This window comes from Bombina bombina, chromosome 6 (genome assembly GCF_027579735.1).
Source record: "Bombina bombina isolate aBomBom1 chromosome 6, aBomBom1.pri, whole genome shotgun sequence".
NCBI lineage: Eukaryota > Metazoa > Chordata > Amphibia > Anura > Bombinatoridae > Bombina > Bombina bombina.
The window spans coordinates 569933821-570510536 of NC_069504.1; the positions used below are offsets into that span (position 1 = coordinate 569933821).

A 576716-nucleotide genomic window follows, 5' to 3' on the forward strand; every position below is an offset into this window, starting at 1 on the left:
CTTCAGCCGAGTTTGTGATCAGTCTAAGCGGTTTTGCTCAGGTCGGTGGCAGCAGCAGAGTGGCAATGGAGAGTGACAAATCGCCAGTATCTGAGCCTCCCAATGCTGTTCCCTCAATCCTCTGGGCAAGGTCCTCAGGCCTCGATCAGGTGCATGGCCTCCCGAACACCAGTTCTCCCGGTCTGCTGCAAAAAATTAGATTCTCTGTCAGGGGGATCCATTGGATGTTTCAGTTAGTGCTAGTTTTAGGGTAATAAGTGCTTGTTAATGCATTTGTTTTATGGTAAGAACAACAGGGACAACAGAGCTTTTTCAGCAAGCAGCCATCTCCATTCGTGGCTTGGCTCCGCCCCCGACTTGTGGACTTTTTATTATTTTTTGTTATTAATAAAGATGTCATTATTTTTGCACTTCTCTTCTCAGTCTGATTCCTGGCACCCTGACATTACACAAGGGCCATGAATCCTGAGGGTGCTAATAATCCACCTTTACCTACCATCATTTGCAGGATGGATGAACAGGATCACCGCTTGGATCAATTTGCACTAGCCCTGCAAACCCTGCTGACTCGCACTGCACATTTGGACCAGAGTGTCCCACAAGTTATGGCTGCTCCTGTTTTCACTGCTGCAACTAGTCCTACCAGGAGCATATCCGGTTCTGCACCTCTACCTCAGTCATATGGATGTCGATCCTAATCAGTGCAGAGGGTTTTTGAACCAGGTGGACATTTACTTTGAGATGTTACCTCAGGCGTTTCCCTCTGACAGAGCTAAGTTGGGATTTCTCATCTCTTTACTCTCTGACACAGCTCTTGCCTGGGCTAATCCCTTGTGAGAGACGAATAAACCTGTGATTTCTAACTACCCTGAATGTGTGGCCTTCTTTCCAAGGGTATTTGATGTTCCGGCTCGCTGCTACTCTGCTGCCAAAAGACTCATGTCCATTCAGCAAGGTACAAGATCTGTTGCTCAGTATGCCATTGAGTTCCGTACACTTGCCACAGTGGTAGGTTGGAACAATGAAGCCCTTGTTGCCGCCTTCTTTCATGGGCTCTCTAATGTGATTAAAGACAAAGTTGCTGCCAGAGATTTACCAGAGGATCTCAAGGCTTTGGTATCTTTTTTAATCCTAATTGACATCAGACTCAGAAAGAGGCCCTCTTTCAAGGAGCGCTTGCGGAAGTCTCCTGTTCCATTGTCTCCTACGTTTTTGTTCCCACCAATGCCTCCCTCTCCTCCCATGTCTCCTGGTCCCAAGTCACCAGGTACTGCTGAGCCGATGCAGTTGGTATTCATGCATCTCTCCGTGGTGGAGAGGGCCTTTAGGAGGAAGGAGGGGCTCTGCCTCTATTGCGGGTTACAGGGACTCCTTTTAAAGTCTTGTCCTACACGGCCAGGAAACGCTCGCACCTAAGGTCCTGTCGGAGGCAGACCTTGGGTGGTTTATCCTCATCCCTAGAACCACTAAAGGAGAAACCTTTGGTCATGGTTGTCCTTTCCTGGGTGGACTCCTCTATAGTCCACCCAGGACTTGTTGCGGGCTGTTTCATTGACAGTGCTTTTGTATCACAGCACTTCATTCCTGTATTGCCTAGGTCCGTTCTGCTTGCTATTGAGGCCATTGATGGCAGGCCCCTTCTGCCTACACTCGTTACTCATGAAACCACTCCATTAGCCATGGCTGTTGGGGCTCTCCATTTTGAAACCGTCCAGTTCCAGGTGATTAATTATCTGGCGTAGGTCTGAAATTTTGTCATGGTGTCTGCAATGTATTTCCACTTGTCTTCGGACACCAGTCAAAGTCCTGTGCTTTTCTTCAGTATCTCAATTGCCTGAGGAGTACCGAGAGTTCCAAGAAGTTTTTGACAAGGTGCGTGCTGGTACGTTGCCTCCTCACCGGTCACCTGGAGCCATTTCTCCCCGGGCCGGGTTTACCCTCTCTCGGTTGCGGAGAATTGTGCTATGGAGGAGTATGTTGCTGATGCTCTGTCACGGGGGATCATCCGCAAATCCTGCTCTCCTGCAAGCACTGGCTTCTTCTTTGTGAAGAAAAAAGGTGGCAAGTTAAGACCATGCATCGATTAAAGGGGTCTTAATCATCTTACCATTAAGAATGCTTACCCTATTCCGCTCATTACGGAACTCTTTGACCACCTCAAATGAGCTACGGTCTTTTCTAAACTTGATTTGAGAGGAGCATACAATCTCGTTAGGATTAAGGAGGGCCACAAATTAAAAACAGCATTTAACACCAGGAGCGGGCAATATGAGTATCTTGTAATGCCCTTTGGCCTATGTAATGCTGAAACTGTTTTCCAGGAATGTATTAATGATATCTTACGAGATATGTTGTAACAGTGTGTTGTGGTGTACTTAAACAATATCCTCATACACTCACCCACTCTTGAGGCTCATCGTTCTGATGTTACATGGGTATTTCAGAGACTAAGTGAGAACGGCCTGTTTTGTAAACTCGAGAAATTTGAGTTCCATCAGACTCAAATAACCTTCCTAGGTTATTTAATATCTGTTGTAGGGTTCTCCATGGATCCTGACAAGTTGTCTGCAGTCCTGCAGTGGCCTCGCCCAGTTGGTCTTCGCTCTATTCAATGTTTTTTGGGCTGTGCCAATTACTATAGAAAGTTTATTAAAACTTTTCTTCCTTGGTCAAACCTATCACTGACATGACCCGTAAGGAGAATGATCCACTCCATTGGTCACCTACTGCCAATAAGGCTTTTGAGAGTCTTAATACTACCTTTGCTGCCGCTCCAGTTCTGGCTCATCCTAACCCTGTCCTGCCTTTTGTTCTTGAGGTTGATGCGTCCGAGATTGGAGAAGGTGCCCTCTTGTCTCAATGTCCTACGCATGACGGTTCCTTGCATCCGTGTGGTTTCTTCTCTAAGATATTATCTCCGGCGGAATGCAATTATGAAATTGACGACAGGGATTTACTGGCCATAATTTTGTCACTCAAGGAATGGAGGCACCTTCTCGAGGGTACTAGCGTACAAGTGCTCATTCTTACTGACCACAAGAATTTGATTTATCTATTCGAAGATAGATAAGGCCAGATGGGCACTATTTTTGTCTCGGTTTAATTATGTGGTCTCCTACCTGCCTAGTAGTAAGAATGTTAGGGCAGATGCCCTCTCTCAACAATTTTTGCCTTTATCCAAGGAGGAGTCTGTACATACTCCAGTTATACCTCCTGACCATATTTTGGCCACCATACATACTAATTTGACTTCTCCCTTGGAGGAGATCCTGGCTGCACAAACCATTGCACCTCCTTAGAAACCTAGTGGTAAGTGCTTGGTACCTGAGAATCTTCAAACTAAACTATTGCACACTATCCTAAAGCCGCAGGTCACCCGGGCAAAAACTAAAAGATTTGGTCTGTCACTCGACAATTCCGATGGCCAGGTCTTCGTTCTGATGTTGCTGCGTATGTTGCCTCCTGCTCAGTCTGTGCACAGAATAAGACTGTGGGTCTTCTTCAACCTATTGCTAATGGTGAGCATCCTTGGGCACATCTTTCCATTGACTTCATTGTCGAGCTCCCTGTTTCCAATGGCAATACTGTTATCCTAATGGTGGTTGACCATTTTTCTAAAATGTCACAGTGCGTTCCCTTGAAGAAGCTGCCTACTGCTCAGGAGTTTGCTTAAATTTTTGCCCGGGAGGTCTTCCGTTTACATGGGTTACCCAAGGAGATAGTCTCGGACCAGGGTAGCCAGTTTGTCTCCAGATTTTGATGTTCCTTTTGTGCTCAAAGGGGGATCCAGCTTTCCTTCTCCTCGGCATATCACCCTCAATCCAATGGGGCTGCGGAATGGTCTAATCAAGCTCTGGAACAGTTCCTCTGTTGCTATGTCTCAGATCACCACAATAATTGGTCTGAACTGTTACCTTGGGCAGAGTTCACTCGTAATAGTGCTATTAATGCTTCCTCCCAGTTATCCCCGTTCATGGCGAATTATGGGTTTTAACCATCCTTGTTGCCTGATTCATTCATTTCTCAGGGTATTCCGGATTTGGAGGAGCATCTCCGGCAACTCTGTTCCACGTGGGTGCAGATTCAGGATTGCCTTCATCATTCTATGCAGTGCCAAAAGTTCCAGGCTGATGGTAGGCGTCTGCCCGCACTTTCCTACCAGGTTGGTGAGAAGGTTTGGCTGTCCTCCCACAACTTGAAACTTTGTGTGCCTTGCAATAAACTGGCTCCCCATTATGTTGGTCCTTTTCGAATACACCCACAGGTCAATCCTGTGGCCTACGCTCTTGACCTTCCTCCTGCAATGCGCATCTCCAATGTTTTTCATGTATCCCTCATGAAACCATTGGTTTGTAATCGTTTTACCAATGTGTTGCCTCGTCCCCATCCTATCTCTGTTGAAAACCATAAAGAATATGAGGTCAAAAGCATTATTGACTCTCGTATGTCCAGGAGCAGCATACACTATTTGATTCACTGGAGGGGCTACAGTCTGGAGAAGCGTTCATGGGTTCCCTCCTCTGATGTTCATGCTCCCGCCCTCCTCCATGCCTTCCATGCCCGTTTCCCCAATAAGCCTTTTGTCCTTCCGCTGGGGGAGGGGTCATTGAGGGGAGGGTACTGTCAGGGTTTTTCCCCTGCTTTGTTTGCCATGTGCTGCTGGCAGCCATTTTACTCACCTCTCTTACTGAATCTGGAACAGAGTGTGTAATGCTGCTCATTTCCTGCATGCCCTCTTATTGCCAGACTGGTGAACATCATCTGTGTGAGACAGGTTGCAGTCTCAGAATTGTGATGTCATCACTTATTATTTAAAGGGCCTCTGTTCAGTATGCTTTGCTCTTGCGTTGTCTCAGACCTGTTTGTGAGTTCTTGTGTTCCAATTCCTGTGTATTACCTGGCTAGTCTGATGCCCCTTCTGGTTCCTGATCCCTGGCTTGTTCCTGACTCTGCTGTTCTCCTTGTTCTTGATTCCGGCTCATTTGACTACTCACTTTGGCTCCTGACTCGGCTCGTCTAAATACCAGCGCTGACTTTGACTCCTGGCTTGTTATTTGACTTGTGGACTTTTTATTATTTTTTGTTATTAAAAAAGGTGTGATTATTTTTGCACTTCTCGTCTCAGTCTGATTCCTGGTACCCTGACACCCCTACATCGCAACTACTATAATTAACAAATTAACCCCTAAACTGCAGGCCCCCCACATCGCAAATACTAAACTAAACCTATTAATCCCTTTACCGCTGGCCCCCCACATCGCAACACACTAAATTAAACTATTAACCCCTAAACTTAACACCCACCTAATTTTAAAATAAAGTTACAATATACTAACTACCTTAAAATAAATAAAAACTTACCTGAGAAATAAAAAAAAATATGTTTAAACTATATATTATGTTACTATAAAGTAACCTAACATTACTATTTTAAAACAATACAATTAATGGGAAAAAAACTAAATTACAAATTTTAAAAAATCCTAACACTACGAAAAAATTAAAAAAAATTACATTACAAAAAAATTAAAACTCTAAAATTACGAAAAATAAAAAACTCTAAGATTACAAAAAATAATAAACGAAATTATCAAAAATAATAACGATTAAACCTAATCTAACAGCCCTATAAAAATAAAAAAGCCCCCCAAAAATAAAAAACACCCACTAACCTAACAATAAACTACCAATAGCCCTTAAAATGGACTTTTGTAGGGCATTGCCCTAAGTTAAACAGCTCTTTTACCTACAAAAAAATTACAAAGTCCCCCCAACAGTAAAACCCCCCACCCAACCAACCCCTTAAAATAAAAAAACATAAGTCTAAAAAAACACCTAAGCTAACCATTGCCCCTAAAGGGGCATTTGTATGAGCATTGCCCTTAAAAGGGCATTCAGCTCTTTACTGCTCATCCCTAATCTTTAAAAAAAACACCCCCAAAAAAAACTAACACTAACCCCAGAAAATCTAATCACGGTTCCTGAAGTCCGGAGATTCATCTTGATCCAGGCGGCGACATCTTCATCCATCGTGGGGGCATCTTCTTTCTTCATCCCGGTGGCACAAAGCTGTGGAGGCACAGAGCTGTGGAGGTGAGGAGCATCTTTGCCAGCGGCACTGACATCCAGTGTGGAGGATCCTCTTCATATGGTCACCACCGTACACTGAAGCTTGACTGCAAGGTACCCATTTAAATATGGGGTACCTTGCATTCCTATTGACTAAAATTTTCAAATCAGCCAAGGGGATGAGAGCTACTGAAATCCTATTAGCTGTTCAAATCACCTACAAAAAATTATGATTAGTACCGATGTGGGAGGGCCGGCGGTTTAGGGTTTAATCATTTTATTTAGTGTTGGCGATGTTGTGGGTGGCGGTTTAGGGGTTAATCAGTTTATTTAGTGTCAGCGATGTCGGGGGCGGCGGATTAGTGGTGTTTAGACTAGGGGTTTATGTTAGGGTGTTAGGTTTAAACGTAACTTTCTTTTTCCCATAGACATAAATGGGGTTGCGTTACTGAGATCTCCATTCCGCGATCTCAGGTGTTTTTTTCTAACACTTTCTCCCCATTGATGTCTATGGGGGAAAGCGTGCACAAGCATGTAAACTCAGCCCTTGGCTAATCGCACCATAATGCAGAGCACAAGAAGGTTTTTCAGTAACTTGTAATGGCAGCACTATGGAAAGTGCGATACCGCTAATTTTTTTGCGTTATTTACTCACCCGGTTTAGCGCAACACTTGTAATCTTGGTGATAGTTTGTACAGTCACAGTGCCTAAAAAAGTGTACATATGTCTGATATATGGTCAAGCAAAACTACCAACACCTCACGGATTCCACAGACCTCAACAAATTCACAGAAGGGTTATTGTCTGCACTGTATATAATTAGGATCTATGCTATTTTGCAAATAAATAAAACACATGGGGCTCGTTTCCATTGAGCCGTAATTCGGTTTACGTTCGCTCGCAAACCGTTAAATAAGCTTTTGGAAGCAATATTGTTTATCGACTGCTTCCAATGGCTGTTATAACTCAATTTCGGCAACCGGACTCCGGCTGCTGAATAAATTATCGTGTACCATATAAAGTATCAGAAGCCGTTAATCTTTAAATTATACCCAGTTTCCAATGCCCACGCAAACCGTTAATACACTGTCGGAGGCTGCCAAAACAGTAACAAAAATTACACCCAACTCAACTAGGTGTAAAACAGGAAAAAGGTGCTCTTTAAGACCATTTTCCCATTGAAATCTAACCTAACACGTCAAAACCCCTCTATCCGGCATCCCCCCCACATCGCAATTTATAATAAATCCATTAACCCCTAATCTGCCATGCCCCCACAATGCAATCTAGCTATTTAAACTATTAACTCCTAAACCGCCATGCCCCCATATTGCAAAGTATCTATTTAAACCATTAACCCCTAATCCGCCAATGCCCATATAGCAAAGTATTTATTTAAACTATTAACCCCTAATCCGCCATGCCCCCACAAAGCAAATAACTAATCACTAAGCCCCCTAATCTTACACCCCCTATATTAACCCCATTAAATAAATTTAAATAATCCTAAATTACAATTAAAATAAAAAACCTAACAATACTTTAAAAAAAAAAGAAAATAAGTTTAAATTAATCTAAAATTACAAAAAAATATAAAAAGTCTAACATTAGATAAATTAATAAAACAAATTATCAAAAATAAAAAATTAAACCTAATCCCTATAAAAATAAAAAAGCCCCACCAAAATAAAACACCCTCTAATCTAATACTGAATTACCAATAGCCCTTAAAAGGTCCTTTTGTAGGGCATTGCCCTAAGTAAATCATCTCTTTTACTAAGTTCACCCTAACAGTAAAACCCCCCACCCACCAAACCCCCCCAAAAAAACACTAAAAAATCCTAAACTACCCACTGCCCCTAAAGAGGCAATTGCATGGGCATTGCCCTTAAAAGGGCATTCAGCTCTTTTACCGCCCATTAAATCCCTAATCTAAGAAATAACCCCCCCCCCCCAAAAAAAAAGCCTAAATCTTACCCCCAGATAGGTACTTACGGTTCCTAAAGTCCGGCGGTGAAGTCTTCTTCCAAGCTGTGGCCTCTTCTATCTTAATCTAGGACTGTGTAACTGAAGACCAGCGACCGCAGAACTTAAGACCGGCGACCGAGGAACTGAAGACCGGCTTCCGCGGAGCCAAGGAGTGTGGAGGATCCTCTTCGTATGATCACCGTCGTACACTGAATATTGAATGCAAGTTACGCTTTTAAATATGGCATACCTTGAATTCCTATTGGCAGATTAGATTCTTCAAATTCAAATCAGCCGATAGGATGAGAGCTAATGAAATCCTATTGGCTGTTCAAATCATCCCGGCGGCTCCATCTTCTTCCAGGCGGCTCCATCTTCATCCAGGCGGCATCTTCTATCTTCATTCCGGCGGCGTCTTCTATCTTTATCCCAGCGGCGTGGAGTGGGTCCATCCTGAAGACATCTGGCGCGGAGCATCCTCTTTATACGGTCGCCACCATACACCGAATCTTCAATGCAAGGTACGCAATTCAAGATGGCGTCCCTTGCATTCCTGTTGGCTGATTTGCATTCCTATTGGCTAATTTGATTTTTTAAATTTAAATCAGCCAATAGGATGAGAGCTACTGAAATCCTATTGGCTGTTCAAATCAGCCAATAGGATGAGAGCTACTAAAATTCTATTGGCTGATTTGAATAGTTTAGGGTTTGGGCTTTTTGTAAAAGAGCTAAATGCCCTTTTCAGGGCAATGCAAAAGAGCTAAATTCCATTTTAAGGGCAATGCCCATACAAATGCCCTTTTCAGGGCAATGGTTAGTTTAGGTTTTTTTAGATAGTTTTTTTTTTATTTTGTGGGTTTGGGGGGGTGGGGTTTGTAATGTTAGTTGGACTTTGTATTTTTTTTTCAGGTAAAAGAGCTGTTTAACTTAGGACAATGCCCTACAAAAGGCCCTTTTAAGTGCTATTGATAGTTTATTATAGATTATTTTTTTATTTTGGGGTGTTTTTTTTAAAATGGATATTAGAATATGAATATTTTTTATTATTTTTGATAATTCGTTTGTTATTTTGTGTAATGTTTTTTTTTTTTTCATTTTGAGGTGGGTTTTTATTTTTAGATTAGGCTTTGGACATTTCATAAAAGAGCTGAATGCCCTTTTAAGGGCAGGAAAAAGAGCTGAATGCCCTTTTAACCCCTTAAGGACCAAGGCCATTTTTCAATTTCTTTCCCTTAAGGACCAGGGCTATTTTTACATTTCTGCTGTGTTTGTGTTTAGCTGCAATTTTACTCTTACTCATTTACTGTACACACACATATTATATACCGTTTTTCTCGCCATTAAATGGACTTTCTAAAGATACCATTATTTTCATCATATCTTATAGTTTATCATAATTTTTTTTATAAAATATGATGAAAAAATGGAAAAAAACACACATTTTCTAACTTTGAACCCCAAAATCTGTTGCACATCTATAACCTCCAAAAAACACCCATGCTAAATCGTTTCTAAATTGTGTCCTGAGTTTAGAAATACCCAATGTTTACATGTTCTTTGCTTTTTATGCAAGTTATAGGGCAATAAGTACAAGTAGCACTTCGCTATTTCCAAACCACTTTTTTTCAAAATTAGTGCTAGTTACATTGGAACACTGATATCTGTCTGGAATCCCTGAATATCCCTTGACATGTATATATTTTTTTTTAGTAGACATCCCAAAGTTTTGATCTAGGCCCAGTTTGGTATAGTTCATGCCACCATTTCTCTGCCAAATGCGATCAAATAAAAAAAATCGTTCACTTTTTCACTAACTTTTTCACAAATATTAGGTTTCTCACTGAAATTATTTACAAACAACTTGTGCAATAATGGCACAAATGGTTGTAAATGCTTCTCTGGGATCCCCTTTGTTCAGAAATAGCAGACATATATGGCTTTGGCTTTGCTTTTTGGTAATTAGAAGGCCGCTAAATGCCGCTGCGCACCACATTTGTATTAGGCCCAGCAGTGAAGGGGTTAATTAGGTAGCTTGTAGGAAGCTTGTAGGGTTAATTTTAGCTTTAGTGTAGTGTAGTAGACAACCCAAAGTATTGATCTAGGCCAATTTTGATATATTTCATGCCACCATTTCACCGCCAAATGCAATCAAATAAAAAAAAAATGTTCACTTTTTCACTAACTTTGGGTTTCTCACTGAAATTATTTACAAACAGCTTGTGCAATTATGGCACAAATGGTTGTAAATGCTTCCCTGGGATCCCCTTTGTTCAGAAATAGCAGACATATATGGCTTTGACATTGCTTTTTGGTAATTAGAAGGCCGCTAAATGCCGCTGCGCACCAAACTTGTATTATGCCCAGCAGTGACGGGGTGATTAGGTAGCTTGTAGGGAGCTTGAAGGGTTAATTTTAGCTTTAGTGTAGAAATCAGTCTCCCACCTGACACATCCCACCACCTGATCAAAAAACAGCTCTCTTCCTTCCCCCACCGCACAATTGTGCCTGCCATCTTAAGTACTGGCAGAAAGTCTGCCAGTACTAAAATAAAAGTTTTATTTTGTTTTTATTAATTATTTTAAAAAAATATATAATATTCTGCTGTGTAGGACTCCCCCCTTAGCCCCCAACCTGCCTGATCCCCCCCAATGAGCTCTCTAACCCTCCCCCCACTAACTATTAGCCACCATTTTTGGGACTGGCAGCTCTCTGCCAGTACCCACTTTGCATAATAACTTTTTTTTATTTTTATAAACCTAACTTTTTCTGTAGTGTAGCTGCCCCCCTCCATACCCTACACCCTCCCCCTCCCAGATCATTACCAGATCACCCCCAGATCACTGCTCCTCTGCACCCACCACCCTCTCCCACAAAAAAAACCCCCCAGCAACTGTCTTAGATCGCGGGTGCGTGCACACGCGCGCACACCCGCCCCTCACCGTCAGCGTGCGCTCCCATGCATACCCGGCATAGAGATAGAGAATAGCCGGAAGGAACTTCCCAAGTGATGGGCCGCCCACCCACCTCCCTTCAATGGCTCCCACCAATGATCGGCACCATAACTGGCCGATGCAGGGAGGGCCACAGAGTGGCTCTCTCTGCATCGGTGTGCATAAAAAGGTATTGCAGTGATGCCTCAATATCGAGGCATCACTACTATACCTTGAAAGCGGCTGGAAGCGATCAGGATCGCTTCCAGCCGCTTGAAACCCTTAACGACGTACAGGGTATGTCTCTGGTCTTTAAAGACCAGGTTGTGTAAGACGTACCCTGTACGACATGCGTCGTTAAGGGGCTAAGGGCAATGCCCATGCAAATGACCTTTTCAGGGCAAAGGGTAGATTAGGTTTTACTTTATTTTTATTTTGTGGGTTTGGGCAGTGGGGGTTTGTATACTGTTAGGGGGTGTTTGTTTTTCTTTTGCAGGAAAAGAGCTATTATCTTTAGGGCAATGCCCTACAAAAGGCCCTAATAAGGGCCCTTGGCAGTTTATTATAGATTAGGGTTTTTTTATTTTTTTGGGGGGGTTATTTTTTTAAAAGGGTATTATTATTTTTTAAAGGGTATTATGTTATTTTTTTGTAATAGTAGTTTTTTTAGTTTTTGTAATTTTAGTGTTTTTTATTTTTTTGTAATGGTAGGTTTTTATTTTTGTAAAGTTAGGTTTTAGTGTAAGGCAGCTTAGGTTTTATTTCACAGGTAACATAGTAACATAGTAGATAAGGTTGAAAAAAGACTGAAGTCCATCGAGTTCAACCTATACAAATCTAAAATACTTACAAAAAGCTCCAGTTAAGCTTAAATAACCCCATTAAAATGTGACCCATTTAATACTAGCAATCATATCCATGAATTTTGTTTATATACAGAAATTTATCCAGACTATTTTTAAATGTATCTATGGTATTGGCATTCACTACCTCCTTTGGTAATGAGTTCCACAATTTTATTGCTCTTACAGTGAAAAAACGTTTCCGTTGCAGGAGATTAAATCTCCTTTCCTCCAACCTTAAATTATGACCTCTTGTCAGAAACAATTTTCTTGGAATAAAAAGAGCTTCTGCCATCTCTGTATATGGGCCTTGAATATATTTATATAAAGTAATCATGTCACCTCTCAAGCGCCTTTTTTCTAAAGAGAACAGACCCAGTTTGGCTAGCCTCTCCTCATAGGTTTATTTCTCCAATCCCCTTATTAGCTTTGTGGCCCTTCTCTGAACTTTTTCTAGTTCTGCAATATCTTTTTTAGCAATCGGTCCCCAGAACTGCACTCCAAACTCAAGGTGAGGTCTTACCAGGGCTTTATATAATGACAGAATTATGCTTTCCTCCCTTGAATCAATGCCTCTTTTAATACATGCTAGTATCTTATTAGCCTTTGAAGCCGCTGCCCTGCATTGTGCACTCATCTTTAGCTTGTTATCTATTACTACTCCTGTTTGGCTAAGTCTTGTCCCATTTAAAAAATACGTAGCCTGCTTATTTTTACTTCCAAAATGTAGGACCTTACATTTTTCCGTATTAAATCTCATTTTCCATTCACTTGCCCATAGTTCTAATTTTAGCAAATCCCTTTGTAAAGAGAGTTCGTCCTGCTCTGACCTAATGACCTTACTTAACTTAGTATCATCTGCAAAAATAGAGATGTCGCTATTTAATCCTTGCTCCAAGTCATTTATAAAAATATTAAAAAGAACAGGGCCCAGTACTGATCCCTGGGGGACGCCACTGATTACCTTTGTCCAATCTGAGTATGATCCATTTACTACTACTCGTTGCTCCCTATCTTTTATCCAGTTATTTATCCATGAGCTAACATTTTCAGCTATTCCCAGTCCCTTAATTTTGTGCATTAATCTCTCATGTGGCACTGTATCAAATGCCTTTGCAAAATCTAAGTATATCACATCAACTGATTCCCCTTTATCTATATTTTTACTTACTTCCTCGTAGAATCTAATTAGATTAGTTTGACATGATCTATTTCTCCTAAAGCCATGCTGATTAGAACTCATAATCTTTGTTTACACGAATATGCTCATCAATATAATCCCTTATAATCCCTTCAAATATCTTCCCCACTATTGATGTCAGACTAACTGGTCTATAGCTTCCTGGATCATCCCTGCTTCCCTTTTTGAAGAGTGGCACCACATCAGCTTTACGCCAATCCTGGGGTACCATGCCTGAGGATAATGAGTCTTGAAAAATTAAGAGTAAAGGTTTGTCTATAACAGTGCTAAGTTCACTTAACAACCTTGGGTGTATTCCATCTGGGCCTGGAGTTTTATTTACCTTAATATTTTTAAGTTTTTTCCTGATATCCTCTAAACAAAACCCAGTTAGTGGTATGGACTGACATGTTCTATTCTGTTCCAAAGTATCATTCAATGGTTCCTCTCTTGTGTATACTGAAGAAAAAAACTGGTTTAGTACCTCAGCCTTCTCCCTGTCATTATTTATCATGCTACCCTCCACACATTTTAATGTACCTATATTATCCTTCTTAGATTTTTTGCTATTTATGTACTTAAAGAACCTTTTAGGGTTAGACTTAGAATCCTTGGCAATTAATTTTTCATTTTCAATTTTGGCTAATTTGATTGCTTTTTTGCATGCTTTGTTACATTCCTTATAAATATTGTATGCTGAGTCTGTACTATTTTCTTTTAATAATTTAAATGCCCTACGTTTTTTCCTAATTTCTCTTAACACATTTTTATTTAGCCATAACGGCTTAGTTTTTTTTTTTTTTTTTTTATAACCATATGGTATGTATTGATATGTATATTTATTTAACACATTTTTAAATATTATCCATTTATCCTCTGTATTTTTATTAGAAAATACATTGTCCCAATTTATATTATTTAATGATTTCCTTAAATCGTTGAATTTTGCTTTCTTGAAATTAAAAATCTTAGTTAAGCCTTTAAAACACTGCATATGAAAAGAGATTTCAAATGTGACCATGTTATGATCACTGTTACCCAAATGTTCTTTAACTTCTATGTTTGATATTATATCTGTATTGTTTGATAGCACTAAATCCAATATAGCTTTACTCCTAGTTGGCTCCTCTATTAATTGTGACAAGAAGTTATCCCTGAGAACATTTAAAAATCTATCCCCCTTAGCTGAATTACTAGTTTCATTGGCCCAGTTTATATCAGGGTAGTTAAAATCTCCCAAAATTACAGAACTGTTATTAGCAGCCTTACCTATTTGGATAAGTAGTTGAGTTTCCTCCGGGTCACTAATGTTGGGAGGCTTGTAGCATGTTCCTAGTAATATTTTTTTAGGATTTTTCCCCCCACTCTTTATTTCAACCCACAGGGTCTCTACATTGTCACTTGTATCATAAATATCTTCCCTTATTGTAGGTTTAAGGTCAGGTTTAATATACATGCAAATTCCTCCACCCCTTTTATTATTCCTATCCCTCCTAAATAATGTATACCCCTCTAAGTTAACTGCCCAGTCATGTGAATCATCCCACCAAGTTTCAGTTATACTGATAACATCATAGTCCTCTTCTGCAACTAAGAGCGTCAGCTCCCCCATTTTACCTGTCATGCTTCTTGCATTTGTTGTCATACATTTAATTTTCATGTGATTTCTGCTGCTACTTGGTGTACTTTCCTCTATACTTTCTAATGTGACATTTCTTAAGTCATCCCTTCCTTGAGATATTAAGGGAGTGACATATTCAGAGACTGATCTCTCTGTTCTATTTTGTTCTAATTGACCCTCCCCCCCTTTGCCTAGTTTAAAAGGTTCTCTAAACGTGCTACCATCCTTTCCCCCAACACACCTGCACCCATGTCATTCAGGTGCAATCCATCCTTACTGTACAAATTGTACCCTAGTGAAAAATCAGCCCAGTGTTCTAAAAAGTCAAACCCCTCATTTTTACACCATGTTTTTAGCCATGAATTAACAGACCTTAGCTCCTTCTGCCTTACTGAGTTAACACACGGCACTGGTAATATCTCAGAAAATATTACTTTGGAGGTCCTTGCTTTAAGCTTGCTACCTAACTCCCTGAAGTCATTTTTTAGGACTCTCCATCTCCCACTGATTCCTTCATTAGTACCAATATGCACCATGACTGCAGGATCAGACCCACATCCCTCTAACAATCTATCAATACGCTCCACAATATGCCTAACACGAGCCCCTGGAAGACAGCAAACTGTTCTATGTAAAGGGTCTGGATGACAAATTACCCTATCAACCTTCCTTATAATAGGTAAGTATGTATTTAGTTTTAAAAAGGTATTATTTAGTTAATAATTGTAACTTTAATTTAGCTCTATTTTAATTATGTTAAAGTTAGGGGGTGTTTGGGTTAGGGTTACGTTAGGGTTAGGTTTAGGGGTTAATAGTTTAATTTAGGTTGTTGCGTTGTGGGGGGCTGGCAATTTAGGGGTGAATATTAATTAATTTTTTGGTAGTGATGTGTGAGGCCAGAGATTTAGGGGTTTATTAACTTTATTTAGAGGCGGCAATGTTGGGGAGCAGCGGAATAGGGGTTAATAGATTTATTATAGTGTGGGTGATGTTGGGGCGCAGGGGAATAGGGGTTATTAACTTTAGTATAGTGGGGGCGACATTGGGAGCGGCAGATTAGGGGTTAATAGTATTATTTCTGTGGCGGCGATATCGGGAGCGGCAGATTAGGGGTTAATAATTGTATGTAGGTGGCGGTGATGTCGGGGGCAGCAGATTATAGGTGTTTAGACGTGGGGTTTATGTTAGGGTGTTAGGTTTAAACGTAACTTTTTTTCCCCATAGACATCAATGGGGCTGCGTTACGGAGCATTTTATACCGCGATCGCAGGTGTTAGCTTTTTTTTTAGCCTGAGCTCCCCATTGATGTCTATGGGGACAGCGTGCACGAGCACGTCAAAACAGTGCTTGGATTGTGTGTGGTATGGAGCTCAACGCAACATATCGCACGCACAAGGCTTCTGTTTCAAAACGTGTAATGGCTGCACTATAGGGGGTTAAATAACGCAAATCTTGTTGCATTCGTTAAATTCCCTATAGCGCACAAAATACAATGCAAATGCAAGAGATGTTAACATATAAAACTTGTGCGACCAGTCCAAGGTTCACATAGTACACATATAAACACTCCTACATATCAGGAATGGATATTCAAACTCCATAGTGTGCCACATTCGGTGGCAACAAGAAACTCAGAGTTCCATGCAAATTGGTTTTATGCAGCTCAAGTTTTATGCAACTCAAAGGAAAGATTCAAAGCGGTTGTGAGGTGCTGCATAAGTAAAGGTGTAAGGTGTAGTGAAGTGATATGAAACACCAATACTTGTGTGGGCTCAGCAGCGCCCACCACACAGGCAGTATCACCTGGCAAGCTGATTCTTTTTTAGCGTTCAGTTTTATTAGCATACATGCTTAGGTATCTTTGCCCAGGTCTTTTGTCCTAAAAGGTAGGCTGGAGAGAATCACAGCTTTGAGAGCTTGTCCGGCTCCAGACCCGATAGGTCTCTGGCGTTCGTGTCTCTCTCATAATGACACGTAACTGTAATCATCCGATGACCAAGGTGCGTTTCATCCCCTTGGAAACTGATACCAGGGCTTTGTCAGGGCTATTAGAGCTATCGATTGGAGCAGCATATAAAGTTCTACTTGCTCTGCTCATCACAGGTAAAGTTTGTAACAATGTGTAAAGACATTTGAATTGTGTGTTATTAAGTTACAACAAACTACATGGAATTTCAACATGTGATCTAGCTACAACATTACAAGGAGGCTTTTTATCTTGTCGGATACATTATATTATTTCGATTGCTACTATTAGCGTAAAGGAACACACATATACATGCTCAGGTTTAAAGAGATAATCTTACATATTTAAAGTGTCAGAGATTCAGAAATAAATTTAACAGTTTCTACTCTGCATTCTCAAAAAGTGAATTTCTTTTCCTAAAGATGGATGTCAGCAGACATAGTACCAAAGTACTATGTTATACTATACTAAAAAGCATGCATAAGGGGACTTCCGGTGGGCGGGCGGAGTGAACGGTCGCAGGGAAGAGGAGCTCCGTGCTCATAGCTCCCAAATTCCCTTATTGACGACCGTAAACTACCATAATACCGCTGATCCTTGACAGGTATACTTTAAGACCTGTCCGGACTTGTCACAGGTAGGAGCCAGCACCAACGGCTCCCCTACCGGAACAATTTTTTAAAAGCCACAGCAGCCGTAGCTACCGAAGACGGCACTACAGGGGAAAAAAGAGCACACATCGGAACCCCATCAGACGCAACCCCGCACAGCTGGGGGTTAACTTGGGCTTAACCGGAGAACACAAGAGACAAAGCACGGCACGTCGGAGGAGGAGGGCCGGGAGGCAAGAGAGAGAAGATCCGCCATTTTGCTATTTTCAGGTGAAAGGGAGCAGAAGCAGGGGGGCTGAAGTCAACACACACCAGAGACTGTTAAATATTGTTAATCCTGATCACACTGTCCTACACACTAATAGCTCTCACTACAGCTGGCGACAAGCAGACAGTGTGCAAGGCCCCGGTCATCCACGTGGCTACCCAGTCGCCATAGCACTCTTTTTCTCTCCCCTCTCTGGTTCTTCCTCTGCGGACTGGGCTGGTTTATATAAGCTTACACAGACATACTACACGCTGAAGGGGGTGATGAGTGACCCTTGCTTTGAGAGGGTACAGTATATCACCGACACGTTAGCACAGCAAACTTGCTATGAACGCAGATCCTGCAGAGAAGCTTCCTGGGCAAATTTTACTTGAATCACAATCAGTTATGATGCAGTAACAAATTAGTACACCATACCCCACATACTGCAAAGGGATGAACACTATATGATTGCTGTTCGGATCAGTTACTTAAGACCTGGCTAACGGACACTACCCCCCTGGGCTTTAAAATCTTAGCTCTCTCCCCTATACACAACTACCGGAGGTAGGAGTGGAGAGTCAGATAGGTGCATGCAGAAGTACTATTCAAGTTTCATTAAAGCCACCGGCACCATGTCCAATAGGCAAAAAAAACAGGAAAGAAAATCCAAAGCCACAGTGGAAGTACACGCTGCAGAGAACATGGTAGCGGACACAGCTGAGGAAATCTTGACAGACACTCACCCTATTGTCTCACAAGATAGAGCAATTGCAGACAGGGGTAGACTCATTGTCATCAGATTTTAAGTCCTTCTCCTCCAGACTTCAGCATATCGAACAAAGAGTGGGAGATGGAGAGGTCCTGCAAAGAGAAAGTACTACCAAGATCGCTGCACTTGAGGCTCAAAATAAAATATTGCTTGACAAAGTTGATGATCTTGAGAATCGCTCAAGGCGCAACAACCTGCGAATTGTTGGATTACCAGAAACTGTGCCGAACACGGACTTAATTGAATTTGCTGAACGCACTCTGCCAGCTTTGCTTCATTTGAAGCCGGATGATATACCATGTGTTGTTGAGAGAGCCCACAGGGTAGGCAACATAAACCAAGATCAGAAAAATACTAGAGGGCCCCGCCAAGTAATGATCCGATACCTTAACTTCAAAGATAAGATCCTGATACTAAGAGCATATCACCAGAACTCTCCCCTGATCTTCGAGGGGACAAAAATATTAATCTTCCAAGATTACTCTGCAGAAATTTCCAGAAGAAGAAGAGAGTTCTCGCCCTACTGCAAGTCATTTGCAGAATCAGGACGCCCCTTCTCACTGCTGTTCCCAGCGAGACTTAAACTTCAGACCCAACAGGGAGTCAAGTTCTTTGAAGACCCCAGACAACTGCAGAAATTTCTTAGACAGGAGCAAGAACTAGTAGCCAAAGATACTTGAACAGAGATGAACTAAACTCTGCAATGGTACAGGACTTGAGACACTTTATACAAAGCAGAGGAGAAATGAAAGACCCATAAGGGGTTACTTACTAAATTCCAACTCTCAATACATAGGGGGGGTTTTTTTGCCTCAAAAGCTAATAGATGTAACTGAAGTTATGGTGAAGAGCAGATATTGAAAAATGTCTCAGTTTAGTTCTTATAATACTCTGTTGGGAATAGATTAGGGAAGAGAGAAATCTCCCCCTTTATTTATTTGCAGTGCTATCCTGTGGTAACCAAGTAGTTGGATTCATCTCAAGCTTAGAGATTTTGTTTGTTTCTTCCTTGTTTTATCCTTAATTGTTACTACTAAGCCAATCCTGTTCTAGGAATTGGGAGCCTGAGGGGGGGAGGGGGATTTAGACTACAGCGTTTAGTTAATTAGTAAACTATTTTTTTCAACAAGAGACCAAACTAAGGGTGAGGTGTACTGCTCATACAAGGAAATCAGACCAGAATAACTGGTCCAATGTTGTGGAAAAACTGGTTTGATTTGTTGACAATTGTGATGTATGTTTTGTATTGTTTTCTATGTTCTTCACTAAATTTTTCTTTGTCTTGCCAGCGGGATGCTCACCTCTCTCTCCGGGGTCCAATGAGGGGACAGATTAGCCTTAGTCGACAGCACATGACCATACAACAGATGGAGTGTTCAAGGTATTTCAATGCCACTGCTACACAAAACCCTATGACACCATACACACCGGCACATAAAGCACACAGGAAATTAGATCACGCTGAGTAGTCCACTAACCATTATGAGCTGGAATGTGGGAGGCATCACTTCCCCACAAAAGCGTAGGTCCATATTACGTTACCTACACTCTAGACGAGCTGACATTGCCATTCTAGAGGAGACACACCTATCACAGCTAGAACACCAGAAACTGAAACAAGCTTGGGTAGGAGAGGTAATCTTTACACCATACGAACAACGGAGAGCTAGAGGGGTGGCGATCCTGTTCAGAAAGAACCTACAATACACTATCACCAAAACACAGACCGATCAGGAAGGGAGATTTGTCATGATTCAATTAGAAATCGGGGGACTATCCTTCGCGCTGGTAGGTGTATATGGACCACAAACTCAAAAACAAATGTTCTGGAGGACACTACACTCAGAGATAATAAGATTCACTAACTCACCCCTCCTTATCGGAGGGGACTTCAATATTGCCCCACAGGTCCCTGCAGATAGATTTTCTAACCCTGACAGAAACACACCAAGGCCCCAGAGAGCTTATAATTCCAAAAAAGAAACACTGATAATACGCACGCTAGCAAAGTCTTTAAGCCTGCAGGATGTGTGGAGAGCCAAGTACCCAGAAAATAGGGAATACACATGCATGTCTGTAGCAAAGGATACCTTGTCGAGACTAGACTATTTTCTGGTCTCTTCAATGTTGTGTCCTAGAGTAGAAGAAGCCGTAATAGATCCCATAACGATTTCTGACCATGCACCCATAGAGGTAAAAATTCATACAGGAGCCTCCAATCACAAATCTAACAAATGGGTCTTTCCAACATACCTGTACAGAGACCCACATTTCTATAGACATATTCTGGGCGAATGGCATACATACTCAGACCTTAATAAAGAACACACAGATGATCCCCTCCTTTTCTGGGAAACGGCCAAGGCTGTCCTGAGAGGGGCCATATCCGCTTACGCCACATCCCTTAAAAAACAACATAGATTAAAAACAGACCACCTCTTAGTATGCCTTTTAAACGCAAGAAACAAATATCTTAGGAATCCTAACAACACAAATAGGCAGAAATACAAGGAAGCCAAAACACTTAGGGACAACTACATATTCCAACAAACTAACAAAGCCCATGCTAGACTTCAAGCTAAGTACTACAGGTTTGGGAACAGAACTGGGAAGCTACTAGCTAGAGTGACCAAATTGACTAGGACAAGGACTTCTGTCTTAGCGATAAAGCAGGGAGAAACCCTATTAAATAAAGAAACTGATATTCAAGACGCCTTCACTGACTTCTATAAGAGACTTTACTCGACACACCATGTGCTTGACGTGGATAGGGAGAGATTCTGGACTTCGATCCAGCTACCAAAAATAGAGCAGAACCAACTTAATGAGCTCAATTCCCCCATCTCCAAAGAGGAAATAACAGCCACAATTAAACATCTAAAGCTAGAGAAATCCCCGGGCCCTGATGGACTTCCGGCGGAGTTCTACAAAATAATGGGATCAGACATAGCTGGGGCCTTGGAGAAACTGTTTAATGGCTTATTAGATGACTCGGTGGTACCCTCGGCTAGATTTGCAGAAGCTAACATTAGCATCATACCAAAGGAGGGACGGGACCCACTCCTGACACAGTCTTACCGCCCTATATCCCTACTTAACCAGGACTATAAAATCCTAACAAAAATTCTGGCGAATAGACTGGCAGGGATCCTACCGTCGCTTATTCATAGCGACCAGACTGGTTTTGTCAGAGGAAGATCATCTGTCCTTAACATCAGAAGAGTCCAGACAGTTATTCAATATTATTGGCAGCTGTCCCAAGATAGTAAGAAGAGAGATAGTCATAGAGAAGCAGCCTTATTACTAATCGACGCTGAAAAGGCCTTTGACAAGGTCCTGTGGGAACACCTCTTCCATACTTTGGAGAGGATGGGAATAGAAGGCTCATTCGTTACCGTGGTATCCAACTTATATAGGGCCCCGCAGGCATCTATCCTTGTGAACGGGACTGCCACATCACCTTTCCTATTACACAGAGGCACGAGACAGGGTTGCCCCCTGTCTCCGCTCCTCTTTGACATTGCTATCGAGCCGTTAGCGTGGAGAATCAGACAACAACTAGAGGGAATGCAGATAGGTGATACTGTCTCACATGTCTCGCTTTTTGCAGATGACATGGTGCTATTTGTTCAGGATCCCAGCAAAAATATACCCAAATTAATGGAGTTAATAGAAGAGTTTAGTAAGATCTCTGGATATGCGATTAACACTGACAAAACAGAGTTAATATGGCTTCTATCAAAGAGTGACAGGCAAATCCCTAATTATGACTTTAAGGTAGTGGAAGGGAATTTTAGGTACCTGGGAGTAACTCTTAATGTTGATCCGCGGAAGTGGTACTCGATAAACTATGGTCCCCTGCTGGGACAGCTGAAGAACTTGCTTAAAACTTGGTCCCCGCTCCCTCTATCCCTATCAGGCAGAGTAAGTCTTATAAAAATGGTCTACTTCCCAAAAATACTCTACTTCTTCCAGACACTACCATTCATACTGAAAAAAACTGACATGCAGAACGTAGTGAGGACGGTCCTTCAATTTATATGGTCTAATAAGAAACACAGGATTAGCTATTCTAAACTCACAGCACCACGTGAGATGGGTGGCCTGGCGTTACCTAACTTTGAACTTTATAACTGGGCAGCTCAGTGTAAATTTACTATAGATTGGTTGACGGGGCAGGAAAAATTCACAAACACTAAATTGGAAAACACACTGATAAAACCTTGGACACTAGCAATGATACCCCATATGACCCACTCACAGGTGACTAAATACCTCAATGACATTGACCTACTGAACGAACCGGCGAGAGCTTGGAGACTAGCCTGTAAACATCTGGGAGGAGACCATAGGTTAATAGCTTATTTACCATGGGGGGGTAACCCTGAATTCCCTGCGGGAATCACATCTGAAGCCTTTCTTCACTGGAAAGAGCTAGGCCTACGTACAGTGGGCCAAACGACAAAGCCAGAGGGAACTCACATGCAAACTTTTGATGAGCTGCGACGGGAGTTCGGAATGCCTAGGACACACCACTATGCTTACCTGCAGGCTAGGCACTACTATTCCACACTATTGAGAGAGAATAGAGGTGGTGCACAGTCACAGATAGTACAAAGTGTAAAGTTAGTAGAGCAAGGCATCACATCAATATCACCACTATATAAGAGGCTAAATAATACTACGAGCACCTCATGCCTAAGTAGACTCGCTGAGCTCTGGAGCTCCCTGTTAGGGGAGGAGGTGGCCAGCAAAGAGATCGAGGAAAGCATACATAAGGTTAAGCGAGCCACTCTCTCGTCAGAAATCAGGGAGTCACATTTCAAACTCATACATGACAGCTATATAACACCCAGGAAATTCCAGAAATGGAAAGCAGAAAGAGATAATAAATGCCCAAAGTGTGGGATGGAAGACGCAGACATTAGGCACATGTTATGGAACTGTCCCAAGCTTGTTAGATTTTGGAAGATGACATCTTACTGGGCAAACCTAAGCCTACACACTCACACTAAAGAACTGACGCTCAGAGCCATTACATTGTTAGACTTCGAGGGAATCCCGAGAAACTCTAAACTATTTCTGTCCAACATAGTCTTAATAGCCAGGCGACTGATATTTCAGAATTGGCTCAAACGTAACCCACCTACTGTGACACAATTGAAGCAAACACTGCTAAGTCAAATGCTCATTGAACAATCAGACGGATTGGGAGACATCACTAATAGAGTGAGGTCTTTTGTTACAAAATGGGAACCATTTATTCTCTCGCTCCCAATCCCGATGCGAAAAATGGTTATGGCACCTTTTCGTAACACAGAGTACATATTAGAAGCTAACCTGAGAGGCGAGTGGCAGTTTGACTAATCATGAAACTGGGGACTAGGGGAGATGGGGTGAAGCAACCTGAGCTGGCAAATGTTAGTTTAAGTTAATAAAAATTATTTTGTTTATAAGAAAAATGTGCCTTATAGGAGGACTGACCGAATATTCATAAATTATGACTATACCAACAACAAGATTTTACTCTCCATGTTAGCCAATGACCTATCTTCTGTTGAAGGTAAGAATCAGAACAGACGAATCTCATAATGTCCTAGTCAAGTTAAATTCTGTAACATTTTTATTTATGTTGAATTATTATTGTCTTGGTCTTTCTGTACTTGGCGCACAAAAAATAAAGATATTTAAAAAAAAAAAAAAGCATGCATAATCTAATTTTTCATTTAGACCCCTAGGGGCAGTTGTGGAGAGACAATAGATCAATTTGCATTCCTTCCTTAATAAGCATCTATCTGACATGTGCATGGCGAAAAAATTTGGTTCGGTTCGGTTTGATTCTGATTTTTTAGAATTTCGTTTCGGAGCGATTCGAATTCGGAAAAATTTGAATCAATTCGGTTCGGATTTGTTTCGGATTCATTTGGATTCGAATAAATTCGGTTCGGATTTGTTTTGGATTCATTTGGATTCGAATAAATTCGGCTGGATTCGGTTCGATTCGGAAATTCGGAATTTCGGTAAGTGTTAGGTGGGATTAGACTAGTATTATGTACTGTACATTAGGTGTAACCCATAGCAGAGTGATATAACCTAATATACTGTACAATACTAGTGTAATCCATGGCCATCCGAATCTACCGAATAAATCCGAATAAATCCAAAGTTATTCGGATTTATTCGGTAGATTCGGCACTATTTTAATTCGGAGATTCGGTTCAATCCGAATCTCTGAATTTGCAGAATTTTCCGAATTTCCGAATCGAACCGAACCGAATCGCACATGTCTAATCTTCATCTCCTCCTTGTCCATTTGTTATACCCCTATCTATGCCAATGAATCTTAGGCAGTCTGAATTGGATTCATGAAAAGCTGAAAAGTGTCTCGCTACACTACTAGTGTCTTTTTCATTTTTAATATCATTCCTATATTCTTTAATTACATGATAGAAGGTAAATCCAACCTTTTGTATTGTAGTTAAAAAAATATCTGATCTTATATACATGAGTATCATCTATTGCAAATGTTTACTTTTTTTTTTACTGTGTGAGCAAGACAATTTTCTTGTTATAGAATCTTTTTCTGATATTCTTACTAATATTTACATTTGAGTAAATATTGTTTAAAGTGATATGAAACCCAACTTTTTTCTTTCATGATTCAGATAGAGCATTCAATTTTATGCAGACTTCTAATTTGCTCCTATTATCATTTTTTTCTTCCTTCTCTTGGTATCTTTATTTGCAAAGCAGGAATGTAAGCTTAGTAGCCAGCTCATTTTTGGTTCAGCACCTGGATAGGGCTTGCTGATTGGTGGCTAAAGTTAAAATGTTATTACCACTTTACCCCTGAGGCAAAGACCTTTTGACAAAGTATTCAAAGTGCTCTGGTCTTAGTGGGCTTCTAAGATAATGTTCTGGTTCTTCGACTGACATAGACTCGGAAATAGGGAGCCACACTCACTCTCCCTCTCACTGACCAAGCCTCAATAGCATGCATTATTTCCATGTAAAGGGCAAACTTCTTAGGGCCTCTATTAACGTCTTCACTTCTGAGCCATTTCATACCTCTGTGCCAGAGCTGTTTTTAAGCTATTTGGCATTTTGTATTTACTGTTAAAAATGTAATTGTTCTGTGAAGCACTATACATTTTTTAGAAAATAACTTTTGTTTGCAAAAATATCATAATTTGGGAGGACACCTCCATATGAAATGCATTAAAATGAAATGTTGAATAAATCGAATGTAAAAATAATGTAAAATTCATTATTTGTGGCATTAATTTATGAACTAATAAACCAATCACCATATGAATGAATAAACTAATGTTTGAACAAACACATTTTGTTAATATTCATGCTATGAAAAATACTGGAGAGAAGCCAGAGATCAGGAAGTATTAAATTGATTGATTACTTGACAGTGAACTAAAAATGATGTGTGCAATTTCTTACTCAATCCTGACTTCCATTTGCTGGGCTAAAAAACCAAAACATTTAAACCACTGCCTGAGCTCTAATCAGAACCATTTTGAAATTCAGTATCACCTAAATTCCAAGTTTTGCGGCACGGCTGTAAAATTGGCCATTGCGCGTGGAATATGCAGGTCTCCCATATTACAAGTCGCTGTGGTACAGCTATACCGCTAGTGTTTTAGCATTTACACAACTCTCCATTCTGCACTCAATAAATTACTTTTGAGTGCTGGATTTTCATAACGCTGTATTACAGGTTGTGCGGTCCGGGTAAAATACTAGCGTTATAGCTTATACCGCCACGATCCATTCCGCTATCTGAGACCAGTAGTTATGGATTTTGCGAAACCAAAATGTTTCATAGAATTCATAACAAAAATGTTACAAAGTACACTAACACCCATAAACTACCTATTAACCCCTAAACCGCCATCTTCCAGCATCGCAAATATTATATTAAATTTATAAACCCCTAATCCACCACCCACCAACATCCAACACTAAATAAACCTATCAACCCCTAAACTGCCGGTCCCCCACTTTGTCAACACTAAACCTATTAACCCCTAAACCGCTGGCCTTCCACATTGCCAACACTAAACTAAACCTATTAACCCCTAAACTGCCGGCCCCCCACATTGCAAAACACTAAATTAAACTATTAACCCCTAAACCTAACACCCCCTAACTTTAAATAAAACTTACAATATAACTACCTTCAAATAAATATAAACTTACCTGCAAAATAAAAAAAACCTAAATAAACCTAAATAAACAAAAAATAAAAAACCTAAATTACAATATTAAAAAAATAAAAAAACATTACAACATTACAAACCCCCCCACACTAAATTACGAAAATTAAAAATAATCTAACATTACAAAAAACACTAAAATTACAAACAATAAAAAAAACTAAGATTACAAAAAATAATAAACAAAATTATCTAAAATAATAAAAATTAAACCTAATCTAATAGCCCTATAAAAACAAAAATGCCACCCCAAAATAAAAACACCCCCTAATCTAGCAATAAACTACCAATAGCCCTTAAAAGGGCCTTTTGTAGGGCATTGCCCTAAATTTAACAGCTCTTTTACATAATAAAATTACAAAGTCCCCCCCTAAAAGTAACCCCCCCACCCAACCAACACTCCAAAATAAAAAAAACTAAATCTAAAAAAAAACTAAACTACCCTTTGTAGGCATTTGTATTGGCATTGACCTTAAAAGGGCAATCAGCTCTTTTGCACCCATTAAAATAAAAAAAAAAACTAATCTAAAAAGAAAAAACCCACCCAAAAAACAAACAAAAAAAACCTAACACTAACCCCAAAAAATCTACTCACAGTTCCTGAAGTCCAGAGATCCATCTTCATCCAGGCGGCGAGAAGTCTTCATCCAGGCGGCGACATCTTCATCCATCGCGGGGGCATCTTCTATCTTCATCCCGGTGGTGCCGAGCTGTGGCGGCGCGGAGCTGAGAAGAACCGTCATCAATGATGACATCCAGCTTTGAACCTCCTCTTCATGCAATCGTCTGCCCCACACTGAAGCTTGAATGCAAGGTACCCCTTTTATATTTGGGTACAGTTGCATTTCTATTGGCTGAAAAATTCAAATCAGCCAATAGGATGAGAGCTGCTTAAATTCTATTGACTGTTTAACAGGGGTATAGGGGTATTAGATTAGGTTTAATTTTATTATTTTGGATAATTTTGTTTATTATTTTTGTAATCTTAGATTTTTTTTATTTTTCATAATGTTAGTGTTTATTATTTTTTGTAATGTTAGATTATTTTTCATTTTCGTAATTTTAGTGTTTTTTTTGTAATGTTAAGGTTTATAAAAAATTTTTATAGTGTTAGGATTTTTTATTTTTGTAATTTAGGTTTTTATTTTTCATATATTTTTTTAAATAGTTTATTTTATTTCACAGGTAAGTTTTTTTATTTAAAGGTAGTTATATTGTATGTTTAATTTAAAGTTAGGGGTGTTAGGTTTAGGGGTTAATAGTTTAATTTAGTGTTTTGCGATGTGGGAGGCTGGCGGTTTAGGGGTTAATAGATTTAGTTTAGTATTACCAATGTGTTGGGCCGGCAGTTTAGCGGTTAATACTTTATTTTAGTGTTGGCGATGTTGGGGGTCGGCGGTTTAGGGGTTAATAGGTTTATTTAGAGTCGGCGATGTTGGGGGCGGCGGTTTAGGGGTTAATATGCTTATTTAGTGTTGGCGATGTCAGAGGGTAGGCGGTTTAGGGATTAATAACTTTAATTAATGTAGGCGATGTCGGGGGGCAGCGGATTAGGGGTATGTAGATTAAGGTTTTATGTTAGGGTGACATCAATGGGGAATGCGTTATAGCGACCACCATTCTGCAATCACAGGTGTTTTTTTTTTTTTTAAAACATTCTCCCCATTGATATCTATGGGGAAAAATGTGCAAGAGCACGTCAAGTCAGGCCTTGGGTTTTGTGCGGTATGGAGCTTATTGCACCATATCACACAACAAAAGAAGGTTTTTCAGTAACTTGTAATGGCAGCGCTATGGAGAGTGCGATACCACTCATTTTTTTGCGTTATTTACGCTCCTGGTTTAGCGCATAACTTGTAATCTTGGTTTTATGTGAACGCTTGGTTAATACATTTGGGCCTAACTGACCCAAAAGTGTGAGTGATTCTTGTCTTGTTGACACTGCTACTGTATTAAAGTTACTTTATTAAATGTATTAGGCTGCAATCAAACACTACTGCATGTGACTTTACTTGTTTACGACTACTTTTTAAGCTGTACAAAAAAAACATTTCTTATTATTTGTATATGCATCATACGGTATTACATTTAATATTAAAGGAATTATTTGATTTCTGTATGATACAATTCTTAATTTTTCATGAAATTATTATTAAATGTTCTATAACTATTGTTTGCATTAAAAAAATGATTTTTTTAATTTTTCAAACTGTTTAATGTAAGTTTTGGTTTAAAATGTATATTATATATATATAAATGTATATTCTGCTGTCTATTGAAAATAATGGTGAACAAATATTTGTTAACAAATTAATATTTTAAATGAATGATCAAATGAACGAATTTGAACAAAATGAATAATTGAAAATGAACAAATGGCAAAAACTCCTATCCACAGACACACTTCAAATTCTTTTGGCAACCCTTTCTAGGAGAGTGGCAGTTGTTATAACTATATATATATATATACAGTATATATAGCAAAGGGGGGGGGGGTCAATTCTATATTAATGTCCATCATTTTGGAATAGGATTCCCAACAAACTCATATAGGTGTGATGGTCAGGTGTTCACACACTTTTGGCCATGAAGTATATTTTTTTCTATATGAATTTGGGCCAAATGATGGAAAAATTGCAGTATAGAAAATAATTGGAATACATATTTTGCATATACAGAAGCAGCTTCACTTATTAACTTCTTAATTCGTTTTTTTTTTCTTCTTAATTAGTTTCTTTTAGATATTAAAGTAGGATTACATGTTGGATTCTTATATGTACAAAAGTCTAACAGCTCGTGTTTAGCTTCATAAAAACTCAGGGTGAGCATTCAGATGATTCATTACCATATGAATGGTAAGCAGAAACTTGTGCAGTTTGGCTCTTTTCAAAGCTGCATTTATTCTGGTGAAAGTACAACACACTAAGCTCTGTGCAAATCCAGATCTTAGTGTATTGTACTTTCACCAGAATAAATGCGGTTCAGTAAAGAGCAGAATGGCATGAGCAGCCATCTACTTCTGCATTCAGATGCTTATGATGCATCCAAATGTTCACCCTAATATAAACAATCAACCATGATCAAAATCACAAATTTGCTCCAATTTCCCATATCATTATTATGTGAAAATTATGAAATCCCCTAAAGACAGAATTCCACAGAAAAGTAAACACATTTTCAAAAGTGGAGTCTCATACCATTTTAGATAGCAGGTGATTACTATAAAAATAGCATTCACCTGTTTTCTATGTGCCTTTTATTATGCTCTTTGCTATAAAAGATGCCCTAGCTCACCAAAATATGCACTAGAGTGGAACAAGTTTGTTTAAAACAGGGTAGGCCCCCCTTTCAACATCATTGATCACCTGACAGAAACATAGGTATACGGAATAACATCAAAGGTGAGGCATATGCCCTAACTTTAACCTCACAATATGTGAACAAACTTGAGACACCTTGTTTGAAAACAGATATCCTGCTCTTTTAAATGAGTGGTCCTGTGTTTGTCACGTTGCCAGATAATTGTCAAAACAATGAGAAATACCTTACACCTCTTGATTTATTTTAGGGGTTCTGGCCATTTTTAAGAGGCTTTTATTACCCTTTCACCATAGAAATATACAATAAGAGCCCTCATTTATAGAGTTTGGTCCCATGATTCAAATAAGGAGTTATACTGTATATCCTTATAGCTATGAAGTGATTGTCATAATAGTAATAACGATAACCTGGCAGTAGCTGCTAGCCTCATTTTGTTGTGTTGTTAATGTTAGTGATCATATTTTGAGAAATTCTATGTATGTATGATACATTTTGGTATAATTATGTAACGTTATATATATAGAGTATATTTATATATATATATATATATCAATTGCTATGTTGAGTGACTTTGGACAGGGATATGAGCAGGGCTGGCAACTTTTTTCCAAAACAAACACTGGGTAGATGCATACATACATTTTCAAAATGGGTTAAGATGGCCGCTTTCTAGATTAGCCCCTAGACCTGAAAAACAGGCTAAATAATTGAGTACTCTACTCTTTTCTACTCCTAAGCCATTCTTTTACTGCCATCTAAAAGCATAACATCTTTGGAGGCAAAACTACAAAGTGCACATAGTGCACAACCAGCACTTTGCTTGATGACCTACCTGCGCTGAAAACTTGAAGCACTCTGCAACGCACACACAATCCTCCCTTCAACTATCGGAGCGGCAACAAGCGATTATGGACTCCCTGACATAAGTGGACGGCTCACATGGGAGTCGGCTGCTCTGGATCAGCTTGTCGCTCATCATCGTAGCGACTGTGTCACATGAGGCGCGAACGAACAATCCAACTACAGGAGAAGCTGGGAAAACAACATAATGTAAGTTTCCACACAGCAAACACATCTGGCCATTCAACCCCATATAGCTATGCTAAGATCTGAGCTGAACTTCATGAACTACTACCCTAGCTTCCCCGGCAAGAATATTCTGCGCATTCAATAATAAACCTATCAGTAAAAACCTAACCTAACAGCATTTGATTAAAACATGCCTACAAACAAAGGGTGGTGTGAGTGCTAATCAGGAAAAGGTTTCTGTGCTTGAATCCCTAATATGGTCTGATAAAATCTCCAATTACAGACTATACGATAAAAAGGTGAGAATGGTGTGGGATAAGCGCTCCAGCTAAGTAGAGCCAACCAGATTATTATGAAAAATAAAATGAAATACCAAGAGGAACTAATGATAATAAAAGAGAATTTTTATAGTAATTTAAGTAGATAACTAGTTAATGCATACAGAATATGTTAGCATATACTCAATTACATAAGATGCCGGCATCAGTAACAATCAAACATATTAATCATATTAAAAACAGAGAAATACAGCCGATATAAAATTTCTAAAAGGTTCCCTGAGTGTTTCTTAAAAATATATACGAATATGAATAAACTTGATAAAGGTAAATGACTCTTAGCACAGTGAAATTGGCTCGGCTAAATGTTACCAGTATTATTTTTAAGCAATGGAATATTTGGTCACAGTGTTCAGTGGAGGCGTCTGATCTGTTCAGCCGTTAGGAGTAACTGTGAGTGATGGATCGGGAGGTGTGACGTCACGTCACCTGACTATTGTATTCCTCCAATCTCTGTGATATGCTTAAACACAACAAGTTTGAAATTTGTATCCAATTCTCAATTGTAACAAAGTATACTTGTTTATGTGATGGTTAGTATCAATACTTGCAAGTGTCCAATGTCCAAAGAATCTGTCCAAATTTGAAAAAAAAACGGTTTGTTTTATCAGCAGCTCTGAATCCTATGGAGTGTTGATCCGTTTGGTTTTATGTCCGTTCTGAAATGTGAAACTTGTCCTTATCCGAAGAAGCTCCTAAGCACTTGGTTTTTAGTGTATATTAGGGCTATGATGGGAGCAAAGGAAGAAACAAGGGGGCACACAGGAATTATTCATACATCGATCTCAGTGTTGATTCAAGGAGATAGAAATGAACCTGTTTTTGTGCCAGTAAAACAATTTAGCAGTTCAATAGCCTTAGTATATAATTGGTTACACACAGGAATTACTCATATGTCCTCCCTCTATATTAATCATAGAGATAGGGATGAACCTGTGGAGTGTAACACTACCAGTAATAAAATTCTGAATTGACAGGAGTAAGCAAATCTACGCGTTTCGGCAGTGTTAGCTGCCTTTATCAAGATGCTTACTACATGAAATTACTGCCTTTTTATAAGGAGTGTTTGATTCAGGACAGGTGTGGTTAGAGGATAGTCTAAATTAACCCTTAAGTGCTTCTAAAGTGAATGTGTTGAAGTCAGTTTCATAGATAGATGAGGTACATCTTATTGAAAAAGAATTTTTCAAAGACAATATTCCATCTAATTTCACTCATTAAGTGTTTTTGAAATGATTGCATTAGAATTAAATACATGAACAAAATACATAAACAGAATTGGAATATTGAATTAATGTTTAAATTTATGAGAAATCCCATCATTTCAGGTTTAATGTCTTGTAAACTATATATGAGAATGTGAAATTAAGTATAAAGATATAGTCGCCTATATCTCAACATTATACTATAACCAGTTTTTCTTTAATGCAGTTTTTGTTGAAAGTGATTTTTATATATGTAAATATACATTGCTCCAAAGGTTTTTTTCATTTTATTATAATAATCTTGCAAAATTGCAATATCAGGTTGTTCTTTAGTAAGCGCTAAATCAACTTGTCTATACGCTAAGGGGTAAGGGGAGGATGTGATACAAAGTAAAAGTTTTGTAGATATAGCTTCAAGACGGCTATTGTACAGTCTCGTTTATGTTTATTTCGATAGTGTATGAGTTCGATTTTTAGTGAAATAATATTTTATATGATAGATGTAATTTGGAATATGTGTTCAACTATTTTGTTTGTCTAGTAATTGTTTATAAGATAGAATTAAGATCAAAGGAACTATTAAGTCCCAATGGATGTACTGTTTTATATTCAAATATGAGTTCTGCTTCTTTTTTTAGGAGTACCTTTTCTATATTTCCCCCTCTCTTGTTAGGTCTAATTTTTTTCATTCCCCAACATTGAAAACATTTAAGGTCTCCATGGTGTATTTCAGTGAAATGTTTGTAAAGTATGGTTTTTGTGGTTTTATGTTCTATGTTCCAAATATGTTCTCTCATTCTATCTTTGAATGTGCGACTGGTTTGACCTATATAGAATAAATTACACGAACATCTTATGCAGTAAATTATATTTGAGTCGTTACATGTTATGGTGTCCTTGATTGTGAATGTAACCTGTTGGTTGATAAATGTTATCTTTTTAGTTTTATTACTATATCTACAGGATTTACACTTGTGACATGGATAGAATCCAAAAATTTGTTCTTTCTTTAAGTTCATATCTTTTGAATAATCATTTTTTGTTTTGAATTCACTTGGTGACAGATAGCTTTTGAGATTTTTAGCTTTTTTGAAAATGAGATCTGGGTGATTTTTAACTGTAGTTCCTAATATAGGATCCTTTTTGATATAGTGCCAATGTTTTTGAAGGATGGTTTTTATTTCTTTGTGGTTTGAGTTATATTCAGTTATAAATGGAATAAAATTATTGACATTAGAAGGCATTGAATTATTTGTATATAAATTTTTTCTTTTGTTTGGTTGCTTTTGTAATAAGTTGGATCTATCAGTTTTTCTTACAGAAGTTATGGTTTCTTGGATTTTTTTCTGATTGTAACCTTTATCTGTAAATCTATTTAGTAGAATGTTACATTGTGAGTCATAAGATTCTATGTCTGAGCAGTTTTTTCTGACTCTTAGCATCTGACTTTTTGGGATGTTATCCTTCCACCTATTCAGATGGCAGCTTTGATAATGTATAAAATTATTTGAGTCTATAGTTTTGAAGTAGGTTTTGGTTTTAATTAAATTCTCTACTATCTCTACCTCAATGTCTAGGAAATGTATTGAACTAGTGCTGTGTTCATAAGTGAAAGTGAGGCCTACATCATTAGTATTCATGTCCTCAAGGAATAGTTCTAGAATTTCGTAGTCACCCCTCCAGACTAGGAAGATATCGTCAATAAATCTTTTATAGAGCACAAGGTTCGCTCCCCACACATCATTGGATAGAAAAGTTTCTTCAAAGAATCCCATAAATAGATTCGCATAGCTGGGAGCGAACCTTGTGCCCATAGCGGTACCCCTAGTCTGGAGGTAAAATTTGTCATTAAACATGAAACTATTGTTTTTTAAAATAAACTCAATGCTATCTAGAATAAATTTGTTTTGTTCTTGTAATAGATTGGGATCGTTATTTAAATAGTGTGCAATTGCTTCTAGCCCTAAATTGTGATTAATGTTCGTATATAATGAATTAACGTCACAAGTGACCATTATATAATTGTTTTGCCATTTAATTTCATTTAATACGTTTAAAAAATGAGTGGAATCTTTTAAATGTGATGGTAGCTGTGTAACATAATTTTGAAGGTAATGATCAACATATTGGGAAAGGTTGGAGGATATTGATTCTATTCCTGATATAATGGGACGTCCAGGGGGTCTGGTGAGATGTTTATGAATTTTTGGCAGAAAATAAAATGTTGGATTTTTTGGAAAATTAACTTTAAGGAAATTGTATTCTGAATCTGTAATTACTCCTGATATTTTTGCCTTATCCAATAACAGATTGAGTTTCTTTTTCTGAGTTTCTATTGGATTGTTTTTAAGACTAGTGTACGTCGTGTTGTCATGTAGAAGCCTATATGATTCTTCCAGGTAGTATTGTACATCCATAATTACAATACCCCCCGCCTTTATCGGCGGGTTTTATTATAATCTCTTTATTATTTTGTAATGATTTTAATGTTTTACGTTCATTTGGTTTGAGATTATCTTTTATTTTGTTGTTGATTTCTAATTTCTCTAGATCTTCTTTAACGTTTATTTCAAAATTTTTGATAAAGTCTCCCTTTTCTTGCATAGGGTAGAAAGTTGATTTCTCTTTTAGGTTGGAATGTATATATTTACTAGGTGTGTTTTGTGTTCTAGTGAGTGGAGTAGTTAAAAAGTATTTTTTCAAAGTTAATTTACGAACAAACTGGTTTACGTTTATTAGTGTTTCGAATTTGTTCATTTTGCACATTGGTGCAAAGGTTAGACCTTTTTTTAAAACTCTTTCTTCATCTATATTTAGTTTATATTTACTCAAGTTGAATATACCAGTGTTCTGATCAGTTTTTGAGGTGATTATCTTAGTCTTTTTTGTGGGTTTTCTCCCTCTTCTCCCTCTCTTTCTCTTTTTCCTTTTGGTGTTCCCCAAATGGAATTTTGTGTTTTTGAAGTATTTTTTTGGTGTCCTGTGTGTTGTGAAGTTTGTCCTAAAAAATGACTATTGGTTTTTTGCAAAGGAACATTCTCAAAATTATCATGGGTGTCTGACAAAGGTTCAAAACTATTAGATAAAGGAATTCTCCAATTGTGAGTATTTGTTCTTTCTCTATAATTATTGGAAGATGAGTTTCCTGAATCACGATATCTATTGTGATAGGATCTATAGTGCATATTTTGATATGATCTATTGTGATGGGATCTATCCTGGTATTGATTATTTTTATCATAATATTGCTGATTTGATCTATAATCATAATCATTTCTCTCATTGTAATAATTTCTATTTGGTATATAGAAGTTATTATTCGTGCCTCTATTACCAGATATGGATTGATTCCTTTGATGGTGAGGTTTGTTTTGAAAGTTATGAAAGTTGTGATTTCTGTTGTGATTATAATTATTATCATTGTGTGTATTAATGTTTTCTTTATTAGATGTTGTTTTATTTTCTTTTATAGTTTTGTGTTTACTAAAGATGGATGCATTGATTTGGATGTTTTGTGGGTCTTTATTAGTGTGGAGTTTTGTTGTTTGATCTATTGTGGATGATGAACATGGAATAATGTCATTATCTTCTTCTTCTATTTCTGTGGTTATTTGACTATTCTCAGATTTATTAGCAATTTTATAATCATCCATATCTCTTTTAAATTTATTGTTTTTACCTATTACAATAAATAGAAGAAGAAGATAATGACATTATTCCATGTTCATCATCCACAATAGATCAAACAACAAAACTCCACACTAATAAAGACCCACAAAACATCCAAATCAATGCATCCATCTTTAGTAAACACAAAACTATAAAAGAAAATAAAACAACATCTAATAAAGAAAACATTAATACACACAATGATAATAATTATAATCACAACAGAAATCACAACTTTCATAACTTTCAAAACAAACCTCACCATCAAAGGAATCAATCCATATCTGGTAATAGAGGCACGAATAATAACTTCTATATACCAAATAGAAATTATTACAATGAGAGAAATGATTATGATTATAGATCAAATCAGCAATATTATGATAAAAATAATCAATACCAGGATAGATCCCATCACAATAGATCATATCAAAATATGCACTATAGATCCTATCACAATAGATATCGTGATTCAGGAAACTCATCTTCCAATAATTATAGAGAAAGAACAAATACTCACAATTGGAGAATTCCTTTATCTAATAGTTTTGAACCTTTGTCAGACACCCATGATAATTTTGAGAATGTTCCTTTGCAAAAAACCAATAGTCATTTTTTAGGACAAACTTCACAACACACAGGACACCAAAAAAATACTTCAAAAACACAAAATTCCATTTGTGGAACACCAAAAGGAAAAAGAGAAAGAGAGGGAGAAGAGGGAGAAAACCCACAAAAAAGACTAAGATAATCACCTCAAAAACTGATCAGAACACTGGTATATTCAACTTGAGTAAATATAAACTAAATATAGATGAAGAAAGAGTTTTAAAAAAAGGTCTAACCTTTGCACCAATGTGCAAAATGAACAAATTCGAAACACTAATAAACGTAAACCAGTTTGTTCGTAAATTAACTTTGAAAAAATACTTTTTAACTACTTCACTCACTAGAACACAAAACACACCTAGTAAATATATACATTCCAACCTAAAAGAGAAATCAACTTTCTACCCTATGCAAGAAAAGGGAGACTTTATCAAAAATTTTGAAATAAACGTTAAAGAAGATCTAGAGAAATTAGAAATCAACAACAAAATAAAAGATAATCTCAAACCAAATGAACGTAAAACATTAAAATCATTACAAAATAATAAAGAGATTATAATAAAACCCGCCGATAAAGGCGGGGGTATTGTAATTATGGATGTACAATACTACCTGGAAGAATCATATAGGCTTCTACATGACAACACGACGTACACTAGTCTTAAAAACAATCCAATAGAAACTCAGAAAAAGAAACTCAATCTGTTATTGGATAAGGCAAAAATATCAGGAGTAATTACAGATTCAGAATACAATTTCCTTAAAGTTAATTTTCCAAAAAATCCAACATTTTATTTTCTGCCAAAAATTCATAAACATCTCACCAGACCCCCTGGACGTCCCATTATATCAGGAATAGAATCAATATCCTCCAACCTTTCCCAATATGTTGATCATTACCTTCAAAATTATGTTACACAGCTACCATCACATTTAAAAGATTCCACTCATTTTTTAAACGTATTAAATGAAATTAAATGGCAAAACAATTATATAATGGTCACTTGTGACGTTAATTCATTATATACGAACATTAATCACAATTTAGGGCTAGAAGCAATTGCACACTATTTAAATAACGATCCCAATCTATTACAAGAACAAAACAAATTTATTCTAGATAGCATTGAGTTTATTTTAAAAAACAATAGTTTCATGTTTAATGACAAATTTTACCTCCAGACTAGGGGTACCGCTATGGGCACAAGGTTCGCTCCCAGCTATGCGAATCTATTTATGGGATTCTTTGAAGAAACTTTTCTATCCAATGATGTGTGGGGAGCGAACCTTGTGCTCTATAAAAGATTTATTGACGATATCTTCCTAGTCTGGAGGGGTGACTACGAAATTCTAGAACTATTCCTTGAGGACATGAATACTAATGATGTAGGCCTCACTTTCACTTATGAACACAGCACTAGTTCAATACATTTCCTAGACATTGAGGTAGAGATAGTAGAGAATTTAATTAAAACCAAAACCTACTTCAAAACTATAGACTCAAATAATTTTATACATTATCAAAGCTGCCATCTGAATAGGTGGAAGGATAACATCCCAAAAAGTCAGATGCTAAGAGTCAGAAAAAACTGCTCAGACATAGAATCTTATGACTCACAATGTAACATTCTACTAAATAGATTTACAGATAAAGGTTACAATCAGAAAAAAATCCAAGAAACCATAACTTCTGTAAGAAAAACTGATAGATCCAACTTATTACAAAAGCAACCAAACAAAAGAAAAAATTTATATACAAATAATTCAATGCCTTCTAATGTCAATAATTTTATTCCATTTATAACTGAATATAACTCAAACCACAAAGAAATAAAAACCATCCTTCAAAAACATTGGCACTATATCAAAAAGGATCCTATATTAGGAACTACAGTTAAAAATCACCCAGATCTCATTTTCAAAAAAGCTAAAAATCTCAAAAGCTATCTGTCACCAAGTGAATTCAAAACAAAAAATGATTATTCAAAAGATATGAACTTAAAGAAAGAACAAATTTTTGGATTCTATCCATGTCACAAGTGTAAATCCTGTAGATATAGTAATAAAACTAAAAAGATAACATTTATCAACCAACAGGTTACATTCACAATCAAGGACACCATAACATGTAACGACTCAAATATAATTTACTGCATAAGATGTTCGTGTAATTTATTCTATATAGGTCAAACCAGTCGCACATTCAAAGATAGAATGAGAGAACATATTTGGAACATAGAACATAAAACCACAAAAACCATACTTTACAAACATTTCACTGAAATACACCATGGAGACCTTAAATGTTTTCAATGTTGGGGAATGAAAAAAATTAGACCTAACAAGAGAGGGGGAAATATAGAAAAGGTACTCCTAAAAAAAGAAGCAGAACTCATATTTGAATATAAAACAGTACATCCATTGGGACTTAATAGTTCCTTTGATCTTAATTCTATCTTATAAACAATTACTAGACAAACAAAATAGTTGAACACATATTCCAAATTACATCTATCATATAAAATATTATTTCACTAAAAATCGAACTCATACACTATCGAAATAAACATAAACGAGACTGTACAATAGCCGTCTTGAAGCTATATCTACAAAACTTTTACTTTGTATCACATCCTCCCCTTACCCCTTAGCGTATAGACAAGTTGATTTAGCGCTTACTAAAGAACAACCTGATATTGCAATTTTGCAAGATTATTATAATAAAATGAAAAAAACCTTTGGAGCAATGTATATTTACATATATAAAAATCACTTTCAACAAAAACTGCATTAAAGAAAAACTGGTTATAGTATAATGTTGAGATATAGGCGACTATATCTTTATACTTAATTTCACATTCTCATATATAGTTTACAAGACATTAAACCTGAAATGATGGGATTTCTCATAAATTTAAACATTAATTCAATATTCCAATTCTGTTTATGTATTTTGTTCATGTATTTAATTCTAATGCAATCATTTCAAAAACACTTAATGAGTGAAATTAGATGGAATATTGTCTTTGAAAAATTCTTTTTCAATAAGATGTACCTCATCTATCTATGAAACTGACTTCAACACATTCACTTTAGAAGCACTTAAGGGTTAATTTAGACTATCCTCTAACCACACCTGTCCTGAATCAAACACTCCTTATAAAAAGGCAGTAATTTCATGTAGTAAGCATCTTGATAAAGGCAGCTAACACTGCCGAAACGCGTAGATTTGCTTACTCCTGTCAATTCAGAATTTTATTACTGGTAGTGTTACACTCCACAGGTTCATCCCTATCTCTATGATTAATATAGAGGGAGGACATATGAGTAATTCCTGTGTGTAACCAATTATATACTAAGGCTATTGAACTGCTAAATTGTTTTACTGGCACAAAAACAGGTTCATTTCTATCTCCTTGAATCAACACTGAGATCGATGTATGAATAATTCCTGTGTGCCCCCTTGTTTCTTCCTTTGCTCCCATCATAGCCCTAATATACACTAAAAACCAAGTGCTCAGGAGCTTCTTCGGATAAGGACAAGTTTCACATTTCAGAACGGACATAAAACCAAACGGATCAACACTCCATAGGATTCAGAGCTGCTGATAAAACAAACCGTTTTTTTTTTCAAATTTGGACAGATTCTTTGGACATTGGACACTTGCAAGTATTGATACTAACCATCACATAAACAAGTATACTTTGTTACAATTGAGAATTGGATACAAATTTCAAACTTGTTGTGTTTAAGCATATCACAGAGATTGGAGGAATACAATAGTCAGGTGACGTGACGTCACACCTCCCGATCCATCACTCACAGTTACTCCTAACGGCTGAACAGATCAGACGCCTCCACTGAACACTGTGACCAAATATTCCATTGCTTAAAAATAATACTGGTAACATTTAGCCGAGCCAATTTCACTGTGCTAAGAGTCATTTACCTTTATCAAGTTTATTCATATTCGTATATATTTTTAAGAAACACTCAGGGAACCTTTTAGAAATTTTATATCGGCTGTATTTCTCTGTTTTTAATATGATTAATATGTTTGATTGTTACTGATGCCGGCATCTTATGTAATTGAGTATATGCTAACATATTCTGTATGCATTAACTAGTTATCTACTTAAATTACTATAAAAATTCTCTTTTATTATCATTAGTTCCTCTTGGTATTTCATTTTATTTTTCATAATAATCTGGTTGGCTCTACTTAGCTGGAGCGCTTATCCCACACCATTCTCACCTTTTTATTAAAACATGCCTGCCATGCAACACTGCTGTGATTGCTCTTGATGGACTGGATGGCCAGCGGTTGCTACTTATGCTTTAATAAGGCAGTATAAATAAGTATTGGATTTACACCTGCAAACTTGTGTGTAGCTTTATAAAATACAAGATAACCTATCAGTGCTAGAAGGCAAGCTTATTGAAATAATTCAACACAACAGCTTCTCAGAGAACAAATAGAAATCCTATTGATAGTGGTGTGCATACCAATAGTCTCTTGATTTTCTTCTGTCACTACATTGCCTATCACAGCTGCAAGTAGAAGGGAAAAGCAAGAAGCTGATCTCTAATATTAACTCAGTTTCATTCATATAGTAGATGTTATTTTAGGACAAAATTAGAATACTGTTATGCCACATTAATCACTCTATTTACATAATTGAAAATTAGAATCACAAGTGTGTCATATAATCAAATCCCTGAATTGGAAAAGTCACACACATCTACAATGCTAAATAATTACTTAAAACCCTTGGAACAACAGATAAATACTCCACTTGAGCAACATAGACAACAAACAACAGCACAAATAAAAAAATCAACCTCTACCAATATCAACATATATAACTAAGGAAAGAGGCAATGAAAGAAGTACACACTTTCTTGAGGGATTGCACAAAGATATTACCCAGATAACATCCAGAGTCACAGACTTAGAAGCTGCACAGGCTACAATACAGAGAGAGGTGCAAAATAATTAGACTTGTGCATGGCCGAAAAATTCGTTTCGGATTAGTTTCGGATTCATTCGGATTCGAATAAATTTGGCTGAATTCGGTTCGGTTCGATTCGGAAATTCGGAATTTAAGTATGTGTTAGGTGGGATGTGCTGTGTATTATACTAGTGTTATGTACTGTATATTAGGTGTAACCCATAGCAGAGTCATATAACCTAATATACTGTACAATATTAGTGTAATCCATGGCCATCCGAATGTAACAAATAAATGCGAACTAATTCGGATTTATTCAGTAGATTCGGTACTACCGTAATTCGGAAATTCGAATCGATCCGAATTTCCGAATTTCGATTCATTCCGAATTGAAAAGCACATATCTAAAAATAATACCACTGAACTTGAATCTCAGGAGACAACTATAATAGTATTACTTGACAAAGTCAAAGACTTAGACAATCACAGCTGGAGGAACAACATTTGGATAAGAGGAGTTTCTGAATTTGTCCACCCCACAGCTTTACATGGATATTTACAAGATCTATTGCAGACGGTAAAAGTAACTTCAACCTCTCCTGACATAATAATAGAAAGAGCACATAAGGTCCTGAGGCCAAAACCTTCTCAAAAAGCTCAACCCAGAGACGTTATACTTTGGCTCATACATTTTAAGGAAAAAGATGATATAATGCACATTGCAAGAACCAAAGATTCTATAACTCCTGTGGGAAACAAAATTCAAATCTTCTCAGATATAAGCCCGACTACCTTACAAAAAAGAAGCTTAAAACAGAATACTGAATAATAATATAGTTTCCAAAGATGGAAAAACCGCTACATACAGAAAACCAGAAGATTTTTTCTGTGCAACTTTGGACATAACATTGCCAACCCTAGAACTTTAATAACAGCAGCTCAACATGTATCTTCCCAGCAAGATACTTAAAGTCAGATAGTTATGGACCAGTAACCAATAGTGATGTCGCAAACTGAAAATTGAACGGCGAACGTGAACGTCCGCAACTGTTCGCGAACGGGCGAACCGCCATTGACTTCAATGGGCAGGCAAATTTTAAAACCCACAGGGACTCTTTCTGGCCACAATAGTGATGGAAAAGTTGTTTCAAGGGGACTAACACCTGGACTGTGGCATGCCGGAGGGGGATCCATGGCAAAACTCCCACGGAAAATTACATAGTTGATGCAGAGTCTGGTTTTAATCCATCAAGCTTTCCTAAATTGTTTGGAATAACGTGCTTTAAAACATCAGGTATGATGTTGTTTCGATCAGGTAGTGTAAGGGATACGCCCGCTTCACAGTGACAGACCAAACTCCCCGTTTAACACACCGCAAACAACCGCAAACAGTCCATTTGCACAACCACGAGATAGATTTGATAGATACATAGATACATAGATTAGATAGATAGATCAATAGATGCAATATACATTTGATAGATACGATAGATAGATTTGATAGATAAATAGATAGATTTGATAGATAGATAATTTCCCAGACAGAGAATTACAAGACGTGCGGTCTGGGACCCATGGTAAGGTTCCCAGAGGCAGTTGCGGCGCCAGGGGACGTGTATATGGCATGGATTTTAGGAACCGGGAGATGGAAAAAGATGCTTGGTCGGTCCTCCTACTTCAAATTTGGGGCACTGTGCGTGCAATCGTGGCCGGAGTTTTAGTCGACAGACATTTGTCCGACGGACATTTGGCCGAAACACAAGTGGCTGTCACAAAACAGTCTGGCCACGAGATATATAGATTTGATAGATAGATACATAGATTAGATAGATAGATCAATAGATGCTATATACATTTGATAGATACGATAGATAGATAGATTTGATAGATAAATAGATAGATTTGATAGATAGATAATTTCCCAGACAGAGAATTACAAGACGTGCGGTCTGAGACCCATGGTAAGGTTCCCAGAGGCAGTTGCGGCGACAGGGGACGTGTATATGGCATGGATTTTAGGAACCGGGAGATGGAAAAAGATGCTTGGTCGGTCCTCCTACTTCAAATTTGGGGCACTGCGCGTGCAATCTACTGTGCACCAGATATGAGTGGTGTGGTTTTTGAAGCCACAGTGCAGCACCAGTGGCCAGAAAAATTTGGCATGTATTGTACACATGCCTGAAAAATTAGGTATTGTTGCAGCTGCTGCTGTAGCAGCCACCAGAAAAATTGATGTTTGTTTCCAAGGCAGAAAGTGTCCTAAAACATTGCGGCTTGAACCGTGTTTGGTGGCGGGTAAGTCACGCAAGTCATCCAGCATTCAAAGATAAAATACAGCAGCATGTGGATCATTTTTAGCCCAAGGCAGCTCATGTCATCAGGCCTTTTTTACTCGAATGTATCGCCCAATGTCAGTCCCTTCGGGATATATCCCTCATTCATCTTAATAAAGGTGAGGTAATCTAGATTTTTTTGACCTAGGTGACTTCTCTTCTCAGTGACAATACCTCCTGCTGCACTGAAGGTCCTTTCTGACAGGACACTTGAAGCGGGGCAAGCCAGAAGTTCTATCGCAAATTGGGATAGCTCAGGCCACAGGTCAAGCCTGCACACCCAGTAGTCAAGGGGTTCATCGCTCCTCAGAGTGTCGAGATCTGCAGGTAAGGCGAGGTAGTCTGCTACCTGTCGGTCGAGTCATTCTCTGAGGGTGGACCCCGAAGGGCTGTGGCGATGCATAGGAGTTAAAAAGCTCTGCATGTCCTCCATCAACAACATATCTGTAAAGCATCCTGTCCTTGCCGGCGTGGTCGTGGGAGTCGGAGGATTACTTTCACCTCTTCCCCTGTTAGATTCCCGTTGTGCTGTGACATCACCCTTATACACTGTGTAAAGCATACTTTTTCATTTATTTTGGAACTGCTGCATCCTTTCCGACTTACGGTAAATCGGTAAATTTCAGGCACTTTATGCTTATACCGGGGGTCTAGTAGCGTGGACACCCAGTACAGGTCGTTCTCCTTCAGCTTTTTTATACGAGGGTCCCTCAACAGGCACGACAGCATGAAAGACCCCATTTGCACAAGGTTGGATGCCGAGTTACTCATGTCCCGTTCCTCGTCCTCAGTGATCTCACTGAAGGTATCTTCTTCCCCCCAGCCATGTACAACACCACGGGTACCAGATAGGTGACAACGAGCACCCTGGGATGCCTGTTGTGGTTGGTATTCCTCCTCCTCCTCCTCCTCAAAGCCACATTCCTCCTCTGACTCCTCTTCCTCAAAATCCTCTTACAGCATTGCCGCAGGTCCAGCAAGCGATGCTGATAAGGCTGTTTCTGGTGGTGATCGTGACCACAACTCTTCCTCTTCACGCTCATCTACGGCCTGATCCAGCACTCTTCGCAGGGCATGCTCCAGGAAGAAAACAAATGGTATGATGTCGCTGATGGGGCCTTCGGTGCGACTGACTAGGTTTGTCACCTCTTCAAAAGGACACATGAGCCTACAGGCATTGCGTATGAGCGCCCAGTAACGTGGCAAAAAAATTCCCAGCTCCCCAGAGGCTGTCCTAGCACCCCGGTCATACAAATACTCGTTAACGGCTTTTTCTTGTTGGAGCAGGCGGTCGAACATTAGGAGTGTTGAATTCCAACGTGTCGGGCTGTCGCAAATCAAGCGCCTCACTGGCATGTTGTTTCACCGCTGGATATCAGAAAAGTGCACCATGGCCATGTAGGAACGCCTGAAATGGCCACACACCTTCCTGGCCTGCTTCAGGACGTCCTGTAAACCTGGGTACTTATGCACAAAGCGTTGTACGATCAGATTACACACATGTGCCATGCACGCCACATGTGTCAACTTGCCTAATTTCAATGCCGCCACCAAATTACTTCCGTTGTCAGAAACCACTTTGCCGATCTCCAGTTGGTGCGGAGTCAGCCACTGATCCACCTGTGCATTCAGGGTGGACAGGAGTGCTGGTCCGGTGTGACTCTCTGCTTTCAGGCAGGTCAAACCCAAGACGGCGTGACACTGCCGTATCCGGGATGTGGAATAGTACCTGGGGAGCTGGGGGGTGCCGTTGATGTGGAGCAAGACGCAGCAGCAGAAGAAGAGGACTCAGCCGAGGAGGTTATGGAAGAGGATGGAGTAGGAGGAGTAGAGGAGGTGGCAGCAGGCCTGCCTGCAAGTTGTGGCGGTGTCACCAACTCTGCAGAGCTACGCATTCCATGGTTGTCAGCCGTCAGCAGGTTTACCCAATGCGCAGTGTAGGTGATATACCTGCCTTGACCATGCTTTGCAGACCAGCTATCAGTGGTCAGATGGACCCTTGCCCCAACACTGTGTGCCAGACATGCCATTACTTCCTTTCGCACAATCGAGTACAGGTTGGGGATTGCCTTTTGTGAAAAGAACCTTCCACTGCGGTGTCCCAATAGCTACAATTTTTTTTAATGCCTCAGACTCCACCAGCTTGTATGGTTAAAGCTGGCGGGCTAAGAGTTCAGACAAGCCAGCTGTCAGACGCCGGGCAAGGGGGTGACTTTGTGACATTGGCTTCTTACACTCAAACATGTCCTTGACAGACACCTGACTGTGGGCAGATGAGCAGGAAATGCTCCGGAAGAGTGACGGAGTGGCGGATGGTTGAGTGGGGGCAAGGAGGACAGCAGTGTTTGACGTGGCTGAAGATGCTGGACCAGGAGGAGGATGGCGGCTTTGAGTTTGTGTGCTGCTTCTACTCATGTGTTGATCCCATAGGCGTTTGTGATGTGCGATCATGTGCCTTCGCAAAGCAGTTGTACCTAGGTGCGTGTTGGACTTCCCACGACTCAGTTTCTTTTGGCACAGGTTGCAAATGGCATCACTGTTGTCAGAGGCAGACACATCAAAAAAATGCCACACTGCTGAGCTCTGCGATGATGGCATTCTTGTGGTGGCAACAGCATGCGTTGATTGGCGTGCTGTCTGGCTGACCCCGGGTGCCGATGCATGCTGTCTGACTGTGCCACTAGCTCCTTGCGACGACCTCCCCCTGCTTCCAACTTGTCTCCTCCTCCTCTCTGTCTCCCCATCTGAACTTTCCCCCTGGTCTTCTTCTCTTCTAGCGGGCACCCACGTGACATCCACGGATGCATCGTCATCACCAACCGCTTCACTTGTATCTGACAAATCAACAAAAGAAGCAGCAGCGGGTACAACATCATCATCATCACACTGTACGTCCATGTCTGTAATGCTGCCTGACTGAGACATATCACTGTTATCTATATCCTCTGTCAATGATGGTTGCGCATCACTCATTTCTTCCAAATGATGTGTAAATAACTCCTCTGCCAGATCAAGTGAAGCGGCTGTGGTGCTAGTGTTGGTGGTGGTGGCAGGCGGGCGAGTGGTAACTTGAGAGGTGCCCGTAGATAAGCTGGAGGAGGATGGTGCATCAACAGATATGAGTGGTGGCACTGTGGGCAAGTGGGCCTGACACACACGCTGGCAGGCAGGCAGGCAACTGCAATTAGATTACACTAGCAGACTGATGTTTCACAGTCAAAAAAGTTTTTTTTAAAAAAAAAATTACACTACTGTTACAACAGATATGAGTGGTGGCACTGTGGGCAAGTGGCCCTGGCACACACACTGGTAGGCAGGCAACTGCAATTAGATTACACTAGCAGACTGATGTTTCACAGTCAAAAAAGTTTTTTTTTTTAAATTTACACTACTGTTACAACAGATATGAGTGGTGGCACTGTGGGCAAGTGGGCCTGGCACACACACTGGCAGGCAGGCAACTGCAATTAGATTACACTAGCAGACTGATGTTTCACAGTCAAAAAAGTTTTTTTTTTTTAAATTTACACTACTGTTACAACAGATATGAGTGGTGGCACTGTGGGCAAGTGGGCCTGGCACACACGCTGGCAGGCAGGCAACTGCAATTAGATTACACAAGCAGACTGATGTTTCACAGTTAAAAAAATTTAAAAAAAAATTTACACTAATGTTACACCAGATATGAGTGGTGGCACTGGGCAAGTGGGCACAGTATACGCTGTGAGCCTGGCACACACGCTGGCAGGCAGGCAACTGCAATTAGATTATACTAGCAGACTGATGTTTAACAGTCAAAAAAGTTTTTTTTTTTTAAATTTATACTACTGTTACAACAGATATGAGTGGTGGCACTGTGGGCAAGTGGGCCTGGCACACACGCTGGCAGGCAGGCAGGCAACTGCAATTAGATTACACTAGCAGACTGATGTTTCACAGTCAAAAAAGTTTTTTTTTTTAAATTTACACTACTGTTACAACAGATATGAGTGGTGGCACTGTGGGCAAGTGGGCCTGGCACACACGCTGGCAGGCAGGCAACTGCAATTAGATTACACTAGCAGATTGATGTTTAACAGTCAAAAAAGTTTTTTTTTTTTAAATTTACACTACTGTTACAACAGATATGAGTGGTGGCACTGTGGGCAAGTGGGCCTGGCACACACGCTGGCAGGCAGGCAGGCAACTGCAATTAGATTACACTAGCAGACTGATGTTTCACAGTCAAAAAAGTTTTTTAATTTTAAATTTACACTACTGTTACAACAGATATGAGTGGTGGCACTGTGGGCAAGTGGGCCTGGCATACACGCTGGCAGGCAGGCAACTGCATTTAGATTACACTAGTAGACTGATGTTTCACAGTCAAAAAAGTTTTTTTTTTTTTAATTTACACTACTGTTACAACAGAAATGAGTGGTGGCACTGTGGACAAGTGGGCCTGGCACACACGCTGGCAGGCAGGCAACTGCAATTAGATTACACTAGCAGACTGATGTTTCACAGTCAAAAAAGTTTTTTTTTTTTAAATTTACACTATTGTTACAACAGATATGAGTGGTGGCACTGTGGGCAAGTGGTCCTGGCACACACGCTGGCAGGCAGGCAACTGCTATTAGATTACACTAGCAGACTGATGTTTCACAGTCAAAAAAGTTTTTTTAAAAAAAATAACACTACTGTTACAACAGTTATGAGTGGTGGCACTGTGGGCAAGTGGGCCTGGCACACACGCTGGCAGGCAGGCAACTGCAATTAGATTACACTAGCAGACTGATGTTTCAAAGTCAAAAAAGTTTTTTAAAAATTTTTTACACTACTGTTACAACAGATATGAGTGGTGGCACTGTGGGCAAGTGGGCCTGGCACACACGCTGGCAGGCAGGCAACTGCAATTAGATTACACTAGCAGACTGATGTTTAACAGTCAAAAAAGTTTTTTTTTTTTAAATTTACACTACTGTTACAACAGATATGAGTGGTGGCACTGTGGGCAAGTGGGCCTGGCACACACGCTGGCAGGCAGGCGACTGCAATTAGATTACACTAGCAGACTGATGTTTCACAGTCAAAAATGTTTTTTTTTTTTAAAAATTACACTACTGTTACAACAGTTATGAGTGGTGGCACTGTGGGCAAGTGGGCCTGGCACACACACTGGCAGGCAGGCAACTGCAATTAGATTACACTAGCAGACTGATGTTTCAAAGTCAAAAAAGTTTTTTAAAAAAAATGTTACACTACTGTTACAACAGATTTGAGTGGTGGCACTGTGGACAAGTGGGCCTGGAACACACGCTGGCAGGCAGTCAACTGCAATTAGATTACACTAGCAGACTGATGTTTAACAGTCAAAAAAGTTTTTTTTTTAAATTTACACTACTGTTACAACAGATATGAGTGGTGGCACTGTGGGCAAGTGGGCCTGGCACTCACGCTGGCAGGCAGGCGACTGCAATTAGATTACACTAGCAGACTGATGTTTCACAGTCAAAAAAGTTATTTTTTTTAAATTTACACTACTGTTACAACAGATATGAGTGGTGGCACTGTGGGCAAGTGGTCCTGGCACACACGCTGGCAGGAAGGCAACTGCTATTAGATTACACTAGCAGACTGATGTTTCACAGTCAAAAAAGTTTTTTTTTTAAAAAAATTACACTACTGTTACAACAGTTATGAGTGGTGGCACTGTGGGCAAGTGGGCCTGGCACACACGCTGGCAGGCAGGCAACTGCAATTAGATTACACTAGCAGACTGATGTTTCAAAGTCAAAAAAGTTTTTTAAAAATTTTTTACACTACTGTTACAACAGATATGAGTGGTGGCACTGTGGGCAAGTGGGCCTGGCACACAAGCTGGCAGGCAGGCAACTGCAATTAGATTACACAAGCAGACTGATGTTTCACAGTTAAAAAAAATTTTAAAAAAATTTACACTAATGTTACACCAGATATGAGTGGTGGCACTGGGCAAGTGGGCACAGTATACGCTGTGGCCTGGCACACACGCTGGCAGGCAGGCAACTGCAATTAGATTACACTAGCAGACTGATGTTTCACAGTCAAAAAAGTTTTTTTTTAAAAAAATTACACTACTGTTACAACAGTTATGAGTGGTGGCACTGTGGGCAAGTGGGCCTGGCACACACACTGGCAGGCAGGCAACTGCAATTAGATTACACTAGCAGACTGATGTTTCAAAGTCAAAAAAGTTTTTTAAAAAAACTTTACACTACTGTTACAACAGATATGAGTGGTGGCACTGTGGACAAGTGGGCCCGGCACACACGCTGGCAGGCAGGCAACTGCAATTAGATTACACTAGCAGACTGATGTTTAACAGTCAAAAAAGTTTTTTTTTTTAAATTTACACTACTGTTACAACAGATATGAGTGGTGGCACTGTGGGCAAGTGGGCCTGGCACACACGCTGGCAGGCAGGCAACTGCAATTAGATTACACTTGCAGACTGATGTTTCACAGTCAAAAAAGTTTTTTTTTTTTAAATTTACACTACTGTTACAACAGATATGAGTGGTGGCACTGTGGGCAAGTGGGCCTGGCACACACACTGGCAGGCAGGCAACTGCAATTAGATTACACTTGCAGACTGATGTTTAACAGTCAAAAACGTTTTTTTTTTTAAAATGTACACTACTGTTACAACAGATATGAGTGGTGGCACTGTGGGCAAGTGGGCCTGTCACTCACGCTGGCAGGCAGGCGACTGCAATTAGATTACACTAGCAGACATGTTTCACAGTCAAAAAAGTTATTTTTTTTAAATTTACACTACTGTTACAACAGATATGAGTGGTGGCACTGTGGGCAAGTAGGCCTGGCACACATGCTGGCAGGCAGGCAACTGCAATTAGATTACGTAACACAAGCAGACTGATGTTTCACAGTCAAAAAAGTTTTTTTTTTTAAATTTACACTAATAGTACACCAGATATGAGTGATGGCAAAGGGCAAGTGGGCACAGTATACGCCGTGAGCCTGGCACATACGCTGGCAGGCAGGCAACTGCAATTAGATTAGGGGAAAAAAAACAGCCCTAAAAAGGGCTTTTTGGGGTGCTGTCCTTACAGCAGAGATCAGATGAGTCCTTCAGGACTGTAGTGGACACTGAATACACTAGCCTAGCTATCAATTTCCCTATTAAATCAGCAGCAGCTACACTGTCCCTCCTCTCACTAAGAAAGCAGCTTCCGAATTAATCTAAAATGGCTGCTGTCCAGGAGCTGGGAGGGTCTGGGAGGGAAGGTCTGCTGCTGATTGGCTGGAATGTGTCTTCAGACTGTGAGATACAGGGTAAAAGTTTACTCATGACGAATAGGGGGCGGATCGAACATCGCATATGTGCGCCCGCCGTTGCGAACGCAAACAAGCTATGTTCGCCGGGAACTATTCGCTGGCGAACTATTCGGGACATCACTAGTTATAACGCTTTTTCACTCATAACGCAAAACTCGTAATCTAGCCGTTAGTTATAAAAAAATTGCATTTTCAACAAAAGATAACTGTGATATCAAAAAATAGTTGAAAAAAAATGTGTTATTTGTGGTTTCATAAAACAAAATCTTTAAAATGTTAACTATATGTTATTTTGTGCTTGCATGAAACAAAATCTTTAACAAAGGATACCTATAAAAAATAATAGAATTTTCAACAAAGGTTGACTATAATATCAAAAAATAGTTTAATTAAAATGTGTTGTATGTGCTTACATAAAACAAAATCTTCAACAAAGGATATCAAAATACCAAAAAAAAATTTAATAAATATTTATAACAATCTTATGATTGTATTGCTCATAAGAATTCTCTTTAAAATTTACATAATATGACTGGTCATTTCTTTTGTTTGATTGTACTATATTCAATCAAATACAAAAATACAAAAAATATAAAATGACAAAATATTGCAAATAGTCTCAAAGCGCTTGATAAGTTTCCTTTTGAGAATTCTCCTTTTGCAAAATGGAACTACCTGTATCAGTTAAATTGTTGGAATGGTAACTGAATAACAATCGCCTAGATTAAGAGTCTTGTGTTAGCCTTAAAAAGCAGCGTTGAGGGGTCCCAACGCTGCTTTTTAACGCCCGCTGGTATTACAAGTCTGGCAGGTACAGGTGTACCACTCACTTTTTTTCCACGATTTTAGCATACCGAAAATCCCCTTACGTCAATTGTGTATCCTATCTTTTCAATGGGATTTTCCTAATGCCGGTATTACAAGTCTTGGAAAAAGTGAGCGGTACACCCTCTCCTTTCAAGACTCCTACCACATTTAAAAGTCAGTAGTTAAGAGTTTTATGGGCTAACGCCGTAAGACATCCGACGCGGAGCATCCTCTTCAAATGAAGTCCTAACGAAGCACGAAGGTTCCTTTAAATGACGTCATCCAAGATGGCGTCCCTTGAATTCCGATTGGCTGAAAGAATCCTATCAGCCAATCGGAATTAAGGTAGGAAAAATCTTATTGGCTGATGCAATCAGCCAATCAGATTGAAGTTCAATCCGATTGGCTGATCCAATCAGCCAATAGGATTGAGCTTGCATTCTATTGGCTGTTCCAATCAGCCAGTAGAATGCAAACTCAATCCTATTGGCTGATTGCATCAGGAAATAGGTTTTTTACCCTTATATTCCAATTGGCTGATAGAATTCTATCAGCCAATCGGAATTCAAGGGACGCCACCTGGAGAGAGACACAAATTAAGCTAGCCTTTATGACGTATTTGACGCCAGCTAGATTGACTAATTGGTATAGGGTGAAGATGGTATGCCCCAAATGTTCTTCTTCTAGGGCAGACCTTTTACATTGTTTTTGGACTTGCCCAAAGATTGGTCAATTTTGGCTTAGGGTAGAGCACTGGATACAGGCCTCTCTCAAAATAGATTACCATTTTCAGCCGATGGAAATATTTTTTTTAGTGAATCCGCAGATTGCCCCCAGAAACTTTAAATTAATCAACTTGATCATATTTCTTGGCCGCAACATATTATTGAGAGCATGGAAAGCGAAAATAGTCCCTAAATTAAAAGAGCTTAAAAATGCTTTGACTGCCCATTTTACACAAGAACAATGGAATTTGCGAGACGTTACGGAGGGAAGGTTAGCCCGGTTCTTTAACCAATGGGAAACATTTATTCTATCTTTCCCTGTGGAAACTCAAATTAGGTTGGTTAAACCTTTTAGGGACACTCCATATGTGCAATTACAAGTATTGGCTGGTCATTTCCCCCGTATATGGTGTAACATTGGAGAGTCGGAAGGGGAATGAATACGGAGGGGGGGAATACAGACTGGTGGGGACTTTTGTTTTTGTTTTGTTTCTTTCTTTCTTTTCTTTTTTTTTTTTTTTTTCTCTTCCTTGTTGTGTGTTGTAATTTTATGTCAGGAAATTCCCTTGAGCTAGAATCCGATCAATATAGTGTCAGGTCAGATCAAACAGGAGTTAGATTCAGTGTTAAAGTATATTTGCTACAGCGGAGGCATAAAGAGGCATAGTTAATAAATGTATAGTATATATTATTATTTTCTTTTTTTTCCTAGGTGGTATATGTCTTAAAGATTAGTGAGGAAGCTGATCTAAAATTTCTTTTATTTTTTGGTTGTAGACATATACACTGTTATAGAAGAACTGTAATTCATTTATTTTCTGTTATTTTGTTTCTTCTCGGTTTTGTTGCTAATGCCAGAATGTATATATATCTATGTTGTTGCATAATATAAATCTTATTTAAAAAAGAGAAAGGAAAAGAATAGAAAAATTCCAGCTAAGTGTACAAATACTTCATATAAGGGGATTATTATTTTGTTAAGAGGAAGTGATTCTGTTGTTCTAAATTGTTTTGTTTTGTTTCAAAATATGTCTTACCTGGCCCTGCGTGGCACAAGGAGATTGAATCCATTTGACTGTGCACTTTGTTGGATATAAATAAATATTTAAAAAAAAAAAAAGGTAGGAAAAATCCTATTGGCTGATGCAATCAGCCAATCAGATTGAAGTTCAATCCGATTGGCTGATCCAATCAGCCAATAGGATTGAGCTTGCATTCTATTGGCTGTTCCAATCAGCCAGTAGAATGCAAACTCAATCCTATTGGCTGATTGCATCAGGAAATAGGATTTTTACCCTTATATTCCAATTGGCTGATAGAATTCTATCAGCCAATCGGAATTCAAGGGACGCCATCTTGGATGACGTAATTTAAAGGAACCTCATCTTCATCAAAAGAAGAGGGTGCTCCGCGCCGGATGTCTTGAAGATGGAGCTGCTCCACGTCGGAAGGATGGAGATAGAAGATGCCGTCTGGATGAAGACTTCTGCCTGCCTGGAGGACGACTTCTTGCCGCTTGGATGAAGACTTCTTCCGGCTTCGTTGAGGACTTCTTGCTGCTTGGATGAAGACTTCTCCCAGATGGATGAGGATGGATGTCCGGTCTTCAAAAACTGTATGTGGATCTTCGGGGGTTAGAGTTAGGTTTTTTTAAGGGTTTATTGGGTGGGTTTTATTTTTAGATTAGGGACTTTTGGCAATGTAAAAGAGCTAAATGCCCTTTTAAGGGCAATGCCCATCCAAATGCCCTTTTCAGGGCAATGGGGAGCTTAGGTTTATTTAGATAGGATTTTATTTGGGGGGTTGGTTGTGTGGGTGGTGGGTATTACTGTTGGGGGGTTGTTTGTATTTTTTTTATTACAGGTAAAAGAGCTGATTTCTTTTGGGGCAATGCCTCACAAAAGGCTCTTTTAAGGGCCATTGGCAGTTTAGTGTAGGCTAGGGTTTTTTTTATATTAGGGGGGCTTTTTTATTTTGATAGGGCTATTAGATTAGGTGTAATTAGTTTAAATATTTGATCATTTCTTTTTTATTTTTTGTAATTTAGAGTTTATTATTTTTGTAATTTAGATAAATGTATTTTTGTAATTTAATTTATTTTATTTTAGTGTAATGTTAGGTTTAACTGTAAGACAGGTTAGGTTTTATTTTACAGGTAAATTTTTATTTATTTTAACTAGGTAGTTAGTAAATAGTTAATAACTATTTACTAACTAATCTACCTAGTTAAAATAAATACAAACTTACCTGTGAAATAAAAATAAAACATAAGCTAGCTACAATATAACTATTAGTTATATTGTAGCTAACTTAGGTTTTATTTTACAGGTAAGTATGTATTTAATTTTAAAAAGGAATAATTTAGGTATTAATTGTAATTTTTATTTGGAATAATTTAAATTATGTTAAAGTTAGTGGGTGTTAGGGTTAGGGTTATGTTAGGGTTAGGGTTAGACTTAGTGTTAGGTTTAGGGGTTAATAACGTTATATAGTGGCAGCGACATTGGGGGCAGCAGATTAGGGGTTAATAACAGTAATGTAGGTTGCGGCGATGTTAGGGACAGCAGATTAGGGGTTAATAATATTTAACTAGTGTTTGCGAGGCGGGACTACGGCGGTTTTGGGTTTAATATGTTTATTATAGTGGCGGCGATGTCCGGAGCGGAAGATTAGGGGTTAATAATTTTATTTTAGTGTTTGCCATGCGGGAGGACCTCGGTTTAGGGGTTAATAGGTAGTTTATGGGTGTTAGTGTACTTTGTAGCACTTTAGTTATGAGTTTTATGTTACGGCTTTGTAACATAAAAGCCATTACTACTACTGACTTTCAGTTTACGGTACGGATCTTGTAGTTATGGGCTTTACCACTCACTTTTTGGCCGGACAGGCAAACTCTTAATACCGGCGCTGTGGAAGTCCCATTAAAAAAGGACTTTTTGAAAGCTGCGGTAGTTATGTTGCGTGACTGCCAAAAAAGTGTGAGGTACAGCTGTACCTACAAGACTCGTAATACCAGCAGTAGTGAAAAAGCAGCTTTCTTACTCATAACGCAAAACTCGTAATCTAGCAGAAAGACTTTCCAGCTAAATATAATATTTTCTTACAGTGATAGAATCACTTTCTATATCCATTAAATTTACCAACTGTGGTAAATTAAACTAAATACTTACCAATAAAATAAACCCTAAGCTAGCTACAATATAACTAATAGTTACATTGTAGCTATCTTAGGATTTATATTTATTTTACAGGCAACTTTGTATTTATTTTAACTAGGTAGAATAGTTATTAAATAGTTATTAACTATTTAATAACTACCTAGCTAAAATAAGTACAAAATTACCTGTAAAATAAATCCTAACCTAAGTTACAATTACACCTAACACTACACTATCATTAAACTAATTACCTAAACTACCTACAATTAATTACAATTAAATGAAATAAACTAAATTACGGAAAAAAATAAACACTAAACTACAGAAAATAAAAAATGAATTACAAGAATTTTAAAATAATTACACCTAATCTAATCCCCCTAATAAAATAAAAAAGCCCCCCAAAATAATAAAATTTCCCTACCCTATACTAAATTACAAATAGCCCTTAAAAGGGCTTTTTGCGGGGCATTGCCCCAAAGTAATCAGCTTTTTTACCTGTAAAAAAAAGAATACAATACCCCCCCAACATTAAAACCCACCACCCACATACCCTACTCTAAAACCCACCCAATCCCCCCTTAAAAAAAACCTAACACTAACCCCCTGAAGATCACCCTACCTTGAGCCGTCTTCCCCCAGCCGGGCACAAGTGGTCCTCCAGAGGGTCCGAAGTCTTCATCCGATCAGGGCAGAAGAGGTACTCCAGACGGCAGAAGACTTCATCCAGGCAGCATCTTCTATCTTCATCCTTCCGGAGCGGAGCGGGTCCATCTTCAATCCAGCCAATGCAGAGCATCCTCTTCAAATGAAGTCCTAACAAAGAATGAAGGTTCCTTTAAATGACGTCATCCAAAATGGCGTCCCTTGAATTCCGATTGGCTGATAGAATCCTATCAGCCAATCGGAATTAAGGTAGGAAAAATCCTATTGGCTGATGCTACCAGCCAATTGGATTGAAGTTCAATCTGATTGGATGATCCAATCAGCCAATAGGATTGACCTCGCATTCTATTGGCTGATTGGAACAGCCAATAGAATGCGAGGTCAATCCTATTGGCTGATTGGATCAGCCAATCGGATTGAACTTCAATCCGATTGGCTGATTACATCAGCCAATAGGATTTTTCCTACCTTAATTCCGATTGGCTGATAGGATTCTTTGTTTGAAGAGGATGCTCCGCATTGGCTGGATTGAAGATGGACCCACTCCGCTCCGGAAGGATGAAGATAGAAGATGCCGCCTGGATGAAGCCTTCTGCCGTCTGGAGGACCTCTTCTGCCCCGATCGGATGAAGACTTCGGACCCTCTGGAGGACCACTTGTGCCCGGCTGGGTGAAGATGGCTCAAGGTAGGGTGATCTTCAGGGGGTTAGTGTTATGTTTTTTTAAGGGGGGATTGGGTGGGTTTTAGAGTAGGGGTGTGTGGGTGGTGGGTTGTAATGTTGGGGGGGTATTGTATTCTTTTTTTACAGGTAAAAAAGCTGATTACTTTGGGCAATGCCCCGCAAAAAGCCCTTTTTAGGGCTATTTGTAAATTAGTATATGGTAGGGAAATTTTATTATTTTGGGGGGCTTTTTTATTTTATTAGGGGGATTAGATTAGGTGTAATTAGTTTAAAAAAATTGTAATTCTTTTTTTATTTTCTGTAATTTAGTTTATTTCATTTAATAGTAATTAATTGTAGGTAGTTTAGGTAATTAGTTTAATGATAGTGTAGTGTTAGGTGTAATTTTAACTTAGGTTAGGATTTATTTTACAGGTAATTTTGTACTTATTTTAGCTAGGTAGTTATTAAATAGTTAATAACTATTTAATAACTATTCTACCTAGTTAAAATAAATACAAAGTTGCCTGTAAAATAAATATAAACCCTAAGATAGCTACAAATGTAACTATTAGTTATATTGTAGCTACCTTAGGGTTTATTTTATAGGTAAGTATTTAGTTTTAAATAGGATTAATTTATTTAATTATGTTAAATTAATTTAGTTTAATTTAAATTATATTTAAGTTAGGGGGGTTAGGGTTAGACTTAGATTTAGGGGTTAATAAATGTATTATAGTAGCGGCGACATTGGGGCCGGAAGATTAGGGGTTAATAAATGTAGGTAGGTGTCGGCGATGTTGGGGGGGGCAGATTAGGGGTTAATAAATGTAGGTGTCGGCGATGTTAGGGGCAGCAGATTAGGGGTTCATAGGTATAATGTAGGTGGCGGCGATGTCCGGTCGGCAGATTAGGGGTTACAATTTTTTATTTAAGTGTTTGCGATGTGGGGGGGGGGCCTCGGTTTAGGGGTTAATAGGTAGTTTATGGGTGTTAGTGTACTTTTTAGCACTTTAGTTAAGAGCTTTATGTTCCGGCGATAGCCCATAAAACTCTTAACTACTGACTTTTAAATGCGGTAGGAGTCTGGACAGGAGAGGGTCTACCGCTCACTTCTTCCAAGACTCGTAATACCAGCGTTAGGCAAATCCCATTAAAAAGATAGGATACGCAATTGACGTAAGGGGATTTGCAGTAGCCTCGAGTCACGGAAAAAAAGTGAGCGATACACCTGTACCTGTCAGACTCGTAATACCAGCAGGCGGTAAAAAGCAGCGTTAGGACCCCTTAACGCTGCTTTTTTACCCTAACGCCAAACTCGTGATCTAGCCGTATATTTCTTACCAACTATGCTTTCATAAGAGGAGAGGTTGAAAACCAGGTACTCTTCTCAGCTCCTGTGGTGAGAAAATGACCTTCTCTATCCCACAATTCTCTGCAGTAGCTGGAAAAGAAAATAATAAGTTCTGGGAGGCAGAGCAAAAATTTCTCAGTATTAAATTCTGGAGATTACCATAATCGGCCACTAGATGGTGCAACACCTTATATTGTAATACAAAATAGGATGGTATAACAACAATTAAATATCTAAACAACATTTCTAAATCATATGTCCTGAAGACAGCACACTCCCCGTCTGGCGTCAATTGATGCCACCATAAAAGTCTTCAGATGAAAACAGTAGAACAAGTCCAGTCACTGGTTTGAGGAATAGTTTGGTCTCATTCTGTTTGTGAACCTTGAGTTCAACTCTGCGGGCCTTTCCATCTTTTGATAACAAGTCCTAGAGGACACACGTTCCTGTGTGATTGTACGAATAATCATGTTTTTTGATTGTTCGTGTTTGGTTACTTTGTAAGCACTGTTACAGTGGTGCCATCCTTTGCAGTCCTTTTCCTCTGAGGACAGGGTATCCTTGAAAGAATGTACTATGTGAGATAAGCAGGTGATACCTCTAACAAGTGATTTCCAGGTGTTGAACCTGCTGAACCAGAGGGATCCAAGTTGGTTGCTTGAAGTCACTGTAAGTAGTGTAGACACCTGTGGATGAATGTTTTCATCTGTGTCTGCATCTACTAGTTCAAATGTCTCATGGTTAAAAGTGGTGTGTTCTGAATTATACAAGAATGCAGGACCTGTAAGCCATATTGTGTCTCTTAGATAGTTAGCAGCAACAGATCTAGTTGCCTGTTCTGCAGGATTCTGATCAGTAGATATGAAGCGCCATTGTTTTGGGTGGGTGGACCTCCTGATTCTCTGCACCCTGTTATTGACGTACACATAGAAATGTCTGTTTTCATTGCAAATATAACCTAGGACTACTTTGCTGTCTGTATAAAACTCAGTGTCTTTTCTAAGGCCTAGATTTGGAGTTTAGCGTTAGCCGTGAAAACCAGCGTTAGAGGCCCCTAACGCTGGTTTCTTATGGACTCCGGTATTTAGAGTTCATTTACCGACACTCAAAAATCACCCAACGCTCAAATTTCTACTGACACCTCAGACCCAGTAGTAAACATATACCGACAAAATAAACATTCACGAATCACAAAACAAATATTACACAAAGTACACTTACACTCATACAAACACTACACTATATTTATTTTTAAGATTTAATAATTTTTCATCAAAATACAAAGGATCAAAGTTGCGAGATCTCGGGTGTTAGAAAAAAAACAACACAAATCCATTTTGCCATTGACTTACATTGACACACGGGAAAAGACCCTCATATACCTACATCTAACTAATAACATTATCACAAATATACACTCATCGATGCATACAAACAATATACACCACATGACATACAAAAAATATTTATTTATTACAAAAAGAACACGATTTAGTTACTTTTTCACACAAGCTCATGACGTCACTCACTTTACGAGGAAAACCAGTCTTAGAAAAAAAAATCTTACCAATTTCTAGAGCCTCGATTGACTTCTATTGGGAAGACGTGCTCGTGCACACGAAACCCACATTTCCCTAACGCACGCAAATAGCATAGACAGAAAAACTCCAAATACCAGCGCTAGAAAATACATGATTTTATGCGTTAGACCCAGCTATGATAAATAGATCAAGAAATGACTATTTCCCTATGGTGGATTTATGGATTTTACTTATTGAATATTCACAACACCATTAAATTGTTTCAGACTTTTATATTACATCAACTACAAATCAACATCACTAGTAACAAACTTTTATTTAAAAAAATATTACATTTAAACGGACACAAAAATAATGTCAACTTTTCAGGATTCACAAACACTACACAATGGGAAACAATTCTCATTTACCTTTATTATTGCATTTCAGTTATTCAACTCATATGCTTGCAACAACAGCATATCTATATAGGCTTAACACATGATCAGTCATGGATGCACATACATTACTTTTAACATTCACTCATACATGTGCATTCAAATGATGGGGGAAAAACACATTACATTCTCTCGAGGAATCACAAAACAGAAGATATGGATTTTACTGTACTTTTAACATCATGATTCCATCACCAGAAACCATTAGGAATTACGTACAACAAGAACATCATTACACAAGATTACAGATGTCACTTTATGGGAAGGAACAACAATGCCAGACCGCTATATAGAAGTCAGCATATGTGGGACACAATCACAATATATACGTACATGTACATAACACGCATCACTCATCACGCAACCACAAAGCACACATTTAGATTTTATTCAGCACACAATAACAATGTAGCACAATACAACAACACAATGAGGATTTCAGAACTACATAGGCAGGTTAATAATATCATGACGTCATTAGAAGATTCAACCGTACACATCACAGATTCACGACTGTACCGCCCCTTTCGGAACTTTAACACTCAATACTACAATACAACATATACGTAAAGAACAGTTTTGAACAGCATTATTAGGGAGATTTGAATGGGACAATTAATAAATATTGTCAGATCGCAAATCACTTATATCTATAATACTACAGATGACACCCGGAAGTTATTCAGCATTAGTGCGATTTGAAAGGGACGCATACAATATTGACAGCTCGGCAATCACTTATATATACAATACTACAGATGACAGCCGGAAGTTCTTCAGTATTAGTGCGATTTGAAAAGGACGCATACAATATTGACAGCTCGGCAATCACTTATATATACAATACTACAGATGGCAGACGGGAAGTTCGGAATTATTATTGCGATTTTAAAGGGACGCATACAATATTGACAGCTCGTCAATCACTTATATATACAATACTACAGATGGCAAACGGGAAGTTCGGAATTATTATTGCGATTTTAAAGGGACGCATACAATATTGACTGCTCGGCAATCACTTATATATACAATACTACAGATGGCAGACGGGAAGTTCGGAATTATTATTGCGATTTTAAAGGGACGCATACAATATTGACTGCTCGGCAATCACTTATATATACAATACTACAGATGGCAGACGGGAAGTTCGGAATTATTATTGCGATTTTAAAGGGACGCATACAATATTGACAGCTCGGCAATCACTTATATATACAATACTACAGATGGCAGATGGGAAGTTCGGAATTATTATTGCGATTTTAAAGGGACGCATACAATATTGACAGCTCGGCAATCACTTATATATACAATACTACAGATGGCAGATGTTACTTTCTCGTTTACAAACAATGTTGCAGCAACATTGATCGATCACATTCGATGCACATTATACACAACTATGCACTTTCATTCATGTTAGCCTGGACGTGTGCTTGTTACTATAAGATCGCGTTTGAGAAATATTGATTACGCATATGATCAAACATTACAAACATGCACTGTATGTGTGATATTTGACACTTTCACATTGAGATTCATTGTTAGAAAACAACATTTCAGCAAACAACAAAAAAACGCCCACTGTGAAAGCATTCGCGCCGCTCACATACAAACAAGTGAATACAATCAGCAATCATTACAAACTCACTACCATTGGACTAATTGTACTATAAATCCCCCAAACAACATGGCCAAAGCATCACTTGTGATCCACATCAGATCAAGTGCATACCTTGTTACGCTGTTTTGAAAGATGGATGACGATGACATGGTAGACGCTGCTGGTGCTGCTATTGGCGAACTAGCTGTTGGTCGAATCAGGCAGCCTCGGCGGCTCAGACTGAGACGAAGGGGTCGTCTGGTTCGAGGTCCTCCTGTCTACAGGGTGAGACCCACCTTGGAAAACATGAGCGACTTTGAGGTTTATGATAAGTATCGGCTCGATCGCGAACAGCTCATTGGCCTTTACTATCTTCTTAAACCTCATTTGGAGCCACGTATAAGAATAAGGACTGCTGTTCCCGCCATGAGTAAGATGCTAAGCTGTCTATACGTCCTGGCCTCCGGGAGTTTTCAATCCGGAGAACTGTACATGCATGGCCTGGCTCAAGGTACATTCTCTGTGGTGTTTGATAACTTTCTGGACGCCATGGTACGTATCAGTAAGCAATACATAGGATTCCCACAGAATGATGGTGATTGGAGGCGCCTGAAGCGGGAATTCTTTGATATTGCTCAATTGCCCAATGTCTTGGGAGCCATATATTGTACCCACATTGCGCTGCGTGCTCCAATTGATGACTTGCCCTTTCAGAAATCGCAAACATTTTCATAGCCTCAACGTGCAGTATGTTTGTGACGCACGGATGAGGATTATGCATGTGTGTGCGAATTTTGGAGGGGCTAGTCATGATGCCCGCATCCTCTCTCTGTCGTCCCTGTGGAGACCGTTTGAGGAAAGACAAATGCCCCCTGGTTATCTCGTTGGTGAGTATTTGTGCACAACATGGGGTTAATTAGTTTGACACTTGCCACTGTAGTTTTAAAATGTTAGCGTAATGTTCAGCTATAGGATGCAATTTAACCATTTTTTTTTTCCCCGCTAATGTCTACTTTTAGTTCAATGCAGATATGTAGCATGTCTTACCTTAAATGCTCAGATAGAGAATGTAATGTAACCATGTAGTTTGCATTTTACACAAGGTTTGGTTTAGGAGAAATACGCATATGTAGCATGTCTTAGCTGAAATGGGAAGATATTAGCTAATGCAATTTAACCATGTCATTGTCTCTTTCCGCTAATGTCTAGTTTTAGTTCAATGCAGATATGTAGCATGTCTTACCTTAAATGCTCAGATAGAGAATGCAATGTAACCATGTAGTTAGCATTTTACACAAGGTTTGGTTTAGGAGAAATACGCATATGTAGCATGTCTTAGCTGAAATGGCAAGATATTAGCTAATGCAATTTAACCATGTCATTGTCTCTTTCCGCTAATGTCTTTTAGTTCAATGCAGATATGTAGCATGTCTTACCTTAAATGCTCAGATAGAGAATGCAATGTAACCATGTAGTTAGCATTTTACACAAGGTTTGGTTTAGGAGAAATATGCATATGTAGCATGTCTTAGCTGAAATGGGAAGATATTAGCTAATGCAATTTAACCATGTCATTGTCTCTTTCCGCTAATGTCTTTTAGTTCAATGCAGATATGTAGCATGTCTTACCTTAAATGCTCAGATAGAGAATGCAATGTAACCATGTAGTTAGCATTTTACACAAGGTTTGGTTTAGGAGAAATATGCATATGTAGCATGTCTTAGCTGAAATGGGAAGATATTAGCTAATGCAATTTAACCATGTCATTGTCTCTTTCCGCTAATGTCTTTTAGTTCAATGCACATATGTAGCATGTCTTACCTTAAATGCTCAGATAGAGAATGCAATGTAACCATGTAGTTTGCATTTTACACAAGGCTTGATTTAGGAGAAATACGCATATGTAGCATGTCTTAGATGAAATGGGAAGATAGAGAATAATATTGAACTAGATTTTTTAATTTTAAAAAAAACATTTGTTACTGGATTATCGTGTACAAAACTTTTTATTGGACTCCAAATACTATTTTGAGGATTCTGTTAGAATTATGTTCTGTTCATAATTTATAGGTGATTCTGGGTACATGAGCCGGCCTTGGCTCATTACCCCCTTGCGTAGCCCGACTGATGTGTCTGAGGAGCGCTACAATAGGGCTCATAAGAGAACCAGGGCGGTGGTTGAACGGATGTTCGGGCTCCTGAAGATGAGGTTCAGGTGCCTGGACAGGTCGGGAGGAGCCCTCCAGTACAACCCAAAGAAGGTGGCTAAGATCGTTGTAGCCTGTAGCGTCCTGCATAATATTGCACAGCGGGCTGGGATGCTGCAGGCCGTCCCGGCGGACCGAAACCTCCTCAGAGATGAGGAGGATGATCCTGTTCTAGAGGGGCCATTCCGGGACGAGGGGCTCAATGTCAGAGCAGACATCATCAACCACCACTTTAGACGGTAAAGAATAGAAGTTAGACTGGAGTATTGTCAATAGATGTGAACTCTAGGGAAATGACAAGTAGAGAATTGTGCAAACATGTTAGGATTGTTCATCAAATGCTAAAAATGTGTTTCATTTATTAATATAGGTGATGCTCTGGGCATTGGGTCCTGTAGCGAGTCTTTGCCACCTGGTTTTTAAAGAGGACATCAGATGGTAAGTATAAATGTATGGACTGTTGCTGGCATGAATTGTACACAAATACATCATATGGCATACATTTTCTAAACTAGTATTTAGTTTACACATTACTTAAAATGTAAATACTCAGAAAGGGATCCTCTAGCATGACTATGGTTCAATGTCACACATTAGAGGTTTGTTCTGCTCAATATGACTCATCTTCACACTTGATAGAACATAACACAAGATGCTACACACGCTTAGTAAGCTAGTGACAGAAATTTATTCTGAAATGGGGGATGGGAGAGGGGTACAGAACTGATTCACACACTTGTAGTAATTTTTATTAAACTTTTTCTGCCATTAGGGAGCTGACTTAATCTAAAGACTGAAAGGGAAGAATTAGAAGCCTGACAGTGAAGATTGCCCAGACTGACAGTGGAAAAAGCCAAGATTGAAATTGAAGTATACCAATGGGATCATGTCTGGCATTATCTTTCCAATCTGCTGACCTTGAAAACCATGCAAAGACATGTTCACATGGTAAGTGCCAACTATTTGATAGAATAAGGCTGTGGAGGCATCCTATTGGAGACACTTAGATGATTTTCTAATTTTTAGATGGTATTTCACAGTCCTCTATTTTTGAAATGATGAATAACACACCTATTGAAGATCAACTGTTTACCCCTGAATTGACTTTCAAAGACCATGCATTATCCAGGTTGGTGTACCAATGCATGCTAGTTAAGAATCACAGGAAGAATGTTGAATATTAGTAGCTTACATACATTAGTCATATTTAGTTCTTAATTAGATATTTAGGGATCACAATCAGACACTTAGATGATTTTACTTTTTTAGATGGTATTTCACAGTCCTCTATTTTATGAACTGATGAATAAGACACCTATTGAAGATCAACTGTTTACCCCTGAATTGACTTTCAAAGACCATGCATTATCCAGGTTGGTGTACCAATGCATGCTAGTTAAGAATCACAGGAAGAATGTTGAATATTAGTAGCTTACATACATTAGTCATATTTAGTTCTTAATTAGATATTTAGGGATCACAATCAGACACTTAGATGATTTTACTTTTTTAGATGGTATTTCACAGTCCTCTATTTTATGAACTGATGAATAAGACACCTATTGAAGATCAACTGTTTACCCCTAAATTGACTTTCAAAGACCATGCATTATCCAGGTTGGTGTACCAATGCATGCTAGTTAAGAATCACAGGAAGAATGTTGAATATTAGTAGCTTACATACATTAGTCATATTTAGTTCTTAATTAGATATTTAGGGATCACAATCAGACACTTAGATGATTTTACTTTTTTAGATGGTATTTCACAGTCCTCTATTTTATGAACTGATGAATAAGACACCTATTGAAGATCAACTGTTTACCCCTGAATTGACTTTCAAAGACCATGCATTATCCAGGTTGGTGTACCAATGCATGCTAGTTAAGAATCACAGGAAGAATGTTGATTATTGGTAGCTTACATACATTAGTCATACTTATTTCATCATTAGATATTTAGGGATCACAATCAGAAAAAGGAATACATATTATAGTTGATATAGAGGTATTTGAATGGACATGAAATATTACATTTATGTTCAGCATACATATATATTATTGAAATCTGATATACATTATTATATATAATTAGAAATTCAGATATTTAAATTAATTTTTTATTACACAATATAATGGTGTATGTTTATTGTTTTTTTTTTTTTAAATTTAATTAATAAATATCTTTAAAAAATGTTGAACAAAGTTAGAGCATAGACACAAGATGATTGTAAATGTATTTTATGAATATTTGACAACGTGTGTATTAACTTTGTTAAATTTTTGTTTTTTTATTTCAGATTGTCATCTGATGACTTCCAGGAATATTTTTTTGTTTTTGTTTCAGAAACTTTTAATTTTTTAAATGGTAGTAATAAACATTTTATTATTAAATACACTCTTTTGAACAGATTATAATAAATATCCATATAATCTGTCAATAAAAAACAATTTGACTCCCATGACTGGTAGTTGGCAATTTGACAAGCACATGCATAAGATCAAATAATGCATTAATTTTATAAAATCCACTGATTCCGAGAATATTACATTAAACTATCTTTTTTAAAATTAATTGGGGAGTGAGATCCATCGATGCTTTTCTTTGGAAATTCTTAGATGTTAAAATAATTTCGGATATGTAGTCAAAATTTGTCATAAATTATTTGTTTTCACTTTTAAGAAGGGGAAGTGGTTCAATTACATTAAAGTGACAGTGTTGTTGAATGTAAAATTAATTTTATAAGATCTTGTATCTTCCTTAGGTATCTCAAAACATTATTTTCTAAATTATTTTAATTTTTACTTTTATAAATGGTAGGTCATTTAACTTGATATTTTTCACAAGCTAGTTATTGGATGCCAGGTTAATCGATGTAATTTTCTAGTGGAGTCATTTAACTATAGTTATTAATATTATGTAGTTTTTAAAATCTTACCTCTTGGGTTAGACATCACATATCTATATATAATTTTCATTCCCCTTTAGTTTATTTTGACAATGTTAAATCAACATTCCAAATGTTTTGGTCCTTAAAGGGACATTCACAAAGTATATTGTGTATTGATTTTTAAATAATTCATAAAATAATTTAAACATATTTAGAAAGTACTATAGAATTACATTCAGTCTTTAAATATACTTTGAAAAAAATACATCAATGCACATATCTTAGTCAATTACATAAGGCATCTATGTGCAACCAACAATCAGCATCAAAATAGCCTATGTAGATATGTATTTAATCCAAGAATATATATTATTACAATCTAATTATTGAATACCAAAACATATTAAGTTGTTCAAATATTATAATCTTATCCAAAATGCATACATAACAGATAGCTTAATGTCCCTCTAAGCTGAAGACTCCAAAATACCTCCTTTACAATATATATTTCAGTCAGTGTGTAAAACAATCCAGAAGTTAATCTAAATTTGCTTTACTCATATGTTATACTAATTTAGCAAAAGGAAGGTGCCTAGGTTTCTGATATTTTAAGCATTATTGTGAAATGTTTATTTAAAGGGACATGAACTCAAAATATACTTAAAGGGAGACAGTTAAAAAATTAATGATTTATACATTCTGAATGAGTATTCTATTTTAAGCAACTTTAAAAATTGTCTCATATTATGAATGCTCCTTGTGATGTTGCTATCATTACTTTAAAAATAAGGCATTAAATAGATAATTTATTTGCTTCAGTACTCTGGACAGAACTTGTTTTTTTTGGTTGGATTAATTTATCCAACAATCATCAAGGACAACCCAGGTTTTTTGAAACAATTGTCCGTAATCTAAAATATCATTATTGATTTGCAAAGAAAGATAACAAGATAATTGTTAACATTTGAGAATCGGATTAAATTATAAAGTTGTTTAACATTTCATGCTCAATCTGAATCACGAACGCTAAATTTGTTTGGACAGTGTCCCTTTAAGAGATTTAAAGAGTGTATTTACTTCTCTTCTTATCTTGACATACTTTGCTTGAAAAGCATATCGAGATAGGCTCAGTAGATGAAGATTGTTGGATGCACAGAGATGCCTTATGTGATTGGCTCAACCATGTGCATTTAAATTTCTTCTGTTGAGGATATCTAAATACTAAGATAAATTGATTTACATTTTAAAGTCTAAACAATTTTCTATCTCTACAGATCATTTGATACAATTGTTTGTTTGTAATGTCTATTTAAAAATAAAGACGCCATTGCACAATAACATATATGAGCACTTCAGACAAATACAAGCTCGAGGTTTATTTACTAATAACAAACAAACCTGTAGTTTAACATTTATAAACAGATTATCCAAGTTACTGACATTATAACCTGAATTTGAACATTCAGAAATATTGCGTGGGAAACGCATCTTGAAACACCAGATTAGCATCTTTAAACATTAGAGTCTAATGTCACGCAATAGCAAACAATCAATGTGCATTATGAAATACATTTAATAGAGCAATATCAATACTTCACAATAAGTCAAGAAATGGATTTTATGAACAATAAAGACACACAATATTAAATGTGTATTTGTATTAAAGAAACAGACCGTTATTAAACCGAGAAATGTCTACAACATTTAATAATGTGACAGTATTAGATTTTAAAGAGAATTTAATCATTAATATTTAACGGATCACGGATATTAAATCTGCGTCACACATATCCGCATGACAGGCCCATGAGTTACAAATAAGTCTACATGAAAAATGAAGTTACAGCACCACCAGGAGGTATGTGTAAGGAAGTTACTAAGATATGAAACATTAAGGAACGGCCAATCAGAGTTCATCACACAAACACAACTTGAGTCAGGATGGTCTCACAGACATTCTAACAATATTTCAAACTTTTATCCAATCAGATGTACAGATAACTTGTCCCATGGTGCATCTCATGTTTACTTCACCATATAAAAGTCCATTACACGTTGCCATCTTTGTCAGTTCTCTAATGCCTGCAGGCAGTATATATATTTATATATTTATATATTATATTAGTATCAAACCGAGCAGGCATGTCAGCTCCCAGGTTCACCAAGGAGGAGAGCGCTGCACTGGTCCACGCCGTCAAGGACTTTTATCCCCAGCTGTTTGGGAACAAGAGGAGGTTGACAGATGCGCATGTTAACAAGGCCCTCTGGGAGTCTATCACCAATGCGGTTAGATTGGTGTGTGACGTCCAGAGGAGCCAGGATCAAATCATGAGGAGATTCGGAGATATGAGGTTGCGCTTAACAAAAAAAGTCAACCTCATAAGGGACTGGGTACAAGCCCGTAAAAGAGGGGGCAAAAGAGAGGCCCCGCGGAAACTGTACCTACTCCCTTATGAGGTGACTTTATGCGAGCTCCTCAATCTCCGGGTCCCCAAAAGATTTAGATCCTCGCCATCCTCGGCCTCCTCTTCTTCCCTCCCAGCTGCGGGATCTGAAAGTCCTGACGCGGGGGCCAGGGCAGCTGCTTCTCCGTCCGGTGGCCTGGGAGGAGATGGAGAATCTGAACCAGGTAATTATCCAACTTCATATAATATCTTAATATTTTTTTATTTTAAAAAAAATGTGTATATAGTCAGATACTAAACCTATACAGATCTCACAACATACACTACATATGATGTTTAGATATCTGATTTTATATTAGTGACACATGAAATAGGAATGATGTTTCTTGCGCTATACAGAATATGCGTCACAGAGCGAAAATGGAATAGCGCATACACGTTAACATGTGTTAGCTGTAAGTGGCATTGCTTTATACATGTTGGTCAAATGACGGATGCGTAATTCCGCTTGGAATCATTGCGCAATGATCGCGATAATGGAATTTCGCATACACGTTAACATGGGTTTGCTGTAAGTGGCATTGCTTTATACATGTTGGTCAAATGACGGATGCGTAATTCCGCTTTGAATCATTGCGCAATGATCGCGAAAATGGAATTTCGCATACACGTTAACATGGGTTTGCTGTAAGTGGCATTGCTTTACACATGTTGGTCAAAATGAAATGTGAATTATTATATATGTAAAGAATACAGTATTCTTATTTTCAATATTATACATAATAAAAAAAGAAGAATACAAATAAATTATAACATATGCCCATCAATTGATGAGAATGAAATAACACCAAAAAATAATTTAAGCTACAGTAAACAACACAACTGATTGAAAATAAGAGTACAGGATATATTTATCATGAATTTAATTGAGGAAACAATTAACTCATGGGACTACCAAAGGATTAATATTTTTAAATTAATTTGCTAATAATGTAAAGATTTAAAACATGGCATGATTTGTATTAATGATATCCAATCCTCATTTAATATATTACAGATCTGGATGTTGGTGCTGGATCCTCAAGGCAGGGCTTGTCACAGTATGGTATGTCTCATTTTAATTGACATTTGTCTTAGAAACATGGACAGAACATTACATACTAAATCCACATTGTTCAATATTTATATGTATCTGCAAAATGGATTTTAAAACTTTTTGCAAATAAGAATAAATAAAACAAAAAAATAGGATTACATTGTAAGACTACTCTGATTTTGTTTGGAATTTAAGATATCCCATCTATTCTGGATGTCTTAATTTTAATGTAAGATTCTTTGAATGTCCAATTTATATTCTTCCCTTGTGTATTGCTTAATCTTATTTGTATACATTTTTAAAAAATACACACAATTTTGCATATGTTTATATTTTAAAAATATAGATTCTATTTTTGAAATTGATCCCGTCATTTAAGGGACATGCCAACTAAATTTTACATCGAATTATTTGTAAACGTGATTTTATTGTTTTGTTTAAACATTTTATGAGCTACATTGGTTCAGTCTATTGTTTTAGTTCTTAAAAAAAAAAAGGATTTTGGTTTAGGTTAAACAATGCATTACTGGTATTATCCGGCTGTTTTTCTATGCATAAATTGGCATATTTACAAAAGTTAAAATCATGTGTTCAGATAACAGTAGTACATAGTTTAAAAAAGTATACAATTACACATTTAGAGCTTCATGTCCCTTTAATAGATGAAAATTAAATCATTCTTAGGATATCCTTAAATAACATATTAGATTCGAATTGCATGCTCAATCCCATTCATTACATCAACATATGGAGTAGAGAATTCATTAACACCAACATTGTCAAATCAATCTATTTTTATAATAAAGGGACACTGAGCTAAAATTATTAATGTTGTCATTCAGATAGAGCATGCAATATTAAGCAACATTTAAATATAATACTATAATCATATGTGAAATATTCTATTGCTAAATGTATTTTAAAATCAAGAATGTATGTTTATCTGCAGCTCAATTTTGGTTGACCAACCTGGGTTTTTATTGATGATTGGTGGATACCTTCAACAAACAATATTTATTGAATCCAATATTGCTTATCTGCCTTTAAGATTAAAATGTAGCAACATTAAATTTATAATAGGAGTCAATGTTAAATCATTTGGAACAGTTTGAACAGTGAAATCAATGATTGAAATAAATCATGTCAGTGTCCCTTTAATAAACAATAGATTCATTAATCCTTACATTCTTTGGATTAGACAATATTGATATATAATTCACATATTCACTGTTGGAGTTACTTTATAGATATAAGCATACTCTAACAGCACCATGATTACATATTTGTACTAATCAATTTGGTTTGGTATTGTGATCAATATGTGTTGTATCCTAAACAAGATTACTGTACATTGCACAAATGGCTCGATGTGCCACATGTCTTTGTTTATATTTGTCAACAGCTGTTATTCAAAATGTGGTTTGTGTGTATTCTTTTAAGAACATTGATCAATGGGTATATTTAGATATGCAATAGCATCGTATGAGATGAGTTTGATGTCTAATATAGTCAGAAATTAAACATATGTTCAATACATCATTTTTTACAGAATCCCCTTGATTCAATCAAGCATTTTTTTTTATAATGACTGCTCTATTCTTCACATTTTCAAGTTGATTATTCTTAAAAATCGATACAGATGTGATTTAGTGATATCCCAAATGTATTCACTAATATATATCTATATCATTCATAGAGAGAGTTGGTGTGGGGAGCCCTGAGGAATCCAGCACTGACACAGAGCCGCATTTGCGGTCTTCTGGTAAGTCCATTGACTCATTTATATGTCATTGAAGGTGTATTGGTAATCAATATTATGAGCATGATTCTGATGAAGCATAACATTTGAAACAAACATATAATTTACTCCTCTGATTATATATTCATTTTCTTTGAATATTGAAAGATTAATAATTAAAACTTTCTTAGTCTACACTTTTGTTATTCAGAAGATGTATAGCGTATGTTTGTTTCCATGTTCATTTTTGACAACAGTCATCAAGTGATACACACATGAGAAATCTTAAATGTTCTATGTACTATGCTTTTATGATTTTAAAATTAATACAAACAATACATCGAAAATATGAATCATTGAGAATAACAAATCTAATGTCATTTGTATGCTCCATCAAAATGATGTAAATCATAACTTTGGGTGTGTATATCTTTAATGCAACATTGATGTGTGTCTTTGAGCAACAGTAACATATGTTATAATATCTGATCTTAACGTGTACACAACATGTTATGTTTTACAGAGATTGATTTAACATGTGGGACGGAGGAGGAAGAGACTCCCTTGAAGTCTGATGGTATGTGAAATATATCTAACATGTTTCCAACATGTTGCTTTATTGGAAATCATTTTATTGAAGACATTCAAAGTCTACAGCTTTTGCACTTTAAAAAGGAATATTATTTGTCTGTTCAAATACACTACTGCCCCCTTTATATATCAGGCATCATGAAGATATGCTTGGATTTGTTTAAATATTTGGATTTGAAATTCATGCCATCATGATGTCACATGCATATTCTAGGCCAAACCACAATAATAATTTTAGAATTGTACAGACAGTCATTGCTATTCATCTGAGTGCCTATATGCATACCATATCCTTATGTCATTATTGTTTAGAAATTCAAACACACTTCTAAGTATATTGCAAACATAATCAAGTTGAAATGCGTTGATTTGATTTCATGATGTATGAGATGTTAATATATTTATTATATTTATTTCAGATGGATCCTCCGCTTCTGGTCATCATTGTTCCTCCCCTGCCCAGTCCCCTGCCCAGCCCCCTGCCCAGTCCCCTGCCCAGCCCCCTGCCCAGCCCCCTGCCCAGCCCCCTGCCCAGTCCCCTGCTCAATCCCCTGCCCAGCCCCCTGCCCCTCCCGGCCCTTCCCATTTGTCCTGTCCTATCCCTCCCAAAAAACGCCCCTTCATCCCTCTTCGCCGCTCTCCCCGTCTTTTGGCCCGTACAGCTACCCCAGCTGCCCAGCCCCCAACTCACCACTCCCCAGCTGTACGGGCTACCCCAGAGCAGCAGCCCATCCCTCCCAATCCCATCCCTCCCCAACCCAATCCCATCCCTCCACAACCCAATCCCATCCCTCCCCCCTGTCTCAACCTTCATTGTCCTGGGTGTCGGATTGTCCTTCCCAGGCACAGCTGTAAGTATCATTCAAAATCAACATTATAAGATACTTAAAGGTACACTGAATGAAAATTTTTCAATTGTGATTCAAATAGAGCATGCAATGTTAATCAAATTTATAATTTACTACTCTTATCAATTATTCTTCATTCTCTTGCTATCTTTATTGAAACAAAGAAATGCCTATATTGTTTTTTATTCCAATAAAATATGGACATCATTTCTTTATTGTTGGATGAATGTATCCATCAATCAGCAGGGACAACCAAAGTTGATAACCAAAAATGGCCTGCCCTATAAACTTACATTCTTGCATTTAAAATATAGCTAGATAATTCTAAAATTTAAAGAATACGAGTAAATTAATAATTCTTTTTAATGTCATGCTCTATCTGAATCAGTAACTAAAATATTTAGGTTTACTGTCCCTTTAATTTGATATCACTACATATACCAATCACCACTATTTGGATCCAACAATGTATGTACAAATGTTCATACATTATCTCTTGTATAACCCAGTGGGAATGTAATTTCTTCTGGTTGCTATGTTTACACAGCTTATCCTCAATGCCAAAATGTTTAAGGATAGGTGTGCCTACCACAGTATAACAAAAATCTTTAAATTGCTAATGTAAGTACAATGTAAATCCTTTTACAAGATTTTAGACACTCAAGCTGTAAAAGTGGATCATCAAAAACCAATTAAAGGGGACAACATGTTGGATTAAAATGTCCATTTAATGGTTTAGGTTTGTCTGAATAACATATTTCATGTGTAAATAATCAATGTCAACAAATTAATTTAAAGAATGATTTGTCTTTATGATGACAATGTATCTTTGCTTTTTATTTTGTCTGTTGTGTAATTATCATTAATATTTGTTTTTTTCTTTATTTTAGGCTGTGACTCAACATGGCTCACGCTAGAAGGTCTAGCACGCGTAGAGCAGGCCGTGTTGAGGAACGCAGCTGTCCTGAGAGGGATGGCCGACACCATGCAGGCCCAGCTACAGGTTCAGCATATGACTCTACGTCAGATGAGGCGGTGGAACTCTATGCTTGAATCTGTAGCTGGACAGGCACAGGACGATGAAGGGGATGACCAGTAAGTGGAGGATCTGGAGATGCTCCAAGGGCGCTGATAAGAATCCTCCGTCCACATGTTGATGTTTGTTTTTATGGTTGCCATTTGGCCTTTTTTTATGTTTATTGTTGTGCCTGTTGCACTCTTTTACCTTGTCATATGTCTCCAATGGGGCTATGCTGGCCCTTGGCAACTCTCTTCATGGACTGTGATGCACTGTGTTACCTTGTCATATGTCTCCAATGGGGCTATGCTGGCCCTTGGCAACTCTCTTCATGGACTGTGATGCACTGTGTTACTTTGTCATATGTCTCCAATGGGGCTATGCTGGCCCTTGGCAACTCTCTTCATGGACTGTGATGCACTCTGTTACCTTGTCATATGTCTCCAATGGGGCTATGCTGGCCCTTGGCAACTCTCTTCATGGACTGTGATGCACTCTGTTACCTTGTCATATGTCTCCAATGGGGCTATGCTGGCCCTTGGCAACTCTCTTCATGGACTGTGATGCACTCTGTTACCTTGTCATATGTCTCCAATGGGGCTATGCTGGCCCTTGGCAACTCTCTTCATGGACTGTGATGCACTGTGTTACCTTGTCATATGTCTCCAATGGGGCTATGCTGGCCCTTGGCAACTCTCTTCATGGACTGTGATGCACTCTGTTACCTTGTCATATGTCTCCAATGGGGCTATGCTGGCCCTTGGCAACTCTCTTCATGGACTGTGATGCACTCTGTTACCTTGTCATATGTCTCCAATGGGGCTATGCTGGCCCTTGGCAACTCTCTTCATGGACTGTGATGCACTCTGTTACCTTGTCATATGTCTCCAATGGGGCTATGCTGGCCCTTGGCAACTCTCTTCATGGACTGTGATGCACTGTGTTACCTTGTCATATGTCTCCAATGGGGCTATGCTGGCCCTTGGCAACTCTCTTCATGGACTGTGATGCACTGTGTTACCTTGTCATATGTCTCCAATGGGGCTATGCTGGCCCTTGGCAACTCTCTTCATGGACTGTGATGCACTGTGTTACCTTGTCATATGTCTCCAATGGGGCTATGCTGGCCCTTGGCAACTCTCTTCATGGACTGTGATGCACTGTGTTACCTTGTCATATGTCTCCAATGGGGCTATGCTGGCCCTTGGCAACTCTCTTCATGGACTGTGATGCACTGTGTTACCTTGTCATATGTCTCCAATGGGGCTATGCTGGCCCTTGGCAACTCTCTTCATGGACTGTGATGCACTGTGTTACCTTGTCATATGTCTCCAATGGGGCTATGCTGGCCCTTGGCAACTCTCTTCATGGACTGTGATGCACTCTGTTACCTTGTCATATGTCTCCAATGGGGCTATGCTGGCCCTTGGCAACTCTCTTCATGGACTGTGATGCACTCTGTTACCTTGTCATATGTCTCCAATGGGGCTATGCTGGCCCTTGGCAACTCTCTTCATGGACTGTGATGCACTCTGTTACCTTGTCATATGTCTCCAATGGGGCTATGCTGGCCCTTGGTAACTCTCTTCATGGACTGTGATGCACTCTGTTACCTTGTCATATGGCTCAAATATTCCTTATTTTTACAAGATTATTTATAAACGTTGTTGATGTTTTCTTACATACTAATAAAAGACATGTCATTGCACGATTCTTTGTCCTCATTCTTCATTTTATTGATTGAAAGCTCTAGTTTATCTGGTTGATCCTTAAAGGGACCTACCAAAAATAATGGTTTTTCAAAAATCATATATGTAAGACAATTGTAAATGACTTTAAGATTAACATCTCCAATGTAATCTTATTATTTGTCTTTATATATTTTTCTCAAAGCTTTATCATTGCATGATTATGATTAGCATAGTAATTCTTTTATATATGTATATATAGATTGTTATTTGTGTATATATGTATATTTCAATTTTCACATCCATGTGTGTATTTAGAAACTCTGCATGAATTGATGCACCTTTAACAAATGATCTGAGGATTGATACAATGATATAATCCCTGTAAAGTGTTCATTTTATTGAAATAGTATTGTCTATGTGTATCCTCTTTTTAAAAACAAAATCATGTCCCTTTAAGTGATGGTGAGCACAATTGTTAATGAATGTATTTCCATTTCTAAAGCGTTTTTGTCCTTTTTACATGAACAAGGACATATAATCTTATTAATAAACAATCTTATTGTAATGTTGACAGCACATGTATTTCATTTTCAATTCTATCTTATTGTAAAAGTGTAACCAAATAAATCTCTGTGTGTAATGCAAATATTTTAGATGATGAATATTTTTTAACAAATATGTTAACAAAATACTTCTCCTTCCATATATGGCTATAGGTAGGCTGACCATATTTAAACTTGAATAAATGACACGTTTAATCAATACATGTGTCATTATTGTTATTCCAAAACAATCTAAACATATCTTAAAACATCAATGGCATATGTATTTCTCATGTGTATCTTTTAAATGTTAAAGATATACACCATAGCTATAGTTCAAGGGACAGTCAAGTCCGAAAAGATGATTCATGATTTTGTGACATTCCTAGATAGCAATCTAGACACATACTAGTTCCTAAAATATAAATACGTTTCTTAGTGATATGCCAAGCTGTCAACTGAGTCCTTGTATTGGCTGCGGTTTTTCAGCGATCTCGGATGCGCCATGTTGCTTAAGACGTCACCTGCCAGGCTGTCCAATGATTCCTTGTATTGACTGACGTTCTTACGTGATCAAGAATGTGCCTTTTATTGGATGGCGTTTTGACGCGATCAAGGATGCGCCTTTTTTTTTGGGGCGTTCTTACGTGATCAAGAATGTGCCTTTTATTGGATGGCGTTCTTACGTGATCAAGGAAGCGCCATGTTAATTAAGACGTCACATGCAAAGGTAAAAAAACGTCTGATTGTATTACGTAGTCCCGCAATATTTGTTTGTGCACGTTAAACACGTTTGTGAATGAAGCCAATTTTAAAAACTTTGCGAATATGGATTTTTTGCATCATGTTACATTGTTGACCCGTAGCTGATAAAGACCACCACATTCTCTTTTGCTGGATGTCTGGTTGAATAAACGAACGAAAGCAAAATGTTTTCATGCATATGATATTTCGAGGCAAGTGCAAATCTCTATAGTCCATGTTGTTTAATATGTTTGTCAACAATATGTTCCTTTTTCTGAAAAATGACTGTTGTGTTTAATGTTAAAGATATCTAATTAATAAATATGCGCTATTGTGTTAGAATAAAGTAATCAATATGCATTTATCTTTATCATATGCTAAATATACAGGGAGTGCAGAATTATTAGGCAAATGAGTATTTTGACCACATCATCCTCTTTATGCATGTTGTCTTACTCCAAGCTGTATAGGCTCGAAAGCCTACTACCAATTAAGCATATTAGGTGATGTGCATCTCTGTAATGAGAAGGGGTGTGGTCTAATGACATCAACACCCTATATCAGGTGTGCATAATTATTAGGCAACTTCCTTTCCTTTGGCAAAATGGGTCAAAAGAAGGACTTGACAGGCTCAGAAAAGTCAAAAATAGTGAGATATCTTGCAGAGGGATGCAGCACTCTTAAAATTGCAAAGCTTCTGAAGCGTGATCATCGAACAATCAAGCGTTTCATTCAAAATAGTCAACAGGGTCGCAAGAAGCGTATGGAAAAACCAAGGCGCAAAATAACTGCCCATGAACTGAGAAAAGTCAAGCGTGCAGCTGCCAAGATGCCACTTGCCACCAGTTTGGCCATATTTCAGAGCTGCAACATCACTGGAGTGCCCAAAAGCACAAGGTGTGCAATACTCAGAGACATGGCCAAGGTAAGAAAGGCTGAAAGACGACCACCACTGAACAAGACACACAAGCTGAAACGTCAAGACTGGGCCAAGAAATATCTCAAGACTAATTTTTCTAAGGTTTTATGGACTGATGAAATGAGAGTGAGTCTTGATGGGCCAGATGGATGGGCCCGTGGCTGGATTGGTAAAGGGCAGAGAGCTCCAGTCCGACTCAGACGCCAGCAAGGTGGAGGTGGAGTACTGGTTTGGGCTGGTATCATCAAAGATGAGCTTGTGGGGCCTTTTCGGGTTGAGGATGGAGTCAAGCTCAACTCCCAGTCCTACTGCCAGTTTCTGGAAGACACCTTCTTCAAGCAGTGGTACAGGAAGAAGTCTGCATCCTTCAAGAAAAACATGATTTTCATGCAGGACAATGCTCCATCACACGCGTCCAAGTACTCCACAGCGTGGCTGGCAAGAAAGGGTATAAAAGAAGAAAATCTAATGACATGGCCTCCTTGTTCACCTGATCTGAACCCCCCTGAGAACCTGTGGTCGATTATCAAATGTGAGATTTACAAGGAGGGAAAACAGTACACCTCTCTGAACAGTGTCTGGGAGGCTGTGGTTGCTGCTGCACGAAACACTGACAGAATCCATGGATGGCAGGCTTTTGAGTGTCCTTGCAAAGAAAGGTGGCTATATTGGTCACTGATTTGTTTTTGTTTTGTTTTTGAATGTCAGAAATGTATATTTGTGAATGTTGAGATGTTATATTGGTTTCACTGGTAAAAATAAATAATTGAAATGGGTATATATTTGTTTTTTGCTAAGTTGCCTAATAATTATGCACAGTAATAGTCACCTGCACACACAGATATCCCCCTAAAATAGCTATAACTAAAAACAAACTAAAAACTACTTCCAAAACTATTCAGCTTTGATATTAATGAGTTTTTTGGGTTCATTGAGAACATGGTTGATGTTCAATAATAAAATTAATCCTCAAAAATACAACTTGCCTAATAATTCTGCACTCCCTGTATGATGCCGACTTCTTCTAAATGTAATTTCGTTGTATATTTTATTAAAGGTTCATTAGACACTCACATTATAAATCAAATCTTTTAATTTGTTCTCTAGTTAGATAGTCCATTGTTTAACAAATACACGTTTCATTTTGCTTCTGTTCAAATAAAATGTAAGTAATTTTCAGACTCCTCGCCAAGCCTCTAAGTTTCATGTGAGTACCATCTCCAGCTTTCTCCTGTTTTGTGTATGATGGTGTATTGTCTTGTTTTACATTTGTAATGGGGGTTCATCTATATTTTCAATAGAGCTAACCCGATTTGGTTTGAAAGTGTTTAAAGCTTTGTAATATTGATATCAGTATATGTTAATCTTGTTGTTTCTAGTAGTGTCTATTACATACAGTTCTGTTAAAAATATAGTATACTGTCCCTTTAATGCAAATGTTTATTTTTGTATCATGTATGAGTTCCACATTGGTTAATCTCCAAATATATTATTGTTAGCATATTTTCACCCCCACTCCTAAAAGGACTTTAAACCATATTCATTGTTAAAACAAATGTCTTTCTAAAAATAAATTAACACACTAATGTCTCTTTAAGAAAATAGACTTTATTTAACACGTCAATATAAATCTGATTTCAATATTTATTGTTTGAACAAGTACATGTAGATATACCAACAATCTTCAAATATATGTTAGCATATGTAATTTTGTTAAAGGGACAGTTTAGAAAACAAATAATGTTTTGCATTATTCTAAAAGTCAATTTTGTAATATCAATGATATCAAATGTTTCTCACCAATTAATCATTTGTCTGTGTTTATTTTAATTTGCTAGCTAAACCTATGAGGTTCGTGTGCTCATTTCTTCGAGCTTGAAGAGTGCATGTAATCATTATACAATTTGACCACTAGAGGGCATTTGGATAGCATTTGTATATGTAAAACCTTGTGCTCATACAGCATATTATTTACCATGTATTGATCATTGATATCTAAAATGTTGTTATGTCAGAACAACAAATAAGTGGTCATTTTTCATAGTCATAGATACAAGGGTAAGCACATAAGTCACACGTATTTCTCCATGTTTTGTTGTTTCAAACTTGATAATGCGTAATACAGTGTTTTCTTTGTAATCAATAATTTTCTGACTGTCCCTTTAAGCTGTGTTATTGGCATTCAAACAGTAATATGCCATCATGGATAATTGTAATGGTAATTTTGTTTGCGATTAGGGAAACAGTTTGGACATCACATCACAGAAACCAATCAATATCATGAACAAGGATAGGTATGTGATGATGTGGTTTTCACACACTTATAACCCACACTCTGCAAACAATCTGCCTCCATGGACCCGGTCCCATAGAAGTAGATTATATACAGAGTGTGGTCCACAAGTGTATGAAAACCACATCATCACATACCTATCCATTACACATTAAATAAAAAAAACATTAAACATGAAAACAAATACTTACTTCCTCTTCCTTCCCCTCTTCCCACGGGGCTGAGGCTCTGGGAGGGGCAACTGCCGACTCTGACGAGTTCTCCTTGGAGATGTTGTGGGAAGAGTGGAAGGAAGAGTACTGGGACGACCAAGGTGAGGAGGAGAAGATGGCTGAGGAGGAGAAGATGGCTGAGGAGGAGGAGATGGCTCGGCAGGAGGAGATGGCCCGGCAGGAGAAGATGGCCCGGCAGGAGAAGATGGCCCGGCAGGAGAAGATGGCCTGGCAGGAGAAGATGGCCCAGCAGCAGGAGGCCCAGCAGCAGGAGGCGGACCAGGAGGCAGACCAGCATGCACCTCCCGGAAAAAATTAAACATCTCTTGGTGTAGATTAATGATTGTGTTTTGCCCTTGTTCTATTCTATTAAGTATGTTTATTATTTGGTTTTGGCCTTCAATTATTTGGTTTTGTCCATCAAGAATTCGAGTTCGGCCTTTTATATTTTGTATCCGGGAGTTACGCATCTGGTCTATGTAGTCCAGTAGAACCCGCACCTCCGCTATTTGCTCTTGTTGTGCTTGGCGGGGTACCCGTGCACGGCGGGGTGCCCGTGCACAGCGGTGTGCGGGTCCTTGAGGGGCCTCTGGTTCCGCGGCCTCCTCCTCTGCTTCCGGGGCCTCTTCATCTGCTTCCGTGCCCTCTTCGTCACGGGGGGGCCTCTTCCCTCCGAAGTGGAAATTCCTCCCCACCTCTCTCATCCCGGGGAGATGGAGGAGGCTGTATTTGTTGTGCTGCCTCCTCCCCAGACTCTGTATATTTTAAAAAATAAAAATTGTATATATTAGCATATTTCCAAATGAAGCTTTAAATGACTTAGCTTACGATACAATTACAAATGCAGAATCATTAATCCACTTTGAAATCTAACAATCAATACGATTTCCGCATTTTCTAAACCGTGTTTGTGATATCTCTGGTCAATCTGAATGTTTTAGCGTTTGTTTTCAGTCTGTTTAAATGCACACCTAACCTATAGCCTAGATACTGATGTAACCGCAAAGTAATTGTGAATGTGTGTAAACAACGTTATAGCATTAATCTGATCCTTAAAGGGACATGAAACCCAATGTTTTATCTTTCATGATTTAGAAGCATACATTTATAATCAACTTTCTAATGTACTTTTCTTATCTAATTAGCTTCATTCTCTGGATATTTTTTGCTGAAAAGCATATCTAAATATGCTTAGATGCTGATTGTTAGCTGAATATAGCTGCCTCCTGTGATTGGTTCACCGTGTGCATGGCTATTTTTTCATTAAAATATATCTCAAGAATGATTCAAATTAGGTAATATAAGTACATTTGAATGTTTTGTCAAATTGTATTCTCTACCTCAATCATGAAAGTAAAGGTTTGCGTATAGTGTCCCTTGAAATACATTCGTATGTGAATTTTTTCTTCAATGAGCTTACCGTCAGATGAGAATGGCAGGTTCCCGGTATCAATTCCTCCGATACCGACTACATCCACCTCGGAGATGCTGGGCCACAACATTTCCTCCCATCGGCAGTACTCGATTTCCAGGGCAGGGCCGCCACCGGTTCCTGCGGAATGTCGGGCCTCCAGGCTTAACTTTTTCTTGAGATCCATCTTACAGTCCCGGTAGCGATGTTTTATAGAGTCCATATCTCTGTTCCGGCCACCCACTGCATTGACTGCATTCCTTATCTCATTCCAGAGCCTCCTCTTCTCAGTCGGGGTAGTCTTCTGGTGCTGCAGCCTCCTATACCTGGCCATATAGGCCTCTACGAGGGCCTCCTTCTCCTCCATCGAAAACCTCGCCTCCCTAGTAACCTTGGCCTTCCCCTGTGACGATGCCCTCTGTTTCCCGGACTGTGAAGCCCTACTCTGTCCGCCACTGGGCCCAGCCACTTGTTCATCTTGAACCAAGTGGCTGGGTCCACCCACCGCTTCCACCCCCGCTTCCTGCCCCCCTTCCTGCCCTGTTCCTCTCCCCCTCCCTCTCCTCCCCCCTCTACCTCTCCCCTGCCTGCCCTCCATCTGTTCCCTAAACTAAACCCCAAATAATCAAACAAAAAGTGAGTGTGATGAAATGAAAGGGGGTCAAAATAAAGAACTAAAAAGACAAAAAAAGTGCTGAAAGTGTGAGAGGGATCTAAAAAAACAAAGAGGGTAAGGAGTATTTAAATAAACCAAAAGAAGAAGAAGACTAAAAGGAGGATATGTAAACTAAATGTAACTAGGGGATGGGTATGGGATGGGTATGGGGTATGGGATAAGAGTAAATGGGATGAAAGGGAATGGGACTAGAGGGAATGGGGTATGGAGTGTAGTATGAGAGGGTATGGGGTATGGAGTGTATGTAGTGTTATTGATAAGTGTATGTATGTATTGAATGTGTTTGCGTGTAAATGTGTTAAGTGTACAGAAAAATCACTCGCTCGCTAACTCACACTACTACTAATTCTCACTAACTCACACTACTACTAATTCTCACTAACTCCCACTCCCACTAACTCACGCTCCCACTAACTGACTCACACTACCACTAACTCTCACTAACAACTCCCACTCCCACTAACTCACTCACGCTCCCACTAACTGACTCTCTCCCACTCCCACTAACTCACTCACGATAACACTAACAACTGACTCTCTCACGCTAACACTAACTCACTCACAATAATGCACCAACTCTCTAATCTTAAACCTCCAATCTCCAAAGACCCACCAGCAACACAGTCAAAGAAGCCATGCTTGTGTGGTGCTTATATACCCTGTGTAAATGTTTAATGATGTACCAATTTCCGTTGTAAATTGTGTTCAGGTGTGCTTTATTAGCAATTAATATTAGTGCAATGTGTATTAGTTGTGTGAATTTGCGCATGCTCATTTGGAGTTAGTATTTGTGGAATGTGTAGAATGCGATGATGTCATAGTGGTCGTTTTCTCTAACATTGTCCAATAGTATTCTGTTTAAATGTGAATTTGCGATGGTGTGTTATTAGTGAAGTGTTGTATATGTATGTTTGTCCTAATATATAGTGATATTGAATGCGATTATTTTTCTAGTGTATGTATATATTTTTTATTCCTTGTTGTTATTTAGCGAATTTCCGCATCTTAAAGTATATGCGTATTCCCCGTATTCAATTTTATTAAAAATCCCCCCGCTTGTGAATGTGTAATGCTTGTGTGCTTTGTTGAGTGATTGTTGTTGTGACATTTGCGGCGTGTTATTGTTGTGCATGATGTGGTATGCGTCATATGACCGAGCTGTGCGTATTTCTCGCGAGATCGAGTGTTAGGTGAAAAAAGTGTTTTTTTTGCTTTTCCATTGATCTCTATGGGAGACTGTCTAACGCGGGCAGGATTCCGCGTGTGACATACACGCGTTAGGAGCATCGTTAGATGGTCTTTTTTGAACTCTAAATACCGGAGTCAAACAATGCCGTGCGTTAGACATAAAACACGCGTGGCGTTAGCAACCCATCTACCGCCAAACTCCAAATCTAGCCGTAAGTTTTCTAAGTTGACCATTTCAGCTAGTTCCACTGCTAATACGGCAGCACAAACTTCTAATCTGGGTATTGTATGTTCAGGACAGGATGCAAGTTTCACTTTACCCATGACGAATCCTACATAACATTGTCCTTTGATGTCTACAGTTTTTAGATAAGCTACAGCAGCAATTGCTTTGACAGATGCATCAGAGAAAACACACAGGTTTTTTGACAAGGGGGCATACGGGCGTGTTATGTGAAGTCTAGTTAAAGCTGTTAGAGAGTTTTTCCACTCTGTCCACAGACCCGTTTTTCAGTGGGAAGTGGATCATCCCAATCTGAAGTTCCACAGCTTAAATCTCTCAGTATTGCTTTACCTTGGATGGTGACTGGAGCTGCAAATCCTAAAGGATCATATAGACTGTTTATGACAGCCCCTCTGCGGGTGAAAGATTTCTCTTCCTTGTTGGCATGAAAGGTAAAGGTGTCAGAGTTTAAGTCCCAAAGCAGACCAAGGCTAAATCCTTCAAATCATTGGAGTAGTCTTGGGAAGGGAAGGCTCTAATTGCCTCCTTGTTGTTAGAAGCATTTTTATGGAGTCTCAAATTTGAACAGGCAAGCATTATCTGAGCTCTCTTGAGGAGACTAATTGGAGCCTCATCTGTAGGTAGTAATTTTAAACAATCGTCCACATAAAAGTTATTTTCTACAAAGTGTCTAACATCAGTCCCATATTCTGCCTCCGCTTCCTTAGCAGAATGTCTGAGTCCATAAATAGCAACTGTAGCAGAGGGGCTGTTACCAAAGACGTGTACCCGCATACGATACTCTAAGATTCCTTTGGAGGGTTCATTATCTCTAAACCAAAAAAATCTTAGGAAAGTTCTGTGTTCTTTTTTTAACAAGGAAGCAGTGAAACATCTGTTGAATATCATCCATAAATGCAACAGAGTCTTTGCGAAAGCAGAGAAGTACTCCTAAGAGTGTGTTATTAAGGTCAGGACCTGACAGGAGGACAATGTTTAAAGAGACTCCTTCATATTTAGCACTAGAGTCAAACGCTACTCTAATCTGACCTGGCTGCTTAGGATGGTATACTCCAAATATAGGTAGGTAACAACACTCTTGACCATCTGTTAAGGCAGGTGCTATCTCTGCGTGACCATTCTCAAATAACTTCTTCATAAAGGTGAAAAAGTGTTTTCTCATTTCTGGCTTTCTTTGTAAACTGTACCTAAGAGATACAAAGCATTTATAGATTTGCTCTCTGTTGCTAGGTAGACGTGGTCTTTGAGGTTTAAAGGGTAGAGGCGTGATCCAACTATTAGAGTCATCCTTAACTATTTCCTGTTTCTTTATCTCTAAGAACAGAAAAAGAGATGGGGGCGCCCTTGTGAAGTCGTATGCATTTTCCAGAAATTTGAGGTGATAAGTATGCTAATCAGAGGTATAGGATGTTTAGATAAGTGATACTATATATGTACATGTGAGTATTTATACATATGTACAAATATACAAAATTATATATATATATATATATATATATATATATAATATATATATATATATATATAGAGAGAGAGAGAGAGAGAGAGAGAGAGAGAGAGAACCAGGATGAGCACTCTCACTTCAATTATCAGCAGCCAGGGTGCTAGTGGGTAATGAATATTGATAGCAAAAACTTGCACTCACTGGACTTTTTTAACACCAAACATTTAATGTAACGTTTCGGAGACAAAGTATCCCCTTCCTCAGACAAAAGTGAAATGGCAATACAAGCAGTATAAAAAGGCAAACAAAGTGATAACCCCTCCCCCCAATTAAGACAAAAAAACGCCAAAATGGTAGTCATGACTACCACACAAACCAAAGTGACAGTGTTGCTAAACCAAACAACTAATTTTGAAAAATTAGGATTGAGTAATCAAGTGGTTGTAAAGTGTAAAGCACTAGATAAGTGTGAATTAAAAAGGTATATACATATATCCAACTTATATGGAATAATAAATTCAACTTATATGGAATAATAAATTCAACTTATATGGAATAATAAATTTATAAATTTGATACTCACATATGGACAAGTATTTCACAAGCATATCCCCTTATAAAATGCTTAATAGGGAAAATTGCATGATAAAGAAAATGGGAAGCACATACTCACACACACAGAGAGCTCACAGTCTGATTGTTCAACTGTCAGAGACCAGTTGCGTGCACAACACAATGGTATTGTAAGATTAGGGGAAATCACAGTGACAGGTGATTACAGTACTATCAGTAACAACACAACGCCTATTTCAAAACACTTTTACACACTCACTTGTGTGATCAGAACGACAAATGGATCACTGGGAATGAGAAAGACACCCAGGACCGGTCATGCCAAAAAACGGAAGTGGAGAGGGCGTGTAATGACATCACGTCACCTAGGCTAGTGGATATGTAAAAAAATGAAAATCAAGCACCAAGGTGTTCAATTACAAAATGTGGGCAATACCTGGCTCATGCCATGTCACCCATCCACATACAGCAATTGTCACTGCAAATGAAAGTGAGCAACATAATACCCTTGTCGCCACAGATGGTAGAACACCAACCTTTGAGAATAAAACCAACCAAACTCTAGATACAGAAGTTATCTAATGAGTGATGGACAGACATACAAAAGGAACATAAAAAGGAACAAAAACAGAACAAACCCCAGATCACAATAAACCTTATGTTGGCATACATCAAGTCTAAGCAAAGAACAACTGTGAGCATGAAGAATAAAGAAAAATCAACAAGTAAATGAAAAGCAATGGATTACTGATCCACACATACAGGGGATAAAAAAGACACACACACATCACCTAATTAAAGGAGACACGCACACATCAGCCTAATTAAAGAATGAATCTGGACTCTCATATGTGGGAAAAAATGGAACATGGCCCTCTGGAATGTAACTCTCAAGGTCCATAAACATTTCTTCTGATGTAGGTACTAGAGACTACAAAAAGCAGTGCCAATCTACCACAGTGTTGAGTCCATTAGGTTGCGTTGTCTTCAGGCGATGGATCCACCTCGCTTCTGTTTGTAATAAGATCGTGTTGGTGGAGGTGACCGCAACACGATCTTATTACAAACAGAAGCGAGGTGGTTATCACTTTGTTTGCCTTTTTATACTGCTTGTATTGCCATTTCACTTTTGTCTGAGGAAGGGGATACTTTGTCTCCGAAATGTGAGTGCAAGTTTTTGCTATCAATATATATATATATATATATATATATATATATATATATATATATATATATATATATATATATATATATCTATATATATCTATATATATATATATTTCTATGTCAAGTGTATAAGTATATATTAATGAGAACAATGATAACAACAATAACAACAATGACATACCATACCTGTATAGGATTCTAGTGCTATATGTATCACAATTGGTATACAGATAGAAGAAACTAACCTTATCTAGATACCTATATACTAACAACAACAAGGTGATAAAATAATAAGATTGTAAATTTATATATTCTTCGTTTATATTCTTAAGTATCTAACATAAGCCAAATCAACTCTCAACTGGGATTGAGAATATCAACTTGAATAAGTGATGATACAGGTCTAGGCAGCTATCTGTGGAGGATCAATGCCATGATCCAGGATCAGTAATCTGTAGACAATATAAAAACACAGATGCGCCACATGGCCCAATATTGTTTGGTACAAGTGAGGATAATATATGTGATGGATACACTCACATTTAGTATCACACCCCTAGTGGTGCAGATGAGGTGGTCTGGGATCAATTAGCAGTCACCCAGAAGACTGACCTCCAGTGGGTATTCAGTAATCTGAAGGAAATGATATAGAACACAGAGGTGCCTATATGGCCTAGTATTGCTTGTATAGGCGGATAAATATATAATAATGGTATATATTGCACTCACATTTAGAAGAGCATCTTCTGTGTTGCACACAGGGCAGACTGGGATCAATACAGTCACCCAGTACACTTGTATCTGGCAAACTGGAACTCCCAATGGTCCACAGGTGGTCAGGTAATAGTAAAAGATAATCCAGCAGCATGTAGTAATTGTAATAAACTTACTTTATTTAAAATAATGGTAAAAGCAACGCATTTCTCAGCCAACCAGTGGCTGTTTCATCAGGCTTAATCTGCCATACTAAATGTGAGTGTATCTATCACATATATTATCCTCACTTGTACCAAACAATATTGGGCCATGTAGGGCATCTGTGTTTTTATATTATCTCTAAGAACAGCCTGTCTTCGAAGGACATTGCTACCTGGTAGTCCTTCTTTGTGCTGTGAAATACTGAGCACCCTATGTGATCTTGATCATTGTGACTGCAAGGACCTAATAGGGGTAGGGCAGATAAGTGCTATGTGGCAGCTCTTTTACGAGGAAACTATTATAACATGGTTGGAAAAGGGAGAAGCGCCCATTTTCTAGAGTCTGAGTAAGCATGTTGTTGACTGAAGGGGGTCTGTGCACGCTTCCTAGGCAAACATCTCCTATAATGACCAATCCTAAGTCAAGTCTTTGAGCATAGGGAGCATTGTGAGGACCATTAATCTGATCTCTAACTTTGTGAACTCTTATGACATCTCTCCAGAGGGGTAGGATTATCGGGGCTTGGGGGTCGAGTACTGGTATAAGATGAGCTATGCACTTCAAGTGAGGGTGATGCATTGCATCATCTGGGGTGAGAGTTTCAGCTCTATTATCAGGAATCTGGTTACATTCAATTAAGGCTGGCAGAGGTAAGCATATCTGAGAATCTATTGACTCAGCTTGATATCCAATAGCCTTCCTCCCCGTCGTCTTGACTGTACCTGCATAAGTTCTTAGAGAGTAGGGAGAGTTGGGGCCTTTGATGCTAAAAATGTAAAAGAAGGTAGATTTTGCTAGAGATTTGTTACTTTGGTTATCTAGGATTACGTAAACTTGTATAGCATTGTACTTTTGGCCTGTTGGGTAGACCCTGACTAAGCAGATTTTTGAGCAAGACCTACCACTTATGAGATCCTTTCAGGATTCAGTACATTGTGAAGTAACTGCTGGCATATCTGTCTCAGCTTTCTTTTCTTCCTCACTATGCTTTTGGGTACTATCAGCTTGAATTGAGTTAGAGTCCATGGGGGGGCCCAGGGTGTAGGGCTATGTTATGATCTGTGCTGTCACAATCTGTACATTTTACACTGACCTTACAGTCTCTGGCAAAGTGAGATGTTGTTGAACAACACTTGTAGCAGATATTGTTCTCCCTGATGAAGGCCTTGCGGTCCTATATGAGTTTCTCTGAAGCCTCTGCATTTCAGGAGATGATGTGGCTTCCTGTGCAGGGGACACAGTTTACTAGGATCTTTGACTTTATCCGCTATGTAGGTTGATGGCTTGTAGTAATCTGTAGAGGATACATTTGTTTTATGGACCGGCACTAGTGTTTTATGGTGTTTGAGACCAGAAGGGGTAGCATACGCCAGTGTAAAATAAAAGCTGGGATCATTTTTAATTCTTGCTTGCTGATTTATAAAGTCAACAAACACTCTGAAGGGAGGGAATGGTACCTTGTGAGTTTGTTTATACTTGGAGCCTTGTGTGGTCCATTGCTCCTGGAGGTTGTAGGGGAGATTTTGGACTATAGGGTTAACGCCCCTAGCTGTGTGAAGGAATGCAAGTCCTGGCAAGTCTCCTTCTGATTTGGCTACCTGTAGTTCCATTATCAGGTCACCCAATTCTCTAAGGCCTAGATTTGGAGTTCGGCGGTAGCCGTCAAAACCAGCGTTAGAGGCTCCTAACGCTGGTTTTGGCCGCCCGCTGGTATTTGGAGTCAGTGATTAAAGGGTCTAACGCTCACTTTTCAGCCGCGACTTTTCCATACCGCAGATCCCCTTACGCCATTTGCGTAGCCTATCTTTTCAATGGGATCTTTCTAACTCCGGTATTTAGAGTCGTTTCTGAAGTGAGCGTTAGAGCTCTAACGACAAAACTCCAGCCGCCTGAAAATAGCAGGAGTTAAGAGCTTTCTGGCTAACGCCGGTTCATAAAGCTCTTAACTACTGTACCCTAAAGTACACTAACACCCATAAACTACCTATGTACCCCTAAACCGAGGCCCCCCCACATCGCCGACACTCGATTAAAATTTTTAACCCCTAATCTGCCGACCGCCACCTATGTTATATTTATGTACCCCTAATCTGCTGCCCCTAACCCCGCCGACCCCTGTATTATATTTATTAACCCCTAACCTGCCCCCCACAACATCGCCGCCAGCTACTTAAAATAATTAACCCCTAATCTTCCGACCGCAAAGCGCCGCCACCTACGTTATCCCTATGTACCCCTAATCTGCTACCCCTAACACCGCCGACCCCTATATTATATTTATTAACCCCTAATCTGCCCCCCACAACGTCGCCTCCACCTGCCTACACTTATTAACCCCTAATCTGCCGAGCGGACCTGAGCGCTACTATAATAAAGTTATTAACCCCTAATCCGCCTCACTAACCCTATCATAAATAGTATTAACCCCTAATCTGCCCTCCCTAACATCGCCAACACCTACCTTCAATTATTAACCCCTAATCTTCCGATCGGAGCTCACCGCTATTCTAATAAATGGATTAACCCCTAAAGCTAAGTCTAACCCTAACACTAACACCCCCCTAAGTTAAATATAATTTACATCTAACGAAATAAATTAACTCTTATTAAATAAATGATTCCTATTTAAAGCTAAATACTTACCTGTAAAATAAATCCTAATATAGCTACAATATAAATTATAATTATATTATAGCTATTTTAGGATTAATATTTATTTTACAGGCAACTTTGTAATTATTTTAACCAGGTACAATAGCTATTAAATAGTTAAGAACTATTTAATAGCTAAAATAGTTAAAATAATAACAAATTTACCTGTAAAATAAATCCTAACCTAAGATATAATTAAACCTAACACTACCCTATCAATAAATTAATTAAATAAAATACCTACAATCACCTACAATTAACCTAACACTACACTATCAATAAATTAATTAAACACAATTCCTACAAATAAATACAATTAAATAAACTAGCTAAAGTACAAAAAAAAAAAAAAGAACTAAGTTACAGAAAATAAAAAAATATTTACAAACAAAAGAAAAATATTACAACAATTTTAAACTAATTACACCTACTCTAAGCCCCCTAATAAAATAACAAAGCCCCCCAAAATAAAAAATTCCCTACCCTATTCTAAATTAAAAAAGTTACAAGCTCTTTTACCTTACCAGCCCTGAACAGGGCCCTTTGCGGGGCATGCCCCAAGAAGTTCAGCTCTTTTGCCTGTAAAAAAAAACATACAATACCCCCCCCCAACATTACAACCCACCACCCACATACCCCTAATCTAACCCAAACCCCCCTTAAATAAACCTAACACTAATCCCCTGAAGATCTTCCTACCTTGTCTTCACCATCCAGGTATCACCGATCCGTCCTGGCTCCAAGATCTTCATCCAACCCAAGCGGGGGTTGGCGATCCATAATCCGGTGCTGAAGAGGTCCAGAAGAGGCTCCAAAGTCTTCCTCCTATCCGGCAAGAAGAGGACATCCGGACCGGCAAACATCTTCTCCAAGCGGCATCTTCGATCTTCTTCCATCCGGAGCGAAGAGGCAGGATCCTGAAGACCTCCAGCGCGGAACATCCATCCGGACCGACGACTGAACGACGAATGGATGTTCCGCGCTGGAGGTCTTCAGGATCCTGCCGCTTCGCTCCGGATGGAAGAAGATCGAAGATGCCGCTTGGAGAAGATGTTTGCCGGTCCGGATGTCCTCTTCTTGCCGGATAGGAGGAAGACTTTGGAGCCTCTTCTGGACCTCTTCAGCACCGGATTATGGATCGCCAACCCCCGCTTGGGTTGGATGAAGATCTTGGAGCCAGGACGGATCGGTGATACCTGGATGGTGAAGACAAGGTAGGAAGATCTTCAGGGGATTAGTGTTAGGTTTATTTAAGGGGGGTTTGGGTTAGATTAGGGGTATGTGGGTGGTGGGTTGTAATGTTGGGGGGGGTATTGTATGTTTTTTTTTACAGGCAAAAGAGCTGAACTTCTTGGGGCATGCCCCGCAAAGGGCCCTGTTCAGGGCTGGTAAGGTAAAAGAGCTTGTAACTTTTTTAATTTAGAATAGGGTAGGGAATTTTTTATTTTGGGGGGCTTTGTTATTTTATTAGGGGGCTTAGAGTAGGTGTAATTAGTTTAAAATTGTTGTAATATTTTTCTTATGTTTGTAAATATTTTTTTATTTTCTGTAACTTAGTTCTTTTTTATTTTTTGTACTTTAGCTAGTTTATTTAATTGTATTTATTTGTAGGAATTGTGTTTAATTAATTTATTGATAGTGTAGTGTTAGGTTAATTGTAGGTGATTGTAGGTATTTTATTTAATTAATTTATTGATAGGGTAGTGTTAGGTTTAATTATATCTTAGGTTAGGATTTATTTTACAGGTAAATTTGTTATTATTTTAACTATTTTAGCTATTAAATAGTTCTTAACTATTTAATAGCTATTGTACCTGGTTAAAATAATTACAAAGTTGCCTGTAAAATAAATATTAATCCTAAAATAGCTATAATATAATTATAATTTATATTGTAGCTATATTAGGGTTTATTTTACAGGTAAGTATTTAGCTTTAAATAGGAATCATTTATTTAATAAGAGTTAATTTATTTCGTTAGATGTAAATTATATTTAACTTAGGGGGGTGTTAGTGTTAGGGTTAGACTTAGCTTTAGGGGTTAATCCATTTATTAGAATAGCGGTGAGCTCCGATCGGAAGATTAGGGGTTAATAATTGAAGGTAGGTGTCGGCGATGTTAGGGAGGGCAGATTAGGGGTTAATACTATTTATGATAGGGTTAGTGAGGCGGATTAGGGGTTAATAACTTTATTATAGTAGCGCTCAGGTCCGCTCGGCAGATTAGGGGTTAATAAGTGTAGGCAGGTGGAGGCGACGTTGTGGGGGGCAGATTAGGGGTTGATAAATATAATATAGGGGTCGGCGGTGTTAGGGGTAGCAGATTAGGGGTACATAGGGATAACGTAGGTGGCGGCGCTTTGCGGTCGGAAGATTAGGGGTTAATTATTTTAAGTAGCTGGCGGCGATGTTGTGGGGGGCAGATTAGGGGTTAATAAATATAATATAGGGGTCGGCGATGTTAGGGCAGCAGATTAGGGGTACATAGGGATAACGTAGGTTGCGGCGGTTTACGGAGCGGCAGATTAGGGGTTAAAAAAAATATGTAGGGGTCAGCGATAGCGGGGGCGGCAGATTAGGGGTTAATAAGTGTAAGGTTAGGGGTGTTTAGACTCGGGGTACATGTTAGGGTGTTAGGTGCAGACGTAGGAAGTGTTTCCCCATAGGAAACAATGGGGCTGCGTTAGGAGCTGAACGCGGCTTTTTTGCAGGTGTTAGGTTTTTTTTCAGCTCAAACAGCCCCATTGTTTCCTATGGGAGAATCGTGCACGAGCACGTTTTTGAGGCCGGCCGCGTCCGTAAGCAACTCTGGTATCGAGAGTTGCATTTGCTGTAAAAATGCTCTACGCTCCTTTTTTGGAGCCTAACGCAGCATTTGATTAAACTCTCGATACCAGAGTTAAATTTATGGTGCGGCCAGAAAAAAGCCCGCGGAGCGTTAACAGCCCTTTTACCGCCGAACTCCAAATCTAGGCCTAAGTTTCTGATAACCTTTACCAGCTATTGTAGGGAAATCTTCAATTCTTTTAAACAATGCGCTTTCTATGGCCTCAGTTGAACCATAGCACTCGTCAAGTCTTTCCAAGACCATTCTAAGGCTTGTTTCTGGGTAGTTTATGTTAATATTTCTTATTCGTTTAGCATTTTCAACAGACTCATTTCCAAGTCAGTTTACTAGGAGATCTAGTTCTTCACTGTATGACAAATCTATGTCTCTGATTATGTTCTGAAAGGTAGATCGCCAGGCTCTGTAGTTTTCTGGATGATCACTGAACTTTACAAGTCCTTTAGTAATTAGCTCATGCCGTCCAAAGAAATTGGCAAAATCCATCATAGCTTGGTTAGGACTATAATAGGTTTGCGGTGTGTAATCAAAGGGAGGGTGTGGTGTATGGCCATACCTTATAGGAGTCTCTGATTTAGGCCAGCCGGTATCATACCATTTTGGTGTGAAAGGCGTTTCTGTATGTTGGAATGGCGGCTGATGTACTTGGTGTGTAGGAAAGTAGTAGCGGGTAGTGTAACTCTGCTCTGTATACTCTTGTTCCAAGTGCTGAACTTCCAGATTAGCTACCTGGTTCTTTGTTTGTTGCATTTGGTTTGTCTCTCTAGTGATATCCTTTGTTTCTTGTGCAGGCTGAGGGATGCTGCCTGATTTGGAGTGTTAATAGACGTAATCTGCTTTGCGTTGTAGTGTATCTTGGAGGTTTTGTTCTGGACTGAACACATTGCTGCGTCCACCTTGATCACTGCTGGGGTGCGCAGCTGCTTCTAGGGTTTCTGCTTCAGCCATGGCTTCTGCCACTTCCTTCTCTACTGCTAGCATTTCTAGGATGACTTCTAGAAGAGCTTTCTCTTTTTTCATCTGTAATTCCTGTTCTGCAAAGGCGACACGCGCTTTTGCGGCTTCGGCCTTTGCACAAGCAATGATGGCTGCCTCTCCCACAGATGATTTACTGGAGCCACTTACTCTGGACCTTGTTTTGTATGAGTATGCCTGGCTTCGTGATATTGTTTGACAGTTTAGAGGTTGCAGGCTGTGGTTTGCAGGTAACTGTATTGACAGTAGTGGGCCTCTGTTTAGTTCTCTCATCCACTTCTGTTCAACGTTGTTTTACTGTTCTGTCTCCACTACACGAACCCCCGGGGTCTATGTGGAGTTAGATAGGCAGCTATACGCTCTCCTACAGGTCAACAAATGAGACTGAGTTAAAGTCTGTGTCTTTATTAACCAGCCGTAAGAAAGGGGTAAAACTAAGAGAAAACAGAGAAATACAAACTGTAAAAATAGAGAATATATAAGAATAACACACCAATACAATAATACAGTTAACAAATCATGATAACAGGAGAGATGGGTTTTATATAAGTAAACCAGACTGCAAGCTATCTAAAGAGGCAACTGACTATTAATACGAAATAAGCAGTTATAACATACATAAAAATAATAGGGGGGAGAGAGAGGGAGCAAGGTTTGGAACCATGGTACTCAAAAAATTGGCCCGTGTACACGGGCTTTAGGACTAGTATGATTATATATAGGTATAGATATATACATGTAAAAATCAAGAAAAATCACCAGCGCTAGACCTTTGCAATGTAGTGGTTTTGTTTTTTTACTGTATTTGTAAGGCTATATTTTGCCCAAAAATGTTTCTGTATTTGTATAGATAAGAATCCCTATCTCATACTGTAGATTTTGTTGTAGAACAAGTAACGAGATAGAAGTATGTCAATTCAATGTACAATATACAATATACAAGAAACTCTGATCCACCAGATATAGATAGAATGCTGCCTTAATATTGATACAGTGTACCCCTGTCACTGTTAGAGATAGTAAAGAAAGAGCAATCAATGATAGTTGGAAGGTGCTCTGCTATAATCAGTCTTTCTGATGTATAAATTATAAAGTCCTTAGTAAAGGAAAAACAGTTATTGAATGATAGTTGTATACAGTTCTTGTTAATTTCTTTTGTAATTAACTTCTTAATACTGTGTATGGAAGTAAGACTTCCTGCTTACCAGATCAGACCTCAATCATATGAGGTAAGCTGTCAGCTCTGCATGTGTAAAGATTGTTTTGTCTTTCTCCCCCAGAGTGGTATCCTAAGAGTTCTTGATCCACTTCTTATTCCAATATTTTTGAAGTGCCTTTACATTCAATGGTAACCCTGGACTCTCTGATGTTCTTTCATGCAATGATGAGAATCTTTATCCCCTTAGAGGTATGAAGAGCGATTGGCAAATGTTCCCAGAGTTATGCAGGGAAGAAAAAAAACACACATAGCATAAAACTGTATAGCATAAAATTAAAATTTATATACAGTTGGTATTGTGCTTACATTAGAAAACCTCAATCCATAATGAGGTAAGATTATAGCTTTCTCCAAAGTGGTATTATGTTCTCAAATGGGACCTTTAGGATAAATGATCGATGATGCAGTAGTGTGTTTAAGATCTATAACTTACATAACTCACTTAGCTTACCAAGGGGCCTGTAAGAGCTTTTACAGTAGAAAGGCCACATTACAGCTGTACTATCTATTTCCCCTATAAGTGATTAGTGTGAGGTCAGATACAGATATGTCCCAAAAAATGCTCTAAGGAGTTCAAGCTGCTAGGCGTTTTTTAGAAATAAAGTCTATAATAGCCAGCAACAGTCGGTTTTTATTTGCTGTCCTTTTAACAAAAAACGGCATAGACTTTATTTCTAAAAAACACCTAGCAACTTGAACTCATTAAAGCATTTTTTGGGACATATCTATATCTGACCTCACACTAATCACGTACAGGGGCAATAGATAGTATGGCTGTACTGCGGCCTTCCTACTGTAAAAGCTCTTAACAGGCCCCTTGGTAAGCTAAGTGAGTTATAGGTGGATTTTGAAAATTTATATTCTCCAAGTACTTTATATTTATATTTATATCAATGTAAGAAAGAAACAACTAGCGAGTCTGCATCTGTACTTAAAGGGATAGTAAACCCAAAAAATATTTTGAACTCATTCAAAACTTCTTAATTTAATAAAGTAATTTGCAATTGATACCTTTGTGCAATTTTCTTTCCATTTCTTGTAATTTCAATTGTAAAATTAAAACTGTGCCAAACCCATTTTTAACTTATTATGGGGCCTATTATGATGTTCTACCTAGGTAGAAACATCATGGAGGCCCCGCATGCGCATTAAAAGTATTTTATTGTAAACACATGCGCAGACTTGGTCCCCTCCTACTGACAGGGAGCAGTGGCACAGAGCACACGTTCTCGCAAGCAGGCACCGGCATCAAGAGACTCACAATCATTGCAGGATGAGGATCATCACTTGGAGGGGCAGCTTCACACAAACAATTGAGAGGAGACATTTATGATAGGAACGTGTATGTTACAGTTCTTCCCTGCCTGTGATTTGGTGCAATTTGTGCTTCAGAAGTTGACTACAGCGGTGAGTATGAACGCTCTGGTTATCTAAGCTGTCGGGCTCATCTCCCCCTCCCTCTTGCTTTGTTTGCTTTCATGTGGATTAGGAGTCCTTACTAATCAATCAAACACAGCAAGAGAAGGGGGAGGATTAGCCCGACAGCTTAGATAAACAGAGTGTTCATACTCACCGCTGTATTCAACCTCTGAAGCACAAATGCACTAAATCACAGGCAGGGAAGAAATGTAACCTACACGCTGCTTGCTGTTCTTGTTAGTGCATGACTGAACTGAGAAACACCAGCTGTAAGTCTTGCACATCTCCCATTTAGTCCAGAGCACTTTTCGTTTGTTAAACTTGCAACCTGAAGCACTTGTCTATATTCCCTGTCTCCTCCTCTCATTTGCCTGTGAGAAGCTGCCCCTCTAAGCGATCCTTATAACTCTGCTAGTGATGAATAAGCTGTGAACACAAACAGCTGTTTATGAACATCAGTACTGCGCATGCGATGTTCACTGAATTTAATATTAAAATTAAGAGACCCAGCCGCTTCCCCATCGGATGGGGGCGGATGCTGGATTAACATGAGCCATGCCTCATTTTATGGGCGGTCATTACTGCTCATTTCATGATAATCTTATCTTTTAAAGTAAGGTATGTAAAAGCATAATTTAAAAAAAAATACTGTTTTATTTGACTGTATTTATAATAGTCATTATAATAATATATTTTAATTAGGTGGAAATGGGAATCAATTTCTAACCCTTTAAGGAAAAATAAAACGAATAAACAAATAATCAAATACACTAAAATAAGCCACTTAGATGAGCATAAGAGAATCTATTCATTTGTACCATACTAGTCATATGTTAGCAAAGAAGATACTATATATGAGATTATTCAGAATTTGGGGAAGAAATCAGAGTATGAAATTCACTTTCTTAGCTTTTTAAATTCTTTATTTATTGTTCAAAAGTATAAGTACATAAGCTTCTCAATTGGGCTTACCTTTCACCTCGCAGGGTGTTATACCAAGAAGAGACAAAAAAAGAAAAAAAAAATCAAAGCAGAGCAAAGGTAAGCAGCCTCTCAATTGGGCCAACTTTTCACCACGCAGGGTGTATTGCGAATTCCAACACATTTTTTAACTAACCGCCCTACTATATTAGCGGAACAGGTTACTTTCTATTGATCCTTTCTCAGTTTAGCATAGATCAACCTGTACTCAGCCCTTATACATTTGATTTTAAACTCCCACAAAACATTACCCAAACTAACCAAAACAAAACAAAACAGAATAAAACAAAACAAAAAAGAAGGGATATATATCCTCTACATTCGAGAGGTGAAGAAGGGTTTGACCCCGAGGGTTTAAAGGAAGCGGGAGCAGAGTCACGGACACGGTGTGCAGAGGGGACAGCCAAGAAAGAAGCAGGCAGGTCTGAACGAGAGGCCTGGTTTAGTGTTCCTGAGAAGCTTGGACTGTCCTTGAGCCGAACAAGTGGGCAATCGCTACCCACACACCAGCTAAGGCGGAAGTCTCATTTGCAACAGGGGGTACTGAGAAGGAGAATTGCTGCTCTCCAGGATGCTGTAACATTGAAAGAGTCTTAAGCAATTGCGGTGAGAGAGCGGCTGCCTGTATTTCCCCTACAGAAAAGGGGACTAATCATCCCAGGTCTGGGGCACAAGTTTGTTACAACAACTGGGAGGAGAGGAGAACAAGATAGTATTCAGGTTTACACAGGCTTATTGGTGGTAAGGGATCATACACCACCCAGGTAACTTTTCTTGTTTTCTTCATTATTAGCCCTGAGGACATGGTACAACAGGGAGGCTTTTATTACCCCTGCATAATTGTTTGGTAAAAAACATAAAAGGATTGGCAAAGGAAAGATTTTGAACTTAACATTCTCTGGAAAAATAGATATTTTGCCTTAAGGAGTTGGACTAGTTAAAATTACCTTTTGGTGACTCTTTCTTCTTTTTGTATGTTTGCTTTCTCTTGCAATTTGAGAATAATAGTAGATAAAGTCACACTTACATACATAAATCAGTATAGTGTTTGCATATTGCTTGTGAATTGCTAAAAAACCGTAACATAGGATAATATATATGCTCAAGGCTATATGACAAAACATGATACATGCTACTTACTAAAAAAAAAAAAATCTGGGAAAAAAAAAAGGATTGTACATATGATCAATGCTATATGACAGAATTTGATATATGTTTTGTACCAAAAAAAAAACAAAAACAGCAATTTGTAGATTTCTGATAAGCATTAAGTAATATGCATAATGTAATGGTACTGTTTGCCTATCGTAATTGTGAAGATATTACTGTTTGAAAGATATTGTAAAGATATTTCTGATTGAAAATAAGTTTATGCGACATACTCCCGTAAAGCTCTTAGGGTAAGGTGGTGTTAAGTTGGGAGGCTCGTACAAATTGAGTGAATCTTAGTTTAAATTGTAGATTTATTAGAATATCTAGATCTAGATCCCAGTATATACATTTGATTATAGGTACAAGGGCATCCCTAACAAATAAACAAACTATTAAGGAGAAAAGGGAGAGAAAGAGAATAAGGGGAGAAGAAAAATTTAAAGGGAGATTGTGGCGGGAGGCCATAAGTTGTTAACATTCAAAACTTAAAGCTATATAAGAAATGTACCGTCTTGACAAACTTTCTGTATTGTAGTAGGAATATATAGATTGAATACCTTTGGACTAAGAGTAATTAACTCATAGAGTGTGTTTATATATTGTTTTTAGAGGTGTAATAGTAAATTGTGTATTATATAAAGCCTACTGCCACACTACTTTGAATGCACCCGATCCTGTCTGACCTCGGCAGTTAAGTAGGGTCGGTCTAACCCCTTGAGAATATACTAGGTTTAAAAGTTCGCTTAAAATATACACTCTGTTTAGCCTTAGATAATTGAGCAAGTAAGATAGAGGTTAGTAGACTTTTTATAAATTGACTTGAGATTGCACATGGACAAATTTATATCACAGCACAAAAACAAATCCCCAGCCATGGCAGCTAGGAGCAGGGAAAAAAAATAAATAAAGGAGGCAGTGAAACTGTCTGAATCTATTAATGAGAGTATTAATCAGTTTGACACACAGGCTTTAACTAAAATGATGTCAGACATTTTTCTGCCCCAGTTTGAATTAATTAAATCTGAGATATCAGGCTTGGCAAATGAAGTGAGACAGTTCTCCAAAAGATTAACGGAAGCTGAACAACGTATATCAGATTTAGAGGATAGGGCTGAAAGTCATGAGTTAAACAACAGTGATATAAGAAAGACATTGATAGATTACAACAGAAAATAGATGACTTAGAAAATCGTGCATGCAGAAACAATATAAAGATAATAGGGTTACCAGAAAGCACACACTATAAGGATTTGAATCTATTTATGTCTGAAATTGTACCTAAGATATTGGAAATGCCCTCTTCAGAGTTACCACTCACAGTAGAGAGAGCACACAGAATAGAGTACAGAAGAGTAGATAGTAATACTGATAGACCTAGGCCGATAATCACCAGAAACCTAAATTTCCAAGATAAGGTGAAACTGCTACAGTATTTCAGGAAAAAGAGGGATATAGTAATAGAAGGGAAAGGGATCCTTATTTTTCAGGATTTTTCGGCAGAGGTATCTAGCAAGAGGAAATTAATGGCGCCCATATGCACTCAATTAATTAATAAAGGTTAAAATGCTACATTAATATACCCAGCTAGAATATGCATACAAGGTACTGAATGGATCAGACTGTTAGAAAATCCTAGAGAAGCTGAAGCTTTTATGAGAGAGGAGGTAATATAATAAGGGTTAAACATAATAAAACATTAATACTGGAATTTAATGGACAAGATGTATAAAGAATGTAGAGCTCTTTGGGGAGTGGGGGGTTTATGTGTTGGGTTTTTTTTTTTTTCCCTATGCTATTCGCACTTGGGTGGATGGCTCCACTAGAATTTAAATGACTAATCAAGTTAAATGTGTCTCCTGGAATGTGGGAAAGCAATTTTGAGACAACTTAAGAGTCTGAAGACTGATGTAGCCCTCATCCAGGAGACACATTTGAGAGAAGAGGAATTGGTTAAATTGAAATCTGGCTTGGTGGGAGAAGTAATTGGAACCCCAGGTTGTAAGAGAAAGAAAGGGGTTGCAATTCTTTTGAATAAAAATCTTTAATATACAATTCTTTCTTCTGAGCTAGATTCAGAAGCAAGATATATGATTTTAAAATTGGAAGTCGAGAGAAGAAAATTTACCATATGTAATGTTTACAGCCCCAATGAATATACTCCAACATTTTGGTCAGATCTTCAATCTCAATTATTGGAAAAGGCAGATGGGGTTCTTATAATAGGGGGGATTTTAATATGGTGTTTCAAACTCCTTTAGACAGAGTAAGAAAAGGAGCAGCTGGTAAGAAAACTAGAAGAGATAAACTTGAGGCTAAATTACTCGGTAGACTCACATCAAATCTTATGATAAAAGACGTCTGAGAGGAACCCGACTGGTAGGGAGAATACATGCGCCTCTAAGGCTCACAAGACGTTTTCAAGGATAGACATGTTTTTGATTTCAGAGAAACTAATTGGCTTAGAGGCAGAAGTAGACATAAAAGAGATAATAATATCAGATCATGCCCCAATAATTCTCAAAATCCATATGAATAATGGTAATTTTCCCATGAAAAGATTTCGGTTTCTGAATTACTTGATTAAGGATATAGAATTTAAAAACATATTGATAACAAAGTGGCAGGATTTCTATACAAATAACTTAGAATATCTGGGTAAACCAGAGATATTTTGGGAAGTGTCAAAAGCAGTAATTAGGGGTGAAGTTATTGCTTTTCTGAGTAAAAAAAAAGAAAAAACAAAAAATGAGAGAAAAGGAAATGATAAAGAGACTATCCTCTGCATATAATAAATATCTTGATGAGCCAAATAGGAAGAATTGGCAACAGTTTGTAGAAGCAAAGGAGGCTAGGGATATTTGGCTACTTAATAAAACTACGCAACAAGAACTCAGGATGAGCACACAATTCTATAGACATGGAAATAAAACAGGGAAATTACTAGCCAATTTAGTAAAAAGAGCAAAAGAACATAGTCATATTAGCTCCATAATTATGAATGTGAAGATTGAAAATAAAACGAAAGACATCTTAAAATTGTTTAAAGATTACTATCAGAAGGTTTATAGCTCAGGAGAATTGAACTTTAAAAAAAAGAGTGATTTCTGGGCTAAGATTAAAAATCCAAAGCTTAAGGAAACGGAAAGAAATAAACTTATTGGACCAATTTCAGAAGAAGAGGTTAGTAATGCTATTAAGAAACTAAAAAATAACAAAGCCCCTGGGCCAGAGCTACTACCGAATGAATATTATAAACTATTAATAGAATGTATAGTTCTAAGCTTAATTTCTTTGTTTAATTGATATTTTATAGGGGGGAAGGAAATGTCATCTCACTTTACAACATCCTGGACCACTTTAATATTAAAACTAAATAAAGACTCTACGATGATGGAATCATATAGACCCATATCCTTGCTAAACTCAGATTACAAAATCTTGACAGGTATTATTGCAAATAGACTTCAGGTTGTCTTAAAATCCATAATTCACATTGATCAGACGAGCTTTATGGTAGGAAGAAATTCTGCTTCCAATTTACGAAAGCTCTTCCTAGTGTTAGATTATGTGAAAAATGAAAAACAAAAACAGAAAAATAAAAATAAAAAAGGGGATAGATATAGACTAGCCATAATTTCTCTAGATGCACAGAAAGTGTTCGATTCAGTGGAATGGGACCATCTATTTACCTCACTGTTAGAATTTGGGTTTCCAGAAATAATAATTCAATTAGTTAAAAATATTTATAAAAAACCTTGCACTGCAATATTGGTGAATGGTCAGGCATCAGAAAACCTCTTTTTAGGCAGAGGTACCAGACAGGGATGTCCTCTCTCACCCCTATTATTCAATATCGTGATAGAGTCCTTAGCCATAATGTTAAGAGAAAGAATACAGGGCATAATGGTGGGTAATTATGAGTGCAAAGTTTCCCTTTATGCAGATGATTTATTATTATATGTCCACAATCTCAAGGAAAATATCCCGTTAGTACTAGAAATAATAGCAGATTTTAGTTCTTTTTCAGGCTATAAGATTAACATAGGTAAATCTGAATTGATGATAGTTAGGGAGGATGAAGATCTGAGGCTAGGAAATTATTTTAAGATAGCTCAAGAGAGCATAAGGTACTTAGGAATCTCGATCTCAACTCAAGAGGATACATGGTATAGCTCAAACTATACACCTTTGCTCAGGAAAATAAAAGAAGATGTAAAAGCTTGGACTAAATTACCTTTATCAATCACTGGTAGAGTTAATATATTTAAAATGATAATCTTCCCAAAAATCTTATATCGAATCCAAAATATTCCCATCCCGATGTCAAAGAAAGACATAAGAGGTGTCTCGGTGGCTTTAAGGCAATTTATATGGAATAATATGAAACCTAGAATATCTTTGAATAAATTATACCTGTAAAGACTAGCTCTCCCAAACTTGGAACACTACAACTGGGTAATGTTAAGTAGAATAGTGGTGGAATGGATAACAGGGGCTTCGTATTTTACGACTCCAGAAATTGAAAAGAACCTCTGTACGCCGCATAATTTATTGAATCTTATACACAGCCCTTGGCAAAGGTTTCCGAAAAATATTAAAAATACAAAAACTATTGTCAATCCCATAATAGCTTGGCAAAAGTTGTGTAAGAAATTAGGAATAGAATATGGGTTGTCTAAATACTTGTCAATTCAAAATAACTTGTCATTTCCAATGGGCTTTAATTCATCCCTATTTCAAAATTGGGAGGTTAAAGGGTTGAAATTTATATGTCATATACTAGACATAGAAAGGAAGACTGTTAAAACATTTGATTCTCTGAAAACTGACTTCCTAATAGAAAATATAGATTTTTACCCTTACCTTCAGGTTAGGCATTATGCTCAGCAACTTATTAGGGATAATGGTTGGAACTGGGGATGGAAGAAAATTGAACCATGGCTAAAAATGGTCATGCAGGGAGTATATTCAGTTTCACCCTGGTATAAACTTATTTCTGCTTATGAAGGCCAAAATAATCTAGATAACCTAACGAATAAATGGAGACCCCTTATTACAGAAATAGATAAGTCTAATGAAAAGATAAGGGAGTCAATCTCTCAAGTAGCCAAAACAATGGTATCTGAAACTTGGAGAGAGGCCCACTTAAAATTATTATATAGAACTTATTATACCTCGGAGAAGGGAGCAAAATGAGGTAATACACAGTTCAATAAATGCCCAAAATGTAGCAAAGTTGCAGCTGATTTAATACATATGATTTGGGAGTGTCCCCTAATTAGACAATTTTGGTTTAAAATTAAGTTTTAGCTAGATAAGATATTAAGGAAACCTAGCAATATCGAACTAGAACATATAGTGTTCCTATCAAGGATCAAAGAAAGGGGGGGAGATTGGAAATTTATAAATATCTCAGTACTAACGGCTAGGAGTATAATTTTAAGAAATTGGAAGAATAGTAAAAAACCTAACTTTGCAGACTGGAAGAATTTCTTGATAAAACAAGCAATTATTGAACAATTTGATATACAAGAACTGAATGAGTACACAAGTAGAGAATACATGAAGAAATGGGGACAATTCATACATTCACTCTCAGACACCATACAGGAACAATTTTGGCACCCTTTTAGGAATCTAGTCGAAACCTAAGTTTAAGATGAAGACATAGTGGGAATGGCATAGGGGTAAATACATTTTTGCACATGTCATATATGTTTTTATCTATGAATTATATGTACATAGCTCTTCATTTGTGAGTTCAAAAGTTAGCCACTATTAAATAGAGGATGTTTTTTGCGAATGAAAAGTATTGTAAAATGTGATTGGCTGTTAGAACCAACCCTTAGCGGCTAAATAGCCATGTGTGTCAAGTGACAAATCAGCTCTGAAGAAACGCTGTGTGGGCGTGAAACGTGTCATCTGTAAACAGTGTTGTGTGTTCTGTGCCCTAATGTTGGACTTTTAACTCTTTATACGAATAAAGTTTAGATTTTATCTTTAAAGTCCTGGATTTCCTGATGTTCTATTCCCATCTGACACCCTGAACGTGGTCATTTGGAAATTTGCTATTTGTTGTATGGAGGTCGAGGGGGAACCTTGACAGCTGGAGTGTAAGGCTTAAGCCGGTAGGACACGACCGGTGCAAGGAAGAGGAAGTACGCAGCAGTATCTACACGCCACAGTGTGCGCATACGGAGAACGCTTACGACTCACATGGTATGAGAACTTTCTAAGAGAGAGAGTGAGTGTTTTCGAGTATGTGGTGATACGAGCGGTAAGTCGTCCAATTTTTTCCTTGAAGTATGATGTCATGCTGGATGGATTGTTACTACAGTGGGACATGCTGAAATACACAGGAGACATATATATATATATTCTTTTCTAAGAGCAACAAATACAGCTAGTAGTTGCTTAATGTGATCCCACTTTAAAGATTGTACAGTTGCTGTATTGATACAAACCTCACTTTGCTAAAAAAAAGATTTTGAAAATGGCAGGGTGGTGAAAGAATCCACCGCTATTTTCAGAATCCATCTGGATGTGGCATAGGCAAAAGAAGCATAAAGAAAAAAACACGCAACCGCCCACACTAAATATTAACGAAAAAACACATAACCGTCTGCACAAAATAACCAAAAAACACGTAACCGCCTGCACAAAATAACAAAAAACCTAACCGCTCGCACAAACTAATAAAAAAACCTAACCACCCGCAAAAAGTATTAACAAACACCTAAACCGCCAACCCCACATTGCAAAATAATAAAGTAATTAACCCCTAATCCGCAAATTAAACAGCGCAAATGAGATAATTAAAATAATAACCCCTAAACCGCCAACTCCCCATATCGCAATAAACCTAATTAATCTATTAACCCCTAAACCGTCAACCCCCACATCACAATAAACCTAATTAACCTATTGACCCCTAAACCGCCAACCCACCACATTGCAATAAACCTAATTAACCTATTAACCCTTAAACCGCCAAATCCCCACATCCGAATAAACCTAATTAACCTATTAACTCCTAAACCGCCAACCCCCCACAACGCAAATAACTAATTTAATTACTAAGCCCCCTAACCTAACACCCCCTAAATTAACCCCAATTACATTAACTAAGTTACAATTAAAATAAAAAATTCTAACATTAATTTAAAAATAAAATCTAACAATAAATTACTAAAAATGTATCTAAAATTAAAAAAAATAAAAAAAGTCTAAAATTACAGAAATAAAATAAACAAAATTAAACCTAATCCCTATGAAAATAAAAAAGCCCCCCAAAATAAAAACACCCCCTAATCTAAATTAAGCTACCAATAGCCCTTAAAAGGGCCTTTTGTTGGGCCTTGCCCTAAGTTAAACAGGTCTTTTACATTTAAAAAAATACTAAGGGGCATATGTATCAAGCTCCAAATGGAGCTTGATGCCCTGTGTTTCTGGGGAGCCTGCAGGCTCGCCAGAAACAGCAGTTATGAAGCAGCGGTCACAAAGACCGCTGCTCCATAACCTGTCCGCCTGCTCTGAGCAGGCGGACACACATCGCCACAATACAACCCAATTGAGTACGATCGGGTTGATTGACACCACCCTGCTGGCGGCCCATTGGCCGCGAGTCTGCAGGGGGCGGCATTGCACCAGCAGCTCTTGTGAGCTGCTGGTGCAATGCTGAATATGGCGAGCGTATTGCTCGCCGTATTCAGCGAGGTCTGGCGGACCTGATCCGCAGTGTCGGATCAGGTCCGCCAGACCTTGATAAATATGCCCCTAAGTCCCTACCTAACAGTAAAACCCCCACCCACCAAACCCCCCCCAAAAAAACTATCACTAAAAAAAAATAAACTACCCATTGCATTCAGCTCTTTTACTGCCCTTAAAAGGAAATTCAGCTCTTTTACAAGAACATTAACCCCTTGAGTACTAATGATGGCTCTGAGCCGTCACAGAGTTTCCGACTCTGGATATAGAGATCAGTTATTCGTGTGAACATTTGGGCAATTTTATACTAATTTTTAACAATATTTAAAATAGGAGTGGACCTCACAGGCCTAATAAGTAAATTACACATTAAGAGTGATATACCATATAAAGATTTATATGTTTAGTTATATGTGAAAACTCCTATCTTCAAAGGAGGCGCTATTGAGCAGTACTGGATGTAGTTAAGCTGCTGAATGTAGGTTCAAGGACTATGCAAAATAATAATTGGAATACATAAAAATTGAAAATTGCAACATTACACTTTGCTGTCTAATAAGTAAAATACAAACAGGCGATAGCTACATACGCTACCTACATGTTCATTATAGTGACTAATCAAGGGTCATATCCAGTGTCTAAATATTCTAGTAAGTCAAGTGCATTACCACAGAAAAGAAGAGTAATGCTAAGATGGAATATAGCTATGATGGTATAAATAACCCATTATTTGATGGAGATATAGAGGGGACACAAACTATTTATGTAGATTATTAACATATTTCCAATGGTTGATTATATCAAATTCAGAATTAAATCCAAATGGAATTTGAGTTAGCAGTTTCATTATCCAGTAGATTTCCTGTCTCGCCAACAGTTGGCCCCTGTTGCCACCCCTCATTGGGAGTCTCACTGTCTGAATTGCTCGCAACTTAAAAGATTTGGTATCTTCATTGTGTACCTCTAAAAAGTGTCCCGACAGGGCTGAGCCTTGCCTATCATATTTGATTTAGCCTAAATGCTCACGAATACGAGTTCTAACATCCCTGCTAGTCATGCCCACATACTGTTTCAAATGGTCGATACACTCAATGAGGTACACAACATAGTTTGTTGAACAGTTTACACAACCTTTTGTGAAAAATGTCTGTTGAGTGTAAAATTTCTTACCCTCAGTAATGAAGTCACACGCCTTGCACCTATGGTTACCACATTTGTAGGTACCATTCACCTGTAACCATGCTCCAGCGTTGTTTTTCTTACTTGGTAATTGACTGGGGGCAAGGATGTTACCCAATGTGAGATTTTTAGAGTAGACACATTTGAAACCTCTCTCTACTGTTGTCTTAAGACAAGTGTCTCAGAGTAAAATAGGAAAATATTTCTTTACAATATTACAATTATTATTATTAAATTGGAAAAATATTGAGTGATAAAGGATAAACCACTATCATCAGTGGGTCTCTTGATAACTTTGAGTCGACAGTCTGCCTTCATCTAGAGTTTTTTTAGCTAGATGATTTAACATCCTATGAGGGTAACCCCTTGATTTTAGTCTCTTACGGATGACTGTACTTTCAATTAGAAAATCCTGTTCCTGGCTACATATCCTTTGTGCCCTCAGAAATTGGCTTCTAGCTATTCCCTTGAACACATGCGAGGGATGGGCACTTTTTTTATGAAGAATAGTATTCCCAGAGATAGGCTTTCTATAAAGTTTCAAGTGGATTTTCCTCTCTCTATTCACACCACATAAAGTGATGTCTAAAAAGTTAACACTATCCTTGTGCCATTCATGAGTAAATTTAAGACCATTTTTGCTGTCATTCAAATATTTGACAAATTCAATAGCCCGTGACTCAGTAGATGACCAGATAAAGATCAGGTCATCTATGAATCGTCGGTAGAACAATATTTCCAATCTGAAAGGGTTATCCTCACCATACAGAAAAACACGTTCAAGCCAGCCCATAAATAGATTTGCAAAGGAGGGGGCAAATTTGGCCCCCATGACTGTGCCTTGTTTCTGTAGGTAGAAGACCCCCTCAAAGTAGAAATAGCTGTGTTCCAAAAGAAACTGAGTGACACGCAAAAGATAATTAATAGTCTGTTCATCCATACCCTGATATTATTAGAAAAAATATTATTGCTTCCAACCCCATATCGTGAGGGATGTTGGAATATAGGGAGACCACATCAATAGTGAGCCAGCTGTATTCTTCCTTCCATTCCACATCATCCAGCATGCTCAAAACATGTGTTGTGTCCCTAATGTAACTTGGTAAAGCATGAACAAAGAGTTGTAATATCCTATCCAACCAGTCACACAAAGGTTCTAGTAATGAACCCATGTCTGACACGATAGGGTGACCTTTAATTTCAATTAAACTCTTATGGACTTTGGGCAGATGATGGAAGATGGGAGTTATTGGATGGTTAACATATAGTGTATTAGCAGTTTGCTGGTCCATAATACCCAAATAAACACCTTCATCCAAAATCTGCCCAAGTTCATTTGGAATGCAACAACTGGATTTTGCTTAGGAATTGAGTATGTGTTACTGTTATTAAGTTGGCGTAAAGCCTCATCCACATATCGTGTAAGATCCATCACAACTACACTCCCCCCCTTATCAGACTGGCAAATGACAATAGATTTGTTGTTTCTTAAAGAGGCGATAGCCTCGTTTTCCAGTCTAGAGAGGTTGTGTGTTGAGTGGGTGGTAGCCTGATGTAATTTATGTAAGTCTTCCACAACTCTTTTGTGAAATGTTTCCAAAGCTTTACCCCTGTTGTGGATGGGATAAAAATCGGAACTGGGCTTAAGTTTGGGAGTAGGGTGTCCCACATCAACTTATTATTAAGCCTCTAAGGTAGCAATGCTACAGGCTTCTTGAAAATCTATGTTAAGATTCTGAATGGCAGAAGATTTGATAGTCTAAAATTCACAGGTTCAACCGAATCTGTGTATTCCTAAAAATGTTTTTTAAGGGTGATTTTCCTGACAAAACGATTTACGTCAATTATTGTCTGGAAAATATTAAACTTTCTATTCGGGCAGAAACCTAAGCCATACTCGAGTACTTTGGTTTCAATTTTAGTAAGAGCATACTGTTTTGTTTTGTCTTGTCGTGTGGCCATTTTTTGGTCCCTCAATGTATAACGGTGTTGCTGTGTCAGGGGCTGATTCCCTCCCCTCCTTTAGGTTTCTGGGCCACGTGAAAAACCTGAGTTGGTTTTTCACTATCTTTATTTTTATTTATATTAATATTTTGAACCACAGTGTTGGAATTTATCTGTGAGTCTGGACCCTGTTTGGTAATGGCAGTATGTATAATTTTCTGGACTTTTGATCTAGCTCTCAAATTAGACAGGTCTAGTGATGTCGCGAACATAAAAATTTGGGTTCGCGAACGGACGAACCGGGCGAACCGCCATTGACTTCAATAGGCAGGCAAATTTTAAAACCCACAGGGACTCTTTCTGGCCACAATAGTGATGGAAAAGTTGTTTCAAGGGGACTAACACCTGGACTGTGGCATGCCGGAGGGGGATCCATGGCAAAACTCCCATAGAAAATTACATAGTTGATGCAGAGTCTGGTTTTAATCCATAGAGGGCATAAATCACCTAACATTCCTAAATTGTTTGGAATAACGTGCTTTAAAACATCAGGTATGATGTTGTATCGATCAGGTAGTGTAAGGGTTACGCCCGCTTCACAGTGACAGACCAAATTCCCCATTTAACGAACCGCAAACAACTGCAAACAGTCCATTTGCACAACCGCAAACTCCCCATTTGCACAAGGTTGGATACAAAGCTAGCCATGTCCCGTTCCTTGTCCTCACTGACGTCATTGAAGGTCTCTTCCTCCACCCAGCCACGTACAACACCAAGGGTCCCCGAAAGGTGACAACAAGCCACCTGGGACGCCTGCTGTGTTTGGTCTTCCACCTCCTCAAAGCCACCTTCCTCCTCTTCTTCAGACTATTCTCTCTGCATTGCCTCTCTCTCTGCGTTATTATAAGGTGTGTTAAGTAGTACTATTCCTATCAGTTTAATCCCTGTTACGTCCCCTATCAGGGGACGTGTATATGGTATCGATTTTAGGAACCGGGAGATGGAAAAAGATGCTTGGTCGGTCCTCCTACTTCAAATTTGGGGCACTGCGTGTGCAATCTAATATGCCACCAGATAGGAGTGGTGTGTTAAGTAGTACTATTCTTATCAGTTTAATCCCTGTTATGTCCCCTATCAGGGGACGTGTATATGGCATCGATTTTAGGAACCGGGAGATGGAAAAAGATGCTTGGTCGGTCCTCCTACTTCAAATTTGGGGCACTGCGCATGCAATCTAATGTGCCACCAGATAGGAGTGGTGTGTTAAGTAGTACTATTCTTATCAGTTTAATCCCTGTTATGTCCCCTATCAGGGGACGTGTATATGGCATCGATTTCAGGAACCGGGAGATAGAAAAAGATGCTTGGTCGGTCCTCCTACTTCAAATTTGGGGCACTGCGCATGCAATCTAATGTGCCACCAGATAGGAGTGGTGTGTTAAGTAGTACTATTCTTATCAGTTTAATCCCTGTTACGTCACCTATCAGGGGACATGTATATGGCATCGATTTTAGGAACCGGGAGATGGAAAAAGATGCCTTGTCGGTCCTCCTACTTCAAATTTGGGGCACTGCACGTGCAATCTAATGTGTCACCAGATAGGAGTGGTGTGTTAAGTAGTACTATTCTTATCAGTTTAATCCCTGTTACGTCCCCTATCAGGGGACGTGTATATGGCATCGATTTTAGGAACTGGGAGATGGAAAAAGATGCTTGGTCGGTCCTCCTACTTCAAATTTGGGGTACTGCGCGTGCAATCTAATGTGACACCAGATAGGAGTGGTGTGTTAAGTAGTTCTATTCTTATCAGTTTAATCCCTGTTACGTCTCCTATCAGGGGACGTGTATATGGCATCGATTTTAGGAACCAGGAGATGGAAAAAGATGCTTGGTCGGACCTCCTACTTCAAATTTGGGGCACTGCGCGTGCAATATAATGTGCCAGCAGATAGGAGTGGTGTGTTAAGTAGTACTATTCCTATCAGTTTAATCCCTGTTATGTGCCTTTTTTTTGGTTTGGTTTTTGAAGCCACAGTGCAGCACCAGAGGCCAGAAAAATTAGGCATGTACACATGGCTGAAAAATTAGGTATTGTTGCAGACGCTGCTGTAGCAGCGGCCAGAAAAATTAATGTTTGTTTCCCAGGCAGAAAGTGCCCTAAAACATTGCGGCTTGAACCCTAGTTGGTGGCGGATAAGTCACGCAAGTCATCCGGCATTCAGAGATAAAATACAGCAGTGTGTGGACCATTTATAGCCCAAGGCAGCTCATCTCATCAGGCCTTTTTTAGTCAAATGTATCGCCCACTGTCAGTCCCTTCGGGATCCATCCCTCATTCATCTTAATAAATGTGAGGTAATCTAGACTTTTTTGACCTAGGCGACTTCTCTTCTCAGTGACAATACCTCCTGCTGCACTGAAGGTCCTTTCTGACAGGACACTTGTAGCGGGGCAGGCCAGAAGTTTTATCGAAAATTGGGATAGCTCAGGCCACAGGTCAAGCCTGCACACCCAGTAGTCAAGGGGTTCATCGCTCCTCAGAGTGTTGATATCTGCAGTTAAGGCGAGGTAGTCCTCAGTGATCTCACTGAAGGTATCTTCTTCCCCCCAGCCACGTACAACACCACGGGTACCAGATAGGTGACAACGAGCACCCTGGGATGCCTGTTGTGGTTGGTCTTCCTCCTCCTCCTCAAAGCCACATTCCTCCTCTGAGTCCTCTTCCTCACAATCCTCTTCCAGCGTTGCTGCAGGTCCAGCAAGTGATGCTGATAAGGCTGTTTCTGGTGGTGATGGAGACCACAACTCTTCCTCTTCCTCTTCACGCTCATCTACGGCCTGATCCAGTACTCTTCGCAGGGCATGCTCCAGGAAGAAAACAAATGGTATGATGTCGCTGATGGTGCCTTTGGTGCGACTAACTAGGTTTGTCACCTCCTCAAAAGGACGCATGAGCCTACAGGCATTGCGCATGAGCGTCCAGTAACGTGGCAAAAAAATTCCCAGCTCCGCAGAGGCTGTCCTAGAACCCCGGTCACACAAATAGTCGTCAACGGCTTTTACTTGTTGGATCAGGTGGTCGAACATTAGGTGTGTTGAATTCCAACATGTCGGGCTGTCGCAAATCAAGCGCCTCACTGGCATGTTGTTTCGCCGCTGGATATCTGAAAAGTGCGCCATGGCCGTGTAGGAACGCCTGAAATGGCCACACACCTTCCTGGCCTGCTTCAGGACGTCCTGTAAGCCTGGGTACTTATGCACAAAGCGTTGTACGATCAGATTACACACATGTGCCATGCACGGCACATGTGTCAACTTGCCCAAATTCAATGCCGCCACCAAATTTCTTCCGTTGTCACAAACCACTTTGCCGATCTCCAGTTGGTGCGGAGTCAGCCACTGATCCACCTGTGTGTTCAGGGTGGACAGGAGTGCTGGTCCGGTGTGACTCTCTGCTTTCAGGCAAGTCAACCCCAAGACGGTGTGCAAGTCAACCCAAAGACGGCGTGACACTGCCGTATCCGGGATGTGGAATAGTACCTGGGGAGCTGGGGGGGTGCCGTTGATGTGGAGCAAGCTACTGTGGTACTATGCGTGCAAGCTACTGTGACAACAGATATGAGTGGCACTGTGCACTGGCAGAAGTTGGCAGAGTAGACGCTGTAGGCCTGACACACACGCTTGCAGACAACTAACTGCTATTCAATCTATTACAGTCAAAAAAAAAATTTTTTTAAAATTTTTTTTTTTTAAATGTACACTACTGTTATACTAGATATGAGTTGCACTGGTGTGACACTGTGCCCTGTCAGGCCCAGAAACGCACACGTGTGAAGGAAACTGACTGCTATTATTTCACAGTCAAATTTCAAGTTTTTTTTTAATGTACACTACTGTTACACCATATATGAGTTGCACTGGTGTGACACTGTGCCCTGGCAGGCCCTGAAACGCACACGTGTGAAGGAAACTGACTGCTATTATTTCACAGTCAAATTTCTAGTTTTTTTTTAATGTACACTACTGTTACACCAGATATGAGTTGCACTGGTGTGACACTGTACCCTGGCAGGCACTGAAACGCATACGTGTGAAGGAAACTGACTGCTATTATTTCACAGTCAAAAAAGTGTTTGTTTTTTTAAATGTACACTACTGTTACACCAGATATGAGTTGCACTGGTGTGACACTGTGCCCCAGTGGCAGGCCCTGAAACGCACACGTGTGAAGGAAACTGACTGCTATTATTTCACGGTCAAAAAAGTGTTTTTTTTTTTTAAATGTACACTACTGTTACACCAGATATGAGTTGCACTGGTGTGACACTGTGCCCTGTCAGGCCCTGAAATGCACACGTGTGAAGGAAACTGACGGCTATTATTTCATGGTCAAAAAAGTGTTGTTTTTTTTAAATGTACACTACTGTTACACCAGATATGAGTTGCACTGGTGTGACACTGTGCCCTGGCAGGCACTGAAACTCACACGTGTGAAGGAAACTGACTGCTATTATTTCACAGTCAAAAAAGTGTTGCTTTTTTTTAAATGTACACTACTGTTACACTAGATATGAGTTGCACTGGTGTGACACTGTGCCCTGTCAGGCCCTGAAACGCACACGTGTGAAGGAAACTGACTGCTATTATTTCACGGTCAAAAAAGTGTTGGTTTTTTTAAATGTACACTACTGTTACACCAGATATGAGTTGCACTGGTGTGACACTGTGCCCTGTCAGGCACTGAAACGCACACATGTGAAGGACACTGACTGCTATTATTTCACAGTCAAAAAAGTGTTGTTGTTTTTTAAATGTACACTACTGTTACACTAGATATGAGTTGTACTGGTGTGACACTGTACCCTGGCAGGCACTGAAACGCACACGTTTGAAGGAAACTGACTTCTATTATTTCACAGTCAAAAAAGTGTTGTTTTATTTAAATATACATTACTGTTACACCAGATATGAGTTGCACTGGTGTGACACTGTGCCCTGTCAGGCACTGAAACGCACACGTGTGAAGGAAACTGACTGCTATTATTTCACAGTCAAAAAAGTGTTGTTTTTTTTAAATGTACACTACTGTTACACTAGATATGAGTTGCACTGGTGTGACACTGTGCCCTGTCAGGCACTGAAACGCACACGTGTGAAGGAAACTGACTGCTATTATTTCACAGTCAAAAAAGTGTTGTTTTTTTTAAATGTACACTACTGTTACACTAGATATGAGTTGTACTCTTGTGACACTGTGCCCTGTCAGGCACTGAAACGCACACGTGTGAAGGAAACTGACTGCTATTATTTCACAGTCAAAAAAGTGTTTTCAATGTACACTACTGTTACAACAGATATGAGTGGTGGCACTGGGCAAGTGGGCACAGTATACGCTGTGAGCCTGACACACACGCTGGCAGGCAGGCAACTGCAATTAGATTACACAAGAAAAAAAAAAAAAGCAGACTGATGTTCTAGCCCTAAAAAGGGCTTTTTGGGGTGCTGTCCTTACAGCAGAGATCAGATGAGTCCTTCAGGACTGTAGTGGACACTGAATACACTAGCCTAGCTATCGATTTACCTATTAAATCAGCAGCAGCTACACTGTCCCTCCTCTCAATAAGAATGCAGCTTCCAAATGAATCTAAAATGGATGCTGTCCAGGAGGTGGTAGGGTCTGGGAGGAAGGGTCTGCTGCTGATTGGCTGTAATGTGTCTTCTGACTGTGAGGTACAGGGTCAAAGTTTACTCAATGATGACGAATAGGGGGCGGACCGAACTTTGCATATGTTCGCCCGCCGCGGCGAACGCGAACATGCTATGTTCGCCGGGAACTATTCGCGGGCGAACTTTTCGCGACATTTCACCACTAGCACTCATATTCTGCGATGTGGGCCCAACCTCTATGTTAACAGATTGTGGTTCAAATTCAGAATCATTGCCTGAGCCCTCATCGCAGGATGTTGATGCTGCCTGTGAGGAAAAGTCATCATCAGTAGTAGTTTCAGGATCTGAAAATGTCACTCTATTCTTATTATTTTGGACCTATTTTTCCTCCTTTTAAAATGAGGAATATTTGATTCACCCCCTGGTGTAATAGCTAACTGATCTTTATTTTGTTTATTATTGAAACCTGGTTTGTTAGAGAAGTTTTTCTAAACCTTCCATTTTTTTTTTATAAATACCTGACCATCATTATAGTCTTTCTGATCACATAAAAACTTAGGCCTAGATTTAGAGTTCGGCGGTAAAAGGGCTGTTAACGCTCCGTGGGTTTTTTTCTGGCCGCACCATAAATTTAACTCTGGTATCGAGAGTTCAAACAAATGCTGCGTTAGGCTCCAAAAAAGGAGCGTAGAGCATTTTTACCGCAAATGCAACTCTCGATACCAGAGTTGCTTACGGACGCGGCCGGCATCAAAAACGTGCTCGTGCACGATTCTCCCATAGGAAACAATGGGGCTGTTTGAGCTGAAAAAAAACCTAACACCTGCAAAAAAGCAGCGTTCAGCTCCTAACGCAGCCCCATTGTTTCCTATGGGGAAACACCTCCTAAGTCTGCACCTAATACCCTAACATGTACCCCGAGTCTAAACACCCCTAACCTTACACTTATTAACTCCTAATCTGCCGCCCCCGCTATCGCTGACCCCTGCATTACACTTTTAACCCCTAATCTGCCGCTCCGTAAACCGCCGCCACCTACGTTATCCCTATGTACCCCTAATCTGCTGCCCTAACATCGCCGACCCCTATGTTATATTTATTAACCCCTAATCTGCCCCCCACAACGTCGCCGACACCTGCCTACACTTATTAACCCCTAATCTGCCGAGCGGACCTGAGCGCTACTATAATAAAGTTATTAACCCCTAATCCGCCTCACTAACCCTATCATAAATAGTATTAACCCCTAATCTGCCCTCCCTAACATCGCCGACACCTACCTTCAATTATTAACCCCTAATCTGCCGACCGGAGCTCACCGCTATTCTAATAAATGTATTAACCCCTAAAGCTAAGTCTAACCCTAACACTAACACCCCCCTAAGTTAAATATAATTTTTATCTAACGAAATAAATTAACTCTTATTAAATAAATGATTCCTATTTAAAGCTAAATACTTACCTGTAAAATAAATCCTAATATAGCTACAATATAAATTATAATTATATTATAGCTATTTTAGGATTAATATTTATTTTACAGGCAACTTTGTAATTATTTTAACCAGGTACAATAGCTATTAAATAGTTAAGAACTATTTAATAGTTACCTAGTTAAAATAATAACAAATTTACCTGTAAAATAAATCCTAACCTAAGATATAATTAAACCTAACACTACCCTATCAATAAAATAATTTAATAAACTACCTACAATTACCTACAATTAACCTAACACTACACTATCAATAAATTAATTAAACACAATTGCTACAAATAAATAAAATTAAATAAACTATCTAAAGTACAAAAAATAAAAAAGAACTAAGTTACAGAAAATAATAAAATATTTACAAACATAAGAAAAATATTACAACAATTTTAAACTAATTACACCTACTCTAAGCCCCCTAATAAAATAACAAAGCCCCCCAAAATAAAAAATTCCCTACCCTATTCTAAAATACAAATATTACAAGCTCTTTTACCTTACCAGCCCTGAACAGGGCCCTTTGCGGGGCATGCCCCAAGAATTTCAGCTCTTTTGCCTGTAAAAAAAAACATACAATACCCCCCCCCCAACATTACAACCCACCACCCACATACCCCTAATCTAACCCAAACCCCCCTTAAATAAACCTAACACTACCCCCCTGATGATCTTCCTACCTTGTCTTCACCATGCCAGGTTCACCGATCCGTCCTGGCTCCAAGATCTTCATCCAACCCAAGCGGGGGCTAGACATCCACTGAAGAAGTCCAGAAGAGGGTCCAAAGTCTTCCTCCTATCCGGCAAGAAGAGGACATCCGGACCGGCAAACATCTTCTCCAAGCGGCATCTTCTATCTTCTTCCATCCGATGACGACCGGCTCCATCTTGAAGACCTCCAGCGCGGATCCATCCTCTTCTTCCGACGACTAGACGACGAATGACGGTTCCTTTAAGGGACGTCATCCAAGATGGCGTCCCTCGCATTCCGATTGGCTGATAGGATTCTATCAGCCAATCGGAATTAAGGTAGGAATTTTCTGATTGGCTGATGGAATCAGCCAATCAGAATATAGTTCAATCCGATTGGCTGATCCAATCAGCCAATCAGATTGAGCTCGCATTCTATTGGCTGATCGGAACAGCCAATAGAATGCGAGCTCAATCTGATTGGCTGATTGGATCAGCCAATCGGATTGAACTATATTCTGATTGGCTGATTCCATCAGCCAATCAGAAAATTCCTACCTTAATTCCGATTGGCTGATAGAATCCTATCAGCCAATCGGAATTCGAGGGACGCCATCTTGGATGACGTCCCTTAAAGGAACCGTCATTCGTCGTCTAGTCGTCGGAAGAAGAGGATGGATCCGCGCTGGAGGTCTTCAAGATGGAGCCGGTCGTCATCGGATGGAAGAAGATAGAAGATGCCGCTTGGAGAAGATGTTTGCCGGTCCGGATGTCCTCTTCTTGCCGGATAGGAGGAAGACTTTGGACCCTCTTCTGGACTTCTTCAGTGGATGTCTAGCCCCCGCTTGGGTTGGATGAAGATCTTGGAGCCAGGACGGATCGGTGAACCTGGCATGGTGAAGACAAGGTAGGAAGATCATCAGGGGGGTAGTGTTAGGTTTATTTAAGGGGGGTTTGGGTTAGATTAGGGGTATGTGGGTGGTGGGTTGTAATGTTGGGGGGGGGGTATTGTATGTTTTTTTTTACAGGCAAAAGAGCTGAAATTCTTGGGGCATGCCCCGCAAAGGGCCCTGTTCAGGGCTGGTAAGGTAAAAGAGCTTGTAATATTTGTATTTTAGAATAGGGTAGGGAATTTTTTATTTTGGGGGGCTTTGTTATTTTATTAGGGGGCTTAGAGTAGGTGTAATTAGTTTAAAATTGTTGTAATATTTTTCTTATGTTTGTAAATATTTTATTATTTTCTGTAACTTAGTTCTTTTTTATTTTTTGTACTTTAGATAGTTTATTTAATTTTATTTATTTGTAGCAATTGTGTTTAATTAATTTATTGATAGTGTAGTGTTAGGTTAATTGTAGGTAATTGTAGGTAGTTTATTTAATTATTTTATTGATAGGGTAGTGTTAGGTTTAATTATATCTTAGGTTAGGATTTATTTTACAGGTAAATTTGTTATTATTTTAACTAGGTAACTATTAAATAGTTCTTAACTATTTAATAGCTATTGTACCTGGTTAAAATAATTACAAAGTTGCCTGTAAAATAAATATTAATCCTAAAATAGCTATAATATAATTATAATTTATATTGTAGCTATATTAGGATGTATTTTACAGGTAAGTATTTAGCTTTAAATAGGAATTATTTATTTAATAAGAGTTAATTTATTTCGTTAGATAAAAATTATATTTAACTTAGGGGGGTGTTAGTGTTAGGGTTAGACTTAGCTTTAGGGGTTAATACATTTATTAGAATAGCGGTGAGCTCCGGTCGGCAGATTAGGGGTTAATAATTGAAGGTAGGTGTCGGCGATGTTAGGGAGGGCAGATTAGGGGTTAATACTATTTATGATAGGGTTAGTGAGGCGGATTAGGGGTTAATAACTTTATTATAGTAGCGCTCAGGTCCGCTCGGCAGATTAGGGGTTAATAAGTGTAGGTAGGTGTCGGCGACGTTGTGGGGGGCAGATTAGGGGTTAATAAATATAACATAGGGGTCGGCGATGTTAGGGGTAGCAGATTAGGGGTACATAGGGATAACGTAGGTGGCGGCGATTTGCGGTCGGAAGATTAGGGGTTAATTATTTTAAGTAGCTTGCGGCGACGTTGTGGGGGGCAAGTTAGGGGTTAATAGATATAATACAGGGGTCGGCGGTGTTAGGGGCAGCAGATTAGGGGTACATAAGTATAACGTAGGTGGCGGTCGGCAGATTAGGGGTTAAAAATTTTAATCGAGTGGCGGCGATGTGGGGGGACCTCGGTTTAGGGGTACATAGGTAGTTTATGGGTGTTAGTGTACTTTAGGGTACAGTAGTTAAGAGCTTTATAAACCGGCGTTAGCCAGAAAGCTCTTAACTCCTGCTATTTTCAGGCGGCTGGAATCTTGTCGTTAGAGCTCTAACGCTCACTGCAGAAACGACTCTAAATACCGGCGTTAGGAAGATCCCATTGAAAAGATAGGCTACGCAAATGGCGTAGGGGGATCTGCGGTATGGAAAAGTCGCGGCTGTAAAGTGAGCGTTAGACCCTTTAATCACTGACTCCAAATACCAGCGGGCGCCCAAAACCAGCGTTAGGAGCCTCTAACGCTGGTTTTGACGGCTACCGCCGAACTCTAAATCTAGGCCTTAGTGTGTTTAATATGAATGAGATCTGTTTTGGAAGTTTCAATTATATCCATTAATAGTGAATCAAATCTAACATATTCCTCACTATCTTTGTAGTAATTTAAATCCGCCTGTAATTTAGCAATGCTATTTCTAACTATAGCAAGCTGTTCTGATTTGTACTTGATTAGCATAGTCATGAGTCGCAAAGAGCACTCAGAAAGGATGTCATACCACTCCTTAATACAGTCTATATCGATAACATCAAAGTTCGAAAATTCCTTTACTCGTAAACCTCTAGGTATCATCTGCAGTGTCAGATATTTGTTCAAAATTCAAGAGTCCAATTTTAAACGTGTTTCTTTAAGTCTGAGTATCTCTAAATTATGGAACAAGTCCCCTAGTTTTATATCCTGTGAGATTGTTGAGAAAAATTCCTCTAGTTCCAATCCTTCCAAATCATGATCATTTAGGCTTAACAATGAATACTATTGTGTTGGTTCAAGTGTTGTCTCCATGTCATAAAGCAGAAAAAAATATTAATTATTAGTACAATAGAGTAAACTGTTCCCTTAGTGGTAGAGTATTAGGTATATCTCCAGAAACAAGGAAGGAAATATTAAATGAGAAAAAACTTCTGGGGGTTATCAAAATACCCCAAACCACATGAGTAATTGAAGCAATTCTGAAGAGGCTAAGCACGCAGATAGTTGAGGCGCTTAAAGGGGCAGTTTACTCAAAAAATTTCTCCCCTTTAATTTGTTCCCAATGATCCACTTTACCTGCTGGAGTGTATTAAATTGTTTACAAGTAGCTCCTTTACCCTTATATTGGCATTTGAAATTGTTAATTTAGCATGTGGTATCCCCACCTATTCTGAAAGTTTGTGGCCGCGCGTACCAGCTATAGATAAGCTTTGTAAACACAGCCAGCAGAAGAAATTACACTCCCAGTGTGTTAAAGCAGAGATAAGGTAATAAAATGTTGATTTTCCATTGTTCTCTCAAAGTATTGGGGATTGTTTTAAGGACAGATATAAGATAAAGAAGCAGGTATATGTGCACAATGTGATACAGTAATGAGATCTGATTATACCTACAAGCTCAACCTATTTTATTAGGCTGTGGCTTCAAAACACAAAATCAGAGCTTTAATATACAGAAATAAACCTTAAAAAGCAAATTTTCATACATTTTTTACTCTGCAGTTGGTAAAAAAGCAATTGTAAACACATAAAGGGAAAAACTATTTTACAGTATACTGTCCCTTTAATGGGACCCTTAATGGAACAGAAATAACAGAAAGCAGTCTATGTCACTTGTGTAGCTCATATACAGAGCACTCACCCACGTAGAGCGTAATCCCTTGTAGTGAACATCCACTAATGTGGAGCGGAGCAAATTAGAACTCTTCCTGTTCACCTTGTAATCGCTGCACTGAAGACGGGGACTTTTACCACAGCCTGTATACAAAACACATGTGAGTGTTCTACAGGACTCTGCGGCACTCTTCGTCCTCCTGAGAACTTGGTGCGTGATTCATCCAATGCTGGAAAAGGGAAACTATCACGTGGGTGGAGATTCCGCCAATCACTGACGGTCCCTGTCACCCAAGGAAAGCGTTGCTTAGCCTGGCTGTAGAAAGTAATCCGTTTGCACAATGAAGGGTTGCTGAGAACAGTTAGACAACTGCAAAAAATATGGGCAAAAATAATAAAGCTCATTCCCATAAGATCAAAATAAAGCTTTATTTATCCTATTTAAAAATTGACAGGTTCAACACTGACCAGTGAAAAACAGGATTCACGCGTTTCGGCGTTAGCCTTATTCATAAACCTGTCGTTGCACCAATAGGTGCAGTTTAAAAAGAATATACCAAAGCAAATCATTGGTTGTTGTAGACACACCTCTAAGCCAATTATCATGAAGTTACACAAATTAGACATGCTATGCAAATGAGTATACTAAGAGCAAAATCTTAGTGATGAATCGTACATACATATGAAAATAGATATACATATACATTTATACAAAAAGGATATAGAGATCAGTTATTCGTTTGACCATTTGGGCAATAAATACACACACACACACACACACACACACATAGTGTATGTATGTATATATATACACTGCTCAAAAAAATAAAGGGAACACTAAAATAACACATCCTAGATCTGAATGAATTAAATATTCTAATTAAATACTTTGTTCTTTACATAGTTGAATGTGCTGACAACAAAATCACACAAAAATTAAAAAATGGAAATCAAATTTTTTAACCCATGGAGGTCTGGATTTGGAGTCACACTCAAAATTAAAGTGGAAAAACACACTACAGGCGGATCCAACTTTGATGCAATGTCCTTAAAACAAGTCAAAATGAGGCTCAGTAGTGTGTGTGGCCCCCACGTGCCTGTATGACCTCCCTACAACGCCTGTGCATGCTCCTGATGAGGTGGCGGATGGTCTCCTGAGGGATCTCCTCCCAGACCTGGACTAAAGCATCCACCAACTCCTGGACAGTCTGTGGTGCAACGTGAAGTTGGTGGATGGAGCGAGACATGATGTCCCAGATGTGCTCAATTGGATTCAGGTCTGGGGAACGGGTGGGCCAGTCCATAGCATCAATGCCTTCGTCTTGCAGGAACTGCTGACACACTCCAGCCACATGAGGTCTATCATTGTCTTGCATTAGGAGGAACCCAGGGCCAACTGCACCAGCATATGGTCTCACAAGGAGTTTGAGGATCTCATCTCGATACCTAATGGCAGTCAGGCTACCTCTGGAGAGCACATGGAGGGCTGTTCGGCCCCTCAAAGAAATGCCACCCCACACCATTACTAACCTACTGCCAAACCGGCCATGCTGGAGGATGTTGCAGGCAGCAGAACATTTTCCACGGCATCTCCAGACTGTCACGTCTGTCAAATGTGCTCAGTGTGCACCTTCTTTCATCTGTGAAGAGCACAGGGCGCCAGTGGCGAATTTGCCAATCTTGGTGTTCTCTGGCAAATGCCAAACGTCTTGCACGGTGTTGGGCTGTAAGCACAACCCCCACCTGTGGACGTCGGGCCCTCATACCCCCCTCATGGAGTCTGTTTCTGACTGTTTGAGCAGACACATGCACATTTGTGGCCTGCTTGAGGTCATTTTGCAGGCCTCTGGCAGTGCTCCTTCTGTTCCTCCTTGCACAAAGGCGGAGGTAGCGGTCCTGCTGCTGGGTTGTTGCCCTCCTATGGCCTCCTCCATGTCTCCTGATGTACTGGCCTGTCTCCTGGTAGCGCCTCCATGCTCTGGACACTACGCTGACAGACACAGCAATCCTTCTTGCCACAGCTCGCATTGATGTGCCATCCTGGATGAGCTGCACTACCTGAGCCACTTGTGTGGGTTGTAGACTCCGTCTCATGCTACCACTAGAGTGAAAGCACAGCCAGCATTCATAAGTGACCAAAACATCAGCCAGAAAGCATAGGAACTGAGAAGTGGTCTGTGGTCACCACCTGCAGAACTACTCCTTTATTGGGGGTGTCTTGCTAATTGCCTATAATTTCCACCTGTTGTCTATCCCATTTGCACAACAGCATGTGACATTGATTGTCACTCAGTGTTGCTTCCTAAGTGGACAGTTTGATTTCACAGAAGTGTGATTGACTTGGAGTTACATTGTGTTGTTTAAGTGTTCCCTTTATTTTTTTGAGCAGTGTATATATATATATATTTATATATGTATGTATCTCAATGTTAAAGTCCTTTGACTGCCTTTTTTTTTCCTAACGCCTGAGATCTTGGGGCCAATTTATCAATGGAGCTTGATGACTCTTGTTTCCTGCGAGCCTTCAGGCTCGCCGGAAACAGAAGTTATGAAGCAGCAGTCTAAAGACCGCTGCTCCATAACTTTTCCGCATGCTCTGAGGCCGCGGACATAAATCAATCAAATCGAATACGATCAGGTTTATTGACACCCTCTGCTAGTGGCCGATTGGCCGCGAATCTGCAGGGGGCAGCATTGCACTAGCAGTTCACAAGAACTGCTGGTGCAATGATAAATGCCGACAGTGTATGCTGTCGGCATTTCTCGATGTGCAGTGGACATGATACGCTACATTGTATCATGTCCGCTCGCACTTTGTTAAATATGTCCCCTTATATCTTTGAGCCCTGATAACTTTTGTCAGCAATATTTTTTTTAAATAATTTTTTATCAGATTGTGCTATTATGAGTTTAACTTTACTTTAATATATTTTTTTTTAATCATAAATTTTTTATTGAGACAAGCGTACAGGTAAGACAATAAAGCCTTAACAAAATAACATATATAAGTCATCAATAACTCAGTTTTACAAACAAACAAGTATGAACCACTTAAAAATGGAGTATAAGGATAGGCACAAAATATAGAACAAGGAGTCTCTTTTTTACAGGAGGTTAATAGAGAGGACATAGCAAGTAGCTTTCTCTATGGTAGGTAATGAGGTAATATTAGTGTATATTGCTTAAAGATATAGGCATGAACGGAGCAGACTTGAGGAGGGTACGAAGGGGAGGGGAAAAAACATTTTTTTGAGGGGAGGGGAGGTGAACGGGGGTTCCTTAAGAGGTATGTTTGGGTCTCATGTCCCACTGTGGGAATTTCGCAATCCAAGGGGACCAAATCACGTGGAAGGAGTCTACCTGATGTAAAACTTTGTAGGAGTACTGTTCCATTTGTCCAACAAAGTGTACAATGGAAATTACCTGAGAGAGGGAGGCTTATCCTCTTTCCAAGCTCTGGCAAGTGCCAATTTCGTAGCCATGAAAACATAGATTGTAAGTGCTTCCCCAGGGGGAGAGAGATTAGGCATTTGCATATGAAGGAGGGCTACTTCTGGAGTATATGGGGGAGTAAGATTAAGTAAAAGAAGAAGTGCATATATTTTCCTCCATAGGGGTTGAATTACAGGGCATGCCCACCAAATGTGAAGTGCTGTGCCAATGTCTCTACAATTTCTCCAGCAGTTAGGGGATTGTGACCGGTAAATCCTGTGTAAAGTGGCTGGGACCAGGTGCCAGCGAACTAACACTTTATAATAGAGCTCCCATAAGGTGGCGCAATGGAGGAGTTTTTTGGTTGTCATGATTCTAAGATACCAGACATCTATCTTTACAGTGAACCCAATCTCTCTCTCCCAGGCGTGGTGTTGCGATATTTTGTGGGGGATGGGCGTATTAGTGAGAAGGTTGTAGTGAAAAGACAGGAGGTGTTTGAGGTTATGAGCTCCCTGCCAAGCCCTCTCCCATTTTGTCATAGGTCATAATGAAGATTTCGGGTAGCCCCAGGTACGTAAGCGTGTGCTCAAGTGAAATCCCTCAAAGCTGAGTCTGGAGGGGAGTTGAAATTTAATGCAGAGTGCGGGATGGGAGAGCCAAGTATCATTCTCATAAAGGTCTGTGACTAGGAGTGTTTGTGGATGTGGCCATAAGTCATAGTGGGAGTCTGGGAGACAGAAGAGTGCAGCAGAGATTGTAAGCATAGGGGAAGTGTCATGTCTCCAGGTAAATAAAAAATAGATTTGTAGCTTTTTCCAATATTTAACAAATATAGCTTTGAATAAGTTAAACTCATGGAATAAAGCAACTTAATATTAGTAATTGAAAATGATTTGTGTAAATAAAAAATAATACAGAGTGGGAAATCTGAGGAGAAAGATTCTTGAAGAAAACTCACTCAGAATAATATTTGTTTTACAAGAGACAGGCTGTATTAATGATAAAAAATAATACACTCTGTGCGCACAAGAGAAAATATAGGAGACAAAATGGTGAGCAAAAAGATAGAAAAATATATATCCGCTATTTATGAGATGAAAACTTGAATTAACAAAATATACTTTGTAAGTTACAAGATGATCTTACTTGAGGCAAAAACAGTTTATGAGCTGAGGAAGTTTGTACCTGATCGGAGACTGAAATGTATAGAAGACACAGCTGGGAAGCAGCGTTACTGATTACGCAGCGTTCACTGAACAGGTCAGAGAGGAGAAGGCTGCAAGATGCGAGTGCTGTACGGCTCCTGTGATACAGCGTGTGAGATGACGTCACAGATTCAGGCTGTAGATTACGGCAAGGGATAAATAACTTGGAGAAGTAAGTTTTGGATGATATAATCACTTGAGATACACTTTGAAAGTGAAAACTTGATCCAACGTAGATGATTCTCAAAAATTAGTTAAAGGCTTGAAAAAGTAGAAACGGAGGAACAGGAAGTTCTTCAGAAACACAACTTCAATAATCAAGCATTAAACAGGTGTGTCTGATATCCTTTTATAGGTGAATAGTAAAGGTGGACAAAGGGATTTAAGGTGGAATCATGACAGATCCCCCGTCTCAAGGCGGACCTCCTGGGAGCAAAGACCCAGGTTTGGAAGGGTTGTGAAGATGAAATTCACGTAAGAGCTCTGGAGCGTGAATATCACGTAGAGGAATCCAAGAGTCTTCTTCAGGACCATATCCCAACCAACGGACCAGATATTCAACCCGTCTCCAACGGTTGCGGGCAATCCAAGATCTTTTCCACCTCGAATTCAGACTGATCTGCACACAAATCCGCATCAGAGGAATCATTCCCGGGTAGTGAGTCTAATGTACCAAAATAAGGTTTCAAGAGAGACACATGGAAGGAAGGATGAATCCGTAGATGAGCTGGCAAATGGAGAACGACTGCATTAGGATTCAGGACTTTCTTAATTTTGAAGGGACCTATAAATTGGTTTGCCAATTTTTTGCAGGGAACTTTCAGTTTTATATTTTTCGTGGATAACCATACACGATCTCCAGGTTTATATGATGGGGGAGGTATATGTTTCTTGTCAAAATAAAACTTTTGTTTATCTTTTGCAGTCTCCAGATGTTTTTTCAATAAAGGTATGGAGTTTTTCAGTTCAGTAATATATTCGACAGCATAGGGAGAAGATGAGCTGATGTTAGAAGTGGGTATTGTTCTCGGATGATAACCATAAGAAGCATAAAATGGTGTCATTTTAGTAGAAGTGTTAATCGAATTATTATAAGCGAATTCCGCCATTGGTAGCCAGTCTGACCAATCATCTTGAACTTGAGATATATAACACCGAAGATACTGCTCTAATGTTTGATTTAGTCGTTCTGTCAAACCGTTTGGAAGGGTTGTGAAGATGAAATTCACGTAAGAGCTCTGGAGCGTGAATATCACGTAGAGGAATCCAAGAGTCTTCTTCAGGACCATATCCCAACCAACGGACCAGATATTCAACCCGTCTCCAACGGTTGCGGGAATCCAAGATCTTTTCCACCTCGAATTCAGACTGATCTGCACACAAATCCGCATCAGAGGAATCATTCCCGGGTAGTGAGTCTAATGTACCAAAATAAGGTTTCAAGAGAGACACATGGAAGGAAGGATGAATCCGTAGATGAGCTGGCAAATGGAGAACGACTGCATTAGGATTCAGGACTTTCTTAATTTTGAAGGGACCTATAAATTGGTTTGCCAATTTTTTGCAGGGAACTTTCAGTTTTATATTTTTCGTGGATAACCATACACGATCTCCAGGTTTATATGATGGGGGAGGTATATGTTTCTTGTCAAAATAAAACTTTTGTTTATCTTTTGCAGTCTCCAGATGTTTTTTCAATAAAGGTATGGAGTTTTTCAGTTCAGTAATATATTCGACAGCATAGGGAGAAGATGAGCTGATGTTAGAAGTGGGTATTGTTCTTGGATGATAACCATAAGAAGCATAAAATGGTGTCATTTTAGTAGAAGTGTTAATCGAATTATTATAAGCGAATTCCGCCATTGGTAGCCAGTCTGACCAATCATCTTGAACTTGAGATATATAACACCGAAGATACTGCTCTAATGTTTGATTTAGTCGTTCTGTCAAACCGTTAGACTGCGGATGAAAAGCTGTTGTGAATCTGGGGGTGATCTTCAATAGACGACACAATTCCCTCCAGAATCTGGAGGTGAACTGAGTTCCCCTATCTGTAACTATTGAAAGTGGTAGACCATGTAATTTTACGATATGGTTAATGAAACAGGTAGCAGTGGTTGTTGCAGAGGGTATATTCTTAAGTGGAATGAAATGTCCCATACGAGTAAGGTGATCAACGACTACGAGGATACAGGTATAATTCTTCGAAGGTGGTAACTCTACAATGAAATCCATTGATATCATATGCCAAGGAGTGTCAGGTATTGGCAGAGGAGTTAACAAACCGAATGGTTTATGCGAAGGTCGTTTGGTTCGGGAACAAACTTGGCAGTCAGTGATATGGCTACAAATATCTTGTTTCATTTTCGGCCACCAATATTCTCTATTCAACAATTCATGGGTTTTAGTAATACCCGGATGTCCTGCTAATGGAAGATTATGGAAATGTTGAAGTAATTGTTTTCTTAATGTTGGTGGTACATACAGAAGTTTGTGATAATGATATAAACCAGTCTTTGAATCTTTAGTACAGATTGAAGGGATTGTGGAATCTTTGAGTTGAGCATGTAGTAGATCAGAATGGAATGAGGTAATAGAGGCTAAGAATCTGTGAGTGGGTATGATATTTTGTGCCTCTTCCTTTTCAGGTACATTCTGAAAAGTTCTGGATAGAGAGTCTGCTTGAGTGTTTTTTGATCCTGGACGGTAGTGGATGAGATAGTTAAAGCGACCTAGAAAAAGGGACCATCGGACCTGACGTGAAGATAAAGTTTTGTTTTTCTTTAGGTACTGTAGATTCTTGTGATCTGTAAGTACTAAAAAAGGTTTGGATGTGCCTTCAAGAATATGCCTCCAATGTTCCATGGCAACTTTTATTGCCAAAAGTTCTAGGTCTCCCACAGAGTAATTCCTTTCTGCTGGAGTCAAGAGTCGAGAATAAAAGGCAACAGGATGGTTAACTTGTGATCCAAGGCGTCATTGAGACAAAATTGCCCCAACACCAACATTTGAGGCATCAACTTCTAAGGTAAAATCTGCATCTGGATCAGGAAGCTGTAAGATGGGAGCTGAAGTAAAACATTTTTTTAGATGTTCGAAAGCTTCTTGTGCTTCAGTAGTCCAACAAAATTTAATTTTTCCTGTCAATTTAGTTAAGGGTTGAACTATGGAAGAATACCCCTGAATAAATCTTCTGTAAAAATTGGAGAAACCAAGAAACTTTTGGAGAGATTTTAAATTGGTAGGGACAGGCCAATCCAAAACAACCTTTATTTTGTCAGGATCCATTTCTATGCCAGTTGGGGAGATGATGTAACCCAGAAATTTGATTGTCTTTACATGGAATTGACATTTTTCTAATTTAGCATAAAGATGATGCTCTCTTAACCTCATTAAAACCCATCGTACGTGTTTGATGTGATCAGTTATGTTCTTAGAATAAATTAAAATGTCATCAAAATATATCACTACGCAGATATCTAATAAATCCTTGAATATCTCATTTATAAAAAACTGAAAAGTTGCTGGAGCATTTGTCAAGCCAAAAGGCATGACATTGTATTGATATAAGCCATAACGAGTTTTAAAAGCTGTTTTCCACTCATCCCCTTTCCTTATGCGTATGAGATTATACGCACCTTTCAAATCTAGTTTGGTAAAGATTTGAGCATCAGTTAATCTTTCTAAGAGTTCAGGGATGAGTGGAAGTGGGTAGCGATTTTTTACTGTAATTTCATTTAAACCCCTGTAGTCTATAATAGGACGTATAGTACCATCTTTATTGGTCACAAAAAACATTCCAGCTGCTGCTGGAGAAGTGGAAGTGGATATAAACCCTTTTCTTAAATTTTCATCGAGATATTCTCTAAGGTATTGTAATTCTTTATTAGACATAGGATATATTTTACCAAAAGGTATGGTGGTATTAGGTTTAGTGTCTATAGGACAATCGAATGGCCGGTGTGGTGGTAGATTTTCTGCCTCTTTAAGATTAAACACATCTGAAAACTCAAGGTATTCTGGGGGTAATTGAGGTAGTATGTGGTTTATAGAGATTGTAGGGTAGCAAGTATTGGTACAGTACTGAGATGTATATTGTATATTATTGGTTACCCAATCAATACTTGGATTATGCAGCTGCAACCAAGGGTATCCTAAAATGATAGGATGGATAGAGTTAGGTAGTATATCGAATGTGATATATTCAGTATGTCCATTACCTGTAGTAGTGAGTAGTGGAATAGTGTGGTGTGTTATTGGACCTTTTAAATGAGTGGAACCATCAATAACTTTGACAAGAATAGGGAATTGCTTTAACACTCTGGGTATTTTATTTTTTGTAACATAAGTTTGATCCATGAACATGCCAAACGCCCCTGAATCAATCATGGCCTCATTCAGCAGAAGATGTTGATCCCACTGCAAAGACAATGAAATGGTTAAGTGTGATATCATTTTAGAATTAATTTGAGGGTTAACTATCAATATCTTACCCCTCTTCTGGCGTATTAGAGTTGGACAAGTGGACACTGTGTGGTCTTTATTTCCACAGTACATACAAAGATTTAAACTTCTTCTTCTTTGTTTTTCTTCATATGTTAGAGGACCCTTAATTGTGCCAATTTCCATAGGTACAGGACTTGAAGATGGTTGTTGTACATGTGATTGATGGTACTTCTTTGGATATGGTTCAGGTGGTACCTTTTCAGCACGGCGTTCCCTGAATCTCCTATTCATTGAAATAGAGATCTTTATGAGAGACTCAAGTGTGTCTGGGAACTCAATACGAGATAACTCATCTTTCAAATGTTCTGATAGTCCCAGACGAAACTGGTTGCGTAGAGAGACTGAGTTCCACTGAGACTCCGTAGCCCACAGTTGAAACTCAGCGACGTAGTCCTCAACTGGTCGTTTGCCCTGCTTAAGTGTTCTTAAGTTATTTTCAGCAGTGAGTTGGGTGTTGCGGTCCTCATACAATAAAGCCATTGCGTTAAAGAAATCTTCCAGTGAACCTAAAATGGGATCATTAGTCTCAAAAAATTTGTCAGCCCATAATCTGGGTTCCCCACTTAAATATGAGATCACAGTACATACTTTTACTCTATCAGAATAATATGTTTTAGGTTTCATAGAGAACATGAGTAAGCATGCATTGCGAAATTCACGGAAGCGAGTGCGTACACCAGCAAACACACTTGGTGGGTTAATCTTTGGTTCAGGGTGTTCAGCTGCCTTTTGTGTAATAAAGTCATTCATAATACTTTTCAAAGTGTTGTTTTCATTTTTTAACTCTGTTAAACCCTGAGCTAATATCTCCACCTTTTGATTTAAACTGGTTATTTCATTTGCCATTGCTGCAGGATCCATGTTTAAGAGTAACTTTATATATTTTTAAGGCTTGATTATTCTGTCATGTCTCCAGGTAAATAAAAAATAGATTTGTAGCTTTTTCCAATATTTAACAAATATAGCTTTGAATAAGTTAAACTCATGGAATAAAGCAACTTAATATTAGTAATTGAAAATGATTTGTGTAAATAAAAAATAATACAGAGTGGGAAATCTGAGGAGAAAGATTCTTGAAGAAAACTCACTCAGAATAATATTTGTTTTACAAGAGACAGGCTGTATTAATGATAAAAAATAATACACTCTGTGCGCACAAGAGAAAAAATAGGAGACAAAATGGTGAGCAAAAAGATAGAAAAATATATATCCGCTATTTATGAGATGAAAACTTGAATTAACAAAATATACTTTGTAAGTTACAAGATGATCTTACTTGAGGCAAAAACAGTTTATGAGCTGAGGAAGTTTGTACCTGATCAGAGACTGAAATGTATAGAAGACACAGCTGGGAAGCAGCGTTACTGATTACGCAGCGTTCACTGAACAGGTCAGAGAGGAGAAGGCTGCAAGATGCGAGTGCTGTACGGCTCCTGTGATACAGCGTGTGAGATGACGTCACAGATTCAGGCTGTAGATTACGGCAAGGGATAAATAACTTGGATGATATAATCACTTGAGATACACTTTGAAAGTGAAAACTTGATCCAACGTAGATGATTCTCAAAAATTAGTTAAAGGCTTGAAAAAGTAGAAACGGAGGAACAGGAAGTTCTTCAGAAACACAACTTCAATAATCAAGCATTAAACAGGTGTGTCTGATATCCTTTTATAGGTGAATAGTAAAGGTGGACAAAGGGATTTAAGGTGGAATCATGACAGGAAGGATAAGGGGAGATAGCTGGGTTATGTCTTATCTGGTCCCAGAATTGTAGTGCGTGCTTAAAGATGGGGTGTAGGGTGTCGATGTCGTGTCTGTGGTGAAGAGGGATCCAGAGTAGATCAGAGAGGCATAGACCAGGAAGCAGCAATGAGGATTCAAGAGTAAACCAGCTTAACTGTCTCTCAGGGTCATTCCAGAGAAGGATATGCGACAATCTGGCTGCATTATAGTAGGAAATTATGTTTGGTAAAGCTAAACCTCCCTGCGGGATTGGTTTTTCTAAGGTGCGACCAGAAGTTCTGGGTCTTCGATCTTTCCATACATACGTAGTTATCAGGCTTTGAAGTCTATTAAGGAGCGTTCTAGGAATGTTATATGGAATGGATCTGAAAAGATATGTAATTTTGGGAAGGAAGGACATCTTGATCGCTGCAATGCGACCTGTCCACGAGATCTCTCTAAACTCCCAGGTCTCAAGGAGCCTCCTGTATTCCAAAAGTCTGTCTGAGTAGTTTTGAGCTATGACCACCGAGGGGTCTGGGCTAAGATGAACCCCTAGGATCTTGAGAGAAGTAGTTTTCCATTGGAAATGATATGTTGTTTGTAATGGGGTGAGAACGTCGGGGGGGACATTTATGGGTAGGACCTCTGTTTTGGCGACGTTGAGCTCAAGCGTCCAAACTGTTGTAGGGTAGTGAATACTGCGGGGAGGGAATACTTAGGAGATGTCAAGAACAAGGTAATGAAAATAAGGAATGGAAGCTCACCAGTTTGCCAAAAAGTGATTTAATTTATTGTAGAGACAGCAGGGTCCAGTAACCACATCATGTGAAGAACAAGGTAATGTCATCGGCATATAGGGAGATTTTATGGGTGGAGGTGCCGATGGGAAGGCCTCTGATTCTAGGGTCTTGTCGGATGGATTGGGCTAGGGGTTCTATTGCCAAAGCGAACAGGAGAGGGGATAAAGGGCAGCCCTGTCTAGTGCCGTTCGAAATCGTGAACTTGGGAGATTGGAACCCAACTCCACGTACAATGGCCGAGGGATTGTTGTAAAGGGCTTTAACCGCTACAATGAAAGTAGTGGGGAAACGGAAAATTCTCATAGTTTCCATAGGTAATCCCACCTTACTCTGTCAAACGCTTTTTCGTTGTCTAGCGACAGGGCCAGGAAGGGAGAGGCGCCCTGAGATGCGGCGTGGAGGACATCAAGAATTCTTCTAGTTGCATCTAAACCCTCTCTATTTGGGATGAACCCCACTTGGTCATTGACTATGAGGGGGGGGTTATTTTAGTGGCTCTACTAGCTAAGAGTTTGGGGTAAATCTTGGTGTCTATATTAATCAAGGAAATGGGACGGTAACTACTGCACAGGTCAGGTGGTTTACCGGGCTTCAAGATTTTGATTATAACTGCTTCTAGGAATTCTGCCTTGAAAGAGGCACCAGAAAATATCTCCTGAAAAAATCTGCAGAGAACGGGGGTTAGGAGGGGAAGAAAGGTTTTATAGAATCTGGCTGTGAAGCCATCCGGTGCCTGGGGCCTTACCTAATTTTAAGTTTTGAATAATTTTCTTGATTTCCTCTATTGATATTGGGGTGGTGAGGGAGGAGATAGCCTCTCTAGAGAGTGAGGGGAGTGAGAGAGAATTAAGTAAAGCAGAAATTTCTTCCGGGGTGTCCGCTGGGGTGTCTAGATTGGCTTCAATATTGTAAAGAGAGAGGTAGTACTGTTTAAAGGAATTTCCTATGTCCGCCGGGGCTGATACGTTCACCCCAGAGGGGGTTTGAATGGACCGTATTCTTGCTTGGGCTGTTCTAAGTTTAGAGGCTAGGAGGGTGGAGGCTTTATTACCCTGGTGGTAATAGATTTTTTTAAATTTTTCCATCATATTATGAACCCTTTTAAGTTCTAGAGTTTGAATTTGTTTCGAAATTTTAGAAATTTCGTCATTTAAGGCCTGAGAATAGGAGTGTGAGAGATCTGCCTTTAATTTTCGAAGTTGGATGGTCAGGGCAGGTAAAGTGGCTCTACACTTTAAGCGGGCCTCAGATTCATACCGCATAAGATGACCCCTCATTACTGCCTTCAAGGTGGCCCACAAGTTCTGTGAGGAAGTCTGATTATCGTCGTTAAGGGCAAGGAAGTCAGTTATGTGGTTCTGTAAAGCTGTCTTGATGATTGGGTCTGTGATAGTCCAGTCTTGTATTCACCAGATACGAGGGGAAGGGCCTGGGAGTGGGCCTAGATGAAGGTGTATAGAATCATGATTAGACCAAGAGACAGAAGTAATGAATATGGAGTGAATGTTCTCTATAAAGGTAGCCTCAGTAAAAAAATAGTCAATACGTGTGTGTGACTTGTGTGGGGAAGAATAGAACGTATATTCCCTATCTTGTGGGTGTAGGGCCCACCATGTGTCGTAAAGATCGTATTGTGTCATCAGTAGTTGGAAGGCGGAGGAGAGGGAATGAATAGCTCTGTTGCTACTGGAGAGCGGAGGTCCCGTTCTGTCTAACTTAACATCCCAAATCAAGTTGCAGTCGCCTCCTAGAATGAAATCACCTTGCTTGATTGCTGCTACCGCCTTAAGAAGTGATCTAAAATTTTTTATTTGCTTAACATTTGGGGCATAGACGTTGAGCAGGGTGACTAAGTGGCAGTTCAGTTTACAGATAGCGATGATAAATCTGGCCATAAGGGTATCGCCTACAAAATGAGTGCGCGGGTTGACTGCAGGGTAGAGGAGAAATAGTTAGGAGTTTCTGTAAAGAGTAAGTGATGGGAGTTAGGGAATTAGGGCTAAGGGAATGATGAGATGAAATAAAGGGTGTGATGAAGGAGAGAGGTGTCATGCACAACACCCCCCCAGTAACAATAGGCAAGTTAGTTGGACAGGAGCAAAGAAGTATGGGTCTGTAGGTGTTCCCCCGAGAGAGTGGGAGGGAGGAGATCATAGGTCAGTTGTCTGAGAGAATTTTTTTTTTACAAAAAATGACTAGGTATGTGGTGTACTAAAAAAAGTATATATAGAAAAAAAGGTCAGTAGTGGGGGTAGATAGTATGGAATGGGTATATGTGTGGGACAGAGTGACTTCTAACATTTTTTCACAAACATTTTCTATATATAACAGTCCATTACAAAATTAGCTAAGAATAAACCTGAAGATGAAACCAAATCTCTAGGTGTTGATAACCCAGTACATTTACAAACCAATAAGCAAATAAGTGTCCATCCTGAGGTATATCTTCTCTGTCGTATAAGGTACACTGTAATTCTCAAAATTAGCATAAGGAAAGAGCAAGGCATAAAACAATAATAACATTTACAACATTGAAAGCTATAAATGAGGGAAAAGAACAGAACTGTAAACAGAGTAACCGTGTGGTTGTCACTCAGGAGGACGTCGGCATGTATGCGAGACTCCGTATTACAGAAGGCCACCCGGAAGACACTGGGCAAAAGTGCGGCTGTGGGAACCAAGATGGCCGCCGTTCGCGGGCTTTCTCTCAGGAGCGCTGTGAGCCTCTGGGGATCCAAAAGGTGGTGTGCTGCAGTCTCTCCGGTCTCCGACTCATAACCGGAGAGGTTGAGGTAACAGAGGGGAGTGGATAGGGTGTCGGTTTAGCGCTCCGTGGCACTGTGTCGTTGCTTCACAGGAGTGATGCAGAAGGTATATGGGAATAAAAAGCAGAGGCAAACAAAACAAAATAAAAAGAAATTTAAAAGGGCTAGTAAGGCGATATGACTAAGGGAGCAAATGGGATAATTTTGAGGGGATTTGCCTAATTGTAAGGGGGATTTTAAGGGAAAATGAGCTGGTTTGTAGTGGGAGCTCCGGTTCTATGCGACCAGTTAGCTCTGCAGTTGGCTCCGCCCCCCACTTTAATGTATTTTTAATATGTTTTGTGCAACATTTTGTTTCAAGAAATAGTTAACCAGAGCTCTGAGGTGCAATAATCATTCTAGTGTACATCGTGAATGCGCTCAAGCGACCACATTTATTTTCAACTCGTAATACCAGTGGTAAACCCGACAAGTGCAAACGACCACGATAAACCTCTTATCGCTTGCATACAAACATTTGCGCTCCACTCGTACTCTGGTCCTGTGTCTTTTACACAGTATTTTGGTGTGTGATCACTTATTTTGCAATATGTAAACATTTGATTTAAATATTTTCTTCCTTATTTTCAGTCTTGTTTGCAAGCATAAAGGGACATGAAACTCACATTTTTTCTTTCCATGTTCAGATAGAGCATACAATTTTAAACAACTTTTCAATTCACTTCTATTATGAATTTTGCTTAATTCTCTTGGTATCCATTATTGAAGGTTCAGCAATGCACTACTGGGAGCTAGCTGAACACACTGGTAAACTAATTACAAGAGGCATATATGTGCAACCACCAATCGTCAGCTAGTTTCCAGCTCCTTGGTATGATTTTCAACAACAGATACCAAAATAATGAAGCAAATTAGAAAATAGAATTAAATTGGAAAGTTATTTAAAACTGTGAGCTCTATCTGAATCATGTAAGAATACATTTGGTTTCATGTCCCTTTAATAAAATGAGTAAACAAAAATAGGGAAGGAAGTGTTTTTTGAGGACTTCTTGGTGACAAATGTGAAACTAGTAACATTGTAGGTTTGCAAGAAAAGCAAGATGGGACATGAACAGAAATATATTCTAAAGTCAACAAGTATTTTGTTACTATTTTCATTATTTGTTAAAATCTTAGGTAAGTCTATTTTCCTAAATAATTGTTTTGTTTTTCAGTTTATGAATAATTATATTCTTATTTTAAATTAATCTCAATAGCCTATGCATGTATCTATATCTGTCTGTCTGCATCTATCTATCTATCTAGCTATCTATCTGTGATGTGTGGTGAGGTCAGATGCGGGTGAGGCACTGGCAATGATACGCAGGAGAAACACATATATGAACCCGATAGAGGTAGCTTAAATTTACCATCAAATTGGCAGGTTGCAGATGACAATTAGTACAACACAAGCATGCAGGCAAGAAAAAAATTCAATTCTCATTATATTGGCAAATATAGTTCCACTATTTATAGTCATTCAACACAAATTAAAAAAATATAGTGCGTGGTTACACAGACACATACAAAAACACTAATGCAGACATACAAACACAGACTCACACACACCCAGACACACACACACGCACTATCATACATACACACAACATGTACACACTCACATACACACACATGCACTCTTATACACAGACACACACCCACACTCTAATGCACACCCATACTCTTTTGCACAGACACACTCTAATGTACACACACACTTTAATCAATGCACTCACACACATTCACTCTGATACACACATATACTCTCTCTCACACACACTAATGCAAACAGACACACACAAACTCTAATGAACACATACTCACACATTTACACACACACACGTATACATACAAACACATAAACACACACACATGCATACTCACAGATACAGACACACAAACACAACCATACCCACATATACACACGCACGTACTCAAACACACATATACAAATACATGCATGCATATATACATGTATCCACACATTCACATGCATGCTGAGTTATGAGAGTCACTGGAGCACAGCTGATTGAGTTACATCCTAAATCACTGCAAAAGGCTTTTACATAGCCTATATGTCTGCCAGTGTGACAGGTAGTCAGGGACTTACCCATATCCTTCCCATGCATAGAATTAGTGAAAATTGAGGGTGGGAGAGGTCATGGCACACAGATACAAACAGATAAAAAATTATATTCCTAAGCAATTTCTTCACAGTCTGCAACTTCTTCTGACTCGATTGAGTGAGAAAAACATTTTATAGCTTGTAACACCCCACTACATATAAAACATAATACTTATAGAATAGCTCTCTTTCTTTTATGTGTGACATACAGTAGATAACAAGTTAAAAAAATAATTTGAGCACAAATTGCACAGGTACAATCATAATTGTGTGTGTGTATATATCATCTACGTTCAGGTGCTCTCTCCTCCTTAAATCACCAGGGTGAACAGAAATTATAGCCAAGCAACAGAGAAATTCTAAAATATTTTTAGTTTTTTTTTTCGTCATTACAAATGTACAGGTACATTTTTTTTGTATGCAACAATGTTCACTCACTGTTCACATAATTCAGACACCTGGGTGCTACATAAAATCAGGCAATATGTATTCAGATATGAGCACTTGCTGCATATCTCATATAGAACATAACTTGTGCTCCAATATTTAATTAAAAACAGACATGCCACATTTTGGAATGTATTAAGAAAAAATAATTCAAAAACTAGAAGCCAGAAATTTTGGGCAAATATATACTGTGTATATATATATATTTTGTTTGTGTCAGTATATTATCCCCAGTACACAGTCATGTAAATGCATACATAATGTTATGAGTTTACATAAAGCATGTGCACAGGCATTCATGGGTTAATGTTATTATTATTTTTATGTTAATCAAGGTATCAGTTCCTTACACATGGTGGCTGTATAATGTTGTGTCTTTAACAGTATATTTTCATTAAGGTAAAACAATATATACATTTAAAATCATGGCAGCATAAACAGTAACTGTTTTTTTTTTAACAAACTGTTTAAACTGAGTGCAGCTGGGGTTACATAAATCTACTATTGTAGAATTCTATTGTCTCACATTGCCCCCCTCCATTTCCCCATGATTCTTGTGAGCACACAAAACATACCAATTAAATTCAAGATTGATACAGGTGCACAAGTAAATTGCATTCCTGCTAGCACATATTATGACAAACTGGCAAACATATGTGAGCTTGAAAAGTCTGGTCTGTCAAAACTTGTTGGTTATGGAGGACACCGGCTACATGTACTGGGAAAGTGCTCATATCAATGCATGTTACAAAACAAAAAACTTAATTTGGAATTTTATGTTATTGACACCCCAGCAAAGCCTGTTTTAGGGTTAAGTGCCTGCAAACAGCTAAATCTTATAAAAATAGTCATGACTGTTGATCAGTATAACAAAGGTTTATCTAAGCAACAAGTTGAGGAACTATTTTCAGATGTGTTTCAAGGGCTAGGTTGTTTGCCTGGTGAATGCAGCATTAAACTAAAACCAGATGCACATCCAGTAATTCATTCACCAAGAAGGATTCCAATTGCCATAAAAGACAAACTCAAAGAGGAACTGGATCGCATGGTAAATTTAGGAGTGCTGAAAAAAGTAGATGAGCCCACTGAGTGGGTGAGTTCAATGGGTGCAGTAGAAAAGAAAAACTCAGGTGCTTTAAGAATATGCATTGATCCAACAGATTTAAACAGAGAAATCATGCGAGAACACTACAGTTTACCAACTCTAGATGACATCACACACAAGTTAGCACATGCAAAATTCTTCAGTGTATTAGATGCTCAGTCAGGATATTGGCAGCTCAAATTAGATGAACAGAGCAGCAGGCTCACCACTTTTAATTCACCATTTGGAAGATGGCGCTTTACTAGAGTTCCCTTTGGTATTGCCTCAGCACAAGAAATATTTCAGAAAAAAGCACATGAAACCATTGAAGGCCTTCATGGTGTAGATGTAATCATAGATGATCTTCTGGTATATGGATCTACACGGAAAGAACATGATCAAAATCTGTGTGCACTATTGGATTGGTGTCGAGAGAGAAACATGAAGTTAAGCCCAGGGAAAATGCAAATCGGTGTAACCCAAGTTAAATATTTTAGTCATATTCTGTCACAAGATGGGCTAAAAGCAGACCCAGAGAAAATAGCAGCAATACAACATCTGGATCCTCCTACCTCTAAGAAGGAATTAGAAACCATTCTGGGTATGTTTAATTATCTGTCAAGGTTTGTTCCTGGACTAGCAGAAGCTACAGCTCCACTAAGAGAACTACTCCAAAAGGATGCACTATGGAGCTGGAATGACTCAATAAATAATGTTTTTGAAGATGTCAAAGGTCTTATTGTGCGTTCATCGGAAACTGGATTACAATATTTTGACCCCAAGAAGGAGGTAACAGTACAGGTTGATGCCTCTCAGTTCGGTTTAGGAGCAGTCCTAATGCAGGAAGGCAGGCCTGTTGCATATGCTTCCAGATCAATGACTCCTACGCAACACAACTATGCCCAAATAGAAAAAGAAATGTTGGCCATTGTAATTGGTTGTGAAAAGTTTCATCAATACATCTATGGGCAGAAAGTCACAGTTGAGACTGATCATAAACCACTTATGAGCATCATGGAAAAACCACTTGTGTCCGTTCCACCAAGGCTGGAAAGAATGATCCTAAGAATCCAAAAATATGATATGCATGTAGTATATGTACCTGGCAATAGAATTCCAGTAGCTGATATGCTTTCAAGGACATTTAAGCCTGGACAAGACGAAAGAGAGGAAAGGGACTTGGAAGAGCATGTGCACTCTGTACTTTCACAATTACCTGCTACTGATGAGAAACTTAAAGAAATACAGCTAGCAACAGAAAGGGATGCAACTTTGGCCAATTTGATTACAATAATAAGGCAAGGATGGCCAAACTCAAAAGCCAAAGTGAATGTTGACTTAAAACCTTACTGGAATGTAAGAAAAGAACTGTCAATAATTGATGGGATTGTTTTTAAAGGGGAGAGAATTGTGGTTCCCTCTGAGCTCAGGAAAGAAATAATAAGAAAACTGCATATAGGGCATTTTGGAATAGCCTTGTGTAAAAGACGTGCTAGGGATCTCTTATATTGGCCTGAAATGAATTCACAGATTGAAGACATGGTCAATAATTGTGCAACATGTCAAGAAAATCAAAGAACAAACCAAAAGGAGCCAATGGTAACAAGAGTACAGCCAGAGAGAGCTTGGCAAAGAATTGCATCAGACCTATTTACATGGAACCATAACAACTATCTTATAATGGTAGACTACTACAGTTGTTACTTTGAAATAGTTCAACTAAGAGACACTAAGGCCTAGATTTAGAGTTCGGCGGTAGCCGTCAAAACCAGCGTTAGAGGCTCCTAACGCTGGTTTTGGGCGCCCGCTGGTATTTGGAGTCAGTGATTAAAGGGTCTAACGCTCACTTTTCAGCCGCGACTTTTCCATACCGCAGATCCCCCTACGCCATTTGTGTAGCCTATCTTTTCAATGGGATCTTTCTAACGCCGGTATTTAGAGTCGTTTCTGCAGTGAGCGTTAGAGCTCTAACGACAAGATTCCAGCCGCCTGAAAATAGCAGGAGTTAAGAGCTTTCTGGCTAACGCCGGTTTATAAAGCTCTTAACTACTGTACCCTAAAGTACACTAACACCCATCAACTACCTATGTACCCCTAAACCGAGCTCCCCCCACATCGCCGCCACTCGATTAAAATTTTTAACCCCTAATCTGCCGACCGCCACCTACGTTATACTTATGTACCCCTAATCTGCTGCCCCTAACCCCGCCGACCCCTATATTATATTTATTAACCCCTAACTTGCCCCCCACAACGTCGCCGCAAGCTACTTAAAATAATTAACCCCTAATCTTCCGACCGCAAATCGCCGCCACCTACGTTATCCCTATGTACCCCTAATCTGCTGCCCCTAACATCGCCGACCCCTATGTTATATTTATTAACCCCTAATCTGCCCCCCACAACGTCGCCGACACCTACCTACACTTATTAACCCCTAATCTGCCGAGTGGACCTGAGCGCTACTATAATAAAGTTATTAACCCCTAATCCGCCTCACTAACCCTATCATAAATAGTATTAACCCCTAATCTGCCCTCCCTAACATCGCCGACACCTACCTTCAATTATTAACCCCTAATCTGACGACCGGAGCTCACCGCTATTCTAATAAATTGATTAACCCCTAAAGCTAAGTCTAACCCTAACACTAACACCCCCCTAACTTAAATATAATTTTTATCTAACGAAATAAATTAACTCTTATTAAATAAATAATTCCTATTTAAAGCTAAATACTTACCTGTAAAATAAATCCTAATATAGCTACAATATAAATTATAATAATATTATAGCTATTTTAGGATTAATATTTATTTTACAGGCAACTTTGTAATTATTTTAACCAGGTACAATAGCTATTAAATAGTTAAGAACTATTTAATAGTTACCTAGTTAAAATAATAACTAATTTACCTGTAAAATAAATCCTAACCTAAGATATAATTAAACCTAACACTACCCTATCAATAAAATAATTAAATAAACTACCTACAATTACCTACAATTAACCTAACACTACACTATCAATAAATTAATTAAACACAATTGCTAAAAATAAATACAATTAAATAAACTATCTAAAGTACAAAAAATAAAAAAGAGCTAAGTTACAGAAAATAAAAAAATATTTACAAACATAAGAAAAATATTACAACAATTTTAAACTAATTACACCTACTCTAAGCCCCCTAATAAAATAACAAAGCCCCCCAAAATAAAAAATTCCCTACCCTATTCTAAAATACAAAAATTACAAGCTCTTTTACCTTACCAGCCCTGAACAGGGCCCTTTGCGGGGCATGCCCCAAGAATTTCAGCTCTTTTGCCTGTAAAAAAAAACATACAATACCCCCCCCCCAACATTACAACCCACCACCCACATACCCCTAATCTAACCCAAACCCCCCTTAAATAAACCTAACACTAATCCCCTGAAGATCTTCCTACCTTGTCTTCACCATCCAGGTATCACCGATCCGTCCTGGCTCCAAGATCTTCATCCAACCCAAGCGGGGGTTGGCGATCCATAATCCGGTGCTCCAAAGTCTTCCTCCTATCCGGCAAGAAGAGGACATCCGGACCGGCAAACATCTTCTCCAAGCGGCATCTTCTATGTTCTTCCATCCGATGACGACCGGCTCCATCTTGAAGACCTCCAGCGCGGATCCATCCTCTTCTTCCGACGACTAGACGACGAATGACGGTTCCTTTAAGGGACGTCATCCAAGATGGCGTCCCTCGAATTCCGATTGGCTGATAGGATTCTATCAGCCAATCGGAATTAAGGTAGGAATTTTCTGATTGGCTGATGGAATCAGCCAATCAGAATCAAGTTCAATCCGATTGGCTGATCCAATCAGCCAATCAGATTGAGCTCGCATTCTATTGGCTGTTCCGATCAGCCAATAGAATGCGAGCTCAATCTGATTGGCTGATTGGATCGGCCAATCGGATTGAACTATATTCTGATTGGCTGATTCCATCAGCCAATCAGAAAATTCCTACCTTAATTCCGATTGGCTGATAGAATCCTATCAGCCAATCGGAATTCGAGGGACGCCATCTTGGATGACGTCCCTTAAAGGAACCGTCATTCGTCGTCTAGTCGTCGGAAGAAGAGGATGGATCCGCGCTGGAGGTCTTCAAGATGGAGCCGGTCGTCATCGGATGGAAGAACATAGAAGATGCCGCTTGGAGAAGATGTTTGCCGGTCCGGATGTCCTCTTCTTGCCGGATAGGAGGAAGACTTTGGAGCACCGGATTATGGATCGCCAACCCCCGCTTGGGTTGGATGAAGATCTTGGAGCCAGGACGGATCGGTGATACCTGGATGGTGAAGACAAGGTAGGAAGATCTTCAGGGGATTAGTGTTAGGTTTATTTAAGGGGGGTTTGGGTTAGATTAGGGGTATGTGGGTGGTGGGTTGTAATGTTGGGGGGGGGGGTATTGTATGTTTTTTTTTACAGGCAAAAGAGCTGAAATTCTTGGGGCATGCCCCGCAAAGGGCCCTGTTCAGGGCTGGTAAGGTAAAAGAGCTTGTAATTTTTGTATTTTAGAATAGGGTAGGGAATTTTTTATTTTGGGGGGCTTTGTTATTTTATTAGGGGGCTTAGAGTAGGTGTAATTAGTTTAAAATTGTTGTAATATTTTTCTTATGTTTGTAAATATTTTTTTATTTTCTGTAACTTAGTTCTTTTTTATTTTTTGTACTTTAGATAGTTTATTTAATTGTATTTATTTGTAGCAATTGTGTTTAATTAATTTATTGATAGTGTAGTGTTAGGTTAATTGTAGGTAGTTTATTTAATTATTTTATTGATAGGGTAGTGTTAGGTTTAATTATATCTTAGGTTAGGATTTATTTTACAGGTAAATTTGTAATTATTTTAACTAGGTAACTATTAAATAGTTCTTAACTATTTAATAGCTATTGTACCTGGTTAAAATAAATACAAAGTTACCTGTAAAATAAATATTAATCCTAAAATAGCTATAATATAATTATAATTTATATTGTAGCTATATTAGGATGTATTTTACAGGTAAGTATTTAGCTTTAAATAGGAATAATTTATTTAATAAGAGTTAATTTATTTCGTTAGATAAAAATTATATTTAACTTAGGGGGGTGTTAGTGTTAGGGTTAGACTTAGCTTTAGGGGTTAATACATTTATTAGAATAGCGGTGAGCTCCGGTCGGCAGATTAGGGGTTAATAATTGAAGGTAGGTGTCGGCGATGTTAGGGAGGGCAGATTAGGGGTTAATACTATTTATGATAGGGTTAGTGAGGCGGATTAGGGGTTAATAACTTTATTATAATAGCGCTCAGGTCCGCTCGGCAGATTAGGGGTTAATAAGTGTAGGTAGGTGTCGGCGACGTTGTGGGGGGCAGATTAGGGGTTAATAAATATAACATAGGGGTCGGCGATGTTAGGGCAGCAGATTAGGGGTACATAGGGATAACGTAGGTGGCGGCGGTTTACGGAGCGGCAGATTAGGGGTTAAAAGTGTAATGCAGGGGTCAGCGATAGCGGGGGCGGCAGATTAGGGGTTAATAAGTGTAAGGCTAGGGGTGTTTAGACTCGGGGTACATGTTAGAGTGTTAGGTGCAGACGTAGGAAGTGTTTCCCCATAGGAAACAATGGGGCTGCGTTAGGAGCTGAACGCTGCTTTTTTGCAGGTGTTAGGTTTTTTTTCAGCTCAAACAGCCCCATTGTTTCCTATGGGAGAATCGTGCACGAGCACGTTTTTGAGGCCGGCCGCGTCCGTAAGCAGCTCTGGTATCGAGAGTTGCATTTGCGGTAAAAATGCTCTACGCTCCTTTTTTGGAGCCTAACGCAGCATTTGTTTTAACTCTCGATACCAGAGTTAAATTTATGGTGCGGCCAGAAAAAAGCCCGCGGAGCGTTAACAGCCCTTTTACCGCCGAACTCTAAATCTAGGCCTAAGTCTAGTGCAGTGATAAATGTCATTAAATCTGTCTTGGCAAGACATGGCATATGTGATGAGTTAATATCAGATAATGGTCCTCAGTACTCCTCAATGGAATTCACAAACTTTGCAAAAGAATGGGGTTTCAAACACACATTGTCCAGCCCACATTACCCACAGTCAAATGGCTTAGCTGACAAATATGTACAAATTGCAAAGAACATTTTGGAAAAAGCAGCCCAAACTAATCAAGATCCATACCTGTGTATTCTAAACTACAGTAACACCCCAATAGATGGAATTGCATCACCTTCACAATTACTAATGAGTAGACGTTTGAAATCAGTTTTGCCTTCAACACCTACACAACTTGCCTCCAAAGTACAGAATCCTGAAATGGTTAAACAGCTAGTGGAATCATTAAAAAACAGGCAGAAACAGTACTATGATCGTGGATCTAAATTTCTAAAACCTTGTGAGCTTGGTGATAGGGTAAGGATGCAAAATTTAGAAGGAAGGTGGAAACCTGCAGTGGTAACCAAAATAACAAGTGCACCACGCTCATACATTGTGCGCACCGAGAATGGCAAAGATTATCGGCGCAACAGAGTTCATCTGCGTCATAACAGAGGTACAAATACAGGAGTTACAAATATTCCAGATGCAGTGCTTCATGTACCACCAAGGATGTCACATAGTGATATAAATAAGACTCTAAGCTCAACTGATGCTTCACATGTGGACATACAGGAGGGAGAATTACTGAGTACAACACCAACCGCACAACTCTCTGATCACAGCTCCAATGTGATTCTTCCTAGCACAACAGAAACAGCACAAGTTGAGCCACCCAGTAGATTCTCAAGATATTGATGGAGAATCAAGCCAAAGTATTGGGAAGATTATGACACTACATAACTGTGTGCTTTGTTTGTTTGTTTGTTTTTGTGCTTGTTTTTTTTTAATGTATATTCCTTTATATCTAATATATATTGTTTTATTTTTTTTTATTTTTTAAAAGGGAGATGTAATGAATATATCATAATGGTTTGTTCCAGTTGTTGCCGTTTATATTTGTTGCAGTTCATATATTCTAACACTAGGGACAAGCATGAGGTATAACAGTGAAATGGGTGTGTTATCTTCAGTTAATAAAAAGTTCTTGAAGTTAAACAATGGTGCCTTAATGAGTTCTGTGCATTCTATAACAGGAGATCTTTACACCCACTGTTTAAGAGCACAGACAGACCTACAACATGAAAGTACAGAAAAGTACCTTTACAAAGATCATTTCTGAAGCATGATGCTTATAAGGATATCAGGAGAGAAACTTCTCTGATCAGCAGTGGGGAGGGGCTTAACTCCGTTGCTAAAAGGAAGGGGAATTTAACCTACCTCTCATGCCATTAAGCAGGAAGCCTAACCCCAGCTGCAGTCTTCACTGCTAATGTTTGGCAGGGGAGTTTCCTCTGCTAGCAAAGTGAAAGTGAGCAAACAAATCAGCAGCTGCAACTAGAAGTGTATTGCAGGGAGAAGTGCTGTGATTCATGCACTTCTGTCCTGTCAGAGTGTACCCAGCGCCAGGGGTTCTCCTGCTCTCTTGCACATATCACAGTCACAGACAGTGAAGGAAAGGATGATGTGGGGGCAGGTCAATAAAGTGCAGATACAGAGGCTGTGATGGGCAGCTCAGTATTCTAATGCCCATCTTAAAACTCCAGCTGGTTCTGGAGTCCAGAAGTACTAAGCACGGTTTTCCTTCTGTAGCACAGCAGCAGCATCACATTGTGGGGCCCCAAACTGAAAGTATTGGAATCACTACTTCCTTGTCCCCCAGGCCACAACTTCAGTGAGGAAAGGCTTAAAATAAAAGACTCGCACAGCTAAGTTCCCATACACTGCCAGACTCAGCCAGGTTACTTACCAGTGTTACCGCACTGTACTTCACAGCTCTTTTCCTCCATCTCCAATACAGTCAGTGCCAGGCTAGGCTATGCACGTGACACAGACGCTCAATCCGCACCTCACATATTTCCCGCCCAGCAGTAGTCAGCCGAGAGTCAGACATGCTCATGTCTGATTGGCTGAGGGGCGGGCAGGGCTCCCGAAGCTTGAAGAGACAAGCCTCCGGTGGGAGCAGTATGGGCCGCAAAAGAGACTGCATTAGCTCTTATTCGCCACTGGATGGCAGTCTCTAGCAGCCCATACAACAAAATACATTCATATTGCGCAATGGAAGGGTAGCTGGCCTCTACTTTCTTGCGCAATATGAATGTAATTACTTAATATTATGTTTTTTTTAAACAACATAAAAGTAAATACACTACATTTGGTGGAGGGGTGGGGGGTAGGGGGGTCACTTTTTCTGAAAAAAAAAAAAATGGAAAAAAATGATTTTTAAAATTTTTTTTTTTTAATTTTTATTAAAAAGGCTGTAATACACCACATTGGCCAGGGGAGGCGCTGCCTCACCTGCCTCCTATGAGTGCACGTCTGACTATCTATCTATCTATCTATCTATCTTTCTATCTCTCTTTTTATCCATCAGGTTTACAGGAAACAATGTTCAAGTATTATGCAATAGAAAGGCTGAGAAGTATATGTCTTCTGACAGCCCCTTGATCACATACCAGCAACACGTGTCTCATTAAAGGGGCAGTCTACAATAGATTTTTTTATTGTTTTAAAAGATAGATAATCCCTTTATTACCCATTCCCCAGTTTTGCATAATCAACACTGCTATGTTAATATACTTTTTACCTCTGTGATTACCTTGTATCTAAGCATCTTCTGACAGCCCCTTGATCACATGACATTTTATTTATTATCTATTGACTTACATTTAGTAATGTGTTGTGCTAAATCTCAAATAACTTCTCGGGCGTGAACACATTGTTATCTATATGGTCCACATGAACTATCAATCTTCTCTTGTGAAAAGCAAATACAAACCCATCTGATTAAGAGGCTGTCAATAGAACCTTTGAAACAGGCAGAAATTTAGAGGTTTAAATGTTATAAAGTGTATTAATATTATATAACAACGTTGGTTGTGCAAAGGTGGAGAATGGGTAGTAAAGGCATTATCTATCTTTTTAAACAATAAAAATGTTAATGTAGACTGTCCCTTTAAGATCTTGTAGTATGGTAAAAAAAAAAAAACTACAGTTCAGTGACTGCTCTATTATTAGGCCAAATACGCTATCACCTAAGGTTTCACTCATGATGGCAGGGGTCAAGTCAAGGGGGAATGCATGGGAAAGGGTTTCTGCACTATTTTTGTAGGAGGAACTAAGTTCCCATGGACATAGAACATAAATACTTTAGTAAACACTGCTGCTGCTGGTTGGATGAGCTGGATCATAGTCTGGTTAGAGGGATAGTAAGATCCTGTAGTAATGGGCAGTAACACTTCCTACAATACACTAAATGCAAGTGGTCCTGTTGTGTGATCAACCCACACTGTGTGTGACACAAGGTGCTTAGATATCTGCGTTGCTTGCTCTGGGGTTATTTAGCTCCCCTAAGCAGAAATACAACTATTGCACATTAAGTGGGTGAGACTCTGTGACAGAGGAGGATTCTCAGGCCCAAAAGCAACAATTCAAACCTTCATTGGATTTAATTTTCTTTTATTAACCAAAGTGTATAGATTATATACATATAAATACAGTGTGTATGTATGTATATATGTGTATATGTATATATATATATATATATATATATATACACACAATATTAATTGTGAGGGGGGGTGGAAGTCTTGGTGAGTTCCCACACTTTTTGTTGTAGGACTTTACCCCTGATGATGGGGCCTCACACAGGAATATTTTGTTCTTGGCAGCATGCACCTAGATTACGAGTTTTGCATTATGGTTTAAACACTAAAAAAATGCCCATTTCAGTGTATGGTATAGCTGTACCACAAGCATTTTAGCCTGTAACGCAACCTCAATCCCACACTCAAAAAAATAGCGCCGGTATTACAGGTTGTGCGATGAGGCTAAAATGCCTAAGTTCCAGCCTATACCGACATGATCCTTTCCGCTATCTGAGACCAGTAGTTATGAGTTTTGCGCAACAAAACTGTTACACAAACTGTTACAACTCATAACTAAAATGTTACAAAGTACACTTATGCACCTTCCGCATCGCAAACACTATTTAAAACATTTTCGCCTAGATTTAGAGTTCTGCGTTAGCCGTCAAAACCAGCGTTAGAGGCTCCTAACGCTGGTTTTGGGCTACCGCTGGTATTTAGAGTCTTGTAGGTAAGGGTCTAACGCTCACTTTGCAGCCGCGACTTTTCCATACCGCAGATCCCCCTACGCCATTTGCATATCCTATCTTTTTAATGGGATCTTTCTAACGCCGGTATTTAGATTCTTGGCTGAAGTGAGCGTTAGAAATCTAACGACAAAACTCCAGCCGCAGAAAAAAGTCAGGAGTTAAGAGCTTTCTGGGCTAACGCCGGTTCATAAAGCTCTTAACTACTGTGCTCTAAAGTACACTAACACCCATAAACTACCTATGTACCCCTAAACCACGGTCCCCCCACATCGCCGCCACTCTATTAAATTTTTTTAACCCCTAATCTGCCAACCGCACACCGCCGCAACCTACGTTATCCCTATGAACCCCTAATCTGCTGCCCCTAACACCGCCGACCCCTATATTATATTTATTAACCCCTAATCTGCTGCCCCCAACGTCGCCGCCAGCTACCTACAATTATTAACCCCTAATCTGCCGACCGGACCTCACCGCTACTATAATAAATGTATTAACCCCTAATCCGCCTCACTCCCGCCTCAATAATCCTATAATAAATAGTATTAACCCCTAATCTACCCTCTCTAACATCGCCGACACCTAACTTCAAGTATTAACCCCTAATATGCCAACCGGACCTCACCGCTACTCTAATAAATTTATTAACCCCTAAAGCTAAGTCTAACCTTAACACTAACACCCCCCTAAATTAAATATAATTTAAATCTAACGAAATAAATTAACTCTTATTAAATAAATTATTCCTATTTAAAGCTAAATACTTACCTGTAAAATAAATCCTAATATAGCTACAATATAAATTATAATTATATTGTAACTATTTTAGGATTAATATTTATTTTACAGGCAACTTTGTATTTATTTTAACCAGGTACAATAGCTATTAAATAGTTATTCACTATTTAATAGCTACCTAGTTAAAATAATTACAAAATTACCTGTAAAATAAATCCTAACCTAAGTTACAATTAAACCTAACACTACACTATCAATAAATTAATTAAATAAAATACCTACAATTATATACAATTAAACCTAACACTACACTATCAATAAATTAATTAAATACAATACCTACAAATAAATACAATTAAATAAACTAACTAAAGTACAAAAAATAAAAAAGAACTAAGTTACAAAAAATAAAAAAATATTTACAAACATTAGAAAAATATTACAACAATTTTAAACTAATTACACCTACTCTAAGCCCCCTAATAAAATAACAAAGCCCCCCAAAATAAAAAAATGCCCTACCCTATTCTAAATTAAAAAAGTTCAAAGCTCTTTTACCTTACCAGCCCTTAAAAGGGCCTTTTGCGGGGCATGCCCCAAAGAAAACTGCTCTTTTGCCTGTAAAAGAAAAATACAACCCCCCCCAACATTAAAACCCACCACCCACATACCCCTAATCTAACCCAAACCCCCCTTAAAAAAAACTAACACTACCCCCCTGAAGATCATCCTACCTTGAGTTGTCTTCAGCCAGCCGACCCACCGATGGAACCGAAGAGGAGATCCGGAGCGGCAGAAGTGATCCTCCAAGGGGATCAGCCAATCGGATTGAACTTGAATCTGATTGGCTGATTCCATCAGCCAATCAGAATTTTCCTACCTTAATTCCGATTGGCTGATAGAATCCTATCAGCCAATCGGAATTCGAGGGACACCATCTTGGATGACGTCCCTTAAAGGAGCCTTCATTCGTCGGTAGTCCGTCGGGGAAGAAGGATGTTCCGCGTCGGCGGAATGAAGATGGATCCTGAAGAAGAAGATTGAAGACCCCACTTGGAAGATGACATCGGCCGGATGGAAGACTTCTTTAGCGCCGCTTGGAAGATGACATCGCCCGAATGGAAGACTTCTTCAGCGCGGCTTGGAGGATCACTTCATCGGATGGAAGACTTCTTCAGCGCCCCTTGGAGGATCACTTCTGCCGCTCCGGATCTCCTCTTCGGTTCCATCGGTGGGTCGGCTGGCTGAAGACAACTCAAGGTAGGATGATCTTCAGGGGGGTAGTGTTAGGTTTTTTTAAGGGGGGTTTGGGTTAGATTAGGGGTATGTGGGTGGTGGGTTTTAATGTTGGGGGGGTTGTATTTTTCTTTTACAGGCAAAAGAGCAGTTTTCTTTGGGGCATGCCCTGCAAAAGGCCCTTTTAAGGGCTGGTAAGGTAAAAGAGCTTTGAACTTTTTTAATTTAGAATAGGGTAGGAATTTTTTTATTTTGGGGGGCTTTGTTATTTTATTAGGGGGCTTAGATTAGGTTTAATTAGCTTAAAATTGTTGTAATATTTTTTAAATGTTTGTAACTTATTTTTTTTATTTTTTGTAACTTAGCTTTTTTTATTTTTTGTACTTTAGTTAGTTTATGTAATTGTATTTAATTGTAGTTATTTGTAGTTAATTTATTAATTTAATGATAGTGTAGTGTTAGGTTTAATTGTAACTTAGGTTAGGATTTATTTTACAGGTAATTTTGTATTTCTTTTAGCTAGGTAGTTATTAAATAGTTAATAACTATTTAATAACTATTCTAACTAGCTAAAATAAATACTAAGTTACCTGTAAAATAAATATAAATCCTAAAATAGCTACAATGTAATTATTAATTACATTGTAGCTATCTTAGGGTTTATTTTACAGGTAAGTATTTAGTTTTAAATAGGAATAATTTAGTTATTGATAGTGTAGTGTTAGATGTAATTGTAACTTAGGTTAGTTTTTATTTTACAGGTAAATTTCTCTTTATTTTAGCTAGGTAACTATTAAATAGTTAATAACTATTTAATAGCTATTGTACCTAGTTAAAATAAATTGAAATTTGCCTGTAAAATAAAAATAAATTCTAAAATAGCTACAATATAATTATAATTTATATTGTAGCTATATTAGGGTTTATTTTACAGGTAAGTATTTAGCTTTAAATAGGAATAATTTATTTAATAAGAGTTAATTTATTTTGTTAGATTTAAATTATATTTAATTTAGGGGGGTGTTAGGGTTAGGGTTAGACTTAGCTTTAGGGGTTAATACATTTATTAGAGTAGCGGTGAGGTCCGGTCGGCAGATTAGGGGTTAATACTTGAAGTTAGGTGTCGGTGATGTTAGGGAGGGCAGATTAGGGGTTAATACTATTTATTATAGGGTTAGTGAGGCGGATTAAGGGTTAATACATTTATTATAGTAGCGGTGAGGTCCGGTCGGCAGATTAGGGGTTAATTATTGTAGGTAGCTGGCGGCGACATTGTGGGGGGCAGATTAGGGGTTAATAAATATAATATAGGGGTCGGCGGTGTTAGGGGCAGCAGATTAGGGGTACATAGGGATAAGGTAGGTTGCGGCGGTGTACGGATCGGCAGATTAGGGGTTAAAAAAAATATGCAGGTGTCAGCGATAGTGGGGGCGGCGGATTAGGGGTTAATAAGTGTAAGGTTAGGGGTGTTTAGACTCGGAAGTGTTTCCCATTAGGAAACAATGGGGCTGTGTTAGGAGCTGAACGCTGCTTTTTTGCAGGTGTTAGTTTTTTTTTCAGCTCAAACTGCCCCATTGTTTCCTATGGGGGAATCGTGCACGAGCACATTTTTGAAGCTGGCCGCGTCCGTAAGCACCGCTGGTATTGAGAGTTGCAGTGGCGGTAAATATGCTATACGCTCCCTTTTTGGAGCCTAACGCAGCCCTTCTGTGAACTCTAAATACCAGCGGTATTTAAAAGGTGCGGGGGGGGGGAAATACACGCGTAGCTAACGCACCCCTTTGGCCGCAGAACTCTAAATCTAGCCGTAAATTTTTATTTTTTATTTTTTTTTAATTAATTTTTTTATTGAGGATATGAATAAAACATAACAATCAGGTTACATGGAAAGTTATCATATAAAGATACCATCAGTATTAAAAAGACATTGCTTACAATTAGTCAGCAGAGAAAAAGGAAAAACATTCAAATGTCTTAATATAAATGTAACATCGCATTATAACCTCACTATACATATAGGTAGGAAGTGTATAAAAAGACTATTTCCCCTGATGATATATAAGGGTCACTCATGGACCCATAACAAAGGGTTCATCGGAAATGGGAGCGTGGGGATAAGAACTAGTAGGGCCACATTTGGACCCAGGATATAACATATAGCTAGGAATAGGTGATTGTCCAGCTTAATGGAGGAGATAGTTGAAGCCATAGGACCTACTCAGAGATCTTGATAGGGAGCGAACATTCATATACAATTAATCGGAGCACTGCTCTGTACAGCTAGCTGCTCTTAAAGCATAAAATAATGCCTAGAACTGTGTCTTTGCCAGGGGGACTACTGAAATTAGTAAATGCTGGAATTACATTTACCATTAGATATCCGGGTGTGGGTGTATTAAACCCAGAGAAGGACTGGTCTAAATTTAGCCACAAGGGTGAACTCTTAAAATGTTAGATAGAACTATATGGATGGTATAGAGAATAATATAAAAGTGAAGCAATCCTGTATAATATAATTCTGCCATATGGGTATGGGCCCTATACCCCATGACAGAAGACCTATGGTTTATTATATCATGTGACTGTCGTATCAAGTTGCATATTATCAGCAAGAATTCGTAACCTCCGCTACCTAAATGTAAATTGAGTCTAAGATTGCAGTTTATCCAGTAAAATTTTGTATGGGAGAATAGAATATGCAAATAGTTCACTGCCTCTGATACCAGGTTGCAATATATATACACCTTACATCTATTGGATAGTAATAATAAAGCTAAGTTAGGAAAATGGTCATGACTAGCTGCCAGTATTATATTAAAGTATATTACCCATGGAAAACACATTAGTTTCTTGAAGGTTGATAACAAATGTTAGCTGCTTCACCTGTGGCATCAGGATTATATGTCATCACAAATCATAAAACATGTTAATATACATTGATATACATTCATGAGAACAAATGTAGTAACAGAAATAGAAGCTTTAGAGGGAACTGCTGTAAATTATGTAGGAAGGTAGTCTATTACAATAACTATTTAGGGGGCAAAATTAAATAATATGCTGACTTGAAACAAGTAGTCTGATATATACATGAGGGTAGATGATCATGGATGGCATACCATTATATTAGCCAAGTCTTTCTTGCAAATTATGTACAGTTTATCCCACTGCTAATTTTGCTATACAGGAATCTCCAAACCAGAGACAGGACACCACTACAAAACCCTGCATGAGCCAGATTACCCAAATCCCATTCTAGAGGATTCTGTTAGCAGTCGCAGTCCAGGCATAGCAAAAGGCAAAGTGAAAAACTGTTCAAACACAAACCAGTTATATCCCCACACCTCTCCATTCCATCTGACTTTGGCCTTTTGGAACCCAATAATATAACCACGTAGCCAGATTGGATCTCACGCTGCGGTAGCTCGACAGGCAGGTAGATAGGGATTTTCGTATCCTCTTTTGGTCCTAAGCACAGAACGCTCAAATTGCAGCACACATTATCACAATCACCTGACTTGGCTTCTGCTACTGCTATGCCGGTCTTTGTAGAGCTTTCCCATTGGCCACGTGAATATAAGTTATTAACACCTATTCCGCTGCTCTCCGACATCACCACCACTATAATAAAGTTATTAACCACTATTCCGCCACTCCCCGACATTGCCGCCACTAAATAAAGTTATTAACCCCTAAACCTCTGGCCTCTCACATCGCAGCCACTAAATAAACCTTTTAACCCCTAAATCGCCAGTGCCCCACATCGCAAAAAACTAAATTAAACTATTAACCCCTAAACCTAACAACCCCTAACTTTAAATAAAAATTACAATATCCCCATCTTAAAATAAATAAAAACTTACCTGTGAAATTAAAAAAAATAAAGTTTAAACTATAAATTAACCTAACATAACTATTATACTAAAATTAAAATAACTACCAATTAAATAAACTATATTACACATTAAAAAAACTAACACTACTAACTAACTAACTAAAACTAACACTTAATTACAAAAAATAACAAACAAAATTATCCAAAATAAAAACAATTACACCTAATCTATGAAGTGAAACACAAAACAGAGGGGCGCCTCAAGTGCAGATCAACCAAAAGTGAGCATGAAATGATGCAACCAAAATCCAAAAATGGGTACTCACATTTGGTAATAGCACACCAATGTGCTGGTAGTGACGTGCTGATATCTAGACATGTGCGATTCATTTCGGATCGATTCGGAAATTCGTCCGAATTCGTAAAATTCGGGATTCGGATCGATCAAATTAGTTCGGATTTATTCGGATTTATTCTGTAGATTCGGATGGCCATGGATTACACTAGTATTGTACAGTATATTAGGTTATATCACTCTGCTATGGGTTACACCTAATATACAGTACATAATACTAGTCTAATCCCACCTAACACTTACCGAAATTCCGAATTTCCGAACCGAACTGAACCGAATCCAGCCGAATTTATTCGAATCCGAAACAAATCTGAACCGAATTGATTCAAATTTTTCTGAATTCGAATCTATCTGAACCAAAATTCGAAAAACTCTGAATCGATCCGAACCGAACCTAATTTTTTCGCCATGCACATATCTACTGATATCTCAGGGTGTATCAGCTCACCCTCTCTCCAGGTGCTGCTCAGACAGTTGAATCACAAGAAAGATCCAAGGATATGAAGCTCAACTTTGTGTAGCATTCAAATGGGAACAGTAAAGGTGCTAGAACTGTGCTTAAGTTTAACCCCTTAATGACAACTGACGTACCAGGTACATCATGCAAAAACTAACTGTTAATGACAATAGACGTACCTGGTACGTCAGTTGTCTAACAGAGTGCTGGAAGTGATCACAATCGCTTCCAGCAGCTCTGAGGGTATTGCAGTGATGCCTCGATATGGAGGCATCCTGCAATACCCCTTTACAAGCCTCTGATGCAGAGAGAGCCACTCTGTGGCCCTCTCTGCACCGGTAGCAATGGTGCCGATGGTGCCAATGGTGCCGTTGTCCGGGTGGGAGGAGGGAGCATGTGCGCGCGTGCACGATGCGCGCGCGTGCACGGAGGCGCGCGTGCACGGGGGGGGCATGCACGTGCGCGCATTAGCCACACTGACACCAAAGAAGGAACTGGAAAGAAGGGGAAAAAAAGTTATTTTTTTTTTTTACATATAAAAGGATCTGGGAAAGGGTGGGGGTATTGTGGGGGGGCTGCTACACTACAGAAATAATTAAAAATAAAAATAAAAATTATAAATAAAATTAAAATACTTTGGTTTGTGGGGCCAAACTGGGTACTGGCAGACAGCTGCCAGTACCCAAGATGGCGGTAATTAGGTAGGGGAGAGGGTTAGAGAGCTGGAGGGGGGGGGGATCAGGGAGGTTGGTGCTAAGGCAGGGGTCCATCACAACTAAAATATTTTATTATTTTTATTTAAAAAAAAAACAACTCTTTTATTTAGTACTGGCAGACTTTCTGCCAGTACTTAAGATGGCGGGAACAATTGTGGGGTGGGGAGGGAAGAGAGCTGTTTGGGAGGGATCAGGGGGTGGGATGTGTCAGGTGGGAGGCTGATCTCTAAAATTAACCCTGCAAGCTCCCTACAAGCTACCTAATTTAACCCCTTCACTGCTGGGCATAATTCACGTGTGGTGCGCAGCAGCATTTAGCGGCCTTCTAATTACCAAAAAGCAACGCCAAAGCCATATAAGTCTGCTATTTCTGAACAAAGGGGATCCCAGAGAAGCTTTTACAACAATTTCTGCCATAATAGCACAAGCTGTTTGTAAATAATTTCAGTGAGAAACCTAAAATTGTGAAAAATGTAAAGTTTTTTTTTTATTTGCTCGCATTTGGCGGTGAAATGGTGGCATAAAATATACCAAAATGGCCCTAGATCAATACTTGTCTACTACACTACACTAAAGCTAAAATTAACCCTACAAGCTCCCTACAAGCTCCCTAATTAACCCCTTCACTCCTGGGCATAAAACACGTGTGGTGCGCAGTGGCATTTAGCGGCCTTCTAATTACCAAAAAGTAACCACAAAGCCATATAAGTCTGTTATTTCTGAAAAAGGGGATCCCAGAGAAGCATTTACAACCATTTGTGCCATAATTGCAGAAGCTGTTTGTAAATAATTTCAGTGGGAAACCTAAAGTTTGTGACAAAATTTGTGAAAAAGTGAACTTTTTTTTTTTATCGCATTTGGCGGTGAAATGGTGGCATGAAATATACCAAAATGGGCCTAGATCAATACTTTGGGATGTCTTCTAAAACAAAATATATACATGTCAATGGATATTCAGAGATTCCTGACAGATATCAGAGTTCCAATGTAACTAGCGCTAATTTTGAAAAAAAGTGGTTTGGAAATAGCAAAGTGTTACTTGTATTTATTGCCCCATAAATTGCAAAAAAAGCAAAGAACTTGTAAACATTGGGTATTTCTAAACTCAGGACAAAATTTATAAACTATTTAGCATGGGTGTTTTTTGGTGATTGTAGATGTGTAACAGATTTTGGGGGTCAAAGTTAGAAAAAGTGTGTTTTTTTCCATTTTTTCCTCATATTTTATCATTTTTTTTTAGTAAATTATAAGATATGATGAAAATAATGGTATCTTTAGAAAGTCCATTTAATGACGAGAAAACGGTATATAATATGTGTGGGTACAGTAAACGAGTAAGAGGAAAATTACAGCTAAACGCAAACACTGTAGAAATGTAAAAATAGCCATTGTCATTAAGGGTAAGAAAATTGAAAAATGATCCAGTCATTAAGGGGTTAAACACTGAATCTTCAATGCAAGGGAGCCTTTTCAAAATGGCCCTTTTAAGTGCTATTGATAGTTTATTGTAGACTAGGGGGGGGTTTATTTTTGGGGGGGGGCTTTTTTATTTTATAGGGCTATAAGATTAGGTGTAATTCGTTTTTATTTTTTATCATTTCTTTTTTTATTTTGTGTAATTTAGTGTTTATTATTTATTTATTGCAATCCAATTTACGCTAGAATGATTTCTGCGACTTCAGAGCTCTGGCTAACTGTTTCACAAATCATTAAAGTTGCACAAAACACATAAAAAATAAATTTCCCGAAAAATTGGGACAGTATGGAAAATGCCAAAAAACAAACAAAAAGAGTAATTTGAAAATTCAATTCACCCTGTACTATATTGAAAACACATTATTAACACATTATTTGACGTTTTACATTGTGAATTCAATGTATTTTTTAAAATATACACTCATTTCAAATCGGATGACTGCAACACACTACAAGAAAGTTGGGATAGTCAACTGTTTACCACTGTGTAACATCACCTTTTTTTTTAATAACACTTATTAAGCATTTGGGCACTGAAGACATCAGTTGGTTAAGTTTAGCAAGTGGAATTTTTCTCCATTCATCCATAATGCATGTTTTCAGTTGTGCAACTGTACAGGCCTTATTATGCACTTCATAATGTGCCACACATTCTCAATCGGAGGCAGGTCAGGACTGCTGGCAGGCCATGCTAGCACCCACACTCTCTGCTTACGCAACTATGCGCTTGTAATCTGGGCATTATGTGGTTTGGCATTGTTCTGCTGGAAAATGCAGGGACGTCCTAGAAAAGACGACATCGGGATAGCAGCATATGTTGCTCAAAAATATATACATATCTTTCGGCATTAAAATAGTGCCCTCACAGATGTGCAAATTACCCATGCCATGGGCACTGACACACCCCCATTCCATGACAGACACTGGCTTTTGGACCTAATGTTGATAACAGCTTGGATGGTCCTTTTCCTCTTTGGCCCGGAGAATATGACGGCTGTTTTTTCCAAAAAAATATTTGTAATGTTGACTCATTGGACCACAAAACACGATTTCACAGTGCTACTGTCCATCTCAGATGAGACCGAGCCCAGAAAAATCAGCGGCACTTCTGGACAATGTTGATGTATGGCTTCTGCTTTGCATAGTAAAGCCTTAACTTGCATCTGTGGATGCAGTGGCGAATGGTGTTGACTGACAAAGGATTACCAAAGTATTCCAGAGCCCATGTCAAGATATCCATTACAGACTCATGATGGTGTTTGAGACAGTGAGACTGACGGATAGGATATTAGGCACATTCAGAAGTGTTTTTTGGCCTTGCCCGTTACGCACCAAGATTTGACTGGATTATTTAAATCTTTTAACTATATTTTGCACTGTGGAAGGTGAAATGCCCAAAATCCTGCCGATTTGTCTTTGGGGAATGTTGTTCTCAAAGTGTTGGATTACTCGCTGATGCATCTGTTGGCAGATTGGCAAGCTTCGACCCATCCTTGCTCTTGAAGGACTAAACCTTTATTGGAGTCTTCTTATATACTATGAGTACAAGATTGTCTCACCTGTTTCACATCACCTTCTTATTTCAAAATGTCACATCGCTATTATTCCAAAATTGTCCCTATCCCAACTTTTTTGGAACGTGTTGCAGTCATCAGATTTTAAATTAGTGTATATTTTCAAAAATACATTAAAGGGATAGTATAGTCAAAATTAAACTTTCATGATTCAGATAGAGCTTGCAATTTTAAGAAACTTTCTAATTTACTCCTATTAACAATTTTTCTTCATTCTCTTGGTTTCTTCATTTAAAAAATCTGGAATGTAAGCTTAGAAGCCGGACAATTTTTGGTTCAGCACCTGGGTGGCACTTGCTGATTGGTGTATAAATATAGCCATACAATCAGCAAGCGCTACCCAGGTGCTGAGCCAAAAATGGTCCGGATCTTAAGCTTACTTTCCAGCTTTTTAAAATAAAGATTCTAACGCCTAGATTTAGAGTTTGGCGTTAGCCATCAAAACCAGCGTTAGGGGCTCCTAACGCTGGTTTTGGGCTACCGCTGGTATTTAGAGTCAGTCAGGAAAGGGTCTAACGCTCACTTTCCAGCTGCGACTTTTCCATACCGCAGATCCCCCTACGCCATTTGCGTATCCTGTCTTTTTAATGGGATCTTTCTAACGCAGGTATTTAGAGTCGTGGCTGAAGTGAGCGTTAGAAATCTAACGACAAAACTCCAGCCGCAGAGAAAAGCCAGGAGTTAAGAGCTTTCTGGGCTAACGCCGGTTCATAAAGCTCTTAACTACTGTGCTCTAAAGTACACTAACACCCATAAACCGAGGCCCCCCACATCGCCGCCACTCTATTAAATTTTTTTAACCCCTAATTTGCCAACCGCACACCGCCGCAACCTACGTTATCCCTATGTACCCCTAATCTGCTGCCCCTAACACCGCCGACCCCTACATAATATTTATTAACCCCTAATCTGCCGCCCCCAACGTTGCCGCCACCTACCTACAATTATTAACCCCTAATCTGCCGACCGGACCTCACCGCTACTATAATAAAGTTATTAACCCCTAATCCGCCTCACTCCTGCCTCAATAACCCTATAAGAAATAGTATTAACCCCTAATCTGCCCTCCCTAACATCACCGACACCTAACTTCAAGTATTAACCCCTAATCTGCCGACCGGACCCCACCGCTACTCTATTAAATTTATTAACCCCTAAAGCTAAGTCAAACCCTAACACTAACACCCCCCTAAGTTAAATATAATTTAAATCTAACTAAATAAATAAATCCTATTAAATAAAGTATTCCTATTTAAAGCTAAATACTTACCTGTAAAATAAACCCTAATATAGCTACAATATAAATTATAATTATATTGTAGCTATTTTAGGATTTATATTTATTTTACAGGCAACTTTGTATTTATTTTAACCAGGTACAATAGCTATTAAATAGTTAATAACTATTTAATAGCTACCTAGTTAAAATAATTACAAAATTACCTGTAAAATAAATCCTAACCTAAGTTACAATTAAACATAACACTACACTATCAATAAATTAATTACATACAAATACCTACAATTATCTACAATTAAATCTAACACTACACTATCAATAAATTAATTAAATAAAATACCTACAATTATCTACAATTAAATCTAACACTACACTATCAATAAATTAATTACATAAAATACCTACAATTAAATACAATTAAATAAACTAACTAAAGTACAAAAAATAAAAAAGAACTAAGTTACAAAAAATAAAAAAATATTTACAAACATTAGAAAAATATTACAACAATTTTAAGCTAATTACACCTACTCTAAGCCCCCTAATAAAATAACAAAGCCCCCCAAAATAAAAAAATGCCCTACCCTATTCTAAAATAAAAATAGAAAAGCTCTTTTACCTTACCAGCCCTTAAAAGGGCCTTTTGCGGGGCATGCCCCAAAGAATTCTGCTCTTTTGCCTGTTAAAAAAAACATACAATACCCCCCCCAACATTACAACCCACCACCCACATACCCCTAATCTAACCCAAACCCCCCTTAAATAAACCTAACACTAAGCCCCTGAAGATCTCCCTACCTTGAGTCGTGTTCACCCAGCCGGGCACCGATGGACCAAAAGAAGACATCCGGAGCGGCAGAAGTCTTCATCCTATCCGGGCAGAAGAGGAGATCCGGACCGGTAGACATCTTCATCGAAGCGGCATCTTCTATCTTCTTCCATCCGACGACGAGCGGCTCCATCTTCAAGACCTCCGGCACGGATCCATCCTCTTCTTCCGACGTCCTAACACTCCTAACGTCCTAAGAATGAAGGTTCCTTTAAGGGACGTCATCCAAGATGGTGTCCCTCGAATTCCGATTGGCTGATAGGATTCTATCAGCCAATCGGAATTAAGGTAGGAAAATTCTGATTGGCTGATGGAATCAGCCAATCAGATTCAAGTTCAATCCGATTGGCTGATCCAATCAGCCAATCAGATTGAGCTTGCATTCTATTGGCTGTTTTACAGGTAAGTATTTAGCTTTAAATAGGATTAATTTATTTAATAAGAGTTAATTTATTTTGTTAGATTTAAATTATATTTAACTTAGGGGGGTGTTAGTGTTAGACTTAGCTTTAGGGGTTAATAAATTTATTAGAGTAGCGGTGAGGTCCGGTCGGCAGATTAGGGGTTAATACTTGAAGTTAGGTGTCGGTGATGTTAGGGAGGGCAGATTAGGGGTTAATACTATTTATTATAGGGTTATTGAGGCGGGAGTGAGGCGGATTAGGGGTTAATAACTTTATTATAGTAGCGGTGAGGTCCGGTCGGAAGATTAGGGGTTAATTATTGTAGGTAGCTGGCGGCGACATTGTGGGGGGCAGATTAGGGGTTAATAAATATAATATAGGGGTCGGCGGTGTTAGGGGCAGCAGATTAGGGGTACATAGGTATAACGTAGGTTGTGGCCGTGTACGGAGCGGCAGATTAGGGGTTAAAAAAATATGCAGGTGTCAGCGATAGTGGTGGCGGCAGATTAGGGGTTAATAAGTGTAAGGTTAGGGGTGTTTAGACTCGGGGTTCATGTTAGAGTGTTAGGTGCAGACTTAGGAAGTGTTTCCCCATAGGAAACAATGGGGCTGCGTTAGGAGCTGAACGCTGCTTTTTTGCAGGTGTTAAGTTTTTTTTCAGCTCAAACTGCCCCATTGTTTCCTATGGGGGAATCGTGCACAAGCACGTTTTTGAAGCTGGCCGCGTCCGTAAGCACCGCTGGTATTGAGAGTTGCAGTGGCGGTAAATTATGCTCTACGCTCCTTTTTTGGAGCCTAACGCAGCCATTCTGTGAACTCTAAATACCAGCGGTATTTAAAAGGTGCGGGGAAAAAAAAACCAGCGTTAGCTACGCGGGTCATTACCGACAAAACTCTAAATCTAGCCGTATGAGAATAAAAAAAAATTAATAATAGGAATAAATGAGAAAGAGAGAGAGAGAGAGAGAGAGAGAGAGAGAGAGAGAGAGAGAGAGAGAGAGAGAGAGAGAGAGAGAATCACAACACGGCCCGTGTCAACGGGCTTTAGGACTAGTATATATATATATATATATATATACTATCAGCTATATGTAGAAATATTTATTTATGAATAAGTAGAACATATTCTGCTATTTGCAGAAAATTAGAATGTGGAATATTTAAATCTTCATGTCGGGTTAGCTGTAATGAGAATATGCGATTGGGTTTGCACGAGAGTGGGGTTAGGTCTTTTTTCCACTTTTTTTATCTATTGACTTCTATGGGGGAATATGTGAACACGTACCCGATATTCTAACTTCTTGTGTTTGTCGGGTTAGCGCGAGAGAAACAGTTTACTTTCAACTCGTAATATGAGCGCAACCCGACGAGTGCAAAAATCTTTCTTCTAGCACAATTAACACTCAAGCAGAAGCGTTAATTTGTGCTCCACTCATAGGAGCCTATTTATCATGATGTGAGCAGACATGATCCGATATTGCGGATCATGTCCGCTGCATATCGATAAATGCCGACAGCATACGCTCTCGGCATTTATCATTACACCAGCAGTTCTGGTGAACTGCTGGTGCAATACCGCCCCCTGCAGATTCGCGGCCAATCAGCCACTAGCAGGGGGTGTCAATCAACCCAATCGTATTCGATCGGGTTGATTTCCGGCGATGTCTGTCTGCCGCCTCAGAGCAGGCGGACAGGTTATGGAGCAGGGGTTTTTAGACTGCTGCTTCATAACTTCTGTTTCCGGCAAACCTTGATAAATATGCCCCATAGTGTTTAATGTCCCTTTAACAGCAAAAGGTTCCAATGCACTTATATATCAATATATGTATACATATGTATTTATATGTTTATATGTGTATATATGTCTGTAAATACATATACAGTATACACATATAAATACAGAAATACATATGTACACACATATAAACACACACACACATATATACATATATACGTATATATATATATATATATATATATATATATATATATATATATATATATATATAAGAGAGAGAACGAAAGAGAGAGAGATACATACTGTACATATACATATTTAGACATGTATCTGTATATGTATGTATCTCTATGTTAAAGCCCTTTGCCTGCTTTCTTTTCTAACACCTGAGACCTCATATCTTTGAGCCTTTATAACTTTTTCGTGCAATTTTTAATAATTTGTGTTAGATAGTCTTATTATGAGTGTAACTGTGTGTTATTATGAGTGTAATGTATTTTTGATGTGCTTTGTAGAATTTTGTTGTTTTGTGAAACAGTTAAGCAGAACTCTGCGGATGCAGTAATCATTCTACCGTAAATCGCAATTGCACTTATTATTATTATTATTATCGGTTATTTGTAGAGCGCCAACAGATTCCGCACTTATGCGTTCAAATTTACTTTCAACTTGTAATACGAGCACTAACACACGAAATTGACTCCTTTTTGCTTGAGCGTAACTGTTAGCGCGCTACTTGTAATCTGGCTCACAGTTGTAACCTGCACCCCAGATAATGTACCAAATACTTTTTTTTTTCACGTTAACATATATAACATATAAAACTTGAAATATAGGAGTGATTACATGATTCCTGTATATTACCCTGATGATATTGCGCCTGAGAAAATGTTGTGTCTAAGCAATTGTTCACAGGATAGCGGGCAGTTAAATTCTCTAGTAAATACCCTCTTTGCAAAAATGTTAACATTTTCAGCCCTCTGATAAATAGAGGCCATGCATTAAGCAACATCTGTAGACTGGACACTTAATGCAATGGGGATTAACATATAAAAAAAAATTTGGACAGACTAAGAGAAAAATGCGAGTGTAAGCAAACGTGATGCTCTACTTATATCTTATATGTAATTCAGAGTGTTACTTACTGCACATTGTATTTTTTATATATTTTGTGAGGACAGAGCAGTCAGCATTGAGGAGGGAAGACAGATGAGGCAGCATAGAGGAGGAAGGACAAATCAGGCAGCATGGGAGGGAGGACAAAGTACAGATGACAGAGCAGGCAGAATGGAGGAGGTAGGACAGAGGAGTAAGCAGGGAGGAGGCAGCATAGAGGAGGGAGGACAGAGCAGGCAGCATGGAGGAGGTTGGACAGAGGAGAAAGCAGGGAGGAGGCAGCAAAGAGGAGGGAAAGCAGAGCAGGCAGCATGGAGGAGGGAGGGCACAGGAGAAAGCAGGGAGGAGGCAGCATAGAGGGAGGACAGAGCAGGCAGCATGGAGGAGGGAGGACAGAGCGGAAAGCATGGAGGAGAGGAAGAGGCAGCATGGAGGAGAGAGGACAGAGCAGGCAGCATGAAGCAAGGAGGATGAAGCAGAAAGGAGTCAGTTTTACCAGAGGGAGGAGGAGGAAGGGAGTTTCAGTGAAATGAGCATAGGGTTTTAGAGGATGGAGAAGTAGGTTTTACAGGAGGAAGTAGGGAGTTTTACAGGAGGAAGCATGGAGTTTTAAAGGTTGAAAGAGAGAGTTTTATATGGTGGAGGTGGCAGGAGGGAGGTTTACAGGAGGAAGCTGTAACGCTCATGGGATACTCCTCTATCAGACCAAACTCGGCCAGCAGTCTTATTATCCCGGCGTCGAGCCGGAATGATAGGGAATATCTCAGAGCAGAGAAAGTTAGTGAGATGAGGAAGGCGGCACTCACCACAGGCAGGACAGTCCCCAGTGGCAACAGCAGAGCAGTCCAAGGATGAACCACTAGAATGATCAGGCATGCAGGGTTTGGCAACAGTAAAGCAGTCCAAGGGCACACCCCTAGAATGGTCAGACAGGCAGGGTTTGGCAACAGCAAAGCAGTCCAAGGGCACACCACTAGAATGGTCAGGCAGGCAGGGTTTGGCAACAGCAAAGCGGTCCAGCAGATTAATGGTTAAGGCAGGTAGAGTAGTCAGACAGGCAGGTTCAGCGACAGTAATCAATTCAGCAGATTAAGGGTTAAGGCAGGTAGCGTGGTCAGACAGGCAGGTTCATCAACAGAGATCAATTAGGCAGTTAGAAAGAACGATCTGTCACGCCCAGGAGCACACGAAGAGACACCTATACTTGGGCAGTGACAGATCATTAGGGAAAGATTTAAATAGGCGCAGGATTCACGCCACTGAGCTCCGACCAGCATCAGGAGCATGCGGTGATGACGTCAGCACCGCACACGCATCCTGAGACGACACTGCCCACTGGGAAGGAGACACCGCTCCCCTAGCAACGGCTAGAGCGGTGCGGCGTGACAGAAGCTTGGAGTTTTACATGTTGGAGGAGGGAGCAAGGATGTCCTAAAATGGACACTGTATATATGGTATAACCATGCTTTTAGTGGATTGGAATACCACAGAAAACATTGAGTGACATCTGTAGACTGGACATTTAATCCAATTGGGATTATCATGCAATGGGGATTTTATCATTATAAATATAGTTAAGCTTTTATCTATGCTGAGCAGAACTTCTGAATTTTGTATTGAGGTGTATTACTGTCTACTGCAGTGCCATCACTTCTTGCACATTTCATGTTATATCTTCATAGTAACTTTACATGTCCACAGAAATTGTTAGATACATTTTACAATTGGAAGCATGAAAGACAATTGTGATGTATTTTGATTTGTGTGTACATGCTTTTTCTGGCCTCCCAACCACTACATTATTTTTGTATCTTCCCACCTTTTTTTGACCTCTCTTTAAACAGCAGTTCTCTTTCTTTGATTTTCTTTCTTTGATTCTCTACCTCTCTGTTCTTCTGGACTTTCTTACCATCATATTTTTTTATCAGATTGTTCTTTTTATTATCTTTACTCTTCATATATCTCCGGTGTTGCTCTTGGTTTTTTCAACCATATCTGTAATGGTTATTTAACTGTTTCTCTATTTCCAGGTCTTCTGTTTTATAACAGTTGTATTTTAATTAATGTAAACTAACAAATGACTATTCTTATAGGACTGAATTTTATTCCGTTTCATGAGGAATTGGAAATAGCATGCAACTCATCACATGAAGATAATAACTCTACCCTGTGGTATAATATAAATAATGATTGGTATTTCAACTTCAACAAATGTGCAAGTAAACTTGTGGTTCCTCATACTGGAGTATTTGCATGTAAAACAGAAAACAAGTGCAGTACTAAAAACATGTATGATAAACCTTGTGACTTGCACTATATGTTTACTACACAATCAAAAACTGGTAAGTTAAATGTAATTCATTTTCAGTGAAAACACATTGCTCCATAAAGAGCTATAGATTTTATTTAAAAAATGTATTGTCAAATGTAGTTTGTGGATGTACTGTTGAAAACCAAACTGAATTAACATTAAATGACTCTAGGGGGCCTATTTATCAAGCTCTGTATGGAACTTGATACCCCGTGTTTCTGGCAAGACTTCAGGCTCGCCAGAAACACAAGTTATGAAGCAGTGGTCTAAAGACTGCTGCTACATAGCCTGTTTGCCTGCTCTGAGGCGACGGACAGATATCGCCGAAAATCAACCCGATCCAATACGATCGGGTTGATTGACATCCCCTGCTGGCGGCCAATTGGCCATGAATCTGCAGGGGGCGGCGTTGAATCTGCTGGTGCAATGATAAATGCTGAAAGCGCATGCTGTTGGCATTTATCGATGTGCGGCGGACATGATCCGCAATATAGGATCATGTACGCTCGAACATTAATAAATAGGCCCCTAAAGGTTATATTCCAATCTTCCCAGCTTTGATGACAATGGCTTAATTCCTTCTTTACCGAAATAAATATTTGACATTTAGAGCACTTTTCTATTTCCCCCACAACTTAATTCATTGATCACCTAGATGGTATTTTTCAAATAATATGTATTTTCTATATTTGGGGTCATATTAGAGCAGAGCATACACTACTGCATGAGAAATGCACCCTTCAAAGTTAATATCAAGCATTGTGGGGGTTTAATTTTATATATATATATATATATATATATATATATATTATTTTTTTTTTGGTCAAATCAGCTCAAAGAACAACCTGGATTAGTGGTGTAATAGAGAAACCTAAGACAACTAATATGAAGTGTCAAAGGGTGCACAGGAGGAATCAGATACTGGTAATAAATCAAATACAGGAAAATGAAAATGATAGAAAAAAAGATAAAGGTAAAGAAAAGAGAAAGGATTCCTTAGCCAGCACTTCTCATATAAATACCATACAATTATATCAGAAAACAGGTGTCCAATAGTCCAAAATAAAGCACACCAACAGGCAAAGAAACCAGGTTACATCAATTTGGCATCTTGCACAGCATAACCTTTCATTGATATACATTGCTGGACTGTCCTCATCCGCATTATGATTATTGCTATATCATTCTGTCATTACTAATTGTCTTTGTATATAGCGCTCTCATGTATACATGTTATATTGTGTTTTATGGGGATTATCATCTGAATAATTATTGATGTATACCCCTGAGTGCTTTCAATGGATGTATTTTTATTATGACAGTTTTGTTTAATATATTATGACTGCTGCTTATTCCCCCTACCATGGCCATGGTTTTGTCATTTTTAATGTTTAAAGGGTATTGTTATATTTAAATCACATATTTAGATAGTCAATAAATTATTCCCTTTTCTGTATCAATTTAGTGCATTCTGATTCTTTGTCTGTTAGTGTGCTTTATTTTGGACTATTGGACACCTGTTTTCTGATATAATTCTATGGTATTTATATGAGAAGTGCTGGCTAAGGAATCCTTTCTCATTTCTTTACCTTTATCTTTTTTTCTATCATTTTCATTTTCCTGTATTTGAGATATATATATATATATATATATGCATACAGAAGAGAGAAGCGCTCTAACAGGAATGAACAACAGCTCATCAGCTAGTTCTCTGGCGATTTACCACCTGGAGCAGCCTCTTTTAGACCAGTGTGCCTTTCACATTGGAAAACTATCCTAAAGCATATCAGTCTGATCCCGCCAGTTAAGGTCAGTCCAGCCCCGAAATACCAGGCAATTCTCCTTTGAACAAGGAACATGACAACCCCAGACGATCGTTTCGGCCTATTGGGCCTCATCGGTGAGGTGCAGCCACATTCCTCTAAGCAAGCACTGGCCAAGGAGTCCATATCTGGTTGCCCCTAACACCCATAGGGAGACTTCCAATTTCCAGTTTTCCAATGTGAAAGGCACACTGGTCTAAAAGAGGCTGCTCCAGGTGGTAAATCGCCAGAGAACTAGCTGATGAGCTGTTGTTCGTTCCTGTTAGAGCGCTTCTCTCTTCTGTATGCAAATTAATTATGACCCTGGGGAAGTCTCCCTATGGGTGTTAGGGGCAACCAGATATGGACTCCTTGGCCAGTGCTTGCTTAGAGGAATGTGGCTGCACCTCACCGATGAAGCCCAATAGGCCGAAACGATCGTCTGGAGTTGTCATGTTCCTTGTTCAAAGGAGAATTGCCTGGTATTTTGGGGCTGGACTGACCTTAACTGGCGGGATCAGACTGATATGCTTCAGGATAGTTTTCCAATGTGAAAGGCACACTGGTCTAAAAGAGGCTGCTCCAGGTGGTAAATCGCCAGAGAACTAGCTGATGAGCTGTTGTTCGTTCCTGTTAGAGCGCTTCTCTCTTCTGTATGCAAATTAATTATGACCCTGGGGAAGTCTCCCTATGGGTGTTAGGGGCAAACAGATATGGACTCCTTGGCCAGTGCTTGCTTAGAGGAATGTGGCTGCACCTCACCGATGAAGCCCAATAGGCCGAAACGATCATCTGGGGTTGTCATGTTCCTTGTTCAAAGGAGAATTGCCTGGTATTTCGGGGCTGGACTGACCTTAACTGGCGGGATCAGACTGATATGCTTCAGGATAGTTTTCCAATGTGAAAGGCACACTGGTCTAAAAGAGGCTGCTCCAGGTGGTAAATCGCCAGAGAACTAGCTGATGAGCTGTTGTTCGTTCCTGTTAGAGCGCTTCTCTCTTCTGTATGCAAAGTAATTATGACCCTGGGGAAGTCTCCCTATGGGTGTTAGGGGCAACCAGGTATGGACTCCTTGGCCAGTGCTTGCTTAGAGGAATGTGGCTGCACCTCACCGATGAAGCCCAATAGGCCGAAACGATCGTCTGGGGTTGTCATGTTCCTTGTTCAAAGGAGAATTGCTTGGTATTTCGGGGCTGGACTGACCTTAACTGGCGGGATCAGACTGATATGCTTCAGGATAGTTTTCCAATGTGAAAGGCACACTGGTCTAAAAGAGGCTGCTCCAGGTGGTAAATCGCCAGAGAACTAGCTGATGAGCTGTTGTTCGTTCCTGTTAGAGCGCTTCTCTCTTCTGTATGCAAATTAATTATGACCCTGGGGAAGTCTCCCTATGGGTGTTAGGGGCAACCAGATATGGACTCCTTGGCCAGTGCTTGCTTAGAGGAATGTGGCTGCACCTCACCGATGAAGCCCAATAGGCCGAAACGATCATCTGTGGTTGTCATGTTCCTTGTTCAAAGGAGAATTGCCTGGTATTTCGGGGCTGGACTGACCTTAACTGGCGGGATCAGACTGATATGCTTCAGGATAGTTTTCCAATGTGAAAGGCACACTGGTCTAAAAGAGGCTGCTCCAGGTGGTAAATCGCCAGAGAACTAGCTGATGAGCTGTTGTTCGTTCCTGTTAGAGCGCTTCTCTCTTCTGTATGCAAATTAATTATGACCCTGGGGAAGTCTCCCTATGGGTGTTAGGGGCAACCAGATATGGACTCCTTGGCCAGTGCTTGCTTAGAGGAATGTGGCTGCACCTCACCGATGAAGCCCAATAGGCCGAAACAATCGTCTGGGGTTGTCATGTTCCTTGTTCAAAGGAGAATTGCCTGGTATTTCGGGGCTGGACTGACCTTAACTGGCGGGATCAGACTGATATGCTTCAGGATAGTTTTCCAATGTGAAAGGCACACTGGTCTAAAAGAGGCTGCTCCAGGTGGTAAATCGCCAGAGAACTAGCTGATGAGCTGTTGTTCGTTCCTGTTAGAGCGCTTCTCTCTTCTGTATGCATATATATATATATATTTATATTTATATAAAAATAACAAGAATATTGCATTGAGCAATGATACTTTTTTTATTGGACTAACTATACATTTATAAGTTGACAAGCTTTCGGAAGAGTTCCTTCCTTTATCAAGTCTAAAGCAATACAATATCAAGTCAAAAAGACAATTGTGATGTATTTTGATTTGTGTGTATATGCTTTTTCTGGCCTCCCAACCACTACATTATTTTTGTATTGCTTTAGACTTGATAAAGGAAGGAACTCTTCTGAAAGCTTGTCAACTTATAAATGTATAGTTATTCCAATAAAAAAAGTATCATTGCTCAATGCAATACTCTTGTTATTTTGATATCTAAATCTCTGGACTAACACGGCTACTCCAATCAACGTATATATATATATATATATATATATATATATCATTGTAATACTGGCTTTAATGGCTCCCCAACCACAAGATGCCATAAACTACCATCAGTTCCAAATTCCATATTCCCAAATCTTATTAGCCATTGAAACTTCATCCTCCTTTACTGCAAGACCTCCAAAATTACTTCTTCTAAAGTGCTTTACCCTGCAGTATTAACCCTTAACCCCTTCGCTACTAAACCTTTCAAACCTCTGTGCTTTTTTACTGCTTACATTTAAACACTATTGTAAGTCATATTTCAGTGAAGGACTCAGCGGGACCAGCAGATTCAGAATATACATTTATATGTTTATATTTATTTGAAGATGAGAAGGCTGCAACAAAAATGTAAAAATAAAAAATATATTGGCAAATAACATTGCTAGCGTTATCACCTTATTAAATTATTATCAATAAGATTTTAAGTTGCAGCATGAGTGGTCCATACTGACTTTGGGGGCTGAAATAAATCTAGAGGGGCCCCTTATACCAGAGTAGACAAAAACACTTCTTTGCTAGGTAATTATTGTCACCACAGTAATCACTGGCTATACAGACAACACATACTTCTTATTTTTAAATGGGACTTTTCCACTATAAAAAAACAAACATTATTGTGGCTCTTAAACCTTTTGAATTGTTATTGTTTATCATTAAAGCTATAATTAAGTGTAAAACTTTATGTATTAACTTTTTATTATTACTATTATTTTTTTTATTTAAGGGGGCTTATTACTTTTCAACACCCCTACCATTCGAAGGAGCATTTGTTCTATTTCAAATGAGGGGTCCTGAACTATTGTAGCTGGTAAGGGAGCTGAGGTCGAGGGGTTTGAAATCTCACCCCAGCTAGCTCCCTTACAAAGCTATAGTGGCCCTTTGTGACATCACCACACATTTGTGGCAACGTCACCAGAACTCCTATTGATGGCTTAGGAGTGCCGCCCACTAGACCACCAACGTTCCCCAGCATGTAGTGTGGGATTGATGAAAGGAACGTCTGGTCAGTGACCTGCTTGAAGAAGATGCCTTGTCATTTGCACATAGGCCAAGATCCACCTGATGAGGCATCCTTTTTCAGGCGCATCAAACAAATTAAATACCAGTGACACTTTATTGCCACCCCCTTCTCCCTGCTTGAACTCCCACAGCAAACATCTAAACTCAAGGATTATTCTCTCTCTGTAACACTCCCAGCATATTTCCCTAACATCCTAGAGTGGTGCTACTGGGGGCAGGGACATCAAACAGAGAATTGAAAACATCTAATTTAAGGTTATAGTAGCAATATATAAATTACCCTTACGATTTTAGTAATGCTACTGATTTTTTAGGGAAAGTCCATGCAAAGCTTTAAAGTGTTTTGGAATAGATTGATATAGTTTTGTGAGGATTCCTAATAATATATTTCTGATATGTTAAAGGGACATTAAACACGTGAAATGCTAGGGAAATCTAGGTTACAACATGGTGACATCCATTATTTTCTAGAGACATAGGCAGAGTTTAAACTGCTAGTGTTATTCTTTTTCAGCCGGCCTATAGCCATTAAAATTGCAGTTGAAGAAATAACTGCATCTGGCAGTATACATAGTTGTAAGATTTTTGTTTTATCATGCCAAAGTAAGGTGGCTGTGACAGACAACTCGGGTCCCATGTCTATGAGTGTGCCAACCATATCCTTTTGTCCTTGTTTACTTATTTGTCTGGATGACAAGTAACTTTTAGGGTAGCTTGCCAAGACAGAAATTACAACTAGGGCCTCTAGTTATCAACGTGTCTACTTTACCTGCCTTCGCCGGCCCAATTCACCCGCCTAAGCTCGCCTACCATCGCCGCCGCGGACCTGAAAAATCTCGCCAAAGTTATCAATAAATCTGGCAAAAAGCCACGCACCAAGTACAGGGCGATGAGCAGCGAACTGTGATAGTTATCACTCATCCGATCTCGCTGCTCTTCGGCTTTTTTACAGCTTTATTGCTAGCCTGTCACTAAGCACCCACACTAAACTACACTGTTCTACCCCCTATACCGGCGCCCACCGGAGCCCCCCGCAACTAAATAAAGTTAGTAACCCCTAAACCGCCGCTCCTGGACACTATAATAAATGTATTAACCACTAAACCGCCCCCCCCCGCAACTATAATAAATGTATTAACCACTAAACCACCGCTCCTGGAGCCCACCACCACCTACATTATACCTAGTAACCCCTATCCTGCCCCCCCCCCCCGTCGCCACCTATAATACATTTATTAACCCCTATCCTGCCCCCCTACACTGCCGCAACCTATAATACATTTATTAACCCCCTAAACCTAAGTCTAACCCTAACACCCCCTAACTTAAATATTAATTAAATAAATCTAAATAAATATTACTCTAATTAACTAAATTAATCCTATTTAAAACTAAATGCTTACCTTTAAAATAAACCCTAATATAGCTACAATATAAATAATAATTATATTGTAGCTATTTTAGGATTTATTTTTATTTTACAGCCAACTTTCAATTTATTTTAACTAGGTACAATAGCTATTAAATAGTTATTAACTATTTAATACCTACCTAGTTAAAATAAAGAGAAAATTACCTGTAAAATAAAAACTAACCTAAGTTACAATTACACCTAACACTACACTATACTTAAATAAATTATTCATATTTAAAACTAAATACTTACCTGTAAAATAAACCCTAAGGCCTAGATTTGGAGTTTGGCGGTAGCCGTGAAAACCAGCGTTAGAGGCTCCTAACGCTGGTTTTAGGCTACCTCCGGTATTTGGAGTCACTCAAAAAAGGGTCTAACGCTCACTTTTCAGCCGCGACTTTTCCATACCGCAGATCCCCTTACGTCAATTGCGTATCCTATCTTTTCAATGGGATTTTTCTAACTCCGGTATTTAGAGTCGTGTCTGAAGTGAGCGTTAGAAATCTAACGACAAAACTCCAGCCGCAGAAAAAAGTCAGTAGTTAAGAGCTTTCTGGGCTAACGCCGGTTCATAAAGCTCTTAACTACTGTACTCTAAAGTACACTAACACCCATAAACTACCTATGTACCCCTAAACCGAGGTCCCCCCACATCGCCGCCACTCGATTAAAATTTTTTAACCCCTAATCTGCAGACCGCCACCTACGTTATCCTTATGTACCCCTAATCTGCTGCCCCTAACACCGCCGACCCCATATTATATTTATTAACCCCTAACCTGCCCCCCACAACGTCGCAGCCAGCTACCTACAATAATTAACCCCTAATCTGCCGACCGCAAAGAGCCGCCACCTACATTATAGCTATGTACCCCTAATCTGCTGCCCCTAACACCGCCGACCCCTATATTATATTTATTAACCCCTAATCTGCCCCCCACAACGTCGCCTCCACCTGCCTACACTTATTAACCCCTAATCTGCCGAGCGGACCGCACCGCTATCATAATAAAGTTATTAACCCCTAATCCGCCTCACTAACCCTATAATAAATAGTATTAACCCCTAATCTGCCCTCCCTAACATCGCCGACACCTAACTTCAAACATTAACCCCTAATCTGCCGACTGGAGCTCACCGCTATTCTAATAAATGTATTAACCCCTAAAGCTAAGTCTAACCCTAACACCCCCCTAAATTAAATATAATTTTAATCTAACGAAATAAATTAACTCTTATTAAATAAATTATTCCTATTTAAAGCTAAATACTTACCTGTAAAATAAATCCTAATATAGCTACAATATAAATTATAATTATATTATAGCTATTTTAGGATTAATATTTATTTTACAGGTAACTTTGTATTTATTTTAACCAGGTACAATAGCTATTAAATAGTTAAGAACTATTTAATAGCTAAAATAGTTAAAATGATTACAAAATTACCTGTAAAATAAATCCTAACCTAAGTTACAATTAAACCTAACACTATACTATCATTAAATTAATTAAATAAAATACCTACAATTACCTACAATTAAACCTAACACTACACTATCAATACATTAAAAAAATACAATACCTAAAAATAACTACAATGAAATAAACTAACTAAAGTACAAAAAATAAAAAAGAACTAAGTTACAAAAAATAAAAAAATATTTACAAACATAAGAAAAATCTTACAACAATTTTAAACTAATTACACCTACTCTAAGCCCCCTAATAAAACAACAAAGCCCCCCAAAATAAAAAATGCCCTACCCTATTCTAAATTACTAAAGTTCAAAGCTCTTTTACCTTACCAGCCCTGAACAGGGCCCTTTGCGGGGCATGCCCCAAAGAATTCAGCTCTTTTGCCTGTAAAAAAAAACATACAATACCCCCCCCACCAACATTACAACCCACCACCCACATACCCCTAATCTAACCCAAACCCCCCTTAAATAAACCTAACACTAAGCCCCTGAAGATCTTCCTACCTTGTCTTCACCTCACCGGGTATCACACCAATCCGTCCTGGCTCCGATATCTTCATCCAACCCAAGAGGGGGCTAGACATCCATCATCCGATGGCTGAAGAAGTCCAGAAGAGGGTCCAAAGTCTTCATCCTATCCGGGAAGAAGAGTAGATCCGGACCGGCAACCATCTTCTTCCAAGCGGCATCTTCTATCTTCATCCGATGAGGACCGTCTCCATCCTGAAGACCTCCACCGCGGACCCATTTTCATCCGGCGACGTCCAACTGAAGAATGACGGTTCCTTTAAGGGAAGACTTTGGAGCCTCTTCTGGACCTCTTCAGCCGCCGGATGATGGATCGCCAGCCCCCGCTTGGGTTGGATGAAGATTTTGGAGCCAGGACCGATCGGTGAACCTGGTATGGTGAAGACAAGGTAGGATGATCTTCAGGGGCTTAGTGTTAGGTTTATTTAAGGGGGGTTTGGGTTAGATTAGGGGTATGTGGGTGGTGGGTTGTAATGTTGGGGGGGGGGTATTGTATGTTTTTTTTTACAGGCAAAAGAGCTGAATTATTTGGGGCATGCCCCGCAAAGGGCCCTGTTCAGGGCTGGTAAGGTAAAAGAGCTTTGAACTTTAGTAATTTAGAATAGGGTAGGGCATTTTTTATTTTGGGGGGCTTTGTTATTTTATTAGGGGGCTTAGAGTAGGTGTAATTAGTTTAAAATTGTTGTAAGATTTTCCTTATGTTTGTAAATATTTTTTTATTTTTTGTAACTTAGTTCTTTTTTATTTTTTGTACTTTAGTTAGTTTATTTCATTGTAGTTATTTGTAGATATTGTATTTAATTAATGTATTGATAGTGTAGTGTTAGGTTTAATTGTAGGTAATTGTAGATATTTTATTTAATTAATTTAATGATAGTGTAGTGTTAGGTTTAATTGTAACTTAGGTTAGGATTTATTTTACAGGTAATTTTGTTATGATTTTAACTAGGTAACTATTAAATAGTTATTAACTATTTAATAGCTATTGTACCTGGTTAAAATAATTACAAAGTTACCTGTAAAATAAATATTAATCCTAAAATAGCTATAATATAATTATAATTTATATTGTAGCTATATTAGGATTTATTTTACAGGTAAGTATTTAGCTTTAAATAGGAATAATTTATTTAATAAGAGATAATTAATTTCGTTAGATTAAAATTATATTTAATTTAGGGGGGTGTTAGTGTTAGGGTTAGACTTAGCTTTAGGGGTTAATACATTTATTAGAATAGCGGTGAGCTCCAGTCGGCAGATTAGGGGTTAATAATTGAAGTTAGGTGTCGGCGATGTTAGGGAGGGCAGATTAGGGGTTAATACTATTTATTATAGGGTTAGTGAGGCGGATTAGGGGTTAATAACTTTATTATAGTAGCGGTGCGGTCCGCTCGGCAGATTAGGGGTTAATAAGTGTAGGCAGGTGGAGGCGACATTGAGGGGGGCAGATTAGGGGTTAATAAATATAATATAGGGGTCGGCGGTGTTAGGGGCAGCAGATTAGGGGTACATAGGGATAATGTAAGTAGCGGCGGTTTACGGAGCGGCAGATTAGGGGTTAATAATAATATGCAGGGGTCAGCAATAGCGGGGGCGGCAGAATAGGGGTTAATAAGTGTAAGGTTAGGGGTGTTTAGACTCGGGGTACATGTTAGAGTGTTAGGTGCAGACGTAGGAAGTGTTTCCCCATAGCAAACAATGGGGCTGCGTTAGGAGCTGAACGCGGCTTTTTTGCAGGTGTTAGGTTTTTTTTCAGCTCAAACAGCCCCATTGTTTCCTATGGGGGAATCGTGCACGAGCACGTTTTTGAGGCTGGTCGCGTCCGTAAGCAACTCTGGTATCGAGAGTTGCAGTTGCGTTAAATATGCTCTACGCTCCTTTTTTGGAGCCTAACGCAGCCTTTATGTGGACTCTCAATACCAGAGTTATTTTTATGGTGCGGCCAGAAAAAAGCCAGCGTTAGCTACGCGGGTCCTTACCGACAAAACTCTAAATCTAGCCGTAAGATAGCTACAATGTAATTAATAATTACATTGTAGCTATTTTAGGGTTTATATTTATTTTACAGGTAACTTTGTATTTATTTTAGCTAGTTAGAATAGTTATTAAATAGTTATTAACTATTTAATAACTACCTAGCTAAAAGAAATACAAAATTACCTGTAAAATAAATCCTAACCTAAGTTACAATTAAACCTAACACTACACTATCATTAAATTAATTAAATAAATTAGCTACAAATAACTACAATTAAATACAATTAAATAAACTAACTAAAGTACAAAAAATAAAAAAAGCTAAGTTACAAAAAAATTAAAAAAATAAGTTACAAACATTTAAAAAATATTACAACAATTTTAAACTACTTACACCTAATCTAAGCCCCCTAATAAAATAACAAAGCCCCCCAAAATAGTGTTAGGTGTAATTGTAACTTAGGTTAGTTTTTATTTTACAGGTAAGTTTCTCTTTATTTTAACTAGGTAGGTATTAAATAGTTAATAACTATTTAATAGCTATTGTACCTAGTTAAAATAAATTGAAAGTTGCCTGTAAAATAAAAATAAATCCTAAGATAGCTACAATATAATTATTATTTATATTGTAGCTATATTAGGGTTTATTTTAAAGGTAAGTATTTAGTTTTAAATAGGATTAATTTAGTTAATAAGAGAAATATTATTTAGATTTATTTAATTAATATTTAAGTTAGGGGGTGTTAGGGTTAGTGTTAGACTTAGGTTTAGGGGTTAATCATTTTATTACAGTGGCGGTGGTGTAGGGGGGGCAGGGAAGGGGTTAATAAATTTATTATAGGTGGCGACGGTGTAGGGGGGGCAGATTAGGGGTTAATAAGTTTAATATAGGTGGCGGCGGGGTCCGGGAGTGGCGGTTTAGGGGTTAAACAATTTATTTAGTTGCGGCGGGGTCCGGGATCAGCAGGATAGGGGTTAAAAACTTTATTATAGGTGGCGACGGTGTAGGGGGGCAGGATAGTGGTTAATAGGTATTATGTAGGTGGCGGCGGGGTCCAGGAGTGGCGGTTTAGGGGTTAACATATTTATTATAGTGACGGTGGGCTCCGGGAGCGGCGGTTTAGGGGGTAATACATTTATTTAGTTGCGGCGGTGTAGGGGGGGACAGATTAGGGGTGTTTAGACTCGGGGTACATGTTAGGGTGTTAGGTGCAGACATCTCCCATAGGAATCAATGGGATGTCGGGCAGCAGCGAACATGAACTTTCGCTATGGTCAGACTCCCATTGATTCCTATGGGATCTGCCACCTCCAGGGCGGCGGTTTGAAAACCAGGTACGCTGGGCCGGAAAAGTGCCGAGCGTACCTGCTAGTTTTTTGCTAACTAGCAAAAGTAGTCAGAACTTGTGTGCGGATCATCGGGAGTGACGTAAGAATCGATCTGTGTCGGACTGAGTCCGGCGGATCGAAGCTTACATCACTATATTCTACTTTTGCCGGTGTCTAGGGCTTGATAACTAAGGCGAATCAGCCTCGCCACAAATACGCTGCGGAATTCCAGCATATTTGCGGTTGACGGCTTGATAACTAGAGGCCTAGGGCTTTACTTATTAGAGTCAAAAGGGAAAGATATCCCAAAACACTACCCCAGATCCCACAGGTTGTGAATCAGTATATATCTATATTAAATACCGCACACATATTTATACAGAAGCCATCTCATTATCTCAATTTGTATGCATGCCAAGACTTGCAAAATAAGCAGAAAAGGTTAAACAAATACAACCCCCAACATAGCTCCTTCTGATAGATAGATAGATTGATAAATAGATAGATAGATAGATAGATAGATAGATAGATGATAGATAGATAGATAGATTATAAGAATTTCCAATTTATTATTTGATGGGAGATGAGACTTTGTCCAATGCCAGATAATGTGATAGAAGGGTCATTATTCTGGGAATAAGACATCTTCCATAACAGCTTACTGAACACTTCTACATTACAGAAATTCTCTTATAATTTAAGATACCTCAGTATAAAGAGCATTAAACATAGTATTACTATAAGATATCTATAAAATTGACTTTAAACCACTCAAAGTCAAAGAAAAATGCAAATGTTTACACCATTTACAGTAAACTCATCAATGCCTCTCATATTGCCGTATGCAGCCATTATATGGCTACATAAATGGTCTCACTCTTCTCAGCATAAAGTGTCAAAACGGACCTTACATTAGGTAAATTTGGGACACTGAATTTTCAAAAATAATATAGTTTTTATTAAAAGTACCAATAATATAATAAAACATGTCCATATGAATAATATGATTTGCTATGAAAAATATTGCAAAACCATTATTTTTCTTTCTTGATGGCGAGAGTCTATGATCCATCACTTGTGGGATACTTGCCCCTGCCCAGCAGTAGTAGGCAAATACCTCTAATGATTCCAGAGAATTACTCCTTCCTACCCAGCAGACAGTCCCACGAAGCCTCGGTCAATGTATGGCAAAGTAACAAAGGTAAGGGAAAAAGGGCTGGAATTTAAAGCCAAGCCAAGCAGTTGAAGTGCAAATTAGGAATTTACCGTCCTAAATACAAAAGGTGCAGAGCATTTTGGACTCTTACAGTCTAGAAATAATAAATTTAGAAGGTAAACATGAATTATGTTTTCTTTCTTAAGATATTGAGAATAAACAATTCATAAAATGTGGGACCATATACCAAAACAGTGAAGTGCACAAGACCACAAAATGGGCTGGATTAGGATTAAAAAAAAATCAGGTGATTAATTGGCACAATGGCTCCCAAAAATTCCTGCAAAAAGTTGCTTCATTCTAGGTGAAAATATCAAAATATAAGCATTCGGAAAAGGGTATGAACCAAAGGCCATGCAACCACCTTACAATCACTACTATGGAGGCCTTATTAAGAAAAGCCAAGGATGTAGCTACTAAGCTTAATATACAATCACTATGTAATTTTAAATATTGTTATTTTTGGAAAAATATAAAAAAAAAAATACTATTTAAACATTAAAATTTAGGTCATGAGAGATTATTTTAGAGAAACAGTAGTTAACTTTAAGCTAAAAGTATAAATCTTTGGGCATTTCCAAAAATTACCCAAAAATACAAATTTAGATAGAGAAGCAAATAGATGGTTACAATTTACCGACTCAAATGCGTTTTTAAGGATCAATTCAATTATAGGTTCATCTCTATTAGACATATGTTTCTTCAGATTCACTACAAAAATATTTAAGTTTCAGTAATTATTTATGTATATTTGTAGTCGAATTTCTGCCTGGCATCAAGCCAGTTTGATCAGTATGTATAATTTGATATATTTATGTTTTAAGTCATTCAGCAACAATACTAGTTTAAACTATTTTAGTCTGCATTGAGAAAGGAGATTGGCTGACAGGGGGCGAGATTACATATGCGGCATAAGTTTCAGCGCAACTGCTTAACCCCCGTCGCCCGTAAATTCACCTCGCACATTGGCACTGGCAGATCATATACTGCTGTAAGTCGAATAAACTGACGACGTTCAGAAATGTTATTAAATACACATTTCTGGAGTCACCAGTGAGTAAAAAACAAAAAAAAGTTTAAATCGCCCGTAAAAATTTAACGCGCCTCCCAAAAATTACACAACAATGTCAAAATCCCTATATACGCCATCCCCCCACATCACAACTAATAATAAAAGTATTAACCCCTAAAGCACCAACCCCCCACATCACAATCCACCTAATAAAGTTATTAACCCCTAATCCGCCAACCCCCCACATCGCAATCTACCTAATAAAGTTATTAACCCCTTATCTGCCAACCCCTCACATCGCAAAGTACCTAAATACACTATTAACCCCTAATCCGCCAACCCCCACAACACAAATTACCTAATTAACATTTTAACCCCTAAAACACCAACCCCCACAACGCAAAGTAATAAACTAATAAATACAAAAGAAGGGTATCAAGAACTCCATGATATGAAAAATAAAATAACAAAGATGAGGACATAGCCACCAAGAGGTGGAGACGTCCAAAAAAAGTATGCTTTTTTGCACTGATAAATTTGCAAGTCTAATAGTGTGTGAAAAAGTATATTAAAAAGTAACTTTTAATCGGTGGAGCCTAACCACGGAACCGAATGGACACACATTGTTAGAGCTCTTAGGCCCAGTGGCGTATATTTAGCCAACATAGGGCATGTAACCCAGAAAATGTGCATTGACCCTTAATGTAATTAAGAGAGGCCACCAGTCGACTTTGTGCGGGGGGGCTACGGGTTCCAGAGGACACGCAACATAGAGGAGACTCGACACGGAGCACAGCTACCAAACTGGTGGAACAGGCCAGAACAGACTTTCAGACTTGTACCGCTCGCCTGCATCATATTCCTCTGAGCTGCACCATCAAGCAATAACCCGGAGTCAGCAGCAATCTCGAGCAAACAGAGGGGCAGTGGAGGGGGACCTGATACACAGATTTCCATTTTGCAAAGCGCCATTGCTCAGGGATAGGAAACGACTCACTGATATACAGGGTTGCCAGTCTAATTTCCCCGTCAACAAGAGGGTGGTAGATCCCGCACCAACCGGGCTCACAGACTACAAGGGACACGATTATATATATTTGGGGGTACACCAATAATTAAAAATATATAATAAACAGTACTGCATCCTTTGCCATCAGGGAGGAGGCCCAACACAGAACTCTGCTGGTGGTATATGCAGTCAGTGATGCAGAAAAATTAAAGCTGCCTATATAGCGGAATACTAAAGAATATTAAACAGACCGACATCTACTTTATATTTCACTATGGAGCTGGTTGCCCTTCTTCTGAGAGACTTGAGCTCTCGCATGGATCAGCATCATGCGACCTGCATTGCTATCTTGAGGACAGCAGCCAGTTCTACCTCAAGTATGACTTTTACCGAAGTCTCTCACGCCAACAACAGAGATATTTCACTCACTCAGGGTGATGATGTAGGGCCCCAGCATCAACCCTTAACTGAGCCCTGTACACCACGTCCACGGGACACCCACTCAGGAGAGACTGAATGCGCTCTGAATAAGTCGCGGAGAGAGATGTCTATAACAAAGGCTTTACAATGCAGTCGCGACTAGTGATGTCGCAAACTTAAAAATTTCGGTTTGTGAACGGCGGACTCGAACTTCCGGTATTGTTCGTGAACCCGCAAACCGCGCGAACCGCCATTGACTTCAATAGGCAGGCGAACTTTAAAACCTACAAGGACTCTTTCTGTCCACAATAGTGATGGAAAAGTTGTTTCAAGGGTACTAACACCTGGACTGTGGCATGCTGGAGGGGGATCCATGGCAAAACTCCCATGGAAAATTACATAGTTTATGCAGAGTCTGCTTTTAACCCATAAAGGGCCTAAATCAACTAACATTCCCAAATTGTTTGCAATAACGTGCTTTAAAACATCAATTATGATGTCGTATCTATCAGGTAGTGTAAGGGTTACGGCCGCATCACAGTGACAGAGCAAACTCCAAGTGTAATGCACTGCAAAGAACCGCAAACAGTCCACTTGCACAACCACGAGATAGATAGATTTGATAGATAGATACATAGATTACATAGCTCAATAGATGCAATATACATATGATAGATACAAATTACATAGATCAATAGATGCAATATACATTTGATAGATACGAATGTTATTGATTGTTCGATCGATTTGATATATAAATTAATTGATTTGAAATATATATAATTTCCCTGACAGAGTATAACAATAAGACATGTGGTCTGTGACCCGTGGTGTGTTAAGTAGTAATATTCTTAACATTTTACTACAACCTGTTACTCCCCCTATCAGATGAGGTCTATATGGCCTTCATTTTTGGAACCGGGAGATGGAAGAAGATGATTGTTCTTTCCTCCTACTTCAAATTTGTCAGAAACACAAGTGGCTGTCTCAAAACATCCAGGACAGAAGATAGATCGATAGATAGGATAGATAGATAGATATACATAGAATGAAAGTTAGATAGAATCGATAGAAGAGAAATAGATTTTTTAGATATATAATTACCCTGATAAAGTGTAATAATTAAACATGCGGTCTTGGACCCAACTAGGTTGTGTTAAGTAGTACTATTCTTCGCACTTTCAGCCCTGTAACTCCCCCTATTGGTGGAGGTCTATATGGCCTGCATGATTAGCCTGACAAAGTATAACAACAAGACACGCGGTCTGGGACCCATGGTAATTTTGTTGTGTTAAGTAAAACTTTTCTTATCACTTGAATCCCTCTTACCCCCCCTTTTGTTGGAGCTCTATATGGCCTGCATGATTAGCCTGACAAAGTATAATAAGAAAACATCTGGTCTTGGACCCATGGTAATTAGGTTGTGTTTAAGTAGTACTATTCTTAGAACTGTTATCCCTGTTACTCCCCCTATCAAGGGAGGTCTATATGGCCTGCATGATTACCCTGACAAAGTATAACATCAAGAGACACGGTGTTGGACCCATGATAACTAGCTTGTGTTAATTAGTACTTTTCTTAGCACTTTAATCCCTGTTACCCCCCCCTATCGGGGGTGGTCTATATGGCCTGCCTGATTACCCTTAAAAAATATACTAATAAGACATGCCTGGATGATTACCCATACAAAATATAATAATAAGACATCTGCTCTTGGTCTGCAACCCATGGTAACTATGTTGTGTTAATTAGTAATGTCCTTAGCATTTTAATAGCTGTTACTCATACTCACCTTATCGGTGGAGGTCTATATGGCCTGCATGATTACCCTTACAAAATATAATAACCAAACATATGCTCTGGGACCCATGTTAAGTAGGTTGTGTTAAGTAGTACTGTTCTTAGCAGTTTAATACCTGTTACAACACCAAATGGTGGCAGGTCTATCTGGCCTTCATGATTAGCTGCACCCAAACCCAAAAAAAAGCTGAGTGGTCTCAGACTAACACCCATGGCTAACTCGGTTGTTTCAATTAGTACTATTCTTAGCACTTTCATCCCTGTTACGGGTGGTCTACATGGCCATCATGATTAGCCGAACAAAATACTACAATACAAACTTTGCTCAGTCTTCATAGGCCCTTCAGTGGCTGTATTTTGATAGTACAGTTCTTATTATTTTAATAGGTGATACAACACCGAATGGTGGCAGCTCTATATGGCCTGCATGATTAGCCTCACCCAAAACAAAAATAAATCCAAGCGGTCTTGGATTAACACCCATGGCTAACTCGGTTGTTTCAAGTAGTACTATTCTTAGCACTTTCATCTCATCCCTGTTACTTCCAGGACTCTCGGTGGTGGTCTACATGGCCATCATGATTAGCCTAACCAAATACTACAATCCAACCTTGGCTCAGTCTTCATACGGCCCTTCATTGGCTGTATTTTGGTAGTTCTGTTCTTATTAGTTTAATAGCTGATACAACACCGAATGGTGGCAGCACTATATGGCCTGCATGATTAGCCTCACCCAAAACAAAAATAAAGCCAAGCGGTCTTGGATTAACACCCATGGCTAACTCGGTTGTTTTAAGTAGTACTATTCTTAGCACTTTCATCTCATCCCTGTTACTTCCAGGACTCTCGGTGGTGGTCTACATGGCCATCATGATTAGCCTAACCAAATACTACAATCCAACCTTGGCTCAGTCTTCATAAGGCCCTTCATTGGCTGTATTTTTGTAGTTCTGTTCTTATTATTTAAATAGCTGATACAACACCGAATGGTGGCAGCTCTATATGGCCTGCATGATTAGCCGCACCCTAAACAAAAATAAATCCAAGTGGTCTTGGATTAACACCCATGGCTAACTCGGTTGTTTCAAGTAGTACTATTCTTAGCACTTTCATCTCATCCCTGTTACTTCCAGGACTCTCGGTGGTGGTCTACATGGCCATCATGATTAGCCTAACCAAATACTACAATCCAACCTTGGCTCAGTCTTCATACAGCCCTTCATTGGCTGTATTTTGGTAGTTCTGTTCTTATTAGTTTAATAGCTGATACAACACAGAATGGTGGCAGCTCTATATGGCCTGCATGATTAGCCTCACCCAAAACAAAAATAAATCCAAGCGGTCTTTGATTAACACCCATGGCTTACTCGGTTGTTTCAAGTAGTACTATTCTTAGCACTTTCATCTCATCCCTGTTACTTCCAGGACTCTCTGTGGTGGTCTACATGGCCATCATGATTAGCCTAACCAAATACTACAATCCAACCTTGGCTCAGTCTTCATAAGGCCCTTCATTGGTTGTATTTTTGTAGTTCTGTTCTTATTATTTAAATATCTGAGACAACCCTGAATGGTGGCAGCTCTATATGGCCTGCATGATTAGCCGCACCCAAAACAAAAATAAAGCCAAGCGGTCTTGGATTAACACCCATGGCTAACTCGGTTGTTTCAAGTAGTACTATTCTTAGCACTTTCATCTCATCCCTTTTACTTTCAGGACTCTCAGTGGTGGTCTACATGGCCATCATGATTAGCCTAACCAAATACTACAATCCAACCTTGGCTCAGTCTTCATACGGCCCTTCATTGGCTGTATTTTGGTAGTTCTGTTCTTATTAGTTTAATAGCTGATACAACACCGAATGGTGGCAGCTCTATATGGCCTGCATGATTAGCCTCACCCAAAACAAAAATAAAGCCAAGCGGTCTTGGATTAACACCCATGGCTAACTCGGTTGTTTCAAGTAGTACTATTCTTAGCACTTTCATCTCATCCCTGTTACTTCCAGGACTCTCGGTGGTGGTCTACATGGCCATCATGATTACCCTCACCAAAATATAACAATACGTGCGTGCAGGGAACCATGGTGAGTATAACAGTTGCAGGCAGAGGTTCTGACCCTGCATTATGGCTGCACCTCTCCCTAAAAGAGGCATGCGTTACAGAGTCTGTGGGCATGTATGCAAAGAGCTGGCCTGCCTAAAAAGAGGAGCAAGGCTGTACATGTTGTTCTCCTTCAGCCGTTTTATACGCTGTTCCACGGCCACGACCCTCAACAACCACAACAGAATGAAACACCACATATGCCATCCTTTTGAACAACAGAGTACAGGTATGGCATTGATTTTAGTTACACGGCGATATTTATTATGAACCGTGAAATTGAAAACAAAAACATGATTGGACACCCAGTACAGTACAGGTCGTTCTCCTTCGGCCTTTTTAGAATAGTGTTCCAGACCATCAACAAAAACAACAGCAGGAAAGAGGACATATGGCATCCTTTTGAACAATAGATGACAGGTAAGGCATTGATTTTAGAAAGCCATAGATAATTTTTTGGCAACTGTGAAATAAAAAAAAACATTGATTGGACACCCAGTACACTTCTTTATCCTTAGGCCTTTTTATAAGCGGGTCCCAGAGCCTCAACAGAAACAACAGCATGAAAGAGGACATATGGCATCCTTGTGAACAATTGATTACAGTTAAGGCATTGATTTTAGAATCCCAGAGATCATTTATATGAACTGGGAAATAGAAAAAACCTTGACTGGACACCCAGTACACTTCTTTATCCTTATGCCTTTTTATAAGAGGGTCCCGGAGCCTCAACAGAAACAACAGCATGAAAGAGGACATATGGCATCCTTTTGAATAATAGATTACAGGTAAGGCTTTGATTTATGAATCCCAGAGATAATTTATCTGAACCGGGAAATAGAAAAAAACATTGATTGGACACCCAGTACACTTCTTTATCCTTAGGCCTTTTTAGCAGAGGGTCCCGGAGCCTCAACAGAAACAACAGCATGAAAGAGGACATATGGCATCCTTTAGAAAAATAGATTACAGGAAAGGCATTGATTTATGAATCCCAGAGATAATTTATCTGAACCGGGAAATAGAAAAAAACATTGATTGGACACCCAGTACACTTCTTTATCCTTAGGCCTTTTTAGCAGAGGGTCCCGGAGCCTCAACAGAAACAACAGCATGAAAGAGGACATATGGCATCCTTTAGAAAAATAGATTACAGGAAAGGCATTGATTTTAGAAACACAGAGATAATTAGTTGCAACCGTGAAATCTAAAAAAACATTGAATAGACACCCAGTACACTTATTTATACTTAGGCCTTTTTAGCAGAGGCTCCATGACCCTCAACAAAACCAGCAGCAGGAAAGAGGACATATGGCATCCTTTTGAAAAATAGATTACAGGAAAGGAATTGATTTTAAAAACCCTGAGAAAATTTGTTGCAACCGGGAATTTGAATCACAAAAATGATTTGATGGACACCCAGTACACTTCTTTCTCCTTAGGCCTTTTTAGCAGAGGCTCCAGGACCCTCAAACAAAACACCATCAGGAAAGAGGACATATTACATCCTTTTGAAAAATAGATTACAGGAAAGGCATTGATTTTAGAAACCCAGAGATAATTTGTTGCAACCGGGAAATCTAAAAAAACATTGATTAGACACCCAGTACAATTCTTCAAACAAAACACCATCAGGAAAGAGGACATATGGCATCCTTTAGAAAAATAGATAACAGGAAAGGCATTGATTTTAGAAACACAGAGATAATTTGTTACAACTGGGAAATCTAAAAAAACATTGAATAGACACCCAGTACACTTATTTATCCTTAGGCCTTTTTAGCAGAGTCTCCAGGACCCTCAAACAAAACCCCATCAGGAAAGAGGACATATTGCATCCTTTTGAAAAATAGATTACATGAAAGGCATTGATTTTAGAAACCCAGAGATAATTTGTTGCAACCGTGAAATCTAAAAAACCATGGATTAGACACCCAGTACAATTCTTTTTCCTTAGGCCTTTTTATAAGAGGGTCCCGGAGCCTCAACAGAAACAACAGCATGAAAGAGGATATATAGCATCATTTTGAACAATTGATTACAGGAAAGGCATTGATTTTAGAATCCCAGAGATCATTTATATGAACCGGGAAATAGAAAAAAACATTGATTGGACACCCAGTACACTTCTTTATCCTTAGGCCTTTTTATAAGAGGCTCCCAGAGCCTCAACAGAAATAACATCCTGAAAGAGGACATATGGCATCCTTTTGAATAATAGATTACAGGTAAGGCATTGATTTATGAATCCCAGAGATAATTTATCTGAACCGAGAAATAGAAAAAAACATTGATTGGACACCCAGTACACTTCTTTATCCTTAGGCCTTTTTATAAGAGTGTCCCGGAGCCTCAACAGAAACAACAGCATGAATGAGGAGATATGGCATCCTTTAGAAAAATAGATTACAGGAAAGGCATTGATTTTAGAAACACAGAGATCATTAGTTGCAACCGTGAAATCTAAAAAAACATTGAATAGACACCCAGTACACTTATTTATCCTTAGGCCTTTTTAGCAGAGGCTCCAGGACCCTCAACAGAAACAACAGCATGAAAGAGGACATATGGCATCCTTTTGAAAAATAGATTACAGGAAAGGCATTGATTACCAAAAATTACCAAAATATTACCAAAAATTTTAATTTTTAATTACTAAGAATACTGTGACAACAAATATGATTGGTGTAAATATTTTTCAAGTAGGCCTGGCACACAGGCTTGGAAGGCAGTAGAAAAGTGCAATTCTAGGGCATGAGCAAACTGAGGATTAAGATCAACAATCAAATATTTTTTAATTTTAATTAGTAACTATACTGTCTGTGACAACAATTATGATTGGTGTAAATAGTTGGCTAGATGGCCTGGCACAAAAGGCTGGCAGGCAGGAGGTAAATGCAATTCAATGGCACTAGGAGACTGAATATTTGCAGTCCAAAAAATTATGATTTTTATTTTTTTATATACTGTTACAAGAATTATGATTGGTGCCACTAATTGGCTAGTTGGGCCTGGCACACAGGCTGGCAGATATGAGTCGTGGATGGTAGGTAGGGCAGCAATTTAACACAGTATGCTGTGTAAGTGACAAAAACACAGGCCTGATAGAAAATTAAGCTCGATTACACTAGCAAAATATTTTAAAATTTTAGATTTTAATATTAAAATTATGTTAAGAAGTGCAATGCACATAGGACTCTATGAGTGGTCGCACTGGCTGGCTGCTACGTAGGGCAGCAATTAACAACAGTATGCTGTGTAAGTCAGATAGACAGTTAGACACAGGCCTGATAGAAAATAAAATTAGATTACACTAGCATAATGATTTAAAGACTATTTTTGGGAATTTAAAGAAAAAGGTTAAGCACATAAATATGAGTCGTGGCTGTCTAGCCTTGGAAGGGCAGCTATTAAAAACAGTAGGCTCTGTAAGTCAGATACACACACACCTGATAGAAAATACTATTAGATTACACTAGAAAAATGATTTAAATTATTTTTTGGGGGGGGGGAATTAAAAAAAGGTTAAACACATATGAGTCGTGGCTCATAGACTAGGGAGGGCAGCAAGTAAACACAGTAGGCTCTGTATGTCAGCAAAACACACAGGCCTGATAGAAAATTATATTAGATTACACTATCAAACAAATTTAAAAATTTATTTTTTTATATTTAAATTAAGGTGAAGAAGATATGAGTGCTGGGTGGATGCCTGGCACAGACCAATTAACCAAAAGACTGAAAAAAAATGAGGTATATTAATGCTGAGTGAGCCTGACAGACACAGGCCTGATAGTAAATGTAATTAGATTACACTAGCAAAATATATATATATATTTTTTTAAAATTTAAAATAATGTTATAAACGGATATTAACACTGGTGGCTGGCACAGAGCAATGAACCAGAGTATATGCTGTGTCACACAGGCCTGATAGAAAATGAAAAAAAATTACACTAGCAAAATAATTAAATTTTTTGGTTAGTTAAATTTAAACTAATGTTGTTAGGGAGATATCAGTGGTGGCAGTAATCACAGCAGCATATGCTGTGAGCCTTAAACACACAGCCTGAAAGCCAGGCAAATGCTAATAAAAAAAAACGAAAAAAAAAAAAAAAAAACGGCACGAAATATAGCCCTAAAAAGGGCTTTTTGGGGTGCTGTGCTTGCAGCAGAGATGAGTGGAGTCCTTCTGGACTGTAAATACACTAGCCTAGCTATGTTTTTCCTATTAATTTCAGGAGCAAAAACACAACACGTCCTCTCATTAAGAAAGCAAGGTCGTTATGAGTCTAAAATGGCGGATTCCGAGTAGCTGGGAGGGTCTGTGAGGGAGTGTCTGATGTTGATTGGCTCTAATGTGTCAGACGGCTGTGACATAAAGGGTCAAAGTTTCCTCAATGATGACACATAGGGGCGGATCGAACATCGCCATGTGTTCGCCCACAAACGCGAACAAGCTATGTTCGCTGTGAACCGTTCGCAGGCGAACAGTTCGGGACATCAGCCACATCACTAGTCACGACACACTAGTGAGCTGGGAGGCATCAAGGAAGGATACCAAACAACAAATATGGGTGAATGTGCAGCTCACTCCTGGCGATATTTAAGGCAGCTCCATAGGCGCCATCAGGTCTGGTCGTGAGTTTGCTCTGGAGGTGCGGGGTCCGCTTATCCTATACCCATCATCACCCTGCGAAAGTGGTTCCCAACGAGGCATCAGACATGGAGCTTCTGTTAGCATACTATCAGTTACTACACCACAATTGAAACGCGCAGCACTGATCATCCCAAGAATAATCAACAGTCAAAGACTTGGCATTGGTTAATAAGAAGGATGAGTCTGCATCTGCTTTTTGTAGCCATTACTGAGACAATACATTCTCTGATCATTACTTATCGCTTTTGTTAAACTTTATTGAAATTGTCATGGGATAAGTAAATAGGCTGCAGATACCTACTCACACTGGGAACAACCTATGATAGCAGTAATGCCGGATACTGAGGGTCTCCTCAGCTAGTGCAGGACAGTCACTTTAATTTCAGCTACTTTTGTATAGCTAAGGTTCTTTGTTATATATTATGTCTGGACTTGGTTAACGTTGGGTTGCACATGCTACAACTACATGGTTTAATTGTAGAAAAGTCAGAAATTGCCCAAGCACCAAGGGTGTAGCAAAACTTGTTTGCAGGTGTGCCAACTATTGGACCTGCACCAAGGTCCCAAGAAAACAGTCCAAAAATAATAGTATAGCTGCACCACCAATTGTATTAAAACATCATGTTTTTATTTAGCCACTTTAAAACAGACAACGTTTCGGACCCATGTCCTTATTCATGTCATACTATACTATTATTTTTGGACTACATGGTTTAATGTCAACTGTGAAAAGGTTTTTCTTATAAGTTATTGCTTGCTCACTATTGTTTACGCTTATTGTCTGTTAACTAGACTGCAACCACTTTGCGATACATTCGTACATATGTATTAAGTTTGTTTGATGTCTCTTTTTATATGGCTTTACCATTTACCTCCCTCACCTACATAGATCCTGCCAACCTAATGCTCAAATACCAATACTGGTAATATTTTGCCCTGCAACCCTGATACAATGCAAAACTCTCCCCCCTATCATGTGCAATGACACCATGTATTCCTCTTCTTTATGAAAGATAAAGTACTGTCAAGATATGTCATGGATAGCCTACACACGCATATGTAAAAGACATCAGATTGCCATGTTACTTTACTTACGGGCGCCGCAGCACCTCTTTGGAGCTCCCACAACAAATTGCAACTCAGTATTGATATTGGCCACTTCTATACATGAGAAAACACTTTAGCTCATAACAAGAAGGTCTATGTACTCAGTTTTTTGCCCTACCCTGCAAGGGTTTGCTCTTCGCTATATTATAAGCTCGGCCATAGAAGCCCTTAGACAATTTTAAATAGGTTCATTTGTGCTCCATCATGTTAAGAGTTTAGAAACTTCAGCTGTGTAATCTGAGTTCCAACATATTATATACATTATAATTCCCACATGTGTATGTATCCACATTTATAAATTTATGTCTCAGCTATTCCTAACTGCCCATCACCCAGGACATCTACACTGGAAACTACTTTGCATTAGGTTTTCACATGCATCAGGGCTAACAATTGTATTCCATAGATAACACTAAGTCCTCAGCTGACAAGAGCTTCAAGTATATTATTTTTGCTTCAGCTTAGCGTGTTTGCCTAACCCTTTGCTAACTATTGGGAATGGTTAACACCATGTGAACTACATACTAAATACTTCTGTACATGATAGATTATCGCTGCTACTGTAGCCAGTTCCATATATTCTATACGTACTGGACCGCTGTTTATCTGCTACTAATATTGTATTCTCAGGAGGTTATAATATGCTCCATCAAGTTGATATATTACAAGTTTATATGCTATTGCCACTATTGCTATATTGTCTAAGGTGTTAAAGCTCAGACTGTTTATTTCTTATATACTGCATATGCTATATTACCACATAAGTAATAAGACGCTAATTCTGTTAATCCATCAAGGGGCCCAAGAGTGACCTCCCTATAACTACTATCAGTTTTGCCTCCAATGTACTAGTTATCCTAAAAATGACCTGTATGGTAGATACTTCATAGCTATATACAAAAAATAATTAGTATGTTTATCCTGCATTTGCCGCATATGCCGTATTAACATTAAAGAATTAACAGTCGCTAATATATCCTACTATTATATCAAGAGGCCCAAAGTGAGGTTTTGTTTTGTTTAGAAATTAATTTGTACTCATTTGCAGTTACAGGCACCCTAACAGGCTCCGTCCCCCCCTCTCCTTTTTCTCATCTAGAGCGGCTCTCGCCCTCTGAATTTCCCTTCCCCAAACAAAACCATACTCCTAACCCCCCCCATTTTGCCCCAATCCGTCTCGAATAGATAAACTATCTCATGATTTCCACTGCAATTTGGGAACCATTCTTATTCTTACTAAGTCAAAGTTAAAAAAATAAAAAAAAGAGGTTTCATTATTATATGTTTTAGTCACCCATATTTGCTATACACTAGTTTCTTTTATTGTTAATCCTGTAGGTCATACACTTTATGATCAAAATCCCAGACGTGGTGTTATAGCCCATGTCAGTAGCTATTCCCTTACTATTGAACTTACTATATTGTATAATTAAATCCCTCAATCTTGTGTATATAACACCGCTGCGGTTTAGGCTTGGCAGTTATAATTGCAATACTGGTATCTTAATGTTTTAACTCAAGTCTATTTTCTGTACGAGAATTGTATGATCTCCCTTTTCAACTCTGATCTGTGACTAGACATATTTCCTGTTTTGTTGTTATTACTCATTACCTCAATAAAAAGATAGTAAAAAAAAAAAAAAGTTACTTTTACTAGGGAATAATAAAAAGACAGCAGGTATTGATAAATATCTCGCTGCCAAATCGCAATAGTTAAAAACACTTCTCCTGTGTTAAAAAAATAACTATGTATATCTTATAATGACTCAGAAAGGATATAGGTATCAGTAATAACTGTATAGGCTTGTGTAAGTGGAATATAAATGTACAAGAGTCTAGGATAACTAGACGTATGAGAAACGCAGCATCAGGGGTTTTTCCCTTTTTTTAACGGCTCTCCTGTTATAACTTTAAAATAATATAATTCTTAACAAACTCAGTCTATATATAAATCAGTACCTTTTGTTAATTAGCTCTCGCTACTTTAGATAGGTTAACTCTTGTATGGGGATTTTGCAGCTGCAGTTTATAACTGCAGCTGCTTTTTACAAAGTCTTATCGTTACTTTATGCATTAGATATGTTGGTTGCGTTACGCAACGTATATTATAATACAACTCAACTTTAATTAGATATTCAGATGTGTTCTATAATTGTGATCTCTATACATACCAGTACTTTGCACTATTAGACAGCTTTCTAAACATAATATTAAGCTAACAGTTACTTGAAAACAGAGACTCATTACTTCAGGTCAATATCAAACAAACTGTTGGTTGCGGCAAGCAACATATACCTATACCTTGTTATAAATTGTTATAACTCACGCTGTTAAAGGGTTTATAATGGAGGTATTATAATTCTGATAGTATTGGCACATAGTATTTTAATTCTAAGGAACATTAGTGCCGTAGAGAAATTCTTATCCGCTGAGCAATCATTTTTCATATTATAACTACTGATCTCTACTAGATAATATTTTTTGGTATCATATTTCTATTATACACATGCAGTGTTACCAACACTTAACATAGCAATTTCATTTACTTATATAAATTTTCAAAAAAGAAAGAAATAACCAGTAAATATGTAGTTATTTAAAGAATGACAAGGCAGCACTCATATCCTTGAGAAAATAGTGGTTTTATTTAGCTCTCTCCACTAGTGTCCACGACACCAAATAACCCATAAGAAAAAGTGTTAAACATACTATATATGAGTAACCAGCATTACCAGGCCTGGGTCACAATAACTAGATTCCACAAATTTAAGAGAGCACATAAGTGTATACACACGCTCTCAAAAGGTAGACTAATGTACAAACCAGGGTATTGCGAAAAATTGCAAATTGTAGCGAAATTGTTAAACATATACACATCATATTAAAATTGTGTCCATATAGGAGCACTTAGTGTGATTCACACGCTCCATGTAGAACTTGCAATAAAAAACTGCTACAATTGTACCTTTCCAGTATTGTAAAAGTCAGCCAGCTGTATTAAAAAGAAGGCCTCACCACATTTAGCGGTAATGTTCCTGTTTCCTTACTGTTAAGCTGCAGCTCCACAGCGTGAAAAGCAGCCGATCTCCTTTCGTTTCACAGGAAATCCAGTGTCATGATTCCTCCTTTACAAACACAATACAGGAACACAAGGCTTCTTGAGCTTGAAACTCTCACTGGCAAACTTGAATCACAGGTGCCACGGCAATCCACCATCGCTTCCAAGGTAATCTTTGTTACTCTACTTCAAAAGTTGCCAGTATACAAAAAGTCAGGCATGACGCGTTTCGCCCCTCCCCTTTGTGGGCTGACCATAGGGTACTTTGTATAACCTGGGATTGGGCTTCAGTATTAGAATAACAGGCTAGGAATAGGGATTATATATATATATATATATATATTTGTCAAGAAGAAGATCTAGGTCCACTGTAATATTCAGCCCTTTGTAAGGTAATTCATGTGACATCAGTTATCCTAGACTCTTCTTGTACATTTAAATTCCACTTACACAAGCCTATACAGTTATTACTGATACCTATATCCTTTCTGAGTCATTATAAGATATACATAGTTATTTTTTAACACAGGAGAAGTGTTTTTAACTATTGCGATTTGGCAGTGAGATATTTATCAATACCTGCTGTCTTTTTATTATTCCCTAATAAAAGTTACTTTTTAATGTACTTTTTTCTCACACTATTAGTCTTGCAAATTTATCAGTGCAAAAAAGCATACTTTTTTTGGACGTCTCCACCTCTTGGTGACTATGTCCTCATCTTTGTAATTTAATACATATGCTTAAGCACTGCTCCTTGATGTGACCTATATATATTTCTTTGATTTTGACAAGGTCCTCATGGAGTTATACTGTTCCTTACAGCTTACTATAGTTTCTCCTTTGTTTCTTTAAATTGAAAAACAAAATGTCTTTATTCCAAACTTTAAAGTCTGGTACAGGATACAGGTAATAACTGGTCTTATGCGTTTTGGCTGACCGTCGTTATCATAGACCTCAGGGGGTCTATGATTACGGAGGTCAGCCAAAACAAGTAAAACCAATCATTAACTGTATCCTGTACCAGATTTTAAAGTTTGGAATAAAGACTTATTTTATTTTTCCTATCATGGAGTTACTGATACCCTTCTTTTGTATGAATTTTCAAATTGGGAACTACAAGGAGTCTCCCACCTTTTAGGAACATCCATTTGGGATCCCCTGGCACCCAAGAGATACTTACGGATCACACTTTATATTTGCCTGCACCTTCCAATTGCCCGCCATAGCCTGAAAATCCTGAACAGCCTGAACTGTGTTGCCCGCATACTACCTACATAGCCTTGACAGATCGGGCGGACGGCTCCCATCATCCCTCTGCATAGCTCGAGCAACCCGTGATCGACCTTCCTGGGAGGAGCGCAGTGATACGTGCTCTTGCCCTGGGTTTAGACTCCAGAGGATTTTTCTGCTGACGGTTACCTGTGGCAACCAGGATTTGCCGGAACCAGAGAGGCTTAAAGGGACAAAAAAAAAACTTTCATGATTTAAATAGGGCATGTAATTTTAAACAACTTTCCAATTTACTTTTAGTACCAATTTTGCTTTGTTTTCTTGGTATTCTTAGTTGAAAGCTAAATCTAGGAGGTTCACATGCTAATTTCTTAGGTCTTGAAGACTGCCTCTAATCTGAAAGCATTTTAACAGTTTTTCACCACTATAGGGCGTTAGTTCATGTGTTTCATAATGATAACATTGAGCTCAATCACGTGAAGCTTTAAGGAGTCAACACTGATTGGCTAAAAATGCAAGTCAGTCAAAAGAACTGAAATAAGGGGGCAGTTTGCAGAGGCATAGATACAAGGTAATCACAGAGGTAAAAAGTGTATTTCTATAACTGTGTTGGTTGTGCAAAACTGGGGAATGGGTAATAAAGGGATTATCTACCTTTTTAAACAAAAAAGATTCTGGTGTTTACTGTCCCTTTAAGCAGACAGCAGGAGCGTATGTGCAGCAAGAAAGAGGTGAGCTTCCAAGGATTTATTGCTATCAGACTTTTGCCTAGATTTAGAGTTTGGCGTTAGCTGTCAAAACCAGCGTTAGAGGCTCCTAACGCTGGTTTTGGGCTACCGCTGGTATTTAGAGTTTTGTAGGTAAGGGTCTAACGCTCACTTTGCAGCCGCGACTTTTCCATACCGCAGATCCCCCTACGCCATTTGCGTATCCTATCTTTTCAATGGGATCTTTCTAACACTGGTATTTAGAGTCGTGGCTGAAGTGAGCGTTAGAAATCTAACGACAAAACTCCAGCCGCAGAAAAAAGTCAGGAGTTAAGAGCTTTCTGGGCTAACGCCGGTTCATAAAGCTCTTAACTACTGTGCTCTAAAGTACACTAACACCCATAAACTACCTATGTACCCCTAAACCGAGGTCCCCCCACATCGCCGCCACTCTATTAAAAATTTTTAACCCCTAATCTGCCGACCGCACACCGCCGCCACCTACGTTATCCCTATGAACCCCTAATCTGCTGCCCCTAACACCGCCAACCCCTATATTATATTTATTAACCCCTAATCTGCCGACATGACCTCACCGCCACTATAATAAATGTATTAACCCCTAATCCGCCTCACTCCCGCCTCAATAACCCTATAATATATAGTATTAACCCCTAATCTGCCCTCCCTAACATCGCCGACACCTAACTTCAAGTATTAACCCCTAATCTGCCGACCGGACCTCACCGCTACTCTAATACATTTATTAACCCCTAAAGCTAAGTCTAACCTTAACACTAACACCCCCCTAAATTAAATATAATTTAAATCTAACGAAATAAATTAACTCTTATTAAATAAATTAATCCTATTTAAAGCTAAATACTTACCTGTAAAATAAATCCTAATATAGCTACAATATAAATTATAATTATATTGTAGCTATTTTAGGATTAATATTTATTTTACAGGCAACTTTGTATTTATTTTAACCAGGTACAATAGCTATTAAATAGTTAAGAACTATTTAATAGTTACCTAGTTAAAATAATTACAAAATTACCTGTAAAATAAATCCTAACCTAAGTTACAATTAAACCTAACACTACACTATCAATAAATTAATTAAATACAATATCTACAATTACCTACAATTAAACCTAACACTACACTATCAATAAATTAATTACATACAATACCTACAAATAAATACAATTAAATAAACTAACTAAAGTACAAAAAATAAAAAAGAACTAAGTTACAAAAAATAAAAAAATATTTACAAACATTAGAAAATTATTACAACAATTTTAAACTAATTACACCTACTCTAAGCCCCCTAATAAAATAACAAAGACCCCCAAAATAAAAAAATGCCCTACCCTATTCTAAAATTAAAATAGAAAAGCTCTTTTACCTTACCAGCCCTTAAAAGGGCCTTTTGCGGGGCATGCCCCAAAGAATTCAGCTCTTTTGCATGTAAAAAAAAAACATACAATACCCCCCCAACATTACAACCCACCACCCACATACCCCTAATCTAACCCAAACCCCCCTTAAATAAACCTAACACTAAGCCCCTGAAGATCTCCCTACCTTGTCTTCACCACACCGGGTCCACCGATTCGTCCTGGCTCCGACGTCTTCATCCAAGCCCAAGCGGGGGCTGAAGAGGTCCATGATCCGGCTGAAGTCTTCATCCAAGCGGGAGCTGAAGAGGTCCATGATCTGGCTGAAGTCTTCATCCAAGCAGGAGCTGAAGAGGTCCATGATCCGGCTGAAGTCTTCTATCAAGCGGCATCTTCAATCTTCTTTCTTCCGGATCCATGTTCATCCCGCCGACGCGGAACATCCATCTTCACCGACGACTTCCCGACGAATGATGGTTCCTTTAAGGGACGTCATCCAAGATGGCGTCCCTCGAATTCCGATTGGCTGATAGGATTCTATCAGCCAATCGGAATTAAGGTAGGAAAATTCTGATTGGCTGATGGAATCAGCCAATCAGATTCAAGTTCAATCCGATTGGCTGATCCAATCAGCCAATCAGATTGAGCTTGCATTCTATTGGCTGATCGGAACAGCCAATAGAATGCGAGCTCAATCTGATTGGCTGATTCCATTAGCCAATCAGAATTTTCCTACCTTAATTCCGATTGGCTGATAGACTCCTATCAGCCAATCGGAATTCGAGGGACGCCATTTTGGATGACGTCCCTTAAAGGAACCGTCATTCGTCGGGAAGTTGTCGGTGAAGATGGATGTTGCGTGTCGGCGGGATGAACATGGATCCGGAAGAAAGAAGATTGAAGACCCCGCTTGGAAGATGACATCGCCCGGATGGAAGACTTCTTCAGCGCCGCTTGGAGGATCACTTCATTGGATGGAAGACTTCTTCAGCGCCGCTTGGAGGATCACTTCTGCTGCTCCGGATCTCCTCTTCAGTTCCATCGGTGGCTCGGCTGAGTGAAGACGACTCAAGGTAGGATGATCTTCAGGGGGGTAGTGTTAGTTTTTTTTAAGGGGGGTTTGGGTTAGATTAGGGGTATGAGGGTGGTGGGTTTTAATGTTGGGGGGGGGTTGTATTTTTCTTTTACAGGCAAAAGAGCAGTTTTCTTTGGGGCATGCCCCGCAAAAGGCCCTTTTAAGGGCTGGTAAGGTAAAAGAGCTTTGAACTTTTTAAATTTAGAATAGGGTAGGGCATTTTTTTTATTTTGGGGGGCTTTGTTATTTTATTAGGGGGCTTAGAGTAGGTGTAATTAGTTTAAAATTGTTGTAATATTTTTCTAATGTTTGTAAATATTTTTTTATTTTTTGTAACTTAGTTCTTTTTTATTTTTTGTACTTTAGTTAGTTTATTTAATTGTATTTATTTGTAGGTAGTGTATTTAATTAATTTATTGATAGTTTAGTGTTAGGTTTAATTGTAACTTAGGTTAGGATTTATTTTACAGGTAATTTTGTAATTATTTTAACTAGGTAGCTATTAAATAGTAAATAACTATTTAATAGCTATTGTACCTGGTTAAAATAAATACAAAGTTGCCTGTAAAATAAATATTAATCCTAAAATAGCTACAATATAATTATAATTTATATTGTAGCTATATTAGGGTTTATTTTACAGGTAAGTATTTAGCTTTAAATAGGATTAATTTATTTATTAAGAGTTAATTTATTTAGTTAGATTTAAATTATATTTAACTTAGGGGGGTGTTAGTGTTAAGGTTAGACTTAGCTTTAGGGGTTAATAAATTTATTAGAGTAGCGGTGAGGTCCGGTCGGCAGATTAGGGGTTAATAATTGTAGGTAGGTGGAGGCGACGTTGGGGGCGGCAGATTAGGGGTTAATGAATATAATATAGGGGTCGGCGGTATTAGGGGCAGCAGATTAGGGGTTCATAGGGATAACGTAGGTTGCGGCGGTGTACGGAGCGGCAGATTAGGGGTTAAAAAAAATATACAGGGGTCAGCGATAGCGGGGGCGGCAGATTAGGGGTTAATAAGTGTAAGGCTAGGGGTGTTTAGACTCGGGGTACATGTTAGGGTGTTAGGTGCAGACTTAGGAATTGTTTCCCCATAGGAAACAATGGGGCTGCGTTAGGAGCTGAACGCTGCTTTTTTGCAGGTGTTTGGGTTTTTTTCAGCTCAAAATGCCCCATTGTTTTCTATGGGGGAATCGTGCACGAGCACGTTTTTGAAGCTGGCCGCGTCCGTAAGCACCGCTGGTATTGAGACTTGCAGTGGCGGTAAATATGCTTTACGCTCCCTTTTTGGATGCCTAACGCAGCCCTTCTGTGAACTCTAAATACCAGCGGTATTTAAAAGGTGCGGGCGAAAAAAAGCCAGCGTTAGATATGCGGGTCGTTACCGACAAAACTCTAAATCTAGCCGTTTATTAGCAGCTGCTTCTTTTCTTTCTTGAATACAGACATAGGTGGCAGATTGAAGCAGGTTCATTATGTTTTATTTGTGATCATTATCTGGTGGCCTTTATGTACTATGCTTTTGAGCCTCATGTAATGGATATTTTATAGCCAGAAACTTTCTGTGTCTGTTTATCATTATTAAACTAATAGCTATGCCCCCTAACCTAACAACCCCTAAATTAACCCCAATTACAATACACTAACATAAAATAAAAAAATAGTATCTACATTAAAAAATAATAAACAATTACAAAAAAATAATAATAATTTAAAAACCTTAACATTACTGAAAATAAAAAAACATACCTTTACTCAAAATAAAAAAAAACTAAGATTACATAAAAATAAAAAATCCTAACATTAATGGGACAATGAACCAGGGGTCAAGTCCTACATAAAAAAGTGTGGGAACTCACCAAGACTTCCACCCCGCTCACAATTAAAGGACCACTCAATGCAGTAGAATTACATAATTAACAAGTACATAATAAAAAGACAATTTTTTTTTCTGACAATTTTTTTTTTTTTATCCCATTTTCCGGCCCCCTGTATCACGTGACAGACATCAACCAATCACAGACTAGTATATATATACCCTGTGAGCTTCTGCACATGCTCAGTATGATTTTGTTCCCCAGAAAGTATGAATATAAAAAGACTGTGCAAAATTTGATTATGGAAGTAAATTGGAAAGTGTTTTAAAACTGCATACTCTATCTGAATCATAAAAGTTAATTTTGACTTGAATGTCCCTTCACACACTATATTTATATGTATATAATCTATACATTCTGGTTAATGAAAGCAAATTATAACTATTGAAGGGCTGAAGGGCCTGAGGATGGACACCATGGTTACATTTTTACATGGCAGGGGTGACATTTTTATTTATAATTTAGGATTCAACTGATACTGAATACTAAGAAGCTAGGCACACACTTTTTAGAACACATGAAGGGGCATTTGTATATAGATGATGTTGAATAATCCAAAAAGCTAAGAGTCTTAGTCAAATTTTAGGAGATTTTAATTCCTTGGCTAATAGGATGCGCAAGGCTATGTTAATGTTATATTATGATCTTGATAAGGTTTGTGTGTGCACTCACTCTGTAGTAAAAAAACAATGATAATGGAACTTAAAGTAAAATTATGGTCACAAGCCATATGAGTGCCATTTTCTTTTACCATTTACACATATACCAAGTAAATGTGAAGAAAGTAACACTGGGGGAGGAAGCAGAAGACATGAGGGCACAGTAACATTAAAAAAAAAACTGGTCTCCTTTTACTTTGGGATGAAACTGGTAAGGTTGAATCTGCAGTAAATAAATTAATATCTTGCACAGGTGCATCATTCTGTAGAGAATCTGGCCTGCTGACCATAAATTGATAGACATTCAGACACCAACTTAGATAAACAGACTGCACATACTATTGGTGTATAAAATAAAGTAATTGGGCTTATCCTACTTTAAGATGTTTCACGAACACATTTAATGCAAGGGCTATTTTTCTTTGTGTGTACACATGTATTTCTATTTCCAGCTATATCTGGAAAAACTAAAAGTAATTCCAATCAGAGAGAAAGCAGGAAGCTGGAAGGACATGACTCTTCCCTGCTTGAGGAGCACATTTTTTCTTTGGTGAAACTGAACTTTTTTTTAAAGTAACTAAACTAGAGACACATGAACGCCTGTCAAGATCCAGGGTGTCCATACTTTGCTTTTAACTCACATGGTGCATAGCCAGCTTAGCTTCACTTTCTCACACCCTTCTTCCTCCCCACTCCTTCCTTTCCAGGGTGGGCTGAGACCTGTGTCTGACAGCAACTCCAGACTACTCCTCTGTTACAGAGTCTCACCCACATAAGGTGCAATCGTATTTCTACTGAGGGGAGATAAATAACACCGGAGAAAGTCATACAGAAATGTAAGCACCATGTATTCTACACAGTGCGTGATGATCACACAGCAGGCTCGCTGACAGGCTTGCATTTAGTGTATTGTAGGAAGTGTTACTACCCATTACTAGATGATCTCACTATCCCTGTAACCAGCCTGTGCTCCAGCTCCTCCCACCAAAAGCAGCAATGTTTACTAAAACATTTCTGTTCTCTTTCCAGGGGGAACTTAGTTCCTCCTGCAAAAATAGTGCAGGAACTCCATTCCCATGCGTTCCCGCTGGATTTGAACACTGAACTGAACCAAATTTTTTTATTTTGTGATTCAGATAGAACATGCAATTTTAAGCAACTTTCTAATTTACTCCTATTATCAAATGTTCTTAATTCTCTTGGTATCTTTATTTGAAAAGCAAGAATGTAATGTTTAGATGCCGGCCCATTTTTGGTGAACAACTTGGGTTGTTCTTGCTGATTAGTGGATAAATTCACCCACCAATAAACAAGTGCTGTACAGTATCCGCAACCAAAAAGTATCTGGCTCCTTAGCTTAGAAGTCTTCTTTTTCAAATAAAGATAGCAAGAAAACGAAAAATAAAATTGATAATAGGAGTAAATTAGAAAGTTGCTTAAAATCCCATGCTCTATCTGAATGACAAAAGAAAAAAATTGGGTTAAAAAAAAAAGAAAAATCTAAGATTACAGGGGAAAAAACTACATTATCCAAAAAAAAATGTCCCCCTAATCTAATACCCCATAAAAACAAAAAAAGCCACCCAAAATAAAAACACCCCCTAATCTAACAATAAACTACCAATATCCCGTAAAAGGGCCTTTTGTAGGGCATTGCCCTAAATTTAGCATTTTATTTACTTAAATAATATACTAAGTCCCCCCTAACAGTGCAACCACCCAACCCCCCCAAAATAAAAAAGACCTAACTTAAAAAAAATCTACCCATTGCCCTTAAAGGGGCATTTGTATGGGCATTGCCCTTAAAATGGCAATCAGCTCTTTTAGTGCCCATGAAAATAAAAAAAGCCCTAATCTAAAAAAAGATGAAAATTGAAGATGGTGCCACCTCTGCTCCACGACACTGGGATGAAGATAGAAGATGTAGCCACCTGGAAGAAGACCTTCACCGCCGGACTCCAGGAATGGTCAGTACCTATTTCGGGGCTAGTGTTAGGATTTTTTTTATTTTTTGGGGTGTTTTTTTTTAGATTAGGGCTTTTTATTTTTCGTAAATGGGCAGTAAAAGAACTGATTGCCCTTTAATTGCAATGGGTAGAATCAGTTTTTTTTTATAGTTAGGTCTTTTTTATTTTGGGGGGTGTGGTGGGGGGGGGGGGGTTGCTGTTAGAGGGTAATTTGTAAAAGAACTGATCGCTTTAGGGCAATGCCCTACAAAAGACCCTTTTAAGGGCTATTGATAGTTTAGTTTTAGCTTTTTTTTATTATTTTGGGGTGGCTTTTTTGTTTTTATAGGGGTATTAGATTAGGTTCAATTTTTTTTATTTTGGATAATTTTGTTAAATTGTTTTCTGTAATCTTAGATTTTTTTATTTTTTGTAATCTTAGGTTTTTTATTTTAATTTAATCTTTTTTTATTGGAATCTTAGGTTTTTTCATGTAAAGATAGAACTTTTTTATTTTGTGTAATTTTAAAATATTTTTTAAGGTAGTATTTTTTATTTTATGTAATTGTATTTTAATTGGTGTTAATTTAGGGGGTGTTAGGTTAGGAGGCTTAGTTATCAGATTGATACTTTGCATTGTGGGGCATTTGCGGTTTAGGGGTTAATACTTTTTATAGTAGTTGCATTGTGGGTGGATGGCGGATTAGGGGTTAATATGTAATTAGGTACTTTACGTTGTGGGTGGATGGCGGATTAGGGGTTAATAACTTTATTAGGTACTTTGCGACGTAGGGTTGGCAGATTGCGGGTTAATACATTTTATTAGTTATTGCAGTGGGGGGATGGCAGTTTAAAAGTAGAAATTGCGCATGCATTAGGGGCTCGATCCGATAAAAATCATCGCCCGCAAAAGCCGGCGACACCAAAATTTGCGCTGGTTTGGTATCCTATATACGTAACCTAGAAGTTACGCGCGTATATTTCTGCCGTCAGCCGTAGTTTTTTTCGCCATAGACAGGTATACCAAACCAGCGCAGTTTGGTATCCAATATACAGCGTAAGGACTTACGTGGCGAAAATGGAGAAATCTTACTCCATTTTCACCTCGCCACAAAAAGCAGCCGTAAGAAGCCTTACGCTGACTATTGGAGCCCCGTAACTACCTAAACTACCTTCAAAATAAAACCTAACACCTAACGCATGCGCAATGTCTATCTACCTGTCAACCGCGATCCCCCGCCGCAATCCCTAATAAAGTATTTAACCCCTAAACCGCCGCTCCCGGACCCCGCCGCCATCTACATAAACTAACCCCCTACTGTGAGCCCCTAAAACCGCCACCATCTAACTGATCTATCCCCTATTGTGAACCCCTAAAACCACCGCCATCTACCTGATCTATCCCCTAATGTGAACCCCTAAAACCGCCGCCATCTACCTGATCTATCCCCTAATGTGAACCCCTTACACTGCCGCCATCTACCTTATCTATCCCCTAATCTGACCCCTTACACCGCCGCCACCTATATAAAAATTATTAACCCCTAATCTAATCCCCCTATACTGCCGCCAGCTATATTAATATTATTAACCCCTAATCTAATATCCCTAAAGTAATAAGCTCCATTACCAGCCCTTAAAAGGGCCTTTTGCGGGGCTTTGCCCCAAAGTAAACAGCTCTTTTGCCCTATAACCTGCCCTCCCTACACCGCCGCCACCTATATTAATAGTATTAACCCCTAATGTAAGCCCCTTACACCGCCGCCATCTATATTAAAATTATTAACCCCTAATTTAATCTACCTACCCCGCCGCCAGCTATATTATCTATATTAACCCTAAGTATATTATAGTTAATATAGTTATTACATTATATATATTAACTATATTAACCCTAATTATATTAAGGTTAATATAGTTAATATAGTTAATATAGTTACTATAGTATTTATATTAACTATATTAACTATATCTAACCCTAACACCCCTAACTAAAATCTTATTAAATAAATCTAATTCATATTATAAACTAAAATATTCCTATTTAAATCTAAATACTTACCTATAAAATAAACCCTAAGATAACTACAATATAATTAATAATTACATTATAGCTATGTTAGGGTTTATATTTATTTTACAGGTAAATTGCTAATTATTTTAACTAGGTATAATAGCTATTAAATAGTTATTAACTATTTAATAGCTACCTAGTTAAAATAATTACCCAAATACCTGTAAAATAAATCCTAACCTAAGTTACAAATACACCTACACTATCAATAAATTAAATAAACTACAAATATCTATCTAAAAATACAATTAAATAAACTAAACTAAATTACAAAAAAAACCAAACACTAAATTACAAAAAATAAGAAAAAAATTACAAGATTTTTAAGCTAATTACACCTATTCTAAGCCCCCTAATAAAATAATAAACCCCCAAAATAAAAAAATGCCCTACCCTATTCTAAATTAAACAAGTTCAAAGCTCTTTTACCTTACCAGCCCTTAAAAGGGCCTTTTGTGGGGCATACCCCAAAGAAAACTGCTCTTTTGCCTAAAAAAAACCCACAATACCACCCCCAACATTACAACCCACCACCCACATACCCCTAATCTAACCCAAACCCCCCTTAAATAAACCTAACACTACCCCCCTGAAGATCTCCCTACCTTGTCTTCACCCAACCGGGCCGAACTCCTCATCCGATCCGGGCGATGTCTTTATCCAAGCGGCAAAGAAGAAGTCTTCATCCCGGCGATGTCTTTATCCAAGCGGCAAAGAAGAAGTCTTCATCCCGGCGATGTCTTTATCCAAGCGGCAGCAAAGTCTTCTTCCATCCGGCAGCATCTTCCATCAAGCGGCATCTTCAATCTTCTTTCTTCGCTCCTCCGACGCGGAGCATCCATCCCGGCCGACGACTGAACGACGAATGAGGTACCTTTAAATGACATCATACAAGATGGCGTCCGTCGAATTCCGATTGGCTGATAGGATTCTATCAGCCAATCGGAATTAAGGTAGAAAAATCTGATTGGCTGATTGAATCAGCCAATCAGATTCAAGCCAATCGGATTGAACTTGAATCTGATTGGCTGATTCAATCAGCCAATCAGATTTTTCTACCTTAATTCCGATTGGCTGATAGAATCCTATTAGCCAATAGGAATTCGACGGACGCCATCTTGGATGACGTAATTTAAAGGTACCTCATTCGTCGTTCAGTCGTCGGTCGGGATGGATGCTCCGCGTCGGAGGAGCGAAGAAAGAAGATTGAAGATGCCGCTTGATGGAAGATGCTGCCGGATGGAAGAAGACTTTGCTGCCGCTTGGATAAAGACATCGCCGGGATGAAGACTTCTTCTTTGCCGCTTGGATAAAGACATCGCCGGGATGAAGACTTCTTCTTTGCCGCTTGGATAAAGACATCGCCCGGATCGGATGAGGAGTTCGGCCCGGTTGGGTGAAGACAAGGTAGGGAGATCTTCAGGGGGGTAGTGTTAGGTTTATTTAAGGGGGTTTTGGGTTAGATTAGGGGTATGTGGGTGGTGGGTTGTAATGTTGGGGGGTGGTATTGTGTTTTATTTTCAGACAAAAGAGCAGTTTTCTTTGGGGCATGCCCCGCAAAAGGCCCTTTTAAGGGCTGGTAAGGTAAAAGAGCTTTGAACTTGTTTAATTTAGAATAGGGTAGGGCATTTTTTTATTTTGGGGGTTTATTATTTTATTAGGGGGCTTAGAATAGGTGTAATTAGCTTAAAAATCTTGTAATTTTTTTATTTTTTGTAATTTAGTGGTTTTTTTTTTTGTAATTTAGTTTAGTTTATTTAATTGTATTTTTAGATAGATATTTGTAGTTTATTTAATTTATTGATAGTGTAGGTGTATTTGTAACTTAGGTTAGGATTTATTTAAAAGTAATTGGGTAATTATTTTAACTAGGTAGCTATTAAATAGTTAATAACTATTTAATAGCTATTATACCTAGTTAAAATAATTAACAATTTACCTGTAAAATAAATATAAACCCTAACATAGCTATAATGTAATTATTAATTATATTGTAGCTATCTTAGGGTTTATTTTATAGGTAAGTATTTAGATTTAAATAGGAATATTTTAGTTTATAATATGAATTAGATTTATTTAATAAGAATTTAGTTAGGGGTGTTAGGGTTAGATATAGTTAATATAGTTAATATAAATACTATAGTAACTATATTAACTATATTAACCCTAATATAATTAGGGTTAATATAGTTAATATATATAATGTAATAACTATATTAACTATAATATACTTAGGGTTAATATAGATAATATAGCTGGCGGCGGGGTAGGTAGATTAAATTAGGGGTTAATAATTTTAATATAGATGGTGGCGGTGTAAGGGGCTTACATTAGGGGTTAATACTATTAATATAGGTGGCGGCGGTTTAGGGAGGGCAGGTTATAGGGCAAAAGAGCTGTTTACTTTGGGGCAAAGCCCCGCAAAAGGCCCTTTTAAGGGCTGGTAATGGAGCTTATTACTTTAGGGATATTAGATTAGGGGTTAATAATATTAATATAGCTGGCGGCGGTATAGGGGGATTAGATTAGGGGTTAATAATTTTTATATAGGTGGCGGCGGTGTAAGGCGTCAGATTAGGGGATAGATAAGGTAGATTGCGGCGGTGTAAGGGGTTCACATTAGGGGATAGATCAGGTAGATGGCGGCGGTTTTAGGGGTTCACATTAGGGGATAGATCAGGTAGATGGCGGCGGTGTAAGGGGTTCACATTAGGGGATAGATCAGGTAGATGGCGGCGGTTTTAGGGGTTCACATTAGGGGATAGATCAGTTAGATTGTGGCGGTTTTAGGGGCTCACAGTAGGGGGTTAGGTTATGTAGATGGCGACGGGGTCCGGGAGCGGAGGTTTAGAGGTTAAATACTTTATTAGGGATTGCGGCGGGGGATCGTGGTTGACAGGTAGATAGACATTGCGCATGCGTTAGGTGTTAGGTTTTATTTTGCAGGTAGTTTAGGTAGTTACGGGGCTCCAATAGTCAGCATAAGGCTTCTTACGGCTGCTTTTTGTGGCGAGGTGAAAATGGAGTAAGATTTCTCCATTTTCGCCACGTAAGTCCTTACGCTGTATATTGGATACCAAACTGCGCTGGTTTGGCATACCTGTCTATGGCCAAAAAACTACGGCCGATGGCAGAAATATATGCTCGTAACTTCTAGGTTACGCCGTATATAGGATACCAAACCAGCGCAAATTTTGGCGCCGCCGGCTTTTGCGGGCGCCGATTTTTATCGGATCGAGCCCTAGGTGTTTGTTAAGGTTTCTAGGGAGATGCAGTAGTTTCATATTCAGATCATGGCTTGCTGCACCTGCCTATGTGAGGCGAGGTGCAAACGGAGTAAAATTTCTCCATTCTCGCTGCCTAAGTTCTTGCGCTGAATATATGATACTGACTTGCGACGACGGTTCTATGTTAATTTATGAGAGTAAAAACTGTGTGGGATGGGTAAAAAATACGCGTTGCACTTGTATGCGTCGCTGTATATGTGATTGCTAGATTCAGCAAAAAATTGGCGATGTCGGCTTTTTCACACAACGCCGCATTTGTTATCTCACCCAGAATGCCTAGCTATAAGTGTTGTTAGTGCTCTGGTAAAAGTTGCAAAGTATCAACTTCCCTTCTGCAAAATAATAATTAAATAATGTATTTAATGTGGGTGTAATATCCTCTGTCACACTTTTATAAAAGTTGTTAGGTAATTGATCAGGTTTGCTGCTTTGGTAAGTACATAATAATTGGGTGATTAATATCCTTTCATTTATCCGTAGAATATTTGGGACCTGTATTTCTTATTACTAAAAACATATTTATCCAGAGAAAATATAGTTTAAAAGTATTTATGGAATTAAAGGGACATTAAACACTTTGAGATGGTAATATAAAATGATAAATTGTATATAATAAAACAACTCTGCAATATACTTTCATTATTTATTTTGTCCTCTTTGCTTGCAATTCCATTCTGAAATTGTGAGCTTTTCAGTTCCTGTTAGAAATGGAAGTGCAGAATACTGTTATATTCCACACAGCCATTGGCTGAACACTCTAGTGACCTATTTATAACTGACCCTAATTGGCCACAGCAGAGAAGGTAACACAAGTTACAACATGGCAGCTCCCAGTGTTTTATAGACACTAAAACTTTACACTTATTTTCTCACTTTTTAAACAACTAATGAAACTTTAAAAAATACATCTATATGTTAGTCATGGACTAATCTTTTCTTTGAATGCATCATTCTATCTATCATGTATTTAGTGTTTAATGTCCCTTTAATTGCTTCTCCCTATTATTAAGAAAATGAATTTCCTATTTCTTTTAACCTTAAAATTTTAGATTGTTTAACATATATTTGGGAAAGAAAAAAATTCTGATTTTTTTTCTTGACAGAGGGCTTTGAAGTTAAGAGTTATTGAGGAGTGAACAGAAAATATAAAAAAATGTATATCTGGTTTCATTTATAGATAAGACAGCATTTCAGATACAAAACACATACTGTATCTCTCCTAGAGAAGGATCTATGTCCCCTAGACTCACAAGTTTATGCTTTTACATCCTGATTCATTCTTCTCCTGATATCTCTTCAAATATTGTCCTAAATTATTTTAAATTTTTTTTACATTTATATCACTCCCAATCTGATTATTTACAGTCGGATAGATTACGAGTTTTGGGGTATGAGTGAAAAAGCATCGTTATGACTCTTTTTCACTACTGCTGGTATTACAAGTCTTGAAGGTTTAGCTGCACCACACACTTTTTTGGCCGGAACGCAATGTAACTACCGCAAGCTTTTAAAAAGTCCTTTTTCAATGGGACTTTCACAGCGCTGGTATTACGAGTTTGCCTGTCCGGCCAAAAAGTGAGCGGTACAGCCAATACCGTCAAGATACCGTAAACTGAAAGTCAGTAGTTATGGGTTTTAGGCTACAACATAAAACTCATTTCTAAAGTACACTAACACCCATAAATTACCTATTAACCCCTAAACCGAGGCCCTCCCGCATCGCAAACAATAAAATAAAATTATTCACCCCTAATCTGCCGCTCCGGACATCGCTGCCACTATAATAAACTTATTATACCCCCTAAACCGCCGCACTCCTGCATCGTAAACACTAGTTAAATATTATTAACCCCTAATCTGCTGCCCCCAAAATCGCCTCCACTATACTAAAGTTATTAACCCCTAAACAAAACCCTAAGTCTAACCCTAACACCCCTAACTTCAACATAATTAAAATAAATCTAAATAAATATTACTATCATTAACTAAATAATTCCTATTTAAAACTAAATACTTACCTGTAAAATAAACCCTAAGCTAGCTACAATATAACTAATAGTTACATTGTATCTATCTTAGGTTTTATTTTTATTTTAAAGGTAAGTTTGTATTTATTTTAACTAGGTAGACTAGTTACTAAATAGTTATTAACTATTTACTAATTATCTAGTTAAAATAAATACAAATTTACCTGTAAAATAAAACCTAACCTGAGTTACTCTAACACCTAACCTTACACTACAATTAAATAAATTACATTAATTAAATACAATTAACTAAATAAAAAAAAAAAAACTAAATTACACAAAATAAAAAAGAAATTATCAAATATTTAAACTAATACACCTAATCTAATAGCCCTATCAAAATAACCCCCCCCAAAAAAAAATATGCCCCTAGCCTACAACAAACTACCAATGTCCCTTAAAAGAGCCTTTTGCGGGGCATTGCCCCAAAGAAATCAGCTCTTTTACCTGAAAAAAAAAATACAAACAACCCCCAACAGTAAAACCCACCACCCTCGCAACCAACCCCCAGAATAAAATCCTATATAAAAAAACTTAAGCTCCCCATTGCCCTGAAAGGGGCATTTGGATGGGCATTGCCCTTAAAGGGCATTTAGCTCTTTTTCTGCTCAAACCATAATCTAAAAATAAAACCCACCCAATAAACCCTTAAAAAAACATAACACTAACCCCCCGAAGATCGACTTACAGTTTTTGAAGACCAGACATCCATCCTCAACGAAGCCGGCAGAAGTCTTCATCCAAGCAGGCCAAAGTCTTCATCTAAGCCAGCAGAATACTTCATCCAGACGGCATCTTCTATCTTCATCCATCCGGCGCAGAGTGGCTCTATCTTAAAGACATCTGGCGCGGAGCATCCTCTTCTTTCCACGGCTAATGAAGAATGAAGGTTCCTTTAAGGGATGTCATCCAAGATGGCGTCCCTTGAATTCCGATTGGCTGATAGAATTCTATAAGCCAATCAGAATTAAAGGTGAAAAAATCCTATTGGCTGATGCAATCAGTCAATAGGATTGAGCTTCAATCCTATTGGCTGATCCAATCAGCCAATAGAATACAAGCTCAATCCTATTGGCCGCCATCTACCCCACCGCCATCTACCTTACCTACCCCCTAAAGTGAGCTCCTACCCCGCCGCCATCTACCTTACCTACCCCCTAAAGTGAGCCCCTTACACCGCCGCCATCTACCTTACCTACCCCCTAAAGTGAGCCCCTTACACCACCGCCATCTACCTTACCTACCCCCTAAAGTGAGCCCCTTAAACCGCCGCCATCTATTTTATAAATATTAACCCCTAATTTAATCCCCCTACACCGCCACCAGCTATATTAACTATATTAACCCTAATTATATTAGGGTTAATATAGTTAATATAGTTATTATATTACATATATTAACTATATTAACCCTAATTATATTAGGGTTAATATAGTTAATATCGTTATTATATTATATATATACTAGTACTAAAGCCCGTGTACACGGGCCATTTTTTGCAGTACAGCGGTCCCACCCCTTGCTCTCACCCCCTCTCTATTGCTCTCTCTCCCCCTCTCTTTTGCTTTCTCTCCCCCCTCTCCTTTGCACTCTACCCTCTTTTGCTCTCTCTCCCCTCTTTGGCTCTCTCTGCCCCCTCTTTTGTTCTCTCCCCCCTCTTTGGCTCTCTCCCCCCTCTTTGGCTCTCTCTCCCCCCCTCTTTGGCTCTCTCTCCCCCCTCTTTTGCTCTCTCTCCCCCCCTCTTTTGTTCTCTCCCCCCTCTTTGGCTCTCTCTCCCCCCCTCTTTGGCTCTCTCTGCCCCCTCTTTTGTTCTCTCCCCCCTCTTTGGCTCTCTCTCCCCCCTCTTTGACTCTCTCCCCCCTCTTTGGCTCTCTCTGCCCCCTCTTTTGTTCTCTCCCCCTCTTTTGCTCTCTCTCTCCCCTCTTTGGCTCTCTCCCCCCTTTCTTTTGCTCTCTCTGCCTCCTCTTTTGTTCTCTCCCCCCTCTTTGGCTCTCTCTCCCCACTCTTTGGCTCTCTCTGCCCCCTGTTAGGCTCTCTCTCCCCCCTCTTTGGCTCTCTTCCCCCCTCTTTTGTTCTCTCCCCCCTCTTTGGCTCTCCCCCCCCCCCCTCTATTTGTCTCTCTCCCCCCTCTTTGGCTCTCTCTCACCACTCTTTGGCTCTCTCTGCCCCATCTTTTGTTCTCTCCCCCCTCTATTTGGCTCTCTCTGCCCCCTCTTTTGTTCTCTCCCCCCTCTATTTGGCTCTCTCCCTCATATATTTGGCTCTCTCCCCCCTTCTTTGGCCCTTCTCCCCCCCTTATTTGGGCCTTCTCCCCCCTCTCTTGCTCCCTCTCTTGCCACGCCCCCATCGCGGCACCCCGCCCGGCCACGCCCCCTCACGACGACACCCGCACGGCCACGCCCAATCACGGCGACACCCGCATGGCCACGCCCATCGCGGTGACACCCGCCCGGCCACGCCCCCATCGCGGCACTACATGGGAGGTGAGTGACAGCTTGCCTCGCGCTCCCCAGACCTCACAGCTATTCAGCTTGTATGCTGTGTACCTCGCGCACGCCTGCTGTCACTCACCTCCCATGTAGCGCGCGGCCGCTTCTCACAGCTGTTACTGGCCTTGCTGTACCTCGCGCACGCCGACTGTCACATGGGAGCGCGGCCGCTTCTCACAGCTGTTACTGGCCTCGCTTCAAGCCGACACTGATCAAGGCCAGGTATGTTTGTCACGTGCAGTCTCTACTGCGCATGACTGCATCTGACAAACATACTTGGCCAATTATTATATAGGATCAAGTATAATAACCCTATCTAACTCTAACATCCCTAACTAAATTCTTATTAAAATAGATCTAATTAATATTAATATTATTAATTAAAATATTCTTATTTAAATCTAAATACTTACCTATAAAATAAACCCTAAGATAGCTACAATGTAATTAATAATTACATTGTAGCTATTTTAGGGTTTATATTTATTTTACAGGTAACTTGGTATTTATTTTAACTAGGTACAATAGCTATTAAATAGTTAATAACTATTTAATAGCTACCTAGTTAAAATAATTGCCAATTTACCTGTAAAATAAATCCTAACCTAAGTTACAAATACACCTACACTATCAATAAATTAAATAAACTACAAATATCTAAACTAAAATACAATAAAATAAACTAAACTAAATTACAAAAAACAAACAAACACTAAATTACAAAAAATAAAAAAAAATTACAAGATTTTTAAGCTAATTACACCTATTCTAAGCCCCCTAATAAAATAATAAAGCCCCCAAAATAAAAAAATGTCCCTACCCTATTCTAAATTAAAAAAGTTCACAGCTCTTTTACCTTACCAGCCCTTAAAAGGGCTTTTTGCGGGGCATGCCCCAAAGAAAACAGCTCTTTTGCCTGTAAAAAAAACCACACAATACCACCCCCCAACATTACAACCCACCACCCACATACCCCTATTCTAAACCCACCCAAACCCCCCTTAAAAAAACCTAACACTATCCCCCTGAAGATCTCCCTGGTTCATCCAATCGGATTGAATTTGAATCTTATTGGCTGATTCAATCAGCCAATCAGATTTTTCTACCTTAAAGGGACAGTTTACCCAAATCAAGACCTATTTTTATTTAATTTATCAAGCTAAATTAAACCTATATGTGTGTGTCTTTTTTTATAAAATGTTTTGTAACTGAATATAATATATTTGTAAAGTGCTGTACTTATGGGCTGCTAACAATACCCATTTAGATATTTTCTGGCCGCGCGGCCACTCGAGCACAGTCCCTTCTGTGCAGGGTGCATGTTCCAGCCCCTTTGGTGACGTCGCCGCTAGTATGAACACGGACGTGCCCTCAATAAAAAGCTTGTCCGTGTTTAGCAGTGAGTTCTTGGTTTATGCTTGCAGCTGGTGCACGCGAGTTGTAGAGGTCATTTTTGCACTCACTGCGATTTTATTATGTGAGGGCTATGAGAGATAACCTGTAGACCGCGTGAATTCAGCATTACATACACAAGGTTTCTTTCACATGATGAAACCCACATCTGAGGGTCTATGTTGGTGCTCTGTTTCTGTGCTGATTGCGGATTACTGATTGCGCTGCCTGGAGCAAAAGTTGCTTCCATCTAATGCCATGAATGGTTTTAAGATAAAAGCGCACCCCCGTCCGCGTGCGCACGCACCATTGATGTAAGTGGCGCGCTTCTATGATAATTGCGCATGCGTTTTGCAAAACTAAGCTACTTTGCATAAAATTAACTAGAAGATTTTGATAGGCTACGAGGCAGGGTAAGAAAGTTTGCAAGCACTGCCCTTTTATCTGGGTGTTCCAAGATCGGCAAATTACAATGCAAAGAAGCGGATTAAAAAGGTAAAAATACTACATATGTTTAAAAGCAGACTTATTCACTGTTCTCTTTTTCTTTACTTCATAAGGTGCTTTTGCTGCTAATGAGCTATTTTACATTGAGTGAACTGCTCCTTTAATTCCGATTGGCTGATAGAATTAGTTATATTGTAGCTAGCGTAGGGCTTATTTTATAGGTAAGTATTTAGTTTTAAATAGGAATTATTTAGTTAATGATAGGAATTTTTAATTAGATTTATTTTAATTATATTAAAGTTAGGGGTGTTAGGGTTAGACTTAGGGTTAGGTTTAGGGGTCAATAACTTTAGTATAGGGGCGGCGAAATTGGGGGCGGCAGATTAGGGGTTAATAAGTGTAGGAAGGTGGCGGCGGTGTCGGGGACAGCCGATTAGGGGTTAATAAGTGTAATGTAGGTGGTGGCGATGTTGGGGGTGGCAGATTAGGGGTGTTTAGACTCAGGGTTTATGTTAGGGTGTTAGATGTAAACATAAGTTTTCTTTCCCCATAGGAATCAATGAGGCTGTGTTACGGATCTTTACGCTCCTTTATTGCAGGTGTTAGGCTTTTTTTTAGCCGGCTCTCCCCATTGATGTCAATAGGGAAATCGTGCACAAGCATGTAAAACCAGCTCAAAGCAGCGCTGGTATTTGAGTGCGGTATGGAGCTCAATTTTGCTCAGCGCTGCTATATTGCCTGCTAACGCCGGGTTTATGAAAAACTGTAATAGCGGCGCAATAAGGAGGTGAGCGGTGGAAATAACTTGCAAGTTAGTATCGAGCCGCTCTTGCCGCAAAACTCGTAATCTAGCCATTTTTTTATTAGATCTATCAATGGGTAATTTAGCAACTAAATGAAGTCTACCTGTTACTATCAAATCTGAGTTTGCATATTCTATAAATTTGTTTTGCATGTTATTCTAAAATTGAACATCTAGTGTATGGAGTTAATAGATATTACATAAGGTAATTTTTAAATTACAAATCTCCCCTCTATGGGGCATATGTATCAAGCTCCGTATGGAGCTTGATGCCCTGTGTTTCTGGCGATCTTGCAGGCTCGTCAGAAACAGCAGTTATGAAGCAGCGGTCACAAAGACCGCTGCTCCATAACCTGTCCGCCTGCTCTGAGCAGACGGACACACATCGCTGGAAATCAACCCGATCTAGTACGATCGGGTTGATTGACACCGCCCTGCTGGCAGCCGATTGGCCGCGAGTCAGCAGGGGGCGGCGTTGCACCAGCAGCTCTTGTGAGCTGCTGGTGCAATGCTGAATATGGCGAGCGTATTGCTCGCCGTATTCAGAGAAGTCTGGCGGACCTGATCCGCACTGTCGGATCAGGTCCACCAGACTTTGATAACTAGAGGCCTATGTCTCTATCTGTAGATGTAATATTACATATTATTTATTTTATTCATAAGAATTGCAATTTTGTTTTTCCTACTCATACTAGCAGATGTTATTCCCTATTTGACCCAATTAGACTTCAGTTTGCTAATTTCTTGTTGTTTTAACCTGAATAAATAAATAAATATATTCTCTTAAATGCTTTAAAATCAATTTTCTTTTTATAGTGGTGGAAATACCACCTATATTCCATGAAACTAAGTTAAGGCCATACATTATTTGTAGGATTCAGTAAAATAATAGACATCTCACAGTTAGATTGAAGCCTAGGGGGAGAAAAATGGAGGGGAGTCATAACAAAAAACAACAACATTTATTTTTATCTGATAAATTAATTTCTTTCTTGGTAGTCCACTAGTACTTACTCTTGGGCTAACATCAACTGACCACAAAGAGGAGGCAAAGACACTAGAGCTTCAAGTATCTCTCCTACTTCCCCTTCTCTCCCAGTAGTGCTTATAACCAAGGATTGTAAGGTAAAAAGGATTGCCACCACCAGAAAAGAAAATTTAGTGGGTTTGTGAACTCTCACTACCATAAAATAAATTAATTTATCAGGTAAGAATACATTTTTGTTTTCATTTAATGGTAGTGAGAGTCTTTACTCTTGGGAACCAATACCCAAGTTGTGGAGTCCACAAAAAAATGGATGGGACATGGTAAGGCAGGCACCTATTTACTAGGAACCACTGCCCTAAGAACCTTTCCCCCAAAGGCTGTCTCTGCTGATGCAAAAAACGTGGCCAAAGTATGCAAAGACAACCAGGTTGCTGCCTTGTATATCTGTTCTACAGAAGCCTCATTCTTGAAGGCCAAGGACATAGAAATAGACAGAGTAGAATGAGCAGTAATCCTAGCAGGCAGCTGCTGTCCTGCCTCCAAGTAAGCTTTGTGGATTGAACTCTTCAACCAGAAAGCTAAAGATACCACAGTAGCCTTCTGGCCCTTTCGATTGCAAGAAACAGACTGGAAGATTGACAAAATTCCTTGGTCGCTTCAAAATAGAATTGTATAGCCCTAACAGCATCTAAATTATGTAACAGTCTACCCTTAAAAGAACTAGGGTTAGGACATAAGGACGGAACCACAATCTCTTCATTAATATTTTTCACTGAAACTACCTTCGCAAAACAACCTTATCCTGAGGAAATATAAAATATAAGGATCACAAGATAGAGCTGACAGTTCAAAAACTCTTCGAGCAGATGAAATATCTAGCAAAAACAATACTTTCCAAGATAACATCTTGAGAAGTATGTATTGATTCAAATGGGGGATTTTGTAAAAACCCTAAGAACCAAATTAAGGCTCTAGGGAGGAGCACTAGGTTTAATTACAGGTCTAATTCTGACAAGAGCCTACACAAAAGATTGAAGTTCTTGAATACTAGTTTGCATAACAAAATGGAAAGAGACGAAATCTGACCCTTAATAGATCTGGCTGATAAACCCTTATCTAGGCCCTCCTTAAGAAACTGTAAAATCCTTGGAATTCTCACAGAATGCCAAGAGTGACACCGATCAGAACACCAAGACAAATAGTTTTCCACTACTTTTTATAAATCTGTCTGGTGACAGGTTTACGAGCCTGGATCAGAGTATCATTAACAGAGTCAGAACTACCTCTATGTGACAGAATCAACCATTTAATCTCCAAGCAGCTAAGCTGAGAGACTGCAGATTTTGATGAAATAATAGTCTATCTGAACTAGATCGATGTACCAGGACCTACGGGGCCATGTTGGTACCTATGAGAATTGCCAAAACACTCTACTGCTTGATAAGTGAAATTACCCTGGGAAGAAGGACAATCTGAGGAAACAGATAAACTAAATGAAACTGCCAAGGAGCAGCTAGAGCATCTATCAGTTCTGCCTGCGGATCCCATGATCTGGACCCATAGCTTGACGAGATGACATGAGATCTATCTCTGGAACACCCTAGCGAGTGATCAGCTGATCGAAAACCTCTTGGTTGAGAGACCATTCTCTTGGATAAAGAGTCTGGAAACTCAAGAAATTTGCCTTCCAGTTCTCCACTTTAGGAATCTGAATGGCCGATATTGTGCATTTCCTGCATAGCTAGGGAACTATTTGTTCACCCCTGAAGATTTATGTATGCCACTGTTGTTATATTGTCAGACTGAAGATAGATAAATAGAGTCAAGTGAAGTAAAGGCCATGCCAGTAAGGGGATGTACATTTTTCCAAGACATTGATGGGTAGAGTTGTTCCTGAGGCGACAAGACACCTTGAGCTCTGTGACAGCCCCACACTGCACCCTACTCAGACAGACTTGCATCCATAGTAATTATTTCCCACACTGAATTGCTACACCCCATGCCCAGAGAAACCTGCCCTGGAGACGTACACCAAGAAAGGGACTGCCTGATAGACTGGTCTAAGCGCACAGACCGAGACAGATTGGAGTGGTCTCCATTTCAATTGTCTGAGCATGCACAGTTGAAGAGGACATAAGCAATACCTGGCAAATGTTATGAAGTCTGATGTCGCCAGCATAAGACCTACTACCTTCATGCACTAAGCAACCAACGTAGAAGGATGAAGCTGAAGCTTCTGACAAGCAGACTGAACCTTGAGTATGAGTTAGTCAGTGAAGATAACTCCCAGAAAACATACACTCGTTCGAAGAATGAGAGAGCTTTTGGACATGTTGATCTTCCAATCATGACTGCAAAGAAACCAGAGTAACCTCTGGGTATTGGCAGTTGCTAAAGGTAAAGATCATGCCAGAACAAAGATATTGTCTAGGTAAGGAGCTACCTCTATGAGTCCAAATCACTGAAAAAAGAGCTCCCAGAACCTTTGTTAAAATTCTGGGAGCAGTAGCTAAACTAAGTGGCAGAGCAATTAACTGTTAATGCCTGCCCAAAAAGACAAAACCAGGAACTGATGAAGATCTAATGAATTGGGATGTGAAGATAAGCATGCTTCAGGTCTATTGTAGACATAAACTGATCCTGATATATTAAAGGTAGGATCGACCTGATGGTCTCTATCTTGAAACATGGCACCCTTGAAAACCTGTCCAAAGTCTTTAAATCCAGTATGGGTCTGAATGACCTCCTCCATTTTTGGGACAATTAATAGATTTTAATAAAACCTGTTTTCCTGTTCTGCTATTGGTACTGGAACAATTACTGCCATGTGTTCTAGATCCTTTACAGTGAAGAAAAGCCACTCTCTTTTCTAGCCTTCTGTAAATGTGAGACAGCATGATCCCCAGTGGAGGCAGATTTTGTAATCCTATTCTGTACCCCTGGGAACTTTTTTCAATTACCCAAGGATCCTGAATGGACCAAGCCTATGCCTCTTGAAAAACTTCAGAGTTCAGAGGAAGATTTTCTGAGTTGTTTGGATTTGCTTCAAACTGGATTTGGTCTCCATGCAGGCTTGAATGACTCATTCTTCTGAGAAGATGAAAACCTTTGATTCTTTTTTTGACAAAACAAATTAAAACGGGCGCCCGATTTAACCTTGGGTCCAGATTTTTTACCCTAAGGCAAAAAAGTACCCTTGCCCCCTGTCACTGTATTGAAATAATTGAATCTAAGCCAGGACCAAAAAGGTTCTTAGCCTTGAATGCTAAAGATAGTAGTCTGGACTTGTAAACCATGTCCGCTGACCACAACTTAAGCCAAAAGGGCACATCAGGAGAACACCGCCAAGGCAGTATTTTTGGCGTTAATGTGCACATTTTGGATAATTTTATTGCAAATGAAAGAGTTTGCTGTCTTTTATGACTGAATACAATCCTGAATCTCCTCTAAGGAAGAATCCACCGATACTAAATAAGATAGGGAATCAAACCAGTATGCTGCAGCACCTCACTAGGGGGGTGCGGACCACACCCGGGTGATATCCTCCAGGGGGTGATGCCACCAGAATTTTTTTTTTTTTTTTACATTTTATTGAAATTCAAAGTAATACAATTTAGAGATGCATAGATTTTTTTTTTTTTTTTTTTTTTTTTGATTTTAAACAAGCTTTATTTATAAAATTAAATCAGTATACATGTTACACATCATAATCATCAATAACACAGTCACCAATACAGTACAGTCATCAAAGTATATACAGCTCATGGATCTTCTTTGAAAAAAGAAAAATAACGTCAACAATCTAGGTTAGCGTCATATTAAGATCCGCATATCATATGACTCCTCTAGTTCCAACTTATTGCAGGATAACATTGTGGTCTTATAAATGTCGGTGTATGACCTATTTTCCATTACTCTAACACTTTTTACAAAGCAATAATTTGAATAATACAGTATATCATATATCTACCTGTGAGGTGTTGTTGAAGTTTGCTAAGTATTTCTACATGGTATCTGGGTTGTGAAGTGAGGGTATAGGTTGAATAGTGTCGGCTGTCAGAGAATGTAAATATTCCTCCCAAATAAAGGAGATGTCATGAAATTCCCCTAGTTTGCCCATTTTGATGTAATGATATTGTTCTAGCTTTAAGGCCACTGTCACTCTGCCTCTCCAAAACTGTAGTGTTGGTAGTGTGTTTTTCTTCCAATTGTAAGGGATATATCTCTTGGCCGTATTTATCATTATCGTCAAAAGTTGAAGTCTGTACATACAACGTATCTTGGGGCGAACATTGAACAGGAGTGTCCATGGTGTATGGGGGATGGGGGAGCCCAGGGCTTTTCCTATTTCTCTTCCTATATCTAGCCAATATTGCCTTACAATGGGGCATGTCCACCATATATGTGTAAATGTACCTCTGTCCCTACACCCCCTCCAGCATTTTGCATCATAAGTGGGAATCATTTTCTCTAGTTTGTCTGGGGTGTAATGCCATCTGCAAAGTAGTTTGGTATTCATTTCAGCGACCTGTAGGGATGAGGTTGAGGAGCTCATTTGCCTGTAAATCATGTCCCATGTTTTAGGTGAAGGGCGTTCGTTTAGTTCGGCTTCCCATCTTGTAACATATGTTGGTGGCTGTGTAGTCTGATGCGCTACAAGTAGTTTGTAAGAGATGGATAAGTTACCGCTACTCGGTAATATGGCGTGGCATATAGACTCAAAGGGTGTCAGGGGCCTAGATATGTTGGCCTTGTGCGGGTGCGTCTGATGGCTGTGTGAAATTTGATGGTATGCCATCCATTGTTTATGATCAAGTCCTAGTATATCTAAGACCTCTTGCTTAGTTTTAAGCTTACCGTTTTGTAAAACCTTATACCAATGTGTAGTCTGATTTAGCGTTAGCGTGTTTTGATCGCGGGTGTGAGGTAGGCTAAGGGGCTGGGTATCGTAGGCTAGTGGAGTCAGTGGAGACTGTAGGGACGAAATTGATTTATGTGACCTCAAAATCTTATTCCATACCTTGAAAGTTTCCTGAACTGTAATTGGGCATTCTGGCTGGGTAGTACCAGTATTCCTTTGATTGCCCGGTGTCCAGCATTGTCCTCCTAAGTGGGGAGTCCCACAAAGTTCAGTTTCTAAAGTTACCCATTCTTTGTGGGCAGCATGTTTGCACCAGTCCACAATCCTGGACATGTGGACTGCGCACTTATACAATTGTAGATTAGGTACCCCCACTCCTCCTTGTAATTTATTACGATACAAAGTCTGTGTGGCGACTCTTGGTCGTTTATTGCTCCATATGAAGGAGTTAATAATTTTCTGTAACTGAAATAGTGATTTGTCTGGGATGGGGACAGGAAGTACTTGAAGGAGGTAAAGGATTTTTGGGAGAATAATCATTTTTATAGAGTTAATTCTGCCTATCCAAGATAAGGGCTTTTGTTTCCAGGAAGCCAAAATAGATATAACGTGTGTTACAAGAGGGTCAAAATTCAGTGGGATTATTTTATTCAGGTAGGGGGTAATGTATACACCTAAGTATTTGAGTGCTACAGGTTGGTGTCTAAATTGGTGTACCATCAAATGATTTAACTCGTGTTGTGGAGTCCCTACATTAATAAACTCCGATTTGGAGTAATTAATCCTAAAGTACGACATCTCTCCGAATTCGTGTAAAGTTGCCATGAGTGCGGGTACTGAAGTTTCTAAGTGCTTTAAAGTTAGAATGATATCTTCTGCATATAAGGAGGTTTTGTATTCTGTGTGATTTACAGTTATGCCTTTGATATCTAGGTTACCTCTGATGTATGTGGCTAACACTTCCATTGCCAATATGAACAGTGTGGGGGACAAGGGGCATCCCTGTCGGGTTCCGTTTTTGATTGCAAATGGTTCAGATATAAAATCATTTAATTTAATTTTGGCCGTAGGGTTATTATATAGTGCAAAAATTTTAGTGAGGAACTCAGTGTTAAAGCCGAATTTTAGGAGTGTATTTTTAAGAAAGGACCAATTTAGGCGGTCAAATGCTTTTTCGGCATCCATAGATAGGACTACAGCAGGGATATTTTGTTTACTTGCATGTTCTATAAGATTAATGATTTTAGTGGAGTTGTCCCTAGCTTCTCTATTTGGGGTAAATCCTACTTGATTAAGATGTATTAAGTTTGGAAGTACTTTGTTTAGACGGGTGGCGAGGATTTTGGCATAGAGCTTAACATCCACATTTAGTAAAGAAATGGGGCGAAAATTTGAGGGGGTCGTGGCTGGCTTGCCCGGTTTGGGCAAAACCACAACATGTGCTTCTAACATCGAGGGCGGGAATTTAGCCCCTTGACTTATTTCATTAAAGATTGTAACCAAGTGTGGAGCCAAATCTTCCTGAAAAATTTTATAATATTTAGTGGAGAACCCATCTGGGCCCGGGCTCTTTCCATTTTTTAGTGTTTGTATGGCCTTCTTGATCTCTGGTATAGAGAAGGGCAAATTAAGTTGTTCTAGTTGGGCCTCTGTTAGTTTGGGTAAAGGACAGTTTTTAAGGTATCTATCTAATGTATTATTGAAATGGGGTAGATCATTAGCAGGAGATAAGTTATACAAGTCCGAATAGTAAGAGTGGAACGCCTGAAGAATTTCGGGGGTGGTTGTTAATGTTGATTTGTTTGGGGGTTTTAGTTCATATATGTGCGTTTTAAGTTTCTTTCTTTTTAGGGCTCTTGCTAGATATTTACCGGCTCTATTATTCTCATAATGAAAAAAACTATTTGTTTTATGCACAAGATTGTGGTGTTCTAATTGCAAAAAGTCATCTAGAGCTTGCCTGACTTTCGTTATTTCAGTTTGAATACTAGTGTCCAACGGAGAGTGCTTATGTAAGTGTTCCAGATCTGAGAGTTTAACGGTAAGGTTATCGTATTCCACCCGTTGGGCATGTCTTAATTGGGCTCTTAATTTAATAAATTCCCCCCTGAGCGAGCATTTATGTGCCTCCCAAACCGCAAATTGGTTAGAAGTTGAAGGAACGTTTATCTGGAAATATTCCTCTATGACTTTGTGTAATTTATCAATATGGTCTACCTTGTTAAGTAATGTATCATCCAATTTCCATAGAAATTGTACATCTGTATGTTCAGGCCATGTGATATGTAGTGAGACAGCCGAATGGTCTGACCAGGCCGTGGGGGAGATTACACATTTTTTAACCTGTGTGAGACCTTTTTGATTAGTGAGAAAATAATCAATCCTACTGTGTGATTTGTTGGGATGGGAGTAGAACGTATAGTCCCTAGTGTTGGGGTGCTGGAGTCTCCAGATGTCATATAGCTTATGGAGTTTAAGTTGCTTCCAAAAATATGTATGAAATTTCGTCCTACGTGCTAGGCAGGGATTGTTGCTATCTAAATGTGGTTGAAAGTGTAGATTAAAGTCTCCGCCTATATAAAGTGGTCCTGTTGAGATGTCTAGAATACGATTAAACAATTGTACAAAAAAGGGGTTTGGCTTGCTATTGGGTGCATAAAGATTGACAAATGTAACCGGGCGTCCGTATAGGAGGCCCTTCAGTCCCAGAAATCGACCTTCGTTATCTGATTCTTGTTTGATTAATGTAAAGTGTACACTTCTTTTCATTAAAATGCTCACGCCACATTTTTTGGCAGGTCCTGTGCTGTGAAAATGTTGTGTATAGGTTTGTCCTAGATATTTTGGTATGTTTCCCTTTCTAAAGTGGGTCTCCTGGAGGAAGAGTATATCGGCCTGCCTTTTGGAAATGTCTGAGAGGGCTTTTGATCGTTTGCTTGGGGAGTTGAGACCTTTAGCATTTTGGGAAAAGAGAACTAGGGAGTGTGGCTTGTTAGAGTTGTTACAAGACATTATCTTGCTGTAAGTGCCAGCTAAACTTGTAAGTATTTAAATTTATTAAGCCTATAGTGACTGTACATATGGTGAGAATTTTTTGTCCCAGAGTAACATAGTTTGAATATATATTAGCTTCATACAAACAATAAAAACAAACAACATATTTGTGCAAAGAAACAGTGTCAACATATTGCATAATAAAGAACTGTAGAATTGTAAAAACAAACAAATCTCTAAGTCTGAAACCAGACATAAAAAGAGATATAACTCTAATGGGAGGAAAACAAACATAAGGTCCTTTATTTTGCAAACATAAAGTTCTTACCCATCCCAAAAATAGGGAAAAGGTTTAAATATTAATGTCCTGGGGCCTATATGAACTTTAGGAAAGAGCCTCGCATTACTTCATGCGATATTAAACAGTTTTTGTTATGAGTAAGTATGCTGGATACGATACCTTTCTCGTCGCAGCTCACCAGTAATCAAAGTCCAGCAAACGTCCATCAGTGAGAGAGCCCGATTAGCGGGCCACACATAAAAGTATCCAGAAACACATATGTTATAGCTCTAGTCCTCCTCTGATTCAGAGGAACGAGTGTCTCTAGATGAGGGTTGCTGTTTTTCTGTCGTTGATGGAGTTTTGTCCGGTCGGGGGACCTTGGTTTGCCATCTTGTAGGGTCAGTGGTTGATCTTTTGTTGACTCTTCTGTGGTCCGTCGTCAGAGGTGTTAAATCCATTGAATGGTCAATGCCTAAATCTTTGCTGAAGTTATGCATGTCCTCAGGTTTGTTACATATCCATCTTTTATTGTCCTGTATGACCATGAGGTGGGTGGGGAAGCCCCATCTATACGGGATTTTCTTGTTGCGAAGTAATGTTGTTAAAGGAGTAAATTCTTTTCGTCTCTGCAACGTTCTCGTTGAGAGATCCTGGTAGAATTGTATAACATTACCCCTGAACCTTACAGGTTGTTGTCGTCGGGATTGATTGAGAAGCATTTCTTTTTCAAGACAGTTTTTATATCTGATAATTATATCTCTAGGTGGGGCCCTGTCTGGAGGCTTAGGCCGGAGAGCCCTGTGGGCCCGTACCCACAGAATATCCTCTGTGTATGATTTATCCTTGATAGCGGAGAAGAGGGCCTGTAGATATTCTGGGAAGTCTCTAGGTAGAACGGATTCAGGGACTCCTCTTAAGCGCAAATTCTTCCTCCTGCTCCTGTTCTCTAAGTCGTCAATCTTATCCATTAGTGCTTCAATATTTTCCTGTTGTGAAGTAGAGCTATTATCAATACGAATAATGTCTTCCCTGATTTCATCAGTTTCTGCTTCTAGCATTTCAACTCTAGAGCTCATAGTTTGAATTTCTTGCTTGAGTTCTGTGAGTTCTTCTCTAAGGCATGTTCTGAAAATTTCTGAAATTTCCTGCTTGGATGCAAAATGATATAGGAGTGAAGCAGGGATTGAAGTGGTCTCCTCAGATGTAGGCCCGGGTGTAGGGCTTGGGGGCTGTGTGCTAGGAGGGAGTTTATTTTTACCAGCCAAAGTATTTGTGGGAGAGTGTTCTGTAGCAAAGTATGATGGCATCGTGTGGGTTTTAGTTGCTGGCACTTTGGTGATTTTATCTGACTTGTTTAGTCTCCTGGATGCCATTTAAAAAGATTGCACACTATCCCCTTAAATGTGGTCACTTCTTGTAAGGGATATCCCTGTCTGACAACAGTCACCCCCCGGTTATTATAAAGTCACTTTTCCTTGTATGTTTAAGGGTGCTTCTACCCACATGTACCTCTTTATCTGTTTAATTAGCAGTTGGATGAGGCAGTATAAGTGCAGCGCTAACAGCGTTATTTTAAAGCCCTGTGGTAATGGCGTTTTACAGGTGCTGTCCTCGTGGGCTAGGTTTGTGTATAAACTCACCCCTGTTCCGGCTTAAAAAACTGTGGCAGCGCTCCTCTATACGCCGGACTCCCCGCTCAGTCAGCTTAAGTTAGCCGCAGCTTTCGTTAGTATTGCACAGTAATGTGGGCTGCTCGGGGAGCGGTGTGAGTGAACCGGACCTGGTTGCAGCGTCGGTAAGATGGCGCCTGTTGCGTGCGTAGTTTGGGTCTGTGCTGACCACTTTGTCGTTTCTCTTCGTGGCTTTTGAGTCTGGATGATATCCCCAAGCTCAGGGAATACTCCTCTTTCCTGCTGTGGTATATGTGACCAATTTTGGCTATTGTAAGCCGCCCCAGTTAGTGCTTACAGGACCCTATGTACGGAGCTCCGGATTTATGCGGCCATCATGGTTACTACCAAGCTCCGCCCCCCCCCGATGCATAGATTTTTTTTATTAGAGGGGTCAGCATTTGTGAACATTAGTGGGACTGGGGAAGTTGTAGCCAGCACTGCAATTTCCACAAATAGTTTTCCCGGCTGCTTTTGCTTGTTTGTACTTTGCTCCTCCCCTACCCAATTTCACTATGAATGTTGTGGGCGTGCAGTGGGGCTTGCAAAGTTGCGCTGCTAGCCTAAACCTGCCTGCCTATCTGTGCTCACTGCTCAGTGATGTGTGGAGCAGTGGAGTCACTTACTGCTGTGCTGTCTCTCTAAACGGGAACCAGGAAATCGTTAGGGGGATGCCTGGCACCTGACTTCATGACTGTCTGACACTGTCTCTAAAGTGAAGGAGCCACGTATGATGCCTACCAGACCGGTACGGTTACGGTACACTAAGTGCACACTGAAAATGTAGGAGGGGAGGGAGGGCGGGATTCTGGGGGTGGGCAGAGTGCAGAGGTGATTGGCCATAAGGAGCGGTAGGCACGTGGCCCGGGGCTGTGCACTGACAGACTTGGAACAGAGTCAGAGAGCAGAATTTCCATAGTTTGTGCGCCTAAACCTTTTCTTTAGTGATTTATTTTTAGAGTGCTCTGTTTATCTTTCATCTGATGCTCTGCTGAGCCAGGGAGCAGCTCTAGGCATGAGCTTCATAATTAATGCAGTGCACTGCAGTTTACATATTTTGTATGTGTGTGTGTCTGAGTTTTTGTGTGTGTGTCTGAGTGTTTTTGTGTGTGTGTGTGTGTCTGAGTGTTTGTGTGTGTTTGCCCTCCACCTTTCTCTCCATAGGGTCTTTAAAGGAAAGGCTATATTCTATAGGAATAGTATTCCTCTTGGCTACAGTAGATATAGCACCCTAGACCTTGGGATAGTACCCTATAGCTCCAAATTGGTCTCAGGTTCAGGAAAGAGCTTCTTAAACATTGAAGATGGAGTGAATGTTACTCCAGGGTTATCCCATTCTTTGGTAATGATTTCGGAAACCAAAGATGGAACAGGGAATGTATCAGGACCCTAGACTTGGGCTTGAATATAATGTCTAACTTTTGTACCAGTTTTTCCTCAACCGGATTTGGACTCTAAACTCCTAGAGTTCTTAAAACATCCTTTAGTAAAGATATTAGATGCTCCATTTTAAACTGGAAAATCAAGTCCTCAGATTCCTTATCAGAGTCCACTAATGAATCATCAGATGAGACTTCATCTTCTGAAGAAGAAGATGCTTTGTCCAAGTCAGAAACCTGAGACTGTTTGACAACTGAAGAGCTAGAACCTCCTGTCGCATTGCCCCCATGGAAGAAGAGCTTGGAGAAATGTGTTTAAAGGGACAGTCTAGTATAAATTAAACTTTCATTATTCAGATAGGACTTTTAATTTTTAATCAACTTTCCAATTTACTTTTATCATCAAATTAGCTTTTTTCTCTTGGTATTCTTAGTTTAAACTAAACCTAGGTAGGCTCATATGCTAATTTCTAAGCCTTTGAGGGCTGCCTCTTATCACATGCTTTTTAAATTCCTTTTCAACACAAAGAGACAGAAAGTACACATGGGCCATATAGATAACACTGTGTTCAGGCACAGGGGGTTATTTAAGATTTAGCACAAAACAATGCTAAATTTAAGACAATAGATAATAAACAGTCACAGTCATGTGATCAGGGGGCTGGAAGAAGGTTCCTAGATACAAGGTAATCACAGAGGTAAAAAGTATATTAATATAACTGTGTTGGTTATGCAAAACTGGGGAATGGGTAATAAAGGGATTATATATCTTTTAAAACAATAACAATTCTATGGTAGACTGTCCCTTTAAAGGACCAGTCAACACAGTAGATTTGCATAATCAACAAATGCAAGATAACAAGACAATGCAATAGCACTTAGTGTGAATTTCAAATGAGTAGTAGATTTTTTTTTCTGACAATTTTAAAAGTTATATCTTTTTCCACTCCCCCTGTACCATGTGACAGCCATAAGCCAATCACAAATGCATACACATACCATGTGACAGCCATCATCCATTCACAGATGCATACACACTTATTCTTACACATGCTCAGTAGGACCTGGTGACTCAAAAAGTTTAAATATAAAAATACTGTGCACATTTGTTTAATGTTAGTGAATTGGAAAGTTGTTTAAAATGGCATGCTCTATCTGAATAATGAAAGTTTAATTTTGAGTGAGAGTCCCTTTAAGCTTGCTCTTACCCTTACTTGCAAGAGGTGAAGCTGCAATTCCTTCAGTAACTGCAGACTGTAAATGAGATTTAAAGTCTGGAGTAAATTCCTTCATTTCCCCCTGGGTTATATACATGAGTAAGGTAAGAGTTGCAAAGTTGTGCAGGAGGACATACCATGACCATCTTGCATAATAAACATTTGTTTACAGGGATAAGGATATCAGTAGGAATACCCTCCTCTGAAATCACATTAATGGCTGAAGACCCAGTCTAGCAAGAAGTAATAATTTGAAAAAGGTTATCCTCATCTGAAGAAACATTTGTGGATGCTGACCCAGCTTGGTCCACGGCCAAACAGTGAAAATGTTAAGGTCCTATAGCCAAATAAGTAATAATGCCCTTAGAACTGATAATAAAACCTCTCTTTGATTTCTACAAAGACCAAAACAAGTTTCCCCTTAGTGTGTAATGAGTGCAATCCAGCACTATACATATAGCGCAAAATGCCCACAAATGTGTACTATATATATATATTTATATATATATATCTGTAATGCCCCCCTTGTGCTTCTGTATAGGGTCTTACGCTTTCCTGAGGACTCACAGAAGTAGCGATAATGGTGTGGGTTGAGAAGTGCAATGTCTCCCTTTTCCGACTGCTTCATGCAAAAGAAGAGTCAGGGATCATGCAAAAGCTCTCTCCTGTGGCAGGAAAGTCAGTAACTCCTTCCTCATCACAGAAGAGACTTTACTACCCCACTCAGTGGGCTGGAATGCTTATCCCTGCTCCAGAGCGCTGAGGAACCAAAACCAGAGGAGGATTTAAAGGGCTATACCCTGCAGTACAAGAACCTGGGTATTTACCCTCCAATAAATCCTGCTCCACTGCTCTGCTTACAGTCTGAGTAAAGTGAGCAAATGTCCTGTGCTTTGACTTACAGTATTGGAGTCTTCACAGAGAAAGTACATACTGTACATCTGTCCACACAGGAGGGGACATAGGAACTACCTTGTGACACCCGTAACCTGCTTGTGAGCAAAACTCTAGAGAAGAAAAAGAATTACAATACTCTAGCAGTACATTCCTGACCCTCTCTACCAGGAACTTTCTATTGAGGCAAAAAAGGAATAAATAATAAAAAAAAACTTCTTCAATATTAAAGAACACCTCTATCCTTGCCCTCTCCTGGATGAGGCAAATAACTATTGGGAGGGAAGTGGATTCTTGGATACTCTAATGTAGGGTGTCATTGCCTCCTCCTGGTGGTCAGGACTTGTGGACTCTCACTACCATTAAAAAAAGAAGACTAAAATATTATATATATATATATATATATATATATATATATACACCCAAAAAAAGCTTCCAACTTTTTTTTAATTACACGTGTATTTAGTTCACTGCATTAAATAAAATTAAACATCCTTTTTGCGATAAAAAGACAAATATACTCAACTGAGAACAACAATAAATATATAAGAATCGTCTACAGTATTGAGAGTTCTTCATCCCGCCGCTGTGTTTAATTTTAATATTGCTGGGTATTTTATTGTAGTATCTTTACATCCCCTGTTAAACATTTGAGTACAAAGGGGATTTGTTTTCTTTCATTTTGTATCTCAAGTTTATTTACTTTGTCCAGAAAATTTAGGATTGTTGCAGTCACCTAAATTAGGTTAGCTGTCCCTTCGTTTTTTTTGTTTAAAAAATCCCTATTCTATGGACTTTTTTTAATTTAATAGGAATATCCTTGTCTGGAAGATCTAGTAACTTACGGCTAGATTACGAGTTTTTGTCGGTAATGGGCATGCGGTGCTAACAAGCCTTTTTTTTCTCACCGCTCACTTAAGACAATGCTGGTATTACGAGTTTTCTGCAAGCCGGCGTTAGCCTCAGAAAAGTGAGCGTTGAGCAAAATTTAGCTCCACATCTCACCTCAATACCAGCGTTGCTTATGGTAGCGGTAAGCTGGCTAAACGTGCTCGTGCACGATTTCCCCATAGGAAACAATGGGGCTGATACTGCTGAAAAAAAACTAACACCTGCAAAAAAGCAGCGTTCAGCTCTTAACGCAGCCCCATTGATTCCTATGGGGAAATATATTTTAAGTCTACACCTAACACCCTAACATGAACCCCGGGTCTAAACACCCCTAATCTTACACTTATTAACGCCTAATCTTCCACCCCCGACATCGTCGCCACCTGCATTATATTATTAACCCCTAATCTGCCACTCCGGACACCACTGCCACCTACATTAAACCTATGAACCCCTAATCTGCTGCCCCTAACATCGCCGACACCTACTTTATATTTATTAACCCCTAATCTGCCGCCCCCAACGTCGCCGCAACTTAACTACAATTATTAACCCTTAATCTGCCGACCCCAACGTCGCCACAACTATAATAAAGTTATTAACCCCTAAACCTAAGTCTAAACCTAACCCCCCCTAATTTAAATATAATTTAAAATAATCTAAATAAAATTACTATTATTAACTACATTATTCCTATTTAAAACTAAATACTTACCTATAAAATAAACCCTAAGCTAGCTACAATATAACTAATAGTTACATTGTAGCTATCTCAGGGTTTATTTTTATTTTACAGGCAACTTTGTATTTATTTTAACTAAGTACAATAGTTATTAAATAGTTATTAACTATTTAATAGCTACTTAGCTAAAATAAATACAAGTTTACCTGTAAAATAAATCCTAACCTAAGTTACAATTACACCTAACACTACACTATAATTAAATTAATTACCTAAATTAACTACAATTTAATTAAATAAACTAAAGTACGAAAAACAACTAAATTACAGAAAATAAAAAAATAATTAAAATGTTTTAAAACTAATTACACCTAATCTAATCCCCCTAATAAAATAAAAAAGCCCCCCAAAATAATAAAATTCCCTACCCTATACTAAATTACAAATAGCCCTTAAAAGGGCCTTTTGCGGGGCATTGCTCCAAAGTAATCAGCTCTTTTACCTGTATAAAAAAAAATACAATAACCCCCCAACATTAAAACCCACCACCCACACACCCAACCCTACTCTAAAACCCACCCAATCCCCCTTTAAAAAAACCTAACACTAACCCCCTGAAGATCACCCTACCTTGAGCGTCTTCACCCAGCCGGGCACAAGTGGTCCTCCAGAGGGACAGAAGTCTTCATCCTAACCGGCCAGAAGAGGACATCCATACGGGCACGTCTTCATCCAGGCGGCATCTTCTATCTTCTTCCATCTGGAGTGGGTCCATCTTGAAGACATCCGACGCGGAGCATCCTCTTTCATCCGACGGTGACTGAAGAATGAAGGTTCCATTAAGGGACGTCATCCAAGATGGTGTCCCTTGAATTCTGATTGGCTGATAGAATCCTACCAGCCAATCGGAATTAAGGTATGAAAAATCCTATTGGCTGATGCAATCAGCCAATCGGATTGAAGTTCAATCCGATTGGCTGATCCAATCAGCCAATAGGATTGAGCTCGCATTCTATTGGCTGTTCCAATCAGCCAATAGAATACGAGCTCAATTCTATTGGCTGATTTTTCCTACCTTAATTCTGATTGGCTGATAGGATTCTATCAGCCAATCGGAATTCAAGGGACGCCATCTTGGATGACGTCACTTAAAGGAACCTTCATTCTTCAGTCGCCATCGGATGGAAGAGGATGCTCTGCGTCGGATGTCTTCAAGATGGACCCGCTCCGCTCCGGATGGAAGAAAATAGAAGATGCCGCCTGAATGAAGACTTGTGCCCGTCTGGATGTCCTCTTCTGGCCGGATAGGATGAAGGCTTCTGCCCCTCTGGAGGACCACTTGTGCCTGGCTGGGTGAAGACGGCTCAAGGTAGGGTGATCTTTAGGGGGTTAGTGTTAGGTTTTTTAAAGGGGGGATTGGGTGGGTTTTAGAGTAGGGTTGGGTGTGTGGGTGGTGGGTTTTAATGTGTGGAGGGTATTGTATTTTTTTTTACAGGTAAAAGAGCTAATTACTTTGCTGCAATTTCCCTGCAAAAGACCCTTTTAAGGGCTATTTGTAATTTAGTATAGGGTAGGGAATTTTATTATTTTGGGGGGATTTTTATTTTATTAGGGGGATTAGATTAGGTGTAATTAGTTTAAAAAATTGTAATTCTTTTTTATTTTCTGTAATTTAGTGTTTGTTGTTTTTCGTACTTTAGTTTATTTAATTTTATTGTATCTAATTGTAGTTAGTTTAGGTAATTAATTTAATTATAGTGTAGTGTTAGGTGTAATTGTAACTTAGGTTAGGGTTTATTTTACAGGTAAATTTGTATTTATTTTAGCTAGGTAGATATTAAATAGTTATCTATCTAGCTAAAATAAATACAAAGTTGAAGGTAAAATAAAAGTTAACCCTAAGATGGCTACAATGTAACTATTAGTTATATTGTAGCTATCTTAGGGTTTATTTTATACTTAAGTATTTAGTTTTAAATAGGAATAATTTATTTAATTGTAGTAATTTTATTTCGTTTTATTTAAATTATATCTAAGTTAGGGGGTAAGGGTTAGACTTAGATTTAGGGGTTAATACATTTAGTATAGCGGCGGCGAAGTTGGGGGCGGCAAATTAGGGGTCAATAAATGTAGGTAGGTGGCGGCGATGTTAGGGATGGCAGATTAGGGGTTAATAAAATGTAACTAGTGTTTGCGAGGCGGGAGTGTGGCGGTTTAGGGGTTAATACATTTATTAAAGTGGCGGCGATGTCCGGTCGGCAGATTAGGGGTTAAATAATTTTATTATAGTGTTTGCGATTTTTAGTGTTTATGGGTTAATAGGTAGTTTATGGGTGTTAGTGTACTTTTTAGCACTTTAGTTAAGAGCTTTATGTTACGTTGTTAGCCCATAAAACTCTTAACTACTGACTTTTAAATGCGGTAAGAGTCTTGACAGGAGAGGCTGTACCGCTCACTTTTTCCAGCAATCGTAATACCGGCATTAGGAAAATACCATAGAAAAGATAGGATACGCAATTGACGTAAAGGGATTTGCGGTATGCTAAAATCGCGGAAAAAAAGTGAGCGGTACACCTATACCTGTCAGACTCGTAATACCAGCGGGCATTAAAAAGCAGCATTGGGACCCCTCAACGCTGCTTTTTAAGGCTAACGCAAGCTAATCTAGGCGTTTGAAAGGTGTATTGAAGTAAAGTGTGACAGGTCATAAAATTCTTATATGATGTGGTCTTCCAGTCCAGTTACTTTATCTTGTAATTTCTTAATACCTCTGCCTTATCCTCTTTCAGGTAAATTACAAATTTTGTGCTACAGAGGGTTCAAAATTAACGCAACAAAAGTTGTGTTATTTCACCATCCATAGCGCTGCCATTCCGAGTTTTGAAAAAGCTGCCTTGTGCGTGCGATATGGTTGCGTTGAGCTCCATATCACACAAAATACAAGAGCTGCTTAGACATGTTCGTGCACGCTAACACCTGTGATCGCTGAATGAAAAGCTCCGTAATGCAGCCCAATTGATGTCTATGGGGAAAAAATAGTTAAGTTTAAACCTAACACCCTAACATAAACCCCACGTCTAAACACCCCTAATCTGTCGCTCCCGATATTGCCACCACTGAAATAAAGTTATTAACCCCTAATCTGCCGCTCCCGATATCGCCGCCACTATTCCCCTGCACCATTATCATCGTCCACACTATAATAAAGATATTAACTCCTATTCTGCTGCTCCCCGACATCCCCGCCACTAAATAAAGTTATTAACCCCTAAACCGCCAGCCCCCCACATTGCAACAACCTAAATTAAACTATATTAACCCCTAAATCTAAACCTAACCCTAACACCCCCTAACTTTAACATAATTAAAATAGACCTAAATTAAAATTACAATTATTAACTAAATAATACCTATTTAAAACTAAATACAAACTTACCTGTGAAATAAAAATAAAACCTAAGCTAGCTACAATATAACTAATAGCTATATTGTAACTAGCTTAGGTTTTTATTTCACAGGTACGTTTGTATTTAGTTTAATTAGGTAGACTAGTTAGTTAATATTTATTAACTATTTACTAACTACCTAGTTAAAATAAATACAAACTTTGAATAGCCAATATAATTTCAGTAGTTCTCATCCTATTGGCTGATTTGAATTTCCAAAACCAAATCAGCCAATAGGAATGCAAGGGACGCAATTTTAAAAAGGCTCCCTTGCATTGAAGATTCAGTATACGATGGTGACCGTATGAAGAGAATGCTCCGCGCCGGATGTCTTCAGAATGGACCGCTCTGCGCCACTGGAATGAATAAAAGAAGATGCCACCTGGATGAAGATAGAAGACGCAGCCTAGACGGATAAAGATCTCGCCGCCTGGATGAGGATGGATGTCCGACTTAAAAAACTGTAAGTGTATCGTCGGGGGTTAGGGTTTTTTTAAACTTAGGGTTTTTTTAAACTTAACTGTTAGGTTTTTTAAACTAAACTATGTGTTAGTTTAGTTATGTTAGTTTAATTTATAGTTTAAATTTAGTTGTTTTTTTTAATTTCACAGGTAGGTTTTTATTTATTTAAAGATAGGGATCTTGTAATTTTGTAATCTTGTAATTTAATATAAAGTTAGGGGGATGCTAGATTTAGGGGTTAATAGTTTAATTTAGTTTTTGGCGATGTGGGGGGCTGGCGGTTTAGGGGTTAATAGGTTTATTTAGTGGCAGTGATGTGGGAGGCCAGAGGTTTAGGGTTTAATAACTGTATTTAGTGGCGGCGATGTTGGGGAGAGGCGGAAAAGAGGTTATTATCTTTATTATAGTGTGGGCGATTTTGGGGTGTGGGGGAATAGGGGTTAATAACTTTAGTATAGTGGCGACGATGTTGGGCAGCGGCGGAATAGGGGTTAATAAATTTTATTAGTGGCCGATTCGAACCAGCCAATAGAATGAGAGCTGCTTAAATCCTATTGGCTTATTTGAACAGCCAATAGGGTTTTAGCATCTCTAATTCTAATTTTTCAGCCAATAGGAATGCAAGGGACGCCATCTTGAATTGCGTACCTTGCATTGAAGATTCAGTGTACAGCGGCGACCGTATGAAGGGGATGCTTCAGGATGGACCAGCTCCGCGCTGCCGGGATCAAGATTGAAGATGCTGCCTGGATGAAGACTTCTCGTCGCTTGGATGAGGACTTCGCCGTCGGGATGAAGATTAAAGAAGTCCCCTGGATGAAGACTTCTCGCCGCCTGGATAAAGATCGTTCAAGTGGGACTTCAAAAACTGTAAATGGATCTTCGGGGGTTAGTTTTTTTTAAGGGTTTTTTGGGTGGGTTTTTATTTTAGATTAGGGTTTGGTCATGTAAAAGAGCTAAATGCCCTTTTAAGGGCAATACCCATCCAAATGCCCTTTTTAGGGCAATGGGTAGCTTAGGTTTTTTATTTTGGGGGGTTGGTTGGGTGGTGGATTTTACTGTTAGGGGGGCTATGTATATTTTTTTTACAGGTAAAAGAGCTGTTTAACTTGGGGCAATGCCCTACAAAAGGCCCTTTTAAGGGCTATTGGTAGTTCATTGTAGGCTATGGTTTTTTTTTATTTTGGGTGGCCTTTGTTTTGATAGGGCTATTAGATTAGGTGTAATTCGTTTTTATTTTGGATTATTTCGTTTGTTATTTTTCGCAATTTAGTGTTTGTTATTTTTTGCAATGTAGTCTTTTTTGTATTTAGATCGTTTGTAATTTTTAGAGTAGTGTTAGGATTTTTTAAATGTGTAGTTTAGTTTAATTTAATTGATAGTTTAATTTTAGTTTAATAATTATTTTAGTTTAATTATTAGTTTAAACTTAGTTCTTTTATTTTGACAGGTAAGTTATAATTTAATTAAAGTTAGGGAAATTGTAATTTTAATCTAAAGTTAGGGGGGTTTAGGGGTTACTAGTTTATTTTGGTTTATTGTGATGTGGGGGGCTATCGGTTTAACTTTAGTATAGTGAGGACGATGTAGACAGACGGCAGATAAGGGGTTAATTATATTTAAATAGTGTTTGCGATGCGGGAGGGCGGCGGTTTACGGGTTAATACATTTATTATAGTGGTGACGATGTCGGGGAGCGGTGGAATAGGGGTTTATATTTTTTTTTAAGTGGCAGCGATATCAGGAGCGGAAGATTAGGGGTTACTAAATGTAATATAGTGTTTGCGATGCAGGAGGGCCTCGGTTTAGGGGTTAATAGGTAGTTTATGGGTGTTAAGTGTACTTTGTAGCAGTTTAGTTATGAGTTTTATGTTACAGATTTGTAGCGTTAAACTAATAACTACTGGTTTTAGAAAGCATTACGGATCTTGTCGTTTTTGTCTGTAATGCTGTTTTTTTAGCCAGAATGCAAAACTTGTAATGGCAGCGCTATGGGAATCCCATTAAAAAAATGTAATTTTTAAGAGTGCGTTACAGGCTAAAAGACTTGCAGTACAGCTATACCGACAAGACTTATAATGGCTGCGTTGCTGTTTTAACGCTGAAAATACCATATTTTCAGCGATAAAAGACGAACGCACAGACTTGTAATCTAGCTGTAAATCTTGGTTGATATATTGATCTTCTTAATCTGTCAGCAAATTTGTTTCTTATTTTCTCAAACTGAGGAATCATTATGCCTGATTTTTATAATCGTATCTATCTATATTTCTATCTATCATCTATCTATCTGTTTTTTGCACAGAGAGTTATTTTACAGATTAATTAGTTATATCAGACCCAGTAGAAATATAACTCTTAAAGTAAGTAAAGTTATGTGTTAAAGGGTCAGTAAACCTTAAAATTAATGTTATATAATTCTGCACATAGTGCAGAATTATATAACATTATATTAGCCAACCATTATTTAACATAATATTGCCTTTTTTATTTTTTAGCAAAAACGCTGTTTTACAGCCCCGCTCTCTGGGCTCTGCTGAGCGGGTCTGTTTTCTTTCCTCAGCGCATCGGGCCAGCTGTATAGTCACAGCCCGGCCCGACCCTGCCATAAAACTAAGTGCAGCTCGCTCCTGCTGTCAGACAGAGCGGGAGCGAGCTGCACTTAGTCTTATGGCGCAGTCGGGCCGGGCTGTGACTATACAGCTGGCCCGATGCGCTGAGGAAAGAAAACAGACCCGCTCAGCAGAGCCCAGAGAGCGGGTCTGTAAAACAGTGTTTTTTGCTAAAAAAAAAAAGGCAATATTATGTTAAATAATGGTTGGCTAATATAATGTTATATAATTCTGCACTATGTGCAGAATTATATAACATTAATTTTAAGGTTTACTGTCCCTTTAAATTTGCCTATCAGGTCTAGTTTATGATAAATGCATCTCTGGGATTAATCTCTAGGAGTAATTTTAATTAGAAGATGTAATTATAAACTATACTTATGAGGACAAGTAGGACAATATCAAAGCATGAAAAACATATTGGCCTAAATTACATGGGGAGTGTAACTCAGCAGTGCTCTTACTCTTGCCCTCAGATTACAAGTTGAAAGTAAGAAGTTATTGCTAAGCCAAAGTTCACTAAAGCTAAAGGTGTGTTAAGAAATAGTTTAAATAGCATTGCTCTTCACTCAGAAGAAAATATTATATATACAGGGGTTGAAAAATGAAGTCGTTATGGGGTCTCGGATGACCTAAAAAATGCCCCTGACAACTTGGAAATTATGGCTGCCATTATTTTTTTATATTTTGCATAAATAAATTAACTTTTCCCCTTCACTTCCTTATTTTTTTCCGTGGTTGAGGTGGGCGGAGTTTGGAGGGAGTGGGACCGGCATTACTCTCTTATACCGCTGCGCAATCAGTCAGAGCACATAGCGGTTATCTTGACAGGAGGTGCAGCGTGTTTGCGGAAGAACGTCACTGTGATCGTGGGTTAGTGAAGTGGTTGGCTGCTTGTTTGTGTGTGCTTATTAAGGGGTTTGGAGGCACTTATTAAGTGTTTTTGTCTTGTAAAGACAATGCTGCTCACTCATATGGGCGCCCTCTTATGGCCAAACTAGTGAACATATTCAGTGTGAGACAGGTTGCTGCCCCAGGATAATGATGTCACACTTATTATTTAAAGGGCTTCTGTTCAGTATGCTTTTGCCCTTGCGTTGTCTCAGACTTATTTGTGAGTTCCTGTGTTCCAGTTCCTGTGTATCACCTGGCTTGTCGGACATCCCTTCTGGTTCCTGATCCCTGACTTGTTCCTGACTTTGCTGTTTTCTTAGTTCCTGATCCCGGCTCGTCTGACTACTTGCTTTGGCTCCTGACTCGACTCGTCTGACTACCAGCTCTGGCGTTGACTCCAAGCTTGTCATTTGGCTTGTAGACTTTCTATTATTTCTTGTAATTATTTTTTGCACTTCACGACTCTGTCTGATTCCTGGTAGCCTGACAACTTAAGAGGTTTGGGGGCCACTTATAATTAAGTGCTTGGGTGTGCTTATTAAGAGGTTTGGGGGCCTGCTTGTTAAGTGATTAGGTGGGCTGATTAAGGGCTCTTGGTGCCATTTATTAAGTGCTTTGGGAGCATTTTGTAATTGCTTTTGTCCAGATTATAAGTGGAGCGATAAATATAGTTTATGAGCAAGCAATATTAGCGCTCCACTTTGAAATACCAGCACACAATAATGTGCGCTGGTATTACAAGTAAATCGCAATACGAATTCAAGCTCGCGTTTGCATTGCTAGGAAGCATTGCGCTCATGAGAGCATGCTTTCATAGGCTCCTATGGGAGCCTCGTTCGGGATGCCGTCACAGACAGCGCAGAGAAGGGTGTAAGCAGCGCAGCAATGGCAGCAAATTTAACTATATATGTATATGATTATATACATAAATTTATTTATATGTGTATATATTATTAACAAGGTTTTTGCACCTTATTGAGGGCTTATTGTGTAAGTGGTCCCCCACTATTGTCACAACTATTCTGATTTAATCCATCGATTTTTCAATTATTTTTTTTAGGGTGCACAATTTTGTTAAGGGCATAATATTGTCAATTTTTACAATTTTTTAAGGGCCACATTATTGTGAACACATTTAATTTTGTAAAGGTGTGCAATTAAATGGCCATTCTTTATTTTAAAGGCGCATTAAAGGGACAGTCTACCATAGATTTGTTATTGTTTTAAAAGATAGATAATCCCTTTATTACACATTCCCTAGTTTTGCATAACCAACACAGTTATTATTATATCTAGGAACCTTCTTCCAGCCCCCTGATCACATGACTGTGACTGTTTATTATCTATTGTCTTAAATTTAGCATTGTATTGTGCCTGAACACAGTGTTATCTATATGGCCCACGTGTACTTTCTGTCTCTTTGTGTTGAAAAGAGATTTAAAAAGCATGTGATAAGAGGCAGCCCTCAAAGGCTTAGAAATTAGCATATGAGCATACCTATGTTTAGTTTAAACTAAGAATACCAATAGAAAAAAACACATTTGATGATAAAAGTAAATTGGAAAGTTGATTAAAATTAAAAGTCCTATCTGAATAATGAAAGTTTAATTTATACTAGACTGTCCCTTTAACTAAGAAGATCTGCAAATTTTAGAAAGGGGCACCATATTTTGACGGTACATTAATTTTAAGATTTTGCATAGAGTAATAGTTAACTTTTTTTTCCTGCAAAGGGCACATCATTTTAAAAGTTTGCAAATAATTAAAGGTGTATTGTTCCTCAAAAGGTTCATTAATTGTCAATTAATCAAGGTAACAGTTCCAGGTACGGGTGTAGTGACAATATGTAAGCGTGTAACATATAACTCATTAAAGTCACGCTATCTGTAAATGTGGTAATACTTAAGGAGCCTTTTAATGTGTTCCCAAAATTAAAGTGCCAATGGTGCCAATGGTGTATTAAAACTCTTCTTTTGGCAATGTGCTTAAAAACACCTCCATATAGGAAACCCCAAACATATACCTATCTTGACTGGGGAACTTTAACCAGTGAGTCTGTCATCAGAACTCCGTGAAATGCCATAAGGAACAATCAGTCTCTTTGTGAAACCAAAAACCAACTAGGGTGGTACTCTGTGCATGCCCGGTCCTCAGGGTTTGTGAACTGTCGATACCTTAGGGTGTAATAACGGTCTGTATTCGATCCGGTTATGCGTTTTCAAGCTCTTACCCCTTTTCTGGTAGTATCCCTCCATCATATCAAGCATCCGTGTCCAATCCTTCCGTGTGTTGCATCCATTGGCTACTGATGTATTCCTCCTTCTCACCATTGTAGCTCTTCAGCTTCTGTTTCCAAAATCCTGTGGCATCTGTATCTGCATTGGTTTATGGCTGTGCGGCCGTAGCTGATGACGTCACCCGGTTTCTCTCGGCTCCTGTCTGTATTGCTTACCAAAGTAGGGCTGCTGTTCTCCTCTACATGCTCACCCTGAGAGCCAACGCTTCAAAGCATAGAAGAACAAAGCAGAGGAGCACTTGGAGAAGGTAAAAACATTTGTCACGGTTTTTCCCTGTTGTGTTTGCCATGTGCTGCTGGCAGCCATTTTACTCACCTTTCTTCCTGACTTGGTGCATTGTGGGGGATGCTGCTCACTTCCTGCACTTCCTTTTATGGCCAGACTGTTGTGCATCATCCATGTGAGACAGGATGCAGTCTCAGAATTGTGATGTCATCATTTATTAGTTCAGTATGCTTTGCCTTTGCGTTGTCTGAGACCTGTTTGTGAGAGTTCCTGTGTATTACCTGGCTGCCTGACTTCCTTCCTGGTTCCTGATCCCTGGCTTGTTCCTGACTCTGCTGTTCTCCTTGTTCCTGATTCCGGCTCGTCTGACTATTCGCTTTGGCTCCTGACTCGGCTCGTCTGACTACCAGCTCTGGTTTTGACTCCTGGCTTGTTATTTGACTTGTGGACATTTTATAATTTTTTGCTATTTATAAAGGTGTGATTATTTTTGCACTTCTCGTCTCAGTCTGATTCCTGGCGCCCTGACATTACGCAAAGGCCATGAATCCTGATGCTGCTAATTATCCACCTTTACCTGCCATCATTTCCAGGATGGATGTACAGGATCACCGCTTGGATCAATTTGCACTAGCCCTGCAAACCCTGCTGACTCGCACTGCACATTTGGACCAAAGTGTCCCGCATGTTATGGCTGCTCCTGTTTCCGCTGCTGCACCTTTGCCTACCAGGAGCATGTCCAGTTCTGCACCTCTACCTCAGCGATATGGAGGCAATCATATTCAGTGCAGAGGGTTTTTGAACCAGGTGGGCATTTACTTTGAGATGTTAGCTCAGGCGTTTCCCTCTGACAGAGCTAAGGTGGGATTTCTCATCTTGTTACTCTCTGACACAGCTCTTGCCTGGGCTAATCCCTTGTGGGAGACTAATAAACCTGTGATTTCAAATTACCCTGAATTTGTGGCCTCCTTTCGAAGGGTATTTGATGTTCTGGCTCGCTCCTCCTCTGCTGCTAAACGACTCATCTCCATTCAGCAAGGTACAAGATCTGTTGCTCAGTATGCTATTGAGTTCCGTACGCTTGCCACAGAGGTAGGTTGGAACAATGAAGCCCTTGTTGCCGCCTTCTTTCATGGGCTCTCTGATGCGATTAAAGATGAAGTTGCTGCCAGAGTTTTACCAGAGGATCTCGAGGCATTGGTGTCTTTTTTTATCTTAATTGATATCAGACTCAGAGAGAGGCCCTCTTTCAAGAAGTGCTTGCGGAAGCCTCCTGTTCCGTTGTCTCCTATGTGTTCGTTCCCACCCATGCCTCCCTCTCCTCCCATGCCTCCTGGTCCCGAGTCACCAGGTACTGCTGAGCCGATGCAGTTGGGATTCACACGTCACGCGGCGGAGAGGGCCTTTAGGAGGAAGGAGGGGCTCTGCCTCTATTGTGGGTTACAGGGCCACCTTTTGAAGTCTTGTCCTACACGGCCGGGAAACGCTCACACCTAAGATCCTGTCAGGGGCAGACCTTGGGTGGTTTATCCTTGTCCCCGGATCCGCTTAAGGAGAAACCTTTGGTCACGGTTGTCTTTTCCTGGGTGGACTCCTCCATAGTCACTCAGGCTCTTGTTGACTCCGGTGCTGCTGGCTATTTCATTGACAGTGCTTTTGTATCAAAGCACTCCATTCCTGTTTTGCCTCGGTCCGTTCCGCTTTCTATTGAGGCCATTGATGGCAGGCCCCTTCAGCCCGCACTCACTTACTCACGAAACTGCTCCGTTGTCCATGGCTGTTGGGGCTCTCCATTTTGAAACTCTCCAGTTCCAGGTGATAAACTCTCCGCATTTTCCAGTTCTTCTGGGTTATCCCTGGTTCCAAAAGCACAATCCCAGTCTCGACTGGCGCAGGTCCGAAACTTTGTTGTGGTCCCCACAATGTATTTCCACTTGTCTTCGGAAACCAGTTAAAGTCTTGTGCACTTCTTCTGTATCTCAATTGCCAGAGGAGTACCGAGAGTTCCGAGATGTGTTTGACAAGGTGTGTGCCGGTACGTTGCCTCCTCACCAGTCTTACGATTGTGCCATAGACCTGCAACCCGGAGCCATTCCTCCTTGGGGCCGGGTGTACCCTCTGTCTGTTGCAGAGAATTGTGCTATGGAGGAGTATGTTGCTGATGCTCTGTCACGGGGAATCATCCGCAAATCCTGCTCTCCTGCAGGGGCTGGCTTCTTCTTTGTGAAGAAAAAGGGTGTCGAGTTAAGACCATGTATCGATTATAGGGGTCTTAATCGTCTTACCATTAAGAATGCTTACCCTATTCCGCTCATTACAGAACTCTTTGACCGCCTCAAGGGAGCTACGGTCTTTACTAAACTTTATTTGAGAGGAGCATACAATCTAGTTAGGATTAAGGAGGGTCACAAATGGAAAACAACATTTAACACCAGGAGCGGGCACTATGAGTATCTTGTAATGCCCTTTGGCCTATGTAATGCTCCTGCTGTTTTTTCAGGAATTTATTAATGATGTCCTACGAGATATGTTGCAACAGTGTGTTGTGGTGTACTTAGACGACATCCTCATACACTCGCCCACACTTGAGGCTCATCATTCTGATGTTACACGGGTTCTTCAGAGACTACGTGAGAACGGCCTGTTTTGTAAACTTGAGAAATGTGAGTTCCATCAGACTCAAGTAACCTTCCTAGGTTATGTTATCTCTGTTGCAGGGTTCTCCATGGATCCTGACAAGTTATCTGCAGTTCTGCAGTGGCCTCGCCCAGTTGGTCTTCGGTCTATTCAACGTTTTTTGGGGTTCGCCAATTACTATAGAAAGTTTATTAAAAACTTTTATTCCTTGGTCAAACCTATCACAGACATGACCCGTAAAGAGAATGATCCACTCCATTGGTCACCTACTGCCATTGAGGCCTTTGATAGTCTTAAGACTGCCTTTGCTGCCACTCCAGTTCTGGCTCATCCTAACCCTGTCCTGCCTTTCGTTCTTGAGGTCGATGCATCTGAGACTGGAGTAGGTGCCCTCTTGTCTCAACGTCCTACGTCTGACAGTTCCTTGCATCCGTGTGGTTTCTTCTCTAAGAAATTGTCTCCAGCAGAGTGCAATTATGAAATTGGCGACAGGGAATTACTGGCCATAATTTTGGCACTCAAGGAATGGAGGCATCTTCTCGAGGGTACTAGCGTGCCAGTGCTCATTCTTACTGACCACAAGAATTTAACTTATCTATCTGAAGCAAAACGTTTGTCGCCCCGACAGGCCAGATGGGCGCTATTTTTGTCTCGATTTAATTATGTGGTCTCCTACCTGCCTGGTAGTAAGAATGTTAGGGCTGATGCCCTCTCTCGACAATTTTCGCCTGACCATATTTTGGCTACCATATGTACTAATTTGACTTCTCCCTTGGGGGAAGAGATCCTGGCTGCACAAACCAATGCACCGCCTGAGAAACCTAGTGGTGTTTTGTTCCTGAGAATCTTCGAACTAAACTTTTGCACACTTACCACTATCCTAAAGCCGCAGGTCACCCACGCAAGAACCAATTCTGGTGGCCAGGTCTTTGTTCTGATGTTGCTGCATATGTTGCCTCCTGCTCAGTTTGTACACAGAATAAGACTCCTCGACGTCTTCCTGTGGGTCTTCTTCAACTTATTGCTAATGGTGAGCGTCCTTGGACACATCTTTCCATGGACTTCATTGTCGAGCTCCCTGTTTCCAATGGCAATACTGTTATCCTTATGGTGGTTGACCGTTTTTCTAAAATGTCACATTGCATTCCCTTGATGAAGCTGCCTACCGCTCAGGAGCTTGCTTCAATTTTTGACCGGGAGGTCTTCCGTTTACATGGGTTACCCAAGGAGATAGTGTCGGACCGGGGTAGCCAGTTTGTCTCCAGATTTTGGCGTTCCTTTTGTGCTCAAATGGGGATCCAGCTTTCCTTCTCCTCAGCATATCACCCTCAATCCAATGGGGCTGCTGAACGGTCTAATCAAGCTCTGGAACAGTTCCTCCATTGCTATGTCTCAGAGCACCACAATAATTGGTCTGAACTGTTACCTTGGGCAAAGTTTGCTCGTAATAGTGCTATTAATGCTTCCTCCAAGTTATCCCCATTCATGGCAAATTATGGGTTTCAACCATCCTTGTTGCCCGATTCATTCATGTCTCAGGGTATTCCAGCTTTGGAAGAGCATCTCCAGCAACTCCGTTCCACGTGGGTGCAGATTCAGGATTGCCTTCATCGTTCTATGCAGTGCCAAAAGTTCCAGGCTGATCGTAGGCATCTGCCCGCACCTTCCTACCAGGTTGGTGAGAGAGTTTGGCTGTCCTCCCGCAACTTGAACCTTTGTGTGCCTTCCAATAAATTGGCTCCCCGTTATGTTGGTCCTTTTTAAATACTCAGATGGGTTAATCCTTTGGCCTACGCTCTTGACCTTCCACCTGCTATGCGTATCTCCAATGTTTTTCATGTCTCCCTCTTGAAACCATTGGTTTGTAATCGGATTACCACTGTGTTGCCTCATCCCCGTCCTATCTTTGTTGACAACCATGAGGAGTATGAGGTCAGCAGCATTATTGACTCTTGTATGTCCAGGGGCCGTGTACAGTATTTGGTTCACTGGAGGGGCTACAGTCTGGAGGAGCATTCTTGGGTTCCCTCCTCTGATGTTCAAGCTCCTGCCCTCCTCCGTGCCTTTCATGCCCGTTTCCCAAATAAGCCTTTTGTCCTCTCGCGGGGGAGGGGTCATTGAGGGGAGGGTACTGTCAGTGTTTATCCCTGTTGTGTTTGCCATGTGCTGCTGGCAGCCATTTTACTCACCTTTCTACCTGACTTAATTAACTATTAGCCTATTAGACTGATCGGATCAGCCAATAGAATGCGAGCTCAATCTGATTGGCTGATTGGATCAGCCAATCGGATTGAACTTCAATCTGATTGGCTGATTCCATCAGCCAATCAGAATTTTCCTACCTTAATTCCGATTGGCAGATAGAATCCTATCAGCCAATCGGAATTCGAGGGACGCCATCTTGGATGACGTCCCTTAAAGGAACCTTCATTCGTCGTCTAGTCGGCGGAAGAAGAGGATGGATCCGCGCCGGATGTCTTCAAGATGGAGCCGGTCGTCATCGGATGAAGATAGAAGATGCCGCTTGGAAGAAGATGGTTGCCGGTCCAGATCTACTCTTCTGCCCGGATAGGATGAAGACTTTGGAGCCTCTTCTGGACCTCTTCAGCCGCCGCTTGATAGAAGACTTCAGCTGGATGATGGATGTCCAGCCCCCGCTTGGGCTTGGATGAAGACTTGGGAGCCTGGAGCGATCGGTGATACCTGGCATGGTGAAGACAAGGTAGGAAGATCTTCAGGGGCTTAGTGTTAGGTTTATTTAAGGGGGGTTTGGGTTAGATTAGGGGTATGTGGGTGGTGGGTTGCAATGTTGGGGGGGTATTGTATGTTTTTTTTTACAGGCAAAAGAGCTGAATTCTTTGGGGCATGCCCAGCAAAAGGCCCTTTTCAGGGCTGGTAAGGTAAAAGAGCTTTTCTATTTTAATTTTAGAATAGGGTAGGGCATTTTTTTATTTTGGGGGGCTTTGTTATTTTATTAGGGGGCTTAGATTAGGTGTAATTAGCTTAAAATTGTTGTAATATTTTTATTATGTTTGTAATTAAATTTTTTATTTTTTGTAACTTAGCTTTTTTTATTTTTTGTACTTTAGTTAGTTTATTTAATTGTATTTATTTGTAGGTAGTTTATTTAATTTATTTATTGCTAGTGTAGTGTTAGGTTTAATTGTAACTTAGGTTAGGATTTATTTTACAGGTAATTTTGTAATTATTTTAACTAGGTAGCTATTAAATAGTTCTTAACTATTTAATAGCTATTGTACCTGGTTAAAATAAATACAAAGTTGCCTGTAAAATAAATATTAATCCTAAAATAGCTACAATATAATTATTATTTATATTGTAGCTATATTAGGGTTTATTTTACAGGTAAGTATTTAGGTTTAAATAGGAATAATTTATTTAATAAGAGTTAATTTATTTTGTTAGATTTAAATTATATTTAACTTAGGGGGGTGTTAGTGTTAGGGTTAGACTTAGCTTTAGGGGTTAATACATTTATTATAGTAGCGGTGAGGTCCGGTCGCAGATTAGGGGTTAATACTTGAAGTTAAGTTAGGTGTCGGTGATGTTAGGGAGGGCAGATTAGGGGTTAATACTATTTATTATAGGGTTAGTGAGGCGGATTAGGGGTTAATACATTTATTATAGTAGCAGTGAGTTCCGGACGGCAGATTAGGGGTTAATAATTGAAGGTAGGTGGAGGCGATGTTGGGGGGGCAGATTAGGGGTTAATAAATATAATATAGGGGTCGGCGGTGTTAGGGGCAGCAGATTAGGGGTTCATAGGGATAACGTAGGTGGCGGCGGTGTGCGGTCGGCAGATTAGGGGTTAAAAATTGTAGGCAGGTGGGGGCGGCAGATTAGGGGTTAATAATTGAAGGTAGGTGGAGGCGGTGTTAGGGGCAGCAGATTAGGCGTACATAGGTATAATGTAGGTTGCGGCGGTGTACGGAGCGGCAGATTAGGGGTTAAAAATAATATGCAGGGGTCAGCGATAGCGGGGGCGGCAGATTAGGGGTTAATAAGTGTAAGGTTAGGGGTGTTTAGACTCGGGGTACATGTTAGGGTGTTAGGTGCAGACTTAGGAAGTGTTTCCGCATAGGAAACAATGGGGCTGCGTTAGGAGCTTAACGCTGCTTTTTTGCAGGTGTTAGTTTTTTTTCCAGCTCAAACAGCCCCATTGTTTCCTATGGGGGAATCGTGCACGAGCACGTTTTTGAAGCTGGCCGCGTCCGTAAGCACCGCTGGTATTTAGAGTTGCAGTGGCGGTAAATATGCCTGTACGCTCCCTTTTTGGAGCCTAACGCAGCCATTCTGTGAACTCTAAATACCAGCGGTATTTAAAAGGTGCGGGGGAAAAAAAGCCAGCGTTAGCTACGCGGGTCGTTACCGACAAAACTCTAAATCTAGCCGTTAGTTAATAAGAGAAATATTATTTAGATTAATTTAATTAATATTTAAGTTAGGGGGGTTTTAGGGTTAGTGTTAGACTTAGGTTTAGGGGTTAATAAATTTATTACAGTGGCGGCGGTGTAGTGGGGGCAGGATAGGGGTTAATAAATGTATTATAGGTAGCGACGGTGTAGGGGGGGCAGATTAGGGGTTAATAAGTTTAATATAGGTTGCGGCGGGGTCCGGGAGCGGCGGTTTAGGGGTTAAACTATTTATTTAGTTGCGGCGAGGTGTGGGATCAGCAGGATAGGGGTTAATAACTTTATTATAGAGGGCGGCAGTATAGGGGGGGCAGGATAGGGGTTAATAGGTATCATGTAGGTGGCAGCGGGGTCTGGGAGCGGCAGTTTAGGGGTTAATACATATATTATAGTTGCGGCGGGGTCAGGGAGCGGCGGTTTAGGGGTTAATATGTATAGAGTAGCTTGCGGTGGGCTCCTGGAGCGGCGGTTTAGGGGGTAATACATTTATTTAGTTGCAGCGGTGTAGGGGGGGCAGATTAGCGGTGTTTAGACTCGGGGTACATGTTAGGGTGTTAGGTGTAGACAGCTCCCATAGGAATGAATGGGATGTCTGGCAGCAGCGAACATGAACTTTCGCTATGGTCAGACTCCCATTGATTCCTATGGGATCCGCCGCCTCCAGGGCGGCGGATTGAAAACCAGGTATGCTGGGCCGTAAAAGTGCCGAGCGTACCTGCTAGTTTTTTGATAACTAGCAAAAGTAGTCAGATTGTGCCGCACTTGTGTGCGGAACATCTGTAGTGACGTAAGAATCGATCTGTGTCGGACTGAGTCCGGCGGATCGAAGCTTATGTCACAAAATTCTACTTTTGCCGGTATCTAGGGCTTGATAACTAAGGCGAATCAGCCTCGCCACAAATACGCTGCGGAATTCCAGCGTATTTGAGGTTGACGGCTTGATAACTACTCCCCCTAGTATCCAATTTAAATATCCAATATGTCTCTCTCTTTGATAGGAACCTACTATAGTAATCCCACAGTAGTAGCACATAGACCCAATTACAACCCTCCACCCCACCCCCTCCTCCTATCCTGCATACAAAGGACAATCAGTCAGTAAGGCCCAAGATCCAGGCACAGCCTAATTCGTATAATCAACCAAATAGAAGGGAATATGACACTAGGGCTCAATCTAGGTATGAATCCCAAGCTCAGAGAACAGCAGGGGAAGGACAAAGACAACCAGGAAATGCAGAAAACCAAGAATTGGAACAGGTTTTTCACAGGGCACAGGGAAAATCAGAAGTGGGGAGGAAGAATAGGGAGAGAAGAAGAGGAACGTTACCCCATACAACACGACAGAACAAGAAATACAACTGAATTCTGTAATTAATCTCACATACACCCCCTTCACTCATATAGAAACCAAATTACTAAGGATTGGGTTTAATACCAGTGGCCAAGTTCAACTTATTTGAAACACTAATTGATGTAAATAAACTAATTCACAATCTTACCCTTAGGCAACACTATAGGGATAATCCATAGAGACCAATAGAGCAGAGAGAACAACACTTAGTGATACAACAGGACAGTCTGAACTTTAGCTAAACATGTGACCTCATGACTATGGAAGAATTGTACAGAGAAGGTAGGGATATTGAGGATGAGGAAGGAAGGATTACCCTTACCCCTCTTTTAATAACCATTCTATATTTTACCTGGTACAAAGTAGGGGTTGAATGTTAGAAACCTTTCAAAGGAGGGTAGAACAGGATCTTAAGAGATTACATTACAAGACAGGTATCTCCAAAGGAAGCCTAAGCAAAAAGGAAAACGCAGCACTTAAAAACTTGAGTGAAAATAAATATTTAATAACCCGCTCAGCGGATAAGGGAGGATCGGTGGTAGTCCTGAGTAAGAACTATTTTGTTTCATTGGCATTACGGCACTGTTGACCAATACAATGAACTATACAGAATTGAGTGCAGACCCCACCTACAGATTCCAACACGACCTGAGGTAGCTGGTTGATGAGGGACTGTATAAAGGCTATTTTGATAAGAGCACAGGGAAATACTTAATGGTTAAGTCCCCAGTGATCCTGATATTCAACCATCTGCCAAAGGTCCATAAGAGTCTGTCCAATGTGGAGGGTCGACCCATTGTGAGAGGTATTAACTCCCTTTTGGAGCACCTCTCACAATGGGTAGATGCGGTCCTCCAACCCATTGTAAGAACATTACCCAGTTATTTACTGGATACTAAACAAGGATAGAATGCTAGAAACTGCAGTTGGGACTTAAGTGGCATATGGGTTTCCTGCTTGGTCTAGGAAACATATGTTTGATGTCTAACAGGATAAGTCCCTCAGTCGTTATGGGCAGTGAAGCAACCCAGTGAAGTGGGACTATTATTAAAAGCAGGGGCAAAGCAAGTCTGGTATATTTGAGCAGGGTGAAGATTAGAGGGTTAAGGCTGAAATCTGGAGGGTATATACATATGCTCAGAGGAGGAACTCGGTGCTCCCAGCCCTGCCTCCCCTATACAAAGTCCCTATTGAAGTTGCCAGTGAAGTACCCCCTAGCTTCCAGCTTATATTGGTGAAATTGGTGAATTCAGAGAAAGTGGGTCTCCTTAAAGACATAATAGTGCACGAAGCCTCATCCTTTGATGTTCTTACATTGTTTTTTACATTGCTTTTGAAAAGATGAAGTTAAGACCGAATAGGTCCCAAGGCTATATCTAAGGCTTAAAAATTTATTATAACAGTCTTTTTATCTGGATTAATACTTCTTTGACGATCACCAAGTTTATAAAGCAGCTATGGAGAAAATCTGGGACTATTAGCCTCTCTCATAGCTCCAAAGTGCATAGAAAATATTTGGTTGCAGAACTGCTTTAGGATATTTTATTGTTGCTCATAGATGTATGACATTTACAACATGGACAGTAAATTCCATTTTCTTGGAAATGGGAGGAACCCTCAGGTCTTCTTAAAGTTGTAACAATAGTATATGCTGATATACATGGTCTATCTACTCATTAGGTGTATACTAAATGTTAAAAAATGTGGTCAAGGGTTAAGATATCTTGTCAAGCCTATTTTATGTAATGCATATCCAGCTGCAAACCTCTGACGTTTAGGCATTTAAAGAGGGTGCCATAGTAATATAGTTGTGTACTTTGCTAGTATACAGACGAAAATAATTGAATATGCTAATTTTGAAATATCCTGACAGTTACTGTCAAAAAGGTATAAGAGTTGTTGTATAGCCTGCTAAGATTTAAGGTGTGTCGAAAATAATCATCTGTACTTCTCATGTGCTTAGGTGGTGAATACTAAGTATATTAAAGAGGAAGGGAGAGTATTGTACAGTAATAGGCAAGAACTGAATAGTATATGCTGACCTGCACTATATATGTTTAGGCTAAATGAAATAATAGTACAGGTAGATCTGCAGTGTTTATATCTGCACTAACTGTGTTAAAATCCTGTAGGAGTGAAGCTGTTCTTAGAATCGTGGCTGTACTTAGGGATAAAGAGTTGCATAATTTATAGCCCCTACGGGCAGGATTGGAAAGAAGTCTATAGACAAATTTAACCAGAATGTGTTAATTAGGAAATATTTTTATATTTTTCACTAGATAGCTAAAGTAAGTGTGGCATAACCGCTTAAGAATTAAGCTCTGTGGGGAAGAAGTACGTTTTTCTTTGTTATAGTTAGATAGTAACAGCACAATTTATTAGACCTTAAAGATTTGTTTTGAATAAAAATCACACATATAATATAGGGGTATAAGGGTACTCAAATAGTTTGATCCAAATTCTAATTGGACGTATGTGGGTGGTTGAAATAGAGTAAGCTAAAAAAGTGTGAAAAGACGAGAGGAGGAGAAGAGAGGAAGAGAAAAAGAGAGTAAAGGGTGTTAAGCACATTAGATTTCCACTAGATTTCCATAGGAAATAGATTAACCACTAGATGGATTTTGCATAGGTGATGTGATTTGCACAGCTGAGGGTTTTTCTGCCCTTTTTTTTTTTTTTCTTTAAATATCAACTTATTACATATGGAGAAATTTGTCCATTCTGTTAAAGCTAAATGGCCAGTAATGGCACCAAAAAAAGACAGAAAGGGTAAAACAAGTACTACGTTACAGGAGAGCATTGTGGAAGAAATTAGTGTAGCCAAAATGGATACTGATTCTCAAGCACTAGTTAAAGCCATATATGATGCAATGACTCCACAATTTTAACAGATACGACAGGATATGCTTTCTCTCACAAATGAGATTCATTCCTTTAATAATAGGATTGAAGCAGCTGAATTACGTATTTCAGATATCGAAGATAGAATGCACGTAGCCGAACAAGACACAAGTTTTTACAGGACTACTTTAAAAAAACTACAGGATAGGATAGATGACTTGGAGGATAGAATTAGGAGGAACAACCTTAGAATCATCGGTGTACCTGAAACAGTAGAGTATACAGACTTAAAAAAGTTCTTTATGGAAAAACTCCCCCAGCTTTTAGAATTGCCTGGCCCAAAACGCCAGTTGGTAGTTGAAAGAATTCATAGAATAGGACAGGAGAGATTGAGGCCAGATGGTAGTAAGATTGTAAGGCCTATAATTGCCAAACTGCTTAATTTCCAGGATAAAGTTGATCTATTAAATGCATACCATAAAAAGAAAGAGGTAGAGTTTGAAGGAGGTAAACTACTTCTTTTTCAGGATTATTCCATAGAAACTACTAATCGTCGTAAGGTAATGGCCCCACTTTGTACGCGAATCATTAAGAAAGGCTATGAAGCCTTTCTATTATACCCGGCCAGGATTAAGGTGCTTAAGGACAATAACTGGCATATATTAAATACACAACAGGAAGCCTATAAGCTCTTAGATGAAAATGAATAAGAAGTATATAAAAGGTTTAAGATGTAGTAGGCCACAAAGCCTACAAAGTTAATGGATTATATATTAGGTGAAGTTACGTTTTTATTTTGGATGGGTGATGAGTGGATTTTTTTTTTTTTTTTTTTTCTCTTTCTTCTCTCTTCTTCTTCCTTCTGTTGGTTTCCCCCCACCCCCCGATGGATGCTCCGAGCGTGCTTAAGTATGTTATTGGAGTAGTAATGGATCTTCTGGCAGCTAACTTGCCTTGCTACTATGACAGATAAAGTCAACATAGATCTTACTTCATGGAACGTTAGAGGCATTACCTCTCCAATTAAAAGAAAAATGATTATGAAAAATCTAAAAAAACTCAGATGTAATATTGCATTTCTACAGGAAACCTACATAGTACAAGATGAAGCAAACAAACTTAGAACAGGTTGGGTGGGGGAACTTATTGCGTCATCAGGCAATGCCAGGAAACGTGGGATAGCTATTCTTTTGCATAAAAACCTACAGTACAGGATTATACAGTCTGAGATAGACCCAGATGGTCGGTTTATAATTGTGCAGTTGGAAATAAGAGGGCAAAATTATGTTTTATGTAATGTATATGGTCCGAATAATCATATACGGGAATTTTGGGATAGACTACAGGGTAAATTATCTCAATTCATAGAGAGCAAGTTGATCGTAGCCGGGGATTTTAATTTGATTGCCAAATATCCTTTAGACAGATGGCCCCATAGAAAGAAGGCGGTTAGTAGAGAGAAACAGGATATCACCCTATTTCGAAAGTTTAGAAATGCCTTGAATTTAAAGGATGTCTGGCGCATGCATAATCCTGAGACAAAGGGTTTCACTTGCAAGTCAAATACTTTTAAGACGTTGTCTCGGATAGATTATATTCTCATTAATGAAAAATGAATGGGGATAGCAGTAGCAGATATAAGCGAAATTATCATCTCGGATCATGCACCTATTTCACTCACGCTTCCAGTGGCGGGGCCCTCAAAAAGAAATTCTGCTTATCCCTTCCCAAAATATTTGTATTCGAATTGTAAGTTTAAGAATTGGCTGATTGAAGCATGGAAGAAATTCGAATATACCAATGTTGGATCTGTCTCCAGTCCTGAAACATATTGGGAAGCCTCAAAGGCGGTATTACGCGGAGAAGTAAAAGCTTATCTACATAAAGTATGGAGAAAAAATCAGATTCGGGACGCCCAGCTTTCAAACCAGTTATCTAACGCTTATAGTACATATATACAAGAGGCATCCCCGACTAACTGGCAAAAGTATCTGCAATCTAAAAAAAGAAAGAGAGATCTTTCTTCAACAAAAAGTGGCAAGTGATCTCACTCGGTCTCATGCACGGATGTATAAATATGGGGGTAAGATAGGGAAGAATTTAGCTAATTTAGTGAGACAAAATCGGGGTCCTAATTATATTCCAGTGATAACGTCCAAGGATAGAAGGCTCACTAATCACAGATTAGATCTTCCTTGCGCGAGATACCAATGAAACTAATAAAATAGCATTTTTGGAATACCTGTAAGGTACCATGTATAGAACCTGAGGCAGTTGGAGCCATGCAGGCGCCAATCGATAAAGAAGAAATTAGCCAGGCGATCAAGGAATGTAGTCTTAATAAAGCGGCGGGCCCTGATACTTTGCCAGCAGAATATTATAAAATCTTGTCAGATCAAGTGCTAGAACCCTTACATGGTTTATTTAATGCATATTTTGCTCAGGATCAGCCAATATCGGTTAATTTTAGCGCCTCATTAATTGTTTTAGTGCCGAAAAACGGCAAGAATACAGAAAAAGTAGACTCATATCGTTCGATTTCGTTATTGAATACGGACTATAAGCTTCTCTCCAGTATCTTGGCAACAAGGCTTCAGAAAGTTCTCCCTAGCTTAATACATACGGATCAAACAGGCTTTCTAAAAGGTAGATCATCATTCTTAAATTTGCGGAAATTATTGTTGACGGTGGAGTATTATAATGTAAGAAAGAAATTAAAGGTTTTAGAAACTGAGGATAAGGCAATTATCGCCTTAGACGCCGAAAAGGCCTTTGATTCTATTAGCTGGGAACACCTAAGTGGAACAGTTTGGCCTTAAAGGCCCTTTTCTATCCTTTATTCAGGCGCTATATAAGAATCCGAGATCCGCATTAATAGTTAATGGAGAATGTACAGAGTTTTTCCAATTATTTAGAGGCACGCGTCAGGGATGTCCGTTGTCCCCGCTCTTGTTTAAGCTCTGTATCGAGCCTCTTGCAATCGCCCTCCGCAAGACAATCAAGGGGATTAAAGTGGGGAACTTCACTGCCCAAATTTCTCTTTACGCGGACGATCTACTCGTGTTTCTTTCTAATACGGGGGAAAATGTACCGGTGTTATTGAAATTGTTGGATATGTTTGGAACATTTTCAGGTTATGCAATTAATTCCAAAAAATCGGAAATACTATGGTTAAATCGCACCAACGACTCCTTCGCGGCTCCGCTTTTTAAAGAAGTCAAAAATATAAAATATTTAGGTTTATTTGTGTCAACCTCTCCTGAGGAGTGGTATAAGTCAAATTATTCGGGAGTAATTAAAAAAATTCTACAAGATATGACTAAATGGTCACTTTTTCCATTAACACTTGCGGCCAAAATAAATTTAATTAAAATGATCGCATTGCCTAAATTGCTATATGTTATGCAAAATATCCCACTTTTCCTAAACAAAGGGGACATAAAACAGTTAAATACGGCTCTCAGTAGCTTTTTATGGGGGAATTCTAAATCAAAGCTTTCATTAAAAAGACCTAGCCAGCCAAAAGAGCAGGCTGGATTGAGTCTGCCATCAATACAAAAATATAATATTGCATGCCTTTTAAAGATCGTTCCAGACTGGTTAACGGATAAATGGGCATTAGCACTGCGAGATATAGAAGTTGACTTTTTCAAACCTTGTTCACTCAAGGCACTTGTACATATGAATTACAAAGATTGGCCTCTATTGCTTAAAAAAATGTATACCTTTAAAAATCCGATAATAGCGTGGCAAAAATTCTGCCGGGTTCAAAATATCAATTACCACTGTTCTAAATTTCAGCCTATACAAAACAATCCGGAATTTCCCGCAGGGACTGACTCAGAAATTTTTAAAAGATGGAAATCTAAGGGATTGGAATTTTTTTTATCAATGTTTAGTCTTAGATAGGAATCTCATTCACTCTTTCAGTACCTTAAAGGAAAAATTCGATCTCCCTAATAGAGATATGTTCGGTTATTTTCAAATTAGACACTTTCTAAATGCTCAGCCCTTAACTGGTTATTACAAAAATTGGGAAAGAGTTTATGCTGGCATGAGTATTTTCTTTCAGGGTAAAACCTCTATATCTCAATGGTATAATCTGTCATTATTTAAAGAAGGACATATGGCTATGGAACGTCTATGCGAAAAATGGTCTATCGATATCCCTGGTATAGAAATTAAGATAATAGAAAAAAGTGTTTCTAGAGCATGGGCAGCTACCCCACAACTTTCCTGGAGGGAATCCCATATAAAGCTAATTAATAGAGAATATATTACCCCAGTCGACTTAGGTAGATGGAGTAAGGCTCAAACTTATGTATGCTCTCGGTGTAATGCTCCTAAATCAAATTTGATGCATTGTATATGGGCTTGCCCCAAGATAATTCAGTTTTGGCATAAAGTAAGATATTGGATAGCCAAAGTCTTAAAGCAGGAAGTGGTTTTGGACATAGTAGATATTGTCTTCTTGAAAAAATATGACAGGGGTGAGAATATTGATTTTATCAATTTCATAATACTGTGTGCTAGAAATGTAATATTCTCTTCTTGGAAATCCATGAAGAGACCCGCGCTTGCGACGGTACTAAATATGATAGACAATAAATTAATCCTGGAACAGTATGATATTCCATCAGGGTCTGAAAATGAGATTGAATGCTTTTTAAATAAGTGCTGTGATTATATATTTTCAAAATCAATAGAGCTGCAAAGGAGACTTATTTCACCTTTCAAGAATTCTTTATGGATCCAAAATGTCGTTTTGAGAGGGGAAATTCACGGAACTATCCTAGATAATAGCTAATGCGCTTAGCTCGGGGGACTATCTGGGTTGTGGGGGGACCACCCTTTTTTTTTTTTTTCTTTTGTTGTTTCTTTTGTTGTTTCTTTGTGTATCTGTATGAGTGTTTTGTATTGTTTTGTCTTTGTTTTTTTTTTTGGTTATTATTTACTTGTTGTATTTTTTGGTGTTTGACAGACTGGTCTAGGATTGAATTATTTTAAGGTGCTTGCTCGTCTCATATTTTGTATTTATATATTGTTGCCTATGTGCAAAGGTATACCATATCATTTGAAATATGTAATGTTTTTGTATTGTTCTGATTTTTAGACATGAGTTCTGTTTCAATATCCAGATGTGCTGCATGTTTGTATAAAAATAATAATAAAAAAAAAAAAAAAAAAAACAAGGATTAAACCTTATGGAAGATCAGATTTGGACTGAGGGACAACAATGGCTAACATTGGATGTTAAGTCCCTGTACTCTTCCATCTCCCACGATTAGGGTTTGAAAGCCATTAGATTCTTTTTAGACAGAAAGCAGACCTTTGAAGATGATTTTTGTACCTTTTTGGTGAATTGTGTTAAGTTCCTCTTGACACATAATTACTTTTGTTTCATGGATAAATTTTATCTCCAGCGATGGGGGCAACATTTTCCCCCTCCTATGCCAACCTTTTTATGGGTTGGTGGGAGCTGTCCCACATCTATGGAAATAAAAATCCATACAGGGAGTGTGTAGCATTTTACAAACGCTACATAGACAATTTGCTTTTTATATGGCAGGGAAGTGATGAACAATTGGAGGATTTTGTTACGGTATTGAATATAAATCAGGTAGGCCTCTCATTCACTCACAAAAACAATAGGGTTAGGATTAATTACCTGGATATCACTTTGAGTAGTCAACCAGATGGTAAAATTACCACAGAAGTATACAAGAAACCAATAAGTGGTAATATGTTGTTGCATGCAACGAGTAATCACCCATAAAGGGTATTCTCAGTAGTGGCCAAAGGCAAGTTCACCAGACTAAAATATGAGAGGAGAGTGGACAATCTAAGCAGACAATTGAGAGAGAGGGCATACCCAAGTAGAGTAATAAATAGAGCAAGAAAAGCAGTGGCAGTTTTGAATAGGCATGATCTATTGGCAGTGAAACCAAAGAAGGTTACAAACCAGGAAGATGTTAAATTCATAACGCAATTTAGTGCCCAATATGAACAAATTTGCAACATTATCAAAACCTATTTTACCCTTTTGTCAGCAGATGATGGGTTGGTAGAAACTGTGAAAAAAGGTTGTAGTTTTGCTTATAGAAGGGGTCTCACTATGGGTAATAGGCTAGCACCTACTCAGTTGAAGAAACAGAAGTAACAAAGACTAACCTGGTTTATACGAAAAGGGGTATACAAATGTAGCAACAGTACCTGTAAGGCTTGTGATTACCTAGCCGTGGGTGATGGATTTAGATGTAAAAGCACTGGGGAAAAGTTCAAACATAATAATAGACTTACCTGTAGGGCTAAGTACACAGTCTATCTATTGTCATGCTCACAATGTGGAATTCAACACATAGGTTTCACTACACTTGAGACCAGAGTATATATAAGAGAACACCTCAACAAGACGGTACCCTGACCACACCACTTATACAGCACTTTAAGGATTTACACCAACAATCATCCAATAGTTTATGTTGGACCATAAAAGAGCAGATTAGTTGGAACGACAGAAGGGGAGATGGGGAAAGCCTACTATCAAAGAGAGAGACATATTGGATATTTAAATTGGTTACTAGATTTTCAAAGGGGCTTAAAGGGACACTGAACCCAATTTTTTTTTAACCCAATCTTTTGTGATTCAGGTAGAGCATAAAATGTTAAGCAACTTTCTAATTTACTCCTATTATCAATTTTTCTTTGTTCTCTTGCTATCTTTATTTGAAAAAGAAGGCATCTAGGCTTTTTTTTTTATTCAGAACTCTGGACAGCACTTTTTTATTGGTGGATGAATTTATCCACCAATCAGAAAGAACAACCCAGGTTGTTCACCAAAAATGGGCCGGCATCTAAACTTACATTCTTGTATTTCAAATAAAGATACCAAGAGAATGAAGACAATTTGATAATATGAGTAAATTAAAAAGTTGCTTAAAATTGCATGCTCTATCTGAATTACGAAAGAAAAAATTGGGGTTCAGTGTCCCTTTAATTCTGAATTCGATCTCATCAGTCACTGGCGGTGACAGCCTATACCGTTCAGATGGATTGGAAGGGAATTCAGGATTATAGCCCGTATCAGTGAGAGAGTTCTGCCCCCTTGACGAGCACCAAAAGTACATTTTTCTCTTAAACAATTATAAAGATTCCAATCAAGGGCAAGTTTAGGTTTGAAACAAAGTAGATAACACTTCAGCGAAGTGCAACCTGTTTATAATGTTCATTGTTTAAGGTTTACAATGTTTATAACAAATTGAATGTATACAATATGTATTTATTGTTGTCCAAATTGGGATACCCAATATATCAGATACTTGAAATGGCACAATGTTGCACAATTTTAAGTTTAGCTGCTATCTTAATTCATAGGGCTCTATTTAACAAGCTCCGTATGGAGCTTGATGGCCCTTGTTTCTGGCGAGTCTTCAGACTCGCCAGAAACAGCAGTTATGATGCAGCGGTCACAAAGACCGCTGCTCCATAACGCTGTCCGCCTGCTCTGAGCAGGTGGACAGACATCGCCGGAAATCAACCTGATCGAGTACGATCGGGTTGATTGACACCCCCTGCTCTTGTGAGCTGCTGGTGCAATGCTGAATACGGAGAGCGTATTGCTCTCCGCATTCAGCGAGGTCTGGCGGACCTGATCCTCACTGTTGGATCAGGTCCGCCAGACTTTGATAAATATAGGCCATAGTCTGTAGTGTATAATATAACAATAGAAACTATCAATAATAGGTATACCTGTATACCTCTAGAGTCTACCTTTGTTTTTAACCAATCAGAGTGAATTAGCCACTATAAAGAAAGTGAGCTTATGTGATTAGGAACCGCTAAAACTAGGGCTTATGCCAAAAAGTGTCAGCTGATTTCAAGAGTGAAGGGTCTCACTTGTCAAAACTACCCTGTTGTCTTTCATAATAGTTTTTTACTATACGTTGAAGAAATAAAGAAGTAATGTTTTTACCTACTCCAAGTGCTCCTCTTGTATACATTAATTGTCAAGTTTTTCAAATTTTGTAAGAAGCACCATTTTGTTAAGGCTCACTATTTAGGTTTTATTTTAACAGTTCAGAGTTTGCAAAGGTCACATTTGAAAGGTTTGCAAATTATTAAAAGGGCCATTGTTTTTTAAGGGACACACAATTGTGAAGGTTTGCAATTTCTTAGAAGGGGCACCATTTTGTCAAGGCATATTTTAGTTAAGGTTTTAATATGACAGTTCACGGTTTTGCAATGGGCACATTATTTTGAATGTTTGCAAATAATTGAAGGAGCAATTGTTCTTTAAAAGGCACATTAATTGTCAAGGTTTCCAAATTGTGGAAGGGCCCCCCTTTTGTTAATGTACATTATTAAGGTTTTACTTTAATAGTTCACTGTTTTGCAAAGGGTACGTTATTTTGAAGGTTTACAAATATTTAAAGTTGCAGTTCTTTAAAGTACACAAAATTGTGAAGGTTTGCAATTCTTTAAAGGTGCCCTATTTTGTGAAGGTCGCATTATTGTTCAGGTTTTACTTTGACAGTTCACTGTTTTGTATAGGTCATATTATTTTGAAGGTTTGCAAATCAATACAGGGGACATTGTTCTTTAAGGGACACCAATTGTGAAGGTTTGCAATTTCTTTGAAGAGACACCATTTTGCAAGGCACATTATTAAGGTTTTAATTTAACAGTTTACTGTTTTGCAAAGGATACATTATTTTGAAGGCTTGCGAATAATTAAAGGTGCAATTGTGCGTGTATAAAAGTGTATTTTTGTTAATACAAATGTGTAATACAAGCGTGTATCATCAAATTTTACACATTCTGTGATGCAAATATATTAAGTTAATAAATTGGACCACTAAGAAATTTTATAGGACCACTAGCTCTTGGGCAAATTTTTCAACCCCTGTATATGTGTATATATAATTATATATATATATATATATATATATATATATATATGTCGTGAGTGAGCTCGTCTCAGGTGCAGTAATAAAGAGGTTTAGACCAGATATTTATCAAACAAGGGCTCGCCTCAGAAGAGGTAATCTTTATTACACTGTTGCAACAGTGTCCCAGCACAAAAAACAGCAACGCAAGACTAACACATTTTCATATACATGCATTTTTATACTATTACAGTTCCTTACAAAGCAGAGAGCTAATTTGCTGATAATGATGGGCCAATAAATCTCACGTTATTAGTGGTTACTAGGAAAGGGGAAAAAAAAAAACAGGTCCTCTATGTTAAAATTTGGGAGATATGTTTTCTTGGAATGTGACCAGAGGCTAGTTGGCTAATTGGATTGAGAAGTTGATACTGTATAGAGAAGCCTTGGATTTTACCTTGAGTTTCAGATATTTAGAAAACTTTGTATGGGAGAAGCCATAACTTTAAGATGTACTGATACATACTTATTAGGCTAAAAGTAAGTTGTTAAAGATACATCACTTATTAGAAAATACAGAAGTAATATATCTGCAGTTTCAGAGAAGAGTTCAGTAAAAGAAAAGGAAAAGTTCGGTTAAACATATAAAATAATGAAAATATAATAAGCAGCTCATAACATTCCCCCCTTTGATCGCAAACTGCCGCGATCACAAAAAGTAAATGCGACTCATGGCGGTTTGACAATCACAATGCTATTAGTACATGGGTGCTCGCGTCCAAGATGGTTCACAGGATTACAAGAAGGTAAGCAAAAACAAGGTAGGAGTGAAGTTATTAGGTAGTAGGCAATTCCGCTATTACCGGACGCTAGTCACCATCGGGTGGAGTAGACAACTACCTAAACATTCCTATGCTGTATATGTGTGTGTGGCATGATATATGTGTGTGGCATGACATAGTGCAGAAACATCCCCTCCCAGATTTATTAACAACAATTAACAATCCCCATCATTCTTGCAGAGTTGATGGCGAATAGTGGGTTGACAGGCAGTATCATGGCATGTTTGGGAGGTGAAGGAATTCTGCACCTGTGAAGGAAATATAGAGAGTGTAAGTATAAGGTAATGCAATATGAAAGCAAAATAAAACAATACAGAAAGACAATGAAGAAATAGAAACCACCAGGGAGGGAAAAATGAGTGGATTATGGGTATACAGGCTACGACCGGGGTGGCCATTAAGGTAGATGATGGTCCATGGTCTCTCCATGGCCAGTTTCTCAATGTAGGAAAGTTCTAGACGATCCTAGGGACGTAGTGCATCCTGCATAGGGATAAGACAGGGAATTTTAGGGCACAGCTGGTGGGTAGGCTATAACATTGTAAGATCAAGAGGTCAAAAGAGACATAGAGTAGGAGAGAAGTAGGTGAACTCAGAAGAAATCAGGGTCAAGAGAGATCTCAACATGGTGGGGAGATTCAAAACGGATAGAGGGAAACAAGTATTTGGGAGAAGAATGAGACACAGTGAAAACATTCTTGCATGTAGAGATTAGACCAGGTACACATTGTATACAGCAACACATCAGTATAAGGCATACTACAATAACAATGCCATACAGAAAAAGGGAGCGTAACCATCCCAAATTAGGTAGCCAATCAAAGAGATGGTTAAAAATACCTCCAAGGCCAAATTTGTCATTAATCACATCTTGGACATCCTGGGATAGGGACCTAATAACTGTGAGATGGTGACTCAAATTAAGTGATTGATCAGTAGCATAGGTACAACATTCTTTGCTCACAAGACTACACCCCCCCTCCCCTCCTTGGGATGCCAGGAGGTAATCAAGGGCCATCCTATTCTGCAATGCTAGTTGTCTAAGCTGCTTCAACTCTTGGGCCACACTCTGAACAACTCCTGCACTCTCATTCATGAAGGTCTGTAGTATCACAGATAACATGATGATGTCCTGATGATTCAGGTAGACACCAACGGCCGGGAGGATAGCTCGACCAGTTGAATCTCCAGCATACTGTTGGACAAGGGGGAGCAGCGAGCTTCCAGATTCACGTTTATTGCGAATTGGGCCCAAGGGCAGCGTGGGGACAACACGGATGGCTGGGGTTACCACACCCAGGAAGCAGATGGCTGTATAGTTACCAGGGAGGACTGACACCGCTGTCTGTCCACATATCCAATACAACCCAGGGGGTGGTCTGCTGAGGAAAGATTGTACAAGGGATGGGGAAACAAAAGTACAATTGGGGCCCTGGAGGAAACAAAAAAGTGCAGTGAGATTATAATTCACAGTTAGGATCATACCAGAGGAATTTACCAGCCGGAAATGAGTGCCATTACTGGAGATTACATACTCACATAGGGAGGCACCCAACCGCACCGTACCTTGGCCAATTTCCCTGCAGATAGTACCATATGAGGTGCCTCCCAAAGAGATAAAATTACCTGATAGGTTGAACAATGGTGTACCTGGAGGAATAAAAGTAGACATCAAAGGTAAACAAATCAACATTAATACCCATAAGAGGAATACCCCCCTTAAGATGAGTGGGAATGCGAGCACAAATATAGCAATTGCCCTCGGTGTGATTGGCTATAGTTTGGAGTAGGACAACGTGTGAGTTTAGTCCCCATTCACCTAAAGAATAGTTCTCTGTGGACAATTGGGCATTAGGTAAATTATCATTATGGGGGAAAGAATCATGGGGGTAAATAGGGGTTGTGGCAGAGGTAGTTACAGGGGAACGTCAAGCAAGAAGGGGTGACTTTCATTTCTCAGCTACCCACTTCATAATTTTCAAACCACATTCACTAGTGGGGCTATGCAAATAGACTGGATAACAAACCCCTTAGGACCTTTAAATACAAACTTTGAGTATAATTACTTGTTGGGCAGCTAGTAGTGGGAGGGAAAACTGCCACAGATACAAGGTTACCAGAACAAGATTATTTAGTAAAGGGGTTAGGACAAACACACTGACCAGAAGACACATATTGGGAGTAAGAGAGCATGGTCAAAAGTGTGACACAAAACAAAGGAGACATATTGAGGGATGTTACTCAAGATATCAACAGAGGAGTGAGACAATGAAAATAAGAGTTAGAAAGAAAGATCTTTCAGTTTCACTCATTCAGCTAGTGAGATTTCACTATTTCTGGTTAGTCTGAGTTTCAAACCCGGAAGGGTCTGAATTAACCAATCGTCGTCAGGGGTCTTGGTTACCCCTTCTTCAGATGCCTTGGTTGCCCCAGCTTCTTCTTTCTTTGGCTTGTTGCAGGCTGCTTCTTTGTCTGGGCTGTATCTTTTACACCTGGAGTAGTGGATCCAAGAGTCGACCTCAGCAACTTTGATAGCTGTTGGAGTAATCAGCAAAACCAGGAAGGGACATTTCCAGAGAGGCTGCAGTGGCTTTTTTTGATAGGTCTGGACTAAAATGAAGTCACCTGACTGGAAGGGGTGTGCAGTCACATCCAATGGCAAGGGCTGAGAGAGAGAGGCATGTCTGTGGAGAGAATGTAATTGCTTTTGCAGTTGCAAAAGATAGGCAGTTAATTATACATCACCTACTGCAAGGTCAGGCAGGTGTAAAGTGTTGGCACTATACAAAGGAGGTGGCCTACAAAACAATAGTTCATATGGTGAGAGCTTGAGGGTCCCCCTATGGTTTGTACGAGTCCCAAACAGTGCTAAGGGCAAAACATCTACCCATTTAAGGCTTGCTTGAGAACAAATTTTAGCAATAGTCTGTTTTAGGTTCTGGTTCTTTCTTTCCACTTGGCCTGAGCTTTTCTGGATGACAAGGGGTATGGAGATGCCAAGTAAAGCCTAAGGCTAATGTCAGTTGCTGAATAATATTACTTGTAAAATGTGTTCGTCTGTTAGATTCAATTACTCTGGGGAGGCCAAACCTGGGTATAAGTTCTTTTAGCATTCACTTGCCAACTTCTTGGACTTTCACAGTTCTAGTAGGAAAGGCCTCGACCCATCCAGTAAGTTGGTCCACTATCACAAGTAAATGTTTGAAACCCCTACAGGGAGGTATGTCAGAAAAGTCAATTTGTAAACATTCAAAAGTTTGAAATGCCCATGGGCATCCGCCTGGTGGGCCTTTAGGTTCCCCCCTTGGATTGAATTGAGCACGTCTCACAATTCAATACAACCCATTTTGCAGTTTGATGGGGGGGGGGCAAACCACTGTCTGTTAAGGGTTTCAGCAAGTTGTGTGGTACCTCAGTGTGTTTGGTTATGCAGAAAGGATAGCATAAGAGAGAGGTGTGGTTGAGGTAGAGCAGGGCATCCATCTGGAGTGGACCAGATACCAAAAGAGTCACAGGTAACACCAAGAATAGTCCAGAGGTGAACAGTTTGTTCAGGAAGAGAAGTGTAAAGAGAAGACAATGTAGTGTCAAAAGGGTGAGGTTTGTGAGTGGGGGTGAGAGAAGGATAAATGGCAGAGAAGCTGCATGCTAAGCAATTTGATTAGCATAACTATTACCAAGTGAAATGGGTTCCTGTGAGTGGGTGTGTGCTTTGCAATGCATGACAGAGATGGAAGTGGGTAAATGGATTGAGTCAAGGAGTGCAGAAATTTGTGGTGCATTGGCAATTTGGGTACCAGCAGAAGTTAGAAAACCCCTTAATTTCCATAATTGACCAGTGGCATATACAATCCCTAAAGCATATTTACTATCAGTGTAAATGTTTACTGACCTGTCCTTTGAGAGCTGACAAGCAAGTGTGAGTGCATGTAGCTCAGCCGCTTGGGCACTGTAGTGAGATGGGAGGGGCTCGGCCTCTATAACAGAATCTGTCATGACTACAGCAGAAACATTCACCATCCTCAAACTTCCATCACAGAACAGTGTCCAATCCAGGTTAGGTAGAGGCACACACACTTGCTTGTCAGGTTAGGTCGAGGCACATCAGAGAGGCCATCCCTTAGTTTGGAGGAAAAGAGAGATACAGATAAACAGTCATAGTGTGGGGTACCATCATCAGGCAGAGGTAACAAAGTTGCTGGGTTGAGAGAGGTACAGTGGATGATAGTGATATTAGAAGGTACAAGAAGCAATGTCTCATACCTAGTGAGACGTTGGTTTAAAAAAATGTTGTGTATTTTTCTGATTGAGTAAGAGATGTACTGTGTGTGGCAGATAAATGTGTAAAGAATGTCCCTGTACAAGCTCCTTTCCTCTATTTTGGCATTTGAAATAGCTGATTTAGTCTGTGGTATACCCACCTATAGTAAAAATTTTATATTGGAGTCTCATCTATCAATCAGCCTAAGTAAACAAGCCAGTAATAAGAAACCACACTCACAGGGGTACAGGATAGTTAAAGGGACAGTTTACCCAAATTAAGAATAATTTTAATTGAAACTGCTGACATAGATAAATATACTAGTGCTGAGCATACAATAAACCTCATTTTCTTTCTCTGTAAATATTTTTTGAAATCTCAGATTTTATATCAGTTTGCCTATACCCCTTTAAATATTTTTTTTCCCTGCCTTCTGTGCATAGCACTTGCTCCACCCCCTGACTCGGTGTTGAGCAGTGAGCAGTTTTTTTTTTAGAGCTTGAATACATTCAGGTCAGTGATATCTCTCAGTTTGCAACTTATTTGAAGAGAAAAAGAAAACGTTTGCAACATGCAATTCCACTCCTGTATTAGAACAGACTTTTACACAGACCTGTATGTATTCAACTCAGAAGTCAAATCCACATCGGCATGAAGCCTCAATTAGCTGGAAAGCAAATGTAACTCTTTTTTTTCCCCCCACTGCTAGTCTCACAGATTTTATATTATATATATATACAAGGAAAGGTCTGCACAAGGTGATTATGTAAGCAAACTATTGTAAAACAAACTAAAGTAAAAATATAGAAAATCATCCAGGTCTTATGCAATTATTATGCTCCCAGAGACAGGACCAGTAAACACAGCAGATTTGCATAATCAACAAATGCAAGATAACAAGACAATACAATAGATTAGTCTGAATTTCAAATGAATAGTAGATTATTTTCTAACACATTTCTAAGTAATGCATATACGTATAGTCTGAGTTCTTGCACATGCTTAGTAGGAGCTGGTGACTCCAAAAAAAAATGTAAATATAAAAGAATCTGCACATTATTTTTAATGGAAGTAAATTGGAAAGTTGTTTAAAATTACATGCTGTATCTGAATCATGAAAATTTTATGAAACCTGAGTGTCCCTTTAAATGTAAAGTGTGGGGAGTGATATTTAAATTTATTTTGTTAGCTGCTGATTGTGTGTGCACATTGGAGGTTTACTGCCTTTAGCATATCATTTACTAAAGCACTTTCGGCTAGATTTAGAGTTGGGCGGTAGCCGTCAAAACCAGCGTTAGAGGCTCCTAACGCTGGTTTTGGGCTACCGCTGGTATTTGGAGTCAGTCAGGAAAGGGTCTAACGCTCACTTTGCAGCCGCGACTTTTCAATACCGTAGATCCCCCTACGCCATTTGCGTATCCTATCTTTTCAATGGGATCTTTCTAACGCCGGTATTTAGAGTCGTGGCTGAAGTGAGCGTTAGAAATCTAACGACAAAACTCCAGCCGCAGAAAAAAGTCAGTAGTTAAGAGCTTTCTGGGCTAACGCCGGTTTATAAAGCTCTTAACTACTGTGCTCTAAAGTACACTAACACCCATAAACTACCTATGCACCCCTAAACCGAGGTCCCCCCACATCGCCGCCAGTCTAATAACATTTTTTAACCCCTAATCTGCCGACCGCACACCGCCGCCACCTACATTATCCCTATGTACCCCTAATCTGCTGCCCCTAACACCGCCGACCCCTACATTATATTTATTAACCCCTAATCTGCCACCCCCAACGTCGCCTCCACCTGCCTACATTTTTTAACCCCTAATCTGCCGACCGCACACCTCCGCCACCTACGTTATCCCTATGAACCCCTAATCTGCTGCCCCTAACACCGCCGACCCCTATATTATATTTATTATCCCCTAATCTGCCGCCCCCAACGTCACCGACACCTACCTACAATTATTAACCCCTAATCTGCCGACCGGACCTAACCGCCACTATAATAAATGTATTAACCCCTAATCCGCCTCACTCCCGCCTCAATAAGCCTATAATAAATAGTATTAACCCCTAATCTTCCCTCCCTAACATCGCCGACACCTAACTTCAAGTATTAACCCCTAATCTGAGGACTGGAGCTCACCGCTACTCTAATAAATTTTTTAACCCCTAAAGCTAAGTCTAACCCTAACACTAACACCCCCCTAAATTAAATATAATTTTTATCTAACGAAATAAATTAACTCTTATTAAATAAATTATTCCTATTTAAAGCTAAATACTTACCTGTAAAATAAACCCTAATATAGCTACAATATAAATTATAATTATATTGTAGCTATTTTAGGATTAATATTTATTTTACAGGCAACTTTGTATTTATTTTAACTAGGTACAATAGCTATTAAATAGTTAATAACTATTTAATAGCTACCTAGTTAAATAATTACAAAATTACCTGTAAAATAAATCCTAACCTAAGTTACAATTAAACCTAACACTACACTATCAATAAATTAATTAAATAAAATACCTACAATTATCTACAATTAAACCTAACACTACACTATCAATAAATTAATTAAATACAATTCCTACAAATAAATACAATTCAATAAACTAACTAAAGTACAAAAAATAAAAAAGAACAAAGTTACAAAAAATAAAAAAATATTTACAAACATTAGAAAAATATTACAACAATTTTAAACTAATTACACCTACTCTAAGCCCCCTAATAAAAAAACAAAGCCCCCCCCCAAAAAAAATGCCCTACCCTATTCTAAATTAAAAAAGTTAAAAGCTCTTTTACCTTACCTTAAAAGGGCCCTTTGCAGGGCATGCCCCAAAGAATTCAGCTCTTTTGCCTGTAAAAAAAAAACATGCAATACCCCCCCAACATTACAACCCACCACCCACATACCCCTAATCTAACCCAAACCCCCCTTAAATAAACCTAACACTAAGCCCCTGAAGATCTCCCTACCTTGTCTTCACCTCACCGGGTTCACCGATTCATCCTGGCTCTGACGTCTTCATCCAAGCCCAAGCAGGGGGCTGAAGAGGTCCATGATCCGGCTGAAGTCTTCATCCAAGCGGGAGCTGAAGAGGTCCATGATCCGGCTGAAGTCTTCATCCAAGCGGGAGCTGAAGAGGTCCATGATCCGGCTGAAGTCTTCATCCAAGCGGCATCATCAATTTTCTTTCTTCCGGAGCAATCTTCCTCCAGCCGACGTGGATCCATCCTCTTCTACTGACGCCTACTCGCCGAATGACGGTTCCTTTAAATGACGTCATCCAAGATGGCGTCCCTCGAATTCCGATTGGCTGATAGGATTCTATCAGCCAATCGGAATTAAGGTAGGAAAATCTGATTGGCTGATGGAATCAGCCAATCAGATTCAAGTTCAATCCGATTGGCTGATCCAATCAACCAATCAGATTGAGCTCGCATTCTATTGGCTGTTCCGATCAGCCAATAGAATGCAAGCTCAATCTGATTGGCTGATTGGATCAGCCAATCGGATTGAACTTGAATCTGATTGGCTGATTCCATCAGCCAATCAGATTTTCCTACCTTAATTCCAATTGAGTGATAGAATCCTATCAGCCAATCGGAATTCGAGGGACGTCATCTTGGATGACGTCATTTAAAGGAACCGTCATTCGGCGAGTAGGCGTCGGTAGAAGAGTATGGATCCGCATCGGCTGGAGGAAGATTGCTTTGGAAGAAAGAAGATTGAAGATGCCGCTAGGATGAAGACTTCAGCCGGATCATGGACCTCTTCAGCTCCCGCTTGGATGAAGACTTCAGCCGGATCATGGACCTCTTCAGCTCCCGCTTGGATGAAGACTTCAGCCAGATCATGGACCTCTTCAGCCCCCTGCTTGGGCTTGGATGAAGACGTCGGAGCCAGGACGAATCGGTGAACCCGGTGAGGTGAAGACAAGGTAGGGAGATCTTCAGAGGCTTAGTGTTAGGTTTATTTAAGGGGGGTTTGGGTTAGATTAGGGGTATGTGGGTTGTAATGTTGGGGGGGTATTGTATGGTTTTTTTTACAGGCAAAAGAGCTGAATTCTTTGGGGCATGCCCCGCAAAGGGCCCTTTTAAGGGCTGGTAAGGTAAAAGAGCTTTGAACTTTTTTAATTTAGAATAGGGTAGGGCATTTTTTTATTTTGGGGGGCTTTGTTATTTTATTAGGGGGCTTAGAGTAGGTGTAATTAGTTTAAAATTGTTGTAATATTTTTCTAATGTTTGTAAATATTTTTTTTATTTTTTGTAACTTAGTTCTTTTTTATTTTTTGTACTTTAGTTAGTTTATTGAATTGTATTTATTTGTAGGTATTGTATTTAATTAATATATTGATAGTGTAGTGTTAGGTTTAATTGTAGGTAATTGTAGGTATTTTATTTAATTAATTTATTGATAGTGTAGTGTTAGGTTTAATTGTAGGTAATTGTAGGTATTTTATTTAATTTTTTTATTGATAGTGTAGTGTTAGGTTTAATTGTAATTTAGGTTAGGATTTATTTAACAGGTAATTTTGTAATTGTTTTAACTGGGTAACTATTAAATAGTTATTAACTATTTAATAGCTATTGTACCTAGTTAAAATAATTACAAAGTTGCCTGTAAAATAAATATTAATCCTAAAATAGCTACAATATAATTATAATTTATATTGTAGCTATATTAGGGTTTATTTTACAGGTAAGTATTTAGCTTTAAATAGGAATAATTTATTTAATAAGAGTTAATTTATTTCGTTAGATAAAAATTATATTTAATTTAGGGGGGTGTTAGGGTTAGACTTAGCTTTAGGGGTTAATAAATTTAATAGAGTAGCGGTGAGCTCCAGTCGGCAGATTAGGGGTTAATACTTGAAGTTAGGTGTCGGCGATGTTAGGGAGAGCAGATTAGGGGTTAATACTATTTATTATAGGGTTATTGAGGCAGGAGTGAGGCGGATTAGGGGTTAATACATATATTATAGTAGCGGTGCGGTCCAGTCGGCAGATTAGGGGTTAATAATTGTAGGTAGCTGGCGGCGACGTTGTGGGGGGCAGATTAGGGGTTAATAAATATAATATAGGGGTCGGCAGTGTTAGGGGCAGCAGATTAGGGGTACATAGGTATAATGTAGGTTGCGGCGGTGTACGGAGCGGCAGATTAGGGGTTAAAAATAATATGCAGGTGTCAGCGATAGCGGGGGCGGTAGATTAGGGGTTAATAAGTGTAAGGTTAGGGGTGTTTAGTCTCGGGGTACACGTTAGGGTGTTAGATGCAGACGTAGGAAGTGTTTCCGCATAGGAAACAATGGGGCTGCGTTAGGAGCTCAACGCTGCTTTTTTGCAGGTGTTAGTTTTTTTTTCAGATCAAACAGCCCCATTGTTTCCTATGGGGGAATCGTGCATGAACACGTTTTTGAAGCTGGCCGCGTCCGTAAGCACCGCTGGAATTTAGAGTTGCAGTGGCGGTAAATTATGCGATACGCTCCCTGTTTGGAGCCTAACGCAGCCATTCTGTGAACTCTAAATACCAGCGGTATTTAAAAGGTGCGGGCGAAAAAAAGCCAGCGTTAGATACGCGGGTCGTTACCGACAAAACTCTAAATCTAGCCGTTTGATTGGCCATGGGGCGGGGTAATAGAGCATTGCAGCACTGCCCTTTTATCAGGGCATTCCAGGGACATTTAGCTGAACTGCAAAGAAGAAGATAAAAAATGTAAAAAAAATAAAATAATATATTTTACAAACTACTACATTTTATGTATTATCTTCTTTTCTTGTTAATCCAGTGTTATTGCTACTCATGAACCCCTTTCCCATGAGTGAACTGGTCCTTTAAGTAATAAAATGACAATTTTCCATTGCTCTGTCTAAGCACTGAGCTCCAATTTTACAGACAAATATAACACAATGAGATATTCTTATTATCTAAAATTCAACCCATTGCATTCAACTGTGTTTTGAAAGCATAAAACCAGCTACTTCATATATATATATACAAATAAACTTGCAAATGCAATTTCTCCTATATTTTATACTATGCAGCTTGCATAACAAGTCATTGAAAATACATTAATATAACAACAATTTTACAGTGTACTGTCCCCATAAGGGCTGACCATTTATCATGTATATTACATATTCATCTGTAGAGATGAGATAAAAACAGACACAGAGGCGCCACATGTGTAGGTCAATAAAACCACAGAAATCCAAACAGCGACAGAATAAGGGTACTCACAAACAGGGCGGCACTCTGTTGTGCCAGCAGAGACAGGCTGGTATTTCAACAGCAAACCAGCTGGCTGTGTGACAGGTCTGTACCGGATGTGATCAGCACTGGAGTTCGCTGCTTGTGTAGCCTCTATCCGATGTTCCCAGAGTGTTATTTCTCCTCAACTGGAGCTGCACTGGAGCAAGGAGGGGGGCTGAACTGCCCTTAGGTTACTGAAATGGAGACTACCACAACAACACCAGACTGATGTAAAAGTAAAAAATCAGTATTTTATTATACACAATAAAAATACCAAAGGTATTACAATTTTACAGCTGGGTGTGTGAAATAAAAAAAGACACAAGCCTGAGGAAACGGGGTCCGCCCGAGAAACGCGTTGCTATTGCACTCTTTGTGGGGAGATTTTTATTTCACACACCCAGCTGTAAAATTGTAATACCTTTGGTATTTTTATTGTGTATAATAAAATACTGATTTTTTACTTTTACATCAGTCTGGTCTCCATTTCAGTAACCTAAGGGCAGTTCAGCCCCCCTCCTTGCTCCAGTGCAGCTCCAGTTGAGGAGAAATAACACTCTGGGAACATCGGATAGAGGCTACACAAGCAGCAAACTCCAGTGCTGATCACATCCGGTACAGACCTGTCACACAGCCAGCTGGTTTGCTGTTGAAATACCAACCTGTCTCTGCTGGCACAACAGAGTGCCGCCCTGTTTGTGAGTACCCTTATTCTGTCGCTGTTTGGATTTCTGTGGTTTTATTGACCTACACATGTGGCGCCTCTGTGTCTGTTTTTATCTCTACAGAAGTGCATCATCACCTTGGGTGACCACAGAGAGCTGCCTATTCAGCTTTGGGACGTTGAAGACTCCCTTTGGACTGTTTTTCTGGTTTTGCTTGGCTGGTTTATATATCTTTATAATCTTTATAATCTTTTTATTTTTTGGTTATATTGTTTTATTGTTTTATCAATATTTGTCAATTGTGCATTATTTGCCCAATTTTATTTTTATTTTACACCATTGTATTCATTGTTATTACATCACATCAGTTGCATATATAGGGAATCATATAAACCCTACCTCTGTTAGCGCCTCCTATAGAAGCACAGTGATTTGTATATCACTGTTACTTCTTCATCTACTATATTACATATTCAACCTTATTGTCTTATTTACCATTAAAACTCCACCTCCCTACTGCATCAAAACCTGCATATACTTAAATATTTATTGCAAAAGAAACAGACCAAAATACTTACATCTAATGACACACAGTCCATAATACAGCAAAGAAGCAGAACTCCAATGGCAAACAAGACACATTTTTTTTTAATCTTTTCTTGAAAATACAACATACTTAACCCATCATATACCAGAAAAACTCTCATATTTACTAGAACGTGACAAAAATGACACACACCATCGCACTTTCAAAGTCCTTAGTTACTTCACTTGCATATATTTTATATGCCTCAAACAGATGGAAACACATTACATGTCTTATCAGCCCATACATAAAACAAATATCACTTAAAACTAAAAAAAAATGCTATTATTGGCGCACAAAATTAAGAACATACATATGACTTTAAAACCAAGTTACAGCAATAACAAGCAAATCATTACGTCATCAAATTTCTTAGCTAAGAATTCCTGACACACACACAGCTCTAGCCTGCATCAAACATCAAGGCCAGCTTTCTTTTGCAGCGATCGTACACAGAATTCATATCAACTCGCATACCTCAAATATTTCACTCCCAGCATTTATTCTAAAGCAATGTTAACATACATGAAACTTTTGGTAATACAGAAAACACATTTTCATTTGGGTTTTGACGTCCGCAACCCTACTATTCTCAAACAGATAATAGTAGTCCATCTGGTCAGGGCATATATCAACCAGAAGATTGCGGAGGGCAATTAATTTAGGGAGCTCAAAGGACCCAAATCTCGGCCACCTTAATTCAGGATCAAGGCTGAGAGTATAGGAAACTCAGAGCTCTGTGCACAAAGTATAAAGTCTATTTTTTGTATAACCAAGCAGTACTGAGTTTTCCCTAATTTGCATATACTTTAGCAAGGGGAGAGTCTTTGTCTACTTTAGACAACCGGGATCCCATTATTATATCCCTGTTCCTTAAAGTGAATGTAAATTTTGATGACAAAGTGCCCAGTCTACAAAAATTAGACCAAAAACAGGGGCACTTTAACTCCTCAAAATCCACACCTCATTTCAATCCCTAATCAAGTCCCTGCAGTTACCGGACGGACACTTCCTCAATGTCCCTGCCTAGCGGGAGAGATTAGCACTATAGTCAATCAAGTCCCTGCAGTTACCGGACGAACACTACCTCAACGTCCCTGCTTAGCGGGAGAGATTAGCACTATAGTCTCAAGTCACAATATGTCTTGGATCACTATTTCTGCCTCTGTAAAATCCCTACCACCTGAAACTTTATTTTATAGTGGGCTGGCACCCTAATGGTGTTTAACTGCCAGACAGATGTCCCACTGAATTTATTAGTGATCCAGTATATAAAACAAAAACAGGGTAAAAGACCCACAACATATATTACACGTACATGAACACAAAAGACAAGAAGACACTCACAGACTGGTCCAAGGAGTAGATTGTGTCCGTTGTTTGTGGTCTGTTCCTCAGGACGTACTCCCTTATCGCCCCCCGGGACTCCCTGGCCAACAAGATAAAACCTCCCACAGGTAAGCTATAGACCTGAATCAGATGGGTGCGCGCAGATGTTGGTTCCCAGCCAGGGAGGCACGGAAAGGTCGACCTGAAGCACGTCCCACCAGAGTCGCCAAGTTACTGTCGTGAGAGAGCTCGTCTCAGGTGCAGTAATACAAATAGCACACAACAATGCACAAACAGCACCTTTAGTTTCCTCAATCCCTTTTCATCTCAGGGTTTATGGTGACCGGTGGAATAGAGGAGACTGCCTTCCTCTCAGTATTCCAATGAAGAAGAGTATCCACAGCACCAAGTAAATGAAAGATGTTTATTGAGGTACAAACATTAAAACATGCAACGTTTCAGGATTCATTCCCTTAATAATGCACAAATTCAAGAGGTGTGTGCACAGGCTTTATAGGGGAAAGAATTAACCCTTTACTAGCATTTAGACATTACTTGTATTGTAGCATCACCTAGTGGACAATTAAAATCATTACATTTATTTATTTTGATGCTTTTAACTTTTTTTTTTTTTTTTTTGTGCTGTAGATTAGTTTATTACTGGCTTATGTATCGATCATATTCATTCAATTATACAATTGATTCAGGTTTTACTAATCATATCCATTAGTTCCTTACCTGCTACATTTTACAATGCATTCTATTCACCAAAGAGTTAACATACTGGTACTTTGTCTAGTGGAAAGATGTTTTTTTCTTTTTTTTAATCCCAACATAATACGTTATGTACTTTGCTTGAATCTCAGCTCAGCAATCTGTTTGGAAATCAGCCAGCTTTACCACTTGGTTTCCCAAATTGTACTCTGGTAACCAAGGGGATAATATTTTTTTTTTTTTTTTTTTTAATAACAATTTTTATTGAGGGATTATATGATACAGTTGACATGTTTTATAAAAATGAGCAATACATTGACAAGATGGTATTTCAAAAACATGCTTGTAACTCCTGAATAGTAGTCCTCATTTTTCATCCCCTTGAATATCAGTGCAGACCACTCATGGGTCTTCCCTACTGTGATATAAACATAAGGATAGGGGTTGTATAATAATGATACAGAAAAATAAAAAAGAAAGTGATAACTAAGGGAGGGGGGGAATTTTTGGGGTTTAAATATATACATCAAGCAGCAACTGCAACAAATATATGTCTTGATGTTCTTAGCGTGGGATACCAACATATATGTCCAAAAATGAAATATGTTTGTTAACCTAAATAAACAGAACAATGATAAAGAAAGCCAGACAAAAAACACCTCATAAGCAGTCATACAATAAATTCATCAGATATGTGTCATAGTTGTCTCATTGTAGAGTGTCATCGAATATGCCCAAGAATGCAATATGTATGACAAGTTATAACTGGGATATGATAAGAGCTTGGTATTATGGAAGGATCAGAGGAGGGGAAGAGCACAGGGTCCTGTTATTCCAATTAAAACATTAACTCCCCTCCTCTTCCAATACTAATCTTGCACCCTCCCTAATTAGCTCCAAAACTAGATAGCGAACAAATAATATATTGTGCTTGATGAATCCTAGTTTAAGTGAATATACAAGTCAGAGAGCACTAATGTTAATGCAGGATAGGCTTGAGGATGTATTAATCTAATTATGGCATCGAAACTATGATGGCAAGAAGCATCTTCAGGGCATTTACTCTAATCAGCCTTCTCCTTCATCTATCTATATAACAGGTCATTCCCCAGGTAAAGCGTTTAGGTTTGGGTATGTGGGCTCTTTATCTACCCCTGCTCCCTGTATATTAAAGCAAGGTGATCTCCCAGACTGAGCAGGTTCTTATGTCGTTAGTACTGTGTGTCATGTATGGCTCATATAATCACTATACAAACATTACCAACCGGCTAACAAGGTAAAACTAAAAACAGTATAAATCATCTTATAAATTAAAGGATAAGTCCTGAACCTAGCAACATACTTTTAAACACTTTAACACAAAATTATTCTGCTTGGTAATAGCCAGAAACAGTGACTGAGCTGGATAGGAGGATCGTATTTATATGCTATTAGCCCCCTGTATCAAGCTGGCCATAGTAGGCAATGGTGGTGTGGGTGTCCATGCGGCAACCTCCGGGCCAATTCAACTGAGTCAGGGAGACAACAAACCCAGTGGCGTTTCTTGTGGCAAATAGAGCAGGTACCTCTATCGCAATGTTTAATGTCCCCAGGGAAAGAGTCGGCTTGTAGTCGCGGTCCTTTAATTGCAATGAAATGTCTCTGGCTGTGTGATGGGTTCCACACAGTAATCCTGTCCTGGTTGCTCTCAGTGATTTCTCCTCTCCGGTGCAGCCTAGTCCAATATCTTTAAGCTGGGACCGCAATGCTGTACCCTCCACTACTATCTTTTGTGTTGCGGCGCCAGCGGGTGAACCCAGAGGACCAGAGGGTCCTGTACTCACCGGGGGTGATTCCAGGGGTACTTCCGCTTGGCAAGGCTTTTCATCAAGTTGCGCTTTATTATTCCAGCCTGGAATAGAGATCGGCCACAGTATGTGCTGTGTGGCAACCCTGCGAACTCCAGTAGATAGATCTGTTTCCGATGCGATCGTCGCATCAGGCAGCTTCTGTGTAGCCGGAGGTAGTTCAATAGCAGTAGTCTGGCCCATCCGAGTATCTTCCTGAGAGGAATCAGCATTAGGTCTTGAGCTCTCCTGTCCTGCTGCTATGCGCTGCGATAGAAATTCAAATGGGGCTCTCGCCATCAGCTGTAGCATACGTTCAGTAAATCTTGCCAAGAGAGCTTCCTGGCGTAGCTGGCTGTGCTCGTCCGCCATATTGGATAACCTTTGTTTGCTGCTCTTAGTATCTAAGCAAGGTGGTACTTTTTCCCCGTCGTTAGCAGAACAAAGCTTCAACCCTCCGGTCTTATAGAGCTGGGTGAGGGTGAAGAAATGGTAAGCCAGAATATTCCGGCAGCACCAATGACCCGTTTCTTCCCGGGGGGGGGGGGGGTGGTTACCTATCAGTGGGCCGCTGCCCTAGGCCGTAAAATTTCTGAGCTGAGTCTCCAAAGTCAAGTATACGGCAAGAAGGGTATTTATAAAGCCACCACTACCAGAGTTGTGGTATTTGTGTGATATTTGGTCGTTTTCCTGCCATTTAGACACGGTAATCAGCGGATTAGTGTCAATTCTGCTGGAGCCTACAGAGATTGCGTCTTTTCCAAGACACTGCACGGACATGCCCCCTTGATGCTTTTAACTTTGTTAAAGTCAAAACTAAGTGCACTTAACCCATTGATAACATTAAAAACAATACTTACACATAACAGATGCCATAGATTAAAAGAAACACAGAGAAATCTAGTTCCCTATTCAGACCTAAGGGAACCATTGCATTTAATTTATGAATCCAAAAGGATTCCTTTTGTTTTAGCACCTGCTCCCTATTACCTCCTCTACGGAGTCTTCCTACACTTTGATAGCTATCATCCAGATAGATTAAAGAATTTGCTACCACGTAGCCAAATGTTAAGGGTTAAAAGGATAGTAACTGACAAAGTGCTGGCTGAGCAAAGATTAAATGAAATGGCTACAAGATTCAAGGAAAGGGGTTATCCAGACCCTTTAGTCAACATAGAAAAAGAGAGAATCATAAAAGAAGAAGTATCCTTCAATAAGAATAGTAAGGATAAAAACCAGTGCATGGTATGTGTTACACAATTCAACCCATACAGCAAAGAGATCTCTAAAATTGTTAATAAGCACTGGAATGTCCTTAGAAATTGTAATTTGGATATTGCAGCTTTTAAGGATCCTCCCATGATGGCATATAAAAGAGTGCCTAACTTGAAGGATAGGCTAGTGAGGAGTGATATAGGATCAAGTAAAGTTCAGACACAAACATACATCACTTCTAAGAATACAGGCACATTCCCATGTTTAGGATGTGCCAGTTGCAATGCTGTCATTAAGGGTAAAGAATTTCTTCACCCCTTAACAGGGAAAAAGTTTAAAATCAAGGAGCACTATACATGTGACTCATCCTTTGTTATTTATCTCATTAAGTGCCCATGTTCAAAAATCTACTTAGGGGAGACGACCAGAAAGGTGAGAGATAGGATGAGTCAGCACAGATCCAATATACGCTGTAAAGATTTAAATGCCCCTGTTTCCTGTCATTTTATAGAAGCTGGTCATAGCATTAGCCAGCTTAGATGGCAGGTTATTGATAGTGTAGGAATACTCCGTAGAGGAAGTAATAGGGAGCAGGTGCTAAAACAAAAGGAATCCTTTTGGATTCATAAATTAAATGCAATGGTTCCCTTCCTTAGGTCTGAATAGGGAACTAGATTTCTCTGTGTTTCTTTAAATCTATGGCATCTGTTATGTGTAAGTATTGTTTTTAATGTTATCAATGGGTTAAGTGCACTTAGATTTGACTTTAACAAAGTTAAAAGCATCAAAATAAATACATGTAATGATTTTAATTGTCCACTAGGTGATGCTACAATACAAGTAATGTCTAAATGCTAGTAAAGGGTTACTTCTTTCCCCTATAAAGCCTGTGCACACACCTGTTGAATTTATGCATGATTAAGGGAATGAATCCCGAAACGTTGCATGTTTTAATGTTTGCACCTCAATAAACATCTTTCATTTACTTGGTGCTGTGGATACTCTTCTTCATCAGGTGCAGTAATAAAGAGGTCCAGACCAGATATTTATCAAACAAGGGCTCACCTCAGAAGAGGTAATCTTTATTACACTGTTGCAACAGTGTCCCAGCACAAAAAACAGCAACGCAAGACTAACACATTTTCATATACATGCATTTTTATACTATTACAGTTCCTTACAAAGCAGAGAGCTAATTGACTGATAATGATTGGCCAATAAATCTCACGTGATTAGTGGTTACTAGGAAAGGGGAAAAAAAAAACAGGTCCTCTATGTTAAAATTTGGGAGATATGTTTTCTTGGAATGTGACCAGAGGCTAGTTGGCTAATTGGATTGAGAAGTTGATACTGTACAGAGAAGCCTTGGATTTTACCTTGAGTTTCAGATATTTAGAAAACTTTGTATGGGAGAAGCCATAACTTTAAGATGTACTGATACATACTTATTAGGCTAAAAGTAAGTTGTTAAAGATACATCACTTATTAGAAAATACAGAAGTAATATATCTGCAGTTTCAGAGAAGAGTTCAGTAAAAGAAAAGGAAAAGTTTGGTTAAACATATAAAATAATTAAAATATAATAAGCAGCTCATAACATTTATATATATATATATAGAAGCAAAGATGATGGACTCTCAGGCTTTTCACAAATACGTGTCAAATTTATTAGATGACGTTTCAGATCTATATAAGACCTATCATCAGATCAAACAATGCAAAGTATACAAACACAGCACAATATATAGGGGGGTAGTTATCAAGCCGTCAACCTCAAATACGCTGGAATTCCGCAGCGTATTTGTGGTGAGGCTGATTCGCCTTAGTTATCAAAGGCTCGAGACCGGCAAAAGTAGAATTTTGTGACGTAAGCTTCGATCCGCCGGACTCAGTCCGACACAGATCGATTCTTACGTCACTCCAGATGTTCCGCACACAAGTGCAGCACAATCTCACTACTTTTGCTAGTTATCAAATGACTAGCAGGTACGCTCGGCACTTTTACGGCCCAGCGTACCTGGTTTTCAAACCGCCACCCCTGGAGGCGGCGGATCCCATAGGAATCAATGGGAGTCTGACCATAGCGAAAGTACAAGTTCGCTGCTGACAGACATCCCATTGATTCCTATGGGAGATGTCTGCACCTAACACCCTAACATGTACCCCGAGTCTAAACACCACTAATCTGTCCCCCCTAAACCGCCGCTCCCGGAGCCCACCGCAAGCTACTCTACACATATTAACCCCTAAACCGCCGCTCCCGGAGCCCACCGCAACTATAATAAATGTATTAACCCGCTAAACCGCCGCTAACTATTTAATAGCTTACCTAGCTAAAATAAACTGAAATTTACCTGTAAAATAAATCCTAACCTAAGTTACAATTACACCTAACACTACACTATACTTTAATAAATTATTCCTATTTAAAACTAAATACTTACCTGTAAAATAAACCCTAATATAGCTACAATATAAATAATAATTATATTGTAGCTATCTTAGGATTTATATTTATTTTACAGGTAACTTTGTATTTATTTTAGCTAGTTAGAATAGTTATTAAATAGTTATTAACTATTTAATAACTACCTAGCTAAAAGAAATACAAAATTACCTGTAAAATAAATCCTAACCTAAGTTACAATTAAACCTAATACTACACTATCATTAAATTAATTAAATAAACTACCTACAAATAACTACAATTAAATACAATTACATAAACTAACTAAAATAGAATGCGAGCTCAATCTGATTGGCTGATTGGATCAGCCAATCGGATTGAACTTGAATCTGATTGGTTGATTCCATCAGCCAATCAGATTTTTCCTACCTTAATTCCGATTGGCTGATAGAATCCTATCAGCCAATCGGAATTCGAGGGACGCCATCTTGGATGACGTCCCTTAAAGGAGCCTTCATTCGTCGTAGTCCGTCGGTGAAGAAGGATGTTCCGCGTCGGCGGGAGGAAGATTCAAGACCCGGCTTGGAAGATGACATCGCCCGGATAGAAGACCTCTTCAGCGCCTCTTGGAAGATGATATCGCCCGGATCGAAGACTTCTTCAGCGCCGCCTGGATGATGACTTCATTGGATGGAAGATTTCTTCAGCGCCGCTTGGAGGATTAACTTCTTCCGCTCCGGATGTCCACTTGGGTTCCATCGCTGCTCGGCTGAGTGAAGACGACTCAAGGTAGGATGATCTTCAGGGGATTAGTGTTAGGTTTTTGTAAGGGGGGTTTGGGTTAGATTAGGGGTATGTGGGTGGTGGGTTTTAATGTTGGGGGGGGTTGTATTTTTCTTTTACAGGCAAAAGAGCTGAACTTTTTGGGGCATGCCCCCACAAATGGCCCTTTTAAGGGCTGGTAAGGTAAAAGAGCTTTGAACTTTATTTAATTTAGAATAGGGTAGGGCATTTTTTTATTTTGGGGGGGTTTGTTATTTTATTAGGGGGCTTAGATTAGGTGTAAGTAGCTTAAAATTGTTATAATATTTGTAAAATGTTTGTAACTTACTTTTTTATTTTTTGTAACTTTGCTTTTTTTATTTTTTGTACTTTAGTTAGTGTATGTAATTGTATTTAATTGTAGTTATTTGTAGGTAGTTTATTTAATTAATGTAATGATAGTGTAGTATTAGGTTTAATTGTAACTTAGGTTAGGATTTATTTTACAGGTAATTTTGTATTTCTTTTAGCTAGGTAGTTATTAAATAGTTAATAACTATTTAATAACTATTCTAACTAGCTAAAATAAATACAAAGTTACCTGTAAAATAAATATAAATCCTAAGATAGCTACAATATAATTATTATTTATATTGTAGCTATATTAGGGTTTATTTTACAGGTAAGTATTTAGTTTTAAATAGGAATAATTTATTTAAGTATAGTGTAGTGTTAGGTGTAATTGTAACTTAGGTTAGGATTTATTTTACAGGTAAATTTCAGTTTATTTTAGCTAGGTAAGCTATTAAATAGTTAATAACTATTTAATAGCTATTGTACCTAGTTAAAATAAATTGAAATTTACCTATAAAATAAAAATAAATCCTAAGATAGCTACAATATAATTATTATTTATATTGTAGCTATATTAGGGTTTATTTTAAAGGTAAGTATTTAGTTTTAAATAGGATTAATTTAGTTCATAATAGAAATATTATTTAGATTTATTTAAATAATATTTAAGTTAGGGGGGCGTTAGGGTTAGGGTTAGACTTAGGTTTAGGGGTTAATAATTTTATTACAGTGGCGGGGGCGTAGTGGGGGGCAGGATAGGGGTTAATACATTTATTATAGGTGACAACGGTGTAGGGGGGGCAGGATAGGGGTTAATAGGTTTAATATAGCTTGTGGCGGGTTCAGGGAGCGGCGGTTTAGGGGTTAAACTATTTATTTAGCTGCGGCGAGGTGCGGGATCAGCAGGATAGGGGTTAATAATTTTATTATAGAGGGCGACGGTATAGGGGGGCAGGATAGGGGTTACTAGGTATACTGTAGGTGGCAGCGGTGTCCGGGAGCGGCGGTTTAGGGGTTAATACATTTATCAGAGTTGCGGCAGGGTCTAGGAGCGGCGGTTTAGGGGTTAATAAATTTATCAGAGTTGCGGCAGGGTCTAGGAGCGGCGGTTTAGGGGTTAGTAACTTTATTGAGTTGCGGGTGGCTCCGGGGGCGCCGGTATAGGGATAGAACAGTGTAGTTAGTGTGGGTGCTTAGTGACAGGCTAGCAATAAAGCTGGGGAAAAGCCGAAGAGCAGCGAGATCGGATGAGTGATAACTCTCACAGTCCGTTGCTCATCGCCCGCGGATTTTTGACAGCTTTATTTGGTAACTTAGGCGAACGTATTCAAGGTCCGCAGCGGCGAAGGTAGGCGAGCTTAGGCGGGCGTATTGGGCCGGCGAAGGCAGGAAAGTAGACGGCTTGATAACTACCCCCCATAGTGTCACAAATAAGTGTTAAAGCACAAACATACCTCCCTTTCCTTCCAAAAAAGTGCCAAACATTGCAGTGGAACACATCAATGTGTTCCAACACCACAGTGAACAGGAAGTAGCTACAGAGATCACTTCCGGTTTCAAGAAAATAATAATGATATATATGTAAATTTCTTTATCTTTCACTGCACACTTGTGAAAATAAGTTGTTAAAAACGGTTACCATAGTAACCAGGATACATAAACAATCATGTTCATATGTTAATAGTGATAATAAAATGTAATCCTTACATCCCATTCTATAATACAGCATCCTAAACTATAATTCCTATATACTTATTAGTGTAATAACTCCCTTAATACAGACTAATACGTTACATACCCCTTTGTGCATGTCAATACCAAGTGACATATTTAAAGAAACAGGCATATCGTTTCATCCATTTAAATGATATTGCCTAATTTAAATTGATAAACAGCAATAATAACAGTGTCAATAAGATAAAAATAAAATACAAAGATGGATAATAGACTCTGCATATCTAAGTATGCCAATCAGAATGATTTTACATCTTTAATAAAGATTAACTCGTATTCAATACATGCAGCATTCATTGCACAATCCAGCATGAGCAACATGTCTTTCCTCTATGATCATGGGTTGTTCCTCCATTGCAGACCCATAATGTATACCTCCCAGATTACAACCACTGTGGCTATCTCTGATAGAAGGGTGACAAATATTGTAGTGGATTACGTGGGCCATCAAGGTGCCCTGCTGACAGATCCCCTGCACCAAAGCAGTTCCCCCCCTGGCATGTTATGTGTGACGGGAGCCTCCCCAGAAGCCTCCAACACACTCATGTCAGATAGTGACACTATAAGTGTGCTCTAAGAAGAGCTTATGGAACTTTATTTGAACTCTGGACTTAGCAATTAGCGCCGGCACTTCGTTTCTTAGAGGTACCTGAATAGGCTGTATCTATATTTGTGTTTTTTGTATTTATATTTATGTATAATTAAATATTTTTATGTGACACGGTATGATGTTTAACCTTTTTTAAGGGCTACTTGTTATATATTCTTATATATACAAATATTAACACATACATATAATCATATACAGGACATATCATTACATAATCATTACCCAGGACATACTTGAAAACAGGAGAAATCCCAATGTATCCTTCCTGGTAAAATATTTTATAAATAAATAAATATACCTATATATTTACAGGCAAACACACAGTTCCCATAGACCGCAATATAAAGGCACTTTTCAGTGCAGTTTTTTTTTAACACCCCACTCCCACCAACTTTACCCCAAAATACTGCCTAGTGCAGTTATTTTAATAAAAAAATATAAAAAAAAAGTGCTAGATTACAAGTGAAGCGATAAATTATCGCTCACCTGCAAACAGCAAATTTGCTAATTAATCAGCCATTACAAGATCTCTGGTTAATTTTAATCAGCCACAACCAGATCTCTGGTTAATTTGATAAATCTGCCCCAATACATACTGTCTAATGTAGATTATTAAAATTTAAAGATGGCAGCATCTTTATTTTTTAATAAAATGACTGCACTAGGCAGTATTTTGGGGTTAAAGTTGGCTGGAGTGGAACTGTGTCTTACCAGTAAATATAAATGCTTAGATACATATATATTTATGTGTTAATATGTGTATATACACATAAATATATATGTATATCAGCATATACATATATATTTATATTTCTTCCCATCACTGCGCTACTTACCCCTTTGCTTGCGCTGCAGTTCTGATGCCATCTCTGACGGCATCAGAGGGATGTTCCCATAGTTGTGATAATCGATGATCACGGATCACTGACAAGACGCTCTCACAGCTGTTATTCAGTGAAACGGCTCCACTGAATGTATGAAGCTCGCTCACGAGGTTGCTGAGAAAGCGCTTCATATATTCAGTAATGACTGCTATTCTCATGCTCCTGCGGTAATGGATACGACAGCGCACATCACGTGACACGGCTGGAATGTACATTACAATATGGTGGCGACCATCGCATTCAGTAGGCGGTAGTTTATGTGCACAACTGAGAAAGCAATATATATGCACAAGACAAGGATAAAAAAGTAAGAAAACAATAAACATACAAATCGATAAATAGATAAAAATATTTAATAAATGAAAACAGAAGGTGTTTAGGGTCCCTTTAAGTAACCAATTCCTCACAATCATTCCCACTTCATCTTTATTTCCTCCCATAATCTATTTCATAAGGCAATTTTTAGATTAGTATTCTCTTTTCGAGTTACTCTCTGTAAATATAGCCTAACAAGTACCTTGATCTCCACGCCGGATTACCTCTACTCCCATAGCCTTCCCTTTGTCTTAGAGAGGCCAGAAGACTGTTACTTCTGTGATCTGGGGCATAGCCTATCTCCACTAGGGATGGGAGAATGTTTCTAAAAATTCGAAATTTTAAGCTAATTTTGATACATTTGCTCGTATCGAATTTCGAATGTTTACATAACATTCTAACATGCTATGTAAACATTCGAAATTCGATTCAAATGATATTTCACTTTCGAAATGTAATATTCAAATTTGAATGTGACATTCAAATTCAAATGTAACATTCAAATTCGAAATAGTATTTCTAGTCTACAACTGTGTTTTATAAATGTAATATTCTAATTTGAATGCTATATTCGAATTCGAAATAGTATTTCTAGTCTAATACTGTGTTTTATAAATGTAATATTCGAATTCGAATGTCACATTCAAATTCAAATGTCCCATTTGAATTTGAAATAGTATTTCTAGTCTCATACTGTGTCTTATAAATGAAATATTCAAATTTGAATGCTACATTCAAATTTGAATTAGTATTTCTAGTCTAATACTGTGTTTTATAAATGTAATATTCGAATTCGAATGTCACATTCAAATTCAAATGTCACATTTAAATTTGAAATAGTATTTCTAGTCTACAACTGTGTTGTATAAATGTAATATTGGAATTTGAATGTCACATTCAATGTCGAATGTAGCATTCAAATTCGAAATAGTATTTCATGTCTACAACTGTGTTTTATAAATATAATATTCGAATTCGAATGTCTCATTCAAAAACTGTAAATAACATTCGATAATAGAATTTTTATGAATATTCATTTTTATCAACATTTGACTATGTAAATCAAATTTCTGCAATAACATTCGTTCTAACATTTGAATTTTAATATAAACACATATAATCTCCACCCCTCTTCCTCCCGGCACACTTCATTATCCATTACTCCTACCTAAGCCCTTCCTAACCCCACTCCACCTTGGCAATCACTTCTCTGCCCTGAAACCCATACCTAACTGTAATGTTTGTGGGATATTTCCTTATCAGACCAATCCTGGTCAGTAGTCTTCTTATCCTAGCATCAAGTGGAAAGATAAGGAAAAATCCCAGAAGATAAACAGATTAGAGAAATGAGGTAGTTCAGGAACAACAATCACCATAAGCAGCAAAGGCACTGAGGAGTAGATTACAGGGCTGAGTAGGAATCAGAAGTATCAAACATTATGTATAAAGTTTGCATTGAACAATGAGAGCAGGCAGTCCAACCCTTCAGTAACAAAAGGCTTAAGCACAAAATGGTCACTTGGCAATGCAGGTTCAGTAACAGGCAGGCAGTCCAATCTTTCACCGTAAGAAAAGGGTTAAGCAGAAAACAGTCACTTGGCAATGCAGGTTCAGTAACAGGCAGGCAGTCCAATCTTTCACAGTAACAAAAGTGTTAAGCAGGAGAATGGTTAGAAGGCAATGCAGAGGTCAGAAACAGGCAGGCAATCTGAATAATGCACAAAGCAACAGAGTATAAAGCAGCCATGAGAACACAAGGTAAACCGAAACTTGGGCAGTGTAAGTAAGTAAAGGAGAACACACAGGTGCAATCCAGAGCGGCATCAGCTGCAATTGCAGGGGCCGTGGCAACGGAAGGGAGCGGCGTGACACTAACTTATCTATCTATACTAAGCTGTAACTCTAAAATGTCCTGGTCCCTTACCATTAAACATTAAGGGCTAGGTTATGGTGGAGCGCTAATTTGTGCTTCCGCTCGCTCATTAACTTAGCTAGAAGTAAACAGTTTACATGCCTCTGGTTGCGTTCATATTACGAGTTGGAAGTAAAAAGTTTGCATGTGGGAGGGGGTTGTCCAGGCAGCGATCGAAATGGCCGCAAAAACAGAAACTTGTGGAGAAGTATAAGAATAAGGTTGCCTATCTTGAAACATTTGCACACACTCAATTTATATCACTATGGACACTTTATATGTTAAAGTACCAGACACATTTTTAGCTGCGTCTTTGACCCATGAGCCACTTACTGGACCGACAAGATCTAAGTGGCGGCTATCCCTATAGATCTTGACAACCTCCCACGGTAACCCGGGTTAAGCAGGTTTACACCAACTGATGAAATTCCCTGTATCTCTTCTGCATAAGATTTATCATTGAGGATTTGCAGTTACTTCTGCAAACCCTACTCACGAACTTAGATTCTATGATCGATAACGCGTTTGCTGATCTCATTGCAATCTGTCGATCAATGAGTAGTAATCGCACTCCACTGCATAGTGAGAAAGTTCCTGCAGTTAACAAGGACACAACACAAAACCCACTGGAAATGCTAACAAGGCTTCTGTAACCCTACACCAAGTTAACAATGCAAAACAGGAAGGACCAATGCAGCTCGTGCAACAAAAGCCTGGAGGGCCTCAGATTACCACCCGGAGTGAAGCAGCCGATCATCCGGGAGGTAGTCAGAAAGCAGTGATTCTAACTTCAGAGCTAAAGACTGTAATGAAGCATGCTACTGCACCTGAAGGAGTTGAGAGTTACATAAGGGTCATGAGACATGGGAATGTAAGTGCTACAAGCTTCATTATAGCAGACGGATCCATCCAATATATCCATTAGCTCACAGGACCCTGCACACACTCTTAATAGAACTTTCTGACAGGTGGCCTGACTCCATCAAAACTAGAACAAGCAATTACTTAACACAATCCTATTTCAAGATGATAAAAATACCCTTCTTCTTATTTCCATATAGAACTGGTATTGGCAAAATTCCTTGTATGCAGGTGGGAATGACAGAGTCTATACAAATTATTCCTGTGGTCTTCCATAAGGACTTTATTATCTATAATTGGGGCTTTTCTAATCTAAGGACATTAGACTATAATATTTTTGCTTTTCATTACTATTAAAGAAAAACGTTATCAGGCTACATCAGTTTGAGAAAACGATATCTGATGACAAATTACATGGTCAAAAAATGCAGCCTACTTAAAACTATGGGGCCGAATTATCAATCTCCAAATGGAGCTTGATGCCCCGTGTTTCCGGTGAGCCTTCAGGCTCACCGGAAACAGAAGTTATGAAGCAGCAGTCTAAAGACCACTGCTCCATAATTTTTCCGCCTGTTCTGAGGCCGTGGACAGAAATCAACCTAATCGAATACGATCGGGTTGATTGACACCCCCTGCTAGTGGCCGATTGGCTGCGAATGTGCAGGGGGCGATATTGTATGCTGTCTGCATTTATCGATGTGCAGCGTACATGATACTCTACATCGTATCATGTCCGCTCGCACTTTAATAAATATACCCCTATATGTGGATTAGTTTCTGTTAGACAAAAGCAGAACCTTTGGACTTCCCAGTTGAGTTTGGTTGGGTTAGGTTCCTAAGAGGTACAGGATCTCACACTCACACTGTTTCATGTTTGAAGTTAAATTGAACTTTGTATTTTGCTATATACTTTAGTTCATGGTGTTATTTATGTAATTGAGGTTGCATAGAGCTACCCACACTATTATAATCTCCTCTATGTGTATATATTTTTGGTGAGATATACTGGTAGGCAGTTGGGCGACTACACGAGTGTCTTAGCTAATAGAACTTCAGTGTAGTATAAGCTTCCACCTTTGGTTTAATATATTATACACTGGCAGTCTCTGAACGCTATTAATACTCATCCTTGGTTGGTTTCTTCATATTGCTGTATGTACAACGCTATTACAAAAGGAAGTACATTAGAAGCACAGTCCTGCTTAACGAGTCATTACTGGCCTCAGTTCTGCCAGAATTCCGTCACACCGTAAAATATATATTGTGATTTGGGGCAGTTCAGCACATCAATAAGAAGCTTAAGTCATTAATTAGTTACACTTGACCATACAGTAACTTATCTACACTATCCTCCATTAAGCTGAATACACATTAATACTAATTTGCTTAGTCATTAGCAGATAGAATGTCTTTCTAATTGTTCCATTCTAGATGTCAGAATATAAACCCTGACAAACCAGTTAGGCTGTTACATATTTTATAGTGTCTCCTACCAACACATGCAATTTGTTGTAGATATACTCAATGATCCTACAGTTATACTATAGCTACATCTAATACAATGGGTTAGCTCACTATGACACAATATTACCTCCTTCAGTTGCTCAGATAAGTTGAGAACCGTGAACATTCTAAAATGTTATAATATTATTCAGTGTTAATATTCGTTTAATTGGTATACTTTTCATATCTCGTATCAGTTGCTAATTCATTCCTATATATTCTAAGGTCCAAGACTGACCACAATGTAGATTAACTTCCCTTGCTTATGAATCATTTGACTAGCAGGGCCCAAGAGTGACCCCTTGAATAATATAGGGAACATTTGCTAACACACAAAACCGAGGTTTCATTCCTATTTGTCCAAATTTATTGTAAGCACACACACTAGCTGAGGCTTTAAACATAATTCTTTATTGTTTATACTAGTTTTAGATTGCACGTTTCTTTCATGTCTATACAGGTTATAGAACTGCAGCTTTATTGTATATAACACTTTGGAAATAACATGTAAAACTATAACCTATGTGTTCCATGCTTGTTGTTTAATCAGATATCGCATAAGAAAATTACTTATACCCTGCCAATGTAACACAAGTGTGAATGATCATCTACTGTATGTTATATTTGCTAATTACCTCAATAATTTTTTTTTTTTTAAAAACTAAAAAAAAAAAAAAAAGTTTGCATGTGAGCAGAACCGGATAAGCATAAAAAGCATAAAAAGCCTCAGTCTAGCAAAGTCACTATCGTGTTAACCTACTCCCCCATAGACAAAGGAGCGCGAGAACTGAAAAAACACAACCCCACATCGCAAAGTACCCCACTACACTATTAACCCTTAAACCACCACACCCTCACATCGCAAACTGCCATGCTACACTATTAACCCCTAAACTGTCATACCTTCACATCACAAACTACTCATCTGTACTATTAACCCCTAAACCACCACACTCCCACATTGCAAACTGCCCCTACACTTTTAACCCCTAAACCTCCTACCCCTACATCGCAAACTGCTCCACCACAGTATTAACCCCTAAACTGTCCCACCCCCACATCACAATCTACCACCTAACTTCCTAACAGCTGACACCCCAACACCTCTAACTAACACCCCCTAAGTAACAAAAAAATAAAGCCTACCATTACTGGAAAAAAAAAAATAACATTACAAAAAAAATAATACCAAAAATAAAAAAAACAGAGTTATGCCTATTCTAAAACTAAAGCTCCCCTTAGAAAAAAACCCACCCCCGCAAAAAAAACCTATACTAATACTAAGAGTTACTATAGCTTAGATAAACTTTTTAAAGGGCATTGCCCTAAAGCGATTTAACTCTTTTTCTAAAAAAAATTCAATTTTTGGTCATTTTCTTTTTAAGGTTCTATAATGCTAGATTTTTTTATTTTCGGGAATGGTAGTTTTTTTATGTAATCTTAGGTTTTTGTAACTTAGTGGGTGTTAGGTTAGGGGTGTTGGGGGGTTAGCTGTTAGGAAGTTATGGGGCAGTTTGAGATGTAGGAGTGTGGTGGTTTAGTGGTTAATAGTGTAGAGGAGTAGTGTGTGATTTGGGAGTGTGTCAGTTTAGGGGTTAATAGCATAGCTTAATGCAAATTTTTACTCCGTGAACTTTTAAGTTGCGTAAAAAGTTTGAGCATAAAATGCGATTGCATTCGAGCCATCGCATTTACTTTAAACTTTTAATACGAGCGCACATTGTCCCTAAATGCCGCCCATAGAAAACATGGGGAGTGTAAATCACAGAGAGCTTTTGCAAATAAATTTGAGGTAATTTATACACCACTCTACTTGTAATAGAGTGCAAAAAACACTGCAATCTCTTAATCACGTTTGCGCTCCTCATGCTAGCGATATCACTCCACTCGTAAACTAGCCCTATATGAAATGGGCTTGATTTCCACCTGATCAGTTTTTCATTTGCTAAAACTTTACACTTATTTCTAATTTTATTTAATTATTTATACAACTCATATATATTTAAAAGTACATCTTTTTTTTTTTAATACATAAACATATCTAGCTTTTATTTAGTGTTTTATGTATCCTCTTATCTCAGTACAAGCTCCTCTTTAAACGTAAAAAAATAATGCTAGCTAATGGATTTTGATAACTTTGATAAGAAATGGCTTACTTTACCAGGTTAACCTGTATGATAAGCTGAGTGGCAGGATTTGAATATTCCCCATTATAGAATAGATTATACGTGGAGCACAATAAATAGCACAATCTAGTATAACAAGTGGATAGTTATAAATTTTAGGCAGAACATTGTAAAGCAGCTGAAACATTTCTAGCTCACCCTATACTATTAATGCAAAGTGCAGAGCGTTATTAGCACTGAAACATTTCTAGCTCACCCTATACTATTAATGGAAAGTGCAGAGCATTATTAGCACTGAAACATTTCTAGCTCACCCTATACTATTAATGGATAGTGCAGAGCATTATTAGCACTGAAACATTTCTAGCTCACCTTATACTATTAATGGATAGTGCAGAGCGTTATTAGCACTGAAACATTTCTAGCTCACCCTATACTATTAATGGATAGTGCAGAGCATTATTAGCACTGAAACATTTCTAGCTCACCCTATACTATTAATGGAAAGTGCAGAGCGCTATTAGCACTGAAACATTCCTAGCTAACCATATACTATTAATGGAAAGTGCAGAGCATTATTAGCACTGAAACATTTCTAGCTAACCATATACTATTAATGGATAGTGCAGAGCATTATTAGCACTGAAACATTTCTAGCTCACCTTATACTATTAATGGATAGTGCAGAGCGCTATTAGCACTGAAACATTTCTAGCTAACCATATACTATTAATGGATAGTGCAGAGCGTTATTAGCACTGAAACATTTCTAGCTCACCCTATACTATTAATGGAAAGTGCAGAGCATTATTAGCACTGAAACATTTCTAGCTCACCTTATACTATTAATGGAGATAGTGCAGAGCATTATTAGCACTGAAACATTTCTAGCTCACCCTATACTATTAATGTATAGTGCAGAGCATTATTAGCACTGAAACATTTCTAGCTCACCTTATCCTATTAATGGATAGTGCAGAGCGCTATTAGCACTGAAACATTCCTAGCTCACCCTATACTATTAATGGAAAGTGCAGAGCATTATTAGCACTGAAACATTTCTAGCTCACCCTATACTATTAATGTAAAGTGCAGAGCATTATTAGCACTGAAACATTTCTAGCTCACCCTATACTATTAATGGAAAGTGCAGAGCGTTATTACCACTGAAACATTTCTAGCTAACCATATACTATTAATGGAAAGTGCAGAGCGTTATTAGCACTGAAACATTTCTAGCTCACCTTATACTATTAATGGATAGTGCAGAGCGTTATTAGCACTGAAACATTCCTAGCTCACCCTATACTATTAATGGAAAGTGCAGAGCATTATTAGCACTGAAACATTTCTAGCTCACCCTATACTATTAATGTAAAGTGCAGAGCATTATTAGCACTGAAACATTTCTAGCTCACCCTATACTATTAATGGAAAGTGCAGAGCGCTATTAGCACTGAAACATTCCTAGCTCACCCTATACTATTAATGGAAAGTGCAGAGCGTTATTACCACTGAAACATTTCTAGCTAACCATATACTATTAATGGAAAGTGCAGAGCGTTATTAGCACTGAAACATTTCTAGCTAACCATATACTATTAATGGATAGTGCAGAGCGTTATTAGCACTGAAACATTTCTAGCTCACCCTATACTATTAATGGAAAGTGCAGAGCGTTATTAGCACTGAAACATTTCTAGCTCACCCTATACTATTAATGGAAAGTGCAGAGCGTTATTAGCACTGAAACATTTCTAGCTCACCCTATACTATTAATGGATAGTGCAGAGCGTTATTAGCACTGAAACATTTCTAGCTAACCATATACTATTAATGGATAGTGCAGAGCGTTATTAGCACTGAAACATTTCCCATAATCCTCAGGTGGCTGATGGTAGCACAGCCAAATTAGATCCTCAGAAAAATATACCAAAAAGCAAGTAAGTGTATAAAAATGTATAAAACCTTAATAAAAATTCATTAAAAACATATAGACAGACAGACATATTCCTAATCAAATACACATCATTTTTCATAAATAACATAAATAATGACATCTGATAGTTTTACACAGCCCCACTAATAGTGCTATTCAGAAAACTAATCAAACAAATATATTTGTACATGATAGAAATAAAAAAAACAGTGTGCAGTGTAATCTAACATCAATACAAAAGCTCATAATGTGCTTGATGTTAAGACAATAAGTGAAAAAGTATATTTAGTATCCTAATATAATAATCCTAATAAATATCTAAAGCGAGATGAGACCAAACAAACTAAAACACTGACTTTGTCTTTTTGCTATCGAGTGACAAGTCTTATGGAAAAACGCTGGTGTGTGGGCAGCCCAACTGGTTGATAACGGATAGTGCAGTGTCTGCACGTTATTTTATATATTTATTATTGGCCCAGTGTTAGTAGCTGTGTGGCATAAGGTGTTAAGTGTTGTATAGCTTTTTTATTTGATATCAGCAATGCAAAAACCCTTTGGTTAAAACTTTTGTGATTTAAAATAATATATTTAGTGACCGTCAGATCAAAGCTGATGACGTAGTTCCGCTCTACATGGTAAACTCCTCTCATAGGTCGTATATGGAGGGGTGGATATCCAACCGACAATCAGAGCCTTAGGTATACTGTTGTCATGGGGGATATCCGCCCCAACATAGCACTCGACTGACATATATTAATAAATGCCAAATAGATTAATCGTACATGACCCTCTCCATAATTGAGGCAAAGTCGCCATATGAGAGAGGGAAATTGAAGGATCAGTAAATAAGATCGGGTACCCTAAATTCGGCATCCGATCTGTGAAGCGGTATTGATGGGCGGGATCTCACCCGGTGTTACTATAACATCATCTTATGGTAACCAATGAGAATAATGGTCAAGGATAGTGGGTCGGATCTATCGTAATAACAGAATAACAGGGCATGTACTACTCTAACTTGACAGTTTAGTCTCTGTTGTTTAGAGTTTTGTGGGGGAATTTGATGTAAAGTCTAATATATATCATACTATATGTTCACATGAAAAAAATATAATAATGGCATGTACAATAAGTGTTACTCTCATAGCCTACATGGAAATATATTGTTGAGACGAATATTATGTGATCCAAGAATTAGTTATATATTTGTGCAAATAAGTGGAGATATAATATACATCTTAATATTACTATTTTTGACTAGGTGTGAAAAAAAGTGTGCTCAAAATTAGAGCGTGTTGGAGTTTGGTGTGAGCTGATATTTTTCGTGGTCATGTGCATAGGAAAATATGTATGTGTGTGACTTTAGAATAATAAGTGATGTAATGCTCAATAAATGTGAGGTAGCTGGTCTCATCATTATTACTATAATTTGTGATAAACCCTAAAATTAGGATAAGGGGTCACAAGACCTCTATAAGATAATGTGGTAAAATGATGATATTAAAAGACAATAATCATCAAAATACAGTTCGTACAGAATATGAACTATATTATATAAAATACATATTATATTATGCGTTATATATTTACAGTCATTTCACCTCATTATTGATAAGTGAACTGTTAAATGTTATATCGTTTGGAGATAAGTGTATCTGTTGGATAACAAGTGAGATAAATGTGATGATGAATAACAATCACATAACTTGCGTGCCAAGAATCCCCTATTACCAACAAGGGACATATAATGCACCGTTGTTAGGAGATTGTTAACAAGCAGTTACGAAATTGTTGATAAAAAAGGGTGAAAAGAGTGAGTAGAGATAATAGTGTTTTAACTAGAAGGAGAAGACACTAAGAATATTCATCTAGTATAAATTCAGTGTGAGCTAGCTGGTCAGTGTGAGCTAGCTGGTCGTGATCTTGATCCTTAAGTAGTGATTTGTATTTGTACAATAGTGTCACAATAATAAGAGAATAGTGTTATATTACCAAAGATTTTTAAATATATGCATGGTCCAGAGACAAGTGCCTAACGGACGGCACCATTATTCCTAAATGCTGGAGTGGGCACCAGGACTTGTGACATCAAAATGATGCCATGTCCATATTCTCGTTAAGCCCCCTAGGTTGGAGGGTTCCCAATTGCTTAATCCAAAAGGATTCTCTCCTCCTAAGGGTAATGAAGGCATCCCTATTAAGTCTAGAGACCATTTCAATGGGTAGTATACTCATAGGGTTCTTCTGAGTCCTATGATAATGCCGACAGTGTCTAGATACACTATGGGATTTGGAGAGTTTTTTGATGTTATAAGAGTGTTCGCCCCATCTTTTCTTGACCTTGCGGCAAGTACGGCCCACATATTGGACCCCACAACTGCAATTTAATAAATAGATTACAAAAGAGGTTTTGCATGTCATATGTCTTTTGATCGTGAAGGTTTGGCCAGTCACAAAGGATGTAAAAGTGGAAGTTCTGTGGGATATGAAGCTACACATCCCACAGCGTTTCCTATAACATTTAGAGATCATATTCTTCTGATTGTTACAGCCCATAGGATTAGATATTGGAATCTTTCTGTTGGAATATTTGTCTCTGACAATTTTACTGGGGGCTAGAGCCGTTTTCAAGGTAGGTGCTCTCCTATAAACTATTTTTGGTTTATCATCCAAGATTCTCTTCAAGACCGAATCATTAGTAAGGATAGACCAATGCTTGTGCAGGATTTTATTAACTTCAAGATAATTCAAATTAAATCTTGTAATGAATAAAGGGGGATTTAATTATTTGAACACAGCTTGATCTTTGCTTTTTTTTCTTGAAATAATAAGACCTATCCTCATCTCTTACTTTGTTGATCTCACAAGTAATAAGGTCCGGAGGATAAACTTTCTCGAGGAATCTATCTCCAATTATCAGTGCTTGGGCATCATAATCTTCAATTGAGGAACAATTTCTCCTGATTCTCCTAAATTGTCTGTAAGGGACATTGGTTTTCCAACACTTGTAATGATTACTTTGATAATGAAGGAAACGGTTACAATCCACAGTCTTGAAAAAGGTTTTTGATGAAACCCGACCATCTGTGGTTTTGTCCAAAACCAAATCTAGAAATTCAATTTGGCCCTGTTGGATATTATGGGTAAAAGAGATCCCAAAATTATTATTATTCAAGTGATCAATGAACAAAGAAATATCATCTTTAGAACCTTTGAAAATAAAGAGGAGATCATCAATGTAACGGCCATAGAACACCAGGTTCGCTGCAAACTGAGAGTTATAGATATAAGTATGTTCAAAGCTCCCCATGAACAGATTAGCAAAGCTTGGAGAGAACCTGGTGCCCATGGCCGTTCCCTTAATCTGCAGATAATATTTACTCTGATACAAAAAATAATTGTGTGTTAATATGAAACTAATAAGATCAATAAGGAAGTCCACTTGTAATAACGGCATATATTGATCTTGCACAAGGTAAGACCGCACTGCTCTAATCCCCAACTCATGTTGGATGTTGGAGTATAGTGCTCCAACATCGCAGGTGACCCACCAACATTGTTCATCCAAAGTACAATTGTTGAGTTTGAGCAATAAATCAGAGGAGTCCCTTATATAAGAAGGTAAAGAAATTACAAATTTTTGAAGAAATTGGTCAATATAGGCTGATAAAGAGTCTGTAAGGCTACCAATCCCTGCAATGATTGGTCTCCCTTGAGGTCTCAGGGGGGTCCTTATGGACCTTGGGCAGATGATAATAGAATGCCATACAAGGTTATTTGGGGAGACAGTAGTCTCTTTCTGATTTTGTCATGATGCCCATATCTAGACCTTTTAGCAAGAGATCTTGAAGTTTATTATGGAACCTGATTGTGGGGTCACCACACAAAGTTTTGTAATAAACCCTATCGTTTAAAATCCGGTCTGCTTCAATCAAATAGTCCTGCATATCCTGCAATACAACCCCCCACCCTTGTCAGCCTGTCTGATCACCAGGTCTGATCTCTTAATAAGGTTAGCCAAAGCTTTCTGTTCTTTATAATTCAGATTGTTCTTATATTTTAATTTTTTCTGTTTCTTGGCCAATTTTTCTAAGTCTTCAAGGACTAAATTAGTGAAAATGTCAATATGGCTACCATTGGTTTTGGGCGGAACAAAGGAGGATTTAGGATATAACCATCATATAAATCCTCCACAAGCATGGAAGGTTCATAAGTAAGAAATCCCTAATTTAGATGGGAATCCATTAAATCAGTCATGATAGGTCTAAGGTTATCATTTTTAATCTTTTTCTCGGCAAAATAATTTTGCGATGACAATTTCCTAACATAGCTGTTAATGTCGACAAACATCTCATACATGTTAAAATGATTAGATGGACTAAAGGATAGCCCTCTACCCAGTACTCGAATTTTGTCCTCAGAGAGGGTGTGTGATGAAAGATTAAAAATACCTTTTTTAAGTTTCTCTAGTTTTTCCTTTTTGCGGGTGATGGATTTGCCTCTAGTGCCTCATTTCCGAATAGCCTTTTTTATCTTTGGGAAATGGGAGGTCCCAAAGTGCCTTGCCACACCGGGGGGTCCTGAGGTTGGCTGCCCACCCCTAAAAAAGTTCCATGTGAAATATTAGTGTTTACATTATCCACTTCATTCCCGATGTGTTGTAATACTTGATATCTATTGGGGTGTAGATAATTATGTTGCTGTACTCTCTGATCAGTATCTTGTAATACTGGAGTATTGTGGTGTGGTGGTCGTCTATTCTCGTTGTAGTAGCTGTGTGATGTGATATTTGGTATTCCCTCTGCATTAGTTTGGTGCATGTTAGGGGTGAGTGATGAATCTCTATTCCTATAATGTTATTGTGATTGTTTGTTGTCATTGTAATGACTAGGTAGTGGAATATTTTGTGCACCCTCAGCATATGTCTGATGCATGTTGGAAGTGTTCGCCAGTGTCCTATTCCTATATTGTGACTGATTAGAGAGAGATTCTCTATGGCGAAAATTGGTATAGTGGGAGGTATATGAATTATTGAAATTTGATGTTGAGTGTGTGTATTTCCACGATGGATTGTTGTTGCTCATCTGTGCCCTGCTACCACTATTCTGATAATATGCTTGGGGACCTGGGGAACTATTTTCTCTTGTGGGGTGCCCCCCCCATGTATGTTATCCCTATTATGGTGGCCAGACCTGCTATTCATATGATTCGTATGATGATTGGATCTAAATGTACGATTATTCCGATTATAGGTAAATACTTGACCCTTGGAATAATCCTCATTATCCCTTTCCAGTTTTTTATTTTTATTTAAAACAATTTGTTGTTGGTACTCATCAGCTTTGTCATATGTGCTTTTCATAAGTTTCTCAAATTGTGGTGATAGTTTATGCACATCAATCTCTTTTTGTAAATCATCAATTTCTACACCCACTTCATTAACCAGTACTTATCTGTGTTTGATAAGAATATCCATGAGTGTCATGGAACAAGTGTTGAGAGCATCCTCCCATTCTTTAAGTACTCCCTCATTGTTTTTAAAGGAACAATTTTTAAACATCCTAAGTCCCCTAGGGATTTGGTTTTTATTTTTATATTTCCACATCCCACCAGTGTCTATGTTAATATTTTACAGCTGTAAATTTTTGATTACTCCGGCTCTTCTTCGTAGCGCTTAATAAACACTTAAGCATCTATGTACTGTACATCCTCTACATCTTTCCCATTCCTTCCAAACAGCATTTAAGATGACAGCTGGCAATTAAATATGTATATAACATACATATTGAATTTAGTATAATTTTGTATAATTGTTAATTGGAGATTAGGTATGTGCAGTACATATTAACTGAGAACCAAAACGTCATTTGTAAAGTTTATTGATTGCAAGTGTCAAACTTAAATTACTATTAACCTTTTAAATGTTCAAAAAGAACAGTCACATTGAAACCTTTTAAAGAAATGTGAAGAGATCAGCCATCTTAATGTTAAAGCAATATTCACCTGTCTCAATTAATTATTTTTTTTTTTTTTTACAGATGACAATAAGGATATAAATACTAGCATTATTATTCTGAATGAGAATCAAACTGTCACTCTGTCTTGTGAGTTTAACAAGAGTAATTTAAAATTTGTTCAATTTTGGATATCAGATAATTCCAACTACGGAAGGCAATGTTTATCTTCAGTGGCACTTGATGAGTCATATGATATTAAATTTAATAAGCATTGCTGTGTTTCAAAGACAATACAAGATAGGATCAATGTGTGGAATGGCTCGTCATTCAATGATAAAGTACAGAAACACTACTTAGAGTTAAAAAACGTTACAGCCTCTGATAGTGGGAGGTACTTGTGTTTCATCATCTATCAAAATAACCTGACACTTGTAAGTAACACAACACTTCAAGTACATGAAACTCATGGTGCCACTCCCATGCCAGGTAAGCTTATACTTCATATGATATGTTTTATTTATTTATGTTGATAAACAAGGAATACAAAGCACATATCTCAATGTCAAGATTTGTCATGAGAGATTAAAGGGACATTGTACACTAGATTTTTCATTGCATAAATGTTTTGTAGATGATCCATTTATATAGCCCATCTAGGAATGTTTTTGTAACAATGTGTAGTTTTGCCTATTTTTTAATAACCTTGTGCTGATTTTTGAATCCTAACCAAGCCCCAAAGTATCAAAGTACATGTGTTTACAGACTCCTGCTGCTCCTGTTGGGTAATCTTTCTTGTCATATTCAATGAAGGGGGGGTGGGGGAGTGTCTGCTCTTCCTGCTTTCCCAACCCCTTTCAGGGGTGTCCCAGCCTAACCTAATAAAATGGGAGCTTATAAGTATGTTTTTTAAAGGTTTTATACTGGATTTTTACATCAGTATCTGTGCATATTCTTCTTTATAGTAGTGTCTATTACATGCAGTTATATGAAAACTTACATATACTGTTATGTTGTAAACTCATTGATAGCGCATGCCTACAGACAGACATTTAACTTAAGAATATTATATAAATGATAAAGGAATAGTGGACCCTTCCGGAGATTTACCATCTGATATCATATGCGCCACCTAAGGATGGAGAATTACTAATGTAATACCTTTTAAAAATGGGAGTAGGGAAGATTCTGGTAATTACAGGTCTGTCAGTAAGATTTCAGTAGAGGGGAAAGTACTGGAAACTCTGGAAAGAAAGTAAAAAAACTCACATGATCAAAGAAAGCATGGTTTTACTGCAGGAAGATCATGTCAGGCTAATATAGTTGACTTCTTTGTCTATCTAACTAATAACTAGTGTATTAGGTGAGGGTGGTGAGGGTGGAGCAGTAGATGTATGGTATCTAGATTTTAGTGAAGCATTTGACAATCTCTCACAAAGCAAACTAATTGTCACTCTCTTGCTTTGAATTAGGTTTGTGGCACACAACTGCTAAGATTGTTTTCATATAACTTTAAATAATTATATGTATATATATATATATATATATATATATATAATAATATCTGCTGATTTATTATACATCAATGGTAAAAATAACAAATACAACGTAGTATGTAATGCACAAAAGGATTTAGAAATATTTTCACCAAAGAGGAAAGTACAAGTATTCACTGAGTAGGAATAATGCCCCAAGTGGTGAGATGAAGTATAGCAGGATTGGGTATTACTCAGTGATTATTGATAGTTGATGCAGCTACACAGTACTGAGGATGCAAAGATAAAGCAGCAATAAAGAACTTGAAGGAAACGGTTTCTTACAGTCTGGAGGTGAACCCTTCAGTAGGGCATCTGTATACAATTACCATTGGTTGGAGTAGGTGTGCGCAGCAAGCACGTATCAGAGATGAACAGAGGATGAGCTGTGAGCACAGCCAAAAGTGAGAGACACAATCCGGAGTAAAATTAGTATCAGTATTATCTGAGAGTAGCCCAAATAGTAAACACACAGCAATGGCACAGAGGATCTTCCAGGATGCAAGAAAGATCTGAAGATTGAGAAAAGTTAAAGTTAAAGGGGCAGAGGAAAATATATTACACTAATTCATAACCTGAATTTGCCTTAGACAAGGCTAAATAATAGTTAAAGGGACACTAAAGTCAATATTAAACTTTTATGATTTAGATAGAGCATGCAATTCTAAAAGACTTTCTTATTTACTTCCATTATCAAATTGTGCACATTCTTTTTATATGCACACTTTCTGATGTACCAGCTATTACTGAGCATGTGCAAAAGTTCACAGTGTATACGTTTATGAGTCTGTGATTGGCTGATTGATATCACTTGTTAGTGGGCTGGCAAATAAAAGAAAATTTTGAAATTTGCCAGAAAAATATCTACTGCATTTAAGGTAAGTGCTATTGGATTGTCTTTTTATCAAGCAAATGCTGATTATGCATTTCTACTGTTTTTAGTGGCCGTTAAAAGTTGGTAAAATGTTGGCTTAATCCAGCAGAATATTTTAAAGGGGTATAAAACAAATTGCACGGTTATGTTAACTAGCTATTTTGCCACTTTATCCTGCCTTTTATAGCATCATTTTAAAATGCCCTGAATGGAGCCCTTCTGTTTAGGTTGGCACGGCAGATGTCATATAGAAGAGCTTTAACAATAGGTAATGTTTAGCTTACTACTTCCAATTGATTTAGCAATTTCCAGGAACTGCGGGGACCTGAATGTGTGCATATCTGCCTGCACATTTTTCATTCCACCCCTCTTGAAAAACAAAAAACAAAACACAACCCCCCCCCCCCAGTAATCTTGAACAAGGAGACTGGGCATAGAATATCATTCCTTCAATCAATTTGCAAATCATCTGTAACCAGTGATACAATAAAAACAACATTTATTCCTGGCATGGCCCCAGACAAGCAGGAGAAGCAACTCTCCTGTTCAGAACCTGGCTTACTGGCCAATTTTTGGTTCAGATCCTAGGTTACACTTGCTTATTTGTTAACTGAATGTAGTAACCAATAAGCAAACACTATCCAGGGTGCTGAATCTAAAATGGGCCGGCTCCTAAGCTTTACATTCCCGCTTTTTAAATAAAGATAGCAAGAGAATTAACAAAAATGGATAATAGGAGTAAATTAGAAAGTTATTCAAAATTGCATGCTCTATTTGAATCAAGAAAGAAAAAAATTTGGTTTAGTATCCCTTTAATCTCTACTTACAACAAAGACACCTTTCTGAAAATGTGACTTTTGCTGAGGATTCAGTCTGCACATGTATGCTATTAAACAGGCATATGTACAGAGCAGTGTCAGAGCAGGTGTAGCACTAGGCTGGGCCTGCTCTGACACTGCTCTGTAATCTCACTTTCTGTAAGGTGCTTCCCAGTATCGTTTTTAAACGCTATGAATAAAAGATTGGATGTTTTACATTTACATTTGGAGTGGATTGACTTCTTCTTTTTGCTGCACCAGAGTATTATGCCTTCATTGAGGTCTCTATATAAAGGCATCTAAAAGCCTATAAACAACATGAGCCACGACTAGGCCTCAAGACCATCGCATACACATATAACTTGTGATATGAAGAAACTTGATATATAATCGAAGCAGCAACTTGATATTTGCCTGTATAGGTGATCCCCCTAGATTTTACCCCTGAACAGGGGTACGATGAAAAAGTAAAGAACTGCAGATCTATCTACTTTTACAGAACAGATACCAATAATCAACTAACTGCACAACTCATAGATCACATAAATTCCTTATAGAGGAAGGCTCCCTACAGATTTATCCTGATATACTTGGTGACAAAAACAGCTCTTTTAGAACCAGGAGGTGATGCTCTGTTGTACACATAGCTAAGAATGGCCTCTAAAAAATCCTCCAAATAGGATAAACCCAGCAAGCCTTCAACCATGAATATATATTTTAAACTATCTAAAGGTGGTAAACCTGCTGCGCAGACTACCACAGAAACTGAAGAAGATCTAGAACAAGATCAAGAAAAAGTAATATAGGTGAAGATCAGATACCTGTCACAAAAGCTGACTTCCACTCCCTTGTATCAAAACAAGACATCTCATCTAACTTTGAAAGGTTATGGGAAAAGATCCATTCTATGCACACGGCTGTGACAGGCAGTTTAACTGAAATCAAATCAGATATCGCTGACCTAGGAGGCAGGATAGAAGTTTTGGAAGAACACAGAGAGACACTTACTGATGATTTATCTACAGTATCTCAAGCTATTACTTCTCAACAACAAACTCTCGAAGATCTATAAGATAAAATTGAAGATTTAGAGAACAGAGGGAGGCAAAAAATATAAGACTGAAAGGTACCCCAGAATCAGTCCTAAACAAAGATTTGCATTTATACCTACAACATCTCTTCAAAACTGTTACAGGAAGTAATTGTCAGGGTTTTTTCCCTGCTTTGTTTGCCATGTGCTGCTGGCAGCCATTATACTCACCTCTCTTGCTGAATCTGGTGCAGAGTGTGTGATGCTGCTCATTTCCTGCATGCCCTCTTATGGCATCATCCGTGTGAGACAGGTTGCAGTCTCAGAATTGTGATGTCATCACTTATTATTTAAAGGGCCTCTGTTCAGTATGCTTTGCCCTTGCGTTGTTTCAGACCTGTTTGTGAGTTACAGTTCCTGTGTATTGTCATAAAGAGGCAGACAATGGCACTACTCTGAGATTTAGAAAACGTTCCCCATTTAAAGAATATATCTATTTTCAATATTTTACTAGTAGTTTATAGGGATTGGTGCTTGTACTGGTTATAATCTAAACAATAAATCAGTAAAGAACTGATAGCAAAGTACAAATATAGCACTCATGAACGTGTTAGAAATATGAAAGGAAAAATTGGTTTGGAAATAAAATATAACTTTTACTAGATTAAGTTAAAAACAAGGGTTGCACATACATTGAATTTAAAAGAATATGTTAGTCTACTATACTGAGGTCACTAGTGTGTGACAAAAAGACCACTAATGGGTGATAGATTTGTCTCTGTGTAGATAAATAGCTACCGCTGATGTTAATATTTGTAATAATATAGAGTTGGGTATACTGAGATTGTGTTTATATTTGCCATAGACATTAATTTGACATAATAAAAAAATAAAAAATAAAAATAACAAAAATGTACAGCTAGGAACAGGTGCTGAGAGTATAGTATCTATAACTATTAACTGGTGATTCCAAGAGGTACAATAGAGGTGTAATAGACTAAAGCCTTGTAAGTCCTGGGTAAAGATTCATTTATAATACATCACATATAGTTTGGAAGAGCCAGACTACTATACCGTATTATTACAGCTGTTTAGGTGGTTGTAAGTTAGAAATTACTAATAAGGAAACAGAATAATAGCTGTGTCTGGAGATACCGGGCACTTATACCTTTGGTGTATACCTTGTGACTTTCCTATATAGTCATGATGCCTATACCTGTTATTACCATATTATTTTCGATATTACGGTGGTAGCAGAGTAAGACTATAGGATAGTGGCTGTGTCTGGAAATACCGGGCACCTATACCTTTTAAACACAGTCGTGGTGCCTATACCTGTTATTACCGCCTATACCTGGGGTTACCATAGATAATTATACTAAATTGTAAGTCCGGAAATACCGGGCACCTATACCTTTTATATACCTTTGGACTATTATATACAGTCGTGGTGCCTATACCTGTTATTACCTCCTATACCTGTGGTTACCATAGATAATTATACTAAATTGTAAGTCCGGAAATACCGGGCACCTATACCTTTTATACCTTTGGACTATTATATACAGTCGTGGTGCTTATACCTGTTATTACCGTAAATGATTATGCTGTATTGTTGGTCCGGAAATACCCGGAAAGGGCACTTTGATACAGCCACCCCGGCGAAACGCGTCAGTGGCATTCCCCCCTCCTTTCCTTTCGTTGTTGTTTTTAAAGTTAGCCTACCAATAATTTTAATAGCTACCAAATAATTTTTTAAATGTTGTGACTGCTCTTTTTACCTGGGCCAGGAGGCCTGTTCGGATTCAGCCGAGCAAACAAACCTGATATACAACTATAGGCAATCCCCAGGGATAGACTCAATTTACAGCCGGTATATGTGTTTGACGATTAATTTTCTCAGATACCCGGTAACTTTTGCTAGAGCTTATAACAATGGTAATAATATGGTATAGAAGTCTGGCTTTTCCAGACTACAGTTTGGTGATGGTTCGATAAACAATATAGCACAACCATCTACGGTAATAAAAGGTATAGGTACCACTACGGTATATAATAGTTAAAAGGTATATAAAAGGTATAGGTGCCCGGTATTTCTGGACCAACAATACAGCATAATTATCTATGGTAATAACAGGTATAGGCGCTATGACTGTATATAACAGTCCTAAGGTATATAAAAGGTATAGGTGCCCGGTATTTCCGGACCAACAATACAGCATAATCATTATTACGGTAATAACAGGTATAAGTACCACGACTGTATATAATAGTCCAAAGGTATATAAAAGGTTTAGGTGCCCGGTATTTCCGGACTTACACTATAGTATAATTATCTATGGTAACCACAGGTATAGGCGGTAATAACAGGTATAGGCACCACGACTGTATATAATAGTCCAAAGGTATATAAAAGGTATAGGTGCCCGGTATTTCCGGACCAACAATACAGCATAATCATTATTACGGTAATAACAGGTATAAGTACCACGACTGTATATAATAGTCCAAAGGTATATAAAAGGTTTAGGTGCCCGGTATTTCCGGACTTACAATTTAGTATAATTATCTATGGTAACCCCAGGTATAGGCGGTAATAACAGGTATAGGCACCACGACTGTGTTTAAAAGGTATAGGTGCCCGGTATTTCCAGAAACAGCCACTATCCTATAGTCTTACTCTGCTACTACCGTAATATCGACAATAATATGGTAATAACAGGTATAGGCATCATGACTATATAGGATAGTCACAAGGTATACACCAAAGGTATAAGTGCCCGGTATCTCCGGACACAGCTATTATTCTGTTTCCTTATTAGTAATTTCTAACTTACAACCACCTAAACAGCGGTAATAATACGGTATAGTAGTCTGGCTCTTCCAAACTATATGTGATGTATTATAAATTAATCTTTACCCAGGACTTACAATGCTTTAGTCTATTACACCTCTATTGTACCTCTCGGAATCACCAGTTAATAGTTACAGATACTATACTCTCAGCACCTGTTCCTAGCTGTGCATTTTTTTTTTATGTCAAATTAATGTCTATGGCAAATATAAACACAATCTCAGTATACCCAACTCTATATTATTACAAATATTAACATCAACAGTAGCTATTTATCTACAGAGAGACAAATCTATCACTCAATAGTGGTCTTTTTGTCCAAGACTGAGTACACACACACTAGTGACCTCAGTATAGTAGACTAACATATTCTTTTAAATTCAATGTATGTGCAACCCTTGTTTTTAACTTAATCTAGTAAAAGTTATATTTTATTTCCAAACCAATTTTTCCTTTCATATTTCTAACACGTTCATGAGTGCTATATTTGTACTTTGCTATCAGTTCTTTACTGATTTATTGTTTAGTTCCTGTGTATTACCTGGCTGTCTGACGTCCCTCCTGGTTCCTGATCCCTGGCTTGTTCCTGACTCTGCTGTTTTCCTTGTTCCTGATTCTGGCTCATCTGACTACTCACTTTGGCTCCTGACTCGGCTCGTCTGACTACCAGCTCTGGCTTTGACTGCTGGCTTGTTGTTTGATTTGTGGACTTTTTATTATTTTTTGTTATTAATAAAGGTGTGATTATATTTGCACTTCTCGTCTCAGTCTGATTCCGGGCACCCTGACATTATGCAAGGGCCATGAATCCTGATGGTGCTAATAATCCACCTTTACCTACCATCATTTCCAGGATGGATGAACTTGGAACAATTTGCACTTGCCTTGCAAACCCTGCTGACTCGCACTGCACATTTGGACCAAAGTGTCCCGCAAGTGCAGCTGCTCCTGTTTCCGCTGCTGCACCTAGTCCTACCAGGAGCATGTCCAGTTCTGCACCTTTACCTCAGCAATATGGAGGCCATCCTATTCAGTACAGAGGGTTTTTGAACCAGGTGGGCATTTACTTTGAGAAGTTACCTCAGGCGTTTCCCTCCGACAGAGCTAAGGTGAGATTTCTCATCTTGTTACTCTCTGACACAGCTCTTGCCTGGGCTAATCCCTTGTGGGAGACTAATAAACCTGTGATTTAAAATTACCCTGAATTTGTGGCCTCCTTTCAAAGGGTATTTGATGTTCCGGCTCACTCCTCCTCTGCTGCTAAACAACTCATGTCTATTCATCAAGGTACAAGATCTGTTGCACAGTATGCCATTGAGTTCCATACACTTACCGCAGAGGTAGGTTGGAACAATGAAGCTCTTGTTGCTGACTTCTTTCATGGGCTCTCTGATGTGATTAAAGACGAAGTTGCTGCCAGTGATTTACCAGAGGTTCTCGAGGCATTGGTGTCTTTTTTGATCCTAATTGACCTCAGACTCAGAGAGAGGCCCTTTTTCAAGGAGCGCTTGCGGAAGCCTCCTGTTCCGTTGTCTCCTATGTGTTCGTTCCCACCCATGCCTCCCTCTCCTCCCATGCCTCCTGGTCCAGAGTCACCAGGTACTGCTGAGCCAATGCAGTTGGGATTCACGTGTCTCTCCACGGCGGAGAGGGCCTTTAGGAGGAGGGAGGGGCTCTGCCTCTATTGTGGGTTACAGGGCAACCTTTTAAAGTCTTGAAACTCTGGCACCTAAGGTCCTGTTGGGGGCAGACCTTGGCTGTTTTATCCTCGTCCCCAGGAACCCCTAAAGGAGAAATCTTTGGTCATGGTTATCCTTTCCTGGGTGGACTCCTCCATAGTCACCCAGGCTCTTGTTGACTCTGGTACTGCGGGCTATTTCATTGACAGTGCTTTTGTATCAAAGCACTCCATTCCTGTTTTGCCTCGGTCCGTTCCGCTTGCTATTGAGGCCATTGATGGCAGGCCCCTTCAGCCCGCACTCGTCTGCATTTTCCAGTTGTTCTGGGTCATCCCTGGCTCCAAAAACACAATCCCAGTCTCCAAAATTTTGTCATGGTCTCCGCAATGTATTTTCACTTGTCTTCGGAATCCAGTTAAAATCTTGTTTACTTCTTCGGTATCTCAATTACCAGAGGAGTACCGAGAGTTCCTAGACATTTTTGACAAGGTGCTTGCCAGTACGTTGCCTCCTCACCGGTCTTACGATTGTGCCATAGACCTGCAACCTGGAGCCATTCCTCCTTGGGGCCGGGTTTACCCTCGTTCTGTTGCGGAGAATTGTGCTATGGAGGAGTATGTTGCCGATGCTCTGTCACAGGGGATCATTATTATTATTATTATTATCGGTTATTTGTAGAGCGCCAACAGATTCCGCAAATCCTGCTCTCCTGCAGGGGCTGGCTTCTTCTTTGTGAAGAAAATGGGTGGCGAGTTAAGACCATGCATCGATTATAGGGGTCTTAATCGTCTTACCATTAAGAATGCTTACCCTATTCCACTCATTACGGAACTCTTTGACCACCTCAAGGGAGCTGCAGTCTTTTCTAAACTTGATTTGAGAGGAGCGTACTATCTCATTAGGATCAAGGAGGGCCACGAATGGAAAACAGCATTTAACACCAGGAGCAGGTATTATGAATATCTTGTAATGCCCTTTGGACTATGTAATGCTCCTGCTGTTTTCCAGGAATTTATTAATGATGTCCTAGAGATATATTGCAACAGTGTGCTGTGGTGTACTTAGACAACATCCTCATACACTTACCCACACTTGAGGCTCATCATTCTGATGTTACACGGGTTCTTCAGAGACTACGTGAGAACGGCCTGTTTTGTAAATTCGAGAAATGTGAGTTCCATCAAACTCAAGTAACCTTCCTAGGTTATGTTATCTCTGTTGCAGGGTTCTCCATGGATCCTAACAAGTTGTCTGCAGTTCTGCAGTGGCCTCGCCCAGTGGTCTTCGGTCTATTCAACGTTTTTTTTTTGGCTTTGCCAATTACTATAGAAAGTTTATTAAAAACTTTTCTTCCTTGGTCAAACCTATCACAGACATGACCCGTAAAGAGAATGATCCACTCCATTGGTCACCTACTGCCATTAAGGCCTTTGATAGTCTTAAGACTGCCTTTGCTGCCACTCCAGTTCTGGCTCATCCTAACCCTGTCCTGCCTTTCATTCTTGAGGTTGATGCGTCTGAGACTGGAGTAGGTTCCCTCTTGTCTCAACGTCCTATGCCTGACGGTTTCTTGCATCCGTGCGGTTTCTTCTCTAAAATTTTTTTGTCTCCAGCGGAGTGCAATTATAATATTGGCGACAGGGAATTACTGGCCATAATTTTGGCACTCAAGGAATGGAGGCATCTTCTTGAGGGTACTAGTGTACCATTGCTAATTCTTACTGACCACAAGAATGTAACTTATCTATCCGAAGCAAAACGTTTGTCGCCCCGACAGGCCAGATGGGTGCTATTTTTGTCTCGGTTTAATGATGTGGTCTCCTACCTGCCTGATAGTAAGAATGTTAGGGCTGATGCCCTCTCTCAACAATTTTCACCTCTGTCCAAGAAGGAGTCTGTACCTACTCATTAATTTGAATTCTCCATTGGGGGAGAAGATCCTGGCTGCACAAATCAATGAACCTCTTGAGAAACCTAGTGGTAAGTGTTTTGTTACTGAGAATTTTAGAACTAAACTCTAGCACACTTACCACTATCCTAAAGCCGCAGGTCACCCGGGCAAGAACCAAATGATTTGGTCTGTCACTTTACAATTCTGGTGACCAGGTCTTCGTTCTGATGTTGCTGCATATGTTGCCTCCTGCTCAGTTTGTGCACAGAATAAGACTCCTTGATGTCTTCCTGTGGGTCTTCTTCAACCTATTGCTAATGGTGTGCATCCTTGGACACATCTTTCCATGGACTTCATTGTCGAGCTCCCTGTTTCCAATAGCAATACTGTTATCCTTATGGTGGTTGACCGTTTTTCTAAAATTTCACATTGCATTCCCTTGAAGAAGCTGCCTACCGCTCAGGAGCTTGCTTCAATTTTTGCCCGGGAGGTCTTCCATTTACATGGTTACCCAAGGAGATAGTGTCATACCGGGGTAGCCAGTTTATCTCCAGATTTTGGCGTTCCTTTTGTGCTCAAATGGGGATCCAGCTTTCCTTCTCCTTGGCATATCACCCTCAATCCAATGGGGCTGTGGAACGGTCTAATCAAGCTCTGGAACAATTCCTCCGTTGCTATGTCTCAGATCACCACAATAATTGGTCTGAACTGTTACCATGGGCAGAGTTTGCTCGTAATAGTGCTATTAATGCTTCCTCCCAGTTATTCCCGTTCATGGCAATTTATGGGTTTCAACCATCCTTGTTGCACGATTCATTCATGTCTCAAGGTATTCCGGCTTTGGAGGAGCATCTCCGGGAACTCCATTCCACGTGGGTGCAGATTCAGGATTGCCTTCATCGCTCTATGATTAATATTTTTCCCACATGGTGGGATTTTTTTTACTTACTGTTTACTTACCGGTCACTTTTGAAATGCTTTATTTTTTTCTCTTTTCTTTATTGATGCTGAGTCCTACAACATATGTGCTATTTTGTTTACAGGACGCTATGTAGGTTCAAAGACGAAAACCCCACCACTAACCAAACTCACATTCGGTGCTCACCTAGACATTTTTATAACATTCAACACTTGCTCACAATGACAACGAAAATCCATCTAATCTCACATAATGAGAGAGGATTGAACACTGACGTAAAGCATCGAGTAGCCATGACCCAATATCATAACTTACAGGCCAATATTCTTTTTCTGCAAGAAACCTACCTTACAAAAGCACAAATCTCCAAATAGTGGTCCAAAGTTTTTACAAGACACTACCACACCACAGCAGACACTAAAAAAAGAGGAGTTTCTATCCTCATCAATTCATCTCTGGACTTCACACATAAATCCACAATTGCAGATCCCGAAAGCCAAATAGGTAACTCTGACAATATCCTTTGTAATATCTATGCGCACAATGAAAACCAGCACACATTTTTAGCTGCTAGTGGTTCAATGCAAAGAGAAAATAGTAGGGGAGAGAGAGGGTACCCCCATCTTGTGCCATTAAGAATTGTGAATGGTTTGGATTTGTAGCCTGTAGTAGAGACCTGCGCGGTTGGGTTTGAATAAATTGCCTTAATGGCTGTTATATAGAAGATACATGTAAGGCTGCGGCTTGGTCCTCCCTTCATACTTTTGGACTAGACTGTCCCTTTAATGGACAATAATAAAAACAAAAACCTCATTAATAAGTACTATATGACTTGACATCTCCCTTTATTTTTATTTTTTATTTTTACCTATCTTGTTTGCACATATCCTTGCTTTTAGTTTTGTATTAGGTTGTTATATTTCCTTCAAAATATCTTCGACACTGCTCGGACTTTTCGAGTAAACTGGGGAGAATCCCTCTTAACTAGCCAGATTCATGGATCACTAAGGACTTTATACAAACTCTGGCGAACTGAAATAGAGACTGGAAAACTGTTGTAACATTCTATTCTCTCTTAGTGAAAACCTCATTTTACTTTGCAGTTGATAATTAGAAGGAAATGTCCAATGTACAATTAATCACAATGTTTATGTTTTGTATTTCTATTGTTCACAAAATCTCTTTCAATAAAAAGATTTAAACATAAATTAGCAGAGTGCATCCAAAGGAATGCAGCGGTGCTAGTGGTATACCAAAGGGTTAGTGTTTAGACTGGTTTTATAAAAAGAAATCAGGATTAGAAAATGAGTGGGATCTAAAATGTTATAGAATTTAGGATTCAATAACCCAAAGGTATATTACAGGCTCAATAACAAGATTGGTAAACAATACAGCAACACAAAAGGCTAGACCAGCAGGAGGTTTTTATTATTTTTGTTGTATAGGGAAATGTATTAGCAAAAGTAAAAGTGGGGCACAATGGCCCCTAGTTATCAAGCTGTCAACCTCAAATACGCTGGAATTCCGCAGCCTATTTGTGGCGAGGCTGATTCGCCTTAGTTATTATCAAGCCCTAGACACCGGCAAAAGTAGAATATAGTGACGTAAGCTTCGATCCGCCGGACTCAGTCCGACACAGATCGATTCTTACGTCACTCCAGATGTTCCGCACACAAGTTCAGCACAATCTGACTACTTTTGCTAGTTATCAAAAAACTAGCAGGTACGCTCGGCACTTTTCCGGCCCAGCATATCTGTTTTTCAAACCACCGCCCTGGAGGCGGCGGATCCCATAGGAATCAATGGGAGTCTGACCATAGCGAAAGTTCATGTTCGCTGCTGCCAGACATCCCATTGATTCCTATGGGAGCTGTCTACATCTAACACCCTAACATGTACCCCGAGTCTAAACACCCCTAATCTGTCCCCCCTACACCGCCGCAACTAAATAAATGTATTACCCCCTAAACCGCCGCTCCCGGAGCCCACCACCACTATAATAAATATGTTAACCCCTAAACTGCCGCTCCCGGTCCCCGCCGCAACTATAATATATGTATTAACAAATAAACCGCCGCTCCCGGACACCGCCGCCACCTTCATAATACCTATTAACCCCTATCCTGCCCCCCTATACCGCCGCCACCTATAATAAATTTATTAACCCCTATCCTGCCGATCCTGGACCCCGCCGCAACAAAATAAATAGTTTAATCCCTAAATCGCCGCACCCAGACCAGGCCGGAACCTATATTAAACTTATTAACCCCTAATCTGCCCCCCCTACACCGTCGCCACCTATAATAAATTTATTAACCCCTATCCTGCCCCCCTACACCGTCGCCACCTATAATAAATGTATTAACCCCTATCCTGCCCCCCCCACACCGCCGCCACTGTAATAAAATTATTAACCCCTAAACCTAAGTCTAACACTAACCCTAACACCCCCCTAACTTAAATATTAATTAAATAAATCTAAATAATATTTCTCTTATTAACTAAATGAATCCTATTTAAAACTAAATACTTACCTTTAAAATAAACCCTAATATAGCTACAATATAAATAATAATTATATTGTAGCTATCTTAGGATTTATTTTTATTTTAAAGGCAACTTTTAATTTATTTTAACTAGGTACAATAGCTATTAAATAGTTATGAACTATTTAATAACTACCTAGTTAAAATAAAGAGAAATTTACCTGTAAAATAAAAACTAACCTAAGTTACAATTACACCTAACACTTCACTATACTTTAATAAATTATTCCTATTTATAACTAAATACTTACCTGTAAAATAAACCCTAAGATAGCTACAATGTAATTAATAATTACATTGTAGCTATTTTAGGATTTATATTTATTTTACAGGTAACTTTGTATTTATTTTAACTAGGTATAATAGTTATTAAATAGTTATTAACTATTTAATAACTACCTAGCTAAAAGAAATACAAAATTAGCTGTAAAATAAATCCTAACCTAAGTTACAATTAAACCTAACACTACACTATCATTAAATTAATTAAATAAATTAGCTACAAATAACTACAATTAAATTCAATTAAATAAACTAACTAAAGTACAAAAAATAAAAAAGCTGTTACAAAAAATAAAAAAAGTAAGTTACAAACATTTCAAAAATATTACAACAATTTTAAGCTACTTACACCTAATCTAAGCCCCCTAATAAAATAACAAAGCCCCCCAAAATAAAAAAAATGCCCTACCCTATTCTACATTAAAGTTACCAGCTCTATTACCTTACCAGCCCTTAAAAGGGCCTTTTTTGCGGGGCATGCCCCAAAGAAAACAGCTCTTTTGCCTGTAAAATAAAAATACAACCCCCCCCAACATTAAAACCCACCACCCACATACCCCTACTCTAACCCAAATCCCCCTTAAATAAACCTAACACTACCCCCCTGAAGATCATCCTACCTTTACCCGTCTTCAGCCAGCCGACCACCGATGGAACCGAAGAGGAGATCCGGAGCGGCAGAAGTCATCATCCAAGGGGCGCTGAAGAAGTCTTCCATCCGATTGAAGTCATCATCCAAGGGGCGCTGAAGAGGTCTTCCATCCGATTGAAGTCTTCATCCAAGCGGCGTCTTCAATCTTCATCCATCCGGAGCGGAGCCATCTTCAGACGAGCCGACGCGGAGCCATCCTCTTCTTCCCGACGACTAACGATGAATGACGGTACCTTTAAGTGACGTCGTCCAATATGGCGTCCCTTCAATTCTGATTGGCTGATAGGATTCTATCAGCCAATCGGAATTAAGGTAGGAAAAATCTGATTGGCTGATTTAATCAGCCAATCAGATTGAAGTTCAATCCGATTGGCTGATCCAATCAGCCAATCATATTGAGCTTGCATTCTATTGGCTGATCAGAACAGCCAATAGAATGCAAGCTCAATCTGATTGTCTGATTGGATCAGCCAATCGGATTGAACTTCAATCTGATTGACAGATTAAATCAGCCAATCAGATTTTTTGTACCTTAATTCCGATTGGCTGATAGAATCCTATCAGCCAATCGGAATTGAAGGGACGCCATCTTGGATGACGTCACTTAAAGGTACCATCATTCGTCGTTAGTCGTCGGGAAGAAGAGGATGGCTCCGCGTCGGCTCGTCTGAAGATGGCTCCGTTCCACTCCGGATGGATGAAGATTGAAGACGCCGCTTGGATGAAGACTTCAATCGGATGGAAGACCTCTTCATCGCCCCTTGGATGATGACTTCAATCGGATGAAAGACTTCTTCAGCGCCCCTTGGATGATAACTTCTGCCGCTCCGGATCTCCTCTTCGGTTCCATCGGTGGTCGGCTGGCTGAAGACGGCTAAAGGTAGGATGATCTTCAGTGGGGTAGTGTTAGGTTTATTTAAGGGGGGTTTGGGTTAGAGTAGGGGTATGTGGGTGGTGGGTTTTAATGTTGGGGGGGTTGCATTTTTTTTTACAGGCAAAAGAGCTGATTTCTTTGGGGCATGCCCCGCAAAAGGCCCTTTTAAGGGCTGGTAAGGTAATAGAGCTGTTAACTTTTTAATGTAGAATAGGGTATGGCATTTTTTATTTTGGGGGGCTTTGTTATTTTATTAGGGGGCTTAGATTAGGTGTAAGTAGCTTAAAATTGTTGTAATATTTTTGAAATGTTTGTAACTTATTTTTTTTATTTTTTGTAAATTAGCTTTTTTTATTTTTTGTACTTTAGTTAGTTTATTTAATTTAATGTAATTGTAGTTATTTGTAGCTAATTTATTTAATTAATTTAATGATAGTGTAGTGTTAGGATTAATTGTAACTTAGGTTAGGATTTATTTTACAGCTAATTTTGTATTTCTTTTAGCTAGGTAGTTATTAAATAGTTAATAACTATTTAATAACTATTCTACCTAGTTAAAATAAATACAAAGTTACCTGTAAAATAAATATAAATCCTAAAATAGCTACAATGTAATTATTAATTACATTGTAGCTATCTTAGGGTTTATTTTACAGGTAAGTATTTAGTTATAAATAGGAATAATTTATTAAAGTATAGTGTAGTGTTAGGTGTAATTGTAACTTAGGTTAGTTTTTATTTTACAGGTAAATTTATCTTTATTTTAACTAGGTAGCTATTAAATAGTTCATAACTATTTAATAGCTATTGTACCTAGTTAAAATAAATTGAAAGTTGCCTGTAAAATAAAAATAAATCCTAAGATAGCTACAATATAATTATTATTTATATTGTAGCTATATTAGGGTTTATTTTAAAGGTAAGTATTTAGTTTTAAATAGGATTAATTAACGGCTAGATTTAGAGTTCTGCGGCCAAAGGGGTGCGTTAGCTACGCATGCTTTTTTTCCCCCGCACCTTTTAAATTCCGCTGGTATTTAGAGTTCACAGAATGGCTGGGTTTTCAGTGTGTTAGGCTCTAAAAAGGGAGCATAGAGCATAATTTAACGCCACTGCAACTCTCGATACCAGCGGTGCTTACGGACGCGGCCAGCTTCAAAAATTGCTCGTGCACGATTCCCCCATAGAAAACAATGGGGCCATTTGAGCTGAAAAAAAACCTAACACCTGCAAAAAAGCAGCGTTAAGCTCCTAACGCAGCCCCATTGTTTTCTATGGGGAAACACTTCCTACGTCTGCACCTAACACTCTAACATGTACCCCGAGTCTAAACACCCCTAACCTTACACTTATTAACCTCTAATCTGCCGCCCCCGCTATCGCTGACCCCTGCATATTATTATTAACCCCTAATCTGCCGCTCCGTACACCGCCGCTACCTACATTATACCTATGTACCCCTAATCTGCTGCCCCTAACACCGCCGACACCTATATTATATTTATTAACCCCTAATCTGCCCCCCACAACGTCGCCTCCACCTACCTACACTTATTAACCCCTAATCTGCCGACCGAACTGCACCGCTACTATAATAAATGTATTAACCCCTAATCCGCCTCACTCCTGCCTCAATAACCCTATAATAAATAGTATTAACCCCTAATCTGCCCTCCCTAACATCGCCGACACCTAACTTCAAACATAAACCCCTAATCTGCCGACCGGAGCTCACCGCTATTCTAATAAATTTTTTAACCCCTAAAGCTAAGTCTAACCCTAACACTAACACCCCCCTAAGTTAAATATAATTTTTATCTAACGAAATAAATTAAATATTATTATATAAATTAATCCTATTTAAAACTAAATACTTACCTGTAATATAAACCCTAATATAGCTACAATATAAATTATAATTATATTGTAGCTATTTTAGGATTAATATTTATTTTACAGGCAATTTTGTAATTATTTTAACCAGGTACAATAGCTAAAATAGTTAAAATAATTACAAAATTACCTGTAAAATAAATCCTAACCTAAGTTACAACTAAACCTAACACTACACTATCAATAAATAAATTAAATAAACTACCTACAATTATCTACAATTAAACCTAACACTACACTATCAATAAATTAATTACATAAAATACCTACAAATAAATACATTTAAATAAACTAACTAAAGTACAAAAAATAAAAAAGAATTAAGTTACAAAAAATAAAAAAATACTTACAAACATTAGAAAAATATTACAACAATTTGAAACTAATTACACCTACTCTAAGCCCCCTAATAAAATAACAGACCCCCAAAATAAAAAAATGCCCTACCCTATTCTAAATTTAAAAAGTTCAAAGCTTTTACCTTACCAGCCCAGAAAAGGGCCATTTGCGGGGCATGCCCCAAATAATTCAGCTCTTTTGCCTGTAAAAAAAAAACATACAATACCCCCCCCAACATTACAACCCACCACCCACATACCCCTAATCTAACCCAAACCCCCCTTAAATAAACCTAACACTAAGCCCCTGAAGATCTTCCTACCTTATCTTCACCATGCCAGGTTCACCGATCGATCCAGAAGAGCCTCCGATGTCTTGATCCAAGCCCAAGCGGGGGGCTGAAGAGTGACGTCCATCCTCCGGCTGAAGTCTTGATCAAAGCGGGCAGAAGAGGACATCCGGACCGGCAAACATCTTCATCCAAGCCGCATCTTCTATGTTCTTCAATCCGATGACGACCGGCTGATCTTCAAGACCTCCAGCGCGGATCCATCCATCTTCACCGACGACTTCCCGAAGAATGACGGTTCCTTTAAGGGACATCATCCAAGATGGCGTCCCTCGAATTCCGATTGGCTGATAGGATTCTATCAGCCAATCGGAATTAAGGTAGGAAAATTCTGATTGGCTGATGGAATCAGCCAATCAGAATCAAGTTCAATCCGATTGGCTGATCCAATCAGCCAATCAGATTGAGCTCGCATTCTATTGGCTGTTCCGATTAGCCAATAGAATGCGAGCTCAATCTGATTGGCTGATCGGATCAGCCAATCGGATTGAACTTGATTCTGATTGGCTGATTCCATCAGCCAATCAGAATTTTCTTACCTTAATTCCGATTGGCTGATAGAATCCTATCAGCCAATCGGAATTCGACAGACGTCATCTTGGATGACGTCATTTAAAGGTACCTTATTCGTCGTTCAGTCGTCGGCCGGGATGGATGCTCTGCGTCGGTGGAGCCAAGAAAGAAGATTGAAGATGCCGCTTGATGGAAGATGCTGTCGGATGGAAGAAGACTTTGCTACCTCTTGATGGAAGATGCTTCTGGATGGAAGAAGACTTTGCTGCCGCTTGGATAAAGACATCGCCGGGATGAAGACCTCTTCTTTGCCGCTTGGATAGACATCGCCCGGATCGGATAAGGAGTTCGGCCCGGCGTGGTAAAGATAAGGTAGGGAGATCTTCAGGGGGGTAGTGTTAGGTTTATTTAAGGGGGGTTTGGGTTAGATTAGGGGTATGTGGGTGGTGGGTTGTAATGTTGGGGGGTGGTATTGTGTTTTTTTTTTACAGGCAAAAGAGCAGTTTTCTTTGGGGCATGCCCCGCAAAGGGCCCTTTTAAGGGCTGGTAAGGTAAAAGAGCTTTGAAATTTTTTTTAATTTAGAATAGGGTAGGGAATTTTTTTATTTTGGGGGGCTTTATTATTTTATTAGGGGGCTTAGAGTAGGTGTAATTAGTTTAAAATTGTTGTAATATTTTTCTAATGTTTGTAAATATTTTTTTATTTTTTGTAACTTAGTTCTTTTTTATTTTTTGTACTTTAGTTAGTTTATTTAAATGTATTTATTTGTAGGTATTTTATTTAATTCATTTATTGATAGTGTAGTGTTAGGTTTAATTGTAGATAATTGTAGGTAGTTTATTTAATTTATTTATTGATAGTGTAGTGTTAGGTTTAATTGTAACTTAGGTTAGGATTTATTTTACAGGTAATTTTGTAATTATTTTAACTAGGTAACTATTAAATAGTTCTTAACTATTTAATAGCTATTGTACCTGGTTAAAATAAATACAAAGTTGCCTGTAAAATAAATATTAATCCTAAAATAGCTACAATATAATTATAATTTGTATTGTAGCTATATTAGGGTTTATTTTACAGGTAAGTATTTATATTTAAATAGGAATAATTTATTTAATAAGAAATAATTTATTTTGTTAGATTTAAATTATATTTAACTTAGGGGGGTGTTAGGGATAAGGTTAGACTTAGCTTTAGGGGTTAATAAATGTATTATAGTAGCGGTGAGCTCCGGTCGGCAGATTAGGGGTTAATACTTGAAGTTAGGTGTCGGCGATGTTAGGGAGAGCAGATTAGGGGTTAATACTATTTATTATAGGGTTATTGAGGCGGGAGTGAGGCGGATTAGGGGTTAATACATTTATTATACTAGCGGTGAGCTCCGGTCGGCAGATTAGGGGTTAATTATTGTAGGTAGCTGGCGGCGACGTTGTGGGGGGTAGATTAGGGGTTAATAAATATAATATATGGGTCGGCGGTGTTAGGGGCAGCAGATTAGGGGTACATAGGGATAACGTAGTTGGCGGCGGTGTACGGAGCGGCAGATTAGGGGTTAAAAAATTTAAATAGAGTGGCGGCGATGTGGGGGGCCTCGGTTTAGGGGTACATAGCTAATTTATGGGTGTTAGTGTACTTTAGAGCACAGTAGTTAAGAGCTTTATAAACCGGCGTTAGCCCAGAAAGCTCTTAACTACTGACTTTTTTCTGCGGCTGGAGTTTTGTCGTTAGATTTCTAAAGCTCACTTCAGCCACGACTCTAAATACCAGCGTTAGAAAGATCCCATTGAAAAGATAGGATACGCAAATGGCGTAGGGGGATCTGCGGTATGGAAAAGTCGCGGCTGGAAAGTGAGCGTTAGACCCTTTAATGACTGGCTCCAAATACCAGAGGGTGGTAAAAACCAGCGTTAGGAGCCTCTAACGCTGGTTTTGACGGCTACCGCCCAACTCTAAATCTAGCCGTTAGTTAATAAGAGAAATATTATTTAGATTTATTTAATTAATATTTAAGTTAGGGGGGTGTTAGGGTTAGTGTTAGACTTAGGTTTAGGGGTTAAAATTTTTATTACAGTGGCGGTGGTGTTGGGGGGGGGCAGGATAGGGGTTAATAAATTTATTATAGGTGGCGACGGTGTAGGGGGCAGATTAGGGGTTAATAAGTTTAATATAGGTTGCGGCAGGGTCCGGGAGCGGCGGTTTAGGGGTTAAACTATTTATTTAGTTGCGGCGAGGTCCGGGATCTGCAGGATATGGGTTAATAACTTTATTATAGGTGGCGGCGGTATAGGGGGGGCAGGATAGGGGTTACTAGGTATAATGTAGGCGGCGGCGGTGTCCGGGAGCGGCGGTTTAGGGGTTAATACATTTATAAGAGTTGCGGCGGGGTCTAGGAGGGGCGGTTTAGGGGTTAATAACTTTATTTAGTTGCGGGGGGCTCCAGGGGCGCCGGTATAGGGGGTAGAACAGTGTAGTTTAGTGTGGGTGCTTAGTGACAGCTTGTCAATAAAGCTGTCAAAAAGCCGAAGAGCAGCGAGATTGGATGAGTGATAACTATCACAGTCCGCTGCTCATCGCCCCGTACTTGGTGCGCGGCTTTTTGACAGCTTTATTGATAACTTTGGCGAGATTTTTCAGGTCCGCGGCGGCGATGGTAGGCAAGCTTAGGCAGGCGTATTGGGCCGGCGAAGGCAGGTAAGTAGACACGTTGATAACTAGAGGCCAATCTACTTTATAGATCAGTAGTCTGGAATAATGTCTACATTTCTGGAGGTCATATTTCTGGGAAGGATAATCATAAACTGCAAAAGAGCTGCTTAAACAGACATCATGACCTTAGTATTTATAGCTTAAAAGAGACAATGAAGATATGCATTTCAAGTTTATTAAAGGGACAGTAAACACCTACTAATTACAAGACATTTTTTGTGTGTTTTATGTGTCTATTTTGTTGTCAAAATATAGAACAAAACACTTGGGCCTAGATTTGGAGTTCGGCGGTAGCCGTCAAAACCAGCGTTAGAGGCTCCTAACGCTGGTTTTGGGCGCCCGCTGGTATTTGGAGTCAGTGATTAAAGGGTCTAACGCTCACTTTACAGCCGCGACTTTTCCATACCGCAGATCCCCCTACGCCATTTGCGTAGCCTATCTTTTCAATGGGATCTTTCTAACGCCGGTATTTAGAGTCGTTTCTGAAGTGAGCGTTAGAGCTCTAACAACAAAACTCCAGCCGCCTGAAAATAGCAGGAGTTAAGAGCTTTCTGGCTAACGCCGGTTCATAAAGCTCTTAACTACTGTACCCTAAAGTACACTAACACCCATAAACTACCTATGTACCCCTAAACCGAGGTCCCCCCACACCGCCGCCACTCGATTAAAATTTTTAACCCCTAATCTGCCGACCGCCACCTACGTTATATTTATGTACCCCTAATCTGCTGCCCCTAACCCCGCCGACCCCTATATTATATTTATTAACCCCTAACCTGCCCCCCACAACGTCGCCGCCAGCTACTTACAATAATTAACCCCTAATCTTCCGACCGCAAATCGCCGCCACCTACGTTATCCCTATGTACCCCTAATCTGCTGCCCCTAACATCGCTGACCCCTATATTATATTTATTAACCCCTAATCTGCCCCCCTCAACGTCGCCGACACCTGCCTACACTTATTAACCCCTAATCTGCCGAGCGGACCTGAGCGCTACTATAATAAATGTATTAACCCCTAATCCGCCTCACTAACCCTATCATAAATAGTATTAACCCCTAATCTGCCCTCCCTAACATCGCCGACACCTACCTTCAATTATTAACCCCTAATCTGCCGACCGGAGCTCACCGCTATTCTAATAAATGGATTAACCCCTAAAGCTAAGTCTAACCCTAACACTAACACCCCCCTAAGTTAAATATAATTTTTATCTAACGAAATAAATTAACTCTTATTAAATAACTTATTCCTATTTAAAGCTAAATACTTACCTGTAAAATAAATCCTAATATAGCTACAATATAAATTATAATTATATTATAGCTATTTTAGGATTAATATTTATTTTACAGGCAACTTTGTAATTATTTTAACCAGGTACAATAGCTATTAAATAGTTAAGAACTATTTAATAGTTACCTAGTTAAAATAATAACAAATTTACCTGTAAAATAAATCCTAACCTAAGATATAATTAAACCTAACACTACCCTATCAATAAAATAATTAAATAAACTACCTACAATTACCTACAATTAACCTAACACTACACTATCAATAAATTAATTAAACACAATTGCTACAAATAAATACAATTAAATAAACTAGCTAAAGTACAAAAAATAAAAAAGAACTAAGTTACAGAAAATAAAAAAATATTTACAAACATAAGAAAAATATTACAACAATTTTAAACTAATTACACCTACTCTAAGCCCCCTAATAAAATAACAAAGCCCCCCAAAATAAAAAATTCCCTACCCTATTCTAAATTAAAAAAGTTACAAGCTCTTTTACCTTACCAGCCCTGAACAGGGCCCTTTGCGGGGCATGCCCCAAGAAAATCAGCTCTTTTGCCTGTAAAAAAAAAACATACAATACCCCCCCCCAACATTACAACCCACCACCCACATACCCCTAATCTAACCCAAACCCCCCTTAAATAAACCTAACACTAATCCCCTGAAGATCTTCCTACCTTGTCTTCACCATCCAGGTATCACCGATCCGTCCTGGCTCCAAGATCTTCATCCAACCCAAGCGGGGGTTGGCGATCCATAATCCGGTGCTCCAAAGTCTTCCTCCTATCCGGCAAGAAGAGGACATCCGGACCGGCAAACATCTTCTCCAAGCGGCATCTTCGATCTTCTTCCATCCGGTGCGGAGCGGGTCCATCTTGAAGCAGGCGACGCGGATCCATCCTCTTCTTCCGATGTCTCCCGACTAATGACGGTTCCTTTAAGGGACGTCATCCAAGATGGCGTCCCTTGAATTCCGATTGGCTGATAGGATTCTATCAGCCAATCGGAATTAAGGTAGGAATATTCTGATTGGCTGATGGAATCAGCCAATCAGAATCAAGTTCAATCCGATTGGCTGATCCAATCAGCCAATCAGATTGAGCTCGCATTCTATTGGCTGTTCCGATCAGCCAATAGAATGCGAGCTCAATCTGATTGGCTGATTGGATCAGCCAATCGGATTGAACTTGATCGTGATTGGCTGATTCCATCAGCCAATCAGAAAATTCCTACCTTAATTCCGATTGGCTGATAGAATCCTATCAGCCAATCGGAATTCGAGGGACGCCATCTTGGATGACGTCCCTTAAAGGAACCGTCATTAGTCGGGAGACATCGGAAGAAGAGGATGGATCCGCGTCGCCTGCTTCAAGATGGACCCGCTCCGCACCGGATGGAAGAAGATCGAAGATGCCGCTTGGAGAAGATGTTTGCCGGTCCGGATGTCCTCTTCTTGCCAGATAGGAGGAAGACTTTGGAGCACCGGATTATGGATCGCCAACCCCCGCTTGGGTTGGATGAAGATCTTGGAGCCAGGACGGATCGGTGATACCTGGATGGTGAAGACAAGGTAGGAAGATCTTCAGGGGATTAGTGTTAGGTTTATTTAAGGGGGGTTTGGGTTAGATTAGGGGTATGTGGGTGGTGGGTTGTAATGTTGGGGGGGGGGTATTGTATGTTTTTTTTTTACAGGCAAAAGAGCTGATTTTCTTGGGGCATGCCCCGCAAAGGGCCCTGTTCAGGGCTGGTAAGGTAAAAGAGCTTGTAACTTTTTTAATTTAGAATAGGGTAGGGAATTTTTTATTTTGGGGGGCTTTGTTATTTTATTAGGGGGCTTAGAGTAGGTGTAATTAGTTTAAAATTGTTGTAATATTTTTCTTATGTTTGTAAATATTTTTTTATTTTCTGTAACTTAGTTCTTTTTTATTTTTTGTACTTTAGCTAGTTTATTTAATTGTATTTATTTGTAGCAATTGTGTTTAATTAATTTATTGATAGTGTAGTGTTAGGTTAATTGTAGGTAATTGTAGGTAGTTTATTTAATTATTTTATTGATAGGGTAGTGTTAGGTTTAATTATATCTTAGGTTAGGATTTATTTTACAGGTAAATTTGTTATTATTTTAACTAGGTAACTATTAAATAGTTCTTAACTATTTAATAGCTATTGTACCTGGTTAAAATAATTACAAAGTTGCCTGTAAAATAAATATTAATCCTAAAATAGCTATAATATAATTATAATTTATATTGTAGCTATATTAGGATTTATTTTACAGGTAAGTATTTAGCTTTAAATAGGAATAAGTTATTTAATAAGAGTTAATTTATTTCGTTAGATAAAAATTATATTTAACTTAGGGGGGTGTTAGTGTTAGGGTTAGACTTAGCTTTAGGGGTTAATCCATTTATTAGAATAGCGGTGAGCTCCGGTCGGCAGATTAGGGGTTAATAATTGAAGGTAGGTGTCGGCGATGTTAGGGAGGGCAGATTAGGGGTTAATACTATTTATGATAGGGTTAGTGAGGCGGATTAGGGGTTAATAACTTTATTATAGTAGCGCTCAGGTCCGCTCGGCAGATTAGGGGTTAATAAGTGTAGGTAGGTGTCGGCGACGTTGTGGGGGGCAGATTAGGGGTTAATAAATATAACATAGGGGTCGGCGATGTTAGGGCAGCAGATTAGGGGTACATAGGGATAACGTAGGTGGCGGCGTTTTACGGAGCGGCAGATTAGGGGTTAAAAGTGTAATGCAGGGGTCAGCGATAGCGGGGGCGGCAGATTAAGGGTTAATAAGTGTAAGGGTAGGGGTGTTTAGACTCGGGGTACATGTTAGGGTGTTAGGTGCAGACGTAGGAAGTGTTTCCCCATAGGAAACAATGGGGCTGCGTTAGGAGCTGAACGCTGCTTTTTTGCAGGTGTTAGGTTTTTTTTCAGCTCAAACAGTCCCATTGTTTCCTATGGGAGAATCGTGCACGAGCACGTTTTTGAGGCCGGCCGCGTCCGTAAGCAACTCTGGTATCGAGAGTTGCATTTGCGGTAAAAATGCTCTACGCTCCTTTTTTGGAGCCTAACGCAGCATTTGTTTTAACTCTCGATACCAGAGTTAAATTTATGGTGCGGCCAGAAAAAAGCCTGCAGAGCGTTAACAGCCCTTTTACCGCCGAACTCCAAATCTAGGCCTTGGTTTGGGGGATTCTGATTGCCAAAGCAGATTTTTTCCATGCATCCAATGGGTAATTTCCCTTCTATCTGCTCGATCTGATCCAAACTTTTCCTATTACAGAAATTATGTTTATTTTTGTATTGTGATCACTCAGAGCTTGAAAAACATGCATCGGGAGCCCGAAAACACTGGATAAACAGGATCTGAAAAGATGGAAATCAACCACATTATCCTTTAAGGTGCAAATTAGAAGGGAGTGCATATTATAAAGGTAAGGCTATGGCCTAAATTATTGTTTCCCAAATCCAGTCCTCAAATACCACTAACAGGCCAGATTGTCATGATATCTTAACCATGTTTACTGATCAGCTGCTTATTTCACCTGTGCTCTAGTTCAGATATCTTTAAAAGCTGGTCTCTTCGGGATACTTGAAGACTGTGGTTGAGAAACACAAGTTGAGCTCAATCGCTACCATTAGAAGTGCAAACATGATTGCCAGGCTGTGATATGTTTGCCACTAGAACCCGTATTACAAGTTGGGAGTTAAAATCACTATTTACAAAACACGTTTTAGAGTGTGAGAAATGTCTTAAAGCCCACCATTGTAAATAAGAAAATACATGGTAATTTCTTATCATAAGGTGGTGAGACTTTACTCTTGGAATTCAACTCCTGGTCACTAGTAAGAGGCAAATATTCTCAAAGCTCTAAGAGTACTTAATCCCTCACTGGTTTTGCATAGACATGTGCGATTTGATTCGGTCCGAATCGAAATTCAGACAAATTTGTCGAATTCAGAGATTCGTATCGATTCAAATTTCCGAATTGCGGTAGCGCCGAATCTACCGAATAAATCCAAATTGATTCAAATTTATTCGGTAGATTCGGATGGATTCGGATGGCCATGTATTACACTAGTATTGTACAGTATACTAGTGTAATACACAGCATATCCCACTTAACACTGACCGAAATTCCGAAATTCCGAATCGATTCGAACCGAATTGAACCGAATCAAACCGAATTTCCCACAAATCCGAAAGAATCCGAATGAATCCGAAACAAATTCATTTGATTTGTTTCCCGAATTAGAATCGATCCGAACCGAAATTCGAATTGGTCCGAATCGATCCGAACCGAACCGAATTTTTCGAAGCTGCACATATCTAGTTTTGCAGTCTTTTCTTTGTTTCTACAGGAGGAGGGTGAAGAATTGTGGTGCTCCAGATTCTTCATTTTTCCACTCAGAGAGCTGCTACTTGTGACAGAGGGGAAACTGGGGTATTGGGCAGGGACACAATTACACCCAGTGAGCAGTTAGTCACAAGCCTGCCACGGGTGCCATGGGCAATGGTCCCTTAGCCTCTTCCTGTTGGGTCTTCAAAATACTCCTTACATAGGTCATCTGCTGTAACATGCTAAGCAATGAATGGGCTCTCTACTGGAAGAAGTCTATTTCTGCAGCTGGTTACCACAGTGGGTGTATCTCAAGGTAAGTAAACAAATACAAACACTCACATAACCCACAGGCTATTATCAGGTATGCCATTCATGAGGTACATCACAGGCAGGGGACACAGTGACATACAGACATTACCTGACCTTATTCAAACATTCTAGCAGTTTATGGGAGGCATTTTATTTGTGTCTTAAAATCCTCTAAGTGAGCTCAATCAACGCTGTTTTTTGAGCTGCTTAACCCCACACAGCAGACTTGCCGGATAGAGGATACCCACGCCGGCTGCCTACTTAAGTGTGCAGGATAACTACCAACGATCCTGGCCATCGGGAGCTCCGGAACGCAAAAGGCTTTAGACGCTGCGGTGCCATCTTTGAATCCCTACAGCTACAGCTTGCTCTGAAGAAGCGACACCCTAGGGGAGCAAACATACAGCGGTCGGCCTGACATCCGGAGAGGAGATCCACCCTTGTGAGTTGAGAGGGGCAAGGGACAATGCTGAGCCCAGATTAGGGGAGCGGAAAGATTGCAAAGGGGGATAAGGGAGATACACCGGCCATGGACTGTTAACTATCCCCTACAGGTTAAACATAAATAGAAGGGATATCACAGCAAGGATCCCCACTGACCGGTTGTATAAGAACGGACATGTTAGAGGCTGCTGAGGGACAGGGTGCTCATTAACCTGGCTGCATTTTGCAGTAGCAATACGAACCCACGTGGCTTAGGCCTCAAACCTATCTAACCCTACAGAGAAGGAGCAAGCAAAGCCAACCGGAAATAAAGCACTAATTGACCACACCTAATCTGACAGCAGGGATTGCAGAGAAACATCACTGCAACACTAAAGAGACTGTTATCCTCACGTCCTACATTAGGAATTTTTGCCACCAGCTCCTGCATTAAAGAGGCCCCACCTCGATACTAATACCTTGCCAGGAGTATGGGAGAAGATAGAGTTTTACCTATACATACCAGGAGATAATAAAGCAGACACCTTGGAATATCTCTTAAAACTGCAGTTACAACTGCTCAACCCACTATAGAATGCTAACTGCAACCATGTACAGAGGGAGTACAGCAAGCAACATCCCCTATGAAAGTCGACAAATATTTTAAGCTATCAGCATCACAGGCTATACCCATCATGGCTGGTAAACAAAAATCATCAGATAGGAGCAAGAAACATGCTGCAGAAATACACCCAGAACCTGCCTCCCCTATCCAGAGAGACATTAGTTCTGAACCACCTCCTGATTTACTCCAAGACCTAAAGGCCTTCTTTTTACCCAAAATGGAAACATTGCAGGCGGGAATGGACACTCTCACCACTGAGATTCGACAATACTCCCCTAGGCTGCAACATGCAGAGCAAAGGATATCTGATGTGGAGGATTCCCACCAAACATTCACCATAGCCATACAACGCCTAGAACGCCACAACTCACTACTACAGGAAAAGCTAGACAACCTCGAGAATCGATCCCATCGCAACAATCTAAGGATTGTGGGGGTCCCAGAGTCGATTAAAAATAAAGATCTCATGGAGTTCATAGCCTACACATTACCTAAATTGCTAAAGATGGACCAAGAGACAATGCCACTAGATATCGAGAGGGCACACAGAATAGGCCCAGAACTGCCGCCAGCCAAACCCAACCAGAGACCAAGACAAGTCATTTTCAAGCTACTCAGATATCAAGAGAAGTTGGCGGTCCTAAAGGCATACAGGTCCCAACCTGATCTACTCTATGAAGGCCACAAACTCCTTATATTTCAAGACTTCTCAGCGGAGGTGGCTAGAAGATGAAAAGAGTTCGCCCCCTCTGCTCCAAGCTACACTCCATGGGTCGACAAGCCTCACTTCTCTATCCTGCCAAGTTGAGACTGATAACACCTGGAGGCCCCAAGTTCTTCCTGAGCCCACAACAGCTGCAAGAGTTCCTAAATGCTGAAACTCACAATGGCGAGGGTTGAAGGAGATACCCAGTGCATACCCATTTTCTCACTCTACCCATCTTACAGAATGGGTATCATGCTTCAAATATGTTTGCATCTGAACCCCTTGTGGGTCTACTGTTAAGTTTCTTTTCACCCCATGTGCCTCACCCCACCTTCCCATCCCCGGCCGCATCCTTTTTGCATTTCTCCCACCCTTCTCCCCCCGCCGAACATCAGGTTGTCATCTCCTTACATCTGTGCACTTTTCTTTCTTTAGGTTGTGGGAGGAGCACCCGGATTCCACCCGGATTGTTGACTATGGATACCTCGGACTATAAGTTACTAATGCTTCGGACACACATCCATAAGTTCATTGAACCTACCCGCCAATCACTTTGTGGGCCAAACAAAAAATCCACCACTCCTCACTAAACTGATCTGAGACAATATAGACTCAAAATTTACACACTCACCATAAGACACCCACCAAATGTATCTCTCACCTCTTAACACCATGGCACACCCCCTTAAAATTGTGTCCTGGAATGAGGGAGGCATTACCTCCCCAGCCAAACGCAGCATTATACTACAACACCTAAGGCGCCTTTAAGCAGATATTGCCCTCTTGCAAGAGACACATCTCACAGAAGTGGAGCATGAGAAATTAAAAAGCAGATGGGTAGACCGGGTCTATTACACCCCACTGAGGGGCGTAACAGAGGAGTAGCCATACTGTTTAGAAAGGGACTGTCCGTCCAAATCAACCCCATCACAATAGACCCAAGAGGTAGATACATTATAGCTAGCCTGCAACTAGATAACCAAACATACATTATATGTAACATCTACGGCCCCAACCATCTAAGGCCACTATTCTGGCACACCCTACAAACCACTTAAGCCTTACTATTAATAGGGGAGACTTCAACCTGGCCCAGGACTTACCGCTAGACCGCAGGGTTGACACACAAGAAAAAATATATGCTAAAAAACGGAAAAAGGAAACAGCAACTATGGCTGCTTTCAAAGAATCACTAAGCCTCATTGATCCATGGCGTTTGCGCCATCCGACCAGGAGAGACTACACGTGCGCTTCTAAAAAACACGGGGCACTCTCACGCATTGACTACTTCTTGTGTTCTAAACAATTACATGTACAGATCCCACAAACAGATATCTCAGACATAATAATCTCAGATCATGCGCCCATATGGCTGCAACTGTGCCCTCAGCCCAGCACTCCTACCCATACCACAACATTGAGTTCAGGAAACACCTAAAAACCCAGTGGGCAGAATACCACAACTTCAATGCCCAACATTTTAATAACCCGGGCACTTTTTGGGGTGCATCCAAGGCGGTCATGAGGGGACAAATTACTAGTTTCACCACCCACTATAATGCTAAACGGAAAAAGGTAGAAACCACAACCACCGCAGAAGTAACAGCCGCATACAACCAGTACCTAGCTCATCCCTCCCCCCAAAGCAGAAACAAATTTTACGAGAAAAAGTAACTAAGAGAGGATGCCCTGTCTCAACAGGATCATCCCTTTCAAACGCATAGAAAAGGCCGGTTCTATAGATTCAGAGATAAAACTGGGAGATTGTTAGCCAATATGGTAAAATTGGCCAATCCCAAATCTATAATTCCCTCCATCCAAGCACAAGGGGTAATCCATTCAGACACCAGATCAATTACGACAGAATTCTTAAACTTTTATTCCACACTTTACACCGCTCAGCCATGCATGCAGAATGACAGGGACCGATTCTGGTGCCAGGTTGATCCTCCCTCAGTTCAGACGATTTAGAACATCTTAATGCTCCAATCCACGCGTCGGAAGTCATAAAAGCTATCAAAGCAGCTAAATTAGGCAAGACCCCAGGCCCTGACAAGATACCAATCGAGTACTATAAGCTCCTACAAGCAGAACTAAGCCCCTTACTAGCCCAAACATTCACAGCCTACTTGAAGGGCACGGCAACCCCCCAGTTGACTTCACTGATGCACTCATGTGCCCAATACTGAACCCTGATAGGGATCCAACAACCCCTGCTTCTTATAGACCAATAGCACTCTTAAACAGTGAATACAAACTCTTCACAGCTATACTGGCAAGCCTGCTAGATGCGGTATTAGGAACAGTCATCCATAAAGACCAGACAGGTTTCATGAAACATCGCTCCTCAGTCACTAACATACGTAAGACACTGGCGGTTATAGACTACTACTGACAGGGGAGAAATTGAAATCAAAACGAATCTGACACACTCCCGGAGGCATGCCTTCTCTCTGTCAACGCGAAATAGGCGTTTGACAGAGTAGAATGAGACCACCTATTGACCACCCTGGAAAAATTTGACATTACTGGAGATTTCCATAATCTCATACAAAAGCTTTACCATAATCCACGTACCTCAGTAAAAGTGAACAGAGAAATGTCCCAGCCTTTCTTCCTCAAAAGAGGCACCAGACAGGGATGTCCTCTATCAACCCTCCTGTTCAACCTGGCCATAGAACCCCTATCCATATACATAAGAAACACAATACCAGCCACACGAGTAGGGTCTCACTTGATGCACCTATCATTATACGCTGATGACTTACTCCTATATCTAACCAACCCAGGTATCACTATACCCAAACTTGTCTCCATATTCCAACAGTTTGGATTAATTTCAGGCTACAAAGTAAACTTGGAAAAATCGGAACTGACATACCTCACGAAACTACAAATCTCCACACCTATACAAACCACTCTTAAGGTCACAGATGGTTCTTTTAAATATCTGGGCATTCCCTTACATGTTTATCCACACCTAATATACAAACTAAATATCCCGCCAGTAATTGCGTAGATCCGTTCACTGTTGACGAGTTGGGCTAAAATGCCAATGTCCTTATCAGGTCGAGTGAGCCTAATTAAAATGATGGTGATGCCCAAATTGTTATACCCTCTGCAATTACTCCCCTTACTACTAACACAAAAGGACCTGAAGAGCATCTCTAGTGCTTTCAGTAACTTTGCGTGAAACTCGAAGAAACATAGAATCAGTAGAACGAAACTAGCCTTACCAACTGACAAAAGGGGATTGAAACTCCCGAATGTCGAGTGGTATAATTGGGCAACATTGACAAAAATAGTCTTTGATTGGCTGGCGCGCACATCAGTCTTTAACGATGAAAAGCTCGAGAAATCTTTAGCTCATCCACTCCATTTAGCCTTCCTACCTCACACTCCCATTCACACCCTTCCTACCCAAATTAAAGATAACATCCTATTCAAAGACCCACTTAGGGCATGGGCAAAACTGTGTAAATGGTGGAAGCTTCCCAGCAAAATCACTAAACACCTTCCGTTGCAGGGCAATCCTAATTTTCTTCAGGGCATGACCACACGAATATTCGCCCTATGGGAAGAGAAGGGTCTAAGTGCAATCTTGCAAGTGATAGATCCCCTCACCGGCAAAACATTCCCGTTAGCACACCTACAGGACAAATTTGACCTCCCTAGACATAGCACATTTGCATACCTCCAATCCACTCACTACGCCCGTAAATTGTTGTCTGAGGGATTCAGCGGTGGGACCATCACCCCAATAGACCCTATCTGTTCTCTGACCAAACAAGGGTCACACTCTAGTTCATAAATTTATGGCCTAATTATGGAGCGCAAATCTACTGAGGTCTTACAACAGCTGAGTGCCAAATGGAAACGTAACACAGACCTTGACGTTAGTGAGGATACCATCTCGGACAGCTTTAAACTCGTAGCTAGTAGCACATTAGTGATGAACTATAGAGAGATGCACCTTAAATTCATACATCTAAGCTATATTACCCCCCACCTAAGAGTGAAATGGGTTTCAGGCGCACTAGACACATGCCTTAAATGCTCCTCACCTAAACCAGACATCACACATTTGTTCTGGAGCTGCCCCAGAATAGCTCAGTACTGGAGTAAGATTCAGTACTGGTTGAAAAAGATATATGGCACAACACTGGTCTTAACAATGCAGGATGCTTTATTTCTTAGGGGACATACACAGGGCGCCCTACAGGACCGCTTTTTGAACACCGCCATCCTAATAGCCTGAAAACTGATATTAAAACAATGGATTTCTAGCAAGCCACCACACATAACACAATTCACTAGTCTTCTGCACACACAACTGTTGATTGAACAGGCAGATGTTAAAGGAGACCTAGAGAAAAGAATCAAAGCTTTCTACATAAAATGGGAGCCCTATTTATTGACTATGCCTGCCAACATCTACACACAGATATTGTCACCCTTCGCCAGTAGCACGTATATCATGACAGAACGACTGAGAGGCAACAGACCCATAGGAACTTTAAGTGACCCCTAACAACACCCACTTCCCCCCTCCCTTCCCCTCCCCCCTTTTCACCATCCTCAAAGACCCATGTGCACAGAGAGACATACTGCAATCCACAAAGGGCGGACCGGGTGCCTCCTCCTTAGCGAATTCAAGGCTTCTCACCCTTTGCGGCTCCATGAGCTGAACCCTGCTACCTAGACATATGTTTTTGACTGTTCAAACTTACTAGGAATGTTCTGTGTCCCTTACCCCCTCCCTCCCCCCCTCTCCTCCACTCTCTCCATCCCTCCCTCCTCCCTGTCCTTTTAAACGACCCCCCCTTTTTCCTTACCCCAGACCATCCCCGTTCATTCAGAAAAATTAAAACCACCTGGGCGGGTGTTAACTGCTCCGAGAGTATACCCAAACTGCACTGATCACATGATGTAAGTTTCTCATCACGATACCATCTCTGTGTAAACTGAATTGTTTCTATTTCATGTATATTGTTTCTCCTTGTGTTACACCCGTTTGGGTTCTCAATAAATAAAGATATTTAAAAAAAAAATCCTCTAAGTGAAGTGTTATTAATTTATTATTAATTTTTTTTTTTTTAAATAGTTTTTATTGAGGTAGCAATGGCATACAAAAACAAACTTTTGCATTTGTCATGGCAACACGCCTATCAACATACATTAAATCTCATGTATCTTATACAGAAGGCATGTCCTAGCGACCGTAAACAGCATTAGATCCTAACCAGTAGGAAAATATAACAAGCCATGAGTGGCACCTCTTTTTTTTAAAGTACATGTTAACTTGAACACCATTCAGTAACTTAACAAATAGTAGTCAAATGGCCTAGCTTCCTTGTAGGGCACTAAATAAAAAGTAGGCCTTTGGGTGTCCATATCACTCACAACAGAACATACATGCACTAAATAAGTACATGTTAACTTGAACACCATTAAATGAATTAAGAAATAGTAGTCAAACGGCCTGGCTGTCATGTAGAGCTCTAATATAAAAAAATAGGCCTTTGGGTGTCCATATCATGCACACCAGAACATATATGTATAAAGGATATTAATCTTCTAAACAATTTTCAGGAGCATGCACGTAACTAAGTGTGCATAAACTGCAAGCCTGTACCACTATACAGCTAAAAAAAAAAACATAAGAAGCCCTAAACCACCTGTATTTAGTAAATCTATGGGGGTATTTAGCCACACTAGCCTCTTATGCTAAACTGATTAAAAGGGGCTCTCAAACCTAAGCCTCCTCACACCTAGGTCACAGGATTAACCTCAAAAGGGGTTAGGTTGCAAGTATTTGCTGCAAAGTGTTAAGTCGTATGTGAGGGTAAGCATTTATCCTTATACTTTTTATAATAAGACTGTATTGCTTCATCTGAGCATGCTCCTCCCAGCAATAATATATTAGTTTAACACATGCCTCCCCACACTAAATAATACATAGAAGGCAATTGAAATAAGGGGTTAATGATGAGGTATCTGTGAGCTTATGTACCAATAGCTATAAATAATGAACCTCAATGCCTGTCTATTAGTAAAGTGGTGGTAGGAGGGGATGTAACTAAACTCACATAAGCACCAGTTACAAAACATAAGTTATATGAATAATATCCTTCGCCGGGAGATCTTCCTCCTTACTAGATAATGAAAGGGGCCACATAAACATGAGTAGTTCTAAGCAAATATAGTCTGCAGGAGCCGACATCAGGCTTTTGGGCCATCATATATTTATTTTACACAGTGTATAGAGCAAAGGGCATAGTCTCCACACCAGCAAACCAGCAGACCCATAGATAATCAGTGATTACAGCCCAGAGCCGCAATCACAGTGCCAAGTCTCATATGTTCCCTGCCCACTCTCTTCAGCCGGTAGGATATGTTAACTGAGACCCGGCCGTAGTAAAAATGTAAGTGTGTGGTGTCGGCAGGTATTCGGATGCAGGTCTGCTCCCCAGTCCGCCAGCAAAGCGAGTATATCCCCCTTCTAGCCGACACCAGCCCTGAAGAGTCCACCGAGTCCCTGTTCCTTAAGATGGTAGGTTACAATAGGGGCCAGTCGCAAATCCCCCAGCATGTGTCGGCAGAGGTGCCCGGCTGAGAATGTGTAGGTAGCTGCACAGCGACATCCCGTCTGCAACTTTTGCTTTTGCAAACCAGCAGGGCCGCACGCAAGGGAGCTGGCCGCTCTCCCCACCCCAACCCTACCAGTCACCTCAGTTTGGCTATCGCTAGCAAGGCAGGCAGCGTCCGATTCTACCTCAGGCCACGCTTTGATGGGGGACTCTCCGCCGGCTTCCCTGCAAGACCCCACTGTCAGCGCGTCCTGGGCCTGTGGGACCAATGGTCCACCCGCTTCCTCCGGATTGAGGTCAGCGGCCCCAGCCTTTTGTTGCTGCATATTAGGTAGGTCATAACGGATAGGCACAACTTCAGCACTGGGCACATCCTCCCACTCCAATTCTGCGCAGTCATTTTGTGTTCCCAGTATTGCCATGAGACGATCAAATCTTTTACTAAATAGCTTCTCTGACTCTGCAAATAGAGCTTGCAGTTTAGTGTGTAAGTCCTCCTCCATGATCACAGATATATTTTCTGCAGGATTATTAGAGTGGTTTTCGTACAGACATAGTTAATCTGCTCTGCTACCCCGGTTCCCCTGGGGGGGGGGTGCTGAGATCTCTCTCCACGAGAGCCGCCAACAGACCTCAGCAGTCCGGTCTAAGAAGCTCAGTTCTTTTCAAAAAGTAGATACTCCGGCTTGGCACAGTAGCTGGAAGATATTTAAGTATAATTTAGCACCGGATGGTTGATAAATATCCAAGATACAAGGCGGATTGTAAACTGAGTTTAGAGAGCTCTCAGTTAGTCGACCATCTTGGGTCCTTGCCCGGACACGCCCCCCCTTTATTATTATTTTTAAACACACATTATTACATTTTTGCAAATCTGTGCTGATATCCCTATGATTTTCCTTACATAGAGGTAATTCTTTTTATTTTATAATATTTTATTTAAAATATATATACAGGGAGTGCAGAATTATTAGGCAAATTAGTATTTTGACCACATCATCCTCTTTATGCATGTTGTCTTACTCCAAGCTGTATAGGCTCGAAAGCCTACTACCAATTAAGCATATTAGGTGATGTGCATCTCTGTAATGAGAAGGGGTGTGGTCTAATGACATCAACACCCTATATCAGGTGTGCATAATTATTAGGCAACTTCCTTTCCTTTGGCAAAATGGGTCAAAAGAAGGACTTGACAGGCTCAGAAAAGTCAAAAATAGTGAGATATCTTGCAGAGGGATGCAGCATTCTTAAAATTGCAAAGCTTCTGAAGCGTGATCATTGAACAATCAAGTGTTTCATTCAAAATAGTCAACAGGGTCGCAAGAAGCGTGTGGAAAAACCAAGGCGCAAAATAACTGCCCATGAACTGAGAAAAGTCAAGCGTGCAGCTGCCAAGATGCCACTTGCCACCAGTTTGGCCATATTTCAGAGCTGCAACATCACTGGAGTGCCCAAAAGCACAAGGTGTGCAATACTCAGAGACATGGCCAAGGTAAGAAAGGCTGAAAGACGACCACCACTGAACAAGACACACAAGCTGAAACGTCAAGACTGGGCCAAGAAATATCTCAAGACTGATTTTTCTAAGGTTTTATGGACTGATGAAATGAGAGTGAGTCTTGATGGGCCAGATGGATGGGCCCGTGGCTGGATTGGTAAAGGGCAGAGAGCTCCATTCCGACTCAGACGCCAGCAAGGTGGAGGTGGAGTACTGGTTTGGGCTGGTATCATCAAAGATGAGCTTGTGGGGCCTTTTCGGGTTGAGGATGGAGTCAAGCTCAACTCCCAGTCCTACTGCCAGTTTCTGGAAGACACCTTCTTCAAGCAGTGGTACAGGAAGAAGTCTGCATCCTTCAAGAAAAACATGATTTTCATGCAGGACAATGCTCCATCACGCGCGTCCAAGTACTCCACAGCGTGGCTGGCAAGAAAGGGTATAAAAGAAGAAAATCTAATGACATGGCCTCCTTGTTCACCTGATCTGAACCCCATTGAGAACCTGTGGTCCATCATCAAATGTGAGATTTACAAGGAGGGAAAACAGTACACCTCTCTGAACAGTGTCTGGGAGGCTGTGGTTGCTGCTGCATGCAATGTTGATGGTGAACAGATCAAAACACTGACAGAATCCATGGATGGCAGGCTTTTGAGTGTCCTTGCAAAGAAAGGTGGCTATATTGGTCACTGATTTGTTTTTGTTTTGTTTTTGAATGTCAGAAATGTATATTTGTGAATGTTGAGATGTTATATTGGTTTCACTGGTAAAAATAAATAATTGAAATGGGTATATATTTGTTTTTTGTTAAGTTGCCTAATAATTATGCACAGTAATAGTCACCTGCACCCACAGATATCCCCCTAAAATAGCTAAAACTAAAAACAAACTAAAAACTACTTCCAAAAATATTCAGCTTTGATATTAATGAGTTTTTTGGGTTCATTGAGAACATGGTTGTTGTTCAATAATAAAATTAATCCTCAAAAATACCACTTGCCTAATAATTCTGCACTCCCTGTATATATATATATATATATATATATATATATATATATATATATATATATATATATATATTTCTTAGACAATAGTGCACACCAGTCCTCTGACTTAGTTTTTATTGGCCCCTCTGCGTTATCAAGTGAAGCACCCAACTCTTCTTAGCACTCTTCTGTTTGCTAGTATACTCAGCTCAGCGGTTTGTCTTTTCTGTCAGCGCAGTGGTTAATCTTTTCCGTGCCACGCTAATGTCTGATCTTTTTAATATAAAAATGAAATGATCTGTACTGACAGACTTTTTAGCTTGCTACTTTATAATTACTGCATGGATGGGTACATTTTTATTTATTTATTGAAAAATGTCAGGGTTTGCTGCTTTTTATCTTGGCTGCCATATTAGACTCAACTGTCTTCTCCCCTTGCTTGTAGCAGAGTGTGTAACACTGCTCACTACTCACTACTCCAGGCTCCCTCTTATGGCCAAACTGGAGAACATCATCAGAGAGAAACAGGATGCAGTCCCAGAATGATGATGTCATCATTCCCTATTTAACTGCCTCATTCCTGTTTGCCTTTTCCCTTGCATTGTCTCTGAGTTCTCGGTGAGTTCCAGTGTTCCTGACTCTGTGTATAACCTGGCTTGTTTTACATCCCTTCTGGTTCCTGATCCCTGGCTTGTTCCTGACTTTTCTGATCTTTGTGTTCCTGAACCCGGCTCGTCTGACTACTCGCTTTGGTTCTTGATCCAGCTCTTCTGACTACCTGCACTGGTTTTTACTCCTGACTTGTCATTTGGCTTTAGGACTCTTCATTATTATTTTTATTTTTTTTACTAAAGTTATGATTTATTTAGCATTTTACATCTCCGATTCCTGGTTCCTTGACATTCTGACGGTGCTAATAATTTCCCTTTACCCACCATCATTTCCAGGATGGGTGAACAGGATCACTGCATGGATAAATTTGCACTAGCCCTGCAAACCCTTCTGACTAGCACTGCACACTTGCATCACAGTGTCCCACAATCTATGGCTGTCCCTGCTCTCCTGTTACTGCTGCTGCACCTAGTCCTACCAGGAGCATGTCCAGTTCTGCACCTCTACCTCAGCAACTTGGAGGCAATCCTAATAAGTGTAGAGGTTTTTTGAACCAGGTGGACTTATACTTTGAGATGTTACCTCAGGCGTTTCCCTCTGACAGAGCTAAGGTGGGATTTCTCATATCATTACTCTCGGACACAGATGTTTCTTGGGCTAATCCCTTGTGGGAGACTAATAAACCTGTGATATCTAATTATCCTTAATTTGTGGACTCCTTTCAAAAGGTTTTTGATGTCCCGGCTCGCTCCTTCTCTGCTGCCAAACAACTCATGTACATTCAGCTAGGTTCAAAATCTGTAGCCAGGTATGCCATTGAGTTCCATACACTTGCAGCAGAGGTAGGTTGGATCAATGAAGCCCTTGTTGCCACCTTCTCTTATGGGTTTTCTGATGTGATTAAAGACAAAGATGCTGCTAGAGATTTACCAGATGATCTTGAAGGCCTTGGTGTCTTTTCTAATCCTAATTGACATCAGACTCAGAGAGAGACCCTATTTCAAGGAGCACTTGCTGAAGCCTCCTGTCAAGTTGTCACCTATGTTTCCATTCCCACCCATGACTCCCTCACCTTGGCTCCCATGCCTCCTGGTTCAGAGACAATATGCAGCTGGGATTCACGTGCCTCTCCATGGTGGAGAGGGCCTTTAGGAGGAGGGAGGAGCTCTGCCTCTATTGTGGGCTACAAGGCAACCTTTTAAAGACTTGTCGTACATGTCTGGGAAACGGTAGCACCTAAGATCCTGTCGGGGACAGACCTTGGGTGGTTTATCTTCGTCCCCGGAATCTCTCAATTAAAAAACTTTGGTCACGGTTGTCTTTTTCTGGGTGGACTTCTCCATAGTCACCCAGACTCTTGTAGACTTTTGTATCACAGTATTCCATTCCAGTACAATATCAGTCTGCTCCACTTACTATTGAGGACATTTATGGCAGGCCACTTCAGCCGGCACTCATTACTCATGAAACTGCTCCATTATCCATGGCTGTTGGGGCTCTCTATTATGAAACTCTCCAGTATGAAACTCTTCAGTTCCATGTGATAACGTCTCCACATTTTCCAGTCTCGACTAGCGTAGGTCTGAAATATTGTCATGGTCCCTGCAAAGTACTTCCACTTGTCTGCAGAAACCAAGACAAAGTGCAGGCCAGTACGTTGCCTCCTCAACCGTCTTATGATTGTACCATTGACATGAAACCCAGAAAAATTCCTCCTTGGGGCCGGCTTCTTCTTCGTGAAGAAGAAGGGTGGCGAGTTAAGACCATGTATAAATTATAGGGGTCTTTCGTCTTACCATTAAAAATGCTTACCCTATTCCACTCTTCATGGAACTCTTTGACCTCCTCAAGGAAGCTACAGTCTTTTCTAAACTCAATCTGACAGGAGCTTACAATCTTGTTCGGATCAAAGAGGGCCTTGAATGGAAAACAGCATTTGACACCAGGAGTGGGCATTATGAATATCTTGTAATGCCCTTTTGCCTATGCAATGCTCCTGCTGTTTTCCATTAATTTATTAATGATGTCCTATGAGATATGTTGCAACAGTGTGTTGTGGTGTACTAAGAAGAAATCCTCATACACTCACCCACACTTGAGACTCACCATTCTGATGTCACATGGGTACTTCAGAAACGACATGAGAATGGCCTGGCTAGGTTATGTAATTTCTGCTGCAGGGTTCTCAATGGATCCTGACAAGTTTTCTGCAGTTCTGCAGTGGCCTTGCGCAGTTGGTCTTCAGTATATTCAAAGTTTTATGGGTTTCACTAATTACTATAGAAAATTATTAAAAACATTTCTTCCTTGGTCAAACCAATCATGTACATGACCCCGAGAATGATCCTCTCCATTGGTCACCTACTTCAATTAAGGACTTTGAGAGTCTTAAGACAACCTTTGCTGCCACCCCTGGCTCATCCTAAACCTGCTCTGCCTTTCATTCTAGAGGTCAATGCATCTGAGACAGGAGTAGGCACCCTCTTGTCTCAACGTCCTATGCCTGAGGGTTCCGTGCATCTGTGCGATTTCTTCTCTAAGAAATTGTCCCCAGTGGAATTCAATGACGAAATTGGCGACAGGGAATTACTGACCATAATTTTGGCACTCAAAGAATGGAGGCACCTTCTCGCAGGTATTAGCGTACCGGTGCTCATCCTCACTGACCACCAGAATTTGACTTACTTATCCGAAGCTAAACGTTTGTTGCCCAACAGGCCAGATGGGCACTATTTTTGTCTCTGTTCAATTATGTTGTCTCCTACCTGCCTTGTAGTAAGAATGTTAGGGTTTATACCCTCTCTCGACAATTTTTTACCTCTGTCCAAAGAGGAGTCTGTACCCACTCCAGTTATACCTCCTGGCCATATTTTGGCCACCATATGTATCAATTTGACTTCTCCCTTGGGGGAGGAGATCCTGACTGCACAAACCAATGGCCTTTCAGAGAAACCTAGTGGCAAGTACTTTGTACCTGAGAATCTTTGCACCAAACTATTGCACACTTACCACTATCCTAAAGCTGCCGGTCACCCAGGAAAGAACCAAATGATTTAGTGTTTAACTCAACAATTCTGGCAGCCAATTCTTTGTTCTGATGTTGCTGCATACTGTATGTTGCCTCCTGCTCAGTCTTTGCGCAGAATAAGACTCCTCAATGTCTTCCTGTGGGTCTTCTTTAACCTATTGCTAATGGTGAGCATCCTTGGACACATCTATCAATGGACTTCATTGTCGACCTTCCTGTTTCCAATGGCAATACTGTTATCCTGATGGTTCTAGACCGTTTTTCCAAAATGTCACATTTCATTCCCTTGAAGAATTTTTGCTTGGGAGTTCCTCCATATACATGGGTTATTCAAGATCGTCTCGGACCGGTGTAGCTAGTTTTTTTTACAGAATTTGGCTCTCCTTTTGTGCCCAAACTGGGATCCAGCTTTCCTTCTCCTCTGCCTATCACCCTAAATCCAATGGGTCTGTGGAATGGTCTAACCAAATTCTGGAACAGTTTCTCAAATGCTATGTCTCAGATCACCACAATAACTGGTCTGACCTGTTACCTTTGGCGGAGTTTGCTCATGATATCAATGCTTCCTCCCCGTTGTCCCCATTCATGGTGAACTATGGGTTTCAACCATCCTTGTTGCTCGATTCATTCATGCCTCACGATATACCTGCTTTGGAGGAGCATCTCCGGCAACTCCGTTCCACTTGGGTGCAGATTCAGGATTGCCTTCGTTGGTCTATGCAGCACCAAATGTTCCAGGCTGACCATATGCGTCTACCTGCACCTTCAAAAGCATAAAATGTAACAGGCCCTCTTATTAGAATATTGTCAGGGTACAGGTAAATGACATATATATATATATATATATATATATATATGTATGTAAATAGGACAGGGGAATGTGTTTATGCATGAAACCATATTTTTATCAGATATTACTAAAATAGGTTTGCAATTCTGATGTCAGGATTTGATTCAAAACCCCCATGATTTGAATACACATCTCAAGACTTAAACACCGGCAGGATGTCTAAAGAAATTTCAAAAGGCAACATTTGCTCCTTAATTAGGAAGTGCAAACTTCAGAGCACTCTTTACCCCATTCAGTGAGTGAAGACGAAGTGTCTGGAAATTTTCTTTAAGGTAGGATGAGATTTGGGGGGAGGAGCAGTGATGGTTGAAGAAATGACCGTTAACAGCCATGTGTAAATTATCTCCTGTGAAGTCTCCATGTGCAGGGAACAGACAAATTAACATTTACTATCCCTGTATAGCATAAGTAAAAATATATTATTCTTGAAAAAGGAATGATGCAACATTTTTCATGTGTGTGTTTGAAATAATTCAAATAACCCATATATGTATATATATATTGAGCTGGGACATATTAAAGGGGTAATTGCTGTATTGAATATATATATATGAAAAATAAATTCAAATCTGTAATAATTTGAATGGAAACTGTAATAATCCCATGTTTGAAATATATATATATATATATATATATATATATATATATATATATATATATAAAACAAGTTTTTCTGTTTTTCCAGATGGAGCTAAAAGATAATAAATACAAGATACTGCATATAAATGAATGTATACATATATATATATATATATATATATATATATATATATTTTTTTTTTTTTTTAAAGCATAAAATATCTTAGCATCTGTATTTTAAAAAATATTTGTGGACCTAAATAGAAATGATTAATAACACTTATTTTTATTTCAGATGGACCATAGACAAGATTCATGCATGCATAATTTGTTGGAGATGTAGAACATGCTGTATTTGTGTGAATACATATATAACAGATGTATAAATGACATTAATTTCAGAATAATTAGCAGTATTAATTTTAATAGTATTTAATTAGTATAATGTTGGAGACACATGATGTTTCATATTGAAATAATCAGAGAAATGATATGATGCTGCCCCATCTATAATTAATATTGTGAGTGATTGATGCAGGAAGTTATGATCTAATGAATAACAATTTCATAGAAATAATGAATTGTTAAAAATGTTGGATAGTAAATGTATTGCTGGGTTGTTTGTCACGCTGCCCCCGGTGTTATGATGCGAGAATTACAGCCAGAAGGCTTTTTGGCTGTTAAAAATGAAATTCCCAGGTAACCAATGGGATGATCAGCTCTGTAAGGGCCAATAACAAAGCAGGTTTTCCGAAAAGGGCCTCCCATATTCTCACCCATGATGGAAACACATATAAGCTTAATGCAAGATAGGAGAAGGACAGATTCGGCTGAGCTGACTTGTAACTGGTTTGTTGGGCATGAAATACCATTACTCTAGCAAAGCTGGTCTACCTTTTCTCATTGATTGCAAAATATACTTATTGGTCTTCTAAGGTGAGATTAAACCTGCTGAGAGATATTGTATATCGATTGGTGTTCATCTTGGTAAAGTATTAAAAGATTGTTGATAGATTAAAGAGAGCAGTTTGTATTTCAAGCTAGTATTTCATAGCCTGTGTATTGTTAAACATATATCCTTGATGCAAAATAATTAATCTGTGCAAAATATAGAATATATATATATATATATATATATATATATATATATATATATCTTAGAATTGATTTAATTATAAGTAACTAAAAATCTGTTCCAGTTTAAACAAATAGACATTTTAAAGTAACAGTTTATAGTAAGAATATATGTATTTTTAGTATCCTAATTAGAATTGTATTAGGATCAATTGCAGTTAAATAGCTGAGTATATATATTGTCCTATTGTTTATTATCACTGGTAATTGTATTGCTGAATATTAGTAGCTGTTATTTTAAGTCTCACTGTGATATTTTAAATGCAACGCTGAATGAAAGGTTATTGTGAATAAGGCCAGCTCTAAAGGTAAACGTGTATGAACTCTGCATAGCATATTTTAATAGTTTTTAAATGTGTATAGTATTGATTCACATTCTGATCCATACAAATATATTCCAATGTGTTCATAGATATTAACTAATAAAAAGAATTCAGGTATTTATATTAATATTGTGGTTTCTAGTCGATGCATATTGATTGAGGGTTTATTTTTAAAGGATAATTATTAAATATATTGTATTATAAAAATATCTGTTACACTACGCAAGCATAACTCTAGGGGGCGCTAGAAGAAATATATAATTTTTATAAAGGGGCCAACCAAAGCCTAATAAAATATAAATGTATTACAACAATCTGTAGGATAATACTGAAGTTTAGTAAAAACAATAAACACTATAAAAATAATATACAATGATAAAATAATAATGTATAAAGACAAAAAATAATAATGAAAATTACAGAAAAATTGAGACATGGACTCTCATCAAATGTGATGTGATGAGATCAATATAAACAGAAAATGCAGCTGAAAACAATATATAATAAATAAATAGTATTAAGTCTTATCTAAGTTCTTATCTGTATATGATATTGATGCTCAGATAGTCCCAAGATTAAGAGGGCACTTCAGAGGTTTATTAGTCCTCCTGGGTAGCGCATATATAGGATTCTCCCTTAGATCCAGAAGTCAGCTCCTTGCCGCAAAACCAGTCTGGGTAGATACGCTCTCTGTGCAAAGAAAATCACAAAGACAAGGGCGCCTCCTCGTATGATACAGCTTGGACAAATGTAAAAAAAGTGAATACAGATTTTATACTCAGCTTGTTTATCCATTGTTAGGGTCACATTTGTGACATTTTATATTGTATTTTACTGCACCATTAAACTATGGAATTTTAACTCTTCGCTGAGAGTCTGAGCTTGATTGAAACCTACCCTGGAGTGATTTGCTGCACTGCCTTGGTCAGTGAACTGGGACACTGTGAACTCCCAGTCTGCCTCTATAAGCACAACAGAGTGCTGCTTTACTTGTGAGTATAAAATCTGTATTCACTTTTTTTACATTTGTCCAAACTGTATCACACGAGGAGGCGCCCTTGTCTTTGTGATTTTCTTTGCACAGAGAGAGTATATTGTTTTATAACCCTTCCATAGACTGACATATTATTTGGAGAGCACTACTGAGATTCTTATAAATATACTGACAATATACATATAGCACTCAAGAGTCTATTAACTGAATACTTCTTGTTAATATCATGATGACATGTACCAAACTAATATTAAAACTTAACCTTTATTGATGGGTATATGCAATAAAAATGGGGGATTATTAAAAACACACACAGGGTTACTATTAGTACATAGTGAGATTATTTGTGCAAAATGATGAGCACCGAAATTAATGACTTATCAATTGAACTAGCTTATGAAAAGGAGCCAAGTATGATAGGTACTAAGGGCTACAACATATTGACTGTGAGGGAAATTATAACACACCAGGTCAAAATAGAGAGCTAGTGATTGACTAGAACTGATAGATTCAGCACTTCAGTGTTACATACTGATAACGCTCAATATATACTATGTTTTGCAAAGCACCACTCCCAGATGCATAACTATAAAAATTAAAAATTATAGTGACACTAATATTAACTTCACTGGTAGATTGCCCATTTGTAGTGCCATTGCTTACCTATCTGCTCAATATAAACTATGCCTTGTGTAACAGTGTAAATTATTGACTGCTTAGACACTGCTCTCATGCCATATAGTTCAAATAATTAATAAAGTAACAGTGACTGTTAGTCAAAAGTTCCTGACTTGTAATGGAGCTTAATGAGCGAATAGCACTTGGACCACACCATATATTTATTGATATAACAAAAGGAAAATGTTTGTGTATATCATTGAGTATAAAAATGTATGAATCCTTTTATAATGTTATGACTTGTATATGGTTCATTACCGTTAGTGGCAGGAAACTACAGCATAGGACCTAGTGATTGTATCACACTTGACTGTGTCTTTTCATTAAATGTTGCTATTCGCCCTAGAGTCAATACATACTTGTAGCAATTCTAAAATAAGTTAAGTAAAAAAGGAATCTTGCAACAAATGTTGCCATAAACAATTTGCACTTGGTTGTGTATTATTCTGTCGCTAGCAATGAACTTGTGTTGTTGGCTCAATAAGCAATTTTACAACCTGTTCATTTGTGAAAGCAACCGTTTCTGTGTAACTATTAACGATTATATTGTATTTTATAAGGACGTGCTTAGCTTTAAATAATCTTGACTACAATTACCGGTTTCAGTTACAATAGTTTCTAAATATTGGTCTAGTATATAGCACCAATATTGAGACACTGTTTTAACATAAAAGCTTCCCCAGCTAGGATTATCACATAAGTTAAATGCCCATCAGCTCACTGAGCTTATATTACTTATTTGGCTATTAGTAGACCAGTGCCTAATTAAAACAACACAGGAGTTCGCAACCAACTCCTCACCAAGCCCCTAAAATGTTTCACAGTGTTAACAGCCTTTTCAATGAGTACGGGCACGGCGCGATCTTGGCCTCTTTTTATGACATGTGAACCCTGGCACAACCTCCTATTGTGACATCATTGATGTTCCGTTCTCTCTATGGGATCCACTATGCATCTAAGGCATCCTTTGAATTACGAATATAATTTTCCTTGATACTTGTTAATATTTATTAACACAGTGTAACTGTATCTATATTTTTTAAATTTTCATGATGGTACATGTGTTATATCCTTTATATTTTGATTGTTCAGGTTTACCAGATACTAGAATATTTTGAGAAATAATTTTCTGTATGAGAATAAGCTTTTTTTTTATTATTTTTAAAGCAATTTATATTTAAGATGGAAAAAAACTGAAAGATGTAAATTTATTAGATTGTACTCTTAATTGGCTTAACTTTGTGTATTTTGTGGGTGTCTGTGCTAATTCATATTGTTTAAGGGTTGTGCTGTGAGCATATAAATATAAAAAAATAATAATGAGAATTCTAAAGTAAATAAATAGTGAATATAATGTGGAATGAAGACTAAATAACCTTTTATAACTACGGATTAAATATACTAATCACGGATGGTGTGTAGTGTGTTATTATGGTTGGGTACCCTGGATGCGTTGGGAATGAAAATTCAAAATTGAATAATTGTGATATTAGTAATAACAGTGAATATTAATAAAGTGACAATGGGAATCATACTAATGTGAACTAATTTGAATAGATAGTTTGAGTTAAACCCTATACATGATGTGACGTGTGATTATTTATATTAAATGAATTGGTGATTTATTATACATCCTTTCTAAATATTGGTCAATTTAGAGTATCATTGTCTGTAAATTATAGGTATTTTATTATTTTTTTATTCTCTTTTATTTTTTAAAAAATTATGTTAATTGCATGTTCCCCATCCAGATCCAATATTAGATCATTCCCAAACCAAACATTTATTGGGAGAAAATAGAAGAAACAAGAGAGGTGCCTGTGTGTACCAATAATACAACAGGATAATCAGGATAACCTAGTCAGGGTACTCACATTTGTGACAAGCACTCAGACAGTGCTATTAGAAACAGGCTGGATATTTGATAGCAATGCAGCTCACTGATCCACCCAATTATAGGAACACTGGAACGCTGGAACACTAGGAGTCCAGAAACTCAAATGCGCTACAATTACTGCAGCTAGGTACTCACAGTGGGAGTGATTGGTAAATAGTAGGCAGATAAAACAAGGTTCCAATTAAAGTTTAAAAGCAAATGTATTAAAAAGTAAAAAAATAGATAAAAACCATGGAACCATAAGGTAGGGTATGCTACCAGCCCTCCCTAACAAAATGCAGTGCGTTTCTCGGCAGTTCAGAACACTGTTTCATCAGGCATTACATTTTGTTAAGGAGGGCTGCTAGCATACCCTACCAAATGGTTCCATGTTTTTTTATCAATTTTTTACTTTTTAATAAATTTGCTTTTAAACTTTAATTGGAACCTTGTTTTATCTGCCTACTATTTACCAATCACTCCCACTGTGAGTACCTAGCTGCAGTAATTGTAGCACATTTGAGTTTCTGGGCTCCTAGTGTTCCAGTGTTCCAGTGTTCCTGTAATCGGGTGGATCAGTGAGCTGGGTTGCTGTCAAATATCCAGTCTGTGTCCAATAGCACTGTCTGAGTGCTCTTCACAAATGTGAGTACCCTGATTAGGGTTTATATACTGTGATTATCAAGTTTTATTATTGGTACACACAAGCGGCTTTCCTGTTTCCTCTATTCCTCCAGATTTTTTGTTCCCTTGTTCCTGCAATCTGGTTGATCAGTGAGCTGGGTTGCTGTCAAATATCAAGCCTGTTTCTAATAGCACTGTCTGAGTGCTTGTCACAAATGTGAGTACCCGGACTAGGGTTTCTATATTGTGATTATCCCGTTGTATTATTTTCTCCCAATATTTTGACATCTTGATGTGAGGAAAGTGCAGCCTTCCTTCAATTTCGGCCACTTACACCTTTGAACCACAGTTTTATCCCTCAACTATCGGTGGGGGTACTCTGCCACAAGTGGACATTTACACTCAGAGACTTATTAATGTATTTTGGTACCAATATCTTAATCTTGTTTAAATAGATGGTTCCTATTATACATATATATGTATGTTCAAATATATTATTCATCTAGATCAATATTATACATATATATGTATGTTTGAATATACTAATGGTCTAGATCAATACAGCGCCCCCTATTAGGAGCCAGCTATCACTGGCTCCGTGTATTATCCAAACATTTATTGCATTGATCTGTGATGTATATTGATCTATTTTGTAAGTTATTATTTTATTGTTTATGCTTTTACTTTTTTAGTTTCTATAGAAATGACACAAAATCATTTTGTTCATTTAGTCCACCTGGTTAAAGAGATTTGAGCAGAAATATCCATTTGCTTTCAGCACGTAGAAGTGTTCTTTCCATATCTCCAGTCTTATACCCAGTTCTACTTTTTGAATCCCAAAACATTTAAGTTCTGATTGTTTTGATTGATGGATTAGTAGAAAGTCTCTGGCCACTTAAAAGATACGTAAATATATTGTTCCCACATATACAGATACAGGATATTAAAAATAGCATTTCCAATGTAGAAGCAGCTACGTTGGTTACCAGTTTCAGGGAATCACAATTTAAATTGTTGAATAACTACTATCTGATGCCGGATAGAATAAATAAATGGGCAAAAACAGAGTGTAAGTGTAAATGTTATAAATGTAGAGCTGAAAAAGCAGATATTGTTCATTGTCTGTGGCTATGCCCAAAGACCAGACAATTCTGGGGGAAAATTAATTTTTGGCTTAACAAATACTTACAGACCAGATTCTCTTTGGCGCCTGTTAATGTATTCTTCCTCTGCAATGAAGTGGCCCCAAAAGCAGATAAATTGCTTATAAATACAGCAATACTGGTAGCACGTAACATTATATTTAAATATTGGAAATCTACAAGACCCCTTAGCTTTAAAGAATTTATAGATACTATAAAGATGCAAATGACAATGGAGCTTTTCAACATGAAGACTTGCACGGAACATAGACTGAAAAGCTTTTTCTACAAATGGCTAAAGTTTATCAGGGACTGGCCACTAACTGCACAAATTCAATTCATATCTCCAATTCAAAACTCCCCGGAGTTCACATTACTTATACTAAAAAGCATCCTTCGCAACAGTGGAGTAGATAGGAGGGTATATAATCAGGGAAAACCATTCAAGCCCACCCCATATTGATAATGGAAGTTCAGGGCCAGTTAATCAGGGGTTTTCAGGGCTAGGCGGGCGGGCGGGGGGGGGCATGGGGGGAGGGGGGTAAGGAGAGAGAAATAATTATAAATCTTTTTTTTTTTTTTTTTTTTTTGTCATTCTTGTTTAACTTACTGATAACACATGTTTATCCAAAGGATATGAAAAGGATGATATTTACACATTAAGAGAGGATTTTTATTTATATTATTGTTCAGTATGTTTAGGGTGTTTTTGTTTAAAATATAATTAAAAAAAGCCCATAGGTGTGTACAGATATATTATGGAAGCATGGTAGTAGCAAGTTTTGTTTATTGTCAATAGATGGTCTTTATACAAATGTATAATATCTAGCCCTGCGTGGTGCAAAGTTATGTAATTTGGTTTCTCTGTGCACACTGTTGGATAGAAATAAAGAATTTAAAAAAAAAAGAAAGTCTCTGGCCACTGAGGTGATCTTTTTAACCATCTTTTAGGTCTTTTTCAGCATTCTTGATATTACTTAAATGTTTTTGTAGTCTCATTCTGATCTTTCTTGTCGTCATGCCTACATAATTGTTTTAACATTTGCACTTCAGAGCATATATCACACCTTCTGTGTGACAATTAATACGAGCATTAATTTTGTGGCATTTCCCAAAACGGTCTACCCACGCCTACCTACCAGGTTGGGGGGAAAGGGTTTGTCTGTCCTCCTGCAACTTCAACCTTTGTTTGCCTTCTAATAAACTGGCTCCCGTTATTGTAATGCTTGTGAACTCACAGCTTTGTAGATCTATTACAGAGCAAGAAGTTATGTTGTAATAAGCCAAATTTGACTCAATCATTCCTACAATAAAGGGTCAGAGATTATGTAAGATGCAGTGAAATCAATAATGGGTAATGTACTGACTTAAAGGTATGAATAGTTATTTTGAATGTAACTACCATGTAGTGACTATTAAATCATAAAATAGAATTAGTAGTAGCTACTATGTAGCATTATTATTACCTAAAATTAAGGAATGACATTGTAGCTACTATGTAGCAACTTTCAGACTAAATCAGACTGAAGTAACTAGTATGCAGCATATAATATACTTAAAATAATGAAATACATAAGATGAGGATCTTATCTAACATAATAGAGGATTCCTTTTAGATATTGTCAACAACAGGTGTAGGAATGGTGAGACATGTAATAATGTTAAACTAGAGTAGAAAGGGTTACTCATGTGGCAATTGAAGACTGCGTACATAGATAAAAGTAAACAGCAGGCAAGAGGAGATTAAACAAGAAAGTGAAGCAGAAATTAGGAATAAGCGTGAAGGTACCTGCTCGTTATTGGAAGGCAGTTGTTTAATCGTCCAGTTAACGATAGTCCAGAAATGTAAGTGCAATATGTGGTTGCGGTTATTTTGCAATGCGACAATGTTTGACTGCAAAGTAGTATCCCCTTCATGGGAGGGACCAGATGGTAGAAGGACGGAGCAGCACTAGGCAGAAACTAGAAACAGATTACCTCCAATAATATGCTGAGACAGATTGAGGCCAGTTCAGTTCCGATTTGTAGCAAACTTGGAAAGTAAGCAAAGAGGAGACAATTTGTCTTCAGAAATTCTGACAAGAACCAGAGAATTCAGGAGCAGCTTAGGGATTAATACTGCTGGCTAAATATTATCAAGCAGTAATCTTTGTGTGGGGCGATGTTTTATATGATCAGTAAAAATAACCTGCCCAGTTTTAAAGAGCCATACCCAGCAACACAGTATAGAAAAAAAGGGATGACATAACCCTCTCCAAAAGGAACCGCTCAGCAGTTCATAGATGAGGCCTGTCGGGATGCCTTCTATGGAATACAGAAACTGAGGAGCATAAAGATTAGTAGAAGGTTCTCAGAAATCATCCTCATAAGAATAACCTTTTCAGCAAACCAAATATTGAAGAGAACCATGAAACCATTGCAAATCAATTATTCTTTCAACCTCATATTCTTCATCAGGGTCGATAGTCACAGGAGGGTCAACAGACTGGGTTCTGGTTAGTCTGTAGTGTTTCAGTAATAAAACATGAAAGGTTGGATGGATTCTGAATGCAGGATTAAAGCATTCTGTATAACGATTTTTCTAACTAAGTTTTGTAGATGGAGTGTGGCGCTTAAGGTGTTTGGTAGAAAGCCAGACTTTGTCCCTGACTCTATAATCAGGAGGAGGTCTTCTCTTTCTATCATAGTGACATTTGTTATGTTTCTGAGCATTCTTTATGTTATCACAGAGTATTTTGAATCCACAATAGTATTTGTAGTGTAATTTAAAAGAGAACAGGTACTTTTCTTGTGTGGGAAGAAATTGAAAGTAGGGTAGAACCCATAATTAACAAAACTTGGTGAGGTGTTAGTTGAGGAATTTATGGAGTTGTAGGCAAACTCAGCAGTTGGTAGGAGGGACGACCAATTATTCTGTTGATATGAACAATAACATCTCAAATATTGTTCCATCTATTGGTTAGTTCTTTCCGGTTGTCCATTAGTTTGTGGTTGATAAGATGTACTGTCTGTGTTTATTGTGTAATATCTTACAAGTTCACTCCAAAATTTTGAAGTAAATTGGGTACCATGTCCTGGAGTTATGGTGGATCCATGGTACTTAACTATATGGTCACAAAACAACTGAGCTGTCTGAGAGGTAGTAGACAGGGAATGAAATGGTATGAAATGTGCCATTTTTGTGAGAATATCTACAACCACTAGTATAGTGTTGTTTTTGGAGGATCTAGGTAATTCCACTATAAAGTCCATGGCCTTTCAAGTATAGGTAAAGGTTTGAGTAAACCATATGATGTATTCCTATCAGGTTTTGACTGGTGGCAAGTTGTACAGGATTTGATGTAATCCTTAATGGTTAATTACATCCCCGGCCACCAGAATGACCGTTTCAATAGGTTAAAAGTTATCTGTATACCAAGATGTCCTGCAAGTAAGGAATTATGTACTATATTTAAAATAGTATTCTGGAGACTTCGGGGTATGTAAAAATGATCCTGATAGTAGTATAATTCGTCAGTGAGATGAGGAGTTTATATTTTGGAATGAGAGTATCAATCAGTTGAGCTTGTTTAATGGTTTGAATTAAAACAGTAGTAAGTCTAAGGAAGTGTTGTAAGGGTATTATTGTAGAAGGTTTTTCAGTGGAATTAGGTCTTAGACCCCTCCTTGAGAGGGCATAAGTATTTCCATTAATTTTCCCAGGTCTTTAGTTAATGACGTAGTTGAAGCAAGAGAAGTAAAAACTCAATTGAACTTGTGAGGATAGTAACCTATTTGTTTTAAGGAACTGTAGGTTTTTTATGGTCTGAATATATGAGTATGGGAAAAAGTGTGCCTTCCAGTAGATGCATCCAGTGTTCTAGGGAACTTTTAATAGCCAGTAGTTCTTTTTCTTCACTTTACTTCAGCTTGATTCATTGATCTGGAGTAATATGCAACTGGGTACATGGGATTTATTGAAGGTACCTGTTCGCTATTGGAAGGCAGTTGTTTAACCAGCCAGTTAATGTTAGTCCAGGAACATAAGTGCGATATGCAGTTGCAGTTATTTTGCAATGTGGCAATGTTTGACTACAAAGTAATATCCCCTTTGTGGGAGGGACCGGATGGTAGGAGGACGGAGCAGCACTAGACAGAAAATAGAAGCAGATTACCGCTAAAAACATGCTGAGACAGATTGAGGTCCAATTGGTAGCAAACTTGGAAATTAAGCAAAGAGGATGAGACAACTTATATTTAAAAATTCTCAAAAGAACCAGAGAATTCAAAAGCACCTTAGTGATTAATACTGCTGGCTACAAATTACCAAGCAGTGATGGGGTGGTTTTATATGATTAGGAGAAAAAAGAACCTGCCCAGTTTTAAAGGGCCACCACTAGCAACCCAGTATAGGAAAAGGTATAGGTATGAGAGTTATATTGGACCTTTTTCGAATACTCTGATGGGTCAATCCGGTTGCCTATGCTCTTGACCTTACTTCTGCAATGCCCATGTCCAATGTTTTTCCCGTCAACCTCATGAAACCATTGGTCTGTAATCGGGCTACCACTGGTTTGCCTCGTCCCTGTCCTATTTCTGTTGACATCCAAAAAGAATATTAGGTCAGCAGCATTATTGACTCTTGTATGTCCAGAGGTTGCATATAGTATTTTGTCACTGGAGGGGTTACTGTCCAGAGGAGCGTTCATGTGTTCCCTACTCTGATATTCATGCTCCTGCCCTCCTCCAGACCTTCCAAGCCCATTTCCTCACTAAGCCTTTTGTCCTACCGCAAGGGGAGGGGTCATTGAGGGGAGGGTACTTTCAGGGTTTCTCCCTGACTTTTATAGTTATTTGCTGCTTTTTATCTTGGCTGTTATATTAGACTCACCTGTCTCCTCCCCTTGCTTGTAGCAGAGTGTGTAACACTGCTCACTACTCCAGGCTCCCTCTTATGGCCAAACTGGAGAACATCATCAGAGAGAAACAGGTTGCAGTCCCAGAATGGTGATGTCATCATTCCCTTTTAACTGCCTCAGCTATGTTTGACTTTGCTCTTGCATTGTCTCTGACTTCTCTGTGAGTTCCTGTGTGGCTAAGCAACAATTTTATTTGTTTTAATAAAAGATTTACTGTTTTATCCTTGCTCTGGATATTGGAACTTTATTTACCCCCTATTTGTTTGGATATCCGCCTGGTTGGAGTTTCCATTTCAGGGGTCTACTTACACCGGCCAGCTGTTTGGTTTCCCGTATCAAGTTTGTCATCGGAAGCAGTCACTGTGGAGAGCCTCGATCTGACCTCAAGCGTCCATTGCCTAAGTGAGTCAGCCGAACGGCTCTGAAGCTTCGGTTTGTCCATTATTGCACTGCATGTACAACGCCGCTTGTGAGTATATCTCCATCTTTGTTATATCTGGTGATACCGGTATAGGACATACTACACCAAGAGCGCCTCTCTTTTTTCTGTTTTTCAGGAACTGTTTCCTGACTCTGTGTATAACATGGCTTGTTTTATTTCCCTTCTGGCTTGTTGCTCACTTTGCTGATCTTTGTGTTCCTGACCCCGGCTCGTCTGCCTACTCGCTTTGGTTCCTGATCTGGCTCGTCTGACTACCCACACTGGCTTTGACTCCTGGCTTGTCATTTAGCTTTTGGACTCTTTAGTATTTTTTTTATTTTTTAATAAAGGTGTGATTTATTTAGCATTTTACGTTTCTGTCTGATTCCTGGTTCCCTGACAAAAAGTCATTTTTCATACCATATATGCTAATTTACTGTGCAGTTAATATATTTTTTATCTCTCACTATGGGGTATTTTAAGTTATTTGCTCATATTTATTGCTCTCTCAATCTTTCAGCTTAGAACATTGATTATTATTTCTACTCATGTCTTTGTATTTCTGTATTTGTTTGGCTTGTGTAAGAGATCTGTAACTAATGGGAGATGTTCCATTTCCAACTTGTGAAATAAACCAGGGTTTTATTCTAATCTCTTTATAGTTTATAGAAAGAGGATACTTTTCAGTCTGTTTTGGATCTCAAACCCTTAAACAAATTCCTTCTTTCAAGATGGAGATACTTTGCACTTCCTTTAATACATGAGGATCAGTTTATGTCTACCATAGACTTAAAAGATACTTATTTATATATCCCTATTCACAGGGATCATGTACTTTTTTTTGCTGGGAGCTTTGCTGCCTGTAGTTTGAGCTCAAGAAATCTGTAGTTCCTTGCTTGGAAGACATTCTGTTTTAGGGACCTTCTTTTCATCTGGCTGTGTTTCACACTCAGATGGTACTTCAGCAGACCCATGTGTATTTTCTGGGATTCATAATCGAATTGGTAACTATGCATTTGTCCCTGACAGATCAGCACAGGCTGAAGCATAAATGTTGTGGGTCTCATGATGGCTGCTTCAGATACTGTTTCACTTGTTTGTCTCAGAGAACAAGACAGTCCCTAACCTGGTGGCAGACTCACCCTTCCTTGGTTCAGTGGACCTCCTTTCTTTAGCCAGTGTGGCTCGTAATTTCCACAGATAGGAAATGACTTTGCTGTTAGGTTGGGTCACAGTCTGGGCGGGGGTCTCAGAGAGCACAGGAAGTATAGATTCCTCAGAAATAAAGGTTATCAATAAATATTATGGAACTCTGTGCAATCTTCAGAGATCTCCAAAGTTGGCTCAACCTCAGGCAGGAATCTTTTTTTTGTGGAAATTCCAGTCAGACATTGTCACAGCAGTTGCCTATATCAATCATCAGAAAGGAGCTCACAGTTCCTTAGCAATGAGGTAAGTGTCCCACATTGTCAGCTTTGCAGAATGCCATCATTGTATGATTTCTGCCATCCACATTCCTGGTGTGAAAAACTGGGGGGCAGACATGGTTAGTCACCAGTCTCTTAACCCAGGGGAATGGCCTCTGAATTACAAAGTTTTCCACCAAAATATGTGGCAATTGGGGTCTGCCAGAGTTAGATCTCATAGCCTGTTACTTGCATCACAATTTGCCCTAGTATTGTGCAAAGTCTCAGGACCCTTGGGAGAGTCTGATAGATTCCCTATTGGCTCCCTGGTCATTTAACCAATTAAGGGCTAGATTACAAGTGGAGCATGAAATTTGTGATTTCAATATTTGCGCTGCACTTAGTAATGCCAGCACACACAAATGTGTGCTGGTATTACAAGTTAAGCGCAATGAGAATAAGAGCACTATTTTGCATTTGCACGTATGTATAGTGCTCACGAGAGCGTGCTTCCATATGCACGGCAAAGAACCTAGTGTAGCACAGGTGGTAAGTTGTGCAGCGTTTGGCACCAAATGTAAAATATATATGTATATGAATATATAAATATATATTTATGTGTTTATATGTGTATACACATAAACAGAGAAACCCAAACACTAAGGCCTTTTCTAATTAGGAAAAGCACACAAACTGGATGTTCAGGGTCCGTTGTCCCCTCCGGGTAATCAGCAACACCACAATGCGTATGTATACAAACAAATTGAGCGTGTGAAAAGTCACTCACCAGACCGCCATCAGAGCTCAGCTTTAGCTGCCAGAATCACTACTTGATATGTAGCCAATATGTGCCGCACACAAAGTAAGAATCAAATACTCCGACTAAAAATCACACAGCTCACAGGGTCTCACTGGATGGCTCGTGCGGACAAGTAGAGTGCTTACGTCACTTCACCTCCTCCAAAAGGGTTCGCTCTCCTCCGGAGTAATGACAAATTAGGATCCGCTTCAACAGGTAGCACAGGCTTGATGAGTCGGAAGGACTGGAACAAATGAATTCAATGAAGAGGTCCGACATCCATCGTATATTAAAAGTATCAAAAACTTTATTAGTTAATTTTAAAAACTGAACACAGCAAATTTGCAGAAAATGGTCAACATGGGCGCAGCACTGACAGGCTTACGCGTTTCCGTAGTCTCAGCCTGAAGTGCTGACCCATACACCTGTTTAAAAACCCTTAAGACAAATGTAATAGGTTAACAAAAAACACACCCCCATGAATCTGACCATTAGCTGCTTTTGAACAAGTTACATACCCTTAACTTACAGCACTTGACATTTAACACGAAATGTATAAATTACAAATTAGATAATAACCCCTGAAGCTACTTAAATTACAAATTAGATAATAACCCCTAAAGCTATGAGGGGCAACATAGCAATTCAATCCGATTAAATGAGAGACTTGGAATTATAATATACAAAATGGCAAAAGAGTACACAATCAATCCATATATTTGCATAAATAAGTAAATGACTAGATGCATAAATAGGCAAACATTAAAATTTAAACAGTACCGTAATAACAGTATTGTAAGAAACCACGTCTATTATCTGACTAAAGTATTTACCTAGTCTATAGGCATACCCCAAGCTGGCGTGAGCACAGTTCATCATACCCAAGCGGAGAAACACTGCCACTGTAGATTGACGGTTTAATGATAGAGATATATATATATATATATATATACTATACTTATGCCAGCCCATGGTACACACCTATGTGTTTACAATCATAATAAAATTATGCAAATTAGATTAGTAAGTCTATTATTCAAGCATATAATTAAAGGATTTATACACATAGTTATTCATCACACAAATATATAAACATATATATGTGTATGCATACAGCAGTACATCAGGGGACATACCACAAGATAAAGGATGACACCGGGCAGATACAACTCATCCCGATTATTATGGTTCATATAGCAAAAAGGCCTTATAGAGCCATTACAATAGGATCAAGGATAATGATTACTCCTAGTGGTTGATAATATCAAACCTGGAGTTTAAGCCTTTCGGCAAACGTGTATCCAAAGTGAATATCCAATATGCTTCCCTCCTTGCCAACAGAAGATCAATATCACCCCCCCCCTAGCTGGTCTGACAATCTTTTCTATGGCACACCAGGAAAAGTGTTGGAGATCATTATTATGGAAAGTACCGAAGTGTTGTACAATAGGTGTAGTGGCTCTATTCAGTTTGAAAGATGCTAAATGTTCACACATCCTAGTATTTAGATCCCTAGAGGTGAGCCCTACGTATTGCACCTGACACAGAGAGCACTCTATGCGATAGGTGGCATATTCTGTAGTGCAATTCATACATGCTCTAATATCATAGGTTTTGTTAGTAACCAGACTTGAACATTTCTTAGTGATTTTGATGAAGGTCACAAGGTTTACATTTGCGACGCCCACACTTAAACATACCAGTATGTTTAAGCCTCATTCTTTGGTTTTAACAGAGTAGGTGCCACAATGTTACCCAATGTAGGGCTCTTCCTATAAGAGCACCTAAGACCACTATTTACAGTGTCTACCAGTTTGTCATCCGCAGAGAGGAGAGAAAAATGTTTCCGTATAATTTTGCAAATCTGAGGATACTGCACACTATGATTAATAACAAAGGTAACACCTTTAAACATATTCCTCTCTGCGAATGACTTACCAAGAAGACCCTTCCTTTCTATTGATTTCACTGCCTCCTTTGCTCTGTTTACCATTGCTTAGGATATTTTCTTCTCTCCAGTCTCCTCTCTAAGTCTAATGACTCCTTCTGAAATTGTGAAGAGCTGGTGCAGTTCCTTTTAAGCCTGGTGAATTCACCTTTAGCAATAGCAAAGGGGACATGTCTTGGGTGGCAACTTGTGCCCTGTAATAGTGAGTTACCTGAGATTGGCGTTCTATAAATGGTGGACTCAATATTGCCTTGAGTATTGCCTGTAAGGGTAACGTCAAGATAGTTAATACTCTTGTGGTTATACTCATGGGTAAATTTAAGATCTAATTCATTAGCATGGAGATATTCCAAAAAACCAGGGATAGTCTCCTTACTGCCTGTCCAAATAAAGAGAAGATCGTCAATATATCTCTTATACAGAGATATAGAATACCTATAGGGTTTACTATCTACAAAGATGTGGTAAAACTCCCACCATCCTAAAAACAAATTAGCATAGGATGGGGCAAACTTTGCCCCCATGGCGGTACCACATCTCTGGAGATAGTAAACATCCTCAAATTTAAAGAAATTATGTGTCGGCAAGAAGGCAAGCACTTTAAGGATAATGTTTTTTAAACCTCTATTGTAACCGGTAAAGTGATCAAGGAAAAAAGGTTATGGCTTTTATTCCCTTAGAATGAGGGATACTCGAATGCAAAGAGACAACATCAATGGTCAACCATAAATAGGAATCTGACCATTGTACATCATCTAGTACAGGGGTCAGCAACCTTCGGCTCCCAGATGTTTTGTAACTACATTTCCCATGATGCTCAGATAGCCTAAAGAGTGTCTCAGCATTGTGGGAAATGTAGTTCCAAAACATCTGGGAGCCGAAGTTTGCTGACCCCTGATCTAGTATATTAAGGATGTGTTTTGTGTCTCTTACATATGAGAGTAACAACACCACAATAGGCTGAAGAATATTGTCCAGCCACCGAGACAGATTACCCAACAGGGAGTCCACACCACTGACAATTGGACGTCCTTTCACGTCAACCAAAGATTTGTGTGTTTTGGGAAAATGGTGGAACAGGAGAGTTTTAGGATATTCAACAAAAGATATTCCACTGTATTGGAATCTAAACACCCCTGTTCCAAAACATCATCCAAAAGATGACTAAGTTCATTTTTGTATTCTGGTGTAGGGTCTCTACTTAACACTAATTAATCATCCCTGTTTTGTAATTGTCTCAACATATTGAATATGATCCATCACAACCACCATTCCACCTTTATCCGACTTCCTCACAACCAAATCATCGTTGTTTTTTAAGGAAGTAATGGCTTCTTTTTTGGATAAAGATAGATTAGGTCTATAACTGGATCTGTTGTTTTTAAGTTTAATCAGATCACTTTCCACCCTGCTATGGAAGGTTTCAATAATATTCCCTCTGCTTTGCATAGGGTAGAACATAGATTTTTCTTTAAATAAAAAGAGAGAAGCGCTCAACCTGGGAACGAACAATAGCATAATAGCTTGTTCTATGGCTAGTTACCACCCTAGAAGCAGCCTCTTTTTGCTCAATATGTGCCTTTCACAGAGAACTTTCCTGTAGCATATCAGTCTGATCCTGACTTCACAGTACAGTCCAGCCCCGAAATACCAGGCAATCCCTCTCTGAACAAGAGAAACAGCAAAACCCCAGACGTACGTTTCGGCCTATTGTGGGCCTCGTCAGTGAGGTGCAGCCATATCCCTCTAGGCACACCGAGCAACGGGTCCACGTCTGGATTCCCGCATCACACTTAGGGAGACTTCCCTAAGTGTCATAATTTGCATAAATAAAAAGAGAGAAGCGCTCAACCTGGGAACGAACAATAGCATAATAGCTTGTTCTATGGCTAGTTACCACCCTAGAAGCAGCCTCTTTTTGCTCAATATGTGCCTTTCACAGAGAAGAACTTTCCTGTAGCATATCAGTCTGATCCTGACTTCACAGTACAGTCCAGCCCCGAAATACCAGGCAATCCCTCTCTGAACAAGAGAAACAGCAAAACCCCAGACGTACGTTTCGGCCTATTGTGGGCCTCGTCAGTGAGGTGCAGCCATATCCCTCTAGGCACACTGAGCAACGGGTCCACGTCTGGATTCCCGCATCACACTTAGGGAGACTTCCCTAAGTGTCATAATTTGCATAAATAAAAAGAGAGAAGCGCTCAACCTGGGAACGAACAATAGCATAATAGCTTGTTCTATGGCTAGTTACCACCCTAGAAGCAGCCTCTTTTTGCTCAATATGTGCCTTTCACAGAGAAGAACTTTCCTGTAGCATATCAGTCTGATCCTGACTTCACAGTACAGTCCAGCCCCGAAATACCAGGCAATCCCTCTCTGAACAAGAGAAACAGCAAAACCCCAGACGTACGTTTCGGCCTATTGTTGGCCTCGTCAGTGAGGTGCAGCCATATCCCTCTAGGCACACTGAGCAACGGGTCCACGTCTGGATTCCCGCATCACACTTAGGGAGACTTCCCTAAGTGTCATAATTTGCATAAATAAAAAGAGAGAAGCGCTCAACCTGGGAACGAACAATAGCATAGCATTTATGACCCTGGGGAAGTCTCCCTATGGGTGATGGGGGAAACCAGACGTGGACTCCTTGCCCAGTGTGCTTAGAGGAATGTGGCTGCACCTCACTGACGAGGCCCATAGGAGGCCGAAACGATCGTCTGGGGTTGTCATGTTCCTTGTTCAGAGGAGAATTGCCTGGTATTTCGGGGCTGGACTGACCTTACTTGGCAGGATCAGACTGATATACTTCAGGAAAGTTTTCTTCTGTGAAAAGCACACTGGTCTAAAAGAGGCTGCTTCCGGGTGGTAAATCGCCATAGAACAAGCCACTGAGCTGTTGTTCGTTCCTGGTGGAGCGCTTCTCTCTTTGTATGCAAATTATTATGACCCTGGGGAAGTCTCCCTATGGGTGATGGGGGAAACCAGACGTGGACTCCTTGCCCAGTGTGCTTAGAGGAATGTGGCTGCACCTCACTGACGTGGCCCATAGGAGGCCGAAACGATCGTCTGGGGTTGTCATGTTCCTTGTTCAGAGGAGAATTGCCTGGTATTTCGGGGCTGGACTGACCTTACTTGGCAGGATCAGACTGATATACTTCAGGAAAGTTTTCTTCTGTGAAAAGCACACTGGTCTAAAAGAGGCTGCTTCCGGGTGGTAAATCGCCATAGAACAAGCCACTGAGCTGTTGTTCGTTCCTGGTGGAGCGCTTCTCTCTTTGTATGCAAATTATTATGACCCTGGGGAAGTCTCCCTATGGGTGATGGGGGAAACCAGACGTGGACTCCTTGCCCAGTGTGCTTAGAGGAATGTGGCTGCACCTCACTGACGAGGCCCATAGGAGGCCGAAACGATCGTCTGGGGTTGTCATGTTCCTTGTTCAGAGGAGAATTGCCTGGTATTTTGGGGCTGGACTGACCTTACTTGGCAGGATCAGACTGATATACTTCAGGAAAGTTTTCTTCTGTGAAAAGCACACTGGTCTAAAAGAGGCTGCTTCCGGGTGGTAAATCGCCATAGAACAAGCCACTGAGCTGTTGTTCGTTCCTGGTGGAGCGCTTCTCTCTTTGTATGCAAATTATTATGACCCTGGGGAAGTCTCCCTATGGGTGATGGGGGAAACCAGACGTGGACTCCTTGCCCAGTGTGCTTAGAGGAATGTGGCTGCACCTCACTGACGAGGCCTATAGGAGGCCGAAACGATCGTCTGGGGTTGTCATGTTCCTTGTTCAGAGGAGAATTGCCTGGTATTTCGGGGCTGGACTGACCTTACTTGGCAGGATCAGACTGATATACTTCAGGAAAGTTTTCTTCTGTGAAAAGCACACTGGTCTAAAAGAGGCTGCTTCCGGGTGGTAAATCGCCATAGAACAAGCCACTGAGCTGTTGTTCGTTCCTGGTGGAGCGCTTCTCTCTTTGTATGTAGATTTTTCTTTAGACTAGGACCCCTGCTGAGAGTATCATGTTCAGGCAATGTTTCCAGTTGAAGCTGTTGTAATGTAATAATATCACAGCCTTCTTTAAAGCTATGTATATTACATGTATTTGGCACATTAGCATTCTCAAAAACCAACTCTTCAGAGGTTTTGTCTACAAAATGTTTTTTTAAGTGTAAGGTTGTGGACAAGTCTGTTAGTATCAATAATTGTTTGAAACAAATCAAAATCATTAGATGGTGCAAAGTTCAAACCTAAACTTAACACCCTATATTGTGCTTCACTCAGGGTATGGGATTGCCCCTCCTTCTACCAAACCTGGGTTGGTTCTGCCTGAAAGTACCTCTAGACTTTCTAGTCCAGGTATATACAGAATTATTTGCATAGTCATATTTGTCTCTCACAAATTTTGTATGTTTTCTATCCATAATAGCGGACCTGTCTTTAGCCACCAGGTCTCTTAATATTATATCAAAATTTACAAAATCAGGGTTATTGCATCTCCTATATAGTTCAATTTGTAATTCATTAATTTCAATTCTTATACCATCTAACTGTTTGCTCTTATATTGTATCAATAATATCATTAATCTCAAAGAACATTCAGAGAGCACACTATTCCAAGAGTCTACAAATTCTTTGTCGTTTACATCTACATCAAAAGTAGGGAACTTGTAGACCCTAAGGCCCCTTGGAATCATATTTAGACTTTTATATTTCTCTAAAGTTCAAATGTCCCATTGCATTTTATATTCCTTTAGCAAGAGATTTTCCAAGAGTTCAAATAAAGTGCTCAGTGCTAAAACACTCTTGTCTTCAGAAAAAATAAGCTCACAGTCTGTAGAGTTAGTGGTATGAGCAGTCACTGATAAGAGAGAGTAAAAAATTGGCTGTGTAGTATCCATAGCCGTGCTATACGTATTGAAGACTTATTGTGGCCTATGTATGGGTGAAAGTATATCCAGGGTATACCCAAAGTCAAGACACATAAACAGAGAAACCCAAACACTAAGGCCTTTTCTAATTAGGAAAAACAAACAAACTAGATGTTCAGGATCTGTTGTCCCCTCCAGGTAATCAGCAACACCACAATGCGTATGTGTACAAACAAATTGAGCGTGTGAAAAGTCACTCACCAGACCGCCATCAGAGCTCAGCTTTAGCTGCCAGAATCACTACTTGATAAGTAGCCAACCTGTGCCGCACACGAAGAAAGAATCAAATACTCCAACTTCAAATAGCGGCTCACAGGGTCTCACTGGATGGCTCATACGGACAAGTAGAGTGCTTACGTCACTTCACCTCCTCCAATAGGGTTCTCCTCCAGAGTAATGACAAACTAGGATCCGCTTCAACAGGTAGCACAGGCTTGATGAGTCGGAAGGACTGGAACAAATTAATTCAATGAAGAGGACCGACATCCATCGCATATTAAAAGTATCAAAAACTTTATTCGTTAATTTTAAAAACTAAACACAGCAAATTTGCTATAGGGATTCTATATCTCTGTATAAGAGATATATTGTCAATCTTCTCTGTATTTGGACAGGCAGTAAGGAGACTATCCCTGTTTTTTTAGAAAATCTCCATGCTAATGAATTAGATCTTAAATTTACCCATGAGTATAACCACAAGAGTATTAACTATCTTGACGTTACCCTTACAGGCAATACTCAAGGCAATATTGAGTCCACCATTTATAGAAAGCCAATCTCAGGTAACTCACTATTACAGGGCACAAGTTGCCACCCTAGATATGTCCCCTTTGCTATTGCTAAAGGTGAATTCACCAGGCTTAAAAGGAACTGCACCAGCTCTTCACAATTTCAGAAGGAGTCATTAGACTTAGAGAGGAGACTGGAGAGTAGAAAATATCCTAAAGCAGTGGTAAACCGAGCAAAGAAGGCAGTGAAATCAATAGAAAGGAAGGATCTTCTTGGTCAGTCATCCGCAGAGAGGAATATGTTTAAAGGTGTAACCTTTGTTTCTAATCATAGTGTGCAGTATCCTCAGATTTGCAAAATTATACGGAAACATTTTTCTCTCCTCTCTGCGGATGACAAACTGGTAGACACTTTAAATAGTGGTCTTAGGTGCTCTTATAGGAAGAGCTAAACATTGGGTAATATTGTGGCACCTACTCTGTTAAAACCAAAGAATGAGGCGAAAAGATCCTGGCTTCAACACACTGGTATGTTTAAGTGTGGGCGTCGCAAATGTAAAACTTGTGAAATCACTAAGAAATTTTCAAGTCTGGTTACTAACAAAACCTATGATATTAGAGCATGTATGAATTGCACTACAGAATATGCCATCTATCTCATAGAGTGTTCTTTGTGTCAGGTGCAACACGTAGGGCTCACCTCTAGGGATCTAAATACTAGGATGCGTGAACATTTATCATCTTTCAAACTGAATAGAGCCACTACAACTATTGTACAACACTTACTTTTCATAATGATTTACAACATATTTCCTGGTGTGCCATAGAAAAGATTGTCAGACCAACTAAGGGGGGTAATATTGATCTTCTGTTGGCAAGGAGGGAAGCATATTGGATATTCACTTTGGATACACGTTTGCCGAAAGGCTTAAACTCCAGGTTTGATATTATCAACCACTGGGAGTAATCATTATCCTTGATCCTATTGTAATGGCTCTATAAAGCCTTTTTGCTATATGAATCATAATAATCAAGATGAGTTGTATCTGCCCGGTGTCATCCTTTATCTTGTGGTATGTCCCCTGATGTACTGCTGTATGCATACACATATATATGTTTATATATTTGTGTGATGAATAACTATGTGCATAAATCCTACTATGTTTGATGACGAACTGTGCTCACGCCAGCTTGGGATATGCCTAAAGACTAGGTTAATACATTAGTCAGATAATAGACATGTGGTTTATTTCAATAGGGGTACTGTTTAAATTGTAATGTTTGCCTATTTATGCATCTATTCATTTACTTATTTATGCACATATATGGATTGATTGTGTACTCTTTTGCAATTTTGTTTATTATAATTCCAAGTCTCTCATCTTATCGGATTGAATTGATATGTTGCCCCTCCTAGCTTTATGCATAAGTAGCTTCAGGGGTTATTATCTAATTTGTAATTTATACCTTTCGTGTTAAATGTCAAGTGCTGTAAGTTAAGGGTATGTAACTTGTTCAAAAGCAGCTAATGGTCAGATTCATGGGGGTGTGTTTTTTGTTAACCTATTACATTTGTCTTAAGGGTTTTTAAACAGGTGTATGGGTCAGCACTTCAGGCTGTGACTACGGATATCATCGGAAACGCGTAAGCCTGTCAGTGATGCGCCCATGTTGACCATTTTCTGCAAATTTGCAGTGTTTAGTTTTTAAAATTAACGAATAACGTATATGTGTATACACACATATTAACACGCACACACACACATATATATATATATATATATATGAGAAAATCAAGAAAGGCACTCTCCGTATTAATCACCAAACTTCTTTACTCAGGTGAACGTTTTCAAGGTCTGAGGACGGTGGCAACACCGAAAACGTTCACCTGAGTAAAGAAGTTTGGTGATTAATACGGGGAGTGCCTTTCTTGATTTTCTCATATTACAAATTTAAAGTGCACCCCGGAGGTTGCAGGATAATAGTGAGTGTGGGATCCCTTCTAAATATTATATATATATATATATATATATATATATATAAAAGAGCATATACACTCACCAGCCACTTTATTAGGTACACCTTGATAGTACTGGATTGGACCCCCTTTTGTCTTCAGAACTGCCTTACGGCAAGATTACAAGTTTTGCATAATACTGGGTTCATAAATAACACAAAAAAAGAGCGGTATCAAACTTTCCATAGAGCTGCCATTACAAGTTACTGAAAAAACTCCTTGTGCTGTGCGTTATGGTGCAAAAAGCTCCATACCGCACAAAAGCCAAGGGCTGAGTTTACGTACTCAAGCACGCTTTCCTCGATAGACATCAATGGGGAGAAAGTGTTAGAAAAAAAATAACACCTGCGATTGCGGAATGGAGAACTCCGTAAAGCAACCCCACAATGTCTATAGGGAAAAGAAAGTTACGTTTAAACCTAACACCCTATCATAAACCCCTAGTCTAAACACCCCTAAATCCGCCGCCCCCCCATCATCGCAACACTAAATAAAGCTATTAACCCCTAAACCGCCACTCCCGACATCGCCGACACTAAATAAAATAATCAACCCCTAAACCACCTGCCCCCCACATCGGTACTAATAAACTAAACCTATTAACCCCTAAACTGCCGGCCCCCACATCGATACTAATAAACTAAACCTATTAACACCTAAACTGCCGGCCCCCCACACTAAATAAAACTATTAACCCCTAATCCTGACACCCCACTAATTTTAAATTAAATATTTACGTTAGAAAGTAAGATTATATAGCAACCGTAATTAGATTGCTATATGGATAGACAGGGATTTCAGCACATCTTTTTACGTTATGAAATGCTAAGCAAATGCCCAGCTCCGCTAAATAGCGGTAAGTGAAGTCTACTTTCATTCACCACATACCTACATGTCATTCAGAGAATATACCTATTAAGTTGATAACTTATGTTGAGACACATGAACCAATGAAGCAAGGAAGCGTTGGTAGACGAATGTCTTAGCACAGATTCCGCTGTACAAATTTATTAAGTATAACCACATAGAACAACAAAAAGTATCACTCGAACTGTGAACTAAATGCACTGACAACACCTCCACTAGCGGTTGGTTACGTACAAGGCGTAAAATCTGCCACCATAGTGATCCTTGAGGATCTATGTCAGTGCGATTCCTGTATAAATAATTCAAAACAGTGAGCAGATACACATTAACAGCTAAGTCATATGTTAAGTGTATAGCTCCAAGTATTGTGCACAATACGTCAATAAGCCAGCATATTAAATAGTCATATCCAATCCTTATAGCAGGGAGCAGTATAGACTGTAAGGGGTTAGAAAACAACTCCAGTAACAGCGGGCACCACCAATAGTGTTAGAGGTATCAGGCGTCATGTTATATTAGATCTGGATCTATGTTTGTCAACCCCAATTTACAGACTGACTGAGTGCTTAGCATAAAGATATAAACATTTGTTAACTTATACAGAAATTTTAAAAGACAAGCAAAGGCTGTGGGGATAAGAAATAACAACTCCAGTATTCAGCGGGCACCACCAATATAGTGAAAGGTATCAGGTGTCATGAATATTAATTAGTCTGGATCTATGTTAAAGCAGCCCCAAAGCTGATCGTTTTGTCTTTCACAGTAAGATATATGCAGATAGTTTTAATCCAGTGTCATATGGAATCTATCAAACATAGTGCAATAAAAATACAAGATGAGAAGGTTGCACACAAGTATTTGTTGAAGCGGTGTAAATAAAGCACCCACAGACAGTTTTTGATTTGTCCCGTTAAGTAGAGCCGTGTTAATACACAGTGCATCAAAGCACCCTCCAATATCTGAAGAATAACGGACTGAAATGTCAAAGTTATACATTCAACTTGTAATACGACCGTATTTTTGCTTTCAGTGATTGGATTTCCCAAATTCGTTTCTATGTGGGCTGAATCAGCTTTAGTCATTCACCATCATGCTGAATTTAGAGCAGCGTGGACGCCACAGCGATCTGTCCTTCAGGCACGTCCACCTCCACTTCCCACGTCACTGCCGACGCGCGTTTCACCCCTCACGTGACAGCCAATAATCCCAGGGGTTTCCTCAGGGCAAAGCGGATGCTGATTCTAAGAGCAGCCGCGTTATAACTTTCCTTCTTTCAGCTCATAGGTAGATACAAGGAATAGTGATAGCCAATAGTAATACTTAGGTGAGCCGCAGCCCTCCTGTTTGTATAAAGGAGGAATAGGTGAAAATATATACAGTGAAACCTTTTATTAGTTAACTAAAAAGAACCTACAGTTAAAATATCAATGAAATCTTTACAAAAATTAGTTTCAATATATACTAAACATTTTTCGATCAAGGCCTATAGACTATATTGCATCAGAAAAATTCTATGCATAAAAATAGTCTATCCATTGGTTCATGTGTGTCAACGTTGTAAAGTGATTGTTACTTTATTTGTTTATTAAATATCGCTAAGGTGCATCGAGTTACTCCTGCAAATGTTAAGATCAGATATAGCCAAAATATTACACTTCAGGGAATAGCGAAACATTATTAAACGTTTTAAGAAAATTGGCAGATAGAGAAAATCTACATAGGAATGTAGTTAATGTATTATTTGGAAAAGTATATAAATGCAAACATGGTCATTAAGTAAAATAAAGAGATAGAGTAAATTAAAATAATAATAAAAATGAAGATAAATATAGAAATATAATAATAGAAAGGATACCAAGACATATCCTTATTTAATACCTCTAACACTATTGGTGGTGCCCGCTGTTACTGGAGTTGTTTTCTAACCCCTTACAGTCTATACTGCTCCCTACTATAAGGATTGGATATGACTATTTAATATGCTGGCTTATTGACGTATTGTGCACAATACTTGGAGCTATACACTTAACATATGACTTAGCTGTTAATGTGTATCTGCTCACTGTTTTGAATTATTTATACAGGAATCGCACTGACATAGATCCTCAAGGATCACTATGGTGACAGATTTTACGCCTTGTACGTAACCACCCGCTAGTGGAGGTGTTGTCAGTGCATTTAGTTCACATTTCGAGTAATACTTTTTGTTGTTCTATGTGGTTATACTTAATAAATTTGTACAGCGGAATCTGTGCTAAGACATTCGTCTACCAATGCTTCCTTGTTTCATTGGTTCATGTGTCTCAACATAAGTTATCAACTTAATAGGTATATTCTCTGAATGACATGTAGGTATGTGGTGAATGAAAGTAGACTTCACTTACCGCTATTTAGCGGAGCTGGGCATTTGCTTAGCATTTAATAACGTAAAAAGATGTGCTGAAATCCCTGTCTATCCATATAGCAATCTAATTGCGGTTGCTATATAATCTTACTTTCTAATGTAAATACATAATTCATTTAAGGGTCTGCACACCAATATTTTTCCTTCATATAAGGTTTTCAATCACCTGGGCGTTGCCTTACAGCTCAAGGTAAAGATATAATTCTTAGGCTTTACTAGCCTCCCTTTCCCTAACATATTTTTTTTTTAATTTTAAATTAAACTTACAATATAACTATCTTTAAAAAAATAAAAACTTACCTGTGAAATAAATAAACCCTAAGTTGAATCTATAAATTAAACTAACATTTTAAATAAATAAAATAAGCAAAAAATAAAAAAACCTAACATTACAATATTAAATAATCCTAACACTTCGACAAAAATAAAAATAAATCTAAGATTACAAGAAATAATAAACAAAATTATCCAAAACAATAACATCTAAACCTAATCTAATATTCCTATAAAAATAAAAAAGCCCCTCAAAATAAAAACACCCCCTAACCTAACAATAAACTACCAATAGCCCTTAAAAGGGCCTTTTGTGGGGCATTGCCCTACAAATAAACAGCTCTTTTATCTTCAAATCATCCAATTTTTCAGTAGCTCTCATCCTATTGGCTAATTTTATATGCGTACCTTCCATTCAAGCTTCAGTGTATGGCGGTGATCGTATCAAGAGGATATTCCACGCTGGATGTCCGTGCTGCCGGCGACTATGCTCTGCGCCTCCACAGCACAGCGCCTCCACAGCTCTACACCACTGGGATGAGGATAGGAGATTCCCCCCGCAATGGATGAAGATGTCACAGCTTGGATGAAGACTTCTCGCCGCATGGATGAATATGGATGTCCAGACTTCAGGAACTGTGAGTAGATTTTCTGGGGTTAGTGTTAGGTTTCTTATTTTTTTGGGGGTGTTTTTTTTTTAGATTAGGGATGGGCAGTAAAGAGCTGAATGCTTTTTAAGGGCAATGCCCATACAAATGCCCTTTTAGGGGCAATGGGTAGATTAGGTTTTTTTAGACAGGTTTTTTATTTTGAGGGGTTGGTTGGGTGGGGGGCTTTTACTGTTAGGGGGGACTTTGTAATTTTTTTTATGTAAAAGAGCTGTTTAACTTAGGGCAATGCCCTACAAAAGGCCCTATTGGTAGTTTATTATTAGCTTAAGGGGTGTTTTTATTTTGAGGGGGCTTTTTTATTTTTATAGGGGTATTAGATTAGGTTTAATTGTTATTGTTTTGGATAATTTAGTTTATTATGACCTCTGGTTAATTGCACTTAGAGCAAAGTGCCAATGTGAGCTTGCGGTAGCATTAACCAGCCACTTGTAATGGCTGATTATTTAATATGCGCCCATAAAATAGCACTCCATTTGTAATCTAGCCCTAAATCTTTCCTTGATTTGTGTTGATATCAGAGTAATAGCCAGATTCAAGCAGGAAGAAGCATCATCAATCCTGATTGCTCCAGTGTGGCCCCAAAGGATTTGGTTTGCGTACGTGGTTTAGATGTCCTTTTGCCCACCTTAGATGCTTCCTCTAAGAAGGGATCTTCTCTCCTTTTTTTTCAATAGAGTTTTTTCTGACAAGTGATATTCAGGCTAGGAAAATTGTTATTGCAAGGTCTAGGAAACCTTTTTTTGTGTGGTGTGTTTGCAAAGGTTAACGTCCACTGAAGGGTCCGATTTTGGCTTTGTTTTGTTTCATAAGAAATTAGCTAAAATTCAAAATTTTCAAACCTTTGTTCATGCTCTGATCAGAATTTAACCAGTTATTCATCTAGTTTCTCCTATCAATCTTAATTTGGCTCTGATTGTTCCTAAACCTCCTTCTTTTGAGCCTTTTCAAGGTTTAGACCTTCAACGTCTGGACATTTCTTTTCCTTCTAGCTATATTAGAAGGTCTTTTGAACTTTCATCTTTTCATCAGGATGAGGCTCTTCTTCACACTAGCTGTTGCACTTGCTTGCCTCATAAGGTAGTATCTACAGATACTATTAATCAGGAAAGTGTGGTTCCTTATTTTTGTCCATCTCAGAAGAACTCTAAGGATTATATTCTTCACAACCTGGATGTTTTGATAGCTCTTAAATTTTATGTGAAAGCCACAAAATATTTCAAACTTTCTTCTTCTCTTTTTGTTAATTTTTTCTGCTAGGCTTAAAGCCTTCATTTGTAAGGTTGTGTGGAAAGCTTGCCATGAGCACATTTCTGCTCATTCTACTAGAGCAGTTAATTCTTGAGCTTTTTGTAATGAGACTTTTAAAAATCAAATTTTCAAGGCAGCTACTTGGTATTCTTTGCACACTTTTTTTTAAGTTTTATCCCTTTGATGTGTATGCCATTTTTGAGACTACTTTTGGCAGGAAATGCTTGCTTGCCACTGGACCTGATCAGTAAAGTACCAACCTTTACTGTTTGTCCACCCCCTTATTTCATGGTGATCTCTTAGATGTTGCTGCTTGGGTATAAATTCTCATACGTCATGACCCGTGGAGTCTCACCATCTGATGAAAGATAACAACATTTATGCTTACCTGATAAATTAATTTCTTTCATGATGGTGAGAGTTCATTAGCCCCATTTTTTTCTTTTTGTTCAGGTGGCAGCAGTACTAACACATATAAATATATATATATATATATATATATATATATATATATATATGTGTGTGTGTGTTTATGTGTACCTATGTATTTAAGTATTTAAAGACTTATATACACACATATAAACACATAAATACATATGTATACATATATTGACATATATATAAGTACATTTATTTATAAATTGATATTTCAATAAGGAGCTTAAAACATGTAAAATCATATTTATGCAATTTTTGTTTAACTATGTATTTATGGTAAATATTTCACATTTCAATGTTCTTCACATAAGGGATATAGAAATATCAATTTATAAATAAATAGAACATAATCTTCTATATGAAGGACATTGGAATGTGCAATATTAATATTTCATGTCGGGTTAGTGCACTTGAGAAAACATGATCGGGTTTGCATGCAAGTAAGGGTGTTCGATTTTTTCTACTTTTCGCGATCCATTGAAGTCTATGAGGGAATGTTAACACGTTCGCAATATTTGAAGATTGACTTTTTGAGCACGTCGGGTAAAACTTTTTGTTTCAACTTGTAATACACGAGCTACCCGACGCGCTCAAATACCCCCACCTAGCAAAGTTAGCGTGCGAGAGGGAGCACAAAGTACTGCTCCACTTATAATCTATCCTTTAAACCATAGTGGTATGATTCCCTTGACTACCACTTTCAGCTCCTTATGTTGTAATGCATTGAGACATAGGAGACCTTTTATATTTGCCTAAAACTTAGGATCTTTAAAGAAACTTGACATTTAAGTAGTCAGTTATTTTGTGAAGATTTTACTGGTCAGCCTGCAAAAATAATGGACTGTCCATGAAATAATGAACACTTGACAACCTTACACACATACTTTATAACATTGTTATTTTTACTATTAATAATAATAATAATGTGACATGTGGGTGGTCACTCTATAACTATATTCATTTCTCTAGTTACTATTCATGTATTTCCTTGGTAACTAGTCACTATATAACGTATAATAAAATAGCCAATTAGTTCACAAAAAAGGTACATAGAAAAAAACAATAGTGTTGCTGGTAAATAACTAATAAAGTGTATGATTTAAAATAATTCTACTATGCCTATAATTAACAAACTTGAGAATAATACTGGTTACCAGACTTCCACTTGAACCCCCAGGAAACCAAAAAAGCACACTTTAGAAAGTTGCTACAATAAGTAAAGAGAAGCAATAAGCATAACAACAGTACAAGCTCACACATAGATACATATATTCATGTACAAATAAATACATACACATCAGCACAACAACAGTACAAGCTCACACATAGATACATATATTCATGTACAAATACATACATACACATCAGCACAACAACAGTACAAGCTCACACATAGTTACATATACCTTCTACCCATTTGCTTCTTATAAATGCTACTTTTGCATATTATACCTATGTTTACCATGCTGCAGAAGCTGTTGGCACCCTACAAATAAGTTATAATAATAATAATCATGCACACATGTACAATTACAAAAACATCAGTAAAACAGCAAAAGCTTGCACATACATACAGTATATGAAAAATCACATACATATGAGCATAAGCTCACACATACATACATACATGTAAAATTACCTAAACATGATCAGCACAAGTTCACACATACATTTTAAATTACATACACATCAGCACAAACACACAGTCATGTATACATACATTTGTTTTTTACTTTTATTATCATTGTTTATCCACTAATTCTAATAAATAATATATGAAATATTTTATTCTTTGTTTATTTATACAATTATATATTATTATGTAATTAATGTTTTTATACATCATACTTACTACAGGGAGTGCAGAATTATTAGGCAAGTTGTATTTTTGAGGATTAATTTTATTATTGAACAACAGCCATGTTCTCAATGAACCCAAAAAACTCATTAATATCAAAGCTGAATAGTTTTGGAAGTAGTTTTTAGTTTGTTTTTAGTTATAGCTATTTTAGGGGGATATCTGTGTGTGCAGGTGACTATTACTGTGCATAATTATTAGGCAACTTAACAAAAAACAAATATATACCCATTTCAATTATTTATTTTTACCAGTGAAACCAATATAACATCTCAACATTCACAAATATACATTTCTGACATTCAAAAACAAAACAAAAACAAATCAGTGACCAATATAGCCACCTTTCTTTGCAAGGACACTCAAAAGCCTGCCATCCATGGATTATGTCAGTGTTTTGATATGTTCACCATCAACATTGCGTGCAGCAGCAACCACAGCCTCCCAGACACTGTTCAGAGAGGTGTACTGTTTTCCCTCCTTGTAAATCTCACATTTGATGATGGACCACAGGTTCTCAATGGGGTTCAGATCAGGTGAACAAGGAGGCCATGTCATTAGATTTTCTTCTTTTATACCCTTTCTTGCCAGCCACGCTGTGGAGTACTTGGACGCGTGTGATGGAGCATTGTCCTGCATGAAAATCATGTTTTTCTTGAAGGATGCAGACTTCTTCCTGTACCACTGCTTGAAGAAGGTGTCTTCCAGAAACTGACAGTAGGACTGGGAGTTGAGCTTGACTCCACCCTCAACCCGAAAAGGCCCCACAAGCTCATCTTTGATGATACCAGCCCAAACCAGTACTCCACCTCCACCTTGCTGTCGTCTGAGTCAGACTGGAGCTCTCTGCCCTTTACCAATCCAGCCACGGGCCCATCCATCTGGCCCATCAAGACTCACTCTCATTTCATCAGTCCATAAAACCTTAGAAAAATCAGTCTTGAGATATTTCTTGGCCCAGTCTTGACGTTTCAGCTTGTGTGTCTTGTTCAGTGGTGGTCGTCTTTCAGCCTTTCTTACCTTGGCCATGTCTCTGAGTATTGCACACCTTGTGCTTTTGGGCACTCCAGTGATGTTGCAGCTCTGAAATATGGCCAAACTGGTGGCAAGTGGCATCTTGGCAGCTGCACTCTTGACTTTTCTCAGTTCATGGGCAGTTATTTTGCGCCTTGGTTTTTCCACACACTTCTTGCGACCCTGTTGACTATTTTGAATGAAACGCTTGATTGTTCGATGATTACGCTTCAGAAGCTTTGCAATTTTAAGAGTGCTGCATCCCTCTGCAAGATATCTCACTATTTTTTACTTTTCTGAGCCTGTCAAGTCCTTCTTTTGACCCATTTTGCCAAAGGAAAGGAAGTTGCCTAATAATTATGCACACCTGATATAAGGTGTTGATGTCATTAGACCACACCCCTTCTCATTACAGAGATGCACATCACCTAATATGCTTAATTGGTAGTAGGCTTTCGAGCCTATACAGCTTGGAGTAAGACAACATGCATAAAGAGGATGATGTGGTCAAAATACTCATTTGCCTAATAATTCTGCACTCCCTGTATTATAACTCAGTATGCCCAACAGTAGCATAGTAGAAGCAGGATATGCAGGTGTTAGGCCCAAAAAGTCTTACCTGTGTATGGCTTGAGAAGAGGGCTGTGAGTGTGGAAGGAGTCGGGGGCAGTACTAAGAAGAAGACTGTTAACACAGTTAATGGCCTGGTGTGTGCAATGTGTGTTCAGATGCTGGATTGAGAGAAGAGGGATAGCAAATTTTTAGGGGGATGCCATAAGTTTAGTGCAATAGAAGCTGCATTAATGTTTTTGTCAGCAATAGCCTGGATTTGTAGCCAAAGAGGCCTATTTATCAAGCCGTCAACTACAAATACGCTGGAATTCCGCAGCATAATTGTGGCAAGTTTGATTCCCCTTATTTATCAAAGCCTACAGACCAGCAAATGTTGAAATGTGTGACGTAACATACGATCCACCGGCTTCAGTCCGACACAGATAGATGCTTATGTCATTACAGATGTTACGAATGCAAATTCTGCACTATCTGACTACTTTTGCTAGTTATCAAATTTCTATCAGGTATGCTCGTCACTACTCCGGCCCAGCGTACCTGGTTTTCAATCCGCCGCCCTGGAGGCGGCGGATGCCATAGGAATCAATGGGAGTCTGAAAGCAGCAAAAGCTTATGTTCGCTGCTGCCTGATATCCCATTGATTTCTATGGGAGAATAATAGTTATGTTTACACCTAACACCCTAACATATACCCCGAGTCTAAACACACCTAATCTGCTGCCCGACATTGCCGCCACCTACATTATATTTATTAACCCCTAATCTGCCTCCCCCTACACAGTTGCCACCTACATTATACTTATTAACCCCTAATATGCCACCCCCTACACCGCCGCCACCTACATTATATTTATTAACCCCTAATCTGCCGCCCCTACACTGCCGCCACCTACATTATGTTATTAACCCATAATCTGCCGCCCCGACACCGCCGCCACCTAAATAAAAGTATTAACCCCTATTCCGCCGCTCCCGGAGCCCACCGAAACTAAATAAAGTTATTAACCCCTAAACCCCTGGCCTCCCACATCAGTACCACTTACTAAACCAATTAACACCTAAACCGCCAGCCCCTCACATCACCATAAACTAAATTAACCTATTAACCCCTAAACCTAACAACCTGCTAACTGTACATTAAATATTAACTCATCCCTATCTTATAATAAATTAAAACTTACCTTTAGATTTAAGTTAAACTATATTAAACTAATAATTAATCTACCATTACTGTTATACTAAAATTACATTAAACTATATTAAACTAATAATTAATCTACCATTACTGTTATACTAAAATTACATTAAGCTACCAATTAAATTACCTATATTATATATTTAAAAACCTAACCCTACTCAAATAATTTAAATCTACAACTACAAATTACAAAGTTACAAAAAACTAACAACTAAGTTACAAAAAAATAAACACTAAGTTACACAAAATAAAAAATAAATTATCAAATATTTAAACTAATTACACCTAATCTAAGATCCCTATGAAAATAAAAAAGCCCCCCCAAAATAAAAAAACCCTAGCCTACAATAAACTACCAACAGCCTTCTAAAGGGCCCTTTGCGGGGCATTGCCCCAAAGATATCAGCTCATTTACCTATAAAAAAAAATACAAATACCACCCCAAACGTAAAACCCCTCACCCACACAACCAACCCCCCAAATAAAAACCTAATCTAAAAAACCTAAGCTCCCCATTGCCCTGAAAAGGGCATTTGTATGGGCATTGCCCTTAAAAGGGCATTTAGCTCTTTTTCAAAAGCCCAAACCCTAATCTAAAATTAAAACCCACCCAATAAACCCTTAAAAAAGCCTAACACTAACCCCCGAAGTTCCACTTACAGTTTCTGAAGATCCGACATCCATCCTCAACGAAGAGGGAGAAGTCCTCATCGAAGCCGGCAGAAGTCTTCATCCAAGCGGGCTGACGTCTTCATCCAACCGGGCAGAAGTCTTCATCCAGATGGCATCTTCTATCTTCATCTATCCGGCGCGGAGCGGCTCCATCTTCAAGACATCCGGCGTGGAGCATCCTCTTCTGACGACGTCTTCTTCCGAATGAAGGTTCCTTTAAATGACGTCATCCAAGATGGCGTCCCTTAGATTCCGATTGCCAGATAGATTTCTATCAGTCAATCAGAATTAAGGTTGAAAAAATCCTATTGGCTGCTGCAATCAGCCAATAGGATTGAGCTTTCATCCTATTGGCTGATCCAATCAGCCAATAGAATGGGAGCTCAATCCTATTGGCTGATTGCAACAGCCAATAGGATTTTTTCAACCTTAATTCCGATTGGCTGATAGAAATCTATCAGCCAATCGGAATCTAAGGGACGCCATCGTGGATGACGTCATTTAAAGGAACCTACATTCGGAAGAAGACGTTATCAGAAGAGGATGCTCTGCGCCGGATGTTTTGAAGATGGAGCCGCTCCACGCCGGATGGATGAAGATAGAAGTTACCGTGTGGATGAAGACTTCTGCCTTGTTGGATGAAGTCGTCGGCCCGCTTGGATGAAGACTTCTTCCGGCTTCGATGAGGACTTCTGCCGCTTCATTGAGGATGGAAGTCGGATCTTCAGAAACTGTAAGTAGATCTTCGGGGGTAGTGTTAGACTTTTTAAGGGTTTATTGGGTGGGTTTTAATTTTAGATTAGGGTTTGGGCTTTTGAAAAAGAGCTAAATGCCCTTTTAAGGGCAATGCCCATACAAATGCCCTTTTCAGGGCAATGGGGAGCTTAGGTTTTTTAGATTAGGTTTTTATTTGGGGGGTTGGTTGTGTGGGTGGTGGGTTTTACTGTTGGGGGTGTCAGTATTTATGATAAGAATCTAAGTAGTGCTCTTCAAATAATATATCAGCTTATGGCAGGTTTATAACACAATACAAATAATAATTATCCTTAAAAATAGAAACCCTTACCTAACATGCATCTACTAGAAACCATACAATTAATATAAATACCTGAATTCTTTTATTTAGTTAATATCCATGAACATTTTGAAATATATTTGTAATACCAGAATATGAAACACTATTATACACGTTAAAAACAACTATTAAGATATGCTATCCTTCTTACAAAACCCAGAAAAATTTTACCTTTAAAACCAGCCTTTCATTCAGAGCTGCATTTAAAATATTACAATGAGACTTAAAATAGCAGTTACAGACATTCAGCAATATACTCAGTTAATTAACCACAATCTATTCTAACACAATTCTAATTTAAAACATCCGAAATTATGTATATTATTTATGTAAAAACCCAATTCTGAGTTATAGTAATATATTTGCACAGATAACCAATTTAAAATTTAGGATTAGTTTAACAACACATAGGCTATGAAATGGTAGCTTAAAATCCAAACTGCTCTCTTTTTTCTTTCAACTGTACTTTAAACTGCAGTGACTTATAATTTAACTATAGTCTTACCAATTACCTTGTATACTTTACCAAATAAACCAATTGATATCCAGTTTCCAATGTTTCTCAACAGATTCAATTTCACCTCAGAATTTCAATCTGCATCAATCCCATACAAACCCCAACTATAGATGTGTAGCACCAGATCATTTTTCTGATTATTCTGATTCCAAATATGTTATATTATTAACATTGTATTATATTAAAGCAATTTAATATTGCTAATTATTTTGAAATTTATGGCATTTATATATCTAATATGTTTTCACATAATATAGTATGCTCTATGTCTCCCACAATTCTTGCATGCAGGAATTTTGCCCATGGTCCACCATATTTCACGTTTCTAATAAATTCTGGATATATGAATCCTTTTCATGCAGATCTGAAATTATATGTCTGAAAAATACAAACAATACAGAGGTTATTAAACATTTTAGACTGACTAAATAGTTACCTATCAAGCTTAGCAAATACCCATGTAATAATAGAGAATTAGATAATTCCCCTTCTGAGGCATGCATTCAAAGAAGATTATTTGCTGTATGTTCAGTAAATTTCAAAGTCACATCTTAACATGTGTCTTTGAGATTCCAGCAATCTAATTTCCATCTCATCAAGCTTAAAAGAGGGCCCTGTCTCCATTTTGTATATTCAAGTGTTAGCAATTACATCTTAACATGTTTTCTGTTCAGCTAGCACAGATGTGTATCTGATTTTCAGGGGTAATTTAACACCTCTATGTTAATCACTTGTGTATCCAGAATTTTACCTGTGTTAATTTTCAGCTCCTTGTGGTTATACAATTGCATAATTTAGCATATTGAGTGTGGGAGATATCTTGGAAACAATCCTTTGTTCTCAGATGTGTGTTTAGGATAACTTACATGCTGAGTGGGGGGAGAACCAAAATATGACTGAGTCAGTTTGTCTGAAAGAAATGAATCACTTTCCACTGACCAGCCAGATCTGAATGAAATATATATATATATATATATATATATATATATATATATATATATATATATATATATATATATATATTTATTGACCTTAAAATATATGACCAAAATATATATTTGTTAACCTTACATATACCGTGACATAAATCCCCCTTCCAATTTAAATAGATGTAGGACACATGTATTTAAATTGGCTTAAAGTCATTGGTATTTGGTGAGGATGTTGACCGTACACATCATAGACCGTATTCTATGTAGAAAGTCTGTCATTTTTGAGCCTCTGTTCTCATCAGCTAGGCATCTTTAAACTACAGTATGTCTTTAGTGCATTTGGGGATATGACACTTCATTCTCCCTCTATGACTTGTAGTTGGGATCTGGGATAACATGCCCGCAATTGATTGATATGGACCCATTTATCTATGAAACTTTCATTTTTGGGGATCCGTATTTTATAGGCCACTGGAGATATTTTGTCAGTAATGACAAAAGGACCTTTCCATGAGGGAAGATCATAATAGGTTTTAGTGGCAGTTGCGGCTCTTTCGAAATTCTTTTGAGCAAATGCAAAGGCATATTGCAGGTGCTTTCTTAGGTTTTCCACATATTGATGTGTATTGGCAGTGTTTATCAAGTTTTGGTCTGATGTACGGTACAGCAGATGCTGAGGTAGAACCATTCTTCTACCAGTCATCAGTTCAAAAGGTGACATCTTGGTAGCACTACTTGGAGTTGCTCTTAATGCCATTAGGACTAGAGGTAGTTTTACATCCCAGTCTTTACCCGTTTCACTCACAAAATTTTTGAGGATTTTAACAATGGACTGGTTGTAACGCTCTACACCACCACTTGAGGCAGCTCTATAAGCAATATGGAGCTTTCTTTTAACCCCTAGTATTTTCCACATTTTGGTCATCACTTCGCTAGTGAAGTGGGTCCCCCAATCTGACTCGATTCTTTGGGGTAAACCAAATCTGGAAAATAAATGGTTGATGAGCAATGCTGCGCATGTTTCAGCACTATTGTTAGTTGCACTGATGCACTCTACCCATTTAGTGAACAGGCATGTCACGGTTAACATGTATTTGTTACCTCTTGATGACCTTTTTACCGGACCAATAAAATCAATTTGTATATCTGACCATGGCATTACCATCCCCCTTTTCTGCAATGGCACTCTATGCGTTGGCGCAGTGGGTTGGAACTGTGGACAGATTAAACACCCTTGACAGTAGGTTTGGACATCTTTCAACATGTGTGGCCAAAAAGCGTAATCACGTAATATTTCATACGTGAGTTTGGCACCACGATGACTGGATGTGGGAGCATCATGGGCATGTTGAAGCATTAGACCTCTGAACTTGGTGGGTACTACCCATTGCTGTATGCCAGATTTTGAGGTTCTAATTCACAAACCGTCCTTTAACTTGAATTGTGTTCTGGATTTCATTAAGATTCTTGGGGGCCCATTTATCAAAGGGCTTGCGGACCTGATCCGACACTGCGGATCAGGTCCGCAAGACCTCGCTAAATGCGGAGAGCAATACACTCTCCGCATTTAACATTGCACCAGCAGCTCACAAGAGCTGCTGGTGCAACGCCGCTCCCTGCTGACTCGCGGCCAATCGGCCGCCAGCAGGGAGGTGTCAATCAACCCGATCGTATTCGATCGGGTTGATTTCCGGCGATTTCTGTCCGCCTGCTCAGAGCAGGCGGACAGGGTTATGGAGCAGCGGTCTTTAGACCGCTGCTTCATAACTTGTGTTTCTGGCGAGTCTGAAGACTCGCCAGAAACACGGCCCTTCAAGCTCCATACGGAGCTTGATAAATGGGCCTGTAAGATCTTCTTTGTCAATACAATCTTTTGAGAGGGGGTTGCTTTCAGGATCTTCTATGTGTTTATAGAAGATGCCTACAATGGGGTCTTCTTGACTAGCGATCAGGTCCTCACTAGGAGAATCCTGACTCCATTGTACCAGGTTAGGTTCACTCTGTTGTTTTGCCTGGTTCCTGGTAATGGCTTCTACCTGAATTGCACCCATTAAGTGGTAAATATTAAGGAGTTCTCCAGTTATGGCTCCTTGTTTGGCTAATGAATCCACAAGATCATTGCCTTCCTTATCTGGGCCTAGAACCCTGGAATGACCCTTGGTCTTTTTCCAGTGTATGGTTAAATCATTGGATACCACCAGTTTATTAATCTCGCAGAATAACTTGCCATGCTTGACTGGTTTGCTATTGCTTTTCTGCATGCTATTTCTTTTCCAAGTTGGCAGGTATTCAACAAAACTGTCACGCACATAATTTGAGTCAGTTATGATCACAAATTCCTGAATACCATGTTCAATAGCCATTTCGATGGTTTTGAAAACAGCAGTTAGTTCTGCAACTTGACTGGATCTTGGTCCAATGTTGAAACCTATAGATATATTTGAGAATCCATTTGCCCAAGTTATACCAAAGCCAGCAACTAATCTGCGCTCATTATCAATAGTGGCATGGTAAGAACAGCCATCAACATATACCCAAAGTAATGTTTGACAATGGTCCTCATTGTATATTTTATATGGGGAAAGCAATTGTTCCTCCAGGAAATCATCTTCTGATAATTCTTCCCCGGGATCTCTAGCAGTACAGTCGTGGAGCTCAGCAAGCCCCTGTGTGACTGAATTCTTTTTATTTTGCTTGTAGCGAATTTCTAAAGGCCAGCCTTGTAAGGAAAGAGTCCACGCTGTTATGCGGCTATTTGACAAATTCCCATCTCTTATTCTCTCACTTTGCAAATATAGCAAAGGCTGGTGGGTCGTTTCTACAATAATTTTCTCGCCCTGTATATAGCTGCGGAAATTTTGTAGAGCCCATACAGTAGATAAGAGGGCTTTTTCGCAATCACTAAATTTTATTTCTACTGGGGATAGATTTTTGCTCGCATAAGCAATGGCTTTGCTTAAATTATCATGCTTTTGGTATGCTTATATCTGTGTAACCTGTCTCTAAGAAGAAAGGTTTACCACCTTCAGGGTATGCTAAGCAAGGTGCTCGAGTGAGTTTTCTCTTCAGCTCTCTGATGGCTGTCTCTTGAGACTCACTCCAGTGCCATTTCACATCCTTCTTTAGAAGAAGTAGTAGTGGTTTAGCTAATTCTGCATAATTATCAATGAATTTGCGAGAATAATTTGTCATACCCAGGAATGATCTCAATTCCTTTAAGTTAGTTGGGTTTTTAGAATTTACTATAGCTTCCACCTTTTTCTTCTGAGGATTTAGCCCTTCAGAAGTAACTTCATGTCCCAAGAAGTTTACACGAGTGCGGCACCATTGAGCTTTCTGTAGGGATAATTTGACACCTGCCCTTTTAAGTTGGCTGAGGAAGTGTTTAAGCTCTGCAATGTGTTTTTCAAAGTCTGTGCTTTTGATTAAAACATCATCAACATAAGATAAGGTCCCCCTTTACAGTGCATCAGACATAGCCTTATGCATGAATACAGCAAATTCATGTCCAGAATTTATGTATCCAAAAGGAAGTCTCTGAAATGCATATTGGACCTTTTGGAAGGAGAATGCTAGCTTATACTGGTCCTCCTCATGTACCTTGATGGTCCAATATCCCTGTGCACAATCAATGGCAGTGAATATTTTGGATCCCTGCATTTGTGCTAGGCACTGGTCAATATATGGCACAGGCCAGCCAGACATGTACACTTGTTTGTTTAGCTGTCTTAAATCAGCACACAAACGCCATTGTCCATTGGGCTTGAGAACACCTAGAATAGGATTATTATATGAGCTGTGCACCTGTCTGATAATACATCTTTCTTCCAAATTCCTTATGATCTCTGCAAGAGAATCATATGAGGCTAAGGGAAGTCTGTATTGTTTGACAAATACAGGTGGTGCATCGGGATCTGTTTGTATTCTTGCAATGTGCAAGTCTGTAGTCCCACAGTCATAAGAATCCTTAGCAAAAATATCCTTGTACTCCATCAGGAGTTCTCGCAGCTGTTGGCGTTCATCATCGCTGGAACAGCCATTAGCTAAGGATATTTGCTCTTCGACTATTTGCTGAAATCCTGGAAAGATTTCAGGCTGTCCTATTTCATAGGCTTCTTCCATCCTAGAGGTGAGATCTCCTTGATTATAGCTTACATTGCCCGCATGACTCTGGGAATTGGGGTAATCTTGCTGTTTGATTGGCTGATCAAACACTAGAGAGGCTTCTTCAATTTTACAGATGCCTTCCTCTGAGCTGAAGGGATAAATAGACTGAATATTAAATAGACCCTCTGGAATAGATGCAAAGGATTGTTCTATTAATTGTTCGTCAGTTAAGTATCCTTCAGGGATCAGCCCAATTACATTATTCTGGAATCCAAATGTGTAATAACTTGATTCCAGTGCATATCCTATGGTAGTTCCCTTGGATAATGTTATATCCTGTGGGGTCATGTTATGCACAATAATATGTATTGGAACAGTTCCAATATTCACCATAGGAGTGTAGGTCACTGTGACACCCAGATTTTGTATTCTATGGGAGAGGTAAATTAGTGTTTCAGAAGTTTCTAATTTCTGGCCTCTCTACCTGTAAGGGTAAAAGAAATTTATCAGCCCCCGCAGGAATTACAACATCGTTAGACACCTGCATATTCACAGCATATGGCAATTGCTGGTTTGATTTCAGGGCTGCACTTTCATCCTGAAATACTTCAGGGTCCCCCTTTAACCTGCTCCAGAGGCAAAAGTTAATCAAATCTATTTGTATGGCATATCTATGTAAGATATCATTGCCAATGTATATTTGATTATGGGAAGTATTTAAAACTAAAAACAGGTGCTTCACCGACTTATTACCTATAGAGACAGATAATAAGCACTTAGCTGTGATGTTATAGCTTTCAGACCTGTCATCCAGGTTGTGGACACAGTGGTCTTGGGGAGAAAGATATTTAATCACTTTAGGTTCAGCTATTTGTGCTAATAAAACTTCGCTTATATAGCTAGCTTCCTGTTTTAAGTTTAATTTAGCATACTTGGTTGTACCAAGGTCATGCATTTGTATAGGGATAAATAGATCCTCTTTAACTCTCTCAATCCCTGTGAGGTATTGAGCGTGGCCTCCCCCTTAGGGATTCTATGATCCCCCTTGTCAAGAGATATGGTTAATACATCGCCATCTAGGGAAATATTCGCTATCTTTCCAGGCGAAATTTTAAAAGTATTACCATCAGAGCCACTTAAAGGAGTCTGATCATCTATTTGTAGAATAGTGATTTCAGGTACAGAGTGTTTCCTGAAATGAATCTCCACAGCATCTGGTTTCTCTTCCACCATGTGACAGCTATGTCGGGTGCGAGATATACCAGATTTTTCATAATTGATAGGCCTTTTAACTTGTGACCAAATTACATTATTTATGCAATCAATTATGGTGCTTAATCGCTTCAGGAGATCACTACCAATAATTAAACAATCAGTAGGCAGATCCACTATAATGACAGGGTGTCTTATGACCCTGTTCCCCAATTTAAATTTTAACCAGGCCTTACCGTAGACTTTTAGAGAATCACCCCAACTCCTATTAGAGAACCGTCAAATTCTTTTATTTTAGGTTTGTGGGGTGTTAGCTCATTTAGCTGTGTGTAGTACCTGTGGGATAAGATAGTTGCCTGAGACCCAGTGTCAATTAACCCCATGATAGGGTTGGAGACTGAATCTTGCAGCTCAACTAATACATAATACCTTCCTGCATTTTCTACCATTTCACACATAAAGTTGGCGTTATCATACATCTGTGGGCTTGCCACATGTTACCTGAATTCACCATGTTTTCCGATGCAGAAGAAGTTTCATACCTACCGGTCTCCTCTACGACAGGGTCGGCTGGATTCTTGTGTACTGCATCTGTGGAAACAAGGTTAAGAGAGTGCTGCAAAGGGAAAGATTGGTTAATGCTTTCAGGGCGAGGTTGCTCGTCATCAGTTAAATTGTCTGTTTCCGGTCTGAGGGGAGAGAACATGATCAGTACCATTGACATTTATCGTTACATTTTGTATATCTCTCCCCTCCCTCTCAGGTGATTCTGCAGTATTTATGGCTGTGCCTGTGGTCCACTGCTGACCACTGGCTGTACCCCTAAAAAAGTATTGTTCGGTTGCTGAGCCGTAGAAGGTTGACTCATATTAGCGAATTGTTCGCTAAACCGATTTAACTGGGTAAACAGCATATCTACCTGATTGTACAAGTTACCTCTACCCCTGGGCCTATCTCTTGGTGCCCCATAATGATTCCTGGACCATTGGGTTCCCTCAGAATCAGGGCTGCTATTTCTATTCTGGCGTGGTTGCCCCTGGGGTTCAGCTTGTTCAGTATTAGTACTTTGGGGAGCATTATATACCTGGGGTGTCTGGTTACCCTGAGAATATCTTCGCCGTCTATTGTATCTACCCTTGCACGGATACCAATTATTTGGTGAGTATTCTCTTTGTGAGTAATTATTTACCTGATTATGTCCCCCACTTTGGTTATAGTCTCCCTGCGCCTCAACCCGTGTAGGGGAGGGGGCAGAGTTAAACCTCTGTGGAGATGGCCTGTTTTGACTGGCCACCTCCGCGTAGGTTTTCTTTTTAGACTCCAAATTGAGGGGGCTAGGTGACACCCTAGTTTCTGCTACAATTTTGGGTTTTGACTCCTTTTTAACCCCCTGCTCACTGGACTGCTGAATAGAGTATAATTTTGTACTCTTTGATCAGCCATTCCAATGAGCAGTCCTCATCAAAATCTCTAGCTAAGTTAATTTTGATGGGTGTAGGCAGTGCTTCAAAAAATAAATATACAAATTCTGAGCCATCAAATCTGGGATAATCTTCAGCCATACTGTATGCATTTTTCAATTCAGAAAGGAATTTGATTGGACTCTGATTCGCACTACATTTTAAACCATATACCGCTATTTTTGCTGCAGTTTTAGTGCGATATTGCCCAAATTCTTTTTTGCATTGTCGTTTTATTCCTCTCCAGGAATGAATATTCATATCCTTTAGTGAAGTAAAGAATTTGTGATGCTTACTGTCAAATACCCAGGGCAGAAATTGAATTTTTAATTTCTCACTTGTAACATTCATTATAGCTAATGCCTTTTCAAAAGCCTCTAAATGATCAATTACAGATTTTGTTCCCTTATTGGAGAATATAGGTAATGCACGCTGTATGGATTTACATCATGAGGTGATTGTCTATTTGGGAAATCTATTTCTGACCCATTAGGGGCCATTTGTCTATAATGTTCCATATATTTTTGTACCTTGTCCCTGACACATTCGCTAAAGGAGTTAGCATTATCTGCATTATTATCACTGTTAATATAAGGGTTTTCATTATGGCGATATGACCTTTTTAAATCACTTAATTCCTTCTGGCTTTGCGCAAACTGTTTATTTAAATCTTGTATCTGTGCGAGTAAGTCTATGTTATGCTTATCTAAGGCGGTTAGGTTTTGGGCAAATTCATCCATTTTATTTTTGGCTATTTTTAAATCCTCTTCGCATCTGCGTGAGAAACGAATACTACTTTCTAGCTCCTGTATTTGCAATCGTTTGTCTATGACACAAAACGACATTTCGTCAATAATGCATATTAAAAGGGGCCAAGATTTTAGTATTAGTTCGTCTCGCTTTTTGGGAGTCTTGCATTGATTAATCATTAATAATTCTTGGAAGAATTCATTCTCTTCATTCCACATATTATTAGTGATAATATTTTTAGCCCTAGTTTCAAGCATATCCATAAAATAATTTAATTCACCCGCAATATTAAACTTCCCTTTAATGTAACTTATGATATCTTTCTTAAGGACCTGACCTTTAGTAATGGGTATGGTGATGGGACCATTTTCATTGCTATGTACAGAATTAAATGAGTCACTTCTGGCTACAGACATTATTATATTGGTTTAGTATTTAGTTAAATTAAAACGCTAATACAATTTTTGCCAATAAAAAGAGAGAAAGAAAAAAAAAATTATATTTTTTAAAAAAAATAATATTCATTTTGAAATATGAAAAATTAATATTTCGAAATATGAAAAATTAATATTTTTGATTAACTTTGAAAATATGAAAAATTTATATTTTTGATTAATTTTGAAATATTAAAAAATTAATATTTTTTATTAATTTTTCAAAAATTAATCTTTAATAATATTTCAAGATATTAATATCAATCTTGAAATATGAAAATCAATATTTCAATTTTTCAAAAATTATATCTTCATAATATTAATATCGAAATATGAATTTTTTTTCTCTCTTTTATAAAAACTTCTATTTACTACAAATATATGATATCAATATAATGAATATTAATAAATCTCAGCAAGTGCCTCCAAACAATATGTCAGTATTTATGATAAGAATCTAAGTAGTGCTCTCCAAATAATATATCAGCTTATGGCAGGGTTATAACACAATAGAAATAATAATTATCCTTAAAAATAGAAACCCTTAACTAACATGCATCTACTAGAAACCATACAATTAATATAAATACCTGAATTCTTTTATTTAGTTAATATCCATGAACATTTTGAAATATATTTGTAATACCAGAATATGAAACACTATTATACACGTTAAAAACAACTATTAATATATGCTATCCTTCTTACAAAACCCAGAAAAATTTTACCTTTAAAACCAGCCTTTCATTCAGAGCTGCATTTAAAATATTACAATGAGACTTAAAATAGCAGTTACAGACATTCAGCAATATACTCAGTTAATTAACCACAATCTATTCTAACACAATTCTAATTTAAAACATCAGAAATTATGTATATTATTTATGTAAAAACACAATTCTGAGTTATAGTTATATATTTGCACAGATAACCAATTTAAAATTTAGGATTAGTTTAACAACACATAGGCTATGAAATGGTAGCTTAAAATCCAAACTGCTCTTTTTAATCTTTCAACTTTACTTTAAACTGCAGTGACTTATAATTTAACTATAGTCTTACCAATTACCTTGTATACTTTACCAAATAAACCAATTGATATCCAGTTTCCAATGTTTCTCAACAGATTCAATTTCACCTCAGAATTTAAAAATTGGGGATATTCGCATATGGAGTCTAAGAGTAGTTGTGTGCTTTAATAATAACCACAATAGTTATTCCTCTAGGATTAGCCAGCAGCCTCCTCTCAGTCTCTATGCTTGGGGTTAAATCATCTAATTTCACCCCTCCCCTTTTTTGATCATTATCTATCATTGGTGAGTATTGGAAACGCCCAATGGAAGCCTTGTCTCGGATTGGTTCATCTGGGAATGTATGTTGTCAAGGAAATGCATCCTTGCAACAACCAATAATCTCATGGCTGCAATTCTCGCAACATAACACTGGGTGGCAGCAGACAGCACAACACAACAAATTAGACCTTTAACATTTCTAAACATTTTTAACAAGTTAATTATTCTCATAAAATGGTTATTTAATCAGATCATAACTCTCTGCATCAATCCCATACAAACCCCAACTATAGATGTGTAGCACCAGATCATTTTTCTGATTATTCTGATACCAAATATGTTATATTATTAACATTGTATTATATTAAAGCAATTTAATATTGCTAATTATTTTGAAATTTATGGCATTTATATATCTAATATGTTTTCACATAATATAGTATGCTCTATGTCTCCCACAATTCTTGCATGCAGGAATTTTGCCCATGGTCCACCATATTTCACGTTTCTAATAAATTCTGGATATATGAATCCTTTTCATGCAGATCTGAAATTATATGTCTGAAAAATACAAACAATACAGAGGTTATTAAACATTTTAGACTGACTAAATAGTTACCTATCAAGCTTAGCAAATACCCATGTAATAATAGAGAATTAGATAATTCCCCAAATTTCTATATTTAATACATTCTGAGGCATGCATTCAAAGATGATTATTTGCTGTATGTTCAGTAAATGTCAAAGTCACATCTTAACATGTGTCTTTGAGATTCCAGCAATCTAATTTCCATCTCATCAAGCTTCAAAGAGGGCCCCATCTCCGTTTTGTATATTCAACTGTTAGCAGTTACATCTTAACATGTTTTCTGTTCAGCTAGCATAGATGTGTATCTGATTTTCAGGAGTAATTTAACACCTCTATGTTAATCACTTGTGTATCCAGAATTTTACCTGTGTTAATTTTCAGCTTCTTGTGGTTATACAATTGTATAATTTAGCATATTGAGTGTGGGAGATCTCTTGGAAACAATCCTTTGTTCTCAGATGTGTGTTTAGGATAACTTACATGCTGAGTGGGGGAGAACCAAAACATGACTGAAGTCAGTTTGTCTGAAAGAAATTAATCACTTTCCACTGACCAGCCAGATCTGAATGAAATATATTACATATATATATATATATATATATATATATATATATATATATATATATATATATATATATATTGACCTTAACCCCTTAGTGACCAGAGCACTTTTCCATTTTCTGTCCGTTTGGGACCAAGGCTATTTTTACATTTTTGCGGTGTTTGTGTTTAGCTGTAATTTTCTTCTTACTCATTTACTGTACCCACACATATTATATACCGTTTTTCTTGCCATTAAATGGACTTTCTAAAGATACCATTATTTTCATCATATCTTATAATTTACTATAAAAAAAATTATAAAATATGAGGAAAAAATGGAAAAAAACACACTTTTTCTAACTTTGACCCCCAAAATCTGTTACATATCTAAAACCACCAAAAAACACCCATGCTAAATAGTTTCTAAATTTTGTCCTGAGTTTAGAAATACCCAATGTTTACATGTTCTTTGCTTTTTTTGCAAGTTATAGGGCCATAAATACAAGTAGCACTTTGCTATTTCCAAACCATTTTTTTCAAAAATTAGCGCTAGTTACATTAGAACACTGATATCTTTCAGGAATCCCTGAATATCCCTTGACATGTATATATTTTTTTTTAGTAGACATCCCAAAGTATTGATCTAGGCCAATTTTGGTATATTTCATACCACCATTTCACCGCCAAATGCGATCAAATACAAAAAATTGTTCACTTTTTCACAAATTTTTTCACAAACTTTAGGTTTCTCACTGAAATCATTTACAAACAGCTTGTGCAATTATGGCATAAATGGTTGTAAATTCTTCTCTGGGATCCCCTTTGTTCAGAAATAGCACACATATATGGCTTTGGCGTTGCTTTTTGGTAATTAGAAGGCCGCTAAATGCCACTGCGCACCACAAGTGTATCATGCCCAGCAGTTAAGGGGTTAATTAGGGAGCTTGTAGGGTTAATTTTAGCTTTAGTGTAGTGTAGTAGACAACCCCAAGTATTGATCTAGGCACATTTTGGTATATTTCATGCCACCATTTCACCGCCAAATGCGATCAAATTAAAAAAAACGTAAAATTTTTCACAATTTTAGGTTTCTCACTGAAATCATTTACAAACAGCTTGTGCAATTATGGCACAAATGGTTGTAAATGCTTGTCTGGGATCCCCTTTGTTCAGAAATAGCAGACATATATGACTTTGGCGTTGCTTTCTGGTAATTAGAAGGCCACTAAATCCTGTTGCGCCTCACACGTGTATTATGGCTAGCAGTGAAAGGGTTAATTAGGGAGTTTGTAGTGAGCTTGCAGGGTTAATTTTAGCTTTAGTGTAGAGATCAGCCTCCCATCTGACACATCCCACCCCCTGATCCCTCCCAAACAGCTCCCTTCCCTCCCCCACCCCACAATTGTCCCCGCCATCTTAAGTACTGGCAGAAAGTCTGCCAGTACTAAAATAAAAGGGTTTTTAAAAAAAAATGAAATTTTTTTTTAGCATATTTACATATGCTACTGTGTAGGATCCCCCCCTTAGCCCCCAACCTCCCTGATCCCCCCCAAAAGCGCTCTCTAACCCTCCCCTCTGCCTTATTGGGGGCCATCTTGGGTACTGGCAGCTGTCTGCCAGTACCCAGTTTACAATAAAAAGTGCTTTTTTTGGGGGTTTTTTGTTTTTTTCTGTAGTGTAGCTTCCCCCAACCCCCCACCCCCCACAAACAAACCCCCACCACCTTGCTGATTGTTTAGATTTTTATTTTTATTATATTTTTTATTTCCCCATTTTCTGCAGTGTAGCGGTTCCCACCCGCTCCCTCCCCGTGCACGCGCCCGCCCCCACCCTCCCGTGCACGCGCGCGCCCGCCCGTGCGCGCCCCCAGCCACCCCCGCCCACGATCCCGCCCCCCTTCAGATCCACATGGCCATCGATGGCCGCCACCCGCCTCCCGGTCCGGCTCCCACCCACCAACGCCGGTAGCCACCGATCTCCGGTGCAGAGAGGGCCACAGAGTGGCTCTCTCTGCACCGGATGGCTTACAAACGTTATTGCAGGATGCCTCCATATCGAGGCATCACTGCAATAACCGGAAAGCAGCTGGAAGCGAGCAGGATCGCTTCCAGCTGCTTTCCACACTGAGGACGTGCAGGGTACGTTCTCAGGCATTAACTGCCTTTTTTCTGAGGACGTACCCTGCACGTCCTCAGTCGTTAAGGGGTTAAAATATATGACCAAAATATATATTTGTTAACCTTACATATACCTTGACAGGTGTAATGATATGTAATGTTTTTTGATAGAACAGGTGAAAAATAAGTTCTGGTACCTAGTATCCGCTATAGCAGGACCACTCAGCCTCACACCAAACCTTGGATTCACACAGATTTAACTTACAGGAATCCAGTTATGCTCATTGAACTGAGGGTCACTACTGCAGGGTACAGAGTGAATACGGAGCTGTCACGCAACCAAAATACAGGATATATGTATTTCAACAGATAGAAGAAGTATCTACAGATAAGATAGACAAAAAATCTACCAGATAGCAAGTGAGGATAAATGTGATATAGCAGACACATATACAGAGTAGGTAAATGGTAAGAGAGGATGTCAGACAAACTGATATAATGAAATGCAATAGTGTTACAAGGGCAGATGGTATAATCCCCAAAATGTATTTGAAGTGGTGTGGTAGATTAGTAATGGTTAGAGATGCATGAGAAGTATGGCAATACAGGATTCAAGCAAAACCAGGATTAAGTAATATAAGAATCTACAAATGAATCCTTGTCCAGAGTTGTTGTAGGAGTTACTTTTCAGGTATACAGCACTTGAGGAGATTAGGTATGCAGACAAATTGATATGTTAGGATATGCTGATAGATATTGTATTTGCAAGCTTAGGTTAGTAGTAAGCAAAAACAGTCACTTAATTAAGTTCAGGGTGGACACAGCAAATGTTATAAGGCAAGCAGCAGTTCAAGGTGTGTAAGCAGTATTAGAGGCAGTTAAAGTTTATCCTGCAGTACGATGATAGAAAGAGTCAATGAATATAGCGGTAGTTAGTTTGCATAATTGAGAAACATAGTGATATCCCAGTAAAGAAAGTAAATATACAGACCAACTCCAGTTGATTAATTGGAAGGCAAAGTCAGAGCCAGATGAAAGCGTTACTGTTTGCTGGAGGGACACAGCGCGGTACACGCGCTGCAGAGACGCTGAGATGCCGGGTGTGACGTCACAGCCACCCGGTGTAACAGTCAGGGAAACTGAGTGCTGATCCTTTGGTTCCTATGGTACTGCAAGTGGCAGAGAAGGCAGACCGGCACAAAGCAACAGATGAATAAGGTAGACTGCCAAGTTTCACAGCAGCAAGAAGGTAAACCCCTCAGATAGAGGAATGGGCTAGGTATCTTCAGAGAGGAGTCACATAGAGTAACTAATTCAAATTACCAAGCAAGGAGCATAGAGAGGAGGGGCCTTAAATAGGGGAAGAGGAGTCAGAATTAAAGGGACAGGTTTGTAATAGTGAATTCCCTGACAGGACACCCCCCTCAAGGAGCCGCTCCGTGGATCAAGGACCTGGACGGTGAGGATTCCTCCTATGGAACAAAGAAACTAGGCGAGGAGCCATAATATTAGTAGCAGGCTCCCATGAATCTTCTTCAGGTCCATAACCCTTCCAACTGACCAAATACTGAAGGCGGTTCCGAAAGTATCGAGAATCTTGGATAGAATCAATTTCGTACTCCATCTCATGAGTTAGAGAAGCATCCATCGTAGGTGTAGCCCTAATAGAAGCATAGGGTTTAAGGAGTGAGACGTGAAATGTTGGATGTATTCTCATGGAAGAAGGTAATAGGAGCGTGACTGCATTAACATTAACAACGTTCTTAATTTCAAAAGGACCCAAGTAAAGTGAAGCAAGTTCTTGGAACTTGTAATCTTATATTCTTCGTGCTTAACCAAACTTTATCACCCACCTTATATTCAGGAGGTTTAGAACGTCGTAGATCGTAGTAACGTTTTTGAGCATTTTGAGCATCATGTAGTAATTGTTTTACACTGGCGAAACCTTTAACTAAGGTGTTGATTTTGTCATTAACAACTGGTATAGGAGAGTTTTTTGGAGACTGAACGTCATAAGAAGGATGAAACCCGTAGTTAAGGAAAAATGGAGACATTTTAGTAGAGGAATTGAGCATGTTATTATGAGCGAATTCAGCAGTGGAAAGGAGAGAATGCCAGTTGTCTTGCTCTAGGGAACAATAACAACGGAGGTACTGTTCCAGGGCTTGATTTGTTCTCTGTCTGCCCATTGGTTTGCGGATAAAAGGCTGTACTTAACTTCCTAGAGATGTTGAGGGATTTACAAAGATGATCCCAAAACCTAGAGGTAAACTGCGAACCTTTGTCAGTAGTAATGGAATTCGGTAGACCATGTAATTTGACCACATAATCTATGAAAAGGGTAGCTGTTTCGGAGGCTGTGGGTAGACCTCTATGCGGTAGGAAATGGGCCATTTTAGAAAAAAGATCAACAACAACCATGATAGTGTTGAAGTTAGCAGAAGGCGGCAGATCAACAATAAAGTCCATGGCAATGTCTGCCCACGGTCTTTCAGGTATTGGAAGAGATAAAAGATATCCATAGGGACATTTATGTTGATGTTTTTTAGTAGTGCAAAGAAAACATGTGTTGATGTATTGCCTGATTGTATCAGACATTTTGGGCCACCAATAATTCCCTGAAAGGATATGAAGGGTCCTATGTACGCCAGGATGACCTGCTAAAGTAGAGTCATGAGCTGCTGCCAAAACCTGATTCCTGAGAACCTTGGGTACATATAATTGATCATGATGATAGAACAGCTCATCAGAATGTTTATCTAAATTGAGGTGCGTTATTAATGAATCCTCCTTCTGTTGCAGCTTTAGGGTCTCCAAGAAATCATTTGTTAAACAAATAATTCTATCCGCAGGTATCACTGAGGCAGGTGCCAGATGATCTTGTGGCTTAGAAGGTATACGAGAGAGGGTATCAGCCTTAAGATTCTTAGAACCTGGACGATAGGTGATCACGTAATCAAAACGTGAGAAGAAAAGGCTCCAGCGGACTTGACGAGAAGTCAGGGTCTTGTTAGTCTTTAAATACTCTAAGTTACGGTGGTCTGTATAAAAAGTAATAGGGTATTTTGTACCTTCCAGGATATGCCTCCAGAATTCCAATGCGGATTTAATGGCAAGCAATTCCTTATCACCAATGCCATAGTTTATCTCAGCTGAGCTCATGACACGCAAATAGAATGCAACAGGATGTAGTGGCTGTTCTTGGGAGGCCCTCTGGGACAGAACAGCCCCTATTGCAAATTCAGAAGCATCAACCTCAAGCGTAAAATGACAACTGGGATCTGGGAATTGCAAAATAGGGGCTGAAGTAAATTTATTCTTAAGGGTAGTGAATGAGTCTTCAGCTCTACTATCCCATGAAAACCTGATATGTTTTTTAGTTAAAGTAGTTAATGGTTTGACAATATGTGAGAAATCTTTAATGAATTTTCTATAAAAATTCGCAAATCCAAGAAACCTCTGGACATCTTTTTTGCAAGAAGGTACTGGCCATTTGAGTATAGCTTCAACTTTACTGGTCTCCATGGTAATCCCAGTAGGAGAGATACAGTAACCCAAAAAAGAAATAGAGTTAGTATTAAATATACACTTCTCTAGTTTGGCGTAGAGATGATGTTGCCTTAAACGAGATAGAACTAGTTTTACATGTTTTAGATGGTTTTCAAAAGTGTCTGAATAGACAAGAATGTCATCTAAATAGATAACGATACATACATCCAAAAGGTCATGAAAAACATCATTTATGAAGCACTGAAAAGTGGCTGGGGCGTTGCAGAGCCCAAACGGCATTACTGTGTATTCATAAAGTCCGTATCGTGTACGGAAAGCCGTTAGCCACTCATCTCCTGCTCTCATCCTGATCAAATTATATGCGCCCCTAAGATCAAGCTTGGTGTAGATGGTGGCACCTTGAAGACGTTCAATTAGTTCAGGAATGAGAGGCAGGGGATATCTGTTTTTCTTAGTGCATTTATTCAGTTGTCTGTAGTTTATAATGGGGCGTAAACTGCCATCTTTGTTTTTCACAAAAAACATTGCAGCACCCGCAGAGGAAGTGGATGGACGTATAAACCTTTTTTCAGATTTTCGTCTAGATATTCCTTAAGGTGATCTAATTCCGGTTGGGATAAAGGATATATATGACCATAAGGAATCGAACAGTTAGGAATGAGATCAATAGGGCAATCATACCTTCTATGTGGTGGAAGTGTAGCTGCCTCAACCTTATCAAAAACATCTGCATATTCTTTATAACAATCCGGTAGTGTGTCTACAGTAATATGACAAAGTGTATGAGAATCAGTGCAAAATTGCTTGCAATACTGAGAATCAAAAACTACAGTAGAGTCTGTCCAAGATATATTGGGGTTATGCTTAGACAACCACTGAATACCAAGTATCATAGGGTAGACAAAACTTGGTAAAACATCAAAAGACATCAATTCTGTATGCCCTGAGGCTGAGGTGACAGTAAGTGGAACTGTATGGTGTGAGATAGGACTAGAACTAAAAAAAGAACCATCAACCAAACGGATGGCTAGTGCAACACTCTTTTTTATTAGTGGTATTTTGTGCTTAACAACAAAAACTAAATCTATGAAATTCCCAGATGCTCCAGAGTCAATTACGGCCTGTACGTCTGTCTTCTGCTGATCCCACTGTAACGAGAGAGGGATTGATAAATGAAGTAAACTATTATTAACCATATTTACAGTGTGCTTAAATCTTACTCTCTTATCCTTCTTTTGACGAAGGAGAGATGGGCAATCCCTTACGCCATGATCCTTTTCAGCACAATATAGGCACAAATTCAGCAGTTTGCGTCTGGCTTTCTCTTCAGGCTTTAGTGGCCCTCTAATCACAGCAACATCCATGGGTTCATCAACATTCTTGGTAGAATGGGTAGGAAGATTTGCATGATACGGGGTGTATTTCCTAGGAGTATTATCTGTTGTGGATTTTTCATACTTCCTTTCCCTGAGTCTTCGGTCAATACCAATACACAAAGTCATGAGATCCTCGAGGTCATCTGGAATGATACCTCTAGCAAGTTCGTCTTTTAATGAATCACTGAGACCCAAGCGAAATTGATTTTTTAAAGCTGGATTGTTCCACAAGGTGTCAGGAGCCCACCTTTTAAAGTCCGTTATGTATTCCTCTACCATCCTTTTCCCTTGGCGTAATGATCTTAAAGCTGTTTCAGCAGTATTCTGCTTGTTATGATCCTCATATAGAAGGGACATTGCGGTAAAGAAGGAATCAAGAGAATTTAATATGGAATCATCAGTTTCGTAGAAGGCGTTGGCCCAAGATCTAGCTTCTCCACGCAAAAAAGAAATCACAGTCAAGACACAAATTCTGTCAGTAGGATAAGACTTGGGTTTCAAAGTAAACATAAGAGTGCAAAAGTTTCTAAAGTCTCTGAACATAGACCTGTCCCCAGAGAATTTCTCTGGCGGACTTACAACAGGCTCAGGTGTGGTGTCAGAAGTAGAAGATTTATTTGCCATATGCTGATTGATACATTTTCTAATTTTCTGGTTCTCAATTTGTATCTCTCTTAAACCCTGTAACATATTATCCATACTTTGGGCTAGTGAACCCACTCTGTTGGAAAGCTCACTCAGCTCCATGATAGAGGATAGAGGTACTTTTTCTTAGGCTTGGTAATATGTAATGATATGTAATGTTTTTTGATAGAACAGGTGGAAAATAAGTTCTGGTACCTAGTATCCGCTATAGCAGGACCACTCAGCCTCACACCAAACCTTGGATTCACACAGATTTAACTTACAGGAATCCAGTTATGCTCATTGAACTGAGGGTCACTACTGCAGGGTACAGAGTGAATACGGAGCTGTCACGCAACCAAAATACAGGATATATGTATTTCAACAGATAGAAGAAGTATCTACAGATAAGATAGACAAAAAATCTACCAGATAGCAAGTGAGGATAAATGTGATATAGCAGACACATATACAGAGTAGGTAAATGGTAAGAGAGGATGTCAGACAAACTGATATAATGAAATGCAATAGTGTTACAAGGGCAGATGGTATAATCCCCAAAATGTATTTGAAGTGGTGTGGTAGATTAGTAATGGTTAGAGATGCGTGAGAAGTATGGCAATACAGGATTCAAGCAAAACCAGGATTAAGTAATATAAGAATCTACAAATGAATCCTTGTCCAGAGTTGTTGTAGGAGTTACTTTTCAGGTATACAGCACTTGAGGAGATTAGTTATGCAGACATATTGATATGTTAGGATATGCTGATAGATATTGTATTTGCAAGCTTAGGTTAGTAGTAAGCAAAAACAGTCACTTAATTAAGTTCAGGGTGGACACAGCAAATGTTATAAGGCAAGCAGCAGTTCAAGGTGTGTAAGCAGTATTAGAGGCAGTTAAAGTTTATCCTGCAGTATGATGATAGAAAGAGTCAATGAATATAGCGGTAGTTAGTTTGCATAATTGAGAAACATAGTGATATCCCAGTAAAGAAAGTAAATATACAGACCAACTCCAGTTGATTAATTGGAAGGCAAAGTCAGAGCCAGATGAAAGCGTTACTGTTTGCTGGAGGGACACAGCGCGGTACACGCGCTGCAGAGACGCTGAGATGCCGGGTGTGACGTCACAGCCACCCGGTGTAACAGTCAGGGAAACTGAGTGCTGATCCTTTGGTTCCTATGGTACTGCAAGTGGCAGAGAAGGCAGACCGGCTCAAAGCAACAGATGAATAAGGTAGACTGCCAAGTTTCACAGCAGCAAGAAGGTAAACCCCTCAGATAGAGGAATGGGCTAGGTATCTTCAGAGAGGAGTCACATAGAGTAACTAATTCAAATTACCAAGCAAGGAGCATAGAGAGGAGGGGCCTTAAATAGGGGAAGAGGAGTCAGAATTAAAGGGACAGGTTTGTAATAGTGAATTCCCTGACAACAGGGGGGTATTTGTATTTTTTTACAGGTAAAAGAGCTGATTTCTTTGGGGCAATGCCCCTCAAAAGGCCCTATTAAGGGCCATTGGTAGTTTATTGTAATTTTATTTTTATTTTGGGGGGCTTTTTTATTTTCATAGGGCTCTTAGATTAGGTGTAATTAGTTTAAATATTTGATAATTTATTTTTTATTTTGTTTAACTTAGTGTTTATTTTTTTTTGTAACTTAGTGTTTGTTATTTTTGTAACTTAGTTGTTAGATTTTTGTAACTTTGTAATTGTAGATTTAAATAATTTGAGTACGGTTAGGTTTTTAAATATATTATATATTTAATTTCATTGGTAGCTTAATGTAATTTTAGAATAACAGTTAGGGTAAATTAATTATTAGTTTAATATAGTTTAATGTAATTTTAGTCTAATATTTAGGGTAGATTAATTAATAGTTTAATATAGTTTAATGTAATTTTAGTATAACAGTTATGGTAGATTAATTATTAGTTTAATATAGTTGAATGTAATTGTAGGATAATAGTTAGGGTAGGTTAATTAGTTTAATATAGTTTAATTTAAATCTAAAGGTAAGTTTAAAATTATTATAAGATAGGGATGAGTTAATATTTAATATAAAGTTAGTGGGTTGTTAGGTTTAGGGGTTAATAGGTTAATTTAGTTTATGGTGATGTGGGGGGCTGGCGGTTTAGGGGTTAATAGGTTTAGTAAGTGGTAGTGATGTTAAAGGCCAGAGGTTTAGGGGTTAATACATTTAGTTAGTTGTGGCGGGGTCCGGGAGCAGCTGAATAGGGGTAAATAACTTTATTTAGTTGCAGCGGGGTCCGGGGGAGGCGGGATAGGAGTTAATACCTTTATTAGAGTTGCAGTGGGCTCCGGGAGCGGCAGGATAGGAATAATAACTTTATTTAGTTGTGGCGGGGTCCGGGAGCGGCGGGATAGGGGTTAATAACTTTATTAGAGTGGTGGTGGGCTCTGGGAGCGACAGGATAGGGGTTAAACATTTTAGTATGCAGTGTTTAGTGACAGTATATAAATAAAGCTGGGAAAAAGCCGAATAGCAGCGAGATTGATGACTGTTAGTTAACAACAGTCCGCTGCTCATCGCCCTGTACTTGGTCCGCGGCTTTTTGACAACTTTTTATATAAATATGGAGAGTGTATTCAGGTCCGCGACCGCTATGTTAGTCGATGTTAGGCGAGCGTATTGGTGCCATTGAATGCAAGTAAGTTGATGGCTTGATAAGTAGGCCTCTAAGTGTCATAAGTGATTTTGCAGCAAAATTATCACCAAAAGGCCCTTGAATAAATCAATATTTGCTTTATTTTCCTGTATAAAGACCCTTGCATTTTTGATCCTGACTTGTCCTCCATGTTATGATTGCAGATTATCTGATTACATTATGTCTTGACTCCTTTATGTATAAACATAGATTTTGACAGCAGATAACAACCATAGGCCAAACAAATCTGCCCAAAATTTCCTAAAAGTATAAATTTATTTAGTCCGTAGGATAGACTTATGTTTATCCCAGGCATTCTTGAAGTCCCCCGCAGTGTTTGCCATTACCAACTATTGTGGTATATAATCCATATATAATTTACCCTTTATGTTATGAAGTATGCTTGAACCTCAGGCACTTAGAACTTGGTGGACCCTAGTTAAAAATGATGATCTTGCTGGAGTCATTCTGAAATAGTCATCAGAAGCCATCCTGAAGTATGCACACTGGACAAAATATTTAATTTAGATGACTCTAGAGTAATTCACCAGCTGTTCATGCTTGTGAAGTAATCAGTAAGGTAATTTGCTAATTCTGTCATCACCCAGAATTGTTTACCTTAGCTGATAACTTTACAAGCCTGATGATGTCTGATGATGTGCAAATTACTTCTAAAGTAGTTTGAGGATCATCAAATGAGAGTAAGAGAGTGTAGAAGAATGGAGGAGAGTGAGTAAGAGAGAAAGAATGAGAGAGGGAGAATGTGAGAGAGGATGAGAGTGTAGAAGAAAGGAGGAAATTTTAAAAGAGAGGAGAGAAGTGTGTGAGAGAGGAGAATGATGGAGTTTTGCGTGAGATATATATATATATATATATATATATATATATATATATATATATATATATATATATATATATATATATATATATATATATATATATATATATATATATATATATATATATATATATATATATATATATTAGCTGTTGCCCGCAGCTTTGTTTCTGTGGATTTTGTGATTTGGTACAATTATTTTGAAAAGAAACATGAGTTTTTTGTCCAAAATGTACTAAATATAATTTACAGGTTGATGTCTTAACGTAATAAGCAATGTTTATTGCAGGCGTTAGTTGGGGCGTATTGGCTGCAAAACAAAGATAGAAAAAACAGCCATCATGTTCTCTGGGCCAAAGAGGAAAAGGACAATCCAAGCTGTTATAAGCATCAGGTCCAAAAGACAGTGTCTGTCATTGTTATAGGGGTGTATCAGTACCCATGGCATGGGTAACTTGCACATCTGTGAGGGCAACATTAATGCAGAAAGATATGTATATATTTTGGAGCAACATATGATGCCATCTAGATGTCGTCTTTTCCAGGGATGTCTCTGCCTTTTTCTAGCAGGACAATGCCAAACCACATTCTGCCCTGATTACAAGCACATGGTTGCATAAGCAGAGAATGCGGGTGCTATCATGGCCTACCTGCAGTCCTGACCTGTCTCCGATTGAGAATATGTGGTGCATTATAAAGCAAAAAAAAAGGCAACGAAGGCCCAGCACAGTTGCACCAACTGGTGTCTTCAGTGCCCAAACGCTTAATAAGTGTTATTAAAAGAATAGGTGATGTTACACAGTGGTAAACAGTCCAATGTCCCAATTTTTTTGAAGTGTTTTGCACTCATCAGATTAGAAATAAGTGTGTATTTTCAAAAATTCCTTTCAATTCACAAAGTAAAACATAACATAATGTGTTCATAATGTGTTTTCAGTATAGTACAGAGTGAAATACATTTTCAAATAACTCTTTTTGTTTGTTTGTCTTTTTGCATTTTCCATACTGTCCCAACTTTTTCAGAATTGGGGTTGTAAAATTAAAATAAGCAGTTTTCCTTTTATCCATTTTAATGTATATCAGTCAAGGGCCTCTAGTTATGAAGCCGTCTACTTAGCTGCATTCGCCGGCCCAATACGCTCGCCTAAGCTCGCCTACCATCGCCGCCGCAGACCTGAATACGCTCTCCAAAGTTATCAAAAAAGCTGTCAAGAAGCCGCGCACCAAGTAAGGAGCGATGAGCAGCGGACTGTTGTTAACTGACAGTCATCGATCTCGCTGCTCATCTGCTTCTTTGCAGCTTTTTTGATAGCCTGTCACTAAGCACCCACACTAAATGACACTGTTTTACCCCCTAAACCGCCGCTCCCGGAGCCCCCCGCATCTAAATAAAGTTATTACCCCCTAAACCGCCGCTCCTGGACCCGCTGCAACTATAATAAATGTATTAACCCCTAAACCTCCGCTCCCGGACCCCGCCGCCACCTACATCATACCTATTAACCCCTATCCTGCCCCCCACTACACCACCGCCACCTACATAAACTTATTAACCCTTATCCTGCGGATCCCGCCGCAACTAAATAAATTGTTTAACCCCTAAACCGCCGTACCCGGAGCCCACCGCCACCTATATTAAAGTTATTAACCCCTATCCTGCCCCCCACTACACCGCCGCAACCTACATTAAAATCATTAACCCCTAAACCGCCACTCCCGGACCCCGCCGCCACCTATATTAAACTTATTAACCCCTAAACCTAAGTCTAACCCTAACCCTAACACCCTCTAACTTAAATATTATTTTAATAAATCTAAATAATATTACTAGTATTAACTAACTAATTCCTATTTAAAACTAAATACTTACCTGTAAAATAAACCCCAAGATAGCTAATAATAATAATATAATAATTATATTGTAGCTATTTTAGGATTTATTTTTATTTTACAGGCAACTTTGTATTTATTTTAGCTAGGTAGAATAGTTATTAAATAGTTATTAACTATTTAATATCTACCTAGTTAAAATACTTACAAAATTACCTGTAAAATAAATCCTAAACTAATTTACAATTAAACCTAACACTACACTATCATTAAATAAATTACCTACAATTACATTAAATTAAATAAACTAAACTATAGTACAAAAAAACAAACACTAAATTACAGAAAATAAAAAGAATTACAAGAAGTTTAAACAAATTACACCTAATCTAAGCCCCCTAATAAAATAATAAAGTCCCCCAAAATAAAAAAAATGCCCTACCCTATTCTAAATTACCAAGTAACCAGCTCTTTTACCAGCCCTTAAAAGGGCTTTTTGCGGGCATTGCCCCAAAGTAATCAGCTCTTTTACCTGTAAAAAAAATGCAATACCCCCCCAACATTAAAACCCACCACCCACATACCCCTACTCTAACCCACCCAATCCCCCCTTAAAAAAATCTAACACTAACCCCCTGAAGATCTCCCAATCAGCCAATCGGATTGAGCTCGCATTCTATTGGCTGTTACGATCAGCCAATAGAATGCAAGCTCAATCCTATTGGCTGATTGGATCAGCCAATCGGATTGAACTTCAATCTGATTGGCTGATTGAATCAGCCAATCGGATTTTTCTTACCTTAATTCCGATTGGCTGATAGAATCCTATCAGCCAATCAGAATTCAAGGGACGCCATCTTGGATGACGTCCCTTAAAGGAACCTTTATTCGTCATCGTCGTTAGTCCGTCTGGAAAGGTGGATGTTCCACATCGGCGGGATGAAGATGGAGCCGGAAGAAAGAAGATAGAAGATGCTGCTTGGAGGAAGACATTGCCCGGAAGGAGGACCTGTTCTTTGCCGCTTGGATCAAGACTTCGCCCGGATGGAGGACCACATCGCCCGGATTGGATGAAGAATTTGGCTCAGCTGGGTGAAGACGACTCAAGGTATGGAGATCTTCAGGGGGTTAGTGTTAGTTTTTTTTAAGGGGGGATTGGGTGGGTTAGAGTAGGGGTATGTGGGTGGTGTTTTTTTTTTTTTTTTTTTTTAAAACAAGCTTTATTGAAAATTGTGAATAATACAATAATGAGAATAATTATTAATCTGACAATATACACAAGAAAGATTATAACAAATAATACGAGTGAGTGACATTGATAAGTTGCCAGGTATAGAGAGTAGACAAGAGAAGGAAAAGGTAATACAAGGTAGTTCAAGTTTATGAAGTAGGCCTAAAATTACCTTCTCATAGTACATTATTAACAAAGACCTCGACAACATAATCTATATAGGATTTCAGGATAAAAGTGGTTAATGATTACGGTCTCTGGATTTACAAGTAGGAATTCACACAGGGGCACTGATTTTTTTATATGACTTGAATACCTGTATCTCAGAAAGGATGAGTATGTAATGATAAAAGTTTCTTTTGTGTGTATTTTGCAAAAGTTCTTTCAATAAAAATTATTTTAAAACAAAAGTGGTTAGTGATGCCAATATAGGGAATCTATTTATCAGTTATGAAGTATAGTGTGGGCGTCAGGGGATTTGATTTGAGGTTGAAGTTTTGAACTGAGTTGGTTGTGTGAGGGAAATAAGGAGGGAGGAGGGTTGATGGTCAGGGGAAGGGAATATGAGAGGAAGGAAAGAGGGAGAGAAGATGGGGGAAGGGAGAGATAGAGAGGAAGAAGAAAGAAAAAAAAACGAAAAAAAAAAAACTGTTAAATTAGGGAGGGGAAACCTGCTAAGGTCGTGTAGGGTGGTTACATTTTTGAATAGTATTGTCAGATTGTTCTATTCCACAATGCACATATCATCTCGTGTTTTGTGAGATTATGGGTTCGAGAGTAGTGGTACCTCTAGGGAGAGGAGCTCCGAAACCTGATTTTTCCAATCTTGACGAGAAGGGGTATTTTGTGTTTTCCAGAGTTTGGGGATTAATTTTTTGACCGCTGTAATCATGATCACTAGGAGAGTGTTGTGGGCAGCGCTACTTGTTTTGGGGAGTGATCGGAGTAGAAGGGTTTCAATATCAATATGGGTTGGGGTACCCAATAGATCCGAGATTTCATGAGAAACCTCGAGCCAGAATCTTTGAAGTTTCGGGCAGGACCACCATATGTGGTGAAGTGAGCCCTCCTCTCCACACCCCCTCCAGCATGAGGTGGGTTTTAATATTGGGGGGGTATTGTATTTTTTTTTTACAGGTAAAAGAGCTGATTACTTTGGGGCAATGCCCAACAAAAAGCCCTTTAAGGGCTGGTAAAAGAGCTGGTTACTTGGTAATTTAGAATAGGGTAGGGCATTTTTTTTAATTTTGGGGGCTTTATTATTTTATTAGGGGGCTTAGATTAGGTGTAATTAGTTTAAACTTCTTGAAATTCTTTTTTATTTTCTGTAATTTAGTGTTTGTTTGTTTTTGTACTATAGTTTAGTTTATTTAATTTAATTTTAGGTAATTGTAGGTAATTTATTTAATGATAGTGTAATGTTAGGTTTAATTGTAACTTAGGTTAGGATTTATTTTACAGGTAATTTTGTAAGTATTTTAACTAGGTAGATATTAAATAGTAAATAACTATTTAATAACTATTCTACCTAGTTAAAATAAATACAAAGTTGCCTGTAAAATAAAAATAAACCCTAAAATAGCTACAATATAATGATTATTTATATTGTAGCTATCTTAGGGTTTATTTTACAGGTAAGTATTTAGTTTTAAATAGGAATTAGTTAGTTAATACTAGTAATATTATTTAGATTTATTAAAATAATATTTAAGTTAGGGGGTGTTAGGGTTAGACTTAGGTTTAGGGGTTAATAAGTTTAATATAGGTGGCGGCGGGGTCTGGGGGCGGTTTAGGGGGTAATAACTTTATTTAGTTGCGGCGGTGTAGGGGGGGCAGATTAGGGGTGTTTAGACTCGGGGTACATGTTAGGGTGTTAGGTGCAGACATCTCCCATAGGAATCAATGGGATATCGGGCAGCAGCGAACATGAGCTTTCGCTATGGTCAGACTCCCATTGATCACTATGGGATCCGCCGCCTCCAGGGTGGCGGATTGAAATCCAGGTACGCTGGCCCGGATTAGTGACAAGCATACCTGGTAGTAGTTTGATAACTACCAAAAATAGTCAGATTGTGCCGAACTTGCGTTTGGAACATCTGTAGTGACGTAAGAATCGATCTGTGTTGGACTGAGTCCGGCGGATCGAAGCTTATGTCACTATATTCTATTTTTGCCGGGCTGTAGGGGTTGATAACTTAGGCGAATCAGCCTCGCCACAAATACGCTGCGGAATTCAAGCTTATTTGCGGTTGACGGCTTGATAACTAGAGGCCAATGACTTAAACAGATTAAATCTTGCAATCATCTTGTTTTACAGTCTTGTATATTATTCGTGGAACTGTGGGAGGAGTCTTCATTGGTATAATGATTTTGGTGGTGTACTTTGTCCGTGTTAAAGGTGAGCTGATAAAAAAGAGCAATCAAAAATAATAAAAACAAAACAAAAACAAGACAACATTGTTTCAGAAAATATAGAATTCTTATATATATTTTAATTATTTCTAGGAAAAAAGAAGCAAAAAAAATATAGGTAATGTATCTATGTATATATGTTTATTTCTTTGATTTGATATGTATTATTGTACTTGAGTAGTTTGATTATTTCATTAACTAATACTAATTTGATAAGAGTTTAAAGGGACATTAAACTTCAACTACAATAGAAGGGTTAATACTAATCATGCTGCTTTTCCCTCCTGTACCTGCAGCTCTCTTTAAATGTGTTCTCTTATTTTAACTCAATACAGAATCCAGTTGGTAAAGCTCTGCATTTTATACTGGGTGTCGCCATCTTGTAACACTCATACTGTTACATCCTGTGACATCCTGTTCACTTTCACAGATCTGTGATGTTACTGACTTTTTCACAGCTGTACTTTGCACTTCAGTATAGGTCACATGATAGTGCTGAAGTGTTACATTTCTGAAGTTTTCTGCACAGTTTAAAAGTTACGCAACAAAAAAAAAAAAGATGGCGGTACCCAGTGTGAAGATGCAGAGCTTCACTAACTGATCATTGTAAAGTTTGAAAATAAGAAAACGACTTTGAAGACAGCTGCAGGCAAATGAGGGAAACAATAGCATTGTGAGTAGTAACCATGTTACTGTAGTTGTACTCTGCAGTTTAATGTCCCTTTAAATATTAGTATAACTTGTATTGAGAGATGTGCTTTAATGTGTTAAATATTTAACTAAAATCTCATATCTCACAGAATTAACCGTTACAGTATTTTTTATGAGTTCATATTATGCATAAAATTAGTATTTGTGATTATTGTTTTGGAGGTTTTGCTGCAATCAACTACTTAAAATATTGTGGGCCAGATTACAAATGAAGTGCGAAAATACCAATGGCATCAAAACCTTATATCACTCCTGCTATATCCAGCAGATGGTTAATTTGTTGTACCTTTCAAAAATGTTGTGAGCGGCAAACATTGTGCAAGCTCAAAGTGCTTTACAACAGCACTATATCTAGTGCTAACAAAAAATTACCTGAAAAACAAAATAAAAAAATCCTAAACCCCCCATCAGAATTAATTCCCTTATTGCCATAACCCCATCCCAATTAACACCTACAACTAAGCCCTTGTAATTGCTATTAATTACTAAACTACAGCCCCTCATAGAAACTAACTACTAATTGCAATAAACCTCAATCACAATTATCCTCCCACCACTAAAATACCTAAATGCTAATAACCCCTAAACTGCCAGACACCCCACTGAAAGTGACTTCCTAACTGCTGGACCCCAAAGCAAAACCCCCTTATTACCCCCTAATCTGCATAATCCACAAAACAAAATAACCTGACAATTACTCTCCTAATGCCAGAAACCCCCCCCAAAAAAAATAATACCATCCCAATCAACCACCTAGCTGCCATAACCCCAATGCAATGCAAAATTCCCCTGTTTTCTCTCTTTAATAACCGTATCACAAACCTTGGGGTCGATTTATGAAGCAGCGGATGCTGCTTCCGACCCACTCCGTTTCAGTTCCGCCTGAAGCGGAAGTTAAGAAGCAGCGGTCCTAAGACCACTGCTCCTTAACTCGTCCGCCACCTCTGAGGTGGCGGACAGCAATCAGCCCAATCGAATACGATTGGGTTGATTGACACCCCCTGCTAGCAGCCGCAAATCTGCGTATCTGCAGGGGGCGGCATTGCACCAGCAGTTCACAAGAACTGCTGGTGCAATGATAAATGCTGACAGTGTATACTGTCGGCATTTATCGATGGGCGGCGGACATGATACGCTACATCGTATCATGTCCGTCCGCACAATAGTAAATTGACCCCCATCTCTCTATTCCTTCTGCTTTTAACCCCCAACTAATAAAATAATTTGTTCCAGCCACCAGTAGTTTAAAAGACCTTTATTCTTTCATCAGCTAGGGTCTTAGACAAAAATACAACGTTTCAGGCCTGCTATAGGCCCTTAGTCATGTCTAAGGGCCTATAGCAGGCCTGAAACGTTGTATTTTTGTCTGAGACCCTAGCTGATGAAAGAATAAAGGTCTTTTAAACTACTGGTGGCTGGAACAAATTATTTTATTGTCTGGAGTGTTTGCAGGATAAGGCAGATCCTGGGTTCCGTGCCCCACAAGCCACATATCCTTTGGTGCTGTTTTCCACACTTTCTGTAAGGATTTAACCCCCAACTGCCATACCTCAATTCAAAATCCCCCTGCTATTAACTCCTTAACTGCCATAACCCCATTGCCAAATTCCCCCCTCCCCCATTAACAATACATTCATGCAGGATGTTTTTATTTGATAAAAATTAAGCAATGAGATGAATGGGTTGAATTCAATTAAAACAATAACAAAAGGAGCAGATATGGTGTATTAAAATAAAATAAAAAATCTGGAGAAGAGGCGGAACATGGCAAGGGACAGTAAGAAAAGGACACCAAGTTATGCAGGATTAATATTTTTTCCTATGGGGCTTTTTTAAAGTATTTTTTTAGTTGATCTTATAATTGATTTTAGTAAAAACCTACTTAGTAGGTTTAAGGGGTTTGGAGAGTCTAAGCGTCATGCCATTTTAGATAAGGGGTCTTGTAGTGAGTGGGATCTTACCATAAGGGTCAGTTTAGTTGAGGGACCTTGTGGAGGGAGGGTCCACAGTGGGGAATATTACAGGATAGGGGATGTTTTTCTGTTTTTATTAGATTATTTGATGGAAGCATAACTAGGTAAGCTTAGGCACAGCAATACAGTATTATGAACTAGCTGCTGATTGTCATTGGCTCACCTGATGTGTTCAGCTAGCTCCCAGTAGTGCATCACTGCTCCTTCAACAAATGATGCCACAAGAATGAAGCACATTTTTATAATAGAAGTACATTGGAATGTTGTTTAAAATTGTATGCTCTGTCTAAATCATGAAAGAACAATTTTGTTGTTTATGTCCCTATACTTATTTCAGTATTTATGTGATAAAGCTATGCAGGTTGAATATGTAGGAATTACATTTCTACTGGATCTTCATGGTAATATTTTTTATAATGGAAAATAAATACATTATATGATAATATCTGAAGAAGGTAAAACAGTAATTGAGAAAAATGAAGGTTACTTTGTAAGCATACCCTCCTATAAACACTAAAAAAAACACGTTTATGCTACTTATTACATTTCTCTGATTTTTTTTCCTTTTATTTTAAAGTGACTCAGATGCAACAGAACTGCAGGGTGATGAATGTAAGTAACCAGACAATACATTTTCTTATTTTAGAAATAAATGGGCTTCAGCACAAAAACTGTGTTTTTCCCTGCACTGTTAATATTTCCATGCCACCATCTTAATGAAGCTGTCTTTATTTATCAAGCTATCTTTTTATTTCTTTACAGACAATTTTATTTATTTATTTTCTTTGTAATAATAATTATAACTAAAAACTTGACACAACAAAAGGACTAAAATAGTATGAGGAAGCAGGGAAAAAGCTCCAACAACTCCCTCTTCAGATCTTATCTTTGGTTTCTTCCAACAAATGTATACCTAAACATCTGACTGAACACAAACAGGGGCTCCTAAAGGCTTGATTCACCACCCTGTGCCACTAGGTGCTGCAATACCTGTTACCCAAGTTGCCCCTCCATTAGGTCCAGAGGCACCCCCCTGTTACTCCCACAACCTGTGAAACCCATGCATCCACCACTGCAGCACTTTCTACACACTCTTCTCCACACTTGCAATTAACTCCTTTAACCTCATTGAACATCCACTTGCACAGCACTACCCCCACAGGACACCTGCTGATCTGCAGATCCCTTGTTTGCATTTACAGATTCTGTATCAGGTCCCAGAAAACTTTATGCCAAAACAGCAACACAGTCCATCCTCCTACTGAATCTTCTTCTCTTAACAGCTCAAAAGCCACCACCTTTCTTGACTCACTCCTCCAGACTGTAGGGGACATTAACTGATCAAAGTGGAAGGTATAAATTATTCCTGCATGTCTCTCCTGGACCGCAACCATCAGGACATGTCATGATACTTTCACTTTGCCTCCTTTGTGGCTCTCTGCAGCTAGGTTCCTTGCCACTCTTTCTCTGATTATGGAAGTAAGCTATCATCCTGCCTCACAATACATAAAATACAAAACATTTGATGATCTAAAATTATCCTCTGGCATTACAAGATCACTTGCAAAATTCTAGAAAGGCAGATTTTGCTATACTTCTTTTCCCTGAGTCTTCCCTGCATTTCTGGGGCACAATTACATATACGGCGCAGGCTTCAGCGCAACCGCTGCAACCCGCGCCGCCCGTAATTTTACCTTGCACATTGGGCTATTACATATAGGGCGCCAGCAGTTTATAAAGTGCCGTAAGTCAGATAAACTAGCGATGTCCAGAAATGAGTGTAAATACAAATTTCTGGAGTCACTAGTGACTTACGGCACTTTAGAAACTGGTGGTGCCTAAGAAAAGTAAAAAAAAAAATCTAATCTCCCGTAAAAGTCTAACACACCTCCCAAAAATAAACCCAACACGTAAAACCCCTATATCCGCAATCCCCCCTCTCACAACTAATAATAAATGTATTAACCCCTAAACCGACAACCCCCACAACGCAATAAGCCTAATTAAACTAATAACCCCTATATCGCCATCAAACCCACACCGCAAGTAATAACTAAATTTTTAACCCCTAAATCCGCCTAACCCCAACATCGCAAACTACCTATTAAAAGTATTAACCCGTAATCCGCCATTAACCAACAACGCAAACTTCCTATTAAAGTATTAACCCCTAAACCGCCAAAGCCCACAACGCAAATAAATAAATTACTAAGCCCCCTAGCCTAACACCCCCTAACCTAACAACCCCTAAATAAATCAAAATTACAAAATACTAAAGTTACTATTAAAATAAAAAAAACTAACACTTCTTTAAAAATAAAAATAAACTAAGTATAAATTAAAGGGTCAGTCTAATCAAAATTGAAATTCTAGTGTAGACTGTCCCTTTAAGATAAAATTACAGAAAATAAAAAAATCTAATATTACATAAAATAAAAAACAAAAATTACCAAATTTAAATTAATTATACCTAATCCCTATGAAAATAAAAAGCCCTCCCAAAATAAAAACACCCCCTACTCTAAGAATAAACTACCAGTAGCCCTTAAAATGGCCTTTTTGCAGGGCATTGCCCCAAGATAATCAGCTCTTTTAAAAAAAATAAATAAACAAAGTCCCCCCTAACAGTGAAACCCCCTACCCACCAAACTCCCCCAAATAAAAGAACCTAACACTAAAAAACCTAAACTACCCATTGTACTGAAAAGGGCATTTGTTGGGCATTGCCCCGGTGGGGGATTGCGGTTGACAGGTAGATAGATATTGCGCATGCGTTAGGTGTTTATTTTTGCAGCTAGTTTCAGGATTTACGGTGCTCCCATACTCAGCACAAGGCCTGCTGCGGCTGCCTTGTATGGCGAGGTAAAAATGGAGTAAGATTTCTCCATTTTCGCCACGTAAGTCCTTGCGCTGAATATTGGATAATTTGCGACGCAATCCCATGTTAGCCTATGGGAGTAAAAATTGCGGCCGACAGGTGAAATATTTGTGCCGCATTTATATGCGGTGCTGTATATAGGATGCCAAACCTGCGCAAAAACCGACGCAGCCGGCTTTTGCGGGCGATGCCGCATATGTAATGTAGCCCCTGAACGTAAAGGAGAGAAAAGCCAGGTGCAATTTAGCACTGCATGACATAAGAGTTCTGTTACATTTACACTTTGTGCTTTGTATTTTATATTACTTTGCACTTAATATTAAGGTTTTTTTTAAAAAATTCCCAAAACATTTTTTAATTGAGGAATAACAAAACATAGTCATACAATTCACATCTTGTACATAATAAAAGTAACATTTAAAGGCAAATGAAGTCCAATATCTGGCATCATTCACATATACAAAGTCATTTTATACAACATAGTATATCTTCTGTGGAGTTTTAAACTTTGATGTTACACTCAATGTGAAACATGAATAGAGACCTCAAATAATTTTTCCATTTAGAAGGGTGCTTTGTAACAGTTATCTTGTTTTCAATAATTTTCTGGGTGGGGGGAATAGGGAAGGCTGATAACACCCGTACAAGAGATCTTGTTTATAAATTATCTAAACACACACACACACACTGAAGTAATGGCACTTATATAGGCAAGCTCCCAATATAGATATTTTATGTATTCTCAATTGAATATATTTAATCTTAAATCCTTGGATAAGATTTTTAAATTGGTAGTGGTGCTGGCATCTAATCAACTTATAGAAAAGAAATTGGAAAGAGTTCCAAAAAAGTGATGCCTTGATAGCACTCTGTGCCCAGATTTGTGTGAGGCTGGAGATTTTAAAATATGACTTATATTTAACAAAAAATAAAAAAAATGGGAAATAACATTAAAATATTTAAGAGTAAATTGCTAGGTCCACACTGAGAGTTATCTATTATTTGTTGTATAGATGGCCTTAATTGTGGTATATACAAGAGATTAACATTAACCACTGATTAATATATTGCACAAATGCTCATATTCCATGGTTATTAATTTGAACCAAATCCCATGAGTCACTAATAATTCACTAAATAATGTGAGTGATTCATGTTAAGGTTTTACTAGATATACGTAAATTTCCTTATTTATGTTGTATTGGCAGATTGTGTATAAAATCTCTTTGGTTGTGTGATAGCTAGATAAAAAATAGAATTTACCATGCAGTGTTAATGCAAATTATTGAGACAATGGTGTGTTTGTACCAGTACATTGAATTGCTGTATTGCAGTTGGTCGTATATACAAAAAATTTAATTGGTTTATTTTATATACAAAGGCACTGAATATGGGTGTCATGATCCGGTGTAAATGCGCTCAGGACACAGACCCTCGGGGCAGTGGTAGGGATTTGAAGACACCGACCCCTGACCCGGGGAAGAGTATCCTGGACGTGGATAGATGATATTCTGTGATTCATAGTTGCTAGAAGTTATTGTAGAATAAATGGAGAGTGCAACATTTGTATACAATATATTTTGAGTTCACTGTGACTTATAGTTAGTTAATAGAAGTAACTGCAGGATTCAATGAGAGAAAAATATAGCAAAGTGGAATGTTCAGGCTTCAGAGTAATCTGGTAAAAGATTGACACTTAGATGCAAACTAAGGATTGTTGCAGGTTCACAGTACATAATATTATATAAAGCTGTATGTCAGTGTTAAAGCACAGCTGCACAGGTACTTAGACAAGCTGCAAGTTTAGGCATTAATTACTGTTTGTGCATTTAGATGCAAACTTGGTTTGTTGCAGGTTCACAGTAAATATTATTATAAAGAGCTGTATGTCAGTAATTAGCAGAGCAGCACAGGTGAAAGTTAAGTTTAAGGCATCAATTACTTTTTGAACATATATTGGAGAATCACAGGAAAGCTTTTAATTGAACACATAGATGCAGAGTTCAGAATATGTTAACATATTTGCAGCAGGATATTTCAGCAATGACAACTTGTAGCAGAGAAATAGTTATAAAGTTCTGAGTAGGATGCTGTTGTAATTAGAGAGTGATGATAACCAAAAGTATGCTTGAATTATAATAAAGTTCTGAGTTTGTTAAGTAGCAGTGTCCAGGAAACAGAAAATGGAATTATTTGGATACTTGCGATTTGATGATTTTAGGCATTGGAATAGAAAATGCTGTACGTTGAAATAGTTGGTAAATTCATACAGGAAACAGTCACAGACCTCTGTTGTTCAGGATCACAACTTCAATGTTAATGCCAGGCACATTAGACCTGAGAAGGCTTAAAAAGAGGCTGAGGTAATCAGGTGCATGAATGATTAATGAGGCAGGCAGGCAAGCTGAATGTGAATACTGCCCAAATGCAGCAGTCAGAGAAGGATTTCTTAAAGGGATAGTGACATTAGGCTGAGATATGTTACAATGGGTATATGGGAATTGATGGTAATAGGTTACACTTTTGTGTGACACTGTTGTATTTTATTGGTTGAGATTTGAAATTAAATTAGTTAGTTTATACAACTGTTATAACTTATTGTGAACTCCACTCTTTGAACTGGTATCACTTGTGTAAGATCGCTAGTGTTACTGATATTCTCTTGAGTAAGGTTGCTGTATACTAAGTATTGATACCTCAGACTATTAGAAGTTAACTATCTGTTAACAGTGTTAACCATTCTTTCCCTTATTCCAGAATATTGATTCTGTGAGTTTGTATTAAGTAAAAGTGCTTTTCTAACTGACCCAGCAATTTGTATTGGTTCACTAGTATCACTGAGTTGCTACGTCCAAATATTTGTGGAATGGCAACAATTGAACACATCACAATACTATTTGTATCTATGTTTGCTATTTGTATCGCTTTCTCACAATTGTGCTCAATGATAGCAATATGGTTGATTTGTATTCGTACTAAATACAGCGTTTCTATGTATCATTCATATGATTATTTCTCATAGATATTAATTGTGTGCTGTATCATTACTATGTGTGCACTGCACGAATCTTGTTGACTAAATAGCTTGCCAGCACTGAAAGTAACATTATACACAGTCTGATTTGCTGCCATGGTATTAGATTTGAGTATTATTGGATCTATGACCTATACTCATTGGTATTCAATGTTCAGTAGTTACCTCAGTTTTGTGGACTATAATAACATTAAATAACTGGTTTTCTATTTACTCTTAATGGTTAAATTTAGAACACATTGGACCCCATTGTCCACAACACCCCCCTGACGCGTTTTGCAGATTAAAGTCCAATGTGTTCTGAATCTGCGTTTACTAAGTAAACTTTTATTTATGGGGGGGGGGGAAGTAATCAGGTAGTATCTGCCAAAATACCAAATGGACACTATAGTGGCCAGGAATGCTAAAACTAAGCATAAGGCTCATGTCTCCAGCTTTTAAGTCTATGAAGTACGGTGGGTCTCAAAAGTAATGAGCTATTTATGTATTGGGGCATAACTGAAGGAATGCCTAACAATGAGGAATCCTTCTGAATTTAAAAAGTGGATCTAACAAGGGATGTGAAATATTCGCTATCACTATCTTATAATGTATGTTTGAGATTGTTGAGGTTGTTAAAGTCCCAGATGTTGGCTTAGCTAGAATCGTACAAACGTGTTTGTGATTTCCAATCAATGTGGCAATAAGCCTAGTTGGTTGCCTAATGTTCCAAGGCTTTGCATTTAAGTGATGTAGTGGGGTGGGTGTAGAACTAGTTTAACATGTAGCAAATAATAGTCAACTATGCAACAAAAAGTGGTGGTTAGCATACTTCACATAACAATTAAGGTTTTTTACATTTTAACTTTCTATTTTTAATTTTTTGTATACAGCAGTGTATTTAGAATTGTGATTTTACAAATTCAATAAAGGATACCAAGCAAACAAAACAAATTAGATAATAAAAGTAAATTGAAAAGAGGGGGCGGAGCCAGATGTTGAAGCGGCAGGAAGTGTTTTGCTAGAGCTCCTCACTTTATTTCAGATTTCATGGACTAATTCATCACTTTGCTGAAAGTTGATGTATGGCAATAGTACTAAAGTCATATCTGAGGATGCTCTTCTCACTTTGTTCTGCCTATGTTCTTCAACGCTAATTATTCGGCACTGAGAGGTTTCTTGAGCAGTATGGCCTAAGGAAGTAACGTGGAAACTGAAGCCTAGCAAAATTTGTACTGATTTTATTTCTACCTCTCTGCTTCAACATGGACACTATTGAACATGAACTTCATGCCCTTCTGACAAAGTTTGAAGCAGCAATGCTTCAGCAGATCGCCCATGTGTCTCGGACATCACAGTCAGAGGAGGGATATTACTCGAAGGTTGGGCAGTCGGACCCGGTGGAGCAAGCACCCGCAGCGTATCAAGAGCGGAATGTTCAGACTATCAAGTCAGTACGGGCAGATCTTACTTCGCAGAGCGAGGTACAAGACAGCGCAGCCACTTCACTTAACAAGCTGAGTCTGACAGAGAGGGATTCCGGCCACTCGACTATGCCTCAGCAAATGATGGTATGGACGACTCCTAATATGGAGATGGTTAAGCTTACACCAATACCGACGAGACTGGTCACACTGATCACTCCGATTGCAAGACCCAATGATTTGGCCATCTTGCATGAAGTATGTTCTCAACTCCCACTACCTGGAAGGGAATTCACGAATATATTAGAAGGAAACAAGACGGGCATCGGGTAGACATTGTTTTGGGAACTTGAGTGGTAAGATTGAGAACCTAAGTGGTACTGCTCAACAAAATTACTCTCTCCAATCCATATCCCCTCATCCGGAGACTTGTTTAAGTAACTACCCTATACATATGTACTCTCTCCACGCAGCTGACAATAAGTACTAGCTGTTGGTAGACTTTATTTACCAAGAAACAGGTTATAACCTGGTACTCCTTTATAATCACTAATGATCGTATAGTACATTGAGGAAATTTTACTTTAGTGTATACTTTCTTATTTATGACCTGTTTGAAATTGCTTATACAGCGGTCTACTTTATATGTTTTTGTTTTACACTAACCATGTAAATTACTATGTCTTTCTCCCCACTAGGTTCTAGGTTTGTAATTGGAATAGGTTGAGTGGAGATAGTACTGAATCTCTAAAGCCCTATATAGATTTCTAATATATAGCAGTTTATCAGTCACAGCGAGTATATCTGTTTATTAGACTATCCCACTCCATATTTGACTAGCTGGCATCTACTTAGTTCCCTTTCCCATATAATCCCACAAGTCTAAACAAACTAATCCTTCTGTTTGCAATCAGGTGGGAATGTAGGCAATGCAATTGATATGTCCATTTTATGTAATAAGCAAACCAATTCTACTACTATTTAGCAGAGCAGAGGGACAGAGTATGGTGATCTGTTATAATACAGGTCTTCACATAGTTCTCATTATGTAAGTTTCTTCTGAGCACTCTAACATGCCAAAGTCTACTAGCCCAATGTGATGACCTACACCCTATTACAGTTAGGTACTATTTTTATAGTTTTCTTCATGAGACAGTCATGTGGCACCCATATTGTCTATGATTCTATAAGACTAACCAAGTAACCCAGTGGTTACTATATACAGTACTTACCTTAGTTAATTTTGGAAATAGCTCAATGTTTAATGATTCAGAATTGGTCTATTTACTCTTATATATATCCTGTACTACATCCTTATTCTGGGCCACCATATTGACAGGGAAAGTATGTCAGATCCTCACCATGTTAGATTTTTTGCCAATGGTGTTAGGACAGGCATGTCAATTTATCAACGTAAAGGTATTTCATTAATTGTAGTTTTGCAATAATATCACTTACTTTTGATATAAATGTTTATCATGCTATTAGCTAAAAGTCAGTGTTCTTTCAGGGTATGTCCTGCTGCTCTTTTTGTTTGCACTATTTTTACATGCGGGGACTGGGGGATGTCATTGTGCTGAGTCTCATGGGAAAGAAGATGAGTATAGCTTATTGCTTATGTGGCCGTGCCGCCGCCGGCCGAGGTGGCACGGTCATGGGCTTGGACTCCCCAGATGACTGCAATTCAACAAGTTGTATTCTATTTGCTAATGAAACTGTATGACTGAGATACCCTGTAATATCGTCATTAGAGTAATATGTAATGCTTGCCAGGATTTCATCAATATGTCTCGGTTGGTAATTTGGGACATAATACGACTTAATATTGTTTTTGTTTATCAACTGTGATTGGTTTTACATCCCGTATTCATTTCCATTCAGTTCATGTGTAAGCTCCCCAAAACTCATTGCATGTATATATTCTCTTTTTTGTAAAACTTCAAGGATAGCACTTGTTTACATATCTCTGGACTCCTATTGGTCATGCCTTACAGGTTCGGTGTGTACGTCCTACCCCCACAGTCTTATTTACCTAGTTGTATATTATAAGTTGGTTGGCTCCGTTTCCCCCCCTAGGGGCCACCCCCTAGTAGCTTATTGAGTAAGCAAAGGAACACAGATTCCATTGCATATTTCCCTATTGATTATTATATATTAGACATAAGATAGCGGCCTTTGATACTCCCACCCTTTTCCACCCTCTATGACAAAAAGGATCAGAATTGTATTAGTCCCATATTGCTTATATGTCGTGTATTTATGGTACCAAAGTTAATATTTACTGATCAGGGAAATCATTTGTCATAGCTATTAAATGTACAGGATGTTTGTTTTTCATTCACATGTGTTTATCTTTAGCATTGTTAATTTCTTCTGTATGATAGATGTGAACTATAGGCTTTACTTGATGATGTTATCACTATGCAGACATATGTCTATTGGTTTAATTATCCTGTAAGCTTGTTTATGCTTTGTATGATGTTGGACCTCAATAAAAAAATTTAAAAAAAAAAAAAAAAAAAAAAGTAAATTGGAAAGTTGTTTAAAATTACATGCTCTATCTGAATCATGAAAAAAATTGGGTTTCATGTAAATTTAATGTAATAATACTGAAAGGAGCCAATTTGAAGTGTAAAGTAATATAAAATACAAAGTGTAAGTGTAACAAAACTCTCATGTCATGCAGTGCTATATTGCATTGGTCTTGTCTTTCCTTCACATACAGTAATGCAGAGAACACCTCTTAGAAAAGTATAGCAACAATTTTCTGTCTAGAATCTTGAGAGATCTCGCAGTGCTGGAGGGTTCCACCCTTTTCCTTTTAGCATTCAGTGAGTTCAGCCCATTTGAAGTTTGCACTACAATTTCTCTCTAAGCAGGAGAATCTTTAATCATCAGGCCCTATGTCCTTTAAGTTTTATTATGTTTAAGTTTGTACTTTCTATTTTGAACGATGATGCATTTAGATTATGTATAAAGCTGTGTATTTAGGAATTTGAAACCTGGAACTTCAAGAGGGATAAGAGATGCATTCCATTGAAGTAATGAGGCTCTCTGGGATACATAATCTCACAGTAAAGAGTGAAGTTAACAGTGGACCATCTGACACTGATATACATTCTCAGTTTGTAGCATATACAAATTAAACAAATGTTATCAGTATAATTTATTTCATTTGCTTCTAGTTTAGTATACATTACTTTTCTGTTAGTTAAGTAACGGCTAGATTTGGAGTTTGGCGGTAGATGTGGTGCGATAGCTACGCATGGTTTATGTCTAACGCACGGCATTGTTTAACGCCGGTATTTAGAGTTCCAAAAAAACCTTCTAACGATACTCCTAACGCGTGTATTTCACACGCGGAATCCTGCCCGCGTTAGACAGTCTCCCATAGAGATCAATGGAAATGCAAACAAACACGCTTTTTTCATCTAACACTCGATCTCGCGAGAAATACGCACAGCTCGGTCATATGACGCATACCACATAATGCACAACAATAACACGCCGCAAATGTCACAACAACAATCACTAAACAAAGCACATAAGCATTACACATTCAGAAGCGGGGGGAATTTTAATTAAATAAAATACAGGGAATACGCATATACTTTAAGATGCGGAAATACGGAAAATAACAACAAGGAAAAAAATAAATAAATCATACACTAGCAAAATACTCGCATTCAATATTACTATATATTAGGACAAACATACATATACAACACTTCACTAATACCACACCATCGCAAATTAACATTTAAACATAATACTATTGGACAATGTTATAGAAAACGAGCACTATGACATCATCGCATTCTACACATTCCACAAATACTAACTCCAAATGAGCATGCGCAAATTCACACACCTAATACACATTGCACAAATAATAAGTAAGAATAAATCACACCTGAACACAATTTACAACGCAAACCGGTACATCATTAAACATTTACACAGGGTATATAAGCACCACACAAGAATGGCTTCTCTCACAGTGTTGCTGGTGGGTTTTTGGAGATTGGAGCTTAGAGATTTTGTGCATTATTGTGAGTCAGTTAGTGGTAGTGGGAGTTAGAGAGTTAGTGGTAGTGGGAGTTAGAGAGGTAGTGGTAGTGTGAGTTAGAGAGTTAGTGGTAGTGTGAGTTAGAGAGTTAGTGGTAGTGTGAGTTAGAGAGTTAGTGGTAGTGTGAGTTAGAGAGTTAGTGCTAGTGTGAGTTAGTGAACGACAGTTGGTTTGGGTGAGTGTGCGAGTGCTTTTTCTGTACACTTAACACATTTACACGCAAACACATTCAATACATACATACACTTATCAATAACACTACATACACTCCATACCCCATACCCTCTCATACTACACTCCATACCCCATTCCCTGTAGTCCCATTCCCTTTCATCCCATTTACTCTTATCCCATACCCCATCCCCATCCCCTAGTTACATTTAGTTTACATATCCTCCTTTTAGTCTTCTTCTTTTTGTTCATTTAAATACTCCTTACCCTCTTTTATTTATATCCCTTTCACACTTTCTGCACTTTTTTTGGTCTTTTTAGTTCTTTATTTTGACCCCCTTTCATTTGATCACACTCACTTTTTGTTTGCTTATTTGGGGTTTAGTTTAGGGAAGAGATGGAGGGCAGGCAGGGGAGAGGTAGAGGGGGGAGGAGAGGGAGAGGGAGAGGAACAGGGCAGGAAGGGGGGCAGGAAGCGGGGGTGGAAGCGGTGGGTGGACCCAGCCACTTGGTTCAAGATGAACAAGTGGCTGGGCCCAGAGGCGAACAGAGTAGGGCTTCACAGTCCGGGAAACAGAGGGCATCGTCACAGGGGAAGGCCAAGGCGACTAGGGAGGCAAGGTTTTCTATGAAGGAGAAGGAGGCCCTCTTAGATGCCTATATGGCCAGGTATAGGAGGCTGCAGCATCAGAAGACCACCCCGACTGAGAAGAGGAAGCTCTGGCATGTGATAAGGAATGCAGTCAATGCAGTGGGTGGCCGGAACAGAGATATGGACTCTATTAAACATCGCTACCGGGACTGCAAGATGGATCTTAAGAAAAAGTTAAGCCAGGAGGCCCAACATGCCGCAGGAACCGGTGGCGGCCCTGCACTGGAAATCGATTACTGCAGATGGGAGGAAATGGATATAGTCGGTATCGGAGGAATTGATACCGGGAGCCTGCCATTCTCATCTGACGGTAAGCTCATTTAAGAATAAATTAACATACGAATTTATTTCAAGGGACACTATACGCAAACCTTTCCTTTCATGATTAAGGTAGAGAATACAATTTTAAACAACATTCCAATTCACTTATATTACCTAATTTGATTCATTCTTTAGATATACTTTAATGAAGAAATAGCCATGCACACGGTGAACCAATCACAGGAGGCAGCTATATTCAGCTACCAATCAGCAGCTTCTAAGCATATGTAGATATGCTTTTCAGCAAAGAATATACAGAGAATGAAGCAAATTAGATAAGAAAAGTACATTAGAAAGTTGATTATAATTGTATGCTTCTAAATCATGAAAGATAAAACATTGGGTTTCATGTCCCTTTAAGGATCAGATTAATGCTATTACGTTGTTTACACGCATTCACAATTACTTTGCGGTTACATCAGTATCTAGGCTATAGGTTAGGTGTGCATTTAAACAGACTGAAAACAAACGCTAAAACATTCAGATTGACCAGAGATATCACAAACACGGTTTAGAAAATGCGGAAATCGTATTTTGATTGTTAGATTTCAAAGTGGATTAATGAGGCTGCATTTGTAATTGCATCGTAAGCTAAGTAATTTAAACCTTTATTTTGAAATATGCTAATATATACATTTATTTATTTTTCTAATATACAGAGTCTGGGGAGGAGGCAGCACAGCAACTACAGGCTCCTCCTTTTCCCCGGGATGAGAGTGGTGGGGATGAATCTCCACCTCGGAGGGAAGAGGCCCCCCTTGACGAAGAGGCCCCCCTTGACGAAGAGGCCCCGGAAGCAGAGGAAGAGGCCGCGGAAGCAGAGGCCCCTCAAGGACCAGCAGGCCGCCATGCACCAGCAGGCCGCTGTGCACGGGCACCCCGCCGTGCACAACAAGAGGAAATAGCGGAGGTGCGGGTTCTACTAGACTACATTGACCAGATGCGTAACTCCCGGATACAAAATATAGAAGGCAGAACTAGAATTATTGAAGGACAAAACAATATCATTGAAGGCCAAACCCAAATCATACACCTCCTTACTCGAATAGAAGAAGCCCAAAACAGAACCTTTAGACTCCAACAAGAGATGTTTAATTTCTTCCGGGAGGCGCATGCTGGTCTGCCTCCTGCTGGTCTGCCTCCTGGTCCGCCATCTGCTGGTCTGCCTCCTGCTCCTGGGCCTCCTGCTCCTGGGCCTCCTGCTTCTGGGCCGCCATCTGCTGGGCCTCCTGCTCCTGGGCCGCCATCTGCTGGGCCTCCTGCTGCTGGGCCTCCTTCTGCTGGGCCTCCTGCTGCTGGGCCTCCTGCTGCTGGGCCATCTTCTCCTGCCGGGCCATCGTCTCCTGCCGGGCCATCTTCTCCTGCCGGGCCATCTTCTCGTGCTGGCCCATCTTCTCCTGCCGGCCCATCTTCTCCTGCCGGCCCATCTCCTCCTGCCGGCCCATCTCCTCCTCCTCACCTTGGTCGTCCCAGTACTCTTCCTTCCACTCTTCCCACAACATCTCCAATGAGAACTCGTCGGAGTCAGCAGTTGACCCTCCCAGAGCCTCAGCCCCGTGGGAAGAGGGGAAGGAAGAGGAAGTAAGTATTTGTTTTCATGTTTAATGTTTTTTTTTATTTAATGTGTAATGGATAGGTATGTGATGATGTGGTTTTCATACACTTGTGGACCACACTCTGTATATAATCTACTTCTATGGGACCGGGTCCATGGAGGCAGATTGTTTGCAGAGTGTGGGTTATAAGTGTGTGAAAACCACATCACATACCTATCCTTGTTCATGATATTGATTGGTTTCTGTGATGTGATGTCCAAACTGTTTCCCGAATCGCAAACAAAATTACCATTACAATTATCCATGATGGCATATTACTGTTTGAATGCCAATAACACAGCTTAAAGGGACAGTCAGAACATTATTGATTACAAAGAAAACACTGTATTACGCATTATCAAGTTGGAAACAACAAAACATGGAGAAATACGTGTGACTTATGTGCTTACCCTTGTATCTATGCCTATGAAAAATGACCACTTATTTGTTGTTCTGACATAACAACATTTTAGACATCAATGATCAATACATGGTAAATATGCTGTATGAGCTCAAGGTTTTAGATATACAAATGCTATCCAAATGCCCTCTAGTGGTCAAATTGCATAATGATTACATGCACTCTTCAAGCTCTAAGAAATGAGCACACGAACCTCATAGGTTTAGCTAGCAAATTAAAATAAACACAGACAAATGATTAATTGGTGAGAAACCTTTGATATCATTGATATTACAAAATTGACTTTTTTTTTTTTTTTTAAATTTGTCTTTATTATTCAGCAGAGTAAATTTCAACATATTGTTTGCATCATGCAACGTCCATATCCAACATCAACATAAGATTAAATTCAACCAGAACTTAACTGTGTTAACAATACCCTTTAACTAAACCAAAACAAATTTGACAATTACTAACACAGTAATTATAAAAATCTGATCCCAACTCTGAGGTCGGTTCCTATCAACTATGAACTAATTTAACTTAATTTTCTCTACTGGTTTTACATATACTACCCACAATTTCTGATCGCTTCACAACTCCTGACCAGTTTTGGGACAAATCCTGTTTGTCACTTGAGTCCTAATAACCCTCCCTACCTCCCTCCCCCCCCCCCCCTCCGCCGAGAAGGAGAGAAAAAAAAAAAAAAAAAAAAAGAAGAAAAGAGAGAGAGAAGAAGGAGAAAAAAGAAATAATAAAAAAAAAAATATGGGGAAGCCCCCCACTAGGAGCTACCATACCCCCAGTAGTACCAGTTCCGAGTTTCTAAATGGAAAAATCATATAGTCTATTTCGACTGCCGAGAAAATTTTAATAAACGCAGACCATTTTGTGAAAAACTTTCTAATGTCCCCTTCATCATTCATGTTAGTGTCCAGCTGTTCTAAAATACATTGTTTTTTTAAACAATTTTTGATCTCCCTAACCGTTGGAGTTGCAGACGATTTCCACTTTTTAAAAATCAGATATCGAGCTGCAATCACTACCATATTGATTAATTTATGTTGAGGGTGTAGTTTTTCCCTGTCTTTTCTCAGAAAAACACTATGACTTAGAGAGATTTCAAACGAAGGGATCTTCACTGTATTTTTTAACCAATATTCTACTTTTTTCCAGAATTGACCCACTCTCGGGCAACTCCATACCATATGGACCAGATCCGCCGCATGTTTTGAACATTTTGGACACTTATTAAATTCATTGTTCCCACATTTCAAACCTTTCTCCGGGGTGAAATACGCCCTATGTAACAGTTTGACTTGTGATTCCCTCCAGGTTGAGGATAATGTGGTCTGAGCTATTCTTGTAATTGAGCCCTGTACCAACTGGACATCCACATTGCTCTCTGGTATTAAGTTGTTCCATTCAACTGAGAGTTTTTCAAGATTTGCTGTGCCTTTAAGAGAGACAAGCAAATAATAGCAAGGAGAAATGGAGAACTGCCCATTTTTCACCATATCTAACCATACCTCCAATCTCCCCCAATTCCATCCCCCAATAGCCTCTCTCCTGAGCTCTGTTACGCAGTGTCTGGCCTGCAGATAGGCAAAGAATTCTCTATTATAGATGTCAAACTCCTGCCTAAGTGATTCGTATGTTTTAACCACTTGATTCTCACTATCCATGAACTGAATAGCCCTATCCAGGCCGACCCTGTGCCATCTTTGAACTGTTGCTGATTCTAAGCCAGCCGGGAACTTCGGGTTGCCCCGAAATGGAACAAACTTAGATACATTACCGTCTAACAATAGGAGCTTGCCCATTTTCCACCAACTTTGTATAGGATTATAAATTGTTTTAAATGATTTCAGCTCCTGGGGAATTAGTTTGGATTTGCAGTGTATTAAGGCTACTGGTAGAAATGGATAGCAAATATTGATTTCTAACTCATTGTTTGTTACATAGTCTTTGGCAAAAATCCAATCCGCCACAATACGTGCTAGATAAACCATATTATACAACCGCACATCCGGTAGTGCAAGACCCCCCTGGTTTCTTGGTAATTGTAATTTGGAAAACGCAATTCTTGTTTTTTTGTTCTGCCATATATATTTTCTCACTACCGCATTCAGCTGCCGGATGTCTTTCCCTTTAAGAATTACTGGAACATTTTGGAGAATATATAGCAATTTTGGGAGTAATATCATCTTAAACAAGGCTATCCTACCAGACATAGACAGAGGGAGGCTTTGCCAGTTTATTAAGCTCTGTTTAATATCCTTAAGAATTGGGGAGATGTTAAGTTCATAGAGCTTATCTATGTTAGATGGAATTACGACACCTAGGTATCTAAAAGCCTCTGACACCATTTTGAAGGGTATGTTTAATGGTGATTCTTTATTTTTTCTCAGCCAGAGCATTTCTGATTTTGAATTGTTGATTTTATAGCCTGAAAAAGCTCCAAATTGTTTAATGATCAGTAATAACTTTGGGAGATTGTCTTTTATATTTGCTATGTAGAGAAGAATATCGTCTGCATACAATGCAATTTTGAGCTCCTTATTTCGTATTTTTATGCCTTCCAATTGGTGTCGTATCATCATAGCTAAGGGCTCTATTGAGATATCAAAAAGCAGGGGGGAGAGAGGACACCCCTGTCGAGTTCCCCTCTCCAGAGTAATCCCTGGCGTAAGGTCGCCATTGACCAGCAGTCTCGTAAATGGCTTGTTGTATAAATTTTTAATCAATTGACAAAATTTACCTTCAAACCCAAATTTAGTTAAGGTCTCTGTTATGTGATCATAATGAACCGAGTCAAATGCTTTTTCCGCATCTATTGAAATGACTGCCTGGTCAGGGATGTCCTCCCTCCCCTCGCTGCCTTCCCCTGTATTGAAATACTCTACCGTCAATAGAACTTCCCTTATCTTTGCTGATGAGTTGCGTTTGTAGAGAAAGCAAAAATTGACTTTTTTAATAATGCAAAACATTATTTGTTTTCTAAACTGTCCCTTTAACAAAATTACATATGCTAACATATAATATATGCAGATTGTTGGTATATCTACATGTACTTGTTCAAACAATAAATATTGAAAACAGATTTATATTGACGTGTTAAATAAAGTCTATTTTCTTAAAGAGACATTATTGTGTTAATTTGTTTTTTAGAAAGACATTTGTTTTAACAATGAATATGGTTTAAAGTCCTTTTAGGAGTGGGGGAAAAAAATATGCTAACAATAATATATTTGGAGATTAACCAATGTGGAACTCATACATGATACAAAAATCAACATTTGCATTAAAGGGACAGTATACTATCTTTTTAACAGAACTGCATGTAATAGACACTACTAGAAACAACAAGATTAACAGATACTGATATCAAAATCAATATTAAAAAGCTTTAAACACTTTCAAAGAAAATCGGGTTATCTCTATTGAAAAGATAGATGAACCCCCATTACAACCGTAAAACAAGACAATACCCCATCATTAACATATGAAAAGACCCTTTACACAAACAGGAGAAAGCTGGAGATGGTACTCACATGAAACTTTGAGGCTTGGCGAGGAGTCTGAAAATTACTTCAATTTTATTTGAACAGAAGCAAAATGAGACGTGTATTTGGTCAACAATTGTCATATAATTGTCTCTCCTTTCAGGATATAACAACTTACTATTGTTTACTGTGCCTTTAAGACTGTTATTTGCCTTACCCTATTTAAACTCATTCTGGTTACCTCACAGTGCTTGGTATTTTCCTCCTTGGAGCCTGTAACCTGAGCCTCACTCTTGCTGACCTCGTTAGCAATCTCCAGCTGTCAGTCCTAGACAGATCCTCTGTTCACTTCAGGGGTTTCCATGCTACTTTCTGCTGCAACCTTGTGCTGTGACGTCACACACCATTCTGTTTACTTCAGACCGGGTGAGTCCTGTAAGCTAGCTCTTCTGCTGCATTTAACTCCACATAAGGTACCTTATTATTGTTATTTAAAACTTATTACTACCTTATACCGCAGTGTGAACACTGGGACTTTTGTGCAACTTAGTTTTGAACCATTCCTGACTTTCCTTTCAACTGAAACACAGTAAGCTTACTATATTTTGTTCCTCATTATTCTTAGAATTGGTAAGTCTATCTTTTAAGTAATCTGCTGTGTATGCTGCGCCCATAAGCTATAGATTACTTTGAGAAGTATACCTAAATTAAGGAAGATATCCAACTTCACACTGTTCTCTCTTAACAGTTGTTGAAGTATGATATCTACCACACACAATATATTTTTATCTAAGAGTAACTTATTTCTACAGTTGTGGTTCTTAAAACATACGCTTTATTAAATGTTTTACAGGAAAGGAAACCTGCACGACATATAAAGTGCCATTCTGAAATAGGAATAGGAATTATTCTATCAGTATTTATTCTAATCCTACACTAACCTGTGCATATTGTTACACACTTGTTACATAATACCAAGCCCGAAAATGAACCCAGTAGATTTGGTTACTCATGTTCAAAGTTTAACAGATAAGGTTGAGTCAATGGCACAAGCTTTGGCTTCTGTGCAACAAGAAAATATATCTTTAAAACAGTATATTAAAGAAATTGCAGACAAACAGAAGGTTGATATTAACCCTGAACCCACTCTCTCAGCACCAGATACATTCTCAGGTGATAGGAAGCATTTCAGAGAATTTAGAAATGCATGTTATCTGATTTTTTCACTAAAACCCAGAACCTATCCCTCAGATCATACTAAAGTTTTGACAACTATATCATATTTAAGGGGAGAGCCACGCATATGGGCAAATACATTTTTTGAAAGTAATGACCCCATTCTGTACTCCTTGGATGCATTTTTTTCAGCTATGTCACAATTATATGATGATCCTTTTAAACAGCAAACAGCAGAGAATGCTATGAGATCTCTAAGACAGCTAAAGAGACCTGTAGAGGATTACATAGCTGAATTCAAAAAATGGTCAAAGGATGCTGGGTGGAATGATTTATCTTTAAAAAATCAATTTAGGTTGGGTCTTTCAGAAGCTCTAAAAGATGAGTTGGCCCGAGTAGAACCCCCTCCTACTCTAGAAAGTCTAATAAACCTTAGTATATCATTAGACAGACGTTTAAGGGAACGCAAACAGGAGAGATATTTAGGGGATCAGGTATTAAAACGAACACCAGTATACAACACTAAGTCTACTACCATTACATCCCACGAACCCATGGAGATTGGGGTCATCAAAGGACCACTTAATCCCCAGGAGAAACTACGTCGCAGACAGAATAATCTCTGCATGTACTGTGGATCAAGTGAACATACTGTCAAAGATTGCCACATTCTAGCCCGCTTGAAAAAGGGTAAGAAGAACAATAATGGATACTGTTTAAATTTACATAACGTGAATACTAATCAATGCTCACTCTCTATTCTCATACAGTGGGAGAACAATCGACTTCACAACAGAGCTATCATTGACTCCGGTGCCAGCACTAATTATATTGATTTCTCATACACTGTAAATAATAAAATTCCACTAATAAAGAAATCAGTTTCTGTGTCACTTCGTGTCATTGATGGGAATCCATTACCATCTGGTCCAATTGAATACCAAACAATTCCACTGCGTGTTACCATATCTGAAAATCACACTGAGTACATCACTTTTGATGTAGTTCCTTCTCCTATCTATCCAATCATATTTGGACTCTCCTGGTTAAAATTACATAACCCAGTAATATGCTGGAAGACATGTAAGGTTCAATTTACTTCAGATTACTGTCTCTCCACTTGTTCTATTAATCAATACCTATTACTCACTGACTCTGATATAATACCTCCCGAGTATTCAGACTTCCATGATGTCTTTAGCAAACAAGAGGCAGAAAACCTACCCCCCCACAGGAAGTATGATTGTCCCATTGAACTGCTCCCTGGGGCAGACATTCCATGTGGACACATTTTTCCCCTATCAAAACCAGAACTAGAATACTTAAGGGGATATTTAGATGAAAATCTACGCAAAGGATTCATTAGGCCCTCCACATCACCTGCAGGGGCTGGCATGTTTTTTGTCAAAAACAAAGACAACAGTATACGTCCTATTGTAGATTACAGGGAGCTTAACTTACGCACAAAAAAGAACAGGTATCCTCTACCCTTAATTCCCGAGTTAATTGAGAGACTTGAGGGGGCTCTGTTTTTTACAAAATTAGATCTCAGAGGAGCATACAATTTGATCAGAGTTCGGGAAGGTGACGAATGGCTCACAGCGTTTCGTACAAGATACGGTCTATACGAGTACACTGTGATGCCATTCGGCCTGTGTAACGCTCCCGCAACCTTCCAGTTCCTGATTAACGATATATTTAAGGATTATCTAGACATTTTTGTAGTGATATATCTCGATGATATATTGATATATTCAAATACACTGCCAGAACATATAAAACATGTCAGATTGGTTTTAACACGATTAAGGGAAAATCACTTGTACGCAAAACCTGAAAAGTGTGTTTTTCACAGTAACAATATCACATTTTTAGGTTACGTGATCACCCCCAATGGCATTAACATGGAAACTACTAAAATCCAGACCATTCAACAATGGCCAATACCTACTAGTAAAAAACAAGTGCAAAGATTTATGGGCTTCGCGAATTTTTATCGAAAATTCATTAAGAACTTTGCCCATCTAACTAAACCACTTGTTAAACTCACAAAATCTGATCAAAAGTTTCAGTGGACTAAAGAAACTCAAGAAGTCTTTGACAATCTTAAACTCCAATTCACCACAGCACCTATCCTAACATTTCCCAACCCATCGCTGCAGTATGTTCTAGAGGTTGACGCCTCGGATTTTGCCATAGGTTCAGTGTTATCACAAAGATTGTCATTAAAGGATCCCTTACATCCAGTGGCATTCTATTCCAGGGTGATGAAAGCTTCAGAACTTAATTATGCCATCGGTGAGAAGGAATTGCTTGCCATAAAATCCTCTTTAGAACACTGGCGACATCTGTTGGAGGGTACTTCGATACCCATACTCATCTACACAGACCATCGAAATTTACAATACCTTAAAACTAATAGAACCCTTACATCCAGACAAGCCAGATGGAACTTATACTTTAATAGATTCAACTTCCTAATTACCTATAGACCATCCTCAAAAAACGGAAAAGCTGACGCTCTATCACGAATGTATGAAAAACCTTCTATGCCTCACCTTAAACAAACAGTCATTCCGTTGGAACAAATCGTTGGTCTTACCCAAGAATCCACCATAAGATTCAAACAACAGCAACGGTTGGATAAAACATTACCCAGTCTGAAACTCAATCAACGGAGGGATGACCTCTACTGTTTTGAGGATAAGGTCTACGTTCCAACCACTCTCAGACAATCCGTTCTTCAAACTTATCATGACAATCCTTTGGCAGGACATCCGGGTGTCAATAAAACCATGGATTTAATAAAAAGAGATTTCTGGTGGCCCAAACTTACTCAAGACATACAAGATTATATCAAATCTTGCAAAATCTGTACCACTAAGAAGCATACTACTAACCAACCTTATGGGAAGTTAATATCTCTACCAACACCAACTAGACCCTGGACAGACATAGCTCTAGATTACATTGTTGAGCTACCAATCTCCACTAACAATAATACCATTCTAGTCGTCACAGACTTATTCAGTAAAATGGTACACTTTATTCCAACCAACAATCTACCATCAGCTGCAAAGACCGCAGACTTATTGTTTCATAATGTTATCAAATTACACGGTTTACCACAAAGTCTTACATCTGACCGAGGATCGCAATTCACCAGTAAATTCTGGACTGAGTTGTGTAAGAAATTGAACATCCAAACCAGATTCAGCACATCATTTCATCCTCAGACTAATGGACAGACTGAGCGTAGCAATCAATGGTTAGAACAATTCCTTCGCTGTTATGTTAATTCCAAACAGGATGATTGGACCACCTATTTACCTTACGCGGAATTCGCGTATAATAACGCTAAACATTCTACCACAAAATATTCTCCATTTTATATCAATTATGGATACAATCCATCATTCGACATTGACTCAAAAGAAGAAAGCATCTGTCCGTTGGTGAATGATTTAGTTAACACTATTCAGGAAACCTTTTCCTCTGTCCAGGAAAATATAGATCAAGCAAAACTGTTTCAGGGACATTATTATGATAAGAAAAGAAGACCTGGTCCAGCTTACTCAGTTGGTGATAAAGTTTGGCTCTCTACCAAAAATTTGAAGCTGAACTATCCATCCCGTAAACTGGGATCCCTGTTTATTGGACCTTTTTCCATCAAGTCAATTGTTAATGACAATGCTGTTACCTTACAATTGCCGTCAACTATGAAGGTGCACCCAACCTTCCACGTGTCTTTGCTAAAACCTTATCATCATACCCGAAATATAGTAGATACTGAAGTTTCAACACCAACTGATCCTGACTGTGAATATGAGATCCACTCCATTCTTGATTCAAGACGACACAGAGGTGAGCTGCAGTACCTTATTCATTGGAAGGGGTATCCTTCTGAGGATGATTCCTGGGAGCCTGCGGCTAATCTCACGGCACCTCGGTTGGTTGCCCAGTTTCATAGACGGAATCCGGATAGGCCCAGGTGTTGATCTTCGGAGCCGATCCTTGTTGGGGGCGTTCTGTCATATAATTGTCTCTCCTTTCAGGATATAACAACTTACTATTGTTTACTGTGCCTTTAAGACTGTTATTTGCCTTACCCTATTTAAACTCTATCTGGTTACCTCACAGTGCTTGGTATTTTCCTCCTTGGAGCCTGTAACCTGAGCCTCACTCTTGCTGACCTCGTTAGCAATCTCCAGCTGTCAGTCCTAGACAGATCCTCTGTTCACTTCAGGGGTTTCCATGCTACTTTCTGCTGCAACCTTGTGCTGTGACGTCACACACCATTCTGTTTACTTCAGACCGGGTGAGTCCTGTAAGCTAGCTCTTCTGCTGCATTTAACTCCACATAAGGTACCTTATTATTGTTATTTAAAACTTATTACTACCTTATACCGCAGTGTGAACACTGGGACTTTTGTGCAACTTAGTTCTGAACCATTCCTGACTTTCCTTTCAACTGAAACACAGTAAGCTTACTATATTTTGTTCCTCATTAGTCTTAGAATTGGTAAGTCTATCTTTTAAGTAATCTGCTGTGTATGCTGCGCCCATCAGCTATAGATTACTTTGAGAAGCATACCTAAATTAAGGAAGATATCCAACTTCACACTGTTCTCTCTTAACAGTTGTTGAAGTATGATATCTACCACACACAATATATTTTTATCTAAGAGTAACTTATTTCTACAGTTGTGGTTCTTAAAACATACGCTTTATTAAATGTTTTACAGGAAAGGAAACCTGCACGACATATAAAGTGTCATTCTGAAATAGGAATAGGAATTATTCTATCAGTATTTATTCCAATCCTACAATAACCTGTGCATATTGTTACACACTTGTTACAACAATGGACTATATAACTAGAGACCAAATAAAATATTTTGGTTTTTAATGTGAGTGTCTAATGAACCTTTAATAAAATATACGACGAAATTACATTTAGAAGAAGTCGGCATCATATATTTAGCATATGATAAAGATAAATGCATATTGATTACTTTATTCTAACACAATAGCGCATATTTATGAATTAGATATCTTTAACATTAAACACAACAGTCATTTTTCATAAAAAGGAACATATTGTTGACAAACATATTAAACAACATGGACTATAGAGATTTGCACTTGCCTCGAAATATCTTATGCATGAAAACATTTTGCTTTCGTTCGTTTATTCAACCAGACATCCAGCAAAAGAGAATGTGGTGGTCTTTATCAGCTATGGGTCAACAATGTAACATGATGCAAAAAATCCATATTCGCCATGTTTTTAAACTTGTCTTCTCATTCACAAACGTGTGTAACGTGCACAAACAAATATTGCGGGACTACGTAATACAATCAGACGTTTTTTTACCTTTGCATGTGACGTCTTAATTAACATGGCACTTCCATGATCATGTAAGAACGCAATCCAATAAAAGGCGCATTCTTGATCACGTAAGAACGCAAACCAAAAATGGCGCATCCTTGATCGCGTAAAAACGCCATCCAATAAAAGGTGCATCCTTGATCGCGTAAAAACGTCAGTCAATACAAGGAATCATTGGACAGCCTGGCAGGTGACGTCTTAAGCAACATGGCGCATCCGAGATCGCTGAAAAACCGCAGCCAATACAAGGACTCAGTTGACAGCTTGGCATATCAATAAGAAACGTATTTATATTTTAGTAACTAGTATGTGTCTATATTGCTATCTAGGAATGTCACAAAATCAGGAATCATCTTTTCGGACTTGTCTGTCCCTTTAACTATAGCTATGGTGTATATCTTTAACATTTAAAAGATACACATGAGAAATACATATGCCATTGATGTTTTAAGATATGTTTAGATTGTTTTGGAATAACAATAATGACACATATATTGATCAAACGTGTCATTTATTCAAGTTGAAATATGGTCAGCCTACCTATAGCCATATATGGGAGGAGAAGTATTTTTTTCAAATATTTGGAAAAACATATTCCTCATCTAAAATATGCGCATTACACACAGAGATTGATTTGGTTACACTACTACAATAAGATAGAATTGAAAATGAAATACATGTGCTGTCAACATTACAATAAGATTGTTTAATAACCTCTTAAGGACATATGACGGAATTTTTCCGTCATAAAACAATTGAGCAAACTGAAAGCTGTGTCCTTAAAGGGTTAATAAGATTATATGTCCTTTTTCATGTAAAAAGGACAAAAACGCTTTAGAAATGGAAATCCATTCATTAACAATTGTGCTCAGCATCACTTAAAGGGACATGATTTTTATTTTTAAAAAGAGGATACACAGAGACAATACTATTTCAATAAAATGAACACTTTACAGGGATTATATCATTGTATCAATCCTCAGATCATTTGTTAAAGGTGCATCAATTCATGCAGAGTTTATAAATACACACATGGATGTGAAATTTGAAATATACATATATATATACACAAATAACAATCTATATATACATATATAAAAGAATTACTATGCTAATCATAATCATGCAATGATAAAGCTTTTCGAAAAATATATAAAGACAAATAATAAAATTACATTGGAGATGTTAATCTTAAAGTCATTTACAATTGTATTACATATATGATTCAGGAAACACCATTATTTTTGCTAAGGTCCCTTTAAGGATCAACCAGATAAACTAGAGATTTCAATCAATGACATGAATAAGGAGGACAAAGAATCGTGCAATGACATGTCTTTTATTAGTATGTCAGAAAACATCAACAACGTTTATAAAAAATCTTTTAAAGATCAGGAAAATTGGAGCCATATGACAAGGTAACAGAGTGCATCACAGTCCATGAAGAGAGTTGCCAAGGGCCAGCATAGCCCCATTGGAGACATATGACAAGGTAACAGAGTGCATCACAGTCCATGAAGAGAGTTGCCAAGGGCCACCATAGCCCCATTGTAGATATATGACAAGGTAACAGAGTGCATCACAGTCCATGAAGAGAGTTGCCAAGGGCCAGCATAGCCCCATTGGAGCCATATGACAAGGTAACAGAGTGCATCACAGTCCATGAAGAGAGTTGCCAAGGGCCAGCATAGCCCCATTGGAGACATATGACAAGGTAACAGAGTGCATCACAGTCCATGAAGAGAGTTGCCAAGGGCCAGCATAGCCCCAGTGGAGCCATATGACAAGGTAACAGAGTGCATCACAGTCCATGAAGAGAGTTGCCAAGGGCCAGCATAGCCCCATTGGAGCCATATGACAAGGTAACAGAGTGCATCACAGTCCATGAAGAGAGTTGCCAAGGGCCAGCATAGCCCCATTGGAGAAATATGACAAGGTAAAAGAGTGCAACAGGCACAACAATAACCAGAAAAAAAAGGCCAAATGGCAACCATAAAAACAAACATCAACATGTGGACGGAGGATTCTTATCTGCGCCCTTGGAGCATCTCCAGATCCTCCACTTACTGGTCATCCCCTTCATCGTCCTGTGCATGTCTAGCTACAGATTCAAGCATTGAGTTCCACCGCCTCATCTGACGTAGAGTCATATGCTGAACCTGTAGCTGGGCCTGCATGGTGTCGGCCATCCCTCTCAGGACAGCTGCGTTCCTCAACACGGCCTGCTCTACGCGTGCTAGACCTTCTAGCGTGAGCCATGTTGAGTCACAGCCTAAAATAAAGAAACAATCAAATATTAATGATAATTACACAACAGACAAAATAAAAAGCAAAGATACATTGTCATCATAAAGACAAATAATTCTTTAAATTAATTTGTTGACATTGATTATTTACACATGAAATATGTTATTCAGACAGACCTAAACCATTAAATGGACATTTTAATCCAACATGTTGTCCCCTTTAATTGGTTTTTAATGATCCACTTTTACAGCTTGAGTGTCTAAAATCTTGTAAAAGGATTTACATTGTACTTACATTAGCAATTTAAATATTTTAGTTATACTGTGGTAGGCACACCTATCCTTAAACATTTTGGCGTTGAGGACAAGCTGTGTAAACATAGCAACCAGAAGAAATTACATTCCCACTGGGTTATACAAGAGATAATGTATGAACATTTGTACATAAATTGTTGGATCCAAGTAGTGGTGATTGGTATATGTAGTGATATCAAATTAAAGGGACACTAAACCTAAATATTTTAGTTACTGATTCAGATAGAGCATGACATTAAAAAGAATTATTAATTTACTTGTATTCTTTAAATGTTTGAATTCTCTAGCTATATTTTAAATGCAAGAATGTAAGTTTATAGGGCAGGCCATTTTTGGTTATCAACTTTGGTTGTCCCTGCTGATTGATGGATACATTCATCCAACAATAAAGAAATGATGTCCAGATTTTTTTTGAATAAAAAAAATATAGGCATTTCTTTGTATCAATAAAGATAGCAAGAGAATGAAGAATAATTGATAAGAGTAGTAAATTATAAATTTGATTAACATTGCATGCTCTATTTGAATCACAATAGAAAAAATTTCATTCAGTGTACCTTTAAGTATCTTATAATGTTGATTTTGAATGATACTTACAGCTGTGCCTGGGAAGGACAATCCGACACCCAGGACAATGAAGGTTGAGACAGGGGGGAGGGATGGGATTGGGTTGGGGAGGGATGGGCTGCTGCTCTGGGGTAGCCCGTACAGCTGGGGAGTGGTGAGTTGGAGGCTGGGCAGCTGGGGTAGCTGTACGGGCCAAAAGACGGGGAGAGCGGCGAAGGGGGAGGAAGGGGCGTTTTTTGGGAGGGACAGGATAGGAAAAATGGGAAGGGCCGGGAGGGTCTGTGGTCTGTGGAGGGGCAGGGGACTGGGCAGGGGACTGGGCAGGGGCCTGGCCCTGGGCAGGGGACTGGGCAGGGGATTGGGCAGGGGACTGGGCAGGGGACTGGGCAGGGGATTGGGCATGGGCGGAAAACTGATGACCAGAAGAGGAGGATCCATCTGAAATAAATATTATAAATATATTAACATCTCATACATCATGAAATCAAATCAACGCATTTCAACTTGATTATGTTTGCAATATACTTAGAAGTGTGTTTGAATTGCTAAACAATGATGACATGAGGATATGGTATGCATATAGGCACTCAGATGAATATCAATGACTGTCTGTACAATTATAAAATTATTATTGTGGTTTGGCCTGGAATATGCATGTGACATCATGATGGCATGAATTTCAAATCCAAATATTTAAACAAATCCAAGCATATCTTCATGCTGCCTGATATATAAAGGGGGCAGTAGTGTATTTTAACAGACAAATAATATTCCTTTTTAAAGTGCAAAAGCTGTAGACTTTGAATGTCTTCAATAAAATGATTTCCAATAAAGCAACATGTTGGAAACATGTTAGATATATTTCACATACCATCAGACTTCAAGGGAGCCTCTTCCTCCTCCGTCCCACATGTTAAATCAATCTCTGTAAAACATAACATGTTGTGTACACGTTAAGATCAGATATTATAACATATGTTACTGTTGCTCAAAGACACACATCAATGTTGCATTAAAGATATACACACCCAAAGTTATGATTTACATCATTTTGATGGAGCATACAAATTACATTAGATTTGTTATTCTCAATGATTCAGATTTTCAATTTATTGTTTGTATTAATTTTTAAATCATAAAAGCATAGTACATTGAACATTTAAGATTTCTCATGTGTGTATCACTTGATGATTGTTGTCAAAAATGAACATGGAAACAAACATATGCTATACATCTTCAGAATAACAAAGGTGTAGACTAAGAAAGTTTTAATTCTTAATCTTTCAATATTCAAATAAAATTAATATATAATCAGAGGAGTAAATTATATGTTTGTTTCAAATGTTATGCTTCATCAGAATCATGCTCATAATATTGATTACCAATACACCTTCAATGACATATAAATGAGTCAATGGACTTACCAGAAGACCGCAAAGGCAGCTCTGTGTCGGTGCTGGATTCCTCTGGGCTCCCCACAACAACTCTCTCTATGAATGATATAGATATATATTAGTGAACACATTTGGGATAGCACTAAATCACATCTGTATCGATTTATAAGAATAATCAACTTGAAAATGTGAAGAATAGAGCAGTCATTATAAAAAAAAATGCTTTATTGAATCAAGGGGATTCTGTAAAAAATGATGTATTGAACATATGTTTAATTTCTGACTATATTAGACATCAAACTCATCTCATACGATGCTATTGCATATCTAAATATACCCATTGATCAATGTTCTTAAAAGAATACACACAAACCACATTTTGAATGACAGCTGTTGACAAATATAAACAAAGACATGTGTCACATCAAGCCATTTGTGCAATGTACAGTAATCTTGTTTAGGACACAACACATATTGATCACAATACCAAACCAAATTGATTAGTACAAATATGTAATCATGGTGCTGTTAGAGTATGCTTATATCTATAAAGTAACTCCAACAGTGAATATGTGAATTATATATCAATATTGTGTAATCCAAAGAATGTAAGGATTAATGAATCTATTGTTTATTAAAGGGACACTGACATGATTTATTTCAATCATTGATTTCACTGTTCAAACTGTTCCAAATGATTTAACATTGACTCCTATTATAATTTTAATGTTGCTACATTTTAATCTTAAAGGCAGATAAGCAATATTGGATTCAATAAATATTGTTTGTTGAAGGTATCCACCAATCATCAATAAAAACCCAGGTTGGTCAACCAAAATTGAGCTGCAGATAAACGTACATTCTTGATTTTAAAACACATTTAGCAATAGAATATTTCACATATGATTATAGTATTATATTTAAATGTTGATTAATATTGCATGCTCTATCTGAATGACAACATTAATAATTTTAGCTCAGTGTCCCTTTAATATAAAAATATATTGATTTGACAATGTTGCTGTTAATGAATTCTCTACTCCATATGTTGATGTAATGAATGGGATTGAGCATGCAATTCCAATCTAATATGTTATTTAAGTATATCCTAAGAATTATTTAATTTTCATCTATTAAAGGGACATGAAGCTCAAAATGTGTAATTGTATACTTTTTGAAACTATGTACTACTGTTATCTGAACACATGATTTTAACTTTTGACAAAATGACAATTTATGCATAAAAAAACAGCAGGATAATACCAGTAATGCATTGTTTAACCTAAAACAAAATCAATATGTTTTTAGAAGAACTAAAACAATAGACTGAACCAATGTAGCTCATAAAATGTTTAAACAAAACAATAAAATCACGTTTCAAAATCATTCAATGTAAAATTTAGTTGGCATGTCCCTTAAATGACGTGATCAATTTCAAAAATGGAATCTATATTTTTAAAATCAAAACATATGCAAAAGTGTGTGAATTTTTTCAAAATGTATACAAATAAGATTAAGCAATACACAAGGGAAGAATATAAATTGGACATTCAAAGAATCTTACATTAAAATTAAGATATCAAGAATAGATGGGATATCTTAAATTCGATAAAAATTCAGAGTAGTCTTACAATGTAATCCTATGTTGTTGTTTTTTTTATTCTTATTTGTAAATATTTTAATAATCCATTTTGCAGATACATATAAATATTGAACAATGTGGATTTAGTATGTAATGTTCTGTCCATGTTTCTAAGACAAATATCAATTAAAATGAGACATACCATACTGTGACAAGCCCTGGCTTGAGGATCCAGCACCAACATCCAGATCTGTATTATATTAAATGAGGATTGGATATCATTAATACAAATCATGCCATGTTTAAAATCTTTACATTATTAGCAAATCAATTAAAAACTATTAATCTTTTGGTAGTCCCATGAGTTAATTGTTTCCTCAATTAAATTCATGATCAATATATCCTGTACTCTTATTTTCAATCAGTTGTGTTGTTTACTGTAGCTTTAATTATTTTTTTGTGTTATTTCATTCTCATCAATTGATGGGCATATGTTATTATTTATTTGGATTCTGCTATTCTTTTTTTTATTATGTATAATATTGAAAATAAGAATACTGTATTCTTCACATATATAATAATTCACATTTCATTTTGACCAACATGTGTAAAGCAATGCCACTTACAGCAAACCCATGTTAACGTGTATGCGCAATTCTAATTTTCGCGAGCATTGCGCAATGATTCCAAGTGGAATTACGCATCCATCATTTGACCAACATGTATAAAGCAATGCCACTTACAGCAAACCCATGTTAACGTGTATGCGCAATTCTAATTTTCGCGATCATTGCGCAATGATTCCAAGCGGAATTACGCATCCGTCATTTGACCAACATATATAAAGCAATGCCACTTACAGCAAACCCATGTTAACGTGTATGCGCAATTCTAATTTTCGCGATCATTGCACAATGATTCCAAGCGGAATTACGCATCCGTCATTTGACCAACATGTATAAAGCAATGCCACTTACAGCAAACCCATGTTAACGTGTATGCGCAATTCTAATTTTTGCGATCATTGCGCAATGATTCCAAGCGGAATTACGCATCCGTCATTTGACCAACATGTATAAAGCAATGCCACTTACAGCAAACCCATGTTAACGTGTATGCGCAATTCTAATTTTCGCGATCATTGCGCAATGATTCCAAGCGGAATTACGCATCCGTCATTTGACCAACATGTATAAAGTAATGCCACTTACAGCAAACCCATGTTAACGTGTATGCGCAATTCAATTTTCGCTCTGTGACGCATATTCTGTAGAGCGCAAGAAACATCATTCCTATTTCATGTGTCACTAATCTAAAATCAGATATCTAAACATCATATGTAGTGTATGTTGTGAGATCTGTATAGGTTTAGTATCTGACTATATACACATTTTTTAAAAATATAATCAAATATTAAGATATTATATGAAGTTGGATAGTTACCTGGTTCAGAGTCTCTTTCAGCTCCTCCCAGGCCACCGGACGGAGAAGCAGCTGCCCTGGCCCCCGGGTCAGGACTTTCAGATCCAGCAGCTGGGAGGGAAGAAGAGGAGGCCGAGGATGGCGAGGATCTAAATCTTTTGGGGACCCGGAGAGTGAGGAGCTCGCATAAAGTCACCTCATAAGGGAGTAGGTAGAGTTTCCGCGGGGCCTCTCTTTTGCCCCCTCTTTTACGGGCTTGTACCCACTCCCTTATGAGGTTGACTTTTTTTGTCAAGCGCAACCTCATATCTCCGAATCTCCTCATGATCTGATCCTGGCTCCTCTGGACGCCACACACCAATTGAACCGCATTGGTGATAGACTCCCAGAGGGCCTTCTTAACAGGTGCATCTGTCGACCTCCTCTTGTTCCCAAACAGCTGGGGATAAAAGTCCTGGACGGCGTGGACCAGTGCAGCGCTCTCCTGCTTGGTAAACCTGGGAGGTTTCATGCCTGCTGGGTTGTAGAATATATAATAATAATATAGACTGCCTGCAGGCATTAGAAAACTGACAAAGATGGCAACGTGTAATGGACTTTTATATGGTGAAGTAAACATGAGATGCACCATGGGACAAGTTATCTGTACATCTGATTGGATAAAAGTTTGAAATATTGTTAGAATGTCTGTGAGACCATCCTGACTCAAGTTGTGTTTGTGTGATGAACTCTGATTGGCCGTTCCTTAATGTTTCATATCTTAGCAACTTCCATACACATACCTCCTGGTGGTGCTGTTACTTCATTTTTCATGTAGAAGTATTTGTAACTCATGGGCCTGTCATGCGGATATGTGTGACGCAGATTTAATATCCGTGATCCGTTAAATATTAATGTTTAAATTCTCTTTAAAATCTAATACTGTCACATTATTAAATGTTGTAGACATTTTTCGGTTTAATAACGGTCTGTTTCTTTAATACAAATACACATTGAATATTGTATGCCTTTATTGTTCATAAAATCAATTTGGTGACTTATTGTGAAGTATTGACATTGCTCTATTAAATGTATTTATAATGCATATTGATTGTGTGCTATTGCGTGACATTAGACTCTAATGTTTAAAGATGCAAATCTGGTGTTTCAAGATCCGTTTCCCACGCAACATTTCTGAATGTTCAAATTCCGGTTATAATGTCATTAACTTGGATAATCTGTTTATAGATGTTAAACTACAGGTTTGTTTGTTATTAGTAAATAAACCTCGAGCTTGTATTTGTCTGAACTGCTCATATATGTTATTGTGCAATGGCGTCTTTATTTTTTAAATAGACATTACAAACAATTGTATCAAATGATCTGTAGAGATAGAAAATTGTTTAGACTTTAAAATGTAACTCAATTTATCTTTGTATTTAGATATCCTCAACAGAAGAAATTTAAATGCACATGGTTGAGCCAATCACATAAGGCATCTCTGTGCATCCACCAATCTTCATCTACTGAGCCTATCTCGATATGCTTTTCAAGCAAAGTATGTCAAGATAAGAAGAGAAGTAAATACACTCTTTAAATCTCTTAAAGGGACACTGTCCAAACAAATTTAGCGTTCGTGATTCAGATTGAGCATGAAATGTTAAGCAACTTTATAATTTAATCCGATTCTCAAATGTTAAGAATTATCTTGTTATCTTTCTTTGCAAATCAATAATGATATTTTAGATTACGGACAATTTTGGCGAAAAACCTGGGTTGTCCTTGATGATTGTTGGATAAATTAATCCACCCAAAAAAAAAAGTTCTGTCCAGAGTACTGAAGCAAATAAATTATCAATTTAATGCCTTATTTTTAAAGTAATGATAGCAACATCACGAGGAACATTGATAATATGAGACAATTTATAAAGTTGCTTAAAATAGAATACTCGTTCTGAATGTATAAATCATTAATTTTTTAACTGTCTCCCTTTAAGTATATTTTGAGTTCATGTCCCTTTAAGGAGACATTTCACAATAATGCTTGAAAAATAATAAACCTAGGCACCTTCCTTTGGCAAAATTAGTATAACATATGAGTAAAGCATATTTAGATTAACTTCTGGATTGTTTTACACACTGACTGAAATATATATTGTAATGGATGTATTTCGCAGTCTTCAGCTTAGAGGGACATTAAGCTATATGTTATTTATGCATTTTGGATAAGATTATAATATTTGAACAACTTAATATGTTCTATTATTCAATCATTAGATTGTAATTATATATATTCTTGGATTAAATACATATCTACATAGGCTATTTTGATGCTGATTGTTGGTTGCATAGATGCCTTATGTAATTGACTAAGATATGTGCATTGATGTATCTTTTTCGAAGTATATTTAAAGACTGAATGTAATTCTATAGTACTTTCTAAATATGTTTAAATTATTTTATGATTTTTTAAAATTCAATACACAATATATTTTGTGAATGTCCCTTTAAGGACCAAAACATTCGGAATGTTGATTTAACATTGTCCAAAGAAACTAAAGGGGAATGAAAATGATATATAGATATGTGATGTCTAACCCAAGAGGTAAGATTTTAAAAACTATATAATATTAATAACTATAGTTAAATGTCCCTTTAAATGACTCCACTAGAAAATCAAATTTATTAACATGGCATCCAATAACTACCTTGTGCAAAATATGAAGTTAACTGACCTACCATTTTTACATTTAAAATTTATAAATTTATTAAAATAATGTTTTTAGATACCTAAGAAAGATACAAGATCTTATAAAATAAATTTTACATTCAACAACACTGTCACTTTAATGTAAGTGAACCACTTCCCCTTCTTAAAAGTGAAACAAATAAATTTATGTCAAATTCTGACTACATATCCGAAAATATTTTAACATCTAAGAATTACACAAGAAAAGCATCGATGGATCTCACTCCCCAATTAATTTAAAAAAGATAGTTTAATTTAATATTCTCTGAATCAGTGGATTTTCTAAAATTAATGCTATACATGATGCCTAATTTGATCTTATGCATGTGCTTGTCAAATAGACAACTACCAGTCATGGGAGTCAAATTGTTTTTTATTGACAGATTATATGGATATTTATTATAATATGTTTAAAAGAGGGTATTTAATAATAAAATGTTGATTATTAACATTTAAAAATAAAAAGTTCTTTTAACAAAAACAAAAATATTCCTGGAAGTCATCAGATGACAATCTGAAAATAAAAAAAAAATATTTTACAAAGTTAATACACACGTATAATATGCATAAAATACATTTACAATCATCTTGTGTCTATACTCTAACTTTGTGCATAATTTTATCAAGATATTTATGAATTAAATTTTGGGATTAAAAACCAAACAAACCATACACCATTATATTGTGTAATAAAAATTACATTTAAATATCAGAATTTCTAATTATACATAATAATGTATATCACATTTAAATAATAAATATATATGTATGCTGAACATAAATGTCATATTTAATGTCCATTCAAATACCTCTATATCAACTATAATATGTATTCCTTTTTCTGATTGTGATACCTAAATATCTAATTATGGACTAAGTATGACTAATGTATGTAAGCTACTAATATTCTACATTCTTCCTGTGATTCTTAACTAGCATGCATTGGTAAACCAACCTGGATAATGCATGGTCTTTGAAGGTCAATTCAGGGGTAAACAGTTGATCTTCAATAGGTGTCTTATTCATCATTTCATAAATAGAGGACTGTGAAATACCATCTAAAAATTAGAAAATAATCTAAGTGTCTGATTGTGATACCTAAATATCTAATTATGAACCAAGTATGACTAATGTATGTAAGCTACTAATATTCTACATTCTTCCTGTGATTCTTAACTAGCATGCATTGGTAAACCAACCTAGATAATGCATGGTCTTTGAAGGTCAATTCAGGGGTAAACAGTTGATCTTCAATAGGTGTCTTATTCATCATTTCATAAATAGAGGACTGTGAAATACCATCTAAAAATTAGAAAATAATCTAAGTGTCTGATTGTGATACCTAAATATTTAATTATGAACCAAGTATGACTAATGTATGTAAGCTACTAATATTCTACATTCTTCCTGTGATTCTTAACTAGCATGCATTGGTAAACCAACCTGGATAATGCATGGTCTTTGAAAGTCAATTCAGGGGTAAACTGTTGATCTTCAATAGGTGTCTTATTCATCATTTCAAAAATAGAGGACTGTGAAATACCATCTAAAAATTAGAAAATAATCTAAGTGTCTCCAATAGGATGCCTCCACAGCCTTATTCTATCAAATAGTTGGCACTTACCATGTGAACATGTCTTTGTATGGTTTTCAAGGTCAGCAGATTTGAAAGATAATGCCAGACATGATCCCATTGGTATTCTTCAATTTCAATCTTGTCTTTTTCCACTGTCAGTCTGGGAATTCTTCACTGTCATTCTTCGAATTCTTCCCTTTCAGTCTTTACATGAAGTCATCTACCTAATGGCATAAAATTGTTTTTTAAAATTACTACTACAAGTGTGTGAATCAGTTCTGTACCCCTCTCCCACCCCCCATTTCTGAATCAATTTCTGTCACTAGCTTACTAAGCGTGTGTAGCATCTTGTGTTATGTTCTATCAAGTGTGAAGATGAGTCATATTGAGCAGAACGAACCTCTAATGTGTGACTTTGAACCATAGTCATGCTAGAGGATAGTTATGCTAGAGGATCCCTTTCTGAGTATTTACATTTTAAGTAATGTGTAAACTAAATACTAGTTTAGAAAATGTATGCCATATGATGTATTTGTGTACAATTCATGCCAGCAACAGTCCATACATTTATACTTACCAGCTGATGTCCTCTTTAAAAACCAGGTGGCAAAGACTCGCTACAGGACCCAATGACCAGAGCATCACCTATATTAATAAATGAAACACATTTTTAGCATTTGATGAACAATCCTAACATGTTTGCACAATTCTCTACTTGTCATTTCCCTAGAGTTCACATCTATTGACAATACTCCAGTCTAACTTCTATTATTTACCGTCTAAAGTGGCGGTTGATGATGTCTGCTCTGACATTAAGCCCCTCGTCCCGGAATGGCCCCTCTAGAACTGGATCATCCTCCTCATCTCTGAGGAGGTTTCGGTGCGCCTGGACGGCCTGCAGCATCCCAGCCCGCTGTGCAATATTATGCAGGACACTACAGGCTATAACGATCTTAGCCACCTTCTTTGGGTTGTACTGGAGGGCTCCTCCCGACCTGTCAAGGCACCTGAACCTCATCTTCAGGAGCCCGAACATTCGTTCAACCACCACCCTGGTTCTCTTATGAGCCCTATTGTAGCGCTCCTCAGCCACATCAGTCGGGCTACGCAAGGGGGTAATAAGCCAAGGGTGGCTCATGTAACCAGAATCACCTATAAATTATGAACAGAACATAATTCAAACTGAATCCTCAAAATTGTATTTTGAGTCCAATAAAAGTTTGTGTACACGATAATCCACTAACAAATGTTTATTTTTTAAAATAATAATCTAGTTCAATATTATTCTCTATCTTCCCATTTCAGCTAAGACATGCTACAAATGCGTATTTCTCCTAAACCAGACCTTGAGTAAAATCCCAACTAAATGGTTACATTGCATTCTCTATCTGAGCATTTAAGGTAAGACATGCTACATATCTGCATTTAACTAAAAGTAGACATTTGCGGAAAGAGACAATGACATGGTTAAATAGCATTTGCTAATATCTTCCCATTTCAGCTAAGACATGCTACATATGCGTATTTCTCCTAAACCAGACCTTGTGTAAAATGCCAACTAAATGGTTACATTGCATTCTCTATCTGAGCATTTAAGGTAAGACATGCTACATATCTGCATTGAACTAAAAGTAGACATTAGCGGAAAGAGACAATGACATGGTTAAATTGCATTTGCTAATATCTTCCCATTTCAGCTAAGACATGCTACATATGCGTATTTCTCCTAAACCAGACCTTGTGTAAAATGCCAACTAAATGGTTACATTGCATTCTCTATCTGAGCATTTAAGGTAAGACATGCTACATATCTGCATTGAACTAAAAGTAGACATTAGCGGAAAGAGACAATGACATGGTTAAATTGCATTTGCTAATATCTTCCCATTTCAGCTAAGACATGCTACATATGCGTATTTCTCCTAAACCAGACCTTGTGTAAAATGCCAACTAAATGGTTACATTGCATTCTCTATCTGAGCATTTAAGGTAAGACATGCTACATATCTGCATTTAACTAAAAGTAGACATTTGCGGAAAGAGACAATGACATGGTTAAATTGCATTTGCTAATATCTTCCCATTTCAGCTAAGACATGCTACATATGCGTATTTCTCCTAAACCAGACCTTGTGTAAAATGCCAACTAAATGGTTACATTGCATTCTCTATCTGAGCATTTAAGGTAAGACATGCTACATATCTGCATTTAACTAAAACTAGACATTTGCGGAAATAAAAATAAATGGTTAAATTGCATCCTATAGCTGAACATTACGCTAACATTTTAAAACTACAGTGGCAATTGTCAAACTAATTAACCATGTTGTGCACAAATACTCACCAACGAGATAACCAGGGGGCATTTGTCTTTCCTCAAACGGTCGCCACAGGGACGACTGAGAGAGGATGCGGGCATCATGACAAGCTCCTCCAAAATTCGCATACACATGCATAATCCTCATCTGTGCGTCACAAACATACTGCACGTTGAGGCTATGAAAATGTTTGCGATTTCTGAAGGGCAAGTCATCAATTGGAGCACGCAGCGCAATGTGGGTACAATCTATGGCTCCCAAGACATTGGGCAATTCAGCAATAGCAAAGAATTCCCGCTTCAGGTGCCTCCAATCACCATCATTCTGTGGGAATCCTATGTATTGCTTACTGATACGTACCATGGCGTCCAGAAAGTTATAAAACACCACAGAGAATGTACCTTGAGACAGGCCATGCATGTACATTTCTCCGGATTGAAAACTCCCGGAGGCCAGGACGTATAGACAACTTAGCATCTTACTCATGCCGGGAACAGCAGTCCTTATTCTTATATGTGGCTCCAAATGAGGTTTAAGAAGATCGTAAAGGCCAATGAGCTGTTCGCGATTGAGCCGATACTTATCATAAACCTCAAAGTCGCTCATGTTTTCCAAGGTGGGTCTCACCCTGTAGACACGAGGACCGCGAACCAGACGAGCCCTTCGTCTCACTCGGAGACGCCGAGGCTGCCTGATTCTATCAACAGCTAGTTCGCCAATAGCAGCACCAGCAGCGTCTACCATGTCGTCATCATCCATCTTTCAAAACAGCAGAGCAAGGCGTAACAAGGTATGCAAATTGATCTGATGTGGATCACAAGGGATGCTTTGGCCATGTTGTTTGGGGGATTTATAGTACAATTAGTCCAATGGTAGTGAGTTTGTAATGATTGCTAATTGTATTCACTTGTTTGTATGTGAGCGGCGCGAATGCTTTCACAGTGGGCGTTTTTTTGGTGTTTGCTGAAATGTTGTTTTCCCCCAATGAATCTCAATGTGAAAGTGTCAAATATCACACATACAGTGCATGTTTGTAATGTTTGATCATATGCGTAATCAATATTTATTAAACGCGATCTTATAGTAACAAGCACACGTCCAGGCAAACATGAATGAAAGTGCATAGTTGTGTATAATGTGCATCGAATGTGATCGATCAATGTTGGTGCAATATTGTTTGTAAACGATAAAGTAACAGCTGCCATCTGTAGTATTGTATATATAAGTGATTGCCGAGCTGTCAATATTGTATGCGTCCCTTTAAAATCGCAATAATAATTCAGAACTTCCCGTCTGCCATCTGTAGTATTGTATATATAAGTGATTGCCGAGCTGTCAATATTGTATGCGTCCCTTTAAAATCGCAATAATAATTCTGAACTTCCCGTCTGCCATCTGTAGTATTGTATATATAAGTGATTGCCGAGCTGTCAATATTGTATGCGTCCCTTTCAAATCGCACTAATGCTGAAGAACTTCCGGCTGTCATCTGTAGTATTGTATATATAAGTGATTGCCGAGCTGTCAATATTGTAAGCGTCCCATTAAAATGGCACTAATACTGAAGAACTTCCGGCTGTCATCTGTAGTATTGTATATATAAGTGATTGCCGAGCTGTCAATATTGTATGCGTCCCATTAAAATGGCACTAATACTGAAGAACTTCCGGCTGTCATCTGTAGTATTATATATATAAGTGATTTGCGAGCTGACAATATTTATTAATTGTCCCATTCAAATCGCCCTAATAATGCTGTTCCAAACTGTTGTTTACGTATATGTTGTATTGTAGTATTGAGTGGTAAAGTTCTGAAAGGGGCGGTACAGTCGTGAATCTGTAATGTGTATGGTTGAATCTTCTAATGACGTCATCATATTATTAACCTGCCTATGTAGTTCTGAAATCCTCATTGTGTTGTTGTATTTGACTACATTGTTATTGTGTGCTGAATAAAATATAAATGTGTGCTTTGTGGTTGCGTGATGGGTGATGCGTGTTATGTACATATACGTATATATTGTGATTGTGTCCCACATATGCTGACTTCTATATAGCGGTCTGGCATTGTTGTTCCTTCCCATAAAGTGACATCTGTAATCTGGTGTAATGATGTTCTTCTTGTACGTAATTCCTAATGGTTTATTGTGATGGAATCATGATGTTAAAAGTACAGTAAAATCCATATGTTCTGTTTTGTGATTCCTAGAGAGAATGTAATGTGTTTTTCCCCCATCATTTGAATGCACATGTATGAGTGAATGCTAAAAGTAATGTATGTGCATCCATGACTGATCATGTGTTAAGCCTATGTAGATATGCTGTTGCTGCAAGCATATGAGTTGAATAAATGAAATGCAATAATAAATGTATATGAGAGGTGTTTCCCATTGTGTACTGTTTGTGAATCCTGAAATGTTGTAATTATTTTTGTGTCCGTTTAAATGTGATTTTATTTTTAAAAATGTTTGTTACTAGTGATGTTGATTTGTAGTTGATGTAATGTAAAAGTATGAAACAATTTAATGCTGTTGTGAATATTCAATAATTAAAATCCATAAGTCCACCATAGGGAAATAGGCATTTCTTGATCTATTTGTCATAGCTGTGTCTAACGCAAAAAAGCATGTTTTTTTTTCCGATTTCTAGCGCTGGTATTTGGAGTTTTTTTGGCTACGCTATTTGCGTGCGTTAGGGAAATCTGTCTGTCGCGTGCACGAGCACGTCTTCCCCATAGAAGTCAATGGAGGCTCCAAATTTTGGTAATTTTTTTTTCTAAGACTGGTTTTCCTCGTAAAGTGAGTGACGTCATGAGCTTGTGTGAAAAAGTAGCTAAATCGTGTTCATTTTGTAATAAATAACTTGTTTGTGTATGTAATGTGGTGTATATTTTTTGTATGCATCGATGAGTGTATGTTTGTGATAATATTATTAGTTAGATGTAGCTATATGAGGGTCTTTTCCCGTGTGTCAATGTAAGTCAATGGCAAAATGGATTTGTGTTGTTTTTTTTCTAACACCCGAGATCTCGCAACTTTGATCCTTTCTATTTGGATGAAAAATAATTAAATCTGAAAAATAAATATAGTGTAGTGTTTGTATGAGTGTAAGTGTACTTTGTGTAATATTTGTTTTGTGATTCGTGGATGTTTATTTTGTCGGTAGATGTTAACTACTGGGTCTGAGCTGTCGGTACAGATTTGTGCGTTGGCTGATTTTTGAGTGTCGGTAACTAAACTCTAAATACCGGAGTCCGTAAAAAACAAGCGTTAGGAGCCTCTAACGCTGGTTTTGACGGCTACCGCCAAACTCTAAATCTAGGCCTAAGTGTTTTTTGCATTGTGAGCAAGCTTCACCTGAATACTGCTAGAAAGATAAATCAGTGAGTGCTGGAGTAAAATGCTTAGAACATATCATGAGAGGGGGCTTCAGACATACCCAGTGAACTCCCCTGACCCTGAAATTTTCTGGAACTGTCATATTTATTTTACATAAAACAAATACAAAGTGGAAAGTTCTTTGTAAAAGATGCACAAAATTATGATCCTAATTTGTTAAAGTAACAAAATGTTTCAAAGCATAATTAGAATGTGTATAATCACTACTTAATACAGAATCTAAATGCATTAAAAACAAAAATGAAAATGTCAAAAAACTTAAAGAACTCAATCTGAAGTCTAAAACAATAAAAAAAACAAAAAAACAGAAAGTGTAAATGTAACAAAACTCTCATGTAATATAGTGTTATATTGCACTGGGCTTGTCTCGCTTTCACTTACAGAAATGCAGGGAAGTTTTGCAATATTTGCCTGTCTAGGGCGAGATCCGATATACGGCGCAGGTTTTGGCGCAAGCGTGGAAACCTGCGCCGCCCGTAATTTCACCTCGCACATCGGGCGATTACATATATTTCACCGGCATTCCCTAAGTGCCGTAAGTCGGATAAACTAGCAATGTCCAGAAATAAGCGTAAGTACAAATTTCTGGAGTCGCCAGTGACTTACGGCACTTTAGAAACTGCCGGCGCCTAAGAAATCTAACTAAAAGTTTAAATCTTCCGTAACTGTCTAACACGCCTCCCCCAAATAAGCTCGACATGTATACCCCTATATCCACAATACCCCCTCTCACTACTTATAATAAATGTATTAACCCCTAGACCGACAACCCCCCACAACGCAATAAGCCTAATAACCGCCATAGCCCACAACGCAATAAACCTATGCTAGTATTAACCCCTAAACCGCCATAGCCCACATAGCCTAATTAAATCTATTAACGCCTATCCTGCCCCCCCTACACAGCAGCCACTATAATACATTGATTAACCCCTAAACCTAAGTCTAACCCTAACACCCCCATAAGTTAAATGTTATTTAAAGAAATCTAAATAATATTACTCTTATTAACTAAATTATTCCTATTTAAAACTAAATACTTACCTATAAAATAAACCCTAATTGCATTGTAGCTATTTTAGGATTTATTTTACAGGCAAGTTTGTATTTATTTTAACTAGGTACAATAGCTATTAAATAGTTAATAACTATTTAATAGCTACCTAGTTAAAATAATTACAAATTTACCTGTAAAATAAAACCTAACCTAAGTTACAATTACACCTAATTTCCGATCAGCCAATAGAATGCGAGATCAATCCGATTGGCTGATTGAATCAGCCAATCGGTATTTTCCTACCTTAATTCCGATTGGCTGATAGAATCCTATCAGCCAATCGGAATTCGAGGGACGCCATCTTGGATGACGTTACTTAAAGGAACCTTCATTCGTCGTTAGTCCATCGGGCAGAAAGGATGTTCTGCGTCGGAGGTCTTGAAGATGGAGCCGCGGATGGATGAAGATAGAAGACGCCGCTTGGATGAAGACTTCGGCCGGATGGAGGACCTCTTCTGCCCCGCTTGGATGAAGACTTCGGCCGGATGGAGGACCACATCGCCCGGATTGGATGAAGATTTCGGCCCGGCTGGGTGAAGACAGCTCAAGGTAGGGTGATTTTCAGGGGGTTAGTGTTAGGTTTTTTAAGGGGGGTTTGGGTGGGTTAGAGTAGAGGTATGTGGGTGGTGGGTTTTAATGTTGGGGGGGTTGTATTTCTTTTTTTACAGGTAAAAGAGCTGATTACTTTGGGGCAATGCCCCGCAAAAAGCCTTTTTAAGGGCTGGTAAAAGAGTTGATTACTTTGTAATTTAGTATAGGGTAGGGCATTTTATTATTTTGGGGGGCTTTATTATTTTATTAGGGGGCTTAGATTAGGTGTAATTAGTTTAAACGTCTTGTAATTTTTTTTATTTTCTGTAATTTAGTGTTTGTTTTTGTACTATAGTTTATTTTATGTAATTGTATTTAATTTTAGGGAATTGTAGTTAATTTATTTAGATTATTTAATGATAGTGTAGTGTTAGGTGTAATTGTAACTTATAGAGAGCTTCCACAGCAGTGGAAAATCCAGCATGGAATGGACCGAGAAGAGTAGAAGTTAAAATATAAACTTTATTAAGTATGCATTAAGAAACCTGTGAGTGTTCACAGTGAATCAACCTATATCACAGCATAGATAGAGTCAGCCTAGTAGTCCAACATTACACACTCCAACATGTTTCGTGCTGCAACAGCACTTCGTCAGGGATAATAAGGGAATTGTTCAGTTTTTTCATGTAATTGTAACTTAGGTTAGGGTTTATTTTACAGGTAAATTTGTAATTATTTTAACTAGGTAGCTATTAAATAGTTATTAACTATTTAATAGCTATTGTACCTAGTTAAAATAAATACAAACTTACCTGTAAAATAAAAATAAATTCTAAAATAGCTACAATGTAATTATTAATTATATTGTAGCTATCTTAGGGTTTATTTTACAGGTAAGTATTTAGTTTTAAATAGGAATACTTTAGTTAATAATAGTAATATTATTTAGATTTATTTAAATAATAATTAGGTTTAGGGGTTAATAGATTTAATAGGCTATGTGGGCTATGGCGGTTTAGGAGTTAATACTAGAATAGGTTTATTGCGGTGTGGGCTATGGCGGTTTAGGGGTTAATACTATAATAGGTTTATTGCAGTGTGGGCTATGACGGTTTAGGGGTTAATAACTTTATTAGTGATTGCGGTGGGGGATTGCGGTTGACAGGTAGATAGACATTGCGCATGCGTTAGGTGTTTTTTTTTTAAGGCATTTTAGGGAGTTACGGTGCTCCAATACTCAGCGCAAGGCTTGCTACGGCTGCTTTTCATGGCGAGATGAAAATGGAGTAAGATTTCTCCATTTTCGCCACGTAAGTCCTTGCGCTGGATATTGGATACCAAATTGCCCGGGTTTTATATGTTAGCTTATGGGAATAAATATTGCGGGCGACGGGTGAAATATACGAGCATAACTTCTATGTTACGCCGTATATAGGATACCAAAATTGCGCAAAAAACGGCATCGCAGGCTTTTGCGGGCGACGCTGCATATGTAATGGAGGCCCTAGAATTTTGTGAGAGATCTTGCAGTAGTGGAGTTTCAGTTTAGATAATCTCATCTTAGTTGAGAGCTTTAACCCCTTAATGACCACAGCACTTTTTCATTTTCTGTCCGTTTGGAACCAAGGCTATTTTTACATTTCTGCGGTGTTTGTGTTTAGCTGTAATTTTCTTCTTACTCATTTACTGTACCCACACATATTATATACCTTTTTTCTCGCCATTAAATGGACATTCTAAAGATACCATTATTTTCATCATATCTTATAATTTACTATAAAAAAAATGATAAAATATGAGGAAAAATGGAAAAAAACACACTTTTTCTAACTTTGACCCCCAAAATCTGTTACATATCTAAAACCACCAAAAAACACCCATGCTAAATAGTTTCTAAATTTTGTCCTGAGTTTAGAAATACCCAATGTTTACATGTTCTTTGCTTTTTTTGCAAGTTATAGGGCCATAAATACAAGTAGCACTTTGCTATTTCCAAACCATTTTTTTCCAAAATTAGCGCTAGTTACATTAGAACACTAATATCTTTCAGGAATCCCTGAATATCCCTTGACATGTATATATTTTTTTTTAGTAGACATCCCAAAGTATTGATCTAGGACAATTTTGGTATATTTCATACCACCATTTCACCGCCAAATGCGATCAAATACAAAAAATTGTTCACTTTTTCACAAATTTTTTCACAAACTTTCGAATTCTCACTGAAATTATTTACAAACAACTTGTGCAATTATGGCATAAATGGTTGTAAATTCTTCTCTGTGATCCCCTTTGTTCAGAAATAGCAGACATATATGGCTTTGGCGTTGCTTTTTGGTAATTAGAAGGCCGCTAAATGCCACTGCGCACCACAAGTGTATTATGCCCAGCAGTTAAGGGGTTAATTAGGGAGCTTTTAGGGAGCTTGTAGGGTTAATTTTAGCTTTAGTGTAGTGTAGTAGACAACCCCAAGTATTGATCTAGGCACATTTTGGTATATTTCATGCCACCATTTCACCGCCAAATGCGATCAAATTAAAAAAAACATAAAATTTTTCACAATTTTAGGTTTCTCACTGAAATCATTTACAAACAGCTTGTGCAATAATGGCACAAATCGTTGTAAATGCTTGTCTGGGATCCCCTTTGTTCAGAAATAGCAGACATATATGACTTTGGAGTTGCTTTCTGGTAATTAGAAGGCCGCTAAATCCTGCTGCGCCTCACACGTGTATTATGGCTAGCAGTGAAGGGGTTAATTAGGGAGTTTGTAGGGAGCTTGCAGGGTTAATTTTAGCTTTAGTGTAGAGATCAGCCTCCCATCTGACACATCCCACCCCCTGATCCCTCCCAAACAGCTCCCTTCCCTCCCCCACCCCACAATTGTCCCCGCCATCTTAAGTACTGGCAGAAAGTCTGCCAGTACTAAAATAAAAGGGTTTAAAAAAAAAAAAAATAATAATAATTTTTTAGCATATTTACATATGCTACTGTGTAGGATCCCCCCCTTAGCCCCCAACCTCCCTGATCCCCCCCCCCCAACACAGACAAACCCCCACCACTTTGCTGATCATTTTTTTTTTGACATTTTTTACATTTTTTTTAACATTTTTTATTTCAGCATTTTCTGTAGTGTAGCGGTTCCCACCCGCTCCCTCCCCGTGCACGCGCCCGCCCCCACCCTCCCGTGCACGCTCGCACGCCCGTGCGCGCCCCCAGCCACCCCCGCCCACGACCCCGCCCCCCTTCACATCGCCAGGGCCATCGATGGCCGCCACCCGCCTCCCGGTCCGGCTCCCACCCACCAACGCAGTAAGCCACCGATCTCCGGTGCAGAGAGGGCCACAGAGTGGCTCTCTCTGCACCGGATGGCTTAAAAAGGTTATTGCAGGATGAAGTCTGTGAAGTCTGCAATATAATTTCTCTCCAAGCTGGAGACTCTTCTATCATTAGGACCTTAAAATGAAAATCTTGAACAAATTGCACCACAGTTTTAAGAGACAAATAGAATGTAAACTAAATAGACATTTTTTACAGTTTTATTTAATTTCAGTGAAATAGTGGGTCTTCATTTGAACAGTGGTGATATTAGTGGTGATATTAGCTAGTACAAGATTAGCTAAAGTTGTATTAAGCAGTTATTCCTAATAATAATTTACTAGGACAAAGACATTTCTTTTGTTTTAATATTGACTTTGTATCAAAGAACATTATTGCACTTAAAGGGACAATAAACACATTAAGATTTTACTGCAGTTGTGCAAGAAATTAACATATTAGGTAATTTCAATGTGTTAACCCCTTGTTTTCTACAGTTGTTTTTCAATGGCCAAAGTCCACCAACCACATGCCACATTTGAAGTAGTTACAGCTGCTCAAGGACATTTATTTCCAAACTTTCAATTGTTTCAGTGATTTTTTTTAATAATCTTTAATATAAAAAAAAAAAAAAGTTTTTAAATAATAAAATTTTGGTATCCCAACATACAATATATTTTTTTTTATACAAATCACACTGTATTATTGTGCCTCTATGTATCTAGCTATCTTTTACTTTTTGTTTGTGTTTGAGTGAGTCTGTCTCTATGTGTGTGTTTCAGTAGGTCTATCTGTGTATATGTGTTTGTGTGAGTCTGTGTATGTATGTATCTGTAAATCTGTGTGTGTTTGAGTGTCTGTGTATGTATGTATCTGTAAATCTGTTTGTGTTTGAGTGAGTCTGTGTATGTATGTATCTGTAAATCTGTTTGTGTTTGAGTGAGTCTGTGAGGCATATTTAACAAGGGTCTGTTGGACCTGATCCAACAGTGCGGATCAGGTCCAACAGACCTCGCTGAATGCGGAGAGCAATACGCTCTCAGCATTTAACATTGCACCAGCAGCTCTTGTGAGCTGCTGGTGCAATGCCGCCCCCTTCAGATTCGCGGCCAATCGGCCACCAGCAGGGGGTTGTCAATCAACCCGATTGTACTCAGGTCCATAAAAACACATTTATTTAGCAGCAGTGTATTTATGATTATTTGACAATGCTGTAGAAATTCTATATTTAAAGCTACGCAGAAATGTTTCCTCCTCAATACACAAATGGTAGGTGCCCTTTTGGCAGTAATTAGTTTTTTTTAATTAATATATATATATTAATTACATTCCAGTTTACTGCCCCTTTATGCAAGGACTTTCCAGATGCAAGGAGGCATTTTATCTAAGATTTTTACATCTGCATAAAATGTTATACTCTCAGACTAAGATTGATCAGTGTTTTAAATGAGACAGGTTAACTTAAAATGGTTCAGTTTACACTACAGCTGATTTAATTTTGAAATACATACAAACAAGCCTAAATTCTGCATTTAACCAGATCTAATGGTATCAGTACCACAGCTTATGGTTCCACCAAGACCATATAGAGTACAGCATTTTCAAAATCCATAAGTACACCTGACAGATTGGAACATTTGTACACTATATTTGAAGAGGTGCTCTTGGTTGGGGAAAATGGGGGGACAAAACCAAACATATGTCAACCTTTTAAAAGTACTTTTCATACTCGATCGGGTTGAATTGTGGCGATTACTGTCCGCCTGCTCAGAGCAGGCGGACAGGGTTATGGAGCAGCGGTCTTTAGACCGCTGTTTCTGTGAGTCTGAAGACTCGCCAGAAACACAGGCCCATAAGCTCCATTCGGAGCTTGATAAATGGGCCTCTGTGTGTGTATGTATGAATCTGTAAATTTGTATACGTTTGAGTGAGTCTGTCTGTATGTGTGTCTGCATCTGTGTTTGTGTGTCTGTCAGAGATGCACAAATATTAGTGCTGACTAGTGCTGCTCAGTATAATTCTCTATAGGTTCATATATGTGTTTCTTGAGAGTATCAAGGCCAGTGCCTCACCAGCCTCTGACGGCACCGCACATTACTGAATTGTTTTGCAGTCTGTAAGCTTATTATCTGAAGTCAACTTGAGGTAAATATGTAGCAAGGTTATGCTTGCAAAGCTTGCTATGTGCTTTTTGAGTTCTTAGAATGGGAAAATCCACAATTTTCAGACTTACATTACAGAATAAGGGAGTAAAATAACTAATATTAAGTATATTACAAAGTTGTTTTACTATTCTTATTTAAGTGTTTTATATGACAATCTGAAGGTGCTTACCGACCCTTTAAAAAGTTTATTTCTGTGCAATGCAAATGCTTTATTAATGCTAAGATTAACAACTTTGTGAATGAGGTCTGAAAGGGGAAGAAGGAAAACCATGATGAATACAACACACTAATAAGATAATAATATAAATAATTTGCATAAGCATAGCTGCACACACAGACCTACCACATACACATCTGCATTCACTATAGTTGTACTATTCCATAAGTTTGACATCACTATCTACTTGACATGCTTTTTAGAACACAATATTCATCTTAGTTTTGTTCACTAAAAGAGGAACATGTAAAACTTGTCTGCAAATCACAAGATTGTTTTATGAACCTTCTTAATTTTGTCCACTGAGTGCAAGATAAACCATTTCTAAATGCGGTTTAACTTATGTTAATATTAGTTCCAAGGTTTAGTTTATTGCAGTGTTTCTCAACCGCGGTCCTCAAGAACCCATAACAGGCCAGGTTTTCATTATAGTTGAACTAGAGCACAGGTGAAATAATCAGCCTATCAGTAACCATGGTAACTAACCTGCTCTCACCCATGAGCTGATTATTTCACCTGTGCTCTAGTTCAGCTATAAAATCTGGCCTGTTAGGGATACTTGAGGACCGCAGTTGAGGTTTATTGTATTTCCAATTTTTTATGTAAGATTTAAAATGGATCATTTAGTGAAGATACCATCCTGAATTGGTTCATTTTAATGATAGGTAGAAAAGCTACTAATTGTAGAGTAAAAACTACTCAAACATTGCTTCAGTGAGTAGATAAATTAGCATTCACTGTGTTGAGTTGTATGACTATATATATGCTGGGTTATCTTGCTTAGAAATCTGAAAAATGAAGAATGCTGTTTTGTTCTGTATTCTAAAGAATACGCACAACTTTAATGCATACCTAAATCTAATTTAATTTTAAAAGAACGGTAAAGTCAAAATTAAATATCCAGAATTCAAATAGAGCATGTCATTTAAAACAACTTTTTAATTTACCTCTGTTATCTTATTTTCTTCGTACTCTTCATACTCTGTTAAAAAGCTTGCTAGAAGGCTCAGGAGCAGCAATGGCCTACTGTGAGCTAGCTGCTGATTGGTGGATGCACATACATGCCTCTTGTCATTCGTTCACTCAATGTAATTATTTAGCAGTATTGCATTGTTGCTACTTCAAAATAGTATATCAAGATAGCGAAGCAAATTTGATAATAGAAGTAAATTGGAAAAAATGTATGTTCTGACTCAAGAAAGAAAAGTTTGGGGTTTCATGTCCCTTTCTTTCTACTTTTTCTTTAGAGATTATGGATACATGAAGATTAGAATCATGCCTCACATTTATTCTTCCAAAGAGCACTGGAATTCATGAAGTATTTCACAGATCTGCTGTCTGAACAGAAACAAAAGGATTATGAAATAAATCAACTGTGGCCTGATTTTCTAGCTATTAAGGGGATATCCCAAAATATATCTGGAAACACCTAAGTTTTCCTATAAAAAGCTTCACACCATATTGATATTGCAAACTAGGGCGCTTATTGTAATGAAAAATATTCAGACATATTTGTATTATGTGCAGGACAAATTCTGACACTCCCATACTAAGGAACAGTACCATATTCCCTGTATAAGGCACTGGTGTGTATAATATGGAAAGCTCTTTTGATGAACTTCAGACTTTTTTTGCCTTCACAGCACCATCTTGACTACTCCAGCTAATGGCCTTTTTGAAATTATTAATTTAATCAATTTATATTACTTTATGACAAAACAGTGCAGTGTTAAATCTTTTCAAAGTACTGCCTGTTGAATTAGTTACCGGAAAATGAAACAGCTGGTGATTACAAGATGTTTAACAATCTTGTAAGCACATAATGGAGTATGAAAATTCTCTGGAAACACTGACACTTTGATGCAATTTGTAATGGTCTGGATTCCTTCCCCAATGCTTAATCTGGACTTGTTAATGGAGTACACATAGTAACGTTTGTATTGCTTTTGTAATGCCCTTTTAAAAGCTTTTTTCTCATATATCCTTGCTGAGTCTTGTTAGGAATTAAATGAACTTCTAAATTACTTAAACAATAATTGGCTTGTGAAGTCTAAAATATAAGCCCACAATTTTTCAGGAATAAATTACTAAGAAAGTTTTTAAATAATTAACAAAAGTATATGCATTTTTGACTACCCAATAAATCATGTATTACTGTATAATCTAAAACTGTTTCATACTGTCTGAATTATATTTGTTATCTCATTAGACATGTGCGTTTTGTTTCAGCCGTATTTCGTTTTTGGACGAATTTTGGCTTATTCAGAGATTCAAATGCAATTTCCGAATCGGCCCCATAACTAAAATTACGAAAAATTACGAAAATGAATAAATCAGTTTCCGAATTTTCGGATGCATTATTCATATTCTGAATTTTTCATTGTTCTAATCTAAACTGCTGTTCCCCAACATCGCCAACACTAACTAAATCACTTACTAAAGCTATTAACCCCTAAACCGCCATTCCCCGACATTGCTGACACCAACTAAATCACTAAATAAAGCTATTAACCTCTGAACCGCCGTTTTCTGACAACGCCAACACTAACTAAACCTATTAATCCCTAAACCGCAGTTCCCCGACATCGCCGTCACTAACTAAACCTATTAACCCCTAAACCACAGTTCCCCGACATCCCCGACACTATCTAAACCTATTAACCCCTAAACCGTCATTCCCAAACATCGCCAACACTAACTAAACCTATTAACCCCTAAACCGCCATTCCCAAACATCGCCAACACTAACTAAACCTAAACCTATTAACCCCTAAAATGTCATTCCCAAACATCGCCAACACTAACTAAAGCTATTTACCCCTAAAGCACGGCCCCCACATCGCAACAACCTAAATTAAACTATTAACCCCTAAACCTAACACCCCTAACTTTAACATAATAAATAGACCTAAATTAAAGTTACAATTATTAACAAACTACCTATTTAAAAATAAATACAAACTTACCTGTGAAATAAAAATAAAACCTAAGCTAGCTTCAATATAACTATTTACTAACTACCTAGTTAAAATAAATACAAACTTACCTGTGAAATAAAAATAAAACCTAACGCCTAGATTACGAGTTTTGCGTTAACAGGGGTGCGTTGCTAACTTGCAGTTTATTCTCACTGCTCACTTACCCGCAGCACTGGTATTACAGGTTTTTATAAACCCGGCGTTAACAGGCTAGAAGTGAGAATAAACTGCAAGAGTAGACCAAAATTGACCTCCACACTGCACTCCAATACCAGCGCTGCTTAAGTGAGAAGTGAGCTGGTTATACGTGCTCATGCACGATTTCCCCATAGACATCAATGGGGAGAGCCGGCTGAGAAAAAGTCTAACACCTGCAAAAAAGCAGCGTACAACTCAGTAATGCAGCCTCATTGACTCCTATGGGGAAGCACATTTTATGTTTACACCTAATACCCTAACATGAACCCGAGTCTAAACACCCCTAATCTTACACTTATTAACCCCTAATCTGCCGTCCCCGACATTGCCGCTACCTACATTATATTTATTAACCCCTAATCTGCCGCTTCGGACATCGCCGCCACCTGCATTATACTTTTTAACCCCTAATCTTCCGGCCCAAACGTCGCCACAACTATACTAAATTTATTAACCCCTAAACCTAAGTCTAACCCTAACCCTAACACCCCCTAACTTAAATATAATTTAAATAAATCTAAATAAAATGCATATCATTACCTAAATTATTCCTATTTAAAACTAAATACTTACCTATAAAATGAACCCCAAGCTAGCTACAATATAACTAATAGTTACATTGTATCTAGCTTAGGGTTTATTTTTATTTTACAGGCAAGTTTGTATTTATTTTAACTAGGTAGAATAGTTACTAAATAGTTATTTACTATTTAATAACTACCTAGCTAAACTAAATACAAATTGACCTGTAAAATAAAACCTAACCTAAGTAGCACTAACACCTAACACTATACTACAATTAAATAACTTACCTAAATGTAATACAATTAAATAAATTAAATTAAATTAGCTAAATTACAAAAAAACAAACAAACACTAAATTACAGAAAATAAAAAACAAATTGCAAGAACTTTAAACTAATTACACCTAATCTAAGCGCCCTATCAAAATAAAAAAGCCCCCCCAAAATAAAAAAAAACCCTAGCCTAAACTAAACTATCAATAGCCCTTAAAAGGGCCTTTTGTGGGGCATTGCCGCAAAGAAATCAGCTCTTTTACCTGAAAAAGAAAATACAAACAACCCCCCAACAGTAAAACCCACCACCCACACAACCAACCCCCCAAATAAAACCCTAACTAAAAAAACCTAAGCTCCCCATTGCCCTGAAAAAGGGCATTTGGATGGGCATTGCCCTTAAAAGGGCATTTAGCTCTATTGCTGCCCAAAGCCCTAACCTAAAAATAAAACCCACCCAATACACCCTTAAAAAATCATAACACTAACCCCCGAAGATTCACGAAGCCAGCAGAAGTGGTCCTCCAGATGGGCAGAAGTGGTCCTCCAGACGGGCAGAAGTCTTCACCCAGACGGCATCTTCTATCTTCATCCTTCCGACGCGGAGCGGCTCCATCTTCAAGACATCCAGCGCGGAGCATCCTCTTCAATTGACGTCTTCTTGATGAATTAAGGTACCTTTAAATGATGTCATCCAAGATGGCGTCCCTTAGATTCCAATTGGCTGATAGAATTCTTTCAGCCAATCGGAATTTAGGTTTAAAAAATCCTATTGGCTGATGCAATCAGCCAATAGGATTGAACTTCAATCCTATTGGCTGATCCAATCAGCCAATAGAATTGAGCTTGCATTCTATTGGCTGTTCCAATCAGCGAATAGAATGCAAGCTCAATCCTATTGGCTGATTGGATCAGCCAATAGGATTTTTTCAACCTTAATTCCGATTGGCTGATAGAATTCTATCAGCCAATCGGAATCTAATGGACGCCATCTTGGATGACGTCATTTAAAGGTACCTTTATTCATTAAGAAGACGTAGATTGAAGAGGATGCTCCATGCCGGATGTCTTGAAGATGGAGCCACTCCGCGTCGGATGGATGAAGATAGAAGATGCCGTCTGGATGAAGACTTCTGCCCATCTGGAGGACCACTTCTGCCCATCTGGAGGACCACTTCTGCTGGCTCCATTGAAGACCTCTTGCAGCTTGGATGAAGACTTCTCCCGGTAAGTGAATCTTCGGGGGTTAGTGTTAGGATTTTTTAAGGGTGTATTGGGGGGGTTTATTTTTAGGTTAGGGCTTTGGGGAGCAATAGAGCTAAATGCCATTTTAAGGGCAATGCCCATCCAAATGTCCTTTTCAGGGCAATGGGGAGCTTATGTTTTTTTAGTTAGGGTTTTATTTGGGGGGTTGGTTGTGTGGGTGGTGGGCTTTACTGTTGGGGTGTTGTGTGTATTTCTTTTTCAGGTTAAAGAGATGATTTCTTTGGGGCAATGCCCTGCAAAAGGCCCTTTTAAGAGCTATTGATAGTTTAGTTTAGGCTAGGGTTTTTTTTTAATTTGGGGGGGCTTTATTTATTTTGATAGGGCTATTAGATTAGGTGTAATTAGTTTAAAGATCTTGTAATTTGTTTTTTATTTTCTGTAATTTAGTGTTTGTTTGTTTTTGTTATTAAGCTATTTGTATTTAATTTATTTAATTGTATTTCATTTAGGTAAGTTATTTAATTGTAGTGTAGTGTTAGGTGTTAGTGTAAGGTGGGGAGGTGGAAATGAGGCGCTAGAGATAGCACTAGGGGTTAAAAGTACTATGGATAAAGTGATATCTTACTATTATATTAGTGTGTATTAAGAGAGAAAGACTTTTAGATGTTGAAATCACATCAGATTAGATAATTAGCGACAGGTGTAAAACATATGGTCTTGTAAATGTTGAAATCACTAAAGAACTAGTGACAAGGTGTAAAACAAAAATAAACAACAATTTATTACAAATGTAACCCTGTTAATAGAGAAGCACAAATCTTAGTACTATAAAATGGACATGTAAAATATACAATAAAAATTATAAAATACCTAAGTGTTGCAACACTGATTTATAAATTCAAATTACTTTGATTAGCACACATAAAACAACAGAAAAACAGTGGGTTTTCTGAGTGAAGACTTTTCTAAAGTATACCAAAGGTTAAACCACAAAAACTGTTACAGTAATTATATGAGCGGTTATACGATGTATCAGATAAAAGTCAATCCTTGCAATGATGCCGTTAGGGATATATATCATGCAGTCAAGTTATAATCCCACATGCAGCAATATTAGCTGTGTAGTGGAGTGCTAGTGGCAGATATAATATGACAACGGTATTCACGTTTGTAAATGAACAGGAATGCTTGTAATTATAAGTCAGTTCACTGAATATTCAATTTAAGTAAGGGTTATTAGTGTAGATGTTCTTACCCTTATTTGAAGATAAATCCAGCTAACCTTATTTGCAGCGTTCTGCCTTATTCCCCAGCGCTTGCCGCATCTACTTACTCCATGTTTCCGGCAGCCTCTCAGGTTGCGGGAGTTCCGGGAGGTCAATTACCCTATGACCTGAGTCCCCGTATGGATCCTCTGTGCCCGTAAACGTAAGGGCAGACACCTCAAGCTGTAGTCTTTTTTTTATACTTGCGCAAGTTATTCCTTAGAAGGTTCTTACTTGAAGTCTTTCCTGCACTTTAGAACTGAATGTACGCAGGTAATTCTCTGGTCTCCTTCTGGTGTAATAGAAAGTCACACTCCCATCGACATGTTTTGCCAGGTGTTCTAATGTTAATAATATGTTTATTATAGTGGTGGCGATGTCCGGAGCAGCAGATTAGGGGTTAATAATTTTATTTTAGTGTTTGCGATGCTGGAGGCCCTCGGTTTAAGGGTTAATAAGTAGTTTATGGGTGTTAGTGTACTTTTTAGCACTTTAGTTATGAGTTTTTTGCTACAGCTTTGTAGTGTAAATCTCATAACTACTGACTTTAAAATGCGTTAGGAATCTTGGCGGTAGAGGGTGTACCACTCACTTTTTGACCTCCCAGGACAAACTCGTAATACCGGCGTTATGCAAGTCCCATTGAAAAAAGACTTTACGAAATTTACGTAAGTTGGTTTGCGGTAAGGCCAGAAAAGTGTGCAGTACACCTATACCTGCAAGACTCGTAATACCAGAGGGCGTAAAAAAGCAGCGTTAGGACCTGTTAACTAGTGATGTCCCGAACTGTTCGCCCGCGAACGGTTCACATCGAACATAGGTTGTTCGCGTTCGCGTTTGTGGGCGAACACATGGCGATGTTCTATCCGCCCCTATGTGTCATCATTGTGGAAACTTTGACCCTTTATGTCACAGCCGCCTGACACATTAGAGCCAATCAACATCAGACACTCCCTCACAGACACTCCCAGCTACTCGGAATCCGCCATTTTAGACTCATAACGACCTTGCTTTTTTAATGATAGGACGTGTTATGTTTTTGCTCCTGACATTCATAGGAAAAACATAGCTAGGCTAGTGTATTTACAGTCCAGAAGGACTCCACTCATCTCTGCTGCAAGCACAGCACCCCAAAAAGCCCTTTTTAGGGCTATATTTCGTGCCGTTTTTTTTTTTTATTTCTTTTTTTTTTTTTTATTAGCATTTGCCTGGCTTTCAGCTGTGTGTTTAAGGCTCACAGCATATGCTGTGACTACTGCCACCACTGATATCTCCCTAACAACATTAGTTTAAATTTAACTAACCCAAAAATATAATTATTTTTCTAGTGTAATTTTTTTTCATTTTCTATCAGGCCAGTGTCACACAGCATATACTCTGGTTCATTGCTCTGTGCCAGCCAGCAGCCAGCAGTGTTAATATCCGTTTATAACATTATTTTTAATTTAAAAAAAAAACACAAAAAATATTTTTCTAGTGTAATCTAATTACATTTACTATCATGCCTGTGTCTGTCAGGCTCACTCAGCATTAATATACCTCTTTTTTTTCAGTCTTTTGGTTAATTGGTATGTGCCAGGCAGCCACCCAGCACTCATATCTATTTTTCTTTCACCTTAATTTTAATATATATAAAAAAAAAAAAAGTTTAAATTTGTTTGCTAGTGTAATCAAATCTAATTTTCTATCCGGCCTGTGTGTTTTGCTGACATAGAGAGCCTACTGTGTTTACTTGCTGCCCTCCCTAGTCTATGAGCCACGACTCATATGTGTTTAACCTTTTTTTAATTTCCCCACCCCCCAAAAAATAATTTCAATCATTTTTCTAGTGTAATCTAATAGTATTTTCTATCAGGCGTGTGTGTATCCGACATACATAGCCTACTGTTTTTAATAGCTGCCCTTCCAAGGCTATCAGCCACAACTCATATGTATTTGCTTAACCTTTTTCTTAAAATTTCCAAAAAAAAGTCTTTAAATCATTATGCTAGTGTAATCTAATTGTATTTTCTATCAGGCCTGTGTCTAACTGTCTATCTGACTTACACAGCATACTGTTGTTATAATTGCTGCCCTACGTAGCAGCCAGCCAGTGCGACCACTCATAGAGTCATATGTGCATTGCACTTCTTAACATAATTTTAATATTAAAATCTAAAATTTTAAAATATTTTGCTAGTGTAATGTAACTTAATTTTCTATCAGTCCTGTGTTTTTGTCACTTACACAGCATACTGTGTTAAATTACTGCCCTACCTACCATCCACGACTCATATCTGCCAGCCTGTCTGCCAGGCCCAAGTAGCCAATTAGTGGCACCAATCACAATTCTTGTAACAGTAATAAAAAAATAAAAAAACATAATTTTTTGGACTGCAAATATTCAGTCTCTTAGGGCCATTGAATTTCATTTACCTCCTGCTTGATCTTAACCCTCAGTTTGCTCGTGCCTTTGAATTGCACTTTTCTACAGCCTTCCAAGCCTGTGTGCCAGGCCTACTTAAAAAATATTTACACCAATCATATTTGTTGTGACAGTATTCTAATAATTAAAAATTAAAATTTTTGGTAATAGTTGCTGTGATTTGAATCCTCAGTTTGCTGGTGCCATTGAATAGCACTTTCCTCCTGCCTTGCAGCCTGCTGTGAGCCAGGCCCCCACCTAGCCAATTGTTGTCAGCAATCATATTTCTGTTAACAGTATTTCAAAAATTGTCAATCATCACTGTTTAGACTGTCAGTAATCAGTCTCCTAGTGTCCTTGAATTGCATCTCCCTCCTGCCTGCCATCCTTTTGTGCCAGGCCGTCTTGCCAACTATTTACACCAATCCTAATTTTTTGTCACAGTATAGTTACTAATTAAAATTAAAAAAATCTTTATTGTTGATGATCTTAACCCTCAGTTTGCTCGTGCCTTTGAATTGCACTTTTCTACAGCCTTCCAAGCCTGTGTGCCAGGCCTACTTAAAAAATATTAACACCAATCATATTTGTTGTGACAGTATTCTAATTATTAAAAATTAAAATTTTTGGTAATAGTTGCTGTGATTTGAATCGTCAGTTTGCTGGTGCCATTGAATAGCACTTTCCTCCTGCCTTGCAGCCTGCTGTGAGCCAGGCCTACCTAGCCAATTGTTGTCAGCAATCATATTTCTGTTAACAGTATTTCAAAAATTGTCAATCATCACTGTTTAGACTGTCAGTAATCAGTCTCCTAGTTTCCTTGAATTGCATCTCCCTCCTGCCTGCCATCCTTTTGTGCCAGGCCGTCTTGCCAACTATTTACACCAATCCAAATTTTTTGTCACAGTATAGTTACTAATTACAATTAAAAAAATCTTTATTGTTGATGATCTTAACCCTCAGTTTGCTCGTGCCTTTGAATTGCACTTTTCTACAGCCTTCCAAGCCTGTGTGCCAGGCCTACTTAAAAAATATTTACACCAATCATATTTGTTGTGACAGTATTCTAATAATTAAAAATTAAAAATTTTGGTAATAGTTGCTGTGATTTGAATCGTCAGTTTGCTGGTGCCATTGAATAGCACTTTCCTCCTGCCTTGCAGCCTGCTGTGAGCCAGGCCCACCTAGCCAATTGTTGTCAGCAATCATATTTCTGTTAACAGTATTGCAAAAATTGTCAATCATCACTGTTTAGACTGTCAGTAATCAGTCTCCTAGTTTCCTTTAATTGCATCTCCCTCCTGCCTGCCATCCTTTTGTGCCAGGCCGTCTTGCCAACTATTTACACCAATCCAAATTTTTTGTCACAGTATAGTTACTAATTAAAATTAAAAAAATCTTTATTGTTGATGATCTTAATACTCAGTTTGCTTGTGCCTTTGAATTGCACTTTTCTACAGCCTTCCAAGCCTGTGTGCCAGGCCTACTTAAAAAATATTTACACCAATCATATTTGTTGTGACAGTATTCTAATAATTAAATATTAAAATATTTGGTAATAGTTGCTGTGATTTGAATCGTCAGTTTGCTGGTGCCATTGAATAACACTTTCCTCCTGCCTTGCAGCCTGCTGTGAGCCAGGCCCACCTAGCCAATTGTTGTCAGCAATCATATTTCTTTTAACAGTATTGCAAAAATTGTCAATCATCACTGTTTTGACTGTCATTAATCAGTCTCCTAGTGTCCTTGAATTGCATCTCCCTCCTGCCTGCCATCCTTTTGTGCCAGGCCGTCTTGCCAACTATTTACACCAATCCTAATTGTTGTCACAGTATAGTTACTAATTAAAATAAAAAAAATCTTGATGGTTGATCTTAGTCCTCATTTTGCTTGTGCCATTGAATTGCACTTTTCTACTGCCTGCCAGCCTGTGTGCCAGGCCCAACTATCCAATTAGTGCTAGCAATCATATTTCTTTTAACAGTATTGCAAAATTTGTCAATCAACACTGTTTTGACTGTCAATCTGCAGTCTACTAGTGCCCTTGAATTGCATTTTCCTCCTGCCTGCTTGCCTGTGTGCCAGTCCCAACTAGCCAATTAGTGCCACCACTCATATTTATTGTAACAGGATTGGAATTTTTGTTAATCATAACTGTTTTGACTGTGATTCTTCAGTCTCCTAGTGCCATTGAATTGCAGTTTCCTTTCTCCCAGCGTGTGTGCCAGACAGGCTCATTTGCCAAATAGTGCCAAACAATCATATGTGTTGCCACAGTACTAGTAATATTTCAAAAAATTAACAATTTGTGATTTTTAAAACATCTGTCTTTTTTGTTGTTGTCAGTCTCACAGTGTATACTGTGCCCACTTTCACAGTGCCACCACTCAATTGGTGTAATAGTATTGTTAGTGTCCATTTAAAAAAAAAATGACAGGCAGAGGCAGGCCACCCCGCAGGTTCCGTGGTCGTGGTCATGGTGCTGTGATTCCTTTAGACCCTACAAATATGCACATTGTTCAGACGCCGGGTGCCAGGGGGGATGCAAAAACTTCTGAGGAGGACCTAGTTGAATGGCTAACACAGGAAACCCAATCTTCTTCAGCTTCCGCTGCTAGTCCTCCTAACCTTGACGCACCATCTAAGTCCAGCTGTGCTTTGGGCAGGTCTCAAGTGACCAGTGACACTCCGCCGCCTGTCGCCACCACCAACAGTAGCACCACAGCCGCTTCACTTGATCTGTCACAGGGGTTATTGACACATCATTTTGAAGAAATGAGTGATGCGCAACCATCATTGACAGAGGATGTAGATAATAGTGATCAGTCTCAGTCAGGCAGCATTACCGACATGGAGGTACGGTGTGATGATGATGGTGATGTTGTACCCGGTGCTGCTTCCTTTCTTGATGTTTCAGATACAAGTGAAGCAGTTGATGATGATGTGTCGGTGGATGTCACGTGGGTGCCTGCTAGAAGAGAAGAAGAAGAGGGGGAAAGTTCAGATGGGGAGACAGAGAGGAGGAGGAGGAGGAGACGATTTGGAAGCACGGGGAGGTCGTCTCAAGGAGCTAGTGGCACAGTCAGACAGCATGCATCGTCACCAGGGGTCAGCCAGACAGCCCGCCGACGCCCATCAACGCATGCTGTTGCCACCACCAGAATGCCGTCATCGCAGAGCTCAGCAGTGTGGCATTTTTTTTGTGTGTCTGCCTCTGACAACAGCGATGCCATTTGCAACCTGTGCCAAAAGAAACTGAGTCGTGGGAAGTCCAACAGCCACCTAGGTACAACTGCTTTGCGAAGGCACATGGTCTCCCATCACAAAGGCCGATGGGAAGAACACATGAGTAGAAGCAGCACACAAAGTGAAAGCCGCCCTCCTCCTCCTGCTCCAGCATCTTCAGCCACATCAACCAGTGCTGTCCTCCTTGCCCCCTCTCAACCATCCTCCACTCAGTCTCTCTTACGTAGCAGTTCCTGGTCATCTGCCCACAGTCAGGTGTCTGTCAAGGACATGTTTGAGCATAAGAAGCCAATTTCTCAAAGTCACCCCCTTGCCCGGCGTCTGACAGCTGGCTTGTCTGAACTCTTAGCCCGCCAGCTTTTACCATACAAGCTGGTGGAGTCTGATGCTTTCAAAAAATTTGTATCTATTGGGACACCGCAGTGGAAGGTACCTGGCAGAAATTTCTTTTCACAAAAGGCAATCCCAAACCTGTACTCTGTTGTACTAAAGGAAGTTATGGCATGTCTGGCACACAGCGTTGGGGCAAGGGTCCATATGACCACGGATAGCTGGTCTGCAAAGCATGGTCAGGGCAGGTATATCACCTACACTGCGCATTGGGTAAACCTGCTGACTTCTGACAAGCATGGAATGCGTGGCTCTGCAGAAGAGTTGTGACACCGCCACGACTTGCAGGCAGGCCTGCTGCTACCTCCTCTACTCCTCCTACTCCATCCTCTTCCATAACCTCTTCCTCGGCTGAGTCCTCTTCAACTTCTGCGTCTTGCTCCACATCTATGGCACCCCCCAGCTCCCCAGGTACTATGTTACATCCCGGGTACGGCAGTGTCACGCCGTCTTGGGGTTGACTTGCCTGAAAGCGGAGAGTCACACCGCACCAGCACTCCTGACCGCCCTGAACGCACAGGTGGATCAGTGGCTGACTCCGCACCAACTGGAGATTGGCAAGGTTGTTTCTGACAATGGAAGTAATTTGGTGGCGGCATTGAAATTGGGCAAGTTGACACATGTGCCGTGCATGGCACATGTGTGTAATCTGATTGTACAACGATTTGTCCATAAGTACCCAGGCTTACAGGACATCCTGAAGCAGGCCAGGAAGGTGTGTGGCCATTTCAGGCGTTCCTACACGGCCATGGCGCACTTGTCTGATATCCAGCGTCGAAACAACCTGCCAGTGAGGCGCTTTATTTGCGACAGCCCGACACGGTGGAATTCAACACTCCTAATGTTTGACCGCCTGCTCCAACAAGAAAAAGCTGTTAATGAGTATTTGTATGACCGGGGTGCTAGGACAGCCTCTGGGGAACTGGGGATATTTTTGCCAAATTACTGGACGCTCATGCGCAATGCCTGTAGGCTCATGCGTCCTTTTGAGGAGGTGACAAACCTTGGCAGTTGCACCGAAGGCACCATCAGCGACATCATACCATTTGTTTTCTTCCTGGAGCGTGCCCTGCGAAGAGTGCTGGATCAGGCAGTAGATGAGCGTGAAGAGGAAGAGGAAGAGTTGTGGTGTCCATCACCCCCACAAACAGCCGAATCAGCATCGCTTGCTGGACCCGCGGCAACGCAGGAAGAGGATTGTGAGGAAGAGGAGTCAGAGGAGGAATGTGGCTTTGAGGAGGAGGAGGAGGAGGAAGACCGAGCACAACAGGCATCCCAGGGTGCTCGTTGTTGTCACCTCTCTGGTACCCGTGGTGTTGTACGTGGCTGGGGGGAAGAAGATACCATCAGTGAGATCAGTGAGGAGGAGGAACGTGACATGATTAGCTCAGCATCCAACCTTGTTCAAATGGGTTCTTTCATGCTGTCGTGCCTGTTGAGGGACCCTCGTATAAAAAAGCTGAAGGAGAACGACCTGTACTGGGTGTCCACGCTCCTCAACCCCCGGTATAAGCATAAAGTGCCTGAAATGTTACCAAATTCCCGCAAGTCGGAAAGGATGGAGCATTTTCATAATACATTAAAAACTATGCTTTACACAGCGTATAAGGGTGATGTCACAGCACTACGGGAATGTAACAGGGGAAGAGATGAAATTAATCCTCCTCCTCCCACGACCACGGCGGCAAGGACCGGGCGCTTTCCTGACGTCTTGTTGATGGAGGACATGCGTACCTTTTTAACTCCCATGCACCATCAGAGCCTTTTGGGATCCAGCCTTAGAGAAAGACTCAACCGACAGGTAGCAGACTATCTAGCTTTAACTGTGGATCTCGACACTCTCAGGAGCGATGGACCCCTTGACTACTGGGTGTGCAGGCTGGACTTGTGGCCTGAGCTATCCCAATTTGCAATGGAACTACTGGCCTGCCACGCTTCAAGTGTCCTGTCCGAAAGGACTTTTAGTGCAGCAGGAGGTTTTGTCACTGAGAAGAGAAGTCGCCTAGGTCAAAAAAGCCTTGACTATCTCACTTTTATAAAAATGAATGAGGGCTGGATCCCGAAGGGACTGACATTGGGCGATACATTTGAATAAAAAACTACTGATGATGATATGAGCTGCCTTGGGCTACAACTGGTACACAGGCTGGCCTTTTTTTTTTGGTTATAAAGACGGAGGACTTGCTTGATTATCCGCCAACAACTAGTGTTCAAGCCACAAGCTTTTAGGGCACTTTATAAATGTTTTACAAACATCGATTTTTCTGGCCGCTGCTACAGCAGTTGCTCCAACAATACCCCAATGTTTCAGTCATTTGTACATTCCTAATTTTTCTGGCCTCTGCTGCATCTCTGTGGGTACAAAACTCAAATAAAAAAAATAAGGCACATAACACTAGTGATTAAACTGTTACGAATTGTACAACTTTACACACCACTCATATCCGGTGGACCATTCAATTGAACGCAACATGCAACAAATTTGAAAGAGTAGGACCGACCAAGCATCTTTATCCGTCTCTTGGTTGCTCTAAATTATCTCCGTGTTCCATCTATGACATACCTGTACTCTATTGTGCAAAAGGGTGGCATATGTTTTGTTTCATGCTGTTGTGCCTGTTGCGGGTCGTGGCCCATGATATAAAAAGGTTGAAGGAGAACGACCTGTAGTAATGGTTGCCCCATCCAGTTTTTAAAAAAATGTTCCTGGTTCCTCTCAATTATCTTTGGGTTTCTAAAATGGATGCCATACCTGTACTCGCATGTGCAAAAGGATGGCATATGTGGTGGTGTTTCCTGCAGTTGTTTCTGTTGAGGGTGCTGGACCCTCTTATAAAAAAGCTGAAGGAGAACGACCTGGAGTGGGAGTCCAAGCATGGTTTTTGGTGCTATTTCACTTTTACAAACAATTATCTGTGGGTTTCACAAATCAATGCCGTACCAGTACTCTATTGTTCCAAAGTATGCCATATGTTCTCTTTCCTGCTGGTATTTTGTTTGAGGGTCCTGGACACTCTTATAAAAAGGCCTAAGGTGAAAGAGGTGTACTGGGTGTCCACTCATTTTTATTTTCTATTTCTCATTTGACCAAAATTATCTCTGGTTTTGTAAAATCAATGCAGTACCTGTACTCTATTGTTCAAAAGGATGCCATACGTCCTCTTTCCTGCTGGTGTTTTTTTTTGAGTGTCCAGGACCATCTTATAAAAAGGCCTAAGGAGAAAGAGGTGTACTGGTTGGCCACTCATTTTTATTTTTCTATTTAACATTTGAACAAAATGATCTCTGGGTTTGTAAAATCAATGCTGTACCTGTACTCTATTGTTCAAAAGGATGCCATATGTCCTCTTTCCTGCTGGTGTTTTTTTTTGAGGGTCCAGGACCCTTTTATATATTGTACCTGGTGTCCATCCAATCATTTTTTTTAATAAAAATTCACGTTTGCAACAAATTATCCCCGGGTTTCTAAAATCAATGCCTTTCCTATAATCTTTTTTTCACAAAGGATGCCATATGTCCTCTTTCCTACTGCTGGTTTTGTTGAGTGTCCTGGAGCCTCTGCTAAAAAGGACGAAGGATAAAGAAGTGTACTGGGTGTCTATTCAATGTTTTTTTAGATTTCCCAGTTGTAACTTATTTTTTCTGTCTTTCAAAAATCAATGCCTTTCCTGTAATCTATTTTTCAAAAGGATGCCATATGTCCTATTTCATGCTGTTCTTTCTGTTGAGGCTCCGGGACACTCTTTTAAAAAGGCCTAAGGATAAAGAAGTGTACTTGGTGTCCAATCAATGTTTTTTTTCTATTTCCCGGGTCATATAACTGATCTCTGTGTTTCTAAAATCAATGCCTTTCCTGTAATCTAATTTTCAAAAGTATGCCATATGTCCTCTTTCCTGCTGGTGTTTTTTTTGAGGGTCCAGGACCCTCTTATAAAAAGGCCTAAGTAGAAAGTGGTGTACTGGGTGTCCATCGAATCATTTTTTTTATTCAAATTTACATTTGCAAAAAATTATCTATGGGTTTCTAAAATCAATGCCTTTCCTGTACTCTTACTCTATTGTTAAAAAGTATGCCATATGTCCCCTTTCCTGCTGGTGTTTTGTTTGAGGGTCCTGGACCCTCTTATAAAAAGGCCTAGGGAGAAAGAATTGTACTGGGTGTCCATCCAACCATTTTTTTTATTCAAATTCACGGTTGCAACAAATTATCCCCGGGTTTCTAAAATCAATGCCTTTCCTATAATCTTTTTTTCACAAAGGATGCCATATGTCCTCTTTCCTACTGCTGGTTTTGTTGAGTGTCCTGGAGCCTCTGCTAAAAAGGCTGAAGGATAAAGAAGTGTACTGGGTGTCTATTCAATGTTTTTTTAGATTTCCCGTTTGTAACAATTTTTTTCTGTATTTCTAAAATCAATGCCTTTCCTGTAATCTATTTTTCAAAAGGATGCCATATGTCCTCTTTCATGCTGTTCTTTCTGTTGAGGCTCCGGGACACTCTTCTAAAAAGGCATAAGGATAAATAAGTGTACTGGGTGTATAATCTATGTTTTTTTAGATTTCACGGTTGCAACTAATGATCTCTGTGTTTCTAAAATCAATGCCTTTCCTGTAATCTAATTTTCTAAAGTATGCCATATGTCCTCTTTCATGCTGCTGGTTTTGTGGAGGGTCCTGGAGCCTCTGCTAAAAAGGCCTAAGGATAAATAAGTGTACTTGGTGTGTAATCGAAGTTTTTTGTGATTTCACGGTTGCAACTAATGATCTCTGTGTTTCTAAAATCAATGCTTTCCTGTAATCTAATTTTCTAAAGGATGCCATATGTCCTCTTTCATGCTGCTGGTTTTGTGGAGGGTCCTGGAGCCTCTGCTAAAAAGGCCTAAGGATAAATAAGTGTACTTGGTGTATAATCGAAGTTTTTTGTGATTTCACGGTTGCAACTAATGATCTCTGTGTTTCTAAAATCAATGCCTTTCCTGTAATCTAATTTTCTAAAGGATGCCATATGTCCTCTTTCAAGCTGCTGGTTTTGTGGAGGGTCCTGGAGCCTCTGCTAAAAAGGCCTAAGGATAAAGAAGTGTACTGGGTGTATAATCTATGTTTTTTTAGATTCCACGTTTGCAAAAAATTATCCACGGGTTTCTAAAATCAATACCTTTCCAGTAATCTATTATTCACAAGGATGCCATATGTACTTTTTGATGCTGTTGTTTCGGTTGAGGCTCCGGGAGCCTCTTATTAAAAAGGCCTAATGAAAAATAAGTGTACTGGGTGTCTAATCAATGTTTTTTTCGATTTACCGTTTGCAACTAATGATCTCTGTGTTTCTGAAATCAATGCCTTTCCTATAATCATTTTTTCCAAAGGATGCCATATGTCCTCTTTCCTGCTGCTGGTTTTGTCGAGGGTCCTGGAGCCTCTGCTGCGCATAATAAATAAAAAAAAAATTAATTTAACTTGACTTAATAACTGAAGCATGACTTCAGGAGTTAGGTGTGGTCGTAGGTAGTGGTTGTTGTTAGCAGATTATTTTTATTGCAAATTGCAATTGCCACAGCGTGCATAAAATGTGCGTCACTAGTCCAAATTTTAAGGTTTTTTTTTTCCATTCATGATTAGTTTGGGGTACGGCGCAATATTGGAAAGGCAAAAAACAGGTCTCGGTACCCGTTGATATAAGGGGTGACTACTAGTGCTTTTACCAGGCTCCTCTTGGATAGCCCCAGAAAGTGTGAGTATGAATCCCAAAAAGAAAATTAAATTAAGGTTGAAAAATTACTCCTAAGTAAATTGTAAGACCTGGAGCTCCTCAAACACACGTCCTACCGCAACAGGTATAGGCTCCGCCCACCCAAATCTTACCTTTTTAATGCCAATTGATATTGCCACAGCTGGAATAACAGTAACTAACATGTGCGTCACCACAGTCTCCGAATCTATTGTCGGATGTATACAAAAACAACAATAAAGAATTCCTTTTGGGGCGCAAAGAGATGGCTACCGGAACACTCCAGGAACTTCACAAAAGTGGCTGTCTTGTGTTTCTGGTGATGTTGTAGACATCTGGGTAGTGTACAGGGAGGGCAAAAATCCTCTCCATCTCTGTGCACCACAGGGCAGGACGTCCTTGTCATCCATAAGCACATGAAATTGATGGCATTTTCGTTGCTTCAAGAAGTTCAGTTTTTGTGGTGATAGTACAGAATCAAATAAACTTTGGTTTCCTACCATACTCAAGACAATCTTGTAGTTCAAGCTTCGGACTTGCTGTGGGAAACAGTGGGCTGTCCATAGCAGGAAGATGATTTAGACAGAAGTAATGGGCTCTGCTTGCAGGTGACACATGTTTATCGTCAATCATCAAAGGGGTTGCGTGCAGAATATGGCTGATGGCCCCTTATTCACATGTTTGTCCAGAGCCACAACATTTGCAAACAGCCAGAAGAAAGGTTGTTTCTCACCAGCCTAAGTTGAGCTTCATTTACCAAATGCTGATATTCAAAAAAATAGACAAACAGTGCCTTAAATAACACATTTGCGATATGGATTCACCAGAGCAAGGTCATTGCAAGTACTAAGTTCCCACGATAACAAAATTAAAATGCCACAACTATGCAATCTTCACCTTCAGATTATTATTGTCACACTCCATTGTACTCCTATGCCCAGCTCCCTGCTCTTGTTTTTGTTGAGGGTCCTGGAGCCTCTGCTGAAAAGGCCTATGGATAATAAAGTGTACTGGGTGTCTGTTCAATTTTTTTTTTGATTTCCCGGTTGCAAGTAATTATCTCAGTGTTTCTAAAATCAATGCCTTTCCTGTAATCTATAATTCAAAAAGATTGACATATGTCCTCTTTCATGCTGTTGTTTCAGTTGCGGCTCCGGGACCCTCGTATTAACAAGGCCTGAGGATAAATAAGTGTAACCGGTGTCTAATGAATGTTTTTTTCTATTACACAGGTCATATAAATGATCTGTGGGTTTCTAAAATCAATGCCTTTCCTGTAATCTTTTATTCAAAAGTATGACATATCTCCTCTTTCATGCTGTTGTTTCGGTTGAGGCTCCGGGACCATCATATTAAAAAGGCCTGAGCATAAATAAGTGTCACGGGTGTGTAATCAATTTTTTTTTCTAATTTCACGGTTGCAAATAATGATCTGTGGGTTTCTAAAATCAATGCCTTTCCTGTAATCTTTTATTCAAAAGTATGACATATCTCCTCTTTCATGCTGTTGTTTCGGTTGAGGCTCCGGGACGCTCGTATTAAAAAGGCATGAGCATAAATAAGTGTCACGGGTGTGTAATCAATTTTTTTTTCTAATTTCACGGTTGCAAATAATGATCTGTGGGTTTCTAAAATCAATGCCTTTCCTGTAATCTTTTATTCAAAAGGATGACATATCTCCTCTTTCATGCTGTTGTTTCGGTTGAGCCTCCGGGACCCTCGTATTAAAAAGGCCTGAGCATAAATAAGTGTCATGGCTGTGTAATCAATGTTTTTTTCTAAATTCACGGATGCAAATAATGATCTGTGGGTTTCTAAAATCAATGCCTTTCCTGTAATCTTTTATTCAAAAGGATGACATATCTCCTCTTTCATGCTGTTGTTTCGGTTGAGGCTCCGGGACCCTCGTATTAAAAAGGCCTGAGCATAAATAAGTGTCACGGCTGTGTAATCAATGTTTTTTTCTAAATTCACGGTTGCAAATAATGATCTGTGGGTTTCTAAAATCAATGCCTTTCCTGTAATCTTTTATTCAAAAGGATGACATATCTCCTCTTTCATGCTGTTGTTTCGGTTGAGGCTCCGGGACCCTCGTATTACAAAGGCCTGAGCATAAATAAGTGTCACGGCTGTGTAATCAATGTTTTTTTCTAATTTCACGGTTGCAAATAATGATCTGTGGGTTTCTAAAAGCAATGCCTTTCCTGTAATCTTTTATTCAAAAGTATGACATATCTCCTCTTTCATGCTGTTGTTTCGGTTGAGGCTCCGGGACCCTCGTATTAAAAAGGCCGGAGCATAAATAAGTGTCACGGGTGTGTAATCAATGTTTTTTTCTAATTTCACGGTTGCAAATAATGATCTGTGGGTTTCTAAAAACAATGCCTTTCCTGTAATCTTTTATTCAAAAGGATGACATATCTCCTCTTTCATGCTGTTGTTTCGGTTGAGCCTCCGGGACCCTCGTATTAAAAAGGCCTGAGCATAAATAAGTGTCACGGCTGTGTAATCAATGTTTTTTTCTAAATTCACGGTTGCAAATAATGATCTGTGGGATTTTAAAATCAATGCCTTTCCTGTAATCTTTTATTCAAAAGGATGACATATCTCCTCTTTCATGCTGTTGTTTCGGTTGAGGCTCCGGGACCCTCGTATTAAAAAGGCCTGAGCATAAATAAGTGTCACGGCTGTCTAATCAATGTTTTTGTCTAATTTCACGGTTGCAAATAATGATCTGTGGGTTTCTAAAATCAATGCTTTTCCTGTAATCTTTTATTCAAAAGGATGACATATCTCCTCTTTCATGCTGTTGTTTCGGTTGAGGCTCCGGGACCCTCGTATTAAAAAGGCCTGAGCATAAATATGTGTCACGGCTGTGTAATCAATGTTTTTTTCTAATTTCACGGTTGCAAATAATGATCTGTGGGTTTCTAAAATCAATGCCTTTCCTGTAATCTTTTATTCAAAAGGATGACATATCTCCTCTTTCATGCTGTTGTTTCGGTTGAGGCTCCGGGACCCTCGTATTAAAAAGGCCTGAGCATAAATAAGTGTCACGGCTGTGTAATCAATTTTTTTTTCTAAATTCACGGTTGCAAATAATGATCTGTGGGTTTCTAAAATCAATGCCTTTCCTGTAATCTTTTATTCAAAAGGATGACATATCTCCTCTTTCATGCTGTTGTTTCGGTTGAGGCTCCGGGACCCTCGTATTAAAAAGGCCTGAGCATAAATAAGTGTCACGGCTGTGTAATCAATGTTTTTTTCTAATTTCACAGTTGCAAATAATGATCTGTGGGTTTCTAAAATCAATGCCTTTCCTGTAATCTTTTATTCAAAAGGATGACATTTCTCCTCTTTCATGCTGTTGTTTTGGTTGAGGCTCCGGGACCCTCGTATTAAAAAGGCCTGAGCATAAATAAGTGTCACGGCTGTGTAATCAATGTTTTTTTCTAATTTCACGGTTGCAAATAATGATCTGTGGGTTTCTAAAATCAATGCCTTTCCTGTAATCTTTTATTCAAAAGGATGACATATCTCCTCTTTCATGCTGTTGTTTCGGTTGAGGCTCCGGGACCCTCGTATAAAAAAGGCCTGAGCATAAATAAGTGTCACGGCTGTGTAATCAATTTTTTTTTCTAAATTCACGGTTGCAAATAATGATCTGTGGGTTTCTAAAATCAATGCCTTTCCTGTAATCTTTTATTCAAAAGGATGACATATCTCCTCTTTCATGCTGTTGTTTCGGTTGAGGCTCCGGGACCCTCGTATTAAAAAGGCCTGAGCATAAATAAGTGTCACAGCTGTGTAATCAATGTTTTTTTCTAATTTCACGGTTGCAAATAATGATCTGTGGGTTTCTAAAATCAATGCCTTTCCTGTAATCTTTTATTCAAAAGGATGACATATCTCCTCTTTCATGCTGTTGTTTCGGTTGAGGCTCCGGGACCCTCGTATTAAAAAGGCCTGAGCATAAATAAGTGTCACGGCTGTGTAATCAATTTTTTTTTCTAAATTCACGGTTGCAAATAATGATCTGTGGGTTTCTAAAATCAATGCCTTTACTGTAATCTTTTATTCAAAAGGATGACATATCTCCTCTTTCATGCTGTTGTTTCGGTTGAGCCTCCGGGACCCTCCTATTAAAAAGGCCTGAGCATAAATAAGTGTCACGGCTGTCTAATCAATATTTTTGTCTAATTTCACGGTTGCAAATAATGATCTGTGGGTTTCTAAAATCAATGCCTTTCCTGTAATCCTTTATTCAAAAGGATGACATATCTCCTCTTTCATGCTGTTGTTTCGGTTGAGGCTCCGGGACCCTCATATTAAAAAGGCCTGAGCATAAATAAGTGTGACGGGTGTGTAATCAATTTTTTTTGCTAAATTCACGGTTGCAAATAATGATCTGTGGGTTTCTAAAATCAATGCCTTTACTGTAATCTTTTATTCAAAAGGATGACAGTACTACCAAAATACAGCCAATGAAGGGCCTTAGGAAGACTGAGCCAAGGTTGGATTGTAGTATTTGGTTAGGCTAATCATGATGGCCATGTAGACCACCACCACCGAGAGTCCTGGAAGTAATAGGGATGATGAGATGAAAGAGCTAAGAATAGTAGAACTTGAAACAACAGAGTTAGCCATGGGTGTTAGTGCAAAACCGCTTGGCTTTTTTTTGGCTTTGGGTGCGGCTATTCATGCAGGCCATATAGAGCTGACAACATTCGGTGTTGTATCAGCTATTAAACTAATAAGAACAGTACTACCAAAATACAGCCAATGAAGGGCCTTAGGAAGACTGGGCCAAGGTTGGATTGTAGTATTTGGTTAGGCTAATCATGATGGCCATGTAGACCACCACCACCGAGAGTCCTGGAAGTAACAGGGATGATGAGATGAAAGAGCTAAGAATAGTAGAACTTGAAACAACAGAGTTAGCCATGGGTGTTAGTGCAAAACCGCTTGGCTTTTTTTTGGCTTTGGGTGCGGCTATTCATGCAGGCCATATAGAGCTGACAACATTCGGTGTCGTATCAGCTATTAAACTAATAAGAACAGTACTACCAAAATACAGCCAATGAAGGGCCTTAGGAAGACTGGGCCAAGGTTGGATTGTAGTATTTGGTTAGGCTAATCATGATGGCCATGTAGACCACCACCACCGAGAGTCCTGGAAGTAACAGGGATGATGAGATGAAAGAGCTAAGAATAGTAGAACTTGAAACAAAAGAGTTAGCCATGGGTGTTAGTGCAAAACCGCTTGGCTTTTTTTTTGCTTTGGGTGTGGCTATTCATGCAGGCCATATAGAGCTGACAACATTCGGTGTCGTATCAGCTATTAAACTAATAAGAACAGTACTACCAAAATACAGCCAATGAAGGGCCTTAGGAAGACTGGGCCAAGGTTGGATTGTAGTATTTGGTTAGGCTAATCATGATGGCCATGTAGACCACCACCACCGAGAGTCCTGGAAGTAACAGGGATGATGAGATGAAAGAGCTAAGAATAGTAGAACTTGAAACAACAGAGTTAGCCATGGGTGTTAGTGCAAAACCGCTTGGCTTTTTTTTGGCTTTGGGTGCGGCTATTCATGCAGGCCATATAGAGCTGACAACATTCGGTGTCGTATCAGCTATTAAACTAATAAGAACAGTACTACCAAAATACAGCCAATGAAGGGCCTTAGGAAGACTGGGCCAAGGTTGGATTGTAGTATTTGGTTAGGCTAATCATGATGGCCATGTAGACCACCACCACCAAGAGTCCTGGAAGTAACAGGGATGATGAGATGAAAGAGCTAAGAATAGTAGAACTTGAAACAACAGAGTTAGCCATGGGTGTTAGTGCAAAACCGCTTGGCTTTTTTTTGGCTTTGGATGCGGCTATTCATGCAGGCCATATAGAGCTGACAACATTCGGTGTCGTATCAGCTATTAAACTAATAAGAACAGTACTACCAAAATACAGCCAATGAAGGGCCTTAGGAAGACTGAGCCAAGGTTGGATTGTAGTATTTGGTTAGGCTAATCATGATGGCCATGTAGACCACCATGTAGTAATAAGAACAGTACTACCAAAATACAGCCAATGAAGGGCCTTAGGAAGACTGGGCCAAGGTTGGATTGTAGTATTTGGTTAGGCTAATCATGATGGCCATGTAGACCACCACCACCGAGAGTCCTGGAAGTAACAGGGATGATGAGATGAAAGTGCTAAGAATAGTACTACTTGAAACAACAGAGTTAGCCATGGGTGTTAATCCAAGACCGCTTGGATTTATTTTTGTATTGGGTGCAGCTAATCATGCAGGCCATATAGAGCTGACAACATTCGGTGTTGTATCAGCTATAAAAATAATAAGAACTGTACTATCAAAATACAGACAATGAAGGGCCTATGAAGACTGAGCAAAGGTTGGATTGTAGTATTTTGTTCGGCTAATCATGATGGCCATGTAGACCGCCCGTAACAGGGATGAAAGTGCTAAGAATAGTACTAATTGAAACAACAGAGTTAGCCATGGGTGTTAGTCTAAGACCACTCGGCTTTTTTTTGGGTTTGGGTGCAGCTAATCATGAAGGACAGATAGACCTGCCACCATTTGGTGTTGTAACAGGTATGAAAATGCAAAGAACAGTACTACATAACACAACCTACTTACCATGGGTCCCAGAACATATGTTTGGTTGTTATATTTTGTAAGGGTAATCATGCAGGCCATATAGACCTCCACCGATAGGGTGAGTATGAGTAACAGCTATTAAAATGCGAAGGACATTACTAATTAACACAACATAGTTACCATGTGTCGCAGACCAAGAGCAGATGTCTTATTATTATATTTTGTATGGATAATCATCCAGGCCGTATAGACCTCACCAAATAGGGGGAGTTACAGAGATTAAAGTGCTAAGAATGGTAGTACTTAAAACACAACCTCGTTAAAATAGGTAGCAGACCACATGTCTTATTATTATAATTTTTCAGGGTAATCTGGCAGGCCATATAGAACTCCCCGATAGGGGGGGGGGAACAGGGATTAAAGTGCTAAGAAAAGTACTAATTGACACAAGCTAGTTGGGTCCAAGAACGCATGTTTGATTATTAGAATTTATTAGGGTAATTATATATCTAACAAATCTATCTATTTCTCTTCTATCGATTCTATCTAACTATCAATCTATGTATATCTATCTATCCTATCACTATCAATCTATCTTCTGTCCGGGATGTTTTGAGACAGCCACTTTGGGAATGTTAGTTGATTTAGACCCATTATGGCTTAAAAGCAGACTCTGCATCAACTATGTAATTTTCCATGGGAGTTTTGCCAGGGATCCCCCTCCAGCATGCAACAGTCCAGGTGTTAGTACCCTTGAAACAACTTTTCCATCACTATTGTGGCCAAAAAGAGTCCTTGTAGGTTTTAAAGTTCGCCTGCCTATTGAATTCAATGGCGGTTTGCGCGGTTTGCGCGGTTCGCGCGTTCGCGAACAATACCGGAAGTTCGAGTCCGCGGTTCGCGAACCGAAAATTTTAGGTTCGCGACATCACTACTGTTAACGCTGCTTTTTCACCTTACCGCAAAACTCGTAATCTAGCCGTAAGTTATCTACAATATAACTATTTACTAACTACCTAGTTAAAATAAATACAAACTTACCTGTGAAATAAAAATAAAACCTAAGCTTACACTAATAAAACCTAACATTATTAAAAATAAAAAAAACTAACATTACTAAAAATATAAAAACCTAACATTACTAAAAATAAAAAACCTAAGATTACTAAAAAATTTAAAACTACAATTACAAAAAATAATAAACACTAAAATAAAAAAACTACCATTACAAAAAATAACAAACGAAATTATCCAAAAAATAAAAATTATTCCTATTCTAATACCCCGTTTTTTTTTAAAAAAAAACCCTCTCAAAAATAAAAAAACTCTAATCTGTAATAAACTACCAATAGCCCTTAAAAGGGCCTTTTGTAGGACATTACTCTGAAGTTAACAGCTCTTTTGCAAAAATTTAAAACAAACATAACATTACAAACCCCCACCCCCCCAAACCCACAAAATAAAAAAAAACTAACTAAAAAAAAACCTAATCTACCCATTGCCCTTTTAGCTCTTTTTCGGCCCATTAAAATAAAAAAGCCCAAATCTAAAAAAAAAAACCACCCCCCAAAAAAAACAAAAAAAACACCCAAAATACCCAAAAAAAATAACCCTAACACTAACCCCAAAATCGGTACTCATAGTTGCTGAAGTCCGGCGAACGATCTTCATCCCAGCGGCACAGCATCTTCATCCAGGCAGCTCCATGTTTATCCATCGCAGGACCGGCATCTTCTTCATCCCTGCGGAGGTGGAGCAGTCGATGCTCGGAGGCGAAGGTCCAGGTGGAGGTCCAGGCAGAGGTCCATAGGTCCGACGTGGAGGTCCTCTTCATGTGATCATCCGCCGCACACTGAGGATTCAATGCAAGGTACCCCTTTTATAATGGGGTACCATTGCATTTCTATTGGCTGAAAAATTTAAGCCAGCCAATAGGAAAGAGAGCTGCTTAAATCCTATTGGCTGATTTAAACAGCCAATAGGATTTAAGCATCTCTTATTCCTATTGGCTGATTTGAATTAGTTTTTTTGGGGTTAGTGATAGTTTTTTTTGGGGTGTTTTTTTGGTTTTTTTTTTTAAGATTAGGGCTTTTTTATTTTAATGTGCCAAAATATAGCTGAATGCCCTTTTAAGTGCAGAAAAGGGCTGAATTTTCTTTTACAAATGCCCTTTTCAGGGCAATGGGTAGATTATGTTTTTTTAGTTAGGTATTTTTTATTTTGTGGGTTTTGGAGGGTCGGGATTTGTAATGTTAGGGGGTGTTTGTTTTAATATTTTGCAAAAGAGCTGTTAACTTTAGGGCAATGACCTACAAAAGGCCCTTTTAAGGGCCATTGGTAGTTTATTATAGATTAGGTTTTTTTTATTTTGGGGTGTTTATTTTTTAAACAGGGTATTAGAATTGAAACATTTTTTATTATTTTGGATAATTTCGTTTGTTATTTTTTGTAATGGGATTTTTTTTATTTTTGGGGTGTTTGTTTTTTTTAAGATTAGGCATTTTTTTATTTTTAATGGGCCAAAAAAGAGTTGAATGCTCTTTTTTTTTTTTTTAAATACTTTTTTTATTGAGGACAAAAAAGATTGACATGTACAACATGAAATGATACATCAATTAAGGAGCAATAATATGAAATTATCATAGGTACAACGTATTGTAGACAGTTACAGAGTATTACTACTGATCCTATTTTTTAAGTCTTGAAGTGGTGGACCATAATCAAAAGTGTCATGTCATCAGCCCTCCTAAGGAAATTACCATCCAGCTATAGTATGCCTAGTCCCCCCTTTTTTTAAAAAAAATACAAAACCAGACAAACATATGTAACCATATTCAATAAACTTTCAACTAAATAACAACTCATCTAGGACTCGTATGCATAGGCTGTGATACCCAAATTCGATCCCTGTGGTGGTGAAGGGAAAAAAAAAAAAAAAAAAGGTGGGAAACCCCTCTCTCTAAACAACAACTCCCCCTCCCCCCCCCCCCTGGTGTTATCTAGTGTTTGGTATAGAAATCCCCATTCACCCCTCAAAGAGGCTGTATTCAGTATGAGCGAATGGAGCTAGTATTTGTCTCTGTAAATCTAAACTCAATGTTACAATATATGCCTGCCATTTATTTATAAAGTGTTTAAGCCTTTTGTTAGTGTCCATCTTGGTATCTAACTGTTCTATGAGCAATTGTCTATGTAGACTGTGTTTGAATGTTTTAAATGCGGGAGCAGTTTTCACCGTCCATACCTTCAGAATGACCTTTCTTGCTATTAAAATTATCGTAGTGAGCAGGGGGCCATGTCTAGGACTCTGCTCTCTCCATTCCAAAAAGCAGATTTGTTCAATACCAACTTGAACTTTGATTGCTATGACATTAGTAATCCAGTAGGCAATTTTTCCCCAAAACTGTCCAACCCGTGGGCATGTATGAAAATAATGAAGGAAGTGAAGGTCATTCAATCTGCACTTACTGCATTCATTCACTACATTAGTGTTACGGTTACCCTTAGTCTCGCTGAGAGATGGACCGCTTAGTAGCCTGGATCCCTATTGCTAAAGAGGGGAGAAGCTGCTTTCCATAGTATTCTATATGAGTCTCGCAAATATAGAATAATCTCCCTTAGCTGCAGTACCGCTAGGATACCCTTCTGCCCACAAAAACGAGTCAACGCTGCGATTGAGGGTCAAACAAGAACTCAGGACTGGGATGCCCAGCCTGCTTTTTATTAAGGTTACATGCACACAGGGCACTCCCAGGGGGAGAGGGGGGGGAAGCACAAAATCCCCCATCACACATTTAGATAGAGAGCACTGTCCTTTGACAGGCCACAATAGGATTACAGTACTTAAGATAACAAGTTTACAAGTTCATCTTATCAATTAGCAGTCTGGCTCCAGAGGTGATTAGACAATAGTTTCTAAAAGCTGAAAAAAAAGAGTTAACTCTTTATGAAATGATACTTGTTACGGTTTTCTTGGAGCCCTTCTTAGGCGCTGGCTTGCTGGTTCAGGCATTGCTGCTGGGAAATAAGCTCTTCACAACAAAATAACTAATGCTTCTGTAACAGTGCTCCCTTTCTGTGGAACACTCTGGCAGACACGGTCTGACCCCTTTTCGGGGCAGACTAAGGCTGTCCAGACCGCTGATTATGCGGGGCTGAGGTCGGTTTGTCTGGACAACCCGTCGGCGTTGCCATTCTGTTTCCCAGGTCTGTAAGTAATGGTGAAATTGAAGGGTTGCAACGATAAGCTCCAACGTAATAGCCTGCCGTTATCTCCAGAGACCCGGTTCAGCCACACCAACGGGTTATGGTCGGTGACCAGAGTGAACTCCTGACCATATAAATAGGGAGTCAATTTCTTTAATGCCCACACCAAAGCCAAACACTCCTTTTCGACCGCTGCATAGCTGACTTCGCGGGGCAGGAGCTTCCGGCTGATGTAGGCAACTGGATGCTCCCCTCCATCTTCGCCTACTTGGCTGAGGACGGCTCCCAGCCCGAACATGGAAGCATCTGTATGGACGATAAAACGTTTGTTAAGGGCTGGGGCCGCCAAGACAGGAGCGTTAATTAGAGCATTTTTGAGAGCCTGGAAAGCCGTTTCACAGTGGGGAGACCACAGGACCTGTCGAGGTAAGTTCTTCTTGGTCAAGTCAGTCAGGGGTTTGGCAAGTGTGCTGTAGTCTGGTACGAACCGTCTATAGTACCCTGCCGTGCCCAGGAAGGCTAGGACCTGAGTCTTAGTGATGGGGGTGGGCCAATTGGCGACAGCTTCTATTTTGGCCGGCTCTGGTCGCTGCTTTCCACACCCCACCCGGTGACCCAGGTACTGTACCTCGGCCATCCCAAAGTGGCATTTTTCTGGCTTCAGAGTCAGGCCAGCAGCCCGGATCTGATCCAGAACCATTCCCACATGAGCTAAGTGGTCCTCCCAGGACTCACTGTGGATCGCTATGTCGTCCAGGTAGGCGCAAGCAAAACTCTGGAAGCCATCCAGGAGCCTATCCACCAAGCGCTGGAATGTAGCTGGGGCATTCTTCATCCCAAACGGCATTACCCTAAACTGATATAAGCCGAATGGGGTGACGAATGCCGACTTGGGGATAGCCTCCGGGGCCAGGGGAATCTGCCAGTAACCTTTGCAGAGGTCAATAGTGGTCAGGTAATTTCCCCTGGCTATACGATCGAGTAGCTCGTCTACCCTGGGCATAGGGTAAGCGTCTGTCACGGTATTTTCATTGAGCCTCCGATAGTCTACGCAGAACCGGGTGGTCCCATCTTTCTTGGGCACCAAGACAACTGGGGAGGCCCAGGGACTATCGGAGGGCTCAATTACCCTGAGCTGGAGCATCTCATCGATCTCCTTCTTCATTCCTGTCCTAACTGCTTCGGGGATTCGGTACGGAGCCTGGCGCAAGGGAGCTTGTCCCGGAGTATCTACCTGGTGGGTGGTTAAAGTAGTGTACCCTGGCTTCGGGGAGAAGGTGAGGTGTTTAGACTGGAGGAGTTGGTTGAGCTGCTCCCTTTCAGTGGGGCTAAGTCGGTCCCCTATCTGAACCTGCGCCACTATACCTGTGGGGAGGCTCTTTTCTAATAGGTCTGGAATGGGTAAACTGTCGGGGTCTTCCTGAGGGGAACAACATACGGCCGTCACGTTCTCTGGCCGCTCAAAATATTCCTTGAGCATGTTTACATGGAATGTCTTTCTAAGATTGTTGTCGTGGCAGCTAGCTATCACATAAGTGGTGTCTCCCCTTTTCTCTATGATCTGGTAGGGACCCTGCCAGGACGCCTGCAATTTGTCTGTCTTCACCGGCTTAAGTACTAACACCTTTTGTCCTATGGTGAAGATTCTCTTTCGGGCCCCCCGATCGTACCATACTTTCTGTCTTCTCTGGGCCAACTGGAGATTAGCCCGCACGGATTTGGCTAATTGCTCCATTCGGTCCCTGAGTTCCAGCACGTATGGCACAATGGGGACACCGTCAGCCTCCATCTCTCCCTCCCAGTGCTCCCGGATCAGGTTTAGGGGTCCCCGTACCTTTCTTCCGTAGAGCAACTCGAAGGGAGAGAACCCTGTCGTTTCCTGGGGCACCTCCCGATAAGCAAATAGGAGGTGCGGCAGGAAGCGTTCCCAGTCTCGGTATTCCTGAGTGAACGTCTTGAGCATTTGCTTGAGGGTCCCATTGAACCTCTCACACAGCCCGTTCGTCTGGGGGTGGTATGGGGAGCTCAGGAGGGACTTAATTTTGCAAACCTGCCAGAGTTGTTGGGTCAATTCAGCCGTAAATTGGGTGCCTCGGTCGGATAGGATTTCTTTTGGAAATCCTACCCGGGAGAACACCTGTACTAGTGCATTCGCTACCGTATCCGCTTGTATGTTGGATAGGGCGACAGCCTCTGGGTACCTGGTAGCGTAGTCCACTACGGTAAGAATGTATCGCTTACCGGAGGGACTAGGGGTAGCCAGTGGTCCCACTAGGTCAATAGCAACCCGGCTGAAGGGTTCCTCTACAATGGGCATATTTACTAGCTGGGCTTTAGGGTGATCGCCTCGCCTTCCTACTCGTTGACACACATCGCAGGTGTTACAGTAAGTTCTAACGTCAGCGTGCACCCCTGGCCAAAAGAACGTGTGAGTAATGCGGTGTAGGGTACGGGTAACGGCTAGGTGGCCTGCTAAGGGGATGTCGTGGCCTATTTTGAGGATTTCTTGACGGTATTTGTGGGGCACTACCAGCTGTCGCCTACGCTGTCCCCTTTTCTCTGTCCAGCGGTATAGTTTCCCTTTTTCCCATAAGAATGTTTCGTTATCTGCCCCGCCCCCTCCGGTCTCTGCTCGTTCCCGGTACTTTTGTAAGGTCGGGTCAGTCTTAGACTCTGCCTCGAAAGCATCTGGGGTGTCCCAGGGTATGGGGCCTAACCTGTCAGGCAAGGTCGGGGTAGGTCTTACCTGTGTCTCCCGCACTGGTGAGAGCTCTCGCTCCATCCGGGCTTGGGCCCGTGTAGTCACTGGGTCCGCCTCGTTGTTGCATACTGGAGCATAGGCAGAAGTCATGGGGCCCAAATCGTTGCCCAGTAGTACTTCGGCAGGTAAATTATCCATTAGGCCCACGTTCACAGCCCCCTTTCCCGCTCCCCAATCAAGATGCACTTTAGCTGTTGGAATTTTGTACACATCCCCCCCCGCCACTCTAACGGCCACAGTCTGTCCGGATCGCTTGTGCTCTGGCACCAAATGACTCTGTACCAGCGTGATAGTAGCCCCTGTGTCTCGCAATCCCTCGGTAGATCGCCCCTCGAGCCATACCCTCTGCCGATGGTGCTGGCGGTTATCTGAGGCAGCATATACAGGGACTGCCTCGTGAAGCGGCCCCACATATCCCTCCATAGGGGCCTCTTGGTTAACACAGAGGGCCCGGGCCGGACGATAGGACCCAGAGGGGTAATTGTAATTCCTGGGTGTCTGGTGCGTATTAAGGGGGCAGCTAGCCATGAAATGCCCTGGTTGCTTGCATCGGTGGCAAGTCGGTCTGGGACGCTCAGAGCTGTTATTGGGTGGTCCTGAGTGTCGGACGGGCCTTGTGGGCACCGGGGCTCGGAATTCAGTACGAGGGGGTGCACGGTAAACCTCTCTGGGTTCGACCCGTGCTGGAGCTCGGTAGTTCATGGGTTCGTGAAGACGGGAGTCATAATGTTCATCGGCCAATTTGGCTGCTTCTTCTAAGGTAGAAGGCCGCCTGTCTCGCAGCCATTCCTTCCCTTGCTGTTCCATGCCATTATAAAAATGTTCTAAGAGAAACAATTGTAAAATTTCCTCCCCAGTCACCGCTTTACTTCCGCTCAGCCAGTGATTTGCCGCTCTCCGCATTCGGTGCGCCCATTCCATATGGGTATCGTTAGGCTTCTTTTCCGTGCCCCGAAACTGTCGGCGATACGTGTCCGGAGTTACAGCGTACCGTCGCAACAGTGTCTCCTTAACTAGCTCATACTGTGTCACTTCCTCAGCACCCAGAGTACGAAAGGCTTCCAGGGCTCGCCCGGATAGTTTCCCAGACAATATCGTGGGCCACTCTCTGTTGGGAATCTGGTGCAGGGCACATTGCCTTTCGAAGTCCGCCAAATATTCATCAATCCCTGTCTCGCTCTCTAGGAAGGGTCGAAATGCCGCATAGGGTATCTTGGGCCTCCCAGCATTTTCGACAGGGATGATTACCTGCGGGGCTTCAGCATTGCAGTGTGCATTCGCTAGGTTGAGTTCGTGGGCTCGAGTCTCTCGTATATCCTCGTCCGCCTCTGCCATCAACTGCTGTACCAATTCCATGGAGGGGTTCGGCCCGTATAATGAGAGCCTTTCCCGAACAATCCTGGTTTTTTCGTCACTAATCGTGGTCGGTGTTTCCGCCATTGTGAAGCTCTGATCCAGTTCGGTCAATTCTGCGATCAGCTCTCTCCTCGGCCGGTTGCTGGCGTACCCCCCTCTGCTTTCAAGTAAATCCTTTTGGGTTGTACGCTTCAATTTTTCGTAAGCGCTCTCCATCCGTTCTGTACCTCTCCTAGGAAATCCAGGAAAATCCCGCCGCTGCCGCCAAATGTTACGGTTACCCTTAGTCTCGCTGAGAGATGGACCGCTTAGTAGCCTGGATCCCTATTGCTAAAGAGGGGAGAAGCTGCTTTCCATAGTATTCTATATGAGTCTCGCAAATATAGAATAATCTCCCTTAGCTGCAGTACCGCTAGGATACCCTTCTGCCCACAAAAACGAGTCAACGCTGCGATTGAGGGTCAAACAAGAACTCAGGACTGGGATGCCCAGCCTGCTTTTTATTAAGGTTACATGCACACAGGGCACTCCCAGGGGGAGAGGGGGGGAAGCACAAAATCCCCCATCACACATTTAGATAGAGAGCACTGTCCTTTGACAGGCCACAATAGGATTACAGTACTTAAGATAACAAGTTTACAAGTTCATCTTATCAATTAGCAGTCTGGCTCCAGAGGTGATTAGACAATAGTTTCTAAAAGCTGAAAAAAAAGAGTTAACTCTTTATGAAATGATACTTGTTACGGTTTTCTTGGAGCCCTTCTTAGGCGCTGGCTTGCTGGTTCAGGCATTGCTGCTGGGAAATAAGCTCTTCACAACAAAATAACTAATGCTTCTGTAACAATTAGGATTTAATTTAGATAACCTTCGTGGGATGATGTAATCTTTATGTAACATTCTGATCTGAGATTCTCTAAAGGTCATGGACAACGTCGCCCTCTTAACATTTTCAATACTCTGCTGTATCGCTTCAGTCAAGTCCTCCCCCTCCAGGTCTCTATTCCATTAATTCTCTAACAAAATCAAATTTTTAGTTTCAGTTTTACTTAGTAGGGTTCTGTATAGCCCTGAAATTGTAAAATTGACCATTTTGAATGAGGCTACCGAAGGGCTGAGAGCATGCGGCTCCCAAAAGTGTGGATCTGTTTTGATTAACTGGTTAATATAATGCCTCATTTGAAGGTAGGCATAAAAATGAGTTTGCGGTAGTCTGAACTGATTTTGTAAGTCAGTAAAAGTCTTTATGCACCGCCTAGTTGGATCCAGAGCATCCCCTACCAAGCACAATCCCATGCCCTCCCAAGTAACAAAAGGAGAGGTGTCAATGCCTGGAGGAAAACTAGCATTGTTCCGTAGTGGGATCATTCTTGAAGGCACACAGCAATGTCCAACGTGATGCAAAGTGAGCCGCCAAGCTCTTAGCACATCTTTGTAAAGAAAATTGTCTATAACCTCTAAAGGGATGTTGTTAAAGGAAGCAAAGGGCAGAAAGGAAATTGCCAATCTAACATTAGGCGGTTAAGTGTCGCCCAATTATACAACTTTAGATTGGTTAAGCCCAAGCAACCCTGGGAAGGTTGAGCATACAACTTGGTAAGGGCTATTCTTGGCTTGCCCCCTTTCCATAGAAAGCCCGAAAGGGCCCGTGTATATATAGCCATGTCCTTCTTTGTGATCAGAAAGGGCGTCATTAGGAGAGGGTATAAAATCTGCGGTAAAATTACCATCTTGATCAGGTTAACACGTCCCGTGAGGGAGACAGGCAGGCTCCTCCAGACCTCCAGGGTCAGCTCAATGTCTCGACACACCTGTGTGATATTAGTATGGTACAAGGTTTGAATATTGGTGGACAAATGAATCCCCAAGTAAGTCAGGGTTGGATTAGCTTCCTTGAATGGGTAAGTAAAGGACTGGATATGGTGCTTTCGAAGCCACAAAATCTCCAATTTGGCTTCATTTATCTTGTAGCCCGAAAAGGACCCAAACGCTTCTATTGTTGCTAAAATTTTAGGAATATATTTTGCCGGATGCTCTACAAATAAGAGCATGTCGTCCGCATATAGGGCAGGTTGTAATCTCGAGTCTCCCAGTGCAATGCCTGGGTATGCTTTGCGTAGCTTAACAGCTAGAGGCTCTAAGGCCAGATTAAAAAGAAGGGGGGAGAGAGGGCATCCCGGATGAGTGGCCCTCTGTAAAATGATATGTGGAGAAAACAAACCGTTGGCCATGATATAAATCCATGGGGCTGCATATATATTACCGATATAGTGAAGAAAGGATCCCGAGAAACCAAAACGCTGCAGCGTATCGAGAAGGTGGCTCCACACCACCTTGTCAAAGGCCTTCTCTGCGTCCAAGGACAGCAGGAAGGCCTCCGACTCGTCACGCGCCCTCAGGGCTCCAGGCCTGACCGAGAAGTGTGCTATCGCATGTAGCACCCTCTGAACGTTAGTCACTAATGTTCTATGACACATGTATCCAGTTTGATCGGGGTGAATGATGTCCGTTAATATCACTTTTAATCTATCGGTCAAGATTTTCATTAATACCTTATAATCCGAATTAAGGAGGGAAATGGGTCGATAAGACTCAGGCAAACCAGGGTCCTTCCCAGGTTTCGGAATCAGAGACACATGTGCCATTGTAAACGTTTTAGGGGGAGAGACCAAATCTTTGTAATATAAGTTAAATAGTTTAGTTAGGGTGGGAGTGATCTGGGGCTTTAATAGTTTGTAAAACACGATGGGTAGGCCATCTGGGCCCGCCGCTTTTCCATTTGACATGGAAGAAATCATTCTCAATATCTCTTCTGAGGAGATAGGGGAGTTTAGAGCTGTCAATTGTTCCAGGTTAATCTGTGGAAGGTCTAAATCGTTCCAAAACGAAGTTATAACCTCCTGAGGAGCCATCTTTTGGCTAGCATATAGATTGGAGTAATACTCCGCTAGAGCCTCTACTATGGACTCAGGAGTCTTGTGGGTTTTATTACGAAATTTAATAGCCGCAATAGGCTTGCGAGCCGCCCGATGATTTATTAGAGAGGCCAGTAGTCTGCCAGATCTGTCTCCTTCCCTATAGTACCTGGCACTCGATCTGAGAAGCTGTGCAACCGCCTGATGATTACGGAAAACATCCAACTCACCTTTATTGGTGAGGTATCTATCTTTTGTAAGCAGACAAGGGTCGTTGCAGTATGCTTGATAAGACTCTGTTAGGGTCTCCTGCAGCTTTTGCAATTTGGCCTGCATTTTCCATCGCAGCGCAGCCACTAAGGAAATTATGTCTCCTGTCAGAACTGCCTTAGCCGTATTGCAGAATAATTCTGGATTGTCCAAATGTATATGGTTATCCGTGTAATAATCATTCCATGCATGGGTGAGATGTTTCAAGAAGGCGTCCGAAGTATAGAGATACCCGGGGAATCTTAGCATTTGTTTATTAGAGACCAGAGCTCCCAAAGAAACCACCAGCTCAACTGGTGCATGGTCAGAGACCACCACATTGTGAATTTTAGTCTTGGTCACTCTCTGAATCACGTTAGAGGAGACCAAAAAAAGATCAATGTGAGAAAGCATTGGAGTGGCCCTAGAGATGCATGTAAAATCTTTGCTTTCAGAATTACGTAGCCTCCAAACATCCACAAGCTGTAAAGAGTCAGCAAGCCTAGCAAACACCTTCCTTTCAAATTTACCTTTGCCCCTAGGTCTATGCCCCGATATTGGACGCTCTGGATCCTGCATTCTATCACAAATAGGATTCGGAGCCAAATTAAAATCTCCCCCAAGTACTATGTCTAATCCCATATATGGGGTAAGTGTCTGAATGATTTTAGTCCAAAAAGCTATGGATTTACAGTTTGGAGCATATATGTTGCAGAGTACTAGAATCTTCTGGTTAATTCTGATCTTCACCACCAAAAACCTCCCCTCTGTGTCTTTATGAGTAGCTAATACCTCTATGTTCCCTCGTTTCCCAAAAATAATTGCAATGCCTCTACTGGAATTAGTATACGAAACATATTACACCGATCCCACCCAATCTTTTCTCAGTTTTTCATGTTCCACCTCGGAGAGATGGGTCTCCTGCAATAATGCAATGTCTGCCCCTAAATGTCTTACATGTGTCAGTATAGTGATTCTCTTGGTGGTAGAGTTAATCCCCCCCACATTCCATGTTATAAATCTTACCACCATTCAGATGTCCATGTGTGAGCCAGAACTGAGTCCAACCTTCTGTGAGAGAGAGGGAGAGGGAAGGAAGAGAGGAGGAAGAGAGAGAGAAAAAAAACCCACCCCTACACCCCACCACCACAACAGTATATCAGCATGTATCCTCTATAGGCTAGGGTTATTTTAAAAAAAATAGGTGTGACATTTTTCCAAAGCCAAAAAACAGCAGCTATGCATACATATAAATTAACACCTAGCAGCTCTGATTGAGAGAACATTGGTTTGTGGTGCTCTCTAGATTGGGGAGTTACTTCCTCATCTATATTGTCATGAATAGTTAAACTACTGATCTCTAGATGCTCCGCACCTAAATGCAGAGCAGATGTCCCAATCTTGTGAGAGTAAAAGAATTGCAGGGCCGCAACATGGAAAATGAACAGTGCAACAGAACAAATCACATTAACAAAAACAGATAAATTACACTCAAGTAGCTCCAGTTGAGATAACATAAGAATGTGATGCTCTCTAGGCTGGGGAATTACTTCCTCATCTAAATTGTTGTGAATATTTAAACTATTGAACATTACGTGTTCCACACCTAAGTGCAGAGCAATTGTCCCAACCTCATGAAAGCAGCATAATTGAGGAGCTACATTACAGAAAATGACCAGTGCAACAAAAAAAGAACAATACCATAAACAAAATTAGTTATATAACCAATTGTACAAAAAATAACACATCAGTGTAACATTTGAGGTTAAATTTAGCCACATTCATCATGTGTATTGTGGATCTGCCGTAAACTCCCCCTGCCCCCTTTCAGCCTAGGTCCGAGTGGGATGATCTGGGTGAACCTGTTACAGCTCTATTTCTATCGCTACCCAAGTACTCAGTAACTTCCTGCAGAGAATCAATGAACTTCGGGCCGGAAGGAGTCAGAAGTTTTAGTTTAGCAGGATACAAAAGATATACCTTTTTCCCTTCTCTATTCAACTGTGAACAAATTGGGGAGAATTCCTTACGTTTTCTCATAAACTCAGAGGAGTAGTCTTGAAATATTAAAAGCTTGGAGCCCTCAAACAAAATTGGAGAAGCTTTTCTATAAGCGCGTAGCATCTCCACCTTAAGTTGAAAATGTAAAAGTTTGGTTATAACCTGTCTAGGTTGAACGTTGCCCCTCTCTTGTTGTCTTTCTGGGCCTACCCTATGAGCCCTTTCTACGCTGCCTTTAAACACTGCTGGGGTTAGCTTAAGGATCACTGGTAGAGTATCTTCTACAAAATGAATAAGCTCCTTGGGCTTCACGCTCTCAGGTATCCCTATTATGCGTAAATTATTGCGACGGGACCTGTTTTCCAAGTCCTCTAATCTCTGGTGTAAAATGATGTTTTGCTTCACTAGGGCGTCTAATTGTGTGTCATGAGTAATGGATGTATCTTCAAGCCCTGATACCCTATCTTTCATTTGAGTGAATCTAACAGAGAATTGTTTAATTTCCCCCGTTAAGTGATCAAGACCTTTTTGCAAGCATTCTATTTTTTGGAGAAAGATGGAGGAGAGCTGCTGGACCACTACATGCATATCCATGGGAAGCGTATTTAGCTCCTGTGTAGTAGGGGATGTATCTTGCAAGTGGTCAGCAGCACCCCTAATCTTACCAACACCTTTACTTTTACCTGACATCTTGTTTCCAGCCAAAAATCTATCCATGTACTGACACAATGGATCACAATTACCTTTTACCTATGTATTAAAATATCACAATATGAAAAAAATAACAGATATACATAATTTCTCAAAATCTGAAAAAACAACCATACAGTTTCACCAGCAGTTTGAGTCCAGAGTCAGATGATAAGAGTCACAGATATTGTCCTTAATGTGCGGTGTTGGTGTTTAGACTGCTAAGGCCTGTGAGGCAAATAAGGAAGCCTGCCTGCACAGAACGCAAACAGCTTAGGTGCATCAGCCAAGAGATTCTAGTGGGCAATCCAAAACTGATCAGATTGCTGCCATTCCCTCTGTAGAACTTCAACCTAGGGCAAAACAGTGCAGTTTCTCAACTTAAACACATACGGCTAGATTTAGAGTTTTGTCGATAAGGACCCGAAAAGCTAACGCCGGCTTTTTTCTGGCCGCACCATAAAAATAACTCTGGTATTGAGAGTCCACGTAAAGGCTGCGTTAGGCTCCAAAAAAGGAGCGTAGAGCATATTTAACGCAGCTTCAACTCTCGATACCAGAGTTGCTTACGCAAGCGGCCAGCCTCAAAAACGTGCTCGTGCACGATTCCCCCATAGGAAACAATGGGGCTGTTTGAGCTGAAAAAAAACACCTGCAAAAAAGCCGCGTTCAGCTCCTAACGCAGCCCCATTGTTTGCTATGGGGAAACACTTCCTACGTCTGCACCTAACACTCTAACATGTACCCCGAGTCTAAACACCCCTAACCTTACACTTATTAACCCCTAATCTGCCGCCCCCGCTATCGCTGACCCCTGCATATTATTTTTAACCCCTAATCTGCCGCTCCGTAAACCGCCACTACTTACATTATCCTTATGTACCCCTAATCTGCTGCCCCTAACACCGCCGACCCCTATATTATATTTATTAACCCCTAATCTGCCCACACAACGTCGCCGCCAGCTACCTACACTTATTAACCCCTAATCTGCTGAGCGGACCTGAGCGCTACTATAATAAAGTTATTAACCCCTAATCCGCCTCACTAACCCTATAATAAATAGTATTAACCCCTAATCTGCCCTCCCTAACATCGCCGACACCTAACTTCAATTATTAACCCCTAATCTGCCGACCGGAGCTCACCGCTATTCTAATAAATGTATTAACCCCTAAAGCTAAGTCTAACCCTAACACCCCCCTAACTTAAATATAATTTAAATCTAACGAAATTAATTAACTCTTATTAAATAAATTATTCCTATTTAAAGCTAAATACTTACCTGTACAATAAATCCTAATATAGCTACAATATAAATTATAATTATATTATAGCTATTTTAGGATTAATATTTATTTTACAGGTAACTTTGTATTTATTTTAACCAGGTACAATAGCTATTAAATAGTTAAGAACTATTTAATAGCTAAAATAGTTAAAATAATTACAAAATTACCTGTAAAATAAATCCTAACCTAAGTTACAATTAAACCTAACACTATACTATCATTAAATTAATTAAATAAAATACCTACAATTACCTACAATTAAACCTAATAATAGCGGTGAGCTCCGGTCGGCAGATTAGGGGTTAATAATTGAAGTTAGGTGTCGGCGATGTTAGGGAGGGCAGATTAAGGGTTAATACTATTTATTATAGGGTTAGTGAGGCGGATTAGGGGTTAATAACTTTATTACAGTAGCGGTGCGGTCCGCTCGGCAGATTAGGGGTTAATAAGTGTAGGCAGGTGGAAGCGACGTTGAGGGGGGCAGATTAGGGGTTAATAAATATAATATAGGGGTCGGCGGTGTTAGGGGCAGCAGATTAGGGGTACATAAGGATAACTTAAGTAGCGGCGCTTTGCGGTCGGCAGATTAGGGGTTAATTATTGTAGGTAGCTGGCTGCGACGTTGTGGGGGGCAGGTTAGGGGTTAATAAATATAATATAGGGGTCGGCGGTGTTAGGAGCAGCAGATTAGGGGTACATAAGTATAACGTAGGTGGCGGTCGGCAGATTAGGGGTTAAAAAAATTTAATCGAGTGGCAGCGATGTGGGGGGACCTCGGTTTAGGGGTACATAGGTAGTTTATGGGTGTTAGTGTACTTTAGGGCACAGTAGTTAAGAGCTTTATAAACCGGCGTTAGCCCAGAAAGCTCTTAACTACTGACTTTTTTCTGCGGCTGGAGTTTTGTCGTTAGAATTCTAACGCTCACTTCAGACACGACTCTAAATACCGGAGTTAGAAAAATCCCATTGAAAAGATAGGATACGCAATTTACGTAAGGGGATCTGCGGTATGGAAAAGTCGCGGCTGAAAAGTGAGTGTTAGACCCTATTTTGAGTGACTCCAAATACCGGAGGTAGCCTAAAACCAGCGTTAGGAGCCTCTAACGCTGGTTTTCACGGCTACCGCCAAACTCCAAATCTAGGCCATAGACAGGCTGAAATTCCTGAAGTCAGATAGATTATTCAAAGTCCCCACAATGATGGGTCAGAGATGATCCCTCTCCTCTTGATTGCCAAAAAGTATTTCCCAGAGTCGCCTGTGTCCTGCTGAAGCAATAGGGGTGTAAGTGTAATGTCCCCGGTCTCAGCCCTCTACAAGGATAGTGTTCAGTTAGGTGAAAGGAGCCTAAGTGAGGGTGTGTGTTCCGTACCTAGTGTGGCCGAACTCAAAACAGTTCGGCCGCACTAGCACACTGATCTCTCACTCCGGTAACAGACCAAATAGGCAAACGGGTGTCCGGCACTCCAGGATGACCCAGAACAGCACTGCTAATTTTGCCTCTTGAAAATACTTATCGGGCAAGATGGCGCCTGCTATTTTCGCTCCACAAATGGATGCTCGCCTTTGCTGAAAGGGCGCTGTGTATATGCCCCTGCGAATCTCTACTCTGTCCCCTCTCACCTCTTCACCGAGATTTGTCACCGGGATACTTCAAGGAGAGGGCTCCGGTTCTTCCTCCAAGGTCCGGATTGCTTTTCAGGAGCTCCGTGGCTTCAGGGAAAGAGGTAGCTATGCCCGAGGGGGAGTCCAACCGTCTCAGCTTCACAATCGGGTCCCAGCCAATTTAGTGAGACCCCAGTGTCTTAGCAATACTTCTGTCGACAGTGCAATCGGTTGCTATGTACAAGTGCACTTCCATGTGCTGTCGTAATTGCGGTGGGGGATCGATGTCTTTTACCAGTGCTAATGTCGCCGGGCACCAAATGTGCTAAGGCTAAGGTGCACTTGGGCTTATTGAGAGCAGATGTTCGCCGGTACAGTTAAAATTTTTGCGAATAAACACTTTAAAGTTGATTTCTGCTCCGGAGCTACCAACTCAAGCTGCTCTCTCTTCAGCCCGCCCACCGGAAGTCCGAGTTGAATGCCCTTTTAATGGCAATGCCCATACAAATGCCCTTTTGGGGGCAATGGGTAGATTAGGTTTATTTTTATTTTGTGGGTTTGGGGGTGGGGGGTTGTAATGTTAGGGGGTGTTTGTTTTTATTTTTTTGCAAAAGAGCTGTTAACTTTAGGGCAATGCCCTACTAAATGCCCTTTTAAGGGCCCATAGTAGTTTATTAAAGATTAAGGTTTTTTTTTTTGGGGGGGGGGGGTTTAAAATGGGGTATTAGAATACGAATAATGTTTATTTTTTTGAATAATTCCTTTTTTTATTTTTGTAATGTAGTTTTTTTTATTTTTTGTAATTTTAGTGTTTATTGTTTTTTGTAATTGTAGTTTTAATATTTTAGTAATGTTAGGTTTTTTTATTTTTAGTAATGTTAGTTTTTTTATTTTTAGTAATGTTAGGTTTTATTAGTGTAATCTTAGGTTTTATTTTTATTTCACAGGTAAGTTTGTATTTATTTTAACTAGGTGGTTAGTAAATAGTTATATTGTAACTAGCTTAGGTTTTATTTTTATTTCACAAGTAAGTTTATATTTATTTTTAAATAGGTAGTTAGTTAATAATTGTAACTCACCTGTCCATTACCTGTCCGTCTGCTCTGAATACGAATACGATCGGGTTGATTGACACCCCCTGCTAGCACGCGAATCTGCAGGGGGCGGTATTGCACCAGCAGTTCACAAGAACTGCGGGTGCAATGATAAATGCAGAGAGCGTATGCTGTCGGCATTTATCGATGTGCAGCGGACATGATCCGCAATATCGGATCATGTCCGCTCACACAATGATAATTTGGACCCAGTGTGTAAGTTGAAAGTAAAAAGTTAGTGCGCAAGTGAAGCACAAGACATGTTAACTGTAGGACTTCAGCTATCATGACCGGGTTAACTTCTTCTCTCTATAGACAATGGAGAGTTCAAGTGGAAAAAAAAACCTAACACCTATTGCTCATGCGCTAACCCGACACTGTGTTTAACCCGCAACGCTAACCCAAAGTGAGAAATATATTTTTTACATGTTCTTCACAGGATAAAGTGTTATTTTTATTTATAAATATTTATTTGACACTAGGCAGAGAGCATGGCCATTTGCAAACTTCTGCTCCGAGAGCTAGTTCACAGAAACAAGTAAGCAGGGGCAATTACATCAGCCCACCCTTAAACAATTTGTGGTTGTCCATTCAGGGGGTATGTCAAAGCAGCAATTGAATAAGGTTACACATCTGATTGCGCAAAATATTATAGTTGTAGGAGCTTCCTTCTCTGTGATAGAAGCGGAGCCCGTTAGGCAGCTAATACAAGCTTTGGCTCCCAAATAACTCTTGCCTTCATGAACCACCTTTAGTTATAAGTCTTTTCTCCTACATGCTGAGGTTTAGGATAGGCAGCATACCGTAGCTAATATTTTAGCAACTCTTAGAAATATGGTGGCACAGTGAGTTAGAGAACAGGCAAGTACACCAGTAGAAATGGGGTTTGTGGTGAGTGATGGTGCAGCAAATATGGTCAAAGCAATAAGAGATGGTGACTTTGTTGGTCTGCTGTTTTCCTGTCCACTCACCAATGTAAAAAGTGAGAGAATTTTCTCTGTTACAGGCAATATCCTCAACCCACAGATGTCACAGCTCTAACCACACCTCATGGAGCAAGTTACATTTTTAAAAATCAACATCCCCAAGCTTGGATACCCTGCTTTAGTTTTTCATGCTGATTGACTTGTGATATCTTTTTGCATCTCGGTCTGTTAACTTCTGGAAAATCCCAATACTGCCTACTGCTGCACTGTATTACAGCCAGTTCAATCCAGCCTACTGCTGCACTGTATTACAGCCAGTTCAATCTGGCCTACTGCTGCACTGTATTATAGCCAGTTCAATTTGCCTACTGCTGCCAGTGCCATACTGTCAGTTTCATCCTGCCTACTGCTGCCAGTGAAAGCAAAGTTTCAGCTATAGGCTGTATCACAATTGTGATTCTGTGGCTGCCTCAGAGGAAATGGAAAGCCTAAGTTAGCCAGTTTGGCATGGGTAAGGGGGCTCTTGGCATATAGTGCAGGCTGAGCCTGGGCACCTTGAACTTCTCAAACCTGCATTTGTGTGGTCCTGACCAACACTGCATGCACCATAGGAGACATGCCCATGATATGATGTACTATCTGGTCTAGGGTGGATCTAGTGAGCTGTGGTCAGATAAGCAAAAACAGGCAGCACATTTTTAATTTGTCATTCTGAATGTTTGCTTTGATTTTCTCTGAGTTTAATGAGATTAACAAATCCCATTATGAGACAGTAACTGAAGTCTGGTGTAAAGCCTGTTTTCCACATTACCCTATGAGTCCAGACCTTCAAACCTGTGCAATTGCCTCACTTACCAGGACAGTTGAGGTCCCGCAGTTTTTCGGCCAAGTCAAATATCCCAGTTTTCAGGGACTACCCCAGTTATTCCCACTGTATCCTGTTCAAGCCACACCCAACAACACTTTGCGGTCATGAATCAAACTTTAAAAATATAAAGTTTATTCTTGTCATATATAAACAGTTAGGGCCAGATTACTAGTGGAGCACAAACGTTTGCACGCAAGCAATAATGGGTTTATTGCGGGTGTTTTCTTGCATCGGTTTATCAAACATATTACAAGTTGAAAGTAGACGCGATTGCTTGAGCACAATTCAAGTTAACGCTTGTCGGGTTAGTGCATCCTAAGAGCACTGGTTAGCTGTTTCGCAAAACAAAAAAGTGTCACAAAACACATCAAAAATACATTACAAAGTACACTTACACCCATAATAACACCAATCTAAAACAATTATTTTAAAAAAATGCATTTAAAAATTATAAGGGATTAAAAATATGAGGTTTCAGGCAGGCAAATTGAGATACATATATATACATCTGTAAATATGTATATACATAAAATATATATAAATATATATGTCTATATAAGTGTACATATGTATCTATATATTAACCTTTTAACGCCGTTACGGCATTGTATTCCGTCCAAATTTTTCTACGCTTTAACGCCGATAGACGGAATACAACGTCCTAACCGGTGGCTTTCCTGAAGCCACTGGCGCTTCCCTGATGGGATCGCAGTCTGGAGGGTATGCCTAGCATCATAGGGATGCCCTCCTAATGCAATCCCATCATTGAAATCTCGTGATCACTTGTACGATTGCAAGATTTCAAATTGTTTACATCGGAACAGTTGTTCCGATGTAGACACTTTAACCCTGGCAGGAAAGGGTTAATATGTGTATATATATTTACAGACATATATAAACATAAAAAACATATATACATATGTACACACATATATATACACATCCCACAGGTATCTGCACTCCCACTTCTAAATAGTCAGCAACCAGGGTGCTCAGTCAGAATTCAATTTAAAGTGACACTGAACCCAAAAATTTTCTTTCATGATTCAGATAAAGCATGACATTTTAAGCAACTTTCTAATTTACTCCTATTATCAAATTTTCTTCATTCTCTTGGTATCTTTATTTGAAATGCAAGAATGTAAGTTTAGATGCCGGTCCATTTTTGGTGAACAATCTGGGTTGTCCTTGCTGATTGGTGGATACATTCATCCACCAATAAAAAAGTGCTGTCCAGAGGTCTGAATAAAAAAAAGCTTAGATGCCTTCTTTTTCAAATAAAGATAGCAAGAGAACGAAGAAAAATTGATAATAGGAGTAAATTAGAAAGTTGCTTAAAATTGCATGCTCTATCTGAATCACAAAAGAAAAAAATTGTGTTCAGTGTCCCTTTAAGTAATAAAAGTATAGACTGCACTCACTTGATTTGTGAAAAAAATAATAAGATATCTATTATTGCATAGTGACATTTCGGGGTCCATAGACCCCTTCCTCAGACCAAACAACATAGTAAAAAACATTGTGATATAAATACCCAAAAGCCCCTCCCCCTGTGTTTGAAAATGGCGTAAAAAAGTTACCCTGTAGTCATGGTGATATTTCAATCAGCAGTATCCATGATTTGAAACAAATTGTCAAGTGCTTAAGTTCAGACATAAAATTTTATTAATTATTGTATTGTATTAAGTATTATTATCTTAGCCTCATATCTTTGCTGGTTCCTACATCTATTGTGGTATTGTAAATTATCCACATGTTCAAACAATCACTTTAGTGTTATCACATTTGGGAGCTCATTCACTGTTATATATGTCACACAATGAGCAATCTACCACATCGCTGCAAAAACCAAAGTATGGGCCAGCACTATTATGGTGGTGCTCGTGTAGACTGGGGAGAACTGCCAGACCCCTCCAAAGTATCAATGATCATAGAATGTCCACAGCACCTCATAAGAATATAAATCTTTATTCAGACATAAAAGACAAGGGACGTTTCTGGGATTAACCCCTTAGTCATGCTATATATTGCTACTACATAATGTCTCTGTTTTTAAACCATAGGTTTTCGGGCCAGAAAATCTTGTGTTGCACTTTGTGTCCATCTAGTGGTCATTCTGTTGTATTACAACTTAGAATATGTAGCAATTAAAGGGCCATAATACCCAAATGTTGAAACACTTGAAAGTGATGCAGTATAGCTGTAAAAAGCTGACTAGAAAATATCACCTGAACATCTCTATGTAAAAAAGAAAGATATTTTACCTCAAAAGTTCCTCAGTAGCCACATCCAATTGTAAAGGATTTCTAAGCAGCAAATCAGTATGTCTGTCCCGGGACAGCCGAAGGAATGAGCCTCGTGCACTCATGTTATTTCCCTATTCAGTGTAAGGAAGTTTACAATGAAATCTCATGAGAGTTAATACAAATCTCATGAGATCACAGTAAAAGAGTTAATGACCTCAGAACTGCTGATGCTGATTGGCTGCTGTTCATTTCTTCATTTTTTTTTATTTTTTTTTTACCTGCAGCTGAGCAACAACTGAGTATAACTTTTTACACAGAACTTACTCTGCTGAGCTGAGGAAATTGTGAGGTAAAATATCTTCCTTTTTTTACATAGAGATGCTCAGGTGATATTTTCCTGTCAGCTTTTTACAGTCATACTGCATCAGTTTCAAGTGATTTAGCATATGAGTAGTATGCCCCTTTAAATTAAAAACAATATTGTGGCTGTAACAAACATATTAATAGCATACATTGTTATACATGATTCATTATACTTAAAACTGTATATTTGTGTATGTAAGCACCACATTATTGACTCTCTTATATCTTACTCAATTTTTATTCCTCTTAATTTAAGTATACTTATGAGCAGACCCTTCAGAAACATATTTACAACATGAGATTAATTGTACTACACAACTAATCTGTAGGGTGCCTAACGATAAGCTGTTCACATTGTTGAAGTCAATATTTTTGGGAAATATTTTATGTATGGACTTACATGGGTGAAATTTTATAAAAAACCTCCTAGGTCAAACACTTTTTTATAAAGTATATGAAAAGAGATTAGCAAGACATACTTAAAAGAAACAGGCCAAATCAAAGTCTCTATTGAAGCCTTTTGGTATCAAGGTGTCCAATTTGTGGATCCACCACATTTCCTTTTGTTTCAATATTTTTTCCCTGTCCATGCCATTCCTGTGGATCTTTATTTGCTCAATGACTTGCCATCTTAATTGGCTAATGCCATGGCCCTGTTCCAGGAAGTGCTTGGACGGGGGACCTCTAAGTTCTTTCGTCTGATATTAGAGCGTGCTGGCTCATGCTCTCCCTGACTTTCTGTTTGTCTCGCCTAAATATACTAGGGAACATGGGCATTTAATTAAGTACACTACATGAGTGGTTTCACAGGTATAATACCCATTTATTTTGTATCTCTTGCCACTATGTGGAATGAAAAAAATTTGGTCCCTTGATAATGGAACTGCAACTCATGTAATTTAAACAGGCGTAACTACCCTCTGTTTGCTGCCCATGTATGTTTGTTTAAACCCCTTACTGGGTCCTACATCTGTTTTAACCAAGTGGTCCATAATGCTTTTTACTCGCCTATATGCCATGGGAGGAGGCTCCTTAAACAATGCTACCTGTTGATTGGTTAATCACCAAAACGTTGCTTGTCTTTTATGTCTGAATAAAGATTTATATTCTTATGAGGTGCTGTGGACATTCTATGATCATTGATACCATATCGCTGTGCTTACCTTCCAGCGCTCATTGTGGTTATGTGTGTGTTTTAGTTTGCTTCAGAGCCTTCTAAATGTTAAACCACCTTCTCAGCGAGAGACTGCTTGCTGTATTCATTCAAATCTCAGCCTGCGTGTGTGTATCGCATTACCACTGCATGGCTAATTAGCATAACCTCATACGTTATGTGCTATTGGTTGGTTGTGATCATCAGCCTATTGGAGCGATGTGACTTGACTGTTGCTTAGCATATATTGGTCTAATAGGATAAAGCCTATGTCACTCATTTAATCTCAAATGTGTTATTCAGCTCTTTATGTGGAAAGTGTTTATGAGTTTCACAGATTCTATTCGTGTTCACTACTCAGCTGGAATTTGCCAACTTATATGGTGTTGATTATATTTTGTATTTTTATCCAGGATGTATTTATCTGGGTTAATTTATCACCAGGTTATTAAACCCTACCCTATCCGCCTAGGTGTGTTGCTGTTACTTTGTTTATACCTAGGCAGGGGTATCGATAACCATAATTGTACATTCCTTGTGTCTAGGTCAAATGAGTATCACATACCTTCTAAAATCAATTCTATATGGCTAACCTTGTGCCTGGTATCCATAGGTACCCAGTATATGACCTCAACATATTGTTCATCGGACATGCACCTATAAGTGACAATCAAGGTATCCCACATATCAATTATTCCCCACCATAGAGCTATAAAAATCGATGTTTGATCTCTTAAATCCTAAAGATCTACCGTGTTATACATGTATTGTAACCAGATAGTGTAATGCTCATGGGATATTCCTCTATCAGACCAAACTTGGCCAGTATTCTTCTTATCCCAGTGTCAAGTGGAATGATAGGAAATATCCCAGAACAGAGTGAGTTTATAAATGAGGAAAGCAGGACTCACGGTAGACAGAGTAGTTATTCATGGCAATAAGATAAAGGCAGAGAATGGTCAAGACAGGCTGAGTCCGGCAACAGGAAGGCAATCCAGCAGGAAAGCAGTTCAGGGATAAACCAATAGAATAACCAGGAACCACCAGGAATCAGCAACAAAGGAAATCCAACAGAATTACAGTTCAAGGGTAAACCAATAGAATGGTCAGACAGGCAGAGTTCAGCAACAAGGAAACCAAGCAGTATTGCAGTTTAGTAGTAAATCAATAGAATAGTCAGACAGGCAGAGTTTGGCAACAATATGGCAATCCAGCAGTTCAAGGGTTAAGCAAGTAGAGTGGTCAGACAGCAGAGTTCAGCAACAGAATGGCAATGCAGTAGTTCAAGAGTTAAGCAAGTAGAGTGGTCAGACAGGCAGAGTTCGGCAACAAAATGACAATCCAGCAGTTCAAGGGTTAATCAAGTAGAGTGGTCAGACAGGCAGAGTTCAGCAACGGAATGGCAATGCAGTAGTATAAGAGTTAAGCAAGTAGAATGGTCAGACAGGCAGAGTTTAGTAACGGTATGGCAATTCAGTATATATATATATATATATATATATATATATATATATATAGTATATATATATATATACACAGTCATGGCCAAAAATATTGGCACCTTTGTATTTCTGTCAGATAATGCCCTACTTCGACCAGAAAATTGTTGCAATTACAAATGTTTAGGCATTCTCATGTTTATTTCTTCTGTTTGTATTGGAATGGCACAAAAAAAGTGGAGAAAAAAAGCCAAATCTGACACATTCCAAGCAAAACTATGGACTGGAAAAAAATTATTGGCACCCTCAATTTAATATTTGGTAGCACACCCCTTGGAAAAAATAACTGAAATCAATTGCTTCCTGTAATCATCAATGAGTTTCTTACACCTAATGGAATTTTGTTTGCCAACTGCTCCAGGTCTCTCAGATTGGAAGGGTTCCTTTTGAAATCTCTCCACAGGTGCTCTATGCGATTAAGATCTGGACTCATGGCTAGCCAGTTTAGTACTCTCCAGTGCTTTGTCTTAAACCATTTCTGTGTGCTTTATGACATGTGTTTTGGGTCATTGTCCTGCTATAATACCCATGATCTTCTGACACTGAGCCCTACATTGCACCACACAATTCTTTGGTAGTCTTCAGATTTCATATTGCCATGCATACAGTCAAGACATCCAGTACCTGAAGAAGCAAAGCAACCCCAAAACATCAGTGAATCTCCACCATGTTTGACTTTCTTTAAAAGCCTCATTTCTTTTCCTGAAAACAGTAGAATGATGGGCTTTACCAAAAAGCTGTATTTTTTTTGTCTGTTCACTGCACATTCTCCCAAAGGGAGTTTGGTTTCCTCAGGTAAGTTTTGGCAAACTCCAATATGGCTTTTTTATGTTTCTGTGTTAGCAGTGGGGTCCTCCTGTGTCGCCTACCATAGCCTCCTTTTTCATTCAGATGACGACGTATAGTGCGAGATGACACATTTGTACAAAGTAGAGAAATAGGAGACACAGAAGCGGGTAATTGCGAAACAAAAATAATAAATTTATTTACAGGTAGCAATCTGCTACATGAGTGATTTGACAAATAACAAAAAAATATAGGTGAAGCAATGCACCAGCAGTGGAGGGGATAAACACCCCAGGGGTTAGAATACCAAAGTGGTGAGCTGAACAAAAAGACAGGTATACGCGTTTCAGCCCTCGGCCTTACTCATTACCTACTTAAACATGATACATAGTGAACTTTAAAGCACCCGCTCACACCTCCATTGTTCTGCTGGGTACACTCCCTTTGAAAAAACGGACCAATGGAATTACACTCATTAGAGCCGCAGCTCCCTACCACATACGAGACATAATTACACTGATTATGAAGGCAGCGTTATAAAAAAAAAAAAAACATCACAGACTAGAGAATTATACTCATATAGACTAACTCCTTGCCTAGTGTATAAACAATATATTTATAGGTTCTATCTATCTAATTTTCCATATAATCTTGTATACATTCGGTCGTATAGATAGATAGTGACTTGTCTGTCTCAATCCATAGGAGCCTGATGATGTCTGTTAACCGCTTCTTCTCCCCGCTCTCTAAAATGACAATAAAGAGAATCTATTAAGGCGGGCGTGTGAGATAATAGTTAACTGTCTAGAATGTGGTCAAATCGGTGGAACTATTGTCTGTCAATGTGTTGTCCCTGTCAATGCTAAGAAACCGGGGGGATACATTTTTAGTCATAGAAGTATTTCCGTTAGGTGCTATATTAGCAAACTAAACCTAATGGCCCCATTATTCTAGTAAAAAACTGTCCACATACATTTGTAGGGTATAGTGCAGTTGTGGATAGGTATACAGGGTGTGAAAATAGATAGGTTAAACTTGGTCAAGTAAGGGAATTATGATAAACATGAGTGCCCCTGTTTGTCTGTTATCACCCACCTAGGGAAGACTCTTCCCTAGGTGGGTGATAACAGACATGAAATCCAAATAGGACCATAAAAACCTGTTATTTACCTTAAATTTAAATTTTTATTTTGAATATATTCAATTGGACAATGGACGTCCACTTTATGTAGTAATGCTCTCCTCTTCTCTGATTAGGTCCCTCTCATCAATTTTTTATAGGTTGGTCCCGATAAAGTTGGGTTAGTGAATAGCCCCTGGCTTAAATGGCGACACTCTTGCACATAAACAGGGGCACTCATGTTTATCATAATTCCCTTTTTAACCCCTAATCTGCCGCTCCGGACATCGCCGCCACTATAATAAACATATTAACCCCTAAACACTAGTTAAATATTATTAACCCTTAATCTTCCGCCCCTAACATCACCGCCACCTACATTATATTTATTAACCCCTAATATGCCACCCCCAAAGTCGCTGCCACTATATTAAATTTATTAACCCCTAAACCTAAGTCTAACCCTAACCCTAACACCCCCTAACTTAAATATAATTTAAATAAATCTAAATAAAATTACTATCATTAACTACATTATTCCTATTTAAAACTAAATACTTACCTGTAAAATAAACCCTAAGCTTGCTACAATATAACTAATAGTTACATTGTAGCTATCTTAGGGTTTATTTCTTTTTTACAGGCAAGTTTGTATTTATTTTAACTAGGTAGAATAGTTAGTAAATAGTTATTAACTATTTAATAACTACCTAGCTAAAATAAACACAAATTTACCTGTAAAATAAAACCTAACCTAAGTTACACTAACACCTAACACTACACTGCAATTAAATAAATTACCTACATTAAATACAATTAAATAAATTAAATTAGCTAAATCACAAAAAAAACACTAAATTACAGAAAATAAAAAACAAATTACAGATCTTTAAACTAATTACACCTAATCTAATAGCCCTATCAAAATAAAAAAAGCCCCTCCCCAAAATAAAAAAAAAACCCCTAGCCTAAACTAAACTACCAATAGCCCTTAAAAGGGCCTTTTGCAGGGTATTGCCTCAAAGAAACTTTTTCCTGTAAAAAAAATACAAACACGCCCCTAACAGTAAAACCCACCACCCACACAACCAACCCCAAGATATCCTCAACAAAGCCGGCAGAAGTGGTCTTCCAGACGGGCAGCAGTGGTCCTCCAGATGGGCAGAAGTCTTCATCCAGACAACATCTTCTATCTTCATCCTTCCAGCATGGAGTGGGTCCATCTTCAAGACATCCGACGCGGAGCATCCTCTTCCAACGAAGTCTTCTTGCTGAATGAATATCTCTTTAAGTGACATCATCCAAGATGGTGTCCCTTAGATTCAGATTGGCTGATAGAATTCTATCAGCCAATCGGAATTAAGGTAGAAAAAATCCTGTTGGCTGATTGGATCAGCCAATAGGATTGAGCTTGCATTCCATTGGCTGATTGGAACAGTTAATAGAATACAAGCACAATCCTATTGGCTGATTGGGATTAAAGTTCAATCCTATTGGCTGATCCAATCAGCCAATAGGATTTTTTCTACCTTAATTCCGATCGGCTGATAAAATTCTATCAGCCAATCGGAATCTAAGGGACGCCATCTTGGATGACATCACTTAAAGAGATATTCATTCAGCAAGAAGACTTCGTTGGAAGAGGATGCTCCGTGTCGGATGTCTTGAAGATGTACCCGCTCCACGCCTGAAGGATGGAGATAGAATATGCCGTCTGAATGAAGACTTCTGCCCATCTGGAGGACCACTTCTGCCCATCTGGAGGACCACTTCTGCTGGCTTCGTTGAGGACATCTTGCTGCTTGGATGAAGACTTCTCCCGGTAACTGAATCTTCGAGGGTTAGTGTTAGGATATTTTTAAGGGTGTATTGGGTGGGGTTTTGGGCCTGCAATAGAGCTAAATGCCCTTTTAAGGCCAATGCCCATCCAAATGCCCTTTTCAGGGCAAGGGGGAGCTTAGGTTTTTTTAGTTAGTATTTTATTTGGGGGGTTGGTTGTGTGGGTGGTGGGTTTTACTGTTGGGGTGGTTGTTTGTATTTTTTTTTACAGGTAAAAGAGCTGATTTCTTTGGGGCAATGCCCCGCAAAAGGCCCTATTGGTAGTTTAGTTTAGGCTAGGTTTTTTTTTTTATTTGGGGGGGGGCTTTTTTATTTTGATAGGGCTATTATATTAGGTGTAATTAGTTTAAAGGTCTGTAATTTTTTTTATTTTCTGTAATTTAGTTTGTTGTTTTTTTTTAGTTTTTTATGTGTGATTTAGCTAATTTAATTTAATGTATTTAATTGTATTTAATGTAGGTAATTTATTTAATTGTAGTGTAGTGTTAGGTGGCAGTGTAACTTAGGTTAGGTTTTATTTTACAGGTACATTTGTATTTATTTTAGCTAGGTAGTTATTAAATAGTTAATAACTATTTAGTAACTATTCTACCTAGTTAAAATAAATAAAAACTTGCCTCTAAAATAAAAATAAACCCTAAGCTAGCTACAATGTAACTATTAGTTATATTGTAGCTAACTTACGGCTAGATTTAGAGTTTGGCGGCCAAAGGGGTGCGTTAGCTTATTTTCCCCCGCACCTTATAAATACCGCTGGTATTTAGAGTTCACAGAATGGCTGGGTTTTCAGTGCGTTAGGCTCCAAAAAGGGAGCGTAGAGCACAATTTAACACCACTGCAACACTCGATACCAGCGGTGCTTATGGATGCGGCCAGCTTCAAAAACGTGCTCGTGCATGATTCCCCCATAGAAAACAATGGGGCTGTTTGAGCTGAAAAAAAAACACCTGCAAAAAAGCCGCGTTCAGCTCCTAACGCAGCCCCATTGTTTCCTATGGGGAAACACTTCCTACGTCTGCACCTAACACTCTAACATGTACCCCGAGTCTAAACACCCCTAACCTTACACTTATTAACCCCTAATCTGCCGCCCCGCTATCGCTGACCCCTGAATATTATTTTTAACCCCTAATCTGCCACTTCGTACACCCCCGCCACCTACATTATCCCTATGTACCCCTAATCTGCTGCCCTAACATCGCCGACCCCTATATTATATTTATTAACCCCTAATCTGCCGCCCCCAACGTCGCCTCCACCTAACTACACTTATTAACCCCTAATCTGCCGACCGGACCTGAGCGCTACTATAATAAATGTATTAACCCCTAATCCGCCTCACTCCTGCCTCAATAACCCTATAATAAATAGTATTAACCCCTAATCTGCCCTCCCTAACATTGCTGACACCTAACTTCAAGTATTAACCCCTAATCTGCCGACAGGAGCTCACGCTACTCTAATAAATTTATTAACCCCTAAAGCTAAGTCTAACTTTAACCCTAACACCCCCCTAAATTAAATATAATTTAAATCTAATGAAATAAATTAACTCTTATTAAATAAATTATTCCTATTTAAAGCTAAATACTTACCTGTAAAATAAACCCTAATATAGCTACAATATAAATTATAATTATATTGTAGCTATTTTAGGATTAATATTTATTTTACAGGCAACATTGTAATTATTTTAACCAGGTACAATAGCTATTAAATAGTTAATAACTATTTAATAGTTACCTAGTTAAAATAATTACAAAATTACCTGTAAAATAAATCCTAACCTAAGTTACAATTAAACCTAACACTACACTATCAATAAATTAATTAAATAAAATACCTACAATTATCTACAATTAAACCTAACACTACACTATCAATAAATAAATTAAATACAATTCCTACAAATAAATACAATTAAATAAACTAACTAAAGTACAAAAAAGAAAAAAGAACTGTTACAAAAAATAAAAAAATATTTACAAACATTAGAAAAAAATTACAACAATTTTAAACTAATTACACCTACTCTAAGCCCCCTAATAAAATAACAAAGACCCCCAAAATAAAAAAATGCCCTACCCTATTCTAAATTACAAAAGTTCAAAGCTCTTTTACCTTACCAGCCCTTAAAAGGGCCCTTTGCGGGGCATGCCCCAAAGAATTCAGCTCTTTTGCCTGTAAAAAAAAAAAACATACAATACCCCCCCCCAACATTACAACCCACCACCCACATACCCCTAATCTAACCCAAACCCCCCTTAAATAAACCTAACACTAAGCCCTTGAAGATCTTCCTACCTTGTCTTCACCATGCCAGGTATCACCGATTGTTCCAGGCTCCGAAATCTTCATCCAAGCCCAAGCGGGGGCTAGACATCCATCATCCGGCTGAAGTCTTCTATCAAGCGACGGCTGAAGAGGTCCAGAAGAGGCTCCAAAGTCTTCATCCTATCCGGGCAGAAGAGTAGATCCGGACCGGCAACCATCTTCTTCCAAGCGGCATCTTCTATCTTCATCCGATGACGACCGGCTCCATCTTGAAGACCTCCAGCGCGGACCGATCCTTTTCTTCTGACGTCCAACTGAAGAATGAAGGTTCTTTTAAGGGACATCATCCAAGATGGCGTCCCTCGAATTCCGATTGGCTGATAGGATTCTATCAGTCAATCGGAATTAAGGTAGGAAAATTCTGATTGGCTGATGGAATCAGCCAATCAGAATCAAGTTCAATCCGATTGGCTGATCCAATCAGCCAATCAGATTGAGCTCACATTCTATTGGCTGTTCCGATCAGCCAATAGAATGTGAGCTCAATCTGATTGGCTGATCGGATCAGCCAATCGGATTGAACTTGATTCTGAATTTTCCTACCTTAATTCCGATTGGCTGATAGAATCCTATCAGCCAATCGGAATTCGAGGGACGCCATCTTGGATGACGTCCCTTAAAGGAACCTTCATTCTTCAGTTGGACGTCGGAAGAAGAGGATCGGTCCGCGCTGGAGGTCTTCAAGATGGAGCCGTTCCTCATCGGATGAAGATAGAAGATGCCGCTTGGATCAAGATGGTTGCCGGTCCGGATGTCCTCTTCTGCCCGGATAGGATGACGATTTCTTCCCGAAGATGGACTTCTTCATTTGCCGGTTGGATCCAGACTTCAGCCGGAGGATGAACGTCACTCTTCAGCCCACGCTTGGGCTTGGAGGAAGATTTCGGAGGCTCTTCTGGACAGATCGGGACCCGGTGTGGTGAAGACAAGGTAGGGAGATCTTCAGGGGCTTAGTGTTAGGTTTATTTAAGGGGTGTTTGGGCTAGATTAGGGGTATGTGGGTGGTGGGTTGTAATGTTGGGGGGGGTATTGTATGTTTTTTTTTTACAGGCAAAAGAGCTGAATTATTTGGGGCATGCCCGGAAAAGGGCCCTTTTCAGGGCTGGTAAGGTAAAAGAGCTTTTCTATTTTTATTTTAGAATAGGGTAGGGCATTTTTTTATTTTGGGGGGCTTTGTTATTTTATTAGGGGGCTTAGAGTAGGTGTAATTAGTTTAAAATTGTTGTAATATTTTTCTAATGTTTGTAAATATTTTTTTATTTTTTGTAACTTAGTTCTTTTTTATTTTTTGTACTTTAGTTAGTTTATTTCATTGTATTTATTTGTAGGTATTTTATTTAATTTATTTATTCATAGTGTAGTGTTAGGTTTAATTGTAGGTAATTGTAGGTATTGTATTTAATTAATTTATTGATAGTGTAGTGTTAGGTTTAATTGTAGATAATTGTAGGTATTGTATTTAATTAATGTAATGATAGTGTAGTGTTAGGTTTAATTGTAACTTAGGTTAGGATTTATTTTACAGGTAATTTTGTAATTATTTTAACTATTTTAGCTATTAAATAGGTATTAACTATTTAATAGCTATTGTACCTGTTTAAAATAATTACAAAGTTGCCTGTAAAATAAATATAAATCCTAAAATAGGTACAATATAATTATTATTTATATTGTAGCTATATTAGGATTTATTTTACAGGTAAGTATTTAGCTTTAAATAGGAATAATTTATATAATAAGAGTTAATTTATTTCGTTAGATTTAAATTATATTTAACTTAGGGGGGTGTTAGTGTTAGGGTTAGACTTAACTTTAGGGGTTAATCCATTTATTAGAGTAGCGGTGAGCTCCGGTCAGCAGATTAGGGGTTAATACTTGAAGTTAGGTGTCGGCGATGTTAGGGAGGGCAGATTAGGGGTTAATACTATTTATTATAGGGTTATTGAGGCGGGAGTGAGGCGGATTAGGGGTTAATACATTTATTATACTAGCGGTGAGCTCCGGTCGGCAGATTAGGGGTTAATTATTGTAGGTAGCTGGCGGCGACGTTGTGGGGGGCAGATTAGGGGTTAATAAATATAATATAGGGGTCGGCGGTGTTAGGGGCAGCAGATTAGGGGTACATAGGGATAACGTAAGTGGCGGCGGTGTACGGAGCGGCAGATTAGGGGTTAAAAAATTTAAATATAGTGGCGGCGATGTGGGGGGACCTCGGTTTAGGGGTGCATAGGTAGTTTATGGGTGTTAGTGTACTTTAGAGCACAGTAGTTAAGAGCTTTATAAACCGGCGTTAGCCCAGAAAGCTCTTAACTACTGACTTTTTTCTGCGGCTGGAGTTTTGTCGTTAGATTTCTAACGCTCACTTCAGCCACGACTCTAAATACCGGCGTTAGAAAGATCCCATTGAAAAGATAGGATACGCAATTGACGTAAGGGGATCTGCGGTATGGAAAAGTCGCGGCTGGAAAGTGAGCGTTAGACCCTTTAATGACTGGCTCCAAATACCAGAGGGCGGTAAAAACCAGCGTTAGGAGCCTCTAACGCTGGTTTTGACGGCTACCGCCCAACTCTAAATCTAGCCGTTAGGGTTTATTTTATAGGTAAGTATTTAGTTTTAAATAGGAATAATGTAGTTAATGATAGTAATTTTATTTAGATTTATTTAAATTATATTTTAATTAGGGGGTGTTAGGGCTAGACTTAGGTTTAGGGGTTAATAAATTTAATATAGTGGCAGCGACATTGGGGGCGGCAGATTAAAGGTTAATAAATGTAGGTAGGTTGCGCCGACATTGGGGTAGCAGATTAGGGGTTAATACACATAATGTAGGTGGCGGTGATGTCCAGAGCGGCAGATTAGGGGTTAATAAGAATAATGTAGGTGTCGGCGATGTCGGGGGTGGCCTATTAGGGGCTAATAAGTGTAAGATTAGGGGTGTTTAGACTCAGGGTTCATGTTAGGGTGTTAGGTGTAGACATAACTTTAGTTTCCCCTTAGGAATCAATGGGGCTGCGTTACTGAGTTGTACGCTGCTTTTTGGCAGGTGTTAGACTTTTTCTCAGCCGGCTCTCCCCATTGATGTCTATGGGGAAATCATACACGAGCACGTACAACCAGCTCACCGCTGACTTAAGCAGCGCTGGTATTGGAGTGCGGTATGTAGCACAATTTTGCTCTACGCTCACTTCTTCCCTTTTAACGCCGGGTTTGTTAAAACCTGTAATACCAGCGCTGCAGGTAAATGAGCGGTGAGAATAAACTGCTCGTTAGCACCGCACAGCTCCTAACGCAAAACTCGTAATCTCGCCGATTATTTGTTGCATTAATTTATGAACAAATGAATTAATCACCATATGAACGAATAAACTAATGTTTGAACAAACAAATGTTGTTCATATTCATGCTATGAAAAATACTGGAGAGAAGCCAGAGATCAGGAAGTATTAAATTGATTGATGACCTGACATTGAACTAAGAGTGATGTGTGCAATTTCTTACCCATATCCTGACTTCCCATTTGCTGGGCTAAAAAAAAAAAAAAATTAAACCCTTGCCTGAGCTAGCTCTAATCATAACTATTTTGAGATTATGGGGTAGATTTATCAGGCAGCGGATGCTGCATTCTACCCCCAGTCATTAAACCGCTGCTCCTTAACTCATCCACTACCTCTGTGATCAGATACGATCGGGATGATTGACACCCCCTGCTAGTGGCCAATTGGCCGTGAATGTGCAGGGGGCGGCAATGCACAAGCATTTCACTGTTTCATGCATTTAGCAATGCCGGGCAAACATGATTCGGTGTAGTGAATCATGTCCGCCCGGCATTGGATAAATCGGCCATTATTACATGTAGTAGGCTGCAATCCAACACTACTGCATGGGACTTTACTTGTTTACTTATACTCTTTTAAGCTGTACAAAAAAACATTATTTCCTATTATTTGTATATGCATCATACAGTATTATATTTAACTAGTCGATAAGCCTGCCCAGAGGGCAGTCTAATTATTTTTTAAGCTACAGTTGTAGAAACAGCCTATTTTGTAACTCTGCTTTTATATAAATATTTAAGCTACAGGTGTAGCAATACTGTATTTTTTATGGACTACTGTCTTAAAGGGACAGTAAACACCAGAATTTTTGTTGTTTAAAAATGTAGAAAATCCCTTTATTACCCATTCCCTTTTTTTTTTACCTCTGTGATTACCTTGTATCTAAGCCTCTGCAGTATACCCCCTAATTTCAGTTCTTTTGACAGACTTGCATTTTTAGCCAATCAGTGCTGACTCCTAGGAGCTTCACGTGCCTCAGCTCAATGTTATCTATGTGAAACACATGAACTAACGCCTTCAAGGTCTAAGAAATTAGCATATGAACCTCCTAGGTTTAGCTTTCAACTAAGAATACCTAGAGAACAAAGCAAAATTGGTAATACAAGTAAACTGGAAAGTTTGTTAAAATTACATGCCCTATTTAATTCATGAAAGTTTTTTTTACTTGACTGTCCCTTTACATATATCAAAAATATGTTCTATATAATAAACTACAGATATAGCAACACCCTATTTGGACAAACTACTGTCCTAAATAAATCCAAAATTGTCTGCTCTTCAAATTATATCTACTTTAAAGAGACAGTCTACACCAGAATATTTATTGTTTTAATAGATAGATAATTCCTTTATTACCCATTCCCTAGTTTGCATAACCAACACAGTTATATTAATATACTTTTTACCTCTGTGATTATCTTGTATCTTAGCCTCTGCAAAATGCCCCCTTATTTCAGTTCTTTTGGCAGACTTGCATTTTAGCCAATCAGTGCGGGCTCCTAGGAACTCCATGTGCGTGAGCACAGTGTTATCTATATGAAACACATGAACTAACACCCTCTAGTGGTGAAAAACTGTCAAAATGCCCTGAGCTAAGAGGCGGCCTTCAAGAGCTTAGAAATTAGCATATGAACCTTCTAGATTTAGCGTTCAACTATGAATACCAAGAGAACAAAGCAAAATTGGTGTTAGAAGTAAATTGGAAAATTGTTGAAAATGACATGCCCTATCTAAATAATGAAAGTTTGTTTTGGACTAGACTGTCCCTTTAAGTATATTTCTTTATATACAACATTTTTAGTAAAACAGGCATCACTTCCAGTTAATAATTTCCCTTGTTCTTGTCCGTCTATGACCTTAACTTTTACATCTGCAGAACTTTTTACCTGAGAAAATCTACATATAACTGTCCGTGGCTAAAAACTGGCTCTGGCAAATAGATGCCAACTCTATCTAAAATGTGTCCTTGAGATTTGTTAATGGTCATAGCTAATGCTAATTTAACTGGAAATTGTCTTCTTCGTAATACAAAAAAAAGTTCTGTATTACTTGTGGCTAAGCCTATTCGGGGAATGAAAACATTTTGCCCTTCAGCTGTACCTGTTAATACTTGTGCAATAATTTCAAAGATGTCTTCATGAAAACCATGCTAGTTTGTCAGTAATCCATACCCAAGCTTTAAAAGCCAAGAGCTATACTCTGGATCAACAGATCTTACATTATTAGTCAGCTTCAAAAGTTTAAACTTATGCCAGAGTTGATTAAATTTTATGCTGGCTTCAAATATAGCTGATCTACTTCTGTGTGCAACAACAGGAAGAGTTTGTCTGAAATCACCTCCGAGCAGAATCATTTTGCCTCCAAAAGATTTGTTGTTATTCATCAACTCTTGAAGGAGTTTGTCGACACATCTGAGTGCATCACTGGAAGACATGGTTGATTCATCCCAAATAATAATCTTTGCAGTATGGATCATTTGCGCATCATTAGAAGTTTACCTCATGGAAGAGGTTGAAGTATCCAACAAAGGAACTGGCAACTTAAACTGCGAGTGGTATGTTCTTCCACCTTCAAGCAAATTTGCCTCAATACCTGTTGAATTAACTGGTAATGCTACCTCACTATTTCCTCTAAATGTCCTCAACAAAGTCTTGTATAGGTAGGTTTTACCACTATCACCAGGACCATCAAGGAAATAACACCTTTGTGGTAAACTGTAATTTTCTGATGCAGCAATGATTTCTTCAAAACTTTCTCTTTGAAGGTCATTAAAAGATGCCTTCATTTGAACTCCAGTATTACTTTCAAAAGAAGCATCATAGAGATCTCTGGGATTTTCAGGTAAATTGTTTGGAGAATTTGGTAAACCAAAATCTTGACAACTTTTGCCATGAACAATTAAAATATCCTGAATATCTCTAAGTGTATAATTTTGACACTCTGGTGTATGACATGGGTGTCTTGAAAAGTCTTCAAAAAGTTTTTCTTTGTACTTTTCAAAAAGCTCTTTAGCATTTGGTGGAGATGCTAAAGCACAAATATGTAGCTCTCTAAGCAGTTGAGGCCTCATTTCACTTGCAGCTTCATGAAGAGTTAAATCCCATGATTGATCATCTTCAAAATTACAACATTTTTTAACTGCTTTTTTAAATGTGTGAAATTGAACACCATCAACTGTTCGGATATCTTCAAATGTAGTTGCTCCTTTAATGAAGTAAAAGCAAGCATACTCTGGCCTAGATTTAGAGTTCGGCGTTAGCCGTGAAAACCAGCGTTAGAGGCTCCTAACTCGGGTTTCTTACGTACTCCGGTATTTAGAGTTCAGTTACCGACACTCAAAAAACACCTAACGCTCACATTTCTACCGCCACCTCAGACCCAGTAGTAAACATATACCGACAAAAAAAAAAACCAAGAATCACAATAAAAATATTACACAAAGTACACTTACACTCATACAAACACTACACTATATTTATTTTTCAGATTTAATAATTTTTCATCAAAATACAAAGGATTACAGTTGCGAGATCTCGGGTGTTAGAAAAAAAACAACACAAATCCATTTTCCCATTGACTTACATTGACACACGGGAAAAGACCCTCATATACCTACATCTAACTAATAACATTATCACAAACATACACTCATCGATGCATACAAACAATATACACCACATGACATACACAAAATATTTATTTATTACAAAAAGAACATGATTTTGCTACTTTTTAACACAAGCTCATGACGTCATTCACTTTACGAGGAAAACCAGTCTTAGAAAAAAAACAATTTAATTACACTGATTGCAGAAAACTCCAACCAGGTAATTGACCACTGCTGCGCTCTCTCAACGGATAGCTAAATGAGTGCAGCAACCAAAAAGTGAAGGGGTTCACTTTAAAAATATTTAATTGCGTATAATAATCCCTATAGGTAAAAATCACACATTATTAATACAGTAGAATCACAACAATACAACAAATATTACAATTGATAAAATAGGGAGAGCATATGCACAGTCTCTTCAATAAAAATAAAAATAAAAATAAAAATAGTCCATTGGTTAAAAGTCTTTTGGTTTGCCAGTTGGTGTGTTAAAAAAGCAGAAAGGGCGTCAAGCAAGCTCCTGATGGGTTAATAGCCAGCGTGAGAGCTAAGTAATAGGGCGAGAAGAAGGATATACACAATCCTTTAAACAATATGGAGATACAAAAAAACATAAGGTGCACACTTTTACTTACACCAGATGTTTAAGATCTGTCTCAGGGGGCTCCTCTCAAGGCAACCGCTTGTATTTCCTCAGCGTGTCCCAAAGGTTTTGTAGCAGACAGAGGTCCGATGTGTCTTTTGCTGTATCAGCCAGCCTCCAGAAAGCTCAGCCCGCCAGACGGAACTTCAAAATAGCAAGGCGCTCCTGTACGCCAAAACAGAAACTTCAGGCTACGGAAGCCCAAAACGACCAAAGTACTAAGCAACGCGTTTCGGCTGATTCACAGCCTTTCTCAAGCTCAATACTGATGGTATCACTACTCCAACCTTTATACGCTCCCACTTAAAGGGATATTTTCTTTGGAAAGTTCATATTTGTACAAAAAAGGATACTACCAGCTTTACACCTTTTGGTATTCATGCGGTACAATAACAATTAAAAAATTCATATACATTTTTAAATTAATAAGTTAATAAATATATAAACATATAAACGGGAACAGATGATATTAACTTGAACAGGTGATTTGATCTTTAATTTCTATATAAAAAGGTCATTAATTTCATCTTTTATTATTTACATCTAATGCTAGATCACTTTTATAATTTCACTAGATCGTCACTCCAGAATACCTATTTTGATAATATGGGGACTTGATTATACTTTAAAATCACTATTGCTAGAAATACCTAAAGAACTCCACACTTTATAATAAGTAAATACTTTATAATAGATATATTGATCCTATTATGCCAGTTAAATAAATTGGAGGAATAATTAAATATTAAAAAACCTTATATTAGAATATAAAAAATTGAGTCTCTGTACTAAAAAAATATATATGTATATATTTATTTAAGACTAATGAGTGGTATGTAGAGAAAACTGGATGTTTTGGTGATGGGCAAATATGTACAATCTTCAAAGAGTAGACTTCCTATATGGGATACATAGGGTTATGTGTGAAGCAAAATATCCTGCTAATATCTATTATTTAATTATTCCTCCAATTTATTTAACTGGCATAATAGGATCAATATATCTATTATAAAGTATTTACTTATTATAAAGTGTGGAGTTCTTTAGGTATTTCTAGCAATAGTGATTTTAAAGTATAATCAAGTCCCCATATTATCAAAATAGGTATTCTGGAGTGACGATCTAGTGAAATTATAAAAGTGATCTAGCATTAGATGTAAATAATAAAAGATGAAATTAATGACCTTTTTATATAGAAATTAAAGATCAAATCACCTGTTCAAGTTAATATCATCTGTTCCCGTTTATATGTTTATATATTTATTAACTTATTAATTTAAAAATGTATATGAATTTTTTAATTGTTATTGTACCGCATGAATACCAAAAGGTGTAAAGCTGGTAGTATCCTTTTTTGTACAAATATGAACTTTCCAAAGAAAATATCCCTTTAAGTGGGAGCGTATAAAGGTTGGAGTAGTGATACCATCAGTATTGAGCTTGAGAAAGGCTGTGAATCAGCCGAAACGCGTTGCTTAGTACTTTGGTCGTTTTGGGCTTCCGTAGCCTGAAGTTTCTGTTTTGGCGTACAGGAGCGCCTTGCTATTTTGAAGTTCCGTCTGGCGGGCTGAGCTTTCTGGAGGCTGGCTGATACAGCAAAAGACACATCGGACCTCTGTCTGCTACAAAACCTTTGGGACACGCTGAGGAAATACAAGCGGTTGCCTTGAGAGGAGCCCCCTGAGACAGATCTTAAACATCTGGTGTAAGTAAAAGTGTGCACCTTATGTTTTTTTGTATCTCCATATTGTTTAAAGGATTGTGTATATCCTTCTTCTCGCCCTATTACTTAGCTCTCACGCTGGCTATTAACCCATCAGGAGCTTGCTTGACGCCCTTTCTGCTTTTTTAACACACCAACTGGCAAACCAAAAGACTTTTAACCAATGGACTATTTTTATTTTTATTTTTATTTTTATTGAAGAGACTGTGCATATGCTCTCCCTATTTTATCAATTGTAATATTTGTTGTATTGTTGTGATTCTACTGTATTAATAATGTGTGATTTTTACCTATAGGGATTATTATACGCAATTAAATATTTTTAAAGTGAACCCCTTCACTTTTTGGTTGCTGCACTCATTTAGCTATCCGTTGAGAGAGCGCAGCAGTGGTCAATTACCTGGTTGGAGTTTTCTGCAATCAGTGTAATTAAATCTTTTTTAGCATTTGTTAGTAAGGAATAAGGGAATCCTTAATCTTTCACTGCAGCTTTGAGTTGTTTATTCCAGCGCTAAGGTTACACTCTTATCTTTCATTAGAAAAAAAACAAGCACAAATTTTAGAGCCTCCATTGACTTCTATTGGGAAGACGTGCTCGTGCACGCGAAACCCTCATTTCCCTAACGCACGCAAATAGCGTAGACAGAAAAACTCCAAATACCAGCGCTAGAAAATACATGATTTCATGCGTTAGACCTAGCGATGATAAATAGATCAAGAAATGACTATTTCCCTATGGTGGATTTATGGATTTTACTGTTTGAATATTCACAACACCATTAAATTATTTCAGACTTTTATATTACATCAACTACAAATCAACATCACTAGTAACAACATTTTTTTTACAAAATATTACATTTAAACGAACACAAAAATATTTAAAACTTTTCAGGATTCACAAACACTACACAATGGAAAACACCTCTCATTTACCTTAATTATTGCATTTCATTTATTCAACTCATATGCTTGCAGCAACAGCATATCTACATAGGCTTAACACATGATCACTCATGGATGCACATACATTACTTTTAACATTCACTCATACATGTGCATTCAAATGATGGGGGAAAAACACATTACATTCTCTAGAGGAATCACAAAACACAACATATGGATTTTAATGTACTTTTAACATCATGATTCCATCACCAGAAACCATTAGGAATTACGTACAACAAGAACATCATTACACAAGATTACAGATGTCACTTTATGGGAAGGAACAACAATGCCACACCGCTATATAGAAGTCAGCATATGTGGGACACAATCACAATATATACGTACATGTACATAACACGCATCACCCATCACGCAACCACAAAGCACACATTTAGATTTTATTCAGCACACAATAACAATGTAGCACAATACAACATCACAATGAGGATTTCAGAACTACATAGGCAGGTTAAGAATATCATGACGTCATTAGAAGATTCAACCATACACATCACAGATTCACCACTGTACCGCCCCTTTCGGAACTTTAACACTCAATACTACAATACAACATATACGTAAACAACAGTTTGGAACAGCATTATTAGGGCGATTTCAATGGGACAATTAATAAATATTGTCAGATCGAAAATCACTTATATATACAATACTACAGATGACAGCCGGAAGTTATTCAGTATTAGTGCGATTTGAAAGGGACGCATACAATATTGACAGCTCGGAAATCACTTATATATACAATACTACAGATGGCAGACGGGAAGTTCGGAATGATTATTGAGATTTGAAAGGGACGCATACAATATTCACATCTCGGAAATCACTTATATATACAATACTACAGATGACAGCCGGAAGTTATTCAGTATTAGTGCGATTTGAAAGGGACGCATACAATATTTACAGCTCGGCAATCACTTATATATACAATACTACAGATGGCAGCCGGAAGTTCGTAATTATTATTGCGATTTTAAAGGGACGCATACAATATTGACAGCTCGGAAATCACTTATATATACAATACTACAGATGGCAGACGGGAAGTTCGGAATTATTATTGCGATTTGAAAGGGACGCATACAATATTGACAGCTCGGCAATCACTTATATATACAATACTACAGATGACAGCCGGAAGTTATTCAGTATTAGTGCGATTTGAAAGGGACGCATAAAATATTTACAGCTCGGCAATCACTTATATATACAATACTACAGATGGCAGACGGGAAGTTCGGAATTATTATTGCGATTTGAAAGGGACGCATACAATATTCACATCTCGGCAATCACTTATATATACAATACTACAGATGGCAGACGGGAAGTTCGGAATTATTATTGCGATTTGAAAGGGACGCATACAATATTGACAGCTCGGCAATCACTTATATATACAATACTACAGATGGCAGATGTTACTTTATCGTTTACAAACAATATTGCAGCAACATTGATCGATCACATTCGATGCACATTATACACAACTATGCACTTTCATTCATGTTAGCCTGGACGTGTGCTTGTTACTATAACATCGCGTTTAAGAAATATTGATTACGCATATGATCAAACATTACAAACATGCACTGTATGTGTGATATTTTACACTTTCACATTGAGATTCATTGTTGGAAAATAACATTTCAGCAAACAACAAATAAACGCCCACTGTGAAAGCATTCGCGCCGCTCACATACAAACAAGTGAATACAATCAGCAATCATTACAAACTCACTACCATTGGACTAATTGTACTATAAATCCCCCAAACAACATGGCCAATGCATCACTTGTGATCCACATCAGATCAAGTGCTTACCTTGTTACGCTGTTTTGAAAGATGGATGACGATGACATGGTAGACGCTGCTGGTGCTGCTATTGGCGAACTAGCTGTTGGTCGAATCAGGCAGCCTCGGCGGCTCAGACCGAGACGAAGGGGTCGTCTGGTTCGAGGTCCTCGTGTCTACAGGGTAAGACCCACCTTGGAAAACATGAGCGACTTTGAGGTTTATGATAAGTATCGGCTCGATCGCGAACAGCTCATTGGCCTTTACGATCTTCTTAAACCTCATTTGGAGCCACGTATAAGAATAAGGACTGCTGTTCCCGCCATGAGTAAGATGCTAAGCTGTCTATACGTCCTGGCCTCCGGGAGTTTTCAATCCGGAGAACTGTACATGCATGGCCTGTCTCAAGGTACATTCTCTGGGGTGTTTGATAACTTTCTGGACGCCATGGTACGTATCAGTAAGCAATACATAGGATTCCCACAGAATGATGGTGATTGGAGGCGCCTGAAGCGGGAATTCTTTGATATTGCTCAAATGCCCAATGTCTTGGGAGCCATAGATTGTACCCACATTGCGCTGCGTGCTCCAGTTGATGACTTGCCCTTCAGAAATCGCAAACATTTTCATAGCCTCAACGTGCAGTATGTTTGTGACGCATAGATGAGGATTATGCATGTGTGTGCGAATTTTGGAGGGGCTAGTCATGATGCCCGCATCCTCTCTCTGTCGTCCCTGTGGAGACAGTTTGAGGAAAGACAAATGCCCCGTGGTTATCTCGTTGGTGAGTATTTGTGCACAACATGGTTAATTAGTTTGACAATTGCCACTGTAGTTTTAAAATGTTAGCGTAATGTTCAGCTATAGGATGCAATTTAACCATATATTTTCCCCCCGCTAATGTCTACTTTTAGTTCAATGCAGATATGTAGCATGTCTTACCTTAAATGCTCAGATTGAGAATGTAATGTAACCATGTTGTTAGCATTTTACACAAGGCTTGATTTAGGAGAAATACGCATATGTCGCATGTCTTAGCTGAAATGGGAAGATATTAGCTAATGCAATTTAACCATGTCATTGTCTCTTTCCGCTAATGTCTACTTTTAGTTCAATGCAGATATGTAGCATGTCTTACCTTAAATGCTCAGATAGAGAATGTAATGTAACCATGTAGTTAGCATTTTACACAAGGCTTGATTTAGGAGAAATACGCATATGTAGCATGTCTTAGATGAAATGGGAACATATTAGCTAATGCAATTTAACCATGTCATTGTCTCTTTCCGCTAATGTCTTTTAGTTCAATGCAGATATGTAGCATGTCTTACCTTAAATGCTCAGATAGAGAATGTAATGTAACCATGTAGTCAGCATTTTACACAATGCTTGATTTAGGAGAAAGACGCATATGTAGCATGTCTTAGATGAAATGGGAACATATTAGCTAATGCAATTTAACCATGTCATTGTCTCTTTCCGCTAATGTCTACTTTTAGTTCAATGCAGATATGTAGCATGTCTTACCTTAAATGCTCAGATAGAGAATGTAATGTAACCATGTAGTTAGCATTTTACACAAGGCTTGATTTAGGAGAAATACGCATATGTAGCATGTCTTAGCTGAAATGGGAAGATATTAGCTAATGCAATTTAACCATGTCATTGTCTCTTTCCGCTAATGTCTACTTTTAGTTCAATGCAGATATGTAGCATGTCTTACCTTAAATGCTCAGATAGAGAATGTAATGTAACCATGTAGTTAGCATTTTACACAAGGCTTGATTTAGGAGAAATACGCATATGTAGCATGTCTTAGATGAAATGGGAACATATTAGCTAATGCAATTTAACCATGTCATTGTCTCTTTCCGCTAATGTCTTTTAGTTCAATGCAGATATGTAGCATGTCTTACCTTAAATGCTCAGATAGAGAATGTAATGTAACCATGTAGTCAGCATTTTACACAATGCTTGATTTAGGAGAAAGACGCATATGTAGCATGTCTTAGATGAAATGGGAACATATTAGCTAATGCAATTTAACCATGTCATTGTCTCTTTCCGCTAATGTCTACTTTTAGTTCAATGCAGATATGTAGCATGTCTTACCTTAAATGCTCAGATAGAGAATGTAATGTAACCATGTAGTTAGCATTTTACACAAGGCTTGATTTAGGAGAAATACGCATATGTAGCATGTCTTAGCTGAAATGGGAAGATATTAGCTAATGCAATTTAACCATGTCATTGTCTCTTTCCGCTAATGTCTACTTTTAGTTCAATGCAGATATGTAGCATGTCTTACCTTAAATGCTCAGATAGAGAATGTAATGTAACCATGTAGTTAGCATTTTACACAAGGCTTGATTTAGGAGAAATACGCATATGTAGCATGTCTTAGATGAAATGGGAACATATTAGCTAATGCAATTTAACCATGTCATTGTCTCTTTCCGCTAATGTCTTTTAGTTCAATGCAGATATGTAGCATGTCTTACCTTAAATGCTCAGATAGAGAATGTCATGTAACCATGTAGTCAGCATTTTACACAATGCTTGATTTAGGAGAAATACGCATATGTAGCATGTCTTAGATGAAATGGGAACATATTAGCTAATGCAATTTAACCATGTCATTGTCTCTTTCCACTAATGTCTTTTAGTTCAATGCAGATATGTAGCATGTCTTACCTTAAATGCTCAGATAGAGAATGTAATGTAACCATGTAGTCAGCATTTTACACAATGCTTGATTTAGGAGAAATACACATATGTAGCATGTCTTAGATGAAATGGGAACATATTAGCTAATGCAATTTAACCATGTCATTGTCTCTTTCCGCTAATGTCTTTTAGTTCAATGCACATATGTAGCATGTCTTAGCTGAAATGGGAAGATAGAGAATAATATTGAAATAGATATTTTAAAGTTAAAATAAACATTTGATAATGGATTATCGTGTACAAAACTTTTTATTGTACTACAAATACTATTTTGAGGATTCTGTTAGAATTATGTTCTGTTCATAATTTATAGGTGATTCTGGGTACATGAGCCGGACTTGGCTCATTACCCCCTTGCGTAGCCCGACTGATGTGTCTGAGGAGCGCTACAATAGGGCTCATAAGAGAACCAGGGCGGTGGTTGAACGGATGTTCGGGCTCCTGAAGATGAGGTTCAGGTGCCTGGACAGGTCAGGAGGAGCCCTCCAGTACAACCCAAAGAAGGTGGCTAAGATCGTTGTAGCCTGTAGCGTCCTGCATAATATTGCACAGCGGGCTGGGATGCTGCAGGCCGTCCCGGCGGACCGAAACCTCCTCAGAGATGAGGAGGATGATCCTGTTCTAGAGGGGCCATTCCGGGACGAGGGGCTCAATGTCAGAGCAGACATCATCAACCACCACTTTAGACGGTAAAGAATAGAAGTTAGCCTGGAGTATTATCAATAGATGTGAACTGTAGGGAAATGACAAGTAGAGAATTGTGCAAACATGTTAGGATTGTTCATCAAATGCTAAAGATTTGTTTCATTTATTAATATAGGTGATGCTCTGGCCATTGGGTCCTGTAGCGAGTCTTTGCCACCTGGTTTTTAAAGAGGACATCAGCTGGTAAGTATAAATGTCTTGACTGTTGCTGGCATGAATTGTACACAAATACATCATATGGCATACATTTTATAAACTAGTATTTAGTTTACACATTACTTAAAATGTAAATATTCAGAAAGGGATCCTCTAGCATGACTATGGTTCAATGTCACACATTAGAGGTTTGTTCTGCTCAATATGACTCATCTTCACACTTGATAGAACATAACACAAGATGCTACACACGCTTAGTAAGCTAGTGACAGAAATTTCTTATGAAATGGGGGGTGGGAGAGGGCTACAGAAATGATTCACACACTTGTAGTAGTTTTGAATAAACTCTTTATGCCATTAGGGAGCTGACTTAATCTAAAGACTGAAAGGGAAGAATTAGAAGCCTGACAGTGAAGATTGCCCAGACTGACAGTGGAAAAAGCCAAGATTGAAATTGAAGTATACCAATGGGATCATGTCTGGCATTATCTTTCCAATCTGCTGACCTTGAAAACCATACAAAGACATGTTCACATGGTAAGTGCCAACTATTTGATAGAATAAGGCTGTGGAGGCATCCTATTGGAGACACTTAGATGATTTTCAAATTTTTAGATGGGATTTCCCAGTCCTCTATTTAATGAACTGATGAATAAGACACCTATTGAAGATCAACTGTTTACCCCTGAATTGACTTTTAAAGACCATGCATTATCCAGGTTGGTGTACCAATGCATGCTAGTGAAGACTGTTGAATATTAGTAGCTTACATACATTAGTCATATTTAGTTCTTAATTAGATATTTAGGGATCACAATCAGACACTTAGATGATTTTACTTTTTTTAGATGGTATTTCCCAGTCCTCTATTTAATGAACTGATGAATAAGACACCTATTGAAGATCAACTTGTTTACCCCTGAATTGACTTTTAAAGACCATGCATTATCCAGGTTGGTGTACCAATGCATGCTAGTGAAGACTGTTGAATATTAGTAGCTTACATACATTAGTCATATTTAGTTCTTAATTAGATATTTAGGGATCACAATCAGACACTTAGATGATTTTACTTTTTTTAGATGGTATTTCCCAGTCCTCTATTTAATGAACTGATGAATAAGACACCTATTGAAGATCAACTTGTTTACCCCTGAATTGACTTTTAAAGACCATGCATTATCCAGGTTGGTGTACCAATGCATGCTAGTGAAGACTGTTGAATATTAGTAGCTTACATACATTAGTCATATTTAGTTCTTAATTAGATATTTAGGGATCACAATCAGACACTTAGATGATTTTACTTTTTTTAGATGGTATTTCCCAGTCCTCTATTTAATGAACTGATGAATAAGACACCTATTGAAGATCAACTTGTTTACCCCTGAATTGACTTTTAAAGACCATGCATTATCCAGGTTGGTGTACCAATGCATGCTAGTGAAGACTGTTGAATATTAGTAGCTTACATACATTAGTCATATTTAGTTCTTAATTGGATATTTAGGGATCACAATCAGACACTTAGATGATTTTACTTTTTTTAGATGGTATTTCCCAGTCCTCTATTTAATGAACTGATGAATAAGACACCTATTGAAGATCAACTTGTTTACCCCTGAATTGACTTTTAAAGACCATGCATTATCCAGGTTGGTGTACCAATGCATGCTAGTGAAGACTGTTGAATATTAGTAGCTTACATACATTAGTCATATTTAGTTCTTAATTAGATATTTAGGGATCACAATCAGACACTTAGATGATTTTACTTTTTTTAGATGGTATTTCCCAGTCCTCTATTTAATGAACTGATGAATAAGACACCTATTGAAGATCAACTGTTTACCCCTGAATTGACTTTCAAAGACCATGCATTATCCAGGTTGGTGCATGCTAGTTAAGAATCACAGGAAGAATGTTGATTATTGTTAGCTTACATACATTAGTCATACTTATTTCATCATTAGATATTTAGGGATCACAATCAGAAAAAGGAATACATATTATAGTTGATATAGAGGTATTTGAATGGACATGAAATATTACATTTATGTTCAGCATACATATATTGTTGAAATGTGATATACATTATTATGTATAATTAGAAATTAGGATATTTAAATTAAATTGTTATTCCACAATATAATGGTGTATGTTTTTTTTTTATTTTTAAAATAAATGTAATAAATATCTTTAAGAAATGTTGAACAAAGTTAGAGCATAGACACAAGATGATTGTAAATGTATTTTATGAATATTTGACAAAGTGTGTATTAACTTTGTTCAATTTGTTTATTTTTATTTCAGATTGGCATCTGATGACTTCCAGGAATATTTTTTGTTTTTTTAATGTTAATAATAAACCTTTTATTATTAAATACATTCTTTGGAACAGATTATAATAAATATCCATATAATCTGTCAATAAAAATAAGTTTGACTCCCATGACTGGTAGTTGGCTATTTGACAAGCACATGCATAAGATCAAATAATGCATTACGTTTAGAAAAGCAACTGATTCAGAGAATATAACATTAAACTATCTTTTTTAACATTAATTGGGGAGTGAGATCCATCGATGCTTTTCTTTGGAAATTCTTAGATGTTAAAATAATTTCGGATATGTAGTCAAAATTTGTCATAAATTATTTGTTTTCACTTTTAAGAAGGGGAAGTGGTTCAATTACATTAAAGTGACAGTGTTGTTGAATGTAAAATTAATTTTATAAGATCTTGTATCTTCCTTAGGTATCTCAAAACATTATTTTCTAAATTATTTTAATTTTTACTTTTATAAATGGTAGGTCATTTAACTTGATATTTTTCACAAGCTAGTTATTGGATGCCAGGTTAATCGATGTAATTTTCTAGTGGAGTCATTTAACTATAGTTATTAATATTATGTAGTTTTTAAAATCTTACCTCTTGGGTTAGACATCACATATCTATATATAATTTTCATTCCCCTTTAGTTTATTTTGACAATGTTAAATCAACATTCCAAATGTTTGGGTCCTTAAAGGGACATTCACAAAGTATATTGTGTATAGATTTTTAAAAATATCAAGAATTTCAACATATTTAGAAAGTAATATAGAATTACATTCAGTCTTTAAATATACTTTTCAAAAAATACATCAATGCACATATCTTAGTCAATTTCATAAGGCATCTATATGCAAACAACAATCAGCATCAAAATAGCCTATGTAGAGATGTATTTAATCCAAGAATATATATATATATCATTACAATATAATTATTGAATAACAAAACATATTAAGTTGTTCAAATATTATAATCTTATACAAAATGCATACATAACATATAGCTTAATGTCCCTCTAAGCTGAAGGCTCAAAAATTCCTCCTTTACCAATTATATTTCAGTCAGTGTGTAAAACAATCCAGAAGTTAATCTAAATTTGCTTTACTCATATGTTATACTAATTTAGCAAAAGGAAGGTGCCTAGGTTTCTGATATTTTAAGCATTATTGTGAAATGTTTCTTTAAAGGGACATGAAATAAAAATATACTTAAAGGGAGAAAGTTAAAAAATTAATGATTTATACATTATGAATGAGTATTCTATTTTAAGCAACTTTAAAAATTGTCTCGTATTATGAATGCTCCTTGTGATGTTGCTATCATTACTTTAAAAAAAAGGCATTAAATACCTAATTTATTTGCTTCAGTACTCTGGACAGAACTTGGATTTTTTGTTTGGATTAATTTATCCAACAATCATCAAGGACAACCCAGGTTTTTTGGAAACAATTGTCCGTAATCTAAAATATCATTATTGATTTGCAAAGAAAGATAACAAGATAACTGTTAACATTTGAGAATCGGATTAAATTATAAAGTTCATTAACATTTCATGCTCAATCTGAATCACCAACGCTAAATTTGTTTGGACAGTGTCCCTTTAAGAGATTTAAAGAGTGTATTTACTGCTCTTCCTATCTTGACATACTTAGCTTGAAAAGCATATCGAGATAGGCTCAGTAGATGAAGATTGGTGGATGCACAGAGATGCCTTATGTGATTGGCTCAACCATGTGCATTTAAATTTCTTATGTTGAGGATATCTAAATACTAAGATAAATTGATTTACATTTTAAAGTCTAAACAATTTTCTATCTCTGCAGATCATTTGATACAATTGTTTGTTTGTTATGTCTATTTAAAAATAAAGACGCCATTGCACAATAACATATATGAGCACTTCCGACAAATACAAGCTCGAGTTTTATTTGCTAATAACAAACAAACCTGTAGTTTAACATTTATAAACAGATTATCCAAGTTACTGACCTTATAACCTGAATTTGATCATTAAGAAATATTGCGTGGGAAACGCATCTTGAAACACCAGATTAGCATCTTTAAACATTAGTCTAATGTCACGCAATAGCACACAATCAATGTGCATTATGAAATACATTTAATCGAGCAATGTCAATACTTCACAATAAGTCAACAAATTTATTTTAGGAACAATAAAGACATACAATATTAAATGTGTATTTGTATTAAAGAAAAAGACCGTTATTAAACCGAGAAATGTATACAACATTTAATAATGTGACAGTATTAGATTTTAAAGAGAATTTAATCATTAATATTTTACGGATCACGGATATTAAATCTGCGTCACACATATCCGCATGACAGGCCCATGAGTTACTAATAAGTCTACATGAAAACTGAAGTTACAGCACCACCATGAGGTATGTGTAAGGAAGTTAATAAGATATGAAACATTAATGAACGGCCAATCAGAGTTCATCACACAAACACAACTTGAGTCAGGATGGTCTCACAGACATTCTAACAATATTTCAAACTTTTATCCAATCAGATGTACAGATATCTTGTCCCATGGTGCATCTCATGTTTACTTCACCATATAAAAGTCCATTACACGTTGCCATCTTTGTCAGTTCTCTAATGGCTGCAGGCAATATATATTATTATTATTATTATAATTATTATTATACAACCCAGCAGGCATGTCAGCTCCCAGGTTCACCAAGGAGGAGAGCGCTGCACTGGTCCACGCCATCAAGGACTTTTATCCCCAGCTGTTTGGGAACAAGAGGAGGTTGACAGATGCGCCTGTTAAGAAGGCCCTCTGGGAGTCTATCACCAATGCGGTTAGATTGGTGTGTGACGTCCAGAGGACCCCGGATCAGATCATGAGGAGATTCGGAGATATGAGGTTGCGGTTAACCAAAAAAGTCAACCTCATAAGGGACTGGGTACAAGCCCGTAAAAGAGGTGGCAAAAGAGAGGCCCCGCGGAAACTGTACCTACTCCCTTATGAGGTGACTTTATGCGAGCTCCTCAATCTCCGGGTCCCCAAAAGATTTCGATCCTCGCCATCCTCGGCCTCCTCTTCTTCCCTCCCAGCTGCGGGATCTGAAAGTCCTGACGCGGGGGCCAGGGCAGCTGCTTCTCCGTCCGGTGGCCTGGGAGGAGATGATGGAGAATCTGAACACGGTAATTATCCAACTTCATATAATAACCTAATATGTCTTATTTTTATCAGAAAATGTGTATATAGTCAGATACTAAACCTATACAGATCTCACAACATACACTACATATGATGTTTAGATATCTGATTTTAGATTAGTGATACATGAAATAGGAATGATGTGTCTTGCGCTCTACAGAATATGCGTCACAGAGGGAAAATTTAATTTCGCATCCACGTTAACATGGCTTTGCTGTAAGTGGCATTGCTTTCTACATGTTGGTCAAATGACGGATGCGTAATTCCGCTTGGAATCATTGTGCAATGATCGCGAAAATGGAATTTCGCATCCACGTTAACATGGCTTTGCTGTAAGTGGCATTGCTTTCTACATGTTGGTCAAATGACGGATGCATAATTCCGCTTGGAATCATTGCGTAATGATCGCGAAAATGGAATTTCGCATCCACGTTAACATGGCTTTGCTGTAAGTGGCATTGCTTTCTACATGTTGGTCAAATGACGGATGCGTAATTCCGCTTGGAATCATTGCGCAATGATCGCGAAAATGGAATTTCGCATCCACGTTAACATGGCTTTGCTGTAAGTGGCATTGCTTTCTACATGTTGGTCAAATGACGGATGCGTAATTCCGCTTGGAATCATTGCGCAATGATCGCGAAAATGGAATTTCGCATCCACGTTAACATGGCTTTGCTGTAAGTGGCATTGCTTTCTACATGTTGGTCAAATGACGGATGCGTAATTCCGCTTGGAATCATTGCGCAATGATCGCGAAAATGGAATTTCGCATCCACGTTAACATGGCTTTGCTGTAAGTGGCATTGCTTTCTACATGTTGGTCAAATGACGGATGCGTAATTCCGCTTGGAATCATTGCGCAATGATCGCGAAAATGGAAGTTCGCATCCACGTTAACATGGCTTTGCTGTAAGTGGCATTGCTTTCTACATGTTGGTCAAAATGAAATGTGAATTATTATATATGTGAAGAATACAGTATTCTTATTTTCAATATTATACATAATAAAAAAAGAAAAATCCTAATAAATTATAACATATGCCCATCAATTGATGAGAATGAAATAACAAAAAACAATAATTAAAGCTACAGTAAACAACACAACTGATTGAAAATAAGAGTACAGGATATATTTATCATGAATTGAATTAAGAAAACAATTAACTCATGGGACTACCAAAGGATTATTAGTTTTAAATTGATTTGCTAATAATGTAAAGATTTTAAACATGGCATGATTTGTATTAATGATATGCAATCCTCATTTAATATATTACAGATATGGATGTTGCTGCTGGATCCTCAAGCCAGGGCTTGTCACAGTATGGTATGTCTCATTTTAATTGACATTTGTCTTAGAAACATGGACAGAACATTACATACTAAATCCACATTGATCAATATTTATATGTAATGTCCCTTTAATAGATGAAAATTAAATAATTCTTTGGATATCCTTAAATAACATATTAGATGTGAATTGCATGCTCAATCCCATTCATTACATCAACATATGGAGTAGAGAATTCATTAACACCAACATTGTCAAATCAATTAAATTTTATATTAAAGGGATACTGAGCTAAAATTATTAATGTTGTCATTCAGATAGAGTATGCAATATTAATAAACATTTAAATATAATACTATAATCATATGTGAAATATTCTATTACTAAATGTATTTTAAAATCAAGAATGTACGTTTATCTGCAGCTCAATTTTGGTTGACCAACCTTGGTTTTTATTGATGATTGGTGGATACCTTCAACAAACAATATTTATGGAATACAATATTGCTTATCTGCCTTTAATATTAAAATGTAGCAACATTAAAATTATAATAGGAGTCAATGTTAAATCATTTTGAACAGTTTGAACAGTGAAATCAATGATTGAAATAAATCATGTCAGTGTCCCTTTAATAAACAATAGATTCATTCATCTTTACATTCTTTGGATTAAACAATATTGATATATAATTCACATATTCAGTGTTGGAGTTAATTTATAGATATCAGCATACTCTAACAGCACCATGATTACATATTTGTACTAATCAATTTGGTTTTGTATTGTGATCAATATGTGTTGTGTCCTAAACAAGATTACTGTACATTGCACAAATGCCTCGATGTGCCACATGTCTTTGTTTATATTTGTCAACAGCTGTTCTTCAAAATGTGGTTTGTGTGTATTCTTTGAAGAACATTGATCAATGGGTATATTTAGATATGCAATAGCATCGTATGAGATGAGTTTGATGTCTAATATAGTCCGAAATTAAACATATGTTCAATACATAATTTTTAACAGAATCCCCTTGATTCCATCAAGCATTTTTTGGTTTAATGACTGCTCTATTCTTCACATTTTAAAGTTGATTAATCATAAAATTCGATACAGATGTGATTTAGTGCTATCCCAAATGTGTTTAATAATATATATCTATATCATTCATAGAGAGAGTTGGTGTGGTGAGCCCACAGGAATCCAGCAGTGACACAGAGCCGCCTTTGCGGTCCCCTGGTAAGTCCATTGACTCATTTATATGTCATTGAAGGCGTATTGTTAATCAATATTATGAGCATGATTCTGATGAAGCATAACATTTGAAACAAACATATAATTTTCTCTTCTGATTATATATTAATTTTCTTTGAATATTTAAAGATTAATAATTACAACTTTATTAGTCTACACCTTTGTTATTCAGAAGATGTATAGCATATGTTTGTTTCCATGTTCATTTTTGACAACAGTCATCAAGTGATACACACATGAGAAATCTTAAATGTTCTATGTACTATGCTTTTCTGATTTAGAAATTAATACAAACAATACATTGAAAATCTGAATCATTGAGAATAACAAATCTAATGTAATTTGTATGCTCCATCAACATGATGTAAATCATAACTTTGGCTGTGTATATCTTTAATGCAACATTGATGTGTGTCTTTGAACAACAGTAACATATGTTATAATATCTGATCTTAACGTGTACACAACATGTTATGTTTTACAGAGCTTGATGTAACATGTGTGATGGAGGAGGAAGAGGCTGCCTTGGAGTCTGATGGTATGTGAAATATATCTATAATGTTTCCAACATGTTGCTTTATTTGAAATCATTTTATTGAAGACATTCAAAGTCTACAGCTTTGCACTTTAAAAATGAATATTATTTGTCTGTTCAAATACACTACTGCTCCCTTTCTATATCAGGCAGCAGGAAAAAAATTTTTTTTTAAACATTTATAATTCATGCCATCATTATGTCACATGCATATTCCAGGCCAAAACACAATAATAATGTTATAATTGTACAGACAGTAATTAATATTCATCTGAGTGCCTATATGCATACCATATCCTCATTTCATAATTGTTTACAAATTCAAACACACTTCGAAGTATATTTAAAACATAATCAATTTGCAATGCGTTGATTTGATTTCATGATGTATGAGATGCTAATATATTTATATTTTTTTTCAGATGGATCCGCCACTTCTGGTCATCTGCTTTCCGCCCCTGCCCAGTCCCCTGACCATGCCCAGACCCCTGCCCAGACCCCTGCCCAGACCCCTGCCGGCCCTTCCCATTCGTCCTTTCCTGTCCCTCCCAAAACACGCCCCTACACCCCCCTTCGCCGCTCTCCCCGTATTATGGGCCGTACAGCTGCCCAGACCCAAACTACCCACTCCCCAGCTGTACGGCCTACCCCGGAGCAGCAGCTCATCCCTCCCCAAGCCAATCCCATCCCTCCCCAAGCCAATCCCATCCCTCCCCAACCCAATCCCATCCCTCCCCCCTGTTTCAACCTTCATTGTCCTGGGTGTCGGATTGTCCTTCCCAGGCACAGCTGTAAGTATCATTCAAAATCAACATTATAAGATACTTAAAGGTACACTGAAGGTAAATATTTTATATTGTGATTCAAATAGAGCATGCAATGTTAATCAAATTTTAAATTTAATACTCTTATGAATTATTCTTCATTCTCTTGCTATCTTTATTGAAACAAAGAAATGCCTAGAATTATTTTTAAATTGAAAATAATTGTGGACATCATTTCTTTATTGTTGGATGAATGTATCCATCAACCAGCAGGGACAAACAAAGTTGATAAACAAATATGGCCTGCCCTAAAAACCGACATTCTTGCATTCAAAATCTAGCTCGAGAATTCTCACATTTAAAGAATATGTGTAATTTTTTCATATTTGTAATGTCATGCTCTATCTGAATCAGTCAATTAAATATTTAGGTTCAGTGTCCCTTTAATTTGATATCACTACATATACCAATCACCACTACTTGGATCCAACAATTTATGTACAAATGTTGATACATTATCTCTTGTCTAAGCCAGTGGGAATGTAATTTCTTCAGGTTGCTATGTTTACACAGCTTGTCCTCAACGCCAAAATGTTTAAGGATAGGTGTGCCTACCACAGTATAATTAAAATATTTAAATTGCTAATGTAAGTACAATGTAAATCCTTTAACCAGATTTTATACACTCAAGCTGTATAAGTGGATCATCGAAAACCAATTAAAGGGGACAACATGTTTGAGGAAACTGTCCCTTTAATGATTTCGGTCTATCTGAATAACATATTTCATGTGTAAAGAATCAATTAAAACTAATTGATGTAAAGAATGATTTGTCTTTATGATGACAATGTATCTTTGACTATTTTTTCGTCTGTTGTGTAATTATCCTTAATATTTAATTTATTCTTTATTTTAGGCTGTGACTCAGCATGGCTCATGCTAGAAGGTCTAGCACGAGTAGAGCAGGCCGTGCTGAGGAACGCAGCTGGCCTGAGAGGGATGAATGACACCATGCAGGCCCTGCTCCGGATTCAGGACTTGACTCTGCGTCAAATAATGCAATTAACTTCAAGGCCTGAATCTGGAGCTGGACATGCACAGGACAATGAAGAGGATGACCAGTAGGTGGCGGATCTGGAGATGCTCCAAGGTCGCAGATAAGAATCCTCTGTCCACATGTTGATGTTTTGTTTTATTGTTGCCATTTGGCCTTTTTAAAAGTTTATTGTTGTGCCTGTTGCACTCTTTTACCTTGTCATATGTCTCCAATGGGGCTATGGTGGCCCTTTGTAACTCTCTTCATGGACTGTGATGCACTGTGTTACTTTGCCATATGTCTCCAATGGGGCTATGCTGGCCCTTGGCAACTCTCTTCATGGACTGTGATGCACTGTGTTACCTTGTCATATGTCTCCAATGGGGCTATGCTGGCCCTTGGCAACTCTCTTCATGGACTGTGATGCACTGTGTTACCTTGTCATATGTCTCCAATGGGGCTATGCTGGCCCTTGGCAACTCTCTTCATGGACTGTGATGCACTCTGTTACCTTGTCATATGTCTCCAATGGGGCTATGCTGGCCCTTGGCAACTCTCTTCATGGACTGTGATGCACTCTGTTACCTTGTCATATGTCTCCAATGGGGCTATGGTGGCCCTTGGCAACTCTCTTCATGGACTGTGATGCACTGTGTTACCTTGTCATATGTCTCCAATGGGGCTATGGTGGCCCTTGGCAACTCTCTTCATGGACTGTGATGCACTGTGTTACCTTGTCATATGTCTCCAATGGGGCTATGGTGGCCCTTGGCAACTCTCTTCATGGACTGTGATGCACTGTGTTACCTTGTCATATGTCTCCAATGGGGCTATGGTGGCCCTTGGCAACTCTCTTCATGGACTGTGATGCACTGTGTTACCTTGTCATATGTCTCCAATGGGGCTATGGTGGCCCTTGGCAACTCTCTTCATGGACTGTGATGCACTGTGTTACTTTGTCATATGTCTCCAATGGGGCTATGCTGGCCCTTGGCAACTCTCTTCATGGACTGTGATGCACTGTGTTACTTTGTCATATGTCTCCAATGGGGCTATGCTGGCCCTTGGCAACTCTCTTCATGGACTGTGATGCACTGTGTTACTTTGTCATATGTCTCCAATGGGGCTATGCTGGCCCTTGGCAACTCTCTTCATGGACTGTGATGCACTGTGTTACCTTGTCATATGTCTCCAATGGGGCTATGCTGGCCCTTGGCAACTCTCTTCATGGACTGTGATGTACTGTGTTACCTTGTCATATGTCTCCAATGGGGCTATGGTGGCCCTTGGCAACTCTCTTCATGGACTGTGATGCACTGTGTTACCTTGTCATATGTCTCCAATGGGGCTATGGTGGCCCTTGGCAACTCTCTTCATGGACTGTGATGCACTGTGTTACCTTGTCATATGTCTCCAATGGGGCTATGGTGGCCCTTGGCAACTCTCTTCATGGACTGTGATGCACTGTGTTACTTTGTCATATGTCTCCAATGGGGCTATGCTGGCCCTTGGCAACTCTCTTCATGGACTGTGATGCACTGTGTTACTTTGTCATATGTCTCCAATGGGGCTATGGTGGCCCTTGGCAACTCTCTTCATGGACTGTGATGCACTGTGTTACTTTGTCATATGTCTCCAATGGGGCTATGGTGGCCCTTGGCAACTCTCTTCATGGACTGTGATGCACTGTGTTACTTTGTCATATGTCTCCAATGGGGCTATGCTGGCCCTTGGCAACTCTCTTCATGGACTGTGATGCACTGTGTTACCTTGTCATATGTCTCCAATGGGGCTATGGTGGCCCTTGGCAACTCTCTTCATGGACTGTGATGCACTGTGTTACCTTGTCATATGTCTCCAATGGGGCTATGGTGGCCCTTGGCAACTCTCTTCATGGACTGTGATGCACTGTGTTACCTTGTCATATGTCTCAAATATTCCTTATTTTGACAAGATTATTTATAAACGTTGTTGATGTTTTCTTACATACTAATAAAAGACATGTCATTGCATGAATCTTTGTCCTCATTCTTCATGTTTTTGTTTGAAAGCTCTAGTTTATCTTGTTGATCCTTAAAGGGACCTACCAAAAATAATTTAAAAAAAAAAATCATATATGTAAGACAATTGTAAATGACTTTAAGATTAACATCTCCAATGTAATCTTATTATTTGTCTTTATATATTTTTCTCTTAGCTTTATCATTGCATGATTATGATTAGCATAGTAATTGTTTTATATATGTATATATAGATTGTTATTTGTTTATATATGTATATTTCAATGTTCAGATCCATGTGTGTATTTAGAAACTCTGCATGAATTGATGCACCTTTAACAAATGATCTGAGTATTGATTCAATGATATAATCCCTGTAAAGTGTTCATTTTATTGAAATAGTATTGTCTATGTGTATCCTCTTTTTAAAAACAAAATCATGTCCCTTTAAGTGATGGTGAGCACAATTGTTAATGAATGTATTTCCATTTCTAAAGCGTTTTTGTCCTTTTTACATGAACAAGGAAATATAATCTTATTAATAAACAATCTTATTGTAATGTTGACAGCACATGTATTTCATTTTCAATTCTATCTTATTGTAAAAGTGTAACCAAATAAATCTCTGTGTGTAATGCAAATATTTTAGATGATGAATATTTTGTAACAAATATGTTAACAAAATACTTCTCCTCCCATATATGGCTATTGGTAGGCTGACCATATTTAGACTTGAATAAATGACACGTTTAATCAATCCATGTATAACTATTGTTATTCCAAAACAATCCAAACATATCTTAAAACATCAATGGCATATGTATTTCTCATGTGTATCTTTTAAATGTTAAAGATATACACCATAGCTATAGTTCAAGGGACAGTCAAGTCCGAAAAGATGATTCATGATTTGGTGACATTCCTAGATAGCAATCTAGACACATACTAGTTCCTAAAATATAAATACGTTTCTTAGTGATATGCCAAGCTGTCAACTGAGTCCTTGTATTGTGTGCGGTTTTTCAGCGATCTCGGATGCGCCATGTTGCTTAAGACGTCACCTGCCAGGCTGTCCAATGATTCCTTGTATTGACTGACGTTCTTACGTGATCAAGAATGTTCCTTTTATTGGATGGCGTTTTTACGCGATCAAGGATGCGCCTTTTTTTTTGGCCGTTCTTACGTGATCAAGAATGTTCCTTTTATTGGATGGCGTTTTTACGCGATCAAGGATGCGCCTTTTTTTTTGGGCGTTCTTACGTGATCAAGAATGTGCCTTTTATTGTATGGCGTTCTTACGTGATCAAGGAAGCGCCATGTTAAGACGTCACATGCAAAGGTAAAAAAACGTCTGATTGGATTACGTAGTCCCGCAATATTTGTTTGTGCACGTTAAAAACGTTTGTGACTGCATCCAATTTTAAACACCTTGCGAATATGTATTATTTGCATCATGTTACATTGTTGACCCGTAGCTTATAAAGACCACCACATTCTCTTTTGCTGGATGTCTGGTTGAATAAACGAACGAAAGCAAAATGTTTTCATGCATATGATATTTCGAGGCAAGTGCAAATCTCTATAGTCCATGTTGTTTAATATGTTTGTCAACAATGTTCCTTTTTCCTAAAAATGACTGTTGTGTTTAATGTTAAAGATATCTAATTAATGAATATGCGATGTTGTGTTATAATAAAGTAATCAATATGCATTTATCTTTATCCTATGATAAATATATGATGCCGACTTCTTCTAAATGTAATTTAGTTGTATATTTTATTAAAGGTTCATTAGACACTCACATTATAAATCAAAACCTTTTATTTTGTCTCTAGTTAGACAGTCCATTGTTTAACAAATACACGTTTCATTTCGCTTCTGTTCTAAGAAAATGTAAGTAATTTTCAGACTCCTCGCCAAGCCTCTGAGTTTCATGTGAGTACCATCTCCAGCTTTCTCCTGTTTGTGTAAAGGGTCTTTTCATATGTTAATGATGGGGTATTGTCTTGTTTTACGGTTGTAATGGGGGTTCATCTATATTTTCAATAGAGCTAACCCGATTTTCTTTGAAAGTGTTTGAAGCTTTGTAATATTGATATCAGTATATGTTAATCTTGTGGTTTGTAGTAGTGTCTATTACATACAGTTCTGTTAAAAATATAGTATACTGTCCCTTTAATGCAAATGTTGATTTTTGTATCATGTATGAGTTCCACATTGTTTAATCTTCAAATATATTATTGTTAGCATATATTCACCCCCCACTCCTAAAAGGACTTTAAACCATATTCATTGTTCAAACAAATGTATTTCCCAAAAAAAATTAACACAATAATGTCTCTTTAAGAAAATAGACTTTATTTAACACGTCAATATAAATCTGATTTCCATATTTTTATTTTTAACAAGTACATGTAGATATACCAACAAGCTTCAGATTTGTGTTAGCATATGTAATTTTGTTAAAGGGACAGTTTAAAAAACAAATAATTTTTTTCATTATTCTAAAAGTCAATTTTGTAATATCAATGATATCAAATGTTTCTCAGCAATTAATCATTTGTCTGTGTTTATTTAAATTTGCTATCTAAACCTATGAGGTTCGTGTGCTCATTTCTTCGAGCTTGAAGAGTGCATGTAATCATTATACAATTTGACCACTATAGGGCATTTGTATAGCATTTGTATATGTAAAACCTTGTGCTCATACAGCATATTATTTACCATGTATTGATCATTGATATCTAAAATGTTGTTATGTCAGAACAACAAATAAGTGGTCATTTTTCATAGTCATAGATACAAGGTTAAGCACATAAGTCACACGTATTTCTCCATGTTTTGTTGTTTCCAACTTGATAATGCGTAATACAGTGTTTTCTTTGTAATCAATAATGTTCTGACTGTCCCTTTAAGTTGTGTTATTGGCATTCAAACAGTAATATGCCATCATGGATAATTGTAATGGTAATTTTGTTTGCGATTCGGGAAACAGTTTGGACATCACATCACAGAAACCAATCAATATCATGAACAAGGATAGGTATGTGATGATGTGGTTTTCACACACTTATAACCCACACTCTGCAAACAATCTGCCTCCATGGACCCGGTCCCATAGAAGTAGATTATATACAGAGTGTGGTCCACAAGTGTATGAAAACCACATCATCACATACCTATCCATTGCACATTAAATTAAAAAATAATTAAAGATGAAAATAAATACTTACTTCCTCTTCCTTCCCCTCTTCCCACGGGGCTGAGGCTCTGGGAGGGGCAACTGCCGACTCCGAAGAGATCTCCTTGGAGATGTTGTGGGAAGAGTGGAAGGAAGAGTACTGGGACGACCAAGGTGAGGAGGAGGAGATGGCTGAAGAGGAGGAGATGGCTGAAGAGGAGTAGATGGCTGAAGAGGAGGAGATGGCTGAAGAGGAGGAGATGGCTGAAGAGGAGTAGATGGGCCGGCAGGAGTAGATGGGCCGGCAGGAGGAGATCGGCCGGCAGGAGGAGATGGGCCGGCAGGAGGAGATGGGCCGGCAGGAGGAGGCCCAGCAGCAAGAGGTCCAGCAGCAGGAGGCGGACCAGGAGGTAGACCAGCATGCGCCTCCCGGAAAAAATTGAACATCTCTTGGTGCAGATTAATGAATCGGTTTTGGCCTTGTTCGATTCTATTCAGTATGTTTATTATTTGGTTTTGTCCTTCAATTATTTGATTTTGTCCATCAATAATTCGAGTTCGGCCTTCGATATTTTGTATCCGGGAGTTACGCATCTGGTCTATGTAGTCCAGTAGAACCCGCACCTCCGCTATTTCCTCTTGTTGTGCTTGGCGGGGTACGGGTCCCTGAGGGTCCTGTGGTTCCACGGGCTCCTCCTCTGCTTCCGGGGCCTCTTCATCAGCTTCCGTGCGCTCTTCGTCACGGGGGGCCTCTTCCCTCCGAAGTGGAAATTCCTCCCCACCACTCTCATCCCGGGGAGATTGAGGAGGCTGTATTTCTCGTGCTGCCTCCTCCCCAGACTCTGTATATTTAAAAACAAAAAGAAAAGAATGTATGTATTAGCATATTTGCAAAACAAGCTTTAAATGACTTAGCTTACGATACAATTACAAATGCAGAATCATTAATCCACTTTGAAATCTAACAAACAATCAATACGATTTCCGCATTTTCAAAACCGTGTTTGGGATATCTGTGGTCAATCTGAATGTTTTAGCGTTTGTTTTCAGTCTGTTTAAATGCACACCTAACCTATAGCCTAGATACTGATGTTACCGCAAAGTAATTGAATGCGTGTAAACAACGTTATAGCATTAATCTGATCCTTAAAGGGACATTATACCCAATGTTTTCTCTTTCACGATTTAGAAGCATACATTTATAATCAACTTTCTAATGTACTTTTCTTATCTAATTAGCTTCATTCTCTGGATATTCTTTGCTGAAAAGCATATCTAAATATGCTTATAAGATGCTGATTGTTAGCTGAATATAGCTGCCTCCTGTGATTGTTTTACCGTGTGCATGGCTATTTGTTCATTACAATATATCTCAAGAAGGATTCAAATTAGGTAATATAAGTACATTTGAATGTTTTGTCAAATTGTATTCGCTACCTCAATCATGAAAGTAAAGGTTTGCGTATAGTGTCCCTTGAAATACATTCGTATGTGAATTTATTGTTCAATGAGCTTACCGTCAGATGAGAGTGGCAGGTTCCCGGTATCAATTCCGCCGATACCGACTATTTCCACCTCGGAGATGCTGGGCCGCAACATTTCCTCCCATCGGCAGTACTCTATTTCCAGGGCAGGTCCGCCACCGGTTCCTGCGGCATGTCGGGCCTCCAGGCTTAACTTTTTCTTGAGATCCATTTTACAGTCCCGGTAGCGATGTTTTATGGAATCAAGATCTCTGTTCCGGCCACCCACTGCATTGACTGCATTTCTTATCTCATTCCAGAGCCTCCTCTTGTCAGTCGGGGTTGTCTTCTGGTGCTGCAGCCTCCTATGCCTGGCCATATAGGCCTCTACGAGGGCCTCCTCCTCCTCCATCGAAAACCTTGCCTCCCTAGTCGCCTTGGCCTTCCCCTGTGACGATGCCCTCTGTTTCCCGGACTGTGAAGCCCTACTCTGACCGCCACTGGGCCCAGCCACTTGGTCATCTTGAACCAAGTGGCTGGGTCCACCCACCGCTTCCACCCCCGCTTCCTGCCCCCCTTCCTGCTCCCCTTCCTGCCCTGTTCCTCTCCCCCTCCCTCTCCTCCCCCCTCTACCTGTCCCCTGCCTAGCCTCCATCTGTTCCCTAAACTAAACCCCAAATAATCAAACAAAAAGTGAGTGTGATGAAATGAAAGGGGGTCAAAATAAAGAACTAAAAAGACAAAAAAGTGGTGAAAGTGTGAGAGGGATGTAAAAAAACAAAGAGGGTAAGGAGTATTTAAATAAACGAAAAGAAGAAGAAGACTAAAAGGAGGATATGTAAACTAAATGTAACTAGGGGATGGGTATGGGATGGGTATGGGGTATGGGATAAGAGTAAATGGGATTACAGGGAATGGGACTACAGGGAATGGGGTATGGAGTGTAGTATGAGGGGGTAGGGGGTATGGAGTGTATGTAGTGTTATTGATAAGTGTATGTATGTATTGAATGTGTTTGCGTGTAAATGTGTTACGTGTACAGAAAAATCACTCGCTCGCTAACTCACACTACTACTAATTCTCACTAACAAACACTGCCACTAACTCTCACTAACTACCACTAACTGACGCTCCCACTAACAACTCTCACTAACAACTCCCACTCCCACAAACTCACTCACGCTCCCACTAACAGACTCTCTCCCACTCCCACTAACTCACGATAACACTACCAACTGACTCTCTCACGCTAACACTAACTCACTCACTCACTCACAATAATGCACCAACTCTCTAATCTTAAACCTCCAATCTCCAAAGACCCACCAGCAACACAGTCAAAGAAGCCCTGCTTGTGTGGTGCTTATATACCCTGTGTAAATGTTTAATGATGTACCGATTTGCGTTGTAAATTGTGTTCATGTGTGCTTTATTAGCAATTAGTATTAGTGCAATGTGTATTAGGTGTGTGAATTTGTGCATGCTCATTTTGAGTTATTATTTGTGGAATGTGTAGAATGCGATGATGTCATAGTGGTCGTTTTCTCTAACATTGTCCAATAGTATTCTTTTTAAATGTGAATTTGCGATGGTGTGGTATTATTGAAGTGTTGTATATGTATGTTTGTCCTAATATATAGTGATATTGAATGCGGTTATTTTTCTAGTGTATGTATATATTTTTTATTCCTTGTTGTTATTTTGCGATTTTCCGCATCTTAAAGTATATGCATATTCCCCGTATAAAATTTTATTTCAAATCCCCCCGCTTGTGAATGTGTAATGCTTGTGTGCTTTGTTGATTGATTGTTGTTGTGACATTTGCGGCGTGTTATTGTTGTGCATGATGTGGTATGCGTCATATGACCGAGTTGTGCGTATTTCTCGCGAGATCGAGTGTTAGGTGAAAAAAGCTATTTTTTTGCTTTTCCATTGATCTCTATGGGAGACTGTCTAACGCGGGCTGGATTACGCGTGTGACATACACGCGTTAGGAGCATCGTTAGATGGTCTTATTTGAACTCTAAATACCGGAGTCAAACAATGCCGTGCGTTAGACATAAAACACGCGTGGCGTTAGCAAACCATCTACCGCCGAACTCTAAATCTAGCCGTCTGTAATTAAACTTACAGAGTACATGCGACCAATAGTGTTATTTGCTTGATCTAGTACTCTTTTTTCCATGTTGTTGTCTTTTGATGGAAAACAAAAATGCTGAGGAATATCAGTGTAAAGATATGCATGAGCTGACAAATCTTCTTGATTTAATTTAAACCAAGCAATCAAATTTGTGTCTCTATAATGTCTTCTTTCTATTGCAGTTTCATTATTGTCTTCAGTAAAATATACTGACTGTTCTCCAGGAAGGTGAACTTGTAATCGCACAATAGTATGCGATTGATGGTGCATATGAAAGCCAAAAAAACGCCATGCTGCTTCTGGAGCACTAACATATCTGGAATCCATAAATTAAGTTATCTCATCATGAAGAAGTGTTTCATGTTCTTTAATTGCAATATTTGCAGTCATGCCCTTTATAAATATATTTGAATATGTACTTTACTCTTTTTATAGAAGCACAGCTTTCAATATTTATATGGCTGTTGTCTTATAATGTCAAGTATGGGTTGTATGGTACAACCCAAAAGCTTTCATTTTTTTTACCATTTACTTCAATTGAAACACTTTTTTTTGCTTCTCTTGTAACGTGGATAACCATCTACATTGATCAAAGTTTCTTCTTGGAAAGATTTTGGAAATTGCTTAGAGCAAACCCCATCAACCATACATGGAGATCTTAGATTATGCTCCCCACAGGGCCCATGTATCATGTGTTTTGTAACAATGGAATGTAACCGTGTACTGACTTGAATGTCAGGTATTTATACACAAATAAAGCTATCAATTACTTGTGCATTTTTAGGCTTATCTTGTGCACATAATTTAAGCAAAATATGTGCATGAGGTAATCCACATTTTTGAAATTCAATTACATGAACTTTGGCAGTTGGTTTACCCAAAACATGTTTCTTTGTGATATCATCAAGATGTTCTTGAAGTTTTAAATGAAAAACTCTAAATCAGGTTGAAATTCAACTGCTTGACCTTCTTTCAGATTAACAACAATTTCAGACCATTTGGGGTTACATGTCATAGTTATGAAAAAATCAGGCTTCCCATACTTTCTTACAATAGCCATGGCATCTTGGTAATTCTGTACCATGTTTCTGGGACTACCTTGGAATGTAGATGGAAGTATAACTGCTTTGCTTGGAAGTAAGCCCTGCTCTGCAGCTACACTTTGAAGATAGTCCATGATACCTGTATACTTTTCAACCTTTAATTTTGACTCATTTTGTCTTGCATAGTTTAAACGATTACCTTCTGTTTTAACATATGCATCTACAAAGTACTGCTGAGTCAATTTACCAGCACTCAGAAATGGGTTAAACTCGTGACGGATGGAAAGTATATACCCATAATATTGCTTTTGTGTGACCCTTTCTCTTGGCTTTGCTAAGGGTTGAGTTCTTATATTTCTAACAATAGTAGGGTTGTAATTAAGTTTAATTTTAGGTGGCCAACTTTGATCCCCAAAAGGGAAAATAAGTGGATACAACATTGGGCTCCATGTACGAAGCAGCGAAAGCTGCTCCGGAGCCTTTGCGGGGCAGGTTCGCATATGCGAGCCTGCTTCCCGCAATGTAAGAAGCAGCGGTCATTAGACCGCTGCTTCCTACAGCCTATGCCACCTCTTAGGTGGCGAAGCAAAATCACGAGAGCACGCTCGCTCTCTGTGATTGACAGCCCCTTCAGTCGCGTGATTTGTCACGAGATTGAAGGGGCGGGCATTACACACTCCGATGTGTGTAATGGTACATACGGGCAAGCGGATCAATAGATCCGCTGCCAGTGTGTAGCGGAGGCGGGCGGACAGCTTCACGAATTAAGAAGCTGCCCGCCCGCCTCTTAGTACATGGCGCCCATTGGCTCCAAATTTGGATCTAAAATAATTATCCTTTCTGGGTTTTTTTCATTGTGTAATGGTACATATGGGCAAGCGGATCAATAGATCCGCTGCCCGTGTGTAGCGGAGGCGGGCGGACAGCTTCACGAGTTAAGAAGCTGTCTGCCCGCCTCTTAGTACATGGCGCCCATTGGCTCCAAATTTGGATCTAAAATAATTATCCTTTCTGGGGTTTTTTCATTGTTAGGACTTCGACAATGAATATTAAGATCTCGCTCAAGAGGAGATTCACCAACTGCATTTTGAAAAATAATAGCTACCTCATTACATAGAGGAGCATTATATCTGTGTTGATCGTTTTTGTGATCTTGTACTATTGCCATGGTGTAGGGTTGGTTAGGGAAAAATTCAAAGGATTTGTAGCATTTAAGCTAAGTGCTGAATTAGGCACTATTAAATTGGATAAGGTCAGTTAAAATGTAACACTTTATTTAACATATATACAAAGACAGACAATTTACTTAAATCGGATCACTGTTTAGAAACAAACATTCATCAGTTGTTTCTATATATTGTCATTCCAAGTGACCCAACTGTAACATAATAAAACCAAACCAAAACCAAAAGGTAAAGGTAAAATATAAGGGCTACGTGCTCTAGAAAATACTATTGTGGTGAAGTTAATCGATATTGAGTGGATTCCAAGTTCAAGTCATACAGTTTTCACACAGGCTATGCGCTCAAAGGCGTCCTCCTACCTGCGTACTGCTGAGATTTAACTCAGTCAGCCGATTTCTAGCTGATCCCTATCAATCAATATCTCAACATTCATACAGTCTCAATGTATCTGTCGGGATTAAACTAATGTTTTCTTGTTCTTAGAATATATATATGTATTAGCGCTAGAATTCAATGTAATATTGCTGATAATTATCGCTATGATAAGTCGTTAGGTAATGTTTGGTAAATTGATAGTGCCTAAAGTCTAGAGATTATTCATTTCCGTTCTAAGTGCTTATCATCACTACTTGAACAGGTTCTCAAAAATATAGGCACCATTAGCCCTTTTATCAAATCCTATTATTACCCTTAGATCGCTATATATATATTGAAAATAACCGCTATTAGGGCGGCAACAATATTAGCCAACAGATTATCAGTAACTTAGTTTCTAACACCACGCTAGAGTTCCAGAGCACGCCCACCGACGCGTTTCGTCACTTGTACGTGACTTTGTCAGGGCATAGGGCCCGCCCAGCCTCAAGTGCCGTCTTTTATCCTCCATAGTTGCCGTGGTAACGGCTTGTGTATTGCGGAAGTGTCCACCGCAATGTCTACTAAGTATTACTCTCCGATATTACAATTCAGTAATGTGTGATATGTCGGGTGTAGGTAAATTCCATGTCATTAATCTCAGATTGTTATACAGAGCATTTATGCAGTGATAGGAAGCTGTCCTCCTACTGACTAAATACTTATTACAGACACATATACAACAATTACATATGTATTGTTAGTTTTGACAGCAGTCTGTGCAATCTATCTATGAAAATATTACAGCAGTTTATGCTAAACAATTGTTATCGGACATAGGGACTCCATAGTGGCTAAGGGTTAGATATTTATTAAGCATGAGTATATATAGTCATTCTAAAAAGCTTATATTTCTCTAGTGCCAAACTGACAATTGGGCATATATCTATTGAGTCTAAAAGAATGAATGTCTATAGGACTGAATTAGCTTTATGTGTGATTTTATCATAACACATTTCTGTAAAATTTACACATAAATCCTATGCTTATCTCGATAAAGGAGCTAAATCCCGATTATGTTGCTCCCTAAGGGGATATGTGTGTAATTTTCATCTATATTTATAGTCATATTTAATAGCTACGTCCCATACATCATAATTTATTACAAATATATAGACTTAGATATAGATCATAGATTAGAATAAGATCTCTAGAGAAAGCTCTTATAAGAGATTGCCTCATTTAAACCCTTTGGTGATGCAGATTTTAATTCATGTATCCATCTGCATTCTTTTTGAAGCAGAAGTTTGTTAATGTCACCCCTTCTGCCCTTAAGCTTTAGTTGTTCTATGGCAAAGAAATGTATCTGATATTTCTCTTGTTGATGAACTGTGTTCATATGCTTAGCTACTGGTACATTCCTGTCCCATTTTATGTCCCCTATATGTTCAAGGACTCTTGTTCTTAGTTCCCTTGAGGTTTCACCTACATAAATTAGGGGACATTTGCACATGGCTACGTATACAACTCTCTTGGTTCTACAATTCATAAATTCATTTATAGGGTAGTTTTTCCCTGTTTTTGGATGAACAAATTGTTTCATTGGGGACATATTTTTGCACGCTTGGTAGCGGCCACATTTAAAGAACCCTTTTGTTTCTTGAAGCCATGTTTTCTGAGGATTTTGTACAAAGTGACTCCTAGTCAAGGTGTCTTTCAAATTATGTGATCTCCTATTAGTTATCTTAGGTCTATCTGTGATAAATTCAGACAATTAAGGGTCCTCCTGTAAGACGTGCCAGTGTTTTTGAAATATGTGTTGGATACTGCTGTGTTTTTCATCGAATGTGCCTATAATTCTAATTTGCTGACTGTCTTTATTTCTGTCAGTATCAATTTTTTCCTGTAGTAGGGGTGCTCTCTCTAGTGCCTTAGCTCGTTGGTAAGCTTTTTTAAGGCATCTATTAGGGTATCCCCTTTCTTTGAACCTTTTTCTTAGTTCTTGAGCTTCCAATTCAAAATCTTCTAATGAGCTGCAATTGCGCCTAGCCCTCAGGTATTGGCCAAATGGGATGCCCATCCTTTGGCTTTTAGGATGGTAGCTTTTCCAGTTTAGGAGATTATTAGTAGCTGTCTCTTTCCTAAATAATTTTGTACTTAGGGATCCATCGTACTCTTTTCGAATTTCCAAGTCTAGAAAGGAAATGCTTGTTTCTTCAATCGTTGAGGTATAGTGCATACCGTGAGTATTGTCATTTAGCCATAACATAAAATCATTAAAGTTCTCTTTGGAACCTGTCCATAATATAAGCACATCATCGATGTAGCGAATAAATAGATTCATATATTTCATAAAAGGGTTCATTTCTTCATTTAGGATATATGTATGTTCTATCCAACCCAAAAACAAATTTGCATAAGTGGGGGCACAGCATGTGCCCATTGCTGTGCCCCTTTTCTGCAAATATACTTTATTATCAAAAAGAAAGTAATTGTGTTGTAACACAAAATCAAGTAGTTCAATTACAAAATCATCAGCCTTACTGCCTTTTGGGTTTGTCATTTTTAAGAAGAATTGTACAGCCTGTTTCCCTAGAGAGTGTGATATATTTGAATATAGACTCTCGACGTCAATGCTTGCTAGTAGTGTATTCTCACTCACATAGACATTTTCCAAGCATTTTAGAACTTCCTTAGTGTCCAATTTAATAGTGCCTAATTCAGCACTTAGCTTAAATGCTACAAATCCTTTGAATTTTTCCCTAACCAACCCTATTACATAGTGATTTAATTCACAACCTTTGAATTTGGGAACTTAAAGGTAAAAAGAATAGATAGCTATGGCGGGCTATCTATCTTCTAATATTGACTTTGAAAAATGGAAGCAGGAGGCCGAAAGGCTCTTTACATTAAATTTAGGCAATGTATGTCCAAAAGCTACAAATATAGAAGAAGCCTTCAAAAGTATAGCCAAAATTATGAAAAAACAAGTTAAGACCTTTTGGGAGATTTTTAGTCTAGAAAACTATGTAAAAAACAAACTCATTCCTAGGGGTCTGAGGATACAATTAGCACCTTCTTTTCACATCCCAGATGAGAACTTTGTCTTAAGGTGGCAGGAAATTCTGACACAGTGCTCATAAGATCTGATGAAACTTACATTAGAATATGAAAGGAGTCAGTATGAGCAACTAACAAAATTAGTTGAAGAGGCAAGAATACAAACCAATAAATTCACCTCAGACAAAGATTTTGAGGCTTTAGATCAAAAACTAAAATTCCATATTGATAAACTAAAAGAAGAACTTAGTGAAACAAAAAATAGAAAACTACAGAGAGACTGGTCAGACCATCAAAAAGGCAATATTTATAAAGTTAATTACAAACGTAGAAATGTGAGACAGATACAAGAAAATAAAGGTAAAAATACCACAGCAGAAAGTTATTCTACAGAGTCAGAATTGTCAGAAGAAGAATCAACACCAATAACCACAACTACAGCTATAACACCTATGACGGAACCATCAATTACTAGGATTTTTTTAGAGAAGGATCTATTCCCACCGAAAACAAGTATAAAAACAAGACAACAAAACAAGAGAAAACCAAACAAACAAAAATGAAAGATAATCAATTACAAGTCATCAATTTGGCAGGAATTACTCTGAGACATGAACACCACAGTTTATTATCCAAGGGGCTTTCCTTTATCCCTACCCCCAAATATGACACCTTCAATTGGGTTAAAGACACACATCTTTTTGCCAGAAAGCTGGCACTACACAAATATCACAAGGAGGCAAATAAAGCATGCCTTATGGATATGGGAGTGGATGAAGAGGATCTAGAAATTGTTACTTTAATGAAAACATTACTAGATGAAAATGATGACACTGATGCTACACAAACAAATAGCATTGTGAAACCTAAGAGTACCTTCATGCCAACAATCTCCAAATATCCAACGATAGACAAATTTGTAACATTGGTAACTACAGAACTTGAAGCCCTTAACTGTAAAAGTAAAACTAAAAAGAATCTTAGTTTTAAAGAAAGAGAAGCATTGGCAGAATTAACCAACAACACTGATATAACAATTAAGAATGCCGATAAGGGCGGTAATTTGGTTATCATGTCAAACCCCCAGTACAAAAATATGTGTCTTGATATTCTAACAAATAAAGATAATTATCAAATTTTATCTAAAGACCCAACATTAACATATATAAAAGAACTGAAATCTATATTAGATAAAGGGTATGGTGAAAGAATCATTACAAAATCAGAATATCAATATATGAGTGAATTGAAACCAAGAGTGGCTACATTTTACAGCCTGCCAAAAGTTCACAAATACTTACTGTCACCCCCAGGAAGACCAATAGTATCTGGGAATGGTTGTTTGACTGAAAAAGTGAGTACTTTTGTAGACAAGAAATTAAGAGAATATGTACACACACTGACATCATATGTCCAAGACACTAAGGCCTAGATTTGGAGTTTGGCGGTAGCCGTGAAAACCAGCGTTAGAGGCTCCTAACGCTGGTTTTAGGCTACCGCCGGTATTTGGAGTCACTCAAAAAAGGGTCTAACGCTCACTTTTCAGCCGCGACTTTTCCATACCGCAGATCCCCTTACGTCAGTTGCGTATCCTATCTTTTCAATGGGATCTTTCTAACTCCGGTATTTAGAGTCGTGTCTGGAGTGAGCGTTAGAATTCTAACGACAAAACTCCAGCCGCAGAAAAAAGTCAGTAGTTAAGAGCTTTCTGGGCTAACGCCGGTTCATAAAGCTCTTAACTACTGTGCTCTAAAGTACACTTACACCCATAAACTACCTATGTACCCCTAAACCGAGGTCCCCCCACATCGCCGCCACTCGATTAAATTTTTTTAACCCCTAATCTGCCGACCGCCACCTACATTATACTTATGTACCCCTAATCTGCTGCCCCTAACACCGCCGACCCCTGTATTATATTTATTAACCCCTAACCTGCCCCCCACAACGTCGCCACCAGCTACCTACAATAATTAACCCCTAATCTGCCGACCGCAAAGCGCCGCCACCTACATTATAGCTATGTACCCCTAATCTGCTGCCCCTAACACCGCCGACCCCTATATTATATTTATTAACCCCTAATCTGCCGCCCTCAATGTCGCCTCCACCTGCCTACACTTATTAACCCCTAATCTGCCGACCGGACCGCATCGCTATTATAATAAAGTTATTAACCCCTAATCCGCCTCACTAACCCTATAATAAATGGTATTAACCCCTAATCTGCCCTCCCTAACATCGCCGACACCTAACTTCATACATTAACCCCTAATCTGCCGACCGGAGCTCACCGCTATTCTAATAAATGTATTAACCCCTAAAGCTAAGTCTAACCCTAACACTAACACCCCCCTAAATTAAATATAATTTAAATCTAACGAAATTAATTAACTCTTCTTAAATAAATTATTCCTATTTAAAGCTAAATACTTACCTGTAAAATAAATCCTAATATAGCTACAATATAAATTATATTTATATTATAGCTATTTTAGGATTTATATTTATTTTACAGGCAACTTTGTATTTATTTTAAACAGGTACAATAGCTATTAAATAGTTAAGAACTATTTAATAGCTAAAATAGTTAAAATAATTAAAAATTTACCTGTAAAATAAATCCTAACCTAAGTTACAATTAAACCTAACACTACACTATCAATAAATTAATTAAATAAAATACCTATAATTATCTACAATTAAAACTAACACTACACTATCAATAAATAAATTAAATACAATTCCTACAAATAAATACAATGAAATAAACTAACTAAAGTACAAAAAATAAAAAAGAACTAAGTTACAAAAAATAAAAAAATATTTACAAACATTAGAAATATATTACAACAATTTTAAACTAATTACACCTACTCTAAGCCCCCTAATAAAATAACAAAGCCCCCCAAAATAAAAAAATGCCCTACCCTATTCTAAATTACTAAAGTTCAAAGCTCTTTTACCTTACCAGCCCTGAACAGGGCCCTTTGCGGGGCATGCCCCAAGAAGTTCAGCTCTTTTGCCTGTAAAAAAAAAATACAATACCCCCCCCAACATTACAACCCACCACCCACATACCCCTAATCTAACCCAAACCCCCCTTAAATAAACCTAACACTAAGCCCCTGAAGATCTCCCTACCTTGAGTCGTCTTCACCCAGCCGAGCCATATTCTTCATCCAAGTGGAGCAAGAAGAGGTCCTCCATCCGGTAGAAGTCTTTATCCAAGCGGGGCAGAAGAGGTCTTCTATCCGATTGAAGTCTTCATCCAAGAGGCATCTTCTATCGTCATCCATCCGGAGCGGAGCGGCAGCATCCTGAAGACCTCCGACACGGAACATCCATCCTGGCCGACGACTGAACGACGAATGACGGTTCCTTTAAATGACGTCATCCAAGATGGCGTCCCTCGAATTCCGATTGGCTGATAGGATTCTATCAGCCAATCGGAATTAAGGTAGGAATATTCTGATTGGCTGATGGAATCAGCCAATCAGAATCAAGTTCAATCCGATTGGCTGATTCAATCAGCCAATCAGATTGAGCTCACATTCTATTGGCTGATTGGAACAGCCAATAGAATGCGAGCTCAATCTGATTGGCTGATTGAATCAGCCAATCGGATTGAACTTGATTCTGATTGGCTGATTCCATCAGCCAATCAGAATATTCCTACCTTAATTCCGATTGGCTGATAGAATCCTATCAGCCAATCGGAATTTGAGGGACGCCATCTTGGATGACGTCATTTAAAGGAACCGTCATTCGGCTAGTAGGCGTCGGGAGAAGAGGATGTTCCGCGTCGGATGGAAGATGATAGCTCCCGAAGAAAGAAGATTGAAGATGCCGTTGATAGAAGACTTCATCCGGATCATGGACCTCTTCAGCTCCCGCTTGGATGAAGACTTCAGCCGGATCATGGACCTCTTCAGCTCCCGCTTTGATGATGACTTCAGCCGGATCATGGACCTCTTCAGCCCCCCGCTTGGGCTTGGATCAGGACATCGGAGGAGCTCTTCTGGATCGATCGGTGAACCTGGTATGGTGAAGATAAGGTAGGAAGATCTTCAGGGGCTTAGTGTTAGGTTTATTTAAGGGGGGTTTGGGTTAGATTAGGGGTATGTGGGTGGTGGGTTGTAATGTTGGGGGGGGGGGTATTGTATGTTTTTTTTTACAGGCAAAAGAGCTGAACTTCTTGGGGCATGCCCCGCAAAGGGCCCTGTTCAGGGCTGGTAAGGTAAAAGAGCTTTGAACTTTAGTAATTTAGAATAGGGTAGGGCATTTTTTTATTTTGGGGGCTTTGTTATTTTATTAGGGGGTTTAGAGTAGGTGTAATTAGTTTAAAATTGTTGTAATATATTTATAATGTTTGTAAATATTTTTTTATTTTTTGTAACTTAGTTCTTTTTTATTTTTTGTACTTTAGTTAGTTTATTTCATTGTATTTATTTGTAGGAATTGTATTTAATTTATTTATTGATAGTGTAGTGTTAGGTTTAATTGTAGATAATTATAGGTATTTTATTTAATTAATTTATTGATAGTGTAGTGTTAGGTTTAATTGTAACTTAGGTTAGGATTTATTTTACAGGTAAATTTGTAATTATTTTAACTATTTTAGCTATTAAATAGTTCTTAACTATTTAATAGCTATTGTACCTGGTTAAAATAAATACAAAGTTACCTGTAAAATAAATATTAATCCTAAAATAGCTATAATATAATTATAATTTATATTGTAGCTATATTAGGATTTATTTCACAGGTAAGTATTTAGCTTTAAATAGGAATAATTTATTTAATAAGAGTTAATTAATTTCGTTAGATTTAAATTATATTTAACTTAGGGGGGTGTTAGTGTTAGGGTTAGACTTAGCTTTAGGGGTTAATACATTTATTAGAATAGCGGTGAGCTCCAGTCGGCAGATTAGGGGTTAATAATTGAAGTTAGGTGTCGGCGATGTTAGGGAGGGCAGATTAGGGGTTAATACTATTTATTATAGGGTTAGTGAGGCGGATTAGGGGTTAATAACTTTATAATAATAGCGGTGTGGTCCGCTCGGCAGATTAGGGGTTAATAAGTGTAGGCAGGTGGAGGCGACGTTGTGGGGGGCAGATTAGGGGTTAATAAATATAATATAGGTTTCGGTGATGTTAGGGCAGCAGATTAGGGGTACATAGGGATAATGTAAGTAGCGGCGGTTTACGGAGCGGCAGATTAGGGGTTAATAATAATATGCAGGGGTCAGCGATAGCGGGGGCGGCAGATTAGGGGTTAATAAGTGTAAGGTTAGGGGTGTTTAGACTCGGGGTACATGTTAGAGTGTTAGGTGCAGACGTAGGAAGTGTTTCCCCATAGCAAACAATGGGGCTGCGTTAGGAGCTGAACGCGGCTTTTTTGCAGGTGTTAGGTTTTTTTTCAGCTCAAACAGCCCCATTGTTTCCTATGGGGGAATCGTGCACGAGCACGTTTTTGAGGCTGGCCGCGTCCGTAAGCAACTCTGGTATCGAGAGTTGCAGTGGCGTTAAATATGCTCTACGCTTTTTTTTTGGAGCCTAACGCAGCCATTCTATGGACTCTCAATACCAGAGTTATTTTTAAGGTGCGGCCACAAAAAAGCCAGCGTTAGATACGCGGGTCGTTACCGACAAAACTCTAAATCTAGCTGTAAGGAAGTTCTAAAATGCTTGGAAAATGTCTATGTGAGTGAGAATACACTACTAGCAAGCATTGACGTCGAGAGTCTATATTCAAATATATCACACTCTCTAGGGAAACAGGCTGTACAATTCTTCTTAAAAATGACAAACCCAAAAGGCAGTAAGGCTGATGATTTTGTAATTGAACTACTTGATTTTGTGTTACAACACAACTACTTTCTTTTTGATAATAAAGTATATTTGCAGAAAAGGGGCACAGCAATGGGCACATGCTGTGCCCCCACTTATGCAAATTTGTTTTTGGGTTGGATAGAACATACATATATCCTAAATGAAGAAATGAACCCTTTTATGAAATATATGGATCTATTTATTCGCTACATCGATGATGTGCTTATATTATGGACAGGTTCCAAAGAGAACTTTAATGATTTTATGTTATGGCTAAATGACAATACTCACGGTATGCACTATACCTCAACGATTGAAGAAACAAGCATTTCCTTTCTAGACTTGGAAATTCGAAAAGAGTACGATGGATCCCTAAGTACAAAATTATTTAGGAAAGAGACAGCTACTAATAATCTCCTAAACTGGAAAAGCTACCATCCTAAAAGCCAAAGGATGGGCATCCCATTTGGCCAATACCTGAGGGCTAGGCGCAATTGCAGCTCATTAGAAGATTTTGAATTGGAAGCTCAAGAACTAAGAAAAAGGTTCAAAGAAAGGGGATACCCTAATAGATGCCTTAAAAAAGCTTACCAACGAGCTAAGGCACTAGAGAGAGCACCCCTACTACAGGAAAAAATTGATACTGACAGAAATAAAGACAGTCAGCAAATTAGAATTATAGGCACATTCGATGAAAAACACAGCAGTATCCAACACATATTTCAAAAACACTGGCACGTCTTACAGGAGGACCCTGAATTGTCTGAAGTTATCACAGATAGACCTAAGATAACTAATAGGAGATCACATAATTTGAAAGACACCTTGACTAGGAGTCACTTTGTACAAAATCCTCAGAAAACATGGCTTCCAGAAACAAAAGGGTTCTTTAAATGTGGCCGCTGCCAAGCGTGCAAAAATATGTCCCCAATGAAACAATTTGTTCATCCAAAAACAGGGAAAAACTACCCTATAAATGAATTTATGAATTGTAGAACCAAGAGAGTTGTATACATAGCCATGTGCAAATGTCCCCTAATTTATGTAGGTGAAACCTCAAGGGAACTAAGAACAAGAGTCCTTGAACATATAGGGGACATAAAATGGGACAGGAATGTACCAGTAGCTAAGCATATGAACACAGTTCATCAACAAGAGAAATATCAGATACATTTCTTTGCCATAGAACAACTAAAGCTTAAGGGCAGAAGGGGTGACATTAACAAACTTCTGCTTCAAAAAGAATGCAGATGGATACATGAATTAAAATCTGCATCACCAAAGGGTTTAAATGAGGCAATCTCTTATAAGAGCTTTCTCTAGAGATCTTATTCTAATCTAAGATCTATATCTAAGTCTATATATTTGTAATAAATTATGATGTATGGGACGTAGCTATTAAATATGACTATAAATATAGATGAAAATTACACACATATCCCCTTAGGGAGCAACATAATCGGGATTTAGCTCCTTTATCGAGATAAGCATAGGATTTATGTGTAAATTTTACAGAAATGTGTTATGATAAAATCACACATAAAGCTAATTCAGTCCTATAGACATTCATTCTTTTAGACTCAATAGATATATGCCCAATTGTCAGTTTGGCACTAGAGAAATATAAGCTTTTTAGAACGACTATATATACTCATGCTTAATAAATATCTAACCCTTAGCCACTATGGAGTCCCTATGTCCGATAACAATTGTTTAGCATAAACTGCTGTAATATTTTCATAGATAGATTGCACAGACTGCTGTCAAAACTAACAATACATATGTAATTATATATGTGTCTGTAATAAGTATTTAGTCAGTAGGAGGACAGCTTCCTATCACTGCATAAATGCTCCGTATAACAATCTGAGATTAATGACATGGAATTTACCTACACCCGACATATCACACATTACTGAATTGTAATATCGGAGAGTAATACTTAGTCGCCGTAGACATTGCGGTGGACACTTCCGCAATACACAAGCCGTTACCACAGCAACTATGGAGGATAAAAGACGGCACTTGAGGCTGGGCGGGCCCTATGCCCTGACGAAGTCACGTACAAGTGACGAAACGCGTCAGTGGGCGTGCTCTGGAACTCTAGCGTGGTGTTAGAAACTAAGTTACTGATAATCTGTTGGCTACTATTGTTGCCGCCCTAATAGCGGTTATTTTCAATATATATATAGCGATCTAAGGGTAATAATAGGATTTGATAAAAGGGCTAACGGTGCCTATATTTTTGAGAACCTGTTCAAGTAGTGATGATAAGCACTTAGAACGGAAATGAATAATCTCTAGACTTTAGGCACTATCAATTTACCAAACATTACCTAACGACTTATCATAGCGATAATTATCAGCAATATTACATTGAATTCTAGCGCTAATACATATATATATTCTAAGAACAAGAAAACATTAGTTTAATCCCGACAGATACATTGAGACTGTATGAATGTTGAGATATTGATTGATAGGGATCAGCTAGAAATCGGCTGACTGAGTTAAATCTCAGCAGTACGCAGGTAGGAGGACACCTTTGAGCGCATAGCCTGTGTGAAAACTGTATGACTTGAACTTGGAATCCACTCAATATCGATTAACTTCACCACAATAGTATTTTCTAGAGCACGTAGCCCTTATATTTTACCTTTACCTTTTGGTTTTGGTTTGGTTTTATTATGTTACAGTTGGGTCACTTGGAATGACAATATATAGAAACAACTGATGAATGTTTGTTTCTAAACAGTGATCCGATTTAAGTAAATTGTCTGTCTTTGTATATATGTTAAATAAAGTGTTACATTTTAACTGACCTTATACTATTGCCATGGTCACAGTTGCAGGTGTAACACCATTTCGAGATGCATCTTCTAAACATTCCTGTTCTACTTCATACAACATTTTACATGCTTCAGCAAAAGGATTGTTTGAAGCCATAAAAGAACTGAACTCAGTCATTAATTCAAGGTTGCAATTTGTATTTTCATCAATCATAAGGCACTGTTGTGCAGCCTCATCTGGATCAAGAATTTATAGTTGTGCAAACTTTCTTTTATCCTCATTGGAAGGATGAAGTTATCCAGCTCTGTGATATATTTGTCCATTAACTCTAAAACAGTAAGGGCCATAACCGGGAGGAGGAGCAATATTCGCCCCCATTGAAGCAAATGCTAAAGAATTATTAAAAGATCTAATATTTTTTTTTTTTTTTTTTTTTTTTTAATGTTTATGACTTCCTGTCATTAAACTTTCTATTAAAGGAACAACTTTAATAGGTTCAATATTTACTTTTCCTTTGTTGCAGCATTGACTAAATAGTTTGTCTGATGGCTGCTCTTTTCCAAAATGTACAGCATCACAGTTGGTGCACATAACATTTAGCTCTCCACAGCTATGATGATCTAGAGAATCATCATATCTCGCAAGTGCTGCAATGTGTTGAATATGTTTTGCCAAATTTGTATGATGGCGTTTAATATACCTTGCATTGTTTCCTTTTATTTTCTCTTTCTGTATTGCTTATGCTAAGCTCTTTTTGTGTTTCTGATTGTTCATTTTCTAGATAATAAGGCTACAGATGTAGCAATAATATTTATTTATGTTATAATGTTACAGATGTAGCAACACTTTTTTTAGCAACGCTACTGTTATCTATATATATATGTATAAATTAATCTACAGGTGTATTATATATATACTGTATATATACAGTGGATATAAAAAGTCTACACACCCCTGTTAAAATGTCAGGTTTCTGTGATGTAAAAAAATGAGACAAAGATAAATCATTTCAAAACTTTTTCCACCTTTAATGTGACCTATAAACTGTACAACTCAATTGAAAAACAAACTGAAATCTTTTAGGTAAAGGGAAATAAAAATAAAAAAATTAAATAATATGGTTTTATATGTGTGAACACCCTTAAAGTAATACTTTATTGAAGCACCTTTTGATTTTATTACAGCACTCAGTCTTTTTGGGTATGAGTTTTTCAGCATGGCACATCTTGACTTGGCAAGATTTGCCCACTCTTCTTTTGCAAAAACACTCTAAATCTGTCAGAATGCGAGGGCATCTCCTGTGCACAGCCCTCTTCAGATCACCCCACAGATTTTGAATTGGATTCAGGTCTGGGCTCTGGCTGGGCCATCCCAAAACTTTAATCTTCTTCTGGTGAAGCCATTCCTTTGTTGATTTAGATGTATGATTTGGGTCGTTGTCATGCTGAAAGATGAAGTTCCGCTTTCTAGCAGAAGCCTGAAGGTTTTGTGCCAATATTGTCTGGTATTTGGAACTGTTCATTATTCCCTCTACCTTGACTAAGGCCCCAGTTCCAGCTGAAGAAAAACAGCCCCAAAGCATGATGCTGACACCACCATGCTTCACTGTGGGTATGGTGTTCTTTTAGTTATATGCAGTGTTGTTTTTGCGCCAAACATATCTTTTGGAATTATGGCCAAAAAGTTCAACTTTGGTTTCATCAGACCAGAACACCTTTTGCGACATGCTTTTGAGAAACTTCAGATGTGTTTTTGCAAAATTTAGCCGGGCTTGGATGTTTTTTTTGTAATAAAAGGCTTCCGTCTTGCCACTCTACCCCATAGCCCAGACATATGAAGAATACGGGCGATTGTTGTCACATGTACCACACAGCCAGTACTTGCCAAATATTCCTGCAGCTCCTTTAATATTGCTGTAGGCCTCTTGGCAGCCTCACAGACCAGTTTTCTTCTCGTCTTTTCATCAATTTTGGAGGGACATCCAGTTCTTGGTAATGTCACTGTTGCACCATATTTTCTTCACTTGATGATGACTGTCTTCACTGTGTTTCATGGTATATATAATGCCTTGGAAATTCTTTTGTACCCTTCTCCTGACTGATACCTTTTAACAATGAGATCCCTCTGATGCTTTAGAAGCTCTCTGCAGACCATGGCTTTTGCTATAGGATGCGACTAACAAAACGTCAGGAAAGACCTACTAGAACAGCTGAACTTTATTTGGGGTTAATCAGATGCACTTTAAATGATGGCAGGTGTGTACTGACTCCTATTTAACATGATTTTCAATGTGATTGCTTAATTCTAAACACAGCTACATCCCCAGTTATAAAAGGGTGTTCACACTTATGCAACCATATTATTTTACTTTTTTATTTTTATTTCCCTTTACCTAAAAGATTTCAGTTTCTTTTTCAATTGAGTTGTACAGTTTATAGGTCACATTAAAGGTGGAAAAAGTTCTGAAATTATTTATCTTTGTCTCATTTTTTTACATCACAGAAACCTGACATTTTAACAGGGGTGTGTAGACTTTTTATATCCAATATATATATATATATATATATATATATATATATATATATATAACACACAGAGAAAACCCAGCACTCACTTACAAGCTTTCAGCTAAGATTTAAAAGCAAAAATGGAAAGGTTAGTCACCGCATCTGGCCAAATGGGACAAGCTCAGGTACCACGTTAAGGTCCTTTCCAATACCTGAGACCCTAAAACAGCCACACAATGCAAGCTTTCAAATCCAAACAAACTGAAAACAAGGGAAGGGTGCACAGGAATATGTAATCACCCTAGACATATACAAAACACGGAAGGGAACTGCACTCTCATACCGGACCGGGTACACATCCCATGACCCTGCAACATGCTCAGCCCTGGGTGCCACTACTTAGCTGAGAGCTTGTAAGTGAGTGCAGGGTTTTCTCTGTGTGTTGTATTAATTTGTTTTGTAATTTTCCCTATGGTTCTTGCACCCAGACCTGTCTGGGGTTAACTGCTTGTGGCTCTGGGGACAGCACAGCTTCCTGTGAGTGCCAGTGGCACCCAGGGCTGAGCATGTTGCAGGGTCATATGATGTGTACCCGGTCCGGTATGAGAGTGCAGTTCCCTTCCGTGTTTTGTATATGTCTAGGGTGATTACATATTCCTGTGCACCCTTCCCTTGTTTTCAGTTTGTTTGGATTTGAAAGCTTGCATTGTGTGGCTGTTTTAGGGTCTCAGGTATTGGAAAGGACCTTGACGTGGTACCTGAGCTTGTCCCATTTGGCCAGATGCGGTGACTAACCTTTCCATTTTTGCTTTTAAATCTTATCTGAGAGCTTGTAAGTGAGTGCTGGGTTTTCTCTGTGTGTTCTATTAATTTGTTTTGTAATTTTCCCTATGGTTCTTGCACCCAGACCTGTCTGGGGTTAACTGCTTGTGGCTCTGGGGACAGCATAGTTTCCTGTGAGTGCCAGTGGCACCCAGGGCTGAGCATGTTGCAGGGTCATAGGATGTGTACCCGGTCCGGTATGAGAGTGCAGTTCCCTTCCGTGTTTTGTATATGTCTAGGGTGATTACATATTGCTGTGCACCCTTCCCTTGTTTTCAGTTTCTTTGGATTTGAAAGCTTGCATTGTGTGGCTGTTTTAGGGTCTCAGGTATTAGAAAGGACCTTGACGTGGTACCTGAGCTTGTCCCATTTGGGGACAATACATCAACCACTGAGTAAATTTCTATACCCCCGCCAGACAACACCGATCAGCCGACCAAGCACTCACAGTCATCCCACGCATCAGCAAATCTACAGCGGGTGGAAGATCCTTCTCCCACATGGCAGCAAAGACATGGAACACCCTCCCGCTGCACCTCAGACAATCCACCTCACATACAAAGTTCAGAAAGGACCTCAAATCCTGGCTCTTATCTACAGGATAAGCTACAGGATATATAATAAAGCAAATATGTATTGTGAAAACTGCTTTAATCTATATATAAATAATTCTACAGGTGTAGTGGCAGCATTTTTTATGTTCAACTGTCCTATATATATATATATAATAAATATACCAGTTTAGCCAAAACCTATTTGCCAAACTTATTGAAAAAAAAAATAACTAAAAAAAATAAATAATATATATATATATATATATATATATATATAAAGTTAAAGTAGGAGCACACTCGCCGGGTCTTGAACAAAGTACTTTAATACATTATTGACGTTTCGGGGTAGATAGCCCCGTCCTCAGACCATTAAAAACCATACAAAATATAATACATTTTTTACTTTACCCACCACCATCACCACGTAGCTACCGGAAGTGTCCCCGGCATCCTGCACTGCACACTGCTCAGGTCCGCCGGTTCCCATAGTAACCGTAATTGTTTACCTAAGAAAATGGAGCAAAAGCATGTTAAACACACATATCATAATATTAAATCTACTGTCACATGTATATATCCAATATAGTCATGATCAGCATGGTAAAATAACCCTTATGTTCAGTCCTTAAACTATCAAAATGTTCCGGTATCTTTCATATCCCACTGCGCAGGTCCGTCGGTTGTCACAGCAACCGTTACTGTATACCTACGGCAGTGGGATCTACAATTATACGGCACATTTAGTAGAAATAACCTAATCTGAAGTAAGCTGGCACATGCTAGTATTAACCTTTGGTTATGTACAAAATTTGTAATCATTATATACTTTGTTTCTATTTGTTAACACTTGTACACATGTATGCTATAGCAATATTCCTACAGAAAAAATGGTAGATGGATTCATACATACTTTTATCAGATCAATACCTCAAAATCTATATAGCTGATCAGTGGTCTTGATAAGGGTTAATCAGAGGAAGTAGTGCCAATCTAACTGAGTGTTTAACCCTTTAGGGGCCAGAGTCCCCAAAGTGAAAATCCACTTAGACTTCTTCTACAACAAAAGATTGGCTTTGTCTCCCCCCCTATTAAGCTTGGGTACATGATCGATAATGACATATCTTAAGTCAGTAGCCGTATGTCCACACATCGCAAAGTGCCTTGCAACTGGCTGTTCAGATTCCTTTTGTCAAATCGCTAGCCTAATGGCGGCGTGGTGATTGGCCATACGGATATGTAGTGTGTCCACCGTCTTACCTACATAAAAAAGTCCACATGGACAATGTAATAGAGATACAATGAACTCAGTGGTGCATGTAACCCTATGTCTGATTGTATACTTTTTATTAGTGTGTGGATGCAAAAATGTTTTGGTATTGTTCATCCCGCTGCACATTGTACAGCCCAAACATTTAAAGCATCCCCATTTAGGGGGTTGTAGCCAAGCTTTCTTTTTATAGCTGTCCACTGGATCCACCTTAACCAAAGTGTCTCTTAGGGACCTTGCTCGTCTATAGCTCACTCTTGGTGGCCCCATTGTAGTAAAAGGTAGTGTGGTATCTGTATCTCCCAATTTCTTCTTAGGGTTCCTGGCAAGTCCTTTTTGTCCATAGTATATGTAGTTAGGTAGGATAGTCTATTACCCAATTGTTGAGGTTCCTTGGTACATAAAGCCTCCTCCTGTTTCATATCCCACAATTGTGCCAGATGTTTATCAATGTTTGCTTCCTGGTAACCATGTTCTAGAAAACTTTTTTTCATATCCAGTAATTGCTCTTTAGTTTGTGAAGGGTCACTATTGTTGCATACTACCCATTTAAATTGTGATATGGGTAGAGCTTGCTTGAGACCAGGAGGATGGCAACTGGTGGCTTGTAATAATGAATTTCTGTCCGTTGGTTTACGGTATAGAGTTGTACCCAAACCACCCTCCTGTTTAGAAAGTCTCAGGTCTAGAAAATCCACCGTAGCATCACTGTATTCCATTTTGAACTGCAGATTGGGTAAAACCTGATTCAATTGTTGTGACCAACTTAATAATTCATTTGCTGATCCATCCCATATCAAAAACAAATCGTCTATGTACTGACGAAAAAATAGAACATTAGCATGGCTAAACAACTGCGTATGATGTTGCTCAAATTCAGCCATGTAAATATTGGCATACGATGGGGCCATACTTGACCCCATCGCTGTGCCGAGTAATTGCAGATAAAAGCAGTTCTCAAACCGAAAGTAATTCATCTTTAAGCAGAATTCCAGGAGTTCTAACAACCATTCCATACTGGGACCCACATAGGGCTATCTACATAGATGATTACGTACAGCCTCTACACCCTGGTGATGTGGTATCACCGTATAAAGGCTTACCACATCTAGGGTAACCAGGTATTCCGTTCCCTTGAGTCCTTTGATGTCTTTTAGTTCTTTAATCAAGGATATAGAGTCTAAAAGAAACGATGGCATATTGTGGACAATGGGTTGTAAAATAGAATCTAGATACACTGCGATGGGTTGTAGAAGCGACCCTATTGCTGACACTTTAGGTCTCCCTGGTGGCCGTGTGGCATGTTTGTGTACTTTAGGAAGTGTATAGAACACCGGCGTCCTTGGAAACTGTGTTGTTAAATAGGCCAGCTATTTCATATCAATTTGTCCACTGGTCTGAGCATTGTGTAAAGATTCATCCACTTGTCTTTTAAATGTCCAAATAGGGTCACCTGGCAACTGCCTGTAGGTATTTGTATCTTGTAGTTGGGACATGATTTCCTTTTGGTAATATTCATAATCTAGGAGTACCACAGCCCCCCCCCCTTGTCCGCTTCGCGGAAGATGATCGAATGATTATCACTCAAATCCTGAACGGCTTTTTTTCTCCATTTTTGATAAATTATTCCTACAGAGTTCATTTGAGGCCGTACATCCCTTGCCCAGTTGGTCTGCTAACAAGCGACTATAGGTTTTAATACTGGGGTTAGAGCTAGATGGATCATATCTCCCTCTCGAAATTTGGATATCTCAGAATTGGAATTACCAAAGTGTTCACGTAGCCTCAATGTCCGTTCAAATTTCTGTAAATCCAAATATGTAGTGAAGGGATCATTAAGCTCGGTTGGAATGAATGACAAACCTTTATTTAACACTTGCGACTTTCTCACC

General features: G+C 38.8%; 1 protein-coding gene across 1 annotated transcript; it reads left to right on the forward strand.

Annotated features, from left to right (window-relative positions):
- The first annotated feature begins 138368 nt into the window (after window positions 1-138368).
- On the forward strand, window positions 138369-466584 carry LOC128663282 (uncharacterized). Its single transcript, XM_053717537.1, has 7 exons — window positions 138369-138443; window positions 168996-169244; window positions 304128-304532; window positions 412207-412287; window positions 412395-412419; window positions 415563-415597; window positions 465663-466584. Coding segments are annotated over exons 2-7 (603 nt in total). The 5' UTR covers window positions 138369-138443; window positions 168996-169189; the 3' UTR covers window positions 465665-466584.
- Window positions 466585-576716: the final 110132 nt, after the last annotated feature.

What these genes read in the sequence shown, in the direction of transcription:
- LOC128663282 (XM_053717537.1), top strand. Translation starts at nt 169,190, where the DNA reads ATGTATGATAAACCTTGTGACTTGCACTATATGTTTACTACACAATCA. An exon ending in TACTACACAATCAAAAACTG is followed by an intron (nt 169,245 to 304,127) that starts GTAAGTTAAATG and finishes TTTTTTTTACAG; the next exon opens with ATGACAATAAGGATATAAAT. An exon ending in GTACTTTGTCCGTGTTAAAG is followed by an intron (nt 412,288 to 412,394) that starts GTGAGCTGATAA and finishes AATTATTTCTAG; the next exon opens with GAAAAAAGAAGCAAAAAAAA.